At 38.0% G+C, this 515439-nt stretch overlaps 3 protein-coding genes, 2 long non-coding RNA genes, 1 other non-coding gene and 1 pseudogene across 14 annotated transcripts; 4 read left to right on the top strand and 3 right to left on the bottom strand.

Moving 5' to 3' along the window:
• The first annotated feature begins 3412 nt into the window (after positions 1-3412).
• LOC143666064 (uncharacterized) lies at positions 3413-4672 on the top strand. The gene is made up of 2 exons (XR_013167355.1): positions 3413-3499; positions 4389-4672. It is a non-coding gene; the product is annotated as an uncharacterized LOC143666064 (long non-coding RNA).
• Positions 4673-17341: 12669 nt separating this feature from the next.
• Positions 17342-18991, bottom strand: POU4F2 (POU class 4 homeobox 2). The gene is made up of 2 exons (XM_077139583.1): positions 18710-18991; positions 17342-18283 (listed from the first exon to the last, which is right to left on the bottom strand). The coding sequence occupies exons 1-2, from the start codon at positions 18989-18991 to the stop codon at positions 17342-17344; spliced, it is 1224 nt and encodes a 407-aa protein (XP_076995698.1).
• Positions 18992-120582: 101591 nt separating this feature from the next.
• Positions 120583-185687, bottom strand: LOC143666067 (uncharacterized). The gene is made up of 3 exons (XR_013167356.1): positions 185496-185687; positions 183894-184051; positions 120583-120821 (listed from the first exon to the last, which is right to left on the bottom strand). It is a non-coding gene; the product is annotated as an uncharacterized LOC143666067 (long non-coding RNA).
• Positions 185688-186236: 549 nt separating this feature from the next.
• Positions 186237-459471, top strand: SLC10A7 (solute carrier family 10 member 7). Of its 9 annotated transcripts, XM_077139878.1 has the most exons (12): positions 186237-186546; positions 192486-192568; positions 205059-205195; positions 208806-208881; positions 273053-273091; positions 377293-377328; positions 404470-404553; positions 413732-413897; positions 414874-414925; positions 423561-423634; positions 455042-455187; positions 457305-459471. In XM_077139878.1, the coding sequence occupies exons 1-12, from the start codon at positions 186447-186449 to the stop codon at positions 457332-457334; spliced, it is 1023 nt and encodes a 340-aa protein (XP_076995993.1). In that variant the 5' UTR covers positions 186237-186446; the 3' UTR covers positions 457335-459471. The 9 variants fall into 9 exon arrangements, with proteins under 9 accessions (XP_076995993.1, XP_076995994.1, XP_076995996.1 ...); XM_077139879.1 differs by lacking the exon at positions 273053-273091; XM_077139881.1 differs by lacking the exons at positions 413732-413897; positions 414874-414925; positions 423561-423634; positions 455042-455187; positions 457305-459471 and adding an exon at positions 216034-216137.
• On the top strand, positions 348811-348917 carry LOC143666400 (U6 spliceosomal RNA). Its single transcript, XR_013167601.1, has one exon. It is a non-coding gene; the product is annotated as a U6 spliceosomal RNA (small nuclear RNA).
• LOC143666068 (large ribosomal subunit protein uL18 pseudogene) lies at positions 399763-401237 on the top strand (annotated as a pseudogene).
• A 27908-nt stretch (positions 459472-487379) lies between the features above and the next one.
• Positions 487380-500908, bottom strand: REELD1 (reeler domain containing 1). The gene is given in 8 exon segments (XM_077139560.1): positions 487380-487414; positions 487417-487491; positions 487494-487971; positions 488771-488834; positions 491114-491414; positions 494428-494591; positions 496418-496640; positions 500701-500908. Coding segments are annotated over 8 exon segments (1548 nt in total).
• Positions 500909-515439: the final 14531 nt, after the last annotated feature.

Raw genomic sequence — 515439 nt, forward strand, 5'->3', positions numbered from 1 at the left:
GGCTAAAACACAGACCTTTTAAGGAGTTTAAGTCCAGTTGGAAAAGATGTGTCCATGTGGCATGCTAATAATACAGGAAAACATTAAAGAAGCTTCAAATAAGTGATAGAGAGCGAAGAGATTCCTTAATTATCCAGGGCTGGTATGACCCAGAAGAGTTCTTGGAAAAGATATGTCTCGAGATAGGCCTACAACAACGGTCTTCAAATGTTGTTGATGACGATACACAAGTAAGAAATATGAGAAATACACTTTACACCATGGACCAGTGTAAACATACAGATACAAGTAAAACTAAAGCAAGAGTTTCATGAAACAAAGCTCTCACCACACGTGATCCACATTGAGTGTTTCTATTCTATTTAATTTTTAAAATATTTTCTTTAAGCTGCTCGCAATCCACAAAACCAATTTTAAGACTTGCTAATGAGTTGCCACCCAGAGTTTGAAATTTCTGTACACAGAAAAGGTCCTCCACAAAGGAAAAGGGAAAACAGAAAGCAATTCCCACTTCCTACGAAGGAGGTCCCAGTTATCCTGCCCTCTAACTCCTTCCTTTGCCTTTCCTTCTTTTCTATTCTCCTCCTACCTTTCCTCTTTTCTATTCATGTAGCCACATTAGTTATAAGGAATCACAACCAGCATTCGGCTACACCACACATTCACGGTATGCTCAGTGGTACTGTCCCCACCACCTCACCCTTCTCTCCCACCCCCGCCCTCCAGCACCAGCTTGGTTCTTAGACGAACTCTATTGTTTCCTAACACAAGGATGTGTGAGGACCTTGATCAGAGACATGTCTGCCTCAGGATTCAAGATCACATCTACAATTTTAGATCCTGAAGCCACACACTGAGGGTTTTCATTTTTTCTTGTTTTTTTGGGGGGGTGGAGTGATTTTTTTGTTTTTAATTTTATTGTGATAATATGTGTGTGTGTGATATAAAATTTGGCAATTTAACAGTTTTATGTATACAATCCAGTGGTATTGACTGTATTTATGATGTTACACAGTTTCAATTTTTTCATCAAAGATCAAAGGTAAAAAAAAAATAAATTAAATGTAATAACACACAAACAGAGGGGACGTATCCAGTATGTTTCTTCATAAACATTAGTCGTGGGTCCAATTTAATTTTCCAAGGTCAAGGCTTTTATGACTGATCAGACTTCCCCTTTCATAGAGACAGAAATATATATATATATATCTCACAGAATTGGCTACCAATTTCTCATGAATTCTATGGTGATCCCTCACCAACATCCACCCACGTTGATAAATTTATCGACTAGGATAGAGACCTCATTCCTTAATCGTGCCTTTCAGGAAGGTAGAGACTTAGCCCCGAAAGCCTCAAAAAATCTGACCTGTGGGTAGATTTGACCTAAGAGCTCAAGAGGAGCAGCGCCATCATCACCAGCTTCCTAAATACTCCAGACAATCCCCTGGGGTTTGTTTTTTGGTGTGGTGGTTTTTGTTTTTGTTTTTTAACAAGATAATAGTTTGAAAATAAAAACGTTAACCCCAAACAAGATGATTAGTCTGAAATAATTAAATTCTGAAATTCTCAGAATAATTAAAACTGAAATTGACAAACATACATCTTAGGATACAAGATTCTATTTTGCTCCATCTGTTGGCATGTGTCCTTTAAAAATATGGGAATGGTTATCTTCTTCCAAGGATGGACAGAACTAACCAATCCAGAAAGTAACAGAATTCCTCAGCTGACACAGAGTTTTTCACATGGAGCTCAAACCTACCCCAGTACCCCCAGTACCCCCTGGCGCCTTTAGAGTTGCCTCCTGGCCTAGCTTGGCTCTCTCTGGGGATCTGTGTGCATATGTGTCTGTATTTTAATCTAAAGAGTAATGCTGCTAAAAGACAGGCATTCAGTGCTCTAAAGCTAAAATGTAAAAGTAAAACTTACAGTCATTTCTGTCTCATTGTAACCACATCTACTCCAAAGACACCTGCATATTTAAATTTGTTATTCTCTTTAAAATGTAACTTCAAACCTGACTAGGCCCTAATTTTAGGACTGAGGTGCCTCTAAGAAGAAAGAAGAGGGTCTCTCTAGAAATCAGATCCTGAAAGTTATCTGTGGCCAAAGGACCAGTTCATTATAAGATTTGCTGATTATTCTTCTTTCTCTAATGCAAAGACAATGGTTAAATAGCATTTATCATTGTTTTAACTTCCATGTGACAATCTGGCACCAGGTTGTTAATTCTATTTATATTGTTAGGAGGGAAAGCTCATTCACTTACTAATTATTGTATTTGCCTAGTCACTGAAGGCAAATTGCTCTTGTTACTTTTTTTTTTTTTTTTTTTAATCAAAAGGCAAGGCCAGTGGCTTTTCTCAGGTCTCCAGTTATCTCAGAAAAGCTGTTGCAAACGCTTAATTCGGGGAGGCAGCCTTGGAGAGGCGTGAAAGGAAGCCACTCTCGGTGTGCCCGGAGGAACAGGGCATCGGAGCCCCACACGTGCTCCGGCTTCTTCCCAGGGCCAGGCGGCTGCCGAGTGGCGGGTGGCGGCGCCGAGGGGACCGCGAAGGAGAGAAAGGGCGGCTGAGAGGGCGAAGCTGCCACCCGGCTACCAGGCTCGGGCACCGCGCCCGCCAGGCCCGGGCAGTCCGCAGGGCAGACCGCAGGCACTGGCTGCTCAACGGGGCGGAGCCTGCGGGGCGAGGCCCGGGCTGGGGTGGGCCGGGGCTGGGCTGCGGAGCGCGGGCTGCCTGGCTGCGCCTGGGCTGGGCGCGGGCTGCGGGGCGCCTGCTGCGGGGCGCGGGCTGCGGGGGTCGGCGAGTCTTGGCAGCCCCGGGTGAAGCCGGGAGGTCTCGGTACCTGCGTGGTGCCCGTCTCGCCGCCCATCAGTAGGCGAGACCGAGATTGCAAGGCTAGGGACCGCACCCCCGCGCGTCAGCCGGAGACAGCAGCCGCGCTGCACCCCCGAATGCAATTTTGACCCATGTGTCCCCAGTCGGCCGCCTAAGGCCACCGGCAAGGAGGGTGGAGAGGCCGAAAGAGAAAGGGAATGGGGTGGGGGAAGGGATCAGGAGCGAGGAAGGGGTGTCATTTCCACCAACTGGGCTCTTTCCTGACCCAGCCGCTCGTCTGTCACCGCTGTCTCATTCCTGTTATTTACATCTGTCTTTAGCATTCTAATTACTCGCTTTATTACTTTAGCCTGGAGGAATCCTGTAAAAAACAACGGAGATGAGGATCCTACCACACAATAAAACTGCCCAAAATCCCCGCTGCACATTATACAGAACACTTGAGAATATTTGTGCTGTTATATGACCTCAATATGTCCTTAAATTGATCTTATTATATCTTTCTTTCTCTCTTTTCTTTCTTCATGTGTATAAAACGAACTCTTTTAAAGTGTGGAGTGCAAAAATAAGCTAAAATAAGCTGTTCAACAAATGATGAAAATGAGAGGATTCTTTGAGCTGGAGAGAAAGGAGAAGGAAATGGAGAAGACTTTAAGGTATTAGAACCAAGTCCCACATAGGTCCAGTTTCTAAAGTCTTGGTTTTGTTTTTACTTTACTGTGATAAAGTAGAGCCATCATCCACACCCAAGCTTCTTACACCGAAAGAATACTGGAAATTTGGAAGGGAGAATAAAATGCCTAATGTCTTTCATTATCATGCATTAATCTCTGAGTTCTGCAAAATGTCTCTGGAGGGGAAGTGAATTTAGAGTAGGTAGAGAATTAGGGTTCAAAAATAATGATGGCTTGAATGTTCTCTTAATGTAAAATTGAGAAGTGAGGGGAAGGGGGAATGTTGCAAATTCTGACTAAACCCCTGGTAAGAGGATTCTTTAGAGATATGCTTAAGACTTGAATCCAAAGAAGACTGATCAAACCCACCAGGAAAACCAAGCTGGAATGCAGCTCTCTAACTGTTATTTATTCCTGCTAGTGGAATTATTGTTGCACTCAGTTGCAATTTTCTGGCTGTGCTAATGGTTTTCTTTATTGTGTTACACTAACATAATCTCCTCCAGAAAGAAAATGACAAAATATATGGATTTTTAGATAAATAACAGAAGTAATTTATTGGCCTTTATGCTCTTCTGATGGGGTGGTTGATAGATAATGTAATAATATGTACATAATTAAGCGGGTTTACTGTACTTCCATCAAAATAGGTTCAATGACCATATCTCTGTCTTTAGGCCTATGGCTTTCTCAATGGATATTTAATTCTTCCGCCCTGTGGAATAAAGGGCAGACCTCAGGAAGTAAACAACTAGGCACCAAGTAGGGGGTGGAAATGTGAAGCAAAAAAAAATAATGATAATAAGCTGGTGAGTCCTCTCATAAAAGATATTAGATTAAGCCCCATTTCCCCCCACCTTTCTCTAATAAGGTTCAGTATGCCACTGTAAATATGAACTGAGGAGAAAAGAAGAAAACACTGTGGACAAGCACAGGTCTTCCCGGAGAAATAAATGACTTACTGGGGTCAGACTGTGGATCTTCAAATATGTCCTCACAGGACCCAGAGACCATGGAAGCTCAAAGTTTTCTGGGAAATGACTGACAGTGAACCTGGTCACCAAATGCCCCCTTGCCCTGGTTCCTCCAGTTTGTCCATTCAAAGCATGGTGTACTTGCTCTTCCAAACTCATCTAAATTACATCAATAACAGAGCGCACTCTTTAATGAGCTCTCAACTTTAAAGACTTGAAGGATATTAACAAGCCGCTTGACAAATGGTGCTTAGAAGCACATTAAAGACGCTGCTAATGGAGCGCATAATGACGGCTAATTTTCGATCAGATATAAATTAGAGCCCCAACAGTTATTTGCCTTAAGGACTTTATGTAAATGATTCTGTTCTGTATAAACTGAAAAGCGAAGAGAGCCCTGCCATTTTGGCAATCCTTGTGGGTATGATTAATAGATCTGCAACAGAACTGGGCAGAGACAACTGATGGCATTTTCATCTGAAAGATCTGAAAGTATATTTAGGTATGATATCTTCTAGAATTCACGTGTGCTGCTTCTTCATCCAAAAGAGTGAAAGTGTCCTTGGCACCTCCTTCACACGGTTAAAGAAGTTGACAAAAAAGAGCAACCAATTCATCTCTTCGGTGAAATACCCATAACAGTCACAACTCTAACCTTCACTTGGACCCAAAATCCACCTCACATGCTCCCTAAAACCACAAATACTCGCATCACCCTTAAAGGCCCAGGCAACTTTACTTGGGATCTAAGCTCTATTTGGCACTTCTTAGAATTCTTTCATTGAAATCGCTTGAGATCTCCTTCCTAGCTTTCCCCACAATTCAGGTTTTGCACGAGTTTGCTGAGAAGGGAAGGCGAAGGGGAGAAGGAAAGTGAGGAGGACGAAGATGATGGTGGTGGTGGTAGTGGTAGTGGAGGTGGGAAGGAGAAGGGTGGAAGAAAATTTGAGGGCAGGTCTTCAAATAGAAAGGGTTGGAGGCACCCTAACACCCTCCCCATTCTAAGTGGAGGAGACATTTGTGACAGTTATCATTTTACATCCTGTGCCCTACCAAGTGATAAGTTTTCAGGATCAAATCACCAGGGTGTCTGAAAGGATTGGGGAATTGACTCTAAAATTTTATGTATTTTTTCTAACCTGTCCCTGCTCTGTGAGTTAATGGGAAGCTTGGAAAAGGAGGCACTATGAACTAGTATTACCTGTGTCCAGTTTCTGCCTTATCACTTCTAACTTGACATCAGCAGGAGCAAGTGCCACGTGTAATACTGGCATTGCTTAGCGCTTCATTTGGGCTGCAGTTTCAAGGACAGCATCCTTCCCTGGATAAAAAAGGGGAGAAGGGAGTTTATATAAGAGTGAGCTTGGAACACCAGCCAACTCAAGCTTGTCAATGACTTGTGTATTAGCAGTTACAAACAAACACTTAACCTTTCTGCTGTGAGAAAGCCAAGCATTATTGCATATTGCAGTTTTCTTTGCCTTCTACAGGTGAGATAGATATGGATAGGGGAGGAACGTTTTTTGTAAGCAATTCACAGACTGTTAAAGTTGATAGAGAAATCCTGCCTCAGTAAGCGAGCTGTTTCTACCAGTGACACCAGCTTCTAAGATTTCCTCATTTGAGGAAAGTCATTTGAGAGGTGAAAGTAGAGAGAGGGCAGCGGAAGGAGAAAAATGGAGTGAGGGATTAAGCATTAAAGAGATTTCACCTAGATTGATTAAATCATTTTCTCTTGCAGTAACTGATACCTAATGACCACAAGTTAAATGGTGTGGAGTAAGGATGTTTCTTACCATCATTGCTGAGTTATGAAGTAGTTTCAAACTGGGATACAATGGATAGGATTGTTCTTCGCTTCCATTAAACCTGGCTACTCTCCTCCTCCAACCCACCCCTATCCCAGTCACACATGCTCCTAGGACTGAAAGTCCATGCAGGAAGGTCTGTACATTTCTTCTACCTGCCAATGGAGGATTCTTTTAGATGGGAACAAGTAGAAAGAGTAGCCTCGGCTTTCATTTTGCCTAACATGAAAAATCCTGTTTCTTTCCACTGGCTATCTTAGTGGCCTGTGTTAATGCCAGAATTGGATGTAAAAACTTGACTTTGAAAAACAAAATTCAGAGTTACGTTGATACTTTCAGAATTGCAGAATTTAGCTCCTGTCTGGCTTGAAGAAAAAAGGTGGCTGAGCTTTTCAGAATATGAAGAAGTATTGGTTGCGTTTCAGCTCCGAGAGTTTGATTTGTTTATTCTCCCACTTCTTCTTGCCCAGAGTATACAGTTCAGGCTACCTTTAGGCACTTTCATGATTTTCTTTACAGTGAATGAATGCATATTAGTAAGACTAAATTACCATTTATCCAGATACCTCAGTTTCCCTTCACTGAAAAAACTGAGAATATCCGGCGAAATGGGGGTTGGTCTGGGTCCCAGCGCTGGTGCCCTTTCTATTTTATTGTCGCTCCTCTTTCTTTTTGCAGATTTGCAATAATGGTTTGGTGAATGGGGTCATTCCCTGCACTGCATTTGTTTTTCTCCCAGGGGGGAAAGGCACAGATCCACTTTCCTTTTAACCACCTCTTCCTCACACATTCCCCCTTTTCTCCTGTTCACTTCTCAGACTCCAAGTGAATCCCAGGGAAAATAAAGTCTTACTGAAAAAGAAAGCAGCATGAGAAAAAAAAATCAATGAAATGATTTAGGAAATGGAATAAGGGGCCCAACTGACAATACTGTAATTAAAAGCTTTCAGTGCTGCAAAGTGGAAAGTTGATGAAAGAAAGTGCAAGCTGCCATCCAATTCTTACCTAACCCGTTAGGACCATGTCCACGAGAAGTTAGAGAATTAATTTAAGGATAGGGTTCTGCCACCATCCTGAAAAATGTCCCTTCTCTCAGCAAGAATCAGACAACCTACCTTAGCAGCCTGGGGTGGGGGTGGGTGGGTTCTCTCCCCCATCCCACCCCCGAAGACCTAAGACTCTGGAGGTGAAGGAGAAAGCAGCTGACTTTATCCCGGTCTGGGGTAAAGAAGTGGGCACCTCCAGGAACTGAAATGGAAAGTTAGCCAGTTGGGGAGCCTAAACTCAGAGGTAGTTTCAAAATGGGACGTGAACAGTGGAGCCAGGCTGCCCTCTCAGGAAGCCGCCACAAAGCCCGGGAAAGTCCAGAGCCCAGAGAACCAAACCACCAAACCCTGATTCAGGAAAGAAGTCCCAGGTCTAATCCAGACTCCTCATCTCTGCTAAACCGGGCAGCAGGCCCTGTGCACAGTTGCTCCTTGCTGGGAGGCGTAGACTGCTTCCGCCTTCAGAACGAGAGCTGCTCCTGCCCGATGACACTGCGTTTGGCTCTGTGTAATGGCAAGGCAAGCGGGGAAGACACCTGTGGCAAGCAGAAGGTCTAAGCTTGTCAGGTATACCAAAAGAAGATAGACACAAAGGTGAGTCTCAAGCAGTTTCCCAGGCAAAGCCAGTGTCTTAATCTTATAAGATGTGATTTTATGTGAATTTGAAAAGTTTCACCAAGGCATGCTGGCCCTGGGGGATGGCACTAGGTGTGCTTGTGAGTTGGTTTGTAAGCATTTCTGTGTGTGTGTGTGTGTGTGTATGTGTGTGTGTGTGTGTGTGCATACTTGTGTATAAGTTACCCAGAAGAGAAGTTTCAAGGAAAATGCCAGACGTGAAGCAAGGGATCTTGGAGTCGACTCAGATGTACTCTGACCCACCGTAAGCCTCCTCCACGCTGGGAAGGGATTTGGTTCAGTCCGGTTCTCAGAGCGCCTTTTCAATCCAGACTTTGCTTTCGCTATGCCAGGGGTTGGCTGAGTCTCAGACAAACACCTCCATGAAAAAAGAGGTTCCCTCAACCCCTTCCCACCTAATGCAATTTAGAGGAGAAAAGGTTTATAGCTAGCAAGGCGAGATGCCAGGAATAGAGCAGAAAAGGTGTGTGTTTGGATGCAAGGATCTGGGGCCTTTCTGGAAAGTCTTACACTTATATTTTCCAGCTGCCGACTGCTGTTGAATTTGGAGCTTAAGGTAACTGTTCACTTTTACAGAGATATCTGGTTCCCCCACCCCCCGCCCCCACCACGCACCCAAAACCACCACCTCCATCCATTCACACACAGACCAATAATCCCTACACACCTGTTCTGACTCTGGAAGTTAGCCTACCTCCATCCAATTTAACCAAAATGCACAGAAATTTAGACTTTGACTTAGCAAAACCCTAGTAGCCTATTAAGAGAGTAGAATTTTTGGTCCTGTGCATATTAACCTTCCATCTCCCTGCAAGTCCACCAACCCTAAAGTCAGCCAGGCCTTTAGAGAAAACAAACTCTGCCCAGCAGGATTCTTGCCAAAGGTGTTGCCTTAAGCCCTTTAATCACTTATGCAGCCATTGGTGCGTCCTCGATTAGCAGGATGGCTCTGCAACAATTTCAGAAGACAGACGGTTTCTTTTAAATAATATTTGGAACACAGTCCCCTTTCCTTGCTGCCTCAAATTATTAGGGACACAAATCATTAGAGACACAAAAGCTACAAGAGCCCCCATCCACCCCCACCTCCACCCCCAAAAAAGGAAGAAAAAAAAAAAAAACACCAAAATGCACAAATGAGACTTTGAATATGCTCATAGGGCCCAGTAAATGGGAAGGTTAGGTGAAAGAGGAAGCAAGAAGTATTGCATTGGTGAAAAATTATAACAAAATTTTAAGAACCATGACCCGACCCAGATACTCTGGGCTGGCGACGGGGGCGCAGGATTCTATTAGCTGTGGTAAAGCCTGTGGGTGGGGGGAGGGACTCTTGCTTTCCGCCAAGTGACAGCTGGAGTAATGGCTGCAGACCCAGGGCGGGGGTGGGGGCGGGGGTGGTGCTGCAGTAATTACTACCCTGGCTCCACCAGCCCTGGTACTTTAGAGCACACCCGTTCTTTCTGCGCGTCCAGCTGAGCGCTCCGCTGGCAGCTCAGCCTCGGGGCATCCTGGAACCTAAATGGAGGGCGGGGTGAGCGCTAAAGGACTTTAAATGCAGGTTCCTAATAGGCTTCTGAACTAGAATCTCCCCAAGGCCCCAGCCTTGCAGAGCTGTGGAGCAAAAGAAGGCTAAAAAGAGATCGCTCCACGCCCAGCAGCTCTCAACCATTTCGCGTGCACTAGGGACCTGGCCAAAAAAGTGAGGGCGGGGTGCAGACGGAGGCAGTAAGGCGGGAAGCCACAGTCTGTCTCATCGGCCTGCACAGGGCTGGCACCTTTCTGCACCGGATGAAGGGAAAGCGAGGCCAGGTCCCCACCCACCCCATCACCTTTCCGCGTCCACAAAAGCGCGAATCGCCCAGGAGCACAAGTTCCCTTGGGCCCTGAACCCTCGAAGTTAAGCGTGCACGGAGGGATCCGCGCGGGGAGGGGCCGAGAGGAAGGGAGAGAGGTAGGCGGCAGGCTCTGCGCCTCCTCCCGCCGCCTCCCTCCCGCAAGCTGGAAGCCTCATGTAGTCTGGGATTTTTTTTTTTTTTCTTTTTCAGAATAATTGATGGTTCCAGTTCTCCAGAGCTTTCCCGGGGAGAGCACGGCGGACCGCGCTAGAATTTAAATAGATGTGATTAGTAAAATGCAGGGACCGGGCGCCCGGGTCTCTCTGTCTTGCGGGTTCCTGGCCACGCCTGCTCTCCCAGGCTTTCGGGGCCGCATCCGGCCAGCGCGAGCTGATCCAGCGCCCCAGGGGCGCCTCGGGTCCCTACCGCAACCCTCAGGACTCTCTCCTCGGCCCCTCCCAGCCCGCGTCCTACCACTGCCTACCGGGACCCGAAGAGGAGCAGAGGAGAGCTGGGACCGGCAGGGCAGCCGGGGCCGGACCACGTAGTGCTTTTAGCTTTAGGCGGGAGAATGGGGCGAGGGCCTCGGTTCCTCGGCACTGCCTGAGCCGGTCACACGGCGCGAAGCATCCACCGCCAGCAGCTAGGAGAGCCTCTCGGCGATCGCGGTCCCTGCCCCTGCCTGTCGCTCTCACGGTTCCCTTTCTCCACACCCGCCCCCTCCCACCCGCCTCCCTCCCCGAGGCCGAGCCCAAGCTGCGAGGGCGGCGGAACTCCAGTGTCCCCCTGCACTTACCCAAAGCTTTGAGAAAGTCCCCTCCTCAAAGAAGCGACCTGGGCTGGGAAAAGCCTTGGCCTTCGTTCTCTCCCACATCCCTACCTCATCGATTCGTTCCTGAAAAGGGGGCTGTGCATTCTTATAACAGCTACAGCCAATTAATATTACATTAACTCTATTAAAAAAAAAAAAAGAAAAGAACAGCACCAGAATACTGCACCCTATCAAAGCCATCTATTATTCACAGAAATGTAATTGGAGACCTAAGATATGTGTGTTTCGGGGCAAGGGAAGAAAACAGAGAAACAGCGTCGTGACAATATTTCAGAAACGAAGGGGATCCGAGGGTATCTAATATTTAATTTCAAGTCTGTGGTTTTCTAATTCGAGATTAAAAGCAGTCACGTCTTTGAAGCCAGACACTTGGTATAAATGTACAGTTAAAATATTCTCTTCCACGGTCCCTAGACAGAGCTCTCTGCTCGTCCCAGGCTTCATTAAATTTTTATTATCATCCCAGACTAGAGCAGGGAATGAGCTGAAAGACTGTCCATCTAATTGCAATTGATAAGAAAAAAAAGGGCTCTTAGATTTCCCCCCTCATTTTAATATATTAACAGCAGTTTTCTTCATATGTCCAGTCTTTCCCATCTGTGTGATACACACAATCACATTATCACACAGATACATTTTCCACTTTCTAACAGGCACCAGGCTTCATTGCCTTCTCTGCCCTTTGAGAAAGCCTGAGGGGTTGACGGGAGTTGAGGGAGAGAGAAGAGGGGAGACCGGCTTCAGAAAATGATGCTATATGGGGAAGAAAAGTGACATCAGCTCTTGAAGCATCTGGGGAAAGAGCTACAACAGACAACATTTGCACTAAGCTGGTTCTTCTGTGGCAAGATGAAAGCATATTGTTATTCAAACCAAACAAACAGATTATTAGACCAGGCTGCACTTTTCAACAGCCTTTCCACTGTGTAGGATGAAAGCAATGAACAATATTTCCATTTTATTTATTTCCTCACGGCTGCCCTCCTACCCCATACAGAGAAGAGAGAGCGAGAGAGAGAGAGAGAGAGAGAGAGAGAGAGAGAGAGAGAGAGAGAGAGAGAGAGAGAGCTCAAAATGTTCATTCTTCTTGAGCCTTTTCATGTGCTGCTAATCTGTCACACCAGAAGACTGTAGATGAGTGTGTGTGTGTATGTGTGCTTGTGAGTACGTGTGTGTGTGTGTGTGTGTGTGTGTGTGTGTGTGTGTGTGTGTGTGTGTGTGTGGTGTTTGGGGAGTGTGTCTCAACAAATGTGCTTTAATTTTTTTGGAAACTGGTGTAAAGAAAGCTTTTCATCTCCAGGCATTGAAAGTACCGACTAAAACACATAGTTTGCTTTCTGAGCAGCTTCCTATTATCACATCACCACTTAATTTTATTTCTATTCTCTCCAAGTTAAATAGAAAGACTGGCTCACAGGGGAGCTGCCATGTGCCTACAGACTGGGGATGTCAAGCAGAGAGACTCACTGTGCAAAGTTAATTTCAATTCCCGTGGAGGATTTCACATTCCGGCTGGCTCTGACCCATAGTAATTAGCTGAGATAACTAATGATTACTTACTTATTCCTTGTAATTATCCGGATTTAATAATTCGCTGTGTAATTTATTAATTTGCTCATAATAGCCTTTCAGCACTGGGAATGACTCCTTTAAAGGGCTAAAGCAGGGGAAATTTAGTGATTTCTTTCTCATTGCCGTAAATCTGTTTCCTGACAAATGTGGACTTCAGGAACATTGCTCTCATCATAACTAGTGGGGAATGTTTGCCTTCCTTTTTGTCCTATCAGAATACAGATCCAAATTCTCTCTTTTTTCTTTCTGCTGCATCCCCTCCCTCAGAGGCCAACTGGAAATCAGAGTGCAGTTTTGAATTCCAGCATGGATTGCTTACCTAGAAAACTAAATTGTTTTCACCAAATACTTGCAAGGATGAATTTCTAAATTTACTGTCATGACTTGCCTAGAAAAATAAATGGGATTCACCATCTAAATAATACGATTTTTTAAATCAAGTGAATATTCCAATTCCTTTTCCACAATTTCTTCAACAGTATCAACAATAGATACATCAAATGAATTGGTTTATTTAGAGTTTGAAATAAACATTTCTATACCTTGCCCCAAATTCCAGTTGTCTTTGCAAAATTCCAATTCTCTTGGCAAAGAGAGGCCCGAGAATCTTCCCTTGATAGTAAAAAGCATTATATATTGTCATTTATTTTAAAAATAGATTTATAGAAAACCAGAGACTATTCATTTGCTTTTTCATATTCCATTATTTTCCCCCAAGCTATGTGTCAATGAAACTTAATCTGATAAAGAATTGACCAAATGATTTAATGTCAAACATCCAAAGGAAGCTTCAGTCATTCTTAATGTTATAATGTTTTGGCATAGAGAGCACATACATATCACTAAGGATTTACGCAGTCCTTGCTGTTAATAATTTGTTCTGTTCCAGTTTGAATTTAGATGATCACATTGAATAGAAAGATCAGATCATCTTGCTTTTAGAGAGATTTTCTTTCTTTTGTAACCACATAGTTCTGAAGCACCAACTGTAGGGTGCCTGAGGTAGTTACTAAGTCAATTCATAAAATATCTCTTTCCAGTGAAATAGTAATTGTGAACCTTGAGAGAAAAATTAGGAAATGAGTCATGAATGCAAAAAGGTTTCATTGATACAAGGATTTTCAACCATATTTTATTTATCCATTTGAGTATTTTAAAAGTCAACATCAAGTGGATATTTCTTAACAATCTATGCATATTTCATTCTATCTTACCTTAATTTCTTCTCTAAGGTCAACCTTCCTCTCTCCAAATCCCTTTGGTTTAGTATGTTTCTGCATCTCTCATTAATAATAAAAAAAAAACCTTCAGGATATGTTTCCTTTTAAAATTCTGAGTTTCCCACAAAAAAAACACATTTAAGTAGATTCTAGGGATAGGAAAAAATGTCCAACCTGTAGGAAAAAAGTTTTGTTTTTTTCTTTACCCATGCAATAACACAGAACAAATGCATTAAAATGTGACACAGTTTTAAAAGTTCAGGGAACACAGGAAGCAAAGAAATCTTGATGAATTAGGGGGAAATAAAGGCTCTCATGCTCCACTGTTGAAGTAAATGTGTAGTTATTGGTCTGCCACTTTTTTCCTCATAACAATCTTGAGCATATGTGCACACATGCAAGCTATCATACTTAAAACCTACTAAAAAGAATAATCATATTTTATTTCTATTTAATATATTTCTTGACTTCTAATACTTTTACAGGATTTCTCTCTTCATTTAAAGAGGTCATATTTGTAGAAAAAGGACACTAGCACACCCATCTTCCTTTCCCCTAAATAACTCACCTTTCTCTTAAACATATTTTGGCTCTTCATTAACACCTACATGTGGGAAGGGAAGGATATTATGTATTGAAGATAATTTTCTTTCTATATAAGTGAGTCTATAAGTTACACATTCAAGTCATATCATTCATTTCCTCCACTTTGGAAAAAGTATGTAAACAGAAAGTTCTCTAGCTGGCTAGAACTGCTTGGACAAAGGTGTGTCGGAATAGGGCCGAGTCCTGTGATTGCTGTCCGTGGTGCTGAAATCAGTTCCCATATAATGAGATTGGAAGCTGGGTGTTTAAGAATACTTTCAAGAAAACGGAATCTAAGAAAGGGGAGACGGATGGAAGAAGGGATTTCCAGCCTCCAGAACACAAGAATAAAATCAAACCATCAATATTAATACACGCGCATGCACAATTCTTTCTTTTAGAATCTCTGCAACTTTCACTATTTCCTTTGGAACCCTATGCAATATATTTAATTATTTCTAAAAAAAAAAATGTGGATATTGTTTCTTCAGGTGTTTCCTTTACTTCAGTTATAGAAAAAGAAGTCCCTCCACCATTCCACCACCTAACATTCATAACCCTTTTTGTTACATCTGGAAACCATTACCAGTTTTCCAACATTTAATCCTAACTTGAGTCATTATCATAATTTTCATCAACTCGTGGGATAGTTACTAACCTCAAACAAAAAAACAAATGTCCAAAACCAGTTCCATATCACAGGGAGTCACAGCTTAGTTTAGCAGAATTACCCCCTGAAAGATGGACTTAAGATGTTCCTTCCTCTTATTTGATATATGGATTAGTATGATGTTCTCATGATTAATAATGTAAATATTTCTTTAAAAGAATGCTTTCCTGCAAAAATTTTGAAAATGTAATATGTCACTCAACTGTTGTAACGAGTCTGAAAATTATTAAAATGTGCAAGAGGTCTCTTTATACTAGGATCAGAAAAATAAAAGTCTTTGGGTCAGATGGGCAGAAGGTCTTTATCCCAAACCACCCATTAGAAAAAACTTACACCAACTCTGGTATCTGGGGGGGAGGGGGGCAGATTTTGCTTCTTGCCACCCAGTATCTTCTCCTTGGCCTTATTCTCTCTCTTGCAGTAATGCCCATTTCCTAAAAGCAGAGGAGAAGAAAAGAGAAGTATGTCCTAACTAGATGTTTCCTGTTTCCTTCTAACTTGGGATACTGACTTAATGACTGGTGAAAGAACTGAGAACTATGGTGGACCAGCCCCTAGGCCCCCAAAAGAGTGTCTTACTCTCCCAAATAAGGCCTTGATTTTTGCCCCATCCAGTGTTCCAGCACTACTGAAAAGCGAGCTGAGCTTGTTTTTTTATTTCACCCATAGGAGATTAGAAGGAACAAGTGAAGCTGTTTCCATGCAATACCTCTGTTCACAAAGATTCTCTTTGCAGAATTTCTGCAGGTCTGGAGAAATACTCCAAGGGAGGTATGTGGAGCCAGATAGTATTACCTCCTCTGGGCTGTTATAAATCCTGTTTATTTATACTTTCCCAGATGAAAAACAGCCCTTCAAGTCTAAGTCAGATGTTGATAACAATCGCTCCCTAATAAACCATCAAAATGTGCATCCACTTTTTTAAAATTTGCCATCAAAGTAATTTCCACATAAATGATTAAAACAGCATCATATTTTAAAAGCCGTTTAATTTTAATAGCATAATTTGGAAAAAAGCAGCATACTTTGTCAATAAAACATTAAAATCATCTCTTCAATGAAAGACAATCAAACCACACCAAAAATAACTTAATACATTACCATAATAAATAAACCATCTAGTAACAAAAACAAGAAACCAGATCATATACAGAATTGAAGACTTCAGAGGGCCTCAAACAGAATGCCAATACAGCAAAATTTGTAAGAATATATCTATATGTGCATCATTTTGAATGAAATATTTACAATAGATAAGGTACCAATCACCACGTACCTAAATTTTTTCTTCCAAAAGAATTCTACCAAACAATGTGAATTTACAAGCAGTGCACTGTCTTTCTTATAGTTCAATATAGTTTTTCTACAAACTTCCAAAGGAAAAGTCAAAGGATTCCTGTGAATGTTAAAATGTAGTCAGCAAAGCAATTGAAAACTGGAAGACTGACACGCCACCGTGAAAGCTTAGAATCTGGAAAAAAAAAAAACACCAAGTGGCAAATGCATCTAAAGCTAGAAAATGATGCACGTCCTCATGCTTCCAACTGCTTCTTCTTTTCCATTAGAGGTATGTGTGTGTGTAAGGGTGAGTGTCAGCGTGCGTGTGCAGTAGGGACAATGTGGGAATCCCCATTAATTATGTAAGGAAGTAAACAATACTTCGGACAGTGAATCTGGTCTACACGAATAAGACATCCATTACTGAGTGTGGACTCACTAATCAGAACACTACCAGTAAAAGCAAAGAAAAAAAATCTTCATTCTACGTGAGAATATACAAATGGACCAAAAGGAACACAGTATAAGAAGACAGCTGTAAAAATTCAGTAAACTCCCCAAACATAATTTTTTTGAAGTTCACTAGCCATACGTTTCCCTCCCTTTTTTCCCCAGACTAAAGCAGTTTAATTAATTAGAATGTGCACAAAATTAAGTTGCTAGAGAGATAAATTAATAATTTACAGAGGGTTGTTCGGCAATAATCTAATAATAGCTTTCAAGATCAGTGAACACAGCAGGCGCAACTCCTTTCTTAATCATTAACACTTTAGAGAAGGTAGAAGGGATAAGAACCACAATAAAAATATATATATATAATTTACAGTGTAAATGCAGAAAATCTGCCATCTTTTTTAAAATTCAAAATAATTTAGTGATGTCTCTAGCACATTAAGCATCAACTCTAGTTTAAAGTTTCAGTCCTGATTCATTTTCTATTTCTGAAAAATAGCTGCAAAGTGTACTTTTAACTTGAACAAGTGTGATGTCTTTAAGAATAAAAACAAACCTTACTTGATCATTCTTGAGGCCTTTTAAAAGGCTGTCTGTCTGCCCTCCCGCAAACAGCGAGCTCCAGACTCTCTCTGAATTAGCCGAGGTACCTTTTCCGGGCAGAGGACAACTTTGCTGCAACTTGACAAATTCCTTCATTTATTTTACCTTCCTTTGAGAAATCGTTTCACATTCTCGCCGGGCTCGGGCTCAGATGCTCACTCCTTGGCTCCATCTCCAACCCTCCCTTTCTCTGGATTCACATTTACCGGAATTGTTCGGGTCGCCAAAAGTGGAAAGGAAAGAGGCAAGAGAAAGAGGGAGGGAAAAGAGAGAACGAGGAGGGGGGTCGCCTCTGGGGAGGCCCAGGCTCTCCTAAATGCCCGCGGAGTATTTCATCCTTTTCTGTTTCTGCCTCTGGTTGCAGAACCAGACGCGCACCACATTTTTCTTAAGGTCCAGCTTCTCTGCGATGGCTGCGATCTTCTCCGAGGAGGGCCGTGGCTGGATGGCGAAGTAAGCTTCAAGCGAGCGCTTCTCCGGCGCCGCAATGGACGTGCGCTTGCGCTTCTTCTCTGCGCCGTTGAAGAGCTCGGGCTTGGTGAGCTTCTCGCGGTGGGACTTCTCGGCCTCCTCGAGCCACGCCTGCAGAATGGGCTTGAGTGCGATCATGTTGTTGTGCGACAGCGTGAGGGACTCAAATCTGCAGATGGTGCTCTGGCTAAGAGAGCCCACGCCGGGGATCTTGAGATTGGCCAGAGCCGAACCCACATCCGCCTGGGTCACCCCCAGCTTGATGCGCCGCTGCTTGAAGCGCTCTGCGAACGCCTCCAGGTCCCGCGGGTCGGCATCCACGTCGCTCATACAGCCCATGTGTGACGGCAGCCCGTGAGCGTGGGCCATGCTCAGCGCAGCTTGGTGCATGGGGTTCATGGTGGCCATGTGCGGTGCGTGAGCCGGCGTGGACACCACTGCAGCGTCGGGGCCCGCCATGGCGCCCAGAGCCAGCCCGGGACTCAGATGCTCCAGCAACTCGCCCTCGAGGGCCTGGTGCGGCTGGTGGTGGTGGTGGTGGTGATGGTGGTGGTGGTGGTGCGTGCCCGCCAGCGCGGACGGATGCGAGATGGGCACGGATGACGAGGAGGCGGCCGACGTGCACGGGATGGTGTTCATGGTGTGGTAGGTGGCGTCCGGCTTGAAGGGGCTGTGGTGGGGCGGGTGGTGGTGGTGGCTCTTGCTCTGGGAGACGATGTCCACGGCTGCCAGAGCCTCGGCGCGGGCCAGCAGACTCTCATCCAGCCCGCCGAATATATTGCTCTGCAATTGCAAGTAGAAGGCACACATTACGCTCAGCAGGGAATTGTGCGCCCTCTCCCCGGAAGCCCCGGCCTGACGCTCAACACCGCCGCCTTGCCTACAACATTCCCAGAACATTAAAATAATAATAATGATGATGATGATCCTGAAAATAGGAGAGAAGGGAAGCCGCGGAGAGAAGCCGAGAGTGCAGCAGGACAAGGAAAGTGAGCCCGCAGACAACACAACGCAACACGCACGTAGGTAACATCTCAGGTCATAAAAATTAATATGAAAGGCAAGACCGGCTGAATACATAAGAAAGAGAGGGGGGAAATTGGTTAGACGTGTGGGGTGATTTGCTGTGCAGACATGAAAAAAACATCAAGCAGATAAAGGGGGCTGTCAAAATGTGCCTTTAAGCAGTGATTATGCAGAAATACGCACCGGTGGGGTTGGAAGACAAGCTCTCCGCATCGCCTCGGAGCCCCCGCCGCCGCCGCTGCTGCCACTGCTGCTGGCGCTGCTACTCCGGCCTCCGCCGCCGCCGCCACTGCCGCCACCGCCGCCAGCAGTGCTCGAGCTGCTGGGGGAGCTGGCCGAGGGCGCCGCGGGCGCCGAGGAGCCGGGTGAGGCACTGTGCAGTGCCGAGTACTTGGGCTCCACGTGCAGGCTGCCGGCATGCGGCATGGTGAATGCCTGCTTGCTGTTCAGGGACATCATCATCATCTTTCCGCCCGCCCGGGCGCTCGTCCGCAGCGCAAGCCCTGGTCTCGTCTGCCTAGACCCTCCGGGGAAGCGCGCGACCAGAGAGACCCAGCCGGGAAGAGCAGTGCAAAGTTGCGCTCGCGGCCGCCGCCTCTGGGTGCAGCGCACCTATGCCCCGCCGTGCGCTGGTCGGCCGCCTCCGCGGTGAGTCTGAGCCGATGCGGGTTTCCGCTGCGCGCCGGCTGCAGACCTCGCAGCCCAAAACTGCCCCGGCGCCTCGCAGCCACCGAGTTATACTCTCCTCTCTCCGCGCCTGCCCCGGCGCCCCTCGCCCTCCCTCCCTCTAACGCGCTTCCGCCCTCCCCTGCCAGGAAGCGCTGACTTCTGCTCTGTTTCTCCCGTCGCCCCTTCTCCCTCTTGGCCCTCCCAGGCTCGGGTCTTTTCTCGTCTCCCGGCCCCCGCCTCCCGCTCACCCCCCCTCCCCCACCCCCGCGCTCTCCGCCTCCTCTTCCTACCCCTACCAGCGCTGTGAAGCTGCCGCCCCTACCCGGCGCTCCACGGCTCCCACTTACACTCGCGCCCTGCTCAACCCCACCCAGCAGGCCACGTCCTATCTTAGACCTACAGTTCCTACCCAGTGGCCTGGCTCCAGCCCCTCCTCCTTCTTCTGACCCGTCCCTGCCTCTCCGGAAAAAGTAAAGTTGCGACCCAAGCCAGCCTTGGATGTGTTTTTTTTTTTTTTTCTCTTCTTCTTCTTAGACTATTAGAAGCACCTCTTACCTTGCTGCCTCCTCCCCCGCCTCCTGCTTCCCGCTAAATCCCAGGCCTCCGCCCCCACTGGGCCAGCCCCTCCTGGCAGCTCAGGTGACCTTTATCTTAGACCCCCGGCCACCGCGGAAGGCGCCGATGATGCCGTGGACCCACGGTCCGTCGCAATGCTCCTCCCGCACGCCCAGGTGTGCGCCGCGGCCGGGCGGGTGCCTAGTGCCAAAGAGACATGGGGTTCGCGGGGCTGCAGGGCTTTCTCTGGTTTCTTGCAGCTCTCAGCGGATTGGACGGCCGTGTAGCCTGCCCGGTGGCCTATGCGCATGCGATTCCCCCTCCCGCTCCCCCCCCCCAGTCTCTCCTCCCCCGTCCCAATCTTCTCGTCCCCTATTTTCTCTTCCCCGCGATCCTCCGTCTCCTCCCAGTATGAGTTAGATCTTGGGCGGTTCCCACTGGCAAACTCTGCCGCTGGATTTATTATTCTTCATTACCTACAATCAAAGAGGGAAGGGACAACGGACAGAGGGCAGGGGAGAGCCAGAGATCACAGAGCGCATGTGCTGCTGAATACTCCCCCCCCCCCGAACACTCGCGCACACATGCACACATACACACAGATGCACACACACACCCTCGGGGGCTGGCACAAGCCCCACTTATCTTCATTTCCCCAGCCGCTCTGTGCAGAGAGCGCCTATTTTTAGCTGACAGTTTGCTCTCACTTTTGCCCCACTGCGACCACTGCTCTTAGAAGTGGACCCAAAGTGATTTACAGTTTCAAAAGAAGGGACACACACACACACACACACACACACACACACAACACACATCTCCTTCCTCTCATCCCCGCTTCCATCTTCTCTTTACTTCCCGTAGTTTGGGGAGATGCTCAGCCACCTCCCCAGAGCGCGGAGGAAGCGGGGTACAGGCGAGGAGTATAAAGTCCCTCAACTGGGACGCAGAGGCTGGCAGGACTGGGGTGGTCGGGAGCAGGTGCACGCTCTGCGCCTGGGGAAGGCGAGCAGGTGCGGAAGCAGGCGGCAGGCCTGAGAAGCGCTGGCTCGCTCTGGGACAACACGGTGAAGAAAGACCTTCGAGTGGTCAGCGCCGGGTAGCCGCGAAGTGGAGGCGGCGGGTGAGGGGCTGCGCTGTCCACCCCGACCTTAGAGACGACGAGTTCAAGTTGGGAGCCCTGTCTTTGCGAGTTCCCTGAGTTCTAGGAGCACAAGCCACCGCAAACGCGGCGCAGCGGGCTCTGTCCATGGTCCTTAACCCCATTGGCCTTCCCTGCGCTATTCTCGGGCTCGCCTCTCTCTTCCCCTGGGTGGAGGAAAATAATAAATAGTAGCTGAAGGGAATGCCTAGGACTAGTGTCCCGGGGTATGAGCTCGGAGAAGCCTGGATGCAGAGCTGGGAGGGGGAGTGTTGAAATGAATGAATGTGGCTTGTGCCGGACGGTTCAAGTAAGTGCTTAGGTGTTTAATTTCTAACTCAACAACAGCCAGGGTAATTTTCAAGGAAATAAAAAAATGACATTGTGCAGCTCTCACTGTCTACAGCTTCGAGAAATGAAATAAATCAAAGTTAAAAGCTTGAGTATCATTTAATTATAGTGCGAATAGCGCTTTGAAAGAAGTAGAACAGCATCTCTAAACAAATTATGACTGGGCCAGGAAGGAATTATTAGATTGAAATTTCATTTAGGCTCGGGAGACACCGCGCTTCACTGTGTAATCTGCTATGCCTCATCTGATTTGTATGCTTAATTCAGCTTGACGAATTTATTAGTTTTCATAATAGTGAAAAAATTGAGAGCACTATGGGCTAATGCATTGTGTGTACTATAAATTGTATGTCATCGTGAAAAGGTTGAAGTCTATAGAAATCTTTTATTAATGTCGGTATAAGAGAGGAATTTCTTGCAAGCCTTGGGAGGTTCATGCCAAAGTCTACTGCCGCTGTGTCTCACTGGTCCATTAACATATCGTCATACTAATTAGACTACTTCATCAGTGATATAATTTCAAACTTTAAATTATGTTCTAATTAACAACAATTGTCCAATTTGCTTAATCTTCAAAAGGCTTTGGATGGTCTAATTAGTATAAACTGTTGAGCATCTCTAAAGCCTAATAAAAATCTATAAAAATATTTTGGGTATGTTTTCCATCAATGCTGTGCAAGGGTCAAAAGACCAAAGTGAAAGTGGTGGAGGAAATTATCTGGAAGAGAAATGTTTTTATCTACCTAGTTACACAAGATTGTAAAAATAAGTGGATCACAGAAGAAACTTTGGGGTATTACATTTCCTAATAGTTTGTTTATGTGTTTAAATAAAGGCATAAGAATAGCAAGCAGAAAACCCACATGGGGAAAAAATTCTTCTCTTTCATTAGGTGCCTAATTAGATGTAAAGTGAAAAGCAACCCTGAGGAGTTTCCCAAGCATTATTGTGGCAACAGTCTGCTGAACTTGGATTGCAAAATCAAATATTTAGGGTGTTTTGAACCTCTCTCTTTCCCCTCCCCCTTTGTTGAGCTTAATTACTTGCAATAGTTGTTTTAATGTATGTTGTCACCTGGGAGTATTGAGAAATGCATATCGTTAATATGAATTAATCTTGATTTTAATAGCAACTGACAACTGATCTCCAAAATGCTAAACACTTGTCATCACTTCATGTGGTAAGTAAGATAGTATAATAAATTCAAGAAATAAAAAGGGCATTGTTGAAATAACTAAACAAACTTTATTGATGTTGAATTTATTGATTAAAACTATTTCAATCAAGAGAATTCCCAGGAGAATACTTTTCTGATGACTGAAATCCAGATATCATTAAATTAGTTTTAGTAAACATTTTTCCATCTCTTAGCTATCCCTAATATCTGACAGGAAAAAAGGGAAGTCCTTGTATTCTGACATCAAGTTGAAATAAAAGTAATATGCTGTTGTAGAGTAACCCGAGAGCTTATTTACTTGCCATTGCCTTCCCCCTAGAAAACAGATACATTAAAAAATAAATAAATCACAGAGTGAGAGTTTTCCTTTTCCTACCCAAAATGAAAAATGAATAGCAGTGCCTGTGTTACATTAGAAGAAAAATACGTTTCTTTCTTCTTCACCACAACTTGCAATGTCTCCTTCTAGGAGTGTCCAGAATAACAAGGTCTTTGCCGGGATATCAATAAAACCCATTCAGTTTCACCTACAGGCATTACTGTATTGTGGAAAGGAGAGTGTGGAAAGGAGAGTGTGGAAAGAGACTCCAGTTCCTCAGGTAGCAGGGGCCTTCTAAACAACTGGAAAGTTATGATAAATCCAAAGGATGGAAGCAAATGACCCAATATCCCAAATCTGCTTCATATGACATGACCTCAGCTTACACATCGATGCCCAAACACCTACCTGCACTCGCTCCTTTGCATAGCCACAGACCTACCTAATAAGCTGAAAATAAAGAAATGATTGTTTTAAAAGCAGGAAAAAAATGGAAAATGGGTCAACTGTCTGACTACATCGGGACCGCCTTTCTTCCCTCCAAACCTCTTTGTTTAACAACAGCTTCTGTCCTGTCCGCTGCCAGATGCAGACAGATGTGACCAGCTGCGGTCCGGCGAGGAGGGGTCGTTGTGGGATCCCTGCGCAGCGGGATCCCTGAAGCAGCACCAGCTCCCTCACTCCCCAAATGGGCCCGCATCCACAGCCATCCCAAAGAGAAAAAATCACTGTCTCCTGCCCAGTATCTAGGTCCTAATTTACGATTAAAATTTTAAATCCTGCATTCATATTTCACGGGACCTAATGTGTTTTATTAAATTTTAATCCATTAAAGGCAGTGTGATTTCTTTGTATTTGAGAAACAGAATTGAGTTGGGCTGCAAGAAAGATTTCTTCAAAGACAGATTTGGCGCTATCGTTTTCCATTTCGACCTCTGGTGGACAGGTGTTGGCAGAGGATAGAGGGAAAGAACTGATCCTCCCCCACCCCACCCCACCCCACCCCACCATCCCGTCTTCATGGTTACGGGGATTTCAAGGAGACCAGCCATCTGCTCCAGATTCTGAATAGAAGACGGCCTCCTGAGCTCTTTCTAGACTCTGTGGCTTGGGCCGGAAGGTTAGGGGGATGGTTAAACAGCCTCGGTTGTCCGGGGGAAGAAAAATAAGAGAAAGAAGGGAACTGTCCCTGCAAAATTGTTACTGAAAGTGAGATTTCTAGGAGTTCTCAGGGAACTGGCTGCAGAGCCAAGTGTAGAAACTGTGGGGAAGGAGGACAGTCCTGGGCTTGATAAGTCCTGAGATCCGGGGCGGGGGGTGGTAGGGTGGTGCTGGAGGGTGAAGGGTGGGAGCTGCGGGGAATGTAATATTCCAGGAGTGATAAGTGTATTATATTCAAATACCTTTCCTCTACCAAGCACTTCCACCACTACCTTTGTTGTTTGTCTCTAACTTTCCCTCCCCACACACTGGCTCTCCGTGAGCTCCAAGAACCCCTCGCCTGGCCATCAGAAGGAGCCCCTCTGTCGCCCAAAGATGCCAGGCGGTCCCTATGCTTGAGGACTTCTCTCAGTGCCTTTTCTGGCTAACCTTCTCCGACTCCCAACCTCACAGTACAAACAGTCCCAGCGAGTGCCTCCGGAAATCTCTGAATCCAGAAGTTCCCAGGTCCATCTAGATCCAAATCCCGGCTCGCACCCTCCACCCTTTGCCAACGGAGCGGGGCGGGGAGACGGAGCCAACACAAAGGCTACCTGCGCTCCGGGGAGAGCGCTCCGACGGCTGGGCGAGCGATTGCACCTCGGCCGGGGGCTGTAGTCGCCCAACGGGCCACGTGGGGCCCTCAGCAGTTCTGCACGGAAGAAAGCGGCCGTCAGGGGAAGGGGGCGGGGGCTCGGTAGAGCAACGGTTTCCTCCTTGCCCAGTGGAAAGAAGAGAGCCGAGATCGGGTTCAAGGAAAGCCGACTGGGAGGAGGGGAATGCGGGGGCGCAGGCTGGCTGGATGCCTGTGGGGTCCCTGGGTGTTTCACCGTCCGCCTGGTGCGCTTGTTGAAGCTGAGTGTGGCCAGGAACGCACACGCGAGGACCGCAAGGAATTAAAATTTGCCGCGGGAAGGATTCAAGTCTTTGATATTCAACTCCGTACTCCCGAGAGCGCGCGAGCGCAAATTCACACTCGTACACACCGACACACACACTCTCACACACACACACGCTTGCACAAGCATGCACGCAGACCCACATTCTAACACAGAGAGACAGACATACAGACACACACGCTCTTCTCCCCACCCCCTCCGGTGTTCCTCTGAGCTGGGGTTGTGTGTGTGTGTGTGTGTGTGTGTGTGTGTGTGTGTGTGTGTGTGTGTGTGGCAGGGGTGAAAGTGAGGGGGGGAGGCTGAATGGCAGACCTCCGCTATCTGTCCACAAGCAGGTATCCCTGTATTTATTTACCTGCCCCAACGACACTGTTAGTTTTCGTCGCAGTGAATTTCCTTGGCTCATTTGTTTACCTTTCCCCAAAGTTAAGTCCGGTCACGAAATCAAACTTAAAGCATAGGAACAATCAATGAAGACTTTTGCAATCCATGGCGCCTTGTGCTTCCTGGAACTAAAATAAATGCAAGAAATCGAAACGTAATTACTTGAAAGAAATCCAGAAATCCCTCTGCATAATTTATCCAGACATTTTCAATAGTGTTTGGGCTCAGTGCAGTAGATGTTAACTTTGTACTTTTGGCTAAAATCTAGCTTCCTAAGTCTGGCCCTTGGGCGTCTCTGACTCCCACCTCTGCAGGGGAATTTTGTCCTGAACTAGGCTCCCTGCCCCTACCACCTCCTTCCTCAGAGCTGATCTAGGAACATTTCTTTTCAGAAGTCACCATTGCAAAGGTACAAGAGCCCCCAAAGTTGAGTGCCTGTGTTCTTAAACAAAATTTTACCTATTCTCCTCCCCCCGCTTTTTATCTGGCTAAGACTATTATTTAAATTTGTGTGAGTCACTCATTTTTAGATTTGAAACGAGGCCTCTTGGTAAATACAAGCCAGGACTATGCATCTGAAGGAAAAGTGCACCATCAAAAAGCGTCATTCTGTTGGTGATGAAGAAATTAATTAAAAGGTGGGTTTTTTCCTTCTGTCCAAGGAAGTTCTTTTGTGTTTGTTTTCTCTTGAGTGTCATCATCTTCCGAGGCACAGTACTAGAGTATTTTTTTCTGACTAAACTACTCTTCAGGGTACTCAGTGGGACCAAAACCCTGAATACTGGTTTCTTCTTTTCATATCTGTTCCTTTCAAAGTCACTCATTTTCTCCTCCCCTTTACCTACTTGACTACTGATGTGTAATTGATTGAGAATCTTCAGAACTATATCATCTGGGGACACTAAATATGTTAGGTGTCTGTCCATTCAACTTAAAGGTGCTGGTTAAGATGACCTTTGACTTTTGTCTCTATAATCCTGACATGGGGTACTATTGGGAATACAGAAATTCAGTGAAAGCTATGGCCAGTGGATTTGTGCAATAAATTCCATCCATGAATTTATCAGCACTGAGGGTGATTGTCGAAAGGCAAGCTTTCTCATAGACACCTCATAGAATGTGAAGTAATGTTATGAAAGAATGAAAAATACATTGGGGAAAAACTTGGAAACTGAAGTACATTTTGATTTAACTTACATTAACAGAAATGTAATGTAAAAGTGAAAGGATCTAACAAAACCATTAATAATTAAAAAATAATTACAGATAGTCTATCCTTACTATTCATAACCACTCAACACTTTAGACAAAGAAAACGGAATACTCTTAATGGGAATGAGATGTGAGCTGCCTGTTAATAAGAAGTTAACCAAGCACTGTGCATTTGTCAAAGGAGAAGAGTTTACTTGTTTCTCCCATCTGTATATTTTTATTTTCTCAAAGTTAGCTCAGACGTTCATCTTTCATCATCATATACACTGAGTGCTATAGAGTTTATACAATGGACATCTCGAGCAAAATTAATACAGACCTTACTGAGTTCTAAGGATAGTGGTACCCAATGGTTTACCTATTAACTCTTCTTACTGACAAATACGTATAGGTGCCTAAGATGTAGATAACCCTGTAATAGATTTTGGTTGATAACCCATTTCACAAGAATTTCACAAACCAATGACCCTCAAAAGGCCACAGTTTGTTCCCTGTCCTTGATTGTAATCACTAAAAAAAAAAAAAGAAGAAGAAAAGAAAAAGAAACATCAATCATCTTTCAAGGTTTCCTTGTCAGTCTTGGTCTTCTATTTCTCACCAAAGAAGTTGTGCTGGTAATAAACCTGTGTGAATGCATTTTTCTAAACTATATTTATTTATTTCCAATGTTTACTTTTCAATGTCCAAAGATATTAGAACAGTTTTGTCTACATAACTATGCAGTGAACCTTCTACCACATGCTAAACGCTAAAAAGGTGTTGGAAAAAAACACAGTGAATCCATTCTGATTTTCACAGCATATTCTGGCTTGATTTTGTTTGAGCGATACATGGGACTGCCCCTAGAGTGCTCTGCTGACGTTCAGAGGCACTGGGCGCAATTCAAAGCAGCCTGGCGGAAGGCAAACTTCACTGCCTCTTTTCAGAAATGAAGGAAATCTTACAAAAGAAGAGATTTGCAGACACATAACTGGAATTCAATGAAGTCATGGCTGAAGCATCTGCTGGGAAGCCTCCAGGAAGTGCAGATCTACAGCCTATGTCAAAACTCATGCTTCTGAAAAAACTGAAGCCTCCTTCCTTCCTTCCCTATCCTCAGATGAATTCAAAACAAAACAGTGTGCCTTTTGCAGGAAACTGAAAAACCTAAGGAGAAATGCTAATAGGTTGACAGCAAAGATTATAAATACTTCTTAACTATATAAATATGAATTGAGTACAAGAAGACACATTAGATTCTTTGTAGACATCCAATCTCAGTGTTTTATGTCTTTTTCTTGTACTTAAATGCAGCAGGATATTAGAACAACACAAGCTCACCTGTGGGAAATTTATCCTTTCTTGAAATTTCACATATGGCTTTTGATTTGCCTATAAATTTCATAGATACTGAAATGTTGAACCAACATCAGCATCATACTTTTTGTACCCCAGCATATATGCTATTGTTTCCATTTCTCCCATCTTTCCTTTACATACCTATACAAATAACCAAATACAAGTTAACTAATATATGCTCTGATAGAGGCTATATTTTTGTGCCTTAACTAGTTTTTTCCAGATACTAGACATCAGCTTGCCCTGCCACCATGATGAGCATGCCATATTTGAAAACATCAAGAACTCTTCTCCTCAAAACATTAGTGTCATATACTTTGTGGTACCATGTGCCTATAGCACCCCTACGTTGGTTTCACTTACATGGGCGGGCCAAAATAAGCATTATCAAATCACATCTACCTGGCATATTTCTATTCTCACATTTCGTCCAACTTTCTTTTCCTTCATTGATTACTTCAGGTCCAGGACTGGGCTTCATCATCAGCCATTTCTGGAACGACCCTTTATCTCTTTTTGTTCCTTTATCTTCAAGAGAGATAATGGTCCACTTTATTCACTTATGCCCATAGACTGGCACGAAATATCCCAAAGCCATTCTAGTGTGCCTTCCTGTAATGCACTGTTTGTGAATCTAAAAATTACATTTCCCAGACTCTGTTACAGTTCAGATACTGGATATGATTGAAAAGCTAAAGTACATCTGAGCTTCTATGTTGATGTGAATCTAGGAGAAGCAGAACAGAACAGATTCAACAGTTATGTGGTGCTAAGATGGTATGTTACTGAAGGCACAGTGTCACTGGTGCCTTCCTCATTCCCCTCCATCCTGATTATGGCAGAGCTAGCAACTTTTCTGGCACACTAATTTTGCACTGTGATTCTGGAATTCATCCTTGGAAGTTCAGCATAGAGTCTTAGACTTTTCAGTCTTTCCAAAGATTTTAAGCATCTACCTGTATTATGTCTTTCAGCTTAAAATAAAGTGGTTTCTGCTACTTGCAGATAAGCCCTGTCTGATAACCCCCTTTACATTGTTTTCTCTATCACTCATAACTCTTGTGCACACCTTTAATTGACCTTCCATTTCATTCCCTATGGAATCTATTGCAAACATCTTCTACTTCTGCTATCATAACTTTGAGCATATAACTTCCCCCTCACGGTTTCCTGAGAAAATATTTACTGCCACATGATCTTGTAAATTTTCTACTGCCACCTAAACATTTTGTTGTTGTTGTTGTATTTTCACCCAACATCTTCTCCTCTGATTTCCTCAAGTATTAACCCCTCCTCCTAGTTTAACTCTTCCACGTATGCCTGATTTCTTACCCTCTCGCCCACTTCTGGACTTCGGTCTATTAATTCCCCTTTTTTTCTTGCATCTTCAATCTCTCCTTTCTGGTCTATGTCACCTGAACCTATGAATATATTCAAAATGCTTTGGCCATAAAATTAAAAACAAAAATAAAAACTTCCCTTAAAGCCTTATGTTTCTGTTCTTTTCACCAAAAAAAAAAAAAAAAAAAGGAAATGGTAATTGCATTATTTCTTAATTTTAATTTCTGGCAAGGTTACTTTATCCTTAACACTCTACCGGAGGTACTTTCTCTTTGGGCACGATGACCTATTAATTTACGAATTTTGTGGCTTTTTTTCGAAAAGCATAGATGTCAAATTCAGACAGACTCAGACTTGGAATTTTGTGCTGGCTCTATTATTTATTGACTGAGTAACTTTGGGCATATAACTAAACCCCTTCTATTCTATTTGTCCACTCCGAAAAAGGCAGATCATGAAAGTTTATTCTTCCCCCCAATTATTGAGAAGACTCAAAGTCATATTATATATAGAGGGCTTGGCATATGTTTTCATAGGTAATAAACACTTAATAAATGTTAGCTAATAATATAGCAATATCAGTAACAATCTCTGCCAAATATAAGGGCTGGCAATTCTCTCCTTCTTGTAATGGCTTGAAATTCAGTATATGATCTGTAAAGGCAGAATGTGATGGCCCAGAAAGAATCATCATTTAAACTAGTCTTCGTCATTCATGAGTATATATTCTTTGCCCTCTCTTCTCTATGGCCCATTTCCCCAAGATTGTTATGTGTGGGCTTGTATAGCACTCATTCATTAAATCAAAGAACCACTCAGAGAAGCAGAGAGTTAATTATTGTAGGTCAAATATTTATCTTGCCCTAATTTTTACAACCAGGCCTCATCTACCACCATTTATAAGTTATTTCCTAAAAGGAAAAAATATTCTGGCAAAAATAAAACCCTCCACCATTTAAAAGTTATTTCCTAAAAGGAAAAAATATTCTGGCAAAAATAAAACCCTCCACCATTTAAAAGTTATTTCCTAAAAGGAAAAAATATTCTGGCAAAAATAAAACCCTCTATCACAGCCTAATCATATTCAATATGGTTCATTTTCTCAAGTCAAGAGTAATTCTGCACATCTAACCTCTGTGCACTGTTTCTTTCTTTCCCCTCAGCTACTATCTCATTTCCTAAAATGTGATGATGGCCTAAGAATCTATTAACTGTTTTTGCTTCTCCTTTCCTAATTTCATCAGTTTAATAGCTTCTGCTCTCACCCAACTGTGTATTCAAACTATATATCTCTGACCTCATCTGAAAGGCATTGCCACATTTACAACCAATTATTAAATATCTCATATGGACATCTGTGTTATCTTCAAATCAAATCTGTGCATTCCCATTACCATTTTATTAATATTTCACTTCTGGAATGTAATGCTTTACATTTGTATTATGGTTTTTCTCCTTATCTAATCTCCTATTCAAGAATATAACATACTGAAAACAGAATCTGTATTTAATTCTTCCTTGTGGCCTCAGCCTACTTATCATTGTCTCCTGTATAGAGTAGGTATTTATTACATATTTGTTGATGGAAAGAATGGATGATCATTATATGGAAAATGAAGTGAATGTTGTGCATTAAAATCTTACAAAATGGTGGGGAAAGATGGCAGCTTAGGGAGATGTGGGCTTTAGTTAGTCCTCTAGAGCAGCTAGTAAATAACCAGGAACTGTCTGGAACGACAGTTTGGGGGACATCCATGACTGGACACACATTGTACACCAGTCTGGAATGGGTGGAACGTCCGAGAACCCAGTGCAGAACTGTAAGAAAAGGTCCCAACTGTGGAAGCTGGTGCCCCTCCCCTACTGGCATGGCAAGCTGTATTGGGAAAAAGAAGCAGCCTCTACTAGGATAAAAGGGAAAGTAGCTAAACCAAGCCCCAATCATAGTTTTAATGAACAAATTTGGACTGCTGAATACAAGCTCTGGGTGCAGATAAACACAGAATGAACAGGAGAGTAACCCTGAGGTCTCTCTTGGCAGAGAGGAGGCAGAGCTGATGGAAACCAAAACAGAACAAAACAAAAACTGGAAGATTTTGGAGTCAGCTGAGCTCAGAATCCTGGAAAAGTGCTGTGGCCCAAGAAAAGGGACACAGAAAGCTGGGTGCCAACTCTGGCTCTTGACTGGTGAAACTTGGGGGCTAGGAACCAGCTCTGAAAAGGGATTTCTTTCCTTCCTTCTTTCTTTCTTTCTTCTTTTTTTTTTTTTTTTTTTAACTATTCTAAGTAGCTTATTAAAGAAAGCCTCAGGCATTTTCAATTGTCAGCACTGACCCAGGCAAGGGCGGAGTTAAGACAGGGCTGAGAGAATAAGCAACTCATCAAGTGAAGGAGATTTCTTCCTTCTAAAAGGAAGGGCATTTCTTCCTCAAGAAAAGCAGGGGCAGGATCCAGCACAAGTGGTGGCTCTCCGTTAGAAAATAGAAACCAGAGGAGTTGGAAAACAGAAACAGTTTAAGCCTTCTTTCAACCTCAACCTCTTTCTCAACTGCACTAATGGCGGGGACAGGGTCTGCTGAGAATTAAAGGCACTATACTTTATGTAGGTGAAGAGCTATGGGCTGACAAGTGCCACCTACTGGGCAGGATAGGAAAAACCCAGATTCTAGAGGCTTCACAGAAAAGTCTGACAACATGCTGGCCTCATCCTCAGTGGAACTTGACACTGATTACGCTCTCCTCCTGAGATCTGGACCTGTCTGACCTGGGAAAATCTGATTGGGATTGGTAATATCTGGGGGCATGACAAGAGAAAAGAAACATGTCATGAACAAGGGAGCCTCAATAAGATTAGGTGCCAATTTCCCACTGCGAGCTATGTAGGTAAGAAGGTAATGGAATGACATATTTAAATACTGAGAGCAAAAAACTGTTAACAAAGGATCTTATATCTGACAATTTTTTTTTTAAAGAATGAAAGACAGATGAGGACATTCCCAGGTAAAAGCTGTGGTATTTTGTCACGATAAGACCAGCCCTACAAGAATTACTAAAGAGAGTTCTTCAGGTCGAAAGAAAGGGGCAATACACAACAAAACAAAGCCACATGAAGAAACAAAGTTCTCCATAAGGGTAAAAATATGGGTAAATATAAATCTCAGTACTATAATATTTTTAACCCCACCTTTTGCTACTATAGGATCTAAAAGGCAAATTTGTAAAATGTAAAGATAAATCAGTGGTTTTAGATTCATCATATATAGACATGTAATTTGTGACAAGAGCTACATATTGATGAGGAAACTGAAGGGTATAGGGTCATAGTTTGGGAATACTGTTGAAGTTCAGTTATTATCAAACAAAGAATACTATTATAGATTTAGGATATTACATTTAAGCCTCATGGTAACAACAAAGAGAATATCAGAGAATATTGAATTGAGCTCACAGAGATAGAAATTAGTGAGCAGTTTGCCAGGTGAGGAGTCCAGGAGTAATGCATAGTAATGCATAAGAGGTTCAGGGTTTCTGTTTGGGGAGACAAAAGGCTTTAGTAATGGAGGGTGGTGAGCACACACAAGATCATGAATGTGATTAATCACGCTGAACAGTATGCTGCAGAGAGGTTTGTATGGGTAAGTTTATTGTATGTATATGTTTCCACAGTTTAAAACATAGAAAGAAAGAACAACTAAAAAGACAATGACAAGTTAATGCAATACTTGATCCTAAATGAGATCTAACACAGGAGAAGAAAAGGTTCAAAGGGATAATACTGGGATATATAAATCAATTGGAATATAAACTGTAAGCTTTCTATCAATGGTAATTTTCTTGAACTTGAAAATTGCATTTAAAGTGCTTACATACGTGGATATCCTTTTTCTTAAGATATGTACATGTCAGTATTAACTGTTCAAGGAGCATGATATATATAATCTACTCTCAAGTGTAGAGAAAATGAATGGATAGATAGGTAAACAGATGCATATGTATATATAGAGAGGGACAGATGATATAAATAGATTAGATAGATAGATAGACAGACAGACAGAATAACATGAAAAATTTGGCAAAATATTAAAAATTAATGGATCTGGTCAAGGTGCCCCAAAGTACATGTGGTAAACACTGGGAAAACTGAATGGAGTAGTAGATGACACATATCAGGTCTTAATAAATTTTAAAAGATTGAAATTATACAAAGCACCTTCTCTGAATCTAATGGAATGAAGCTGGGATTCAATAACAAATGGAAAACCAGAAAATACACAAATATATGAAGGTTAAACAACGCACTTAAACAATCAATGGGTCAAAGAAGAAATTGCAAGAGAAATCAATAAATGTCTTGAGACAAATAAAAATGAAAACACAATGCATCAAAACTTATGAGATGCAGGGAAGATAGTACTGAGAGGTAAAATTATAGCCCTAACTGCCTACATTAAACAGGAAGAAAAAACTAAAACCAATGACCTAACTAAACAACTGGAGAAACTGAAGAAAGAACAGCAAACTAATCTCAAAGCAAACAGAGGTAAAGAATTAACAAAGATTAAAGCAGAAATTGATGAAATGAAGAATAAAAATAATAGAGAGAATTAATAAAATCAAAAGTTGGTTCTTTGAAATCAGTAAAATTGACAAACCCTTAACTAGACTGACAAAGACAAAAAGAGAGAAGGTGCAAATGAATAAAATCAGAACAAGCAGGGAAGACTTTACCACAGACCCCAAAGAAATAAAAAAAAGATCATAAGTGGTTACTACAAACAACTATATGCCAATAAACTAAACAACTAAAATGAAATGGACAACTTCCTATAAAACACATGAATCTACACTGACTGACTTAAGAAGAAATAGAAGACCTTAACAAACCAGTCACAAGTAAAGAGATTGAATCCGCCATGAAAAACCTACCAAAAGAAAGAAAGAAAGAAAGAAAAGCTCAGGAATGGACAGCTTCACAGGAAATTTTTACTAAGCATTCCAAGAAGAATTAGTTCCATTCCTGTTCAAAGTTTTCCAAAAAATTGGAGAGGGAACACTACCTAAAGCATCCTATGAAGCCAACATCATGCTAATACCATGATAAAGATAAAGATACTACACCAGTTTCACCACTGCTATTCAATGTTGTGCTATTCAACAATAACTAGAGTAATTTGGCAAGAAAAAGAAATAAAAGGCATCCAAATTGGAAAGGAAGACGTAAAACCGTCACTATTTGTGAATGACAGTTAACCACAAAGCTACTTGAACTAATAAACACGTTCAGCAAAGTGACAGGACACAAGATCAACATGCAAAAATCAATGGTGTTTCTATACATTAGCAATGAGCTCTTTGAGGAGGTATTCAGGAAAAATATTCCATTTATAATAGCCCCTAAATTAAGTAAATGCCTAGGAATAAACTTAACCAAGGATATAAAGGACTTGTACACAGAAGGCTATAAAACATTGCTTAAAGAAAACACAAATAAATGGGAAGACATTCTGTGTTGATGGATTGAAAGGCTAAATATCATTAAGATGCCAGTTTTACCCAAAGTGATCTACAGATTCAGTGCGATACCAATAAAAATACCAACAGACTACTTTGCAGAAATGGGCAAGCTAATTAGCAATTTTATTTGGAAGGGTAGGGGGGTTCAGAAAGCCAAAAACATCTTGAAAAGGAAAAATAAAGTGGGAAGTATCACACTTCCCGAATTGAAAGCATATTATAAAGCCATGATGGTCAAAACAGCATGCTACTGGCATAAAGACAGAATATGGATCAATGGAACCAAATTGAGAGTTCAGAAATAGAACCTCAGATCTATGATTAATTTATTTTGATAAGGTTCTCAAATCTACTCAACTATGACAGAACGATCTTGTCAATAAACGGTGTTGGGAGAACTGGATAGCCATTACCACATGAGTGAAAGAGGACACTTATCTCACACTCTATACAAAAAATTAATTCGCAATAGATCAAAGAACGAGTACCATAAAACTCCTAGAATAAACAATAGGGAAACATCTTCAAGATCTAGCCTTAGGTGGTAGTTTGTCAGACTTTATACCCAAAGCCCAAGCACTGAAAGAAAAAATAGATAAATGGGAACTCCTCAAAACTGAGTACTTGTTTGTTTTTTTCACTTTGTAGAGGTAAGGTGCTAAACTAATTTAACCTATTTTATAGGAGGTGTTTGGGAAGTATTACAGTAGTTAAAATGGATTTTCTATCCTGTTGCTGGTTAAAATTATATAAGTAAAATATCATTCATATATTTAGAGATTGCATGAAATTCCTAAAAATTTGACAATGTTCTCACTGTCCACATTATATGCTGATACTAATTATGATGTGATGCAATGGTATGGTGTTGTTAGTCATGGTTTTAATTATTCTTAAAAGGCTACAGATCATAGAAACAGCCAAACTGTCAGTTGCACTGTTGGCTCTAATACCTCTCTGAAAGTATATGTGATTACGGATATGGTCAGAGCTCCATCCGTAACAAGGAAAAACTTTAAAAGAAAGGCAGGACAAACATATATATATAATATATATATTCTTGTTAGTTAACATAACTCTGGTAAATGTGTGAAAGTGAAATAGAACAAAACCTCTTCTATGATTTCTTAATATAAAACAACTGTCTAATGTTTTTATTTCTGAAGGTAGCTTTTTTTTTAGATTTTTAACTTTTTAATTGTATAGTATAACATATATACAAAGCAAAGAAATAAAAAAGCAATAGTTTTCAAAGCACACTTCAACAAGTAGTTACAGGACAGATCCCAGAGTTTGTCATGGGCTTCTATGTGATCCTCTCAGATTTTTCCTTCTAGCTGCTACAGAATATAGGAGGCTGGAAGGCTTAAATATTTTTTTATCAGCATAATCTACTTTTTTCCTTCTTTTACTTGTGAAAAATAACATATATACAAATAAACTATACATTTCAAAGCAGAGAACCACACTTAGCTGTAGAGGATATTTCAAAGTTTGACATGGGTTACAATTTTCACAATTTTAGATTTTTATTTCTAGCTGCTCTAAAATACTGGAAACTAAAAGAGATATCGATTTAATGATTCAGCATTCATATTCATTTGTTAAATCTTATCTTCTCTATATAACTCCATCATCACCTGTTATCTTTCCATCCCCCTCTTTAGGGGTGTTTGGGCTATGTCAGTTCTAAGTTTTTCATATTGAAAGGGACTGTCACTAATATATGGGGTAGGGAGATGAAACTGTCTGATGTTCTGGAGAAGCTGGGCCCTCTAGGTTTCAGGACTTATCTGGTCCAGGGACCCATCTGTAGGGTGTAGGTTTCTGGAAAGTAACTCTAGTGCATGGAGCCCTTGTAGAATCTTATATATTGTCCTAGGTGTTCTTTAGGATTGGCTGGAATGGTTCTGTTGGGGGTTGGCATGTTATGATAGGCAGGAATTTCTAACTGAAGCTTGCATAAGAGTGACCTCCAGAGTAGCCTCTTGACTGTATTTGAAGTTCCTCTGCCACCGATATGAAAGTAGCTTCTTTTAAAAATGCTCGTAGAAATTAAAGCTCAGATTGTAAGCTTTATCTATTACCTTTAAATTCTGAAATGCTTTGCTCTTTATATAACCTAGTAGTTCCCTGGAACTTTAAGTATCTGTGTGACACCTGAGATTCAGATTTAGTTCTCCAGCTCTGAAAGTCAGCATAAGTCCATACAGCAACTGTTAAAAAAAACTGAAAATGGCCAAACTCCAATTAAAGATGTGATAAAGCTGATCTGGTTAAATTAAATAATGATTTATACAAGGTAAAAAATATATATATACAAGGTAAAGAATAATATTGTCTGTATTTCAAAGCTTCAATTCTGTGAGATAAAAAGAAAAATGTTTATGTTGTCCAAAATATATTCTATTCAATTTAATCCATCTACTCAGTTAACTTACTTCAGTTTTAATTGATGTAGAACTTGGAATAAGGAACAAAATCTTAATGTTCTGTACAAGTTAACATTATACAATGATGCATTTCAGAGTATTTTGGGCAGAAAATAAAAAAGTACTTGCAAAGTCTCTTGAGGGATTGGGAAAAATAGAACTATTAAGCTTCCCCATCTGGGGAATTGCTGACATTTTCTTAAACAAGAGAGGCTCCCAATTTAAAAACCAAGGTCTTAGTTTTGGGACTAGCCCTTATGAAACGTATTTCTGCAATAGTAAACTGAACCTACTTAGAATTAGTGCTTAAGAGCCATCTCCAGATAATCTCTACTGTTGCTCAAATGTGACCTCTCTCTGGGCCAAACTTTGAGCTTCCCCCCTACATGGGATATAATTTCCAGGGGTGAAAGCCTGGCACTGGCAGTGTGAAACATAACTGGCCCTTGTGTCACAGTACATAACTGGCCCTGGTATCACAGGATGTAATTGGCCCTGGCATGATGAGACATAAGTTTCAAGGAAGAGCCTGGCCCTGGAATCATGGATGAACTAACCAAAAGGGGGCAAAGAAGTAGAGTTTCAATGGCTAAGTGATTTCAAATAAAGTTGAGAGGTCATTCTGGAGGTTACTCTTATGCAAGTTTCAGCCAGATATTGAAACTGCCACAATATGGCAAACCCCAACCAACAGTGCTCCTAGAAACCCTGAAAGATATCCTGTGCTCTATAAAATTTTACTTAATAAGTTTGTTTTTCACAGATATAAAACCTCCAGATTGTTCCCATGCCAGAGATGCTCTGAAACCTAGAGATACTGGACTCTCCAAGAATAACAAATGCTTTAATTGTGTCATCCCTTTGACCCTTAATAACATCCCTTTTCAGCTCTGAAGCAGTTGGAGAGTTGTCACCCAGAAATCCCTCAAGATTGAGAGATAATTATTAAACAAGAGAGAGGAATTGTAACAGAGAGATTAGGATTTAAGGGATATTTTTTTTTAAAGCTGTAATTTACAGACAAAGCAAAGAAAGAAAAAAGCAATAGTTTTCAAAGCACTCTTCAACAAGTAGTTGCTGGATAGATCCCAGAGTTTGTCATAGGCTACCATACCACTATCTCAGGTTTTTCCTTCTAGTTGCTCCAGAACATTAGAAGGAATAAAGTTTTATATCATCAAAATCAACTTTAAAATTTTTTTGTGTGAAAAATAACATATATTCAAAAAAGCAATAAATTTCAAAGCACAGCACAATTATTTGTAGATCAGACTTCAGCTTGGTATGTGTTACAATTACATAATTTTAAGTTTTTACTTCTAGCTGCCCTAAGATACTGGAGACTAAAGAAATATCGATTTAATGATTCAGCAACCACGTTCATTTGTTAAACACTACATCTCTATATAACTCCACCATCACCTTTGATCTTTCTATCCCACTCTTTAGGGGTACTTGGGCTATGCCCTCTCTAACTTTTTCATGTTGGAAGGGGCTGTCAATAATATGGGGTAGGGAGATGGAACTAGCTGATGTTCTGGAGAGACTGGGCCCTCTAGGTTTCAGGACTTATCTGGTCCAGGGACCCATTCGGATGTTGTAGGTTTCTGGAAAGTTACCCTAGTGTAAGGAACCTTTGTAGAATCTTAAATATTTCCCTAGTATTCTTTAGGATTGGATCTAATTATTCAGGTTGGGGTTTGGCTAGTTATGATAGGTAGCAATGCCTAACTGAAGCTTGCATAAGAGTGATCTCCAGAGTAGCCTCTTGCTTCTATTTGAACTCTCTCAGCCACTGATACTTTACTAGTTACACTTCTTTCCCCCCTTCTGGTCAGGATGGAATTGTTGATCTCATGGTTTTAGGGTGAGACTCATACCTGGGAGTCATCTCCCATGTTACCAGGGAGACCTTCACTCCTGGATGTCATGTCCCACGTTGGGGGGAGGGCATTGGACTTCGAGAGAGTGAGACCGCATCTGGGCAAGAAAATAAATCCTCCAGAAGTAACTCTTAGGTATACCTTCAAGTAGGCTAAGCTTCTCCACTACCTAAATAAGCTTCACAAGAATAAGCCTCAAGATCAAGGACTTTGGCCTATTGATTTGGGTGTTCCCAATGTTTGACACCATATCAGGGGATTCCCTGATGGTAAAGATTAATAGTTTCATATTTTTTTCTCCATCCCTCAAGGGACTTTGCCAATACATTTAGATTGCCTGCTTAATATATTCTAGGATGTATCCAGGCATTACATTAAACTATACAGGATTAAAGGTCCTCATACTTATTCTGTGCTCCCTGTGTTTCAATTCTTCCAATGAGCTATCCAGATAGGTTGAGTTAGATTATGTACTACAGAAGATTCAGGTTCTGAACAAAAATAAACCTTTCTTCCTTTGGTCTCAAAGAGTATGTGTGGTTCTAAAATACAGACAATGTCTTCCTTACCCTGTGTTCTGTATGACCTGAACCCCGATCTGACTGGTTTTGCTCTTAACTCTAAATGCCAGGTTATAGATATATAACGCAGCCTCTCCAAATCCAGAAATAATAATTACCACTCTGGACTAAATGTGTCTGCCAGAAGAGCTTACAATCTATGCCTCTATTTTCTTATAAGCATTTTCTAAAGAAGACTGTACAATAATTATTCTTTTGTTTCTGGCTTATTTTGCTTCACCAAATGTCCCACAGGTTCATTCACATCATTGACTGCCTCATGACTTCGTTCCTTTTTATAACCACACAATACTTGATCGTTTGTACACACCATTATTCACAAATCCACTTCTCAATCAGGGCATCCTTCAGTCATCTGCATTCATTAGGCATCAGGTATAATGTCAAAGTCCACAGTCCATCCACACTCTCCATTTTTAGATAATTTCACTGTTCCCAAGAGAAAGATAACCAATAAACATACTCTCACCAAATAGGAAATCTAAACCTCCCCTAACTCTTGTCCCCCCCCCATTATTTACCCCTGATGTTGCTGTGGCACTACTGATGTTTTCCTGCTAAACACAGCCCACAGCATGTAACTGCATCCTCCCTGCCAGCACCCCAGACCTAAATACCCCAGGTATATGAATCACAACCTTGAAGCAGTTCCTGTAAGAACTCTCTTATATTTCTAGTGTTAATCAGTAGGACACATAGGTCTATACAACCCCTTCCAATCTTATTTACCTTCAATATGGTAATATTGCCTATAAACCCACTAGAAAACTGCCTTCACTTCTCTCTATTCCCTTATATTTGAGCTCAACCTCATTAGCTAAACATTCATCCATCTCTAGTTTCTATGTATAAATCCCATATATTCTGTATTACAAGCCTCTGATTTGACCTTTACCATGGCCATAAAAGTAGAATCATACAGTTTCTATCCTTCTGTATTTGGCTTATTTCACTCAGCATTATGTCCTCAAGATTCATCCATCATGTCATGCGCATCAGGGTGTCACTTCATTTTACAGCTGCATAATATTCCATCATATGTATATAACACATTTTGTTAATCCACTCATCTGTTGATGGACATTTGGATTGTTTCCATCTTTCGGAGATTGTGAATAATGGTGCTATGAACATCAGTGTGCGAATGTCTGTTTATGTCATTGCTGAATTTGTTTATTAGCTCAAGTAACTTTGTTGTAGATTTCTCAGGACTTTGCAAATATAGTATCATGTCATCTGCAAATAATGAAAGTTTTACTTCTTCCTTTCCAATTTGGATGCGTTTTACTTCTTTATCCTGCCTGACTGCTCTAGCTAGAACTTCCAGTACAATGTGGAATAATAATAGTGACAGAGGGCATCCTTGTCTCATTCCTGATCTTAGGGGAAAGCTTTCAGTCTCTCTCCATTGAGTACAATACTGGCTATCAATTCTTCATATATACCCTTTCTCATATTGAGGAAGTTACCTTTAGTTCCTATTTTTTGAAGTGTTTTTATCAGAAAAGGATGTTGAATTTTGTTGAATGCTTTTTCAGCATGAATCAGATGATCATGTAATTTTCCCATTTCAATTTGTTAATGTGCTGTATTACACCAATTGATTCTCTTGTGTTGCATCATCCTTGCATTCCTGGTATAAACCCCACTTGGTCATGGTGTATAATTCTTTTAATGTGTTGGTGGATTTGATTTGCTAGCATTAGGGTGAGAATTTTGCATCTATATTCATTAGGGAGATAGGCCTGTAGTTTTCCTCTCTTACAGCATCTTTACCCAGTTTTGGTATTAGGATGATATTAGATTCATAAAATGAGTTATGTAGTGTTCCTTTTTCCTCAGTTATGGAAAAGTTTGAGCAGGATTGGTGTTAGTTCTTTTTGGAGTGTTTGATAAACTTCCCCTGTGAAGCCATCTGACCCAGGACTTTCCTTTGTAGGAAGATTTTTGGTGACTAAAGAGAAATAAATCTCTTTATTTCTGATTGTTTTGTTGAGATCGTCTATCTCTTCCTGAGTCAGTATAGCTTGTTTGTGTGTCTCCAGGAATTTGTCCATTTCATCGAAGTTGTCTAGTTTGTTGGCGTATAGTTGTTCATAGTATCCTCTCATGATTTCTTTCATTTCTTCAGGGTCTCTGGTAACACACCCCTTCTCAATTCTGATTTTGTTTATTAGCATCCTCTCTTTTTTTTCTTTGTCAGTCTTGTACATGTCTCATCTATTTTATTGATTTTCTCAAAGAATAAACTTTGGTTTTATTGATCCTTTCTATTGTTCTTTTGTTCCCATTCATCTAACTCAGTTTTAATCTTCGTTATTTCTCTTCTTCTATTTGCTTTGGGATTAGTTTGCTGTTCTTTCTCGAGTTCCTCCAGGTGAGCAATTAAGTCCTTGATTTTTGCTCTTTCTTGTTTTTTAATATAAGCATTTAGGGCAATTTCCCTCTCAGCACAGCCGTTGTCACATCTCTCAAGTTCTATTATGTTGTATTCTCATTTTCATTCATCCCCAGATAGCTACTGATTTCTCTAGCAATTTCTTCTTTGACCCACTGGTTGTTTAAGAGTGTGTTATTTAATCTCCATATATTTATGAATGTTTTCATTCTTTGGTGGTTATTGAGATCCAGCTTCATTCCATTGTGATCAGAGAAAGCACTTTGAATAATTTCAATGTTTTTAAAATTTTAAAGACCTGTTTTGTGCCCCAACATATGATCTATCCTAGAGAATGTTCCATGAGCACTGGAGAAGAATGTATATCCTAGTGTTTTGGGGTGTAATAACCTATATATGTCTCTTAGGTCTAATTCATTTATCAAATTCTTTAACTTCTCTATTTCATTGTTGACTTTCTGTCTGGTTGTTCTATCTATAAGAATGACTGGTGTATTGAAGTCTCCTGCTAGTATTGTTGAATCATCTATCACTTCCTTCAGCTTTGCCAATGTCTGTCTCATGTACTTTGAAGCTCCTTGATTGCGAGCATAAGCATTTATGATTGTTATTTCTTCTTGGTCAATTGTTCCTCTTATTATTACATAGTATCCTTTGTCTCTTATGATATCTTCACATTTAAAGTCTATTTTGTCCAATTTTAGTATAGCTACTCCTGCTTTCTTTTGGTTACAACTTGGGAGGAACATCTTTTTCTATCTTTTCACTATCAACCTTTTTGTATCTTTATTTCTAAGATGAGTCTCTTATAAGCAGCAGATAGCTGGATTATATTTCTTAATCCATTCTGCCAATCTGTATCTTTTAATTGGTAAATTTAGTCTGTTAACATTTAAAGTTATTACTGAAAAGTTTTTTCTTGAATCCACCATCTTATCTTATCTTTTAAATTTTATTTGTCACATCTGTATATTCCTTTCCTTCTTTCTCTTTATATCCTTTAGGTTACCCTTACTGGTACTCTTCAATTCTGTGCTCTTCTTTTTTTTTTTCAACTGACAGAACTCCCTTTAGTAATTCTTGGAGGATTGTTCTCTTGTTGACAAATTCTTTCAGGATTTGTTTGTCTGTAAAAGTTTTAATCTCTCCTTCAGTTTTGAAGAACAACTTGGTGGGTACAGAATTCTTGGCTGGAAATCTTTCTCTTTCAGGATCTTAAATATATCATACCACTGTCTTCTCACCTCTATAGTGCCAGTTGAGTAGTTCAAACTCAGTCTTACATGGTTACCCTTGTATGTGTTAGGTTATTTTTTATCTTACCATTTTCAGGATTTTCTGCTTCTCTTCAACATTTGACAAACTGATTATTATGTGTCTTGGGGAAGGTCTATTTGGATTTATTCTATTTGGAGTTCATTGAGCTTCTTTGACTTGCATATTTATGTCTTTTATAAGGGTTGAGATGTTTTCCATTATATCCTCAACTAATCTTCCTAGCCCTTTACTCTTCTCTTCTTCTTCTGGGACATCAATGATTCTTATATTTGTGCCCTGAGTTTTGGCCATCATTTCCCTGATATCCAATTCAAATTTTTCCATCTTATGTGGCATTTGTTTCAAGTGTTTGAAGTCAGCTGCCCTGTCCTCAAGTTCACTTATTCTTTCTTCTGCATCTTCAAATCTGCTGTTATATCTCTCTCGTATGTTTTTTATTTGATCTACAGCATCTTTAATCTCTGTGATATCTGCTATTTTTCTATTTATTCTTTCAAATTCCTCTTTATGCTCTTCTACTGTCTTCTTGATCTCCTTTATGTCATTAGCCATCCCATTTATTTTATTTAGTAGAGTTATATGAACATCTTTGATTAGTTGTTCCAATGTCTGTGTCTCCTCTGGTGTTTTAATTTAATTTTTAATTTGGTCATTAGACTGGGTTCTATCTTATATACTTAGTAATCTTCTGTTGTCTTCATAGCATGTAAATATCTTGATTGGTTTATTTTTGAGGTCGATTTCCTTCAGCAGTCCAAAGCTTTATATTTGTAGGATGGATATGGTATAGGATGCGGTGCGTGGGGCGGGGCACAACAGTGTGGTGATACATTGCAGCGCGGGTATAGGCACAGGTTGGGGATGCTACATTTGTTCCTATGAGCATGGGCACCCGGCAGCAGGGAGGATATGGTTGTGCAGGTGCATGGGACTGGGGGGCCGGGCCCTGGTGTGCGCTGGTCTAAGGTGCAGAGCCCTTTGTACACATGCACAGAGCTCAGGGCAGCTGGGGGTGGATGTTGGCATTGTGTCTGTGTGGGCTGGGGGTGGATGTGGCCTGGCTGTGCAGGTCAGCCCTTGCCCAGAGCTGGGGGCATGACTGGGGGCCGAATGCATGTGCAGATTTGGGAGGGTCGTAACTTATGTGCACGTGCACAGAGTTGGGAGGACAAGGGGGTTGTATGATTGTATGAGCTGGAGGCAGCTGTAGCCTGGGTATGGAGGTAAGTTTTCACAGCCCTTTTGCACTGGTGAACAGGGAAGGGAGTGGGAGGTAGCCCAGGAGGGGTGGGGTGAGACTCACTTTTGCAAGAGAAGTAGTTTGGCTGGGGCAGATATGCATGCTGTTGGGGTTGGGGTGTGGAGCAGGCACATGCGTGGGGGGGGTTTGGTGGGATCCAGCTGCCTTGATCTCTAATAATGACTGTATAGCCTTTATGTTCTGCCCCTCTGATTGTCAAAACCTTGTGATTAACCATTTGTACTTAGCTATCCAGTTTTTCAACTTTAGAGTCTGGTAATCATTAAAGATAGCCCCTAATGTTTGTTAATGAAGGATCTTGGACTTACCTAAAATAAACCCACCCCAAGTTAAAAATTATCTTGATGACTGAGACCAGGTCTAACCAAAGTGGGCCTGCTTGACATGTGCAGCAGCCTAAACTTTAACCTACAAGTCATTTACACCTCATTCTGCAAACATTCTGTGACTAAGCATGTAATCAATCTGCTATTCTCAATAATCAAATCACCTCTAATTATATCATCTGGGTCCACTGTGCTCATTATCCTAAACCCTGCCTATTTTTTCTCTAATAAAAGTATCCAAATTACTGCAGTTCAGGGAGATAGATTTGGGGCTACTAGGCCGTCTGCTCTCCTACCATGCACCTAGCAATAAGCTCTTTCTTTTTTTGAAGAAGAAATTGAATACTTCAGTGCTTCAAAGAACTTTGTCAGAAGGGTGAAATGGTAACCATCTCAATAGAAGAAAATATCTTGAAATCACATATCTGATAAGGGTCTGATATCCAGAGTATAAAGAACTCTTACAACTCAACAGTAAAAAGGCAAACAATCCAAATTAAAAATGGGCAAAAGATATAAATCGACATTTACCCCAGAAAGAAATGCAGATGGCTAAAAAGCTCATGAAGACATACTCAGCTTCATTAGCCACTAGGGAAATGGAAATTAAAACCACAATGAGGCCATGGTGGCTGAGCAAGTAGAGTTCTTGCCTGCCATGCTGGAGACCCATGTTCATTCCCAGTGCCTGCCCATGCAAAAAAAAAAAAAAAAAAAACCACAACGAGATATCATCTCACACCTACTAGAATGGTCACTATTAAACAATTAGGAAACTACAAGTGTTGGAGAAGATGTGGAGAAATTGGAACGCTTATTCACGGCTTGTGGGAAGGTAAAGTGGTACAGCTGCTGTGGAAGATGGTTGGGAGGTTCCTCAGGAGGCTAAGAATAGAGCTGTCTTACAACCCAGCAATCCCACTACTCAAGATAGACCCAAAAGATCTGAGGGCAGGGTTGTGAAGAGACATTTTCACACTGACATTCACAGCAGCATTATTCACCATTGTGAAAAGATGGAAACAACCCAAGTGTCTGTTGACAGATGAATGGATAAACAAAATGCGGTATATACATACAGTGGATATTATTCAGCAGTAAGAAAGAATGAAGTCCTAAAGGACACAACATGGATGAACCTTGAGGATATTTTATGTTAAGTAAAATAAGTCAAATACAAAAGGACAAATATTGTATGATCTCACTGATATGAACTAATCACAGTATGTAAACTCAAAGACATAGAATATAGAATATAGTTTCCAGGGTATAGAATTGGGCTGAAGAATGGGGGGTGGTTGTTTAATATGTGCAGAATGCTTAACTAGGCTGAATGTAAACATTTGGAAATGGTCAGAGGTGATAGTAGCACATTATTATGAGAATAATTAACAGTGATGAATGGGGTGTGAATGTGGTGGAAAGGGGAGGTTTAGAGTTATGCATGTCACCAGAATGAAAGTTGGAGGGTAAAACATGGGGCTGTATAACATGACATGAGGAAACCTGTAGTAGACAATGTCTGTGATTAACTGTACAAATATAAAAGAAATTCTTTCATGAATTAGAGCAAATGTATGACACTATTACAAGGAGTTAATAATAAAGGGTTATATGGGGAAAATGTATCTACTGCAAACTACCGACCACAGTTAATAGTAATATTTTAATACTCTCTCATCAACAGTAACAAATATACCACACTGATACTATGGGTCAATAATAAGGGGGTGGCGGAGTTATGGGGTACAGGAGGATTTCAGTTTTCTTACTTTTTATTTCTTTTCATAATGAAAATGTTCTAAAATTGGTCATAAGGATGTATGCACAATTATGTGATGTTATGGTGAGCCAGTGATTGTGTATTTTGCATAGGTTGTATGATGTGTGAATATATTTCAATATAATTGTACTAAAGGTTGATGGATGAGTATATCTGGGGGAAGAGTAGTATGTTGGTGTTCTGTCCATGGGGTATGTATTACTTTTTAACTGTCCTATATGTTTGAAAATATTTCAAAATAATTTTTTTTAAAAAAGAAGGCAGTGCAATGGTGGCTCAGCAGGCAGAATTCTTGCCTGCTGTGTGCCTAGACCTGGGTTTGATTCCCAGAGCCTGCCCATGGAAAAAAAAACTAGCAGAAAAATCTCAAATCTGTGACCTAACCTCAAACCTGAAGGAATCAGAGGGAAAAAGAGCTAACTAAACCTAAAGTGAGCAGGTGGAAGGAAATAATAAAGATTAGAGGAGGAGATAAATAAAATGGAAGAATAATAGAGAGAACGAATGAAATAAAAAGTTGGTTCTATGAAAAGATCAATAAAATTGACAAATAGAACAAAAGAGAAAGGATGCAAATAACAAAAGTCAGAAATGAAAGAGGGCATATTATTATCTACTGTACAAAAAAACAAAGTATTATGCAGATATTATGAACACCGACAAATTAGACAATGTAGATGTGATGGAAAAATTCTTAGAAACATGTATTTTCTCTAAATTGACTTGAGAAGAAATAGAAGATGGCATCAGAAAAATAACAAGTAAAAAGATTGAATCAGAAATTTAAATAACTCCCAACAAAGAAAATTCCAGGACCGTATGGCTTCACTGGTGAATTTTACAATACATTTAAAAAGTTAACACCAATCCTTCTCAGGCTTTTCTAAAAAACTGCAGTGGAGGGAACGCTTCTAAATTCTTCATGTGAAGGCAACATGACCCTAATAACAAAGTCAGATAGAGATATCAAAAGAAAAGAAAATTATAAACCCAATACCCCTTGTGAATATAAATGCAAAAATCCTCAACACAGAACTTCAGCAAACAAAATCCAATTGCACATAAAAAAATAATACACCATGATCAAATGGGACTTATTCCAGGAATGCAGTAGTGGTTCAACATAAGAAAATCAATTAATATGTGAACCACATTAGTAGAATGAAAGAAAAAAGCCACACAGTCTTCCCAGTTGATGCAGAAAATTGGCAAAATCCAATTTCTTTGTCAAGCATTTTCTTGATTTATAAAAACATGCAGAAAACCAAGAATAGAAGGAAATTTCTTCAACATGATAAGGGGTTTACATGAAAAACTCACATCTAACATCATACTCACTGGTAAAAACTAGGAAGCTTTCTTATGTTAGAAGCATGACAAGGATGCCTGCTTTCACATTGCTACTTAACATTGTACTGAAAGTGCTAACCAGAGCAATTAGGCATGAAAAAGAAATAAAAGGCATCTAAATTAGAAAGGAAGAAGTAAAGCTATCCTTAACCACAAAAGATGTGATTTTGTATATATATATATATATTTATATATATGAAATCCTGAAGAACTTGGTAACTGTACTTAAGGTGGTTATATAAGTGAATTTCCTTGCTTTTAGGAAATACATAAAAGTATTAAGTGTTCAAGGGGCATGATGCATACAACCTACTCTCAGCTTTCTATGGGTTTTGGATTAGTTTTGTAACTGTCTTGTAAGTTTGAACGTACTTCAAATTCTAAATTTTTTTTAAAGCTTATAATTTTTCCTTTTTTAAAAAAGGTTTCATAGAAGAAAAATCCACACAATTGACATAGCTAGTTTATAAAATATCATAGGTATGTATACTAATTTTAGCATTTTTTCCAGAAAAAAAGCAGATGAAAGAATATTTACAATTTAATCATGAATGATAGAAAATTTATTTGAGCTATAGCCTAAGTTCAAATGCTAGATTTAAATATTTTATGTCCATAATTTAGACTCCAAAATAATATTGACTGAGATTTATAATTCAGGCATTAAATAATGTGTCCTAATAAAAGTTTCTCCTTACAAAAACAGGACAGGAAATATTTCCAGGGCCAATTTTACCAATAAAATTAAAATATATTCAGGAATATCCTTATGTGATTATTTATTTCTCCCTGAAAATTATTTTAGCTTTAAAACAAATACTAGGGCTATACTTTAAAATATTATTTTGAATATAGACAAATCTGTAAAAAAGTTCTGTATCAACAGAATAGTAATATAACGAAATATTTTTTCCTTAAATATTACATTTTGCGCAACAGTAAAACCTATTGCTTTTAGGTTGAGATGTTGAGAAACGGTAAAGTGACTGAAGCTTTAATATGATGAACACAAAAAAACAGTTTGATTCTAGTTGGTACAAATTCAAGTGCATGTTTACAGCTTCCTTGCCCCTACAGGTGGGGTGTCATAAAATCCCTAGGAGTAAATTCATTTTAATTTTGTTTGCTTTCATTCTTCATTCCTCTGGCAACTTCAGTTTCTTAATAAATAACTGTCCTACCACTTGGCCTCGTTTTTCTGGCCACACAAAAAGAGAAGAAATCACTGGAGATGTTCTCTCTGAGACCAAAACATGTGGGGTTGAAGTAGTTGGCAGCTTTCGATTATTCGCCATTTACAAGAGCCTCAAAGAGTTTTCAGCAGCAGCAGAAGCACATTTTGTTCACTGAAGGTTTCTCTATAGGTGTTTTCATTAGTAAGAGAGCTTGAACACATCTTAAAAGAACTGTCTTGGACTCTCTACCTTTCTTGATTCTTCCTGATAGCTCATTCCCTTTTCCAAAATCTTCCTGCTCCAACCCTCCTCAAGAGTGTTTTCAAGTGGTTCAGTAGAAGCTTGCCTAGTGTTGCAGGTGGTTTAGTGTTAGAATACTCATCTTCTGTTCTAGTTTGCTAGCTGCCAGAATGCAATATACCAAAAACAGAATGGCTTTTAAAAAGGGGAATTTAATAAATTGCTAGTTTACAGATCTAAGGCCAAGAAAATGTCCTAATTAAAGCAAGTCTATAGAAATGTCCCATCAAAGGCATCAAATAAGGAAAGGTACCTTGGTTCAAGAAGGCCAGTGAAGTTCAGGGTCTCTGTCTTTCTCAAGTAGAAGGGCACATGGTGAACACAGTCAGGGCTTCTCTCTTGGCTGAAAGGGCACATGGTGAGCAAGGCGTCATCTGCTAGCTTTCTCTCCTGGCTTCCTGCTTCATGAGGCTCTCCAGGAAGAATTTTCTTTTTTCATCTCCAAAGGTCACTGGCTAATGGGCTCTCTGTTTCTTGTAGCTATGTCATTCTTCTCTGGCTCTCTCCGAATCACTTATTCTCCAAAATGTTTCCTCTTTTATAGGCCTTCAGAAACTAATCAAGACCCACTTGAATGGGTGGAGACATGTCATCACCTAATCCAATTTAACAACCACTCTCAATTACATCACATCTCCAGGGAGATGATCTAATTACAGTTTCAAACATACAACACTGAAAAAGGATTAGAAGAAACAGCTGCCTTTACAAAATGGGATTAGGATTAGAACATGGCTTTTCTGGGGTGCATACATATTTCAAACCAGTACACTTTCTTTGGTGCTCAATTCCCAGACCATGCACTAAACAAACAAAAATACTGTTTTCAGGTAAGCCCCAACACATTCATTCATGTCAAGGTATAAGTGTCTCACTGACAACTTAAAATATCTAAAAGACATCCTATTACCTTCCTAGGGAAAGCTGCATTTTAATAGAGTTCTTCAAAATGAATCAATAATTCTAAAACATCCAGCATTAGCTAGGAAGACAATGGCAGAGAAGGAGAGGTGACTCTGAAATCATACAATGCAAATTGCTGTGTACTTTACCTCTGTTTTAGGCTGGACCTGGCAAATGGAGGCTAAACTATTTAAAGTAGCTTGGTAAAACAAATGAAGAGTTGATCTATTGCCAAATGAACTTAAAGCACACGAACGGGTAATGTGCATAAATGTGCCTATGTGCATATAAGAGTGATGAGAGATAATGCATTTGCAAAAGGAAATATATATATATATATTTAAGCTGGTTTCTTTTCATTTTAATAGAAGCCCAACGTTAAGAAGCTAAGATTATTTGAAATTTTACCCATGTTGGCCATATTACTTCATTCAATTACTCTTTGCCATTTTTCTACACTGAGCAAGGGAACTGAAGAAAAACATGGCTTTAAAATGATGATAAAATAGGAATGATATAGCTGGAATTCTCTCTTACGGAAAATCTCTTTTTGTACTTGTGCAATTTGAAAGGCTGCAATTAGATTCTTAGTGGGACTTAATCCCTTGTGCGGAGAGAAAACATATAATTTTAGATATTAAGCCTGCATTTTATTTGACCAGCAGATTCCTAATTTAAAGAGAGAAAAATAGCTTTGGGGTTTAGGTGGGCCAGGGTGGTGAACCATGCATGTAAAATCCAGCCTTTTGATTAGGAATATAAATAATTATTAGTTTATACAACATGTTGTGAATCCTTTTTTCTCTACATATCTTCAGGGTATTTTATAAAGTTTAATTGAGGGGAGAAGAGCAAGCTAGCCATAGGGCCCTTGTCTGTGCTTACCACTTATTAACAGGGAATTCTGCATTCTTTGGTTAAATTCTGTATGTCAGACAAGTAAGAAAACATATAGGTCTTGTAGTTGACCCTGGCCCATTTTTCATGACCCCCTACTGCTGAAAGAGCGCTCTCCCTAGGTTGTAAAAGTTTCTATTTTTCTTTTTCCTGCAATTTCCACTTATACACCCCATAGACAAATGCTTGTGTTTTTTTTTTTTAACACCTCCAGCCAGACAACTCTAGATTTAAACGCAAATATATGTGCAGTTAAAAGAAAGTTGATGTAGGAGAAAACTTGGCTAAATTGTAATAGTAAAAATCACACTCAGTGAAACTGGCAAATCAACACACTGGAATAGCCCTTCCCTTACTAGTTTATTGAAACTTCCATTTCCCTCTTTTAAGAATAATGAAGGACTTGTCTAACCCCAGGACAAGTTCCTGCTTTCTTCTTTCCCCACAAAACTAGCTGAAACTAATAGAACATTCGTTGAAAAGAACAGACCTGGGACATAAAATGCCTTGCAAGCAAAACTAAAGTGGACAGAAACAATAGGAAAGAAGAATAGAGGACCTGGAAGAAAGCAAGAGGTGTGACCAGCATACATTCTGGCAACATCATAAGCCTACCCCTCGAGACAGCAGAAACCACTGGCCAATAATAATAGTCAACTTACAATACTTAATTTAAATGTGGACCCAGCCAATCACGACGAACTTGTACTCATTAATTTAAATGGTTTCACAGAGTGAAAGAAATAAAGAATATCAGGCAAACTATAAATGAAAAATATGAGAATCTCAACAAAGAGAGAAAAATTTTAAGGGCGCTAAACAGACACAGTGGAGCTGAAAGACCACAATAATTGAAATGAAAACATTTCCTGTAGAGTTACCCAGCAGACTGGAGGTGGCAAAAGGAAAAAATCAATGAACTCAAAGATAAGACAATTGAAATGATTCAGGGTGAGGCGCAGAAAGAAAAAATAACTTTTTTTAGAAAGTGAACAAAGCCTAAGAGAACTGTGGGACATAAAGAAGCATAACAATAACTATACATTATGGGGGTCCCAGAAGGAGAAAAAAGAGAGAAAGGGGCAGAAAGAACATTCAAAGAAATAATGATAGAAAACTTCCCAAATTTAACTAAACAAATGAATATGCACATTCAAGAAGCCCTATAAACTTCAAGCAGGATAAACTGGGAGAGATCCATGCCCAGATACATAGTGTTCAAACTGTTGAACATCAAGGACAAGAAGGGAATTCTGAATGCTGGAAAAGAAATTCAGCAAGTTATATACAAGAGAGTTCCAATAAGATTAAGTGCTGATTTCTTATCAGAAACCGTAGAGGAAAGAAGGCAGTGGGATGAAATATTTAAAGCATTGGAAGGAAATAATTGCCAACCAAGAATTTTATATCGGTAAGACTGTCTTTCAAAACTGAGGGAGAGATTAAGACATTCCCAGGGAATTTATTACCACTAGACCTGGCTTATAATACTAAAGGAAGTCTTCTTCTCAAAGAAGCATTTTAAAACTCATTATAAACCTACAGCTATCAAAATAGCATGGTCCTGGCACAAGGGCAGACATGTAGACCAATGGAATCTAATTGAGAGTTCAGAAATAAACTCACCCATCTATGGCCAATTCATTTTTGTTAAGGGTGCCAAGTCCATCCAATGAGAATGAATAGTCTCTTCAACAAATCATGATGGGAAAACTAGATTTGCATATGCAAAAGAATGAAGGTGGACCTCTACCTCATAACATATAGAAAAATTAACTCTGTAAATGAATCAAAGACCTAAACATAAGAACCCAAACTACATAACTCCTAGAATAGAACATAGAAGCATGTTCAGAATCTTGTATTAGGTAATGGTTTCTTAGACCTTATATCAAAAGTATGGGCAACAGAAGAAAAATAGGTTACTGTGGGACTTCCTCAAAATTAAACACTTCCATTAATCAAAAGATTTCAGCATGAAATAAAAAGATAAACAATATAGAATGGTAGAAAAATATTTGGAAACCATGTGTCTGATAAGGGTTTACTATCCCAAATATATAAACAACAAACACAACTTAACAACAAAAAAGACAACCCAATTAAAAAAATGAGCAACACACTGGAATAAACATTTCTCCAAAGAAGATATTCAAATGGCTAAAAAGCACATGAAAGGATACTCCACTCCATTAGCCGTAGGGAAGTGCAAATCAAAACAACAATGAGATACCATTTCATACCCACTGGAATGGCTACTATTAAACAAAATGGATGATAGCAAGTGTTAGAGAAGATTTGGAGAATAGGGACACTTTCATTTTGGACAGGAATTTAAAATGGAGCTACTGTGGGAGACTATTAGGGGGTTCCTCAAAAAAAATTGTTGTAGAATTAATGTAAGACATAGTAATCTCAATTCTGGGTATTTATCCAAAAGAATTGAAAGCAGAGACTTGAATAAGCAACATTCATAGTGCCATTATTCACAGTTGCCAAAAGATGGAAACAACCCAAGTGTCCATCAACTGATGATGAATGGGTAAACAAAATGTGGTATATACATGCAATAGGATGTTAGTAATAAAAAGAAATAAAGATCTAATATGTTCAATGACATGAATAGCCCTTGAAGACATCATGTTGCTTGAAACAAGCCAGATATAAAAGATCTTACAATATGAAATAATGAAAATAAACCAATTTGAGTCAGATACATATATATAGGAACAGGAGCTGGGGTGGAGGTAGGGAATGGGAAATTCATGCTTAATGGGTACATAATTTCTGTTCAGAGTATGGAAAAAGTTTTGGTAATGGATGGTAGTGATAGTAGCACAACACTGCACATAATGAACAACACTGAATTATATATTTGCACGTGGTTAAAAGAAGATATTTTAAGTTGTATGTACGCTACGCAAATAAAAATTTAAAAACAAACCCGTAGAAATGTACAAAACAAACAGTGAATCCTAATGTAAATAGACAGATTATCATTAATAGTACAATTATAATAATACTTTTTCATCAATTTTAATGGAAATACCATACTAATGAAAAGTCTTAATAATAAGGAAAATTGTGGATGTGTGTATAGGGATAGAAACTCTATTTTCTGCATATTTTTTCTATAAACCTACATCTTCTCCAATAGAAAATTTGTAAGCAAACAAACAAAACTGAATATGGATATATTCACCTTCAGGTAATAGAGATTTTATGCCCAAATTACCATTAGGATTATGAAGTTTTTTTTCCAGACTTTTTATTTATGTAAAAAATTTTAATCTAGTAGTGCTTGTTCATCTCTAGTGATATAAAGCAATACTATTATCTCAGTTTCTTAGGGCAATGAAAATAGGGTATTCATTGGTCAAACATTTTTCTGAGTATTAAGACACTGAAATATGATGGAATGATGGTGGGACTTTAAAAATGCATCGTGTACTTATACCTGAAGAAATTCTGCCTGAATATATAGACATACAGCACAAAGTGGGAAATTCGGGCAATTATTCAGAAAAATTCACTAACATCCACAGCCCATTTTCTTTCATCCTGAGAGTTTTTTATATACCTTGGGTTCACAATACACTGGGTGTGTCAAATTAAGCCATTAATTATCTAAACAAAAACTGAGAGTTAGAGACCCCTGTTACATAAAGTGTGTCTTTCTCTTTATATCTAAGGGCTCAAATGTCAGACTGGATCACCCAGTTCACCTCCCTAAAAATATCTAAGGGAATTGCTCTTACTCAGTCCTTTCAGGGTCAACAAATGAATAAATTGAATGTAACCGTATGGATGAACTGTTTATTTTCAGGTAATTTAAACAAGAAATAAGCAATAATACACTGTGTTGATTTGTAGTTTACTCCCAAGTGTTCCTCTTTAGGGTCTAGTAATTCTGAATTAGTGCAGATTGGGATCTCTTTGATTTATTGTCCTAATTCTGTGTCTCTGCCCCACCGTTTACTCTTTTTGTTTGTTTGTTTCATTGGTTGGCTTGATTTGTCTTGCAGTTCTTAACTAACTGGGCATCTCACTGCACCACTGTTGATGTCATGAGGTACATGACTTTGATCTTGTTGGGTTCCAACTTGGGCAGCATGGCAAATGGAGCTGGGGGTGGATGAACCTGAATTGAGGAGGGACCAAGAAAGTTGCACCTTGGCCTCCTCCCAGCCAAAAGTCTAGCATTTTTTCTTATTCTTCATTTCACTCTGACCCACACTTGTCTGGCAACTTTCACACACTAATACTTATTCCTCAATTTCAAAGAATTTGAGTCACTTCTCTGCAATTGTACCAAGTTCTTTCCTTAGATTATAGGACTTTTTTTTTTCATGGCAGAGTTTATTAATTATTACCTTCACTGTTTCTAATCTTGCAGTATTTGTATTGGTGCATAACATGCGAGGTAAACAGGAAGAAGACTCTCCTGTATCATATACTTCCTCTCCTATACTTCCTGAAACTTTGGGACAGATTTTATAGTCTACCATGGCTTTAAACAGGAAAAAAGAAGGAAACCATTTAAATCTAGCTATGTAGAAAACTTTTTCTATCATTCAAAGTTTTAGCTTCTTCTCTATCATTCTAAATATCTCTGCTTCTGAGCAAGTGTTTTGCAGTGGAGAGCAAGTGTTTTGCAGTAGTAAGTATATGTATTGGAATGATACATAGTAACATGATCTGTGTCTTTTGACAAAAGCAAATCAAAAGAATCTCATTTGGAATATTTTATTTCAGAAGAAGGATGCATATTTAGAAAGTTCAACTTTAGCTATATGATACCGAGATGTTTTGAAGATGTGTGTAGAAATACTGAGAGCAGACTTATGTTTTAAAACATTTCCAACTTGGCATAACTGGAGGAAAAATGAAAAAAAAATGGAGGTTTAAAGTGTTAAATATTCTTTACACAACACACTGGTCATTCAGCTTTACATGTTTTGTTAGATAAAAACTTTCATTCAGGGCGGGTCACAGTGGCTCAGTGGTATGGTTCTCACCTGCCGGGGACCTGGGTTTGATTTCTGGTGCCTACCCATATTAAAAAAAACTTTCATTCATCCGCCTTGCAAAAATGTATCAGATGCTACTATGTGGTAGCATAACTACAGTTAGGTGCTATGGAATCAAGAGTAAATGAGATAAATGTCAAAATTTACATTCTATTGGGATAGCCCAATCATTAACAAATAATCAAATATGTCTATAAAATCAAATCTTTAAAAACAATGAGAAAAAAATAGAACAGGTTAAGGAGATAGAGAATATTAGGGTCTGCTAATTTAGACATAGTGGTTGGGAAGGCCTGTGAGAAAGGGTGATATTTGAACCTGAAGGAAGTTAACCATATGAATTTATGGGGGAAGAGTGTTCCAGGCAAATGGGAGAGTCAAGCAAAAGCCTGAGGATGGAGAGGGCAGGATTCTTAAAGAACTGCAAGAAGAACTGAATAATTACAGAACAATGAAGGGGTTGGGGAGGTGTAGGACTGGTAGAACATGAACTGAGAGAGGTTGCCAAGGAATAAGCCATGTAGAGCCTTATAAGCCAATGTAAAGAATGGATCTTATTATCAATGATATAGGAAGCCATTGGAGAGCTAAGAGCGGGGGAGCAAATGTGATTTGAACTAAAGTTTTGGGTTCAAAGCTCAATCAGGTTGCTGTGCTGACAATGGCCTGTAGAAGATCAAGCTGAAGTTGGAAAATTAGTTGAAAGTCTATAGCTACGGTCTAGACAAAGGAATATGACATCTTGGATTAGGGTATTAGGAATGAAGGTAGTGAGAGATGTTCAATTTCAAGACCTATGTAAGAAGTAGAGCCTGTAAGATTTTCCAGTAGATTGGATATGAAATGTGAGAGGAAGAGATGTATCAAGGATGACTCCAATAATTTGGGCCTGAGCGACAGGGTGGATGGGAGGCCCATTTACTAGTTGGAGAGCACAGGGGGATAAGACAGTGAAAGATAGATAGACAGTGAAAGGTCCTTTTTGGACAGATTAATTGAGAAAAATAATTAGAGATTGATCTGCATGTACAGCAATATATCTATCATATATTTTTTGTTTTTTAAACTTTTTTTACTCTGAAATAAAGCATTCACTCGGTAAAGAACATGAAACATGAATGTGCAGTTTAACAAATAATTATAAAACACACATCTGTATAAGCACCATCTAGGTTATTAAAAGAGTCTCACATGGTTTAATATGAAGCCAGAATTGAGAATGATCATGAGGTGATGGTGATGAATTCAACGAACAATTACAGTTTCTGAGATAACTTTGAAACAACCTTTCTTGAAACCAGAGGTTTAAATTATATGAATGCATACAACACTTTTGAATCAATGATATGTGGACAAAATCTTGATTAATTAGAACACTTGGTTATGGGATGTAGTAATTAATTGGTTTTTTTTTTCTGGCCAAATTTTGTTTTGGTTCTTCCTCTTAAAGATGTTTTTAGAAGGAATCCATCTTCTTATGTCTATAATAACGAAGGCAGAGTAACTACAAAGCCCCCTTGTTCCAGTATTGAAGATTATATCTGCACTGCATTAGCTTCACAATTATGGTTGTGCTGCCTGGTGATCGGTTCTAGGAATGCTTGAATCTCTTCTGGACTATATATGTGATAACCCCTTTTTGACCCAGTAAAATTAGGAATTTTCATAAATCACACTGTCCCTTCTAAATGTTTCTATTGATTATTTGACAGTTTGAGTGGTGGTCACAGAAGAGGATTTTTAAAGGAATCATTAATATCCATTATTTTTGTTAAAATTTGCCTTGCTCTTCTAAAAGCACAATAAATCCTATGAAAAATACAGTTTTGATTAATGGGGGTTTATAGTTGGTTGAGTTTTAGGTAATGGGTATTTGCTTACAAATATGAAAGCACTTAGGTCTATTGTCCCTTCTTCTCTTCCTCTGCTGTCTCTTTATTTTTTAAAATGATTCTTATATTTAATAATTATATTAATATTGTTAATATATAGTTCAAATGTTTGAAATAAAAAATTCAGAGATCTAACAGCAAATAAATTCTTTCCTTATAAAAGTTTATGACAACTGAAATAAAAAGACTAAACACACAAAAGCAACAAATTACTTTACAAAATCTAAGATAATTTCTTACATTCTGCTTCATAGGGGAAAATAAACTAGGTTTTCAAGGTAATTTCTTAGCATATTTCTTTTTAAATTACAATACTGCACATTTCATAGTCCAAACACCAAATTATCTTAAAATATATCTTTTTTGCCAAATGTACCATGAAACATGCCAACAGAACTGCAAGAAGGATGGGTATATTAGCTAGGGTTCTCTAGAGAAACAGAATCAGCAGGAGATATCTGTTAATAAAAAATTTATAAAACTGTCTCATGTAACTATGTGGAGTCCAAGGTCTGTAGGGCAGGCCATGAGCTGGCAGCTCCAAAGAAGGTCCTCAACGAACTCTGAAGAGAGGCTGACTGGCTGAAGCAGGAAGAGTGATTGTCTCTTCTGAATTCTCCTTAAAAGCCTACTAGTGATTACGTTGTGTCACTCATTGCAGAAGACACTCCCCTTAGTTGATGACAAATGTAATCAGCTGTGGATGCTGCCAACATGGTCATGATTTAAGTCCATGAAATGTCCTCATAGCAATAGACAAACCAGCGCTTGCCCAACCAGGCAACTGGGCACCATCTCCTGACCAGTTTGGCACATGAACCTGACCGTGACAGTAAGCTATAAAAAAATTGACTTTAAGGGCTATCCTTTAAAATGTCTAAAGAAAAGAAGAAAACTTTTCATCAATAATGTATCACACATAGTGCCAGAAGCACCTCTGAAAGGTATTGGGGAAGCCAATAAATTAGCAGGAAAATTCTCAGATGATTTAGAAAAGGCACTTCTTCCATTTCTAGCTCATCTTGCTTTCTCTCTAAGCCCCTGCTCTGCCCTGTACCTGTCTAATGTTAGCATTGCTGCATCTTTCTTGGTAATTTTTAACTTCATAAGCTGCCAGTAATGAATGGGTCTTGCTTGGGAGAAGAAGGTTAGACTTTAATTTGGGGTTTCAGAATTCCAACAGTGTTTATTAAATCAAGGTTGGTAATTGTGTTCTTCAAATCTTATTTATGTTTACTAATTTTTCATCATTTCACTTAAAAATCAGTAAGAGAAATCTCCCATTGTGATCATGCATTTGTCAATTTCTCCTGTTGTTTCTTGCATGTTTCTTTGTATATTTTGAGGCTACTTTATTAGAGGCGTATGATTTAAGAGTTATTATATCTTCCTTTGAACATTACAAAGCAAACCTCTTATCAAAATACACAACTCTTAATCTGATTTTTAGTCGAAAATTTATTTTGTCTGGAATTAATGTAGGGACACCAGCTGCCTTTTTTTTTTTTATTAAACACACCAACATACAAACACAAACATTCTTACCATATGATCATCCCATTCTACATATATAATCAGGAACTCACAACATCATCCCATAGTTGTATATTCATCATCATGATCATTTCTTAGAACATTTGCATCAATTCAGAGAAAGAAATAAAAAGAAAACAGAAAAAATTTCATACATACCATACCCCATACCCCTCCCTTTCATTGGTCTCTAGCATTTCTATGTACTGAATTTATTTTAACATTTGTTCCCCTTATTATTTATTTATTTTTAATCCATATGTTTTACTCATCTGTCAATAAGGTAGATAAAAGGAGCATCAGACATATGGTTTTCACAATCACACAGTCACATTGCAAAAGCTTTATCATTATACAATCATTTTCAAGAAACATGGCTACTGGAACACATTTTCAGGCTGTCTTTTGATTAAAATTTTTTTACATTAAAAAACATGAAATGTTAATCTTAACTTTTTTTCTTTCTTTGTTTTGTCTTCTCATTATTTATTTTATTCTTTCAGTGATAAAAATGGATATGTTCTTTATCACTGAATAAGGAATAAAGAGATAATCCTCTAAATTTCCCATAGTTACTTAAAGTTAAACAATATATTAACTCCTCTCCCAAACAATGCAAGTGCTTCGGAACAATTTTACTTCAATTGCCGCCTCTCAAAATTATACTGACTTATTTTAACCATTTTAATGTGTTAACATTGACTTCTATTTGGAGAACAGGGGTTGGGAGGGGCAAACAGTATGCAAGGAGGCCAGTCAGGAGTTATTGGCACTAGTCCAGGCAAGCGAGAATGATGGCTGAGATTGATGGATTGGGTGCAGCGAGACAAGAGGTGCAGCTGGCTCCCAGCATAGGATGGAATCAGAATTAAGCTATAATCTCATATAATGTAGCTGCTTTCAATGTGGGTTACAATAAATAATAGTTAATATCTATCGTGGGCCTCCATATGTCCAGTACTGCATTAATACTTAAAATGAATTTCTCCTGTAATCCTCACATAAGTTCTATAAAATAGGTTCTTTGCTTGGTCCAAAGAGAGACCCGAGACTGTCTAAGAGCACCGCCACCTTAAAGTACAAAGAAGGTGAGATGTCAGGTCATGACGTGGATAGCTAAGCAGAGGGCATAAACTATTTCCTTGAGAACCAGCGATCTAAACTTACCCTGCTTCTTTTGCTTGCTTATGTTACATTTCCAAAATTAAAAATCCTTATCTTTCTATGCATGAAACTACAAAGTACATTACAGAATTGGAATAATTATGAGAATAGAGATTCTCAGGCTTTTCTCTTTTCCTGTCTGAGGACAGAGAAATAAACATTAAATTTCCCTATGAATAAACTCCACTCTGTAAAATCATCTATAATATCATTTTTTGCCCTTCATGATTACCTCTAAGTTAATAGTCACTGGAAACTATTCTTTGTATTAAAAGGCTGAAAGGTTTGAAAGCTGTTAACTATCTATCCTTCATTAAACAGTTTTTTTTTTTTTTTGGTCAACAAATATTGGCTTGAAAGATACAAAAATGTTACTGAAGTAAGGATTATGAGTAGTCCACAATTTATAAACAGACAGTAGTCCCCAAATTTATTTGAAATCTCATTTGCATTTCTGTTTTTTATTTTATTTTTTAACTTTATTGTGATGTATCACATAATAAAAAAAAGCAATAAATTCCTAAGTACATTTTAACTGGTAGTTATAGAAAGATTTTAAAGTTTGGCATGGGTTACAGTTCCATGATTTTTTTGTGTTTTTTTCTAGCTGCTACAAGACACTGGAGACCAACAGAATTATCAATATATTGATTCAGCAGTCAGAGTCATTTGTAAAATCCTATCTTCTCTTCTATACTTTCTATTCTCTTTTTTCCTTTTTTGTGAAAAATGACGTATTCAAAAAGGCAATAAATTTCAAAGTACATTGCAATAATTAGTTACAGCACAGATTTCAGAATTTGGTATGGGTTACAATTCCATAATTTTAGGTTTTTATTTCTAGCTACTCTAAGGTACTGGCGACTAAAATAAATATCAATATACTGATTCAGCACTCATATTCATTTGTTAAGTCCGACCATCTCTGTGTAACTCCACCTTCACATTTGACATTTCTCTCACTGTTTAGGGTATTTGAGCAATGGCCATTCTAAGGTTTTTCATGTTGAAAGGGGCTGTTGATAACATGGGATAGGGGGATGGAACTAGTTGATGTTCTGGAGAGGCTGGCCTCTCTGCATTTCAGGGCTTATCTGGTCCAGGGACCCATTTGGAGGTTGTAGCTTTCTGGAAAATTATCCTAGTGCATGGAACCTTTATAGACTCTTATATAATGCCTTAGATACTCTTTAGGATTGGTGAAGTGTTTTTGGCTGGGGTTTGGCAAGTTATGATAGTGGCAATGTCTAACGGAAGCATGCATAAGAGTGACATCCAGAGTAGCCTCTTAACTCTATTTGAACTCTCTCGGCCACTGACAGCTTATTTGTTACACTTCCTTTCCTCCCTTTTGGTCAGGATGGCATTGTTGATCCCATGGTGCCAGGGCCAGATTCATCCTTGGGGGTCATCTCCCACACTACCAGGGAGACTTTCAATCCTGGATGTCATGTCCCATGTAGTGCATTTCTATATAAAATAATAATAATAGCTGTCATTTATAAAGTGTTTACAATTTTTTTTTAGTCTCCAAGAAAATATCAGTAAGTAAGCAAATTACTCAACATATAGGGAAACTGAAGCTAAAAGAAGTTAAGTCAGACAACTTGTAAGTAGCAGCGTCAGGATTTTAACCCAGATCATCTCCAAGGCTTGGCCTCATTACACCATTCTAGGCAAGCTCCCCCAAATCTACTACAGCCTTAATTTTACCCCTAATTAATCAGAGTATCTTTGTCTCCCTGAACTTTTCATTGACTGAGTTTTGACTTTCTTTCTCTAGAACCCAATTCCCTTTAAGGTTGGAGCAGTCCACAAACTAGAATTTCTCTAAGCTCAGAGATGATGTAGAGCAGGATTAGGCCTGGAGACCAGAAGCTGTGAGTCAGGAGATGAGCCACCAACCAGGATGCAAAAAGAGGATAGACCCAGGAGTGTATACCATGGGTGTGGGAGGTGGAGGCATGGAATTGGGTCCAGGCAGGATTTCTGGCACATACTGGTGGCTTCTGTGCATAGATATAAAGAGGATGTTGGGGAGACATCCTGGGCCAGGGGCATAGCAGTTTTTCTTAGAAAGAACATTCTAAGATTTTAGGTGGGGAAATTGCTGCATGTTTTTCCTTTACTTTCCCCTAAGTTAAAATAAAAGCATTCCAGCAAAGTGGCAGGTGAAATGAATTTTGCTAAAATCATTCAGAACTGAGACTTTTCTCCCTTATGTCTTAAGGGATTTTGAAAATTCTACTGTTGCAGCCCTAGACTATATTAAATGAGAGACAAAGTCTACTTTTGTAATTTTTACAATGATTTATATATAATAGGCATTCATAAACATATAATGAAAGGAATTGAATTGAATGAGTTTTTAAAATATTTTTATTGTAAAACCTTAACAAACATTCTTGACATACAAACATTCTATATGTGGTGTATAATCAATGACTCACAATATTATTACATAGTTGTATATTCATCACCATGATGATTTTTTTGAACATTTGCATCACTCCAGAAAAAGAAATAGAAAGGAAAAAATACATACCATACCCCTTACCCTTCCTCTCATTGACCATTAGTATTTCAATCTACACAATTTATTTTAACTTTCGTTCCCCCTATTATTTGTTTATTTTTAATCCATATTTTTTACACATCTGTCCATACCCTAGATAAAAAGAGCATCAGATACAAAGTTTTCATTATCACACAGTCACATTGTAAAAGCTATATCATTATACAGTTATCTTCAAGAAACACGGCTATTGAAACACAGCTCCACAGTTTCTGGTACTTCCCTCTAGCAACTGCAATGTACCATAAACTAAAAAAGGGATATGTATACAATGCATAAGAACAACTTCCAGGATAACCTCTTGACCCTGTTTGAAATGTTTCAGCCAGTGCCACACTTCATTTTGTCTCATTTTTCTCTTCCCCCTTTTGGTGTAAAAGTTTTCTCAATCAATGGATGCCGGGTCCTGGCTCATCCCAGGATTTCTGTTCCATGTTGCCAGGGAGACTTACACTGCTGGGAGTCATGTCCCACTTAGTGGGGGGGGCAGTGGGTTCACTTGCTGTGTCTGGCTTAGAGAGAGAGGCCACATCTGAACAACAAAAGAGGTTCTCTGGGGGTGACTCTTAGGCTTAATTATAAATAGGCTTAGCCTATCTTTTGCAGGATAAGTTTCATAGGGGTGAGGCCCAAGATCAAGGGCTTGGCTTATTGATTTGGTTGTCCCCACTGCTTATGAGAATATCAGAAATTCTCTAAATAGGGAAGTTGAGTATTTCATCCTTTCTCTCCATTCCCCCAGGGGGACCCCACAAATACTTCTTTATTCACTGCCCAAATCACTCTGCGATTTATCAAGGCATCACACTAACCTGGACAAACCAACAAAATCTCATGCCTTAATCAAGATTCCATGCACTTATAGTGTTCAATTAATCTGACCATACAAGTTAAATTAGGAAATGCACTACCCAAAATATAAATTTTGCACCAAATATACAGCTCTCCCTTTAGTCTCACACAGAAGTTGAAGTTTTAAAATATGGACGATATAATCCTTTACCCAGTCTTCTGTTATACCTGAGTCCTGTCCAGATCAGCTTCATTCATATCTCTACTTGATATCTGATCAGTTTTTCAACTGTTTAAACAGTTCCTATGTGGGGTACTGCTGATTTTCATAGCTTCAGAGCTCTAACTCTGAGTCTCATGTGTCACATAAATACCTGAAGCTTCTGGGAAAGATCATGTTATACACAAATATCTCATTATCAGGGAATTTAGAATGAACAGTTACACCTCCTGAATACATATGACTGCTGTAAGAGCTTACAATCTAGGACCGTTTACAATATGCCCCAACCTGATATCCCATGCTCTCAACTTTAGTTCACTGAATTTTTATATTATGGTTAGTCCATACCATTGAGGCATGATAATATTTATCTTTCTGTTTCTGACATTTCATTCAACATAGAGCTGTTAACGTTCATTCACCTAGTTGAATGCCTCACAGCTTCATTCCTTTTTGTGACTGCTCAGTAATCCATGATATGGATAGTTCTCCCTTTCATTCCTCATTTGTTGTACCCTTAGACTGCCTCCATTCACAGTGGATCGTGAACAATGACACCAGAGACATCAGTGTGCAAATGTCCATTCATGTTCCTACCCTCAGCTCCCCCAGGTTTATACTGAGCAGCGGGGTTGCAGGATCATATGGCAACCCCATCCCTAGCCTCCTGTGGAACCACCACCCTGCCCTCCAAGGGAATGCACCTCTCATTTTCCTACCAACAGTGAATAGGTACATCTCTTTCTCCACACTTTCTCTAGCACTTATTTCTCTCTGTTCATTTTTAAATGGTTTTATTGATGTATCATACAATCCAGCCTAAGTATACAGACGTGACTTTACCACCATACTCTATCTGAAGACATTTCCTTTTCTTCCACAAAGAATCTATACTCATTGACCAATCCCCCCATCTGCTGACATTTAATTTGGCATAATGCCTTTGTTATATTCATTGGAAGCATATTATATGTTACCATTGACTATAGACCCTAGCTTGCATTGATTGAACATTTTCCCATATATCATCTATTTTCAAAACCCTGTAATACTGACATTCCTTTGTTCTTCCTCATGCAAAAACTTTTACAATTTGTACATTTAATCATGATCATTATACACTCCAGGCATTCCTAAATTATACCATCTCAATCTTTATTGTCTCTCTTTCCTTCTGGTTTCCCTCTATGATATTCACATTCACCTTCATTCAGTGTACTTACATTATTGTGCTACAACCAGGTAGTATTGTGCTATCCATTTCTGAATTTTTACAGATCCTGATGTACAATCTGTATTCCTTCAGCACCAATTACCCAATCTCTACCCTATTTCTATCTCCTGATAGCCTGTGTTTTTTGTTTGTTTGTTTGTTTTCGGTACATAGTCCAGGAATCAAACCTGGATCTCCCACATGAAAGGCAGGCATTCTAACCACTGAACTACCTGTGCACCCTCATAATCTGTGTTCTTAACTGAAATTCTCCAAGTTCATTCATTAATGTTAGCTCATATCAGTGAGACCAAGCAGTATTTGTTCTTTTATTTCTGGCTAATTTCACTCACCATAATGTCTTCAAAGTCCATCCATGTTGTTACAAGCTTCAAGAATTTATTCTGTCTTACAACTGCATAATATCCCATAATATGTACACACCACAGCTTGTTTAGCCACTCATCCATTGATGGACATTTTGGACATTTGGGCTGTTTCCATCTCTTGGCAATTGTAAATAATTCTGCTATAAAAATTGGTGTACAAATGTCTGTTTGTGTCCTTGCCCTCATGTCCTCTGAATAGATACCTAGTAATGGGGCTTCTGGATATTATGGCAATTCTATACATAGCTTCCTGAGGAACCACCAAACTCCTTTCCACAGCAGCTGGACCATTTTTACATTCCCACTGCTATCGTCAGGTTCATCTGTCAAGTTGGCCAGGTGGTAGTGCCCATTTCTCTGGTTGGGCAAGTGCTGGCCTTTCTGTTGCTGTGAGGACATTTCATAGAATTAAATCATGATCATGTCAGCTGCATCCTCAGCTGATTGCATTTGTAATCAGCCAAGGGGAGTGGCTTCTGCAATGAATGATGCTTAATCTAATCACTGGAAGGCTTTTAAGGGGAATCCAGAAGAGAGAGTTTCTCATCCTGCTTGGCCAGTGAGCCTCTCCTGTGGAGTTTGTCCAGACCCTTCATCAGAGTCATCAGCTTCACAGCCTGCCCTATAGTTCTAGGACTTTACATTCCCATGATTACATGAGACACTTTTATAAATTTTATGTCAATGGATATTTCCTGCTGATTCTGTTTTTCTCTAGAGAACCCTAACTAATACACCCACCAACACTGGATACGTATGCCTCTTTCTCCACATCCTCTCCAGCACTTGTTGTTTTCTGTTTTTTTGATAATGGACATTCTAGTAGGTGTCAGATGATATTTTATTGTGGTTTTGATTTGAATTTCCCTAAAAGCCAGTGAAGTTGAGTATCTTTTTATGTGCCTTTTAACCATTTGTATGTCCTCTCCTGAGAAGTATCTGTTCATGTCTTTCATCCATTTTTTAATTGGATTCCTTGTCTTTTTGTTATTGAGTTGAAGAATCTTTATATTCTGGATACTAAACCCTTATCTAATATGTGGTTTCCAAATATTGTCTCCCATTGCGTAGGCTGCCTTTTCATGTTCTCGACAAAGTTCTTTGATGCACAAAAGTGTTTAATTTTGAGGGGTTCTCATTTATCTATTTCTTCAGTGCTCATGCTTTGGGTGTAAGATCTAGGAAACCACCTCCTATTACAAGTTTTATATTTCCCTACATTCATTTCTAAAAGTTTTATGGTCTTAGCTCTAATGTTTAGATTTTCGATCCATTTTGAGTTAATTTTTGTATAGGGTATGAGATATAGATCATCTTTCATTCTTTTCCATATAGATATCCAGGTCTCCAAGCACTATTTAATGAAGATGCTGCTCTGTTACAGGTGAGTTGGCTTGACTGCCTTATCAAAGATCAATTATCCGTAGATGAGAAGGTCTATATTTGAACACTCTATTCAATTCTATTGGTCAGTATATCTATCTTTATGACAGTACCATGCTGTTTTGACCTCTGCAGTTTCTTAATATGCCTGAAAGTCAGGTAGTGTGAGAACTCCCACTTCATTTTTCTTTCTCAAGATATTTTTAGCTATTCAGGGCACCCTGCCCTTCCAAATAAATTTTGTTATTGTTTATTCTATTTCTGCAAAGTAAGTTTTTGGTATTTTAATTGGTATTATATTTAATCTATGAATCAATTGAGGTAGAATTGACATCTTAACTATATTTAGTCTTCCAATCCATGAACATGGCATGCCCTTTCATTTATTTATCTTTCATGATTTCTTTTAGCAATTTCTTATAGTTTTCTGGGTATAGGTCTTTTGTATTCTTACTTAAATTTATCTCTAAATATTTTATTCTTTTGGTTGCAATTGTAAATGAAATTTTTTCTTGATTTCCTCCTCAGATTGCTCATTACTAGTGTATAGAAACATACTGATTTTTGGGTGTCGATCTTGTATCCTGCCACTTTGCTGTACTTATTTATTAGCTCTAGTAGTTTTGCTGTGGATTTTTCAGGGTTTTCAACATATAATATCATATCTGCAAACAGTGAGAGTTTTACTTCTTCCTTTCCAATTTGGATGCCTGTTATTTCTTTTTCTTATCTAATTCCTCTAGCTAGAACTTCCAATACAATGTTGAATAACAATGATGACTGTGGACATCCTTGTCTTGTTGCTGATCTTAGGGGTAAAGCTTTCAGGCTTTCCCCATTGAAGATGATATTAGTTGTGAGTTTTTCGCATATTCCTTTTATTTGTTGAGGAAGTTCCCTTCTATTCCTATCATTTGAAGGGTTTTTATCAAGAAAGTATGTTGAATTTTGTCAAATGCCTTTTCTGCATTGAGATTATCATGTGGTTTTTCTGCTTTGATTTGTTGATGTGGTACATTACATTAATTGATTTTCTTATGATGACACATCCTTGCACACCTGGAATAAACCCCACTTGTTCATAGTGCATAATTCTTCTAATGTACTGCTGGACTCACTTTGGAAGAATTTTGTTGAGGATTTCTGCATGTATATTTATTAGAGAGATTGATCTGTAATTTTCTTTTCTTGTAATATCTTTATCTGGCTTTGGTATGAGGGTGACGTTGACTTCATAGAATGAGTTAGGTAGCTTTCCCTCCTCTTCAATGTTTTTGAAGAGTTTCAGCAGGATTGGCACTAATTCTTTCTTGAATGCTTGGTAGAATTCACATGTGAAGCCATTTGGTCTTGGACTTTTCTGTTTTGGGAGCTTCCTGATGACTGATTCAATCTTTTTACTTGTGATTGACTTATTGAGGTTGTCTATTTCTCCTCAAGTCAATGTTGGTTATTCATACCTGTGCTGGTTTGAAAGGATTTATGTACCCTAGAAAAACCATGTTTTAATCCCTGTTCAATAATGTAGGTTGGAAACTTGATTAGATTATCTAACAGAGGTGTGACTCGCCCATGTAGGTATTAACTTTTGAATAGAGGGAGATGTGACTCCACCCACTCCATGTGGGTCTTTCTTAGTTTACTGGTATCCTTTAAAGGAGGAAGCATTTTGGAAAAAGCTTGAGATATGAGAGAGCCACCAGAATGATGAGAATGACAGCCATGAGAAGCAGAGAGTCCACTCACCAGCAACCTTTGGAGATGAAGAAGGAGAACGCCCCTAGGGGAGTTTCGTGAAGCAAGAGACCTGGAGAAGAAGCTAGAAGATATTACCATGTTTGTCATGTGCTTTCCCAGTTGAAAGAGAAACCCTGAACTTCAATGGCTTTTCTTGAGTGAAGGTAACCTTTTTTGGTGCCTTAATTTGGAAATTTTTATAGACTTGCTTTAATTGGGACATTTTCTCAGCCTTACAACCATTAACTAGCAATTTATTTTATTTCTTTTTTTAAAAAGCCATTCCATTTCTGGTATATTGCATTCTAGCAGCTAGCAAACTAGAACAATGCCTTTATAGGAAGTTGTCCATTTCATCTACATTGTCTAGTTTATTAACGTATGGTTGCTCACAGTATCCTCTCATTACCCAATTTATTTCTGTGGGCTTGGTGGTTATGCCTTCTCTTCCATTTCTGATTTTATTTGCATCCTCTCTATTTTTCTTTTTATTAACCTTGCTAAATATCCATCAAACTTATTGATTTTCTCATAGAACCAACTTCTGGTTTTGTTGATTTTCTCTATTGTTTTCATTTTCTCAATTTCATTTATATCTGCTCTAATCTTCATTATTTCTTTCCTTTTGCTTGCTTTGGGGTTAGTTTGCTTTTTTTTTCTTTAGTTCTTCTAAGTGAACAGTTAATTCCTCGATTTTTGCTCTTTCATCTTGTTTGATATAGGCATTTAAGGCAATAAATTTCTCTCTTAATATTGCCTTTGCTGCATCCCATAATTTTTATTGTGTGTGTGTGTGGACAGGCACCAGGAATCAAACGATGGTCTCTGGCATGACAGGCAAGAACTTCTGCCTGCTGAGCCACCGTGGCCCACCCCATCCCATAAATTTTGATATGTTGTGTTTTCACTTTCATTTGCCTCAATATATTTACTGATTACTCTTGTAATTTATTCCTTGACCCACTGGTTGTTTAAGATTGTGTGGTTTAGCCTCCATATATTTGTGAATTTTCTGGCCTTTGGCCTGTTGTTGACTTCCAACATTACTCTTTCTGATCCAAAAAAAGTGTTTTGTATTCTTTATCTTTTTAAATTTATTGAGACTTGCTTTGTGACCCAGCATATGGTCTATCCTTGAGAATGATCCATGAGCACTTGAGAAAAATGTATATTCTGCTGTTGTGGGGTGTAATGTTCTGTAAATGTCTGTTAAATGTAGCTTGTTATTGTATTATTCAAATTCTCTATGTCTTTATCAATTATCTGTCTAGATATCCTATCCACTGATGAGAGTGAGGAGTTGAAATCTCCAACTATTATGGTAGAGGTGTCAATTTCTCTTTTCAGTGTTTGCTTCATGTATTTTGGAGCACTCTGACTTGGTGCATAAATATTTATGATTGTTATATCTTCTTGTTAAATTGTCCCTTTTATTAATACATAGTATCTTTCTTTGTCTCTTTTAATTGTTTTATATTTGAAGTCTAGTTTGTCAGATATTAGTTATAACCACTCCTTCTCTTTTATGATTATTGTTTGCATGAAATATCTTTTCTCAAACTTTCACTTTCAAACTATTTTTGTCTTTGTCTACAACGAGTCTCCTGTAGACAGCATATAGATGGTCCTGTTTTTTAATCTATTCTGCTAGTCTATATCTTTTGATTAGGGAATTTAATCCATTAACATTTAGTGTTATTAATGTAAAGGCAGTACTTTTACCATTTTGCCTTTTGGATTTAATATGTCAAATATGATTTTTTTCTCCTTTTACCTTTACCGTTAGTCTTCATTTCCCCACTCTTCTACACACCTCTCTCTCCTGCCTTTTCCTATCTGCCTGTAGTGCTCCCTTTAGCATTTCTTGTACAGCCAGTCTCTTGGTCACAAAGTCTCTCAGTGATTGTTTGCCTGAAAATGCTTTAATTTCCCCTTCAGTTTTGAAGGACAATTTTGCTGGATAGAGAATTCTTGGTTGGCAGTTTTTCTCTTTTAGAATCTTATATGTATATATCACTGTCTCCTTGCCTCCATGGTTTCTGCTGAGAAATTCACACATAGCCTTATTGGACTTCTCTTGTATGTGATGGATTGCTTTTCTCTTGTTGCTTTCAAAATTCTCTCTTTCTCTTTGGCATCTAACAGTCTGATTAATAAGTGTCTTGGAGTATGTCTGTTTGGATCTATTCTGTTTGGGGTATGCTGCACTTCTTGGATCTGTAATTTTATGTCTTTCATAAAGATGTGAAATTTTCAGTGATTATTTCTTCCATTAGTCTTTCTCTTCCTTTCCCTTCTCTTCCCTTTCTGGGACACATACAACACATATATTTGCGTTCTTCATGTTTTCTTTCAATTTCCTGAGACCCTGCTCATAATTTTCCATTCTTTTCCCCAGATTTTTTTTTGTGCCAGATTTCAGATGTCTAGTCTTCCAGTTCACGAATCCTTTCTTCTTGTTCTTCAAATCTATCATTGCAGGTTTCCTTTTTTTTTTTTTTTATCTCTTTAACTGTGCCTTTCGTTCCCATAAGTCTGTGATTTGTTTTTTCAAACTTTCAATTTCTTCTTCCAGTTTGCCCAATGCCTTCTTTATATCCTCCCTCAACTTGTTGATTTGATTTTTGATGAGATTTTCCATTTGTTCGAACATCCTGCATTGGTTGTTTCAACTCCTGTATCTCATTTGAATTGTTGGGTTTTTCCTTTTGGCTGGACCATATCTTTGATTTTCCTACTCTGACCCACTATTTTTTGCTGGCATCTAGGCATCTGATTTCTTTAAATATTTTGTTCTAGACATTGTTTTCACTCTTATACCTAGGATTTTCTTATTGGATGGCTTTGTTCTCTATCTGTTCCTTGACATTCAGTCCAGTTTAGTCTAGACCCCTAGCATAGGTTCTGTTTAACTGATAAAAATTTTTCAGTTCCTATTTTTCTGTTTCTTGCCCTGCCTATATGGAGCCTTTTGTTTTTTAGGTGGGTCTATTCAGACATTATAGACCCCAGTCAAATTTTCCCAGACTGGACTGGCCTCCTCTCAGAAGGCAAGAGTCACCTGCATCAGTTTTCCCTGAGAATGAGACCCAGCAGATAAGCAGACTTTCTTATGAATCCTTTAGACTCTCTGTTTTTCTTGTCCTGCCCAATATGTGGTGCTTGTCTGCCTGTCGCTTCCCACCAGCATAAAATGGTGGCTTTAGCTTCACCAGACTTTCCCTGCTGGGGGCATGGTTGAGAAAGAGGTGAAGTTGTAGGTTGGCATTAATCACTTCTGTTTTCCAGTCCCTGGGGTCTGAATTCCTTTTGGGAGGGATTCCACCTGAGATGGACCCCACCCCTTTCCTGGGGAAGACCAGGTAATTAATTTTCAGGAAATTAACTACTTTCACCTGACCAGTCACTTGGTCTCTTAGACAAGCTTAATTCTGCCCTTGCCTGGGCCAGTTAGAGCCTGAGAAACCTTGCCGTTCTATCTAATGAGATGTTAAGTATAGAAATAAAGCAAGAAAAATTCTTTTCAGAGCAGTGGTTCCTCAGGTTTGTTAATCAATAGCTTAAGTTGGTATTTTGCTCTATGTATCTCTAGGCTCTATGAGGCCCCCGATTTTTTTAGGGTCCCATCCTTTTCAAGTATTTTCTGCTGTCCAACTCAAAAACCTCTGTTGCCCTGTCCCCTCTCTGCTAGGACAAAAACTCCTAGTACCTTTAGTTCTTACTCCAGGTTTATCTGAGCTGGGGGCCTATTTTCAGTAGTGAGAATTTGTTAATTCCACATTGGAACTTAGTTGTGCTGAGCACTTGCTGCTAGTAAAGTCTGTTTCCTTTCACCTTGGGGAACCACCCTGCTGTGACCATGGGGGAGGGGCATCAGCCTCTGTGGCTTGGAGGACTTGCAATTCTGTGTGGGGTCCAGCTTGTCCAGACTGGTGTATGCTGTGTTGGTCACTGATGTGGTCCCAGCAGTTGTTCTGTACCATTCTTGCTATTTACTAGCTGCTCTGGAGAATGAACTAGATTCCACATCTCACTAAGCCACCATCTTTCTCCTCCCTTGAATTGAATTCTTGATGACCAAAATGATATTATCATAAATATATTTTCCTAATAGACAACACTGAAAATATTTAAATAAAACAAGATTACAAAGGTGGTCAGCATTGTAGTACATCAGAGTTATATTTGTTGTGTCTTTATGTTAAGCAAAATGCTTTCAAATCTTTGTAAAATATAAATAATCTTACCACCTCAACACAATGATTTTCATTTTCACAACACCTTTATAGTTATACATATTTTACACAATTGCCATATAAGATAAAAATATTTATGCTATTTTCTTTTAAGATTAGAATGTAAACTTTAAAAATGTTTGTATATAAGCCATGCAAACCTACTTGTAATGGCTGTAAATGCAAATAATCTATTTTGTTCTTAAGACCTACAAGGAATTTTAGGACTCACTTGGCAGTGCAATTCTACTTTGCTGAAACTTTGAATACTTTCCAGACTCCTTTGTGACAAATATTTACCTTATGCTTGAGTATCTACTCTGTGTTGAGAAACATAAGGTGCATTTCCTTTGTAAAAATAAAGACAGATGTGATCAAGAATCTCTTTGTAGAGTCTGAATGTTCTCCTACCCAAGCACACTCCTTAGGTTTCATTTACCAACTTGACTTCCTTCACTTGCATCTTCTCCCTTGTTATTTGAGTTCAAATTAAGCCTGCTGGCACTCCACCTTTGACCTTTGAGACATACCCTCCCTCCTGATCCTTCTCCTACCACTCTTGACTGTTTTTCCTTCACCTTTCCCTGTCCTTTTATGTAGATGTTCCTCAAGATTCTGTCTGTTACCTTTCTGAACCTCTATGCCTTCTTGGGCAGTTTCTTGCCTTTTCTGCCTTTATCAACTCCCTACATGTTATAAACTTAAGTGTATATATTGAGCATAAATATTTTCCTAGGTTCCAAATCCATTTATCCAATTGCTGACTGAATGCCTCCACATGAATGCTTCACAAAAACCTCAGCCTTGACATCCCCAAGCTTAATTCCCTACCTTTCACTTAAACTAGCAACTCCTTCGTTAACTCTTCTCTCAATATGGTACCATGATCCACCAATGCATGCAAGCCAGAAACTTGGAAGTTGTCCTGGAGTTTCCCTGACCCTCATTTTATATACCATCAGTGACTAAGTATGGTAAAGTCTGTCTCCTTACATCCTCCAAATGGTCCCCATCTCTCTATCTTCACAACTACTGCTTTAGTTTAGGTCCTTTTATTCCTGAACATCACGATAGTTTTCTAGAAGGTCCGTGCCTTCTCTACACTCCCAGGATCACTGCTTACATTCTTGTTGGTGAGTGGTAACTTGTGGAGTTGTGTGCAACACACCTGCACAAGCATCCATAGTAGCAGTGCTTCCTGTCTAGACTGCTACCAGAGGAACCATTCTCCAAGTACAAGTTTGATTGCTTCTCTGCCAAAATATAGATTGCCATTGCCAAACTGCAATCATAGCCCACTTGGCCCACTGAGATCTTGTCTCTGGCTTTCTTATTTTTCAATCATTTTCTTCATTGTGGTTCCAGCCCCAACTTGTCAAAAGACCTCCATGCCTTTACCTCTATTGTTCTTTATACTGGGAAAAGGTTTTTAATTTGTCTTTCAAGATGACTGAAGACCATTTGCCCCAGGTTGAAATCCAAGCATTCCCACTGTACCCTATATCAACTTCAATAGCATATTTTATTGCATTCATTGTTTATAAGCCTGTCTCTCTTTACTAGATGAAGAGCTTCTTAGGGACAGAATAGTGTCTTTTTCAGGTGCCCAGCATTCACTATTCTTGGTGCCCAGCATAAACTAGGTTTTCAGCAAATGTGCATTATTGAATTGTATATCAGGAGCTTGTTGGGTAAAAGGGAAATGTCAGGTGTGGGAATTAAAAGAACCAACTTATTTATTGTTGTTGCTGCTGTTTCAGAGTCAAGATAATTATGTAAAGGTTTAATTTTAAAATTGGAAGCAATTTAAATACTTTCTTAACATGGTGCAAAATTCTATGCAAGCCAATAGCTTGTGTTATGCTTTATTCATTCATTCACCAAAAGGGATTGATAGAGAACATGTTCCAGGTGCTGGGATATTGTGACTGAAGAAATGGGGTTTCTGTTCTCATGTACTTACAGTCTAGCTGAAGAGACCGATATGTGATAAATGATTATACAGATTATTATGTCAGGTGTTATGTGGCATGCTAAAATGAAGCACAAGGTGGTCTGAGAACTTATAACAGTAGGATCTAAACTAGTCTGGGGACCAGGGTAGGCTTCTCCTAGGGATGCTTAAGTTGAGAGCTGAAAGGTGAATAAAAAGTTGGGCAAATTCTGGGCAGTGAGAAGAGTGTGCATGAAGGTGAGAAGGAGCAGAGTATAATCTGTGAACAGAGAGAGGCCAACATGATCCCTCAATCTTGTTAATAGTCAAGGAAATATAGGTCAAAAATTTTAAAAGTTGATAAGCCATATTGGATGAAGGAATGGGGAAATGGGCAAATACTGTTGACAGGCATGTAACAATTTTTCTGAGAGAAGTTTAGCAATATGTGTCAAAATTTGAAATATGTATAGCTTGGATGCCACAATGCCAAGATCAAGAATTTAACCAAAGCCAGGAATTAGTCAAATGGACAAAACCCTGCATATTCAAGACTTTTCACTGTAATATTGTTTAATTAGCAAATATTTGGAAACAACTTAAATATTCATCAATAGAGGATTGACAGATTAAATTATGAGTCTAATAAGTTTTAGAAGTGAGTATGTAGAGCTATATGTATCATTATGCAAAAGAGCTTAAGCTTGAATACTGTACTAATAATATAGTCCTACTTTGTAGAAGATGTGTTGTGGATTTTCAGTCAAGAGGGCCCTGAAACATCAGGCTTATCTGAAGTAACACAAAAGGAGATACTTCAGCAAGGAAAAATTGGTCCCAGAAGAAGAGAGGGAAATGTAATAATAACAGTAGCACACAAATTGACAAAATTAATATTTAAATCACAAAAGCCTCATTAATAAGTTGGAATTAAATTCCAGGCAACAATAACAAGTGAGCTCATAAAGGGCATTCAGCATGTGGTCAGAGCAAGCCAGAATCTTTGTCTTCATTCAGGGGAGCAGAGATGGTGGCATGGCTTGAGATAACTGGAGAATTTTAGAGCTGAATATGCATATTAAAATTCAAATATAAGCACTAAAATATATAGCTACTTAAAAGTCCAGGAAACATAATATTGAGTAAATCAACAAATAAGGGGTAGAATAATATATAGAGAAGAATACTATTAATCTAAAGCTTAAAAACTCACAAACCATATTTACATTAGAGATTCAAACTTTAATAGTAAAAACATAACAATCATGGATGAAAGCAACACTTGTTAACCTTAGATAGTGTGACTTCTGGTAGGGAAAGAGAGACAGAGGAGAGTATGATCAGGAAATGTTCAAAGGTCACTACAGCACAATTTCTTTTCTAAAATAAAAGACTTTAAGGCAAATATTATAAAATGTTAACATTTATTAAATCATGGTGAATCAAGGATTTTGCCAGTGTGAATGGTGCACTCTAAGTTGAGCAATGGGGTGGCTCTGAATTGAATGTTGTATTTTATCACAACAGTGCACGTGCTGGTTTGAAAGGATTTATGTACCCTAGAAAAGCTGTGTTTTAGTCCTAATCAATCTTGTGGGAGCAATAGCTTCTTACAATCCCTATTCAGTACAACAGGTTGGAAACTTGATTAGGTGCTCTCCATCTCCATGGATATGTGACTCAATCAATTGTGGGTATTAAACTTGATTAGATGAAGACGTGTCTCATCTAATCAAGATTCTACCCACCCATTCTATGTGGGTCTTGATTAGTTTACTGGAATCCTATAAAAGAGGAGACATTTTGGAGAGAGTTCCTTTTGAGAATGAAGAGAGAGCCTCAGGACCATGACAGAATGATGAGAGAACCACAGAGTCCAACAGCCAGTGACCTTTGGAGATGAAGGAGAATGCCACCAGGGAGTTTCATGAAGTGAGAGATCTGGAGAGGAAGCTAGCAAACATCACCATGTTCACCACTTGCCTTTCCAACCAGAGAAAAACCCTGAACTTCATCAGCCTTCTTGAACCGAGGTATCTTTCCCTGATGCCTTAGATTGGACATTTTTATAGCTTTGCTTTAATTGGGAAATTTTATGGACTTACAACTATAAACATGCAACTTATTAAATTCCTCCTTTTTAAAACCCATTCTGTTTCTGGTATATTGCATCCCAGCAGGTAGCAAACTAGAACAGTGTCTAACTTCAAAGTTTTTGTTATGTACTTGTAGTTAGAGTGAAGTGAAATAAAGTAGTGAATTAGGGCTTCACAAGGGTCTTATCTTGGTGGAGCTATGGTACTCCAGGTTCTGTGCTTGACTATGCAGGTCTAGAAATGTGGTATTTGTCAGCTTACCTTGAGGTAACAGTCAGGTACAGAGCTTCTGAGTCATACTAACAAAGCACAGAAGTGCTATTCTAGTTTGCTAGCTGCCGGAATGCAATATACCAGAAACAGAATGGCTTTTAAAAAAGGGAATTTAATAAGTTACTAGTTTACAGTTCTAAGGCCGAGAAAATATTCCAATTAAAGCAAGTCTATAGAAATGTCCAATCTAAGACATCCATCCAGGGAAAGATACCTTGGTTCAAGAATGCCGATGAAGTTCAGGATTTCTCTCTCAAGTGAGAAGGCACATGGCGAACACAGTCAAGACTTCTGTTCTAGTTTGCTAGCTGCCAGAATGCAATATACCAGAAACAGAATGGCTTTTAAATGGCGGAATTTAATAAGTTGCTTGTTTACAGTTCTAAGGCCAAGAGAATGTCCCAGTTACAGCAAGTCTATAGAAAAGTCCAATCAAAGGCATCCAGTGAAAGATACCTTGGCTCAGGAAGGCCGATGAAGTTCAGGGTTTCTCTCTCATCTGAGAAGGCACATGGCAAATACGGTGTCATCTGCCAGCTTCTTCTCCTGGCTTCTGGTTTCATTAAGCTCCCCAGGAGGCATTTTTCTTCTTCATCTCCAAAGGTCGCTGGCTGGTGGACTCTGCCTCGTGATGCTGCAGCATTCTCTGCTCTCTCTGAATCTCTTTCATTCTCCAAAATGTTTCCTCTTTTATAGGACTCCAGAAACTTATCAAGACCCACCCAAATGGGTGGAGATATGTCATCACCTAATCTAGCTTAACAACCACTCTTGATTAAATCACAACTCCAGGGAGATGATCTGATTACAGTTTCAAACATACAGTATTGAATAGGGATCATTCTGCCTTTATGAAATGGGATTTTGATCAAAACATGGCTTTTCTAGGGGACATGCTTTCAAACCAGCACAAGTGCCCATGCCAGTGATTTATTTTGGCAATGCCTAACTATCAAAGGGGCCAAAGCAGTTACTAGGACAACTTACTCTGCCTCTGCAGGGTTATTTACTTGGGAAACAAATTTATAATTAAAAGGTTATTGAAAGTGAAATCAGAGCCAGGGATATTCCTAATGGCTAGTTTTATTGAGTTGTTTATCCATTTTTACTAAAATCAATTTAATTCACAATTGTCTGTTGTGCACCACCAAAGAGCTCTGAGGCGAACCCAGTAAATATATTGGCTGGTTTGTATACCCTCTTCTTTGGACAGTCTTGGAGACATAATGGCAAATACTTAATTTCACTTTCAGAGGGTTCTGTTGCCATGCTCCTGATGTAACACACTGTCCTTGAACAGGCCAGGGTGCAACATGTTAGTTTTAAACTTTCTAGATGCTATTGCATTCCAAAAGACTGAAATTCTTATCACCCAAATTGGACTTGTGTTTCCAAATCTCTTTAAGCACACTTTACAATCAGTTTACTGCTACATCTGGCAATTTTATTCATTATGTTGATTCTTATTAGATTTACTCTTAAAATTTAATGATTTGACTTTTTGTACTGAATTTTTTTTAATGTTTAAAATTTTTTTATAATATATGTTATATACACCTAATATGGAACTCAACAATGCAAAAGGACATGCATACATATGTGGTATCAACTCCCTCTCAGTGGCTCTATCTGGGATTTATTAAAAGCTATTTCCCCAATATGATATGGTTTTATTCACTCCTAAATCTCCTAATCATGGTCCTTCTACTAATTTTTTAGACCTACAATTTTCAATTTACTTGTTAAGTTTATTTCTCAGGAACTTAAAGATTGTTTCTATGCTAGTTAAGCCCTAAAGCCCAAAGATACTAGTCCCTCTGAAAACAACCACCAGGAACTCATTAGTACCATCAGTTTCAAGTCAAACAATTCTATTCTTATGCCTTTAATCAGTATGAAGTAGCCAGAGAGTTCACTGAACTGAATTCTTCAAGACTTGAGGAATGTTCAGAAGGGAGGCAGGGCAAGTTGACATGTGTATGGAGGTGTGGGATTTAGTTCATCCTCTAGGACAGCTAGTAAGTAGCCAGGAACTGTCTGGAACAGTTGGGGGATTTCCGTGACCAAACACACATTGTACACCAGTCTGGAGTGAGAGGAAGGGCCGAGATTGATAAAATCACAGCACAGAGCTGTGAGTAAATTCTTTCACACTGGATGGGTGAATGTGATGGATGTCCCTCCCCCATTGGCAAGGCAGGCAGACTCCATTCCTGTTGGGAAATAAAAGCCCTTTCTACTAGGAGCAAAGAATGGAGAGTTTATCCAAGCTCCAGTTGTGGATCTGATTTTAAAAAATCCAAACTGCTGAATACCAGCTCTGAGCACAGATAAATTTACAACTCAAAAAGAAACCAGGGGGTGCATGGGCGGTTCAGTGGTAGAATGCTCACCTTGCATGTGATTCGATTCCCGGACCATGCACCGCCCCCCACCTCCACCCCCCCCAAAAAAAGAAACCAGGAGATCTATATTAGCCTAGCCCCTGGTGGGGAGGAAGCAGAGCTGACAACAAAGTGAAAAACAGAGGTTTCTGGAGTTAACTGACCTCAGAATACTGGAAAAGGCCTGTGAACCAACAAAAGAGGTACGTAGAGCCAATCAGCCCTTGACTGGTGAACCCAGGCAACTGGGGACCAGCTCTGGGAACAGATTTCTCTCTTTTTCTCTCTCTTTCTTTCCTTTAGCATCCCATCAAAGGAAGCAGCAGGCATTCTCAGTTTTCAGCCCTATCTCCAGGGAAGGGTAGAATTAAGGAATGATGGAGAGATAAAGTAACCAATCAGGTGGAGGAAATAGGTCCCTAAACAGCTTAATTTCCCCAGTGAAAGTGGGGGGTGGGGGTGGGCATGGCCAAGCTCAAGTCATGACTTGCATTCAGAGAATTTAGATACTAAGGTCTGGCATATCAGCAGCAGTTTCAAACTACAAAAAGCTGATCCCAGGTACTCTCAAACATGCTCCCAGCAGGAGGGATGGGAGGCTGCTAGAGAGATCTGTAACTTTTCCAACCTGGAGGGAACAGGGGGCTGGAGAGCATCTCCTCACTCCCCTCAAGGAAAGGGGAGGAGCAAGGCTCAGCACAGACAGTCCCTGTTATTTAGAGAATTCAGACTGCAGGAGCTGGAAATCAGAAATAGTCACCTTCAGCCTCAGCTTCTGTCAAAATCATGCCCCTGGGAGGAACAGGGGAAGCTGAGAATTAAAGGCATAATACCACTTTACACCTATATGGAGCAGTGTGCTGACAAATGCCATCTTCTGGAAAGGACAGGAAAAGTACAGAATTAAGAGGCTTCACAGGAAAGACTGGCACCTTGTTGGGTCTCATTAGCAAGAAACTCTGATACTGATTACATTTCCTTCATGAGTCCTGGGCTTGGCTTGTCTGGTAAAATATGACTGGGATTGATCCTATTTGGGGAGACCCTCCTCCCAGAGCCAGACCTCAAGGTAAAAGTTGCTAGAGATAGCAAAAGGAGTGTTAAAAACATGCAGAGAAAAATACAGAACAAACAGCAGATCAACATTCCTTAAGGAGGAAGAGGGAAGAGAGAGCTTTTTCCTGGGGGTGAAACAACTGCAGCACAAAAAGGGAAATCTTAGAAACTTCCATATAGGCGGGCAAGAATCAGAAAAATAAGAGCTGAAAAATTCTGATCAATTAAATAGAAGCTATGCTAGAAATCTACAATAAGTTGAACCAAATGTCAAAGAACAGTTAGCAAACAAAGCCAACCAACAAGAAAACCCTAGGCAAAAGAGAAAATGCCTTCCAAAATAAACTAATCAAGAAATCAGAGGCCTAGACACCAGCAAAAAAATAACAAGTCATACTAAGAAAAATGAAGATATAGATCAATCAAATGAACAAACTAACACTTCAAATGAGTTACAGGAATGGAAACAATAAATTAAAGATGTTCAAACAAATGTTCTGAATCAAATCAATGAGTTTAAGGAAAACATTGTGAGAGATGAAGGATATAAAGAAGACACTGGGCAACCATAAAGAAGAACTCAAAAACTTGCAAAGGGAAATGGAAGGGGTGTGATGGAAGCTCAGTGGCAGAGTTCTCACCTGCCATGCCAGTGACCCAGGTTCATTTCCCAGTGCCTGCCCAGGAGAAAAAAAGAAATGGAAGAACATATGGGAATGAAAAGCACAACAAAAGAGATGGCAGAAACAATGGCAGATTTGAGGAAGAAGAGGGAGTAGAAGAAGAAGAAGGAGAAGGAGGAGAAGAAGAAAGGATTAGTGACCCAGAGCACAGGAAACCTGAAATCTTACACACAAAAGAGCAGACAGGGAAAAGAATGGAAAAATACAAGCAGGATCTCAGGGAATTAAATGACAGAATGAAACACATGAATACATATATTATAGGAGTCCCAGAAGGAGAAGAAAAGGGAAAAGGAGCAGAAAGAATAGCTGAGGAAATAATCACTGAAAATTTCCCACCTCTTATGAAAGGTATAAAATTGAAGATCCAAGAAATGCAGCATACACCAAAAAGAAGATCTAAATAGATCTACTCCAAGACACTTACTAATCAAATTGCCAAATGCCAAAGACACAAAGAGAAAACTCTGAAAGCAGCAAGAGAAAAGCAGTTCATCACATATAAAGGGAGCTTAATAAGACTAAGTATGGATTTCTCAGCAAAGATCATAGAGGCAAGAAAGCATGGTATGATATACTTAAGAGACTGAAAGAGGAGGAACTGCCAACCAAAAATTCAATATCCAGCAAAACTGTCCTTCAAAAATTAGGGGAAATCAGTAGTCCCCTGGAACTTTAAGTGTCTATGTGACACCTGAAACTCAGATTTGGTTCTTCAGCTCTGAAAGTTAGCATGGGTCCACATAGCAATGGCTAAAAAAAAAAAAAACTGAAAGAGATCAAACTCCTATTAAATATGTGATGAAACTGATCTGGTTAAAGCCAAGGTAAATCAATATACAAGGTAAAGAATAATATTGTCTATTTTAAAGCTTTAACTTTTGTGTGTTATAAAAGAAAAATGTTTATTTTGTCCAAAAATTTAACTGTCTAGGCAGTTAAACAACTTAATTCAACTTTATTTGATATAGAACCTGGAATAAGGAGCAAAATTTTAATGTTCTGTACAAGTTAATGTTATGCAATCATGCATTTTAGAGTATTTGGAGCAGAAAATGAAAAAAGTGTTTGCAAAGTCCCTTGAGGGACTGGGAAAGATAGAACTATGAAGCGTTCCCATCTTGGGAGTTCCTGACAGTTTTCTTAAGCAAAAGGGAATCCTGATTTAACAAGCCAAGGCCTCAATTTTGAGGCTTGACCTTATGAAACTTATTTCTATAATAGCAAACTGAACCTACTTAAGATTAGTACATAAGAGCCATCTCCAGAAAATCTCTGCTGTTGCTCAAATGTGGTCTCTCTCTAAGCCAAATTCTGAGCTTCCCCCAACATGGGACATAATTTCCAGGGATGTAAGCTTGGCACTGTCATTGTGGAACATAACTGGCCCTGGCATCATGGGACATAACTTGACCCTGGCATTATGGGACATAACTGGCCCTAGCACTGTGAGACATAAGTTCCAAGGATGAGCCTGGCCCTGATATCACAGATAAACTGACCAGAAGAGGGAAAAGAAATAAAGTTTCAATGGTTAAGAGATTTCAAATAGAGTCAAGAGATCATTCTGGAGGGTACTGTTATGCAAGTTTCAGCCAGATATTGAAACAGCCACAATATGCAGTACTCCTAGAAACCCTGAAAGATATCCTGTGCTCTATAAAATTTTACTTATTAAGTTTGTTTTTCAGAGACTTGAAACCTCCAAATTGTTCCAATGCCAGAGATTATCTGAAATCCAAAGATACTGGACTCCCCAACACAGTCAACAATTGGGTCATCAGTTCATCCCCTTGCCCCTTAATAACAACACCCCTTCTCAGCCTTGAAGCAGTTGGAAGAATTGTCACCCAGGTATCTTCAAGATTGAGATAATTATCAAATGAGAGGGGGGAATTGTAATCGAGAAATCAAGATTTAAGAGATAATTTTGATTATCAAATCATTATATAGATATTCCTTTTTGCTTTCTGTGATACTGGCATAGACAAAGGGGAATATCTGAAAGCTCTAAACTATAATTAAGCTGCTCTGATATCTGAAATGATTGCAAAAGCCCTTATCTTGTGCCTTTGGGACTGTAAGAGCTGTTACAGCCCTTTGTCTGTTCATTTTCTTGTAGGGAAAGGCCTTAATGCTAATGAAGTCAGCCATTAACTAGCCTCAGCTCCTTACATTTCTAAATTGTATTGGCTAGGCTCTTCTATTGAAAGATAACTTGTCTCCCTTCCTTTTGGCTCACACCTTTAGTCTTAAAATGATAGCTCTACCTCCCCTCATTTCAACTTCTGTTCTCCTATTGTAATGATAATGATAACACTGTCTCCCTTTCTGCTTTGCAATCAGTATTCAAAATGATCTCAACTCCCCTTGCTAAAATCCTTGAACCTCTAAACTCAGGGAGACAGATTTTGGGCTGCTAGGCTCTCTGCTCTCCTACTATGCACATAATAATAAACTCTTTTTCCTTTTGAAAAAAAAAATGAGAGGAAGTTTAAAATATTTATAGATAAACTGACACTGAGGGACTTTATGAACAAGAGACTGCTTTACTAGATATCCTAAAGAGAGTATTATAGGTAGCTAGGAGAAGACAGGAGAAAGATTTGGAGAAGAGTATGGAAATGAAGAATAACAGTAAGAGTAACCAAAAGGGTAAAAAGAGAAAAAAAAGATATGACATATAAAATCCAAAGGAAAAAATGGTGAAAGTACTGTCTTTACAGTAATAATATTAAATGTTAATGGGTTAAACTCCCCAATCAAAAGATAGACTGCAGGTGGTTCAGTGGTAGAAAATTCACTTTCCATGCAGGAGACCTGGGTTTGATTCCTAGACCATGCACCTCCGCCCCCCCCAAAAAAAAAACTCAGGCTGGCAGAATGGATTGAAAAAAAAAACAGGATCAATCTTTATGCTGTCTATGAGAGATTCACTTTAGCCCTAAGGACAAAACAGGTTGCAACTGAAAGGTTGGAAAAAGATATTTCACTCAAACAACCACCAGAAAAGAACAAGGTAGTGATATATCAGATAACTTATGTTTCAAGTGTAAAACAATTAAAACAGAGAAAAAAAAAGACACCATGTATTAACAAGAGGGACAATTCATCAAGAAAAAATAGCAAACATAAATATTTATGCACTGACCCAGAGGGCCCCAAAATACACGCGGCAAGCACTGACAACACTGAAGCGAGAAGTAAACACTTCTACAATAATAGTGTAGACTTCAATACACCACTTTCATCAATGGATAAATAATCTAGACAGAGGAATAATAAGGAAACATAGATATTGAATAATATGATAAATGAACTAGACTTAGCAGATATTTACAGAATATTGCACACCATCACAGCAGGATATACATTTTCCCCCAATGCTAATGGATTGTTCTCCAGGATAGATCATATGTTAGATCACAAAGCAAATTTCAATAAATTTTAAAAGATCGAAATTATACAAAATACTTTCTTGAATTATAATGGAATGAGTGTGGAAATCAATCACAGGCACAGTGCCAGAAATTTCACAAATATATGGAGACTACACTATACACTTTCAAATAATCAGTGGGTCAAAGAAGAAATTACAAGAGAAGTCAGCAAATATCTCAAGGCAAATGAAATGAGAACACAACATATCAAAACTTATGGGATGCAGCAAAGGCAGTGCTGAGGGAGAAGTTTATTGTCCTAAATGCCTATATTAACAAAGAAGAAAGAGCAAAAATCAAGGAATTAGCTGATCACCTGGAGGAAATGGAGAAAGAACAGCAAACAAACCCCAAAGCAAACAAAAGGAAAGAAATAATTAAAATTAGAATAGAAATAAGTGACATTGAGAACATGAAAACAACAGGAAAAAATCAACAAAACCGGATTGTTAGTTCTTTGAGAAAATCAATAAAATTGATGGACTCTTAGATCTAGGCTGACAAAGAAAAAAAAAGAGACTGCAAATAAAATAAAATCAGAAATGGTAGGGGGGCGTAACTAATGATCCTTCAGAAATAAAGGAGATAGTGAGACGATACTATGAGCAACTATATGCTAACAAACTAGACAACTTAAACAAAATTTAAAACTTCCTAGAAAAGCATGAACAACCAACATTGGCTCAAGAAGAAATAGAAGACCTCGATAAACCAATCACAAATAAAAACATTGAATTAGTCATCAAAAAACTCCCAAAAAGAAAATTCCAGGACAAGATGGCCTCACATATTAATTCTAACAAGCATTTAAGAAAAAAATAGTTCCAATCCTGCACAAAATCTTCAAAGAAATGAAGAGGAGGAAAAGCTACCTAACTCTTCCTATGAAGCCAACATCACCCTAACACCAAAGCCATACAAAAATACTGCAAGAAAAATTCACACTAATCTCTTCAACAATATCCATGCACATATCCTCAACAAACTACTTGCAAATTGAATCCAGCAGCACATTAAAAGAACTATACTCCATAACCAAAGTGATTTTTCCGAGGTATGCAAGGCTGCTTCAACAAAAGAAAATCAATTAATGTAATATAAAACATCAATAAATCAAAGAGGAAAAATGCATGATCACCTCGATTGATGCAGAAAAGGGATTTGACAAAATTCAGCATCCTTTCTTGATGAAAATGCTTCAAAGAAAAATAGGAATAGAAGGAAACTTTCACAGCATGATAAAGGGATATATAAAAAAGCCCGCAGCTAATATCACACTCAATGAGGAAAGAATGAAAGATTTCCAAATTGGAAAGGAAGAAGTAAAACTTTCACTATTTGCAGATGACATGGTCCTATATATCAGAAATCCTGAAAAATCTACAGCTAAGCTACTAGAACTAATACACAAGTACAGCAAAGTGGCAGGATAAATTATCAACACAATATCTATACAGTAGTAATGAACAATCTCAGAAGAAAATCAGGGGAAAAAATCCATTTACAACAACAACCAAAAGAATCAAGTATTTGGGAATAAATTTAACCAAGGACATAAAAGATCTATACACAGAAATCTATAAAAAATTGCTAAAAGAAATCAAGGAAACCTAAATAAGTGGGAGAACATTCCCTGTTCATGAATTAGAAGACTAAATATAGTAAAGATGTCAATTCTACCCAAATTGATTTATAGATTCAATGAAATACCAATTAAAATCCCAAAAACATACTTCACAGAAATAGAAAAACCAGTAATAAAATTTATTTGGAAGGACGGTGTACCTTGAGTAGCTAAAAATATCTTGAGAAATAAAAATGAAGTGGGAGGTCTCACATAACCTGACTTTAAAGCATATTACAAATCTACAGTGGTCAAAACAGCACAGCATCCAGGGGTGAAGGTCTCCCTGGCGATGTGGGAGATGACTCCCAGGGATGAATCTAGACCTGGCACCATGGGATCAACAATTACATGGTCAAAGGGGGGAAAAGAAGTAAAATTAATAAAGTATCAGTGGCAGAGAGAGTTCAAATAGAATTGAGAGGCTACTCTGCAGGTGGCCCTTAAGCAAGCTTCAAGTAGACCTTGCTACCTATCAAAATTTGCCAATCCACAATTAGGACCATTCCAGCCAATCCTAAAGAACACCTAGGGCAATATATAAGATTCAATAAGGGTTCCAGGCACTAGAGTAACTTCCCAGAAGCCTATAACCTCCAGATGGGTCCCTGGTTCAGATAAATTCTGACACCTAGCCCAGCCTCTCCAGAACATCAGATAGTTCCATCTCCCTACCCCATATTAATGAAGACCCTTCCAATATCAAAAATTTAAAATAGCCATAGCCTAAACACCCCTAAAGAGAGGTACGGAAAGATCAAAGGTGATGATCTGTGTAGAATTGTACACAGAAGATAGGACTTAACAAATGAATATGAATGCTGAATCATTAACTTGAAATCTCTTTTAGTCTCCAGTACTTTAGAGCTGCTAGAAGTAAAAACCTAAAATTGTGAAATTGTAACCCATGTCAAAATCTGAAATATGTTCTACAACTAATTGTGGTGCTGTGCTTTGAAATTTACAGCTTTTACACATATATGCTATTTTTCACAAAAAAAGAAGGAAAAAAAGTTGATTGTGATGATAAAAAAGTATTTAAGACCTCTAGCCTCAAATATTCTGGGGCAGCTAGAAGGGAAAATGTAAGGATTGTATGATAGCCCATGATAAACTCTGAGATCTGTCCTGTAACCACTTGTTGAAGAGTGCTTTGAAAACTATTGCTTTTTTATTTCTTTGCTTTGCTTATATGTTATACTGTACAATAAAAAAAAATTTTAAAAACAGCATGGCAATGGCAATAAGATTTATTGACTAATGGAATTAAATGGAGTACTCAGAAATAGACCCTCTCATCTATGAATAATTGACTTTTGATGAGGTCATCAAATCCACTCAACTGAGACAGAGCAGCCCCAACAAATGGTGCTTGGAAAACTGAATATCTATATTCAAAAGAATGAAAGAGGACTCCTACTTCACACCTTATACAAAAATGAACTCAAAATAGATCAAAGGCCTAAACATTAGTGCTAAGACCATAAAATTTTACAAGAAAATGTACAGAAATATCTTAAGGGTCTTGTAGTAGGAAGCAGTTTCTTAGACCTTACACCTAAAGCACAAGCAATGGAAGAAGAAATAGATAAATGAGATCTCCACAAAATTGAATACTTTTGCATATCAGAGCACATTGTCTGGAAAATAAGAAGGCAGCTTACTCCTTGGGAGACAATATTTGAAAACCACATATTGGATAAAGGTTTAATATTCACAATATGTAAAGAGATCATACAACTCAAGAACAAAAAGACAAACAATCCTGTTGAAAAATGGGCAAAAGACATGGCTAGACACTCTTCCAAAGACAAAATACAAATGACTCAAAAGCATATGAAAAAGATGTTCAATTTCATTAGCTATTAGGGAAATGCAAACCAAAACCACTATGAGATATCATCTATACCTACTAGAATGGCCATTATATAAAAAAAAAAAACAGCAGAAAACTACAAGTGTTGCAGAGCATGTGGAGAAATAGTTACACTCATTTACTGTTGGTGGGAATGTAGATGGTGCAGCTATTCTGGAAGGTAGTTTGACAGTTCCTCAAGAAGCTAAGTATAGAATTACTGTATAATCAAATAATCCTATTACTAGGTATATACTTGGAAAAACTAAAAGCAGGGACATGAACAGACATCTGCCTACCAATATTTATAGCAGCATTATTCATGATTGCCAATAGATGGCCCAAATATCCATCAACTGATGAGAGGACAAACAAACTGTGGTATATACATATGATGTAATATTATGCAGCTGTAAGACAGAATAAAGACATGACAAATGAAACAACATGGATGATATTATGTTGAGCAATATAAGCCAGAAACAAAAGGAAAAATATTGTATGGTCTCATTAATATGAACTAAGTATAATGAACAAACACTGAGAGTTAAAATTGAAAACACAGGCTATCAGGAGATAGACTGAGAGTGGAGATTGGGCATTTGATGCTAAAGAAATACAGAATGTTCAGCAGGATTGATTATAAAGATCCAGAAATTGATAGCACAATACCATCTGATGGTAGCATAATATTGTAAGTATAAGGAACAAAGCTGAGTGTGATTATGGTTGAAAGAGAAAGAGGAAGGCTGGGGGCATGTATGACACCAGAAAGAAAGATAGAAGATACAAGCTGGGATTGAATAACTTAATGATACCTACAGTGGACAATGATGATGATTAAATGTACAAACAAAAGAAAGTTTTTCATGATGGGTAACAAAATGAATGTTACCATTACAAGGTGTTAAAAATGGGATAGTATATGGAAAACATGAAATTAATTCAAGCTAGGCTCTACAGTTAACAGTAACATTGTAATATTCTTTCATTAAATGTGACAAAGGCAATATACCAAAGCTAAATGTCAATAAGAGGAATATAAGGGAGGGGTATGGGAATTTTGTTATTGCTGTTGTTTCTGTATATATATGTGTATGTGTGTGTGTGTGTAGTCTTCACTTCCTTGCAGAATAAATGGAAAGGTTCACATATAGATTGTGATGGTGAATGCATACCCACATGATTACACCAGGAGTCACTGATTGTACACTTAAGATGAATTGTATGGTGTGTGAATAAAACTGTTTAAAAAATACACAGAAAGATACAAGTGGTAGAGAAGATGTGGAGAGAGAGGTATATAACTATCTGCTTTAAGTGGAATGGTGCAGCCTTTCTGGAGGGCAGTGTAGAGGTTCCACAGTAGGTTAAGTATAGGGTTGCCATATGATCCATTAACACTGAAGTTATTAGGTATATACTTGGAAGAACTGAAAGCAGGTACACAAATAGACATTTGCAAACTAGTGTTTATGGCAGAATTATTCATAATTGCCATGGATGGAGGTGGCCTAAAGATACATCAGGTGATGAATGGAAGGACGAACTGTGGTTTATACATATGATGTAATATTATGTGGCTGCAGAAAATACTGACATCATAAGGTATGTGACTAGGTGAATAAAACTTGGGGACATTATGGTGAGTGAAAAAAGCCGGAAGTAGAAGGACAATTATTGTATGTTCTCAATAATATAAACTAAAGATAATGAGCAAACTCTGATAATTGAATTTGAGAGCACAGGTTATCTGTAGATAGAAAGATGGCAGTGATTGAGAAACTGATGATTAAGGAGTACAGAATAGTCAATAAGTCTCATTGTAACAGTTCCTAGATTGTAAAGTCTTACAGAAGTCACATTTATTCTTGAGTTTAACTGCTATTTCTAAATTCTGAGATGCTGTGCTCTTTCATATAACCTTGTATGTAGTTCCCTGGAACTTTAGGTATCTGTGTGACACCTGAGACTCAATTTTGCAGCACTGAAAGTCAGCACTACTCCATACAGCAACTGTTGAAGAATCTGGAAAACAGATCAGATTTCAATTAGAGACATGAATGAAGACAATCTTGTTAGGACTAAGGTAAATCAGAATACAGGGTAAAATACTGTCTGTATTTATTTTAAGATAACAACTTCTGTGTGAGACCAAAGGAAGAGATGTTCACTTTGTCCAAATTTTTTTGTGGCTCACAGTTCTAGTTTACTAGCTGTCAGAATGCAATGTACCAGAAATGGAATGGCCTTTAAAAAGGGGAATTTAATAAGTTGCTAGTTTACAGTTCTAAGGCTGAGAAAATGTCCCAATTAAAGCAAGTCTATAGAAATGTCCAATCTAAGGCATCCATGGAAAGATACCTTGGTTCAAGAAGGCCGATGAAGTTCAGGGTCTAGCTCTCTAGTGAGAAGGCACAGAGCAAACACAGTCAGGATTTCTCTCTCAGCTGGAAGGGCACATGGTGAACATGGTGTCATCTGATAGCTTTCTCTCCTGGATTCTTGTTTCATGAAGCTCCCCAGGAGGTGTTTTCCATCTTCATTTCCAAAGGTCGCTGGCTGATGGACTCTCTGCTTCATGGTGCTGCAGCATTCTCTACTCTCTCTGAATCTCCTTCATTCTCCAAAAGGTTTCCAATTTTATAGGACTCCAGGAACTTACCAAGACCCACCCAAGTGGGTGGAAACATGTCATCACCTAATCCAATTTAACAACCACTCTTGATTAAATCACATCTCCAGGGAGGTGATCTAATTACAGATTCAAACATACAATACTGAATAGGGATTAGAAGAAATGCTGCCTTTACAAAATAGGATTAGGATTAAAACATGGCCTTTCTAGGGTACATACATTATTTCAAACCAGCACACCCACTATCTAATCTAAACTTTTTTTGTCAGTGTATTTAAATAATCTAAATTGCATGGAACTTAGAATAGAGAATGAAATCTTGTTACTCTGCACAGGTTAGTGTAATATCCTGATATATTGCTGAGTATTGGGGGCAGAAAATAAAAAAGTATTTGCAAGATCCCCTGGGAAGGGGGAATGTGGGACTATTAATTAAGCTATCACACAAGGGAAATGCCTGATATTCTCTCAAACATTGGTAACTCCTATTTTAATAAGCCAAGCCCTCAATCTTGAGGCTTATTTCTGCAATGGCAAATCTGAACCTACTTATAATTATGCCTAAGAGTCACCCCCAGAGAACTTCTTTTGTTGCTCAGATGTGGCCTATCTTTTTAAACCAATTCTGCAAATAAACTCACTGCCTTCCCTGCTACATGGGACATGACTCCCAGGGGTGTAAATCTCCCTCACAATGTGAGGGCTCATGCCTCCCAGGGATGAGCCTGGCACTGGCATTGTGGGATTGAGAATGGTTTCTTGAAAAAAAGGGGGAAGAGAAATAGAACAAAATAAAGTTCCAGTGGTTAAGAGATTTCAGGTAGAGTTGAGAGGTCTTTCTGGAGATTACTTTTATCCATGCCTCAACCAGATATTGCACATTGCCACAATATGCCAAATCCCAACCAACATTATTCCTGAAAACCCTAAAGAGTACCCTGGGCTCTATCTATGATTTTACAAATATTTTACTTAGTAAGGTTATTTTTTTCAGAAACTTAAGGCCTCCAGACTGTACCTTTGCCATATAAACCCTGATGCTCAGATGTATCAGTCTTTCCAAGAACATCAGCCAGTTTCATTTCTCTACCCCAGAAGGTTGACACATCTTTCCAGCATGAAGAAGCTAAAATAGTCATGGCCCAGCTATCACAGAAGATTGAGAGAATGATCAAATGAGAGGGAGGAAGTGTAGCAGAAATTAGGATTTAACAAATGATAATGACTACTGACTCATTATATAGATATTTGTTTTTAGTTACTAGTGCAAATTAGAATAGCCAGAGACAAACACCTGAAATTGTTGAACTGTAATCCAGTAGTCTTGATCTTTGATGATTTTATCACATGACCATGTGAGTGTAAAAACCATGTGACTGACATTCCCTTTATCCAGGGTATAGGTAGATGAATACTAAAATGAAGATATGCATAAAAAAACTAATAGGTCAGGAATATGGGGGAAAATACCCCTATGTAAACTAAGATCAATAATACAGTACTACTTTAATAATCTTTCATCAATTGTAACAAATGTAACTACTGTTAAAAAATAGAAGTACAGAAAAAGTGTTATTATTAATTGTAATAAATTTTCCACACCAATGCAATTGTTTGTTGGTGGTGGGTCGTATATGGTAATTCTGTATTTTATGCATAGTTATTCTGTAAACCCACAATTTCTCTGATTAACATTTTTTTAAATCATCATTTAAGTTACATATATTTCATTGTGTGTAAATATTAAATATAAATGAGCACACCAAAATCAGTTTTGTGGGATGATTTCTGTTCCTATAACCTTTTCTTCTGAGCTTCTTTAACTGCAGGTCATATAATCTGAGATGTACAGAAAACAGACTCTTGTCCTTTAGAAAATCCTTGAGACATCAGGAACAAAAATCACCCTCCTTAGAACAAAGGCTACCAGGATGAGGAGATATCAGACCAAATAAAATGTAAGGGATCCTTCAATAAGGAAAATCTGTCCATGGGCAAATTTCATATATGAACAGTTTTATAAACAACTAATCAGAATATGCCAATCTAAATTCCATCACTGTCTCAACTCCCTTTGCTTCTATCCTATAAATCTCTCTTAATTCTTGGATCAGTGAGATAGATTTGATATTGCCACTTGTCTTCTTGCCAGTCAATCTCGCAATAAAACTCTCTCTTCTCAAAAAAAGGATATAATATACAAACTCAGTCTTCCTTCCATCTCTGTCCTCTATTTGTTTTAAATTTCACCCAACCTTTATTTTTATGATGCTGAAAAATAAACTACTGTCACTGAGGAGGATGTTTGGAAAACATGTTCTGGGTTAGGTTCCTTTATATGTGTTCTCTTAGCACCCCATGCTTTCTCTATCATTAGCATAAATCTCTAGTTTACTTGATTATAGCTGCACAGATTGTCAGCTTCTTGGGAGAGGGTATTGTCATTGTCTTGTTGATTGTTTCATTCTGAGTACTGAGCATAATCAGTGTACCACAGTACATGGTACAATAGCTATTTATTGAATGAATCAATATTATTGATAACAGTAACAAAGTGCTTACTATAAAAAAGAATAAGGTATTGTACTAAGATCATTATTTCTTGCAGGCAATGCTGTCAGTGCCCCACCCATATGTTCCTTGCTCTTACTATTTCAGTACACACAGGACAACTTGCCAGTATATTTCTTTGCCTGAGGGCTTTCTCTGGTCACCTGAGTCCAAAATGAAAGGGAATTAATGACACTTCCCTTCCCACCATCAGTAGCCCTCAATCAATGATTGATGGGAGGTGGTGTATAAATATCCAGCTCCCTTGCCCCTAGGGTGGAATAACTTTGAGGCATGTGCCCTATATTTTCTCCCAGGACTTCAAAGCAGTATTAACTCTAGTTGTCTATAATGGTAACTTCTTTGAAAATGTGCTAACTGAAATTAATGCCCTGGAATCAACCTTGTTGTCTCTAATTGGCCCATCTTGGGTCATGTGCCCATCCCTGAACCAATCGCTCATTCTGGAAGAGGCCGTGCTGTGATTCACTTGGTCACATGTCCATCCTTGGAGTCAAGGGTGAGATAAATTCCACCAGAACCACAAAGATTGAGATTAAGAAAGAAAAGAAAACGAGGGGCCACTTCCAGAAGGCAGTGTAATTAGATGTGGAATAGCCAAAAAAACAAACTATTGTCCATAACAGGAAGAGAATTGAGAGCCAACAAAAAAGAAAAAACAAGTTTTTTTTCCCATTGAGATTCATAGCCAGTCTGAATTATTTATCAGACCTTATAAGGAAAATAATATTTCTCTATTTTATACTTTTCCAGAAATTCTAAAGTGAAAGTTACTTGTTTAAGTAAGATTGATTTTTTGAGGGGTTGTAAACTAGTATAGATCCCCAGTGAAGCCATAGGTCAAGTATTTGGCTTTTATAAACATACTGAAATATTATTCACCTTCCCAAATATACCTGAATGGACAGGATTTTTCAAAACAATAATTTAAGAAATGCTCATAAACAGAAACTATTTTGAGCAGTGTCATGATCAGGTTCATGCGTCAATTTGACCAAGTGGTGGTACCTGTTTGTCTGGTTGGGCAAGTGCTGGCCTATCAGTTGCAATGAGGACATTTCATAGAATTAAATCATGATCACCTCAGCTGCATCCACAGCTGATTTCATTTGTAATCGGCTAAGGGGTGTGTCTTCTGCAATGAGTGATGCTTAATATAATCACTGGAAGCCTTTTAAGGAGGATTCAGAAGAGACAGGCTCTTTTCCTGCTTCAGCCGGTGAGCCTCTCCTGTGGAGTTCATCCAGATCCTCCATTGGAATTGTCAGCTTCACAGTCTGCCCTTCAGATTTTGGACTCTGCATTTTCACGGCTGTGTGAGACACTTTTATAAATTTTATATTTGCGAGTGTTTCCTGTTGATTCTGTTCCTCTAGAGAACCCTAACTAATATAAACAGCTTCCCTGAGAAAGTTTGAGGTGTCAGTAATTCAACCCATGAGAAGTTACTCACACTAAAAGGCCTACAACTCTGAACTTTCCTCCCTAAATGGTTCTTTTCTCACTCTCATTAAGTACCTTCTCATTGAACATTTCCATTCTTTTACTCTCTCACTTTTCACTTCCCTAGGAACTCAAAATTTCTCATCAGTATACTATTTTTATATATAAGAATAATAACATCCCTGTCTTCAAGTTCAAGTTTAATTAGTTAAGGAATCTCTAGCTCTGTGACATCGATGGATAACTCAATCTTACCTCAAAATGAGGGTAAGTTCTCACTTAAATCAACATGACTAATGGAAGCCTATCCTCTGAACTTATACTCTAAGTATCTTTCTCTTGAGCAGGGCAAAGTGGAAGTACATCCTCATTTTGAGAGAGGGGAAAGAACACTTTTTCTTTCACTTAATTGGTTTTCATAATAATAGATCACAATGACATGTAAAATATTTGTTAGGAAATGTTGGTTAGGAAAGTGGAGAAGTAGTTGGGTGGCACTTTTTTTCTTGTTTTTGGAGTGAAGCCTCAAGGTGGGGCAAATGATATGATTGTATCTTAAAGATTTAGGTCTCCTTCCTGGATCTATGGGAGTAGAGAATGATTAGAAAAAGCAAAGAAAGGTCAACTCATTCCTCCAAATTAGATATGGCAGAAGAAATAAAGCTGCAGGAGAAAAGCAGCATTGATAGGGAACCCTTTAGTGAAATATTTCAGAGCTTAGATGATGGGGGCTAGAAAAAGAATGAAATTTTCTGCAAAAATCAGTATATGTAAAGTAGCAATATTTTGCATGCAATTTTACAGTTTTCTTATATACCTGTTTCAATTTTCTAAAGATGCCCAAATGCAATATGCCAGAAATGGACTGGCTTTTAACAATGGATTTATTGGCTTATGTGTTACAATTCTAAGGCCATGAAAAAGTCCAAATTAAAGTATCAGCAGAGAATACCTTATCTGAAGAAAAGCTGCTGAGTTCTGGGATACCTCAGTCACATGGGAAGGCACAAGGCCAGTGTCTTCTGATCCTTCTCTCCTGGGTTTTCAGCTTCTGGTTCCAGTGGCTTCCTCTCTGAGTTCCTGTGGGTCCTCTCTTAGCTTCTCCAGGGCTTTTCTCTAAGATCTCTGGGATTTTCCCTGTCTTTTATCCTCTTGCAAGGACTCCAGTAAAAGGATTAATATCCACCTGGAATGGGCTTTATCACATCTCAATTGAAATAAACTAACCAAAAAGTCGCACCAAGAATAGGTCTGCACCCACATGCATGGATGAAAAGACAGGGCCTTTTCTGGGGTACATAGCAACTTGAAACTGCAATACTCATGTACAGAAATAGAAACCTTACTTTGCTTTGTTTGCTTGGACACCTGTGTTTCCAGAGTGATTGGGGCACAGCTGAGGTCTGCTTAACCTCACTTATATGAGGAGGGTAGGGGATGCAGCTTTTTAACAGAAAGAAAAAAGACTTTAAGGGAAGAGTATCTGTTTCAGATTCACACCAGCTGTTGACATTGCAAAACACAAGACCTGTGAAAGAAGGAAATCGAGAACAGATTCTCTCCACCTCCCCTCCACCCACAATCCCAAGAGGAGTAATGTCAGGATCACACAACCATTCTCTCTGCAGCAGTATTCTTAGTTTTGGCTACACATTAAAATCATTTGGGGGTTTTATGAATCCTGAGACCAAATGTATAACCAAGACCAATTAAATTAGAATCTCTGGGAGTGACATCCGGGCATCAACACTTCTCAGAGCTCCCCTAGATAATTACAGTGTGCAACAAAGACTGAGAACCATTGCCTAAAACCTTAGGATTTTAGCTTCACTATGAGTGGAAGTTATAATGGATGAAGAGTGAGGCTTTAAAGAATTGAAGAATCTGGGAAAAGACACTAGGGGAATGGAATTTTTAAGATTTGATCACCCTATAAAGAACTCCTATTTGGGGGAAAACATTGGAGTCAAGAAATACTAGAATTTGGGGAAAATATTTTTTTAAAGTCTCACAGTTGAAAGGGACCTATTTCAGCAGTTGATAAGTATCTATTTCAACCTTCTAAATGAGCAGACCATGTAAAGTGTGACTCCAGTCTCTATTTTAATACCTACAGTGAGTGATACTCAGTCACCGCCTTCCCTGGAAAATTACTTATGTTATCAATTTATATCTATCTCCTTTTCAAATTATATCCATATTTCCACTTATCTTTAAAGCAATTCAGAAAAAAATCCAGTTCTTCTATACAATAGACTTTTGGACAAAAGAGAGCTCTTCTCCCTGTTCCACTGCCTGTGCAATCTAATTATTACTAATAATATGTCAACTCACACTATAGAAGTCTTTCATATCCATTATGCTATTTGATTCTCCCAGTAGCCCTGCAAGGTAGGCATTGTTTTACTATTTCCATTTTACAGAGGATAAATGTGAGGCTCAGAGAAGTTAATACTTGACTAAGGTCACATTAGCAAGTACAGGCGTTCATACTTGATCCCCAAATTTCTGACTCTAAATGTGTCTTTTTTCACAATATTTGTTATAGACACAGTACTTTCATTAATGCAGTAAGACGTGCTGTTAGTTTTTTCTTCATTTTTAATACCAGTTGTAAGGATATACAATTCACATGCCATAAAACTCACCCTTTTGAAGTGTACAATTCAATAATTTTTAATATATTCACAGAATTGCACAACTATCACAACCATCAGTTTTTGAACATTTCATCACTCCAAAAAGAAACATCATACTCATTAGCTTTCACTCCTCATTCCCCTCACCGTTCAGCTCCTGGAAAAATGTGGTATGTCCATACAATGGAATATTAATTTACAATAGCAAAGAGTGCAATACTGACACACATCACAGTATGTATGAATCTTGAGAAATGTTATGCTAAGGGAAAGAAGCCAATTACAAAGAACCATATATTGTTTGATTCCATTTATATGAAATGTCCAGAAAGGTATATATTAGTAAAGATTCTCTATGGAAACAGAACTGACAGATGGTATATGTAAATATTATGAGATTTTTATAAGAACTGTCTCACACCACTGTGGGAATTTGGCAAGTTCAGATTCCATAAGGCAAGCCAGAAGCTGGGAACTCCAATAAAGGTTTTTCATTGAACTCCCCAGGCAAAGCTGGCTGGCTGAATTAGAGATGGAAATTCTCGCTTCTTAAACTGCTGAAATCTTCAACATCTCCATTTAAAGCCTTCAACTGATTGGATGAGCCTTCTTCCATTGTTGAAGGTAATTTCCTCAGCTGATTGTAGATATAATCAGCCATAGATGCAATCAACTAACTGATTAATTAAGTCCACAAAATATCCTCTCAATAGTAATAAGGCCAGTGCTTGCTTGGCCAAACAACTGGACACCATAACTTAGCCACGTTGACACATGAATTGAGCCATCATAGTCAACCTCTTGTCAATTTGGTTCCCTTTAAAACATACTTAATTTCTAAATAAAAACAATAACAGTCATATTTTCACCTAACAATACTCAACTGCCCTGTGTACAAGCAGAAGTACACTAACTCTCCCCTGAATGGGAGCATTATTCACAATTAAACTTGATATCTTATACTTAAATACTGTGCATGAAGCTACCACAATTTATGTCATATGATAAGGGGATAAGATAGGGATGAAAGCAAAGTTATTTGCCTTATTTGCATATATAAACATACTCATAACAAGGAGGAAATATAACTATTACAGTTCTCATTTCTGTAACTGGTTATGTGGTCATGGCTGATATTTATAACTATCCTTTTCCACATTTCCTTTACCCTCAGCACATAAACATACTCATAACAAGGAGGAAATATTCATAACTATTACAGTTCTCATTTCTGTAACTGGTTATGTTGTCATGTAACTATCTGATATTTACAGATATTTGTAACTATCCTTTTCCATATTTCCTTTACCCTCAGCAAGTACCTCAGCTGGCTCTGGTTCTTTACCTGGTAGGGTGACCCAAACCTTCACTCCTGAAGTTTCTGGGCCATTGGTAGTCCTGCCTGTATTGGGTTGTTGCAGTTTTCTATTGACTTTAATCACAGAGCATGGTAGTCATAAGAGATGCCCTAGGCAATCTCCGTATTCCAGGAAAACTCTTCTTTACCTCAACTGTATAATTGCTGTCCTATTTCCCCTTGATAAGGATCAATCACCCAAGCCAGTAAAGTAATTCCTTTCTTTGCCTTTGATTGAGAGGCATGAGGAACCCATAGTGGCCATGTGGAAGTCTTAACTTCCACTTCAATGGAATCATTGCTATATCTCATGGTGGAAGCACTCCTCCCTTTGTAACTAAGACCTGTAGACCAGTAGAGCTTAAAGTTTCAGGGACAAGAAGGAAAATTTTTTCTAGTGTATCTCCCATTTCCACCCCTTGATTCCTGTACCCATGATTTATGGCTATAGGAAAAACAGCACCATAAAGCAGACACTGATTCAGAGCATACACAGTTTCCTGAAGAACATTGCCTCGGCCTTGCAAGGTATTGCCACTTGTTGGCATCATAATTAGGTCTTTAAAAGGCCATTCCACAGTTCTACCAATCCAGCTGCTTCAGGGTGATTGGGAACATGGTAAGACCAGTGAATTCCATGAACATGTGCCCATTCCCGCACTTCATTTGCTGTGAAGTAGGTTCCTCGATCAGAAGTTATGTTGTGTGGAATCTCATGATAGTGTCTACAGATAGTGTCTACAGTGTGGGGAAGGCAACCCACATCTGGAGTATGTGCTTATTCCAGTTAGGCCAAAAGGTTGCCCCTTCCATGATGGAAGTTGTTGAATGTAATCAACCTGCTACCAGGTAGCAGGCTGATCCCTCGGGGTAAGGTACGACATTAGGGACTGAGTGTTGCTCTTTGCTGCTGGCAGATTGGGCACTCAGCAGTTGCTATAGCCAGGTTGGCTTGGGTGAGTGGAAGTCCATGAGGCTGATCCCATGCATAACCTCCATCCCTATCACCATGTCCACTTGGTTCATGAGTCCATGGGGCAGTGACAGGTGTGGCTGGGTAAAATGCCAACTGGTATCAGTAGAATGGGTCATTGTACTCACTTAGTTCTTAAAATCTTCTTTTGCTGAAGTTGCTCTGATGAGCATTCACATGGGACACAAATATCTTTTTGACCATTCAGAAAACTTTAACCGCCTACTGCTTCCCCAGCTCTTTGTCAGCAATTTTCCAATCATGCTCCCTCGAAGTCCCTGACCATCCAGCCAAACCGTTGGTGACACCCCACCAAGTAAGTGGTTGCCCATCACCCGTGGCTGGTGTACATGTGAACTAAAATTTCTAAATTGGGGGGAAGCAAATGCTGCTCTTGCATTTGTATACCGATTTGGTATACAAATACTTATTCAGCCATTTCTCCTTGCAAGCAAAATGAACAACCAGGTGTATTGCTTGAAGTTCCATCCACTTGGAGAATTTACCATTATCACTGCCTTTTAGGGATGTCCCAGAAAGGGGCTACAGTGCTATAGTGGTCCACTTTTGGGTGGTACCTGTATATCATGCAGAACCACCTGTATACCAGGCCTGAGGTTTTCCCTCTTTAGTCAATTGATTGTAAGTAACACCCTCAAGGACCTATAGCTATGGGCTGGGAAAGAGAAGATAATGTGGCTGTCAGGAGTGTGAGCCATGGTATATGGGCAACTTCTTCATGTAGCTTACTCTGCCTTCAGGACCTGCTTGAACCCTATCTTGTATATACCACTTCCATTTAATGATGGAGTACTGCTGTGTACCCAGTTGTATGGCTTGGTGGGTCAGAAAACACCCAACTCATGATAGGCAACTCAGATCTCATGGTAACTTAGTGGACCATGGTAAGCACTTGGTCTCTACTAAAGCCCAGTGGCAGGCCAAAAGCTGTTTCTCCGAAGGAGAGTAGTTATCTGTAGAGCATGGCAAGGCTTCACTCCAAAATCCTAAAGGTCTACATTGTGATCTTCTTATAGGGCCTGCCAAAGTTTCCAGACAACATCCCAATTTGCCACTGACACTTCCAGCATTGGATCTGCTGGATCATATGGCCCAAGTGGCAGAGCAGCTTGTACAGCAGCCTGGACCTGTCGCAGGGCTTCCTTATTCCAGCCCCCCACTCAAAAAACTAGTAGCTCTTTGGGTCACTTCATAAATGAGCCAGAGTAGCATATCCAAATAAGAAATATGTTGTTTCTGAAATCCAACACCAACTAGATGTTGTACCTCTTTTTTGGTTGTAAGAGAGGTCAAATGAAACATCTTACCCTTCCCCCTTAGAAGGGATATCTTGACATGCCTCTTACCACTGGACACCTAGAAATTTCACTGAGGTGTAAGGATCCTGTATTTGTGTGGATTTATCTCCCACCCTCTGGCACACAAATGCCTTACCAATTAGTCTAGAGTAGTTGATACTTCTTTCTCACTTGGTACAGTCAACATGATATTATGAGTGTAATAAAACAGTGTGATGTCTTATGGGGGGGGAGAAACAATTAAGTTCCCTGCAGACAAGATTATGACATAGGGCTGGAGAGTTGATAAACACTGGAGATAGGACAGTGAAGGTGTATTGCTGGCCTTGTCAGCTAAAAGCAAGCAGCCTCTGGAGATCTTTACCACAGAAACTGGGTAAAAGCATTTTCCAGATCAATAACTGCATACAAGATACTAGGGAAGGTGTTGATTTACTCAAGCAATAATACCATATCTGGAAGACCAGCTGCAATTTGAGTTACCACCTGGTTAAGTTTATGATAATCCACTGTCATCTTCCACGACACATCTGTTTTCTGCACAAGCCAAATAGGAGAGTTTAATGAGGATATGATGGGAATTGCTACCCCTTCATCTTTCAAGTCCTTGATGGTGGCACTAATCTCTGTAACCCCTCCAGGAATCCAGTGTTGTTTTTTTCCAGACAAATGTTCTTTTAGTTCTAGCATACTATAAATGAATAAATTTCACTATTTAAAAATTTTTCATCAATAGATTTTTCTTTATCTTGGGTCAAAAAGAGAAAAAGAACAGAATGCACAAATAAGATTGAGAGAGGAAGTCCACACACACAAACAACCTACAGATGTGGGTAGGATCCAAGGACAGTCAGCAATGATGTGAACTTATATACAATGGTGCTTTCCAAGGGTAAGTCTCAATATGGTTAAGGCCATTTCACAAAGATTTTCAAGAAAACTCCCTTTTGTCTGTTGTTTTAGTTGTTAAAAAGTTTTTTTTGTTTTTTTTTTTTAAAGAACCATATGTTTCCTTAGGGAGGTTGGGGATGAACTTGGAATTGATTCATAGAAATGAAAAATATGGGCAAAAGTTATGAGGTAATCATTAACTCTAGGGAAAAAAAGTGTAGCATATAGGAAAGGTAATCATAGAATTTGCTGTTCTCTACCATGAATATACTTATGTATTATAATAATGTAAGTACTGAATATAGATCTAATAAAAATTGTTACATATAATTAAAGAATTCCTTTCCCTTCCAGTTGGCTAAAAAAAAAGTGAGGAAAAGTGGTAACACTAAATTTAAAATTATTTGCAAAGGTTTGTTACCTTAAAAATGGTTCAAGTAATCTATTTAAAAATTAGGGAGATTTTGATTTTATAGTGAGTCAACAGGCTTTTTTTTTTCTTAAAAAAAATCTCATATCCTTACAGAAACAGTTATTAGTTTTTAATGAACTTGTAAGCAAAAAAACCCTCCCATTTCAAAATAAAAACAAAATCATAGATCATACAGATATTTACAGTGATTACATTTATATATGCAGCATATGTAGATGTTCAATTGTAAGGTTTACCTAAATCTCTGTGATTAATATTTTTTAATACCAAGAACATTATAGAGTTAATGCAGTATCCTAAGGGTAATATAGTAGTCACTACGTTTTTCTTAAATTTTCACTTTAGATGCTGTTATTTCCAGCACAGGTAAGCAGGCAGAGTCCTTCATACACCCAAACACTGGAATCTTTTGTTGCTACCATATCAACTGACTTGCAAACAAGAAGCCAACCATTTTAAGAATTTTTATTTATTTATTTTTTGAATGGGTAGGCACCAGGAATCGAACCCTGGTCTCCAGCATGGCAGGCGAGAACTCTGCTTGCTGAGCCACCGAGGCCCACCCTGATGGTTTTTTTTTTTTTTTTGCATGGGCAGGGACCGGGAATCAAACCTGGGTCTCTGGCATGGCAGGTGAGGACTCTGCCTGCTGAGCTACCATGGCCTGCCCCATTTTAAGAATGTTTTAAGTGAACAACTTGCAAACCCTATAGAGGAAAATCCAAGAATACACAATTGGGAACATTTACAACCATCACAACCATGGTTGAAGATGGTTCATGTCATTCTTCTGAAATGAGATCTCAAAGCAGTTTAGTTCTTTGAGTTTTGTAACAAAAAATTGATGTGCACAATCTCTCCACCTTTTTGTTTGTGTCAACCATTTAGGCAACTTTTCCATTTGAAAAAAATATAATAGAAAACTGGACACCATATCTCCATATCTCAGCTAATATTCACAATTACAGTGGCTACAGTTCAGCATACAGCATCACCAATGCTGCCCAGAGCCAGTTTATTTAGTTCTTTACACCAAGGGAATGTTTGTCCATCACCCCTGACTACTGTACACGTGAACTAAAATTTCTATTTTGGGGGATAAACAAATGCTGCTCTGACCATCTGCAGAACAGAACAGAAAAGAAATTGAAGGGGTCTCTGAGGCTTGGATCCAAGACCATGGATAGCATATTGTAGACTATAGGCTATTCCCCTATGTAGGGAATGCCAACCCCACCTTGAATAATCTTATAGAGTTTGCTTTCACACAACAACTGGGGTTGCCTGGCCTTCTGAGATTCAGGCTTCATAGTCACTTCCTCACTGTTGGTGATGGTGAGTGCCAGATACATGCCTTGAAGGAGCCCACCTGATCTTCCATACCAGTTTATAGTTCCCTCCAACAAGGAATTCAGCCTTGGAGCCTCTGCTGCTCACCATCCTGAGAGATGAAAACGGAGAGCTGGAGCCAAACCCCAACACTTCTAAGAGGAGGGCAAGGACTCCAGGGCCTTTCCAGGAAGAAGGCTGCAGAGGGGTGTGATAGGAAATAGAAAAAAGAGGGCCTTTCTTGGAGTTACAGAACCCAAAATCATCAGAGGGGAACTTGATTTCTGCCTTTCAGAAACCTTCCTGAGAAGGTTTTCTCAGTTACCTGGCTGAGCCTCTTATTTCTGGGTGGCTGCTGCTGTTACCTTATTTTGGGGTGACCTTGAGGACTAAAAAAGGGGTGTCATGAATTGGGGCTGTGCTACCCATGCCACCTCTCCCAGAGGTTCCTGCCCAGAGGAATCTGTCACTCCGTCTATGCAGCATCTTGTTCCTTCCTCCAATATTACGTTTGACTTACTATTTTGCTAGGTAGGGGCAGTTCTAGTGGCTTCCATTTGGCCTTACCTGCCATAAAGTCCTAACTCCACAAGGACTGTGCTTGCTGAATATGTCTATTCTAGTAATGCAACCTGGAACTGGGGAAATAACCACAGAATGGGACCAGGGACCCACTGGATGGACTCACTGTGAGACAGACCTGAGCTAAAACTCCATCAATCACCTGACCTCCATAAATCCTCACTCTGGTGGACCATAGTGAGGTTTTGGGTTTCTTAGAACAAAGTTACTTCTGAGCTAGCATCTAATAATCCCATATCATTTCCTTTTCCCTAATGCACAGTTACCCTGCCAAAAAGCTATAGGACTCTTTGGGGATAGCAGGGAGGAAGATTTAGAGCATAAATTTTTGGCAGTGTAGCAGAGTCCTTCCCTAAGGGGGCCTGGCTTTCCTTTCATTAAAGGGGCTCTGGGCTGTAAGCGGTCTCAAGTCTGAAAATTGAGTAAGGAATTGTGACTCTGTGTTTTTTAATTTGTTTGACTTTTGTTCACTTGACCTAGAACTCTTGTGCTTAAAGAAATCAATTGAGAAACTCAGTAGGCTGTCCACCTGTTTTACTTCCAGGTGCCCTATGATCTACTAGCCCAAACCATAGGTCTCTGCAAGTGAGAGATTTTCATAACTGCTTTGAGTCTGTTGTCCATTATGGTAGCCGCATCTACCTTGTCTTTGGTGAGTAAGTGCTGCTACTTGGCTTCTGACAACCCAGGTCCAATCATTCCCACTGATTTTAAGGATCCAAGTTTAGTGACAGTAGCTCCCACAGTGATATCTGACCTACAGAGAAGTGCAACTACTGAGCTCTTCAGGGATGATGGAGCTAGTCTCACAAATTTAGTCCTCAAAGTCCTGGTAAATGTCCTCTGGACATTCCTGAAGTGAGTGAGCAGGTCTTCCGTGATAAATCCACTCTAACATTCCAATCTAAGCCTTTGAATTCCCTCATCTACTTTATACCTGGGCAGTTCTCGCATTTTGCCCTCACACAATTGTAGGTCACCTTTTGGTTCATGCTTCAGCCAACCACCAGAACAAATTGTTAGAGCCAGTTCTAACCCCTCAAGCTACAACATTGAATTCCGAATCTCTGCTTACTGGGTCCATGTCAACAAATTCAGCTTGATCCAACTTTATATTCCTTCCTTCCACCACTATTCCACACCCTTAATATCCATTCCCACATATATTACCCTGATTTCTATCTATAGAAATTAGAAATATGCAGTTCTTAGGGTATATAGCGCACTACCTCATTGATCACACTTTGTTATCTCACCTTTTGGGGCCTATTAAGATTTAAAGTCCAGTTATAGGTCTTGAAGAAAGAAGGATGGTGGGGGAGGGTCATGAGAAGAATTAGGAGTGTCTTTCAAGCCACTTACCTCAGGGCATCCCTTTGTAGTTTCATCTGGTGAAACAGGATACATTTCTCCAGACAGAGGCATGAGGGCTGTTTCCTCAGGGGAGGTGGTTACAGGTTTAGCAGGCAGTGAATGGTTAATCTCTTCAGATGGAGATTGGATAGCAGACTCCTCGGGGTAGACCATTATAGGTTTATCTGACAAAGACTCAGGAGAATTTATGGTTTCAATGCCCCACTGCCATCATTATCAACCCATATGTCCTCATTCCTGTTTTCAAGATCCATTCTTTTCCAATCAATGCCATCACTTTAATAGCAGACACCCTGCAATCTTGTGAATTTAATTCATCCACTTACACAATGAGGCTCAGGGTCTGACTTTCAGAAATCTCAAGTCTGTGGCTGCACAAAATAAGATTTTCTTTCAGGGCACCCATAGAAACTTTTGCATCCTTCATGTGGCATTTAAATTGGAAATTTGAAGGCTTGAGCTTATTCCTTTCTTTTAAAACTGTATCCAGCATATTTAGGAACAACCAGCCAACATCAGTATACTTTTTAATTCTATAAAACTCTGTTAAGGTGTGAAAAACACTTTCACCCAGAGCCTTGCTTCTTATAGGCACTGAGTAACCCTGTCTGGTGGTGACATTTTGTGTATCTCTATTGTTAACTCAGGCCATGGATTACCAGTGGCCTGATTATTGTAAATAGTGTCATTAGGGCCTTCAAATCTAAACAGATTAGAGAACCCCAGAATCAATTCAGAAATCTCATTTTTAAGATTCTGTCTCTTCTTCAGGTATTTATGTGACACCTGAGACTCAGAGTTAGCGCTCTGAAGCTATGAAAATCAGCAGTACCCCATACAGGAACTGTTTTAAAAAGTTGAAAAAAGTGTCTAACTTCAAGTAGAGATATGAATGAAGCTGATCTAGATTGGACTAAGGTAAATCAGAATACGGAATAAGGATGATATCATCCATATTTTAAAACTTCAACTTCTGTGTGAGACCAAAGGGAGAGATGTTTATCTGGTGCAAAATTTATATTTTGGGTAGTGCATTTCCTAATTTAACTTGTATGGTCAGTTTAGTAGAACACCATAAGTACATGGAATCTTTTTTTTTTATTAATTAAAAAAAATTAACTAACACAACATTTAGAAATCATTCCATTCTACATATGCAATCAGTAATTCTTAATATCATCACATAGATGTATGATCATCATTTCTTAGTATATTTGCATCGATTTAGAAAAAGAAATAGCAAGACAACAGAAAAAGAAATAAAATGATAATATAGAGAAAAAAATTAAAAATACAGAAAATATATATATAAAAAAACAAACAACAAAAAAATAAAACTATAACTCAGATGCAGCTTCATTCAGTGTTTTAACATAATTACATTACAATTAGGTAGTATTGTGCTGTCCCTTTTTGAGTTTTTGTATCTAGTCCTGTTGCATAGTCTGTATCCCTTCAGACCAATTACCAATGGGTAATTGGAGCTGAAGTACATGGAATCTTGAATAGGGTGTGATACTGTTGGTTTGTCCAGGTCAGTATGATGCCCCAATTTATCCCAGAGTAATATGGGCACTGAATGGAGAAGTATTTTCAAGGTCCCTATGGGACATTGGGGAGAAAGGAGGAAATGTTCAACTTCTTCATTTGGAGAATTTCTGATATTCTCACAAGCAGTGGAGACAACCAAATCAAAAGGCCAAGCCCTCAGTCTTGGGGTTTGCCCCATATGAAATTTATTCCTGCAAAGGATAGGCTAAGCCTACCTAAAATTAGGCCTAAGAGTCACCCCCAGAGAACCTCTTTTGTTGCTCAGATGTGGCCTCTCTTTCCAAGCCGATGTGGCAAGTGAACTGATTGCCCTACCATGTTCATGGGACATGACTCTCAGGGGTGTAAATCTGAGACAGCATGAGACAGAAATCCCAGGATGAACTGGGACCTGGCATCAAGGGATTGAGAAAACCTTCTTGAGCAAAAGGGGGAAAAGAGAAATGAGAAAAAATGAAATATCAGTGGCTGAGAGATTTCAGAGTTGAGAGGTTAACCTGGAGGTTATTCTTATGCACTATACAGATATCCCTTTTTAGTTGATGGTGTATTGGAGTGCCTAGAGGGAAGTACCTGAAACTATAGAGTTGTGTTCCAGTAGCCATGATTGAAGATGATTGTATAATGATATAACTTTTACAATATGACTGGATGATTGTGAAAACCTTATGTCAGATGCTCTTCTTATCTAGGGTATGGTCAAATGAGTAAAAAATATGGATAAAAATAAACAAATAATAGGGGGACAAAGGTTAAAATAAATTGGGTAGATAAAAATACTAGTGGTCAATGAGAGAGAGAGGGGTAAGGGGTGTGGTATGTATGATTTTTTTCTCTTTTCTTTTTTATTTCTTTTTCTGGAGTGACACAAATGTTTAAAAAAATAATCATAGTGATGAATACACAACTATGTGATGATATTTGAGGCATTGATTGTACATCATGTATGGAATGTTTGTATATTAATAATGTTTGTATGGTTGCATGTTAAGATTAATCAATAAAAACATTTTTATAAAAAGATGAAACAGACCTATATAACACAGTGACCCTTATTGTAAATGATAGACTATAGTTAATAGTACAATTATAAAAATGTTCTTTGGTCACTTGTAACAAATGTTCTGCATTTGTTAGAAGTATGGTGGTATATCTGAAAAAGATACACTCTAATTCTAAACTATGGAATATAGTTAATAGTATAATTCTAATATTCTTTCATCAATTATAACAAAGGTACCATATTAATGCAAGGTTTTAATAATGGGGTGGGAAGTATATGGAACACTATTTTTTCCATGATTTTCCTCTAACATTACAACTTCTCTAATTAAAATTAAAAAAATAAAAGATACTGTTTCTTAGAACCACTGCCATTACCAAACCCATATTAGTTAGGGTTCACACAGACAAGAGATATATATAAATATTATGAGATTTTTATAAGAATTGTCTCACACCACTGTGGGTATGGATGAGACCAAATTCCATAGGGCAAGCCACAAGCTGGGAACTCCAATGAAGGTTTTGCATGAATTTCCTAAGAGAAGCTGATTGGCTGATGTAAAGATGGAAATTCTGACTGCTGACATCATACTTCTTTTAAAACCTTCAACTGATTGGATGAGACTTCTCTCATTGGTGAAGGCAATCTCCTCAGTTGATTGTAGATGCAATCAGCTGAAGATGCAATCAATTTGCTGATGATTTAAGTTCACAAAATATCCTCACAGTAATAATCAGGCCAGTGCTTGCTTGATCAAACAACTGGCCACAATAACCTGACTAAGTTGACACATGAACTTAACCATCACAAGTTCCATAACAGGGCAAATCCATAAAGCCAGTAGCATTTTTTTTTCGCATGGGCAGGCACCAGGAATAGAACCCAGGTCTCCAGCATGGTGGGAGAGAACTCTGCCTACTGAGCCACTGTGGCCTGCCCCAAAGCCAGTAGCTTTTTAAGCATTCATAGGAGCTTACAATAAACTAATGCTTCTATCCTATCTATAATTTGCAAGCATGCAGGCAAAACCTGCCTGAGAATAGTTTTATTCTCAGGTTAATGGAACAAGCAGGTTAATGAAAGATCTCATGTTTTAAAAATCCAATGACTGGGCAAGCCATGGTGGCTCAGCAGGCAGAGTTCTTGCCTACCATGCCAGAGACCTAGGTTCGATTCCTGGTGCCTGTCCATGCAAAAACAAACAAACAAACAAAAAATTCAATGACTATAACTGGTTTCATTATCATTTTATTGCCAGTTGAAGAAAATTTTTAAAGTATTATTTCATTTTTAATAACCTCTGAGTCAAACTATTTTCCATGCTTAAACAAAGAAATTGCCCATAAATGTTCAGAGGAAAAGCCCATTTCTGAATGAGTGGTGTTTGCATGTGGTCTCAACAAACATATTGAATCTTAGTTAGAGAGAATTAGTGGCAGTCATGCCCCAAGTAATAGCATAGACAGGATTTTATATCATTTTATTCTTTCTTTCTCAGGGGGGAAAGGAAAGATTGAAGCTGTTTCTGATTTGGAAAGAGCCTCTTTAACTTCAAGTGCTTTCCTATCTTTTTCCTCTTTAATATCACTCCCCCTCCAAAAAAAAGATACTCAAAGTCTTAAATTCCTGAATTTATCACTAACATTTTCTTTGCAGAAGTAATGGGGAAAAAAATCACCAGATGATCCTAACAGTATCAGTGTCCTATGGGGAGGTTGTTCCACAAAAAAAAAAAAAAAAAAAAAAAAATAGTCTTCCTGCTTTAGGACACACTCTTCAAGGCCAACTCTTAAAATGGACTCCCTTAATAAGTCAAGTGAATGTTTCCATGAAAAGTGATTTCCCTCTCAATGAAATTCATACCAAGCCACCTCAGTATCACTCATCTCTCAAATTCCAAACCAACACAACTATAAACTTAAGTAATCTTAAAAATTCAGTGTTTATGGTGTGTATGTGCTTTGCAAAACACTATACTTCTTACTAAAGCAAAATCAATCTGATCCTCTTCTCCAGTGATGGTGCACGATGGATATGTCCTCGAGAGTGATTAGTTAGAAAACACCAGGAAGAGCATTTACTGCGTTAACCTTTTAGATGGAGAAAACTAATTTGTCTATACTGATGGAAGCTCTTAAAGAACTTCCCATTGCCTGTTACTAACTGAGGCCCCATTGTGTAAATTGACTATAGAAAGTCTTTCAAGTCCCTGGAGGCACCACCTTTGTATCACCCTCAAAGCCACCATCAGAATGACTGAACCCGGAGGCTAAAGCCCTGCCTGCTGCAGGCAAGACCCCTGTCTTCCCTCTCCAATGTACTCACAGCTCATCACCATCGTCTGCCCAAGTTCCCTATCCCTGTTTACTTCAACATCTGCAAGAAGATCAAGATTTCCAGATGTGCCCTTTACCCTAACATTCACCCCCATTATGACTGTTATTTTCATGAAAATCTGGCTCAATATTTCTCCCTTCTGCACACCACAGTCTCTCCTCACTTTTCCCTCTGGAACTCACATCTGAAATCACCAAAATCTTCTATATCCTCAATCTCATGTTGCTATACCTGAATCCCGGCCCTCCCTTGAGGACACTTACTTCCCATGAAGCCCTTCAGGTGGTGAGTGTTTTCATCTCCTGCAGTTAGACATGGGGTGGCAGCTGTCCTCTGCACCTTTTATTGCCACTTCCAGATGATGCTCTCTCCTCATCCCTAAACTTCCCAGCCCCTTTGAAGCTCATGCTATTTTTCAGCTCTACCCACTACTCCTCCATGCTGCAGTTCCCAACATTTCACTAAGTCACTCCATCCTTCCTTGAAGATCTTAGCACTTGGCTCTCTATCAACTGTTCTGATCATCTCAATACATGGATATGATCCATTAAACAATGTGAGTTCTCAGGGCCTTGGCCACCTTTCCTCCAGGATATTCTCTTTCACAATACCTCAACTACCTACTTCCAAAGTCATCTAGACATTGCCATTACCTTTTCCATGACCCATTTTCAAGCATCTTTCTCTCCAACCCCGCCTTACACATTCTAGTGTCTTGACACCAATGATTTTCCCACCAGAAACTCAAAATCCATTATCTTGGCCACTTTTTTTTCACTTTACCTTACTCCCACCCAAGACTGTATAAGACTCAATTATATTCCATTGCTCTTCTTTCCCCAAGTTGTAGATGCATGGATAAATCCACACTTTGTTAAATCCAATTTCTCCCTTGGACATGGTTGGTCTCACTGTAAATTCAGCACCGCTAATTTCAATGTGCACTTAGCATTGTTCTGTAATCCCACATTATTTCCCTAATCAAATCACTCTTTATTTCCCTTAGATTATGATATCTCACCTTATTCCTCTTTCCTCCCCTTCTCCTTCTTCAGCTCTCAGCTAATAACCTTGATTCTTATTTCATTGAACAAACAGAAACAATCAGAAACTATTTTCCCGGAGCTTCTTCAACCAAATGTAAAAAACTACCTGCCCACTTACTCTGTTTCCTCTCCTTTTGTGAGAAAAAAGTTTTGTGTAAAAACTCATTTCGTTAGTTTATTCTTGTCTATCCTATTTAAGGCCAAACCCCAATTTTATTTCCATTCCCTCTTTCATTCAAGAACCTCTCTCTTTCATTGGTCTTCTCTCTGGCATCATTGACTTTTCCTTCTTTGCTGGATAATTCCTATTGGCATATAAATATACAGTAGTGTCACCGACTTAAATTTAAATAAAACAAAAAATAGCAGCAACAAAAAAACACTCTTGATCCCCATATCACCATGTAGCTACAAGCACATTCCTTTTCTCCTCCTGACAACACAATTCTTAGGAAAAGTTGTCTTCTCTTACTATCTCCACTTCCTTACCTTTCCTGAACCCACTATAGTCAAGCTTCTGCCCCCACCATTGTGTTAAGCTGCTCTTAGCAATGTCACCCATGAGCTCTGTGTTTCTCAGCTCTCCTGTTACCATTCAGCAGCATTTGACACAGATGATAACTCCCTCCTTCCTGAAACACTTTCTTCACTTGGAGTATGCATTGAGCACCTACTGTGTGCCAACACTGTTCTAAGTACTGGGGATATAGTACCGAACATAACAGACAAATATCCTGTCCTCATGGATCTTCCATAAGCAAGACCAATAAAATATATGGCATATTAAGGTTTAAAAAAGAAAAATAGAGAAGACGGACATAAAATATCTAAGAGTCAGGAAATTGAAATTTTAAATAAGATGGCCAAGAATACCTCAAAGATAAGTTAAATTTTGAAGGAAGTGAAGGCTAGCAAAGTGGGGAAGCAAATTCAAAGGCCTTGAGAGCATAAATTGCATATTATAGGACCCGTAAGGATTTTCAAATTAATCACCCATAAAGAAGAAATAGGTTAGAATCCACTGTCTCCCTAACAGTTGGGAGATTTTTGTTCTTCTTTTATAATTGTTAAGAGACAAATAGCAGTTCTCACAGGAAATCTTCTGGGGCTAGGCTTATAAATTCTGGCCTTTGACTCTTTTACAAAATTTTAAATAATAACCTGGACCTCAGATGCCTAGCCAGGATAATATGCCCAGAGGAAACTCAGAAAAACAGTTTTTTTCCTAGGGCTAGTATTTGTAACTTTCAGCTATATTGGGTCAAATAGGAGATGTGGGCAGAAATTGTCATATAGAGCATTTCTAATGTTCAAACTAAATACCAAGCAAATCAACAAATCAACTTCATGTGATAGTTGAGAATTTTTTCCCCTAATATGGCTGATTTCATTATAAAGGAGTTTTGTTTGTTTGTTTGTCCTAAAATGACTGTTTAATTATGATGTAACTGTACTGACATTAAAGAACTCATTCAAGAGGATTGAACTCAACTGGCAAAAAATGTACTTGGTATATTTTTCTAAAAAAAATTAAAATGTTCTACTTCTTACCAGCAACCACTTAACAACTTATACTATTCAGCTCTATCAATTAAATTAATCCCATGAAATAAAATGTGAGATAGAGATGAATTTGAAATCATTTTTATTCATGTTAGAGACAGTGAAGATTCCTTTGACAAACCCTTAAAAATCTTGAGGGTGATGTTGAAAACTTCAATGTACAAGTGCTGATTCAATTGGAAAGGGGATGCAGCGAGAACCTCCTTATTTGATAGAACTGATTCTATGCAGAGAGTACAGGAATAGCAAACCCCTAAGCTACACAAAGGCTACTAGAGTTTTCCCTTGCTCATTACCTGGATTTTCTTGCTGAACAACTGAGAAATATGAATATGCAAAGCTTATAGACTCTGATGAGCATCTGCCTCTTTCAGCTTCTTCTGAAAAGGAAATCACTGTGCCTCTGGCTTTCTAGACTCTGTGTTCTGAATCCCCAAAGCAAGCAGGAGAAGTGGGGAGGGACTAGGATTCATTTGTTTGTTTTAGCAAAAACGGATTTTTTTTCCTTTAAAAAGCATGTACTTTCAGATAAATATCAGAATTTAGCTGGGTGACCTGCATTTACTTATCAGGATTAGTGCAAAATAAGAGAAATCCCAATAGCTTGGCATCCTGAATTGTCGCAAGTTGCCTACAAGTTCTTTCAAGTTTCTTCTCTTTTCTCTGTTTCTGTTTCTTACCCAAAAAATAAAAAATAAAAATGCCATCATAATGACCTCTATGCTCAAGATTCTTAAAAAGTCCTTGTCTTTTCTGATACTTAGTATTTGTTTGTCCATCCTACAAACACTAATTTGTTTAATTTAAGGAGATCCCCTAAACCGACCAGCATTCTGCACAGAGAATACCCTGTCTTTTCTTCCTTATAAATGATCTGTGACCCCCTTCTCTCACCTCAGTGCTGAAAAGCAACCAAACTACCTTGGGTTAACTTCACCACCTGCTGATCACCGGTGGTATATTATCTTAAAAAAAACTGCTTTAGCACATGCACAAGGAATGCTCTCCCATTTACTCTATACTCAAAACTCAATAAATTACCTTGGAAATTTCTCTTCAATTCCAGGTTATATACACCCATGCTATGCTATCTCAATCACCAAAAGAAGCCCCAATCACCACTCATATTGTTATACAGTTCTCTTCACCCACTAGTATGACTCAATTTCAAACTCTTACCCAAACCATGGTGTCTATCGCTGCACTCTCTAGAAATCACTGTCTATCATCAGCAAAGGTTCCTATATCCTCTACTACATCTCTTCGTTACCTTCACTCTTTATTCTAAATAAAACCTGGTCTTCCTGAGCCCTCAAGTGGTAGAATATTTTCTCTCTCAAGAGGACTGGAGGTGTTTGGCAGTCTAGGTTATCTTCCTTTACCTCTCCCTAGAACTCCTTGCCTCCTTTGAAGTGCAGCCATGGGTCACCTCATTTTCCCTCCATGTTTCCATCATGTGCAGAACTCATAGTCACTCCCCATTATTCCTTGGAGATTCTTGTGCCTGGCCTACTGTCATTCTCTCCAATAAACTCTTCTCATAATTTTGGTGATTTTATTATTTTCAAAAAGATTTTTGCAAAATCCTGGCCTCTCAGGCTCCTGACATCCTCATTTCCTATGATCTTGTCACTACAGCCACATGATTTTATGGTCATACCTTAGACCTTATCATAACCAATAACTTTTTCTTAAGAAGAAAAAGCTTATTTTAAGCATAACACACTCCCACCACCACCTCTCATCTTACACTAATAATTTTTCAGTGTCAGGAGAACCACCTGTTAACTTGAGCATTTGTCCTTCATGTCCACATTTACCTCCTTTCTCAATTAAGACCAATAATCTTTACCTTGCATGCATTTCAATTCAAAGGAATTTCAACTCCCTTACCCTACTGTCTCATTATCAAATTTACTTGGTCTTAATTAAATCCAAACTTTCACCTACACCTCTTGCCCCTCCAGGGCAGTTGAATGTAGCTGAAAGAAAACATACACATACGCTGGCTGATTTCACTTCAATTCATGGTTATTAACCTCAAGTTGGTCCTTACTGCTACCCGGAAATTCTACTGCATGTAACACTAGATAATCCACTCTATTATTCTCCAGAACAATTATTTCACATCTTTCTTCTCTCTTCAATCCTACAATACCTTATCTCTTATTCTCACTCTTGATTTCAATGGTCTTGCTCTTAATTTTACTAAGAAAATAGATACTATCAGAAAGAACTTCCACGTGCTGCTAATACCAAATCTACAAAATTTCTTCCTTCTTTGATCCCTTATCCTGCCTTCCTTTCTATTACATTGAATAAATTGCTCTGCTCCTACCTAAAGACAACCCTTTCAAATATAAACTGGCTCTCCTTTTCTATTCAAGAACATCCTTCCTGATGTTGCTTGTCTTCACTGCATCATCATCATATACCTCTCTTTACATTTTTTCATTAAAAATAAACACCTACCTAAAGCACACATGCCCTTCCAAATACTGTCCTGCTTATCTGCTCCCCTTTATAACAAAACCTTCAAAATTGTGGACTACATTTTCTGTCTGCATTAATTTTCCTAATCTTTGCAGAACCTCTTCCATCAGGCTTTTCCCTCTACTGATTAAAAATTAAGTGTTGATCTCCATGGTGACAAACATAATAGCTATTTCTCGATTTTCATCTTCCTACACTATCAGCAGCATTTGGGTCAGTTGATAACTCCCTCCTTCTTAAAAATGCTTTCTTTGCTTGGTTCTTCTGTCTTCCTATTTTTCTGGTCATACTGCAGCCCCCATGCTTGCTGGTTCCTCCTCATATTCCAGACCTCTAAACTTGAGAGTGACAAAGTATTCAATCCTTAGATTTCTTCTTTATCTGCATTTACACTTCATGTGTCAATCCTCTACTTCAAAGTTCTAAACCTTTAACTTCAACTGTCATCTATATGCAGATAACTATAAATTTCTTTCTATAGCTCAGATCTTTCCTCAGAACTCCATACTCATGAAATCAGCTTCTATTCGATATCACCATGTTGAAGTCTAACAGGGATTCAGTTTCAACATGTATAAAACCGATCTCATAGTTCCATCCTTCAAATGTACTACTTTCTCTTTTTTTGCTCATAGTTATAATTGGCAAATCCATTCTCCCAGTATCTTGAGCCCCAAATCTTAGATCATCCTTTCTCTCTCACTCTCTTGTCTTCTCTCTCTCTCTCATTTTCACTTTTTGTTATGGACATTTTCAAACATACACACAAAAAAAAAACAGAAAAACTTGACCCACTTTCTTTGCTCACGCTCTGTCTCTCATCCATCAACAAATCTTATGTGCTTTCCTTCAAAAAATACACAGACCACTTCTCAGAAACCCTTCAATTATTACCCAATTCATGCCACCACATCTCTTGTCTGAACTACTGCAAGAGACTTCTTAGCTGGCCTACCAACTTTGCCCCTGCCCCTCTATTTTCAACACTAGAACCAATTATTCTCCTAAAATTCATTTAAGAGCATAACACTGCTATGCTCAGCACCATTTTCTCATTTCTCTCAGCGAAAACTTACTGTCTGTGACCTCTGTCACCTGCCCCATTACCACATGGCCTGTCACTTTCTCTCCCCTGCCTTCCTCCCCTTGCCTGGATTCCTTTCTTCTCTTACCACCCTGCTCTGGAATCAGGGCCTTTACAGTGTATATTTCCTCTGTTTGGCATGCTCTTGCCCCCAAATTTTCAAAGGACGTTTCCTTACATTCTTCAGGTGTCTGGTCAAATATAACTTTCTCAGAGGTCCTTCCCTGACTACTCTACATATATCCGTCCACCTTTGCTCATGTCCCTTATTTTGCTTTATTTTTGTTATCTGCTTTGACAACATTTATTAGCTTGTTTTCTATCTCTCCCAGCTGGAATATAAGTTCCATGAAAGTAGGCACTTTATTTGTTTTGCTTATTTTATTCTACCCAGTGTTTTGACAGTGGTTGGTAAATAATAGGTGTGAAATAAATATTGTTTAAATGACTCTACCTTTTTCTTTCTCTATTCTTCTAACACCTTTGCATTGTTAGCTCAGAAAAAAATCTCTTTCTTCTTCTCTCTTTCCATTTCCATGCCTCTTTTCTTGTCCTCTCTCTTACATTGTTTTTCTTAACATTTCTAAGTCCCAAGGTAACCTAATGTAGGGCCAAAAATATTTGCCTTTGGGGGGCAGCAGGAGTCAATAAATGTGTGAAACAGCTGGGTAAACTACAGGGCATCGTAGAGTGTGCCTGCTCCATCCCAAACCACTCAAATTCAAATTTTTAAAAATTAAACAATAGATCTCTATGTTTGCCATCCTTGTCCTAATCATAGTGAACAAAGCCAGGGATGGTGGTGGTGCTATACAATTCATGGGTTAAGAAAGAAATCCAAAAATAGTGAAAGTAAAGTCAGTGAAATAGAAATACACACAGTAGTCACCTCAGAATTTCCTCTAGTATCATCCAACACTTCGTCCACAGTAAATTAAATTGACTCTTTCTCAAGTCCTAGCAGTCAAGTTTTTTCTTTTCAGTTTTCACTATTTTGTTTACATTTTGACTAATATTAAAAAAAGTATTTCCCGTCGTGAATGCCTAGAATTTTATAGATCATCTATGGGGCCTCAGACCTCCTGACACACCACAGAGTGGATACCTCTTATGGGAAGGACATGGGAGAAGAAACTGTGATGAGCACCTATTTTACCTAAGGAAGACAGGACAAATTCTTTGTGCTGTTTCTGGAAGACAGGCCATGAGGAAAGAAATCAAGTCATTTCTGAAAATCCTTTGTTCAATGCTCCTTTGCTGAAAGCCCTTATTACTTTTTTTTTTTAAAGTGTCTCTCGGGGTCCCCAGATAGGGTAAGAGAGCTGTATTGGATAGTCACACGGGGCCACAATTTCTGTCCTTATTAAATAACAAGATGAATCAGAAACCATCTCCTGACCTTATGTTTTCACCCACTCTCCAAATTAGCACCCAAACAACACAAACGAGTTCTGGGTTGTCCTCTGTTTTCTCTCCAAATCTTGAGTGAGCAAAAGGCCCTGGGCCATTTGGCAATGAAAAAATCCATCACCAGGCTTGGAGCAGTGTGGGCACTATTACGGCTGCTTCCTGGCACCGCATCCCATAGTGAATAAAGGCCAGAATTCTCGTTATACAGTAATTCCTGTCTCGCCAAAATTTAAAAAAATCAAGCATGTCCCACCCTGCCTACTTCACTCTTAATAGTATTTGCCTGACCCTAAATACTTGTGTTTATATTTTGGTCTCCTATATATTTTTTTAACACTGTTTTCATTGAAAAACGAGTACCAAGCAGCTGGTCAATGAATGAACTTTGAAACACAATAAAATAGAAATATTACTTTTTTTTAAGTAGGACCAAATTTGAAGGTGGAATTTTCTAGTTAAGGGGGGTAATAAGAAATAGAGCAGCTAGGAGAGTTCAGCACTTGTCTTGATGCCACTGATGTAACCTAGACTTCTGAAACACATTTTTTTTTCCCTAATAGCATGATTAAATGTTGGGGACAAATACATTTTGAAGAATTAGTCAGATAATACTCAAGACTGAGTCATAGAGAGAGTTATACAAGCACGTTACCCTACAATGTACCTTTAAAGAATATGATTCATAAGTCCTGTGCTCAGGAAATTGGCCCAATCGTGAAATATATTAACAACAAAACTTCAGTCAATATCAACTCTGACTCCTGAGCTGAGCTGTAAGACTTTCTACTTTTGAGCAGAGTTCTAATATGCAAACAAAAAAGTCAAACTATAAGGCTACAGGAAATTGTATCTTCTCAGAGGTCAAATTTGCTGCAACTTTTGAATAAAGTACAAAAGGGCAAGAGAACCAAAGACCCTGGTGAAATCAGAACCCTGTCCCCTGAAGCTAATGGCTGAGTGGGAAAATAATTTCATATCCTCATGCCTGGATTTTAAGTGCAGAAAGCAATATAGGGTGGCAAAAGTATGGTACATAAATTTAATAAAATGAGTTTTATGAAATGGGGCACTGCAGAGCTTCCCTAATTAAACTTTATCCTCATGTTGGGGCAATGTTCTTATTTTTGGAGACCAGCCTATCCTTTATTTCTTAACTTCCTGTGCCACTCTTTTTATTAGTAAAGCAATTATTTTTACTAAAACCAGCGGGCAGACCTCATAAAGTGACATTGTTTTGTCCACATTCTGCATTGTTGAAAGAGACAGAAAAATAAATATACAGTCTTGGAGAGGAAATAATTACCCAGATGTTATTCATTACAGTAGATTGTGCTCTTTTTAAACTAGTTTTTTTGGATGAAGATTGGGAAAATATCTTTTTAATATAATAAAACAATCTTTGTTTTGGGGGACATTTATCAAGCAGATTTTAGGTTAAAATATTAACTCCTAGGACCAAAGGAAGATATCTTGCAGAGGTCTGGAAATGCATATTCTTTTGTCAGAACAACTCTACCTACACTAGTTACAACTGCTAAACCCATTTCATGAAGTCATTTCAAAGTGACTTGCCAGTATCCACAACAAAAACTGTTACCCATAAGTATGTCTGATGGAAAAATAAACTTGTAATAGACATCAATACAAGCGCCTACTATAAAAATATATACCAAATTTTACCATTAAAAAATCCTTTTCAGAGACTGAAAAGTCAACCAGTTATATATGGAGTACTGCACAGGGATGAAGTACTAGTGCCAAGTTTAGTTCTTTATAATTTAAGGCAAAAACAGCATAAAAATATCTTAGTGTCAGACTTTTATTCACAAATTACTTCCTTTATTACATTGACTTGATAGATTGGTCAATCATTAGGAGAAATTTAAGTCTCCTTCTTGTCGCTTCAAAAATAGTTGTGTTGACATCTGTGAGAGGTGATGGAACAGGTGAGAACTTTAGGTACAGTTTCGCTGTTTCTTTACAGTAAAAGATCCTCATTTTCCAAATGTAGCGATATACCACACCACATTCTTTGGATGTCAATAGTTCTCGATATATTATTGAATTCTTCCTGCTGGGACTCTATAAAGAAACACCCAAAAGGATGGCAATGACCTCAGATTAGTTTTTCTGAAAAAAATATGGATGATTCTGATTTAGGGACCACCAGATACTACATTGGGTACAGTTGTTTTAAGGAGACAGCCCAACTTCAAAGCTGCTTGTTCAAGATGGATTCATGAGACAGTCTCTGTAACAGGAATTCACTTCCAGTATTTGATTGTTATTAAATACTGGGAAAAAAAAAAAAAGCTTCCAGGGATTTTGTCATTGTAAAGCAGGTAAGGGAGCTGTGCAAGGAGAGAGTAGAAATGAAACTGGGAGGCAGATAGAAAAAAAAAGATCCTGGAAAAAAAGGACTCTGCTCATTACCATTATAATTTTTCTCCCAGAAATAAAAATTTTGAATACAAATGTTAAGGAAGTTATTTGCTTTGGGCTATGTTCAATAGAACCTAAATAAAATGATGCCAAGTGTTGATTCAATCAGTGTCTTTTAACATTACAGTATAGACTATCTTAATTTTCAAAAACAGAATAAGAACATTTTAAAAAGGGATCCAGTATTCAAGAATATTTTACTCACTATTCTAATAAACCTTTGTTTATGCCTAGAGTGACATTAAATTACCAGCCAGACATTAATATACAGCTCTCTGGGGACTGGCGTATGTGCTGTGATTATTGCTGTGTTTTACTTGGGGCTCACTCACTACTCTGTTTATACACAGCCACTGGACAGTAGACTATGAAATAAAACATTTGTGCTTTGTTTATATCCCAAGATTGTTTTTTCTACCATACTTGGAGATGAACAGCTATTTATGATGTGGATCAAATAACCATAATAGCAGGCTTTTAAAAACACTGAATGCATCTTTGGAAATTCTTTCTGTGGTCACAGTAGAGAACAATTTAATCTTTTTTTTTCTAAGTGACTGCAAATAAGGTGTTTGATGCTTGATGGTATGTTTTGCCTTTTCCAAGGCTATGGCTCCAGGTTTGGTATAAGAGTCCAAGGGTAAGGAACTGGGCATACTTGGGAGGATAACCAAGGAGTCTCCAATTTCCACCTGTGCAAATATGTGCCAATTATTATGCACTTCAGAAAATCAATCAGAACACTGCTATGAAACCTCAGCCTGGATGTGTTGGTATGCTAAGTCTGATTATAATAATTAGATTATAAATAATGCATCATATATCAGTGCAATGGGTTAATGGCATTACATTTCTTTAATGGGGGATCTTGACTTTTTTTTCAGCATTTAAAAAATAAGAATGCTGCCAAGAAGCTGGGACTCAAGGCTCTAAACTGTGTGGGACTTTTAACATTTAAGTTTATAATACAAATCAGAGCATAAGAGAAATTCTATTCAATGATTTAAAATGCATTTTTATGCTGCTTTCAGGTGCTGGAAGCAAATATTATAGTAGTATGATGAAAATCAGAAAACAATTCTGGCAAAATAGAGCTGTTTTTCTCTGCTAAATGGAATGCAGACAGCATTCTAAACTTCAAGTACTGGTGGAAGTAAATGAGTAACTTCTCACTGTGGCTTTCAAGAGCTGTTGCCTATAGTTCTAATTATTTGGCCTCATGTAGCTTTCGAAACGTGGTTGTAGAAGGCCTGTTTCACTTGCTTCTAAAATACTGGTGACAAGATCAATGAGCCAAGAAAAACAAGAGTAATAATCTGAATCTATCCAGACCTTATTAGATTACCCCAACCACAAGTATGTGTATGAATAAACACTAAAAATAACTACCAAAAGAGAGCAAAGTGAGCTGTTAACGTCTTTCGCGCATGCAGTTCTGGCTGTATCTCTTAAGATGATAAATACACACACTCCTTCTCCTGGGAATCCCAAAGAGATAAAGCTACCAGCATCTGAGAGCATGTGTGCAAGGACCTTTATTGTAGCTTTGTTTACAGTGGCAAAAAGTGAAACACGGAGGGAATGTTTATCGTTAGAGGTACAAATAAGTAAACGGCATTTCTTCTATACCATGAGATGTTATGTGTCCACTAAATAGAATAAGTTAGATTGGTATTAGTGGATTTGGAGGGATTTTTATATGATGTTCTCAAGTGAGAAAAACTGTCAGAACATTTTTACAGTAGTGGTGAGACTGGGTGGATAAGAGAGTAGAGTGAGATTTAATAAAATGTTTTAAAAAGTATTCTCCATAAAATACATATAAAATATGATCCAATTTATTCCAAATTTTATTTGTAAGCCTGCATATATACTTCTGAAGAGATATATTAAAGGATGGCTACCAAAGTATTAACAGTGGTTATCTTTAGTGATTTTTTTTGGTTTCGTATTCTATATTTTTTGTTTTGTTTGAATATTTTACAGCAAGCGCATTTTATTTACACAAAAGAGATTTAAAGAATTACTAGTAAAATAACAGCTTCAACAAAGGCAGCTGCCATGATTCAGTGTGTGCTATCGCCCTTCTTAAAATGTTACAACAACATTTAGGAAAAAACACTTAAAAATCTGTAAAACAGATACAGAAATAATTTCGTAGGCAGATTTTTGAAAGATAAAAAACAATGTTGTTTTCAAAGGTAAGGTTTAGAATATACTCCAGACAACTAGTAAACATTTTTAAAAATTGCATAAAGGCTTTCTATTTTGTTGATATATCATGGCTCAAGTACAGAAAATGGAACATTTGCAAACCCTAGTCCTGTTCAAGGGTCTTCAATACCAACTGGAATAGCTTTAAAAATTAGATACACAGGGTTTGAAATGTTTGGTCCTGATTTAGAGTCAGAATACATAGCAGAACCTTTTTTCTCCTGGGACTGGATGTGACATCTCCTGGTCCCCCCGGTTTTCACACTGAAGGGTGTCTTTGAACATGGATCTTAATATTTCAAAAAAAAAAAAAAGAATAGAGCAAGGAAAATTCTTCATTTTGGCCAAATTAAAATGTGTATCTCTGATAACATAGTATATTTGTCTTGGTTTTGAATGTGATGAAAATAATACCTTGGTTGCCATCTGTAGAAATAACAATAATGTCTGCCATTTGCTGATCATTGAGGATGTGTGGGGCACTGAGATAAGTGCTCTCAGTGTATCATCTAATTTAATCCTTCAACACAGAGAAAGGGAGGCAATGTTATCTTTGCATGGCTTGTACTCTCACTTTCTCCATGTGTCAAATGGCTTGTACTTAGAGAGGTCTTCCCAAACCACTGACTAAATTAGAATACCACACCCCAGGGAAGGAGCAGGGGGTTGGTGGTTCTATTCCAGAGTCTTGGGAGTGGTCCATTTCTTTGAGGTGCAATAGGAACCATGAAGCAATCTCAATGTAGAATCCTAGATTTTTATGAAATTTCCCCAATATCTACATGATAGTAATTTTTAAGTAATATTTCCAATGCATTCAAGTTAGTCTTCATAGAAACAATACATCTCTCTTTTTTATCCACATTTCATTAGTCTAGGTAACATTTACTAAAGTAATAGAACTTGATTTGGGAACAAATACACCTGATTCTTGGTAAGAGAATTTCTGTTGTATTCTTGAGCTGCCTCAGATTAATATGACAGCCATCTCAAAGCAGTTCTTAGCTGTAGTTCAGGAATAAGAAAGGTTTAGGTTGACTGCTGACTTATTTATTCTTCCTGAGCCTTGTTTTCTTGGAAGGGAGTGTGGGAATCATAACTCCTAAAATTCAAGATTAAATGAATTACATAGATGAGGCCATCAAGAAGAGTGCCTGGTACAAAGTAGATAATAAATGCTCATGTCTTTTTACTTTTTGGTAAAAGGAAATAGTCAATTTCTGTCGTCATTACTCTTCCTCAACTGTTTTTGCTTATGTCAAGTACAGCTATCAAAAATTCCTACTGAATTATTTAAGTAATTGTGATGGTTATGTTCATGTGACAGCTTAGCCAGGCGGTGGTGCCTGGTTGTCTGGTCTGGCAAGCACTGGCCTGTCTCTCGCTATGAGGACATTTCATGGACTTAAATCATGACCATGTTGGTGGCATCCACAACTGAGCTAAGGGGAGTGTGTTGTGCAATGAATGATGCTTAATCTAATCACTAGAAGGCTTTTAAGGAGATTCAGAAAAGACAATCACTCTTCCTGCTTCAGCCAGCCAGCTTTTCCTGAGACACCTTTATTGAAGCTTTTTTGGAACTGCCAGCTCATGGCCTGCCCTACACGTCTTGGATTCTTACATCCTCACAGTGGCATGAGACACTTTATAAATTTTATATTTACTGATATCTCCTTTGATTCTGCTTTTCTAGAGAACCCTAGTTAATACAGTAGTAGAATCAAACTGATATGATCCTACAAGTTCTTATGGTATGCTTAAGGGTTTATCTTAATCACTTAGAAGTGCTATAGAATGAAAATCAGTTGGTGTCTGATCTAGAACATGAGTATTTCAAAAGTAAACAACAGGGTCAACTTTCCAAGTGTTCACACCAGTTTGTTCCAGGCCTACCCTGACTCCTTTTCTGTGATGATATTATAACTGGTCATGGCAAACTGGAGAAAGAAGGGGGCAGAAGGAAAGGGTTTTCAACAGAACAAGCTAATTTCCGAAACCCCTTTTCCCATGTCTCATTCTTCTGCTTTCAGGGAAGCATAATTTTCTTAGGGTGATGGAATTATTTCCCCTTCTCACTTCTCAACCTTTTGGAGGAGCCTGACTCTTCAAATGCAACCTGTTTTGGTTTGCTAAAACTGACAAAATGCCTTATACCAGAAATAGTTGGCTTTTACAATGGGGATTTATTAACTTACAATGTACAGTTCTTATGCCATGAGAATGTCCAAATCAAAGCATCAACACGGACAATATCTACTCTGAAAACAAGGTGTGTATATATATATATATATACACCTGCATCTGGGACATCTTTGTCACATGGAAGGCACATGGCTGGCATCTGTTGGTCCCTCTCTCCTGGATTTCACTGCTTTCAGCTTCTAGCTTCAGGAACTTCCCCTCTGTTTCCTGTGGGTCCCCTCTTGGCTTCCCTGGGTTGTCTTGAGTTGTTTGGGTTGTCTCTAGCTTCTCTGGTTCTCTGTGAGCTTGTCTTAATTTTCATCTCTCTTAAAGAACTCCAGTAAAAGGATTAATACCCACCCTGGGGCAACTCCTCTACTGAAATAGCCTAATCAAAAGGTCCCCCCTTTAATAGTTCTGCACCCACAGGAGTGAATTAAAAGAATATGGCCTTTTATGGAGTACATAATAGATCCCAGCCATCACAAAACCCTCACAGGTTTATTCCTGGGCAAAACAGTTATGTTTTGACCTTCCAGAAAGCCTCTGTGTTGGACCTTTGTGTGCTTCTTTTTGAACAAGCGTTCTGGAAATAATGGGGGAGGGCAGTATGGGTTATTCTCCCTCACAGAGATGTTATAAAGGCAAATGAAATGATATTCATGCAGCACTTTAAGATGTTTTTATAAAATGCACCTTTGTAGATATGAAGTATTTTAAGAGACCATGACCACAACTTCTATTTAAAATAGAAATTGCTGACAACAATCTCAACCCTGGAAAGTAAACATGTCAGCTTGAAACTGAAGTGCACTTTTCCAGGTAGCAGCAGGCTGAGCTCATATCTGCATCCTCACCACAAATAAGGCTAAATGTTAGCATGGATTGCTGTATACCATTCCAGTCACCCATTCTGCTCTGCTATACGGAAGCTTCTGAAGTCAATGGCTAAGTCCTGTGTTCTTTGTGATCCAGGAAAATCTGGAAGATTGGTTTGGTCTTAGGACATTCAAGACCAAATCTGGAGAAGGTTAAGATTAGAAAAATCTTGAGCATCCTAATCTGTGGCAGGATCTAAACTTGCTTCTCTGATAGAATGGGTACCTCAGAGCACACTAAAGCCATCCCATTGGAGTTAGTTTTAGACCAGACCAAGGTGACTCTCTGGGAAACATTCAGTCTGGAGACAGGGTCAAAGCTTTCATCCCTTAAGTGGCCACTCTCAGAGTTAGGCCATGCTTCTAGAACACATTTGAAACTATGTATATGCAAATACCAAATGCTTACAATATACTGGGGGACATTCTTGCATTGTCAAAAGTCACTGATGTATTTTTTCTTTATCAGGCAAAAAATGGCCTAAGACCATCAGAGACCACACACGAATTTGGTATCCTGGTTACAGAGGTGGATGACCTGGCAGCTGTTATGAGAGTTTTTCAAGGCAAGAGGTCAAGACAACAAATGCAGTAGGGAGAACTGGGAAAGAAATGAAGCTTGGAGAGCGTAGTCCTGGTAGATATCTTGGGCAACTTTGCAAGAGGGGAAATAACACTGAACAATAGAGAAAAGGAATTTCAGTAAGAGGCAGAGGGCAAGGTCAACCACTGAAACACAACTGCATCTCACACAACCACAGGCATGGCAATCACATGTGCCCATGCTTGTTTATGACCTCATTCTCTGCTCTCCACTGTGGAGTTCATTTAAAATCCTCCATTTGCCTTCCTGATTGAAAGATCCTATACATATCTGTTTAATAATTCACAGAAGATAAATACAACTTAAAAATAAATTATTAGTAATTTAATTACTGCTTGTTGCAAAAATACAAGAACACTGACTGAAGGGTTGCAACATGTCCCCAAAACAGACATGTTAAAGTTTTAAATGTCAGTCCTGTGGATGTGAGGCCATTTATAAATTGGATATTTGAAGATTTATTAGCTAAGGTGAGGCCAAACTGTATCAGGGTGAGACTTAATCCAATATGATTGGAGTCCTAATAAGCAGAAGAAATTCGGACACAGTCAGAGGAGACAGACAGGGAAAGAGACAGCCATGTCGGAGGCAGAAATTGAGTTATGGATTGCCAGCAAGCCACCAACAGAATGCTACATACTTCACAGAAAGGATGATCTTGCTTACACCTTGATTTGGGATTTGTAGGCCCCAAAACTGTGAGACAATAATTTCCTGTTGTTGAAGCCAACCAGTCTATAGTATTTGTTAGAGCAGCCCTGGCAGACTAAGACACTGAGTAATATTTCAAAAAATGTGCTTTGGTTTTAGAATTTTGAAATTCAAGTTTGGGGAGGGTTGATATTCTTTGGGGATCTCTTCTTAAGTAACGTCACAGAAGGCATTAGCATTTTGGGGCTTTTCCTTTAAAATGAGTATAGCTGCATGGTATTTTCCTTGGGCAAAGATTCTGGAAAGATGTTAGACACTATCATTTTATGTTTATCATTAAAAAGTCAGAGACTTCAATCCTATGCTGTTCTAAGTCTATTCCATAAATATTAATGTTTAGGAACACTGTCCAATTTTTTTCTGCTTTAAGAAGAGGAAGGATAGAACGCAAAGGGGAAAAAATGAACACTTACTGACCATTAACTCTATTGATAGCTGATTTGTCTATATTTGATGACAACCTTATGATGTAGGTATTATTAACCATAACATTTCACCAGAGAATAGAAAAACCACTCACCTCTCAATGAGGTAGCATGAGATTTTTATACAATTTTTGAAGGTAAAAACAATTCATGTCTTTCCTGTGATTTTTGAGAGTTCAAGTTTGCTAGATATTTAACCCTGCTCCTTGATTATTCTAGATGAAGAAACAGACTTGTAACTGTGATTTACTTAAAGGGGATGTGGAGTTTGAAGTCTCCAGGTTTTCACTTTCTGTGACATTGTTTCAGAGTAAGTCATTTCAGTTTGATTTTAGAAGTGTTATCATCTGTAATCACCACTTAGCCTTTAAAATAAATCTTTAGGTAAATGACTAAAATGAACATGAAAAGCTTATGAAGCTTGAAAATAGAATCATTTTAAAAAGCATGCTTATCTTTTCCCTCTTCATTGGAGTGCTTGATTTTGGAAATTCAACAAGTGTGGATTAATACTATGGAATGTGATAGACTCCAGCTGTTTGCAATGTATGGCGTGGTTTGCAAGTGAGATGGCATATTACTTCAAGATAAAGGAGGAGAAGTAGATCATTTACAAAGTACTTCCTTTCTAATGGTCTTCTAAAAAGTAGTTCAAAACCAGATTTATTTTGTTTGGGAGTTTGCTATTTCTTAAAGTCTCAAGGTTTATACTTTGCTTTCTTGAGTTAAGTAGTTGATGAGGGCAGGCATCCCTCCTGCAACATATACTTCAAATACAGGGATTCAAGTTGTAAAGAGGTCAAGGTATTTGTCAGATATGCATAGCTCTTCATCAGGTTATGAAGACATGCTACATAGTCAGAGGAATCAAAAATCTTACTTTTTGAGAAAATCCAGATCTTTTTACAAGTCCATCAGAGCTACAAAAAGCTTTTCAAAGTAATATTTCAGTTTAAAACACAGCAGATGACAAATCCAGTCCTATAATCCTCCGGGAAGTTGGCTACTAAACAGCAATATATAGCAGAAACTTTTTTTTTGTAAGTAATGTTAATGATATTCTCAGAGTTTTACATTTATTGTTTAACACTGCTATCATTTATTGATGACTAATGGTAAATAAACAGAGCCCCCTGCCTTAACTCTGGCATCCAGTCAGTATTTATGGATTAGGTCCATTAGTCTCCTTTTGAAAGCCATTGGGAGAATGCAGCTGGTACCCAGCTGAAGAAGAGAGGCAAAACACATTATCTGCCACTCAGATAGAGGCAAAGAAGTGAAACTAAGGAAGATGTGCTGTTGCAACCAAAAGGAAGCCCTAAAATATGAGCACCATTATGAACTAATTAATATTCCCAAATACAGAATAGAATGACTCACTTTTTTTTATTCTAGCTGCTAAAACACTAATCCCATATTCGCTAATGGAATTCTATAAGAGATTACGAGAATACAATGCTTGAAAATACCTTAAGAAAAATAAATGTGCCAGGAATTTAAGAATGTAGAAGACGTGGAAATCAAAGAATGATAAATTTTAATTACTGGAAATAGAGGATAAAAGGAAGATTGCACGCACATTAGAGAGAACCACATCAAAGGCATATACACAATAATTAAAACATAAAAAAATTTTATTAATTTTTTGCCATAAAAAGAAGAGAAAAATAAGAGTGCAGTTTTCCCCTTCTCTAATACTTGAAGGTATATTTGAGTTATTAAAGTACTGTTACATTCAATTTGCAGCTAACTCATGTAAACTTAGGAATTTATCTTTCAAAGGACTGCCTACAGGCTTATCTTCCAATTGCTTATTGTTTAAGACAACTCTAAATCCCTAAATGTTTTGCACTTTCTTTTCTAAAACTGACTTTTGTATCTAACAATCTTCACCATTAAAACATCTTTTCTGGGAGAGTATGTCCCAGAGTAATGCACATGGGAGAAAAAGCGGTGTAATCAATCTGTGATTGCTTGTCCCAACTTTGTCACTATGTTGTATATGACTTTTACAAGTGGCACAATAAGTTGTTGATAAAATGGGAATGTTGGGCTAGAATTATTTTCAAGTCCACCTCTTGTTTTTGTTTCTAAAATTAGAGGAAAAGGGTGTCAAATTCAAATAGAATTGATTCATGGACATACCTTTAGACATACCTTTCTAGTTGCAGGTGCTAAGTTTCATTGATATAATTCTTGGTTATAGTTCTTTATATTGCATTTTTAGAAAATGTTTGTTTGTTTAGGGTTGATGCAGGCAAATTTGCCCGTAACACTCACAACCCTGCAAAGCAGGCAAGCTGCATCCACGATTAGATAGATCAGGGGAGTTATCCTGGGGAAGAAACATGACTCAAAATGAAGGTTAGCAACCTTAGCTTTTTCTTATCTAAGGTAAAATGGTATAGGCAGAGGTCTCCATACTTTTTCTGTAAAGGGCCAAATAGTAAATATTCTCAGCTTTGCTGGACATAAGATCTCTGCCACAACTATACAACTCTGCTGTGTAATAGCCACAGATAATACTAAACAAATGGGCTGGACTGTGACTACATTTCAATAAAACTTTATTTACAGCAACAGTGTTTGGCCCAAAGTCATACCTTGAGGCCCCTGATAGAGGATAAATACTAGGCTAGTAATAAGGAGACATAAATTTAAAAGCTCTCTGTTGATAAGCAGTGTAGATTTGTAAAATGCCATTGGTCCTCAGTTTTCTTAGTTGTAAAATGATTGGATTATCCAAATTTCCTCAGTTATTCAAGTCCTGCAATTCAGTCAATCAAGTTGATAAATAAAATCTAGTAGGCCCAACATTGTGGCACATCCACAGAACCACAAAACTAAACCTCTAAGCTAGTTTTTATTTCTTGTAAATGCCCAGCTTGCCTAGAAAACCAAATTTAAACACAGTTGATCATTTATTACCAGGTAATTTCTTTGTTCCTAAACAACCACCTGCTCCCCACTTTGTAAGACCCTGGAAATAAAATGGAAACTTAATATCAGCCCATCAGAACATTTCTTCATTTGCTTCCACATTCGCCCTTTCCATCATCTCAATGGAGCTGCCTTCTATTTTCTGAATGGGATGTTTCCTGGTTCACGGATTGCTCAATAAAGCTATGAGATCCTAAGTTGTATGAAAAGTTTTTCTTTTATTGGTTTTAAAGATGAGGATGGGATTCAAAGGTAACTGCTGACAGCTCTGGAGACAATGAAAAAGAAAGGTGAAGGTGCCATAGAACCATCTGAGTTCTCTGTCCTCAACTGTCTCCAGGAGTCGTGTATGAACTCCACTCTCTTTGTGTTCGAGCTCTCCAATCTCACTAGCTTTTGGCCCAAAGTTGATTTGGGTGAGACAAATGATGAGATAACTCAAATTCTTAACCTGAGACCTTAACCTTTCTGCTACTGCTGGTGTCTTTTTGCTACTGCTGGTTTCTTTGTCCGGTGCACAAGTTAAAGAGTGCTTTGTCCAGGTTAGTGGGTCAGTCTGACTGCTGAGAGGGCTCAAATTTTGAGTCTGGGTCCCTAGCCTTTGGTTCAGTCTGCAGTTTCATATTTGCTCCTGCTGGTTTCTTTCTCCTGTGCACAATAAGGGTAAATATAGGATCCTTAAACTTAAAAACTTTGATTCTCCACCCTCTGGCACCCCAGCATATTACATGTTCAAAAATTATGGGGCTGGAAGCTGTGCCTATCTAACCAAATAGCAAAACTTCACAAACGGCAACTTAAAGATGTAATAGCCAAGTACAAGGAATATTCCAATTAGACAAATTTACTCATCTCAGAGGCACACTTAAGAAAAAGGGCTCCTGAATTAGGCCAAATGGATTATCTATTTTAATTGCTCTCAGAGGCTACTAAGACACTCCAAGACTCAAAAAACAGCTTATACAAACTAGTGAGTTTTGTATTTCCATGTTCTCTACATTTCTAGGTATTTATGTATTACTCAAGGTTGAAAAATTTTAGATTGCTGCTATAAGTTTTCTATATGTTTGATATTCTCTTACCTTTGGATGATATTACCAAATCGGCTCCTAGAATGTCTTTAAAGAGCTCCATTCTATTTGGCTTAAAGATAAATAAATGCTTGTATATAAATTCATACTCCTAAAGTCCTAGAAATTAAGAAAACCAAAGTTGTAATATTTCTAAAGAGGAAAGAGTATCTGTAGAACTAAAGCCAAATGTTTAAAAAAATCCTAGTTGACATAATTCAGACAAACAGGACTTTTTTAATATTGTTAGTTAAATAAAGCAGCTATGCCTTCTGAATTATCAATGTTAAGTACAATACAGCTACAATTTTATTCTACTTGGGTATTTCTTCCTAAATGTATACAGGTTAATTTATAAAATAAGTCAGCATTTGTGAGGGCCCAGGGCCTGGGCCCCGTCTCCTCCATTCACTGCATGCAACAGCCTACATGATTGGCACAGACGTTAAAGATCAACAGACGGTGGTGCAAGGGGAGCTCAGTGGTAAAATTCTTATCTGCGATGCACAAGACCCAAGCTCAATTCCTGGAACCTGCAGATGCCAAAAAAAAAAAAAAAAAAAAAAATTTCTCTCTTCGGAAAAAAAAAAGAAAGTAAAAAAGGTCAACAGACCCACTCAAGAGGGAAAGAACGTAATTAAAACTCTCCTATAATCAAATCATGTAAGACCCTGCCAAAACTCCATTGTCCCACCTTGTGGACCTAAACCTTTATAAGCCATTCTCTCTTTTGCGTGGAACACTGACTTCAATTTCCCAATCAGTCGCCATCAGGAAGAATCTTCTCCTGTTCGTAGGTCCCTAATTAAACTCATGGGTAACTCCACACCAAGCATGTCCTTTGGTCTTGGGGTTAAGTTGGGTTGGAACATTTGGGGTGAGCCAGCCAGGGAACCAAAATGCCACCACTGTAAAAAGCATGAAATCTGGAAAGGAAGACTCCCCGAGGGGAGTCCTGGAATGGCATGCAACATCTATGTGGGGAGGGGTGGCTACCCTTCTAGATGGATAGGGACAGCCAGGGGAATATGGGGACACCAAGGACTCCCCAGCCAGATGGTTAGTACTGCTGCAGGAGGTGGCAGAACAATCAGGATTTCCCAAGGAAAAAGGAGAGCCATCAGGCCACCACAGCCATGCAGGACCCTGTTAGGAGCTGCATGTTCAGCCATGGACAAGACCCTGGCCTCTAAACCTGCAGTTCACCATCTAAAAGAACTTAAGTTACAAAGAGACTTGAGTATAGTCTAAGCAGACTTGAAGGATTCATTGAATGAGAGGCTATGCTGTGTAGATGAGAGTTTAGAAATATTGGCAGGCCTGTATGCTAGAGTAAGAGGGTGTAGGCTGCCCAAGGGGCAAGTATGGCATTTTCTGACTTACCCTGACTCAGACTCAAAAATATGGGATCCTGCTGATTTCTCTTCAGATGATGATGAGCTCCAGTCTGACTGGGATATTGAAAGTGAAGAAAGAAAGCTTATTTGTCCTCTGATCTAAGAAAAAGTTAAGTCAGAACATATTCAAGACCCTCACCCACAATGGGAGAAGATGGCACTGATGGTGCTGCTGCTACTACCCCAGCACCCCCTCCTGATCAAAAGATTTTAGTTAATGTGGGACTAAACCATTGCTGAGTTATGGGAAATTGTGAATCGATACAGAAAAAACCCTAAAGAAGTCCTACCAAATTGGCTACTACATCTTTGGTACACTGGAGCAGAGGGTGGGTTGCTTTCAGGAAAAGAAATAAGCAAATTAGCCTCAATCACTACACATCCTCCCTCCACCAATGTATATATACTCTGGTGGCCAGGCCTGAATCCAATTCATCGCTAAATTTGCTTATAACTCAGTGTAAAGAAACTTGGCCAACTTGAGAGGTGTACTACATGCTGCTCCCTGCTGGAATACATTAGATGAGTTGCAGGATGCACTGAGGGGACTAGGAATGAAGCATGCCATTTATGCTGTTAATTTTGTTGGACCAGATAATGAAACCTTCACACTAGGCATAAAGATGTTATCCTGCATAGTGCCTCCAATCAGTGGTATGGGGCTCTTACACCCATTCTTAGCCCAATAGTAGGACAACCCACTTCAAAGGTTGCCCAAATTTGGCTGATTTAGGATAATCAGAATGCCCAAGGGACAGAGGAGCTGGAGTAAGAGCTACAGGTCATGCCTTAAGGGGGCATGATGGTCCAAGACATCTTTCACACAGGCAGATGTGGGTCAACCTAATAGCTACCAGCACTAAAATTGAAGGTATTGATGGGCAGCCAAATGCAGTACTTGTCAGGAGTAAATTACTCAAAGAACAAAAACATACTAAACTTGAAACTAGATCGGGTGATGGGGAAAGAAACTTCGGTCAAAAGACCTAGTTCTTACAGGCTCATCTTGTTGAAGAGACCTGGCAAGCTCCTTTTCTGCTCACATAGGGAACTGGCCAAGATCCCCAAATAAGAGTTATATACAGAGACACTGGAATCAGAAGCCCTATACAGAGTTAGCAGTCTTTTAGTCACCTACTAATGAGAATAGCATTTTGGCACTCGTGGTCACTGGTATGGAATGCACCTTAATATATGGAAAACAGCCCTGACCCTGTGGGCCTACATTAGATATTGCCGGGTATAGGGGACAAAGTATTAAGCAACTCAACAACTACTAAGGCAAATGACTGGTTACCACCTTCAGAATACATACTTGGAATTGATATTTTGCAAAATATAATTTTGCAAATTACTGTAGGTGAATTCCATCTCTGGTGCTGGGTGGTCAAAATCATCCAAAGAAGACATGCCAAGTGGTCACTGGTAAAGGTACCCTGCCCCAGACACACAGTGGCGATGCATCAATATAAGTTACCAGAGGGCCATCAAGAAATTACTGCCACTATCAAGGAATTGGAAAGAGTGAGCATTATAATCCTCATTCACAGCCCATTTAATAGTCTGGTCTGGCCTGTGAAGAAGCCTGATGGTGCCTGGTGGATGACTACGAATTGCAGAGAACAAACATAGTCACTTTGTTACAGGACATACATCAGTACTCAACTAGGCCAAATTTATTTTGTGTTGGATATTTTTGGGGGGGTGCATGGTCCAGGAATTGAACCCAGGTCTCCTGCATGAAAGGCAGGCCTTCTACCACTGAACCATCCATGCACCCTGTGTTGGATCTTGCTAATGCCTTTTTTAGTGCTCCTTTCGATCCCTCCAGTCCGACTACATTCGCCTTCATGTAGGAAGGACAACAGTGGACATCTACTGTGCTACCACAAGGATATCTTCATAGTCGCACTATCTGCCATGGGTTGGTAGGCCAAGATTCTAATATGTGGAAACCTCCAGCAAAGATCACTCTTTTTCATTTTATTGATGGTGTTATGTTAACCAATAACTCTTGCAGATTTGGAAACTGCCACTAAACCCAACTTGAGCACTGAAGATGGGTAGTAAATTGAGCAAATTACAAGGGCCTAGATGCTCTGCTAAATTCTTGGGCATTGTTTGATCAGGTAAGACTAAGTGTATTTCCTCTGCTGTTGTTGAGTATCAAGTGCAAAATAATCCACCCACATACTCATGGCTTCCCCAGTTTATTGGGTTATCAGAGACCATTTTAACCCCATTTAGCACAGATTCTACAACCTTTGTATCCCCTATTTAGAAAAAGAAAAAATATGGTAATGGGTGTTCCACAGCAGGCTGATTTTCAAAAGGCCAAATGGGCTATTACACAGGTTCAGGTTTTATGGGGGATGAACCCAGTTGTACCTTGTGAATTAGATGTGGCCAGTACTGAAATAAGCTTTGGTTGGGGCTTGTGGTAAAGACAACACGGAAAGTGAGTTCCCATTGGCTTTTGGTCTCAGCTCTGGAAAGGATATGGACTACAACACAGCCTCCTAGAAAAAGAACTGTGTGGGCTCCCAGAAAGATGGCAGAGTAGAGCGGACTGACTTCATCCAAACTCCATGGAACAACAAGAAGAGGGTTAAAATAAATAAATAAATAAATAAGCAAATGGGACTGCAGTTGAGGTGGAGAGACTGAGATGGAAAGAGTAGAGTGAGTGTCCTCAGTTGCAAGCCCACTGGGGGCAGATGGCACACAGGAGAGCATGGGTCCTGGGCAGTGGCATACTCCTGCACAACTGCAGCAGGCTTGGGAAGTTTTCCCTCAGCTCTGCAGCCAGGAGCTCCTGCAGGAAGCCCAGAGTGTGGCAAACTTGGTTCCCCTGTGCACGAGGATTGTTGGGTTGGTTCATGGCACCAGCTCTCCACATCTGAGGTGGGCTTGATATGGGTGCCTTGTTTTGGCAGAGATGGTGGGCCTTCCCCTGGGGAGGAGAGGAAGGAGCAGAACTGATATGATGGCTGGCCAGTGAGAGAAGCTTGTGAGGAGCTGGTCCCATTCTCCTTTATCCATGGAGGACCAGGGATCTTGGGCATGCATGAATGGAGAGGCGGTGCTCTGTCATGCACTACCGTTTTTCTTCCCTGTTGTTTTTTTTTGTGCCTGGGCTGGGAGTCAAACCTGGATCTCCTACATGACAGATGAGCTTTCTATGGCTGAACCCATCTGGGTACCCTTACCTGCCTAGTTTTTAATAGACCCTCAAGTTTTTTGTTGTTGTTGTTTTTGTTTTTATCTTTTTCCCCCTTTTTTGGTACATGTGCTAGGTGTCAAACTTGGGTCTATTGCATGACGGGAGGGCATTCTGCTGCTGAACCACCTGTGCATCTTCTATACCTAGCTTTTAATAGACCCCCAACTAGAATCACACTCTCTACATGAGACCTAGGGCTTGGTTTGGCAGATAACAACAGGCAAGCCAAGTGCCAAAGGGGACCTTGAACTCAAACCCAAGTAAATACAAGATTTCATATGAAAAAAGGAAACCAACTTGCAAAATAACCTTACTAAAACAATAAAATGCCTCAAACCAATGGAAAAATCACAAAGCATGTGAAGATCCAGGCAAAAATGGCCCAAATAAATTACCAAAACCCAAAACACTTGAGAGGACACAGAATATGGAGCAACTACTCAAGAATATGTATAAAGAAAATAAAGAATATCAAGAAGGCACTAGAAGAGCATAAAGAAGAATTAAAAAGATTAAATAGAAAAATAGCAGATCTCACAGAGATGAAAAATATTGTAGACCAAATTAGAAATAAACTAGAGACACACAATAGCAGACTCAAAGAAGCAGGAGGAGGAATAAGTGAGCTGGAAGACAGAAAAACTTGAACTAGAGTGCACAAAAATGGCAAAAAAAAAAAAAAAAAAGATGGGAAAAAATGGAACTGGATCTCAGGGAATTGATAGACAACAAAAGATATGCAAATGTGAAAATCATTGGTGTCCCAGAAGGAAAAGAGAAGAGTATAGGTCTGAGAAGGTTAGTTGAAGAGGTAATCACAGAAAACTTCACAACCTTTATAAAAGACATAAATATGCAAATCAAAGAGGCCCAATGAACTCCAAGTAGAATAAATCCAAAAACACCTACTCTAAGACACATAATAATCAGACTTTCAAATATTGAAGAGAAGCAGAAAATCCTGAAAGTAGCATGAGAAAAGTGATCTACATACAAGGGAAACCATGTAAGATTAATTGGGCTATACAACAGGTACCATGAAGGCAAGAAGGCAGTTGTATGATATACTTAAGATCCTGAATGAGAAGGCTTCCTGCCAAGAATTCTTTATCCAGCCAAGTTGTCCTTCAAAACTGAGGGAGAGATTAAAATATTCAAAGACAAACAAAGACTGAGAGAATGAGTTAGAAACAGAACTGCCATACAAGAAATATTAAAGCTGAAAAAAAAAAAAAAAAAAGACAGGAGAGGGAAGTCTGGAGGAGGGCACAGAATTGAATAGTACCAGTAAGGGTAATTTAAAGGATAAAAAAAGAGCGGGGGAAAGAAAATACAGATCTGACAAACAAAAACTAAAGGATTAGATGGTAGATTCAAGCACTGCTTTTACAGTAATAACTTTGAATATTAATGGACTAAACTCACCAATTAAAAGATACAGATTGGCAGAATGGATTAAAAAATATGATCCATCTATATACTCTTTAGAAAAGATGCATCTTTGACCTAAGGATACAAATAGATTGAAAATGAAAGAATGGAAAAAATGCCCTAAGTAAGCTGCAACCAAAAGAAAGCAGGAGTAGCTATACTAATATCAGATAAAATAGATTTTAAATGTAAAGGCATCATAAAAGACAAAGGACACCATATATTTAAAAAAGGGACAATTCCCCAAGAAGAAATGACAATTAAAAATGTTTATGCTCCCAATCAAGGATCTCTAAAGTACATGAAGCAAACATCAGAAAAACTTAAGGGAGCAGCAAATATTTCAACAATAATAGTGGGAGACTTCAATACACAACTCTTCTCTATAGAAAGAACAACCATACAGAGAATCACAAAGGAAATAGAGAACTTAATGTGATAAATTAGTTAGATCTAATATACATATATAGATCATTACACCCCCAAATGCCAGGACATACATTCTTCTCAAGTGCTCATGGAACATTCTCCAGGATAGATCATACACTGAGACGTTTAAAACAGATCCTTATAAATTTAATCACTTTAAAATTATCCAAAGCACTTTCTTTTACCACAACAGAATGAAGCTGGAAATTAACAACCATCAGAGAAACAGAACTTTCACAAATATATGGAGATTAAAAAACATACTCTTAATCAGTGGGTCAAAGAAGAAATTGTTAGATAAACCAGTAAGTATCTGGAGACAAATGAAAATGAGAATATAAAATATCAGAACTTATGGGATGCAGCAAAGTCAGTGCTCAGAGGGAAATTTATCGCTCTAAAAGCCTATATTAAAAAATAAGAACAAGCAAAAATTGAGGACTTAACAGTTCACCTGAAGAAATTAGAGAAAGAACAGCAACCCAAAGCAATTAGCAGAAGAGAAATAACAAAGGTAAAAGCAGAAGTAAATGAGCTGGAGAGCAACAACAACAACAACAACAAAAACAGAAAGAATCAATAAAATCAAAAGTTGGTTCTTTGAGAAAATCAATAAAATGATGGGCCACTAGCTAGGCTGACAAAGAAAAGAAGAGAGAGGATGCAAATAAAGAAAATCAGAAATGAGAGGGGGGTTGTTACCATGGATCCTGAAGAAATTAAAAAAAATCATGAGGATACTGTGAATAACTATACTCCAACAAAATAGACATCTTAGATGAAATGGACAAATTCCTAGAAACAGATGAACTATCTATACTGACTCAAGAAGAAATAAAAGAACTTAACAAATCAATATAAGTAAAGAGATTCAATAATCAAGAAAACATTCCTACAAAGAAAAGCCCAGGACAAGAGAGCTTCACAAGGGAATTTTATTAAACATTCCAAAAAGAACTAACACCAATCCTGCTCAAATTCTTCTAAAACTTTGAGGAAATAGGAAAGCTACCTAACTCATTGTATGAAGCTAACATCACTCCAACACCAAAACTGGGCAAAGACACTACAAGAAAGAAAAATTACAAACCAATCTCCCTAATGAACATAGATGCAAAAATTCTCAATGAAATACTAGCAAATTGAATCCAATGAAACATTAAAAGAATTATACATAATGACAAGTGGGATTTATACCAAGAATACAAGGATGGTTCCACAAAAGAAAATCAATCAACATAAAAGAGCACATTAACAAATTATAAGGGAAAAATCACATGATCATATTGATTGATACTGAAAAAGTATTTGAAAAAATTCAGCATCTTTTTCCAATAAAAACACTTCAAAAATAGGAATCTAAGGAAACTTCCTCAATATCATAAAAGGTACATATGAAAAACCCATAGCTAGCATTATACTTAATGGTGAGAGATTTAAAGCATTCCTTCTAAGATTGGGAATGAGATAAGGGTGCTCACTGTCACCACTATTATTCAACATTGTACTAGAAGTTGTAGCTATTGTGATTAGGCAGGAGAAAGAAATAAAAAGCATCCAAATAGGAAAGGAAGAAGTAAAACTTTCATTATTTGCAGATGACATGATCGTATACTTGGAAAGCCCTAGGAAATTTACAATAAAGATCCTTGAACTAATAAACAAATTCAGCAAAGTGGGAGGATACAAGACTAATGTACAAAAATCAATAGTATTTCTATACACAGGTAATGACCTAACTGAGGAGACAATTAAAGAAAAAATCCATTCAGTATAGCAACCAAAAGAATCAAATATCTAAGAACAAGCTTAACCAGGGATGTCAAGGACCTGTACACAGAACAGTACAAAACACTGTTAAAAGAAATGAATGAAGACCTAAATAGATGGAAAGTCATTCTGTGTTCATGAATAGGAAGGTTGAATGTCATTAAGATGTCAATTCTACCCAAGTTGATCTGCAGATTTAATATAATTCCAATTAAAAATTCAACAACCTATTTTGAAGACTTGGAGAAGCCAATCATCAAATTTATTTGGAAGAGAGAGAGACCTCAAATAGCCAAAGATATTCTAAAAAAGAAGAGTGAAGTGGGAAGACTAACACTTTCCAACTTAAAAGCTTACCATAATGCCACAGTGATCATAACAGCATGGTAGTGGCACTAAGATAGAAGTACCGACTAATGAAATTGAATTGAGAATGCAGAGACAGACCACCAAGTCTATGATCAATTGATCTTCAATAAGGCCTCTAAATTTACTGAACTGAGACAGAATAGTCTTTTCAATATATGGGCATGGCAGAATTGGATATCAATAGTCAAAAAAATGAAAGATACATCCTATACAAAATTTACCTACCATACATCCTATACAAAAATTAATTCAAAATGGATCAAAGACCTAAATATAAGTGTCAGTGTCATAAAACTCTGAAGAAAATATAGACAAACATCTTCAAGACCTAGTAATAAGAGGTAGCTTCTTAAAGTTCACACCAAAGCACAAGCAACAAAAGAAAAACATTAGCTAAATGGGAACTCCTTAAAAACAAAAGCTTCTGTGCCTCAAAGGACTTTGTCTAAAAGGTGAAGAGGCAGCCAACTCAAAGGGAGAAAAGATTTGGAAACCACCTATCAGACAAAGGCTTGATATCTTGTACAATTCAACAACAAAAGAGAAAATAACCCAATTATAAAATAGACAAAGGATATGAATAGACACTTTTCCAAAGAGCAAATACAAATCACTAAAAGGCACATGAAGATATGCTCATCTTCATTAGCTACAAGGGAAATAGAAATGAAGGTGACAATGAGATATTAGTTCATACCTATAAGAATGACTGTTATTAAACAAAAAGAAAACCACAAATGTTGGAAAGGATGTGGAGAAATTGGAACACATATTCACTCTTGGTGGGAATGTATACTGGTATAGCTGCTGTGGAAAAAACTGCTTGGCAATTCCTCAGAAAACTAAATATCAAGTTGCCCTATGACCTTGGCAATATAAACACTCAGTATATACCCAGAAGAGCTGAAAGCAGTGACATGAACAGATACTTGCACACTGATGCTCATAGCAGGATTATTCACAATTGCTAGATGATGGAAACAATCCAAGTACCCTTAAACAGAGGAGTGGATAACACAAAAGGATAAACACTGAATTATTTTGCTATTATGACTCTATTAAAGATAATCTCAGAGGTTTATACTGTACAATATAGGGGACCTAGAGGTATACAGAAGCTTGAGACTGGAGAAAAGTTACCCAGTGAGGTTGAACTCAAATGTAAGGGAATATGGCTTTCTGTCTACACCCCTTATCAACATGACAAAGTTAGAATGGGCATTGTCCAAAGATCCCGATAGATTGGGAGAAAGATCAAAAGAGAAGGAGGAGTTATAACAGAGAAAAGAGGATTTAACAAATGAGTGTGACTGCTGAATCACTATATTGATATTTCTTTTAGCCCCTAGTAATTTAGAGCAGCTAGAAGGAAAAATCTGAAATAGTGGAATGGTAACCTATAACAAACTCTGAAACCTGTTCTTGTTAAAATGTACTTTGAAAATTATTGCTTTTTTCTTTGTATATGTGTTATATTTTACAATAAAAGAGAGAGAGAAAGAAAAACAATTATGTGCTACCTACAATGCCTTTCTGTAAGTTGAAGGACTAACTCAGAAATGCCCTGTGAAATTAAGAACAACCATCCCCATACAGGGGAGGATATGGAGCACTGTCACGAAGCCTTACTCCAGCAGTGTACAATTGAGCATATTAAAAGATGGAAAGCTTATCTGGTACAGCATAGGATTTTTAACAACAGACCGTTAAACACACATATTCATGACATCTTAAGGACCAGTTTCCTATGTGGAAGAGCTATGCTTGCCCCTTCCCACAGATCCTCCCAAGGTGGCTTTTTCTGTGCCCACTGTTGACAGATGTGGCAGTCTACCTGAGTCTGCCTGGTATACTGATGGGTCAGCACATGCCTCCTAGACAGCAGTTAGTCTTCCAACCTAGTATGGACACCATATGGTGTGAAACTGAGACCATGCAAAGCAGCCAATGGACTGAATTAAGGGTTGTGTGAATGGTCATTGTCCATCAACCAGGAGATACATTAACTATTTGCATTGTTTCTTGGGCAGTGTACTGGGGCCTGGCAGTGTGAATGGCCATGTGGGAGCAAGAGCAATGGACTGCTGTCAGCCATTTCTTATGAGGAAAGAAAATGTGTGAAAACATCTGGACGGCCTGTCACAAATGAAAGGTAACCGTGTTTCATGTCTCTGCCCATAATATTGATTCTTTTTTTTTGAGAAATATTTTTATTGACACATCTTCACTCACATACAGTCCATACACGGTGTACAATCAATGGCTCACAATATCATCACATAGTTGTGTATTCACCACCATGATCATTTTTAGAACATGTGCATCACTCAAGAAAAAGAAAGTAAAAGAAAATATTCATACATCCTATGCCCCTTACCCCTTGCTCTCATTGACTACTAGCAACTCCATCTACTCAATTTTATTTTACCTCTTATCCCCCCATTATTTATTTATTATTTCAATCATATTTTTTTACTCATCTCTCTGTACCTTAAATGAATGGAGTAACAGACACAAGATTTTCACAATTACACAATCGCATATAAAAGCTATATTGCTTTCCAATTGTCTTCAAGAATCAAGGTTACTGGAACACAGCTCAACAGTTTCAGGTACTTCCTTCTAGCCACTCCAGTTATGCTGGTTTGAAAATATTATGTGCTCCATATTGTGAGAATATCAAGAATTCAACTTGGGGAAATGGAATCTCTCCCCACTCTCACCACTCCCCGAAGGGGGCTTGCAAATACTTTTCCAGTCACTGATCAAATCACTCTGGGATTCATCGGGGAATCACTCCGGACAAACCAACAAAATCCCATGTGCTACCTGAGATTCCAAGTACTTATGACATTCAATCAAACTATCTACATGAGTCATACCAGGAAATGCTCCAGTTAAAATCCAAATTTTGTAACAAATAAACATTTTTTGCTTTAGTCTTACACATAATGCGACATTTTGAAGTATTAGTTATCATCTATTTTCAGCACCCTGCAATAATGACAATCCTTTGTTCTTCCCCATGCAAAAACATCCTTAAAATCTGTACATTGTACATTTCACTGTTATTATACACTCCAGGCATTCCTAGACCACACCATCTCGATCCTCAACATCTATCTTTCTTTCTGATTTCATCTACGTCCCCAGCCCTCCCCCCTCTATCACCCCCACATGTAGCCCCATTCAGTGTTTTAACATAATTACATTACAGTTAGGTAGTATTGTGCTGTCCATCTCTGAGTCTTTGTATCCAGTCCTGTTGGACTGTTGGGATTTTGTATTGGTTTTAACTTTGTATTGTATTTGTATTTTTACTGAAATGATTTAAGGCTTTTGTGATATTGTGATGGAGTGAATGAATTTTGTAAATGGAAAAAACACGTCTTTTTTTGGGTCCAGACAGTGGAATGCTGATTCGAAAATATTATGTACCCTAGAAATGTCATATTTAATCCTGATTCAATCTTGTGGGGGCAATTGTTTCTTTTAATCCTGATTCAATACTGTAGATTGGAATCTTTTGATTAGATTATCTCCACAGAGATGTGGTGCACCCAATTGTGAGTGTTACTTTTGATTAGATGGAAATGTGACTCCACCCATTCCAGGTGGGTCCTGATTAGTTTATTCATTAACTTGGTCATATCAGCCTTGAGCAGATTCCATTAACAGGTAACAGGTAGATTATATTGGGCCCCTTCCCTTATCTGAAGATGCAAAATATGCCTTTAGATATGGCCACTGGACTGTTACTGGCCTTCCCAGTAGGGAAAGCTAATCAAAGAGCTAAAATACATAGCTTAGAAAGGCTAAGTACATTCTTCAGGGTCCCCACATATATGAACAGTGTTAGGGCCACCCCATTTACCAGACAACTAACCCAAGCCTGGATTACTGAACAAATGATGTCTTATGGACATTTCATTTTCCTTTACAACTCCACAGCAGCAGGGTAATTGCAAGGATGAATGGGCTTTTAAAGGCAGTTAAAAGATGACAAGCAATCTCTGCAGCAGTGGACATGCCAGTGTATCTGGTCCTCACCAGCCTCAATTCATGGCCCTGAGCAGCTGCTCCACCCCTGTTGAACTGGCAACCGCAGGGCCCATGCAGGCCCTGAGAATTCAGGGAAAAGTACCAGCAATACTATAGCCACAATGATGTGATGAAAATAATTTGCTCTCGCCTGTACCACAAGCATTAGAAATTGGAGAAAACAAGGTTGATTGATTGTGGTCCTGGCCAATGCAGCTGTGCTGGTTGGGAATCTCAAGCCCCTGGAGTATCCGGGATGTCCTAAATTTAGGTACTAGACCAGTCTATATACAACATGCCAACCCAGGACCCCTATACAAGGCACAGTCTGTATGACTCTGTGGATGCTTATTATGCCCTTGCTAACTGTGGATTTGACTCCAGAATTTTCCCTGCAATTGCATGAGCAAAATTTGTGGTATATAAACCCTGCTCACAGTACCCCTTCTCCAGGAACACTTCTGTCTACTGATGGAAATTTAGCTTGTATTCTATTTGATAAACAAGATTTTCCTGTCATACTTCCCACAAGCATCTTTCTTTTGCCCTTATCATTGTAGTATAAACCTTCCTGCAACAGGCTTCAGTGGTAACCTGTATGCACAATAAATCTCAATGCTGAGTGTGCACTGAAGTGTCATTGTGGGTGCTATTGGCCTGCCTAGGATTGTGACCCCTGTGAATTGTACTGCTTGGGACACCCTGCTGGCCTGGCAGAATTCAGCACATTGGAAAGTCTGGAAAATAATTTAAGACTGAAGTCACAGGTTTTCATCGCTTTATAGGGCTAATGTCTCTATGGGGGACTCCTAGTGTTCTGTTGTCTCTTATACTGTTGTTGTGGAATATGGATGCAATGTTTGTCCTAGGGTCAATGTAGTCTGCTACCTGAAGGTGGATTGTGAGAACCCACTCAGGCCCTGCCCCCTCCTCAATTCACTGCACATAGCCACCTACATGACTGTTAAAGGTCAATAGACCCCCTCAGTAGCAAAAGAATGTCATTAAAACTCCCCTCCTTTAATCAAATCTCACGAGACCCTATGAAATTCTGTTGTCCCACCCTGTGGACTTAAACCTATATAAGCTACTCCTGTGGCACTCCTCTCTCTCTCTTGCCTAACTTCCATTCCCTGACTGATCATCATCAGGAAGAATCTTCTCCTGTTCTTAAGTCTCTAATTAAACTCATGGGTGGCTCCATGTCAGGTGTGTTTTTTGGTCTAAGAGCGAAGTTGGTATTCTAGGTTGCAAGCAGCCGGAATGTAATGTACCAGAAACGGAATGGCTTTTAAAAGGAAGAATTTAATGAGTTGCAAGTTTACAGTTCTAAGGCTGAGAAAATGCCCCAATTAAAACAAATTTATAGAAATGTCCAATCTAAGGCATCCAGGGAAAGATACCTTGTTTCAAGAAGGCCAATGAAGTTCAGGGTTTCTCTCTCTCAAGTGAGAAGGCATATGGCGAGCACAGTCAGGGCTTCTCTCTCGGCTGGAATGGCACATGGCGAATACGGCGTCATCTTCTAGCTTTCTCTCTTGGCTCCCAGTTTCATGAAGACCCCTGGGAGGTGTTTTCCTTCTTCATCTCCAAAGGTCACTGGCTGGTGGACTCTCTGCTTCGTGGTGCTGCAGCATTCTCTGCTCTCTCTGAGTCTCTCATTCTCCAAAATATTTCCCCTTTTATAGAACTCCAATAAACCAATCAAGAACCACCCAAACGGGTGGAGACATGTCATCCCCTAATCCAGTTTAACAACCATTCTTGACTAAATCACATCAACCAGGGAGATGATCTCATTATAGTTTCAAATATACAGTATCGAATAAGGATTATTCTACCTTTATGAAATGGGATTTATATTAAAACATGGCTTTTCTTAGTGGGCATACTTCCTTTCAACCAGCACAGTTGGGTTGGAACCACATTATATCTACTAGATCTTTCAGATGATAAAAAATGTAAATTTGTGTTTAATCAAACTGAGTTATGATTTTGACAAACTTTATTTTAAGAATAAGTGTGTTCGGTGGGCCATGGTGGCTCAGAAAGCGGAGTTCTCGCCTGATATGTCAGAGACCTGGGTTTGATTCCCAGTGCCTGCCCATGCAATTAAAAAAAAAACAGAATAAGTGTTTTTTGTAGGATGTTTATAGACAGTTTCAAAGATCTTTTTGGTAGCTTAAAGTATATAGGTATGTGAGGTACACAGGATGTGTTTTGTTAAGGAAAAGTGGTAGTTTTGTTTTGAAGTAAGATGACTGGTTGTTGCAGAATGAGAAGCAGAAATGTGTAGGACAAAGCCTGAATAGAAATAAAAAGTTGTAAAATGTTTGTGAAAAAGGAATTTTATTTATCATGGCCATGGTTGGCTAAGATTTGATAGGCTTATGAGATTTGTAAGAGTTCTTTCATGCAGTATCAGGCAGTAGCCTCATGCAGAACTGGGATTTGATTTTCTTTCTGTTAAAATGACAGTTTTCTAAGATTATTGGTCTGCTCTCAGTAGTAGGTTGTAAAACGTTTTTTAAAACCATCTGAGTAATCCACTTAGAAAGCAAAGATTCTATGTCTTTTCAGAATAAAATCCTTAGTGATATTTTTATTGCCCTTATCATCCCTTACTGCTTCAGAAAACAAGTCTTTTCACTTTTAAAGGAACTATATATTTTTAAACAACCATATTAATTGCTATTTACTCTTTTGTTGTCACTTTGGTTAAATAGGGAACCAAATATTGATTCACAGTGACCTATTTTCCTATTTAACAAATGTTGAAGCCTGACAACTTTTTGATGTTTTGCCTTCCCAAAGTCTAACCCTGAATGGTATCTTATTGATCTCAAACTGTCTTTGGGATTTTCTAGAGGGGACTTGGAAAACTGAAAAGAATTTGTCTTTTATCTTATAAAAAGTTCTATAAATAGGTTTCTTTGATATGTTATGAGTTTCATGGGAAATGGTGTCAAATTAAATAGCATTTTCTAACCTTCAATTGTTCAAATTTGTATGGGTAAAATGGTATTAATATAAATATTTCAGAAATTGTATAAAATTCCTAGAGATTTGTCAATGTCCTAACTGTCCATGAGATAGAGTAGTAGTGATCTGCCTGATGTCAGACAACAGTAATGTTACTGGTCATAATTTCAGTTATTCTTTTAAAATGTTATATAACATGGAAACAAGTAAATTTCTTTTTCAGTCACATTATTTTTCTAATGAACTTTCATCAGAATTTTCACTTTTGTAAAACAATCATAAGGTAACCACGGCCATTTTGTCTTTCATCATCTATAGACAATTTTTATTTTTATGCTCCCCATAAAGCACTTGCAATCAACTACAGGCCAGGTATTTCATCTTCAATAAAAATGAAATGTACCACACTGATGCAAGGTGTTAATATTAGGGTGGTATATTGGAGAAAAAATATGCCCTAATGTAAACTATGGACTATAGTTAATAGTATAATTATTATATACTTTTATCAATTGTAACAAAGGTATCACACTAATGCAAAGTGTTAATAATGGGGGGGTGAATAATACAGGAATGTTCTATTTTTTACATGACTTTTCGGTAAATCTACAACTTCTCTAAAGAAAAAAAATTTTTTTGGAATAAGCTATCTCAGAAACCCATGGAAAAGATTATGCTAGGTATTCTGGGGCACAGGCTTCTACTGACACTGCTTAAATAACTATGAGACCATGACACTGAACTGAGTCAAGATTCTAGAACTCTAATGAAGAAGCCATGAGATTGCTAATACAAGATTGAGCAGAAGAGGAACTAATTACCTATGACTGAATGAACTGATAAAGAATGACTATTGTTTTGTTTGGATTATTACTAATATTTTAATGTTCTCTTCTCTATACACAAGGAATCACTTATTCTTGCCCCTTAAGCTATCTATAATTCATAAAGCATTCATCTGTTTCTCTCTTTTTGAGCCCTCATGAATTTGGAAACATTTATTGAATATTCTTATTTTTATGGCAAAATAATATTTGCATAGGTTCTCTCAGAATCTGTCCTTATTAACAGGGTATAGCTGGAGATACTGATTGTAAAACCAAAGTTTGACTGGAATGACAGGTTTGAGAAGGATGCTCATTCAATCAGATGTGACCAGACACTTTTAAGGAAATAAGGTTGACGTTTTTGGAGCCAACGCTTATAAAACTCTCTTGGAAAAACTAACTGGTATGTAGCTCCAGGATTTCCAGCATTGCAGGTCATTAAAGAAAGTTACTTTCTGGATTGCAGGTGAAACCTGGTTTCAAGGTCTTGGCTTGGCTTCCTAGTCTTGAGAGTTTTTAAAAGTCTAATCAGAGGTTCCTTACAAAACTATCAGCAAAGCAAACAAAAAAATGTCTATATGGTAAATTTCCATTCTTGCTGTACTTATGAAAAGAATCAGGCCAAATCTAACAAAACCAGCCTTATTTTACAATTAAGATTAATCTTTTTTTATCCTTGCAAGCAGTGAAGACAATCAAATCAATAGGCCGAGCCCTCAATCTTGGGGTTTGCCCCTATGAAACTTATTCCTGCAAAGGATAGGCTAAGCCTCCTTCAAATTAGGTGTAAGAGTCACCCCCAGAGAACCTCTTTTATTGCTCAGATGTGGCCTCTCTCTCTAAGCCAACAGAGCAAGTGAACTCACTGCCCTTACCTACTGTGTGGGACATTACTCCCAGGGGTGTATATCTCCCTGGCAATGTGGGACAGAAATCCTGGAATGAGATGTGATCTGGCATCAAAGGATTGAGAAAACCTTCTTTACCAAAAAAGGGGAAGAGAGAAATGAGAAAAATAAAGATTCACTGGCTGAGAGATTTCAAACAGAGTCAAGAGGTTATCCTGGAGCATATTCTTACACATTATATAGATATTCCCTTTTTAATTTGTGGTATACTGGAGTGCCTAGAGGAAAGTACCTGAAACTGTAGAGCTATGTTCCAATAGCCTTGTTTCTTGAAGATGATTGTATAATGATATAGCTTTTACAATGTGACGGTGTGATTGTGAAAACCTTGTGCCTGATGCTCCTTTTATCTAGGGTATGGACAGATGAGTAAAAAGTATGGATAAAAAATAAAAAACAGTAGAGGGGCAAAGGTTAAAATAAATTGGGTAGATGGAAATACCAGTGGTCAATGAGAGGGTGGGGTAAGGGGTATGAGATGTATGAATTTTTTCTTTCTTTTTCTGGAGTGATGCAAATGTTCTAAAAAGTGGTCATGGTGATGAATTCACAATTATATGATCATGGTGATGAATTCACAATTATATGATCATGGTGATGAATACACAATTACATGATGATATTGTAAGCCACTGATTGTACACCATGTATGGAATGTTTGTATGTTAAGATTTATCAATAAAATATTTTTTAAAAATAATCTTTTTGAGGTTTCCTTTAATCAAAAAGAGGGTGGGTATAGAGAAATTCTATTTCATAGAAAACTATAGCACACTCCTGTTATCAGATTCTATGCCTGATTATTATTGGAGCTATCCTGCAACCCCTTGGAAATTGCAGATAACTGCATGGTTTTGTTACTTTCCTGTAAATTGGACTGGATCCTGTGATCTTGCATATATTGTCTACCCTAAATGCCAGTCAGAAAGCTACCTTAGTATCTTTTGTATTCTGGGCCTCAAACTGACAAAAGAGGGCGAATACCCCAATCCCTTGACCTACTGTAATAAAGGGCTCCACTCTGACATGCATCATCATTCCTGCCTTAGGAACACGTGACTTGGAGTAAGCAGTTATAAATATAACTAAGGCTATGAAACAGAGATTTTATAGCACCCTAAGTGTACCTCAGGGCCTCCAGGCTGAAGTTGGCAGCTTAGCTTCAGTGGTCTTCCCAAACAGACAGGCTCTGGATACCCTGACTGCCAAGAACAATGTTGCAATTATGTTAATAAGCCTGGCACAGTGCTAAAAAACCTGAATATTTTAAAGGACCAAGTTAAGGTGATTCATAATACCAGTTAAGCTCAAACATTACAATGGCTTGAGGGTTGGTGGATGTCAGGACAATGTGGACCGGGATGCTTCTCTTACAAGTTCCTTTTGAAATTTATAATAAATCTGAAACGTCACATTGGACCCTTCATTTAACTTACACTTAGAAGCTAAACATGAGTTACCTGGGAGTGTTAATGATGCCGGATGTGCCTCTTCTGATGGACTCTTGTTTCCTTGGCTGGGAGTTCATATAAACGGAAATATGAACAGAAACTTATCCACAACAGAAGTAGAAATTTCTGAGTCCACGGCAAAAACTACTGCTGCACAAAAAAATCTTTAGATTCTTTTGCTCAAAGTGTTTTAGATAATAGAGTTGCACTTTACTACCTGCTGCATGAACAAAGAAGAGTTTATGCTGTTTTCAATACCACCTGCTGTACCTGGATAAACATTGCTGTGGAAGCCAAAATAAAGTTACGTGAAATAATCAAACATGCCACATGGTCAAACAAGTAAGTCCTTCCTTGAGATTGTTAATGGATCTCTGATTTTCAGTTGGTTGGGATCCTGGGGTCCTTGGCTCAGAAGCATACTCTAAATATTAGGCATTTTATTACCAATAGTAATCATAATGGTCTCCCTAGTGTGCTACAACCTCTCTAAAGTTTTAAAATGTTTGTACCTAGTCATCTCACCAAATGGTATCTGTTTGTCTAGAATGATAGAAGCACAAATATAACAAAAAAAATAAATAACCAGCCCCTCGACATCTGTAACCTGAGTTAATTGCCTATGAGAGCCATCTAAAGCTAGCAGAGAGTAACTAAGAGTAGTACTAATGCCTTACATTTTTACCTGTCTTTGGCCGAGCTGAGGGCTGGATCAAAAGGCAGAGGTGGGGGGATTGATAAATAAAATCTAGTACATTCAATTTGGAAGCAGTTGCTAAACCCAGCATTAGCAAAACCAAAACCGAAGCTAGTTTCTATTTCCTGTAAATGTCTGGTGTATTGATCAGGGTTCTCTAGGGAAACAGAACTGGCAGGAGATAAATATAAATATAAAATTATGAGATTTTTAAATAATAATTATCTTATGTGACGGTGGGGATGGGCAAGCCCAATTCTTCAGGGCAGGCCTAAGCTGGGAACTACAATGAGGGTTTTTGATTACTTCCCCAGGCGAAGCTGACTGGCTGAAATAGAGATGGAAATTCTCTCTTCTGACTGTTAAATCACCACTTCTCCTTTTAAAGCCTTCAGTTGACTGGATGAGACTTCTCTCATTGTTAAAGCAGTCTCCTCAGTTGATTGTAGATGTAATCAACCATGGTTGTGATCACCTTAGTGTTTACTTAAATGCATGAAATATCTTCTCAGTGACAATCAGGAGAGTGCTTGCTTGACCAAACAATTGGACACCATAACCTGGCCAAGTTTTTACATGAGCTTAACCATCACACCTGGCTAGCCCAGAAAACCAAATTTAAATACATCCCATCAATTATTGCCAGCTAACTTCCTTATTTGTAAGCAACCACCTGCTCCCCACTAGGACAGACATCTTACTAGGTAAAATGGGAAACTTGATGTCAGCCAATCAAAACAGTTCCTCACTTGCTTTTGAATTTGCCCTAAATGAACTCCCCTTTTCCACCCCCTTGGTGGAACTGTTACTGGACAAATGCAGTGGCTTCTTTAGCCTGATGTGCTCAATGACCACTTCCTGAGATACTGGGGTTTCAAAGAGAAAAATTTCATTACTAGGCACATAGCAGGAGATCAGATAGCCTATTGGACCAAAAATCTATTTCTTTGAACTGCAGTAATTTTATAGTTTTATAGCATCAAAAAAATGGGCTACTTTTAGAATAATGAGCATCATGGTCCCAGATAATGTGATTAGAGGTGATTTAGCTATTGAGCATGTGCAGACTGATTACATGCATAGTCACAGAACATATGTAAGAAAATGGTAGCTTTAATATGATGATGGGCATGACTCTTAGTATTATAATGAGGTAAAAGTGACTCATAGACTAAAGTCTAAGCTACTGGGCATTTCGGGTGGGCCCACTTTGGTCAGAATCAGTCTCAGTTATCAGGATAACTTTGGACTTGGGTGAGTTCTGGACTGACCCAGGACCCTTCATTAATGAACATTATGGGCTATGTTTAGTAGTCACAAGCCTCTAAGTCAAAAAACTAGATAAATGGGTACAAGTGAATGCTATTCACAAGGGTTTTACAATCACAAGGGCACAAGATAAAGGCTATCCAATCATTATCACAGATTGAGGCAGCTAAATCCTCAATGATTTGAATCCAATTCAAAATTTTTAGTCATTTCCCTCTGTCTACTCTAATACACCAAAAAAGTAAAAAGTAATATCTATACAATAATTCAGTAATCAAAATCATCCTTAAATCCCAATTTCTCAGTTACACAGCTCCCTTCTACTTTCTGAATGGGATGCTGCCCAATTCACGAGTTGCTCAATAAAGTTGTGAGGTCCTAAATTATATGAGGAGTTTTCTTTTTATCACAATCTGTTCTTTGAAATGCACAACCTTTGGGAAAACCATAAACCTAGTGTAATGTGTACAGGTCTCCAAATCACTGAGAAATACAGCTCTACGAGTTTCTTTCAGATCTTTGTACTTTCTTACATTGGATTTATAACTCCAGTTGTAACCCATCTTAGAGGACACTCAAATATATAGTTGTATATAATTTTTCAAGAAGATATATAAAAATGTCCTCTGGAGAATTTTAGTATATTTGACATTCCTCTCAGAAATATGAAGTGGGCACTCCATACATGACCTTTGACCTGCCCTGGAGGAATGCAGGGAAGAGCTATCTTTTTCCTGGAAACCAACAGTTAAAACAAATTATATGAAAACTTATTATACATTAATTTTTTTCTGATAGTGTAAGGTAAAGTTAAAGGTTTAATTTATTTCAAACAAAAAACCCCTATATTATTAGTGCTTTTTTGCCACGTACAAACACTTGTGAATTTTTTTATTCCAGTCATTCTTCATTAATTTGCCAAGTTAAGTTGGTATTTTTGGCTTAGCTAGTTTTCCAAGTGCTTCTGTGACACTGCTCTGCACAGAGAGTTGGTTTTGTTTCTTCTTTTTCTATTCTTCATCATTTATTAATGACACAAATTGCATGATGAAGAGTTGTCAACATTATCATTTTTCTATATTTACAGGTGTGATGATTACATTGCAGTGGATTTGTTGTCTAATAGCCTGAAATGATTCCTTTCTTTCAGGCTGCATTTCCCTCCATTATTTACTGTGCCTTCCAATAGCTTATCATCCACTGCTGTCTACTCTCCTCTTTGTCCTTAATTTCCTGAGACAGCTTTCCACTTAAGAGACTGAGAAACTATTAGATGGAGAGATTCCACAAACCACTAGAGCATAAGGTCTTCTGCAAAAAGACACATTTACCCACTATGGATTAAAGAAAGTTGCATTGCATCTTCCATGCTGACAAACCCAGTGACTATCAAAGTGAAGAGGGGATAATCAAATTTGAATCGAGGGAATCTACATATATAACTCTCAGTAACACATATACAATAGAGGCTAAATGCCTACATTCTTGTGCAGAGAAAGAAGTGGTTATATCCCTAGTCTAATGTAAAATATGGCCTCATATTTGAGTTGGAATTCTCTTAACTGTTTAATATTAGTCTGTGAGTTGTTCTAGGGAGAGGCAATATCAGAAAAGAAAATAGTACTTTATCTCCGTAGAGCATTTTAGCCATACTCAAAGAAGCAGACTACTAGACATTTATTTTAGAAATTATCTAACTAGCTACAATATATTTTCAAATTATGCATGCATCAGTAATGCAACCAAGAAGTTAGGATTTAAGGGATGATTATGGTTACTGAATCATTATATAGATATTAGTTTTCTTACTTCATGGTATATTAGACAGAGGGAAATATTTGAAATCTCTGAACTGTAATCGAGCTGCCTTGATCTCTGATAATGATTGTGTAGTCTCTACCCTGTGTCCTTGTGATTGTAAAAACCTCATGACTGACCCTCTACTACCCATTTTAACCAGTTTTTCCACTTTAGAGTCTTATGATCACTAAAGACAGCTCCTATTGTTTATTAATGTAGGGCCTTGGGTCAGCTCAGAATGAACCCACCCCAGTTCCAAAGTTATCTTGATAATTGGAGCTGGACCTAACCCAAATGGCCCCACCTGACATGCACAGTAGCTTAGACTTTAACTTATAAGTGACCTATACCTCAGTATAATACTAAAAATCATGTCTGTCATTTTAAGGCTGCAATTTTCTTACATATATTCTGAGACTAAGCATGTAATCAGTCTGCACATGCTCAATAATGAGATCACCGCTAATTACAATATTTAGAGCCAATGTGCTCGTTATTCTAAAACTTGCCCGTCTTTTGTTACAATAAAACTATCAGAGTTACTGCAGTTTGGGGAAACAGATTTTTGCTGATAGGCTATCTGATGTCCTGCTTCCTGCGAGGCAATAAACTCTCTTTGGTTCCCCAGTGTCTCAGGAATTGGTCATTCAAGCACATCAAGCAGAGAATTCACTGCTTTGTTATCACTCACAGTAATATTCTGTTGTAATTGGTAAGGCCACTACATATCTCTTATTTTGCTAGATTTAGGGGATAGGAAAACAAGTCAACATTTCCTTTCATGGTAACATTGTGGATCTAACAATATTCACTAGTGTAAAAAGCATTCTCTTATTAAGACAGTTGTTCTTGATATTTATGTTTGTCTGACTCAATTTGTCTGAATGTAATTATATGCCCCAAAACTCCTTATCAGCTTGTGCAAAGACTTGAGAAATTCTTGGTGGGGTATACGGGAAAGGGTCAAGTTAAAAGCATTATGAAGATATGAAAGTGTTGGTAAATTTGGATGAATTAAGAATAGGTAACCAATATGAAGGATATAGTTGTTTGACTTTGAGCCTGAGAATTAATAGAGACTAAATTTTAATTTGTTTTTCACCTATCACTCATGTCATGTTACTAGATATTTATTGGGCTTAGAGATTCATTTATCTCATATATACTTTCTTACTCAAGCCCATAGTTACCTCACATTGGAAACACTGAGGCTGTTTCTACACTAAACACTCAGGCATACACCATATGAAAAAAATGGTTTGGTTGGATCTACATGAAAACACTTAGGGTATATGATATTAAACAAATGAATTGACAAGATGATACAGAACTGAAACAAAAAAGATGATTTTTTATAATTTGGACACATGGTACAATAACAACAACAACAAGAAAAACTGTACTGATATAACCCACAATAATCCACATCACCATCACCCATTTTTAAGCACCTATTCCTTACCAGGCTAAACACATTACATAAGGTATTTTTTTGTTACAACTCTGTGAGGCATATTTTTATGAATATTGAAAGTGAGTCACAGAGAGGTTAGCTTACTTGTCAAAAATAAATGGCTATTAATTCAGCGGAGAAGATGGCGGCTTAGTAAGATGCGCGGGTCTTAGTTCCTCCTCCAGAACAGATACTAAAGAAACAGAAACAGTACAGAACAGCTCCCAGAGCCATGACAGAGAACAGAAACACAGCGTACCCCATTCTGGAACGGCTGAACCAGCTAAGAGAATCCACTGCGGTGAGGTCCCTGAGAGGTGCGCGCTTCCCCGGGCCGTGGTGGCTGGCAGCCGGAGCCCCTACCTCCCTCCTTCCCGGGCCGGCTGGGAGATTTGGATCGGAGGTCCCCTAAGCCACGGTGGCCGGTGCTGCCCCACACGCGGCTTCTCGGGCCGGCTGGGAGATTTGGATCGGAGGTCCCCCAAGCCACGGAGGCCGGCGACCAGAGCCCCTTCCACACACCTGGCTTTCCAGGCCAGCTGGGAACTTTAGATTGGCACCGCCCAAGCCGCAGCGGCCGGTGCCCCCACCAACGCATGGCTTCCCGGGCCGGCTGGGAGATTTGGATCAGCACTCCCCCAAGCCACGGCGGCCGGCGACCCCACCAACGTGCGGCTTCCCGGGCCGGCTGGGAGATTTGGATCGTCACTCCCCCAAGCCGTGTGGGCTGGCGACACTCCCCCACAGCGAGAGTCTTCCAAAGTTAAAGGAGCCACAGCATCTTTTACTGGTGGGACCCGCAGACAGATGATCACCACATACTGGGCAGGATAAGAAAAACAGAGCCCAGAGACTTCACAAGAAAGTCTTTCAACCTGCTGGGTCCCACACCCAGGGAAATCTGATTAAATGCCCAGACACCAGCAAAAAATAACGGATTACACCAGGAAAACTGAAGATATGGCTCAGTGAAAGGAACAAACCAATAGCTCAAATAAGATACAGGAGCTGAGACAACTAATTCTGAATATACGAACAGAAATGGAAAACCTCTTCAAAAACCAAATCAATAAATTGAGGGAGGACATGAAGAAGGCATGGGCTAAACAAAAAGAAGAAATGTAAAGTCTGAAAAAACAAATCACAGAACTTATGGGATTGAAGGACAAAGTAGAAAAGATGGAAAAAACAATGGAAACCTACAATGGTAGATTTAAAGAGACAGAGGCTAGAATTTGTGAACTGGAGGATGGAACATCTGAATTCCAAAAAGAAACAGAAACTATCCGGAAAAGAATGGAAAAATTCGAACAGGGTATCAGGGAACTCAAGGACAATATGAACCGCACAAATATACATGTTGAGGATGTCCCAGAAGGAGAAGAGAAGGGAAAAGGAGGAGAAAAACTAATGGAAGAAATTTTCACTGAAAATTTCCCAACTCTTATGAAAGACCTAAAATTACAGATCCAAGAAGTGCAGCGCACCCCAAAGAGATTAAACCCAAATAGGCGTTCCCCAAGACACGTACTAGTTAGAATGTCAGAGTCAAAGGGAAGGAGAGGATCTTGAAAGCAGCAAGACAAAAACAATCCATCACGTACAAGTGAAACCCAATAAGACTATGTGTAGATTTCTCAGCAGAAACCATGGAAGCTAGAAGACAGTGGGATGATATATTTAAATTACTAAAAGAGAAAAACTGCCAACAAAGACTTCTATATCCAGCAAAATTGTCCTTCAAAAATGAGGGAGAAATTAAAACATTCTCAGACAAAAAGTCACTGAGAGAATTTGTGACCAAGAGACCAGCTCTGCAAGAAATACTAAAGGGAGCACTAGAGTCAGATATGAAAAGACAGAAGAGAGAGGTATGGAGAAGAGTGTAGAAAGAAGGAAAGTCAGATATGATATATATAATACAAAAGGCAAAATGGTAGAGGAAAGTATTACCCAAACAGTAATAACACTAAATGTTAATGGACTGAATTCCCCAATCAAAAGACATAGACTGGCAGAATGGATTAAAAAACAGGATCCTTCTATATGCTGTCTACAGGAAACACATCTTAGACACAAAGATAAACATGGGTTGAAAGTGAAAGGTTGGGAAAAGATATTTCATGCAAATAACAACCAGAAAAGAGCAGGAGTAACTATACTAATATCCAACAAATTAGACTTCAAATGTAAAGCAGTTAAAAGAGACAAAGAAGGATACTATCTACTAATAAAAGGAACAATTAAACAAGAAGACATCACAATCATAAATATCTATGCACTGAATCAAAATGCCCCAAAATACATGAGGAATACACTGCAAACACTGAAAAGGGAAATAGACACATCTACCATAATAGTTGGAGTCTTCAATTCACCACTCTCATCAATGGACAGACATCTAGACAGAGGATCAATAAAGAAACAGAGAACTTGAATATTACAATAAAGGAGCTAGACTTAACAGACATTTATAGGACATTACATCCCATAACAGCAGGATACACCTTTTTCTCAAGTGCTCATGGATCATTCTCAAAGATAGACCATATGTTGGGTCACAAAGCAAATCTCAACAAATTTAAAAAGATTGAAATCATACACAACACTTTCTCGGATCATAAAGGAATGAAGTTGGAAATCAATAATAGGCAGAGTGCCAGAAAATACACAAATATGTGGAGGCTCAACAACACACTCTTAAACAACGAATGGGTCAAGGAAGAAATTACAAGAGAAATTAGTAAATATCTCGAGGTGAATGAAAATGAAAACACAACATATCAAAACCTATGGGATGCAGCAAAGGCAGTGCTAAGAGGGAAATTTATTGCCCTAAATGCCTATATCAGAAAAAAAGAAAAGGCAAAAATTCAGGAATTAACTGTCCACTTGGAAGAACTGGAGAAAGAACAGCAAACTGACCCCAAAGCAAGCAAAAGGAAAGAAATAACAAAGATTAGAGCAGAAATAAATGAAATTGAGAACATGAAAACAATAGAGAAAATCAATAAGACCAGAAGTTGGTTCTATGAGAAAATCAATAAGATTGATGGGCCCTTAGCAAGATTGACAAAAAGAAGAAGAGAAAGGATGCAAATAAATAAGATCAGAAATGGAAGAGGAGACATAACCACTGACCTCACAGAAATAAAGGAGGTATTAACAGGATACTATGAACAACTTTATGCTAATAAATACAACAATGTAGATGAAATGGACATGTTCCTAGAAAGGCATGAACAACCAACTTTGACTCAAGAAGAAATAGATGACCTCAACAAACCAATCACAAGTAAAGAAATTGAATCAGTCATTCAAAAGCTTCCCAAAAAGAAAAGTCCAGGACCAGACGGCTTCACATTTGAATTCTACCAAACATTCCAGAAAGAATTCGTACCAACTTTCCTCAAACTCTTCAAAAAAATCGAAGTGGAGGGAAAGCTACCTAATTCATTCTATGAAGCCAACATCACCCTCATACCAAAACCAGGCAAAGATATTACAAAAAAAGAAAACTACAGACCAATCTCTCTAATGAATATAGATGCAAAAATCCTCAACAAAATTCTAGTAAATCGAATCCAGCAACACATTAAAAGAATTATACATCATGACCAAGTAGGATTCATCCCAGGTATGCAAGGATGGTTCAACATAAGAAAATCAATGTAATACACCACATCAACAAATCAAAGCAGAAAAATCACATGATCATCTCAATTGATGCAGAGAAGGCATTTGACAAGATTCAACATCCTTTCCTGTTGAAAACACTTCAAAGAATAGGAATACAAGGGAACTTCCCTAAAATGATAGAGGGAATATATGAAAAACCCACAGTTAATATCATCCTCAATGGGGAAAAATTGAAAACTTTCCCCCTAAGATCAGGAACAAGACAAGGATGTCCATTATCACCACTATTATTCAACATTGTGTTAGAGGTTCTAGCCAGAGCAATTAGACAAGAAAAAGAAATACAAGGCATCAAAATTGGAAAAGAAGAAGTAAAAATATCACTGCTTGCAGACGATATGATACTATACATTGAAAACCCGGAAAAATCCACAACAAAACTACTACAGCTAATAAATGAGTACAGCAAAGTAGCAGGTTACAAGATCAACATTCAAAAATCTATAGCATTTCTATACACTAGCAATGAACAAGCTGAGGGGGAAATCAAGAAACGAATTCCATTTACAGTTGCAACCAAAAGAATAAAGTACTTAGGAATAAATTTAACTAAAGAGACAAAAAACCTATATAAAGAAAACTACAAAAAACTGTTAAAAGAAATCACAGAAGACCTAAATAGATGGAAGGGCATACTGTGTTCATGGATTGTAAGATTAAATATAGTTAAGATGTCAATCCTACCTAAATTGATTTACAGATTCAATGCAATACCAATCAAAATCCCAACAACTTATTTTTCAGAAATAGAAAAACCAATAAGTAAATTTATCTGGAAGGGCAGGGTGCCCCGAATTGCTAAAAGTATCTTAAGGAAAAAAAAAACGAAGTTGGAGGTCTCAAGCTGCCGTGGTGGTCAAAACAGCATGGTATTGGCATAAAGATAGATATATCGACCAATGGAATTGAATAGAGTGCTCAGATATAGACCCTCTCATCTATGGACATTTGATCTTTGATAAGGCAGTCAAGCCAACTCACCTGGGACAGAACAGTCTCTTCAATAAATGGTGCCTAGAGAACTGGATATCCATATGCAAAAGAATGAAAGAGGACCCGTATCTCACACCCTATACAAAAGTTAACTCAAAATGGATCAAAGATCTTAACATTAGGCCTAAGACCATAAAACAGTTAGAGGAAAATGTGGGGAGATACCTTATGAAACTTAGAATTGGAGGCGGTTTTATGGACCTAAACCTAAAGCAAGAGCACTGAAGAAAGAAATAAACAAATGGGAGCTCCTCAAAATTAAACACTTTTGTGCATCAAAGAACTTCATCAAGAAAGTAGAAAGACAGCCTACACAATGGGAGACAATATTTGGAAATGACATATCAGATAAAGGTCTAGTATCCAGAATTTATAAAGAGATTGTTCAACTCAACAACAAAAATACAGCCAACCCAATTACAAAATGGGGAAAAGACTTGAACAGACACCTCTCAGAAGAGGAAATACAAATGGCCAAAGCCACATGAAGAGATGCTCAATGTCCCTGGCCATTAGAGAAATACAAATCAAAACCACAATGAGATATCATCTCACACCCACCAGAATGGCCATTATCAACAAAACAGAAAATGACAAGTGCTGGAGAGGATGCAGTGAAAGAGGCCCACTTATCCACTGTTGGTGGGAATGTCAAATGGTGCAACCACTGTGGAAGGCAGTTTGGCGGTTCCTCAAAAAATGAATATAGAATTGCCATACGACCCAGCAATACCATTGCTAGGTATATACTCAAAGGACTTAAGGGCAAAGACACAAACAGACATTTGCACACCAATGTTTATAGCAGCGTTATTTACAATTGCAAAGAGATGGAAACAGCCAAAATGTCCATCAACAGACGAGTGGCTAAACAAACTGTGGTATATACATACGATGGAATATTATGCAGCTTTAAGACAGAATAAACTTATGAAGCATGTATGGACCTAGAGAACATTATGCTGAGTGAGAGTAGCCAAAACCTAAAGGACAAATACTGTATGGTCCCACTGATGTGAACCGACATTCGAGAATAAACTTGGAATATGTCATTGGTAACAGAGACCATCAGGAGTTAGAAACAGGGTAAAACAATGGGTAATTGGAGCTGAAGGGTTACAGACTGTGCAACAGAACTAGATACAAAAACTCAAAAATGGACAGCACAATACTATCTAATTGTAATGTAATTATGTTAAAACACTGAATGAAGCTGCATCTGAGGTATAGTTTTTTTGTTTGTTTGTTTGTGTTTTTTGTTTTTTTCCTTTTATTTTTATTATTTTTATTTTTTTCTCTGTATTATCATTCTATATCTTTTTCTGTTGTTTTGCTAGTTCTTTCCCTAAATCGATGCAAATGTACTAAGAAATGATGATCACACATCTATGTGATATTAAGAATTACTGATTGCATATGTAGAATGGAATGATTTCTAAATGTTGTGTTAGTTAATTTTTTTTAATTAATAAAAAATAAAAATAAAAAATAAAATGAAATAAGAATAAATGGCTATTAAATGACAGTCTTAAATTTGAAAGCAGTTTCATATTTGTTGAATTACATTAATAAATGGATAAACCAATAAATGAGTCTAAAGTCCATACTTTTAACCACTCACACTAACACTGTCTTTCTAGGCTTACCAATCAGATAGTGATTAGGTGGGGAGGAGAAAACTAAATAGAGACATCATATAAATATACTGTATAAATACATTAGGCTCATTTATTGAGTCCTTTTGAACTGGTAAACAAGTGAAGTGACCTATTTAAAGTAGCTTTAAGAGCAGGGTTATGGTGAGAACTTTGTTCTGACCCCTTGTCCAGTGCAGCTTCTACCCTATTACTTCAGGACAGCCATCATCACTAGGATACCTAGGAACTAATTAAATTTGATGTCACAAAATTAAATTAAAATTAAAGAGTCACAAAAATGCATCCTCTTTTTCATCCTCTGTAACATAAGTGAATTCTGGATTTTTTTCTTTACATTGACTCTACAACATCACTTCAAGTCTGATTCTACACCGTCACTTCAAGTCAATAAACATTTATCAAGTTCTCATCACATGACACTATGCAAGTTGGTATGTATGTCACTGTATTAGTTAGGGTTCTCTAGAGAAACAGAATCAACAGGGAACACTCTCAAATATAAAATTTATATGTGTCTCATGTAACTGTGGGAATGCAGAGTCTAAAATCCACAGGGCAGGCTGTGAAGCTGATGATTCTGATGGAGGGTCTGGATGAACTCTACAGGAGAGGCTTACCAACTGAAGCAAGAAAAAGCCTGTTTCTTCTTTTTCTTGGAATGGTAGTGGAAGAAGGTAGTGATAAATATGAACTATAACCACATGATCAGTTACAGAAATGAGGACTGTAATGCTGTTTTGTTCATGTTATACTGTTTAATCTGTAAGATATCAAGTTTAAGAATGAATATTACCCAAGGATTTGCACCCTATTCTGAAGAGATTTAATGTGTTTCCAGTTGAGTATTGTTAGGTAAAAGAAAAAACGTATGTTTTATTGTTTTTTATTTAGAAATTAGTTATGGTTTAAGGTGATATGTATAGCTGCCAAGTTGACAAGGGGTGGACTGTCATGGTCAGGTTCATGTGTCAACTTGGCCAAGTGATGGTACCTGTTTGTCTTTTTGGGCAAGTGCTGGTCTGTCTGTTGCCATAAGGACATTTCATAGAATTAAATCATGATCAAGTCAGCTGCATCTCTAGCTGATTCCATTTGTAATCAGTCAAGGGGAGTGTCTTCTGTAATGAGTGATGATTAATCTAATCATCGGAAGCCTTTTAAGGAGGATTCAGAGGAAAGAGTGTGGTTGCACTCCTATTTCCCCTTGATGGTCATTGTCAATCACCCTAGCGAATAATGTAATCCCCTTCTTGGCTTGTTGGTCGAGGGGCATGAGTAGCCCAAAGTGACCAGGTGGCAGTCTTAGAATCCAGTTCAATGAACTCATTGTTGTTTCTCCTGGAAGAAGCACTACCACTTTTGGAACTAAAACCTGTAGACCAGCAGAGCTCAGGGTCACAGGGACAGGAAGTAAAAATTTCCTAGTGGATCACTAGGTGTAATAGTGAGTGATACCACTCCCATTTCTACTCCTTGGTTCCTGGACCCATGGATCCTGGCTATGGAAGAAACAGCACCATTCAATGAATGCTGTTTCAGAGCATATACAGCTTCCTGGAGAACATTACCCCAGCCCTTTCAGGTATTGCCACCTTGTTGGCACCATAATTGAATTTTCAAAAGGCCATTCCACCGTTCTATCAATCCAGCTGCTTCTGGATGATGGGGAACATGGTAAGACCAGAGAATTCCATGAGCATGTGCCCATTCCTGCACTTCATTTGCTGCGAAGTGTGTTCCTTGATCAGAAGTAATGCTGTGTGGAATATCATGATGATGGATAAGGCATTCTGTAAGCCCACAGATGGTAGTTTTGGCAAAAGCATTGCATGCAGGGAAAGCAAACCCATATCCAGAGTATGTGCTATTCCAGTTAGAACAAATTGCTGTCCCTTCCATGAAGGGAGTGGTCCAATGTAATCAACCTGCCACAACATAGCTGACAGGTCACCTTAGGGAGTGGTGCCATATCAGGGGCTGAGTGTGGGTCTCTGCTGCTGGCAGATTGGGTACTCAGCAGTGGTTATAGCCAAGTCAGCCTTGGTGAGTGGAAGTCCGTGTTGCTGAGCCCATCCCTACCACCATTACCAACCTCCATCCTTACCACCATGACCACTTTGTTCATGAGCCCATTGGGAAATGACAGGAGTTGCTGGTGAAAGAGGCTGACTGGTATCCACAGAACGGGTCATCTTATCCACGTGATTATTCAAACCTTCCTCTGTTGAAGTCACCCTCTGGTGCACATTCACATGGGACACAAATATGTTCATGTTTTTAGCCCATTCAGACAGGTCTATCCACATACTTCTTCCCCAGACCTCTTTGTCACCAATTTTCCAATTATGGTCATTCCAAGCCCTTGACCATCCAACTAAACCACTAGCAACAGCCCATGAGTCAGTATACAAACACACCTCTGGCCAGTTCTTCGAAGCAAAATGAACAACCAGATGCACTGCTCGAAGTTCTGCCCACTGGGAGGATTTCCTCTCACCATTGTCCTTCAAGGACACCCCAGAAAGGGGTTGTAGTGCTGCAGCTGTCCACTTTCAGGTGGTATCTGCATATCATGCTGAACCATCTGTAAACTAGGCTCGAGTTTTCTCTTCTTCAGTCAATTAACTGTAAGGAGTTCCCCAAGAGGCCATAGCTCTGGTCTGAGAAAGAGAAGGTAATGTGGCAGGAGTGGAGATCTTGGGCAGTTGGGCAACTTCCTCAAGTAACTTACTTGTGCCTTTAGGACCTGCTCTGGCCCTATCTCTTATAAACCATTTCTATTCTACAATAGAGTGTTGCTGCACATGCCCAACTTTATGGCTTGGTGGGTCAGACAACACCCAACTCATAATAGGCAACTCAGGTCTCATGGTAACTTGGTGGCCCATGGTTAAGCATTTAGTCTCTACTAAGGCCCAGTAGCAGGCCAAAAGCTGTTTATCAAAAGGAAAGTAGTTATCTGCAGCAGATGGTAAGGCTTTGCTCCAAAATCCTAAGGGTCTACATTGTGATTCTCCTATAGGGGCCTGCCAGAGGCTCCAGAAGCATCTCTATTTGCCACTGACACGTCCAGCACCATTGGATCTGCTGGATCATATGGCCCAAGTAGCAGAGCAGTTGGACCTGTTGCAGAGCCTCCTCTTGTTCAGGACCCCACTCAAAATTAGCAGCTTTTCTGGTCACTCACCAAATGGGCCAGAGTACCACACCCAAATAAGGAATATGTTGTCATGAAAATCCAAAGAGACCAACTAAGTGTTGTGCCTCTTTTTTCGTCATAGGAGGGGCCAGATGCAGCAACTTACCCTTCCTCTTAGAAGGGATATCTCCACATGCCCCACACCACTCGACACCTAGAAATTTCACTGAGGTGGAAGGCCCGTGTATTTTTGTTGGATTTATCTCCCATCCTCTGAAATGCAAATCCATTACCAGAGTAGTTACTACTTCTTGCTCACTAGGTCCAATCAACATGATATCATCAATATAATGGACCAGTGTGATGTCTTGTGGGAGGCAGAAACGATCAAGTTCGCTGAAGACAAGATTATGACATAGGACTGGAGAGTTGATATACCCGAGGTGGGACAGTGAAAGTATACTGCTGACCTTTCCAGCTGAAAGCAAACTCTTTCTGGTGGTCCTTACTAAGAGCTATTGAGAAAAAAGCATTTGCCAGATCAATAGCTGTGTATCAGGTACCAGGGGATGTATTGATTTGCTGAAGCAAAGATACCACATCCGGAATAGCAGCTGCAATTGGAGTTACCACCTGGTTGAGCTTACAGTAATCCACTATCATCCTCCAAGACCCCTCTGTTTTCTGCACAGGCCAAATAGGAGAGTTGAATGGGGATGTGGTGGGAATCACCACCCCTGCATCCTTCAAGTCGTTAAGAGTGGCAGTAATATCTCTGCAGTCCCTCCAGGAATCCGTTATTGCTTTCGATTTACTATTTTGCTCGGTAAGGGCAGTTCTAGTGGTTTCCACTTGGCCTTTCCCACCATAGCAGCCTTCACTGAAGGAGTTAGAGAGCCAATGTGGGGATTCTGCCAGTTGCTCAGTATGTCTATACCAATTATACATTCTGGAAATGGGGAAATAAATACAGAATGGGTCAGGGGCCCACTGGACCCACTGTGAGATGGACCTGAGCTAAAACTCCATTGATCACCTGGCCTTCATAAGCCCCCACTCTGACTGGTGGACCAGAGTGACGTTTTGGGTCCCCTGGAATTACTGTCAGTTCTGAACCAGTGTCTAATAATCCTCAAAATACCTGATCATTTCCTTTCCCCCAATGCACAGTTACCCTGGTAAAAGGCCTTCGGTCTCCTTGGGGAAGGCTTGGAGGAAGATTAACAGTATAAATTTGTCGCAGTGTAACAAGGTTCTCCCCCAAAGGGACCTGGCCTCCTCTTTATTCAAGGGACTCTGGGTCTGTAAACTGTGTCAGTCTGGAAATTGGTTAAGGCGCAGTGACTCTGTGTTTTGTAATTTGGGTTAGACTTCAGTTCACTTGACTTAGAACTCTTTTGTTTATACAGCTTGAACAAGAATTTAGTACACTGCCCTTCTATTGTGTTTCTACAGAGTATCACACATGAGGAGTTACATTATACTCCAAAAGAACTGTGTGAGCTTTCAAATTTATATAGACAGATATCAGGGGACTATGTGTGGCAATGGATTTTAAGGGTGTGGTATAATGGTGGGAGGAATAGAAGGCTGGATCAGGCTGAATTTATTGATATGGGCCCACTAAGCAGAGATTCTGCATTCAATGTTATCGCTCGGGGGGTTAGAAAAGGTATTAACAGTTTGTTTGGTTGGTTGAAACACGGATCAAAAAGTGGCCAACATTACCTGAGGTTGAAATGCCAGAACTCATGATTTACTAGCCAATGCCACAGATCTCCACGATCATATAATTTTGACGCCTGCTTTGAGTTTGCTGTCTATTATAACAGCCACGTCTACCCTGTCTTTGCCGATTAAGTGCTGCCACCCGGCTTTTGCCAACTGTGGATCCTGTCATCCCCATTGTGTTCAAGGATTCCAGCTCAGTGACAGTAGTTCCTACAGTAATATCTGACCTACAGAGGAGTGCAACCACAGAGCTCTTTAGGGATGATGGAGCTAGTCTCACAAATTTTTTTCTCACTGTTCTGGCAAAAGGTTCATCCTCCAGACATTCCTGAGGTGTAAGAGCAGGCTTTGCATGATAAGTTCACTCTAACATTCCAATCTTTCAAAGCCTCTGGATCCTCTCATCTACATTATACAGGGCAGTTCTGGCATTTCAACCTCAGGTAATGCTGGCCACCTTTTGATCCATGTTTCAACCAACCACCCAAACAAGCTGTTAACACCTTTTCTAACTGCTTGAGCTATAACATTGAATGCAGAATCTCTGCTTAGTGGGCCCATATCAATAAATTCAGCCTGATCCAGCCTTCTATTCCTCCCACCATTATACCACACCCTTAAAATCCATTGCCACACATATTCCCCTGATTTCTCTCTGTATAAATTTGAAAATGCACACAGTTCTTTTGGAGTATAATGTAACTCCTCATGTGTGATTCTTTGTACCTCACCTTTAGGGGACTCTAGTTTAGTTATAGGTCTGGAAGAAAAGAGGGGTGGTGGGGGTGGGTCATGAAAAGAATTAGAAATATCTTCCAAGCCATTTGCTTCAGGGCCTTCATTTGCAGTTTCATCTGGTGAAACAGGGTTAATCATTCTAGGGCTAATCCCTTCAGGAGAAGGTTGGGTGGCCAACTTCTCAAACTAGGCTGGAGGTGGGGTGGCTATGTCCTCAGGGCAGACTATTACAGGGTGATCTAGAGAAGACTCAGCATGGCCTAGGGTTTCAACCTCACCCCCGACATCATTATCAATCCATATTTCACCATCCCATTTTTCAGGGTCCCACTCCTTTCCAAAAAATGCCCTCACTTTAACGGCAGACACCATGCAAGACTGAGATTTCAGTTTACGTTGTAAAGTTGCTACTCTAACAATAAGATTCTGAGTCTGATTTTCAGAGATCTCAAGTCTACGGCTACAGGAAATAAGATTTTCCTTCAGGATACTCATAGAAACTTCTACATCTCTCAGACAGCACTTAAGCTTCTCGTTTGAAGCCTTAAGCCCATTCCTTTCACTCCTTAATGTATCCAGTGTATCTAACAACAACCAGCCAACATCTCCATACCTCTTATTTCCATAATATTCTGTAAAGGTGCCAAACACATCATCCCCCAGAGTCTGGCTTCGTACAAGGGAAACATAAGGAGAATTGAATGGTGATATTTTGACTATCTCTTTTGCCAACTCACTCCGTGGATTGGGAGTGTCATTCTGATTATGGGAATCAGAGTCCTTAATGCCTTTGAGTCCAGTCAGAGAAGAAAATCATTCATAAAAACCCATTTTTAAGATTCCGTTTCTTAAGAACCACTCTCGGTACCAAGTTGTATTAGTTTGGGTTCTTTAGGAAACAGAATCAACAGGAAACACTTGCAAATATAAAATTTATAAAAGTGTCTGATGTAACCATGGGAACATAGAGTCCAAAATCCACAGGGCAGGCTGTGAAGCTGATGATTCCAATGAAGGGTCTAGATGAACTCCACAGGAGAGGCTCACCAGCTGAAGCAGTAAGAAGCCTTCTCTTCTGAATCCTCCTTAAAAGGCTTCCAGTGATTAGATTAAGCATCACTCATTGCAGAAGACACTCCCCTTTGGCTTATTACGAATGGAATCAGCTGTAGATGCAGCTGACATGAACATGATTTAATTATATGAAATGTCCTCATCACAACAGACAGGCCAGCACTTGCCCAACCAGACAAACAGATACCACAACTTGGCCAAGTTGACACATCAACCTGACCATGACAGCCACTGAGATAAAACAAAAACAACAAAAAAACCATAGAAAGTTTTATTTTCTAGTCCTTATCCATAGAAAGTTTTGGGTCTAGTTGTAAGAAAGTGTGTATTCGACAATTTGTGGTAACTGCAACAAATGAGCAATTTCACAAAGGGGAAGATTATTTCTGGCTGAAGAGAGCAGGGAAAGTTTTCATAAAAGAGGTTAAAATTCTTTGTGGGTCAATATACGGGGAGGCAGTGTTATAATAATAAAGAAATATTTTTCAACAACCCTCATGTTTCTAATACATTTTATCATCACCATAACAACCCAGATTAGGTAGGTACTATAATTATACCCCATTTTCAGATATGAAAACTGAAGAATGTTAAGTAACTTTCCCAGGGTGACATGAGTATTACAGTAAATAGAAGAGACGCGATTATAGCCTGGACAGTTAGATGCTTAGCGTCATACCCTTAACCACTGATGCAGGTTGCATGGGTATCTGAGGTCAGGCTTACTTAGGTTTGATACTTGGGTTTTGCAACTTATCAGACATAGGAAAAACTTTTACCTGACCTTTCTTGGTCTTTGTATCTATATAGTGAGGAAAATAATACCTGTAGCTTGAATGGCAAGTTGGGGAGTTACTGGAAGAAGACACCTGGCTGGCCACCAAGAAATCACATTTACTGTGGTAGGTTCACTATCATTCATTCTTTCTGTGAGCTTACCAGGCTCACCAGTATGACCCTGTCAGCATCCCAGAACTGATCAAACTCATTTGCAAACTCACGAGAAAAGAGAATGTCAATTTATTAATTTGTAATTAGAAATAGCAGTGTGAAGCAAATTGGATAAATGAAATTGGTTGAACTTTTATTCAACAAATGCACACTGGGGAATTATTGTGTGCCAGGCACTGTGCTGGGGAGATATTGAATACTACTTGAACAGAGAGGTAGTATTATTAGAATTACAGAGATGGAAAGATGCATTAGGTAGAGTCTATTGCAATGGTCCAAAAAAAAAAAAAAAACAAATTGAAATAGGGTAGCAGTACAACAAACATATTTTTGTTTGTTATATTGGTTTGGACACAAATGAGTACAATTTTGGATGGAAACACAAACTAATTTTGGTGACTGATAAGTTGTAGATTAGGAGAGGTAGCAATAAAGGATAATGCTGCAGTTTGGAGTGTGTGTGACTGAGAAAAGAGCTATGCTTTTAAAGGAGACAGAAGCTGGTTCATGCTTTAATCCTTTATGTTTTGAAGTCCTGTGTCATGCAGCAATAGATAACCAGATCATTGTGCAACTACTCCATGTAATAACTTCTCCTCTGGACTTACTTTATATATCCCTCCTTTATCAATTCCTCAGGAATATCATGCATTATATTATAGAAACGACCTCTCTAAAGGAAATGTGGTCATTTCCGAGGTTACATGGTCTGGGAATAGAAAAGATTTGCCTGTGCTCTAAATTTCTGTAAGATTCCACTGCTTGAAGCAAACGTTTTCCAGTATCCCTCCCATTTTCATAGAAAGGTTCAATATTTACCTACTCAAGTACTTCATTACAATGGATATTATACTATGACTGCTGTAACAAATCACCACAAACTTAGTGGCTTAAAACAATGCAAATTTATTATCTTTCATTTCTGGAGCTCAGAAGTCTTAAATATGTCTTACTGGACTAAAATCAAGGTGCCAGCAAAGCTGCCTCATTTCTAGAGACTTTAGGGAAGAATCCCATTTATTTGCCTTTTCCAGCTTCTACAGGCAGCCTATATTCCTTAGTTTATGACCCCTTTCTAACAACTGCGGTACTCCAAACTCTGCTTCTACCATCACATTTTGGTCTCTGACTTCTGCCTCTCTCTTCCAAATTTAAGGGTTTAAGGACCTTTGTGATTACATTAGATATGCTTGGATAATCCAGGAAATTTTCCCTATCTTAAAATCCCTAATAAATAATGTCTGCAAAGTCCCTTTCACCATGTAAAATAATATATTCACAGGTTCTGGGGATTAGGAAGTGAACATATTTGGAGGGCCATTATTCTGCCTTTCATAGTCTGCTCTATGTCCCACAAAGATTCACATTCATCTTGCATCCAAAATACATTCACCCCATCTTAATGTCCCCTAAAGTCTCAACCCATTACAGCATGAACTCAAAGTCCAACATCTCATCATGTAAACCACCTAAATTAGGTATGGGTGAGACTCTGGGTATGAGTAGGGAACAACACTCTTTTCATTGCCTTATGAGCTTTTACTGGGCATGCTTCTAATGGCCATGCTTTTATGAACAGTCTGTTCAAGACAGGTATTTTCTAAGATGCTATGTATTTGTCCACCATTCTTCACTGCGTTCTGAGTCTTCCCTAGCAGACTTGTCAATGTACATATTTCTACTTACAGTATGTTTAAGACATTCTAGGGGTTTCTATCATGCTTCTCAAAGTTTATCTATCCTCTGCCGAGTTCTAAAGACACTTCCACATTATAAGGTACTTGTTACAGTAGCACCCCACTTCCACATACCACAATCTGTATCAGTTTCCTACAGCTGCTGTAGCAAATTACTATAAACCTTGTGGCTTAAAACAACACAAAGTAATTATTTAACAGTTCTGTAAACAAGAAGTCTGAAACAGGTTTCCCTGGGCTAAAATTAAAATGTTGGCTAGGCTGCCTTACTTCTGGAGGCTCTAGGGTAGAATTCTTTTTCCAGCTTCTACAGGCTGCCCACATTCCTTGGCTTACACCCCCTTCTAGCAATCAAATCATTCCAAATTGTTTCCATCATCACATCTCTTTCTCAGACTGTTCTGCTTTCCTCTTTCTTCTTTTAAGGGTCCTTAAAAGAACACTTAAGGGTTTAAGGACCTTTGTGATTACATTATGTCCACTTGGATAATCCAAGATATTTTCCAATCCTGGATTGGATTGGGCCAACACAGATAATCTAAGGCCAACACAGATAATCTAGGATAATCTCCCTATTTTTAAATCTTTAACTTAAATTCATCTGCAGAGTCCCTGTCATGGTCAGGTTCATGTGTCAACTTGGCCAAGTTGTGGTAACTGTTTGTCTGGTTGGGCAAGTGCTGGCCTGTCTGTTGCCATGAGGACATTTCATACAATTAGATCATGATCACATCAGCTGTATCCCATTTGTAATCAGCCAAAGGGGAGTGTCTTCTGCAATGAATGATGCTTAATCTAATCATTGGAAGCCCTTTAAGGAGGATTCAGAAGAGACAGGCTTCTTACTGCTTCAGCTGATGAGCCGCTCCTGTGGAGTTAATCCAGACCCTCCATTGGAATCATTGGCTTCACAGCCTGCCTTGAGGATTTTGGACTCTGCATTCCTGAAGTCACGTGAGACACTTTTATAGATTTTATATTTGAGAGTGTTCCCTGTTGATTCTGCTTCTCTAGAGAACCATAACTAAACATCTTGGTACCAGGAGTGGTTCTTAGGAAACAGAATCTTAACAATGGGTTTTTATGAATGGTTTTCTACTCTGACTGGACTCAAAGGCATTAAGGACTCTGATTCCCATAATCAGAATGACACTCCCAATCCATGGAGTGAGTTGGCAAAAGAGATAGTCAAAATATCACCATCTGATCCTCCTAATGCTTCACTTGTACAAAGCCACGCTCTGGGTGATGATGTGTTTGACACCTTTACAGAGTTTTGTGGAAATAAGAGGTATAGAGATGTTGGCTGGTTGTTGTTAGATACACCAGCTACATTAAGGAGTGAAACGGATGGGATTAAGACTTCAAACAAGAAGCTTAAGAGCCATCTGAGAGATGCAGCAGTGTCTATGAGTATCCTGAAGGAAAATCTTATTTCCTGTAGCTGTAGAATTGAGATCTCTAAAAATCAGACTCAGAATCTTATTGTTAGAGTAGCAACTTTACAACGTAAACTGAAATCTCAATGTTGCATGGAGTCTGCCATTAAAGTGAGGACATTGATTGGAAAGGAGTGGGACCCTGAAAAATGGGATGGTGACATATGGATTGATAATGATGTCGGGGGTGAGGTTGAAACCCTAGGCCATGCTGAGTCTTCTCTAGATCACCCTGTAATAGTCTGCCCTGAGGACATAGCCACCCCACCTCCAGCCTACCTTGAGGAGTTGGCCACCCAGCCTTCTCCTGAAGGGATTAGCCCTAGAATGATTAACCCTGTTTCACCAGATGAAACTGCAAATGAAGGCCCTGAAGCAAATGGCTTGGAAGATATTTCTAATTCTTTCCATGATCCACCCCCCACCCCTCTTTTCTTCCATACCTATAACTAGACTAAAGTCCCAACAGGCCCTAAAGGTGAGGTACAAAGTATCACACATGAGGAGTTACATTATACTCCAAAAGAACTGTGCGAGTTTTCAAATTTATATAGAGAGAAATCAGGGGAATATGTGTGGCAATGGATTTTAAGGGTGTAGGATAATGGTGGGAGGAACAGAAGGCTGGATCAGGCTGAATTTATTGATATGGGCCCACTAAGCAGAGATTCTGCATTCAATGTTATAGCTCGAGGGGTTAGAAAAGGTAATAACAGTTTGTTTGGATGGTTGGTTGAAACATGGATCAAAAAGTGGCCAACATTACCTGAGGTTGAAATGCCTGAACTGCCCTGGTAAAATATAGATGAGGGGATCCAGAGGCTTAGAGATATTGGAATGTTAGAGTGAACTTATCATGCAAAGCCTGCTCTTACACCTCAGGAATGTCCGGAGGATGCACCTTTTGCCAGAACAGTGAGAAATAAATTCGTGAGACTAGCTCCATCATCCCTGAAGGGCTCTGTGATTGCACTTCTCTGTACATCAGATATTACTGTGGGAACTGCTGTCACTGAGCTGGAATCCTTAAACATAATGGGGATGACAGGATCCCGAGTTGGCAGAAGCCAAGTGGCAGCACTTAATCACCAAAGACAGAGTAGACGTGGCTGTTATAATAGACAATAAATTCAAAGCAGGCGTCAAAATTATATGACCGTTTAAACATACACAGCTGTATAAACATTATTCAAGGTGTATAAACAAAACAGTTCTAGGTTAAGTGAACAGAAGTCTAATGTGAATTGCAAAACACAGATTCATGGCCCCTTAATCAATTTCCAGACTTGAGACAGTTTACAGACCCAGAGTCCCTTGAATGAAGGTGAGGCCAGGTCCCTTTGGGGGGGAACCCTGTTACACTGCCACAAATTTATATTGTTATTCTTCCTCCAAGCCTTCCCCAAGGAGACTGACAACATTTTACTGGGGTAACTGTGCATTGGGGAAAAGGCAATGATCAGGTATTTTTGAAGATTATAAGACACTGGTTCAGAAGTGACATTAATTCCAGGGAACCCAAAACGTCATTCTGGTCCACCAGTCAGAGTGGAGGCTTATGGAGGCCAGGTGATCAATGGAGTTTTAGCTCAGGTCCATCTCACAGTGGGTCCAGTGGGCCTCCGGACCCATCCTGTAGTTATTTCCCCAGTTCCAGAATATATAATTGGTATAGACATACTGAGCAACTGGCAGAATCCCCACATTGGCTGTCTCATGTAGTGAGGGCTATTATGGTGAGAAAGGCCAAGTGGAAACCACTAGAACAGCCCTTGCTGAGCAAAACAGAACATCAGAAGCAATAATGGATTCCTGGACGGACTGCAGAGATATTACTGCCACTCTTAAGGACTTGAAGGATGCAGGGGTGGTGATTCCCACCACATCCCCATTCAACTCTCCTATTTGGCCTGTGCAGAAAACAGAGGGGTCTTGGAGGATGATAGTGGATTACTGTAAGCTCAACCAGGTGGTAACTCCAATTGCAGCTGCTATATCAGATGTGGTATCTTTGCTTGAGCAGATCAATACATTCCCTGGTACCTGATACGCAGCTATTGATCTGGCAAATGCTTTTTTCTCAATAGCTCTTAGTAAGGACCACCAGAAAGAGTTTGCTTTCAGCTGGAAAGGTCAGCAGTATACTTTCACTGTCCCACCTCAGGGGTATATCAACTCTCCAGTCTTATGTCATAATCTTGTCTTCAGCGAACTTGATCATTTCTCCCTCCCACAAGATATCACACTGGTCCATTATATTGATGATATCATGTTGATTGGACCTAGTGAGCAAGAAGTAGTAACTACTCTGGTAATGGATTTGCATTTCAGAGGATGGGAGATAAATCCAACAAAAATACACGGGCCTTCCACCTCAGTGAAATTTCTAGGTGTCGAGTGGTGTGGGGCATGTGGAGATATCCCTTCTAAGAGGAAGGGTAAGTTGCTGCATCTGGCCCCTCCTATGACGAAAAAAGAGGCACAACACTTAGTTGGTCTCTTTGGATTTTCATGACAACATATTCCTTATTTGGGTGTGGTACTCTGGCCCATTTGGTGAGTGACCAGAAAAGCTGCTAATTTTGAGTGGGGTCCTGAACAAGAGGAGGCTCTGCAACAGGTCCAACTGCTCTACTTGGGCCATATGATCCAGCAGATCCAATGGTGCTGGACGTGTCAGTGGCAAATAGAGATGCTTCTGGAGCCTCTGGCAGGCCCCTATAGGAGAATCACAATGCAGACCCTTAGGATTTTGGAGCAAAGCCTTACCATCTGCTGCAGATAACTACTTTCCTTTTGATAAACAGCTTTTGGCCTGCTACTGGGCCTTAGTAGAGACTAAATGCTTAACCATGGGCCACCAAGTTACCATGAGACCTGAGTTGCCTATTATGAGTTGGGTGTTGTCTGACCCACCAAGCCATAAAGTTGGGCATGTGCAGCAGCACTCTATTGTAGAATAGAAATGGTATATAAGAGATAGGGCCAGAGCAGGTCCTAAAGGCACAAGTAAGTTACTTGAGGAAGTTGCCCAACTGCCCAAGATCTCCACTCCTGCCACATTACCTTCTCTTTCTCAGACCAGAGCTATGGCCTCTTGGGGAACTCCTTACAGTTAATTGACTGAAGAAGAGAAAACTCGAGCCTAGTTTACAGATGGTTCAGTATGATATGCAGATACCACCTGAAAGTGGACAGTTGCAGCACTACAACCCCTTTCTGGGGTGTCCTTGAAGGACAATGGTGAGAGGAAATCCTCCCAGTGGGCAGAACTTCAAGCAGTGCACCTGGTTGTTCATTTTTCTTGGAAGGAGAACTGGCCAGAGGTGTGTTTGTATACTGACTTATGGGCTGTTGCTAGTGGTTTAACTGGATGGTCAGGGACTTGAAATGACCATAATTGGAAAATTGGTGACAAAGAGGTCTGGGGAAGAAGTATGTGGATAGACCTTTCTAAGTAGGCTAAAAAACATGAACATATTTGTGTCCCATGTGAATGTGCACCAGAGGGTGACTTCAACAGAGGAAGGTTTGAATAATCACATGGATAAGATGACCCGTTCTGTGGATACCAGTCAGCCTCTTTCCCCAGCAACTCCTGTCATTGCCCAATGGGCTCATGAACAAAGTGGTCATGGTGGTAGAGACGGAGGTTGTGCATGGGCTCGGCAACTTGAACTTCCACTCACCATGGCTGACTTGGCTACAGCCACTGCTGAGTGCCCAATCTGCCAGCAGCAGAGATCCACACTCAGCCCCCGATATGGCAACATTCCCCAAGGTGACCTGTCAGCTACATCGTGGCAGGTTGATTACATTGGACCACTCCCTTCATGGAAGGGGCAGCAATTTGTTCTAACTGGAATGGACACCTACTCTGGATATGGGTTTGCTTTCCCTGCACGCAATGCTTCTGCCAAAACTACCATCAATGGGCTTACAGAATGCCTTATCCATCACCATGGTATTCCACATAGCATTGCTTCTGATCAAGGAACACACTTCACATCAAATGAAGTGCAGGAATGGGCACATGCTCATCGAATTCTCTGGTTTAACCATATTCCCCATCATCCAGAAGCAGCTGGATTGATAGAACAGTGGAATGGCCTTTTGAAAACTCAATTACAGTGCCAACTAGGTGGCAATACCTGAAAGGGCTGGAGTAATGTTCTTCGGGAAGCTGTATATGCTCTGAAACAGCAATCGTTGTATGGTGCTGTTTCTCCCATAGTCAGCATCCATGGGTCCAGGAAGCAAGGGGTGGAAATGGGAGTGGTACCACTCACTATTACCCCTGGTGACCTACTAGGGAAATTTTTGCTTCCTGTCCCTGCAACCCTGAGCTCTGCTGGTCTACATGTTTAGTTCTGAAATGGGGAGTGCTTCCAGCAGGAGAAACAACAATGATTCCATTGAACTGGAATCTAAGACTGCCATGTGGTCACTTTGGGCCACTTATGCTACTGGATCAACAAGCTAAGAAGGGGATTACATTTTCATCTGGGATGATTGAGCCTGACTATCAGGGGGTTGTAGGACTGCAACTACATAATGGGGGTAAAGAAGAGTTTTCTTGGAATATAGGAGATCCCCTAGGGTGTCTTTTAGTACTACCATGCCCTGTGATTAAAATCAATGGAAAACTGCAACAACCCAATCCAGGCAGGACTACCAATGGCTCTGGAATTTCAGTAATCGAGGTTTAGGGTCACCCCACCAGGCAAAGAACCATGGCCAGCTGAAGTGCTTGCTGAGGGTAAAGGGAACATGGAATGGGTAGTGGAAGAAGGTGGTGATAAATATGAACTACAACCATGTGATCAATTATAGAAATGAGGACTGTAATGCTGTTTTATTCATGTTATACTATTACAGTTGTAAGATATCAGGTTTCAGAATGAATGTTGCCCAAGGATTTGTGCCCTTTCTGGAGAGATTTAATGTGCTTCCAGTTATATGCAGGACAGTTGAGTATTGTTAAGTAAAAGAAAAAAACGTGTGTTTTACTGTTTTTTTATTTGGAAATTCGGTATGGTTTAAGGTGATATGTATAGCTGCCAAGTTGACAAGGGGTGGACTGTCATGGTCAGGTTCATGTGTCAACTTGGTCAAGTTGTGGTACCTGTTTGTCTGGTTGGACAAGTGTCGGGCTGTCTGCTGTGATGAGGACATTCCATAGAATTAGATCATGGTCACGTCAGCTGCATCCACAGCTGGTTCCATTTGTAATCAGCCAAAGGGGAGTGTCTTCTGCACTGAGTGATGCTTAATGTAATCACGGGAAGCCTTTTAAGTAGGACTCAGAAGAGCCAGGCTCTTTTCTTGCTTCAGCTGGCAAGCCTCTCTTGTGGAGTTCATCCAGACCCTCTCACAGAATCGTCGGCTTCACAGCCTGCCCTGCAGATTTTGAACTCTGCATTCCTGTGGTCACGTGAGACACTTTTATAAATTTTATTTATAAAATTTATAAATTTTTTTGCGTGTGTTCCTTGTTGATTGTGTTTCTCTAGAGAACCCTACATAATACAGTCCCTTTTGCCACATAAGCTAACTTATTCACAGGTTCTGAGGATTAGGAATTCATTATTAAGAGTTCCCTTTCTGGATGCAGGGGTGGTTCAGTGGTAGAATGTTCGCCTTACATGCAGGAGGCCTAGGTTCAATTCCCGGACCACACACCAAAAAAAAAAAGTTCCATTTCTAATGAATCCTTTTCATCAGCATATGAAAATGCCTGAATATCATCATCTTCAAAAGGAAAAAAAACCCTGTTCGATTCTACTTCTCCCTACAGTAACCATGTAATTCTTTGCTTATCAGCACAACAGAACTTCTTGAATGAGATGTCTATGTCATTGCAGCCACTTTTCAACTTTTTCCAATTTGGCTTTGGCATTAATTATCTATACTGTGGCATAAAGAATTACCTCAAAATTTAGCAGCTTAAGACAACAAATATTTATTATCTCACAGCTTCTGTGGGTCAAAAATTCAGGTGCAGCTTAGTTGGGTGCCTGTGGCTCAGGGGCTTTCTGAAAGGTGCGAGATGTAGGTGGGGCTCCACTCTGGGAGGATCCACTTCCTAGGTTTAGGTGATGGCTGGCTGTTGGAGGAAGAAATCAGGTCCTTGCCACATGGATCTCTCCTTAAGGCATTCTCATGGCTTTAAAAACTTCTCATGCCAATGACACTTGAATTTTAATCTCTAGCCCTGACCTACTATTATGAACTGCTAAACCACTGGCTGCCTAATCTCCATCTGAATTTTTAACAGGCACCTCAAAATTTTCTCAATCATTTGATTTTCCTCACTAAATCTGCTGTTCCTCATCTTTGCAAATGATGGCAATATTTATCCAAACCAACAGATCTAGCTAAAACTTAAAAGTCATCTCTGATTTCTCATTCTGTCATTTGCCTAAATCCAATGTATCAGTCGGCCAACAAGTGCTGTAAATTGAACCCCCTCAACAGTCTTCTGATTGGTGTCCTTACTTCCTCTTTAAAATTGCTTTTCCTGCACAGCGGCCAGAGTGAATTTTTCAAAACAATGATTTTTCCTTGCTTAAATTTTTCCCATGGGTTCCTACCACACTTAAGTGAAATCTAAACTTCATAACCTGGTCTGCAAAGGTGTACATACTCTGTCTCACTCAGCCCCTGCCTTTCTCTCCACCTTTCTCCCAACCTCATTGATCTTGTTTCTATTTCTTTAACATGCTGTGGTAGGCAGACTAATGGACCCCTAAAGATGTCTGTGTCTTAAACCCTGGAAACTGTGAATACCTTACATGGCAAAAGGTCTTTGCAGATGTGATAGGGATAGGTTCTTGAGATAGGGAAGTTATTTTAGATTATTTGTTTATGTCCTGCATAACTGTAAGTGTCTTTATAAGGGAAAGAGAGGGAGGAGATTTATTCTTTTGCATATAGATATCCAATTCTCCCCTCACCATTTGTTGAAGAGACTAATTTTTCCCCCAGTTGAGTGGACTTGGCAGCCTTGTCAAGAGTCAATTGGTCATAGATGTGATGGTCTACTTCTGAACTCTCAACTGATTCCATTGGTCAATATATCTTTTTTTGTGCCAATATCATGCTTTGTAATATGCTTTAAAATCAGGAAATGTGAGTCTTTCAACTTCATTCTACTTTTTCAAACATTTTTAACTAATGGAGCCCCTTATCCTTCCATATAAACTTGATAATTGGCTTTTCCTCTTCTGCAAAGAAGGCTATTGGACTTTTGATCGGATTGCATTGAATCTGTAAATCATTTTGGAACATCCTAATGATACATCCTCATGGACTTCCAATCCATGAATATGGAATGTCCTTTCATTTATTTACATTTTCTTTGATTTCTTTTTCAATTTTTGTAGTTTTCAGTGTACATGTTTTACATCCTTGGTTAGATTTATCCTGAGATATTTGATTCTTTTAGTTGCTATTGCAAATGAAAATTTTTTTCTTGATTTCCTCCTCAGACCGCTCATTAATGTATAGAAACACTACTGATTTTTGTGTGTTGATCTTCTACTCCACCACTTTGCCCCATCACATTTATATTAGTTCTAGTAGCTTTCATGTAGTATTTTTTTTGGGGGGGGGGGGACTTTCTACATATAGGATCATGTCATCTGCAAATAATGAAAATTTTACTTCTTCCTTTCCAATTTGGATGACTTTTAATTCTTTTTCTTCCCCAACTGCTTTGGCTAGAGAGCCAGTAAAAATGTTGAATAACAGTGGTGACAGTGGGCATCTGTGCTTTCTTCCAGATCTTAGAAGGAAAGCTTTCACTCTTTCTCCATGGAGTATTATGTTAGCTGTGGGTTTTTCGTATATGCTGAAGAAGTTGTCTTCTATTCCTATTTTTCTAAGTGTTTTTATTAAGAAAGGATGATTAATTTTGTCAAATGCAATTTCTGCCAGTGGACATAATCATGTGTTTTTTCCCCCTTCATTTTGTTAATGTGGAACATTACACTGATTTTATGTTAAACTACCTTTGCATACCTGGTATAAAACACAATTGATCATGGTATATTATTCTTTTAATGGGCTATTGGATTTGGTTTACTAGCATTTTGTTGAGGATTTTTGCATCCATATTGTGCTGGTTTGAAAGTATTATGTGTCTATAAAAGCCATGTTTTAATCCTGATCTATCTTGTGGAGGCAGCAGTTTCTTTTAATCCCTATTCAGCATCATATGTTGGAAATTTGATCAGATTATCTCCCCAGAGATGTGACACACCCAATCGTGGGTATTAACATTTGATTAGAGGGAGATGTGATTCCATCCATTCTACGTGGGTTTTGATTAGTTTACTGGAATCCTTTAAAGAGGAACCATTTTGGAGAGAGCCACAAGAGAGCAACGAGAACCATTAGCCCACACAGCAAGAGACCTCTGGAGATTAAGAAGGAAAATACCCCCGCGGGAGCTTCATGAAACAAGAAGCCTGGAGAGAAAGCTAGTGGACACCACCATGTGCGCCATGTGCCTTTCCAGTTGAGAGAGAAACCCTGAACATCAGTAACCTTCTTAAACCAAGGTATCTTTCACTGATGCCTTAGATTGGACATTTTCATAGCCTTGCTTTAATTGGGACATTTTCATGGGCTTGGAACTGTAAACTTCCAAGTTATTGAATTCCTCCTTTTTAAAAGCCATTCTGTTTCTGTTATATCACATTCCAGCAGCTAGTAAACCAGAACACATATTCATAAGAGAAACTGGTCTGTAATTTTTTTTCTTTGTAGTATATTTATCTGGCTTTGGTATTAGCATGATGTTGGCTTCATAGTGACTTAGGTAATGTTCCCTCCTCTTCAATTTCTTGGAAGAGTTTGAACAGGATTCATGGTAAGTCTTCTTGGAATGTTTGGTAAAATTCCCCTGTGAAGCCATCTGGTCCTGGGCTTTTCTTTCTTGGGAGGTTTTTGAGGACTAATAAAATCTCTTTACTTATAATTTGTCTGTCTATTTGTCTATTTAGAATTGTCTAGGTTGTCTATTTCTTCTCTGGTCAGCCGACAGTAACAGGATTGAGTGAGCACACGTCTTGCCAGCTGCAATTCTAGAAGAGCCTCTCTTTTCTTCCTCCTGGGGTCCCTTTTCTATGCAGCACTCAGACACTTATGTTCTGAACTGGGTCTCTGTGGACTTGGGTCCCTATGCCTGGACATGTGTGGGGTTCTAATTCACTACTGTTAGTTAGAACTATAGTCTGTGTCCTTCCGTGGGTGGTGGGAGGGATCTGGGCTGCCACCTCTAAGCAACTCCTATTGTTCTTGGTACTGAGTGAGGGGGAGGGAAGAAGACTAATAGTTTGGGATGGAAGTTTCCTACTTGATATTTTCCTTTTTCTTCAATTCAGTATTTATGGAGTCCTTCCCTAATCTCTACCATTCTCCAAAGTCCTAAGCAAGTGTGATTTGTCCTTTTATTTGCTGAATTTCTGGGAAGGTTTTTTCAGGGGATGTCTTACATTACAATGTTGATGACATCACCGAACTGATAATTTATTTTTATCTTTTTGCATGGGCAAGCACCAGGAATTGAACCCAGGTCTCTGGCATGGCAGGTGAGAACTCTGCCTGCTGAGCCACCATGACTCACCCTGATAATTTATGTTTGATCCTTCCCACTTAACATTTCTCACACGAATTGCCTCTTTTCCACTTTCAGCTCCATTGACTAGGTCACTTCTTCCTGACCTATTTGGCCAGAGACTACTTCTAAAATAATCTTTCCAGTTCTTTCTTAAAATGTAATCTGGACATATCATTCTAGCGTAAAGTCCTTCAGTGGCTTCCCACAGTTTCTAAAATTTAAATTTTTAACCATAACATGGGAGGTCTCACAAGATCCATACCACGTCTAGCTTCCCAACTTTGTCACATTGCTTTCCCTTACTGACAAGTCTAGCCAGTACTGGTCTTTTCAACTCCATGTAGTGTCCAGCTCTCTCTTGCCTTAGCAACAGCTTTCTCCCATATGCCTACTGATTCTTCAGATCTCAGGGATACCTTCTTCAACCCCAATCTAGACAATTTCCTGCATCCTATTCTTTTTCTTCCACTAGCCACAGCATGTGATTACATATTTGTTGGCAGCGTTCTCTTCCACTACATTATAACTTTCCTGAGGGCAGGTCTCATGTCTTTTTTTGGTCACCATTGACTGCTCAGCACCGGACATAGCTATACCATGCCTGGCATACAGCAGAGGAACATTAAGTGTTTGTTCAATAAATGAATATATTTATTGAGTAATATTATCCTGTATCTTTTAGATCTATGTGATTTTGCATGTGCATTGATTCAGTTGAAGTCAGGTGAACCAAGTGAAATGGTAGGAGTAAATGAAAGAGAGAAATAATTGTGCCGGGTCAGGGGAACAAGAGAAAAATGACAAGGTCAAAATGAGTGAGAGAAGAGTGATAGAGTTACAGAACAAAAATAGTAATGGAAGAAAGAGAAGGCAGGGAAGGGCCTGTGAACGTTACCTCATTTGGAAAAAGGGATTTTGCAGACATAACGAAGAATCCTGAGATGAAGAGTTCATCCTTGATTATCTAAGTGGGACCCAAATCCCATAACAAGTGTCCTTATAAGAAACGCAGACAGAAGAGTGAAGACACAAGCAGAGACTGGAGTGATGTGGCTGTAAGACAAGGAAGTCAAGAAATACCCACAGGTCATCAGAAGCTGGAAGAGGCAAGGAAGGATCCCCCCTTCCTGCCCCTTGAGCTTCCAGAAGGAGTATGGTCTTGACATCTTGATTCCATACCTTTGACCTCCAAAATTAAAAAAGTTTTTTTTTTTTAAATCACCTGGTTTTAGGTATTTCTTATAGCACCCTAGGACACGAACACAAAGCTTAACAGTACAGAATTCACACTGCATTCTATTCTTTACCTTTAAATGCCATTAAAAACAAAACAAAAGACTTTCCATGACTTAGATTCTGTTCTAAACAGATCAAAGAGTTCTTGGTAAATAAGAATTTGTGAATATCCATAAAGTTAAATAAGCTCAGTTTCAGATGCACGTTTAATGATCTCTTAATACAAAAGCATCCCTTTAATGGCTGAGACATATGACTCTTTGACCTAGTAAATTACTTTAAGAAATTCATTGTGCTATAAACTATCTTTTATATATCTCCACTTACTTTGTGACTACCTGATGATTAACATCAGATTTTATCACATCTTACATGTTTCCTTATCTATGTTCAGGCAAAATTATTTGTCATCTGTGTCTGTTAACCTCTTTTTATCTTGAGATTTAGTTTTCTTTAAGCTGCCTGAATGTATAATTAGATGATACTCCTTAGTGTCTAACCTACTGGTAGCACAACTGCATAAAATGGTTTAGTTGTTGGACAGCAAGTCATGTCACCGAAAAAAAAAAAGCTAAATTAAATAGAGGAAATTACAGAATGAACCTCTGAAGCTTTGGATAAATTTAATATCAAAGTATGGTATCTCTAAACATCCCTGGAAATCCCTTTCAAACCTCAAATTCTATATTTAACCGTTAAAGTGGCAGATATCAGGCTACTTAAAAATGTCACACAACATGTATGTATGCATATATTTATTTTTGAGGTGCCTAATGGGGAGAGGTTGATGCTTCTGTTAGAACTGCCAGTAGGAAAGTTCATTCATCAAACTATATCAATGTCACTGGTTGCCAGAAAACACTTGTAGGGAGAATCTGGGAGGGCTGATTGAATCTAGCATGCGAGGAAGAGGAAGGCAACCCCAGACTAGACCCCTTACTGCTTTTGCCCTGAACTCCCTAATCCCCCTTCCCCAGAGTGGGAAGCCTGGGTGGGTCAGTTCTGGGTGGGGAGGGGGGCGGAGTGGGCCTGTCGGGTCAGAGCGGGTACCAGCGTGCCCTCCGGACTAGCCAGCACAGACTTCACTTCGCCCCCACGATTTGGGGCTTAAGCAAGCAGTCACTCACCGTCCCGCAAAGAACAAGTACCCTTACCATAATGAAGGAACCTAAAACCCGAGCAGTGCAATCCTCCCCAGTCTCAAGGGCCGGTGGGGTGGGGGTGGGGTTTGGGCCCGAGCGCCCAGCTGCCCGACACCCACCTGGCGTGGTCCGGCCCTCCCTTTCCCAGCTCGGCGGACCTGGGGCGGTGGGAGGTCCTGAGAACTTGGGCGTCTAGTCGGAGCCCACCTTTCCCGATCACTCCCGGGTTTAAACTCCTGGCCTTCTCGCGCCCTCAACCTGGGTTCAGGCGCCGACCTAACCGCAACTAATTCCCGCGGCTCCCTCCAGGAACCCGGAGACCCGGAGACCGACAGCTGCTACTCCCGCCCTCCGCGCACGCGTCAACGCCGGCATCTGGGAAGCGTCGTAATGCCTCCAAGAAGCGCGGCCCTATAAACTTGCACGCCACAGCCACCGCTGCCGACAGAGAAATCTCTGCATCAACTGCACGGCAGCCCTTTCCCGCAGGCTCACGGAGGAGACTCAAGAGAAACTTCTAGTGGATATGCTCCATGGATATGCTCCAAAGCCGCTGTGCCGGAAGGTTTGTTGGAATGGAACCCTATGTGAGGCTGGGAGGTTGTGGCACCTCATGCAGCTCCCCGCGGCAGTCATTCCTAAGGCTCCGCATATCTTGGCGACCGCGGGTCTGTCAGCTCCACCGTGCAGTCAGCCTCCTTGCCCCTGTTATCCGCAGCTGCCAGCTTGGTCTCTGTTACCAGTTTAGAGCATCTGCGCTTGTTCGTTCGCGGCCGGAGCTGCTGTGGAAACCGGCCCCCTACCCACCGTATGCGCTTCTATTATAAGATGCATGGTAGTGATGGCGGCGCTCAGTAAGACTTTCCTGTCACTGGATACTACTACTCCCAGCCCTCCTCAAAGCCTCCGGAGGAACCCTGTGGTCTGTAGTTTGAGTGGCAATTTGACTTGCTCTGCTGCCTGTCAGAAGGGACCGAGGAAAGTGTGGAGACGCCCCGGGGATTAAGTGATCGCAGCTTGAAAAGAAAAAAAGCCAAACAAATAAACAAAACCCACCCACCCTAACAAACATGGGGCTGTTGGAGAGAATGAGGAAAGAATGGTTCATGCTCGGAATAGTATTGGCGATCGCCGGAGCTAAACTGGAGCCGTCCGTAGGGATGAATGGGGGTAAGTACTGCTTCTTTGCATACTCCACGCGATTCCACTTGAGGACTAATTTGCGAGTTTTGGAAAAGAAAGGATACGGTAGTTGGGTAGTGCCTGCTTCTGTGAGGGCACTGACCAGACCAGGGTCTCCTTTGGCTTTTTTTTTTTTTTTTTACTTTGCCAATCATAAAGGGGATTTGTATCTAGGAATAGGGCAAAGGAATCTGAGTACCGGTTGCCTTTTCCGCGAACAATCAATGACTCTCAGTGTCAAGGAGTGAGGTTACTGAGAATGAAACTTACTCTTCTTTCTTTCAAAGTAGCATCCCAAGGGACCCTAGGTTGCCAGGAGTTCCTTGTCTCTCTTGAAATGGAGATCATTACCAAGTGTATTTCCGTCCTGCTCCCCCACTCCCACGTTAAGGAAACAACAACCACAGAAAACAAGAAAGGGTAGAAAAGAAAAGGACCCACCGACCCCCCACCCCCAACTCAGATTTTGTGGCCCCATTTTGGAGAGTGATGATTTGCTGCAGTTGTTGCCGCCCCAGAAACCCCTAAGCCGACTGACACGTTGCACGTTTTCATTATAGGACACTACTTCCGTGTGCTGCAGGGACTCAGTGGCTGCACTACCATTCTAACAGATGTAGGCTGTGTTAGGCGAGGTGTGGTGTGTACTTTGGCAAAAAGACGTAGACGGGCTAAAAACATGCTCTGATCCCTGAAGAGTGGGAGCCTTGTCATGTGGGAATGGGCATTGGTAGGAATGGACTGGAAATAACATTAGCTCTTTATACCCTACCCACCCTCTAGGCACTCATTTCCCACTTTTCAAAAACGTTAATTGATTTTTTTTTCAATTCAGTCATCTTTTTTACCTTGCTTGTCAGTTTCCAAGCTTATTGACAGGTTTAAAACATGTCATACTAAAGGGCAAATAAGGACCGAAATGAGCACACAAAATCTTGTTAGGGTAGAAATGTTGGCAAAGATATTTGAAATTATTTGTACCTTTTTGTGAAAACATAATAGAAGTGAATAAAATGATCTCTCAGGAGAACAGTAGTTCCTTCTATCTCCACTCATCAATTCCTCCATTTAGAAGTAGCGTCTCGAAATCTTTTAAAAGGAATTACTTAAAGATTGTGGAGATGAAAGTTTTTTTTCCCCTTCTATATTCAACTTAGTACAAAATATGTAGAGTCTGGGACTGTGATAATAAAACTATTATTCCTTGTTTCTTCTGAAGAGACCAGCTTCTTCTTTGATACAGAGAAGCTATTCCAATGTCCAAAGACCATTCAGAAAACCCCTGTGAATGCTGGTATTTCAGGTTCTGTAAAATGAGGATATCCTCTGCCCCTGGACCTAATTTGGTAGCAAGAATTAATGTTAGAGGGTCTTCTGGTGATCTGGAAAATGCAGTCAACTATTCATAGCTTCTATTTTTAGATCTCTTATTTGCTTACTTTTAAATTGAAATTACAGGTGACAGATGATCTTTATGTTTAAACTAGCATGGGCTAGTTTTGGTAAACTACCTTTTATTTTACCTTCCCAGAGTATTTTGGAGGAAGAAGGGTTGTGGAGTGTAGACTCTTTCCCTAGGGCTTCACCCTCAGTGGCAGGTCTGACATAGCGTTTTTTTGGGGGGTGGTGGGGGTGGTGGTGCATGGTCCGGGAATCAAACCTGGGTCTCCTGCATGTAAGGCGAGCATTCTACCACTGAACCACCCATGCACCCTGAGATGGATTTTTTTTTTTTTTTTAGGCAGGCTCCAAGAATTGAACCCTGGTCTTTAGTATGGCAGGCAAGAGAGATGGATTTTATAATCTTATGTATTCCCTCTGTTTATTGAAGTTTTTGGTACCTTATTGTATCAGAAATAGTTTCCCCATTTTCACTAGTCCTTATGTATTAATATAGGATCATTCATTTCCTTGTTTAGCCATAAAAGAGTAGAATATAAAAGCTGAAAGGGACAAAATTTTGATCCAACCTGCTTCTTTTATGGTTGAAGATAATGAGGGCTTCAGTAAGGTATTTATCCTAGGTTAACTATCTTAGGGAAGAGGAAGGGCTAGAGACCAGGGCTCCTCCTTAGTTTATACCAGTTGCAAAATCCATAGTAATTGCCCTGGCAAAAAATCGCTAACAATGGATAACCATTATAAAGAAAGACTTTATGTAATAAAGGCATTTTTCATGCCCTGACTCTTAGCCCAAAGAGCAGAGCAAATATGGCTATTAGACCACAATGTATTACATATTATTTCTTTGATATCTGTCCCTGTGTAAAAAAGTTACTTTCTCTAAAAACAAAAGTTAAACAGAAAATGAACAGTTGTTTCAGATTTCCTATATTGCCTGTCAGGCTTAGTTCTTGATATTTTTGTTGAGCTTTTCCTTACCATTCCCACCTGTAAAACTTCTTAGATAAAAACAAGCCTCCAAATAATATCAAATAGCACTTTTATTCCACTGGTTAAATAAAAAAAATCTAGGAACAAGGAGAGGAATGGCTGCTGAAAATGTTTCTGTCATATCATGCTCTTTAGATTATCTAAAGCACCTTCTTTTGTTTGTAATTTTTAGTCGAAAGGTTATTTTTATAGACTTTGCTCACCAGGACTGTGATTTTTAATGTGTTCACGTTGACTGAAAAATTTTCAGAAGAACAATTATCTATTTATTCTCTTCAATAGGAAAAGTTTCAGTAGTCTTCAATTTGTTAAGATTCTTGCTTCCCCTTTACCAGGATTGTATATCTTAACAGCCACACTGTTTATTTTCAAGTGTAAGACCTTTACACTTAAAGTGTCACATGAATAATCTGGTCTCACTTATAAAAATCTTTATAGTCAACTGGTGAGTTATATGTGCAGGAAATTTATAGATGTACAAACGCTATACATCTATAGAGTCACTTCCAAATGGGAAGACTTTCCAAATGGGAAGATGTAGAATAATTACAGATATTAGCCTAGATAATTTAAATTTTTTTGATTCAGTTACATTTCATTTCTAAATATACAGAAAAACATTGAAAATGAACAGTCACGGTAGATGAATATATATATATATATATAGATTCTGACATATAATCTGTCCCACTGAAATTCAGGGAAGCCCTGAGCTGTGCCAGGCACATCTTGGAGTACATAGCATAGAATGAGTATTCTGGGGAAAGTTTACTTTTTTGGAAATACATAGTAAGTGTCTCATTTATATTTTTATCTGTTCTTAAATTATTGCCTTTAATAAGATGCTAATCCTAAAAGAAGCTGTTTCATTTTCCTATTAAAAATCATAATCAGAAACCTTCTATAAGCTTAAATGTATAAGCTTTACCTCCTTAGATTAAGTTTAACAGTGAAATTTCCTTTGGTGGTGAATAGATTTTGTGACTTGGTGGTGGTTGCTTGCATTGTTAAGCATTCTAAACTGTTTTCCTCCCTGCACCGTCCCCACCCCCCTTTTATAGAAAGTATGGGTTTTGGAACTCAAAAATTATTATTTTTTTATGGCTAATTTTTCTTTTCATTGTGCTTTTCAGTGTGCCCATTCCATTTCCATTGATAAACATTTTTTAATTTTGTTGAAGGGGGAATCAGCCCAGAGAAAATTTATAGTTCCACTTTGAGCTTTATAGATATCTTAAGATTTGAAACTGGCTATTTTGGTGAGGATCTAATCATTTCCTTCTGGAGTGGAGGCAAATATCATTTTTATATCTTGACTTTTCAGCTCTCATCTCTCTGCAAATATTTACCAGGTCTTTATTTCTAGCTCTGGGTGACTTCTACTCCCACATTCCCAACTTGGGTGCTCTGTTTGCTTCTCAGCTGATCATGTCTCAGAGGGGCCAAGACAGAATTAATTCCTCCTGCTGCCTTACAGGTATATTATAGGTACCTTTGAAATATCCTCACCATGTCCTTTCATGGATTAGAGTTAGTGTAGATCTAATGCAAAAGAAAGTGCCCTAATACTCAAATTAAAAAATTAAAAGTCAGTACTCATTCCCCTGAATTACACTAGTTTAGTGAATAGTCATCATGTGTATTTATGTATGTGTGTGGAAAGAGTTCATTTCTTAAAAAGGACAGTTGTTAGCCAATTAAGATAGATGCTTTCGCTACCCACCAAATGAATCTGCAGTCTAAGTAGAAGCTATGTGCTTGCTGTGCTGCTACATCTTTGAACATGTCCTATCACTTCTACTTGCAACCATATTGCTAACTCTAATCCCTTCTATTTGGAAATTCTGGAGATACTACTCTGGGCACAGACATGGTTGACAAGAATAAGTTCCCATAAAAAGCAAGGATTTGGAGGAAAACAATAAAAATGATATTGAGTATTAAAAAGCAGGGTATTTTAAATTTCTGGGAGGCATCTACTTACTAAACCTATCCTTAACTCAATCACCTATCTCAGTTGTTGAGGAAATACTGTTTCTAGGTTACGAATTGCTGAGGCAGATTCATTCACAGATATAAAAATAATACACTTTTAAAAGTTTTGAACAGCCTTTACTCTCCTGAAATGTAATGCTTTTTGCCCTTACCTTCTCCATTTTGTTCCCTTTTCTCAGATATTAGCAAAATGATTTGTGAAAATGGTAGATATTATAGAAGAATTTATTGTGATGTTTGAGGGGATCTTTGTTTCTCCTTTTATTCATTGATGTTCTACAAATGCCTAAGAAATAGTATGTGCTCAGAAAACATTTGAGTGAATGAATGAATTTTTCAGAGTTTGATCTTCTATCTGTTAGACAATATCTTTAGGTATGGTGGAGGATTACAGAGTACGGAGGAGCCATCATTGTGTTCCTTTTGTTTTGTTTAAAGAGGCTGAAGGGAATGAGGACTATGAGATCATCTCAGATGTTAAAATGATGCTGTATTCATCATCATAAACAGCAGGTTTTCTCAACCTCAGTATTATTGACATTTTGGACCAGATAATTTGTGGTTGAGGGGGCTGTTCTGTGCATTCTAGGATATTGCTTAACAACTTAGATCTCTGCATACAAGATGAGAGTAACACACATCCTCACCCTGAGTTGTGACAACCCAAGTAGTTCCCAAACATTGCCAAATGCCTCATAGGGGGCCAGAACTGCTCCTGCTTGAGAACCACTGGTATAGAGGTATAACTGGCACGATCTCAAAACTGCATTTTTCAAAAAAATGTTGTTCATTGGTTAGTACCTTAGGTCTCTGAGTCAGTTGTGTGCAAGCAACAAACGATACTTTAACTATTGGCATTGCTCCTGTTGTCCTCACAGAGTTAACACATTTGCTATGATGTCAGCCTCACTCCAGAGAGGATTTTCTGTAGAGCAAGGCCGGGGCCTGTCTGATTCACCACAGTACCCCTAAGGCCTGGTGAAATGGAATAGTAATTATAGTCCTAATATATTTGTAAGTACTTTATATGCATTCTCTCATTCACATAGTAAGTGCTCAATAAATATTGGTTGAGTGAATAAATCTTGGTGGAACTTTCTGGTATTCTAAAAAGAATAAAATGATATTTGATAAAGAGAAGGAAATTTCTTCAGTTGGTTTTCTTAGTTTGGTTTGGGGAGCTTTGATTTTCTGTGGGAGTAAAAGCTCCTTTTATAATCACTGATAACAGTGGTAGATAGAATTAGGACCTATATTAAAAGAGTGTTGCTGATATGCTCTCCTGTATGCTTTTTTTCTTCTTTTGGTCTGAGAATTCTGTGCTGACCCAAAGACCCATGGTCCTTCCCCTTGTGAAAATCCTTTGTGGAGTTTGGCTGGTGTCACAGCAAATGCTTAACTATGTCAGGACAATATTATACTTGGGACAACACTAGTTAAACTGTCACATCTCCTCCAATAGATTCTTGATTCTTCTTGCATACCAAGTTATCTACTGGAAATTTTTTTTTCACAGTAACTTATTTTTCTCTTTTTAGGACCACTGAGGCCAGAAATAACTGTAACCTACATTGCTGTTGCAACAATATTCTTTAACAGTGGACTGTCATTAAAAACGGAGGTACTGAAACCTACGGGGGCATGAAAAGGAGGGAGAAAAATTTAATTCCTCTTTGCTGTTTTGTAATTTCAAGGTCCTTTTGTAAAGCTGTTGGTAGCTATAGTCTGAAGGTATAACTCTGCCACAAAAGACTTGTATTTTGTTCCTACATATTTTAGAAAATTGAGCAGCATGTACCCTGAGGAACTGGTTATAATGAGTGTTTTTAATACAGCAACAGAACTGAAGCCTCTACTCTGGGTCTTCCTTAAATGATGATGGTGACTATGGTGCCAGCTACTATGCTTGAGCACATCTAAGTTGCTGATGTTTAGTTGAGTTTCTATAATGATTGTGGATCATCTTTTACTCCCAGGACTCATGTTCCTCAAGTGTCTTGTTATGTCCTAACTTCTAACTAATTAAAGAAAACACAAAAGCTTACGGATACAGTCTCTGCTAGCATATTTGTTGATTGTATTAATAGATGTTTTAAGAGGAATTTTGCTATTTTTCCTATTAAATTACAATCCATCATGAAGACATATAGGTAATGTTATTGACTCATCTAGGTTTTACTGAGCCTAGGATTCTCTTGGGAGTAAAAGAATCAAGACATTTTTAAGTCAGGCAGAGGAATTAAAATTGATGATTCTTTTAAATTTCTAATAGGAGAAAGGGGAAAAAACCCATTTGCTTTGTACTTTTTTTTTGCATGGATGGGCACGGGGAATTGAACCCAGGTCTGCCGCAGGGCAGGCGAGAACCCTGCCACTGCACCACCATCGTCCACCCCCCATTTGCTTTTGAAGAAATTTATATAGAGGGAGTTTTTCAAGTTGTCATTCTAATATGCTTATTCTTATGTAGATGGGGAAATCTTAATGTATAAGAAAGATTTTTTTTTAATGGCTTTCAAAGTTAAAAATTCTGTTTCCAGCATCATGTCTTATGTTGGTCTATTTTAAGAAGTTCAGAATTTTCTTTTTTGTTGTTGTTGTTATTTTAAGTGTGATTTGAATGAAGACCACATTCCTTAGATTACCCTAGCAGCAACAAGGAAAAAAGATGATTTTACTAAATTTGTGTATTCTGTAGTTATCAGGTTGGTGCAAGTTTTTTGTTTTGTTTTTTTAGGTGCATGGTTTGGGAACTGAACCCTGTGCAAATCTTTTAAATGGGATATTTTTAATATATATAAGATTAGTGTCTGCAACTGTTAAATTGTATCTCAGAAATTCTGTTTGCTCTGATTACTTACATGCTGTTCTGAAAATAACTGACATAGGATAGAATTTCCTAAGTATGTCAGATTCCAGTTTTTTAAATTGCATCGATATGAGAGGACCATGAATAGTATTTATGGGCACAGGCTTTTTTATGTCAACACTTGAGTTCTAATATTGGTTCTCAAATCTGGGACATACTGATACAGAAAGATGTTTGCTTCTACCATGGTGCTGGACTGATCTTACATTGAGGTCTTCCAGCTTATCTTGGCTTATGTTCTTTGTGGAGCAGCTGCCTTACCCAAGTCCTCTACTTGGGACGTTGCTCTAACCCACCATCCCTGGTGGCTGGTTAATGGCTACAGCTGTTACTTATGCCATGGGAAATCTGGCAAGAAGACTTGATTTCTGTCACTCTTTAGCTTCTTATTTAATGCTCTTCTGTAAAGCAGCCAACTTGTGGGGCGCCAGAGTTGAAGAAGAAAGAATGCCACAGCTATCAAGCTTTCCTCTAAGGACTGACTTCTTCTGTAAACACCTAGGAAACCTTCAGAGTCATCCAGCTAATTTGGATCTAATGATGAAATGCCTTGATCCTTGGCTCTATCTAAGTATCTAAGTAACCATCAAAGCCATTTTCTCCATCAAAGGTTCTTTTCGAACCAATACAATATTGTCATTTTCAAAGGCCATTTAACTCAAGATGTCCTAGATTGCATTTCTGTTATGTTAAAGTGTTTCTAAGATTTCCTCATTTCCTGGGCAACTGAAGAGTGGTAGATTAGGAACCAGCGGTCTTGCTATTTGTTTTCTAGTTAATAATCTCAAGTTTCTTTCAGTTGGGACTATTCATTCAGTTAGGATCCCAATAGATCCTAGAGTGGTGAATTTTTGAACACAGGAGATACTCCGTAAATTCTTAACTTGAATTTATTTGAAGGCATTTGTATTAGTCCCATTCAAGTTTAATTTATTTTGAACATTTCCTGTAGTATTACTCATACATTGATTTAATGACGTGTATGCTAAAATTTATTTTACTAATTTATTAAAATTATGAAGAACCTTGTACTAATACAACACTAAATCTTCAGTTTTAGGACTTTATGATTTCTAATTTTTGAAATACCTGTTGAAATGCTTTCTGAAATTTTGTTGTATTGAAATGAAATAAAGCCATATTTGAATTTTTTTTTTTCCTTTTTGACTTTTAAGAAAAGTAATTTACCAAGCTGCAAGCCCATAGTTCTAATGCCATGAAAATGTCCAGATTAAGGTAAGGCTATGAAAATGTCCAAATAAAGGCACCAACAATAGGCCACCCCAACCCAAAAAAGACCGATGAAATTCAGGGCCTTTATCCCAGCTGGAAAGGCATATGGTGAACATGGTGACATCTGCTAGCTTTCTCTCCAGGCCTCGCACCCCTTGAATCTTCCCTGGAGGTACCCTCTGTCCCCACCTCCAAAGGTCTCTAGTTGTGTGAGCTCCCATGGCTCATCAGCTTTTTCCAAAATGGTTCCCTCTTCTGAAATATATTTTATATTTAGCTAACTTCAATCTATGATTTCAGAGGCTTTTTCTTAAAAGACTGTAGAAGAACCAATTCAATTGGTTAAAAAAATACATAAGTGCCTATGGCTACAAGATGCCATGTTTGGGGCTAGTCATAGATACAAAGATGAGGGCTTGAAAAAGGTTGTTGTTTAGGAACAATACATGGGTTTTTATGTAAAATTTTTAAGCACATTATTGTTTTGTCATCCTATTAGTTTGGAAATAAATATAGCAATTCAAACTTTAGGCTCATGCTGCTTGTTTCAAGCCCAGAGCTATGAGGCTAACTCCGAAAGTGAATCAGATGAAGGTCAAATATGGGTTAGAAGGGAAATTGGTATATAATGAAAGTGTTTCTACAGCCTAGTCAGAACCCCTGATTTTAAGCAATTCTTGATGCTATCAGTGAGACTTTGTTATAGTGAATACATTATGTGGAGTATCTCCTTGAGTTTACTTTAATGAAATTTGACCTGTAGTAATGTATGAATTAACAAAATGTCATGCAGAGCCATCTTTTAATTTATTCATGATAGCAATTATTTGGGTGTGTGGTCCTAAATCCTACATGGGTATATATGGGATGATACCATTTTGGATTTTATAGTATTTGCTTTCCTTTTCTTTTCCAATGGTAACTTACTTTATCCTTATGATTTTATAAAGAAGATATGGAAAATATATGACCCTCTGTTTTTGTGACAGTATTGAAAACTTTTCTTAGGAACATTTCATGCCTGTTATTTCCCTGTTAAAAGGCCCTTCATAGCTCACTGTCTTCTCTTGGCCCTTGTGCCAGTTTGAAAGGATTATATACCCTAGAAAAGCCATGTTTTAATCCTGATCCATCTTGTGGAGGCAGTGGTTTGTTTTAGTTCCTATTTAGTGCTGTAGGTTGGAAACTTAATTAGATTATCTCCACAGAAATGTGACGCACCCAATTGTAGGTATTAATCTTTGATTAGAGGGCGATGCGATTCTACCCATTCCAGGTGGGACTTGATTAGTTTACTGGAATCTTTTGAAAGAGGAAGTATGTTGGAAAATACTTCAGACCACAAGAATCACAAAGCCCACACAACCAGAGACCTTTGGAGATGAAGAAGGAAAACAGCTCTGGGGGAGCTTCATGAAACAAGAAGCCTGGGGAGAAAGCTAGCAGATGTTGCTGTGTTCCCCGATGTGCCTTTCTAGTTGAGAGAAACCCTGAATGTCATCGACCTCCTTGAACCAAGGTATCTTTCCCTGGATGCCTGAGATTGTACATTTCTATAGCCTTGCTTTAATTTGGACATTTTCATAACTTTAGAATTATAAACTTGCAACTTAATTAATTCCCTTTTTAAAAAGCCTTTCTATTTCTGGTATATCACATTCTGGCAGCTAGCAACCTAGAACAGCCCTTTTTTACTCATTTTGCTGGGTTCTTTACTGTACCATTCCTATGTCATTGTTTCTCAATGTCATTTTTAGGTCAGCTAGCATTTTCTAACTACATTTATTTTTTATAGCCTTTTTCTGATTATGAAAGTTTTATTTGCCTATTACAGAAAGATTAAAAAAAGAATAAATTGTTATTAACATTAGTATATTTTTCAGTCTTTTCCCTGTAAGCATACTTTTTTTTTTTTTTTTTTTCGTTTTGTGGGAATCAAACCTGGGTCTCTAGCACAGCGGGCAAGAACTCTGCCACTGAGCTAGTGTTGCCCGCCCTAAGCATATCTTTTATATAGAGAATATTTTATAAATAAAAATGGGATATGTTTATATTTATATATTACTACACACACATATACGCACACACACACTCATATAATCTTATATTTTCCAGGTAATGCTATGTAATGATTCTTTTTCATGTAATTTAATATCTTTATTTAATTTTTCTTCATTTACCTATGTTATATTAAAAATAAAGTAACTTAAATTTTCTTTATCTTTAGGTACTATTATTTACTTATGCACAATTATTTACTTTGAGAATTAAAAGACACAAAAGTATATATAGGGCGGGCCGCGGTGGCTCAGCGGGCAAGAGTGCTTGCCTGCTATGCCGGAGGACCCCGGTTCGATTCCCGGCCCCAGCCCATGTAAAAAACAAACAAACAAACAAAATATAATAAAACAAGAAAATGTTTAAAGATGTTTCCCTTTCTTCCTCCCTTCCTTCCTTCCATCCTTCCTTCCTTCTCTCTGTCTTTCCTTCCCTTCCTCCCTCTCAAAAAAAAAAAAAAAAAAAAGTATATATGATTTAAATTTTTCCATTCCCCCTCCACCATATATACAGTTCTCTACTCCATTAAAAAAAATGGACTTTTTAAAATCCTTCTGGAGATATTTTTTTTTGTAAAGCTTATATTTATGTATTCCTCGCCTCCCCCCACCCCGCCCCGCTTCAGATTATAGTTTTTAACACTGTTTGGTACTTTACCCTTTTTTGTTTAAAACCATCTAAGGATCGTTTCAGGTCATCACATAAAGAAGTTTCCTGTTCTTTCTGTATGCTAAATAGTAGTCCTTTGTATGATATATTATGATATATTTTACCAGTCCTCTATTGATGGACATATAGGTAATTTATAAGGTTTTGTTACAAACAGTGCTGCAAAGGATAACCTAAAAATTTGTCATAAAAATATGGTTTGCTTATGAGAAGGATAAATTCCTAGAAGTGGAATTGCTGAGTTAACTGATATATGCAGTTTAAATTGTGGTAGATATTCCATGTTTCTAGAATGATACCAGGTGCACAATAAGTACTGGGATTAATCACATATGTGATATTGTGGTACTCTCACAACTCTCCATTATTAAAACTTACTCATCTCCCTAAACAGAAATCCTATGCCCAATTATGCATGAACTTCCCACCCCTGCTTCTCCCCACCCCAGGTAACCTGTACTCTGATTTCTGTCTCTATGAGCTTGCATATTCTCCCATATTTTCTTTGTGGTTACCATGAGGCTTAAATTTAACATCCTAAATCTATAACAATCTCCTTTGCTTTGATACCAACTTAACTTCAATAGTATCCACAACCATGCTCATAAACTCCCCATCCCTTTCATGTAGTTCTTGTCACAAATACATGTGTATATATTACAAGTTCAAAGCCACTGATGTATCATTGCATCTTAGGCATTTGACTTTTAGATCTTGTTAAGAAGTGAAAAGTGGAGTTACAAATTGAAAATAAAATAGTACTAGCATTTATATTTACCCATGTTGTTACCCTTACTGGAGATCTTTATTTCTTCATGTGGCTTTGATCTATTATATATTGTCCTTTCCTTTTAACCTATAGAACTCTCTAGCTCTGTTGTAGGACTGGACTAGTGACAAACTCCTTCAGTTTTATTTCCCTGGGAATGTCTTGTTTTCTCCTTCATTTTTGAAAGATAGTTTTCTCAGATATAGAATTCTTGGTTGGCTCTTTTTTACTTTCAGCAGTTTAAGTATGTCATCCCACTGCTTTCTTGCCTCCATGGTTTCCAAAGAGATATCATCACTTAATCACATTGAGGTTTCCTTGTTCATTACCTGTTTCTCTCTTGCAGATTTGAATTCTTTATATCTTTGGCATTTGACAATCTGATTATAATTTGCTACAGTGTGGGTCTGTTTGGGTTTATCCTGTTTGGAGTTTGTTGAGTGTCTTGAATGTGTATATGCCTGTCTTTTGTTATATTTGGTAAGTTTTCAACTATCATTTATTTAAATATTCTCCCTGCTCCTTTCTCTTTTTTTTCTCTCTGGAACCCCTACAATGTGTATGTTGGTATGCTAGATGGTATCTCACAGGTTTCTTAGTCTGTATTCAGTTTTCTTCATTCTTTCTTTTTTCTGCTTCTCAGATTAGATGATTTCAGTTGTCTTGTCTTTTACTCCTCTGATGCTTTTACCAGCTCCAATCTGCTGTTGAATCCCTCCAGGGAACATTTAATTTGTCACAGTACACTTCAGCTCTGTTTGCTTCCTTTTCATAATTTCTTTCTGTCTATTGATATTCTGTTTGTGTTCTTCTATCATTTTCCTGATTTCCTTTACTTATTTGTTCATGTTTTCCTTTAGTTCTTTGAGCATATTTAAGACCAGTTTTAAGCGTTTTTGTCTGATATGTTCTAGCCATCCTCATTGATGGTTTTTAATGCTTTAATTTTCTCCTCTGCCTGGCCTATTTCTTCTTGTTTCTTTGCATGTTTTGTAACCTTTTGTTGAAACGTGGACATTTTGATATTTTAATGTCTTACTGGTGGACTCTGATGCATTTGTTCCTTCAGTTTGTAGCCAGCTGGTGTCATGACAGCACTTTCCTTGAATTCCTGGAGCTAGCAACAACAGCAAGGACAACAAAGCCAGAGAGAGAAGGAGAAAAGGAAAGCAGCTTCCCCATTTTTCTGCAGATTGAACTTTTGCCAGTGGTTCCTTTAGGACACCCATACAATGAGTTTAGAAAATAGCTTCAGGCCAAAGCATAGGGGTCATCCTGATCCTTTCTGCACACTCATCTGTTTGTGGGCATGTGCATGTGGCTCTAGAAATTTCCCCATTTACATAGTTATGAGGAAACAGTTTCTTTAGGGGCCAGGGCATTGACTATATGTTCAACAGCCAGCAATCTCTTGCCTCAGTTAACTCAACTTGACTGCTTTCTCACAAGTTTCTGTAGCAGACTTCTGTGAACTGCCTCCTACACTCAGGATGGTGAGTCCCTCAAGCCATCACCAAACAGATTGGGACATATATACATGCTCTCAGTACGTGATGAAGATTTTTCTGCTATTTCTGGAATCAGGATCTTGGATCCGGGGTAGGGGGTGGGCCAGGGTTCCATAAAATCCTATCACTTTTGTTTTGTTTAACATGGATAGGCAAGAAATGTCACTGAGCAACCACTGCCTGCCCCTATCACTTTTTTCTTTTTTTTTTACATGGGCAAGCACCAGGAAATGAACCCCTATCAGTTTGCTTTTTCTTTTTTTCATTGGCAGGCACCGGGAATCGAACCCAGGTCTCCAGCACGGCAGGCAAGAATTCTGCCTCCTGAGCTACTGTGGCCTGCCCACCTATCACTTTTAGTAGCTTTTTGTTTAGCACTTACCCTGTTACTGCAGTCTTTAATTGTTTTTCTGGAGTGCTGAGAAAGTTTCCTCGAGTTCTTGTTAGTTGGGGGAACAGAGTCCAGAAGTGTCTCATTCCTTCAACATAGTTTTTTTCTATACCCCTTACCATTCCATTTCATAGTTTACTAGTATTTCAATCTACTCTATTTATTTTAACATTTGTTCCCCCTATTATTTATATATTTTTAATCCATATTTTTTTACTCATCTGTCAATATCAAAGATAAAAGGAGTATCAGACACAAGGTTTTCATGCTCGTATAGTCACATTGTGAAAGCTGTATCATTATACATTCATCTTCAAGAAACATGATTACTAGACCACAGCTCTACAATTTCAGGCACTTCCTTCTAGCCTCTAATATACCTTAAATTAAAAAGGGATATTTATAAGATACATAAGAATAACCTCCAAAATAACCTCTCGACTCTGAAATCTCTCAGTCACTGACTCTTTATTTTGTCTCATTTCTCTCTTCCCTCTTTTGGTTGAGAAGGTTTTCTCAATCCCTTGATGCTGAGTCCCAGCTCATTCTAGGATTTCTGTCCCACGTTGCCAGGGAAGTTTACACCCCTGGAAGTTATGTCCCATGTAGAGAGGGGGAAGGTGGTGGGTTTGCTTGCCATGTTGACTGAGAGGGAGATAGGCCACATCTGAGCAACAAAAGAGGTTCTCTGGGGGTGACTCTTAGGCCTAATTTTAAGTAGGTTTAGCCTATCCTTTGCAGGAATAAATTTCATAGGGACAAACCCCAAGATTGAGGGCTTGGCCTATTTATTGATTTGGTTTCCCCACTCCTTGTGAGAATATCAGAAATTCTTCAAATGGGGAAGTTGACTATTTCTCCCTTTCTTCCCATTCCCCCAAAGTGACTTTGCAAATACTTCTTTATTCACTGTCTAAATCACTCTGGGATTTATCAGGACATCACACTAACTTGGACAAACCAACAAAATTTCATATCCTATTGAAGATTCCACGTACTTATAGTTTCCAACTAAACTGACTATACAAGTTAAACTAGGAAATGCACTACCCAAAATATAAATTTTGCACCAAATAAGCATCTCTTTCTTTATGCTCACACAAAAGTTAAAGTTTTAAAATATGGACTATATCATCTTTTACCCAATCTTCTGATATACCTTAGTTCTATCCAGATTAGCTTCATTCATATCTCTGCTCAAAGTCTCATCACTTTTTAAACTTTTCACACAGTTCCCACATGTGGTACTACTGCCTTTCATAGCTTCAGAGCTCTGACTCTGAGTCTCAGGTGAGACATGACCGAAGTTTCTGGGAAAGACCGTGTTATATACAAACAGCTCAATATCTCAGAATTTAAAATTAGCTGTTATACTTCCTGAATATTATGTGGCTGCTGCAAGAGCTTACAATCTAGGACCCTTTACAAGAAGCCCCAACCTGACAACCCATGTAATTGACTTTATTTATCAATTTTTTATATTGTAGTTAATCCATATGATTGAGGCATGATAATATTTGTCTTTTTGTTCCTGACATTTCATTCAACATGCAGCTCTTAAAGTACTTTCATCTAGTTGCATGCCTCGCAACTTCATTCCTTATTGCAGTGCTCAGTAGTCCATTGTATGTATATGCCATAGCTCCCCCTTCCATTCCTCAGTTGTTGTACACTTAGGCTACCTCCATTCATTGTGGATCCTGAACACTGCCACCAGAAACACCAGTGTGCAAATATCCATTCGTGTCCCCACACTCAATTCCTCCAGATATATACTGAGCAACAGGGTTTCAGGGTCGTATGGCAGTCCCACCCCTAGCTTCCTTTGGAACCAGCACACTGCCCTCTGAGGGGCTGCACCTCTCATTTCCCTATGAACAATGAATAAGTACATCTCTTTCTCTACATTTTCTCTAGCACTTGTTTTTCTCTGTTCATTTTTAAATAGTTTTATTCACACATCATACAATATAGCCTAAGTGTGTAGCCATGTGTTCACCACCATACTCTATCTGAAGACATTTCATTTTCTTCCACAAATAATCCATACCCCTTTCCCAATCCCCATCCCCCAACATTGACATTTACTTTTGTCATAATGCCTTTGTTACATTTCTGTGGAAGCATATTACAATGATACTGTTGACTGTAGACCCTAGCTTACGTTGATTTTGCTTTTTCCCATATACCATCTATATTCAACACCTTGCAATACTGACATTCCTTTGTTCTTCCTCATGCAAAAATTTTTTAAAATTTGTATATTTAATCACCATCGTTGTATACTCTAGGCATTCCTAAATTATACCATCTCAGTCTTTTTCCTTGTATCTTTCCTACTGGTTTCATATGTATCCCCAGCCCTTCTCCCTTTATCATACTCAAATTTAGCTTCATTTAATGTATTTATATTATAGTGCTACAATCAGGTAGTTTTGTGCTATCCATTTCTGAATTTTTACAATCAGTCCTGTTGCACAATCTGTATTCCTTCAGCACCAATTACCTAATCTCTACCCTATTTCTCTCCCCTGATAACCTGTGTTCTTAAATTAAATTCTCCAGGTTCACTCATTAATGTTAGTTCATAACAGTGAGACCATACAGTATTTGTCATTTTGTTTCTGACTAATTTCACTCAGCAGAATGTCCTCATGGTCCATCCAGATTGTTACATGTTTCATAACTTTATTAAGTCTTACAGCTGCATAATATCCTATCATATGTATATACCACAACATTTGAACTGTTTCCATCTCTTGGCAATTGTAAGTAATGCTGCTATAAACATTGCCATGTGAATGTCCATTTGTGTCCTTGCCCTCATGTCCTCTGAATAGATACCTAGCAATGGAATTGCTGGGTCATATGGCAATTCTATACTTAGCTTCCTGAGGAACCGCCAATCTGCCTTCCACAGCGTGAATCCATTTTTAATATCTTTAGGATAAATGATTAGACATGAAAATTTTGGGTCTAAATATGTGAGTTGTATTTAAGCCCTTGATACATCTTCCCAAATTATTTTTCAGAAAAGTTGTACCATTTTATATCCCTATCAGAAATATATGTAAATAACCTTAGTTTCTGTATTCTGGCTAAGCATTTTATAATGATTTAAAAAAAATTAAAAATTACACTTAGTTGGTTTTTATACAATTCTTCTAGGTATATTTAGATGAGATTTAGTTTCAAGATACTGAGAATTCTCTGAACTGCTGATGTTCAAGTTTTCCCTGAGGTGAAACTTTAAGGCTTCTGCTTCAGTTTAAGGATGAGTCTTTATCTTCAAAAAATTGTCTGATGCAAGAATTCTTTTGGCTTCTGGTCTGCCCGATGTTGTCCAGTGGTCCTGGATTAGATCCAGATTGTTGGAAGTTCCTTAGTTATCGTCAGAGACCTCTTGTGAGTTCATAGAAACTGCTGTGTATCTCCACACAGGGGTAAAGATAGGAGAAGCTGCTGAGACAGATCCAAGAACTTAGTTATCGGAGAATGAGTCTGTATTAATCTGCTGTTTATTAAATTGATAAACTTTGGCTAATGTCTCTGAGCTGAGGAGCTCCTGCATTTCTTACTTGAACAGCCTAAGGAGACCAATTACAGTGTGCATTTGTGGACAGTGAATCTGTGGTATCTTGTTTTAGTGACTGCCTGCATGTTTTAAAGGATAATTTTTCGACTACTTTCTGAATTTGTTTTATTTGAACTGAATAACCATATAACGAAAAACGTTTCAAGTGCAAAAAGTTAGGTTGTATGTATTTGAGGCATAAAGGTTAATCATCCTATTTTAGTTGTGAAACTCATAAGATGTGCCTAGTTTGTCATGTTTAATGTGCGTTTTTTCCCCTCCTGGGACAGTGCTGTGATAGAATGGAAGAAGCAGGCATGGGCTTGAGAGCATGTCAGAAATGGATTGGATTCTAAGCTTCATTGCATAATAACTCTCAGCCTTAATTTCCTCAACATTAAAATAGGAATAATAACTTTCTAAAGGGATTGTTGTGTGAGGGTTCAATGAATTAACAGACATAAAGTGCTAAGCTCTGAACCTGGCATATAGCTGGTATCAGTAAATGTTAGCAACATAGAAATCTAGTGAGCAAATTTTGGAGGAAAAGCCATTTTGAATTAGAGAATATCATTGGGGAAAATATTTTAGAAAATTATTTTTGTATAGACTGTTATATCTTGTCAAATTGAGGCCTTACAAGGTCTGGTTTAATGAATAGAGATTTTTAATTGTATCTTATTAAAATGCTATAGGTCCTGCTAAAAATTTTTTAAAAGATTGCTTTTAATGAAGGTGAAATGCATGTTTGTCTATAGTGTTAGCAATCCTCAAATCTATACCATCTCGATCGTGGTCTATAGTTTTACAAATATGAATTGTTGGGTATTCTGCTAGTTAAAAGAAAGACTTTCAGAAATTTTATATAAAATACTTAATCATAAGTGACTTTTTTTTTCTCTTAGTTCTGTCTTACATATATGTTTATAGGTAAAAAGTCCAGCTATGAAATTATTCCAAATTTGATGTAATTTTAGTAGCATTTGCTCTTTAGAAATAGTTTTTTTATATTTGTTATTTTGTGTCCTTCATTTTTCCAGGAGCTGACCAGTGCTTTGATGCATATAAGACTGCATCTTTTTATTCAGATCTTTACGCTTGCATTCTTCCCAGCAACAATATGGCTTTTTCTCCAGTTGTTATCACTCACACCCATCAATGAATGGCTTTTAAAAGGGTATGTTTTAATTTTTTAGGGGTCCACTTTTAATGGGGCATCTTTAGTGATATTTTTATTCCTTTGGTAACTATATCCAAAGGGACTTATGTATCATATCTTACAGTGAAATAAAAATACCTTTAACTTTATTATTCTCCTTTAAAATGGTAGTGCTTCCTTGAGGACATTGATGAGAGAATTTTATAGCAGAACTTAAAAATATACCTTCATGCTTAATCTCAAAGTTCTAAGATGGCTACTTTTCTGGGAATTTTAAAGAGTGAGGATGGGAGAAAAATGGAAGGGAATAAAGGATATACGATCTATACACGTGTGTTTAATGTAAACTGTCAATGGGGTGCTTAACTTTTGTATTCCACATCTTACCAGATGTGTAAAGGGTGAACATAGTATGTGTTTTTAACACTTGTAGCAAAGGGGAAAGAAAATGGGACAAACATTTATTTTTTCACATATTCTATTTATGTTTGATATAATAGTTGAATTTAAGAATAGATTTTTAATAGAATTTTTTCATTAAAAATATTGTTATCGTTAATGAAAGGATTTGGTGATTTTTAAAAAAAGTTTCTGAAATGATTAAAAATTAACCATATTTGGCATCATAATGTAATTAGCTAAAAGACAGGACTTAATACCTAAAAATTAACTTCTGGTCCTATCCTTAACTTGCCGTATGACTTTGGGAAAAGTCATTTAACAGTTCTCAGCCTCAATTTCCTTGAAAAAAATGAGATAGCCATATTTTTATTCTCTATTCTGTAACAATATTGGGAATATTGATTAAGAACACTTATTCAAGTCATTTATTTAGCTCCTACTATTTACCAGGGATTATTATGGGTGCTGGGGAAGCAACAGTGAACAAGATTGGTAATGTGCCACCTAGTTTTGAGTTTGGGAGATTCACTATGTGTAATTGTCATTAAGTAAATAGTTAAGCATGATAGATAAGTAAATAGTTAAGCAAGGTAGAAATAAATGCTGTGAAGAGAGTAAAATAGTTTGGTATGTTTGAGAGTGGTTAGGTGGGCAGAGTTTTGGGAGTAGAATGTTCTAGGCAAAGAAACCAGAATGTGCAAAGGTAGGGGTTAGAAAAGTAAGCAAGAGCCAGGTCATACAGAATCTTGACGATAGGTCAGCTCTTTTTCTCACTGCTATGGATGCTATTAGTGGGTTTCAACTGAAGGACTGATATGGTCAGATTTGTATTTGCAAAGGATTCCTCTGGGCTCCTGTTCGGAGAATAGATAATAATGAGGCCAGCCAGACAGCTAGGGGGCCGGCTTAGATACTATTGTGGTGAGGTAGTAGTCCAATAGAGAGATATGTTTGTAAACAGGATATAATTTGAAATAAGAGCCCTAGAACCCACTAAGGTTAGAATGTTGAGAGAGGAAGACAGGGAGTAATCAAAGATGAGTTATGGGTTTTAAGTATGAGCTGTTGGGTAATTGGGTAATTGGTGGCATCACTTACTTAGCTGGAGGAAGCAGATTAGGAGGAAAGGGGGAAATGAAATCAAGAGTATTGTTTTGGCCAGACTGAGTTTGAGTTATATACAAAGTTCCACAGAAAAGCATAAAATGCCACATGAAGATGATGACATATAATTAGAGCAGTAATGTGTGATGTATATCGATAGCCAATGTTTACTGAATATCTGCTGTATGTAGGGCACTCAAGAAATAGGAAGATATCAAGTCATTTTCCTTGTCTTCAGGGAATTTCAGGAAATCTAGTTGGATACAGAAGACACACATATAAAATAGTAACCAACCAAAAGGGAGTAGCATAATATTTTTCAGATTAACAGTGAAATGTTTATTGAGTAAGAGATTCAGAAGGGTTGTATAATCCTAAAGTAGAGAGTTCAAAATGAGGCATTAGTGGGAGACAAAGATAAACATTTTCATTAGATCCAGGGTGTAGAAGAACTGAATTTCTGGCCCAAGGAGTTTGTATTTATAGATGATGGAGAGCGCTTAAAAGTGCTAAACAGGAAAACAATATGCTGAAAAGTGATTATTAAGGAAGATTAATCTGATGACATTGTACTGCCGATATTAGAAGAGTAGAACTTGCAGTTTTCAGTATGCTAAATATGACAAGCATACACTTTTCACTTGAGATGTTAAACTTAAAGGAAGCACACTTTGCATAACCTACAGAATGCTCCTCCTGGCTCACTTTTTCTCTTTCCCTCTCCCCATTTTAGTTAAATTGAGGGAGATGCAGATTCCTACCTCAGGATTGTATTTAAGTCATTGAAATAAATGTATTTCAAGCCCATACTCCTTACATTGCTTTGTTAAAGGAAAGAGTAGAGGTAGGGAGACCATACAGCAGGTATTTGTGGTATCAAGACTTGAGTAAAAAGTGTCTGAATGAGAATGCTGGATGTAGTCATGAGAAGAATAGAATTATGAGGTACATGAGGAGTCAGATAATTCCAGACTTCCAAACTGTATCATTAGAAAAAATTGATCCCATTGGTAAAAATAGGTAAATTCAGAGCAGAAGTTGATTTGTTAGAAAATATATAAATTCAATATTAAGCATGTTTATTTTGAGGTGGCAGTCATAGACAGGTACAAATTGTGGGAGGGTAGTTATGTTTAGAAATGTAAATTTAGAAGTATCCCTATAGATTTGGAACCAAGATTGAGAGGAAGGTAGGTTTAAAAGGTAAATGATAAAGTCAGAATGATGAAGTGCATTGGTAACCAAGAGAATAGAGTAACTTGAGAAGGAAGAAGGAAAGGAGAATGAGGATGGGGAAAATAATATTGGATTTGATGATCTGAAAATCACTGGTTGCTATTAATATTAGTACTTTTACTAGTAGAAGGGCCAGCAGTCACCTTCCAGGCAAATGAACAGAGAATGAGCTGAGTGTTCTTGGAGGTAGAACCCTCTTAAAGAAGGTTAGTATAAGCAACCATGAAAATGTAGGATTGTACCTGGAGGAGGCAATAGTACTAATTTTGCTGTTAGTTATCTATATTTGTGTGTTAGTTATCTTTATTTGTGTGTATTCTTGCCTTTTTGAAGGCAAGAATAATGTCATGTGTTTTTATACCCTCATGTAATATCTACCTGTAGAAGGCACATGTTCTCAAAATAATGTTTAAGATTTTTGTTTTGTTTTCTTTTGTTTTTTAAGCTAGCGATAAATCTGCTTCTTTGTACAAAAAAGGACCAGAAGTGAAGGAAAGACTGAAAAAAACTAGACAGGTTGATTTTTACTTTACCTTAAGATAACCTAAGATTATATACACTTACCAAATGATTAACCATTTTGGTTATGTTTCAATTAGTACACTCACTATAACTTACCTGTTTTTTAAATCGTAATATAAGAGCTTATATTAAAAAAGAAAAGAAAAGAGCTATATTACTAAAAACAAAATCATCAAGCCTGCAGAAAAGAATGAGTGCTCAGAACCAATGCATTTGTAATATATTCTAGGCCTCACATAGCATTATCTAAACTCATTGGGACATGTGCCTCAATAAACACTCTTGTATTTTCCTTTGATAAGATTTGCTATGTTAGAATTAGTATAGTGAAAACTATTTATAATTGTATTTTCTTATTTTTCAGTTTGCAGACAGTAGGTTGCATGCCTCCTCCTGTGTCTTCAGCAGTGATTTTGACTAAGGCAGTTGGTGGAAATGAGGTGAGTCATGGTACTAACTTTATTTAAACATAAGTGGTTATTGTGCTTCATCGCCTGTTTTGATCACAGAAAACCCATAACCACAGCAGACTGAAAGAAGTGGGTGTATTCGTTTATTAGGAAGATGCTAAAATTGGCTATGACAAGTGGAATTAGGATTTCAAAGAAAAGAGCAAGGAGATGAATGAAGTAGAGATGGTCATTTTTTTCACCCCGGTAGCAAACTAGAAAAAGAACAGAAGAATCCAAAGAAAGGGAATTTTCATCCAAGACTCAGAGACTGAGGACACTAGCTTAGGCACTGGGTAGTTCTTAAAAAATTGTAACAAACTAAATTAATAGAAAAAGGGTCAATATGAGTTTAATGGTAAGTGATACAAAAAGGAGAAATTAGGTCACATTTCTATGTGAGTTCAAAGAAATTATTAAACTATCTGGGGACTGGTGAAAGAAGAGTGTTTATATACTGGAGTAGCAATTGTCCACCTCAGAAGCTATATATAGCTTCCTTGCTTGAAAGGCCTACAAGTTCATACTGATGAGGGGCTTTCCCTTTGTTATAGCCTTTTCCTCTTTTTTTTTTTTTTTTTTTTAACAATAATCTTTCCTTCAGAAAGAATTCTACTGGATGAAGGAAGACATGATAGATACTCACTTCAATTCATTCTTTAGGATTGTGCTTTCTTAGTATCCACTTTCATTTTCCCCACTTAATTCAGTCTAAAAATATTTATGTTCTTTTTCAAAACAGACTTAAATGATGTATACTTGATATTCAATAAACTATTCATACTTAAAGTATACGTTTTGATAGTTTTGACATATGCATACACCCATGAAACCTGTCACTGTCAAGAATGTGGATATATCCATCACCCCCAAGATAGGAAATATCACCACATGCCCCTTTGTGATCCATCCCATTTGCCCTTAGCACTCCTGCTCCCCAGGCAACCACTAATTTGCTTTCTGTCACCATAGATTAGTCTACATTTTTTAGAGTTTTATATAAATGGAATCACATAGTGTGTCCTTTTTATTTTTCTTTTCTGGCTTCTTTCACTCAGCATAATTATTTTGAGACTGTTTTGTATTCCAGTAGTGTTCATTCCTTTTTATTGCTGAGTAGAATTCTGTTTATACCACTATTTGTGTATCCATTCACCTATTGATGGATATTTGAGCAGCTTCCAATTTCTGAATATGTCAAATAAAAGTGCTGTGAATATTTCTACAAATCTTTGTGTGGATGTGTGCTTTGATTTCTTTTGGGAATACCTAGGAGTAGGATGGCAGGATCATATGATAGTTGTTTGCTTTAGGGCCTCTTAATCAAGGAAGAATAACCTATAAAGAGTTGAAAAATAACCTATAAATTTATGAAATGAACAATTGCTACTCCAATACATGCAAGTACCCTTTTACCACTGGTATATATTTAACTTTTTAAGAAATTGCCAAACTATTTTCCAAAGTGGTTGTACCATTTTGTACCTCAACCAGCAGGGTATGAGAGTTCGAGTTCCTCATATCCTTGTCAGTCCTTGATATTGTCAGTCTTAATTTTAGCTCTTCTAATGTGTATAGTGATATCTTGTGTACTTTTTAAAATTGACTCAACATTTATTGAGTGCCTGTTTTGCATCAGGTACTATGATCAATGTTTTCTTAGTAAGGGCAGATTTGTTTTTTTTTATTTATTAGAGAAGTTGTCAGTTTACAGAAAAATCATGCATAAGATACATAGTTCCCAGAATACAAGTCCTTTGTCAGATATTTGCCTTGTAAATATTTTCTCCGCTTTGCAGCTTGTATTTTCATTTTTTTAACATTGTCTTTTAAAGAGCAGAATAGTAGTAGAGACAGTAAAAAGTATTTGGATTCTAGATTGATAAAGGATATGCTGACAAATTAGATGTGGGATATGAGAAAGAAAGTGGTTCAAGAATGACTAAGGATTTTGGCTGAACAGTTGGGAGTATAGGGTTGCTGATGTGAAGATAACTACTATGTGTTAGCAGTTTTGGGGGTATTAGTCTGGTTAGGTTAGGCTATGCTGTGGTAATCAACAACTGGAAATTCTCAGTGGCTAAACATACAAGTTTATTTTTTGCTAATGGTACATGTTCCTTTGGATCAGTGGGAAAATGTATTGCTATCACTAAGGAAGCTTTATTGATGAAGGTTCCATCATCAAAATGGAAGACAAAACATTTTGAGTTGCCACACCAGGAAAAGGGAAAAACTGGGACTCACAAATGTAATTTTCCCTGCCTAGGCTGGAAGTGATATGTGACACTTATGCATACATTTAATTGGCCAGAACAAATCACATTAATTTACCATGTGCTGTCATCCTGTGTCCTGAAGGAGAGATCTGGATATTGGTGAACACTTGAATGTCTACTGTGTAGGTAAAGATCAGGAGTTGTTTTTTGATGTGAGATGCCTATTAAATTATCCAAATGTAAGTTTCAGTTAAGGGATTGAAGATATGAGTTTGGAAATCTGTTTTAGTTTGTTAATGCTGCCAGAATGCAATATATTAGAAATGAATTAGCTTTTAAAAGAGTGGAAAATTGTTAATGCTCCCACTTTGTTCTTATTTTTTAGGAAGTTTTTAACTAGTCAGGGTCTCTTTCCCTTCCAGATGAATTTGGTAGTTAGCTTTTCCAAATCTTTAAAGTAAGTTGTTGGAATTTTAATTGGTACTGTGTTGAAACTGTAAATCAATTTGGGGAGAATTGACATCTTAACTATATTTAGCCTTCCCATCCAGGAGGAAGGAATGCCTTTCCACGTATTTAGATCTCCTTTGATTTCTTTTAGCAGTGTCATGTAGTTTTCTGTGTACAAGCCCTTTACATATCTAGTTACATTCATTCCCAGGTATTTGATTCTTTTAATTGTGATTTTGAATGGAATTTTTTCCTTAACTGACTCCTCAGATAGGTCATTGCTTGTGTATAGAAATGTTACTGATTTTTGCACATTAATTTTATATCCTGCCACTTTACTGAATTTGATTATTAGCTCAAGTAACTTTCCTGTAGATTTCTCAGGCTCTTCCAAGCATAGTATCATATCATCTGCAAATAAGGAGAGTTTTACTTCTTCCTTTCCAATTTGGATGCCTTTTATTTCTTCATTCTGCATGATTGCTCTAGCTAGAACTTCTTGCACAATGTTGAATAATAGTTGTGATAGTTGGCATCCTTGCCTTGTACCTCATCTTAGGGGGAAGGCTTTCAATCTCTCTCCATTGAGTATGATGCTGGCTATTCGTTTATCATACATTTCCTTTATCATATTGAGGTAGTTACCTTTGATTCCTATGTTTTGGAGTATTTTTATCAGAAAAGGATGCTGAATTTTGTCAAATGCTTTTTCAGGATCAATAGAGATGATCATGTGATTTTTTCCCTTCCGATTTGTTAATGTGCTGTATTACATTAATTGATTTTCTTGCTTTGAACCATCCTTGCATTCCTGGTATAAACCCCATTTGTCTTGGTGCATAATTCTTTTAATGTGCTGTTGGATTCAATTTGCTAATATTTTATTGAGAATTTTTGCATCTATGTTCATCAGGGAGATTGGCCTGTAGTTTTCCTTTCTTATGGCATCTTTACTTGGTTTTGGTATTAAAATGATATTAACTTCATAAACTGAATTAGGTAGAGTTCCTTTTTCCTCAATTTTTTGGAAAAGTTTGAGCAGGGTTGGTGTTAGTTCTTTATGGAATGTTTGATGAAATTCCCGTGAAGCCATCTGGTCCTGGGCTTTTGTTTGTAGGAGGATTTTTGATGACTCATTGAATCCCTTTACTTGTGATTGGTTTGTTGAGATCTTCTATTTCTTCCTGAGTCAGTGTAGCTTGTTTGTGTGTCTCCAGGAATTTGTCCATTTCATCTAAGTTATCTAGTTTGTTGGCGTATAGTTGTTCATAATATCCTCTCATGATTTCTTTTATTTCTTTAGGGTCTGTGGTAACACACCCCTTCTTATTTCTGATTTTTTTTGTATCCTCTCTCTTTTCTTCTTTGTCAATCTTGCTAGTGGCCCATCAATTTTATTGACTTTCTCAAAAAAGCAACTTTTGGTTTTATTGATTCTTTCTATTGTTCTTTTCTTCTCCCATTCATTTATCTCTGCTTTAATCTTTGTTATTTCTCTTCTTCTATTTGCTTTGGGGTTAGTTTGCTGTTCTTTCTCAAGCTCCTCCAGGTTTGCTATAAAGTCCTCAAATTGTTGTTCTTTCTTGTTTTTTAATATAGACATTTAAGGCAATACATTTCCCTTTCAGCACAGCCTTTGCCACATTCCGTAAGTTCTGATAAGTTGTATTCTCATTTTCATTCATCTCAAGATAGCTACTGATTTCTCTAGCAATTTCTTCTTTGACACACTGGTTGTTTAAGAGTATGTTATTTAATCTCCATATATTTGTGAATGTTCTTATTCTTTGGTGGCTATTGAGATCCAGCTTCATCTCATTGTGATCAGAGAAAGTGCTTTGAATAATTTCAATATTTTTAAATTTATAAAGACCTTTTTTGTGCCCAGCATATGATCTATCCTGTAGAATGTTCCTTGAGCACTAGAGAATTTGTATAACCTTGTGCTTTGGGGTGGAATGACCTATATGTGTCTGTTAGGTCTAATTCATTTATCAAGTTATTTAACTTCTCTATTTCCTTGTTGATCTTCTGTCTGATTGTTCTATCTACAGAGAAGAGTGGTATATTGAAGTCTCCTACTATTATCCTTGAAACATCTCTTGCTTCCTTCAGTTTTGTCAATGTCTGTCTCATGTATTTTGGAGCTCCTTGATTGGGAGCATAAACATTTATGATTGTTATATGTTCTCGGTGAATTGACCCTTTAATTAATTATTATATAGTGTCCTTCTTTGGCTTTTATGATATCTTTGCATTTAAAGTCTATTTTACTCAATATTAATATAGCTACTCCTGCTTTCTTTTGGTTGCAACTTATGCGTGGAAAATCTTTTTCCATCCTTTCACTTTCAATCTATTTGTATCCTTGTGTCTAATATGTGTCTTTTAGGCAGCATATAACTGGATTGTGTTTCTTAATCCATTCTGCCAATCTGTATCTTTTAATTGGTAAGTTTAGTCTGTTAACATTCAAAGTTATTACTGAAAAGACGTTTCTTGATACCACCATCTTATCTTTTTAATTTTTATTTGTCAAATCCATATATTCTTTTCCCTCCAACTCTTTGTATTCCTTAAATTACCCTTGGTGGTACTCTTCAGTTCTGTGCCCTCCTCCAGACCTCCCTCTCCTGTCTTTTCTTTTCAGTCAAACACAACCCCTTTTGGTATTTCTGTTAGGGCCAGTCTCTTGTTGATTAATTCTTTCAGGACTTCTTTGTCTGTGAAAATTTTAATATCTCCCTCAGTTTTGAAGGACACGAGTTCTGGGTACAGAATTCTTGGCTGGAAGTCTTTCTCTTTCAGGCACTTGAATATATAATACCACTGCCTTCTCTCCTCCAGGGTGCTAGTTGAGTAGTCTGAACTGTCTTATTTAATTTCCCTTGTAGGTAGTAGATTGCTGTTTTTTATTTTTTTGCTGCTTTCAGGATTTTCTGCTTCTTTTCAACATTTGACAGACTGATTAGTATGTGTTTTCGGGAAGGCCTATTTGGATTTATTCTGTTTGGAGTTTTTTGGGCTTCTTTGACTTGTGTATTTATGTCCTTTATGAGTGTTGGGAAGTTTTCCCCTATTATATCCTCCAATGCTCTTTCTAGCCCTTTACTCCTCTCTTCTCTTTCTGGGATACCAATGATTCTTATATTTGTGTGCTTTCTTTTGTCTATCATTTCCCTGATTTCCCATTCAGCTTTTTCCATCTTTTCTGCCATTTCCTGTTTTGAGTCTTCAAAGTCAATTATCCTGTCCTCTATATCACTTATTCTTTCTTCTGTCTCTTCAAATATGGTGTTGTATGCCTCTAGTATGTTTTTTATTTGGTCAACAGAATCTTTAATCTCTGTGATTTCTGCTATTTTTCTATTTATTTTTTCACATTCCTCTTTGTGCTCTTCTACTGTCTGTTTGATCTCCTTTATGTAGTTTTCTATTCCACTTATTTTATTAAAGTAGGGTTGTGTGAACATTTTTGATTAGTTGTTCCAATGTCTGCATCTCCTCTGGTGTTTTAATTTAGTCATTAGGCAGGGCTATATCTGTCTGCATTGTGATATGCTTATTGATCTTCTGTCTTCATTGCATGTAAATATCTTGAATGATTTACTTTGGGAGTTGATTTCTTTCGGTAATCTAAGGCCTTGTGTTTGCGGGATGGCTGTACAGCAGGGAGCAGGGCACAGGGTGAAGCACTCAGTACAGTGATTTTTTTCAGGGTAGGTGTGGACGCAGGCTGGGAACGTTATGCTGATGTATGTGTATATGGGTGCCCAGCTGCCAGGGAGGATGTAGCTGTGCAGGTCCACCAGTCTGGGGGCATTAACCTGGTGTGAACTGGTCTATGGCCTGAGGCCCTTTGTGTGCATTTGTAGAGCTGTGGCAGCAGGTTGGTGTTACACCTTCATGAATTGGGGGTAGATGTGGCCTGGCTATGCAGGTTGGCACTTTCTCAGAGCTGGGAAGTGAGGCTGAGGACTGTGCACATGTGCAGTTCTAGGACTGCTGTAAAGTGCAGTTCCCAGAGAGGAGTTTTGTGATCAGGGGCCTGTGTGCATGCGTGGGTGTGGGAGTGCTGTAAATGGATGTGCTGAGCTTAGGGAGGGCTGAGTGAGGCTGTGTGACACTATGGGCGGGGGACAGGACTAGGTATGGAAGTTAGTGCCCACAACTTTCATGCACTAGCAACAGCCTGCAGGGAATAGGGAGGGTGTTAGTGCTTGGGAGGGATGCAGTGCAGGAGGGGTGGGTTGGGCTGCACTTGGGGTGGGGGTTTGGGACAGGTACATGTACTTGGGGCTGTTGGGGGTGGGGGCGCCTAGATCATGGGGAATGGGAGCAGGTAATAGGTTCAGATGTGTGGGGTGTGGGGTGAGTTGCCAGTCACAGGGCTGCGCTGGTGAGGGGAGTGTACCCAGGGAATGCGGCCTGGCTTACTTCCTCGTCCCGTGTTCCCTTCTGTGCACTCCCACAGGCTCCGTGCCGCCGCGCCTCTGTGCCAGGCTCCAGCTTTCTACCTCTGAGCTCTTCGGCCTCTGCAACCAGAGCTGCTGCATGTGGTGCAGAAGGCTCGCCCAGGTCAGCCACACTCCTGAATTGTTGCCTCAGTCACCCTCCTGTCCCTTCTCTAACATTTCTGTGGAGCAGGGCTAATCTCGAGCTACTCTATTCAGCTATCTTCTTGGAAGTGTCTGTGCAAGTTCTTTTTCTGTCCCTTTTATTCAAGACTGTCAATAGTTCTGTTTCTTGTTGGTTTTCTATGCAGTACGCAAGGATCATAACCATTAGACAATAGAACGTTCCACAAATCCTTTCTGGATAACTCCATTTACAATTCTAGTTTTTTCTGAAATGGCTGGATAGTTCCATGTTTGGTTAAATCCTCATGTGAGACACTATTCTCTGGGCTCTCCCTTTTGGTAAGCCCAGAAATTTCCAGATCATCAATTTCTGGTTTCAATTCTCAGCTTATTTCTTTCCTGTTGCATTTTACTATAAGCTGAAGGGAGAAAACAGGTTGCACTTCCCACATTTAATTCAGAAATCACTTCAGCTAAGTATCCTGGCTCGTGGCTTTTAAATTCTGCCTTCTATCCAAACCCAGGACACAATTTTGCCAAATTCTCTACCACTTTAAAACAAGGATCACCTTCCTTCCAGTTTGCTATAACACATGCATCATTTCTGTGTAATGCCTTATCAGAAGTATCTTTAGAGTCCACATTTCTATCAACAGTATCTTGAAAGTATTCTAGGCTTTGTCTATAAAGCTCTTCACAAATCCTCCAGAACTTTCCTTTTATCCCTTCAAAAAGCCATTCCAGTGAATAAAAAGTATTTGCAAAGTCCCTTTCGAGGAATGGTGAGAAAGGGGGAAAATTCAACTTCCCCAAGTTGAATTCTTGATATCCTCACAAGCAGTGCAGACAATCAAAGCTATAGGCTGAGCCCCCAATCTTGGGGTTTGTTCATATGAAACTTAACCCCACAAAGAATAGGTTAAGCCTACTTAAAATTAGGCCTAAGAGTTCACCCCCAAGAGAACCTCTTTTGTTGCTCAGATGTGGCCTCTCTCTCCAGCCAACACAACAAGCAAACTTGCCACCCTTCCCCTGTCTACGTGGGACATGACTCCCAGGGGTGTGGACCTTCCTGGCAACATGGCACAGAAATCCTGGAATGAGCTGAGACTCAGCATCAAAGGATTGCGAAAACCCCTAGAATAGGCTGAGACTCAGCATCAGGGTATTGAGAAAACCTTGACCAAAAGGGAGAAGAGTGAAATGAGACAAAATAAGTGTCAATGACTGTGAGATTCCAAACAGAGTCGAGAGGTTATCCTGGAGGTTATTTTTATGAATTAAATAGATATCACCTTGTTAGTCAAGATGTAGTAGAGAGGCTGGAGGGAACTGCCTGAAAATGTGGAGCTGTATTCCAGTAACCATGGTTATTGAAGATGATTGTATAATGATATAGCTTTCACAATGTGACTGTGTGATTGTGCAAATCTTGTGTCTGATGCTCCTTTTATCTACCTTATCAACAGATGAGTAAAACATATGGAATGAAGATGAATAATAGGGGGAAAAATGTTAAAATAAATTTAGAGTGAAATGCTGGTGATAGGTGAGGGAGAGGGGTGGAGGTATGGTATGTATGAATTTTTTTCTGTTTTCTTTTTATTTCTTTTTCTGAATAGGTGCAAATGTTCCAAGAAATGATCATGATGATGAATATGCAACTATGTGATGATATTGTGAATTACTGATTATATATGTAGAATGAAATGATCAAAAATTGCAAATGTTTGCGTTTGGTGTTTTTTGGCATTTAAAAAAAACAATAAAAAATTAATAAACAGCTGTTCCAACATGTTTGATATTTTCAAACTGCAGCACCCCACTCTTGGTACCAAAATTTGTTTTGGTTTGTTAATAAATTAGGATTAAAGAACATGGCTTTTCTGGAGTACACAACAGTTTCAAACCAGAACAGATGCCTATTGAACTATCCAAATTTAAGTGTCAGATAAGTGATTGGAAGAGATGAGTCTGAAATTTAAGGAGTGGTCTAGATTGGCAATATAAATTAGGGAGTCATAAAGACTGAGTCCTGGAGCCCTCCAATATTAAGAGGCCAGGATAATGGGTTACCAACAAAGGAGACAGAGCAGGCATAGCTAGTGAGATGGAAGGAAAAACAAGAGTGCGATACCTGAAGCCAGGTATCCTGGAAACTAAGAAAGTGTTTGAAAGAGAAGGGTGTGATCAGCTGGGTCAAATTCTGCCAATATGTATGATGAATTCTGAAACTGACTATTGAATTAAGCTAACCATAGCCAGAGTGGTTTTAGTGGAGTGTTATGGGGTGGACACTTGTTTGGAGTGGGCTGAAGAAAAAATGGGAAGAGTTGAATTGGAGATAGGAGGTATAGACAACTCTCTTGAGGTCCTTTGTGATAAAGAAGGGGATTGGGGCAATATTTAGAGGGGAATATGGGGTCAAAGGAATTTTTTTGAACTGCAGATATTAGAGCATATTTCTCTCATGATGGGAATGGTACAGTTGAGTGGGGAATTGTTGATATGAGTAAGAGTGGAAAATTGCTGGAGTGATATTTTTGATTGTGAAAGAGAATGGGATTGGGTTGTTTGAGTACAGGGAATGTCTTTCAATAGGAACTTGAGCTTTATTCCTTAATTTAATCCTTAATAACAAGAGGGAAAGCAGAGTATGGGCTATCGATGCATGTAGATGGCTAGAAGTGATAGGGAGTTCTCTTCTGATGACTTCCATTTTCTTAATGAAGTAGTTATCATCGTAAGTAGCTGAGATTGATGATGACATAGGAAGGATTGGGTGTCTGAGGAGAGGAAGAGAGTACGATGTCATTTTGACCAGGATTAAATTAACTCCTAAAGCAGCACCCTGAGATCCATAGTCCTGAGGTTAAAGTGAAGCAAGACACCATAGTTGTGTGTTTTCTCTTAGTAACATTTAGTTCTTGGATTGGAATTGACAAATGGTTGGATTTAACCAGGTTTACATTGTGCCAGGGAGTTATAGTGTCTTGCTATGTCTTTTTACTGTCTGAACGAATCTGAGGAGAGAGCCTCTTTGGGTATAACTGAGACTAATGTTAATTGGTTTAAAGGTGCCATTTACCTCTTTCTTTCTAATTTGATTCCCTTAAGAGTTGTATGGGTTACATTGATTTAAAAGACAAAAGTGCCTTATTTTTATTCCCAAATGACTTTGGCAGAAGTTCAAAGTTCGCTCATTTTCTTCACATTAGCATATAGCATTAGGTTCTTCTTAAGTGTATTTACATGTTCATTCCCCAATAGATACTTAAATTCTTTATTTTAATTCTCTATGTTAATAATATTGAATTTATGACTATCTTAGTTTTTTGCTTTTTTTTTTTAAGTTTGGTCTAGTTGTTTAAATGGGTTTTTTTTGCATCTTCATGATCATCAAGCATTTTTGTAGACTGAGGGAGTAACATAATTTTTCATAAATATTGAAAATTGAGTTTCAGAAATGAGGCTTGTGAAGTCCATTTCTGATATGAAATGAATAGACCTTTATATTTATGTCAGATTATGGGAGAAAATGACCTTCAAAAAAAGACATTACATAATTTTAAGTTTTATGTCTTTCTAAACTGATGCTATAGAATAACTGAATATAGACTTTTGCTGAAGTACATGTAAAAGATGATTAATCTTTCCTATAATAGATTGGAAATAATCTAAAATAAGGATGTAAAGTGAATTTATTTATGTATTTAAATGAAAAGGTCCAAAAGCTGAATCCAGTGCCAGGTACAGTTTGATGAAGTTTCTGGTTCCATTTCTTTGTGAGTTTCTGCTGTTCCACATATATTAGTTTTGTACTCATGTTGGTTTTAATATGGTAGTAGAGAATGTCATGGCACATTTCCATGCTGCACTATCCTTTCAAATTTACTATTCTTGGCAGTGTTAAAAACATGTAAAAATTTTTTTTTCCTTCTGAGGTTTGTATTATTAAACTTATTCACATTTAGTTTATGCTCTCATATGCAGTACACTTAAGAAAATGTGTGATTGTGTGGCATGCTTGTTTTTAATGATTTTAGGGATGTATGCAGATGTAATATTTCATTTGAAATGGTTCTCTTGATTTTGCAAAGTTTTAATGTAATTTGGGAGGAAAATTTTTTTCTGTTACTTAGATACTTTTCAATTTAAATGCATTTGGGTAAAATTACTGATAACCAAAAGATTTTGTGGTGAGTTGAAAGAGTTATTGCATTTTTTAAACTCACAACTTGTACTTTGGTGAGAAATAATCTTGCTATTTTTTTGTTAGAGTTAAAAAACAATTTCTTTTTTTATAAAAGCTTAGGTTGTTCTGTTTCAGTTAGCCAACGAGAATGTGTAAGAACTTTTAGCAACAGAAGGAACTCAAGATATGTGCATAACAATGCATATGCACTATTATGCTGATATGTTCTTTAATGAGACTGTTTTAGGACACAGAGCTGACTGACCCTCTTATTTTGTGGCTTTTAAATTTTAAACTACTTCTGTTTAAATACCAGAACTTTGGTTAGATTCTTTTTTTGTGATTATTATTTATTCATTCCAGTGTTTTAAATTCAGTTTTCAAAATTGCAAGGTTGTAGAGTATACAGTTGATGTGGTCTGCTCGGTAGGGATGCTGGGGGTACCATGTGTGTGTGTGTGTGTGTGTGTGTGTGTGTGTACCTGTGCACATGCGTGTTTGCATGTGTGTGTGCTTGTAGTTTCTTTTATAAGTAATAGAAAAAATAACTAGACTAGCCCTGATTTTTAAAATTTTGTTTAATTTTTAATTTTATTAATAAAACCAATCAACATACAATATGAACATTCTTTTTTATCATCTAGTTGTATATTCATCATCATGATCATTTCTTAGAACATTTGCATCAATTTAGAAAAAGAAATAAAAAGAAAACAGAAAAAATATTCATACATACCATAACCCTTGCCCTTCCCTCTCATTGATCAATAGCATTTCAATCTACTAAATTTATTTTGACATTTGTTCCCCTATTATTTATTTATTTTTAATCCATATGTTGTTTTATTCATCTGTCCATAAGGTAGATAAAAGAAGCATCAGACACAAGGTTTTCACAATCAAACAGTCACATTGTGAAAGCTCTATCATTATACAATCATCTTCAATAAACATGGCTACTGCAACACGGCTCTACATTTTCAGGCGGTTCCCTCCAGCCTCTCTGTTATGCCTTAACTAAAAAGGTGATATCTATTTAATGCATAAGAATAGCCTCCAGGATAACCTCTCAACTCTGGAATCTTTCAGCCACTGACACTTTGTCTCATTTCTCTCTTCCGCCTTTCTGTCGAGAAGGTTTTCTCAATCCCCTGATGCTGAGTCCCAGCTCATTCTAGGATTTCTGTCCCATGTTGCCAGGAAGATCCATACTCCTGGGAATCATGTCCCATGTAGAGAGGGGGAGGGCAGTGAGTTTGCTTGTGATGTTAGCTGAGAGAGAGAGGCCACATCTGAGCAACAAAAGAGGTTCTCTTGGGGGTGACTCTCAGACCTAATTTTAAGTAGGCTTAGCCTATCCTTTGCGGGGTTAAGTTTCATATCAACAAACCCCAAGACTGGAGGGAGAGCCCTGATTTTATTGCTAAATACAAGAAAGGAGATGCTATTGTATTTTATTCTAACGTGGGAGATGTAGCATATGAACACTTATTTTTTGTTAAAAACCATTTGTTAAGTTAAATTTCTGTTCCAAATGTAAAGTTTTGTGGTAAAAATACACTTTCTTTACAAAAGCTATGCAAAGATTTCAAACTTTGTGGAAATTGCCAAGGTAATCATTGTATTTAAATTCAAATTACATCTGTCTTAAAGTAACTACCATAGGGATTCCTCTCATGGAAAAGTTTCTTTTATATGAGGCTGAAAAATTGTTCTGTGTTTGGAAAGAGTTATGCAGTGTTCCTGCTGTTAGAAATATTTCACTTCTTCATCATTAATGCAGGTGTTGAAATAAAAAGCAAGAAAAGTACTGTTTGGAGAAAGATACATCATCTTCTTCTACCTCAGTATTATTTTACAAACTGGGAAAGGGAATGACTCAGCAGAAGACTATTGCCTAAAAAATGTAAAGTTAAATATGAGGTTTAATTACCAAGTAAAGTTGCAAAGCTATGTAACTGTAGAATTTTGTGAGTCTAGGCATTAAACTGAGTAGGAGAGACATATAATTAAGTATTCCTGCTTTCAGATCTCTGAAGGAAAAAAAAAGAAAAGAAAGCATTAAGAATCATGATAGATAAAAATCAGGGTGAGTTAGGAAAAAGTTTCTAATCAGATCTGGGAATCATATTTTATGCTTAACTCTATGTTATCAGTGTGGAAGGTTAAGCCTAGTAATCTGAACCAAGAAAATAAGGCACCTTTACTACTAATAACAGTTTGCTAATTGTAAACATGCTTATTCATGTTTGTTTCTCAAAGTGAATTTAATGAATCACCTGCTCCAGCATTAGCTGGAGTGATTAGAAAAATAAATAAGCACTCTAGACTTACTGAATAAGAATATCTGGTGGTGGGGCTCAAGAATCAGCTTCTTTTTAAGATTATGAATTCTAACATATATTCTAAAAATGTATATAAAATATTTATGTACAACTTAAAGCATAATAATAAATTATGCTGTATCTGCTATCAGCTATAGAAATAAAATGTGGTATTCAACCAGTAGTTATACTTTATGTAAGATGCATCTATACTACCTTAGGGACTAAAAAGCAGAGAATCAGTTCTGGCACCTACCTTTGAGAAGCTTATGTTTTACACTACTCAAAATCTTTATTTCAAGTTGTCCACCTCACAGAAATGAGCAATACAGTGAAATAGCTTCGAATTGGCCCATATTATCAAATAATTGTTTTCTTATTTAAGTAGACAAACCAAAATGTACAGCAGTTGAGTTCATCCCCACTCACCTTTGCTTGAGGACCCAAAACTTCATTTTAAGAGTCTGGTCCATTTGATGTTTGTGGGCATGTATTAGTTAGGGTTCTCTAGAGAAACAGAATCAACAAGGAACACTCACAAATATAAAATTTATAAAAGTGTCTCACGTGACCATGGGAACGCAGAGTCCAAAATCCACAGGGCAGGCTGTGAAGTCGAAGACTCCAATGGAGGGTCTGGACTAACTCCACAGGAGAGGCTCACCTGCTGAAGCAGGAATAGCGCCTGTCTCTTCTTAATCCTCCTTAAAAGGCTTCCGGTGATTAGATTAAGCATCACTCATTGCAGAAGACACTCCCCTTTGGCTGATTACAAGTGGAATCAGGTGTGGGTGCAGCTGAGGTGATCATAATCTAATTATATGAAATGTTCTCATTGCAACAGACAGACCAGCACTTGCCCAGCCAGAAAAACAGGTACCACAACTTGGCCAAATTGACACATGAACCTGACCATGACAGGGCACTAGGCTTATGTCTTGCCTAAACTGGAGTTAAAATGGTGAGCTTCTTTTAATGAAAGCCTATTTAGCTGATATTTTAATTATATTTTAGTTAGAAGCCTGGAGGATTGAGGATAAATTCCTAAAAAGGAATAAGAGGTAAAATGGTACAACCTTTTAAAAGGTTCTTCCCTCTAGAAATTTTGAACTAACTTATCATCTTACCACGAATGAAGAGAAGTATACATTTTCCTTCATCCTCACCACCACAGGTCATTTTTCTTTTTAAAAGTTTTGACAAAATGATGTTTTAATTGTGTTTTCATTTTTTTAGATGAATGGATCGAAGGATTTTGTAATGCTTTGATAGGCAGAATTACAAACATATTTTTTAAAAACGTTTTGATTCCAGTACAATATAATGGTAACTAGTGAAAAAGTGTGTGTGTGTGTTTATGTAGTTTCATCAATGGGGTTAGTGCCCAAACGTCTTCAAAGAAACTTTAAGAATGTCTCCTGAGCAAAAAAAATTATTACATTTGGTGAGCTCTTTAAGTCATAGGTGATCTGAGTTTATTTAAAACCGGTTTTGTCTGCTCAGAAAGCAAATGAAGGCGCTCATTACTAACTCCAAGACTATAGCCATGAGAAAATTTTTGCTAGAGGTGAAAGAGCAAGAGCCTCATAATCCAAATGGAGACTGAAAGTTCAATTTCTGGCTTATCAGGGAGACATGAACTGTTTCAGGGTTATTTTGCATTATCACCGGGGAGTTGATCCTGCTAACCCAATGCATGACGATAAGAGTCATTGAAACATTTATAAAGGCAGTTAGGATAGATCTGATCATCACAGAGAGGACTTGAAATGAGAAGGAAACCCGATCTGTCAGTCATTCTCTCAGCTCCAGGCAATTATTTGGCCTTTCTGTACCTTGCCTTACTCTTCTGTTAAATGGGGTTACTGCTTGTTCTTGTAGTGGAAAGTTAATGACTTCCAGCAGAAATATTTTATCTGAGAAAGGATATGGTTGTCAATGATAAGCATTCTTGCAAGCAGGTAGGTGCCAGCCTTCTGTGCTCTTTGGGAAGTGGTAACAGTTTTTTCTGACAGCTGAAAGGACAGAAGTAGAAGCAGCAATAAGAGATTCCGTGTCCCTACTCTTCTTTCATATCCACATTTTAACTTTATTTTCATCTGTGTTGGAGCACTAGAAACCATTGCTGTGTTTGTTTTACATTGCTAGAAAAATAGTTTGAAACATGCCTAGATTTTCCAAGATTTTTGTAATTTAGAATTCATTTAATCCCTGAATACTTCTCAAATTGGCTTCCATTTCATCCACCCTTACCAAAAAGCATTCTCTTAATGGTTAGCAGTGATATCTAATCACCAAATCCAGTGACCATTTCATAGTTCTCACGCTCATGACATCACTGCAGCTTTTGACATCATGGCTACTCACTTCCCACTTCCCTCTGCTTCTCTGATACTGATCTCTCCTAATTCTCTCCCTACATCTCTTACTACTCCATCTTTCTTCTTTTCTGGTTCCATTCCCAACCCGATGGGAGTGTCTTTTAGGAACCTGAATCAGATTCCTGTTTCTGAGTCCTTCTTTCTATAGCTGAAGACTTTTGGCCCCCACCTTTGAGTCCAGCTCTGCTTCAGACATTAAGACCAGTTCTGTTCTTGGGTCAGAAGTATTTAAACAACTCTGGCTTACATGCTGTGGCACAACATCAGCACCTTTGCTGCTAGGCCATCCCTGAACATGAGCAAAGGATATGTGTACTTAGGAATCAGAGCCACTGTTTGATTCCTGCCTTTTATCATTAGTTACCAAGTGGTCTTTTAAAGCCCTGGACCTCTTTGAGCCTTGGTTTCCTCATCTGAGCAATGATATCTGCTTACTTATTTCATAGGCTTGTCTATAAGGTGTGATGGAATTTTTTGTGGAATTACTTGTAAACTGAGGGAAACTATCAAGTAAGCATCAACATTATCAGTATTGCAGAGGTTTGTCACTGATGAAATCACCTAGCATTCTGGGTCTTATACCATTGCTCTCTTAAGAATCTTCTAAGCTCACTCATTCACCCATTGCATGCATTCATTCAAAAATATATGTTGAGGATGGGCCACGGTGGCTCAGCAGGCAGAGTTCTCGCCTGTCATGCCAGAGACCTGGATTTGATTCCTGGTGCCTGCCCATGATTAAAAAAAAAAAAATCTATATATGTATATATACATATATATATATATTATATATGTATGTATGTTGAGCACTTGCAATAGCTTGCTATATATACCTTCATGGACTTTTCCGTTTAATATGGGATATAAACAGTAATTGCAATACAAGATACTCAGTGTTTAAATTTCTAAGAGATTGATAACTCCAATTTATTCGTTTGTATTATAGATTTCATTATTTCTGTATAAAAATTTCCTGTCGTGACGTGAATACTCATCAAAATCCACTATAACCCCTTATGAGTTTAATGGGTATTGGGAAGCCAAATTAATAATTGAAAAACAAAAGGAATTCAGTAGATTTGTAGGATGTTTTGTGAAACCTAAAAAAACCATCCCAGTTCCAGTCCAACAAACGAGAAAACAAACACGACTTGCGACTACCAAGTACGATGTCTCCCTTGAATAGTTCTAAATAAACATTGACAGTTTGTTATTATCTACTTCTCTTTATTTCAGTATCAGATTGTCAGCATTTATTATGACTAAAATGAAAGAGTTTTTAATATTTTAGTTTATTTTGATTAGTTACATTTTAAATATCTGACCTTTTTAGGGGGTACCCTGGGTCCATTAGTGATTTTGAGGAAACATATTAGTCTAAACAGTGACACACTTAAAGCTTCTCAATTAGCTAATCTTATCTGATTAATACCCACATTTTTGTTTTTGTTATTTAAAGGATTTGATTTCTTCCTTTATTCCCAGTTGCTAGGCATAATTTCTTATTTATATTCTATGGCTTATCTGTGTGTATTTATGAAGTTGTTATTAATGAAGATAAGAGACTTATTCTTAGTGATTTATTAAATTGTGGAGTTACAGAAATATCAATAAGTTAAATCTCAGAAGGCTTAGAGTCTACTCTTGGCCCAATCCCTAACTAGCTCTGTGATCTTGGATATTCTCTTTTAAAGGTTTATAATTGTGTGTGGTAGGTTGTTTCAGATGAAAGTGCTTTGGGAAAAAAAACACCTAAGGACCTGTATAAATGAGATGAGGTGGTCTTTTATTTTAAGCTGTTTGCTTCTTGGTGAAATATGATCTGTTTTATTGTGTTAATTATAAATCTTTATGCTTTTTTGAGATCATATACTTCATAAAATAGTATTAAATATCTGTTCTGTGAATCTTTCCTTTGAAGATGTTGGCATTTTTCAGACTATTATGAACTTGGAAATCCTGGAGATAAACTAAAAAGGAGTCAGGTTTAACTTTCTATTGTATTGCTACAAACTTTGAAAATGACCCTTTTGAACTTTGTTTGCTTTATGAAGACATTAGACTTTGTCTTCAGAGTATGTTATGGTAATATCCTGCTTAGTGCAACAAGGCTTTCAAGCAGATTGTTCATAGCTAGGAACACTTGGATCCAAAGTAATGGTCTGAGTATATTGAATAGGACTGAGACTGCATTCTAATCAATTGCCAAAATATTAGACTTGCAGGGCCCTTTAAATGAGTGGTTATCAATTTTTTTTTAAACTCAATCCACACGTAGAAACTGGAAAGTTTCCCAAAGTCTGGTTAACCATGCTTAATTTCATTCTCCTCTCCATCCCTCTTCCCTGGTGTTAGCTTTCAGACCACTGAAGATTGTCTTCCTGATCAGTTCTGCTATCTGTGGTCTGCTAACTTGACCTTCTGGGCCTTTAATAGGGACTTCTCTACCACTGCCTCCCTGCCCTCCCAGTACTTACCAGTTGAGGCCCAGCCCATTAGTCCCTTTCCAGAAAGAAGCCTTTGCAGATCTGCAATCAGAATTAATCTTTTCTTCCTACCACAATATAGTAATTTGTACTCTGTTGTGACATCACCTCCCTTAATCAGATAGTTTTGTATATATTCAGCTCCCCAATTATTTGAATTTTCTTTGTAGGGGTCATTTCTCTTTGCATCTTGCTTATGCTTTGTGCTATGAGAAGCTCAGTTAGTGATTCAATTTATTTGAATTACTTTATAGGAAGTTCATTATTTGCACAGGATGGCTGTTAGAGATCCACACTGGTAGTAGATCCATAATACAGGAGTATCCATAATAAAAATGTGAAGATGGGCTTGGGGAAGCTAAAGGGTGATTCCAGTTGATTCTCTTTGGCAAGTCAAGTTGTATAATGGTCCCAAGAGAGTTGTACAGAACAATGATAAATATACTTACATTGAAATATTTTTGAACCTGTGTGTTCTCAATCACTCTTTCAAGTCACTTTTCATATATTTACTGTGCCCGGATAAATAGGGATAGAACTAAACAATGGGCTAGAATACAATATTTTCCACTGATGCAAGTATATTTTGGATCCTGTTCAACAGAGCTGTTGTGGGAGTTAGTCAGAGTTTATGCTCAATGATGTTTCTCATTTAGTGATCCTTCAGATATGGGCCCTGAGGACAGTGCTATTACAAAGTTCCAATTTAATTATGTTTACAATGGTATGAAAATGTTAGTTTCTCAAACAGAAAGACTTTGAAGTTTAATTCTGAAAGGCAGTCTGAAAAATTAGATGAAGTGAGTTAGACTGAAAAAGCTTTTTGCCTTTTTAGCATCCCTTATCAAGGACAAGAGAGACTGATGTTTCCTTAACTCTCATTTTATTTTACAATAAGTCCTTGTTTAAAAAAAAAAATTTCATTGTTTTTGTGGGAAATTATTGGTATAGCATTTATTCTTTTCCTCCCAGAGTTTGATATTTCTGGTTTCCTAGTAGTGGTTTTAATTACCAACATTCTACTGTGTCTTTGCATACTTGCTGTTAAGTTGGCTATACAGTCATATTTTTATAAGAAAAGTGAGAACTGGCATTGTAATTTGAAAAGGGGTTATGATGCTCAGATATTGTATAATGAGAAATAAGGATTCTGCTGGTTTGATATCCTCAGCTTTATGTAAATAATCAAAAATATAATTTTTGTTTGAAGAAGCAATAAATTTATTTCCAAATCATATTTGAGAATATTTCAAAGGTAAAAAAAAAAAAAAGAGCCTACTTTTTAAATTAAAGAAACAGTTAACCTGTGGTTGATGAAGTTTTATGACTTCAGGCCCAATTCATTATAAATTAATTTATTGATTATCAATAAAGTAAGAGGAAAGAAGTTAATTGAGGTAGAAGCTTGTTTGCTAAATACAGAAAGCTTTTACTGGTTGGGAGAAGCCAACGTCAGCTTTTACATAGCCTCTTAGAGATGTAAAGAAATAGTAACATTTTCCTGCACTTTCCTGATTTCTGGTTTGGAGGGGAGAAAAGGGTATTGCAGGGGATGGAATGACTCAGGAGTCTCATGTTGCACAGTTCTAGAGGTACTCTTAACTTTTGTGGCAATTTCTCTGCCCTATGTGAATTTAGCTTGTTCCTAACTTGCTGAGTAGGAGAAGATTGCAATCACAATAAGTTCTTACTATTAAAAAAAGAATAGTCAGTGCTTTTATAGTGCTTGATATGTGTCAGTCCTTCTTCTAAATGCTTTACATGTATTAATTCCTGTGATCATTTTAACAGCCTTTGGATATGGAAGCTATTGTTGTTCTCATTTTGTTGGTGAGAAAACTTACCCCAAAAAAGATTAAGAAACTTGTCCAGGGATACATAGGGCAAAAGAGGAAGAACTAGGATGTAAACCCAGGCTCTCTTAACCTTTCACTTTACTGCGTCTCATCTAACAGAGAGGTAGGTCTGAAGATGCTCAGAGCTTTGACTCATTAGTCCACAGGTGGCTTTGTGCTTAAATTATTCTAGGTGAGAAAAATAAAGATTGTCCTAAGAGTAGACCAAAAAAATAGTCCCTATGAAGTTGAGCAGGTATTGATACTTCTACTTGACTGGAAGTCTCTCTTCAGGAAGCTTTGCTGTCTCTCCACCAGAGCTCTGTGTTCTAATTGTACATGTACTTCCCCATCAGGGTACCTGTAGGACAGACTATTGTGATTGTCTGTGCATCTCATTGATGCTTTCATTACTTGTCAGGGAATGAGTGTTTCTTATTCACAGTCTGTCCTCTGTGTCTAGTGCAATATTTGTCATATATCAAGGGCACAGTAAACATGTTTGGGTAAATTAGTATTTTTGAAAGAATTTGTTTAAATCTGTCCCCATTTAAAAATGTTTTATAAAGTCAGTAATTCATATTCAGTTATATTTGTCCTTTTTTTTTTTTTTTTTTTTTAACATGGGCAGGCACCAGGAATTGACCCCGGGTCCTCTAGCATGGCAGGCAAGCATTCTTGCCTGCTGAGCCACCGTGGCCCGCCCTGTCCTGTTTGTTTTAAATAAATTCTTAAAGAAAAATCGTAATTGGCTGTTCTGATAGTATTTTTGGCTTCTCTCAGTTATTCACATCTATTCTGCTTTGTGTAAGTTTCAGTAGTCACAAGTCCTCTCATGGTGGCAATTCCCTGAATGGCTGCATGAAAAGCCTGGGAGGAAGTAAAAGATTTCTATAGTGTGTTTGCTTATGCCGCTGGAATGTGATATACCAGAAATGGAATGGCTTTTAAGAGAGTTTATTAAGTTGCAGGTTTACAGTTCTAAGGCCATGAAAATGTCCAAATTAAGGTACCAAAAAGAGATCATCTTCACTCAAGAAAGGCTGATGCCATCCAGAACCCCTCTGTCAGCTGGGGAGGCATGTGACTGGTGTCTGCTGGTCCTTCTTTCTGGTACATTGCTTCTACTTCTGATGCCAGTGGTTTCCTCTTTAAGTATCTGTGGGCCTTCACTTATTTCTTCAGGACACAACTCTGGGTTCTGGCTTGCTTAGCATCCATGGGAAGGCACATGGCCATGTCTGCTGGATTGTATCCATGTCTAGGCATCTGTTTTTCTTTTGGCACTCCAGGAATCTCCAAACATCCGTATCTCTGTCAGCTCTGAAGCAACTGTTCTCCAAGTGTCTACATTTGCGTTTCTAAACTTCTGTGTCTATGTCTGCATCAGAGTTTTATCCAAACTGTTTTCCCTTTTAAAGGACTCCAGTAAACTAATCAAGACTCACCTTGAATGGGTGGAGTCACATCTCCATCTAATCAAAAGGTCACACCCAGATTTCGGTGGGGTGTCAAATCTCTGTGGAGATAGTCTGATCAAAAGTTCCACCTTACAATAGTGAATCAGGATTAGAAGAAACTGCTTCCCCCACAAGATTAGATCAGGCTTAAAACATGGCTTTTCTGGAGTATATAATTGTTTCAAACCAGCACACATAGGGTTCATCTTGTATTTGGAAATCTATTAAGTGTTGAAAAACATACACAGAAATTTTAGATGCTGAATGGGACTCTAGGTCTGTTTCCTTCACTTTTTGAAATGAGATGATCATAAGCCATACAGTCAACTAAATATCCCATGTGGAAAATTTTTTACTTTATAAGACATAATTAGTTAATTGTTAAGCACTTAGTAGATACTCAATAAATATTTTTTGAAGGAGTGATGTAGTAGAACTGCTTTTCTCTATTTAAAAGAATTTCATTTCTTTATTTAATATAATTGGTTATTTATAGACATTTTAATATATAAAATTAAAATATATATGAGAATACTTATTTCATTTATCTCTTATTGTGACAAATGCATTTTAAATTATTTTGTGTAGCTTATGAAATGCTCTTGCCTGTATTTTTTCCTTAAATTCTTAACAATTGTGTGGAGAAGATGTGAATGGTATTATGTTATTCTAATTTTTGTAGGTGGGTAAGTTAGATTGAGAGGTAAAGCGACTGGTGTAAAGTAATACATCTGGGAATAATAGACTCCTTATCCAGCTTACTTCCCAATATACACTATCTCAGCCAAAGCAACAAAACTCCAAAAATCAACCATGTATGAAGAATACTCATATCTTGTATTAGCTCCTCATTGAAGGTGATGACTTGAAATTTTTCTGATGGAAAAATGTTAGTACAGTATTAAATTAAAACAAATTATTGAGCACTTGCAGTTTACAGAGCACTGAGCTAATATTCCAAAGAATGAAGAGCTAGAGTACAAAGAGAATCAAATCTAATCTACTTTCATAGAGGTTGGTAATGAAATGGAGGTAAAATGGCAACGAGAATTATATACACAAAGAGCAGACCTTAATGGTAACTATAGATTTTGGCTACTAATAATGTGTCAACACTGATTCGTCGTTTGTGACAAATGTACTACAAGTAACACAAATGTTAATAGTGGAGGACACTGTGTGTGTGGTGTGGTGGGGGGCAGTGTATATGGGAATTCTCTGTATTTTCTGTGCAGTTTTTCTGTAAACTTAAAACTGATGTAGCAATAACTTATTTTATTTTATTTTTTTTCCATTTTTTTTTATTAATTAAAAAAATTAACTAACACAACATTAGAAATCAATCCATTCTACATATGCAATCAGTAATTCTTAATATCATCACATAGGTGTATGGTCATCATTTCTCAGTACATATGCATCGATTTAGAGAAAGAAATAGCACGACAACAGAAAAAGAAATAAAGTGATAACACAGAGAGAAAACACAAATAAAAATAAAAAGTACAAAAATATATAAGAGAAAACAAAACAAAAAAAAAAAAAAACTATAGATCAGATGCAGCTTCATTCAGCGTTCCAACATAATTACATTACAATTAGGCAGTATTGTGCTGACCATTTTTTTTTTTTTTTTAGACATCATACCATTCTACATATGCAATCAGTAATTCTTAACATCATCACATAGATGCATGATCATCGTTTCTTAGTACATTTGCATCGGTTTAGAAGAACTAGCAGTATAACAGAAAAAGATATAGAATGTTAATATAGAGAAAAAAAATAAAAGTAATAATAATAAGAACAAAACAAAAAAAACAAAACAAAACAAAAACCTATAGCTCGGATGCAGCTTCGTTCAGTATTTTAACATGATTACTTTACAATTAGGTATTATTGTGCTGTCCATTTTTGAGTTTTTGTATCTAGTCCTATTGCACCGTCTGTATTCCATCAGCTCCAATTACCCATTATCTTACCCTGTTTCTAACTCCTGCTGAACTCTGTTACCAATGACATATTCCAAGTTTATTCTCGAGTGTCGATTCACATCATTGGGACCATACAGTATTTGTCTTTTAGCTTTTGGCTAGACTCACTCAGCATAATGTTCTCTAGGTCCATCCATGTTATTACATGCTTCATAAGTTTATCCTGCCTTAACGCTGCATAATATTCCATCGTATGTATATACCACAGTTTGTTTAGCCACTCGTCTGTTGATGGACATTTTGGCTGTTTCCATCTCTTTGCAATTGTAAATAACGCTGCTATAAACATTGGTGTGCAAATGTCTGTTTGAGTTTTTGCCCTTAATTCCTTTGAGTAGATTCCCAGCAATGGTATTGCTGGGTCGTATGGCAATTCTATATTCAGCTTTTTGAGGAACCGCCAAACTGCCTTCCACAGTGGTTGCACCATTTGACATTCCCACCAACAGTGGATAAGTGTGCCTCTTTCCCGCATCCTCTCCAGCACTTGTCATTTTCTGTTTTGTTGATAATGGCCATTCTGGTGGGTGTGAGATGATATCTCATTGTGGTTTTGATTTGCATTTCTCTAATGGCCAGGGACATTGAGCATCTCTTCATGTGTCTTTTGGCCATTTGTATTTCCTCCTCTGAGAGGTGTCTATTCAAGCCTTTTTCCCATTTTGTAATTGGGTTGGCTGTCTTTTTGTTGTTGAGTTGAACAATCTCATTATAAATTCTGGATACTAGACCTTTATCTGATATGTCGTTTCCAAATATTGATTCCCATTGTGTAGGCTGTCTTTCTACTTTCTTGATGAAGTTCTTTGATGCACAAAAGTGTTTAATTTTGAGGAGTTCCCATTTATTTATTTCCTTCTTCAGTGCTCTTGCTTTAGGTGTAAGGTCCATAAAACCGCCTCCAATCGTAAGATTCATAAGATATCTCCCTACATTTTCCTCTAACTGTTCTATGGTCTTAGACCTAATGTTTAGATCTTTGATCCATTTTGAGTTAACTTTTGTGTAGGGTGTGAGATATGGGTCTTCTTTCATTCTTTTGCATATGGATATCCAGTTCTCTAGGCACCATTTATTGAAGAGACTGTTCTGTCCCAGGTGAGTTGGCTTGACTGCCTTATCAAAGATCAAATGTCCATAGATGAGAGGGTCTATATCTGAGCACTCTATTCGATTCCATTGGTCGATATATCTATCTTTATGCCAATACCATGCTGTTTTGACCACTGTGGCTTCATAATATGCCTTAAAGTCTGGCAGCGCAAGACCTCCAGCTTCGTTTTTTTTCCTCAAGATGTTTTTAGCAATTCGGGGCACCCTGCCCTTCCAGATAAATTTGCTTATTGGTTTTTCTATTTCTGAAAAATAAGTTGTTGGGATTTTGATTGATATTGCATTGAATCTGTAAATCAATTTAGGTAGGATTGACATCTTAACTATATTTAGTCTTCCAATCCATGAACACGGTATGCCCTTCCATCTGTTTAGGTCTTCTGTGATTTCTTTTAGCAGTTTTTTGTAGTTTTCTTTGTATAGGTCTTTGTCTCTTTAGTTAAATTTATTCCTAGGTATTTTATTCTTTTAGTTGCAATTGTAAATGGGATTCGTTTCTTGATTTCCCCCTTCGCTTGTTCATTGCTAGTGTATAGAAATGCTACAGATTTTTGAATGTTGATCTTGTAACCTGCTACTTTGCTGTACTCATTTATTAGCTCTAGTAGTTTTGTTGTGGATTTTTCCGGGTTTTCGACGTATAGTATCATATCGTCTGCAAACAGTGATAGTTTTACTTCTTCCTTTCCAATTTTGATGCCTTGTATTTCTTTTTCTTGTCTAATTGCTCTGGCTAGAACCTCCAACACAATGTTGAATAATAGTGGTGATAGTGGACATCCTTGTCTTGTTCCTGATCTTAGGGGGAACGTTTTCAATTTTTCCCCATTAAGGATGATATTCGCTGTGGGTTTTTCATATATTCCCTCTATCATTTTAAGGAAGTTCCCTTGTATTCCTATCCTTTGAAGTGTTTTCAACAGGAAAGGATGTTGAATCTTGTCAAATGCCTTCTCTGCATCAATTGAGATGATTATGTGATTTTTCTGCTTTAATTTGTTGATATGGTGTATTACATTAATTGATTTTCTTATGTTGAACCATCCTTGCATACCTGGGATGAATCCTACTTGGTCATGATGAATAATTCTTTTAATGTGTTGTTGGATACGATTTGCTAGAATTTTATTGAGGATTTTTGCATCTATATTCATTAGAGAGATCGGCCTGTAGTTTTCTTTTCTTGTAATATCTTTGCCTGGTTTTGGTATGAGGGTAATGTTGGCTTCATAGAATGAATTAGGTAGTTTTCCCTCCACTTCGATTTTTTTGAAGAGTTTGAGGAGAGTTGGTACTAATTCTTTCTGGAATGTTTGATAGAATTCACATGTGAAGCCGTCTGGTCCTGGACTTTTCTTTTTAGGAAGCTTTTGAATGACTGCTTCAATTTCTTTACTTGTGATTGGTTTGTTGAGGTCATCTATCTCTTCTTGAGTCAAAGTTGGTTGTTCATGTCTTTCCAGGAACCCGTCCATTTCCTCTAAATTGTTGTATTTATTAGCGTAAAGTTGTTCATAGTATCCTGTTATTACCTCCTTTATTTCTGTGAGGTCAGTAGTTATGTCTCCTCTTCCATTTCTGATCTTATTTATTTGCATCCTCTCTCTTCTTCTTTTTGTCAATCTTGCTAAGGGCCCATCAATCTTATTGATTTTCTCATAGGACCAACTTCTGGCCTTATTGATTTTCTCTATTGTTTTCATGTTTTCAATTTCATTTATTTGTGCTCTAATCTTTGTTATTTCTTTCCTTTTGCTTGCTTTGGGGTTAGCTTGCTGTTCTTTCTCCAGTTCTTCCAAATGGATAGTTAATTCCTGAATTTTTGCCTTTTCTTCTTTTCTGATATAGGCATTTAGAGCAATAAATTTCCCTCTTAGCACTGCCTTTGCTGCGTCCCATAAGCTTTGATATGTTGTGTTTTCATTTTCATTCGCCTCGAGGTATTTGCTAATTTCTCTAGCAATTTCTTCTTTGACCCAGTCGTTGTTTAGGAGTGTGTTGTTGAGCCTCCACGTATTTGTGAATTTTCTGGCACTCTGCCTATTATTGATTTCCAACATCATTCCTTTATAGTCCGAGAAAGTGTTGTGTAAGATTTCAATCTTTTTAAATTTGTTAAGACTTGCTTTGTGACCCAGCATATGGTCTATTTTTGAGAATGATCCATGAGCACTTGAGAAAAAGGTGTATCCTGCTGTTGTGGGATGTAATGTCCTATAAATGTCTATTAAGTCTAGTTCATTTATAGTAATATTCAGATTCTCTATTTCTTTGTTGATCTTCTGTCTAGATGTTCTGTCCCTTGATGAGAGTGGTGAGTTGAAGTCTCCAACTATTATAGTATATGAGTCTATTTCCCTTTTCAGTGTTTGCAGTGTATTCCTCACATATTTTGGGGCATTCTGGTTCGGTGCGTAAATATTTATGATTGTTATGTCTTCTTGTTTAATTGTTCCTTTTATTAGTATATAGTGTCCTTCTTTGTCTCTTTTAACTGTTTTACATTTGAAGTCTAATTTGTTGGATATTAGTATAGCCACTCCTGCTCTTTTCTGGTTGTTATTTGCATGAAATATCTTTTCCCAACCTTTCACTTTCAACCTATGTTTATCTTTGGGTCTAAGATGTGTTTCCTGTAGACAGCATATAGAAGGATCCTGTTTTTTAATCCATTCTGCCAATCTATGTCTTTTGATTGGGGAATTCAGTCCATTGACATTTAGTGTTATTACTGTTTGGATAATATTTTCCTCTAACATTTTGCCTTTTGTATTATATATATCATATCTGATTTTCCTTCTTTCTACACTCTTTTCCATATCTCTCTCTTCTGTCTTTTTGTATCTGACTCTAGTGCTCCCTTTAGTATTTCTTGCAGAGCTGGTCTCTTGGTCACAAATTCTTTCAGTGACTTTTTGTCTGAGAATGTTTTAATTTCTCCCTCATTTTTGAAGGATAATTTTGCTGGATATAGGAGTCTTGGTTGGCAGTTTTTCTCTTTTAGTATTTTAAATATATCATCCCACTGTCTTCTAGCTTCCATGGTTTCTGCTGAGAAATCTACACATAGTCTTATTGGGTTTCCCTTGTATGTGATGGATTGTTTTTCTCTTGCTGCTTTCAAGATCCTCTCTTTCTCTTTGACCTCTGACATTCTAACTAGTAAGTGTCTTGGAGAACGCCTATTTGGGTCTAATCTCTTTGGGGTGTGCTGCACTTCTTGGATCTGTAGTTTTAGGTCTTTCATAAGAGTTGGGAAATTTTCAGTGATAATTTCTTCCATTAGTTTTTCTCCTCCTTTTCCCTTCTCTTCTCCTTCTGGGACACCCACCACACGTATATTTGTGCGGTTCATATTGTCCTTGAGTTCCCTGATACCCTGTTCAAATTTTTCCATTCTTTTCCCTATAGTTTCTGTTTCTTTTTGGAATTCAGATGTTCCATCCTCCAAATCACTAATTCTATCTTCTGTCTCTTTAAATCTATCATTGTAGCTATCCATTATTTTTTCTATGTTTGCTACTTTATCCTTCACTTCCATAAGTTCTGCGATTTGTTTTTTCAGTTTTTCTATTTCTTCTTTATGTTCAGCCCATGTCCTCTTCATGTCCTCCCTCAATTTATCGATTTCATTTTTGAAGAGGTTTTCCATTTCTTTTCGTATATTCAGGATTAGTTGTCTCAGCTCTTGTATCTCATTTGAGCTATTGGTTTGTTCCTTTGACTGGGCCATATTCTCAATCTTTTGAGCGTGGACAGTTATCTTCTGCTGCTGGCATCTGGGCATTTATTCAGATTTCTCTGGGTGTTGGACCCAGCAAGGTTGTAAGATTTTTCTGTGAAATCTCTGGGAACTGTTTTTCTTATCTTGCCCAGTACGTGGCGCACGTGGCACACGTTTGTCTCAAGTGTTTGGAATGGGTCTCCCCCAGTCACCGATCTCCGTGGCCTGGGGATTTCGGATCCAATTCTCTCCGTTGGTTCAGGGGCCGCGCGTGGTCGGGGCGTCAGCTGCCGCGGCTTGAGGGGACCCTGTGGCTGGTTGCGGGCCGCAGCGGGCCTGGGGGATTCCCCACCGGACCAGGAAGCCTCCCGTGGGGGGGGGCTTCCGCGGCTTGGATAGCCCTCCTATCTGAGACTCGTATCCGCGGACTCGAAGCAGAGACTCGAAGCCGCCCGCAAAAGAGGGGTGCCACCTGCCTCGGCTTGGGAAACTTGCTTCTCCAATACTCTCAGCCGGCCCGGAAAGGGGGGAGGGAGTAGCTCGGACCACCGCAGCTGCCGCTGATCGGGAAATCGCACGCCACTCGGGGGTCTCACTGCAGCCGAGTCTTGCAGTCAGTCTAGCCAGCCCAGACTTTGGATAGCCCTCTGATCCGGGACTCGTAGCCGCGGACTCAAAGCCGAGACTCGAAGCCGCCCGCAAAAGAAGGGCGCCACCTGCCTCGGCTTGGGAAACTTGCTTCTCCGATACTCTCAGCCGGCCCGGGAAGGAGGGAGGGATTAGCTCGGACCGCCGCAGCTGCGGCCGCTCGGGGGTCTCGCCGCAGCCAAGTCTCGCAGTCAGACTTGCCAGCCCAGACTTTGGATAGCCCTCTGATCTGAGACTCGTAGTCGCGGACTCGAAGCCGAGACTCGCAGCCGCCCGCAAAAGTGTGGCGCCGGCCGCCTTGGCTGGGAAGCTTGTCTCTCCGAGTCTCTCAGCCAGCCCGGGAAGGAGGGAGGGATTAGCTCGGACCGCCGCAGCTGCGGCCGCTCGGGGGTCTCGCCGCAGCCAAGTCTCGCAGTCAGACTTGCCAGCCCAGACTTTGGATAGCCCTCTGATCCGAGACTTGTAGTCGCGGACTTGAAGCCGAGACTCGAAGCCGCCCGCAAAAGTGTGGCGCCGGCCGCCTTGGCTGGGAAGCTTGTCTCTCCGAGTCTCTCAGCCAGCCCGGGAAGGAGGGAGGGATTAGCTCGGACCGCCGCACTTGCGGCTGCTCGGGAAATCACCCGCCGCTCGGGGATCTCACTCACCGCAGCCGAGTTTCGCAGTCAGACTAGCCAGCCCAGACTTGGTTACGCTGTGTGTCCATTCCCTGCTGTAGCCAATAACTTATTTTAAAAATATATATTTAAAAGTTAACAGGAACACAGATAGCACATAATGTGAATGAGCAAGTGGGGTGGGATTGGGGAAGAGGAGTAGGAGAGAGTTGGAGGGGTCTCTAGAGCTTGAGCCAGGCCCATAGATTCTGGCTGGAAAGTTAATTCTTGGAAGTGATAGCCTTTCAGGTACTATGTTAGTGGTGAAGACATTTTTTAAAAGGCCTCCCTTGTACGGTTAAGAAAACAAACTGCTCGGAAGACCCAAGAGAGTAGGCCTGATGGGGAGTGCTGTCCTAGTGGTTGCAATCCTGTCCTAGTGGCCTGAAAAAGTTGTAACTACATGCAAAAATGGGAGAACAGGCTGGCTGAGGAATCAATTGCATTTTGACTGCCAATATGGCTGAAAATGTTTCCTTGTGCTGAGTTGGTTGCAGAATTATAGCTTGCTATGCCTCAGAAATAAATAAAATCAGAATGGAATAACCTAGCACTTTGGTGGTATGCGTGGTCCAGGCATACAGGTAGCTTTGTGAGTCTATAGTTTTAGTCTTAAAATAAATGACTGCTGTTGCCATAGACATGGGGAGATTGACTATATCCGTCTCAGCACCTCTCATTCCCAGAAGGTGAAAGCAAAGCTGAAGTTTCTTTCTACACCTCAAATACCAGAGACCTTTTGTCCTGAATTTGTTTTGGTACCACAGATCTAAACTGTACCAGAAGGCTGGTCCTACTCAGGAACACATCAGCAAATACATCCCTTTTAGCAAATGTTATTTTGATGTTTGAAAAATGCAAGATACCATTGTCATGGTCAGGTTCATGTGTCAACTTGACCAGGTGGTGGTTCCCAGTTGTCTGGTCAGGCAAGCGCTCGCCTGCCTGTTGCTGTGAGGACATTTCATGGACTTGATATATGATCACGTTGGCTGTATCCATAACTGATTGCATTTGTAATCAGCTAAGGAGAGTGTTTTCTCTGATGAGTGCTGCTTAATCTAATCACCAGAAGGCTTTTAAGGAGTATTCAGAAGAGACTGTCATTCTTCCTGCTTCAGCTGGTGAGCCTCTCCTGTGGAATTCACCCAGACCCTTCATTGGTGTTGCCAGCTTCACAGCCTGCCCTATGAACTCTTCCATCCCCACGGTTGTCTAGCCAGCCTCTCCTGAGAGCTTGTTGAAGACCTTCATTGGAGTTGCCAGCTTGCAGCCTGCCCTACAGAGCTTGGACTCTACATTCTCATGGTTACATGAGACACTTTTATAAATTTTATGTCTACGGATATCTCCTGCTGATTCTGTTTCTCTAGAGAACCCTAGCTAATACAACCGTGTACATGCTTTTTTTTCTTTAACAATTTATTATTTTAAATAAAAGGAAAAAAATTCCCTGCAATATTAGAAACCTTATTAGTGTTTACTACTTTCTCCTCTATAACCAGTTGATTAGGTTATATAAAATAGTCCTTGACAGTAGATATATGTTGCTTAGTGTTATCCTGTTGAATGATTAAATTAATCATTAATCATTCAAAATAGGATGCTTTGTAAATTATGAAACATTATTAAATTATATTGTTGCTATTAGAGTACTTGCTTTTTAAATTTGTGTTTAGAAACTCTATTGGGCGTAGTTCATTGGTGATAAATTAGTCATTGCTCTCTCCAACGCTTATTTGAATGATCTACAATTTCTAATCGAATATTCAATTGTCTTATTGAATGTTGTCTTATTGAATGTTATTACTTTTGGGATTAGGATTTAAATGTGGTGTTTTCTACCTTCATTTAGAAAATCACAGATTTATTATAATACCTGAAAAAAGATTTGGTATTTTCTCTCTTGCAAAAAATTGTTTCACACATTATTTTTTTTAACCTCATAAGGCTGGGAAGAGAGACTACCGTAATAGTCTGCTTGACTTTTTAAAGCTTCTTCATTTTTTATCATTGTGTTGTCAAAGTCTATGCTTTATTTCCTGTCCTTCTCTGCCTCTTTTCTTTTATCATGTCTCTCCCTCTTTTTCCTGGTGAATTTTATTTCTTCCACTAAGCATGTCTTAAAGAAGTTAGAGTCTTTAGAAGGACGTTAGAGGACCACATAGTTCTCTGGCACCCTTGTTGTAGTTATCGCTGCCATCATTGTTGTCATCATGCAGTCTGGAAATAAGTTTTATTTCAGCCCATAACTTCCTCTCAGATTTCCAAATCCTGAACATAGCCTTACAATGAATAAATCATTTGCTCTCCTGGGTGCTATGTTTTCTTCAAGGAGCTGTCGGGGTTGACCAGTTTACTTTTGTAGTAATACTCTTCTAAGGGAATTATCCTCAACACCAGCTCTATGTAAAGGAGGTATTTCAAGGGTCCACTGGGACTCCCTAAGGCATTCTACCCAAAGCACTATGGTCTTAGAAAGCATCTTCTAGGCTGTGTGAAGTCTAGAAGATTTTGTTCTGACCTCAAGGTCCATCTCAAAGTATGCTCCTGCTGTCAGGTGTACCTTTGGAACATCCTTCCAGCCAGCTGTCTACTCATTGAAGTGTTGTTTCCAAAGTCCCCTGAACATGAATCACTGTAGGTTTATTTGGTTGTTGCAGAAGCCAAGGAGGTAGATGGTTGACGGAGAGGAAACTGAGCAATATATGGAACTCTCAAAGATCTCCTGAATCAAATGATATAATCTCTTTAAACTCCCTCCGGGTGATTCTGTATAAATAATTATCCATTTAATTTGGTAGATAGGTCCTATAGGGAGTTGGTTTGGTTATCCTGATTTTATTCCTTTGCTTTTCCTACATTCCCCCCCTCCCCCCAGCCCCCCAGTAAGGAAAAGGAGAAGGCAGTGGAGAATCATTGACTTCAGTCCATACCTGAAATTATGTTCTGGGTTCCTATGTTGACTCTGTCTAAGCCAACACAGAATTTTAAATCCCTGGGAAGATCTTCTTAGTTCATTTATTACATACTCAATTCATGCTTTAGGAAAGAAAGGCAATTCACTTTGCTGCAAGGAAAAATGAATTCATTACCTGTGTCTGTCTCTTTAATTGGATATTATTTTCTTGAATTGACCCAATTTTAAATTTCTTATTTTCATCATAGTGATTTATTGATAACTCTAACTGTACTTTCCTTCAAATTAAGCTAATCTGATACCAATAATAGTAATACATTTATTTTCTGTTTTTTCTTTTAACTCATTTACCTACAATAGTAGCTGCATTTAACTGAATATCCTCGTTATATAAGTGTTGGACTCATGCATTCCAATATTCATTCCCCTTCCTTTTTTTAGAATAGAACCTAACTTTCAGCTGGGTACTATGGTATCCAACTAAATACCATATTTATTAATATCCTGGGGTCCTACATTGCCATGTAATCAAATCATGGGCAGTGAGATGTTAATGGAAGTATTGTACAATATGTTCACGAAGTCTCCTTAAAAGGGAAGACACAACCTTCATTTTTCCTTCCTCTTTCTCTGCTTGCTGAAATGCTGATTTGGTGACTAGAGTTTGAGGAGCAGTCTTGGACCGTGAGGCGGCCTGCTAATGATGATGGAGCAGCCGGAATAGGAAGGAGTCTGGGTCCTTTTGTCTATAGAGCTACTGGGCCTGGATTGCCTACCTTGGGACTCCTTTTACATGAAAAAGAAATGAATGTTTCTGTCCTATAAGCTACTGTTATTTGGGATACTTTTTGTATGCAGTTAAATTTTATCACAATTAATATAAAATATGTAAGGATACAACTTTCATAGAATATAATAAAATACACTTAACAAAGGATCTATAGTGAATGTAATTTTAAATAATGTGATATGTAGAAGACACTTTACGAGCTGTATTACTGCAATTTAATAGAGTGCAGTATTGTAAAAATAATCTCAATGGTTGTCCTGAATTTTTTATTTCTTTGAATTCTTCTGGCAATGCAGAATAATATTGAGAAATCTTAACAGTGTTAAGCTATCTACAGAAATTTTCGGAAACATTCTGGAATCCATTTTGCTAATAGGTTCTGGAGCTGATTTTGTGCTAACTTTCTGTTTCTTGAATGATGGTGATATGAATGTATAAGTTTAAGGGTGATTGGTAATGCTTCTCATAGTCGTTATGCATCGTTGGTCAAGGACAGAAATTCAAAATAAAAGATCTCTGAGTTTTATTATCTTTGGGTTTTCATATTATTATGTTTCTAACATAATTCTTTTATTTTATTTGGGTAATTAATCATAAAGAAATTATTATTGCTTAAGAGTTTCCTTCTTATGGTCATGTTCTAAAACTTTCCATCTATGGTAGTGTTTATAACAGACATTAACAGAGTAGATAGTGTTATAATAAAATAGAGTATTGGAAAATTGTTACCTCATGAAATAGAGTACAAGATAAAGTCACTGTGTAGTTATATGTTTTTGTCATTATATACACAATTGAAGCATAAAACAAGGAACTTCTCTTAATTATAGATATGAGATGAACACATTAGGTATTTGAGCAATCTGTCAGTTTTCTATCACCCTGTATAACAACATAAATGTCATATTGTAGTACAACATTTGATTTCATATAACTGTAACATATATTAGAAAAGGATAAAATGTGATTTTAGGATTAAATATTAAAGCAGTTATCACTTGACTTCTTTTGGTGTGACAAATGGTAAATCATTTTTCTTTCTCACATTGTATAGATTTGGGGGATTTAACAATAATCCCTAAAAAAGGTATTAAGATGCTAATGTTTATTTGTTGCTTGGGAAAAATACTGATGATCATTGTAGCTTAAAAATAACATTTTGTTCTTGACATACGATTTTATTTTTTTAAGCTTGTATCACTTCTTACTCAATCTAGGTTTCCTCAGAGGCCCATTACAGGAGCACACTTCAATAAATCTCTTCTGGTAGATTGGTAGCTAAGGTTCTTTAAAGAAAAAAAAAAACAACTCAGTTAAAAGAAGAAACAGGATGGGGAGTTGGCAAAATGGGAGGCATGCAGCTGTATTTGCAAATCTTAGAATTATCCCATAATTTTGGTGTAACCTTTCAGCTGACAATTAAAATCTTTGTTTTATCAGTCATCACCCAACCCTAACATATGGGTGAAGAATTAATCTGATTTGTATTTTTCCTCACAACTTTCTCCTACACATTGTAATATGCTATGATTAACATTCAGTGACTTCTTAAAGATGATTGATGGGTCTTAAAGATATAATATATACACTCTATTTAAATTATGGGAGCAAAACTGCAAAACTGAAGATTAGAAGAGCTATAAGGCCCCCATAGAAATTTGAAGACGATTTTCATACTCTTGTCCACTCAAAAAAAAAAAAATCTGCTAATACTGTAATGTTTTTTCCCTTGCCAGGACCCTCCTTGCCTGGTGTCATTTTTTGAGCTCTCCTGGGAAGAGATTAGTCTAAAACAACAAAGTAGCCAGATGTCTGGTTCGGAGAGAGTCCCAGAGGCCAAGCTAGAGTAGGCAAAAGAAATCGCGTGGGGCTGAAGATCAAAGATACCTGAGAATTACTTATGGGCACATAGTATGTGTCATTCCCATTATTAACAGTCTGAGAAAATTTGTTTCCCTAATTAACCCTTTTGTTGGAACAATCTTAAATTTTAGTGAGTATTTTTCTTTTTTGATATGTTTTCTTTTGTGTAGTTTCGAGAAGTGTACATACTAAAAAAAGAGAAAGGAGTAGGAGCTCTCTAAGATATTATTCCTATCCAAAATAGATATGCTTTTCCACATGTAATTGTTTTTCAGGAAGTAATGTGGGTATTATGGCTCTAAGTTAAAATTATACATTAATTTTTGGGAACTACATGGTTTATTTGACAAAGAGCTATTCTTAAATCCCTAGTTCTTATTTTTTCAGGACTATTATTTCAACTTTTAAGTGTTTTAGAGTAGAGATTTTTATAGCACAGTTTTCTGGTTCTAAAATGAATTCAGAATAAATCCCAGGGGTGAGAAATCTGTACCTTATTAATAGTTGACCTCTTTCTCTTCACATTGGTATTACTAATGAAATGCTAATTAAAATTTCTCTTTATCTTTTACCTGTTTGCTTTATTGGTATAATTTTACACAGCATAAAAGTATACAAATTTGGAAAATATGAATATGTTTGGTATTTTAGGTTACCCTTAATTCTGGAGACTCTGAAAGCTTTTAGCTGAATTTATTCCAAGAGATTTTTAAAAATCTGATTATGACTTTTTTTATCTTAGCCTCTTGATGAAAGCATCAAAAGAGATGACAAAAGATTTTGATTGACCTATTAACTTGCTTTTGTTTTTATTCAACTTCGTCCTTTATCAACAAAATCCTATAAAAGCCCTGTTCCTGCTTTCCTTGAAATATAATCATAAACCATTGTTTTCAAGATCACAATTAACAAGCTTTAGCACTTTTTAGTACTACAACACATTCTTTAACATGTAGTAATATAAACAGCATAAAAGCTGTAAAAATGTCTGTAATTCTAATAGGAGATTTCTGTTAGCAGGTTAATGCAGAGATCCCATAATCTTTTGTGGTCAAGGTTCTTTTAACTCCTTGAGTCAAACATCTCTAGAAGCATTTTTGTTTTTTGTTTTTATAAGGATTAATTGATTTATCTGTTTCTAGACTTAAGCATTCAAGCAAGAATAAAATAGTCTTCTTGCACAAAGACCTGGAGAAACAACTGTATTTTCTTTTTCAGATCAGAAGTTGTTACTTCTGTGATAAGGCTGAGAGCTGGGTTTTCACTCTTTAACCTGTGTTTCTGTTCCTGACTACCCCGTTGTGAACAATTTACCACTTGTCACCTCTAAACCAATCTGATTAACTGTTTTCCTATTCTGAATGCAAGTTGAGGCAGTTATTGCCACTCTACCATAAATATTTCTAATTCTTAGTTAATGGTTTATTTTAATAGTCTTCAGAGTAACTCCCATCTCCCAAATATTATTGTCACTATTTTTTGGAGTTGGTTACAGCAAGATTTGATCTGAGATCACATAATCAAATGAGTATCATAGCTCTAGAAAGGGCCAACAGTAGAAGCAACATTCTGTTCTATTGCGGTTCAGGAACTGTTCTTGTTTTCCCCCTTCAGAGATTTCCACCTGCGCCTCCTCTCCTCTTCCCTCCACCCAAGACACGGGTGTGCTTACTACACACACACACACACACGCACACACACACACACTTTAAATGGAAATTTGCTAAGGAGAAGACCAATAGGTAACGCTGTTTTTCACCTTTTAAAAGTTACCAGTATTTTTGGCCACTTCCCTGTTAGTATATTTATCTTGGGTTGCTTCAGTGGCTTGCTTCAGTGGCATGCATGCATGTATTTTACCTTATGGACCATTACCGTTCGTGGTATCTATCCCACAGCATTGGGTAGAGAGACGTGTTTAATTATACTTTAAAAAAAACCAGACAGATAAAATTCCAAATTTGAGGAGGTAGAGAATGTTGTTTTTCTAATTCTTGCACTGTATTTGTTCCCTCTGCCTTCCTCGTGAGATTTCTTTTCACATTGCTTCCCCTTCTACTCTCTTACTTTATTCCTTTTTTTTTTGATTATCTTATGGCTCTGAATTCTATCTATAGCTTCTCAGGAAGAGTTCTTAAGAGCTAAATTGTAAGAGCAGGTCATTAAGATCTCTGTTTTAAACAATTGATATCTCCTTGAATAATGTAATGTTTAATGATTTAGTATTTGAATAGGTGTTGAAATAGTAATCTATAAACTTTTAGTGATAGAGTTATGTGCTAAATAAAAATGCTTGTAATATGAAAAAAAATAAACAAAAATGCTTGTAATATAAACCAAGTTAGTTTTGTCTGAATGTGATGATTCAATATGCATTTTAATTTCTCAATTTTGAAAGATTCGAGGATAAGTATAAAATCTTTTCTTTTTCATCCATGATGATCTGAAAGATCTTCTGAGCTATTTATTCAATTTTTTGCTGGTCTGTTAAATTTCTCTAGTTTTAATTTTAAGTTATATTTATCCTCATCTCCAATTATTGGAGTAATAATCCTTGAACATCTGTTACTGTTTAGAATAGTGGTCTTTAACTCTCAGTTACTCTAGAGACTGAGGTGCAAAATGATAGGATTAAATCTTGGCAGATGGAAGAGACCTTTTCCTTGGTAAAGGTGGGGTAGTTTGCTGTATGAGAGTGCAGTCCTGCAAGGAAAGTTATGTTTGGGGTATAAAAATGAGCAGTTCTTGAATCCTTGTGAATTCTACATCTGTTGCCAAAATAAAGATCAACATTTGAAAAGGAAGTAATAGAAAACTAAGTATTCTCACCAGTTTATCCAATATGAGCATCTGACAGTAAAGAAAATTTTAAGTGGATTCTTTTTTCCTTTTTCAAGGAAGAGTCACATGATTAAATATGAAATGGAACAAGAACCAATAGATAATTAGATACCCAAGAATAATGTTTGGGAAGCTGAGTTTCCTGAAGATATGAGACTCAGTTATTTTAGCCTGGGGATTTTGCCTGGGGAAAAATGTATGTGCCTCAACAGCTGAAGGGCTATTCAGAAAGAAACAAAGTAAAATGGCATTTATTTTAACGTGTAATTTTGAAATTTCATCTTAATCTTATCCTTGGCAGAAATGTCAAAACATACTGGCGGAACACCATCTCTGAAACCATACCTACACTGCCGAATTGAACTGGGCAGAAAAGCCCTTAAGAATAAAACAGGTTTTCCATGGGGAGAGGAGGGTCCTTTCCAGGTAATTCTCTGGAGGAAAAGGGAATGAAGGCTGCGGTGGTATCAAAATGAAGATGTGATTATTTCAAATGTAGGAATGTATACCCTAAAGAAACTGCTGGGGGAAGAGAAGCAGATTTTTAAATTGCTGTATTATACTTCAACAAAGTAGTTTCTTTTGCATGATTTTTAAGTTTTAGTCACTGCCACTTAAATTTTTAAATGACTTTCCTTCATGTATGTTAAAGTTTCAACTCATCCAAAGTTAAATTGTTAATATTAGAAGTGAAACTACAATTATGTCCCTTATTACCTTCATTACCATTCTTTAGGGACCAGATATTCTTTAAATTAAAATAAAGTCCTTCCAAGTGGAATTGTTAGATTTCTGTTTTCTTTAGAGCTTTTCTTTTGTTTACCCTGTGGAGTGGAAGCATACCCATTTAAGAAATTAAAGTGATAAAAATCTAGGTAACTATTTATCTTGTCACCACATAGCTCATATTTATTGTTTTTTAAATTAAAAATCGAATTTCTATATTTAAGACTAGGAATGCACATTGTATTTTCTCAAAATGTAAGAGTATTTGAAGACTAAAGAGCCTCTGTGATCCCCAAAAGTTCAAGAAGGTGATGTGTGTAATTTTTAACACGTATATAAGCATTAATTGGGTTTAGTATTTTGTATTTATACTTCTATCAACATTTACTGTAGTGTTTGTTTAGAAACTATTGAATAGCTCAGAATTAACTCACAGAAGTAGAGAAATTCTTTCTGGTTTTTTTCTTTATTTGAATTTTCCTCAAGTTGTTTGCTAAAGAACAGACTAATGTCTTCATGATGAGCATATTTACCTATGTAAAACCCTGCCTGGTATGCGTGGAAGTAATCCAAAGAACTGACAAGTTGCTGAATGGTCACCATCACCTGATAATGTAGTGCAAAAACTGTTAAAGCTAAGGTAACAACAGTAACTATAAGAGTGAGCATTAGTGCCATTTGTAGTTATAGCCATTTATGTTGTTTACTTTGTTATTAGAAGGTATATAAAATAGGATAGTTGTTTTAAGCAGTAGTGTTGGTGCCCTAACATTTAAAATTTATAGAAATATTAGATAAATACATTTTTGTTTGATTGGAGGATTCATTTTTTATTAAAATGCCCACAAAAATAAAAAGCAGCATTTCTAGAAACTCATTTTATTTTTTAGAAATACTTGATCAGTGTAAATGTTTACTTCACCAAATTGGTAGCTTCGTGCTCTTTTAAATAGCTTTATTTAGAATACTTCTAAAAGCATTTTTTCCACGTTTAATTAATGTCAAATTATGCATCTTATTGCAGCCTTTTAAAGGGGAAATCTTATCAAGGAATGAGACTACTACGCTTAATCCAGTGACGTGAATTATAATTATAAATATTTCTTATGATGTTTTAGAGATGATCTTGTGTAACATGGAGTAAATGCTGTCTTTTTAATGGACTATATCCCTTGACTTTTCCTTACTTGATATGTATTATGCCTTCAAAAGAAAATCACACATAGAGTAAACAAAAAATTCCAGGAACTGAGCAGCATTAAAATAAGACATGCATGCCAAACATATGAACAGTAAAAAGCAGACAGATGGGCAAGTTTTTTTGTTTTTCCTTTTTTTCAAAGAGAGTCTTCGATAATAATTTAAAGGTTAAAAAAAACCCAGTCATTTCTTTTGTATTTCTCTACTCCTTCAACCAATCTTAGTTCTCCATACTATTTCCTCATTAGTGTGCACAAAGGCTTATGCTACCTGAGAACCACCCCACAGAATATTCTTGCATTAGAATACATTTAAAGAAGACACTTATGTAGAATTTTTTTCTCCTTGAGGTTAATGGGGCTGTCTGCCATTCAGGTACCTCTAGTCTTCTTTATTTAAGACTCATTAGACAGAGGTGACCGGTTAGCCTTACCAAGCTGGACTTTTGTATTCTGGTTTTCAGTCTCATTCTTGCCTATTGCAGTGGTATGGCCTTTAGACAAGTAGACGTTCAAAAGTTAAAAGGCAATTAGTCAATCTCCTGGAAATGATGCAGAAACGTAGATTCAAATCATAAATAAGAAAATGCATTGAGAACATTAAACGGGCATAGAAAAATGGATTTCTGCATTTTGTAGTTAGGTAATTGGGCACCACTGCTTGGCAGGGGCTGGTGCCATTGAGCTGGCTATAGCTGCCACAGGTTGATAGGCAGGTGATAAGGCAGCTTCCACCAGGGTCTGCACAGGAGGCCTACCTAATATGCTGTCTGCCCTAAGGGCCTATGGGAACACAGTTGGATTATTATGTTAATGCATGAGCCTGCTGCCCTCTTCCTATCCCAGCTGGGTTCCCTGTTGTTAGGAACTGCTTTGCGCTGACAGTGGAGTAATATGCTTCATGATTGAAAGGGCAAAGGGGCTTGGGAGAAGAAAAAAAAAATGGCTAGGCCTGAATAGATATGTAAATGAAAGAAGAAAATCTGTAAGAAGATTTCACTCTTAAATATACAGAAAAAGTTTATTGAAAAGTTGTGGTATAAATCTTCTCCTGGTGCTCTACAAAACCATTCTTTCTGAATTAATTTCTAGGCTTGCTTTCCTTCCTAGTATGTGTATACACTGTATGGAAGTGTTTCCCAAATCAGGTACTTAGGTTGATTTGTCTTAAACTAAGGATCTTTAACCCATTGGTACCCAGATATAGTGCTGATAGCACTGTATTTCTTTTTTTTTACCGTCTTCATTTTACTCTTTTATATTTGTCCCTCAGTTATTCTGTTGTTTTATATGAAAGTTATTTTTTTAAGATGCTAAAGGATTGATATTTTGGGTTAAGAGAACCCTTTACTTCCCTTTATTTTTGATACAGGTTCAGAACATTGCATGAACCTGTCTTGTGGGACTTGGTTGGGTTGGCGGTGAGGAAATAGTTGGATGGAGTTGAGGGATATTTTCTTGGGTTTATAAGGTTAGTATGAGTAGTAGTTCAAATTGCAGTACCATATTATTTTCATTTGAGATTTTAAATGTTGATACTATAACACAGTGAAAAGAGTGTAGGCTTTGGAGTCTATAGACTGGGTCAAATTCTAACTCTACTAATTAATTACTAGCTGTCTGATTTTAGATAAATTACTTTACCTCCTTACTACCTCAGCTGTAGAGTGGGTATATATGAATTTTATGTGGGATAATGAATATAAATCACTTAGCCTGATATAGAGTGAGTACTCATTAAATGCTTGCCATAATTATAATACTTAATTTCTCTTATAATAATCTGCAGTTTGTGGGATTATTTTAATATGTAAGGCTGTATACTTTCAGTATATTAGATATTTTCTACCTTTTCCCTTAGTTATCTGCCTTTTATTACCAAGCTGTACTAAATGGGAATTATTTTAACCTCAACCAGAATTTCAGGCAAGAGTATTAAGAGAGATAATTTAATTTATAAGAACTTCTTGAAGTTCTTCAGAAAAAATGCTGAGATATGTTCCTAAACTATTAGTTTTATAATAAGCCATACTTCAAATGCTAAAAGAAAATTGAATGGAAAAGAAAATCTGCTTGGACCATAGTTCTAGAGAGCTTCTGGAGATACTTTTAATGTATGCCTGATTTTGGGAAAGCTCTAAATATCCCTATGTCTGGTTTCTAATATATTTGTCTACTTAAACTGACTTAAAATAGCAATATATGGTTAGGAACTATTTTAAACACACCTCTTATATTTTTTACTTACCTAGCACTGTTCCTGTTGCATGAGATGATACAAGAAAAGATGACACCAGTAAAGATGGTACACAATAACTGGCACACATTGAGGAATTGAGAAACGATGGTCATCATTATTAATGCCAGTACATTTCCCAAGCGAACACACAAGCTTGAATTAGTGATGCTTTACAGATTTAAAAGGAAGAATTTCAGTCTGCAAATGCAGAAGTTTGGGAATTAGTATAGGCTCCATAGGCTGGTAGGATGGTTACCATGTATCTGGTGAAAAAGAATCCACATGACTGCTTTCTTTAAAAACATGAATAGGTAAACATTTTAATACTATGGTGAAATTATTATTGAGCAGGCCCTTTTTGAGTTTTTTTTAATTATTTTATATAAATTATATTATTTGTGTTATTTCAGACAAGAACCTCCTTTTTAAAAATGTAATTGCCCATATTACTTTACATATTAAGTATAAAGGGAAGAAGGAACCAGTTCTGCTTAAGCAATCCTTTCTTCTAGTTATAACAAGATCCTTTTATCATGTCCCTGTGTATTGTATGGTGTGTGTGTGTGGCGTGTGTATACATTGACATATTTGTGTATGAATATATATGTGAGTACATGAATACACATGTGTATATATCTGTGTTTTTATATCTATGCATATAAATAATGTGTACATCTCTATCTCAGAATCAGAAGTATGCCCAGGGGTATTTCAAGAGGAGTTCTAGTCAAGCACAGTCTTTAAAAGTGGCATTTTAAATAATGCATTGTTTGTGTTAAGACTTTGATGAAAAGGCATTAGAAGGAGCAGTACCATGAGATAGTAAGAAAAAGTCAAAGAATGTCACCTTTTTACATGCTTGTTCTCCCACCAACCAACTGCCTGTAGTCAGAACCTAGTTATACATCTGCCTCAAACACAGCCATTGCATATTGAAGGAAGCCTATCACAGAGTTGTGATGTTTCATCACGTAGTTGTGTATTCTTCACCGTGATCATTTTTAGAACATTTCATCACTCCAGAAAAAGAAATAAAAAGAAAAAAAAGGACTCATACATCCTATACCCCTTACTCCTCCATCTCATTTACCCACGGTATTTCAATCTACCCAATTTTTACCCTGTATCTCCCTCAATTATTTATTTATTTTTATCCTTATTATTATTATTATTTTTACTTATCTGTCCATACCCTGGATTAAAGGAACATCAGACACAAAGTTTTCACAGTCATACAATCACATTGTAAGCTATATAGACAGTGATCTTCAAGAATCGCGGCTACTGGAATACAGTTTAACAGTTTCAGCTACTTCCTTCTAGCCACTCCAGTATACCATAAACTAAAAAGGGGTATCTATATAATGCATATAAATAACTTCGTGGATGACACCCCAACTCTGTTTGAAATCTCTCAGCCACTGAGAGTTTATTTTGTTTCATTTTCTCTTTCCCCTTTTGGTCAAGAAGATTTTCTCATTCTGATGATGCCAGGTCCCAGCTCATCCCCAAGATTCAGGCCCCACTTTGCTAGGGAGATGTATATCCCTGGGAGTCATGTCCCACATAGAGGGTAGGGCAGTGAGTTCACCTGTCAAGTTGGTATATAGAGAGAGGCCACATCTGAGCAACAAAAGAGGTCCTCTGGGGGTGACTCTTTGGCATAATTATCAGTAGGCTTAGCCTCTCCTTTGCAAGAATAAGTTTAAAAGGGGCAAGCCCCAAGATTGAAGGCACAGCCTATTGAATTGGTTGTCCCCACTGCTTGTGAGGACATCAGGAATTCCCCAATGGAGAAGTTGAATATTTCCTCCTTTCTCTCCAGTTCCCCAAGGGGTCTTTGCCAATACTTTTTTATTTTCTGCCCATATTACTCTGGGATATATCATGGAATCGCACTAACCTGTACAAACCAACAAGATCTCACACCCTTTTCAAGATTCTGTATAATTATGGTGTTCAAGTAAACTAACCATTTGAGTTAAATTAGATAATGTGCTACCAAAAATATAAATTTTGCACCAAATAAACCTCTGTTCCTTTGATCTCGCACAGAGGTTAAAGTTTGAAAATATGGGCCAATGCTTGGTTTTCTTTAAAGTAGCTTTGGATTTGATAAATCCTGTACTCCCTTGTAGGTTAAAATGTTCTTGAAGATGGATGTCACATCTTACATTTCAACAGAATATTTTTCAGTCCCCTATATACAGTATAAATTCATTAATGCTTATCAATTAAATAATTTGTTTGATTCTGTTGATAATACCCAGATTTAAGTAGAGGGATTCCATGGCTGTGGATCCCATTTGTATGGTTTGAAGCTGTTATGTACCCAGCAAAGCCATGTTCTTTTAATCCAGTATTGTGGGAGTAGAACTATTGTTGGGTTAGACCTTCTGATTAGGTTGTTCCCATGGAGATGTGACACCCACTTAAGTCAAGGTAGGTCTTAATCCACATACATTAAGAGAGGGACATTTAAGAGAGGATGCATATGCTTGGAGAACCAACATAGGGGCAGAGAGATGAAACCAAGAGACACAGAGGTTTGGAGATGCTAAGCTATGAGGTGAAACCCAGAGTTTGCCCCGGAAAAACTGAGAGAGAACCTCAGACATTTAGAGAAAAAGCCACTGGAATCAGAAGCTGAAAGCAGCAAACTGGGAACAAGGACCAATAGACACAGGCCATGTACCTCCCAGCTAACAGAGGTATTCCAGATGGCGTTGGCTTTTCTTCAAAGTATCTTTCTCTGGATGCCTTAATTTGGACATTTTCAAAAGTCAAGATATCTTTCTCTGGGTGCCTTAGAACTATAAATTTGTAATCTAATAAATCCTTTTTGTAAAAGCCAACCCATTTCTTGTATATTGCATTCCAGCAGCTTTAGCAAACCAAAACACCAGTGTTTCTGTTTTTTCTTACCTTGCCCTGAAACTCCTCCTAAGGAAGTGTTCCCCAAAGCCGTTTGCCAGCTTTGTAAAACTGCTGGGTTAAATTTCCAACCTTTTTGATACCAATGATACTTCTGCTTATTTTTGATACCTTCCTGCCTACACCAACCTTTGTGCCTCTTTATACATTCTTCATATTTTTATTTTAACAGAGGCACATGAAAGGCCAGAGTTGAAGGAATGATGATTGGGTTAGGAGATGTGCTTTATGGGGAGGATGGAAAGATCTTGTCAGAGGTGTTGGTTTCTACCCTCCTAGACTGCATTAACCTCTCCAATAAATATGTGTCCTGGTGGTTGTGCTCCCCATTTAGCCTTTGCTTTTCAGGAAACTTTAAGACCATCCTGAATTACTGAATGATTCTTTTATTCTGGACCCCAATCCTAATTAGAATAGTTAGGATCCCTCCTCTGTACAGGTTTGTATCCCCGCTGCAGATTTCTTTCATGTCTTACTTCAAAAATGGTAAAAAAAAAAAAAAAATGTTGTTGAATATTTTTCTAGGCCTCAAAAATCTCTAAATAAAATAGGTCTCTGTGTTTTCAACTTTACTGGAAATTATATATCTTTATTTCTGGGTTCCTAGTATGGCAAGTCATTAATTTATAGTTCTTACTGTTTAGTAATATGATAGTATTAATGATGATATAATTAACAATAGCAGCTATTTATTGAGCACTTACTATGCTAATGTTTTACATGAATTGTCTTATTTAATTCTCCTAAAACCCTTACAAATATATACCACTATCATACCCATTTTTGAGAGGAGGAAACAGAGACTTGAAGTGGTTGAATTAAACTTGTTCGGGGTCCTCTATCTATGGAGCTGCGTTCAGACCTAGGTAAGGGAAATCTGGTGCTCTTTAGTCCTTGGAGCCTGCATAGCTAATGGCTGTTTTAGGTGGTTGACTATGTACTGAAACAGATCCTTCTTTTCCCATCTCTCTCCCTCCAATCTTTGGATTGTGTCCATATCTATCCTTGTTCGGGTGTTGTGCCACGTTAGAGATATTCATGCTCATGGAGCAAGGAGGCTAGATAATGGATTAAATGAGAATAAAACCATGCCAAAAGACACAGAAGTTTTCTTTTATAACCCTGTTTTTCAGGATTGAGTAGGTAGGCTGCTTAATAACTTGGTACAATCTCATGTTGATGATCTCAAATGAAATAGTAAGAGCAAGGACTCCATATTCTACTAGTAAAGCTTTGCAGCAAGTGTGTGAATAATCATTAGTTAACAGGCGACTGCCGATTGAAGGGAATGAAAATCAGAACTTGAATTTTCATCAGTTTCCTTGAAGATAAACCTAGCTTTGGGGCTAACAATATAATAAGTACAGAAACAGATCCTAGAGATAGAGGAGATCTTTATGTTACCAGAAGGAAAGTGGGCATAAATTAATAAAATTTTATTTAAATTCATAGTTAAACTTGTACTAAATGTACTTGACACTCGTTGAGAAGACAGTAAATTAAACCTGGGTTTCTTGAACTTTGCGGAAAGAGCACTGAGTGCCTCAAGAATGAAATTTCTTGAAGCATTCTATCCAAATTTACCACCAACATGAAGGTATGTTGTGAGACTGTTTTAACTTGTGTGTGTGTGTGTGTGTGTGCGCGCGTGCGCGCTATGGAAGGGAGGTTGAGAGGTGGAGAATATGAATCACTGAAAATAGGTACTTTGTCATAATAACCTTTGACCTAACAAGAGCATGGGTTTAGGAGGCAAATATGGATTTCAATACTGATTCATTTTCTCAGTCACTCAACTTCTCTGAGCATTAGTGTTCACATTTATAAAATGGAGTAATACTTACCTCACAGGGTTTTTTTCTTTTTTTGAAGATTAAATGAAATAATATCTAAAGCATCTATCACACATTCACATGTTAGAAGGTGCTCATTAAATGCCAGCTTTTTTCTTCTGCTTGTGAAATGCTATTTTGAAGGAAAAATAAAGGAAACTAAATTGTTCCATTATAAATTCCTGGGTCAGGAAAACAGATTTTGTCTCCTACCTTTGTAGAATTTTATGCATCATCTCTCATTTAAGACTCTGAGCTACTGGTCTAAGGAAAAAATGAAGTTCACTTTGGTTAATAAAACCTCTTGAAAGGCAGTTTTTAAACTGTGCTGAAGCTAGGTTAAATGGGAGCCAAGCAGAACTTTTTCCCAGTTTTGGAGGTGAAGCAATTTGTTTTTGTACTTTTATCAGTGCTTTTACTCTTTTAATCTCATTCTAGTCCCTTAGGTTCCATAATAAAGTCTTCAGTACTGTACATTTTTATTAAACATCTTTTTTGGACTCCAATTTGCATTTCAGATATTATAACAAAATTGTATGTGTTTCAAATATTCACTGCATAATTGTGATTAGAACATGTAATCCCTCAAAAGATGTTAATTGCAATTTAAATTCACACTGAATTTAATTAAGTGAGGTGGGGATTAGAAAGGAGATGTAAGGAGTAGTTAAGGGAATACATTTTTTAAAAAGCATCCATATTTTTTCCTAAGAAATGTAAAATTCTTTCAACATTTTTAGATTAGAAAAATGAAGAAAACACAAAAGAGAAGAGGAAGAAGGTTAAAGAACATCTTAGCAAACTCTTGAACTGTACTCACAATCTGGATCTTGAATTTAAGCTAAATGTCATTAAAGTGGGAGGGCTGGTTTAACTAAGCTCATTTATATTCTTGAAGTGCCTTTCAGTGCATGTTAACTCACTTGGCCTGATAAAGACTTCAGTTAAACTAAGATCTTTAAGATTGGTAGGGTGGGGAGTGGCAGAGGTCTTTCAGTCTAAATGTTATTTGATGCTTCAACCTTCCTTACAATATCCTGGCCCAGAGAGTGTTTTATGAATAATTAGATGCAGTAGGCACTTTGTGCATAGACAGTTCATAATAAAGCAGCACCTTTCTATGAGTAAAGTTTTCATAGAAGGCTTTGTTCTATTAATGGAAATAACGAGTAACCTTGGAAGAAACTCAGATGCCTTAGTTAAAGCCTACTAAGTTTTGAGACTTGAGGTTTCAAAAAATGTTGAGCGATCATGTCTCTCAGTGATTGGGAAGATTTAAGGGTTTAATTATTTGATGTTGAGCCTGAAAAGAATTTTTCAAAAGGCTATTTGAATGATCTTGTTCCTGTAAGCCATAATTTAGTCATAAATTTATGAATTTGAAATTCATAAGTTTCAAATCAGGACTCAGTTTTAAGATGGTCTAAACACAATTTTCATATGTAAAAATATTATTCTTATTTTTAGGTAATTTCTTTATTTTCACGTATATCTAAAAGAGGAAACTATTAAAGTTATTAACCTGTTTTGAATGAGTCATACCATGAATGTGATGCACAAAACCGTTTCTGAAGAGTGTATATGTATATGTTATTCTGATTGCCTAATACTTTATTGACTCTATAAGGATATATATATATATATATTTAAACAAATTTTGAAGTATTTTATAATGTTGTTTCTAGTGGAAATACTTCATGTGGGAGGCTCTATTTTTGTTTTCTAAGAAATTGCAAATCCCTAAAAAAATCACAGACCTGAGCTGAGCTTTGCATCTGAAGCAGTTCTTTGTCTATATTTATGTTATCATATTCCTACATATCAGCTTTTACCTAAGAAACTGTCTGTTGCTTTAAGTATTCAAATTGTCTGTGACCTTAAATCATCCCGCATAAATTTCTTCAGTTACCTGCAATTTTTTCCCCCCAGAAATGGGTACTTTGATAATGACCGTCATGTTTTTTATTTTGTTTTTCTGGTAACGTAAATTACTGTTATTCCCACTGGAAGTATTTTTTTTTCTTTTGGATTAGATTCACAATATCACATAAATATAATTTTTGACCAATCACAACTCACAAGAAAAGCTTACTTCATTCACTGTCCTAAAGCACATAGCATTGTGATAGCTCCTAATCATATACAATATTCCAGAATGGCAGTATAATAAAATTTTATGTTCTTATACTGTTTAAAAAATGTTAATGACTTCTTTCCTTTACTACAAAAGCAGTATGTATGCATAGTGGGTAATCTGACAATATCAATGAGAAAACAAATCAACAAAAATTCCATAAACCCACTTGTGAGATAACTATATGTTCTAGTTTGCTAGCTGCCTAAATGCAATATACCAGAAACAGAACGGCTTTTAAAATGGGGAATTTAATAAGTTGCTAGTTTACAGTTCTAAGGCTGAGAAAATATCCCAATTAAAAGAAGTCTATAGAAATGTCCAATCAAAGGCATCCAGGGAAAGATACCTTGGTTCAGGAAGGCTGATGAAGTTCAGGGTTTCTCTATCATGTGAGAAGGGCACATGGCAAACACAGTCAGAGTTTCTCTCTCATCTGGAAAGGCACATGGTGAACATGGTGTCATCTGCTAGCTTCTTCATTTGCTAGCTTCTTCTCCTGGCTTCCTATTTCATGAAACTCTCCGGGAGGCATTTTCCTTCTTCATCTCCAAAGGTCGCTGGCTGGTGGACTCGGCTTCTCCTGGCTATGTTGTTCTGCTCTGCTCTCTCTGAATCTCATTTATTCTCCAAAATGTTTCCTCTTTTATAGGACTCCAGAAACATACAAAGACCCACCCAGATGGGTGGAGACATGTCGTCACCTAATTCAGTTTAACAACCACTCTTGATTAAATCACATCTCCAGGGAGATGATTTAATTACAGATTCAAACATACAGTATTGAATGGGATCATTCTGCCATTATGAAATGAAATTTAGATTAAAACATGGCTTTTCTAGGGGACATACATCCTTTCAAACCAGCACACTATATTAATAAAATTTTTTAGTTGTATAATTCTAGGACCTTTTTTCTGCATATGTTTAATAAAATGATATAAAACGATATAATACATATTGTTTTGTAATCCTATTTCCCCACTTAAAATATATTGTGACTATCTTGCCATAATGTTCTACAGCATTCTTTTAAATTCTGCTTACTGTTATTCTCATGGATGGATGCAATGACATACTTAAGCTCAAGATATTTCCACATTTTTTCCTATAAAAAAGAATATGTAATGAAGATCTTTTTAGTTTTTTTTATTCTCTCAGATCCGTATTATTTTTTAGACAAAAGTTTTAGAAGTGGAATTGCTGGATCAAGAGGGATGTATGAACATACTTAAAAATTTAATGCTTAACTCATTTTAGCAGGAACATTATAAAGTGTATGAAGGTACCTTTTCCCTAAATTCTCATTAATTGTGAGCATTATTATTATTTGTAAAACTCTTTATTTGCTAGTTTTCTCCCTACACTATCTTCATTTTCTTCTCTCAGCATAAGTTGGTTCATGTTGTCATGTAATAAAGATGAGGAGTCTATATCTTATTTTATGGAACTGTATTTGATAGATATTTTTATTTTGCCCACCCCTCCCCTCCATTTCTAGTGCTCATACTTTCATGTAAAATCTAGGGGACAACATTTATAAATTGCTCTCTTTCTTTATTTTACTTAAATCAGAAGAAATATGCATTGTCATTGCTGAATGCATTGTATTACTCTAACAATGTTATAAGTGATGTCTGGAGAAGGATCTAGGGATGAGATCTTTAAGTTTGTTCTTTTTTTAAATCACGTCCTAAGATCTTGGAGAATCTGAACTTATACAAGAATGTTTGGGCTGCTGTTATTACAGAGAAATATTCTGAGACTATCTTCTCAGGTAATTTTTTTATTTTTTTAGAGAAAGTCACTTACAGAAATAAAGTGTTTGACCAGAAGAAAGCCTCAGGTTGTCAGAGTTACTTATACACCATTGTTCAGCTGGGCCTCTTTATTAAATCATCTCTTGGCAGTCCATTAGTTGTAGTGTTACAGCTATTGCATGGCCCACTAAGCTAATATACCTTCAATCACTAACAGAAGGATAACTGTAATAAAACCTTGAAAAAAGTCGATTTAGTGCCTCACTGCTTGCTGACTAGTTTTTATTTTAGTGCATCTATACACTTTCCATTCCATCCAATTTTGATATTCATCTATATCTTATCTACATAGTATATTAGAATCAAATAAAGATTAATGACCTAGAGAAGGAAGTATGTTTGCAAGATCTTTCTTGTAATCCTGACTCTGCTGCTGTTATCTTGAGCAAGTCACTTCCCATGCTGGGTTTCTTTCCAATCTTTATATGTGAAATTAGGAAATTGGGAAGATGTTGTCTAATATTTCTTCCCGTGTTTCATTATTATTTATAGAAAATTTAAATTACATTCTGTTGAATGTAACAAATTGAGACTTTTCTTTTTTACCTCAGCTATTATAGGAAATAAAAGGAAATTGAGATATTCTGCTGCCTATAAAAATTTTTAAATTTTAGTTACTAGAAAAAAAACACAGTCAATGGTAAATGATACAGAGAAAAGTCCATTTAAAGTGAATTTCAAAAAGAATTAACATTTTATAGTTATTAGTGAACTTTATATGAACTAGTGGTCTTTATTATAAATAAATGAAATTGTAAATTATGAATGTAAGACTATTTTATCATTCATTTAACAAAAACAGGTTATATCATAACTTGAAGAATTTGGGGCATGAACAAAGACAGAATCAATTGTTTTGGGGAGGGTGGGAGGTGTAATCTATTTGTGTTTTGTTTGTGTTTTATGATCAGATATTTAAAATACTCTAAAACCAGTGGGAGAATAACCAACTAAAATTGAAATGCAGAGATTATTTATTGTGAAATAGTTGAGGTGTGGGTTCAAGTATGGAAAATATTTTCTTGAGATCATTTAATAAATGGTCAATTCATTAGCAGATTTTTTCCTACTATGATGTCTTTTGCTTCCCTGTTCAATCTAAGTTCTTTAGGAACTTACAGAATGAATACTGGTATAATGAAGGCTTTCTGGGCATTACTTTATATGGTACTTGTAGAATACCCAGTGGTTTCCTATTTGCCATCTCATTTCATCCTCGCAAAGACTTTATGAAGTTGGTAGTGTTATTCTCATTTAATAAATGTGGAAACTGAGATTTAAAGGGTTCATAGCTGACTATGTGACCAAGTTGTTTTGAAACCAAATCTTCTGATTTTCATTATCAGTTCTGTTTCTATTATTGTACAGATGCCTCTGTGATTATTTTAAATTAAAATATTTTAACATGAAATCCTTATTTTATTTAAATAAGTGAAAAAATAATGGGAAATCTTTTCTGAATATCATATTATGTTACTGTTGAAAATAATAACTGGCTTGAAAAAAACATTTTTACAAATTACAAGCAGAACTCTGAACCTGAAACCTACTTAGGTAATAAGTAGCGGTGGTAATTTTGTAGTTTTGATGCATTTCTAATGTATTTCTAATTTTAATTAAGTAAAATCTTCTTGATGTTTATTTATTGAAAATTTCTGAGTATACCTAAAAAATAAGTAAATATGGAAAAGCTAAATCTGAAATACCATTTGTTGTTATATTTTTCTATTTTTGTTGGTTTAAAAAATTTATGGATTTTAAAAGTCAGGTTTATTTACATGTAATTTAGAGACAATAAAAGCACCTTTTAAGTATATAATATGATTAGTTTTGAAAAAATGTAAATTTGAATAAACTCTATATAGAACATTGCTATAATCCCCCAAAATTCTTCCATGATCCTTTCCCCTCCCCCTTCTTTCAACCTCTGACAACCATGATCTGATTTCTGCCTGTATAGTTTTACCTTTTCCAGACTCTTAAATCAATAGAACCGTACAGTGCATGACCTTTTGTATCTGAATGCTTTTACTTAGCACGGTGCTTTTGAGATTGGTCAATATTATTTCATGTATCAGTAGTTCCTTTTTTATTGCTGAGTAGTATTCCAGTGTATGGATATATCATAATTTGTTAATCCATTCAGCAGCAGCTGGTGGACATGTGAGTAGTTTCCAGTTTGGAGCTGTTACAAATAAAGCTGCTGTGAACATTTGAGTGCAGGCCAAATCAGGCCTGCCACATATTTTTGGATGATCTGTGAGCTAAGAATAGTTTGTATATTTTGTAATGGTTGGAAAAAAATCAAAAGATGAATAAAATTTCATGTCAGTGAAAATGAAATGAAACTCAGATTTTAATTTCCATTGATAATGTGTTATTGAAACACAGCCATGCTAGTTTGTTTACATATTTTCTATGGCTGCTTTTGCACTACAATAGCAGAGTTGATAATTTGTGACCATATATCAACCACAAATGTTAAAATAGTCCTTTACAGAAAAAGTTTGCCAATTCCTATTTTAGAAGTTTATTAGTTTATTTTTTTCAAAGTACCATCTTTCTATTTCATTGATCTTCTCCATGGTTTTTCAGTTTTAAATTTCATCAATTTCTGCTTATATCTTTTTTTTTCTTTGATAGACAAAGATAATATCAGCCTATTTATTGAAGATGCCTCAAACACAATCACAAGCAGATAAAATAAAATTTTTAGAACACTGTCATTGCTTCTAATGCCTAGTCTCTAGACAAATCTATTTTTATGTGAGAAAAAATTACATATAATCTAGTAGACTTTCTTCCTTGACAATTATCTTAGAGAAGATGGGTTAAAAAAACAATATTACCCAAAAGGAAAATAGCACTTCTTGTAGCATCCCTAGAACCGAAGTCTGAATTATGAACCCAAATCTGAGTTCATGTGTTTTTCTTGGGGTTCTGTGCTGTCTTGGATGGTGGTAAAACTTAGATTCATTTCCAATAGATAAGTTAAGAAATATGCACATCATCAGTTGCCTTGCTGCTTCCTGAGAATCCTTAATCATGAAAAGATAAGGGAGCATGATGACCCCAGCGGGGCCCAGGGCAGGAACATGCCAGGGTTCAACAGGGTGTAACAGTTTAAACAGAAAGTCACATTGATGGAACAGCAATGAATTAATTTTTTCTTCCTTACTGTATTTACCTTATCTTTAATTTGATATTTTTCTAATTTCCTACACTTGTGGAATTTTACCATCTTTTCCCATCGTGGTGTCCAGTGCTATCATGTTTACAGCTTGAAAATATCCATGGTGAGATTATATACACCATGAAAATCAGCAAATCTTACAAACTGGAGTTTCTTCCTTAAGCTCAAGAGCCAGCTGTTAAACATTTACCAACACACTATTGATAATGGCAGTGATTCCAGCTCTTTTAATCTTCTCATGGATCTGACATGAAAAAGTGGTCTCAAATAAAATGTGATTTAAAATTCAGAACTCTGAAAAATATCATGCAGTCTCTCATCCTGAAGATATGAAGACTAGCATAGGTAGGCACCATTTGGTAGTGATTTCAGTTTCTTCCTATTTGGGAAAAGTGCCTTAATTAGATGATCTGCAGAAGTCCATGCAGTCCTGTGAATCTATGGTAAGTTATTTCCCCAAAAGATGTCAGGAAAGCTATTTTACTGCTAATGAAAAGCTGGTGAGAGAGTTATTGCTGTGAGGGATTGATCCATTGCCCTCTTAAGAAGCTCTGAGATTTCCAGACCTAATGGATGGAAAAAGAGCAGAAATAACAGAGTAAGGTAACTAGTGTCTAAAATTCGTAAGAAATGTTAGATGCTTTGACATACATTGTCACTTATGATTTGTGGATGCCCTTCTAAACAAAGAGGGGAATTCTTGATCAATTTCTCTGTTGGTATGCTGAGAGCATTAAATAGAGCTTTCATTAATTGACCCGAGAAATGCTTGTTACATATCACTAGGAGTTACTGAAAAAAAAACACTTTAAAGGAACTTTTAGTAGTTAATTTCTATGCTGCTGAAGTTCTTTGATACCACTGAACTTGTATTGCATCTATTATTATGTCTGTCTTCTAGCCCCAGACTGTGGGCAGGTGCTCTGTGGGATTTACTTTTGTATACTCTGTGCCTAGCTTTAATAAATTGCTGAATGAATTTTTTTTGAATGAATGAATAATTAAAGGAGCATTTGTTTTACTCCATTTTGGCAGGACATAGGAAACCCAAAATATTAAGACCAATTAAACTTCAGGATTAATGAGAAATTGGCATTTTAAAGAGATATAATGTCAAATAGTATGTAATTTTTATTTTAAGTAAGTTTTAATTTAAATTGTAAGTAGATTTGCTCAGCTTCATTTGGGTTTTTACAAGTGTTTGATAAACTGTTAAGAAATATGTAGTATGTATTTTCAATTTGAAAGTTGCTATTCTGGGTTACACCCACAGTTTTTTCTTTTGAGTCTTCAATCAGAGTCATAGTATAACAAGGAATACTGTTTAGGTGGTACTTTTTTATATTAATCATAATTCTGATACAAGACAAAGGTGGTGAGTTCTCTGCCAAATGCACTCAAATGACCAATTCCTGAGACACACTGGGGTTTCAAAGAGATAAAGAGTTTATTATTAGGTGCGAAGCAGGAGATCTGATGGCTTACTGGCCTAAACATCTGTCTCCTTGAACTGCAGTAATTCTGATAGTTTTTTATTTTCAAAAGATAGGCAGGTTTTAGGATTATGAACACTAAGGCCCTAGATGATGTATTTAGAGGTGATCTAATTATTGAGCATGCACAGATTGATTACCTGCTTAGTTACAGAATGTCTGTAAGAAAACGATTGCCTTAATATTATGATGGGTGTGATTTTTATATATTTTATATATTTATTATAATGAGGTGCAGGTCACTTATAAGTTAAAGTCTAGACTATTGTGCATGTCAGATGGACCCAGTTTGGTTAGCTCCAGCTTCGGTTATCAAGATAACTTTGGAATTGGGGTGGGTTTGTTCTGGGCTGAGCCGAGGCCCTTCATTAATAAACATTAGGGTCTTAAGTGACCATATGACTCTAAAGTCAAAAAACCAGATAAAATGGGGGCCACTGAAGGTCAATCACAAGATTTTTACAATCACAAGGGCACAAGATAAAGCCTATATGATCAGTATCAGACAACAAGGCAGCTGGATTACAGTTCAGAGATTTCGGGTATTTCCCTCTGTCTACTCTAATATACCAGAAAGTAAAAAAGGAAAATCTGTATAATGATTCAGCAATCATAAACATCCCTTAAATCTTAACTTCTTTGTTGTAATTCCACTCACGTTTTAGTTAGATGTTTATTGAGTACCTAATACATGCACAGCATTGTTCCAGTTTTGCCTAAATATTAGAGAGAAACTAATATTTTCTAGTTGTATATAATGTAGAACATTTATGACATGGTTATTTTCTAATAAATGCAAAGTCGGTACAAAAACTTGGAAAATTAAGAAAAAGCACAATGAAAAATCTCCAGCATTCCCAACAATGACCACTGTTAGTGTTTTGGCAAATGCCAAACTGTACATTGAAAATAATATATGAGATAGGAGTGTGGATGTAATAGAGAGGGTATGGGGAACGTCTGGAGATGAGTTCTTTTCTAACTAATATAACCTTGGGAAAGATCCTTTGCCTCTTTGGAGTTCTGTATCTAAGGTCCCTTAGACCTTACATAAATTCTACATTAAAAGTGAACACTTGAGGAAGGCTAAGATTTAGGAGGATGAAATCAAAAGTGTTTGATTAAATCTATTATCTCAATTATAAAGCGGATTTTAAAATCTTGAACTATTGTAAATGTTTCCTGCTAATAATGAACTAGTAACACTTAGATGTTTCCTGGAATCAGAACCACAATCTGAATAGCCGAAGTTATTTCAGCTGAGAAGTATGTTTTTAGGAAAATGTTAATGCTTGTAAGCTTTTAAATGTACTACCAGAAATAAGTACAGAATCACCACTATTTTAGGTACATGATGTTGTATAAAAAAGTTTACCAAGGAAAAAATCAAAATAGCTTTTTTACTTCATTCTTTTTGCACCTCAAGAAAATTGATTTTGCTCTCCTCTCCATATTGTGAAAATGTAGATTGTTATGCAAGAGCTATTGCATATCATGCATCAAGGGTTTAAAAGTGTTAAAAGGTATCTGGTTTGTCTTAGAAGGGTCACTGTGCACATTAAACGATTTTTGGTGAACAGTTAAGATGTCCTTTTACCACTTCATACTAGGATTTTTTGGTATGCATTTTAACGGTTATTTAAGAGTCCCCATGTGCTTAGAAAGGAATCTGAATATATGTGCCTTTTTTTTTTTAAAGCCTCAGCACAATGTAAGTTATTCCATCAATACGATCAAATGACTGGGAGCTGTAGTTCGAGCAATATGTAAAAATACAGCTTGTGAAAGATTTCCTTTATTAACTGTCATCATCCACAGAATATATGTTCAAATAAACGTTGTGTAATAACTAAATTTGAGATTAATAGGCCCCTTAAGAAACAGCTAAGTCATTCAGAATAGTCAGTGAAAAATAGGCTGTAAGACTGTAACATGCACATATTGTCCTGTTTACATGCTCTCACTGGTGTCATTCCCGTTTATCACTGTCGGCGGGCTCTGCGCTCATTAAAACACTCTTGCACAAAAGCAACTTAATTTTCTTAAGAGGAGAGGACACCTGATTCAATTTAGCACCCAGAAACAACTGGGTTATTACAAAAATAACTTGAATTTATTTTTTTCTTGCCGGAATTGAGATGAATAGTTACAAACAAGAATATCACCCCCTACCCCATTCACCTGAAGATTAAGGCTATTATATAGTTTTTCTCCTGGTATCAAGAAGTGGATTTGGAGAAATAGGCAAGAAGTGTAGCTTACTCTTGGAAGAGCAGTGGGATGTCAAAAACTCTTAAATTGCAAATGTGCTAATGTATTTAAACTTCTGATCAGCCCTGTAATGTTTTTAAAACAAAGAATTAAAGGGACTATTAAGAAGGTGAGTTTTAATGCTGTATGTTGTAAAATTATTCTCTTTAAATTGGTGAATGCCTCCTAGTGGTAATTTAGTCTTTATGTAAACTTATTTGTCTTTATTTGAGAAGTATTCTTAATGGTTTTAAAACAATATTCTTGTTTTTAGCCATTGCTATTTTTTTAAAAGCAGTGATGCAAATAATGGAATCAAATGAAAAGTACCCCTTTAATGCTGTGAATGGCATAATAATTTGCATTTTAACTGATGTCCTGTATGACCTATATTTAATTTTCTGTAGTCTGGCTCAATTCTTAAGTACAATATAGAAATGTATAACTCAAATTGTAGCTGTTATGGGTTCTATATAGTGAAAATAGTAGTAATTAAGTATCAATATTAAAATGTCCCAACAACTGAGAGGCTTATTGAGAAGCTGATTGTAACTGGCTAATGGAGCCAATTGAAGTTTAAAAATTTAAGAATAAACTTTTCTTAATTCCTTTTTAAATTACCTTTTTTATAGCACTTTGCAAAAAACCTTACAAACAAAAAGAAAATACTTTGGGTTGCTATATTTAATTGAAAAACAAGAATTGGAATTTAACTTTTGATGTTTTTGTCTTTAAGTTTTTTCAAACTGAACCTGCGCTTAAAATGGAGGCTGTACTGATATCAGTTCACATAGTTGAGAAACTTTTCCAAACTAAAGCAATTCAGCTTTGATCCCCAACAATTGTGGTCAAATTTCTTTTCCTTATATGTCAATGTGTTATATCAGATGCAATGGGAAAAAGCAGTTGTGCTAAATAAAACTTATACTCTTGCTCAAATTTATATCTTAGAAAAAAGCACGTTTTGTTTATCCAACCTGTCTGATCACTCCTTTATTATTTTCTGCCTTGTTTAGTAATAGGATTGTATCAGTTAGGCTTCAAGTAATCGAAAATTGAACTAAAAATAGCTTAAACAAAGCAGGAACTTGTTTTTCTCATAGGCCAAGATGCCTGGAGGTGAGGGCTGCAGGCATTTGTTCATGGCTCAATAATATTAGAGCAGCTGTCTCGGCAATTCTATTGGATTTCCTCTTATGGATGCAAAATAGCTTTGACTGCCCTAGGCAGGAAGAAGGGGGAAGGGGCAGTGCCGGAAACTAGCTCCTCTGGCCCCCTATCGTATGCCAAGCGTATATCAGTTTATAATTCGTTGGCCAGAATTTTCTTGCCTGGCCATCACTAGCTTTTTCTTTTTTATTTGTACTTTTTCTGTCTTGTTCAAATGATTGTTGTTTCCTTTTCCAAAGGCATAAAGATAGTATCTTATGTTTTCTTCTGAAAGTTTTGCTTTTACATTTAAGTCTTTAATCTATCTGGTATTGTCTCCCTTAGTATACTGTGAAAAAGTAAATTGTTCCTCCATCCCTCCCTGATTTGTAATAGCACTCTTCTCAGAGTGCTGACGTACCCTGTCTACTTACATCTGAGTTTTAGTTTTTGAAATTCAACTTCATTCTTTAAAAAAAAACTGCTTCCCTGCATGGGGCCATTGTTTTTCATTATAGTTTTAAAAATATCTTTAATAACTTCACATATACGTATAATGTCTTACAGATATTTGTATTTCCCCAAATACAGTGCGGTGATAGCATCTCTTGCAGTTCTCAAGGCTTTCTTGTCACTTTTGGTTATAAGAATAGTCTCACATTTTAGCAATTAGGATTAACTTTTATATATTAAAAAACCCAAGCCAATCTAGCTTGTGTCTTCAGATTCTCTTCTTTTCTAACCTCGATCTCACCTGTATTTTTAAAACATAGAAAATTATACTTTGTTCTATAGTAAAAATATACAATTATGATATGAGTATGAAAATATGGATGGGCAAGATCATTGGGAAAGGGGACATGGCCTGTTTCATTATTATTATTATTATTTTACTTTTTTAAAGCTTCTCACCCTTCTGCTTTTGGCCTCTTCAGGGTAGGGTGCAGGGAGGATGAATCTGGCCAGTGTCCTCTGTCACAGCAGGCATCCACATGCTGCTTCTTTTTGCAGGATGGCTTGGGGGCAGGGGTTCTTCAAAATGTTCCTCCAGCCCCTGTCCCTAATCATATCACTTTAGCCTCTTATTGCTGGAGACTCTTTGCCCTGGAAGGGCATACTTATATATGTGTATATGTATTTATTATTTATATGATAGGGAACATATACACTCTTGAAAATTGCTTTTTCACTTAAAATATCTTGGGATGCTTTCATAGCAGTTTATGCAGATCATCCTCTTTTTGATGGCTAAAGAGTATTCCTTGCTAATTATAGGTTTTGCTTAACTAGCTCTATGGCCGGATAGCAGTGGTAAATTTTAAAACATTATTTATGTTAAATATGTTTATGTAGCTGCATTATAATTGAAAGGGTCAGGCATTTTGAGGGAAGTAAAACAAAATGTTGTGAAAAAGATTCCTACATTAGGTTGATATTCTAGTTTGTTAGCTGCTGGAATGCAATATACCAGAAACAGAATGGCTTTTAAAAGGGAGACTTTATTAAGTTGCAAGTTTACAGTTCTAAGACCATGAAAAGCAAGTCTATAAAAATGTCCAAATTAAGGCACCAGCAAGAGGTTACCTTCACTCATAAAAGGCTAATGAAGTTCAGGGTTTCTCTCTCAACTGGAAAAGCACATGGCGAACGTGGCAATGTCTGCTAGCTTCCTCTCCAGCCCTCTTGCTTCATGCAGCTCCCCTGAGGGTGTTCTCCTCCTTCTTCTTCTCCAAAGGTCGCTGGCTAGTGGACTCTGTGTCTCACTTCAAAATACTCTACCTTTTAAAGGATTCCAGTAAACTAATCAAGTTACTGGAATGGGTAGTGTCACATCTCCCTCTCATGAAAGGTCAATACCCACAATTGGGTGAGTCACTTCTCTGTGGAGATAATCTAAACAAATTTCCAACATACAGTACTGAACAGGGTTTAAAAGAAATGGTTGCTTCCATGAGATTGCATTAGGATTAAAGCATGGCTTTTCTAGGGTGCATAAATCTTTTCAAATCGTCATAATGAGAGATTGAACTAATGAAGTCTAAATCTCTAGTTCCTGCCTTCCATGTTTGCCAGTCCTTGGGTTTTCCCGGTAATTTTACTTATTTCAGCAATTCATTTAGCATGTAGGTGTTCACGAGATTCCCTCCTTAAAAGTTTAGAATGTAGTAGGGGTAGATAGGCATGTAAATTGATAATTTCAATATAGTGTGACAGTGCCATAGCCGAGATATCTGGGAGCAAGTGTGATGGTGCTCCATCCACTTGTGTGAGTGTACGTGTGTGTGTGGCTAGGTGTGCACATTGGGGATGTGACAGAAAACTTTCTAGAAAGGCAGTGCTACTACATTCAGGCACTAAAGATTCAGGCATTCAGGGAGCTAAGGAGTTGTCTAAGTGAGGAAGGGAAGACTATCACTCCAGGCAAGGGAACAAAAGAGGTAAGAAACAAATATAATGGGTTTGGGGAATCAAACTAAACTAGTTTAGCAAGAATATAAAATTTGAGGCAGGGAAAGAAGACGGACAGAGACCTGTTCATGGATGGCTTTGTACCTCATGCTAAGGAACTAGGAATTCCTCTTTAAGTCAAAAGACATGCTCGTCTTTTATATATTGATTAAATACTGCTCAAATAATCATTGTTACTCTTTGGAACTCAGAATCCATTAATTGCCTCATATCCAGAAACTGCAGAATTGAGCCATCCATTAGCTTAGTAATCTGTTGCTTGATTCTTTTGCACTCAAGATCTCACAAATGATTACCGCAGCTCACTGCAAGGAAGAATCCTAAGACTGTAGGTAAATGAGTTCAAATCCATTACCACTGTCAGAAAAAGAATTAAGAATAAGTGCCACACTGCCACAATTGGCCTGCAGGATCTGTGGGTACCTATGATAGCCCATCACTTTCATCACTGTCTTTTTATGAGAAGTAGGGACATAGCCAATCCACATATAATACATTGCTTGTGTTTGGGTTAAAAAAGAGAACAGGCACGGGAGGGAGTATGGCTATTTGACTAGAAGATTAATGTTGATAATTATTTCATTTTCACTTCTAAGTCTTTTTACTTTAAACTGTTCCATACTTCTTTAAATACTAGGCACATCTGCTAGTTATCTAGTTTGTATAAGGTTAATGAAAATCTCTGGAATGGAATGAATTGGGTAAACCTCATTTCTTTGCTAGAAAGAGAGATAAGTCCATTTACAACACAAACTAGGGCCATGAAATCAAACTTATTTGTGGGGAAAGTACATTTTTTGGTGGGAAGGAAGGCAATGTTCCTTGTTGACCTTATCACAACTCATTAATTTATACTCTTCTCCTTATTTTTACTCCATGAAAAGTTTTTTTTCTGGAATCTTCCATAATGGGATTCCAGAAAGATGTGTTCGATATGTTGGTATGGTTTCCAATTGTCTTCTGTTTTCTTTAGAAACCTTTTGTTTTTTTTTCAATGCTCCCTGTACAACATGGAACACCATATGCCATTGTCCCTGTCAGGAAGCAAAGGTTTCCCTGGTCTCTGCCTGTGCCTATGTTTACGCCACAGAGGAGCTGGGGTCCAGTGCTATCTTTTATTGATAGGGCCAGCAAAGGAGAAATCTAATGAAATTATCAAAGCTTTGAATTAATTATGAACTTGAATAGGATTGCTAAGCTCTCTGGAGCCAGGGATCTCATTACCTATTCACTCTCATTGCATCCTCTTCTGGAACAGAAGGCATTTCAGCTACAGCTCGTAGCCTGGCTTTGGAATTTATTCAAACTTACTAAACTGACATCCTTTTCTTACTTCAATGTGGCTGATAATGTCCATGATAATTAATTTTAATTCTGCTGTGAATCTACAGGACATCTACAATAATGTAAATATGGTCTCTCTCTCCCTTTTCTTGCCTTTTATTATTTTTTTCTCTCTTCCTTTCTCTCATCAAATTGGATTTTATACAAGTTTTTACCATTTTTGGGTAATGTGAGAAGCTTTCAGGATTTAGGTGTAGCTTCATGGAATATAGTGATTGATTTAAAGTTAAAAGCCATATAACATCTACTATATATTCCCTGGATATTTGGGTAAGCTCTAAGTGAAATATTTCTTCTTTGAATTATGAACAGCAAATTGAGGTTTTGCTTGCTTGTCTCTACTTTGGAATTAATGGTATAGCAAATAAATTCCATGGTCTTAACAGCATCGTTCATATTTCTAATGTGTGGTAGGTGGGAACAACAGATCTTACCTTGTAGTTGTAGCTAATAGATATTATATTCACTGAGAGGCAGTATTTACTGTTTGCCTTGCTTTTCTGTTTTTCCTTCTCTTAGGAATATGCTTTTTGTGTGTGTGTGTGAATAAATCAACCTCTGATTGTTCTGAGTCTAGTGGCAAAATCGATAACAACAAGATTTTGATTTACTATTGGTGATGTTTTTTTGGTACTGTCATATAGGTTCAAAGCCTCTCATGGAAAGCCTTTTCTGCCTGGTTTTGAGACCCATTATTTATGAATTCTTAAGCTGCAGCTCATCTGTCTTAGAAAACCACAGGCCACTGGCAATTTTTGTAAGCAGCACCTAACTTTGCTTCATGGAGTCAATGTTTTGAGGTTTTGAATAGAGAGGGAAAGGAGAATGCTAATCTTTACTTTTCCTATTTATGCCTATTTACTTTCAGTGAGTTTTTTTTTTTTCCTATTTATTTTTTCTATAGGCAGCTGCGATATTTAATTCGGCCTTTGGAAGTTTTTTGGTAAGTAAATATGACAACCTATCTATTATAACTTTAGTTTTAATGTGGTTTCTATGAAAGATTTAATGAAAACTGGACTTCTTTTACTATTTGGTTAAATTAAAGTTCTTGAATGTTTTCATGTATCATCATCAATACCCTTAAGAAAATTAGTTAATGAATAAAGCAAATGTTCTCTTACCATGTAATTTACAGACTTGGGTTTAATATCCATTTAATGGATTCAAGGAATCAATTAAAATTCTATGTGTCTCCTTATAGAGGTTATGTCAATATATTGATCACTTAATGAGGTCTTTTAGATTATTATTATTTTGTATCATGGGACTAAGGATTTTGAAAAGGAAACATGACCCAGCTGGTCAGAAAGGGAATGCTAATTTACTTGTTGACATGTCATTTATTTTGTACATTTCACTGTCAATGAAGCTACTATCTTGGGTACTTCTGAGACATCTATGTGCAAAAAAATTTAAATGTGGAAATAACTGAGTAATTTACAAGAAAAGGTAATATTTCTGGAAGTATAAACTAAAGTATATTTAAACAGATTCAAAACCAATTCTACTTTAATAGATAGTACCAAGTATAATTATAAGAACTATAATGTTTTAGCATTTTTAATAGATAATGTAGTAAAGACTTATTTTATGAAAAATGGCAAAGAAACTAAATTTTTGGTTAATTGAAGATTATTGTTTATACACTAAAACTTCATTAAATTCATGAAAATAAATTAGAATATTGCATTTTGAGTATATAACTCATTAATAGACACAAGATTAAAACCAGTTGGATATAAACTGGTTCATGAGTCTAGGTAAAATATCAATGAACTGTATTTAAAATGCTCATTTTGTTTCTTATTGTATATATTTAAATATAGTTGAAGCTTTTAAACACATTGTTACTTATGTTAATTCTACACAGTGCTACACAGCTTTTAATGCCACGTAGAGTAATGGAGGTTTTAATGGTATAACTTCTGCAAAATACATACTTAGAGTGACATCTTAGAAGTGGAAAGGTTTATCAGAAAACCACTAGCCTCAGATTTCAATTCAGAAGTATAACCTTTATGTTTTAGTTTGTTATTCTTAGAGGGTGTTACTTGTGACAGTTATTTGGTCATTTTCTTTATAAATGTAAAATTTCCACCTATCCTTAAAATTTGGATTGTGGTAGTCAGATGGTTTCTGGAGTCACACTGTCTGGGCTTGAATCCTTAGTCAATTAACTTAACAGTATAACCTTCCTTATATTGTTTTTCGATTCTTGTTATTTGTGTAATTATGTTCTATAAAGTTGCTGTGAACATTGAATTCGTGAATACTAAACTATTTCTCCTAGGGGGAATACAGAGTTAGGTTTCAGTTAGCTTCTGGTCACAACATTTTCATCAAATACATAATCTTTTTGATGTGTTTTGTTTAAAGATGCCTTATTTAATATATACTGCTGATTTATTAGCATTGAACTCATAGCCAATGAGTTTGCTCATGTTTGAACAAAGCTTATCTAACACATGAATTTTCTCCATAAGGAACATCATAGCCTTGTGCTTAGGAATATTAGACAACCGCTTCAGCACTATACTTGGAGGCCATTTAAACAATGAAATCAGCAACAAAATGCACAAAATAGAAAAAATGTGGCAGTAAATATACTGCAAAAAGGATACTTGTTTATGGTATGAGAGCTGAAACAAGAAGACACAGTATTGCCTTGTTCCACCTCACTTGGGAATGAGTACATGGGATGACTGAAAATTTTCACCATTTTGCCCATGTTCACAAATGACTTTGAAAGGACATGGGCAGAATGTTGATTGATTTTGGGGTCACGATAAATTTTATCAAGTAGGCAAATTTGCAAATATTAAATCTGTGAATAATGAGGATTGGCTGTATGTGAAATGGGTAATGGAGGGAAGGGAAGGTAAAAAAAAAAAATGAGATAATGATAGACCCTAAACTATAGAGTTGTAATGAGGATTGAATGGGGTTATCTATGTAAATTGCTTGTTTGACATGGTGAAACAGCTTTAAGATTTAGATCTCCCTTGAATATTTTTTTCATATTTATGGACATCTGTAAAATGAAGAAGTTGGTTATCTCTGACTAGGTCCAATGATCTCTAAAATATGCTGATCCAATTATTATTCTGATTGAGTGACCATTCCCTTTATATTTACTTAATGGAGTCTGAAAAGGGTATTTTTAACTTCAGAATGCCTTGAAACTTTGAATGAAAGGCTTGATTAGAAGAGTTTTTAAAGGAAAGAACTGAGGGCATTCTTGTTGATTTTTAGGCATCTGAGTATACCAAATAAAATACTGTACATATTTATAGCTAGTTTAATAATGTCCCAAGTCTAATTAAAACACAGCATTTTTAAGAGCTAATTGCTACAGAAAACTGTTTTGTTTTGTTTTTTTAAATGTAGCTAGGCTAGTAATAACTGATGATAGATGAATTCAATTTACATAAATTTCAGAACAAGAGAATATTTAAAAATCATGCCACAGAGGATTGTTTTAAGTTAAGAAGTTAGTGTCATTATCTCTTCCTCTCATTTAAATTGTTCAGTTTACAATAATCAGGGACTATAATAAGTGATTTGAGATTTCCCTCTTGATGAGGTATTAATAAAAATTTGATTGCCAGCCACCCTGAATTTACTAAAATGCTTTTGGAATTTATGTGTGTATGTATTTCTATGTAAAACAATGTATTTCAGGTTCAGCCATCTCGAAACAAGTTTTTTTTTTTTTTATTTTTTTTTTAAAGAGAGAGGGAGGAAGGGAAGGAAAGACAGAGAGAAGGAAGGAAGGATGGAAGGAAGGAAGGGAGGAAGAAAGGGAAACATCTTTTAAACATTTTCTTGTTTTATTGTATTTTGTTTGTTTGTTTGTTTTTTACATGGGCTGGGGCCGGGAATCGAACCGAGGTCCTCCGGCATGGCAGGCAAGCACTTTGCCCGCTGAGCCACCGCGGCCCGCCCGAAACAAGTTTTTTTAAAAAACATAGATATTGGTTTCAGTTTGAAAATCTTTTCTTTAATTTCAAAAGATTTGAATGTTAAAGGAAAATTTCCAAAACTAAGTTTATAACAAATGATTTGTTAGACCTTTAGTTCTTTCGGTTTGGAGGCTAATTTCATTTCCATGTCTCCAAGCATTATGTGTTAATGTTTAAAAGGAGAAGGGTAGAATATTTTCATTTTAGACTCCACAGTCTATTTTATTATTTTTGGTAACTCCTAATCTCAAAAGGAAATCCCAGTGAATGACAAAATTGTTCATGCCAAATGAGTTTCCAATAACTATGTTGTACAACATTATAACAATTCATGGAAACAAACTTAAAAATTTTTCTGAAACATCAGTAGTTAGAAACAAAGTTAAATTATCTTTGTGAATTCATAATGCCAAGTCTTAGAAAAGATCTATAAAAATCACTCTTTATTTTCTAAATTTCTTCATTTAAAGTGTTGAGAAATGGGGGTCTTTCACATAATTCCTCCTTTAAAATTAGTCATTGCTGAAACTAGCAGAAATTATCAAAATAGATTAAATTTTGTTCTTTCCATGCCAGACCAATGGCTAAAAGGGACTCCTTTCTTTGAGCGAAAGAACTAGCCAGCAGATAGTTTTCATTCCTTACTCTTCTACTCCTCTGTTCCCATTTTTACTTTGACTGATCCTACACTACTATCTAGCTTTGTAGAAAGATTTGAATAGTTAGGTGATGTTGTTGTAGTTGCAGAAAGAAAAAAGCTGCAAATACAAATGCTATGTTTTAATTAACTTGTGATGTATGTTTATCACCTCCTTTTATTCTTCCTTTTTTGTTAAAAAATATAAATTTTTAAAAATATATAATTTATATATATATAAACTCAGCCACACTTAGAATGATCAGAGAGGAAATCATTGATTACTCTGCAACTGTGGGGAAGTTATTGCTCTTTAAAAATTAGCTCAAAAATCTCAAGTATTAACATAGAGGGTTAAGAGTGGCACCAAACAAGATGTTTTAATTTATTTTCTCTTTCACCTAAACCTAAGATGTGAATTTTTTATTCAGTTTATGTTTATGGAATGTTTGTGCAATAATGAAGACTATGCTGTTTTGTTTTGATTTGGTTTGGTTTTGCTTAATTTGCTTTTACCTTAACCAGTCCAAGTTATCATGCTTAAATGCTAGAAAGGATGACTTCTGGACAAAACAAACAACTGAATTTGTTTGCTATTTTAATTTCATCCTTTTACTGTTAAAAACTCAATAAATCCAAGATTTAAAATGTCCAAGCCTGGTCTTTACTTTGTTGAGGCAACTGGAAATGGATTTCCAGCTTTATAAAATGGAACCCATCATTACATCATGTATTTTATTTGCTCACCTCTTTGTTCATATGAACATTGTAAAAGCTAGATTGCACAGAATAGACTACTTTCTCTTAAAACATACCTTTTGTTTAATTAGCAGTATAGCACAAACTAGGAAAAAATGATATAAAATTAACATATATATATATATATTTACTCAGGGTCCATTAGGTTCAAGGCATTGTTCTAGATACTGTAACAAATATCCAAAGCATAAATATGTGAAAAAAAAAGTTACGATAAAAGTTTTAAGAAAGAGGGAAAATAAGAGTTGCCTTTAATGCAGTGTTTCCAAATTTTAGGCACCTTTATGATTTTTGCTGTGATAGCAAATTATTTTTATTATTAAAATAAACAGACCCACTTTTCAATTTATTTTTACTGAAAACTTTACATCAACACTGCAAATTTAAAAAATCTTGTCATGAATAGAAGTTAATATAAATTAAATCAAATGAGAAAAAACTGGTATTAATTTCTAAACAAACTGCTGCCTATGCAAGGCTTTGAGTCTGATTGATAAATAGAGAAGTGGTACCAGTACCAAACCGAGAACTTTCCTTTCCTTGAAAGACTTGGAAGGGAAAGGACTACAAAAGATTTGAAAAGAAAATGAGTTTAAACATGAATTTTCTGTCCACGCATCATTTAAGTCGTCTAACTTTTATGCTTCTTACCCTTTGGTGCACTGTAACCCTTTGGCACACTGGTCTCTAATAGCATTTACAATCACGTCATCAAAGACATGGATTAAAACCATTCTGGAAGATCAATTGAGGAAAACCTCACAATCAGGAGCCCTGACAACCTGATCATGTTTGTATTCCTTACGTTGGTAATTTTTTACATAGCACTTGCCTAGTAAAAACAGTATGCATGTATGCCAAAATGTCAAACATATTTGTAGAGTTTTAAGTGTGCTATAATGCTTGGTTAAGGAAACCTTGCAGTAACTTCATTTGGATTTTTTTCTAAAACAAACTCTTTGTTTTTTTGTAAATCATTGTAAATAAAATGATTTACATTTTATTGTAAAATCATCGTAAATAAAAAATAATCTTTGTTACTTAATAAAAATGCATAGATTCTTATCTACTCCATTTTAGCAGCATAATGCTCTATGCTGTCTGACAGGACTTGTGTAGCAAGTAAATGCATTAGTCACAGTGACCATTTTTCTTGCAAATTTGTGACATAGATTTAATTATAGGAATGACCAGCAACTTACAAATCTAATTTTGTGGAGGCCGAGGCAACTTTTTTTTTATTTTAATAAAGATGGATTTTTTAAAGCAATGATTTCATTACTATTTAAAGAAATTTACTGGTATAGAACTAGCCAATTGACTGAAGTTATTTTATTACCCTTTAACAAATGCCAGGTACTTTCATTTTTATTTTTATTAATTTTTAAAATGTCATCATTCCTAAACTGGAAAAATACTTGTCCTCACACCCATTTGTATAAAAATGAGTAAATATAAATTAGTGTGGACTAGAATATTTGTAAAGGGCCTCCTGAGATACATAATTATAGTAGTTGATTAAAACCAAGTTTAAATTTTATTAATTTGAATCCACCTTACCAGAGAACTGCTTAGTTTTATGGCCTCTAGTAGGAGATGCCTGCTAACTTCTAATTGATAATGGTAGCTGTCGTTCCTCTGCTCTTATTTCTCCTAACTGAAAATTTACCTTAGTAAATGTATGTGTTCACTTATTATTTGGGGGACTCCAGGGATAGTAGTATGGTGAGCAAAACCATTTAGGTCCCTGCCTTCAACTGCATGCAGATTCTTAAGGTAAGATTATGTAGTCTCAGTTAGGTGGTGATGTTGGTTGTGGGGCGGAGAGAAGGGCAGGTGGAGGGAAGAGGTCAGGAGGAGTAGTGTTTGGTATTTTCTTAGAACTTCTTGACAGTTTTTTCTATTATTAATGTACTGTGTGGACTCAGATCCTATTGCTAATCCTAATTAAACCTGAATGTAGAGAGAAGCAGGGAAGAACCTGAGGGTACATAATCTATACATATTTCTGGATTCTTCTCCCAAAGAAAGAGAACATTCTCTTTAGTTTCTGTTCTTCATTTATGATAAAGCAGTGTTAGACAACCAAACTCTATCATTGATGCAGATTTTCAAGTTGACATTTAACACTTCTAAAAGCCAAAGGTTTTTATTTCTGGAAATGTAGATTGTAGTTTGACAAAATAAAACATTTCATTTTAGCTCTGATTTACTGTATGTTGCTGTTTAATCTTATATCTTTTTTTTTTAAAGAAACATTTGTGAACTTCCTCCTTTGTGCTAGCCATTGGGCTAGGTTCTAGAATGAAAATAACAGTAATGGTAATAATGATGGTAATATATTATTCTTGCCTCCAAGGAGCTTTAAAATTCCTTGATTTAAATGGTGGTTTTCACAGTGTGATGATTCCAGACAACTTTAATCTGAGAATTGCCCCCAGATGATGATTTGGCAACTGAAGTTTGAAGACCATGCATTTTAACTCTGAAACTTCAAGCAAAGAAATAGATTATCATCTCTAATATTTTTTTAAAAGATAGCTTTTATTTTGTTGCAACTCCACAGAAGACTAGGTTTTGCTTTTAAGTTTGTGTGTCTGCCAAGTGAGATGTTTTAAAAAAGCAGTTTATCACACACCAGATTCATTTTGTAGGTATATCAAAAAGTGATTGATAGAAAGGTATGTAACTGTGTATAAATTATTCTGTGGGAAAATGCTTTAAAAATAATTTTTTTAAAAAAGCTATTAGAAATTTAATATGTTTATTATAGAAAGTTTGAAAAATATAGATATAATCACCTACACATAACTATTTTGGTCAACACTGACAGGCAGAATTCACTTTCATAAACTCCTTTTTACAACTCTCTACATTCATTCAGAGCTTATAGTCAACAATGACTATTACAAACAAATCCATTCTGTTAAACTTTGTATCACCTTCCATACCCATTCCACTTATGATTTTTATTTATCCAGACTGCACATAATTAGAAATAAATTTGATACTAAATTTGCAAAGCTTTTGAACCTGCATACTTCCTTCCAGTAACAGTATTCATGAAGGGGAGAAAAAACAGAGATATCATAAAATAACTGAGAAAGAAAGAAATTTATGCTTGGGTTAGAAATACAGCCATGCATTTATATACTTTATATTCAGAACACACAAATTATTGTATTATAATATGCCTAAAATTTCTCAGTTCAATTCAGTATTACCTTAGGCTAGTTTATTTTATCAGTAAGCTTGTATAAATTTAGGGAGCACACACCTATGCAGAATATAATTACATAGGCTTAATTTAAAATTCACCAGAAAATTTATTTTATCAGAGGTTGAAAATTTGTTTTCATAATATTTTAAAATTATAAATAATTTTAAAAGTACATTGACTATCATGTTCTGGAAAATATACTACAATTGTTTAACTTGTTCTAAGTTTAAATCCAGGAAAACTTTTCTGTATTTCTTAAAGATCTTTCATTTTATTTACTGGAATTTGATTAGATTTTAATCAGTTATTCCTATTCTAAAGCTATTTATATTTTATTAATGATCTGATTGTTACAGTTACTGTTGCAAAGGCTTTATTGGGAAAAAATATTAACAAGCATAGCTTATTCTATAGCATTTTTTATGCTTATAATTTCTAATCTCCAGGCCCAGTGGAAAAAAAGTTCTAAACCATACTTCACCATATTTTTCTGTACCTAGCCCTCCCCCTATAACTGCTTTAGGTGGTTAGGCCTTGGGACAAGGTTAGATTGGACAGAAAGAAATCAGGCTCATTGAGCTTTGATTTGAAAGTTTTAGGTGGATAATTATAGAGAATTGCTGTATTAAAGGAGAATATTTTATCATTGAAAAGGAGGGGTTATTAAATGAAAGTATTTTATCATTCAGGTTTATCCTTTGACAACTTGTGGAAATATGTAATTAAACTGACGCGTGAAAGCTGAATTTCCAGACAGTGCTGAAAAAGAAACTGTACAGTATTTTAGAGAAGAATAAAAAATCTGAGTAAGTCTGAAAAACAGAAGCAACAGTGGGATAGTGTGTCAAATTAGATCATGTCTAGGTCAGAGGCCTCATTAGAAATGACAGAGAGAGAGACAGAGAAAGAAGGAGGTGGTGGAGAACAAGAAGAGGAAGGTGAGGAGAAGGAGAGAGAGAAGGAGGGTAGGGGATATGAAAGGAGAAAAGCAGGGAAAACGGGAAGGAAGGGAAGATAAAGAAAAGAAAAAAGCCAAAGTGGTAATGAGCAACCAGAAAACCTGAACTTGCAGTATGATACGGCAGCAAATGAAAGCTAATGTGCTTCTTTCTTTAGACGCCTCATGTTACAGCCCTCTGCATTTGGGTTTGGTAGGTTCCTAATTCGGAATATTGCTTTGATAAGGTATGACTTTTGTCTCATCATATTGTCAGAAGTTAGTTTTTTCTTTTTTTTAAATGAGATACAGAAAATAAAGTGACTTCTTTAGAGGAGCTCTGGAGAATGATATGCATCTCTATATAAAGGAGAAAAAAAAGGCAGTATTCAAGATACTAGGAAAAGAATGTATAATAGTCAGGTATGATTTTTTAATCAGAAAAAATTGTTACATTTTATTATGACAATCTAAGAAATTCATTTTTGATGTTTACATCTGTGATAGCATCTCACCAAGCCATTCAGAATTCATCAACAACTGCCGAGGTATACAAATTTAGAACACTATATATTTTCACTCGTTTCAAAAACTAGAATTAGAAATAGGAAAGACTATTTCTTGTTTTCTTGTTTACATCCCCCCCCCAAAAAAAAGAATAGTGGACTTTCTCCTTTCTTCACTTCTACCTTTTTAAACTAAGGAGAAAAAAATTAATAGAGATTGTGCCAGTTTGAATTTGTTTGTACCCAGAAAAGCCAAGTTCTTTAATCCTCATTCAGTATTGTTGGGTGGAAACTTTTTGATTATACATGGAGATGTGGCCCACTTAATTGTGGGTGGTAACTTTTGATTAGATGGTTTTCATGGAGATGTTTCTCCACCCATTCAAGGTGGGGGTACTTACTGGAGCCCTTTAAGAGGAAACCACTTTGGAAAAAAGCTACAGAGCCCACACAGCCAGAGAGCTTTGGAGATGAAGAAGGAAAACGCCCCTAAGGGAGCTTCATGAAACAAGAAGCTGGGAGAGAAAGCTTGCAGACTTTGCCGTGTGCCCTTCCAGCTGAAAGAGAAAGCCTGAACTTCATCTGCCTTTCTTGAATGAAGGTACCCTTTTGTCAGTGCCTTAATTTGGACATTTTCACAGCCTTAAACCTGTAAATTTGTAAACTTCTCCCTTTTTAAAAGCTGTTCTGTTTCTGGTATATTGCATTCTGGCAGCTTGCAAACTAGAACAGAGATCATGAAAAATATTCAGAGAAATATAGAGGCTTTCCGCCTTTTTCCCTTTATTTCACAGGAATTTTCTCTCAAAGATAGTTAAATCCACCTTCTATATCATTGAAGGTCTCTATAGACTTTGGGGTCCATGTAGTTTCAAGCCAAACAATTATTAAAATTCAAAAGGTTAAATTTCTTCCTCTAAACAGAATTGAGTAAAGACTCCCATCAGTGCACACAAGTGATGAAAATAAAGTTTTAAATATATAACAGTAGAAAACATCCAAATTAGAAATATTCTCCCTCTTGTAACAGAATGTTATTTTTCTTTTTTGTTGTATGAATTTTCAAAATTATTTGAAAAATAGCATCAAGGTGGTACTAAGGAACATGCTTAACATGTATCTTTAGTCCTGAAATAAACTTTTGCTCATATGACTGACTTTCCTTTACATTCCGTTGATATGACGTCCTTAACTCCAGTAATAGAATCAAGACCCATCCTCATTGGGCTGGATCACACCTTACCTGAAGTAGCCTTATTGAAAGGTCCTATTTGAAATGGTTTCCACCCATAAGAATGGATGACATTTAAGAACATGTTTTTCTGGGGTACATACGGCTTCAGATCACCACAGGATTATACTTTACTGTTTCCACTTTGTATTATCGTTAGTTGTGCTGAGCAGTAGAGAAGCCACTAGCTAGCCACATGTGGCTATTTAAAATTAAATTAATTAAAATGAAATAAAGCTGAACATTCAATTCCACAGTTACATTAGCCACATTTAAGGTATTCGGTAATCACTTGTGGCTATGGAATTGGCCAGTGCAGAGGGTTGAACATTTTCATCATTCAAAAAGTTCTCTTGGGAAATACTGATGAGAGAGATTTAATAGACAAACTATTTTGCAATATTTTTTTCCATAACTTGGTATGTAATATATTTATTTTTTATTTTATTTTTTATTTTTATTTTTTTTATTAATTAACAGAAAAAAAAAAGAAATTAACCCAACATTTAGAAATCATACCATTCTATATATGGAATCAGTAATTCTTAACATCATCACATAGATGCATGATCATCGTTTCTTAGTACATTTGCATCGGTTTAGAAGAACTAGCGACACACCAGACAAAGATATAGAATGTTAATATAGAGAAAAGAAATAAAAGTAATAATAATAGTAAAAAAAAAAAAACAAAAAAAACAAAAAAACAAAAACAAACAAACAAACAAACAAACAAAACCTATAGCTCAGATGCAGTTTCATTCAGTGTTTTAACATGATTACTTTACAATTAGGTATTATTGTGCTGTCCATTTTTGAGTTTTTGTATCTAGTCCTGTTGCACAGTCTGTATCTCTTCAGCTCCAATTACCCATTATCTTACCCTGTTTCTACCTCCTGCTGGACTCTGTTACCAATGACATATTCCAAGTTTATTCTCGAATGTCCGTTCACATCAGTGGGACCATACAGTATTTGTCCTTTAGTTTTTGGCTAGACTCACTCAGCATAATGTTCAAAAGAGGCACACTTATCCACTGTTGGTGGGAATGTCAAATGGTGCAACCACTGTGGAAGGCAGTTTGGCGGTTCCTCAAAAAGCTGAATATAGAATTGCCATACGACCCAGCAATACCATTGCTGGGTATCTACTCAAAGGACTTAAGGGCAAAGACACAAACGGACATTTGCACACCAATGTTTATAGCAGCGTTATTTACAATTGCAAAGAGATGGAAACAGCCAAAATGTCCATCAACAAAAGAATGACTAAACAAACTGTGGTATATACATATGATGGAATATTATGCAGCTTTAAGACAGGATAAACTTATGAAGCATGTAATAACATGGATGGACCTATTTTTTATTTTTTAATAATAAATTTTGATTTAATCAGAGAATTGGTACGTTTACAGGATTCCCATAAGCATCCTGATAATAACACCTGGTATTGGTGTGGTACATTTGTTACAATTGACAAGAATACACTTTTATAACTGTACTGTTAATTATAGTCCATGATTTCACTTAAGGTTCATTGTGTGTTGTGCAGTTCCATGATTTTTTTTATTTTTAATTTTATTCTTAACATATATCCAACCTAAAATTTCCTCTTTAAACCACATTCAAATATGTAATTCAGTGCTGTTACTATATTCAAATAGCACATTTTGATAAGTGATGGTGATTTATTGAAAATTTCTAATAGTTTTCACAAGACCAACTGTCTGGTTAAAACAGACTAGCATTGATGCCCCAGTAAATCCCAGAGTGATTTGAACAGTGAATAAAAAAGTATTTGCAAAGTCTCCTTCGGGGAATGGTGAGAAAGAGGAAAATTCAACTTCCCCAAGTTGAATTGTTGATATTCTCACAAGCAGTGCAGACAACCAAAGCTATAGCCTGAGCCCCCAATCTTGGGGTTTGTTCATATGAAACTTAACCCCAGAAAGGATAGGTCAAGCCTACTTAAAATTAGGCCTAAGAGTCACCCTCAAGAGAACCTCTTTTGTTGCTCAGATGTGGCCTCTCCAGCCAGCACAACAAGCAAACTCACCACCCTCCCCCGGTCTACGTGTGACATGACTCCCAGGGGTGTGAACCTTCTTGGCAACGTGAGACAGTCATCCTGGAATGAGCTGAGACTCAGCATCAAGGGATTGAGAAAACCCTTAGAATGAACTGAGGCTCAGCATCAGGGTATTGAGAAAACCTTCTCAACCAAAAAGGGGAAGAGCGAAATGAGATAAAGTGTCAATGGCTGAGAGATTCCAGACAGAGTTGAGAGGTTATCCTGGAGGTTATTCTTACGCATTAAATAGATATCACCTTGTTAGTCAAGATGTAGTAGAGAGGCCAGAGGGAACTGCCTGAAAATGTGGAGCTGTGTTCCAGTAGCCATGTTTCTTGAAGATGACTGTATAATGATATAGCTTTCACAATGTGACTATGTGATTGTGAAAACCTTGTGTCTGATGCTCCTTTTATCTACCTTATCAACAGATGAGTAAAACATATGGAATGAAGATGAATAATAGGGGGAACAAATGTTAAAATAAATTTAGAGTGAAATGCTGGTGATTGGTGAGGGGGAGGGGTGGGGGGTATGGTGTGTATGAATTTTTTTCTGTTTTCTTTTTATTTCTTTTTATGAATAGATGCAAATGTTCCAAGAAATGATGATGATGATGAATATGCAACTATGTGATGATATTGTGAATTACTGATTATATATGTAGAATGGAATGATCAAAAGTTAGAATGTTTGCTTTTGTTTGGTGTTTTTTGGTATTTAAAAAAAACAAAAAAGACCAGTTGTTAACCTAGTTTTCAATTGTCTAACTCATAGTCTCAGTTAAATTTGTCTAAGTTATACTCAGAAGGGCTGGGGAAAAAACTGGAGGAAGATGAAAACAAAGGGATAAAGAGAAAATAACTTGTTAATTATACCTAGGAATCCAATTTCCAAGAAAAGTCTATTTGTAGTCTAGGATAATTTAGCTCACTTATCAGCAACTTATAATTTTAGGAAAAAAAAGTGGTTTGAAAAAGGCTGTTTTAAGATGACATTTAACAATATGTATATAATTTTTACTTGTTAATTTTTTTCGTGCTTTGTGACTTTTAAAAGTACTTCTTGGTGTGTAGGTACCTATACTCACATTCTTATGCACAATTGTTCTTATGAGAAAAAGTTGCTTTTAATTGAATGCAAATGGGTTCAGTATCCTGCTAAGAGGTGTACAAAGATATAAGCAGGCATAGATCTTGCTCTCAAGAGAGCTTACAATGTAGTAACAAGTGTATACTAAGTAGCTCAAGTGTGGACTATTCATAGATTCTCAGAAGAGGTAGTATGAAAAGATACCTTGCAGAAAAGTATAATTTGAGAAAATAGTGAACTTCATTCCAGACTAAGAGGATCTTACTATTACTGATTTTCTATGTGAATCTTTCTAGTAGACTTCACTTACGGTGAGTTATAATATTAGTGACTTGCATAGAGTAATATTATTTTAGACAAAATGTGGTGGGCTCCAACAAAGGACAAATAATATGTAGAAGAAAGTCTGGTCTATTATTTGTCATAGATGGATTTCTGCAACAAAGTTGTATTTGACATGAAAATTCTGAAAATTCATTTATTAGACTTTTCATCTATGCTTTTTATATGTGGCAAAACTATTGTAATGTAGATATACGGTATCTATCTATATAAAGATATATAGATACACTGAGACTGAATATTAATCTTTTCTCTGTCAAAATTTTTTTCTTTTAAAAGACAGTTAAATAAATAAAGATTTAACTTGCTTTTATCAATATTATTGACTTCACAGTGGAGCCCTATTAAATTTGCCCTATGGTGTAGCCTCTAAATTATGTTCTATAAAATGCAAGAATTAAAGAAAAGGACTGGTGTTTCATAGAATTTATAAAGTATGATACATGATTGGGAGATAATTATATCATTCGTGATAAATTCTCCTTTTTTTTTTTTTTTACCATATTTATACTTTTTCCTAGAGCTATTTTGCATCTCCATTTTCAAAGCTATTTAGAGCTGGCCTATTATTATGTTGACTTAATATTCTCAACTCTTTTCAGTACCAACAGATATTATGCCTATGCTGTATATATATCATTGAATTTGTTTACGTTATATTCAATTAGAAGATGAAGATTATAAGAACCAATGTCTGTTTAAGAGACAGTGTAATTTGGGAGACAGTTACACTGCATAACTAAAACACGTGGAAGAAAACACAAGACAAAATGCAATCAAGTGCTCAAATGTATGGTATTGTCAATTAAGGAAGGGAGGACAACTGCACCGTTTTGAAAGGATGATATATCCTAGAAAAGCCATGTTTTAATCCTGATCCGTCATGTGGAGGCAGCCTTTTCTTTTAATCCCTATTCAGTACTGCAGGTTGGAAGCTTGATTAGGTTATCTCATGAAATTTGACTTGCCCAATTGTGGATATTAACCCTTGATTAGAAGGAGCTGTGACTCCACCCATTCCACGTGGATCTTGATTAGTTTACTGGAATCCCTTAAAAGAGGAAACATTTTTTGAGAAAAGCTTGAGAGCCACGAGAACCACAAGAGCCCATGCAGCCAAAGACCTTTGGAGATGAAGAAGGAAAATGCCCCCAGGGCAGCTTCATGAACCAAGAAGCATGGAGAAAAAGCTAGCAGACACTGGCATGTTTGCCACATGCCTTTCCAGTTAAGAGAGAAACCCTGAACCTCATAGGCCTTTCTTGATTGAAGGTAACCTCTTGTTGGTGCCTTAATTTGGACATTTGTATAGCCTTGCTTTAATTTGGTCATTTTCACGGGATTAGAACTGTAAACTTGCAACTTAATAAATTGCTCTTTTTAAAAGCCATCCATTTCTGGTATATCGCATTCTGGCAGTGAGCAAACTAGAACAGATTTTGATAACAGAGAAGTACTGTCCTGCTGAGGTTTGCAAATACCAAACATGTTGAAATGGCTTTTAAAATGGATAATAGGAAGCACAAAATGTCTGGCATATAGCAAGCAGTCATTGGTGGTAGCTGCTATTATTATTATTCAGTGTATTTTAGGAATGGTGCCAGACTGGCCCTCTCCATCCTTGTGGTCAAAACCTTCTGTATTATCATAGCCTTACATTTTTTTAATCTAGTCCCTGGCTATGGTATTTTCCTAAACCTCCAACTCTTTGGAAAAAGCAACAGCTTTTTTAATTCAAAAATTTGAAACTTATGCAAAGTAGATTGAATACTATAAACTCCCATATATCCATCTCCCAGCTTCAGTAGTTGTCAACTCAGTTCAGCCTTATATCCACCATATCCCCATCTACTTCCCCCCTCTCAAATATTATTTTGAAACAAATCCCAATCATCATCTCATTTCAACGTGAATCTCTAATAAGTAAGGATTCTCTCTTGTTTCTTAAAGATAACTACAGTACTGTTACCTGCTTAGATATGTTTAATAAGCAAGTATTTCATGAAAGCGTCTTGGATGTCTATATGGTAGAAAGGCCAGGAGATGCAAGGAACATAAAGAAACTGAGGAACCAAAGAGTTTAGTTTTAATGAAAGTTATGTCATAAACAGAAACATGGAGTTTAAGTAAGAGAATAATTGTGCTGCTTTTGAATTTGATTTGGTGGTAGTAATAGTAGGTGTTAGTGCTGGAACATGGCAGATAGTCAAGGATGGACATGGTTGATACCTGTTCTTTCTTCATGCATGAAAGACGCATGGATCAAGAACTGTTAGAGATTCTTTTAGGTTAATCATTAATTACCCTCCCTCTTTATTATTATTATTTTTTAAAAATATTTTTCATCTCACCCTTTCTCTGTCCCAGCCTCCACCTCTCTACTGCTTTTCTCTTCCATTCCCATATATTTTTGGGCATACTTTTGTTTTAGTTTGCAAAAGCTGCCAGAATGCAATATACCAGAAATAGAATGGCTTTTAAAAGGGGGTATTTATTAATTTGCAAGTTTACAGTTCTGAGGCTGTGAAAATGTCCAAATTAAGACAAGGCTATAAAAATTTCCAAACTACGGCATCCAGGTAAACCTTGGCTCAAGAAGGCCAATGACCTTCAGGGTTTCTCTCTCAGCTAGAAAGGCACATGGCAATGACATCTGCTATGTTTCTCTCCAGACTTCTTCAACTGCTTCCCTGGGGGGCATTTTCTTTATACATCCTCAAAGGTCTCTGGCTGTGTGGGCTCTATTGGTTCTGAAGCATTTTCCAAAATCATTCCCTCTTAAAGGGCTCCAGTACGTACCCCCACCTTGAATGGGTGGAAACACATCTCCATGAAAACCTTCTAATCAAAAATTACCACCCATAATTGGGTGGATCACATCTCTATGGAAACAATAACAAAGATCCCACCCAGCAATATTGAATGAGGATCAAAGGCCATGGTTTTTCTGGGGTTTGTAATAGTTTCAGACCAGCACAGCTTTTTAACCTTACTTTTCTATTACTTATGTGTGAGCTCATTGTATTAAAAAAAACTTAGCTTCCTTTTAGAAATAAGTTTGACCTTTCTGAAAGTAATTATAGACAGTGATGATTAATTGATGAACAAATATTCAAATGGAATGAATGATAACTTCAGTTTTTATTTCATAGAGATTTCAGCTTAAGATATTTTTCCAAGCAAAATTGTAAAGTAGTATTTTAGGTAAGGTTTCTTTCATCAGAGGAACACATAAATAAATACTACTGATTCCTGAAGTTAAATTAGGACTAAAACTGCTCAAATGAATAGCTCTGCTTCTTCCTTTAGAGCCTTTAGCTTTCAAAATATCTCTTCTGATTTCACTTTCAAAAACACTGTGAACAATTTTGCTTTTAGGCTAAGATAGAGACCCTCTTACTCTTTTTGTTACATGGATGTTATCATACCAATGTTATTTTGGTTTATATTCATGTTAGGAGTAAAAATCTGGCTCATTTTAGTGCCTGATTTAAGCCTGCAACAGATTTTCACATCAGAATTGTAAATTCTAAAAATTGGTGATTTGTAAAGAAAATGGGAAAACATATGCCTAGGACTTTGGCTTTATAACACTCTAGTAATTACTAGCAACAGTGCCCATGCTGTTAACATTGGACACTGTTTGAATGTCTAGTGATAATTTATAGGGTTGATTACTCCAGCCTCAAGTGGAACCTTAGGAAGAAGAGCAGCAAATGGTAAATCTTTGTGACAGTCCCTGGAGCAACATTTCAGTTTCAGGCTCTGACTTATGAGGCTCCCAACCTCTTTTCCTCCCCTTGGCCTTTCCTGTGGCTCATCACCATCATCGTCATCGTCATCATCATTATCATCCTTTCAGATAATGCCTGTTCAGAAATCACAGGTCCCCAGGGTGGAGACAGGAGGGAGAGTCCCGTTATAAGCACACTGACTGCAGACCTTTCACCTCGCTGTCAAGGTGACAAATGTTTGTCCTTAAGGGAACACTGGAGGTTAAAGCACCAGTGTTTCTCTCACTTATCTTTTTCCCATACTACTCGAGCTCTTAGCCAAATGTGTAGCTGAAAGAATCTCAGAAAAATGAGAGTGCTTTTTAACCTTTATGGGCTTCATTCAGAAATATATTTTGTGCAAGCTTGAAGTACTGACTATATTATGTATTGGTGGTTTGCTGAAAGTCATTATATCAGCTCACTTTCATTTCAGGACTTATTCAGAAGAAAAAGATTTGGGAAAGAAACACTTGTTTTTTAGCACAATAAATTTTGAGAAGAGTCTTTGAGAATTTAGCAGATAACATTGTGATTAAGTTGGCAATGATTTATTTTTACATCAGCATGCATTAAGGGTATACACACACTCACATAGAGATACACCAAGACCTGTGTTAGCCACAGGGATGGAAGTTGCTCTAGATTTCTTCTTCTTCTTCTTTTTTTGGCCTTTTCCATCCCTTTCTCCAGGTAGCAATAAGAATGATTTTGAAAGATGTAAATTGATTGTCATTTTTTTCTACTTAAAATCCTTCAGTGGCTTTTCTTGGGATAAGTACCAAAATCTTGTATATGATTTATGAGGTTCTACATAATCTAGTCCTTGCCTGTCTCTTCGGCCACCTACTTCTTCAACCACAAAGCATGTGAGCCATCTGAGCATACCTGCATTAATCCATTCAACAAATGCTTCATTGAGTTCCTACTCCGTATTATGGCTTACAGACAACAATTCATGGAGTTAACATGCTAATGAGGGTATATAACTCCTAAAGTATATAGTTGTAACAACTAAAATGCATAGTATGTTATATGTAGATAAATGTCTGAGAGAAAAAGCAGGAAAATAGAGAGAAAGCTAGAGGGGTGGCAATTTTTAAAAAGGCAGTAGGTGAAAGTCTCATAAGATAACGTTTGAGCAAAGTCTTAAAGGAAGTGAGGGACCAAGCCATAGAGGTGGGAAGTATTGGGGGAAATATGACTCCATGCAGAGAAAACCCAAAGTACAAAAATCCCAAGGAGAATGGCCAAACAGAGTGGGAGATGAGCTCAGATATGTATCAAGGGGGCAGATAATATAGTAAGGGACTTCTGAAATATTAAAAAAAAAGAAAAAACTTTGGCTTTAAATCTGAATGAGATGAGATGGGAAGATGTTTAAACATCCTGATCAGAGTGATAACATGGTCCTCCTTAATGTCTTAAAATGATCACTCTGTTGAGTACTGACTGTAGGATTTGGGCAACAGCAGGAAGACCAGTTAGGAAATCATTGATACTGGGCAAAAACAGTGATTTCTGTGCCTGGTGTGCTCAGATGACAAATTTCTGAGACACTGGGGTTTCAAAGAGAGAAAGAAATTGTATTTATTTCTTTTCCCCCTTTTGGTCAACCAATCCCATGATGCCATGGCCAAACTCATCCCTGGGAGTTATGTCACATGTTGCCTGGGCCAAACTCATCATTGGGAGTCATGTTCATATTTACAGGAAGACTTGTACCCCTTGAAGTCATATCCCATATAGGGGGTTAGGTAGTGAATTTATTTGCAGAGTTTGGCTTAGAAAGAGAGACCACATCTGAGCAACAAAAGAAGTTCTCTGAAGATGACTCTTAGGCACTAATTATAAATAGGCTTATATTTTGTTATTATAGAAATAAGTTTCATAGGTCAAGCCTCAAGATCAAGGGCTTGGCTTATTAAATTGGGAGCCCTTATTGCTTAAAAGAATAGCAGGAATTCCCCAGGTGGGAAAGTTCAATAATTTCACTTTTTCTCCAGTCCTTAAAGTGAATTTGCAAATACTTTTTGATTTTCTGCCTCAAATATTCTGAAGTGCATCAGGGTCTAACATTAACTTATACAGAATATTAAGATTTTATTCCTTTTTCTAGATTCCATGCCAAATAAAGCTGAATTGGGTTATTTAAATAAACCGACCAGACAGATTAAGTTAAAGTTTTATAATACAGGTAGTATTTTTTTTTTTTTACCTTGTATTCTGAATTACTTTAATATTAACCAGATTAGCTTCATTCACACCTGTAACCTCTAATTGAAGTCTGATTGCTTTTTCAGCTTCTTTAACAGTTGCTGTATTGAGTAATGCTGAGTTTTAGAGCTGAAGAACTCTAACTCTGAGTCTCAGGTGTTACACAAATATCAAAAGTGCTAGGGAACTGCCAGGTTATACAAAGAGCAAAGCATCTCAGATTTAGAAATAATAGTTAAGACTCAAGAGTAAAGGTGACTGCTGTCAAATCTTACATTTTAAACTCTGTTTTTCTTAGAAGCATTTTTAAATAAATTACATTCAGAAATGAAACCATTTAACATTTGTTTTATATTGGGGTCAACTACAAACTGTAGCAGAGGTTGTGTCCTGTTTCATTTTTACACATTTACCAGAATTATGTTAATTAAAAGGTAAAACATAATTTATATATTTATAAATATATATATATATATTCTTCCTTCTCTTTTAAAGTCCCTTTTTATTCTAGATGAAGTTATGACTTATAGCTGAATATATATTTTTAGAGAAGCATTAGAGCAAAGGAATTTGACTGACAAGTAAATATGGTTGTTGACATAATCTATGGCCTTTCTCTGAGAATAACTAAAACCATACCAACCATAGTCTAACATCATGCATATCAGTATAAGGATAGTATATAATTTATATGTTGTATCCTGGATATAATTTATATACAAGATATAACTTTAATTATATAAATATTGGTATTTTTATATAACTTCTAAATGTGTAACATTGCATTCATATAAATTTAACTAACAGAAGGATAAAAAATCAATTTAATTATTGTAATACCTAAGATGTTAAACACTTTTACAAGGTGAAAGAACAAAGCTTTTTTAACCGTCTTCCTTTAAAAGTGAGAAGAAGTTGTCTTCTGAAATAAAGGATGATAAGGTTAATATAAACATTAATATGGTTATTATTGTGATATAGAATCTTTGTTTCTAGACAGAGCACTCAGATCATTAAGGAAACTTTATTTTTACATTTTTTTAATTTTTATTATTTTGTTTCTTTTTTAAAAATTTTTTATTAATTAAAAAAAAATTACAAGAAAGAAACACAAACATTCCCAACACATACACTCAGCAATTCAAAATATCATCACATAGTTGCATATTCATCATCATGATCATTTCCCAGAACATTTGCATCAATTCAGAAAAAGAAATAAAAAGACAACAGAAAAATAAAACAAAAACAGAAAAAAAAAATTTTACATACCATACCCCTTACCCCTCCCTTTCATTGATCACTAGCATTTCAACCTAAATTTATTTTAACATTTGTTCCCCCATTATTTATTTTTATTCCATATGTTCCTCTCATCTGTTGACAAGGTAGATAAAAGGAGCATCAGACACAAGGTTTTCACAATCACACAGTCACATTGTGAAAGCTGTATCATTATACAATCATCATCAAGAAACATGGCTACTGGAACACAGCTCCACATTTTCAGGCAGTTCCCTCTAGCCTCTCTGTTACATCTTGGTTAACAAGGTGATATCTACTTAATGGGTAAGAATAACCTCCAGGATAACCTCTTGACTCTGTTTGGAATCTCTCAGCCATTGACACTTTGTCTCATTTCACTCTTCCCCCTTTTGGTCAAGAAGGTTTTCTCAATCCCTTGATGCTGGGTCTCAGCTCATTCTAGAGTTTTTCTCAATCCCTTGATGCTGAATCTCAGCTCATTCTGGGATTTCTGTCCCACGTTACCAGGACGATCCACACCCCTGGGAGTCATGTCCCACGTAGATGGGGAGGGTGGTGAGTTTGCTTGCTCTGTTGGCTGGAGAGAGAGGCCACATCTGAGCAACAAAAGAGGTTCTCTTGGGGGTGACTCTTAGGCCTAATTTTAAGTAGACTTGACCTATCCCCTCTAGGGTTAAGTTTCATATGAACAAACCCCAAAACTGAGGGCTCAGACTATAGCTTTGGTTGCCCACACTGCTTGTGAGAATATCAAGAATTCATCTTGGGAAAATTGAGTTTTCCCCCTTTCTCACCATTCCCCGAAGGGGACTTTGCAAATACTTTTCCACTCACTGATCAAATCACTTTGGGATTCATCAGGGCATCACCTGGAAAAAACCAACAAAATCTCATGCCCTATACAAAGTTCCATGTATTTAAGGTGTTCAACCAACTGTCTACATGAGTTATATTAGGAGATGCACTAGTCAAAGTATAAATTTGTACCAAATAAACATTTTTTGCTTTAGTCTCACACATAAGTTGAAAGTTTAAAGTATTAATTATCATTTATTTTCAGCACACTGCAGTAATGACATTCTTTTGTTCTTCCTCATGCAAAACATTTTTAAAATTTGTACATTTAGTCACTATCATTATACACTCTAGGCATTCCTAGATTATACCATCTCAATCTTTATCATCTATCTTTCTTTGTGATTCCATTTATGCCCCAGCTCTCCTCCACCTATCATTCTCATATGCAGCTTCATTCAGTGTTTTAACATAACTGTATTATAGTTAGGTCATATTGTGCTGTCCGTCTCTGAATTTTTATATTCAGTCCTGTTGCACAATCTGTATCCCTTCAGCTCCAATTACCCAATATCTTACCCTATTTCTGTCTCCTGATGGTCTCTGTTACCAATGAAATATTCCAAGTTTATTCACTAATGTCAGTTCATATCAGTGAGACCATACAGTATTTGTCTTTTTGTTTCTGGCTAATCACCCTCAGCATAATGTCCTTAAGGTCCATTCATGTTGTTACATACTTCATAGCTTTATTCCGTCGTATGTAAATGCCACAGTTTGTTTAGCCAACCGTCTGTTGATGGACATTTTTGCGGCTTCCATCTCTTGGTAATTGTAAATAATGCTGCTATAAATATTGGTGTGTAAATGTCCATTTGTGTCCTTGCCCTCATGTCCTTTGAGTATATACAGCATGTAGATGGGTTCTGATTTTTAATCCATTCTGCCAGACTGTGTCTTTTGATTGGAGAGTTAATCCATTAACATTCAGTGTTATTACTGCATGGGTAGTACTTTCTTCTACTATTTTTCCTTCTGGATTTTATATGTCATATCTAATTTTCCTTCTTTTTACCTTTACTCATAGTCTTCCTTTCTACATTGTTCTCCACACCTCTCTCTTCTTTCTTCATATCTGTCTCTAGTGTTCCCTTTAGTATTTCTTGCAGAGCTGGTCTCTTGGTCACAAATTCTCAGTGATTTTTTTGTCTGAAAATGTTTTAATTTCTCCCTCATTTTTGAAGGACAATTTTGCTGGATATAGAATTCTTGGTTGGCAGTTTTTCTCTTTTAATAATTTAAATATATCATCCCACTCTCTTCTTGCCTCCATGGTTTCTACTGAGAGATCTGCACATAGTCTTATTGGGCTTTTCTTGTATGTGATGGATTGCTTTTCTCTTGCTGCTTTCAATATTCTCTCTTTCTCTTTGTCCTCTGACATTCTGATTAGTAAATGTCTTGGAGTACATCTATTTGGATCTATTCTCTTTGGTGTACACTGCACTTTTTGGATCTGTAATTTTAAACCTTTCATAAGAGTTGGAAATTTTCAGTGATAATTTCCTCCATTAGTTTTTCTCCTGCTTTTCCCTTCTCTTCTCCTGGGACACCTACAACACATATATTCATGCACTTCATATTGTCTTTCAATTCCCTGAGTCCCTGCTCATATTTTTCCATTTTTTCCCCTATATTTTCTTTTTCTTGCCAGATTTCAGATGTTCCATCCTCCAGTTCACTAATCCTATGTTCTGTCTCTTGAAATCTACCATTGTAGGTTTCCTTTTTTTTTTTCATCTCTTCTACTCTGCCTTTCATCCCCATAAGTTCTGTGATTTGTGTTTTCAGACTTTTGATTTCTTCTTTTTGTTCATTCCTTGCCTTCTTTATATCCTCCCTCAATTCATTGATTTGGTTTTTGATGAGGTTTTCCATGTCTGTTCGTATATTCTGAATTAATTGTTTCAGCTCCTGTAGCTCATTTGAATTGTTGGTTTGTTCCTTTGACTAGGCCATATCTTCAATTTTCCTAGTGTGATTTGTTATTTTTTGCTGGCGTCTAGGTATTTAATTACCTTAATTAGTTTATTCTGGATATTGCTTTCACTTCTTTTACCTAGGGTTTTCTTGCTGGATGAATTTGTTGCCTATCTGTTCTTTGACATTCCATTCAGCTTTATCTGGACCTTTAGTTTAAGTTTTGTTTAATAGAGGAGAATTTTTCAGTTCTTGTTTTCTTGTTTCTTGCCCTGCTTGTATGGTGCCTTCTCCCCCCCCACCCCCACCCTTAGGAGGGTCTACTTAGATATTATAGACCCCAGCCGGATTTTCCCAGACCAAACTGGCTTCCTATCAGGAAGAAAGAGTCACCTGCATCGGTTTTCCCTGAGGGTGAGACCCAGAAGGTTGAAAGACTTTCCTGTGAAGTCTCTGGACTCTGTTTTTCTTATCCTGCCCAGTATGTGGCGCTTGTCTGCCTGCAGGTCCCACCAGCATAAGATGATGCAGTACCATTAACTTTGGCAGATTCTCCCTGCTGTGGGTGTGGTGAAGACAGAGGAGAGGTTTTAGGTTTGTTTTAATGGCTTCAAATTACCAAGCTCTGGTTTCTGGATTCCTTGAGGGAGAGATTCCACCTGAGTTGGGCTTCACCCCTCCCCTGGGGAAGGCACAGGCTCCAGACAAGCCCCCAAAAGAGCTCACTTCTGCCTATACCTGGGGCAGTTGCAGCCTGAGAAGTCCTGCCGCTATATCCAAAGGCAGTCAAGCCTTTGTAGAAACACAGCCACAAAAACCTCTGTTTCCTTCTTTATTTTCTCCCCACTTTTTCCATCAGCCCTGCCCCCTTGGCACTGGGGCAAAAATGAGCAACCTCCACTTTGACCATGTTCACCTAAGCTGGGGGCGTATTTTTAGTAGTAAGAATTTGTTAATTAATTCCACAATTGGCATTTGATTGTGCTCAGTCCCTGCTGCTGGTAAAGCCTCTTTCCTTTCCCCTCTGGGAAGCAGCCTTTGGGGGAGGGGCACCGGCTGCCACGGCTTGGGTAATTCACAGTTCTGGGGAGGCTCGCAGCCTGTCCAGCTGGTCCAGACTGGGGTATGCTGTGTGTCTTGTCACTGACATGGCCCCAGGAGCTGTTATGTACTGTTTCTGGTTATTTAGTATTTGTTCTGGAGGGTGAACTAAAATGCGCACATTGTTAAGCCACCATCTTGACCCAGCTAAGGAAACTTTTTATAAATTTTCATTAAAAGCAAACTGTTCCAGTTTGCTAGCTGCTGGGATGCGATCATCAGAAACTGGAATGGCTTTTTAAAAGGAGAATTTAATAAGTTGCCAGCTTACAATCGTAAGCTTTTGAAAAGGTCCCAGTTAAAGCAAGTCTGTAAAAATTTCCTGATTAACGAACCAACAAGAGATTACCTTCATTCAAGAAAGGCAGATGAGGTTCAGGGTTTCTCTCTCAACTGGAAAGGCATATGGTGAACATGGCAACTTCAGCTAGCTTTCTTTTCAGGCTTTTTTTTCCATGAAACTCCCCCAGAGACATTTTCCTTCTTCATCTCCAAAGGTCTCTGGCTGCATGGGCTCTTTCCTTTCATGGATCTTGTGGCTCTAAAGCTTTTTCCAAAATGTTTCCTCCTTTAGAGGGTTCCAGTAAAGTAATCAAGACCACCTGGAATGGGTGGGATCACATCTCCCTCCAATCAAAGGTTACCCAGAATTAGGTGTGCCACTTCTCCATGGAGATAATTTAATCAAATTTCCAGTCTACAGTGCTGACTAGGGTTTAAGAGAAAAGGCCACCTCCACAAGATGGATCAGGATTAAAACTTGGCTTTTCGAACTGGCATGCAAACTAATGTTCTACGTTATTTTAACAGAAAAAGTATACTTTAGTTATACGTGAATACATGGTTTGATACAAAGTTTTTTTAAAAAATATTATTAACAGTCTTGTCAAAGTTTTGGTCAGCGTTGACTATGGCAGACAGAATTCACTTTTATAAACCTTCTACAACTTTCCATATTCATTCTGCAAACAATTCACTTACTCAAACTTTCTACAACTTTCTATATCTATTCAGGGCCTGTACTCAGATACAAACAAAAATTCATTTTAATCAGAAAATATGGTTATCTTAGTACTGAAAATAATAAAAGATACTATCCATCCTACCAATAGTTTATATTTACTAAAGTCCATAGTTTACATTAGGGTTCACTATGTGTTGTATAGTTCTGTGGGTTTTGACTAATGCATAATGTCATATTCACCATTACAGGATCATATAGAATAGTTTTATTATAAAAATGCCCTTGCTTCACCTATTCATCCCTTCTCTTCCCTGCCCTGCCCCAACCCTTGGCAACTACTCTTTTTACTGTCTCTACACAGTTTTGCCTGTTCCAGAATGTCATGTAGTTGAAATCATACATGTTGTAACTGTCTTAGACTGGCTTATTTGACTAAGCAATATGCCTTGAAAGTTCTTCCATATCTTTTCATGATTTGATAGCTCATTTCTTTTTATTGCTGAATAATATCCCATTATATAAATGAATCACAGTTTGTTTATCCATTCAGCCATTGAAGGACATTTTGGCCATTTCCAATTTTTTGTAATTATGAATGAAGCTGCTATAAAAATTTGTGTGCAGGCTGTTGTGCCAACATAAATTTTCAATATATTTGGGTAAATAACTAGTGTGCTGGTTTGAATTGGTGGACCCCAGAAAAGCTGTGTCCTTTAATCCTTATTCGGTATTGCTGGGTGGGAGTTTCTTTTATTGTTCCAATGGAGATGTGACCCCCTCATTTGTGGCTGGTAACATTTGATTAGACGGTTTCAATGGAGATGTCTCCACCCGTTCAAAGGTGGTGTCTCTTACTGGAGCCCTTTAGGAGAAAACCGTTTTAGAAAAACTTCAGAGCCACTATAACCATGAGAGTGCACGTAGCCAGAGATCCTTAGAGATGAAGAAGGAAGACGCTCCCAGGGGAGCTTTATGAAACAAAAAACTGGGAGAGAAGACATTGCTATGTTTGCCAAGTGCCTTTCCAGTTGAGAAAGAAATCCTGAACTTCATTGGCCTTTCTTGAGTGAAGGTGGCCTCTTGTTGGTGCCTTAATTTGGACATTTTCATAGCCTTGCCTTAATTTGGAAATCTTCACAGCCTTAGAACTATAACCTTGCAACTTACAAAGTCCCCCATTTACAAGCTGATCCATTTCTGTGATATCGTATTCTGGCAGCTTTCAAATGGAAACACCTAGAAATGCCATTGCTGGATGATATGGTAATCTTATGTTTAGATTTGTAAGAAACTGCCTAAATGCCTTCTAATGTAGCTGTGCCAATTTGTATTACCACTTTCAGTGAATGAATATTCTTTTTCTAGGTCCTTCTGTTGTGAGGTTAGGTCTCTAATTTTGTGATCTTTTCTTCATTTTTATTATATGCATTTAGAGATATAAATTTCCCTCTCAATACTGTCCTTTGTGCTTCCCATATGTTTTGGCATGTTATTCATCTCAAGATATTTTCTAATTTCCCTTGTAATTTCTTCTTTGCTTCATTGCTTGTTTAACAGTACATTTAAAAATTTCTCATACTTATGATTTTTCCATTTCTCTCTCTGTTTTGATTTCTAGCTTCATTCCATTGTGGGCAGAGAAACTACATTATATGATTTTGATGTTTTAAATTTATTGAGGTTTGTTTTTTGAACTAACATATATTTATCCTGGAGAATGATCCATGTGCTAGAGAAGAATGTTTTCTCTGCTGATTTGGTTGAAGTGTTCTATGTACATCTGTTAGGTCTATTTGGTTTAGTGTATCCTTCCAGTCTTCTGTTTTACTTATTGATCTTCTGTCTATATGTTTTATACCTTGTTCAAAGTGGTGTATTGAAATTTTATACTATTAATATAGAGCTCTCTATTTCTGCCTTCAAATCTGTCAATATTTGCTTCATATATTCTGATGCTTTGCCATTAGGTACATATATATTTTTGAATATTATGTCTTGTTGAATTACCATTTATCAGTAGAAAATTACTTTCTTTGTACACTAGAGCAGCTTTTGACAAAGTCTGTTTTGTTTTGTATTAGTATAGGTACTCCAGCTCTCCACTTTTCACCCATATGTCTTTGAATTTAAGGTCAGTCTCTTGTAAACAGCATATAGTTGGGCCATTTTTTTTTTGTCACCACAATTGACTTTTTTTGTGTGAAAAATAATGTATGTACAAAAAAACCAATAAATTTCAAAACACAGTGCAACATTTAGTTGTAGAACAGATTTCAGAATTTGGTATGGATTACAATCCACAATTTTAGATTTTTGCTTTTAGCTGCTCTAAGATACTGGAGACTAAAAGAAATATAAATATAATGATTCATTAGTCATACTCATTTGTTAAACCCTACCTTCTCTGTATAACTCCACCATTACCTTTGACCTTTCTCCCACTCTTCAGGGTTATTTCGGCTATGCCCGTTCTAACTTTTTCATGTTGGAAGAGGCTGTGAATAATATGGGGCAGAGAAATAGAACTAGCTGATGTTATGGAGAGGCTGGCCCTTCTGCATTTCAGGACTTATCTGGTCCATAGACCTATTTGGAGGTTAAAGGTTTCTGGAAAGTTACCCTAGTGCATGCAACCTTTGTAGAATTTTATATAGTGCCCTAGGTGTTCTTTATGATTGGCTGGAATGGTTTTGGTTTTGGTTTGGCTAGTTATGATAGGTAGCAAAGCCTAACTAAGAGTGACCTTCAGAGTAGCCTCTAGACTCTATTTAAACTCTCTCAACCACTGATACCTTATTTGTTATACTTCTTTTCCCCTTTTTGGTTAGGATGGCATTGTTAATCCCAGGATTCCAGAGCCAGACTCATCCCTGGGAGTCATCTCCCACATTGCCAGTGAGACTTTAACCCCTCAGTGTCATGTTCCAAGATGGGGGAGGGCAATGATTTTACTTGCAGAGTTGGTCTTAGAGAGAGAGAGCAACAAAAGACGTCCTCCAGAAGTAACTCTTAGCATACCTATAGGTAGGGTAAGCTTCTCGGCTACATCTTTACAAAAGCAATCTTCAAAATCAAGGGCTTGGCCTATTGATTTGGGTGTCCTTAATATTTGACACAGTGTCCGTGGTTTTCTTGGTGATAAAGTTTAATAGTTTCATGTTTTTTCTCCCATCCCTCAAGGGATTTTGCTAGTAATTTTTTTAAACTTTTTTTTTTATTGTGTAATATAACATATATACAATGCAAAGAAAGAAAAAAGCAGTAGTTTTCAAAGCACTCTTCAACAAGTAGTTACAGGACAGATCCCAAAGTTTGTCATGGAGCACAATACCATCATCTCAGATTTTTCCTTCTAGCTGCTCCAGAACATTGACAGTTAGAAGGAATAAATATGTTTTTTATTTTATTGGAAGGGGCTGTCAATAATATGGGGTATAGAGATGGAACTAGCTGATGGTCTGGAGAGGCTGGCCCCACTAAGTTTCAGGACTTATACAGATAAGGTCCAGGCACCCATCTGGAGGTTGTAGGTTTCTGGAAGGTTACCCTAGTGTATGGAACCTTCATAGAATTGCCCTAGGTGTTCTTTATGACTGGCTGGAATGGCTATGTTGGGGATTGACAAGTTACGATAAGTAGCAAAGCCTAGCTGAAGCATACGTAATAGTGACCTCCAGGGTAGCCTCTAGACTCTATTTGAACTCTCTCAGCCACTGATACTTCATTTGTTAAGGGGTGGGGTCAGAGTGTGGTTAACAGGCTGGGATTGTGCCTGGGAGTGGTTGTGGTCCAGATGTGCAGGTCAGCACTTGTACAGAGTTGGGAGACATGTTGGGGGTGCGCAGATCAGGGAAAGAGGGGTCCAGACACTGATGTATGTGTGCACAGAGCTTAAGGGGCCTGGAGTAGTTTGTGTGATTGCATAGGCCAGAGGCGGCAAGTGTGTCCAGGGCTGGCAGATGTGGCCCAGGCACGAAGGAGAGCATCCACAGCCCAGATGCGCAGGCATCCTCCTGCAAGGGGCAGAGAGGGACAGGTGGGGGTGAGAGGCTGAGTACAGGTCTAGGGGCTGGGTGCAGGTGCCCTTGTCTCGGAAGGGGCAGGGTGAGACTGTGCACTTGTGCAGGAGAGTGGGCTGGGCTGGGACTGGCAATTGCACAAGTGCAAGGCAGGGATATGGGGCCAGGATGCCAGGGGGTATGTTGGCAGAGGCACCTCAAGTGCAGGCGCCTAAAGCACAGTTGAGGGGCCAGGTGATAGGGCTCAGATGCATGCGGTGTTGGGGGAGTTTTATGGCTAGGGGCAGCGCATGAGGGCAGTGTGTTCAAGGAGCATAACTTGGCTTACTTCTTTGTCCGTCTTCCTGTCCGTGCACTCCTGAGGGCTCCAAGCTTCCATTTCCAAATGTTGTGCTAGGCTGTTTGCACTAGCTGGACAATTAAGAGTCTCTGCATCTTAATTCTTCAGCTTTTGCAGCCAGGGCCTCCTTATGTGGTGTAGAAGACCCTCCCAGGTCCCCACTTACACTCTGGAATTGCCATTGTTTTTCATCACTTCTATAGCAGTTCCTTGGTACAGGGGTAAATTTAACCTGTCCTGTTCCACCATCTTCCCAGAACACTGGGCCATGCTTTTGTAACCCATTCTGGCAATGTCTGCCTTTTGAACAGAGAGTTTAAAAGTTTACTTTTAAAATAACTACTGATAATGCAGGATTTTCTTCTCCCATTCTGCTGTTTGTCTTTGTAAGTCATACTTTTTTGACCCTTAATTCTTCTGTAAATGCCTATTTTATTTGTTTGTTTTTTGTATTGTACCATTTTGAGACCTTTCTCATTTTTCTGTATATATTTTTCTTATATATTTTGTATGGTTATGTAACATCACATTTGATTTGATACCAATTTATCATCAATAGTATATACATACAATGCTCCTATACCTCTCCTTCCCCCCACCCTTTTGTTGTACTTGTTATGAATTATATCTTAGTCATTGTATGTCCAAAACCTTAGATTTAACATTACCTTTATTCTTCTGCATTTCAGAGATTATAAAAAGTAAAGTGTGGAGATGTATACCAAAAAATACAATATTATAATAGTGGCATTTACAGTGACCCATATTTATACTTTTACTGTAGGTCTTTATTTCTTTATGTTGCTTCAATCTACTGTCTTACATCCTTTCTTTTCCATCTGAAGAACACCCTTCAGCATTGTGTGTAGAGCAGTTGTAGTGTTAATGAGCTCCATCAGCTTTTGTTCATCTGGGAATGTTTTCATCTCTCCATTCTTTGTGAAAGACTGTCTCACCACATATAAAACTCTTGGTTGGTAATTGTTTTCTTTTGTCACTTTTAATTTTTGCCACTGCCTTCTTGCCTCCATGGTTTCATATGAGAAATTGGCACTTGATCATATAGGGATTCCCTTGTACATAACTTGTTGCTTTTCTGTTCATTTTTTCAGAACTCTTTCCTTGTCCTTGGCATTTGACAGTTTGATTACTAAGTGTCTGGTTCTGGTTCTCTTGAGTTTATCTGGTCTGGGGTTTGTTTGGGCTTCACTGAATTTGCATACTAATGTCTTTTATTAAAGTGGGGAAGTTTCTGCCATTATGTCTTTGAATATTCCTCCTGCCCCTTTCTCTTTTTTTCTTCATCTTCTGGGACTCCCATAATTCATATGTTGGTGTGCTTAATGGTGTTCCACAGGTCTCTTAGGCTTTGTTCACTTTTTAAAGTTCTTTTTCCTGTGTGCTTCTCAGCCTGAATCATTTCCATTTTCTTGTCTTCATGATCACTGATTCTTTTTTCTGCCAGGTCTAATCTATTGTTGAACTGCTCCAGAAAATTTTTCATTTCAGTTCTTTTGGTCCACAACTCCAGTATTTGTTTGGTTCCTTTAGAGAATCTCAAAGAGATTATAATACTGTTCCATTCTTTTCCTTATATCTTTTAGTTCTTTCTCCATGTTTTCTTTTATCTCCTTAAGCATATTGATAGTCATTATTTTAGAGGCTCTGTCCAGTATGTACACAGTCTGCTCCTCTTCATTGTTAGTTTGTGGATTTTTATCTTGTTCTTTGGATGGCCTATCATTTTCTGTCTCTTGTTTGTCTCTTATTCTTTTGTTCCACACTGTACATTTTAATTATTGTAAAAGGTTAACTCTGAGATTTAATCCCTGAGCTGACTGTTCCTTAAGTTTATATCCACCTAGTGATATGGCAGTGATTTCCTTAAGTGCAAGGACCTAACAAAAATGAAGAAACCAAAGCAATAAGCACCTTTCACAGTCTTTTAAAATACTTGGAATTAAAATGTCTTGATATTTGTATTAGTTTGCTAATGCTGCCAGAATGCAATATACCACAAATGGAATGGCTTTGTAAAAGGAATTTATTACAAGTTTACAGTTCTAAGGCTGTGAAAATGTCCAGATTAGGGTGACAACAAGACATTACCTTCAATCAAGAAAGGCTGACATGAAACTATTGAGCCATGTTCTAGTAGCCTTGATTCTTGAAAGTGATTGTATAAAGATATAACTTTTACACTGTGACTGTATAATTGTGAAAACCTTGGGTCTGATGTTCCTTTTATCCAGAGTATGTACAGATGTGTAAAAAAATATGGATAAAAATAAGTAGTAATAAGGGGATAAGAGGTAAAATAAATTGGGCAGATTGAAATGCTAGTGGTCAGTGAGATGAAGGGGAAAGGGGTATGGGACATATGAGGTTTTTTGTTTGTTTATTTTTTTCTGAAGTGATACAAATGTTCTAAAAAATGATCATGGATAAATTCACAACTATGTGATGATATTGTGAGCCATTGATTGAACACCATGAATGAACTGTATGTATGCAAAGATGTGTCAATAAAAATATTTTAAAAATTAAAAAAAAAGAAGAAGAAAGAAAGAAAAGCTGATGCCGTCCAGAACACCTCTGTCAGCTGGGAATGTATATGACTGGCTTTTGCTGGTTCTTGTTCCCAGTTCCATTACTTCCAGCTCTGATGCCAGTGGTTTCCTCTCTAAGCATCTGGAGGCATTCACTTAGCTTCTCCAAGACACAGCTCTGGGTTCTGGCTTGCTTAGTATCTCACGGGAACACACATGGTGATGTCTGCTGGGCTCTGCCTCTGTCTAGGCATCTGCTCTCTTTGTCAGCTCTCCAGGCATCCTCAAGTGTTTTTGTTGGCTCTGAAGCAACTGTTTTCTAAGAGTTTACATCTGAGGTTTTTTCAAAATGTTTTCCTTTTTAAAGGATTTCTGTGGGCTAATGGAAGACCTACCTTGAATGGGCAGAGTTGCATCTCTATGTAATCAAAAGTCAAACCTACAACTGAGAATGTCACATCTCTGTGGAGATAATCTAATCAAAAGGGTTTCCACTCTACAATATTGAATGAGGATTAAAGGACAGTTTCAAACTACAACAATATCTTAAAGGAATCATCTTTGGCTGACTGAGGAAATCAGCTTAAAATAGTAGAAAGACTATTCTACAATGATCTTAGAGAAATAAGAGCTTTTTCTTCCATATATATTTTAAGAAAATAGCAGTTTTAAAAGTCCTTCAGGATCTCTGCAAATTCAGTCTGGTAAGAATTTTAAAATTCCTATTTTTAAGAAATATATTTTCAGTGTGTAATATGTGCCAGAAACTAAACTAGACATTAGAAATGGATTGGTGAACAAGCCACACCTAATCCTTGTCCAGATGGAGTTTACCTGCAAATAAGGATATAGAAAACAGAAAATAATTGCATTATAGATTATGGATAGAAATAATAAGAGTGATAAGCCAGAATATTGTTCAATTTCATTCAGTCTTTTCCTAACTACTCCCCATTTTTCCTCCTCTCCTAAGATAATTTCTTTAGCAGAGAACCTCAGCCTTTAAGAGATTTGCTTAAATTCACCATATAAAATTGTGCAGTACAGGTTGTATAATGTGAACTGCTGACCATAGATTGGCTGACAGTCAAAATTTGGCTGATTTTTATATTGATATATAAAAAAAATTAAGTTAGGTCATGTTGGGCAGGCTAAACTAGAAGAGCATCATTTCAGTAGCAGTGTAATAATGAGTTTGGAAGAGATTTGTATACTTTATATCAGTTGTTGTGCTTAGTTTTTTGGTTTTTTCCTTTATACCTAAAACAAATATTTCATACAGAGAAGTATAGATGCTTTTATTTCTGATGGACAAAATTCACATTAATGTTTGAAAGAGAAGTGTACTATAAAGGACGACAGCATTAATTAGTGACTTGTTTTAAACTTACCTTTTGATAAGGTGAAAGAAAATACCTTTCAGAAGATCATGTGGATTATTTCCTATCTCTTTTAGTCAGGTAATTATATTCTATAATGTATTTTTGTTGTTGTTCGATGGACAGAGTAAAGATAAAAGATGACTGTAGAGATAACAGTGTATTTTACAGCTGACTGAAGCAGGTGTTAGAAATGCAGATGAAGTGTATTGACTAAAGACTACAGAAATTTGAAGTGAAAATGCTGCGGCCTGCATGCAGTGTTCTGCACAAATGAACTTCAGGTAGTTAAATTATTCATTTTATTGTGTGAGCTAGTTTTGGAGTTAGGGAAAAGGTGCCTTTTACATTTACACTATTTCTTTCCCTTCATCCTTTTATCTGCATTTGACAAGCAAAATGAACTATATTTTGTTATTCTAGCAAGTGAATGTCTTATCTATCTTTCTGCATATATATATCTAGAAACAGATAACCCACAGGCTTAAGTGACAATGTAAAACAGTAGAGACCAGAAAAATTTTTATTCCTCATATTTGTTATAATGAAAGCCAATGAAGACAAATGTTTGCAAAAGTAGCTGTCTAATCATTAAAACCATCACCCCTATCCAAAAATATTTCTCCTGTACCTGCTTGTACCTTATACTGTGATGGGTTCGAAGATTTTTAGAAATATGTCATTCTTTCTATAATCTTAAAACACACTTTTTCTTCTTCTTTTTTTTTTTTTTGCATGTGATAAATGTTAAAGTGGAACTACATTTTGAAGGAAATATCACAATTCCTGGAATTATTTCTAGTCTCATTTTGACTCCTTTTGTGAACATCTCGAAGGCTGATTGACATTGCAATAGGACACCACACTAGTTCCTAGAGGTTGAAACTCGTGCCAGAACATTTGCTTTGGATGCACTCGGATCACTTCAGAGACCCAAAGAAATTAAACACATATCTGGGAGGAAATTTTAAATGCTTAACCGTTAATTTAAAGGTGAAGGAACTGTAAAAAAAAGATGCGCCTTTTAAAAAAAAAAATTATTTTTTTGTTCAAATTGAGATTCAAAGTTGTAGAAGTACTGAAAATTTGACTTAGTCTGTGTAAATGGGTAGATTTAAAATATCTTTCTTTTGACTCCTAAGAGAAAGAGGTTCAGAGTCCACCAGATTTAGGTTAGAATCTTGTTTTCATTCCTTACAAGCTGTGTGACTTTGGAAAACTAAACTAACATCTCTTAGTCAAGTTTCTCTAAATGTAAAAATGGGTATAATGTAAAATGGGTATACTAATAATACCCACTCCTGGGGATTGTTGTGAGATTAAATATAAGACAGAGGGCCTGGCATATTATAGAAGCTCAATGCGAGTCTGCTTTCCTTTTCATTGGAGCAGTAGCTGTCTCGGTAGAAAATCCTGCTTTTGCTGTATTCTCATTTTAATTTTATAGAACCTGTAGGGCTGCATTTAGATTTGAGGAGAAATTTTGAAATATATTTCCATTAACAGACAGACTGATATATGGGGGGAAAGTATTCAATTTGGAGTCAGAGCATCTTGGTTCAATTCCTGATACTACATGAACTAATTTTAGGGTTGTAGACAAGTCATTTAATGTATTGCACATCTGTTTTCTCAGCTATATAGTGGGGAAAATAATAACAATAATACCTCACCTATGTAACCTTCCTGGATTAATATAAGAATCAGATGAGATAATGTGTTGTAAACGATTGGATGTTCTTAAAGATTAAGTAAACCACTATCATCTTTAAATTATCATTATCAAATATGTCATATGTGCCTTCTTCGCATTAGGATGTATATTATGCCGTGAAATATTAAGATTAATTATTTACACAGCAAAAGATAATTACTTTTTGTTATCCTTCCTCATAAATTAAGCCTAATAATTTGATATGTAACAGATGAAATTGATACTATTACAAGAGACTTGAACACACGTAACAGTCTCCTATAACACAGGATTATTTTTGACATAGACTTTAGTAACTTAAAATTTTACATACCATGTGGAGCAGTTACTCTCTTTCTAGGGTTGCTGACTGGTTTCCACAGCTTGGATTAACTCAGTATGAGATAAATCTGATTTTGTATTAGTTCACAAATATGCCATTTTTCCCCATCTTTTAATTAAGGTATAATTTGCATACATTAAAATTCACACTTTTTAGTGTTCAGTTCTGTAAGTTTTGACCAATGCTGATAGTGCAATCATCACCATAATCAAAATGTAAAACATCCCATTGCCCCAAAAGTTTCCAACCATCCTCCTAGTTCCTGGCAACCTCTGATCTGTTTTCTGTCCCTATAGTTTTGCTTTTGCCACATATGTACATTATATAATCTTTTGAGTTTGACAGATGTGACATGTTTAAACATTATTTTTCTATTTTCAAACAAAAGAGTTATCACACTTTAGAGATTTCCAAACTGCATTTTTAGAGTGTGCTTTTCAATTATTGGGAAACTCTGGTTAATGTACTTGGCTAATATATCTATGGATAGCTTGAGAGTTCCTAAATTTTCCCAAACCTTTGCCTGCAAATTCCCATTTAAAAACTCTCTGTGTGTCCTATATATTTAAAAAAAAGAAAAAAGGCTAAGCAAATTATCTTTCAGAACGTTTGAAAATATATTTTTGCTTGTAGGTTTTCAGTTTAGAGTTTTGGTTTGTTTTCTCCACTAACCTAGACCCTTGTTTATAAGAATTTAGAGTTTCTCTAGGAATCTCCACAAAATTACATACATATTTTACTACGAGCAAAAATATATTTTCAGACGCTCTGAAAGATAATTTGCTTAGCCTTTTTTCTTTTTTTTTAATATATAGGACACACAGAGAGTTTTTAAATGGGAATTTGCAGGCAAAGGCTTGGGAAAATTTAGGAACTCTCAAGCTATCCATAGATATACATAGCACTGCTATGGTATGCTAAAATTCCTAAGAGACTGTAAGTTTGAGCTGTGGAGAGTACTGTAGAAATTATAGCATTAAACCTGGTATCACTCACAAGGGGTCACCCATATTAACTCAAAATGATGAATGTACTAATAAATTAATAGAATGCAGTAGATAAGTTGGGAGGAACTGGAGTGGTGAAATTCTTGCAAAGAACTATGGTATATTTCAGGAAAAAAAATTGACTTAAAATCTCCCATCTACTCATGTACATCAGTCAACTTTAGGCAATATAGGCGTTTATTATCTCTGTTAATAAGAAGATGAGAAGGAGACAATTGCTGATATCGGTTCTGATGCTCAACAATGTAATCAATTCCCAGACTTTTTCCAGCTGGCTCTCTATCTTGCCTTACTTAGCTGTTGGTCTTTTATCCTTATGCTTTGTTGCCTTTTGGCAGCTACATGGCTTCTATAGTTTCAGGCATTGTGTCCTTGTTCAAGTTGAGATGAAAGAGGAAAGCCTTTGCTAGTAAACTCTCCTTTTACCTCTATCCTTTTATAAGTAAGAACAAGCATTCCCAGGAGACCCTAGCAGACTTTCCCTAATATTTCGTTGATCAGAACTGGATCAATGCTCCTAGCTGTAAAGAAAGCAGAGAAATTGGGTATCCATCAAAGGGAACAGAATTTGGCTTAGAACTGTGCTTCTTTGATCTTTTTCCCTTTTACACACAGGAAATAATAACATTTGTGGTATATCCTGGTGTAAACAGAATGCTGCTGCTCTTCCTAGACCCTGTTCTTCTACCCTGACAGTTAAAAGGAATCAACATCTTGGCTATCTGTAGTGTACTTGAGGAACCCCTGTGTGCCACAGGACATTGGTTAGAAATGATTGGAAATGACTCATATCCTAGATTGGATGTATTGTTGCCCCAGAGAAAGCCTGGTTCTGTTAGCATAAGATGTTAGGAATGGCTTTTGGATCGGCAGTTAATAGACTCTGGACAATAACTGCTTTTAAAATTATATTTGATTTTGGAATATGTCATATTTGGTTTTGAATAAAAGTGTACCATTACTCTCAGAAATCACTTCCCCCCCTGCCCCTTTCATAGTGAAATTATGCTTTGAAAGAGATTTAGCACTAGAAAGTTGACTTCTTTTCTCAGGTATACCTTCAAGCCTCATACATGCCAGTCTGACTTCTATATACCATTGAATTACCCTGGTAGTCTGCACAGGGAAAACAAGGGCAGGGAAGGGATCCAACACTAACGTGAGTTGGTTGATATATGAGAGTCCAGAGTTGCATAGTAAAATTATGCTAAGGCAGGTTTTAGAAATATTGAGCAGATGGGTGATAGTTGGCTTCTCATATGTCACATTGCCAAGAGTGCTCTGGCAAATCCTAAGGGCTCCAGAGTAGTCAAGACAGGATGTTCCTTGAGAGTTGTCTGTAGCAGAGGGTGAAGATAGGGTCAGAACTGCATCAGGGGTTGACAGAGTTTTATCCTACAAAGCACCAATGAAGATTTTTGCATGAGGTATGGAGACTAAGTTTTCTATGTACACACAAACACAACCACACAAATAGATGGAGTGCCTTAAGGTAGAAACAGAAGAGATTGGTTCTTGTATTAGGTATTTATGATATTCTTAAGAATAAAACTTGCTCTATAGCAGCAATTTTTTTGGCCTGGAAGCTCTGGATTCCTAATAAGTTATAAAAATTTATATTCAAATATTATATACTTGTATATGGACTTTTCTGGAGTGGAGATAGCTTTCCTCTAATTCTCAAAGATTAAGAACAGAGAATCTACTGTATGCTTAAATAGCCCAGACTTGAAGCAGTTGCCCAGGTCTAATAAGAGTTATTTTAAGAGACCTGCAGCTCCTAATTGTTCTTTGACCTGACGATCTATTTAAACAGCAATTTCTTTTTTGTATTTAAGGAGCTTACAGTATTTACAGCATTTAACACAAATAGCTTTCTGGAAAAGATATGCTTCTTGCCAAAATATCAATTAGTTCTTAGTCCGTGAAATTCAATTTTTCTCCAAAGGATAAAATATATTGTATGGGATGAGCAAAATCATCTTTTTTGGCATGGGCAGGCACCAGGATTTGAACCCAGGTCTCCAGTATTACAGGCAAGAATTCTACCACTGAACCACCATTGCACTGCCCATCTATTATTTTTTTAATGGTATTGCAAAGGCACCATAAAGTTCTTCCTTCTATCTCCAAGATCTTATAAAATTAAGGGCAAATTACTTATAAGAGTCAAATGCTTAATTATTACTAGCCTTCCCAGAATTTGAATACCAAAGATATTTTGTATCTACCTAGTTAGGCTTTTAATCATAAAAGAACTAGACTAGATATGTATATATAGCAAAGAACTATTTTTCTCTGCTATAAAATAATTCTAAGTTCGTTGCCTTCAGAATTATTCCTGTCCTTTAGATGTGTGTGTAAATAATTCCCTATCCTCACTCTACTATGGATGAAACTGACAGCATTTTCCAAATTGATTTTCTATCTTTAATATTCCAGCCATATTTCAAACCTCATTAAAGCCCTTTTCATCATTTTTCGGACTCCATTTGTTATGGCAGCATCTCAAAATTTAGTTTTCTCAGTAAATTTCATTATTGTGGTTACCAATTCATTATAAAATGATCAGAGGAGTAGGAGGGAGGGAGGAATAATTGACGTTTGAGGTCAAAGTGAAAGATTAGGACTCTGGCCTGGAGTGTGGAAATCTATTAAATCGTGAATGGCATAGATAAGGTGAATGGACCAAAATGTTAGATCTGGAAATGAAAACATTTAGGACAAATAAGTAGAGCTACTTAACAGAGCCAGAAAACTAGTTTTTGGTTTTTTTTTTTTTTTTATTAACGGAAAGAAAAAAAAAGAAATTAACACAACATTTAGAAATCATACCATTCTACATATGCACTCAGTAATTCTTAACATCATCACATAGATGCATGACAGAAAACTAGTTTTAAAAAGCTTTCAGTGAATTTATTTCAGAATCAAAAAGAAACTAAGATAGAGCAAATCTTTTCGTAAACTCTAAACAAATCCTGAGTAATTGTAAGTATTATTATGCTAAACATTTTTCTGATTATTATTGTGTTCTCTGGGGCATTCTTTAGTAATAGAATTCTGCATTGGTTAAGCCAGATGAAAAGTGACCTAGAAAGATAAGACCTATGCTGTTCTCATCGGAAGTTGGCAAACTAAACTAGTAATGGCCAAAACCATCACAACACATGTCAGTAAGTTCTACATCGTCAGTTTGCTCTTGTAGTGATATAACAGTGAACTCATCCTCTGTGAACAAAGGGGTTTTTCATCAAAATTCACTGTCAGAAAGAAAAGAGTTAGATGCAGATATTTTTATCTTTGTATATCGACAGTTTTTACAGACCAGAAAGAAACAAATATATATACCAGTAGAAAAATGAGCCAAGAGCTTAAACAGATCATTCACAAAACAGCAACCACAGATGAGGAGTGAACCTATGAGAAGATGTACAACTGCACTGTTAATCATAAAAGTGCAATAAAAATAAATATTTTCCATCTACAAGAATAGGAAAGTTCTGCACACTGATGTGCATGTTGGCATTATTCACGATTGCCAAATGATGGAAACAACTCAAGTGTCCATCAAAAGATGAATGGATAAGCAAAATGTGGTATATGCATGTAATGGTTTATTCAGCAGTGAGAAGGAATGAAATCATGATACATGCAGCAATACAGATGAACCTTGAGGGCACTATGTTAAGTGAAATAAGTCAACACAAAGGACAAATATTGTATGATCTCACTGAAATGAACTAATTATAATATGTAAACTTATAGTCATAAAATCCAGAATATTGATTACCAGAATATACAATGAGGCTAGAGAATCAGGAGTGGTTGCTTAATATGTGGAGAATTTTTAATTAGGTTGAACTTAAACATTTGGGAATGAATAGAGGTGACAGTAGCTTGTTATTGTAAGTATAATTAAATGTGGGTGAATGTGGTAGAAAGGGGAAGTTTAGAGTCATGTGTGTCACGAGAAGGAAAGTTGGAGGTTAAAACATGATAGTGTATAACACAGTGAATCTTACAGTCAGTGATGACTGTGTTTAGCTGTACAAATATTAAAAAGTCCTTTCATGAACAAGAACAAATGTACAACAGTATGACAAGGAATTAATAATAGAGGAGTATATGGGGAAGAATGAACCTATTGCAAACCGTGGACTATGGCTAGCAGTAATACTTAATATTCTTTCATCAACAGTAACAAATGTACCACATCAGTACTAGGGATCAAAATAGAGGGAATAAGGGGTATGGGATGTTTTGGGGTTTTTTTTTTAATCGTTATTTCTTTTTCTGGAGTAATGAAAATGTTCTAAAACTTATCATGGTGATGAATGCACAACTATTATGAGCCATTGATGGTATATTTTGGAAAAAATGTATGGTGTGTTGAACACGTCAATAAAATTGCATTAAGAAAAGAATAGCAAAGTTTAACAAGATTATCAAAATCTGATGTTGGTGAGAATGCAAAGATGGAAATACATACTGTTGGTAAGTGTGTAAATGGGTAGAGTCTAGATGGTAGTCAAGCACTATGAGTTAAAATTGAAAATATTTAGAATAATAATAGCACTAATAATAGCATCTATTGAAGTTACTATGTGTATGGTTCTGTAGTAAACACTTTGTGTATATAATATTTTATCCTCATAATAACCATTAGTACCTTCTGTGTGTAAATATAGGAAAAAAGGAAACCAGGGCTTGTAGAATTCAGCTATTTTTCCAGGGTGATATAGCTATTAAATAGTGAAGCCAACATCAAAATTACGTCTTTCTAACTGCAGATTTCACAATGATAACCACTATGCTGTTCCTGACCTTGGCTGGTCAATTCCACTTCTAGGAATTTAGGTCAAAAAAGATCATCTTCAAATGCCCAAGTTATACGCACAAGAATATTATAGATCCTCCCAGGTAAGGCCTCAATACGCCTGCAGATATATGGAATATAGCCTTCGACATATTGAAGGTAGTTGAAACTGAAACCACTGAATGAACCTGGAAACCTCGACAGATGAACCTGGTCAGTACACTCAGTGAAAAGGATATTAGAAAAATTGCACTCATTGACAAAATAAGTGATAATGTTATCTTATCCTGACACTTTCAATGTTAAGAAAACATGTCTACTGTGAAAAAGTGAAGCACCAAACCTGGTGTATGAATTTGTACAATTTGCCTGGTACCAGGCATTTCAAGCTTTTTTGTATATATGTTATTTTTCACAAAAAAAGAAATAAAGTCTATTGTGATGATAAAAAAAAATTTATTCCTTCTAGCCTCCTATGTTCTGGTGCAGCTAAAAGGAAAAATCTGAGATGATGGTATGTAGCCCATGACGAACTCTGGGATCTATCCTATAACTACCTGTTGAGGAGTCCTTTGAAAACTATGGCTTTTTTCTTTCTTTGCTTTGTATATATGTTATATTACACAATTTTAAAAAGTGAGAAAAAGAAGTTAGTCCCAAACAGGAATTCCTGAAAAAGAGAATAAAGAGAATGGTTGAGAATTTTTTAGAACTAATAAAACATGAATCCTTAGATTGAAGAAGTTCAATTAAGTCCTAAGCAGGATGAGTATCAATAAATAAACACACACACATATATATCAAATAAAACTTAAATACAATAATGACCACTACTTTACCTTGTGCCAAGTAATCTTCTCAGCACTTTATATATGTTAACTCATGTATTTATAGATAGTAACTCATATTATTATCCCCATTTTATTCATTAGGAAGGAAAAGTTACAAGTTAGTGAATTAATGATAATGGAAACCTGGCTTTTACTATTGGAGGAGAAAGTTACAAAAATGGAGAAGGTGAAGATCAAAATAAATCCTGTGGTTTTGAATTGAAACTAGATGTATAAATATGGTCTCATTTTTAAAAAATAGATATTAGGAGGAAATACAAATGGCCAAAAGACACATGAAGAGATGCTCAATGTCCCTGGCCATTAGAGAAATGCAAATCAAAACCACAATGAGATATCATCTCACACCCACCAGAATGGCCATTATCAACAAAACAGAAAATGACAAGTGCTGGAGAGGATGCGGAGAAAGAGGCACACTTATTCACTGTTGGTGGGAATGTCAAAGGGTGCAACCACTGTGGAAAGCAGTTTGGCGGTTCCTCAAAAAGCTGAATATAGAATTGCCATACGATCCAGCAATACCATTGCTGGGAATCTACTCAAAGGAATTAAGGGCAAAAACTCAAACAGACATTTGCACACCAATGTTTATAGCAGCGTTATTTACAATTGCAAAGAGATGGAAACAGCCAAAATGTCCATCAACAGACGAGTGGCTAAACAAACTGTGGTATATACGTACGATGGAATATTATGCAGCGTTAAGACAGGATAAACTTATGAAGCATGTAATAACATGGATGGACCTAGAAAACATTATGCTGAGTGAGTCTAGCCAAAAGCTAAAAGACAAATACTGTATGGTCCCAATGATGTGAATCGACACTCGAGAATAAACTTGGAATATGTCATTGGTAACAGAGTTCAGCAGGAGTTAGAAACAGGGTAAGATAATGGGTAATTGGAGCTGATGGAATACAGACTGTGCAATAGGACTAGATACAAAAACTCAAAAATGGACAGCACAATAATACCTAATTGTAAAGTAATCATGTTAAAATACTGAACGAAGCTGCATCCGAGCTATAGGTTTTTGTTTTGTTTTGTTTTGTTTGTTTTGTTCCTATTATTATTACTTTTATTTTTTTCTCTATATTAACATTCTATATCTTTTTCTGTTATAATGCTAGTTCTTCTAAACCGATGCAAATGTACTAAGAAACGATGATCATGCATCTATGTGATGATGTTAAGAATTACTGATTGCATATGTAGAATGGTATGACGTCTAAAAAAAAAAAAATGGTCAGCACAATACTGCCTAATTGTAATGTAATTATCTTGGAACGCTGAATGAAGCTGCATCTGATCTATAGTTTTTTTTTTGTTTGTTTTGTTTTTTTTTCTCTTATATATTTTTGTACTTTTTATTTTTATTTGTGTTTTCTCTCTGTGTTATCACTTTATTTCTTTTTCTGTTGTAGTGCTATTTCTTTCTCTAAATCGATGCATATGTACTGAGAAATGATGACCATACACCTATGTGATGATATTAAGAATTACTGATTGCATATGTAGAATGGATTGATTTCTATTGTTGTGTTAGTTAATTTTTTTAATTAATAAAAAAAAAATAGATATTGACAGGTTGATATAGAGCAAATATAGGTGTGTATAGGTGTGTATTCCTAGTTGTGTCTGCTGAGGGTGCCTAAAATAAATTTCACCCCGGTAGCAATAAGCATTCCTAGCATACTAGATGTTGGTTTCTAAATGCTATTCTTCACTAAAAGGAACTAGAATTCCTAGGAGAAATGAGCAACTCAAGGTCTGGGACAGGGATAGTGCAAGATGACCCTGGAATATTTGTTGTGCCAGAAAGTAAGGAAGTGCCCAAAAAATATGACAAGGAAATGTCAGAAAGACACAGGAGCCAGCTTGAAGGGACTTGCACTGATCAAATCTGATATTACTTGAGCATAAACATAAATAATGATGGAAAAGATTGTAACTGACTGAATAAAATAGGAACCCATGAATTCATATTGATATAAATAAATAATTTAAAATGAATGGATGGAGGAAAATACTAGCCAATAAACCTAGAAGGAATGATGAAATTAGAAAATCACCAGTTGGCAACTATCACAGGAATAATTCTAATAATTGATTCAGGCATGAATCTAATTCTTGCCTTTATTTCTATAATTAAGCCATCCATCATCATCTAGAACATGAACCAAGCCAGACAGAGCTCGTAGGTCAGGTGACCATAAATTGTTTTTGGTGGGGGAAGGTAGAGCCCAGAGTGTATAGGAAGATTGCCATAGCACTGAGTGTTACCAAGGGATTAGTAGTCAGTATAAATGAGGAGATAAGAATAGAGTAGTTCTTTCAACCAGGAGACTGTTATTGTCTGCTCTCAGGATAGCTTATGTGGTCTAAAAAAACACTGATTGATCATAGCCAAGTGATTCAGTAGGATGCACCTCTCTGACTCTTTAACTCAGCAAGCAGATTTTACTGTTCTGAGTCCTGGGGACATGCAATGCTTTGCAATTTTTTTCTTTCATTGATAGCTCCATGTTTTTTCTTTGTTCTTATTTGTATATTTTCCTGATTGCTGACCTTCTTTACACTTTTCTAAAAAAAGTACACATTCCCTAGTGTCAGCATACATTTTATGCAATTTTTTATTGCATGTTAGCTCATTTTCATTTCTTTTGCATTTTTTTCTTCAATTCCCCTTTTCTTTTTTTGAATTATTATTTTTAAAATATTCTTACTGAGAATTCTTCACACACATACAGTCCATCCATAGTATAGAATCAATGGCTCACAATATCATCACATTGTGTAGTCATCACCATGATCATTTTTAGAACATTTGCATTGCTCCAGAAAAAGAAATAAAAAGGAAAAAGAAAAATCTCATACATACCATACCCCTTGCCCCCCCTCCCATTGACCACTAGTATTTCAATCTACCCAATTTTTTACCCTTTATCCCCATATTATTTATTTATTTTTATCCTTATTTTTTTATTCATCTGTCCATACCCTGGATAATAGGAGCACTGGACACAAGGTTTTCACAATCACATAGTCACACTGTAAAAGCTATATAGTTATACAGTGGTCTTCAACAGTCAAGACTTCTGTAACACAGCTCAGCAGTTTCAGGTACTTCCCTCCAGCCACTCCAATACACCACAAACTAAAAGGGATGTCTGCATAACGCATAAGAATAACCTCCAGGATAACCTCTCAGCTCTGTTTCAAATCTCTCTGCCACTAAAACTTTATTTTTCTCATTTCTCTCTCCCCTTTTGGTCATCAAGGCTTTTTCAATTCCATGATGCTGGGTCCTGGTGAATCCCAGAAGTTCTGTCCCACATTGTCAGGGAGGTTTACACTCCTGGCAGTCATGTCCCATGTAGCGGGGGAGGGCAGTGAGTTCACCTGCTGAGCTGGCTTAGAGAGAGAGGCCACATCTGAGCAACAAAAGAGGTTCATGGGGGGTGATTCTTAGGCATAATTATAAGTAGTCTTAGCTTCTCCTTTGCAGGATAAAGTTTCATGGGGGTGAACTTCAAGATCAAGGACTCAGCCAATTGAATTGACTGCTTGCAGGAATATCAGAAATTCCCCCAATGGGGAAGTTGAATATTTCCTCCTTTCTCCCCAGTCCCCCAAGGGGACTTTGAAAATGCTTCTTTATCCTTAGATTACTCTGGGATATATCCGGGCATCACACTAACCTGGGCAAACTAAGATCTCATGCCCTAGTTCTTTAATTTCCTACAGGCCTGACTAATGAGGTTTGTTTTAAATAAATGTTGTACGTGTGTGAAGGCTAGGAGTGCTTATTGATAACCTGGCCATTCATCCGTCCATTGTCAGATGTGATTTGCAAAGAGTCCATAGCACCTGAAACTTAGCTTAGTTTTTTGGTTAATTGGAACTTGGCTCCGCAAGTCCAGGTTTAAGGTTCTATTCCTTAGCAAGATCTCAAAGGCTGGAATTCTGAACCTGTATCTTTAGTACTACTCAAATTCCTACCACAGTGCCTTGCACCTAATGGGTAGTTAATAAATATTACATTGTGTTTATTGTATTACTCACTCAATAAACATTTCAAGATCCTTCTTTTCCATCCCAGATATTTGTACTCAAGCATAGAATTGAATATGATCCACTACTGGATCATATTCTTGTAAAAGCTCCCAGGTTTCCTCCAGGTACACTGCCATCTCACTGCTCTTATTCCAAGAAAAATTTGAAATAGCTTTCCCAATCTCCACTTCTAACTGTACCCTCCTCCCGTCTCCTCAATTTACTATAATCTAGTGTTCTTAGCACCTTACTTCTACTGTTTTTGTATGGTTACCAATGACCTCCACCTTGCCAAATCCAGTGGTTGTTTCTCCCCTTTTTGTACTTAAATATTCAGCAATATAGACACAATTGATCACACCCTCTTTGTAATATGTTTACCTCTTATTGACGTCATCTTCTCCTGGGATTTCCTTCTACTTCAGTGACTGCTCCTTCTCATTTTCCTATGCAACTCTCTGCTCTGCTTAACTTCTAAATGTTAAGTGTCTCTTGTTCATCAGACTGGCCTTTTCTCTGCCTACAAAATCTCCCGAGGAAAGACCATCCAATCCCATGGCTTTATGGGACACCAAAATGCTTGTGATACCAAATTTGTATTTTTAGCTCTGACTGCTCCCCCAAATGGCAGACCTATATATCAAAATGTTTATTTTATGTCTCATCTTGGGTGTCTAACAGGCATCTCAAACTTCTCATGTGCAAAGTAGAATTCTTAATTCCATCCTTAAATCACCTCTCCTTCAATTTCACTTCAGTTGCTCAGATTTAAGAGTTTTCCTTGATTTTTTCACTTTCCATCATCGCCCCCTTCCCCATAATTAATTCTGCAGCAAATTCTATTGGATCTACCATCAAAATGTAATTTTGAGTGCATCAACTGTTCTTCATCCTGGTTGTTAGCAGATCTAAGATGCATGATCTCTTGCCTGTTTTGCTACAGTTATTTCTGTGCCAGACTCCTTGCTTCTACTCTAAATTCCCTAAAGTCTCAATTCCATACATTAGCTAGAGTGATCTTTTTAGAGTCTAAAACTTAGACTGTGTAACTCTTCCACAGTCCTTCCTTCCTTCCTAGGACTTCCTTCCTTCCTAGCTTAAAAGTTACACAGGACTTTTAACTTCCAACTCTTTCCTAGCTTAAAACCTGTATATTTCTGTTTCCCTTAGAGTAAAATAGAAACTGCTCTCCCAACCAGTAAGTCCTTGCAGCCCTTTGAGACCCCATCTTACACCACACTCCACATACTCAATCCCCTACAGCCACAACGGCTTTCTTTCCTCTAATACACAAAGCCTGTTTTTTCTCAGATCTACGCTAGGTTGTTTTCTTCATAACACTCAAGTATCAACTCATGCCACCTCCATAATTCCTTCCCAGTATTTCATATCACATCAACCTGTTTTATTTTCTTCATAGCAGTTATCACTACCCAAAGTTATCTTGTTCATTTGTTTATTGTTTGGTACAACTCCCTAGAGTCTAAATTCGGAGCAAGCTTGTCTGACTAATCTACTCCAGTATCCCCAGTGCATACACAGTGCCTGGCACATACTAAATGCTCAATAAATATCTGTTGCTTAAATGAAACACTTTCTAAGACTCAGCTAGAACAAAAGGACTGGGGCTTGGAAGCCTTGCCAGTCAGTGGTCTATGATACATAACTTTCACACGCAGGGTTTTACTTTTCTCTTCTTAGCTACTTTTTCTCTCTATCTTTTCTCATTTTTCAGAATGAGCTGTCTTTTGTTTCACTGACTAAAAAACCTTTATACAGCCACATTTTATCTTCTTATCATTTGACATCACCCAGATGCTTTCTCAAGTATACTAATTACAGCAAACAGTGATTCATAAATCTTTCTTATTACATCAAATTAAAGGACTTCCTGATCACTGATCCAAGGCTTGTGCACTTTTCTTATTCTTTTAACAAGTGTCCTGCTGTTGGTAAGAAGTATATATAGTGTAGATTCTGCTTTGGAGTTTCTGGTTTTCTTGATCTTAATTTTTCTTCTCTGACTTCTTTTGTGAAAAAGAATCTTTTTGATGCTGCCTCCTCAACTGTATCTTTAACCAGAGAGAAACCAAATATTAAGATATAATGAATGTCACACATTTCTTATATGTTTATATGTGCACTTACCAATGTATTTACAAGTATATATAATTATAACTTTTTGGTATACGACTCTTCCTTTTATATATATATATTTTTTGCATGGGCATGCACGGAAATCAAACCTGGGTTCCCGGCATGGCAGGTAAGAATTCTGCCACTGAGCCACCATGGCCCATCCTCTTCCTTATATCTTAATTGATATTTCATTGCCAAAATAAATGTCAAATTGTAGGGCAGTGACTTATGTAAAGAGATTTATCTATTTTTTTCAGTACAGAATTGAATCTTTTTTTTTCTAAATGAGTGGGCCTACCCGAAAAGAAGTTATTTTCTACTTGTTTACAGGTGTTTACACATACATGCATATATTTACATAGCTCAAAAATCTCAAGATGCTCCTAAGAGTGGTTGTGTTTTGCTTTCATGATATAGCTGAACATACCAGTGCTAGATCTACAGCATGTTGAACACTGGTGAGGTTATATACATCAGGGCAGCCTGAAGAACTAACTGTGCTTTACAACTCTTCCTCTTAAACTTCTGGTCCCCAGAGTATCTGTCCAAACTGAACTTTTGTTATTACTTTATGTCGTTTTTTCTTTCTACTTTAGTTTCCACTCTTATTTTGTATTATTCAGTCATACTTTGGACAATCCTTAAAGATGTTTTGTTTTCTGCTCTCCTGTTTTGAAACCACCTCAAACTTACTCACCATATGATGACTGCCTGGGTGTCCTACCACAATCTTTTTTTTTTTAATTTATTTTATTTTTTATTTTTTAAATTTTTTTCCTACCACAATCTTAAATGTGCTCTTGAATGACCCACAGATGTACGTTTCAGCATTACTTCAGTAGAAGTGGACTGGCCATAAGAAGGACTACTGTATGCATGATCTCACTCAGTGACTTGAAGTTCAGGAGTGGTATTAATGAGAAATCCCAACAGGCAGGGTTTGAAGGCAATCTTAAGCTCTTCGACTGCTAAAAATCCTAGGCTGCTGAGCAAACTTTTCTTTGTGCAGATTGCTAAAGGTTTCTCCAAGCCAAAGGATATAATCTCACAGCAAAGACCAGAAAAGTCACCTGTGATCAATTATATATATTATTGGAGTTGTTTCTAAAGCCGATTATCTATCCTGAAATTCCTGGATGACTTTGGTGTTGCTTGTTGCTTGTGGTTGTTAAGTTAGGAAGTTTTTTCCAAATGTCCGAAAACTTTTCTGACATTATTTTAGTAGACAAATAGTGTGCAAGTGATCTTGTTTTACTATGAGTGTTATTTAATCCTCAGTAAACCATCTTTTAGTTCTTACATCAGACCTAACTTCATTAAAGTCAAAAGTAATGTTTAGGGACGGTAAAAATCATAAAAATGATTCATAAGTACTTTTAAAAAGCAACAACAGAGCTCCTAGTCGAATACAAATCCCACTTAGAATTATAGTTTATGTTTGAAAGAAAAACTTCTGGGATTGAGGGTAAACCGGTTTTAGAAAAGAAATCAAATATTAAGGAATTTGAAAATCTAATTTGTTGTATATTAGATTAGTAATAAAATCTGTAAAACCTCAAAAGTCTGAATTCAGTTTGCAGAGTGTTTGACTTAATTCTCTTATTTCTTTTTCTCCTTTTACCTTTGTTGTCTATATTTAAATCCTGGTAACTTTTCCTTGTTTGGGTTTAAACATTTAATACTGAATTTCTAAAGCAGCAAATGTTCTCTCCTTTCCTCTCCCCGTTTTTCAGAGAACTTCTGAGGAATTCATGGTCAGGAATTTTTCTGTGTATGAAATTAGTGTTTTTATGTTTATGTATAATTTTACCAAGGTATATATTTGTTGCTTGCCAGTAAGTAGGGATTTAAAAATTTGGTATGTAAAGGGAAGATTGACAAAGGACTTTTCATATATTTATATACTAATAGGACTTTCATATATTTATATCTTAATGTGTTTTTAAAATATGCTGCAGCTGATTGAACTAAATTTAATTTTGACTTGTACTATACAACTGTAATTCCTTCAAAAACATGTCAATATGTAATATATTTAAGGTGATGTCAGCAACAATTCCTTCTTTATTTAGAGTAATATAATTTAAAACTATCAACCTTTTCTACTTTCATGAGCTTTTGACTTTCATTCTATAATGTATAAAATAATGCATTTTATTTAAAGCTTTAGGTAAAATGTCCATCACTAGAGGGTACATTTATATTTAAATATGCTCCTCTCCAGAAATATGCTTTTCTATCAGTGTTTGTGTTCCTATAAATGTTCTGAGCCCTATGATTTACTTTGGTTTAATATTTATCCCTTTATTTAAAAGTTAACATAATGATTCCACATTATGGTCAAAGAATTAGACTAAGTAGAATGACTCAGCTGGGGATAAAATATAAATGATGCCACAGTATTTACCTTACCAGTTCTCTGTAGGTGGGCATAATTAAGATACCTTTTGGATAGTAGGTCTAGGCCAAAGAGAAGGAATAGTCTAAGGGTGTGGGGAAAAACAAACTTGTAGATTGTCCTATAATGAGAACAATGCATAGTGCATAACAAAGAAAAGAATGGCTTAAATTCAAGGGCCAACTGGACAGACTTTTATGAAGACATCTTATTGGTTAAATGTTTACTGTCTATAAAGTCCAAATTGAGCAAAGAAAATCCAATGTCATAAATTATTATCAACCAGGTGGAGGAGGGTGGGGATCCCCAAACCTTCAGGGATACAAAATACATAGAAACATTTATAACCCAAGTAATAACACTCTTCTGGCAACGTATTAAAGTTGCGTGATGTCTATATGCTGGTTTTGTTTTCATCATTTAAGTTATGACATTTTAACAATAAGGAGACATGTCTGATGTTAGTATATGTTAAGAGCAAATATATATCAGGCCTCTGAATCATCCTCACTTCACTCACAGGCAGCTATGTTCATTTATTTGTGAAGTAATTTGTTCTATCTATTATGTGTATCCATTATGGAAAGTGCTGGTGAGGGTAGAGGAAATGGGCAAAATTTAATCACATGCAAAATCTTCCCTGGATAAAATTCTGCTTTAAAAAGAAAGACATGCACACATAAATAAATGAAATGCATATGTGAAATATGCATGTGATGGAGGGACAGGTAGCATGATAACATGGAGTAAGTTCAGAGATTTAGGGGACGAATGGAAATATTTAGGGAAGGCTTCATAGAGAAAGCAGAAATACTGATTAGTGAAAAATATTCCCTTTAGACGTTTCTGATAGCTGCACAAAGTTATGTATGGGTAATAAGGTATGGATATATTATATAAATTATTCATTTTCTACTCATGTTAATAAGAATATAAAGGAATGTGAACTCATGGGTAAGACAAGAAACCTAGAAGGGAGATGTCTTTGAATCTTTTTTTCCACATCTTCCATATTTTGATTCATTCATATGGTTCATATTTATTGTGTGTATACATGGTAGTGCTCTGTGGGTGATACTACTGCTTCTGAGGTTGTCAAAATCAGTGTATTGCTGAAGATAAAAGTTACAGGGCAAGCCTCAGTGGCTCAGCAGGCAGAGTTCTCACCTGCCATGCCAGAGACCCGGGTTTGATTCCCAGTGCCTGACCATGCAAAAAAAATAAAAAGTTCCAGATCTTTTCTTGGAGTCCTCACATAAATAGCCTTTATGATTTGTGATTTAATGTATATTATTAGTCCTCTCTGAAAAATCCTTCACAGCAAGCTGCCTCATGCCTTTGGCCATCTCAGCACTCATGAACCATTTTGTTGGGAAATAGGTACATAGAAAGAATATGAAACAAGACCCATTTATTTTGTTCTTCAGCTACAGTACTAGTAGATAAAAGATTTTATAAGATGAGATGTTGAAATAAAGACTAAAATCTTGGTTTCACTCATTATATAACCATGGATTGTGAGAATTTGGAATCTATGACTGGCCTGATCAGTCCCTGAAGCCAGTGGAATTGTCCTTATAAATAAGGTTCAAGAAATTGGCAATCATTTAATGAGATTTCCCCCCAAAATACAGAATAATACTGATACTGTTTAGATGCTTTAAGGTTTAGCTGTATTATCTTCTATGAGCCTTTGAAACAATTTTTACCATAAATATACATAATTTTTCAATGAAATTTTAAATGTGTTTCTATTCTGAAAGTGCAGTTGAAAGCTATCAGGCCTACTCTAAAAGCTATAAAGAACAGAATTTTCAAAAGGTGTTGTGAATCAATTGTTCTCATTGGTAGGTATCAGTATAGCATTAGATATGTACACTTCATTGCTTTCCCTAGAGGCACACTGCACATGTTTCAAGTTCAGATTATATTTACCATGGACTTGATTGGATTTCTTATAGTACTTAATAATTTGAATCCATTTCAGCTTTTCAAATTTAGCATTTGAATTAGATAGGCAGGAGCATATCCTGAACTTCTTGTTAGCCTTTCTTTTCTTTGTATTATGCACTTGTTCATTCAAGAAGAAACATTTCTTCATCTCTTTGTCCCAACACTAGCACAGTGTCTGTTATATAATAAAGAAGGGAGGCATAGTCTCTGCCTTTATGGAGGTTACATTCCTGTGTGGAAAGCAAACATTATGAAACTGATTATATGGTAGGTGTTACCAAACAGTACAGGGTACTAAGAGAGAATGTAGAGGGCCACCACTTACAAACTGGGTGACCTTTCATAAATTTCTTAAGCTTTCTGGGATTCATTTTCATGTCTGTAAAATGAAGATAATAATAATGCAAACCTCATGGGGTTGTTGTGAGGATTAAATGTGGAAAAAAATGTGTGTCCAAAGCTGGACACAGTGCCTAACCCAAAATAGCATTTATTTACTATTATCCATTATTATTAGTTTGGGTGCGAGTGGGTCAGGGCAGGCCTCTTTGAGCAATTGGCCCTTTAGCTGAGATCTGAATAATGGTTGGAATTAGCTACGTGGAGAACATTTCAGAAGAGAGAATACCATGTTCAAAGGCCCCGAGGCAGAATTGTCCTTATGTTTTCCAAGATCTGAAAGAAGGCCATTGTGCCTAAGCTCAGGATGATGAAGAGGAGAAGGGCTTGAGATGAGGTTGGGGTAGGCAGGAGTAACTAAATCACTCAGAGTCTCCTGAGCCCTGTTAAGGAGGATTTCGGGCTTTATTGTAAGGGCAACAAGGATTATTGTAAGGACAGCAGAGGAATGACATGATTAGATTTGAGTTTTAGAAAGATTTTTCAGGTTTTAGTGTCATGAATGGTTCAGAATCCTTTATGAATTGAGGATGTGGCTCATTTCTAAAGGAATCTTTTTGAGGAAGTATGGTGGTTAATTTTGCGAGTGTCATCTTCTTGGGTGACAGTCCCATGGTCAACAGTCAGTGACATAACCATGAGTTATAACTGAGAGTGACAAGTTACTCAGTAAACCTGAGGATCATAGTTTTGTGAAAACATACACACACGCGCAGACACACACACACACATCCCATATAGACCATAATCAATAGGGAAAGAGCACATGTTTTTCTCTACTATTTTCTGGCTTCTGACTATTCAATCTCAATATTTTTTGATTATGGCATATTTGTGTAAGTGATCAGGAACAGAAAATCTATTTACCAGTCCCTTTAATCTATAAGGTATAATGACGTATTATGATTATTACGCTTCATGTGGGAATGGGAATGTATTGTTATGCATAACTTTATAGTATAGATTCATAAACTTCAGAAATTGTAAGATACAAGAGAATCCTGTTTTGTTCTCTGTGTCATGATAAATGCAGCAGCTATGCATATATGCAAGAATAGATCATATTGAGCATCCCCTGAGCTCCGTTTGCAGACAAGTCATATCTCCACCATGACAAAATTCCCACAAGATTTTGAATTATTAATGTCTTGGAATCTGTGGGATTCAGCAGATATGTTCTGTGTTATTGATGGCAAACTTTATCTCTTTTATTTCTGAGACACATAATGAAATAGGGAGTCCCTCAAATAACCACAGTTAGTGTTTAGGCTAATTTTGTAGGGGCCGGTGGGCTTTTGCCTTAATGGGTATAGAGACAATTTTTCTCTCTCACAGCAGATTGCATAGTAGATAGACAGAGAGTGAATTGGCACTAATTTATGGACCTTTCCAGCCTTCTCAGTGCAGTACACCCTGTGAGGGCAAGATGCTCTAATTACACCTACTTCACGTAATGAGACCTTTTAATGACAGTTACTGATTAGAGTTAGGGATGTTTGGGGACCTTGGAGAAGGTGTATTGACTTTCAGAAGAGAAGACCTCATCTGCCTTTTGCATAGCTCAGCCCCTAACGATTGACCAGCTACTCCACAGACTTTTTGCCCCATGAATGGTTTGTGAACTGAGGGGCTAAGTTACACTTGATTTCTCAAGTCAAATTAGGTCAAAGAGTTTAAGAATTTTCTTTGCTTTTAGCAGTGTTTTTACTTTACGCTTTTTTTTTTTTTAGCTTGGTGAGCATCACGCAGACAGTTTTTCTTTATGGTAACAAGAATAACCCCTAGCCCAGACTACTCTTTTTAGAGACATTGATTTGCACAGTCACAAATGGATCCCTAACATTGTTTTCCTCTTAACACACTTGTAGTGTTCAAATTGGGGGGTCAATAATCAAGAGCTCTCGTATAATTTACTAATATGTATGAAAATTACAGTAAAGATAAATTAGAGTTAATTATTAATTGTTGGACTAAAGAATGGGTTTATATGATCAACATGTCCTTTTTTTTTTGTATGCTTTATGACTGGGGTCATATTTCATTCTTTTTCCAAGAGAGTATCCCTTTTTGCAACACCATTTGTTAATTTTTGTTTGGTTGGTTTTTTGTTTTTTTTGCTTGTTTGTTTCTTTGGGAAGTGCATGTACCAGGAATCGAACCCAGGTCTCCTGCATGGCGGGTGAGAATTCTACCACCGAACTACCCTCAGACCCCAGCATGTCCTTTTTTTGAGCAAAGCATGACTTTTCTTTATAAGTCAAGGTAACATTATCTGTATATCATCTTTTCATAAACAATTAGAAATTTCAATGATGCAACACATTCAAATATAACTTGAATGATTATAGTGCCCTTTCTAGTTTATTACCTTTTTCTCTCCTTAGTAGATCGATTTGTTTGTCTGTTTGTTTTTCCTTTTCAAGTTTTTCTGAGCATTAGCTTCTGCTCCTAAAGACACTCTTGGTTTTATATTCCCCATTGTTAGGAATTGAATCCTGTCCCTACAGAAGGTATAAGTCACAATCCCTGGTCCTTTGGGTGTGAACCCATTTGTACCTAGGACCTTTGGAGTATTATTACTCAAAGTGTGTCCAAACTGAATGAAGGTAGACCTTAATCCATATGGCTTTACTACCTTTATTTCAATGTTTATCGTTTCAGTTTTCTGCCTTTGTATGTGATGAATCTGAAGTTAGAACCCAAAGCAAAAAATACTTGTAAGGTAGACAAGTTTAAACTCAGTAAATTTAAAACACCTAGATAATTTGCAAGTCATGTAACTGATTAAATAAGAAGGAGGAATAACTACTGTTTTCTTGGTTCCGCCTGCTCAGAACTTTCCTAGTTCTAGGATTCTGAGTTGAAACAACCTTTTATATGTTTTGTATTCTCCCCACACTTCCCCAATGCCTGGTATATTTTAACCCCTTAGTAACTACTAGCTTTAGCAATATTGCAATCTAATATTGAAACCATAAAACACTGTGATTGCCTTTTATCAATTATAGTGCAGTTTCTTGGCAACAGGTATGTTTACCATCAGAAACCCCTTTTTCAGTTATGTATTCATTTATTCATTCAATGAGCACATATATTATTTGTTGTGTACAAGGTATAAAATATGAATAAAAATAGTCCTTCAAATTGAAGAATGTAGGATGTCTTCAACACACTTTAGTATTAAAGGGTTAAAGCTTACACATGCATGCATACTTTGGTGATGTTACAAATTACCACATTTTATCATCACCATAACCCCTAAAAAATATGTTCTGAGTCTTCACAGGTTACACTCAACTAAGATTTTTTGAGCATTTGTTAAACTAGATAACTGTGCTAAGTGCTTTTGCATCCATTATCACAATGGTGTCTCCCCCCCCCACACCTATACACATGCACCCATCTCCCTCCCTCCCACCACATATATATCCTTGCAATAGGGGTGCTTTCTGCATTATAGAGCTGAGAACTCTAAGAATCATAGAGGCTGGGTAAGTGGTTTCCCAGGTTCCGGTATTGAGAGGTCAGTGCACCAGATTTCCTAATCTCCTCATTCCAAATCCAGAGTTCTTATCTATATAACAGCGTCATTTTTTCCCATTGTGTAAAAGCTTGATCTTGGCCTCAAAGGCACTGAATCTAGACCAAGAAGATTGAAGTCCTTTCTGGAAGAAAGTTTTAATCTGCTCCTTGTCTTGGTACTACTGACTGCTTTAAAAGAGTTAATGGATCTCATTAAGAGTGTATGTTCAAAACTAAAACACAGCGGTGGTTTGGGAAAACATCTATGTAATTAAGGGAAACTTGAAATTTAAACAGAATTCTTCTTTGAATTAACTTTTTGTATGTTTTCATTTTAAGGGCAAAGCCTGTCAGTCACTTTGTCATCAGACTTGAGGAGCATTGCTCAGATTGCCCTTGGCCTACATGCTCCCAGACTTGTGAGAGCTGGGAGCCAGATTTCCTGCTTGATTAACAAAGAGCCCTGACACTGGGCTGTTGGCCTGTGTTTTTTTTACAAAGTAATGTAAAATGTTTACTAGAGAAGCCACAAATTCCCATCTGAGGGATTTTGGTGGAATTTCTAATTATAAAGCAGAGCTGAAATTACCTAGCTCATCACCAGAACCCCCCAAAGAAAAAGCCACTTAATTTTGCATGTGTTTCAAGCAAGTATTGCTGCTGTTCATGATAAATCAAAAAGTTAAAAGCCAAATAAATCTATAATATAGTCCCATAGGTCATTATGTCACTTTTTTGTGTGTAACAGAAAGTATCAGCTTTCTAAATCATCAGTTATCAAGTGTTATTTTATCAAGAGTTATTTTTATTTTTAATTTTTATTAAATGGCATTAGCCACGGAATTCACATATGCTTGAGCAGGCACACACAACAATTTTGAACAAGTTATTTCAGCATTTATTGAACATCTACTACAAGTCAAGCAAGCAATACAAGTGATACAAAGACAAACAAGACAAAAATCAGAAGCAAACACCACGTACATGGCCTTGGAATCAGTCTCTCTACCTCAGTTTCCTCTTGTAATTGTTATACCACCTTCCTCGTAAGGCTGTTGTGAGGACTGAATGATGCAGTTTATGTTAGATGCCCAGTCTTGAAAAAGAAAGATAAGTGACATAAAAAGTACAAGTAACAGAAGTAAAATTGAGAAGGGAAGTCTTCATAGATTTGAGTTGGGCCTTTTTGGATTCTTATGAATGATAGATAAGATTTGATCATGAGGAGAATAGCAGAAGAATATTCCAAGGAAAGGAAACAGTAAATGCAGGATTCAGGAAGTGGTGAGAGTTCGTTAAGCTGGAGAAAGAATATTTGAGAGGACAGGCTGGCAGAAGCCATAAACAGGCACAGAATACATGGCAGAAATGTTAGGTATGAGGTATCACAATGTCCTGATCTTTGCAATTAACAGCAGTGGATGAGAGTGAGGGGTCTGGGGGACAGAGAGGTTGAGAGAAGTGACAAAAGTGTTAAGTTGTAACTGGTGAATATGGGTGTTCATTATGCTATTCTTGGTAGTATCTTTGTAGGTTTGTAATTTTCAAAAAAATGTTGATGGTATAAGTAAGAATATACAGAGAGCTTCAGTAAATCAAAAAGCAGAGGACAAACCACCTAGTTTAAAAATTGACAAATTATATGACTAGGAAATGCCTCAGGAAAAATATAGCAATCACCAATAAACAAATGAAAATATGTTCAACCTCATAGGAGTTACACATTTAATTGAAAGCAATGAGATATTTCTTTCCATCCATCTGCTTATACCATTTAAAAAGTGTAGCTGTATTGTAGGTATCTGGAAAATGGAAATGTTAATACCAGTCTTTGATGTTGACTGTTCTGATTAGAGAACAGAGAATGTGAAATACCTGCCATATAGAAGATGCCCCATAACAACATCTACTACTACTATTGTCTAGCAAAAGATAATGAAAACCTGGTAGCAGAGAAAATAGAAAATTATCTGGGGTTGGTCACTAGTTGGATTTAAGGGAACAAGAAGAAAGGAGTTAAAGGTGGTCCATGGTCTGGATGTGCCTATTATTATTATTTTTTTTTTTTATTAATTAAAAAAAGAATTAACAAAACAATTAGAAATCATTTCAATCTACATGTACAATCAGTAATTCTTAATAACATCACATAGTTGCATATTCATCATTTCTTAGTACATTTGCATCGATTTAGAAAAAGAAATAAAAAGACAACAGAATAAGAATTAAAACAATAATAGAAAGAAAAAAAAAACAAAAAAAAACAAAAACAAAAAACCTATACCTCACATGCAGCTTCGTTCAGTGTTTTAACATAATTGCATTACAATTGGGTAGTATTGTGCTGTCCATTTCTGAGTTTTTATATCCAGTCCCGTTGTTGGATGTGCCTATTATTAATGGAAATTTGGGAAACAGAGGAAAGAAACCCTTTCTGCAATTGGTATCTTGATACTCTGAACTCACTGATTGGCCAATAGGACAATTTGGCAGAATTGGAAATGCTAAACCAGAGAGAACCAAGAAGAAAGGTCAGGGACATGATAAAAGTTAAAATATCTCCATGGAGATAAGAAGAGAAATGAGGTTGCTGAGATAAAAGGAGAAAGAGAGATGTGACCTCAAGACAAACTGAAAATGTTTTTTTTTTTTGTTTTTGTTTTTGTTTTTGTTTAAAAGAGAAATTGCCAAGAAGAGGAAGACATTGCTATGGAAAGGAAGAAATAATAGTTTATTGAGTTGTCTGTTAACACGGATTGCCGAACACACTGAAAGAGTCTTCTCTTCAGTAAGTGTGGTTGAGTCTTAGAAATTATTGAAGATAGGCTTAGAATTTAAAGACCTTTATATAAATACTCTAAGTTCTAACAAATTATATTCTTAAATATATAAAATGGGCACATGGAAAAATAAGAGCAGTACATAAATGTAAAAAATAAAAGTATTTCTTTCCCAGCCTTTCCTCATGGGTAGCTATTGTTAAAAGTTTCTCAGGTTTTCTTCCAGAAAAATATTTATGCAGATACCAGTATAATATGTGCATGTGTGCTAACTCATACACAAGCGTCTGTGTATGCCTTTAAAATGTACACAAATGGGACTATACCATTTAAAAGTTCTGTGCTTGCTTTTTTTACACAATAATACCTTCCCTCATTCTCTTCAATATCTACATTATAGTCCATTGTCAGGGTGTGCCATGATAGATTTAATCAGCTCCCTACGAATGCACATAAGGGGTTGTTTTCAGTTTTTTGCTATTATAAAAAAATTGGTCACAAGCATTAGACAGGCTAGAGATGAGAGATTTTTCTCACATGCAAAACTACAAATGTCAAACAGGGAAGTCAGGACATAAAGTAGAAATCTTATAGGAAATTTGGAATAAATGATAGAATTTTAAATGCATCTGGCATAGGTTTTAATCTTTGGGTTTTGAAATGTTTGGGTTGTTTTTTGGTTTTGTTTTTGTTTTTCTGAAAGGAAACATTACTATATATTAAAATTTGTTCCATACTTAAGACACCCTGGTTCCATTGAGAGCATCTTCTGTTTCTCTCATGTTCTTTATAAAATTACCAAATTATTTAGTTTTCAATATGCCATATTTATTCTTAAAGTGTTAGACTCATTGTCATTTGCATGTCAGTTGAAGGACACAATTCCAAGTTAATTTTAAAAATATATAGCTCTTACTGTTAATATTATCCATTCTTTGACTACCCTTCAGTAGATTTATTCATTGAGTATCTACTATTTGTCAGTTCTCTACTCATTACTAAGTATACAAAAATGAAAACAGTCCCAATCATCCTCCCTACCCTTTCTTACCCCCCTGTAGTTTATAGTCTATTGGGTGGAACAATCCATGAAAACAAATAATTCTAGCAAAGTGTAAGTGTTGTGTTAGTAAACACAGTGATGGCACAACGGAAGAAATAACTGATAAGAAATAGACCACTTTACACTGTCCTTGAGCAGATTTAATGCTTCTAAGGAAGAATAAACAGCATTACAAAAATGCCAAAGTAACTAGAAATCTTTATCCATTTGCCAGTATTATTTTATACTATTGCTATAATTGCACACATTGTGTAATCTTCATACAATAAAATAGAACCTATACTACTAAGAATTTTTGCAAAGGTAAAAAAGAGCTTGGCATCAAAGCTCTTTGTTGAGCTAGAATGTTTTTCTTACCCTGTGAATTTAGAGAGATCGAATGTCTTCTCTAATGATAGAAGGCATTATCTTTCTAACTTTAAAAATGTAATCATTATTTTTTATGTAGTCTTCTGTAAACTATTGGTACCACAATCTTCTTAACAATCATCGAAATGTCTCCTTTTGCAGATTTTAGACTTTAGGATTAAGCAGCCTTCTTTTGACAAGAAGAGAAGCAAGCCTGGAAAAAGGTATAAATGCTGTCTGGGTGATTGATAGCATGGCCTTCTGTCTCAGGGGCTAGCTTCTGGAAAGGACCTTCCAAGGGTCGTTTTTAAGAGCAATTGCCTAAGGCTGTCTTTGGCTGAGTCTGGTAGAAACAGAACTTGCTCCTTTGGGGGAAGGGAAAAGAAGGCCTTGCATCCTTAAAGACTGATGGCTTTTCTTTGTCTGATGAAAGAGTGGCATTGACAGAGTACAGAGTAGATGATAGCAAATCTTGCTTGTCTCCAGTGAAGATTTTTCTTTGGCTGGGTGGAGGGATTCAAATTGTGAAGTCTATTTGGGATGAGTTATTTGCAATCTCTCCCTATCCCTGGAGAGAATGAGAATGACTAATTGAAGCATCCCATAACAGTAATTGAGACAGATTGAAAGGGGAAATGAGTGATTAACCTTGAGCCTTCTCCTGATGGCTGCATGGTAATGTTAGAGGATGTTTCTGGGGGGTTCCTGGGTAGTTGGATTTCACAAAAGTCCACATAGGCTCCTTTAATTAAATTTCCAAGAAATATGTTTCTTCCCCAACTTAAGTTTTAGATACTTGTTGCTCTGCTTCATATCATGTCATAAATGAAAGCCTTTATTGATGGCTGATAACCAGAGGCAGATGTACCCAGAAGCTAATGAAGCTTAAGGTTTAGGGCCCTCATTTGCATAGGTCCCTTCTGAAGCCCGGAACTAATTTTGTATTCCTTTCATAAGGAAGAGCCCTCAAACTGTATAGGCTTCTGGCTCCATGAAACTTGGATCTAACTCTGCTAATAAAATTCCAGTTATCAGTGAATGATCTGGCATAAACTGCAAAGTTCTGTAAAATGATGGCCAGCATTTCTTTAGTCCATTGGGGTTTTGGAGCCATTTAAATTTAATAAAAGCTTTAATTTCTGTTTATTCAAAACCATGTCATTTTTTAAATTCTAGGAATTAAGATAAATTTGTAGTAATTAATTACATATTTTTGTGAGTCTAGTGAGTATTTTATTCTCTGTTTAAAAGGAAAAGTAGAAGGGGAAAAAAAAACTTATTGTATAATAATGTAAAACAGGCACCGGTTCGTGTATTGCTGTGTGCTGGTAAGACAATTATAAATGGGTTCAAAGAGATTGGTTTCAAAATGACTCAACAAATTTCTTATATTCTGAATTGTGATGCAATTCATCTGTGTATCCTTTAGTAACACGTTTAGTGCTCCATACATAGTAGGTGGTCAAAAAACATATGTTGAACTGAAACTAAATGTATGTTGTAAATTGAGTTGCTTTCATAACAACAAAAAAGAAATGTTGGTAAGAATTTTCTGGTTTAGAAAAAACAACAACATATAGCCTAAGTATAGGAGTTTACAAATTGATAGCGAGTAACTTTTATAGAGCAGAACTCTTCTACTTTCCTGGAAATTATGTAATCATTCACAAGGTGCCACACTAATGCAAAATATTAATAATAGGATCGGATATTTAAGGACTCTATTTTCTGCATGATTTTTCTGTAAACCTGCAAGTTCTCTAGTAAAAATAAAAATAATTTTAAAAACTGCTACCATATTATTACTTGATTAGTGAGTGCACGTTTAACTCAAGCTCTGGGTCTGAAAGCCTTGTCTGAAAATTCACAAATATTCAGGAGATCTATTTTTTCTTCTTATTGGTTTTGTTTTTCTGCTTTTGAAAGGGTTATAGATTGACCTGGTGAAATAACTAGTCGGGTATACCTGGTTTAGGACAAAATTTCATTTGTGCAGTGGTAGTTCTTGTTCTCTACTTGTGTCTGAAACATCCTTTGGATGGTACTTTTCCCAATGAATACCAAATTTTGCACAAACTGCTTTCTTAGAGACAGGAGACGAGCTCTTTTCTTGCTTGGTCACTCATATTCTTTCACACACGTACATATACATGGAATAGATATTTGGCAAGCAGATATTTGAGTAGTATGAATCATTGTGTGAACTCTGAACTGCATAATTTGACAAGAGCTTGGCCATTCTTCAAAATATCAGGAATTTTATATCCCTTAACTCAGAGTGGTATATCTGATAGAATACTCAATAATGAGATGGCCTAGAAATTCTCAATAAGAGAGTACTGTCCCTTGTTGCCATGTTCTTTAGGGAGAATAAGAAATATAGGAAGAGATATACTGATTTAAAACAACATACTTCATTGCTAGTATCAATATTCCCCATTGGATTTTTTTTTCTTTTGAAAAAAGAAAGATTGGTTTTCCTCTTTGGAAAAGCTTATTTCTCATTTTTCGGATCTTTGGCAGTTTGATAGCAATTAAATGAGATAAAATACTTGCTTCATTTTAGACTAACTGTTATAATTTTGAATATACACTTGTTCTAGCAACACCACCAATTACAATATTAAGGTAACTGGCAACTTTTGGGGAGAACTTTTGTTTCTCAAAGATCTGTTTATACTCATGATTTTATTGAGGCTTCTGATAAATCTGCATCAATAAAAGATGCTGTGTTCATCAGTTAAGCATTGAGCTGAAGCTGCAAATATGTTTATTACATGTGTTAAAGTAAAGATTGTCACTTTTGATAGAAGTAAGGGATAAGAAATTGTTGAGAACATAGGTCCTCTGTGTAACATAGACTAAAATAAACTGGTTTGAGCTGTTGCACCAGCATATACCTGAACAAATAGGATCCTAATGGTTTTGTGAACTAGGAGGTAGAATAGAAGTAATTTAGACAGCATTCCTAAATCTGCAGTTCTGTTAGACCCGTTCAGATACTCTCCGCAGGAAGCGGACACTGAGGTCAGTGGTTGGGTCAAAGCCTTTTAATTGTACACCTCCGTGATGCCTGCGGGCTTGGGTCAATAGCCTGAGAGGCTCTTTTCGTGGTTCTGGGAAGAGTATATTACAGGGGCTCAGGTGGCCCACTGACTGTTCTAATACTCAATTGTAAGAGGCAGATTATCTGCTTTGCAGATTATCTGATCTTCTATCATCAGCCTTCCCATTGGACTTTCCATTGCCAAGGCAGGCCTGAGATATGAGGTGCAGGAAGCTAGGCACAGTAGATGTTGTGCAGCCCATTATAAAATCAAATATAAATCAATCAGGAAGCACCACTTTGTTAAAATGACTTTAGGCTTATTTGGTTTAGCATTTTCTCTATGTTAATTTGTATTCTCTAGAGTTGCCTAAACCTCATTTGTTTTACTCTTATTTCCTAGAAGTTTTTAGACTAGAAAGCAGATGTGTCATGAAATTCATGCAAAATGGAATTACTCGAATACTTTTCTTTCCTTCATGTTCTTTGTAATGTAGATAGAGCATTATGATGTAATTAATTTCTTCTCTGGAAGTTTATGGAGTCGTTCCAGTTTAGGTGGTCCTTGGTTCTGTGGTAATCTTAGTTAATTGTACTCCTTTGAGTCAGCTGTGATTTGGTCAAAAGAGAGACAGTTCTTTCTATCAGTCATGGTTTCTATGGATTAGGAAGTCAGAGTTGGATTTGAATTGTGTTGTTTTAAAACGAAAATATCATCATTCTCATGTTTTCTGGAACAAATAGAGAAAGGGAAGGGGCGGGAGTAGGGGAGGGAGAATTAATGACATTTTGGCAAGCTATAAATTCAGATAGTCTTATCTACGGCTAGGAAAATAACATCCCTGATAAGTGGTTGATAAGAAGTATATTTATGCCCTTCATTGGCATAAGAAAGCAGCCCTACATGCTTGAAAGCAGAATGGCAGACTCTTAAATCCTGATCTTTGTTCTCATCACAAAGTCCTACTTCCAAAGCCAATCTTTCTCCCCACAGACACATATTTCCTATGTTCCACAAGCCCTGGCATGCTCTAAAAATAGTGAGTTGGTTGGTACTGGGGATGAGAATTTTTGGTTTCAACATCATATTCATCTACCCACCCTGTGCTGGTTTGAAAGTATTATGTATCTCAGAAAAGCCATGTTTTCATTCACATTCAATCTTGTGGAGACAGCCCTTTTTTTTTAATCCTGATTCGGTAGTGTAGGTTGGAATCTTTTGATTAGATTATCTCCAAAGAGAGGTGGCGCACCCAATTGTGGGTGTGGCCTTTTGATTAGATGTAGATGTGACTCCACCCATTCCAGGTGAGTCTTGATTAGTTTACTGGAATCCTCCAAAGGGGGAAGAATTTTGGAAAAAGTCAGTACATGACAGAGCTGACAGAAACTTCAGAGCAGAGCGACACAGATGCCAGCACTAGGAGAACAGAGACACAGATGTTTGGAGATGCTTTGAACCCAGCAGACGTTGTCATGAGATGTTAAGCAAGTCAGGACCTGGAGAGAGCCAAGAGAAGCCAAGAGATGAAGGCCAGCCCTGGAGAAGCAAAGTGAGGAACCCCCACAGGAACAGAGGCTGAAAGCAATGGAGCCCAGAGGCAAGGGACCAGCAGATGCCAGCCACATGACTGCCTAGCTGACTGAGGTGTTCCTGACCCTTTGACCTGCCTTGAAATAAGGCATCTTTCCCTGGATGCATTAGTTTGGACATTTTTCTAGGCTTAGAACTGTAGACTTGTAACTTATTAAATTCCCCTTTTGAAAAGCCCTTCCAGTTCTGGTATATTGCATTCTATCAACTTACTAACTCACACATTTTTTTTTAATACATCAGTTTTGATAACTTCATATTTGTTTCAGTTTGCCAAAGCTACTGGAATGCAATATACCAAAAATGGGTTGTCTTTTACCAAGGGGATTTATTACTTTACAATTTATAGTTCTTAAACCAGGAAAGTGCCCCAATTAAGGAATCAACAGACGATACCTGGACTCTGAAGAAAGGACACCAGCATCTGGTATACCTTTGTCATGTGGGAAGTCATATGACCAGCATCTGCTTGTCCTTGGCTTCCACTGCTTTCAGCTTCTGATTCCAGTGGCCTCCTCTTTGAATTTCTGTGGGTTGTCTCTTAGCATCTCTGGGACATTTCTTTGTAAAGTTTTCTCTGGGTGTTTCTCTCTAGGCTCTCTCTTTTTCTGCTTTTTATCGCCTCAGAAAGGACTCCCGTAAGAAGCATGAGGACCCACCCTTAAAGAGGTGGGTGACATCTCAATTAAAACAACCTAATCAAAAGGTCCCATCCACAATATGTCTGCCCCCATAAGACATGGCCTTTACTGGGGTACGTAACAGCTTCAAACCAGTACACTCCTCTGGACCCAGAAAGATGTGTTCTTTCCACATGCAAAATACCTTAATTCCATCACAATATCACAAAAGCCTTAAATCATTTCAGCAACTATGTTAAGTATAAAGTCTCATCAAAATCAGTTACGAGCCTGGTCTATCCCAAGGCCTTATTTAGGAGAAGCAAAGACATGAGGGAATGAAGGAGTTAGTCATAAAGATTTCTGGAGAAGAGCATTTCACGCAAGGGGAACAGCCAGTGCAAAGCCTTAAGGCAGGGACATCCTTCTACATATTCAAATATTTCATGGTAGTTACACCTGGAGAAACTGTAAGATGAAAAAAAACATTAATTGAGCACCTATTATGTGGTAGGCACTGTGCTAGGTCCTTCATATATGTTATCTTATGTGATCTCTACAATATCTCTGTGAAGTATGAAGTAATTTTGTATAGGGTTTGTAACCCGATTTTGTATAGGGTTCAGAGATATTAAATGATTTGACCAAAGTCCCAAAGTAGAAAATGAAGAAGCTAGGCCAGTGAATAGAACCACAGAGTGCCCATTTTCCTAGGAGGAGCCTCATGATCATTTTGCTTCTTATCTCTCTCATTATTGATAGATAATTAATCAATACATCCATTGATCCTGAATATCTGTCCAATTTATCCACATTTCTCCATTTCCACTACCAGGACCCTATTTCAGCCCTTGTCTCTCATAGCCATTTGTCTGGTTTCCACGCTTCCAGTCTGAGTAGTGGGTCTCAACCCTGGCTGCATATTAAAATAACTTGAGTAGCTTAAAACTACTGACTTGTGGGCCCTAGTCTAGACCTATTAAATTAGGATCCAGGAATGATAGCTTGGACATTGATATTTTTTAAAAGCCCCCAGGGTGATTCTAATGTGTATTCAAGGTTGAGAACTACTGTATTAGACCCTTTTATAATGTACATTTTATCATTAAAACCCTTCAGTAGCTCTCCATTGCTTTCCAAACTCCTTAACCTGGTACTTTATGATCTAGTTCCTGTGTTTTGCTTGCCAGCCCTCCTTGCATTTTTTAAATAAATCATTTCAAATTATTTTATATTATAACTTAAGAGATACTTACTTGTTTTTCTAATCTATTGTTTGCTTGAAATGTTCTTTCTGTAGGCCCTTCTGGCAAATACTGATAAACAAACCCTTAGTTGCAGTAGGAAGCTATAAATGATTTATATGTTCATTTTGATAGAGCTGATTGATGCTCCTTATGACTGAAAAAGCAAATAGATCCTGGCAAATCAGAATTTAGATCTTCCTAGTTGTAATGTGAAACTTGCATGAATTAAGAGATTTCTTATTTCATAATTTGCATTACCAAATGTAACTCAGATTAGAGTAAATAAGAGCAAACAGCTTATTTTGTCAGTGTTGAGACATTTAATCCAAGAAAAAAGGTATTTTTCTTTCTTAATTGAAGAAAAGTTAACTTGCCTCTCATTTGTTCCTTGCTCGTTTATGCCATCTTCCTTTCAAAATATTTCAGTAACTAATTAAGAAAGAAGTTATAATTTTATTAATTATTTCTTTAAGTGCATCTGTTTTTTTTAATAAGATTAAAAATAAAAAGGAGGCTGTGCTTTTATAAATATCCTCTTACCAAATAAGCTTTACACTGTTTTATTCAGTGAGCAATGAGAGTAAAAGAAAAACATATTGACCTGGTTCAAAGTAGATTAGAACACAGGTCTCCAAATTTGGCTGTTCACTGGAGTCACTTGGGAAGCCTTTAAAAGATGTAAATTTCTCAGCTCCATCTTAAATGTATTGAATAAGAATCTCTACATTTAACCCTAGGAGACTCTGATATACAGCCAGGTTTGGGACTCACTGGACCAATATATTTACCAATGGGTAGAGATATGGAGTAGCCTAATAGAAGTCCTGCATTGTCCCATTTGAAGTAAAATAGAGCTTTCACTCACCCAGGAGTGAAAGGTAGAATAAGAAATAACATTCTGATAACCCACCTCCTGATAATTCCTCCCATTTTCCTTAGGCTTGAGCCTTACCCAACCCTCTAGACTATAATAATAGTAGGTGTCTATTAATTGTAGCACTACTGATAATAGCTGTAACATCTCTCATGTGTGAGACACTGCTATATATTGCATAGCATATACATATAATACATATACATATATACATATATCAGTATACCCTTTAACTTAGGCACTTTTATTATTTGAGCAAAACACAAGCGGAGACTGAAGCACTGAGTAGGCCAGTAATTTACCTCATGTCACCCTAACTGGTAGCAGAGTGAAGATCCAGGATGGCTGTACAATGCACATCCTTAACCACTCTGCTCTGCTGCCTCTTAACACACCATGTACTTTTTACAGCTCCATTTCTTTTCTTCTGACGCTCCTTTTGCTGAGAATGCCTTACTTCATATATTCTTCTCTACTGAAATCCTACTCATTCTGCAAGGCCCACCCTCAGCTTTATCTTTTTTATGGCCCCTTCTCCCATTATTTTCATTGCCTTTTGACTGAAAGAATTGTTACTTGTATACAATAAATGAGTATTTATTAATGATCTACCAAGAGTATCATATAAGGTAAATAATGTTATCTCTATGTTATAAATAGATAAATGAAGGTTAGAATGAAGTTTCCTAAGAGTCCCCAGTATGTGTTGGAAGGTAAATTTGTACCCCAACCTGATGAACTCCTAAATTCTTTATGCCATGGCATGTTTTTCTACCCTCTGACATGTTGTTCATATAATAAAATATATTGCATTATATAATAAAATATATTGCATTATAAGATAGTGAATTATGAATTCCTTGCATGCAAGAAGAATATCATATCCATGTTTGAAACCTTAGCTCCAGAAAAAGTACTGCACATATAATACGAGTTCTGAAAAGTGTTTGATGAATGAATTGTGAAGTTCTTCCATACACCATATCTGGTGAATTTTTACCTCACTGTCAAGCCACATTTGGAAAATTTGGTTAACTTTACTTTCTCCTTTTTCAGAGTATACAGATTACCTCACTAGCCAACAATCAAACATCATATTAACCTTCTAGAGTAATTACTAGATCTCTCTCTAGCCGTGATATGATTTAGTGACTTTATTTGCCTTATGGTTTCTCTCTTTTTGGAGTAAATATTTCATAAAAGTAAATGAGAAGCACAAAAGAAAGAGAGGAATAAGAAAGCATGTAGAGTAAAAAGAGTGATTTAATAATACATATTTTTTTAAAACAGGCTTCTTCCATGACAGATACCTCTGAGTTTTGTAGGGGAAGATAAAAACAAAAAAAAGGTTGAGCGCTGGTATTTGTTTTGCATGCTTGAGAATTTTACATTCTTCTTGTCTTTGTACCTTTCAATTTTAACATAGAAACGTGGTGAGACAGTTCTGATCTGACATTAAGTGCCTCACCAATCTGCTCAGGGGACTCCCTTTAGGAGTATAAGCTGACACCTCCTTACCGGAGCTTCTTTCCATCAGTAACATGGCAGAGTATACATGATACAGATAAGCAGACAGATAAGAATAGAAAGCACATCTGTTGAGAAAAATGGAGAGGTAAATGGCCTGGTTTGCATTCAAGGACTTTGAAGGAGAAATGAAGGTGGGAAAAGATGGCCAAATGTGAATGTATAACAAATTAATTTAATTCTTTTTGAGAATTTCTTTTTCATTGCTTGTGTACAGAAGAGAATGGTCAAGTTGATCTGTGCCTAAAAGGAATTTGTTACTCTGATTCTTGGAGTAACATTCAGGACCCTGCATTTTGCCACTGTAAATTTACAGTGGCAAAATTGTGTTAATTTGACTGACTAGAAATATTAACCATAGTATATCAAATAACTGCCAGAAATAATTCCCTATCATGCCCTGTGACTTCATTTTAATTGATTTTTTTAAACTTTCAGCTTCTTTGATTTTTGTTTATTCTGACACGTCTATTAAATGCATGAAGAAAATTGTTTCACAATTTATTTTTAGTGTTTTTATCTTGTTGAGATTGGTAGATTAACTCTTTTTCTTCAAAATTCCAACCTCTTTTATTTTCAGACTTGATACTGCTGATTTTGCATTTTGGGCCAGCTAATGGCATTATTGTCCACATCAGCAGTCTGTACAATTAATCTGTATGCTTAGCAGTATCATCTGATGTTTCACAAAGATTTGAAAGTCAAAATTGAATATGATTGATTGCTGCAAGATATGTTAATATTAGGATTCCTGAGCTATGTTATCAAATAAAGCATTCACTGTAATAACAAAGGTAATGCTTCTAATGTTATTCATTATATGCTCTGTTAGAAATCAGGCCGTAAGAGTAAGCGTCATATTGCTGCCGTAGAGCCTTCATATTATATGAATCACAAGATGAATGTTCATAGGCACATCATTTAGGATGGTAGATTTACATGTTAACATTACTAGTAAAACTGTCTTCAAAAGAATATAAGCCCATTTCCTTTACCAGCCTGCTGCCTCCTCTCTATCTGTCCTTATGACTGATGTTTAAAAATGATACTGTTTTGTTACTTTGAACTATATTTGTGTAAAAAATTAATCATAGTAAAATTCAGTAACATTTTTTGAATGCTAAATGTCCAGTGCTGTACTGGGCATTTTGCTTGTATAAACTCATTTAATCCTCACATTAGCATTAATATGTGTTGGTACTATTATTTTACCCATTATGTTGATGAGTAAACTGAGCCCAAAGTGGTTAGATAACTTGCCCCAGGTCACATAGACAGTAGGTTGTACGACAGGATTTAAACCCAGGCCATCTGGCCCCAGGGTTCATACTCTTATTTACTAGAGCATACCTGAACTGGAAGAATATATGAGAGATGTAGTTCCTGTCCTAAATAGCTTACTTTCTCATATTGGTGATGCTAGTCATGAATAAAAGGTTATAATAGAAGGCAGACTGTTAGTAGCAGCATAAGTGCCCCTGATAGGTGCTGCAGGTATTCAAGAGAAGATGAAGACGAGTATAAATAAGGTAATTCCCAAAATAACTTGCCATTTATTTACTTAAAACTGAGATGTTTAAGACTTTAAAATTCCCATACACAGACTGTTCAGACTGGAATTAATTGTATAGGCTGTAGTTTATTTATTTTTATATGCAAGTCTAGATGCTGGTTGGAGTAATTTTTTACCAACTTTAACCTACTCCCAGATTATTTCAAATATTTATATTTTGGGGGAAACTTTCCATTTGTAGTACCTTCACTTTTGGCATATATTAAATTTACATGTGATAATAATACATTGCATGATGCCAATTTAACACCTAATGGACTTATTCAGGAAGGAGGGAAGAGGCACAAGTTTTGTTCTTTCATGTTCTTAATCAACTCTTACTCTTTTAAAGAAAAATAATACTTTCTTTTCTTCAGTTAATCAAGCCAATGCATGATTATTTCCTATGTAAAAATAATAACTTGCTAATTTAATGTCAAAGACTAGAGTGAATTAAATTCACATCATTGGTTGTCAACAGCTTTGGAGATTTTTGGCAGTTCTGGCTAAGTAAAGCCTTGAGTAACAGTGCCATTGACAGAACATTTGTACTGTTAAGTCTTCAAACTCTTATTCAGCTGTCAACACATGGGCACTTTCTGGAGCCAGATTTTCTCATGCTGTGAACTGCCTGCAGCTTGCTGGAAGCTCAACTTTGACTAAAGGGCTGATTTCTCTTCTCTTTGCCTTGTTCTCAGTTAGTATTAAAACCTGCTTAAAGTCCATTTTTTATTCCAAAAAGTACACTTGTATGTGTCATCTCTTAAACCATTCTGATGTCGGGGTAAGTGACTCCAAAGAAATGCTCGAGATCTTAACGAATAATTGATTAGAAAGGAGTCTGGCAGTGTTAATTTTGAGCTGCAGTAAAATGAGTGCTGAAACAGAAGCTTTCTGAGTGTTTCCAGAAATTGTGGAAAGTTTTTTAGTACTGTGCAATAAATCAAGTGTACTGAAGTGGAATTTAAAGGTGGTGTGGTGGGGGTGATGGTAGTTGTTGGGTTTTGGGGTCTGCAAAAAGCTTTCTAATTGTTTTTGTCACTTTTACCTCAGTTCTTTGTTTAAAGGCTCATTGACTATGGTTATTTGGTTGTTGTTTGGTTGGTTTGTTTTTAATTTTTCCCTGAAGCCACTTTGGGGTTATTTATTTGACGTAAATAGCAAAGACTAGTAAGGTAACTTGGACAGAGGAGCCTAAAGAACTAGTGAATAGCTAAAGACAAACACAATGCTGGATGAAGCAATGAATTCTTTAGTTGGCCACTACCAGCATCACACGGTGAAGTAGAAACTTTCATTTATGGAGGCGCTGACAATTTGTATTTTAAGTCATGCTTATCCAGTAAGATTGTAGAAAAGAGTCCCAATATTTTATCATATAGAAAACATTACAAGTGGTTTTAAAATAAAAGTGGCAAAAAAATAAAATAAAAGTGATGTCCAGTGCCTCCACTGAAAGGGGCCACATGAACAATTGCACTTGATGAACCAGCCCTCTGTAATATATTTGTAACTAGCCACTTGTGGCTAATTAAATCTAAATTGTACCTAATTAAAAACATTACAACAATTAAAAATTTAGTTCCTTGGTTGTACTAGCCACATTTCAAATGCTGAATAGCTGTACTATGCTAGGGCTGTTGTATTGGGCAGTGTGGACAGTAGATTTCCAGCCTCACAGAAAGTTCAGTTGGGCAGCACTGTATCGGACAATGGCAGGGAAGCTAAGGAAAGTTTATATTTGTTTGTTGTTGTTGTTTTTGGCTTGGGTTTTCAAGTTGCAATTTAAAAAATACTTCCTTATGGAAGCAGAGACTATAACGTTAGGAAAATTAATGTAATAATTTTGATATCCATCTTTTTTCTTATTGTGGTGATAGCTAATAGCTCACAGATCTGTAAATAACATTATTCCAGTAACTTGGGAACTAAAGAAATACCTGGTAGATAAGCTAACCCATGTTTTTAGCATGAGTAGCAAAAGAAGCTTTGCTTACAGATTGAGCAGAAGAGAGAGAAAAATCTGAATATGAAATTAAAAGTTTCTTTATCCCAAATGAATTTATAACCCAAGAATATTTTCAAGGTATGTAACTTAGGAGAATTTTTATCTCTGTGATAAAGGAAAAGGCAAGACTAAGAAAATCTGGAAGGTAATACAGTGATTTAAGAAAGTAAATCCTTTCAAATGAACAGAGAATAAATATTATCTAAAGTTTTATAAAGGTGCTCTATTATAAAAATAGTAAATGCCCATTACAGGGAGTTTTTAAAATGTTGAAAAGTAGAAACAAGATGAAATTCACTTGTAATTCCATCAGTCCATCAATCATCCATCATTGCTTTTAACATTTTGATGTATTTTCTATCTTTTAAAGTTATAACATTGTTGATGACAGGGAAATGACGTTGGCAGCACAGTGTGACTTAGTACGTGCCGTGTGTCCCCACACATTGTATCACTGAACACTCACAGCAGCCCCATGTTGAGGAATGCCCAGGTCTTTTGCTCCTGTCCAAATTCAGAAGCTGAAAAACTCTGAAAACTAAGAGCAAAATTGAGTTTGGATTAGGGCAAAGTTTGACATGAAATGACATGAGCCTGTTTTAGTTCTATCTTTATCTCATTAAGTATGAATGCTAATATGGTTCCCTACAGAAATATTAGTGTGTTTGATTGTGGTGTGATTCCCCAGACTCCTCCTGAGCTGTTACTTAACATATGAACCATATTATCTTTCAAAGATCTGAAAAAATTTGAAACCCAACTGACCTCAAGATTTTTGGATAAAATATATTAAACTATATTTTCTGACTTTTACTGAGGAGGACATAGACACAGTAAAAAAAACTTACCCCAGTCCTCATGGCTCCTAGGAAACAGAACCAAGGCTCAAACAGGTCTGTCTGACTCCAGAATTTGAGTGCCTAATGCATTGTGTCCTTAGAGTAAAATTGCTATATACTGAGAAACAATAAATGTTGACCTACCCATGTTTTAGAGCCTGAGCAGAATATTGATAACTTGATAACTTCCTTTTCTTTACACCTGTGTAATAACTCTGAAGCATTATTTATTAATACTAAGAAAATTCTAATTTATTAATGGTCTGAGCCCAAAGTTAATTACTAAATGCCCAAACTTCTATTAACTGTGCTTTAAGTAATTAGAAGTAAACTTTTTTGTTGAGTGTAGTCATAAAGTCAGCTACCATCAATCATTATGTACTAAAATCATATTTTGATATCTTCATTGTGACTTTTAAGTCATCCATGTGACTTTTTGCTGTCTCTTTCAATGTTAGATATCCAGATAAAAATTAAAAATAAAAATGTATATATGGATACTTGACAAAAAGAAAGCAAATATCTATGTTATTACCGATTGAATTTAGTTTTTATATAAATATAAGATGGTGTTTTGCCTGGTGCTTTCTAGGACTAGAAAATATAATAATCAAAGAACAATTTTTTATAAGACTTTATATTTCCTGATTTTCTTTAAATCTTAAGCCCTAATATACAATAATCTAAGTAAGAATTACAGAGTCCCTACTTAGCTCAGTCCATGGAACTCATGAGTTAAATTGTTGCCAAGGATTGATGGTCTTTTTTGGGGGTAGGCAAGGAACCTACCTCATTGAATGATCTCTAATGAGAGTAGTATTTAAAAGGAAATGGAGTTCTTGGTTTGGCAGCACATATACTAAAATTGGAACCATACAGAGAAGATTAGCATGGCCCCTGCACAAGGATGACATGCAAATTCGTGAAGTGTTCCATATTTTTAAAAAAAGGAAATGAGAGGGGCTTCCACTGTATATTGGCTTTTTTTTTAACAGTGTACTTGTCAAAAATCTTGGAACAGCAAGCAAGAATCCGTGACCCAATCTTTGTGGTTTTGATTTGGCAGCAATGTTTTAATTGGTTCCATCAAAATAATTATGCTGAAGCCTTCCAAATCCATTTTTCCAACTTACCTACAAAGCGTGACTTTGACTTAGTTTGAAATGAATAGCGAAGCTTTGACTCAACTAAAAAAATTCTTTGTCTGACTCTATCTGAATTGGCTATTTTTTAGAAATGCAATTCATCCCTCCATCTCCCCAACTGATATTTATTACAGACCAGCAATGTGTCAGGTATTATAGCTGGCAATGTAGGGGAATATAAGAAGATAACTAACATGTAACTAATCCGATTGCTTTCAAGAAGTTCAGAAAAGAGAAGGATTCATTTCAGAAGTGGTGTTATTAGTAGTAATATAAGTAGTGGTAGCGTAGTAGGATCTAACATTTATTTAGTGCTTTCCCTATATCTGGCAGTATCCTAATACTTTAAATTAACTCATTTAATCTTTCCATCACCCCTTTGAAGCAGGTATTATTATTATCTCTATTTTCTAGTTGAGGATACCGAGCTACTTAAGGGTTAAATCATTAGCCAAGGTCATACAGCTGATAAGTGGTGGAACTAGAATTTGAACACATGTAGTCTGTCCCAAGCATCCATTCTAGGCTCTATTTTCAAGTGCATGGAGGCACGAGCTACACTTTGAGTGATGGATAGGGGACCGCTTCCAAAGGGAGGCATCGTTGTGAGAAATTCTGGCAAATAACCATTTAATAAATGCCCCATGTAGAAGGCACTACAGAAATGAGTAAGATACAAACACTGCTCTCAAGGAACTTATAGCAAGTCTTTACAACCTTCCTGATGATCTGTTTGGATGCCATTTGATAAAAGGATATAATTTCTATTTGATCTTTTATTTTGCAAATCTTTTGCCAGTTATATTTCTCATTGAACCATCAACAAAATCACAAATTTTTCGCTGAATTTTTTTCCTGTAGTGATTGTTGAGTGTCTACTAAAAGTCAGACATTATGTGGGTGCTTCTGACAGTAATTAGCAAGAGAGATAGACAATTAAGCAAGTATTAAAATAAAATGTGATAAATGCAATGGCAGGAGAAGATAGGAAACTGTGGGAGGATGTATTAGGGACATTTAATCCATCCTAAGGACCTCAGGAGTGCTGATGACTGAAAGAGTAAGAGTCAGATAGGAAAAAAGGGATGTGGGGAATAGAGTAGAACAAGAATGTTGTAGGCAGAGGGAAAAGCATACATAGGAGCCCAGCACAGAGAAATAACCTGGTTGAATCAGTGAGTTTAAGGGTGAGTAACCTATCAGATTTGTGTCATTGGTAAGTCCTGAGCTCTGAGATTCAAACTACCAGGCTTTCTATACTGCTAAATGGCCTTGAGAAAGTTCTCTTCTTATCTAGGTTTCAGTGAATCTATTTAAAAAGAAAGAAAAATATAGTACCTTATCTCGTAGGGTTGTTGTACACATCAAATAAGATGATGCTTATAGAATACAAAGCACAGAATAAATGCTGTACACAACTTAGCCATTATTAACTTAGGGGGATAAGCCTGACCACATGTGGAAAATTAATTGGAGTGGAATTAGGCTGAAGTCATGGATTCAAGAGAAAGATAACAGTGGTCTAGAGTAAGGTAGTGGCAGTAGGGATGAAGGGAAACAAATATATGGAAAAGCTATTTAAGAAGAAGAATAGAGAGACCTTGGTGAGTGATTGGACGTAACAGGTGAGAGGGAAAGGAGTTAAGGATAATTCCTTAGTTTCTAGTTTTTGACCACTGAATGGACACAGAAAGATAAATTAGAGATTCAAACCTAACCCTGTAATTAGAGTTGTGGAATATTAATCCAGGGGATAGAATGGCTTGCATAATAGTAGAGTGGGACTGAAAACAATTCTAACTTCCTGCCCAGCATTTTTTCACTGTTCCACACAAACTGCAATAGCAAACACCATTTCTAAAAAAATCAAAGTATGAGAGAAGCTCATCTTTGTATAGATTGAATATACACTATTGAATATAGTGTATATTCAGTAATGGAAAGTCTTCTGATTCTGTAAAACTATGTCATATCTATAATAAGTTAGCTAATAACTCAAGAGTGTCTCAAACACTCACTAGGAGAATTTTTGTTGTTGTTTTAAAAAAAAGACATGTACTTACCTCTCGAGTGAATCCTCGTAGTTAACCCAAGTATAGTTGATTTATTAAATGAGCTAGACTTGCCTGGTTACAAGCAGAAAGCACTTGCTCTGTGAAATCATTCTTTCCCCTTTTTGGATAAAATGTTTTTCCCCTTTCTGGATAAAAGTTTGAATAAAATTTCGTGATGAACCTATTTTTTCCCCCAGTCACTTTGAGGTATTAAAAAGTCCTGTCTAGGGTGGGCCACGGTGGCTCAGCAGGCAAGAATGCTTGCCTGCCATGCCAGAGGACCCGGGTTCGATTCCCGGTGCCTGCCCATGTAAATAAAAAAAGTCCTGTCTAGACCCTTCCAATATGAAAAATTAGAATTGCCATAGCCCAAACACCTCTAAAGAGAGGAAGCTCAAAGGTGGTGATGGAGTTATGTATGCAGAGAAGATAGGATTTAACAAATGAATATGAATGCTGAATCATTAAATTGATATCTCTTTTAGTCTCCAGTATTTTAGAGCAGCTAAAAGTAAAAACCTAAAACTGTGGAATTGCAACCCATGTCAAACTCTGAAATATGTTCTGCAACTAATTGTGGTGCTGTGCTTTGAAATTTATAGCTTTTTTTGTATATATGTTAATTTTCACAAAAAAAAGAAAAAAATTGATTGTGATGATAAAAAATATTTAAGCCTTCTAGCCTCCTATATTCTGGAGCAGCTAGAAGGAAAAATATGAGAGGATTGTATGGTAGCCCATGACAAACTCTGGAATCTGTCCTGTAACTACTTGTTGAAGAGTGCTTTGAAGACTTTTGCTTTTTTATTTCTTTGCTTTGTATATACGTTATACTATACAATTAAAAAAAGTTAAAAAAAAAGTCCTGTCGAATAGAAGAGAACATAGGAGAACATCATAAAAACATAACTCTATAAGAAAAGATTGATCAGTCATACGTCATTAAAATGAAGAACCTCTGTTCATTAAAACCACTAATAAGAGAATGAATACGAAGCCAGTAGAGTCAGAGATGATATTTATGATAGGCAATTCCTTTGTCAGATATCCAACAAAGGATTTATAGCCAGGCTAAATAAATAACTCATACAAATCAATTAAAAAAATAGATGATGCAAGAAAACTTGGACAAAGCATTTCATAAAAGCTGATATTCAAGTTTCCAATGAGCATATGAGAAAAGGGCTCAACCTCATCAGTACTCAAGAAAGTGTGAATTAAAGTCACAGTGAGATACCACTACACATGTATGAGAATAGCTAAAATTTTAAAAGGTTGCCAATACCAAGTATTGGTGAGATGTCTAGTAACAGAATTCTTATACATTACTAGTGGGATGGAAAATTATTCTAGCACTTCAGCTGTTGGGCAGAGGTCTATGTTTCAACAGCTCTACTCCCAGGTATATTCCCAACAGAAATGAGTGTATATATACCATCAAGGAGGGCCACGGTGGCTCAGCAGGCAGAGTTCACACCTGCCATGCCCAAGACCTGGGTCGTTTCCCAGTGCCTGTCCATGCAAAAAAACAAACACACAAAAAAACACATGTTCAGGAATATTTATAGAAACTTTTTCCATAATAATCAAAATGGAGAAAATTAGAATGTCTATCATGAAGAAAATGGATGGACTGTATTATATTCATACAAGAGAATACAAAATTTCAGTGAAAAAGAATGAGCTACTACTACTACTCAGAAAAAACAAGGTTGAATGGCAAGCAAACTCACTGCCCTCCCCCCTCTCTATGTGGGACATGAATCCCAGGGATGTGGACCTTCCTGGAAACGTGGGATAGAAATCCTAGAACGAGCTGGAACTCAGCATCAAGGGATTGAGAAAACCTTCTCTACCAAAAGAGGGAAGAGAGAAATGAGACAAAATAAAGTGTCAGTGGCTGAGAGATTTCAAACATAGTGGAGAGGTTATCCTGGAGGTTATTCTTACACATTATATAGACATCCTCCTTCTAGTTTAAGAGGATGGAGGGAAGTGCCTGAAACTGTAGAGCTGTGTTCCAGTAGCCATGTTTCTTGAAGATGATTATATAATGATATAGCTTTCGCAGTGTGACTGTGTGATTGTGAAAACCTTGTGTCTGATGCTCCTTCTAACTACAGTATGGGCAGATGAGTAAAAAATATTGATAAAAAATAAATTAATAATGGGGGAACAAATGTTAAAATTAATTGAGTAGATTGATATACTAGTGATCAATGAAAGGGAGTTGTAAGGGGTATAGGAAAAAAATAAGGGGAACAAAGGTTAAAAGATATTGGGTAGATGGAAATACTGGTGGTCAATAAGAGGGAGGGGTAAGGGGTGTGGTATGTATGAGTTTTTTTTTTTTTTTTCCTTTTTATTTCTTTTTCTGGAATGATGACAATGTTTTAAAAAATGATCATGGTGATGAATATACTACTATGTGATGATATTGTGAGCCATTGATTGTACACCATACACAGAATGTTTGTATGTTAAGAATGTTCATGTTTGTATGGTGTTTTGGTTTTATAATACAAAATTTTAAAAAATGAATGTTTATTTTGTCAATAAAAATATTTTTTAAAAAAAGCAAAGTTGATTCTCACATACAATATTGAGTGAAATAAGCTGACACAAAAGAGTTCACACTATATAATTTCAGGTAAATGAAATTAAAGATAAAAAATACTTAATCTATGGTGATAAAAGTCAGAATAATCGTTCCTTTGGCAGTACTAGGAAGACACATGAAAGATCCTTCTGGAATACTAGAAATGTTTTATATTTAGATCTGGGTGATAGTTCAATAGCTATGTTTGTATATATGTGACATTCATATAAATATTCATACAATGTTTGTTATCCTTCAAAAAACAAATAATAGCCTAGTCTAGTATAACGTCAGAACTTCAATTTCTTATCCAATTGAAAGCTTTATCCCACTCCACCACACACACACATATCTTTTGCTCCCTCATCAATTTTATGGTCAGTAACCTGTAGCACGGACAAGGGAAGTGTAATAGACCTCTCTCATCTTTGTTTCACATCCTCCCCCTTTCTTGAGCTACTCTTTTGGTTCCTTCAAGGTCAGACACATGAAGAAAGGAGGGATTAGAAATGAAGGGATGAAGTCTAATGTGTCTTGGGTTGTGATGAGGCTTTGATGCCCTCTGACTAGGCATCATCTCCAAAGGCTAGCTCATTCTCTTATGGCAGTGTTTCTGCAGGTTTCTCAGTGATCCTGCTTCACTGGAAACATCCAGTACAACTTTGCCTGGCATGGGCAATGATCCTCATACAACTCTATCCACAGCTCTTGGCTTCTGGTGGTCTAACACTCTGATTGGGTCACCTTGGGTAGGGGCCTGGTCAAGATGACTCAAGTCCAGCTCTCTTCTTTGCTCGCTGGACCTGTAGGGAAACTGACATACCTTTGCCTGGCCAGTGGAGAACTCACAGCTTACTTCCTTTGTAGCCTGTCTCTTCTCCCAGCCTCTCAGCTACAAGCTTCTCCAAAAAGGGAACCTAGTCCCACTCTCTGGTAGTTCCCTCCCTCTTCCCCAAACAGGAAGGGACACATTCTTCAAGTGGTTCTCTGAAGCACCTCTCGCTCTCCACCTTGGAGAGTGGAGTGGAAATGTACATGGTCCAATGACAACCCTCTTCAAAGAAGTTATGTCTACCAATATTATTTCCACCTCTCTTGCATAGCTTGGAAGTTATGATAAACTAATGGTAGGGCATAGTTATTGTTTTAAGACAGAGGACTAATGAATGGTGCTGCCCAAAAAAAGAAGTAATCATTTTATCTGCTCTGCCTTTTTTGTCAGTTACTTGGGGCTTTTCTAAATGTAAGGAAACTTTCTGGAATATTAATTACTGTGCAGTTTTTTAAAAAAAATTTTTGTTGATGAATCAGCACATATACACTCCGTACATGGTGTACAATCAGTGGCTCACAATATCATCACATAGTTGTCTATTCATCACCATGATTATTTTTAGAATATTTGCATCACTCTAGAAAGAGAAATAAAAGGAAGAAAGAAAAAACTCATGCATCCATACCCTTTGTCCCTCCCTCTCATTGACCACTAGTATCGAATTCATTTTACCCTGTGTCCCCCCTATTATTTATTTAGTTTTTATCCGTATTTTTTACTCATCTTTCCAGACCTTGGATAAAAGGAGTATCAAACACAAGGTTTTCACAATCGCACAGTCACATTGTAGATGTTACCTCATTACACCATTGTCTTCAAGAATCAAGGCTACTGGAACACAGTTCACCAGTTTCAGGTACTTCCCTCTAGCCACTCCAATACACCAGAAACTAAAAAGGGATATCTGTATAATGCATAAGAATAACCTCCAGGATAACCTCTGGACTCTGTTTGAACTCTCTCAGCCACTGAAACTTTATCTTGTCTCATTTCTCTCTTCCCCCTTATGGTCAGGAAGGCTTTCTCAATCCCAGGATGCTGGGTCCTGGCTCATCTTAGGATTTCGGTCCCACGTTGCAGGGAGATTTACCACCCTGGGAGTCATATCCCTCACTGGGGAAAGGGCAATGAGTTCATCTGTTGAGTTGACTTATAGAGAGAGGCCACATCTGAGCAACAAAAGAGGTTCTCTGGGGGTAACTCTTAGGCACAATTTTTTTTTGCATATTCATCATAATCATTTCTTGGAACATTTGCATCTATTCAGAAAAAGAAATAAAAAGAAAACAGAAAAAAAATTCATATATACCATACCCCTTGCCCCTCCCTTTCATTGATCACTAGCATTTCAGACTAAATTTATTTTAACATTTGTTCCCCCTATTATTTATTTTTATTCCATATGTTCTACTCATCTGTTGACAAGGTAGATAAAAGGAGCATCAGACACAAGGTTTTCACAATCACACAGTCACATTGTGAAAGCTATATTCTTGTACAATCATCTTCCAAAAACATGACTACTGGAACACAGCTCTACATTTTCAGGCAGTTCCCTCCAACTTCTCCATTACATCTTGACTAACAAGGTAATATCTATTTAATGCATAAGAATTACCTCCAGGATAACCTCTCGACTGTGTTTGGAATCTCTCAGCCATTGACATTTTATTTTGTCTCATTTCACTCTTCCCCCTTTTGGTCAAGAAGGTTTTCTCAATCCCTTAATGCTGAGTCTCATCTCATTCTAGGGCTTTTCTCAATCCCCTGATTCTTAGGCATAATTTTAAGTAGGCTTAGCCTATCCTTACAGGAATAAGTTTCATAGGAGTGAACCCCAAGATCGAGGGCTAAGCCTTTTGATTTGGTTGTCTCCGCTGCTTGCGAGAATATCAGAAATTCTTCAAATAGGGAAGGTGAATATTTCCTTCTTTCTCCCCAGTTCCCCAAGGGGACTTTGCAAATACTTCTATATTTACTACCCAAATTACTCTGGGTTATATTGGGGCATTAAACTGACCTGGACAAACCAACAAGGTCTCATGCCCTATTCAAGAGTCCATGTACTTATGATGTTCAATTAAACTGACCATACAAATTAAATTAGGTACTGTGCTACCCAAAATATAAATTTTGCACCAAATAAACATCACTACCTTTGGTTTCACACAGAAGTTGAAGGTTTAAATATGGACAATATCATTGTTTACCCTGTATTCAGATCTACACCAGTCCTATCCAGATCAGCTTCATTCATTTCTCTAGTTGAAGTCTGATCCCTTTTTCTACTTTTTAAACAGTTCCTGTATGGGGTACTGCTGACTTTCCTAGCTTCAGAGCTCTAACTCTGGGTCTCAGAGTATTAGGTATCACATAAATATCCGAAGTTTCTGGAAACGACGAAGTTATACACAAACAATATCACAGAATTTAGAAATAATAGTTAGAACTCCTGAATATATGTGACTACTCTAAGAGCTTACATCTAGGACCCTTTACAATAGGCCCCAACCTAATAACCTATGTTCTCAACTTCAGTTCACCCAGTGCGGTTGTTCTTTTTTTTCATTATTGTACTTCAAAAATATTTGAGATAAAAAAAGGAATATTGGGAAATATAGATCTTACCATGTAGGCATACAAACAAACATACAAACGTGCACACATTTCCATGCACAAAGATTATTGGTACTTCCTGGGGACTGCAAATAACTCACTGAGCCTCTGTTTCCATATCTAAAATAATGGATAAATATTACCTGCTTTTATGTTATTGTCATGAATATTAAATATAAGTGAAATTATACACATACAGGAATACATGCACATGCACTTACATATGTTACTCAGAACAAAGTAGGTGCACAATAAATTTTCATTGCCTTCTTTTTTCTTCCTGGACTATGTAATTTCCCAGTCCCTCTCTTTCAGAAAAGCACCTTCTTTAGAAAATTAGAGGTTCTTAGTAGAGTGGCAAGGGGCAGGAATAGGAAATACATTACTTGTTTCCTTCCAAGTTTTGTATTTGGAAACTTTCAATAGAGGGTGCCTTATATGTGAAATTAAATCAGGTGTTATGGGATAAACATAGGTCTAGAGTTAGAAAGACCTGAATTTAAATCCCAGCTCCACAATTTCTAGCCATTCATTCATTCCATTCATTTATTGAGGGCTTACTTTGAGTCAAGCATTGTTGTAGATGCTGAGGGAGATTAGATGGGTCTTGGGGGCAAGAGTGGGAGAAACAATGGATAAGTAAATAACTAAATATAAGGCCAAGCGATGTTAAGTTCTCTAAACAAAAATAATGAAGAAGAGTAGAGGTGAGAAGATAAGGATGTGTAGGTGTGTGTGTGGTTGTTAGAGAAAGGGGTAGTCAGGGAAGGCCTTAGAAAAGACCTGAAAGGGGGAGCAAGATCTAGGGGAGGAAAGAAAAAGAAAAGGGTGTAATATTCCACAAGCCAAAGAAACAAAGTGTTTCAGGAAGAAGGGACTCAAAATGCTAAGTGGAGGAGTCAGGTATGAGGGTTTCTCTGTAGTTACATGACCCTGGACAAGTCACTTATCTTCCTGGAGCAGTATCAATCATGTTTCTTAGGATTAAGTGAGGTAAATTATGTAAAGCACCTATCACAGAGTAGACACTCAACAAATGTGAATTTCCTCTTCACACTTGGCAGTTCTTTGTTTTTTTTTTTTTATACTTGCAGTTCTTTGAATGATTTAGAAAGCTGAATTGAATTTAGATGCTAGAATAACTGAAGATTTTATATACATTTTATGTATATAATAAGATTTTTAAAAATTCATGAAGTATTTTTTAAATGGTCTGAACTCAGTTCCTCATTGAATTTGCAAACTATTCAATTAACTATATGGAAGCCAAAATATAGAAGCCAATAAATTAAACTATAACAGTGGGGGAATTGTTACTTTGCCTTTTTTTTAGAAGGACTGTATTAGTTGCGAGTGGTTAATTTGATGTGTCATGGGTCTAGTGGCCATGTGCTTAAATATGCTGTAATTTTTCTCCTTCGAACTAGCAAAAACTATCTGTTAAAAAATAGAGAATTAAGAAAATAAAATATTTCAGCATTCATAGTGGTCTGTTACACTAAATTATAATTTCTGTGAACAGTTGACAAATTATCCCTGTTTCAAATCTTAGGAATAAAGAAACTGATTTGCTTCTCATCTGTTCTCATCAAGACCTTCCCTTGATTTTAAAAAATGCTTTCAGTTTTTACAGAATTTAACTGAATACGTGGCGTAAGATCTAACCTGTATAGTGATGAGAAAAGGAGACTGTTACACACTCCCTCTAAAGTAAGATAAAATTATAATATCTTTATCTGGCTACCTCACATATTTACATGTCAACTAAATTGTCTGCTTGAATAGAAATGATATGTTGTATTATGTGCTATGGATTTTTTCCAGAGAAATCTCTTTGCCTTTTGAAAACATGACTCTTAGATGTTTAAAGGCTTGTCAAACACCTTACAAGAAAGGAAATAAAGGCATTTTACTTAACTAAACCATTTTTCCAAATTTTCTCAATCCCATTTATGTAGGTACTGAAAGAGAACAGAGTTCACATTTTAAATACAAAACATACCAGCTGCTACCCCAGCTATCCACTAGAGAAAGACAGAATAACTAAATTTCTGCAGCAATGTGTAGAACTAAATTTATTGAAATCCCAGTGAAAGCTTTTCTTGTGTTTGGTGTAATAGGGAAAATTCCATAAGATATCATAGATTGCATTTTCTTCATGTTAATCTTCATAATCCTTGTGTTCCCAGGTCATTCTGAAACATGCTTCATTCATTTAGAATGAAAACTCACACTCACATGCCAGCCAGATTTGGTAATTACAAGACATTTTATTTCAAGTAACGTGACTACTCCTTGTAAACACTGAATGCACTCAATTGGCTCAGAGGAGCTGGAGCTTGGTGAACCCTATTTGTTATTTTTCATCTGACTTTGTATTCTGAAGTGTGTGCTTTTGATGGGCTAATGTCAGCCTCTCTTGTATCTATTTCCAAGGCTTTCCCCTAGTTATATTTCTGGTTTCATTTCAAGTACTTTTTAAAAATGCATTCTTCGTTTATTCCAAGTCCGTTTTTGTATTGAGGATTACTGCATTACCTTTTAAGTTTCTTCCTCTTTCACCTAGCCTGTGTTTTCTAAAAGAAGACACAGTCAAATGTTTTTGTTCCTCTTAAGAAATCCCTGACAGGCCCATGACACTGGCTACTGCTGTAGCTGTGCACTTCTATACATAATTGATGACTCGGGACTGAGCAGACAGCACCACTACACCAGCAATATAGATTACATACAGTGAGGGTGGTTAGGACTTTGAATTTTCCATTTCTGAATAGAAATAACTCCTTGCTAAATAACAAAAATTCCAGAAGGAGTAACTTTACACAGTCATAAATATTCTTCAGAGAACAAAGCATTTGCTAGCAATAGAAGATGTGGACAGTCTTAAGATCCCAACTTTATTACCTTATCCCCCCACCCTAACCGCATCTTAGCAGCACTGATAATGTTTTGTTTGCTGACATTTTGATAGTAATATTTAAAAAAAAAAAAAATTAGTCTGAGCAAAGTTAAATTCCAAGACACACTTTTTGAGTTCTTCCTTAACCTAGTTGCCCTTTCTTTTCTTTGATTTACTGCAAGATGAGAAAGCGAATAGATCTCACTGGTTATCTTTTCCTGAGGATTTTCTGACATTCGTTTCATGCGGGTAGCATTTGTTATGACCCGTTCACTACGTCCTGTCTTTCTTTTCCTTTGGAACTCCATAGCCACAGTCTCATGTCTCGAGGCCTTTGTACATGCAGTTTCTTCCTTCGAGACCACTTTTTAGCTCTCTCTCATCCCCCCTCCCCCCCCCCCCCTTTCTTCTCATGGCCATTCCTTCTTATCATTCTGGTTTTACTTTAGATGCCACCTCAGACTCAGTTAGGTGGGAGTGGTGGCTTTTCCTTAGCTCAGTATGTGGCCAGTGTCTCTTTACTTTGCCACAACTAGGCCATAAGATCTTTTAGGGGAGGAACCAGCCACCTTTATCATTATTTCTCCAACTTCTAGGATTTGGCTTTATGGAATAGATGTATGTATTATGTCTAATAGTTATTTGTTGAATGAAATTACAGAGATCCAAATGATATAAAATTGTACTTTAAACATAAAAATAATGATGTGGATTGTTTGGTTTTGGATGCTAAATTGTAAGAACTCACAGGATCCTAGATTTCCACCTTGTTTTTCTTAGAGTGATGTTTATTCACAACAGTATTGTGATAACAGAAAAAAGTACATTTGCTTTCCAATTGTGTTATGCATTTAAAGACTCATGAAACTTTTGTAAATTCAACTGAGTAAATTAATGTAAATGAATATGTTAGTTAAGAGAAAATGTAGCTGAAAAATCGTAAGTCAAATTAAACCCAATTTGAAGTATGGGGCGTATATACATATACGTCTAGTTCTGAGTTTAGGCTTGTTGTTTCAATTTACTTCTTTTTTTAAAAATGTCATTTCTCAAAAGAGCAAAATGTTTTTTCTAAATTCTAACAATTGTGCTATCTAGGGCTAGATACTTAGAAGAAAACATCATCTTTATCATTTCTTGGACTGCCTTTATACTTTCAGAAAGCAGAATGTACAAATGTTGTTTCTTCTTTTAACTAATGAAACATGAATGTCTACTAAAACTCATAGGCAAAAAAAAAAAAAAACCCTATTGTTTTTAGATATTTTTAATTTTCAAAACATGTTTCACAGTTACCCAGTTTGTAAGTTTGTAAATCAGTTGTTGATTTCCATGGGGGAATAAATTTGAATTCCAACCTTATAAGAGAAGATTAAGCAGGCCCACAAAAGCTTATTCACCCATACGAAAACTGAACTACAGTACAGTATTGTGCGCTCTAGAATCAAGCTGTTTGAATTCAAATCTTGACCTCCAAAATTGTTTGACCCTAGGCAAATTAACCTCTGTGTGACTTAGGGTTTTCATCTGTAAATGAGAATAGCAATTGTACCTATCCATTGGCTTGTTTTAAAATTATGTAGCACTTGCAAGGTGCATAGAACAGTGTCTGGTAGGTGTGCTCAATGAATATTACCTATTATTAACCTGTTATAGTACAAGAAACCATTTATTCCTTCATTCAGAAATATTGATTCAACCTCTACTATGTCCCAGGCATATTGCTAGATATGGGGAATTCAAAATAGAGTGAAAATAAACATAGTCCCTACCCTCATAAAGCTTACAGTCTAGTAGGGGAAGTACAGACATTAATGAAAGAACCACACAAATCAATGTAAATTTGCAGCTAGGGTAGGTACTACAACGAAGCTCCATGATGCCAGGAGTAAATTAATAAGACAGGAAGACTTCCTGGATTACTGAAGAAAACTGAGATATGTAGGTGGGAAGGAGCAGAACCCAGTCAAAGAATTGGACCAAGGGCCTCAGCTGGAGCATGGAGAACCCGTGGAGAAGGGAAGGAGATCGTTTTGGAGAGAGAGACAGGAAAGATCCCAGAGGATGTTGCAAGCCATGATAATATTAGTCTTGAAAGAATAATCAGAAACCAAGGAAGGGTTTCATTTCAGTGTGGAGACTGGTTTAGAGTCTCCCAAAGTTTAAGGAGGAAGAAGTGGTGGGGCAAAACGATCCCTTCTTGAATATAGTATTGGTTGTAGTCTGTATTTTGAAACTGGACGCTTGTCATTGCCCCCTCCTGATCTCTCTCTCCTCCCTTCCATATCTTGATCACTCCACTGAGATCCACTAAGGTCTGTTATCCCAACGCTACTGTGTACCCCTCTACATCAAGCTAGTCAGACCCACCTTGCCTGTAAAACTGTCTCTTGCAGCTGCTACTAACTGAAATCTCATTCTGATAGAAATTTCAGTCTCATATAAATATTTAGACGAAGGCATACTGATGAATTTAGACATAGATTCATAGACATGTCTGAGGAACAGTGTTCTCAAACTTTTTGGACCCCTTTATACTCTTAAAAATTGTTAAAGACCACAGAGAGCTTTTGTTATTTTGTTATTTTCTATATTAGAAATTCAAACTGAGAAATTATTATTAATTCATTAAAAACAAAAATAAAGCCCATTAGATGTAAACATACATATTTTTATGTAAAATGACTATATTTTTCAAAATATAAAAAAATTAGTGAGAAAGTGCTATTGTTTTATATTTTCCAAATCTCCTTAATGTCTGGTTTAGTAGAAAATATCTAGAGTCTCATATCTATTTCTGCATTCAATCTCTTGCAGTATCAACTGTCATGTAGCCTCTGGAAAACACTGTACAGTTGTGAGAGAATAAGAGTGAAAAAGGCAAATAATGTCTTAGTATTATTACGAAAGCAGTTTTTTTTATCTCATTGACCCTATGATAGTCTTGCCTGGGGGGACCCTAGGTCTCCCGACCACTAGGTGAGAACTGCTACTCTAGAAAAAGGCATGCAATTTTTAAAACAAGACGCTTAATAAGCCAAAAGAATTACACCCAAGATGACATTTTAGACAGTCTAAAAAGTAAAAGAATTCAGGCAATATGACTTTAATCTACTTCTCCTTTTCTCCAGTATCTACTTCTAAATCCGTAAACTCTCTAAAAATTCCAAATGATTTTTAGTGTTGGTAGAAGCTCTTATAGGTATTTTAGAGAACATCTGAAATTCCTTGCTAGTGTAAGGCTTATTCCCCATGCAGAATAAATTGTGATTCCCTCTTCAGTTTCTGTGAGTATCAGGTCACTTAGCTTTCTATGACACAGCCTCACCTATAGGCTAAAGTTCCACTGAGTTTATCTTTCAAAAAGAACAGATTTGTGAGGTATAACTAAAGTAATGTGAGGATTGTTAATCTCTGTGGTCTGTTCCAGTTCAGAAATGTCATGATTTTATATCATTTTCTTACATGACACATAATGTATTTCCAGAAGCATCTAAAAATGTTCAGATGATGCATCATTTAAAAATGAGTTTGACTTCTCTCAATGGCAAATTTGAGAAACAGTGCTCTTTTAGATGAGTTTTATTGCATTTGTTAAAAATTCGTTTTCATCCCTTTTAATCGCATTGTGTACATATATTAAATTTCACCACCACTATTAGAAAATTGGGCCCTTTTTTCATTTATGTTAATCATATATTTCTATCCATTCAGAATTAAGTGCTTCATTTTTTCCCTCACAATCATAAAAGTACATACAGGGAGAGGAAAACCATGCCTATGGGAAAAGGGCACAAAATTTATGCTTCTCTTTGGCCCACTAAATTTATGATTCTCATCATGGATGGTTAATGCTACTGACCACTACAGTGTATCTTCTGAATCATCAATAATTTCTGTTCTTTAAGGAGGGACATTCATAAGTGGTAGAAACATCCTAGAAAGACTACTGAAAAGTCATTCGGATTTTTAGTTTGAATGAAATTCCTGAGTTTACTTTTGAGATGTCACTCATAGATAAATGGTGAGGAACTTACTGGACGGGTCAGAGATCACAAATAAGTGGCCTATGGGCCACATACAGACCGCAGATGTGCTTTCTTTGGCCTACAGAGTGGTGCATGTGTGTTGGTTTTGTTTTTCATCAGAATTTGTATGCATTTACCCTGTGTTTTCTAAGGTTGCCTCCACTCCCTCTTATTTTATACATGGCCCAACTCATATATTTATTTACCAGCCTAGTCACTGTTAGCATTTGAACCAGCAACTCTACTGCAAGCAGTCACTTTTAGGGAGAATAGAAAAATAGTACCCGAAAAGATTACAGTATATATGATGATATAAAAAATACGGTTTAAATTTCCCCTAAGAGAAAATCACTTGACAAGAATCCATAATTACTGTTATTTTTGTTATTGTTGGGCAAATGAAAAAAAAAACAACTTTGAAGATAAGTGTAAAAGAAGGGATGAGAAGCATACCTCAAAAATGACCTTTATTATATAAAGATGTCTTTAATATAAGCTTAACAAAGGAGTTAGGATGTACAATTATGGAAGATGATCATGTTTTCCTGAAAAACGCCATCTATCAAACTTCGCTTTTGCTTTATATTAATTTTATAAATATACTTATTATAAATGGCATTAGTTTGTCCATTAAACTATTCTTTAATGTACCTATAGAATCAAATATAACTAATTTATCAAGTGCAGAACTTTGCAGCCTTGGCTTATTTGGAAGGTCCCACAGCACCACCTAGTGACTTGTATTTTATTTTGCATAATATTTTTATAAATGTAAAAGTTCTGATGTTATATTATAATAACAAATATGGGACAGAAATAAAAATATGAATTAAGCTGTATTAGATATAGAATGAGATACAGTAATTCTTACATATTTAATTGAAGATTTTAGGTGGGACGCTAAAAAACGGTGAGTACATAACAGAATTATTATAAAAATTTCCTGGTGTTTCTGATTTATATCCAAACATACTTTCAAGAAGATCATACATTGTATGTGATCAATTGGAAAGTTATTTTAGTTTTATTTATTTATTTATTTATTTTGGCATGGGCAAGCTCTGGGAATTGAACCTGGGTCTCTAGCATGGCAGGCAAGAATTCTGCCACTGAGCCGCTGTTGCCTGCCTTGTTTTTTTTTTTTTAACCCAAATCATATGCTTATGTTTTTATTTTTTATTTCCTGCTCTATAATAGTGATAGTTTTGCCAGGGTTCTTTTTGAAGTCTATGAATTTACGATTTTCATCTTGATGACTTTAGTTTAGCAGCTTTTGTCAATTTCAGGAAAAATTGTATAACCTCTTTTAAACTAGAGTTGTAAGGCATCTAGAGATTATAACATATTTTTACATTAAAAATAAAATGAGTCAAAAAGAATGAGGGGTACCTATATATTCTTTTATGGAAAGAAATTCAATAAATATAGTGACATGAGAAAAAATAAAGCTGTTTGCAGAACATTGTGGTATTATTATTATCTTAGAGAAACTGTATAATTTGAATAATTTAAAGCTAGATAGATGACGGATGGGTTGAGGGATGGATGAATGGATGGATAGATGCTAATATATTATTTTCTTTTCTGGAAGAAGTCAAAAGAAATCATTAATGATAGGTGTCTGAGGGGAGGGTGGAGTGCTGAAAGATTTCACTTTTAATTTTGTACTTTCTTTGCTACTAAAATTTTCTAATAAAAAAATTGCATGTTACTTTACTTAAGGTCATCAGGGATTCTTTGAGTATTAAGATTAAGAACCATTTCATTTTTGCTTGCAATATTTCTCTGTACTAAACCCAAAACCTAATTTTAAAAATGAAAACAAAGTAGCACAGAGACAAAGCAAGCATTCATTTTATACACTTGTCTTTAAAGGATTTATGATACATTATATTTTATTATGGGGTGTGAAAGCTCCAAGAGGGCAAAGAATTTTGTCGGCATTGTCATACTGTATCCTTAACTTCTACAGTAATATCTGACACAGAGTAAGTGCTCAGTAAATAAATGTTAAATGTATGTATGTGAATAGAACCCATCGTGTCAAAATATGTATAGTCATGAGATGTAGTATAGTAGAATTTTATTCTATTTGCATATATATAAATATATATGCACAGTTATATTCATATATCAGATGTCATTTAAATGAACACTGATAATTTCAAAGTTTATAATAACAAACATAATTATACTTTCAAATGTGTGTTTTGTAGCTATTCTTTCCTTTTTTTGCCTATCTTTAATAGAAGACTATAAGTAAACATTATACTTGCCACTCGGACATAATGAAATTCAATCAAAATGATTACTAAAGAACAATACTCCGATCACTTGCCTTTTTAATTCAATTACTAATTCCATCATAGTGACCTAAATGGTTGCTACTTTTAAAGTTCCTGCAATTATGCTCATATTAATCATAAAATGCTAATTATTCCTTATTAAATATACTCAGTTCCTAATTACTTATTTAAAATTTCATGACATTATATAGCTACCTGTTAGTGAAAATCTATACTTAGGAATAAACTGTATTGTTTTATTTTAAGCACACAGTGGTTCTTAGTGATATGGTGGTGTGCATAGGTTTTGTTTGTTTGTTTGTTTTAACTGTCAAAGTGTGTAGAAGTTGCCCTCTACTGGGGAACTAGAAAAATTATGTTGACATAGATTTTCAATTTCCTTAAAGACTTTAAGTTAAATTCATTGATGTGATTGCCAGACAACCACTTCTTCTCTCTGATGCTTTTAAATTCCAAACATATTGAAGTGCGTATAGCAGAATACATTAAGAAATAAATATCTGATGTGAATATATCTACATCCATTTCTGAGTGAAGATGCTGACTGTTCCTTTTCTAAAATTCCTTAGTGACAACACCCAATAGTTTAGGTCTAGAAGTAATTGTGTAATGATGAGTGTCCTGAAACATTAGGAGGATTTAGAAGTATATAATTATACAACCAAAAATGAGCCAAGAGTGTTGTTAGCAGTTCATTATAGGAATTTTGGGGTAAATGTCTAAGCACTCTAAAATATTGTTAGCTAGCTCCTCTGCATTTTCCTGGGCAAGGTGAAATTTAATTATGGAGAAGTAATTTACTTGTTATTGAACTTTTTGTACCAAAAAAGAAATCACACGGTCATAAAATGGCGAAGTCCATTACCAGGTCCTATATACTGTTAAGACCATGTTCTTCCTTGCTTCATCGTTGTACATCCATCTGCCTTTGGGAGTTCTGTGAGGCATTTGGTAGAACTTCCCTAGAGAGGTTCAGAGCCCAGAACCATCTTTAGGCTGTTCAGACCTTAAGACATATCATATTTTATGTTTCTCTTTTCTGCCCAATGATATTTAATAGAAATACTCATGTTATTTAAGGAGAAACCTATTTAAAATTGATATTGATTGTGGAAGGTGGAGAGGTGAAGAGCAAGAAAAGACCCCCAAAAGTCAACCTGAATATGCAAATCCTACTGTCTCTTTGACTTGGTTTTGGTGGGAAGATTTGTGGGCTGATGATGCTCCTATGAGGTGCATGGCTTTTTTAAGACCAGTTTTTGGTTAATCCACCCCCTTCTCCCCAACTGAAGCCGCTCTGAGTCACAAAGTTTTCTACAGCCAGTTTTCCAAACTGTAGAAGTAACTTTGATGAGGGAATATTATAAAAACCAGGGTAAATCAGACCATAGATATATGGGACAAGGCCAGTAGAGCACAGTTGTTTTCATTCATTTTTGTCTATCTTTACGCTCAGTGTTGATGTCTCACAGCCAGATCTAACAGCAGTGTGTGCTGTCATTTAGATGAGTCCAAAAGGGATGATCTGTCCCAGACCCATTCATTTCACATGTGTAGACATGGTCTGGTTTTTGGTTGGTTTGTTTGTGTAAAGATCTATTATGGCTGAACACTAGTTTTGATTAAATCAATACTCTGATGTCTTATTTAAAAGAAAATAGAGTCACAATTATTCTAGTTTATTTTAATATCCATAAGCCTGCATTAAAAGCCCTTTCCCAAATCTCCTCTAAATCATTTCTCATAATTTCCTGTCTCTATCCTCTTTAACTCTCATACAATCCCTCTCTTCCATCTTCCACATCTCTACTTTGCTTTTGCAAATTTTGCAGAAATGTTCTCCCATACCTTTGTCATCAATTCATGGGCCTTTCTGGGCAGGGAAAACCCTGTTTCAAGACTTGATTTCCTTAAAAGAAAACTTTCTCTAGTCTGTACTAATTTTATTTATTTATTTTTTTTACATGGGCAGGCCCTGGGAACCGAACCCGGGTCCTCTGGCATGGCAGGCAAGCATTCTTCCCTGCTGAGCCACCGTGGCCCACCCTAGTCTGTACTAATTTTATTTTCTATGCCTTTTTTGCCTTATGTGTATGATAAATAATTTAGGGTTGGAAAATAGTTTTCAGGCTTCCAATATGTAAATTTTATTCTCCTGGTTTGTAGGAGATAGTGTGGCATTATTAATCAAGAACTAGGCAGAGAATTGGAGACACTTTGGTACTCATCCTAGTATTTTCCCGTGTATGAGAGACCCCACCTCCGTGGGCCTCAGCCTTGCAATCTGTAAATTGAGGTAGCAAGTTATCTTTAATTTCAGCTAGAATTTTCTGATTTCTCTAATTTCTTATAAAAACCATTAACTACTATATATATATAAATGCATAATGGTAGAGACCATGGATTCTGGAGCCAACCTGTGTGGCTTACTTCTCATTCTGCTACTTACTGTTTGGTCATTTTGTAGAATTCTTCTGATATCTGTATGCCTCGGTTTTGTCCTTTGTAAAATAGGAAAGATGATTACATCTTCCTCATAGATTTATTGTAAGACTTGAATGAATTAGTACATGTGAAGAGCTTAGAACAGTTCCTGATGCCTAGGATAGTCATTCCATAAATGTCAGCTGTCTCATTATTATTACAAACATAAAAGATTTAAAGCGTTTAGAAAGTGTAGATTTCTCATCAAATGGACATGCTTCTCCGAGAGAAACTTGTGGATATATATTCATTCAGTCATCAGTCAGCAAAACGATGCTGAGTGCTTATGTGGTAGGCGCAGTTCTTCTGTAGGCACCAGTGATCAAAATGACAGGATCATATGAACTTTTCTAAGCCAGTGGGTAATAAATATACAGTGTCACTCCAAGGATCTAGAAGTTACTTGGGTGCATTATTTACATTTATTCTTGCACTATTAGCAGTTAGATATGTAATCTTTGACTCTCTTTTAAATTGATATTATATATTTTTATATCTGTTTCCCATAATCTGTTTAGTGAGTATCCTTTCCTTTTAGATTTCTTACTTTCACCTTTGCTCTTTTTTTCTTTTTAACAACTTTTCTTTCCTCTGGACCATCTCCTGACCTCTGAACTTTTGTATTTATTTCTTTTGCTGACACTTCCCATGGCCTAGCTATGGCCTCTCTAAGTCTCTAAGTCTGTAACATTGGGATAAATTAGATGGTTGAGGGCAGGCCACGGTGGCTCAGCAGGCAGCATTGCCTGGGTTCTATTCCCGGTGCCTGCCCATGCAAAAGGGAAAAAAAAAGAATTTAGAGGATTGTAAAGTACTTACCACAGTTCATAACATACCCTCAATAAATGTTCATTATTAATATGATAGTGATATTTGGTTTCAATCGAAGCAGTAATTCTAAAGCAAGAGTTACTATAAACTTCTACGTATAGGATTCAGGCCTTAAGAACTTTGGCTGACCGTTGGGTAACATGGAACCATCCTCATGAAAATTTAAGGTGTCTATGCTTTTTATGAAGAACTGATCGCTATTAGGCTGCTACATGCATTCCTAGGGAAAGTGAAACTGCAACACATCGGATTGTGACTGTGCCCATAGCGGAAGCCTGCAGGCAAAAATGAACCTTAGTAGATCATGCCTCAGCTATAAAAAGCTACCCTAGTCCTCAAAATGACATTTTGACTCAATTTCCTTTTGCTGCTTCATTGGTCTATTATATACTCTTAGATAAGCATTTTTAAGAGGCTGCTTTCGAAAATTATTTATTGCATGTTAAATTTATAAACTTAAAAGATATTTATATTAAAATTTCTTAGATAAATGAAATTCCCACATCTATCTCACTTTGGGTTTTAATCAAATTTCAAATTATTTTAATCAAATTTCAAATTATTTTAATCATCCTTAACCCGATAGAGAAAAAGGCAAGCTTAACCAACATTTTCATTGAAGTTAACACCTAATAGTTTTATAAGGAAGGCCTATGAGTTTATTTAGCCTGAAGATAGAATCCACTTTTTGAAGTTAAAAGTTAAAAAGGTAAACAAAGAATTTGCCCATTTTTCTCCTTTAGCATAAATATAATGCCATTAGTTCTAATTAGCAATGCCCATGTTATTCTTCTTTTGCGTTCTTGTTTATTCTTTCTCACTTGTACAACTCGGGATACTAGTACCCTAAACTCCACACAATCTGTCTGCTATTCAGCAACCTTAATTTCCTCCTCCCTACTGGCCCCTTCCGTTTGCTTCCGTTATCTTTGACAAGGAGAATCATCTTCAGATTAGGAATGATAAAATAAATATTGGCAAAAGGAAAGTAGGCCCAAGATAAGCAGACTATCTGCTGGCTTAGACAAATTACTTCTTAGGGCCCTGAGAAAGCTAACATTTGTGATTGCTGAACTGCTCTTTGACAAATTATAAAGAAACGGGCGTAGAATCAGCAGCTGAAGATATGCGAATGTCATTCCAAATATCAAAAGGGAGAAGAAACTGGATTTTACACATTATTAACTGGTATAATAATTAATACCATAATTACTAATTTCGGCTTTGCTCTAGAGAAATATTAAAGAATCATAATTAAATGGAGAGTTATGAGTATTTACAAAGGAACATACTACAATATATCAAAGTTTGGTTCCCAAAAACAAGTCATTAAAATTAAAAATTTGTCACACTAACTTATTTCTTTTTGAAATATAATTGTTAACGCAAAGGAATATTCTGAGCAAAGATTGGAAGATTATGGCTCTTGGGCCAAATCTTACATCGCCCGTTTGTTTACCTGTTGTTGTCTGGCTGCTTTCCACCTACAACTGCAGAGCTGAGGAATTGTGACAGAGACCGTATGGCCTGCAAAGCCTAAAATATTTACTATCTGGCCCTTCAGAAAATGTTTGCCAGCTCCTACGCTAGAGTCTAGATCCTTCTGAATTTTAATATGCATATAAATTACCTTGGGGAGCTTGTTAAAAAAAAAAAAAGGCTATGCTATGGTAGGCCTGGAGTAGGGTTTAAGTTTCAGCAATTTCTAACAAGCTCCTAGGTCAAGCCAGTGCTGCTTTTCTTCAGATTACATTTGAAGTTGTGAGGATCTGGATTTCAGAAAAACATTTAACATATTTTCCCATTTAAAAAAAATAAATAAAGAAGCCGGGCGGGCCACGGTGGCTCAGCAGCAGAGTTCTCGACTGCCAACAATTCCCGGTGACTGCCCATACAAAAAAAAAAAAAAAATTAAAGAACAAACAAACAAATAAAGAGGGTGTTCAGTGGTAGAATGCTCACCTTACATGTGGGAGACCTGGGTTTGATTCCTGGACCGTGCACCCCCCAGAAAAATAATAATGAAGAATTACGGGTCAGATGACGCTTCAGTTGGTTCAACTCTTACCTATTTGAATGATAGTGCCGAAGGAGTTGTCTCGCTTTGCCAGGGCTGCTATGACAAATACCACACGATGTGTTGACTTAACAGGAATTTATTGGCTCATGGTTTGGGAGTCTAGAAGTTTAAAGTCAAGACACCAGGAAGGCCATGCTTTCTCCCTAATACCTGCAGTCTTCAGTTGCTCGTTTGCTGCAGTCGTTACATTTCTTTGGCTTGCACCTCTGCCTCCCATTAGATGTCTCCGGGTATCTCTCTCTCTGTTTGGTTTCCACTAATGTTTGGCTTCTCCCTGTGGCCTTCTCTGACTTTGGCTTTTCTCTATAAGGTTCCCCAATAATGCGGATTAAGGCCCATTATGATTCAGTCTGACCATACCTAGAAGGTCCTATAAACAAATGAGTCCACACCTTAACTGATATTACATCTTCAAAGAGTCCTATTTGCAAATGGGTACATGCTTAAAAGAAGAAGGATGAAGATTGACCGTGTCTTTTGTTGGGGTACATAATTCAGTCTCCACAGGATGTGTGAGAATCATTGTCATCTTGGAGGGACTCAGTTTTTCTGGTCATTTTGAAATGCTGATCTGAATATCATTTTCTTTTATTAGGATATTAGCTCAGTGATATTTGAAGGCAACAGTAATGAGCTTGATAACCTTATGTTTAGATGGCCAGTATCATCTGGGTTTCTCTTCTGTGTATTTCCTCTGTTGGAAGAGTATTTCCCATGTGTCTCTCATGTTTCTACATATTTGGGGAGAAGAGGTGCTGACTGCCCTCTGTTCCCAAGTATCATTTAAGGCTGTTTGTTTTACAAAAGAGAAATTGTATCTCCCTCTGGAGCAAAGCACAGGTTTACTTACAGTTTTGGAAGAGATAGGGAGCTCTAGTGTCTCCCTCTAGAGCGAAAGGCAGGCATGCTTTCTGCCAGTTAAAAAAGATTCAGATCCCCTAAACTCAGGATTCCTCTCTTGTAATAAAACCTACTACATATGTAGCTATCCATCTGAGCTAATCTGTGGCATTCTGTGAGATTTAAGGAAAGAGAAGCTGACACCAACATAATTCTTAGGCTGCTTTCTGTGCTGTGAGTGATAAAGTTCTTTGACTCTGACTCAGGAGTCTTGTGTCTTCTGCTAGCATCCATGGAATTCTGGAAAGCTAACTAGTTACTACAAAAGTATGATAAAATCTCAGACGCTTCACAGTGTTTTGTTTGTTTGTTTGTTTGGCATGGGCAGGCTCTGGGAATCGAAACCGGGTTTCTGGCATGGCAGGTGAGATTTCTGCCACTGAGCCACCTTTGCACCACCCCCTTCACAGTTTTTGACATCTTCTCCCATTGGTCCCAACACAGGTTTTTAGTTACTGACTTTCCCCTTTCTTTGCCCACCTCTAAAGTGTCTCTAGCTGTGCTCTGGAACTCCTTTCCTCCTGCCTCCTTAGGTGCCATAGATATAATCCCTTCTCTCCACTAAATCTCCATTCTCCTGCTCCTTTTGACTCTTTTCTGTAAATTTTGAAAATCCTCAAGTCATTCCCATCCAAATCAAAGCAAACAACAAAAATTTCCTTTACCTACATTCATTTCCCTCAAATTACTGCTCTACTTCTCTCCTCCTCTCTGCCACCAAAGTTTTCATTAAATATAATGTCGAAACTCTGTCTCTTTCATCTCACTCTTCTCAACCTTCAATCCGTTCCAATTTAACTTCCCCACTAGCTACTCCATTGAGATCATTTTCTTCGAAGCCTTCTCTGAGCTTCAGTCTGCACCTTGTGTTCCCTAACTTCTTATGTTCTCAGAAGCATTGAACCAGTCCCTCCTTTCAAAAATATTCTTTGGTTTCTATGACACTGTATTTTTCTGCTTTTCTGCTCAACTCTCTGCTCCTTTTCAGTTTCCTTTGTAGGTTTCTCTTCTTCACATGGATTCTGCTCTAGGATGTCGTCCCTTCTCACTGGGCACACTCTCTCTTGGTCATCTCACTTACTCCATTGACTTCAGCCACCCAATATATGCTGAAGATTTCCTCACTTATATTTCCTGTGTGGATTCTCTACTGGGTTTCATACCCTTATATCCAGCTACTTAACTCTAATTAGAGGTCTTGGAGATATCTCAAATCATCATCTTCCTTAAAAAAAAAAGTGTATTTATTCCTCCCCATTCTACCTAACTCAGTACTTGACTCTGTGATCCATCTATTTGATCAAGAATCGCTTAATTCAGAAAACTAAAAATATATACTTCCTTCTTTTTCATCCTCTCCCTCCACACCATAGTTAATTGAAAATTTACCTCCCAAATACCACTTGAATCTGTTATAGATTTGATTCCTGGCATTGCCTCTTATTAGTTCTCTTCGAGGCTCAGTTTTCTTACCAAGTGAATGGATTAACAATAGTATCTACCTCATAGGGCTATTGTGAGGGTTACAAAAGATAACATACATAAAATCCTTAGCATAGTATCCCATACAAGCTAAGTACACCGGAAATGTTAGCTACTATTATTTTGATAATAATTGCAATGCCCTCACAGAAACTTAATTATGGTGCTCTTGCCGGAGTTAATGGTTTCATGGCTGACTCATTTCCTAACATAACTGACAAGTAGGTTTCAGCATAATATAATAATTCATTCTTAGTTAATGAACTTGAGCAGCCATTCTTGAGAAAATAACGAAGGATCTTAAAACCAGAATTTAGAAAATACCTTCTATTCACTAAAAACTTTTAATGTTTTAGAAGCAAGTATCTTAAGTCCTTGGAAGAGCTGCAAGAGTGTAATGGTAACTTTATACTTGAACTGTTCAGGTAGGACACATGCATATAATGCTGACCAAGATTATACAACAACTAGCTCCCACACTATTGTCAGAAGTAGAACTCTAGAAAACTGTACTAAAATCTGCGATGTGACAGAATAACTTCTGGATTTAAAGTTGGACAAAGCAGGTTCAATTCCAGGCTTTGCCATGTCTTTGCTGTGTGATTTTGGGCTGGCTGCTTAGGTTTTCTGAACCCATTTCCTCATCTATAAAATGGGGCTAATATGTAACTTAATTCACTCTACAGAGAAGGATCAAATTTTAAAATGTACATGAGAGTGCTGAGGCAAAATTCCACGAATATTACTGGTGGTATTACTAATATTTTTACCATTCCACTATTGCACACAGAAATGAAATGGGCATCAGGAAGAGCATGCAGTGTACAACCTCAGTGTGGCTTCAACTCCTCCAATTTAACTGGGTGAAAATTCTTGTTCTATCACAGATATTATGTCTTGTTTCTCAGAAGTGCTGTTGGTATTCCACAATTAACACTAATGCTATTTTCTGTTACCTTTTACCTGAATTTAGGTGAATCTATAGGTAACAAAGATAAAAGTGTTAAGCACTAAACTAAGCCAAATCCATTCTCTATACTCATTACACCCTCCCTTTAAGTTTTTCAGTTATTTCCCATTGTTGATAGGATCAGCTCCTAACTGCAAGCTCCCTGGCCTCTCCACTTCACACTTTCCTTCCCTACTTGCTAAACTCTTTATATATCCCTAGTGCTGCTACACCTTTGTACACACCTTTTCCTCTCACTGAAATGTCCTGTCCTCTTTCTGCTGGGTTAGTTTCCTTTAATTATTCAGTCCTTGTTCAGTGTCTCCTCTTTGTCATGACCTTCCAAAGAGAAATAATCACCTTCTCTGTCGTACCATTTTTCCTCTTGCCCCCACATATTTAATCTTACATATCACTGTGTGTTGAACTTTGTTCATAAATCAGTGTGCCATACTGGATTATTAAACTGTTTAAACTCAGGGAATACATTGTATTCACACTTGAATCTCCAGTGAAGAGCATAATACTTGGCATATAAATGGATGATAAGTAAATGTTTAATTGACTTGAAATCAGATGGCTCCCATATAGACTGCAGCTAGCTGGATATTCTCATTTCCACATGGCCTTGTGAATTTAGAGTTCTTCCCAGAGTCTGAATATATCCCGTGACACTGAAGGAAAGAAAGTAGCCCTTCTCAATTAAGTATTATTTTGGCAGTTAGCATGTTGAGCTCTCCTAAATGTACTCATGAGAAACTGTTTCATAGACACCAGTGGAGTTGATAAGCCATAATGCATGTTTGAATGACCAGAATTTAAAATATAACACTTAAAATGTTCTACTCCCTTTTACCAGTTACAAAAGTTTATACAATAAAGGAGCATTTATTCTGTTATTTAATACTAAAGCAAGTCTGTATATGGATAACATGTGTGTATGCCCAAGAAAGTCATTTATGAACCAGTGTTCACATAAGGTAAGCCAGTCCCTCTTGGGCCAGATCCAGAAGAATTTAGTTATTGAATGACAGAAAGATTTCCTTTATAAACACCAAGCGGTCTTTTTGCAAAAGGAGAGGAGTGATCCTAAGTTTGAAACTAGGCACTAGATGATCTTGGACTCACTCCCTGCCTCTCTCAATCTTTCTTTTTTTCTCTCTCTGTCTTGCTCTGCATCTCTCTGTCTCTCTGTCTCACACACACACATATACACACACACACACAACTTCACCCTGAGACTCTCTGGAATTTTAGAGCTCCAAGTAAAATTCATTAATAAAAATAAGAAATGTTTTTTTCTTGTATAAATCATAAAGTGCTAAAAGATGAAGAGAACTAAGAGAGGCAAATACTCATCTGCTGCTCTAAAACTGAAACCTGTCAAGTTAACGCCCAACTCAAACACCTAATTTTAGAGATTTGTCTTCAAGAAACCTGAAAGCTTGTATCCTGCCTCATCGACAACAGCCTTAAATTGTTCCCTGTCATTGAAGAAAACAAATCTTTTGCTCATTTCTGCCTAGGGGAGACAGAGGAACTGAGGTGGTCCTGTGTGACTAAATTAGATGAAAGGCTTGCCTTCTACTGTGGAAACATGGAGTCTAATCAAGTGAAATGAGTTTTGAGATCCTAGCTCATTTCCTAGGGGAGATCAGTTCACATTACAAAATCATGACAACTCATTCATCACAACTGACGTGGTCTTTGCTCAGGAGAGGACCCCAACTGGGACTCAACCACCTGTCTTCTCTAGAAAAGGGGCACTGTATCCAAGTTCGAGTTGAAAGCCTTGGAATGAGAGAGCTTGCCAGCCACCACCTTCCATCCGCAATACATATGCAATGTGGAAGCAACTTGAGTTTAAAAAAGGAAAGATGAGTTTAAGGAAGATTGGTAGTTACACTTTTAATGATGCCAAATACAAATAATTGTAACACAGATGCTAAGATACTGTTCTAAGGAGACCCAAGATTGGACTCCCCTCTTCTTCATCTCCTAGACTTTATTAAGTGATAAGGATGAGCATTTTCATGCATCAAAAAATGGCAAAAAAATGTCCTCCTTTCCAGGTTGATAAATGATCATCATCTCTTTTATTTCTTTCAGGGCATCGTTATAACACCCCTGCTGCTGCTGCTTTTTGTGAGTACCACGATGTTGTCTTTAATACCTTTTATTAACAGCTATTTACAACTCTTTAAGAAAGGTCATTAAGTAAAATTGAAATTTGAATCCTTTTGCACTAGTTTGCATCACACTTTGAATGATTCTTCCAATTGAGCTGTACCAAGTAACAAAATCCAGACACAAAGAAGCTACATAGTCTCAGGATCCAAAACATCAGGACAGTTATTTAGGCCTCTGACTCTTGGTTAAGTCATTAATTATTACAAATTAATGACCTATGACACAGGTCACAAATATGCTGCTCTTTATTTTCTCATTAGTAAAATTGAAGTGATTGATAGTGGCCCAATGTATATTGGCATGTGTCTGACAAAAAGAGCCTTGAACCAAAGGAATCAGAAGAAGCTTGGGTTCTGAGGCTGATACTGAGAGTAACTTGCTTCCTTTCCTCACAGAACACTGCCTTAATTTTCTAATCTGCAGAATAGGAAACCATAACATCTATCCCAGGAATAATGAAATGTGCTTTAGAAATAAAAATTACAAGCAGAAACAAGCCACTGATTAACTAAACAAAATTTGTTCTGAAAACAAGAAATGCTAATTAGCAGTGTCATTTCTTTTGGCACTAAGCATATGAGAAATTAGATGGAAGATTATAATAGAAATTAATGTTTTCTCATGCTGAGCAAAGCATATGTAATCATGAATGATACCTAAAATATTTTATGAACTGCACATTTTTTCATGCACACATCTCCCAAGTATAAATCATTTCACTTATCACTGAAATGTAGTGGGGATGCATTTCTGGGAGTGAAATGTAACTGTCTGATGAGCACTATTTGTCAGTGAATTAAAACTATGGGAAAAATTTATTTAATTATAGTATAATTAGCCAAATTGAAATTCAATTAGAGTGAGGGACCTCATTTCTTACAAGCTGTGTAAGAAATAGAGAGGGATGTAAAGACTAAACAGTTGGATTCTGCATCTTTCATGAAAGACATTACCTTCAGGTACCTAAACCTCAGCCCCACTGAAGTTCTAGCTCCATACTGATAAGGTAAGAAGATGCAATTCAGTCTTTTTTTGTAAGACCTGGGGTGGCAGGGGCAATTTCCCAGGAGCAGCCCCATCTAGTGCAAGATGCAGGTCAGTGTGAAGTCCCCACTTGCAATGTGTCAAGGGTATAGTATATAGACCCTGGCATCTAGTCAATGCACAGCCGATGGCAGTTGCCACTGCACAAACTAGGTTTTTCTGTTGCAGAAGAGTGATATCTCTTACTCATGTGACTCTTTTAAGAAGCAACAGGGGAAAAATTATTACCAAAACTAGGTGGCTGAGACACAGAGTGGCATTTTTAAGTATCTCAGGGTTTGGAATCTCTGGGACTCATGATTAAAGAGGCAAATAAGTGCTTTTCTCCCTCTTCTTCCCTCTCCATACCATAACAAGAAATTTTCTCAGCCAATTCATATTATGGCATCACGTTAATACAAGCTTTCCCCCACTCACAATCCCGTAGACTCCATAAACTTTAGTTGGTTCAACATTTTAAAAATACAGAGCTACAAGAATCGTGAAAGAGACCCCAGGACCTTCAACTTAGAAATTTAATGCTGCTTTTCTGAGCCAACTGTGATGTCTCAGTACATTGAGTGGCATCATCATACTTCAGTAGATACTTCCAAGTTATATGACTTTAAATCACTTTCCCAGTGTTTTAGTTCCTAGCTGCTAAAACAAATGCCATACTATGGATTGGCTAACAGCAGGAATGGCTAGGAGGTTTGCTTCCTCCCTTGGTTGGTATCTTCTGGCTGGCTGACAATATTTAGGTTCCTTGGCTTTTTCAGGATATGGCAATGCACACAGTGGCACCATCTCCTTTATCTTCCGGGTTTCATTGATTTCTACTTTCTAGCAGTTCTGCCTTGCTTCTCTGTGACCCTCTCTATAAGACCCCCAGGAATAGGATTAAAACCCATCTGATTGGGCCACACCTTAAATGAAGTAACCTCATCAAAAAATCATATTTATAATGGGCTCACATGCACAGGAATGGATTAAGATTATGATATGTTTTTCTGGGGTGCGTAACTCCAAGTCACTACATGAAGTGTATAACACTTTTTGTCTGTTTAGATTGCCATGCATTTTGCAAACAATGGGAATTGCTTAAATACTTATGTTACCAAGTCCCATTTACTGAACAGGACAAGAACCTGAATGACTTACATGAACACATTCTATTAAAAATGCAGTATTTTCTCAAAACCCTGAAAATTGGATTGTTTTATTTTATCTTATTTTGAAAATGGAAATTTTGAATATGCAGATGCAGTAACTAATGAAGGTCTTTTTGTTGATAGATTCTCAGTCCATTATATCCTTAACCTCTTCTCAGAAGTTCCCTTAACCTTTTTGCTCCAACTGAGACCTACCCTTGATTCCTGCTTCTGCAGCAGGCCTCTCTAATAACACTGAGCCTTGAAATGGGACAAGGTGTTTCCTTTACCTCTTTGCCTGTTCCACGTCAGTTCCCCTCCCTTCTCCTTAACGTCCTCTACTTTCTTTGAAGATTATACCAATACAGCTCTACCATTTGCAACTCCTTTTTTATTTGTAATTATTAGGAAAACTCCAGATCACTCTCCATCAGTCCAAAAATATTTTAACACCTTCCCATTGTCTTCTTTTTGACACTATACTTGGATTAATTCTTGGTGATTTCAGTACTCACAGTTGGTCCTGCCAATATCCTGGTCTTATTTTTTTTATTTTTTATTTTTTGCATGGGCAGGCACTGGGAATCAAACACAGGTCTTGGGCATGGCAGGTGAAAATTCTGCCACTGAGCCACCGTTGCACTGCCCCAAAATATCCTCGTCTTTTAAGTTCTTGACCTCTTCTCCAACAAGCTTGCACTTCACTCTACCTCAACCGTCCACCTATATGATTAGACTCTTGATTGTGTTACTGCCAGTAGTTGCATCCCTCCATAATCCAATTTTCAAGCATCCTCCTCCCTGACCAACGTCTCCTATATTTTTTACTTTTTCCCCTCTTTTACTTATTCTCTCTAGTACCCCCAAATAAAAAATTCTTCAAACTTACTGGAATGGCCAAATTATCACCTTCTCACCTTTATAGTATCTTTAGCTATACCCTCCTTGCCCTCACCTTCCATTTTACTTGGCTTAGCTCTCATGGTCCATCATTATAATCAATCTCTTACATGGTGTCAGTTTGCTAAAGCTGCCAAAATGCAGCTATACTAGAAATAGGTTGGCTTTTACAACGGAGAATTTTTAGCTTACAAATTTATCATTCTCAGGCCATGAAAACATCCAAATTAAGGCATCAAGAGGAAGATACCTTCTCTGAAGAAAGGTTGATGGCATCCGGGATTCCTCTGTTAGATAGCAAAGCACATGGTGGAATCTCCTGGTCCTTTGCTCCTGGGTTTCATTGCTTTCAACTTCTAGTTCCAGTGTCCTCCTCTTTGAGGTTATATGGATCCATGCTTGCTTCTCTAGGAAGAAGCATTGCTTTCTCTCTAAGCTCTCTTGGCTTTTTCTATCCTTTATCCTCTCATAAAGGACTCTAGTAAAAGGCTTAAGACCTACCTTGAATGAGATGAGTCACATCTCACTTGAAATAACCTAACCAAAAGGTCCCATCCACAAGTCTGCATCCACAGGAATGGATTAAAAGAACATGGCCCTTTCTAGGGAACATAACAGCTTCAAACCAATACATGCATACACTGTCAAAAACATTGCGCATCTCTTACTTCTAAATATTTGTCTAGCAAAGCAACAGGCTTACTTAAATCCAGCTCTATGCCTTCTGTATGGTATGGTGGAAAGGCATAAAATTTTGGTTCACCTTGCAGCTAGTACCATCGTGTAATTCTTTAGTCATTCACAGCCTCAGTTTTCACCTCTGTAAAATGAGGATTATAATGAGGACAAAAGGAATTCTTTTATGTTGAAGCACACGGTAAACTGTAAAAAGCATCCCCATCCAGCCACAGGTAACCTGTGTTCTAGTTTCTGACTCTATGAAACTGAATATTCTACGCATTTCATAGAAGTGAGATCATACAATATTTGGTCTTTGGGGTTTGACTTATTTCACTCAACATGAAGTCTTCAAGGTTCATCCATGTTGTGGCATCATTAGAACTTTGTTTCTTTCTACAACTGAATAATACTCCATTGTGTGTATATACCACATTTTGTTTATCCATCCAACTATTGATGGACATTGGAGTTGACAACAGTAAATAATGTCGCTGTGAACTTCAGTGTAGAGATATCTGTTCAAGTCCCTGCTTTCAATTCTTTTGGGTATGTACCTAGAAGTGGAATTACTGGTCATATAGTAATTCTGTTCTTAACTTTCTAAGGAATTGCCAAACTATTTTCCACAGTTGTTGCACCATTTTACCATCAACTCATGAATGTTCCTATTTCTCTATATCCTCTCCAGCACTTATTTTTTATTTTTTAAATCCTAGCCCTGTTAGTGACTGACTGTGAAATGGTTATCTCTTGTGGTGTTAATTTGCGTTTTCTCAATGGCTAATGACATTGAGCACCTTTTCATGCATTTATTGGTCATTCATTAAATCTTCTTTGAAGAAATATCTATTCAGGTCTTTTGTCCTTTTTTTAAATTGGACTCTTTGTCTTTTTGTTGTTGAATTGTAGGAATTCTTTATCTATTCTGAATATTAAACCCTCATCAGATACATAGTTTCCAACTATTTTCTCTCATTCCATAAGTTGTCTTTTTATTTTCATGATAAAGTCCTTTGAGGCACAAAAATCTTTAATTTTGATGAAGTCCCATTTATTTTTTCATTTGGTATTTGTGCTTCAGGCATAAAGTTTATAAAACCATTGCCTAATACAAGGCCCTAAAGACGTTTCTTTGTTTTTGTTTGTTTGTTTGTTTGTTTGTTTTTTTCTAGGAGGTATATCATTTTTTATTCTTATACTTGGGTCATTGATCCATTTTGAATTAATTTTTATATATGGGTGTGAGGTAGGAATCCACCTTCATTCTTTTGCATATGGCTATCCAATTCTCCCAGCACCATTCATTGAAGAGAACATTCTTTCCCAATTGAGTAGACTGGCACCCTTGTCCAAGATCAATTGGCCATAGATGTGAGGACTTACTTCTGAACTCTCAATTTGATTCCATTTGTCTATATGTCTGTCCTTATGCCAGCACCATACTGTTTTGGTTACTGTACCTTTGTAATGAGTTTTAAGGTGAGAAAATATGAGTCCTCCAGCTTTCTTCTTCTTCAAAATGGTTTGGTTATTTGAGGCCCCATATCCTTCCATATAAATTTGATGATTGACTTCAACATTTCTGAGAAAATGGCGTTTGGAATTTGGATTGAAATTTTATTGAATCTATATGTGGCTTTGGGTAGAAATGACATCTTAACAATATTTTATGTTCCAATCCATGAACACAGAGTACACTTCCATTTATTCAGGTCTTCTTTACTTTCAATTAAATTAAAATGTTTTATAGTTACTATTCGTGTACAATAAGTCCATATTATTCTTGGTTAAATTTATTCCTATAGATATTTGTTTCTTTTCATTGATATTGTAAATAGAATTGTTTTTCTCTATTTCCTCTTTGGATTGTTCCTTACTAGTGTATAGAAGCACCACTGATCTTTGCATGTTGACCTTATATCCCATCACTTTGTACAATTTGTTTATTAGCTCTAGTAGCTATGTTGTAGATTTTTTAAAAATATTTTTATTGGCAAAACAATATGCAAACACAAACATTCTTAACATACAAACATTCCATACATGGTGTACAATCAATGGCTCACAATATCATCACAGTTGTATATTTATCACCATGATCATTTTTTAGAACATTTGTATCACTCCAGAAAAAGAAATAAAAAGAAAAAACTCATACATACCATACCCCTTACCTCTCCCTCTCATTGAACACTAGTATTTCCATCTAACCAATGTATTTTACTCTTTGTTCTCTCTATTATTTGTTTTTTTAATCCATGTTTTTTACTCATCTGTCCATACCCTAGATAAAGGGAACATCAGACACAAAATTTTGACTCACACAGTCACATAGTAAACATTATATCTTCATATAGTCATCTTCAAGAAACAAGGCTACTGGAGCACAGCTGTATAGGTTCAAGTGCTTCCCTTTAGCCACTCAAATATGCCAGAAACTGGAAAGGGATATCTATATAATACATAAGAATAACCTCCAGGATAACCTCTTGACTCTGTTTGAAATCTCTCAGCCACTGACACTTTATTTTTTCTCATTTCTCTCTTCCCCCTTTTGGTTAAGAAGATTTTCTTAATCCCTTGATGCTGAGTCCCAGCTCATCCTGTGATTTCTGTCCCATGTTGCCAGGGAGATTTACACCACTAGGAGTCAAGTCCCACATAGAGGGCATAAACATGGCAGTGGGTTCACTTGCCATGTCGGCTTAAGAGAGAAAGGCCACAGCTGAGCAACAAAAGAGGTTCTCTGGGGGTGAGTCTTAGGCCTAATTTAAAGAAGGCTTAGCCTATCCTTTGCAGGAATAAGTTTCATAGGGGTGAACCCCAAGTTCAGGGGCTGAGCCTATTGATTTGGTTGTCTCCACTGCTTGTGAAAATACCAGAAATTCTCCAAATGGGGAAATTGAATCTTTCCCCTTTTTTCCCCATTCCCCCAAGGTAACCCTGCAAATACTTCTTTATTCACTGTCCAAACCACTCTGGAATTTATTGGGTCATCACACTAGCCTGAACAAACCAACAAAATACCATACCCTATTCAAAATTCCCTGTACTTATGGTGTTCAGCTATACTGACCATACAATTAAATTAGGAAATACACTACCCAAAATATAAATTTTGCACCAAATAAACATCTCTCCCTTTAGTCTCACACAGAAGTTGAAATTTTAAGATATTGATGATAGCATCCTTTACCTAGTCTTCTGATATACCTTAGTCCTATCCAGATCAGCTTCATTCATATCTCTACTCAATGTCTGATCACTTTTTCAACTTTTTAAACAGTTCCTGTATGGGGTACTGCTGACTTTCATAGCTTCAGAGCTCTGACCCTGAGTTTCAGAAGTTGCATAAATGCCCAAAGTTTCTGGGAAAGACCAAGTTATATACAAACAGCTCAGTATCTCAGAATTTAGTATTAACAATTACACCTCCTGAATATATGTAACTGCTTACAATTACAATTGTACAATTTTACAATTGTAAAAGCTTACAATTTAGGACCCTTTACAATAAGCCCCAACCTGATAACCCATAGTCTTGACTTTAATTCACCAAATTTTTATATTATAATTGGTCTATATAATTGAGGCATGATAATTGTCTTTTTATTCCTCACATTCATTCAACATACAGCTCATTAGGTTCATTCATCTAGTTGCATGCCTCATAACTTCATTTCTTCTTGTGGCCGCTCAGTAGTCCATTATATGTATATTCCATAGTTCCCCCTTCATTCCACAGCTGTTGTACCCCTACGCCACCTCCATTTATTGTGGATCATGATCACTGCTGCCAGAAACACCAGTGTGAAAATACCCATTTGTGTCCCCACGTTCAGTTCCTCCAATGGAGTTTCAGGATCATATGAGAATGGGATTGCAGGATCATATGGCAAATCCACCCTTAACCTCTTGTGGAACCACCACACTGCTCTCCAAGGAACTGTACCTCTCATTTCCCTACTAACAGTGAATAGGTACATCTCTTTTGCAACATTTTCTCTGTCACTTGTTTCTCTCTGACCATTTGAAATAGTTTTATCCACACCTGTTTTTTATTCACACGATCCAGCCTGAGTATATAGACATGCCTTTGCCACCATACTCTATCTGAAGACATTTCCTTTTCTTCCACAAAGAATCCATACTTCTTTCTCAATGCCTCCACCTGTTGACATTTAGTTATAGCATAATGCCTTTACTACATTCAGTGGAAGTATATTACAACGTTACTGTTGACTATAGACCCTATAGACCCTATAGACCCTAGTTTACATTGATTGTAGTTTTTCCCATATACCATCTATTTTCAACACTCTGCAATACTGAATTTCCTTTGTTCTTCCACCTGCAAAAATGTTTTTTTAAATTTGTGCATTTGTACATTTAATCACCGTTATTGTACACTCTAGGCGTTTCTAAATTATGCCATCTCAGACTTTATCCTCTATCCTACCTTCTGATTTCATATGTGCCCCCAGCCCTTCTTCCTCAACCATACTCACATTCAGCTTTATTCAGTCTACTTACATTATTGGCCTACAATCAGGTAGTATTGTGCTATCCATATCTGAATTTTTATAGTCAGTCTTGTTGCACAATCTGTATTCCTTCAGCACCAATTGTCCAATCTCTGCCCTATTTCTATCTCCTGATAACCTGTGTTATTAACTTAAATTCTCCATGTTCATTCATTAATGTTTGTTCATATCAGTGAGACCATACAGTATTTGTCCTTTTGTTTCTGGCTAATTTCACTCAGTATATTGTCCTCTAGTTCCATCCGTGTTATTACATGCTTCATGACTTTATTCTGAATTATGTTCCATCCTATGTATATACCACAGCTTGTTTAGTCGTTCATCCATTGATGGACATTTGGGCTGTTTTCGTCTCATTGTAATTGTAAATAATGCTTCTATAAACATTCATGTGCAAATGTCCATTTGTGTCCTTACTTTCATGTCCTCTGAATAGATACCTAGCAATGGGATTGCTGGGTCATGTGGCAGTTCTATACTTAGCTTCCTGAGGAACCACCAAACTGCCTTTCACAGTGGTACTACCATTTTACATTCCCATCAACAATGGATAAGTGTGCCTCTTTTTCCACATCCTCTCCAGCACTTGTCATTTTCTGTTTTTTTGATAATGGCCATTTTACTGGGTGTCAGATGATATCTCATTGTGGTTTTAATTTGCATTTCCCTAATAGCCACTGAAGTTGAGTATCTTTTCATGTGGCTTTTAACCATTTGTATTTCTTCTTAGATTTTTTTAAATTTATTTTATTTATTAAACATACCAACATACAAACGCAGACATTCTTACCATATGACCATTCCATTCTACATACATAATCAGTAATTCATAGTATCATCACATAGTTGCATATTCATCATCATGATCATTTCTTAGAACATTTACATCAATTCAGAAAAAGAAATAAAAAGAAAACTGAAAAAATTCATACATACCATACCCCTTACCCCTCCCTTTCATTGATCACTAGCATTTCAATCTACTACATTTAAAGATTTGTTCCCCCTATTAGTTATTGATTTTTAATCCATATGTTTTACTCATCTGTCAATAAGGTAGATAAAAGAAGCATCAGACACAAGGTTTTCACAATCACACAGTCACATTGCAAAAGCTATATCATTATGCAATCATCTTCAAGAAACATGGCTACTAGAACACAGCTGTATATTTTCAGGCAGTTTCCTCCATCCTCTCCATTACACCTTAACTGAAAAGGTGATATCTATTTAATGTATAAGAATAATCTCCAGGATAACCTCTCGACTCTGTTTTGAATCTCTCCTCAGCCATTGACACTTTATTTTGTCTCATTTTGCTCTTCCCCCTTTTGGTTGAGATTGTTTTCTCAATCCCTTGATGCTGAGTGTCAGTTCATTGTAGGATTTCTGTCCCATATTGCCAGGAAGGTCCATATCCCTGGGAGTATGTCCCACGTAGAGACGGGGAGGGCAGTGAGTTTGCTTGTCGTATTGGCTGAGAGAGAGAGGCCACATCTGAGCAACAAAGAGGTTCACTTGGGGGTGACTCTTAGGCCTAATTTTAAGTAAGCTTGACCTATCCTTTGTGGGGTTAAGTTTCTCCTAGTGAGAGTATCAAGAATTCTCCACTTGGGGAAGTTGAATTATTCCCCTTTCTCACCATTCCCCCAAGGGGACTTTGCAAATACCTTTTTATTCACTGTTCAAATCACTCTGAGATTTATCAGTGCATCACTCTGGGCAAACCTACAAAAATCTCATTTTTGCCCATTTTTTAATTGGGTTGTTTTTCTTTTTGTTGTTAAGTTGAAGAATCTCTGTATATTCTGGATTGTTGTGGAGTATTAAAGATTTTCTATATATAGGATAATGTCATCTGTATATGGTTAAAGTTTTACTTCTTCCTTTCTAATTTAGATGTTTTTATTAGTTTCTTGTGTAATTGCTCTGGCTACACCTTCCACTACAATGTTGACTAACGGTGGTGACAGTGGACATCTTTATTTTGTACCTGATCGTAGGAGGAAAGCTTTCCATCTTTCACTATTGAGTATGATACTAACTATGGGTTTTACATATATGTCCTTTTTTCCTGTCAAGAATGTTTCCTTCTATTCCTAGTTCTCTGAGTGTGGTGTTAAGATTTTGTCAAATGCCTTTTTTGCACCAATTGAGGTGATCATGTGTGCTTTTTTCTTTCAATCTATGAATGTAGTGTTACATTAATTGATTTTCTTATGTTAAACCACCCTTGCATTCCTAAGATAAATCCCACTTGATCATGCTGTATAATTTCTTTGATGTTATTAGATTCATCTTGTTAATATTTTGTTAAGGATTTTTACATCTATATTCATAAGGGATATAGATCTATAATTTTCTTTTCTTGTGATATCTCTATCTGGCTTTGGTATTAGGGAGACACTGGCCTCATAGTTGGAAAGTGTTTCCTTCTCCTCAGTTTTTAGGAAGAGTTCAAGCAGCAATTTTGTTAATTTTTCTTGGAATGGTAAATTCACCAATGAAGCCATCTGGCCCTGAGTGTTTGATTACTGAGTCAATCTCTTTACTCACTGTTGATCTATTGAGATCTTCTATTTCTTCTCCAATCACTGTAGGTAGTTTGTGAGCTTCTAGGAATTTGTCTAGTTTATTTAGGTTGTCTTATTCGTTGACATACAATTTTTTAGAGTCTTCTTATAATCGCTTTTTATTTCTGGAAGGTCAATAGTCATGTCTTCCATTTCATTTCTCATGTTAGTTATTTTCATTTTATTTTTTCTTTGTCAGTCTGGACAAAAGTTGGTTACTTTTACTGATTTTGCAAAGAGCCAACTTTTGGTTTTATTGATTCTATTTTTTAAAAATTCTCTTTCATTTATTTTGCTCTAATCTTTGTGATTTCCTTCCTTCTGCTTACTTTAGGTTTAGTTTGTCCATCTTTTTTTCTATTTCTTTCAGGTTTGATATAGGTCTCTGATTTGAGGTCTTTTTTAAAGTAAGCATTTAGAGCTACAAATTTTCCTCTGAGGAAATATATATATATATTGTATTTTTCAGTTCTCCCTCTGTTACTGATTTCTAGCTTCTTTTTTGGTCAGAGAAAATGCTTTGTATAATTTCCATTTTTAAAAATTTATTGGAGGAAATGCAAGGGTGATTCAGTGGTAGAATTCTCATCTGCCATGCAGGAGACCCGGTTTCAATTCCCAGACCATGCACTTTCCAAAGAATAACAAACAAACAATTCAATAAAAACAGACAATTCAACAAATGATGCTGTAATAATGGGATACTTACATGGAAAAAGAATGAAATGTGACCCCACCATAAGCATACCAAAAAAAATTATTGGAACTTGTTTTGTGACCCAACATCTATCCTGGAGAATGACCCATGAACTCTTTTCTGCTGTTTGAGGGTGCAGCGTTCTGTTTAAGCATGTTAGGTCTGATTCATTCAAACTACTGATCAAATTCTCATTTCCTTATTGATCTTCTGCCTAGATGCTCCATCCATTGCTAAAAGTGATGTAGCAAAGTATCCAACTATTATAGAGTTGTCTGTTTCTCCCTTCAGTTTTGTCAATGTTTGCCTCATATATTTTATTTAGTACATGGTAATTAGGTGTTTATGTTTATGATTGTTAGAGCCTCTTGGTGAATATATTAATAGATAGCATCCTTCTATGTCTCTCATCACAGTTTTTTATTTAACATTTATTTTTATCTGATGTTAGGACAGCTACCCCCCCCCCACCCCCAGCTTTCTTCATTACTATTTGCTTGAAATGTTCTCTTTAATCCTTTCACTTTTAACCTGTTTATGTCTTTGTGTCTAAGGTGAGTCTCCTGTAAAAAACATAAAGGTGGATCATGCTTTTGAAACCATTCTGCTTATCTGTGCTTTTAATTGGGGAGTTTAATCCATTTACATTCAATGTCATTACTAAGGCAGGACTTCAGCCACTTTGCCCTTTGTTTCTTATATGTCGTATCTTTTTTGTCTCTCTTCCTTAATTGCAACCTTCTTTTGTGTATAGGTGATCTTTTTTAATGAACTGATCGACCCCTTTCTCATGTCCATTTCTGTATGTATTTTAAGCACTATCTTTGTTGTTACCCTGGAATTTGTATTAAACAACCTAAGGCTATAATCTACAATTTTGAAATGATACCACCTTAACTTCAGTAGCATATGTAGTCTCTGCTCCATTACCCCTCCATTTACCCTTTTTATGTTATCTTTGTCATACTTTACCTTTATATTTTTTGTTTCCGTAACATAGAATATTTCCTATTCAGTGGTCTTCTAAATCCTACAGGAAATAAAGGATAACATACTACTGGGTTTTGCATTTACCCATGTAGTTACCTTTAATGGAGGATCTTCATTTCTTCAAACTGCTCTAAGCTCCTATCTCCTGTTCTTTCCTTTGAACCAGAATTCAAGAAGAACTCTCTTGTGGAGCAGGTCTCTTGGTGACAGACTTTCTCAGGTTTTATTTGTGAACATTTTAAACTCTCCCTCATTTTGAAAGGACAGTTTTGTTGGAAGTAGAATTCTGGCTGGCAGTTTGTCTCTTTCGGTACCCTGAAGTATATCTTACCACTCCCTTCTTACCTGCATGATTTCTGATGAGACGTTGACACTTAGTCTTATTGAGGACTTCTTGCTTGTAGGCAAATCGCTTTTCTTTTGCTGCTTTCAGAATTCTGTCTTTATTTTTGGCAATGGGCATTTTGACTAGTATATGATTTGGGGTGGGTTTGTTAGGCTTTATCCTATTTGGAGTTGCTTATGCTTCTTGGATGTATATATTTACAACTTTCATAAGATTTAGGAATTTTTCAGCCATTTTTCCCTCAAATATTCTTTCCACCCCTTTTTCCTTCTCCTGTTCTGGCTCTTCCATAATAGGTGTATGGTATGCTTCATGTTTCCCACAGGTCCCTGAGACTCCACTTACCTTTTTTTTCTTTCTTTTTCCTATCTGTTCTTCAGACTGCATGATTTTGATTCTCCGGTCTTCTAATTCACTCATTTTTTCTACTGCCTATTCAAATCTGCTGTTGAATACCTCTAGTGTATTTGTAATCTCCATTATTGTAGTTTTCATCCTCTTAGTTTTTATGTTTGTTTTTAAGCTTCCTAGTTCTCCTTTCTCACATATAATCTTCTGGTACCATTTATTTTTTATTTTTATTTTTATTTACCATTTAGTTTTATAGCCATATTTTACTTTAGCTCAGTGAACTGATTTAGGAGATTTGGCTGAATGTCTTTATTTAGTTGTTCCAATGTCTGTGCTTCCTCTATTTGTTTAATATATTTTCTTGAATGCACTCTCTTCTTGTTTCTTGGTATGTCTTGTGATCTTTTGTTGATGTCTGGGCATTTGGTTATTTTGATGGCTTACCATGAAAGTCATTTTCTCTCTCTTACCTAAGATTTTAATGTAGAATGGCTGTGTGTTAAGGCTATTCTTCAGTGCTTGGTCCAATTTATACTGAACTTTTAGAACAGCCCCTGGTTAACAGGTCAGTTTTTCCCCAGTCTCTCTGTGCCTGTGTCTTGCCCTGGGCACGTGCAGTAACTTTCAGGGTTACCCTAGTATCTGCAACTGTTTCCCTCAAGGGAAGGATTTCCTTTCCTCTTTTCCTCCTTTGGGGATTCTGGGCTTTTCTTTTTGTTTTTGTATGAATTTTCCTCCCTAGCAGCTGTGATTTGTTCAACTCCTTTTCTGCACTCTGGCTTACCCTTTCACTCCAGCTTTTAACCGTGGGTCCACAGTGGCTCAGCTTCCTCTTTTTGTGTGGCTTTTCTGCTCTGGTAAGTTCCAGATTAGGTGATATAGACCAAGCGAACAAATAGGGTCACTATTCAAAGACATCTGATTTTTTTGTTTAGGTACACCAGCAATTAGTGTCTGAGCTGAGAGTGTGTACATCTTAACTAAAATCCTGCTGTTTGTCACTCTGGTTTCAGTGTGTCACTTTGTGTGCACATAGATTGCCGGAGCACCACCATGAGTCTATGTGGCTTTGGGTCCTCATGCCTGAATCCATGTAGTACTCTAGACCACTGCTATAGGCGTCTGTGTGGTCAGTGTCCAAGGCAGGAGGTTCTTGGGCTGGAACCTTACAGATCAGAACCATATGGATATGAAACCATACAGATCTTAACCATATGATCTGAGTATGTGGGAGGGGTCTGGACTGGCAAAACTGCTGTGCTGCTCTCCTACCTTTTCTCTTGGGTTTTTTTTTTATCCCCTCAGTTCAGCATTGTAGAGTCATATTCCAGTTTCAATTGTTCTCCAGAGTTCCAACAAATTTGAGCCTACCCTTTTATTTACCTGTCTCTAGAGGGAATCATTTCAGAGATGTCTTATGCTGCTGTATTAATGATGTCACTCCCCATAATAGCTCCATTGATTTTCTGTTTAGATTCCACTTCAACAATTCTTAAATCAGTATGTTTGAATTTTCAGCACACTGTATAAAAAACCTTGGTTTTTTCAATGGGGTGAGAGGTAGAATAATTTTTAGTGAGTGGCTATTATGGATATTTTTTCATGATCTCATGTGAAGAACGTGACTACCTTTGGCAACGGGTATTATTTTCACTTTTTATGAGAAAACTTAGATACACGGAGTTTTCATACCTCAATTGAGACTACATATCTTGTAAAGAACAATGTCAGCCCAGGACTGTCTCAAAGGTAAAGTTCCTTTCAGGTCATGCTTACAGAATGTCTTGTTTGCCAGGTCTACTATGACATATATCACACAGTGGGTTGGCTTAAACAATGAGAATTTATTGTCTTACTGTTCTGAAGACTAGACCAAAATCAAGGTCTAAACAGGTAGGCCAAGCTTCCTACCAGAGATTGTGGCATTCCGATACCTCAGGGTTCCTTGCCTTACAAGGTTCCTCTGCCTCTGTATATGAGTTCTCTTCTTGGCTTCTACTTCTCCTGCTCAGCTGCTGTGTTTCTGTCTAAACTTTATGTGGACTTCAGGCATACAGGTTAAGGCCCACCCTGATTCAGTCTGGCCTCATCTAAATAGCATTGTTGAAGATCCTGTTTACAAATGATTCTACATCTTAATTAATAACATCTTCAAAGGTCTCGTTTACAAATGGGTTTACACATATAATAATGTGGATTAAGACTTGAACATGTCTTTTGTGGGGTACAGGATCCAATCTCCAACACAAAGTAACCTCTTAGGGCACACAGTTTAAGATTTATTATCAGCACTCAATTGCTATTTCCTAAACGTATATATATTAGGCAATATAGGAAAGATTAAAAAGAAAAAAAAAAAGCCATACTTAGTGTCTTGAAGAAACTTAGAGCTTATTTGGATAAACAGGAATAAAGATATGGAAGAAATACAGAGAAAAATTAACTGCTAAACTATATGATCCATACTGAGTTTAATAGGAGGTTCAGGAAGAGAAATCTAGGCGGGAGAGAGGAATGAGTGGCAGTTTTTGCTGTAGTCACTATTAGTTTTGCCAGGATTCTGGCTGTCTTGATAGAAAATTCTTCAAGAAATTTCAATCCTGTCGATATAAACAAAAACAGTATATACAGCTGTTAATGTCATGAACAGTGCTCTGATTATTTTTCATGATATATTTCCAAGGATGGTTGCACAATTAACAATCACACATATGTGAGATATGTAAAATGATAATAAAACATAAAGAGTTAAACATAAATTATCTATTTGATTACCCCAATTGTTTAATATTAAACCAGTTTCTCCACCTGGTGCCCAGCAATAATTATTCCTAAAGCAAGTGAATGTGAATCTTCTTCTCTTGAAGTTGAAAGTAATTTATCTTCCTAAATGCATGTGTATATCAGTTTTCAAACAGAGGATTTTGTGAATCAAAATAATCTGTGGAATTTTGTATAAATGCTCATGCCAGATCTCACCTCCCCCCCTCCTCAGGGCCTTATTGAATCATTATAGGGGAAGACAGCTAAAGGGGAAGCTCCTAGTAAGCAGTTTTCAAATGTTCTAGAGTTAGCATTGATATACTCCTTACCCCATTAAGAACCAGTGACCCAGAGAAGCTAATTCAACTGTTGGTCTGGGGCTTATCAGAGTTTAACTATCGTGAGGTGGTGACACAAAATAGTTACAATTCAGCATTATGTTAGCCAGGAACCTCTCTTGCCCTTTGCTTCCCTCTCCAGCAGTCAGCTACTGGTAGTACACACCCGGCAGAGAGTCTTACCATAGTTCAGGAAGACACTTCCTGGTACAGTCTTGCCTGTTGGTTCATGACCTTAGAGCACTCTTTTGGAGGAACTTAAATGTTGCTTCTGTTTAAGGGAAAGACTCTGATTCCTGAACCAAACTCAGCAGCAACATAGCTACTTCCTTTGGGCAGAGAATGAGAAGCAAAGTTTGTTCCTAGTTGTCTTTGAATATTTGCTTCTATCCCCCCTGTGTCCTGGAGTTTTTCTCCCCACAGCTTACTTCTTTGGTTAAGATAAGTCAATTTGCGGTTCATTTCGGCATATCTCACTGAATGGTTTGTGTGGTTTGAGTAATCAGAACCTATGCTTTACATACGCTGTTTTCATCGATGTCATTGGAAAGTGGTCTTTTTATCTTATGTTTTAAATTAGCATATAAGCAAAAAGAAAAGTGAAATCATGCTTTACACAATTTTTTTAATCTTTAAAAATCCTTTTAGAAGGCTATTTTGTTTTTTATTTCTCAGAGTAGGAAAAAATCATGCATTTAGATATAAAAAGGAATCATTTCCTCTATTAAATATATATTTTCCATGCAATAACTCAATTTTAGGTTGATTCATGCAGGTTAATCAATATGACTACTTAACAACCATATTCTTAAATTTGATGAAATTATAATCATTTTTACATTGCATCTGACTTTTGATATACATTTAGATTGTCAATTTTGTGTAAGTAATCAATTCAGTTTCCATGTACTCCTGTGAGAAAAGGGGCAGCAGGTCGTTGACGGGTAAAGAAAGAAAACTGAAGTATTTTAAATATTGAGGCCTGAGGAAATTCTTCCTTCTTCCTGAGTGCTTGACTATGTGAAGGGAAGGAAAAATGTATCTAGGAAGTGTGTTAGTGTGTGGAAACAAGTAAGTCTAATGCATAAGCAAATCTCTTTCCGTTTCATTTTCCCTAGGGCAGGGTTCCATGGGCACTGAGGGATGATGGAAATTAGAAAAGAAGGGAACCAATCCTGCTCTGTCTGAAGTAGCTTCTTCTTGATTTTCTAGCAAAAAAGATTTAACACTTATCACTCTAAGTGCAAACTGTAAAGACCTATTCTTATTTTTTCCTGAACGTGGTACTAATGAAAGCTTAGACCAATCATCAAGGGTGAATTATTTAATATAATAATGTTTTAATAGCTGAGAAGAGACACAAATAATGGAGATGCCTGTGGCTAATGGATTTCCCTGGTAGGAGATAAAAGGCTGATTACAAAGCAGAACAAGTCAAGACCGGTACATTAATGACAATTTACAGGTCAGCTCACTTACAGGAGTGATTTAAAATGCACCATCTGTTTTCTAACTGTATGTTGATACCTATGATTTTACGGACAATCAACTTCTCTTCATCAAGAAGAATTGTTGCTATTTATCTTTTTGAGTCAGGTTAGTTTGGCCCCATAATATTTTATTGACTAGACCCTGGATTTTTTGCAAATGAAATAGATTCTAAATTGGGTGGAATCATAGCAGCCAATCCTGCTTCCACTCAGCCATTCTCTGCCAGATTAGAAAATTAAGTCCTAATATCCTAGTGCGCCCATTGTATATATGAATTAACTTCTCTTCAGTGCATCTATCACGATACCAATTAGTAATCAATTTAGTTTCCATGTATTCTTGTGAGAGAATGGGCAGCAGGATGAACTGTAGTTGATGGGGAGAGATGGAAAACTGGGAGTGTTATCTTAAGAGAATTAAGAAAATAGTCACTCAAATAAGTTTCTGTGCTGGGGTTCGAATGAGGAATCCCAGTTGAGAAAGGCTGCACCATCAACCGCTGGACAAGTTGTTTGTTCTGTGCCGCTATTGCCTTATTTGAAAATTGAGGTAATAATAACATCTACCTCAAGGGGCTGATGCATGGATTAAATTATTCAACACAGATGAAGCATTTAAAACAGTAGTGTGTGGGGCGGGCACTGTGGCTCAGCAGGCAGAGTTCTCACCTGCCATGCCAGAGACCCAGGTTCAATTCCCGGTGCCTGCCCATGCAAAAACCAAAAACAAAATAAAGAAGCAGTAGTGTCTGGCACATAGAAAGTATGCAATAAATGTTGCTACTTTTGTAATTATATGAGACAGTTAGGTTGGAGGCCATGCTGCTTGATCCTTTCTTTGGTCTGTGAATTAAGAAAGCCTTGAAAGTTACTTGAAATTACAAGGATAGAAAGAAAAGAAAAAGCAAAAACATTGTTAAACCTCTTTTTCTATACATTTGTTGAGCAAATACTATAAGCAAGATCTCTCACTGATTCTCAAAATGTGAACCTAGCTCAGCAGCAGCAGCATCAGTTGGGGCCTTGGCTTACTAATCTGGAGTAGGGGCAAAACAATCTGTATTTTCACAAGCCTCTGGGTGTGTAGGATGCACTGTGCCTAAATGAACCACTTATTCATTCTGCTGGGTGCTGGGATTATAAACATAAATAAAATAGAATCTCACAGGTTATGGAAGAGGCAAACTTGGAGGCAAGAGCAACCAAGCATTTTGAGAGTTAAAACAAGCCCATATGGAGAATAGGGGTCCACAAAAGATGAAGTAGTCAATTCTTCATTTGGGAGGAGAGTTTGGACAGAATTCCTAAGAAGTGATGCTTGAACTGAGTCTTGGAAAAGACTAGGAATTTCCCAGTTACATGTGAGAGGGAGGGCAGTCCATAGAGAGGTGCACGTGGGTGCTTGGAGATGGCATATGTGTACATTGACCTCAGCTTTTAAAAAATAGCTCCCAGGAGCAGGGATTTTTGTATTTTGTTCACTGTTGTATCCACATGCCTAAAGGCTTAGTAACTTGAATGATTGAACATGAAGTTCCTAAATTCCCATATATTTAATTTTCATTGAATCCTTTCCTCTCAGCATAAGATATTAAAACAAACAAATAAACCTAATTGTGAGTTTTCTGCTTTAAGCACAATGTCCCTGCAAGAAATAAGCTGATGACTGTTTTATTTTGTTTCATAATATACTGTCTTAGAGCATGAGCTGGCAGTATGAGACACATTACCTCTAAATCTGCTGGGAGAGCTCAATGAAGACCATAGCACTTGCTTGATACTAACTTATCCTGAATCTGCAACTTTATCCAAATGTGAAAATTATTGATGCTTTTTACAAACACTTTGGTCTTTACAATAAAAGCCATGACAGGTTCCTCATCAAAGTGTGAAGAACCAAATATTCAGGCAGCATATTTCCTTCTGGTTTAAATTCAGCCCTGCATGCAAAATGATTGGGCCTTGTACTTTTCAAGTCATATTCCTATATGCAGCCCTGTGCCAGATGCTCACTCTTCTTTCTTCTGGATGCCAGAGCATACTTCATAGCCTCAGAAGCATCCCCCAGGGTAGCTCTGCATCTTCACACTGACCACAGCAGCAGAGCTGGTAGACAATTCAAAAGAAAGGATTTATGCCAAATTAGAGTCCAATACTGAGGTTTCCTTCCTTTGAGAGGCCACTTCTAAGGGAACCATCTTGTGGGATTTCCTCCCTAGCATACCCTCGTCTAACTTCTTGTACCCAGTTAATTACATCCCTGGTTTCCTTTTTCTGGTCTCTGATCTGACAAAACCTTGGAGGAGGACTGCTTTAACCTGTGTTCCTAATCAAATGAATTAGAGATCACAGGCACTGTAGAAGACAAAGGGATATTGGAGATGGTGGCCAACCTTCCCCTCACCATGTGACCCCATTCCCCTGCTCTTCTAGGAACATGAGGCTTCCGAACTTTGAACATGAAAATGGTCTATATTGTGATGGATTTTTTTCACAAAAGAAATTAAAATACATATTAGACTTAAAAACCAAAGTTGAAATGTTTTTTTCTTTATTCTCATCACCGAATAGGCTCATATGGTCTTTCACATTGAATTTGGAATTAAAAATAAGCCCCATAGTTAATTTATTAAATGAAATTAGGTCTTAACTTTTTCTCTCCATTTGATTGCTGTGATTACTGTGCTATCAGTGCTTTATGGTTAAGCAAACAAACCTTCCCAGACATAGGAAGACTAATACTACAAAGCAGATTTGGCTAAAGAGTTATTTGAATATATTTGAGAAGCATAGCAATTTCACATGATAATGCAAGTATTAGAGTTGTTAATTACATCCCACTTCTTCAGGACATAAGTTTTCACATCTTTAAAAAGAGGAAATGGAAAGGGAATTCTCTAGATTGAAAGGAAAAGACAAGAGAGAGTGACTCGGAGTGCTATAAAGATGTGAAGACATTCAATAAAGGTAATTAAATGGGTGAATGCAAAATCTAGTAGTACTGTATCCTCATTATATAACTCTATTTCCTATAAGTATTAGAATACAGTTGAACAAGAATAAACATATTTCCTTAAACTGGACGCAAAATATAAACAGGCAATGTGTGACAAAAAAACATAATCAGAGGGGAAACGGAGAGATATGGGAGCAGAGAATGTGTATGTTATTGAAATTAAGTTGGTTTCTTTTCAAACTAGCAGATTATAGATTTAGGTTGTTTATTACAAACCCCAATGTAACACACAAAGAAAGTATTTTTAAAATATACAGAAACTGGGGTGGGCCACAGTGGCTCAGCAGGCAGAGTTCTCACCTGCCATGCCAGGGACCTGGGTTCAATTCCCGGTGCCATATATATATATATACATACACACACAGAAACGGAAATGTAAAGGGATAGATCAGTTATATCACAAAAGATCAACTATACACAAAAGGAGACTGCAATAAAAGAAGAGAGACAAACAAGATATGACATAAAAAATGTGGCACAATATGACTTCTCATTTAAAATATTTTAAAAACACTTGAGTAAAGTTAAGACAGAAAGAGGACCAGGGATATATGAGATTACAAATGAGAATCCTGCTGCCTGTCTCTTAATAGTGTAAATCTTATGGACAGATCATTGAGCTGGATGGTTTTGAACTTGAGAACTTTGTTCTTTAAAGTATATTTTTCTATTGATCTAGTGCCTCAGTTTCTCTGTAATTTATCTTTTCTTTATTTAAATTCTTGCCCAAGGAACATCCATAGCATATATATTTGTGAAGAGGACATATTTCAAAAGCACCTTGAGCTTCAAGAACATAATTGCTGTATAAAAATGGTATAATTATTAGCTTTTTTATCATAGCTCTTTGTTTAAATATTTTTATTTAAGAAAACAATCAATATACTTACAACCACCGATAGTGTATATCTCAGTTAGCGTATCCATAGGCATACATAAATAAAGTATCTAAATAATCATTGTAAAGCCCATTTTTGTACAGTAAGCTTCATAAAACAATTTAAAATTATGGAAACAAGGAAAAAGTCCCAAATACAGATATTAAAGTTTCTTAAATTCTAAATATTAAACACTAACTTAAATATCATTTGATTAGCTGTCAAAACTGAATGTTCTCAAAATATCAAGTTTAAAGTTATTACAAATATAAACGTTGCTATAGTAATGACCTGTATTACTGAACATTTTCAAGTTTCTGATTTCAGGAAAATATAAAGATACAAATATTTTCACAATTAATATATGAAAATCGCACCCACCAAAAATGAGTATCTTAGCTTATCCATAGGTGCATTTAAATAAAATATCTAAATAATCATTGTAAAGCCTGTGTTGTACAATGTATTTCATAAACCAACTTAAAATTAAAGCAAGCAACGAAAAAATCTACAAATACAGATGTCAGAGCTTCTTAAATTCTAAATATTAAACGCTATCTTAAATACCATTTGATTGGCTATCAAAACTATGTAGGACTAGGCCTGCAGGCCTGTGGCGAGCCGTGGATGCTGGTCTCCTTCCTCAGGATGGGGTTTGTTAAAGTTTTCAAGAATAAGGCCTATTTCAAGAGATACGAAATGAAATTTAGGAGGAAAGGGTAAAGCCAATTACTATGCTTGGAAAAGCTTGGCAATCCGGGATAAAAATAAGGACAACACACCCAATACAGAATGATAGTTCATGTGACTGACAGGGATATCATTTGTCAGATTGCTTATGCCTGTATAGAAGGGGATATGATAGTCTGCACAGCTCATGCTCACAAACTTCCAAAGTATAGTGTGATGGTTGGCCTGACAAATTGTGCTGCCACACGTTGTACTGGCCTGCTGCTGGCCCACAGGCTTCTCGGTAGGTTTGGCATGGATAAGATCTATGAAGACCAAGTGGAGGTGACAGGAAATGAATACAATGTCAACCTGGTGCCTTCACCTACTATTTGGATGCAGGGCCTGCCAGAACTACCACTGGAAATACAGTTTTGGGGGCTCTGAAGGGAGCTGTGGATAGAGCCTTGTCTATTCCTCATAGTACCAAACAATTCCCTGGTTATGATTCAGAAAGCCAGGAATTCAATGCCGGAGTACATGGGAAGCACATCATTGTTCAGAATGTTGCAGATTATATGTGTCACCTAATGGAGGAAGAGGAAGATGCTTACAAGAAACAATTTTCTCAATACATAAAGAACTAAGTACTCCAGGCATGATGGATGAGATGTAGAAGAAACCCCATACTGCTATTCAAGAGAATCCAATCTATGAGAAAAACTCTAAGAAAGAAGTTAAAAAGAAGAGGTGGCGTTGTCCCCAAATGTTTCTTGCCCAAAAGAAAGATCGCATAGCTCAGAAGAAGGCAAGTTTCCTCAGAGCTCAGGAACCGGTTGCTGAGAGCTAAGCCAAACTGCAATTTTCTAAGAAGATTTTTCAGTAAAGACAATAAATTTACCAACCTTCTATTTCTGTGTTAAGCTCTTGCAGTTATGAAGTTGTAGGAAATACCTTGAAACATAAGAGCTTGGCAGTTATTTAAAAAAAAAAAAACAACTATGTTTGATCTCAAAATGTCTGGTGGAAAGTTATTGCAAATATCAACTTTGCTATAGTAATGACCTATGTCGCTAAACAATTTCAAGTTTTTTTATTTCAGGAATCTATTTTATCTACTATTACTACAGCTACATATAGTTTTTATGTGTCAGATCTATATATTCTTTTCCCACTTTACTTTTTATCCTTTAAGTTACCCTTGCTAATACTCTTCAATTCTGTACCCTCCTCAGGCAGACCTCCTTCTCTGTCTTTTTTCGGTCTCCAGAACTCCCTTTAATATTTCTTGTAGGGCAGGTCTCTTGTTGGCAAATTCTTGCAACCATTGTTTATCTGTGAAGATTTTTCTTTCTCCCTCGATTTTGCGGGACAACTTGGCAGGATAAAGAATTCTTGGCTGGAAGTCTTTCTCATTCAAAATCTTAAATATATCATACCACTGCCTTCTCACCTCCATGATACCTGTTGAGTATTCTGAGCTCAGTCTTATATGTTTTCCCTTAAATGTAATTAATCTCTTTTCTCTTGTTGCTTTCATGACTTTTTGATTCTCTTCAAGATTTCACATTTTGATAAGTATGTGTCTTAGAGTAAGCCTGTTTGGATTTATTCTATTTGGGATTCATTGGATTTGTTTGGTTTGGATGTTTATGTCTTTTATAAGGGTTGGGAAGTTTTCCCCCATTATATTTCCCCTAGCCTCTTCTGGGACACCAATAGTTGTTATATTTGTATGCTTCATGGTGTCTGTCATTTCCTGAAATCAAGTTTCAGTTTTTCCATTTTCTTGCCGTTTGTTCTTTTAAACATTCAAATTCAATTGTCCTGTCCTCTAATTCGTATATTGTTTCTCCTGCCTCTTGAAGTCTACTGTTATGAGTCTCTTTTATATTTTTTATTTTATTTTATTTTATTTTATTTATGTATTTATTTTGCATGGGCAGGCACCGGGAACCGAACCCACATCTTCTGCATGGCAGGCAAGAACTCTGCCACTGAGCCACCATTGCTCCTAATATATTTTTAATTTGGTCTACAGTATCTTTCATTTCCGTGATATTGGATATTTTTCTATTTATTCTTTCAAGCTCCTCTTTATGCTCCTACAGTGTCTTCTAAATATCCTTTATGTTGTTATGAACAACCTTAATTAGTTGTTCCAAATTCTGTGTCCACTCAAGTAATTTAATTTTGCTGTTTGGCTGAGCCATATCTGCCCAGATCCTTACATGCTTTATGATAACCTTTTGTAGACAGAGCATTTTAATGTCTTAATAAGGTTATTTTGGAGATTTATTTCCTTCCTTCATCTAAGATTTTGAATCTTCTAGTATTAGCTTTGATGATCCCTTTTTGGATTTGGTTTGTAATCCTTCCCTTAAAATCAAGTCCCTAATCTTATGGGGGGATTGTAATTCTACTTAGGGCTTTATTTGAGAACTAGCAGGTAGGCAATTTCTCAGGGTGCACTTTCAGCTTCTCCCCAGCAAATGGCGCTCTTGAGTCCGCTTATCCCTTTAGGCTCACCTGTCCCCCACCACGGGTACAACGTCTAGCAGCCAGTCATGGTGCTCAGCTTGGCCAGCTTCCTTGGCCTCACCTCTCCATCCGTACACACCTGTGGCCTGTGTGGGAGAATGGGAACAATATCAGGACCCAAACAAGTCTCTTTCACTGGCTGGATGTTGGACCAGCACCACTGTACGATGCCCCCTCCTCCCTGGGGAATGGCGCCCCAGTCTTTGCTAACAAAACAGGCACCCACAGCAGTGTGTCACAGGGGTGGAGACTAGGCCTTATACTGTGACCAGGTGGAGTCTGTGTGCAGGAAAAGCGTGTCTGTTATCTTCCAAGTTCACCATGGGAACTCCTGGCTACGGAGTCGAAGGGAAAATCTTCCCAAGCCAGCTGTGGGGGTAGCAGAGTCATGGCCAGGTACATTCAAGACCAGGTTCTCTTGACCCCAATTTCTCTGGTTTTTCTTCAAGGGCCTCTCTATATAGAAGACCCCCTAAAATCACTTGCACCCTGGAACCACTGTCCCAGTCATTTTTCTATTGCATCTCTCATTGTTTATAACCAGTGTGGACTCAGTCTCTCCTATTCTGCCATCTTGCCAGAAATCCTCCAATTTATTAGCTTTAATACTTTGGTTTACATAAAAGGAAACATCTAACAGCCATGTACCCTTGAACACACCAGGAATCCTTTCTGTTCTTCACCAGTTTTACTTTTTCTGCCTGACTCTTTCTTTTGTTTTTATCGATTGTGGAGGAAGAGGCTAGAGGCTACCATTCTTATGGGCTAAATTGACAGCCAGTGGTCAGTGTTGAAGCTAGTATTAAATGCATGCAGAGCCACTGTTAAGTAGGAATTTTGTTGGCAATTTAAGGGTGTATAGGTTAGGACTTAGGCTGGGACAGAATTTTATGAAATAAACAAGGTTATAAAAAAAACGTTTTGGTAAGAGCGGGCAATGGTGGTGCAGTGACAGAGTCCTTGCCTGCCATGCCAGAGACCTGGGTTTGATTCCCGGTGTCTGCCCATGCAAAAAAGAAAAATAGTTTGGTAAACCAAATCACGGAGAAATCAGTGAAAACACTGATATCGTATTTCACTCTGCGCTCTTGACTTCATTTATCTAAATATTTACTTTTTTATTTAATACCTTTAGTCATGACCACCTCACTATATGTCACAAAAATTATTTTCCCAAAAAGTGTTTTCAACTTCAACTAAATTTCTGTAAAATATGAAAATTGAGGTTTAGTCTGCAGAGGAGAGGTGGAAAACTAAGTTCCAGGTGCCAGGAAGATGATTACTGGTGGTTTGGAAGAATCTGATTGTGAAAGGGACTAATGAAAGAGATACAAATCTATGAAATGAACTATTCTTTGTCCAGAGAGATTTGAAAACCAGTAGGTTTTGAAAAGCATTAGAAAGTTAGTAGGAAGACTTGGTAATTCTTGGTAGTTGAGACTGATATAAGTATGTGACTATGTACGTAGATAAAAGCAAATCTTGTGATGCTCTTTTTGAAGCTAAGATGCATTAACAATCCTAAAATGAGGAAGAAGAAAAAATAGAAATTACAAATAGTGTTAAGACATGAATTTAGGAGAGATATATTGAAATTTTAAGTTGAAAAATAAGTTATGTTTCAGGATTTCACATTTGGTAGTCCTTGTATAAAAGTAAATTTTTAAAGAATATAAGATTTGTGGCCTTTGTCTGAAGGATTAGAAACTTTGGAGATTATTCATTTGCATAAATAAATATATTACTTTGATAAGGGAATAATGAGACATTATTGCTTGTTTTAGGTACTTGTAGATAAGTGAAATAAAATCACAAACTATGATTATAGATGAAATCTCATGTCCTATGATTACAGACAGTGTGAACAGTATTTACTACTGAAATGTATTTAATGAGTAATTTAAGTTAATTGCAAAAACTTTTTACTCTAACTTAGTTTCCTAATCAAAATTATATATTAAAATCCTTAACAGTCTATTTTGTGTTAAATTTAGAAATTTGAAAGTAATTTCACTTGCTCTTTGTATGTAGCCTCCATATTTTTGGTCGATGTGAGAGAATTAATTTATTGCATTATTTAATCAACTGCAAGTTTGATAACTAATTCAAAATAGTTCTGACTCCTTTTATTTGCTTATTTTGCAGCTTGGTTCATCCTCTTCTGTGCCTTTTGCATCTATTTTCTCTCAGCTTTTTATGACTGTTGTGGTTCCTCTAATAATTGGACAGGTAAGATCTCCAATACTACCTGCTCTTTACTGCATAGATAAAAGTTGTGAATTCTTATGTTATGACAGGGCCATTGAGAGAATGGATATTCAGAAGAAAGAGACAATTAAATGAAAAGATAAGACTCTGAAAATATTAGATTTCAGCAATCACAATATTCTCATCTTTTTAGTTTTTCAATTAGTAGCAATTTTCTTTGCAGGTAGTTACTATATAGGAATCTACAATACCTTCAGACACCAACTGGGAAAGCAATTTTGACGTTAACTACTTGGAGTTAGGTTGGATTTCTCAAGTTAGGGTACCAACTTCATGAGCTTGCCCTCGTGACAGACCCTAGTACCAAGTTTGGGGGTTCGCGGTCCATCCTCACTTCTGCCAACTGACTACAAATAAAAGGGTTCCCACTACCCCTGGGTTAGATAATTAACTAGAATGACTCAACAGAACTAAGAAAAGCATTATACTTACCATTTTAGTTTTATTATAGCAAAAAAGGATAAAAATAAGAGATGCATAGGGTGTGCTCAGGATGCATGACCCTCCCAACACATGATTATGTATTACCAATCAGTGAAGCTCTCCCAAACTTTGGGTGTCCAGAGTTTTTATGGGTTTCATTACATAGGCATGATTGGTTGAATCAATGACCTCATGCTTGAGCTCAATCTCCATCTCTCAACTCTTCCCCTCCCCAGGTCCTCTAATCACTGGTTGGTCTTTCTGGTGTAGAAAGCTTCCACCCTAAGACTACTGGTATGGCTGGCCCCATCCTGAGTCATCTCATTAGCATAAACTTTCAGGTGGCTCTTCAGGGCTCACCTTGAGTAACAAATACTCCTATCAAGGGAAATTCCAGAGATTTAGAGGTTATCTCTCATGGAGAGAGGAGAAAGCAGAGATCTCTCTTTCTCTTTTTTTTTTTTTTTTTGCATGGGCAGGCACTGGGAATCAAACCTGAGTCTCCAGCATGGAAGAGAGATCTCTTTTTGAAGACCAAATTCCTTACTATACAAGACCCCAGCACAGGATGTTGATTTTTTTTATGTATTATTCTTTCTTTATACGTATGTAACTAACTTGAAACATGTAGCAAATCATTATCTCACTCTGTGACTTCAGAAAAATCTCAACATTTGTGCCCATTTTTGGGAACAAGTGTCTGCCTTTGGCTGCCGTCTTCATAGATGCCTCTACAGGCAGCTACCATGTTTGAGATCATGTAATAGATAAAACAAGCATTTAATCCTATTATCTCTTAAAATTAGATTTTTGAAAATTGTTTTTCTCTCCCAAATCTTACGCAATTATACTAATAGAAGAAATTTTTCTATTTTAAAATCTTAAGAGTTAATAATAAATCTATAATTTAATTTCAAATATTTTTAAAAAACATAGTTACAAGGTTTTTTAAAATCATAGCTCTGTACTGTATACTAGCAGTACAAAACATTGTAATACTAAAATGACTGAGTCTTAGAGAAACAGTGTATTAGGATGGTTAAGTATACAGGTTTTGGTTTAAGAGCAACTGGATTCTTTCTCCAGAATGTTTCCTCTTTTGAAGGACTCTGATAAACTAATCAAGATCTACCTTGAATGGGTGGAGTCAAACCTGATCTTCTAATCAAATGTTCATACCCACAATTAGGGGGTGTCACATCTCCATGGAAACAAGCCATTCAAAGTTTCTATCCCACAATGTTGAGTCTTCTTGGTGAATTTTCCTTTTATTATACATAGTGTCCTTATTTGTCTCTTTTAATTGTTTTACATTTGAAATCTAAATTGTTGGATATTAGTATCACTACCCCTCCTCTCTTCTGGTTGTTATTTGTGTGAAATATCTTTTTCCATCCTTTCACTTTCAATCTATTTCTGCCCTTAGGTCTAAAGTTAGTCTCTTGTAGACAACATATAGATGGGTCCTGTTTTTTAATCCATTCAGCCAGTCTGTGTCTTTTGATTGGGAAGTTTAACCCATTAATATTTAATGTAAATGTGGTACCTTCTTCTACCATTTTGTCTTTGGATTGTATATGTCATATCTTATTTTTTTCTCTTTTTACCTTTACTGATAGATAGTCTTCATTTCTACCCTCTTCTCCAGATCTCTCTCTCTCCTGTCATTTCCTATCTGCCTGTAGTGCTCCTTTTAGTATTTTTTGTAGAGCTGGCCTCTTATTCAAAAACTCTCACAGTGACTGTCTGAAAATATTTTAAACTCTTCCTCTTTTTTTTTTTTGCATGGACAGGCACCAAGAATTGAACCCGGATCTCTGGCACAGCAGGCAAGAACACTGCCACTGAGCCACCATTGCCCGCTCTCTCTCATTTCTAAAGGACAGTTTTGCCAGATATAGAATTCTTTCTTAGCAGTTTTTCTCTTTCAGTATCTTAAATATATATACCACTGCCTTCTTGCCTCCAAGGTTTCTTCTGAGAAATCCACACATAGTCTTGAGGCATTACTATTCTCTTGCTGCACTCTGTCCTTGACAATTCTCTCTTTGTCCTTGACATTTGACGATTTGATTAAATTAGGTCTGTTTGGATCTATTGTGTTTGGGGTACACTGCGCTTCTTGGATCTGTAATTTTATGTCTTTCATAAGAGATGGAAAATTTTCAGTGATTGCTTCTTCCATTATTCTTTCTGCCCCTTTCCCCTTTTCTTCTCCTTTTGGAACTTGCATAACATATATATTTATGTGCTTTATGTTGTCATTAATTCCCAGAGCACTGCTTATATTTTTTCATTCATTCCTCTATCTGTTCTTTTTTGTGTAGGACTTCAGATGTCCTGTACTCTAGTTCACTAATCCTTTCTTCTGCCTCTTCAAATCTGCTATTGTATGTCTACATTGTGCTTTTCATCTCTTTTATTGTGACTTTCATTCTTCTAAGTTCTGCATTTGTTTCTTCAAGCTTGTGAGTTCTTCTTTATGGTCACCCAGTGTATTTTTTATATCCTTCATTTCTTTTGCCATATCTTCCCTCACCTCAATAATTTGACTTTTTACTTGTTTTAGCATGTTTGATTGAACATTAATTAGTTGTATCAACTCCTGTATTTCATTTGAAGTATTAGTTTGTTCCTTTCAGTGGGCCATATCTTTGTTTTTCCTAGTATTGCTTGCAATTTTTTGTTGATGCCTTGGTATCTGATTTCCTTGATTAGTTTATTCTGGAGGTCATTTTCACTCTTTTACCTAGGGTTTTCTGGTTGGTTGGCTTTATTCTCTGTTTTTTGGCATTCAGTTCAACTTATTCAGACCTGTAGCTTAGCTTCTATTTAACAGTTCAGAATTTTTCAGCTCTTGTTTTTCTGGCTCTTATCCTGCCTATAAGGAACATTTTTTGAGGAGGGTCTCCCCAGATATGTTTGACCCCAATAAGATTTTCCCAGACAAGGCAGGCCCAGGTCTCAGGAGGAGGATGTATCAGTATCAAGTTTCCCTAAGGATTGAGACCCAGCAGTTTGTTTAACTTTCCTGTGGACCTCTAGATGATGTGTTTTTCCTATCCTGCCCAGCAGTTAGTGTTTGTTAACACACAGCTCCCCACTGGTATAAAGTGGTGTGGAGCCCTTTAAGAAAAGTTTAAGCTGTTTCTGAAGGAGGGCCCCCACTTGAGCTGAGCTTTGCTCCCCTTTTCTTGGAGAAAATATGCCCTTTAGGGAGTTATCGCTTTCACTTGACTTGTTACTTTGTCTCTCAGATGTATCTTAACTCTGTTCTTGTCTGGGTGAGCACTGACAATGGAAAATGCTTGTGGCTTACTTTAATGAGCTACTTAGAATATTTTTTTTAAAGAGAAAAAAATAAGATAAAATCCCTTTTCAGAGCCAGTCCTTGAGCCAGAGTTGGTACTTGGCTCTATAATAGGCACAGCCCTTTTCTGAGCTCTGCCTACTACAAAAGCCTCCATTTTTTTTTTGTTTGTTTTCTTCATCAGCCCCATCTCCTCTCCACTGGGAGAGACCTCAGGCAGAGAGGTCTTTTCTGCTTTTTTCTGGGTTTACCTGTACTCAGAGCTTGTATTCAGCAGTCCAAATATGTTAATTAAAACTGCATTTGGACCTTGGTTGAACTACCTCCCCTTGCTCCTAGTAGAGTCTGCTTCTTTTTCCCACCTGGAAGGGTCCTCCAGCAGCCTGCCATGTCACTGGGGGAGGGGCACCCCAGCTTCCAGAGTTTTGGCATTTTTCTTATAGTTCTATGCTGTGATCTCAGCTATTTGTACCACTTCTGGGCCTCACTTTTCTCATTTGAAGAATGAAGTATTTTATATCTTCCATCTCTGAGATGCTATGAGTCCATGAGTTAAGATGAACCTTTCCATAAATAGCTAAGAGATTGTTTCTTTTGTCAGTTCTAGAAAGAAATAAAATGTGTGCCCTTGATGTATTTCCTCTCTTTTTTTTGACACCTCTTTCTTTCAATACATCTAAATGCTTGTGACAAATTTTAATTTTTGCCTTATCTTCAAGAGTGTCATATAAATCAGTATTAATGAAACAGGATTTCTACCACCTCTCAGTTTCTATCACTTTGACTATTTTTCAGAGCATCACACTAAAACCCACTTTTTTCTATAAATTAATTTTAAAAATATCTCTATATATTATATATATTCAGGCATTCTGTAGTCTTTCCATTAGTGGATTTGTTTCACAGTTTAAAATTAGCCTTTCACTGTCGCAGTGTGATTGTGTGATTGTTGAGAGCCTTGTATCCGATGCTCCCTTTGTCCACCTTATCCATGGACAAGTAAAACGTATGGATTAAAAATAAATAAATAATAGGGAGAACAAATGTTAAAATAAATTTAGTAGGTTGAAATGCTGGTCATCGGTGAAGGGGAGGGGTAAGGGGTATGGTATGTATGAATTTTTTTCTGTTTTCTTTTTATTGCTTTTTCTGAATTGATGCAGATGTTCTAAGAGATGATCATGATGACGAGTATACAAATATGTGATGATAGTGTGTGCTATTGATTATATAACAAGAACAGAATGATCATATGATAAGAATGTTTGCATTTGAATGTGGTTATGTATCATAAATAAAAAATAAATTAATTTTTAAAAAAAGGATTAGCCTTTCATATGATATAGTCTTCACCCAAACCTGAAATTAATGTTATTAATGCTAATGTACTTTTGCAACCTATAAAATTATATTAGATATGAGTTATCTGAATTCCTTCTAAGTAAAAGTACCCATTACATTATGCAATGGGACACACTGATTAAACAATGTTGTGATAGAAACATCAGAAAACTGGGACCTAGAGTTAAGAAAAGTGATCATTTACCATGTACAGGCACTGATTTCAAAGTATTTTATATTTATTTACTTACTTAATCCTCATTACAGCTACTATTATGTCCATTTTACAGATAAGGCACAGGAAAGTGCCCAAGATTATATAATAAACACTGGAGCCAGGATTCAAACTCAGGCAAACTCTGGCTCCCAAGTCTGTACCCTTAACCCCTGTGCTGTGGTTCCCTCTGGAGATAGAGGTCATATTCCTGCTCATCCACTGATTAGTTTCTTAACATTTTATGCAAGTTGTGCAACCTCTCTGCGTCAGCTGTAAAATGAGGTTCATAGCTGCGTGACCTTATCCATGGGTATGAGATAAGGTAATAGTGAGAGAAAATTTTTGAAAAGTTAAGTAGATAGTAGGTGTTTATTGACGCCATGTATTATTACTATCTTTGTACTTTTTGCAAAGTGTATTAATATCATTTGGAATTTCTCAATATTTAATAAATTTAAATATTAAAATACTTTAATTTTAAAAATTAAACTTTAAAATTCTTTAATGTACTTTAAAATACTTTTAAAGTATTATACTAATTGGATTTGATTTCATATCCCTGGATCTACATTTCAGCAGGTTATTAATTAAGAAACAAACTTTATGAAAGTATATGAATAGAGAATAAAAATGGAAGAAACTATCTGTAGCCACATTGGAGAAGTTAGGGTTAACTTGAAAAATTATCCATCATATAGCCCCATTCAAAAATCAATTACATTCTGTGTTTTGAAAATAAAACTTCAAGTTTATTTCCAAAAAAAAAAAAAAATCAATCATAAATGTAAACACAGAGTAGAAAGAAAAGAGCCTGACCAAAGAAGTAAAATTAAAGTAGAAAACAAAAAAGGATTTATCTTACACTTCACAGTTATCTCAGTGTGTTGACATTCTATACCTAAGATGTGTCATTTTTCCAGGTTTCCAACTTTGAAATCATACAATGATTTGTGACCCAGCTCATTCAAAGTGCAAGGAACCAAATTTAAATTTCCCTGTAACTTTTCCTGATACTTAATTTAAATAAAGAAAATTAAAATGTTGAAGTTGAGAGAATAAGATAAAAGCTTCCTGTGGGTTTTTTTCCCCCTTCTTTCTCCATAAGGAAAAGCAAATGAGTTCTAAGGATTTCTCTCTCAATCAAGAATGACTTCTTTCTCTAAGCTGTGAAGACAAATAAATTAATATAGATTCTGAAAAAAAACTAGCCACCTCCCCAGAATGCCTTTTCCCACCTTCATCTAGATTTCTTTATCATTTTCCCGAGAAAGCTGAGGCAGCTGTTATCAGGTTGTGTGGATCTATCTCTAGCAAAGTCTTGTTTCCTATAAGATTATTAAACATTTCCATAAGGCACATAAGTTCAGAGAATTTAAAAAATGATATGGGTTCTTAAAAAATGAAGAATGATAGTACCAAAATTTTAAGTGACTAAATTAAGAGAAAATAAACTTTCCTGGAGTTTATATCTAAAGCCTATCTTTGAGGCCATGTCAATACTACTTCCAGTTTTGTTTTTGAAACATTTGAGCTTTTCTAGCGACAGTGCAAAAGGAGCTGCTTCCTGAATTTAATTTTAGAGGAAGATAAATCTCTGTGGAGCCTGGCATGGTATAAAATGTTTTATTTAGAAAATAGAGACAGATATCACTGTAAGATTTAGAAGGATGAAAAACTGTTTATTTTCTCCTTTAGTTGTTTCGCTGGTGGGTCTTTGTTCAATTCCCAACTTTCTGATTGTTTTCTGTGACCATTAAGTATCCAACATTAACCACTGGTGTATTTAGGAGCAAGGCATTTTGGCTAGAAGATTAAGGACTCAGGAGCCCACTTCTTGACATATTGAAAGAGTTCAACTCTATTTTGAGACTCTGGTTACTTTGTAATAAAGAAGAGATTATTGAGTTACCTAAATCAAGCTACTACTTATAAAGTTGATTTATGATTAGAGACTTGTCTTGTTTTTTAAAATGCTTTTATTTTCAAGGTATGCCTCATTCATATTTATTTAGACGGTTTGTTTTGGGGGAAGCAGGATGAGGAAGACACACTTTGGGAATTGGGATCAGATATTTTCTTGCAAAGAGAGGACTTTTGTGTTTTAACTATAGAATATTAAAGCAATTTGGAGGTCAGTAACAATTTTAATAATTCTTGTGTAATTTCCATTTATTTTATTTCCTAAAGGAGTTGAATTGTATTAAATTTAGTCAGCTACCAGTTTTATGCTACAAACACAGTAGATAATGAAATGACCTTTTTAATGAAGTCCCTTGGTAGCTTGCTAATAAACAGCCACCCTTACAGTGGCATGTTTGAACGTAGGATCCTGTGGGCTCTACTCTAACTCTACTGTTTAAACTATGTGTTCTGATACACTAATCAATAATACGTGTGGCAGAACTACTCCTATTTCTCTATTCTTGACTACATTTTAAGTTTATAGAAAGAAATGAACACTAGGTAGATTACTATGGTTTGGGATCACTTCTATAAAAAAAGTGAACCTTTTTTCTTTTATAAATCCAGCTGTAACTTTAATCACAAGACCTACCTTTTAAAAAAATTTAACCACTATTTATCTAGTTAACATGCTAGTATATTACACTCTCCCTTCATTCCTACCCCAGCCAATCTTTCAGCTTTTCCCCTATACTTCGTACCAGCAGGTCAACTATGTGAAGTCTCCATTCATTAATACTGTTATTTCACTTAGTTTTGGAGAATGGTTGCAGTTAACCCAATAGCCATTTGTTCAGAGGCTCTATTGAGAGTAGTTTATTTTGTTACTGGGTGTCTGTTCCTGGGTATGCTGCATCGTGAATTAAGCCTATTTAATTGCAGAGTATTTAGGCGATAACAGAACCCCATCAGCCTTGTCAGAAGTTCCCTGACCTCATTATTGCTAATGGATCATAGTAAATCAGCCTGTTGTGAAATCTCATGTTCAATTATGCAGGATAATGAATGACTCAAAAATTAATGCCTCAACTATAATCCTTATGAAAGGGCTTGTTCAGCTTCTTTCCAAAGCAAAATGTTTAAAACAAAGTGGGTCACTTTTGTACCCAAACCAAAGTTATCACCAATATTCAGACTGTCCTGATTTTAAATATTTGATCTGATTTTAAAATAAAAGATTGCAATATAACTTTGGATTTCACCGATCCTTTTCTAGTAAAGTTAGGGCAGGTTTATTCATTTTTAAATGTTAATTCTGAGATTCTAAAAGCATGCAAATGGCATTTGTCTTTGGGTTCACAAAAACTCTAGATATTCAGAGTTTGAATTATTTAAACTCCCACAACACATGCACTTTTGCTTTTCAAGCATGAGTTATAATTTAATTAAAAACTTCTGGTGCATTGCTAGCATTTTAAATATTAATATGTTCCATGGATCACTTTCGATTATCTACTGTCTTGAAATTCTTGAAGATGTTGGATTTTTAAGATTCCCAAAGTTGCTGTTGGAATTGTCTGTTGAGGCAAAGGGGACTGTGATAATTACTCACATCCATTAGGCTCGGCAGAGGAGATAAACTTTGGGGAGGCTTAATGGGCATGTCTCAGCGACAGCTAGCAAAGAGCATTTGGCATGATTAAGAATGGATTTGAATGCAGTTGAAAATACACTCTCATTATGGACACCCAGTGGAAGTTGCACTACAAATGTTAAATTCCCCAGAAGAAAAGTAGTGTGACAGGGAAGCTTTGAAATCCACTGAGGCCATCATCCAAATTATTCTCTTTTCCTCATGTCTTTCTGCTGTCAGACTCACTTTGTGAAGCCCAATTCTACTCCCTCCATCTCTGAAAAGAGGCAACCTGTTGATCTGTGTATTTCAGATTGTCCGAAGATACATCAAGGATTGGCTTGAAAGAAAGAAACCTCCTTTTGGTGCTGTCAGCAGCTGTGTGCTCCTTATGATCATCTACACAACGTTCTGTGACACATTCTCTAATCCAAATATTGACTTGGATAAATTCAGTCTTATTGTCATAGTATTAATAAGTAAGTTGGAAGGTGGGATATCCTTGCTGTCACTCAGTCTCCTCAAGAGTACCGTATAGCAATTCGTGTACTCTAAGTTCATTTTGAACATGAATTTGATTAGAAAAGAACATTTCATTTCATATAATATTAATTTAGTGCCTTTAGCATGTGTGTCTGTTATTTAAAAAGATGTCAGTTATACATTCACGGTCTTCAGCTCCTTTGTTTTTTATGTCTGATGCACTATTGTCTGATATACCACAGTTGATACCTGATGAGAGAAGTCTTAATATCCATCAAATTTAAAGGTTAAATTGAATACTTTATCACCAACTTATTTTATAAGAACCTTAAACTGACCTAACCGCTTTTCTTGAATAAAAAACAGGATTTACAATACACAATTCTATTATTTTATAAGAATTGGTTGTATTGGTTAAATGTGAATATTTGCATCATTATATTTTATATTAAAATATAGCCAAAGTAATATTTCATTTTAAGAAATAGCTGACTCTAAAATGCAGGTAAGTGCTAAGTCTCAAAAATAAAACTTTTATTCTATTTACCCTGTAATATTAAAGACAACTTTTATTAAAATTGTAATACCTAATAATCTTTTGCTTTTAAAATAAGCCTGAGTTATTCCAAAATATTTCTTATATACTACTGCATTTATACAATTTGCTATAAATACTTTTAGTCTAAACCAGCTCTTTCTAAATTGATCACATTAATAACCAAATCTTAAATCAAGGAAGGTTTTAGATTTTCCATAAGTAGAAGATATTGTAGATTATATCTGGGGATGTTTTCAACAGGCTGAGTATCTCTAACTTATGATTCTATCAATCTAGCAATGAGGGTTTGTTTAGTATGTTCATTTTTCTATTTGGATTCCCATAAGTTTCAGGTTAAACTATTCATAGCAGTGAACATATGCTAAAGATTCTGATTTTATAGTGCTAATGTAGATTCAATCTTTTCTCCCCAGTATTTTCTATACAGCTGAGTTTTATGATTTTAACCTTCATCTTTTCAACAAGGTAAGTGATTTGGTATCTCTTCTGTTGTTCCCTAAATAAGGAATCATATTCTTTAGTTGGCTTTTTATGCCACTGTACTATTTGAGTATTTTGCTTGTCTCCCTAACCATTCTGTCTTCCTCCTATCACCTTTGAATTGTAGATTTTACCAAAGGATCCGTCCTTGGCCCTTGTCTCACCTGCTCATATATATGCTTAGGCAGTCTCCTCCATTCTGCTCGCTCAGGCTGATGATTTTTCAAGTGTAAACTTTTCTATTTCAGTGTTTTTCCTGAGTTCTGACACTTACCATCTAGAGATCTTCACCTGAATGTCTTAAAAAACCCCAGACTCAAAATGGAATTAGTATTTTATCCTAATGCTGCTTCCTCCTCTCATAGTTCTTTACTTATTTTTAATGTAACCACCACCCTCAGAGTTACACAAACAAGAATCCTTTTCATTGTTTTTCTTTAAATCTCTCGATCTGGCTCTTGATATTTTTTATGCTCCCCAAAACGATGTCCCTAATCAGGCTCTTGCTGTCTCTTTTCTTCTTAGACTATTGTAGTGACTACCTTGGTGTTTCCATCTCTAGGCCAACTTGTCTTAGGCATTTCATACTGCCTCCAATAACCGAAGATTTGTTGTTTCAGGGCTAAGTCCAAGCCCCTTCAATCTATTTTCCAAGCACATGAACCACTACTAGCATCATGCTGTCTAAGCTTTAGTTAAGCTGCACTCCTTGTTGTTCCCTAGAGAAATCCCATGCTTTCTCATTTCCGTTCCTTGCTTAGGCTCTTCCCCATGTCCAAATCATTTTCCATTTCCAGGTTCATTTTCCTATTCTTAAAGACTCACCTCAAATGCAACTTCTCCCACCAATATCATACATTCAACACATATTACTTAAGCCTTTAGTATGAGAAAGTTACCATGGTGAATGCCAAAATATATGAGATACTTCAACCCTAGCATGAGCTTCTAGACTAGATACGTACACTGATATCTAAGTGTCCTATGAATGGTACAACAAGCCAACCTGCAGTTATTTCAAATATGCTCAATGGGTAGTTCACAAAAAATAAAATTCAAATAGCCAATAAATGTATGAAAAGATGCTTAATTTTATATATATTAAATAAATGCAATTCAAAACAAAAAAAAAAAGGCAAAAGTACTTCCAAAGAGAGTGGTTGAACAAGGCTTCATAGAAAAGATACGCTTTGACATGAGTCATAAAAAATAGGTAATTGTTCAGCCAACAAAAATGTGAAAAGGGTGTTCTTTATGTAAGACACAAAAATGCAAATGTGGACAGAAAGAAACAGAAGACATGGCCAGACTAGAGCAAGATTTAAAATAATAGTAGCTGGAAAGTTACGCTTTGGCCACATTGCAAGGCCTTTGAATTCCAGGTTAAGGGAAGGAGCCTGGTCTGTTTATAAGCTACAAAGGGTGTCAGAGCAGTGGATGGGTTCCAGCCCCACCTTAGGTACATGGCTGTTATGGCACTTGATATAGCACTATGCTGAATGTAAGCAATCAATAAAAACTTATTGACTGACATAATTTGAAGCATTTTCCCAAGTTTGTGGTTGTGATTTATGAAATAAAAGTGAAGCCTGGAGTCATTAAATTCACAGAGAAAATGTGACTTAATTGGATAAGACTGAGCATAGGAGCTATTTTAAAGTTCTTTTTGTAAGTGGCTTGTCATGTCACCTTAGAAAAAGACGCTGACCTTTTAGAGACTGTTTGTTTACTGGTCCTTGTGGTGGACTCACTCATCTGATCATAGCAGGATAGAGATACCCTATCAGTGACTGAAAAGTTCTTTGAAAATATAGATCACAGTATAGCCACTACTGGGATTGCTAAAGGAGGATGGGGAAGTGTCACAACTACTTGAATTAAAATAGAAAATTTTCAGCTTGTAGTAGACTAGACTTTCATTACGCCCTGTGGTTTTAAGACCCTTTTATTCTGCCTCACTGAAGTTCTGTCACTTTTTGAACTTCCCCAGCTCACTGTCAGGCATGCATATTCTTTGATAAACAGGTTATAAGGTAGCTGTGATCATGCTCCAGAGTAGTGGCTGTGTAGTCTAAAAATATTCCATGGAAATTTGGAGATTTTTCAAATGAACAAAATTTAGAAGATGGTTTCCACATTCTCTTTTCATACTGAGACCCCTGTAGCTCCACAGAGGATTTTATTAGAGGAATGAAAGACACCAACATTTCATTGAATGAAAGACATCTGCTGCCTTCCCGGCACTGTGCTCAGGGGTTGTACATGGGAGTCCGACAGCAAAGACAATACACTACACATTTTTGGTGCTGTTTTGCAGAGGAGGATCTTCTCTCAGAGTAGTTTAGCTTAGTAACTTACCCAAAATCATACAGCAAATAGTACATCCACAATTGAAATTTACTTCCATTGGACTACAAAGCCCGTGCTTCGTTCACTGCACTAACCTATTTCAATTATTTTAAAAATTTATAAATTTTTAAATTATAAAATTCATTTTTTAAATTTAATTTTGGTTGGGTATTTGCAGAGTGTTTAATGAATTCTTGAAGTTCATACCCACAAACAAATTAATCCAAGATACCAAAACTTTGAACTAGGGCCCCACTTGTTTATACTCTGTTGAGTTTCATTCTCTTTCTACTTTTTTGTTCCTTCCTACTTGAAGTTAGTGAAGTTGGCCTGTGATTTTGTTGTTGTTGTTGTTTTCCACTCTGTTTTACCAATTTAGTAAATTTAAAACCACTCTGGATATCAAGAGGTAAAAACCTCAACATGGAAGTCATTTTGTGTCTTTTATGCAACAAGATGCAGTGCTCTGGTGATAGAAGCATGGCCTACACAAAACCAGATGAGAATGATCAATTTAACTGCAGCATTCTGCTTATCTGGATAACATTTCTTAGAGTTGCTGACCTGGACACCACATTACCATCCCAGTGTCTGGAATGTGAAACTGCTCTATTCAGAGTATTAAAAATAGAAATGAACGTTAATATTCTGCCTTCTTGTTCATCTGTTTGCAAAATCATGCCAGGGTTAAAAATTACCAGTCTAGAGTCAGACTTGCGCTTGCATCTTATTTAGTAACTTTGTAACTTTTGATGTTTTCCCCATTTAGAAAATAGAGACAGTAGTAGTATTTACCTCATAGGGTTGTTGGGAAGTTAAATAATACATGCATAAAGACCTTAGCATAATGCCTTGCATAAAGTAAGTGCTCAGTAAATGTTACACACTAACAGACTATTCATGATATCAAAGTAATTTATCTCTAATATCAAAAACCAATCATAGAAGAGAGAGAATTTTTCTACCTTTATCATTTAATTTTTTATTTTTCTCTGTCCCAGTTGCTAGGAAACCAGAGTCAACCATCCATAGCTACCTGAGCTAACTTTGGCAAACTGTCAAAGTAAAAAAAAAAAAAAAAAAAATGTTGAAAAAGTATAATAAAAGACACCAGTAGGGCGGTGCACAGAAAGCTCCATGGTAGGATTCTCGCATGCCATGTGGGAGACCCGGTTCGATTCCCGGAGCCTGCCCATGCCAAAAAAAAGACAGTAACTGGGAGCCTTTAAAAATATGTACAAGAACAGTTTTGGTAGGCTAATAACTAGAGTAATAGAAGCCTAAAATGTCATTAGAGTGACAAAAGAAACCTCTAGGAAAAGAATGGGAAGCAAGTATTTAAATATTTGTTAAGCTGTTTTAATCCTTATCAGTGTATTTCAATCAGGTCTCTCAATCTGATTCTCACCATAACCTGTGGGGAATAGAGAAGTCTTAAAGATCAGAGGAGTGGAGGGGAGAAAGGAAGATAGGCATAATTATCATAGTTTTAGAAATAAAGCAACTAAGCTGGGGAGCCCTGGGTAACTTGTTTAGTGCCACACAGCTAATGACAGACAAGGTCTTTTCCTAAAAGGAGTAAAGACAAAGTGTAAAGTTAACAAAAGAAAGTATTTCACATAGAAGTTTTCTCCTCTAAAAACAATGAGCTTAGATGGAACTATCTCAAAGGACCTTTTCTTCCCCTACATTCTGTGATTCTGTTAGTAAAAGTTTGTGACATGTTTTCCTTTGTGGGTACTGCAAAGGAAAGCAAAATAAATATGATGTGGAAAGCACTGATTGAAAGCTTTGTAAGAGAGAATAAAAAAGACAGTTGGGAAGAAAAGCAAATAAACATCTCAAGGGAGGCCAAAATGATCAAAAGAATTATAAAAGCAGGATAAAAGGAAAATCAATATTAAAAAGAGATAAGGTAGGGTTGGAAAATAAATAGTAATGTGATTCCTTTCAAGAATGTGAGCAGGAACAATAGAGATGTTAATTACTGAAAATCATTATATCCATTACTACTTAAATATAATGATTTTAGCAGAATGTTTAGTTTTTCTGTGTATTGTCATGACCTTCTGCCATTGCACCGCCCTTGACAATATGGCTGAGGGTGGATTGCTTACCAAGATAACTGTTCTCACCCATTATATTTTATTCTGCTGTTTTGATTGTTGCTATTTTAATAATTTCCTTCTTAGAAGGGAAACTTTATCTCCAAAATTGGAGGAAGCCTACTTACAATTTGTGACTTTAAGGAAGTCATTTAATCTCTCTATGCTTCAAATTCCCATTTTGGAAAAAGGAGAGCAGTAATACTATCCACCTTATAAGGCCATTCTGTAGAGGAAGAAATACTGGATACAAAGTGTTTAGAAAAGAAAAGTGCTCAGTAAATGTGTGCTGCCTGGTTATCTGTCAGCAGCAGCAGCATTAATGGAAGGTTAAGTGAGCATCTGCTCCATTGCCCTTCTCTTATATTTGTGACATAGAGCACTCTCTACTATATACCTGGAGTATAAGTCAGCCCTATTTGGGGGGGGGGGGGATTATTCTTATCCTTAAAAATTCCATTTTCATGTCTTAATCCTAATCCTCCCTCCCCACTGATGGACTCTGTGTCAGTAGAACTGTAGGACAACGTTCCAACTAAGCAGGCCAGAAATCTCCCAATGTGGGCCTAGCATCAGCCTCTGGACCTGAAAATGAAGACAAGTACTGTTTTTTGCAAATGTCCTCTTTTTTTTTTTTAACATGGGCAGGCACCTGGAATCGAACCCGGGTCCTCGGGCATGGCAGGCAAGCACTCTTACCTGCTGAGCCACCGTGGCCCGCCCATTGCAAATGTCCTCTTGAGCTACACATGAGGGCTGTTCAAATTAATAGCAACCAGTGCCAGATTAAGTCAGAGCCTCCTCTGCCAGAGACACTCTGCCATGTTGGAAACATCCTGCAATCTGGAAAAGAGCAAGATACCAAGCAAAACAGAGTTCACTAAAGGGAAAATGTATCACCAGACTCTCATGGAAGAAAACTGAATTGCATTGCAACAATTGGTTCTATACAAAGGCAGCAAAAGATTAAAATGGTCTTTGTGGTATTATTAAAAACCCAAGCATTGCTGGTGGACATCCCAAACTAGGTCAGTTAGTTTTGCTGCATGTTCTACAACCGTAGCTGGGTATTCACTCCTGCGTGGAATTTTCTAATGCATTGTGAGTTGACCAAGTATCAAATTCCCAGTTTGCCTATTTCAAGCTTTTTTACTGTCGTCAATTCCCAGGTTTCAATATTGCCTCAAACTCTCTATGGATGAGTAAAGAGCTTGCACTTTACAAAGAAAATAGAATCTCTCACATGAATTACCTCTGCTTTCTCATTCTCTACCTGAGACGTTTCCAAATTTTTTATCCACCTTGTCTTTCTTTGCTTCCAAATCAGAGGCCATAGGAAACTCCCCTCTGGGACTTACCTCCTCAGTCTTGTCCTTTCACCCCTCTTTGGGGGCCTTGCTTCATTAGTTATGTCTGTCTGCTGCATCTTCAGGTCTCCCTACAATAATGTTCAGATCTCCCCTGATTCTTTTCTTCTCTTTGTCACATGTCTTGAAAACACAGTCCCTTCTCACTACTTTGAATTAAGTACACTTAAACATCAACTCCTTGGCCGCCTCCCCAAATCCCTATTGGGCATCCTCTTCCATTCCCCATTTCCATAAATTCCTTAATTCTCTTCCCAGTCCCTTATGCTCAAAATTTCTAATTCTTTAATTTCTCCTCCTCTCTCAAAGCAATAATAATAATAATATCAAACTAGCATGATGGAACACTTACAATGTGCAACCCAAATTCTTAACATTTGTATATATCCTAACAATGACCCTAAGAAGCAGGTAATGGTATCCCTATTTTATATGTAAGTAAAATAATAGACCAATTTTAATTCCAGGTATGTTTGCCTCAAAACCTGTGCTCTTAAAAAGTTTGGTGGGAGAGAAAATAACAGTGACAAGTTCTTTGATTTCTGTCTCCATGTCTCTTACCTCCATCTCCTGCTCTCATTTTGATTCTTTAGGACTTTAACACTTCCTGGTTAATCCTACATCTTCAATCTCACACTGTGTTGTGTGAGTGCTCCTCTTTAAGCACAGGTCTGATCTGATCATTTCATTCTACTGTCCCAACACCTTCAGCAGTCCCTCTTAGTCCATTTTATCAAGTCCACACTCCTGGTCACAAGCCTGTGTCCATGCAAGTAAGTCAGCCTAAACAAATCTGCTCTTTGCCAACTGTCCCCTACACTCCCATACTTCAGTTTCATTATTCCTTATTTCAAATACACCCTTACACACATCTAGACCTGTTCCTTAAGGCACAACTCAATTGTTATTTCCTCCATGAAGGTTCCTATATTCCTTATTTTCTCACTTACACATGTGTGCACACACCCAAGCTAAAGGCAATCCTCTTCTCTTAAGGGTGATAACTCGCCCTAAAAGAATTAACCCTCCCACACTCTCTCTCAATCTCTTGATGTCTCTCCCTTATAGTACATATCCCTTTCTTTTACAACAATAGCTATTTCTGTACTCCTTTCATCTTTCAGTTCATGTGTTTACAGAACCTTAGAGTTCCTTCCACATTAGGTCTAACTGAGAAATAAAGGGATGAAGGAGTCATCATAAGCCATATAGTATAAGGGTTAAGAAGCAAGCGTGGTATCACAATGTAAATATGAGAATAAAATGTGAAAATATCAAAGAAATCTTATACTCAAATGATATACTTCCTTTAGATAATTCTCAATGAAACAAGACCAAAAATTCCATTTAGAAAGTTGGAATAAAAAAAATGTTGATGTAAGACTGATTAGGAATCAAGAACATAAATGAGTTTTTGGAGGATTGACAACCAACGGAAAATTTAAATATTCTCTTCACACATGCACAGGATATGAGGAGGAGGAGAAGGAGAAGGCTCCTTCCTCCATCCACTGAGTATATAGCAGGGGAAAAAGGATACGGGTTTTACCTAGGGAAGGTTTTTCTGCCAGTGAACAACATTAGGTGTGGTCATGAGGTTACGAATCTCTTTCTTCGGAGATTTAAAATTGCATAGATTATTATATCAAAATATAATACATGCCATCAGGTTCTAGAGCATTTTTCTGTTGGCTGATTCTCTTATCTGAATTTAGAGCAGGGAATGAATACTCACTGTACCTTCAAACCCTAGTTCTACAGGAAGGAAGAAATTCTAAAATATTAATGAGGACAAAATAATAATTATTGTATTTCTAATCTTTTTTATTTGTAGTTCTCTAAATCTTTACAATCTAAAATAGGAAATCTTATTATGACACTCCACCCCCAGCACTGACCCCAATAACATTTAATGGTTTGACGCAACCAGATTTTTTTTTTTTAATGCTTAACATGCTATTTAACAGTAACGAAGTGCGGTGGCTGAGAGGATAGGTGCAGGGTGGACCCCGGTGGCTCAGCAGGCAAGAACGCTCGCCTGCCATGCCAGAGGACCCGGGTTCGATTCCCGGTGCCTACCCATGTAAAAAATTTTAAAAAGTAAATAAATAAAAAGAGGACAGGCGCAGAAGTCAGATTCAATTTGAATTCTGGCTCAGTCACTTTCTAGCTTTGGGACTCTGGGTTGGTTATATAACTTCTGTGTGCCTCCGTTTTCTCATTTCTAATTATGGATATCATATCACCTGCCTTATGCAGTTGTTGTCTTCACATGGAAAGACCTTAGACTGAATCCTGGCACATGGTAACTGCTCAAAAAATGATACTATTATTATTATCATTACCAAAACATATGGTGTTTAATCTTTGTTTCTACCATGCATTTCTCATTTCTGCCAAAAGGATATGTTGCTCCTTGAGAGAAGCATTTCTGGAAATACATTAACTCTCTCAGGCCACTGGCTAATAACAGGTGATAACCTAGCAACTTAGTTAAGAAAGTGACTTATTGCATTTGTTTCACAAATTCCTGGACCACAGACTGATTACCTTTGTCATCTTAGGAGACCTCTACACACACTGTTAAAACTTTCTACTTTTCATGGGTAAATAACTCAGAAATGACTTTCTAAAAAAAATTTCCGATACCTCTGTACTTTGGGGCATAGACTTACTTCTGTCACCAGGAATGATCAAAGGGGTATTAAAGGAAGGTAGGTACTACATTTGATTTATGATGTGTGAAATATGATTTTTATAGAAGTATTTGTAAAAAAAAAAAACTCTCTTTGCTCCTAGGAATATTTCGGGTTTCACTCCAGCAGACACAGTGGCTATCATTTTCTGTTCTACGCACAAATCCCTCACATTGGGTAAGCGATTTGTAAAGTTGAAAACCAACATTTAATAATACTCTCGTATAATTACATCTTATTATTCTGAAATAATTTATTTAATTGAACCAGTTTCTGAGGCTTAAATTTAATAGTGTAGGATTTAGCTTAATTTGTAGTCATGTTTTCTATTCTCATAAAAGATTTTTAATGTAGAACATTAACATTAAGAGTGCAGGGGAAAAAATAAACTGCTGTGAAAGAGGAATGAGCAAAAACTGCTTTGGAAGGCCCTAAAGTTGCCCCTGGAAAACATAACTTATTTTCTGGGATCTCAGAGCAAGGTGGAATTAATGTTATTGCTTTAATTTGATACTGACATTAGTTTGAGGTTTTTATTTTGGAATGCTATATTATTCCTATAAGGAAGCACAGTATATAGTCATCAACTCAATCTGATTACCACTGAATACGAAATAAGTACTTATTTAATGGACAAAATTAGATCAAGAAGGAAAGTGCTATTTTCTACCTATCCTTTATCCAGTTAGTGGCATTCTCCGAATAACCTGTCCAGACATTCAGAATCTATGTTTTAACTTGATAAAAGTCATTAAGTAATCAGAAATTTTATTTTACAAGTTCCTTAGGGCTTATAGGCATGTGGTGGTCAAAACCTCGTATTAAAAATCCCTCTACCTTTTGGCCTTTGACTAACTTAAGAGAATGAGGAATTATGGCTTTTCTCTAAGTCTTTTCATGTTAAAAAAAAAAACTCAGTTTGTAAACTAAAAAATGAAAATGTTTCATAATGTTTTTCACCTAAACATATTTGTATAATAGAGCCTACTGTCAATCTTAACAAGTTTAGAAATGATTTAGAAATCAGACAAACTCTTTTAGAAACAGTTGTTGTCTAGGGCGTCAGCTATTTGAATAAATTATAAATGCCATTATGCATTGCAATGTATTTGTTTCATTTTCTTCTTCACTGTCATCACCAATCGAAGTTTGAAGAGCTTTGGGATCCACGTTCCAATCCTGATATTGTGACCTTGGACAAAGCACTTAACCTCTCTGAACTTTATCTTTCTCTTCTATAAAATAGGACAGAATAATACTCAATTTGTAAGGTGACTGTAAAAATTAAACACAATTTTTGTCATATCTTACACAGTACTTGGTCCATAATAAGTAGTCAATACATGAAAAACTGGGTATAATAATTTTACTGCATGTAGATGCTGTGGACTAAATGAGAAATTTTGCTGCATATAAATTACTGTGGACTAAATGGATTAAAGGGCTTGGAGTGACCCCTCGCAGGTAGTGGCACTCTTTAAGCAGTAACTGTTATTATTAGTTATTACTAACTATAGTACTTATAACTGTGTTACCACTTCCAGTATATATTCCCCTGATCCTTGTCTCGTAGATTTTCGTGTAGCAAGTATGCTTTTTGCACTTGTTTCTCATGTGTGTTATCGTGATAAGACATCTAGTATTCCAGGTCTCCTAAAATGTAAAATACTCCTATAAAGGCTGGTAAGTGGACCACAGGCAGGTGCTTCCACAACCCTCAGATGTCCAGGGTGCAGGGTTCAAGAAGTTTGGATCCTCAGAGCACATGCTACACCATGGCTACACCAAATACATTTCTGCCTTTCTGCAATAGATTTTTTTTAGCCCAGGCTACCCCTGGGGATTTACTTTTGCCAGGAATACCAAACTGGATTTTTGTTGTTGTCGTTTCTCCATGATGTTCTGTGCTAGAGCTGGCTGTGCTGAACAAAGAACCCTGCTTAAGATGCACACTGTAGTACAATCAGCATTATTTTTTTTCCCTATAAGCACAACGCCTACCACTTTAATACTTTTGTCTTTTCATTTTTCTTACTCCCCAAAGCTATGGTTTCTGTTCTTCATGCTTTCTGAAAGCTAATTTATAGGCAAGCATGTAAGTGCTCTGAACACTAGTCAGATGTAGTTATTTTGCTGGAAAGGGTTGGATCTTTGTTTGCTTTTGTAAGAGTTCTCCATGAAATAGGTGGTTAAGTCCTCCAGTAAGTAATCATGTAATGTAAATCCTTAGTAACTTCTGTAAGACAACAGACTAAAATTATCTTAGAATTGTGAGACCTCAGTATTCATCCTGGCCTTTCCACTAATACCTCCCCTAGGCCTCAGTTTCCTTATCTCCAAAATTAGGGGATTTTACTAAATAATAATCTATCATTCCCTGATCATTTCTGGGTTTCCTTCTGCAGTCTTCTAGCTGTCATTTATGAAAGTGGGCTCTTTGCTGCCTCCCTTATCTCGGAGGGGTCCTTATCCAGGAGTATCCTCCTTTGCACATGTATCAGGGAGTGTTCCCATCCTGTTGCTAGAATGGCCTTGTTAAGCCCTATGATTCACTGTATCAGCTGTCACAGGACAGTTCCCCTCTACTGGTGACCTGATGTTACTGGTACAGAAGATATATCCCGAGAGTACCTAAGCTACAGGCCGTTAATTACCCCAATGGAAATTCTTATCTGCATGGAAATTAAAGAACATCATGCTGAGTGTGAAAAATTCATATTCCAGAAGCAGATCAGAGAAATCTCAGGGTTTTCTCACCTCTCACACAAAGATGAACTATCACAGATCAAATATTTCTATTCAATACTACACAAATATATCTTCCCCTTTTGAAATTATTGTCATGTAATGTTTTTTGTAGTAAAGATATATATATATCTTTAGCATCTTAACTGGGCCTTATAAAATATGCATTTTATATCCCGTATTTATATCTAAGAATAAACCATTGTATGCCAAGTGGTTCCCATGTAATTAATGAACCAATGATGAGAACTGTTGCTTGAGAAGCTTCCTGAATTTTCTCTTGTACATGCACCTTCAATTTATTTTATTGTTCTTACTTTTGCCCTATCTCACTTTCTTACATATACTTCCATCTACACACATGCTGAATTTGATTCATTGCTTTTATTAGTGCATTTGCCATTGATTGATTGGTTCCTTGCATTAGTACTTTTTCTATTGATTGATTGCAGATGAAGTGACTATTTGACCTTTAATTATGAGGCTTCCTATTGAAAATGACATTGAGCTATGGCTACACATAATCCATCTGGAAAGCCTGACATGATGCCATTCCCTGGAGTTCGTTCAGGAAGAAAGAGGAGGCCTGAAGGAAGTGCAGAGATATCACTGTGCTTCATTTAAAACAATACTGCAGGGCTTGTTTGCTGATCTCCTATAGTTTCAACTCAGGGTTGGAAGTAATTTTATATTTTGTCAAGACACCACCACTTGCTATGGGTCGCCATAGAGCCATGAGCTCTCCCAAATTATTCCCTGACTTGATACTGATATTTGTGTGATAATGAGAAGATATTTTATTTACAGAGATTGAAGAGCCGCTTGTTCCTTACTTAACAATGGCTCAGGGCAGGCACAGTCAGTTAACTAAAACTCATCAAGAAAAAAATTTGATCCAAGATATCCTTATGGAATTGGTGTTTTACCTTTATTTTGTGTATTATTTTCTCTTGAGTATTCAAATCACTTTGCTTATCTGGAGTGCCAGTATATCTGTAAAACTATCTCACTGCACTTAGAAAATGTGTAAAGATGTTTGAGAACCTTAAATTAAGCATCTATTTATATTTGTTTTTAATGTTTTTAGATAGAAAAATGAAAGCTCATAATCTCAGAGCATGTCAATTGACTATCAGCAGTCAATTGTAAGATTCCCAGTGGTTCCTTATTTCCAAAGACATCTCTGAATTGAACTAATTATCTTTTAATTTTATGTAGTGTTATGATCAACACTTAAGAATCTAGGATATCTTACCATTTATAGACATTTGTATATACAGATGAATCAAGGCAACTGTTTCATATAGTGTTTATACGTCATTATAGGTCTGTGGTCACAGTTACACAGCTGAGCTGTGACAAGAAACTGTACATTAAGCAAAAAGAAAGTGTAGCTTTTTGGTAGACATAGGATTTTGGAACGAGAGTACATACCTGATTCTAATCTGAATTCAAGTTCCAGTTCTATCACCAAAAACTGGCAAATCACTTAACTGACATAGGCCTCAATTTCTTCATCTGTAAAATGGGTATGATGATACTTGAGATTCTTTCCAGTTTTACATTTCTGTAAGTCTATACTCAGTGATATTTCTCATTCTATAAGATAACAATAGTTTCCCAGTTATGTGTGCAATCTTGAAAAGAATGGTTATGTAAATAATGTCACAGTATTACAGGAAAGGAAATACAGCTGTTGCTTCTCCTTAATGAGATAAAAAAATTATCTATCCATCTGTCAATATGTATATAATCATACTTTCCAAAGAATGTCATAGGAGAAACAAGATCTTGAAAGGATCTTGGATTCAATTTTAATTGAAAACTTTCCAAGAATGTTAAAGGATTACTTGCAACTTGGGTTGAAAAGATCATTTAATAACATTTGGGTCATTTTCTCAAGAAGAAATGAAATTGAAATAAGAAAGTTTGCATTTCTGTTATTTTTTCCCCAAAGCTTATCTGTGATTCTATTTGACACATAAAGAATAATATTATCTTAATAAAACTATCCTACGCTTGGGCAGTCCTTTTTTTTTTTTTCAGGTGAGAGGTTTGACTTTTTATTAAAATGAAGAGAGAGAGAGTGAAAACAGGCTTCTAACATATTGAAGGAAGATATTCCTGTATAGATCACATATACAAAAAAATTGATATAATTATTTCTGAAGAAAAAAATATCTTCTACTTATGGAAAATCCTTGTAGATCACTAGGAAGAACAAATTTACAAATGTTCTAAAAATGATCATGGTTATGAATACGCAACTGTGTGATGACACTGTGAACCATTGATTGTACACCATGAATAGACTGTATGTGTGTGAAGGTTTCTCAATAAAAATATTTTTCTTTAAAAAAAAGAACACATTTGCAACCCATTATTGTTGTAGAAGCATGAAAAATTATGTAATATTCTATGGAGAAGATAGAATGGAAATTGATAAATGTAGGACTTTCATTTCAAGAAGTACTGAAAAACCTCTTACCATATAATAGCTAGAAATTTTGCACCGAATATAATTTTTTAAAATATTTTTATTGGCAAAACAACAAACAAACACAGACATTCTTAACATACAAACATTCCATACATGGTGTGCAATCAGTGGCTCACATTATCATCACACAGCTGTATATTCATCACCATGATCATTTTTTAAAACATTTATATCACTCCAGAGAAAGAAATAAAAAGAAAATAAAAGAGTCATACCCCTTACCCCTCCCTGTCATTGATCACTAGTTTTCTATCTACCTAATATATTTTAACCTTTGTTCCCCTTATTATTTGTTTATTTATTTTTTAATCCATATTTTTTACTCATCTGTCCATACTCTAGATAATGTGAACATCAGAGTTTTCGCAATCCCACAGTCACATTGTAAACGTTATATCTTCATACAATCATCTTCAAAAAACAAAGCTGGCTCTAAAACTTTTTTTCAAAATGGTTCCTTCTTAAAGGGCTCTGGTAAGCATCCCCACCTAGAATGGGTGGAGACACATCTCCATGGAAACAATAAAGAAGATCCCACCCAGCAATACTGAATAAGGATTAAAGGACATGGCTTTTCTGGGGTACATAATAGATTCAAATTGGCACAAATGTTACACGGGAAAAACTACAATCAATGCAAGCTAGGGTCTGTGGTCAACATTGTGATATGCTTCCACTGAATGTGACAAAAGCATTATGGCAAAGCTAAATGTCAACAAGTGGGGGACATGGGAGAGGAGTATGGATTCTTTGCAGAAGAAAAGGAAATGTCTTCATATATTTTAGGGTGGTGAAGTCATGGCTATTTACTTAAGTTGGATTGTATAATGTGCGAATAAAATTTTAAAATTAACAGAGAGAAAAAAATGCCAGAGAAAATGTGGAGAAAGACATGTACCTATTCACTGTTGGTAGGGAAACTGAGAGTTGCGGCCTTTCCACAGGAGACTAGGGGTGGGGTTGCCATATGATCCTGCAACCCTGTTGCTAAGTATATAACTGGAAGAACTGAGGGTGGGGATACAAATGGACCTTTGCACACTTGTGTTTGTGACAGCAGTATTCCAGATTGGATGGAGGTGACTCAAGGGTACAATGAGGAATGGAAGGGGGAACTGAGATATTTACATACAGTGGACTACTGAGCAGTTGCAAGAGGAATAAAGTTGTGAGGCATGCAATTAGGAGAATGAACCTTGAAAAACAGTATGTTGAAGGAAATGTCAGAAACAAAAAGAAATATTATCATGCTTCACTTGAATGGACTAACTATAATATACAATCTCGGAGAATGAGGTCAAGAATATGGGTTATCAGGTTGGGTCTATTGTAAAGGGTCCTAGATTGTCAGCTCTTACAGCTCTACTCTGGAGTTGTAAAATTATTTCTAAATTCTGAGATACTGAGCTGTTTATACAAACATAAAAAAAAAAAAACAAAGCTACTGTATGTGAGACATGACTCCCAGGGGTATAAACCTTCCTGGGAAAGTGGAACAGAAATCCTAGAATGAGCTGGAATTCATCATCAAAGGATTGAGAAAACCTATTAGACCAAAAGGGGGAAGAGAGAAATGAGACAAAATAAAGTGTCAGTGGCTGAGAGATTCCAAACAGAGTCAAGAGGTTATCCTGGAGGTTATTCTTACGCATTATATAGATATCACCTTTTTAGTTAAGGTATATTGGAGAGGCCGGAGGAAGGTGCCTGAAAATCTAGAGCTGTGTTCCAATAGCCATGTTTCTTGAAGATGATTATATAATGATATAGCTTTGGCAGTGTGACTGTGTGATTGTGAAAACCTTGTGTCTGATGCTCCTTTTATCTATGGTATGGGCAGATGAGTAAAACATATGTATTAAAAATAATAGCAGGAACAAATGTTAAAATAAATTTAGTAGATTGAAATGCTGGTGATCAATGAAAGGGAGTGATAAGGGGTATAGAAAAAAATAGTGGAAACAAAGGCTAAAATATATTGGGTAGATGGAAATACTAGCAGTGAGAGGGAGGGATAAGGGATATGGCATGTATGTGGTTTTTTTCTTTTTTCTTTTTATTTCTTTTTCTGAATTGATGCAAATGTTCTAAGAAATGATCATGGTGACAAATATACAACTATGTGATGATATTGTGAGTTATTGATTATATACCAAGAATGGAATGATCATATGGTAAGAATGTTCGTGTTTGTATGTTGTTATGTTTAAAAAAAAAAAAAAAGAAACAGGGCTACTGGAGCATAGCCCTATAGTTTCAAGTACTTCTCTTTAACCACTCAAATACACCATAAACTGAAAAGGACATCTATATAATGCATAAGAATACACTCCAAGATAATCTTTTTACTCTGAAACCTCTCAGCCACAGACTTTTTTTTCTCATTTCTTTCCTCCTCTTTTTTTTGGTCAAGAAGGTTTTCTCAATCCCTTGATGTGGGTCCCAGACTATCCTGGAATTGCTGCCCCATGTGGACAGTCCTTTTTTTTTTTAAAGAGAGAGAGAGGAAAGGAAGGAAAGACAGAATGGAAGGAAGAAAGGGAAACATTTTTAAACATTTTCTTGTTTTATTATATTTTGTTTGTTTGTTTGTTTTTTTTTTTTTACATGGGCTGGGGCCGGGAATCGAACCGGGGTCCTCCGGCACAGCAGGCAAGCACTCTTGCCCGCTGAGCCACCGCGGCCCCCCCCCCCGACAGTCCTTTTTTTAAAACACTTAACCTTATTAAGTCATGTCACCTGAACATCCTTGAGTAGCAAGTCGGTGATTATCATCTTAACTTTGCATAAGAAGAAACAAAAGTATATAAAAAAAATTTAAGAGCTTATCCTGGCCTCAGATAACTAACTGAAACTAGATTTCAAGTCCTCTAACCTCCAGACCTGCATTGGCTAATCGGATCTGAAAGCACTTTGGAACACCAAAAATTTCAATACTGATTCCAAGTACAGTAAATGTGTGAGCTCAGCATAGGCTGAATTGTCTTAGTTGTTTAAAAAAAAATTACTTCTTAATACATTGCTAGTTATAAGACTCTCAGTTTTAAAATACTTAATATCTGTAATTGCTCCCATAACCATTTATTTCCATGTGGCCCAGTAATGAACTGGCCCTCATTCCTTGTATTTTCTTTATTGGTAAAAAACATGTTTTGTTTAAAGTGGGTCTCGCCAAGCTAGCCTTACCTGACATGAGACAACTCTGTCCGCACTCCATTCTTGAGAACTAAGAGCCATGGTACTGTTGACAATAACTATTAAAGTGGAAATAGAAATCCAGAGTTAAGACAAAAAACAGAAGTCTGTTTTAGGGCACAGCCATAAATGTATTTCTGTCCGACATGTTGCCTGTGGAGTTACAGTTCTGTCAGAAAAGGCAGTTTGGGGACCTCTGCCACTTGACAGAATCTTAAAGATGCCACTGAAAGTATAGCCCCTGTAGAGCTTGCCAGCATGCTTAAAAAGGGTGAGGATATGTCTGTCATTTTGTGCTATTTCCTATCCACATAAAGAAAGGGAAAAATGTAGTTCTCATGTCAAGTAAAACACTTACATTCCTCTGAGGTTTGAGGACTATTTTGTTTTGAATTTTTGGTAACTGAGTATTATCTTAAAACTGTAGCTATAAATAATAATTTATGTCTAAATTTTTGTAATAAAAATTCCAGAAAGTCCCCAAGCTTTTAGGCATCAAGGATGAAATTAAAGATAAAAAAAATTTCAGGGGTGAGATCCCCAGCCTGGCCATCAACAGCCATTTCAGATCAGATCATGCATTGTAATGATACACCAGATGTCCTCACTCTTCACCTCCTCTTCTGTGTTTCTATACCAGAGACTGTCAAATGTTCTTAACCATAACCAACAGTTAGAAATATATTTTGCCATGTGATCCAGTACACAGTTAACGTGTCCATAAAAGTTTCACCAGACACTCATCTTTTCTTTATACGATGCATCCCATATTCTATTGGAGTGGTACCTAAAAGCCACGAAATTGATTTTGCAACTCATTAATGGGTCACATTTCCAGAGTCTGAAAAATGTTGCTTTACACCTTCCTTACATCACACAGTTGCCAGGTAGGCTTTAGCTTCTGCTGTTCCCTTTTCACTGAACTTTAACCCAAATTTCTGATACCATGTAGAAAGCGGAACTAATTGAAACTTAGAATAATTCTTGATTTACAGTAATGTAAGATTACCTGCATTTAGATTATTATTATTTTATCATCTTATATAAGAGTCTCTGTATCTTTTTTTTTTTTTTTTTTTGGTGCATGGATGGGGAATCAAACTCCCACAAGACAGGCGAGCATCAATATCTTTTGGTGGTTTATTTTTAAAATTGTTTTCTCTGTTCTACATGTTTTCCATAATCATCATTTATTGAGTAATAGGTAAATACCATGCTAATGCTTGTTACATGAAGTAATTTACTTTAAAATTCGTTTGTATTAATAATGTGTAATAGGTGTATATTAGTTTAGATTTCAGCTCCAGGAATAGCTAGTTACTCTAATGGAAATTCTCACTGGAGTGTTTGGCTACCATGTTATCAGAAAGGGAATACTCTAGAGGCAATGTTGTGTACAAGTGCTTCTGTTATCTATATCTCTACCAACCTGAGATTTTGCTATAATTAGCATAGTGAATTCAGAAATAGGTCTTTATTTGTGACATTAATGTCTTGTGAGTGTAAGAAATGGGTTCTTACTGATATGTTGACTGCCTAACATACTTTAGAGACACTCCTCACTTGCTAAAAATATCTAGCAAGTCCCGTAGCCTGAATATTAAATCCTCATGGATGTGTTGGAGGCTTAGTCCCTACTCGGTTTTGATTTTTGTGTCCAGCCACTCAGGATTTGTGGTTGCCTAAGATTGACTGAAAAGGTAATTGAATCCTGCTCTGCAATGTAGCATGTGTGCTTTGAGAGACCCTTTCCTGAGGTGCTGGTCAGAGCATCTAAAAGGTCAGAGCTGGGCTTCTGAGTTTTACAAAATAGATTGCACAAACTATTTTTGTGAATGACGACTAATACATATTTAGTTTTAAATATCTGTATATGTGACAGTTTACATTCATTAAAACCTGCTGGCGAAGTTGTGGGGCTGTAGCTAACCCTCACCAACCTCAAATGTTTTTAGACACTATCCATTATTCGACAAAAAGAATCTGGTACTTATACATGACCAGCCTGGTGTAGATCAGTTCCCAGCAGTCCTTTACATGTACTTCACATTATTTGCATAATCACCCCAAATGAGGAAAGTGTGGTTCTGAAATGTCTTAGTTTGCTAAGGCTGCTGTAACAAAGTACCTCTGACTAATTGACTTAAACAACAGAAATGTATTGTCTCACAGTTCTGGAAGCTAGAAGTCCAAAATCAAAGCAGTGTGACAGGGCAATGCTTCCTTGTAAAAGAGAAAATCTGGTTTCTGGTGAGTGGCCAAAAATCCGTGGCATCCCTTGGCTTGTGGAACATAGTTCATTCTCTGCCTCCATCGCATGACTGTCCCGCTCTCTGTATCTAAATTTCCTCTCTTATAATGACACCAGGCAGATTGCATTAGGGCCCACCCTAATCCAGTCTGGACTCACCTTAACTAATAACCTCTTCGAAGATCCTTTTTTCAGATAGGGTCATATTCATAAGACCAGGGATCAGGACCTGAACATATGTTTTTATGATCCACAATTCAATCCGTAACATGAAGTGACAAATAACTTGCCCAAGTCATACAACCTGCAGGTAGCACAGTTAGAACTCAAGCCCAGGTCTAACTGAAGTCTAGCCCTTTGCTACTATGCTTAGCTGTAGTAGAGTACTGCAGAAAGAGCCCCATGTTGAGGATAAGGAGACCTAGGCTCTAATATCAGTCCTGTCGTCCACTAGCTGTGAAATATCTAGATGAAATGATCTATGGGCCCTTCTAGTTCTAACATTAAATGATTCTCTGATTTTGAAGTCTTAAATGTTTGGTTTTAGAATACTGAACTGAATGGAGGGTGTTCTAGTTTGCTAGCTGCCAGAATGCAGAAACGGAATGGCTTTTAAAAAGGGGAATTTAATGAGTTGCAAGTTTACAGTTCTAAGGCCGAGAAAATGTCCCAATTACAACAAGTCTATAGACCAATCAAAGGCATCCGGGGAAAGATACCTTGGTTCAAGAAGGCTGATGAAGTTCAGGGTCTCTCTGTCAAGTGAGAAGGCACATGGTGAACACAGTCAGGGCTTCTCTCTCGGCTGGAAGGGCACATGTAAACACGGCATCATCTGCTAACTTTGTCTCCTGGCTTCCTGTTTCATGAAGCTCCCCGGGAGGCATTTTCTTTCTTCATCTCCAAAGGTCACTGGCTGGTGGACTCTGCTTCTTCTTGTGGCTATGTTGTTCTGCTCTCTCTCAATCTCTCATTCTCCAAAGTATTTCCTGTTTTATAGGACTCCAGTAAACCAATCATGGTTTCCAAGATGCCTGCCTCATGCACCCAGGGTCTGGGGAAGCTGTCAACCTAGCAGACCATTCAATCAGATTTTGTAAAGTGCTTTTTGATAATGGTGGGAGCCAGTTTGGGTCCACTCTGGGTTTGTTTTTTCCTTTACTTTGGACTGGCCATGGTGTGTCCCACTTTTAGATACTTTTTATCTCATCATTAGCCAAAAAGAGATACTTAGAGTATGAATGCTCATGACACACTACTAAATATTGTATAAAGATAAATAAATAATAAAAACTCAAAAAGCAAGTCAATAGGCTTGGACCCTAATCTCCAGGAATCAACCACATCTTCATTCCGTGGTTTCAGATTATCATATTATCATCCTTCTAGAAAGAGCAAATACCTTTTTTCTAGTCCTTTTTACCTAACTTCAAATGACTTTTGAGTTCCCTTTCTGCCAATCTGGTTAAGCCACAGGGTTTGGATGTGGAAGTATGCCAGTATTTTTAGGTAAAATCTGAATAAAAGAAGACCATCCATTTAGTGTTCATTGTATCTAGAACTCACTTCAGAAGTGTGGCTTTCTTTCTTTAAGATCATGTTTTCTTGGCAATTTGATGGTAAAATTCATTCCTATTTAAAATAATTTCAGGATGCCTACTATTTGAAAGTTACCCTATCGAAATCCTTTTTTATTAGTGAGGGTTTTCCAGAGAAACAGAACTGAAAGGGTGCATGGGTATGTATTTATATATATGTGTATAAATTAAGAGATTTGTTATAGGAATTGGCTCACACAACCGTGGGGATCAGCAGGTCTGAATTCTATAGGGCAGGCCACAAATTGGGAACTTTATGGTGTCATCAAATTCTCCAGGAAAAGCTGCCAGTTGGGAATTCTTGATGAAAGAGACAGTGAATTCCCCTAGAGAATCTGGCTGGCTGAAGTAGAGGCAGGAATTCTTTCTGACTGCTGAAGTCATCAGTTCTCCCTCTTACTGAAGGCAATCTCCTTTGCTGATTGTAGATGTAATCAGCCATAGAAAGAATTAACTAGCTAAGGATTTAAGTTCATGAAATACCCAAACAGTAGCAGTCAGGCCAGTGCTTGCTTAAGGAAACAACTGGACAACCATAGCCTAGCCAAGCTGACATGTGAAATTAACCATCACACCTTTATAAAAGGAAATATGTATATATATTTTAAAATCACACAACTGCAATAGATACTGTGGGAAGATTTTAAAAGAAACAAGATAGAACCATTGCTTTCCAGAAGTCAGTGCTCTGAAAGGGACAGCAGACAAAATATGCGCACACTTGCCAGGAATACTTGTGACCAGATGCAGGCTGGTGTGGGTTTTGGCAGCATCCGTGGTAGGATATTCAGTTCCTGTGGCAGTCCTCATCTACCACCCTTCCCCAAAATTCTGGAAGTGCATTAGACTTCATCTGAATGATTTCAGTGACAAACCCCTTTCTTGTTCAGTCTTGTGAACAAGTCCCATAATATTGTTTTTCTAACACCATTTCTTATCATAACAGTCCTAGAGTGCTTACGCTCTGTCAGGCTCTGTCCTAGGTATTTCACAGGCAGTATCTCATTTGAAAGCTCCAGCAACCCTTTGTGATAGTTATTTTAACCTCATTTTGAGCAGATGTGGAATCTGAGCGGTAGCGGACAGGTGGCATGGTCAGGATGTAAACCCACGTGTCTGTGACAGCGAAGTCCGGGTCTTTCTATCCTGCCACACTGCCTTCGGGAACACCTACAATCGGAGTATTAGCTGTCTGCACTTGCTCGGTCACAGTGATGGGGCAGGAGCAAGAAGGCCAAGTGTGTACATGCTTCACTTTTGCTGCAACTCATATTCATCTGTAGTTGTCAACCCAATAGCTCAATAGTGAGGAGACATTAAAAACATCCCACATATTGTATGGTGGCATCTCAGATGGTGTACAGAACAATAATTCCCCAGTTTCATATTTATTTTAAAGCCTCATTTCTTATACCCTGCCATAGTTAGAAGTAGCTCGCGAGCTTTACTGTACATATTAATAGTCGCCATATTTGCCTGAAGTTATATACATTCCTTGCCTCTGAAAGGGAAATTCCACAAGAAGTGAAGGGAATGCCATCATGTTGTCCCATTGCTTGTCCTTTCTGATGAAGGCTTTACCATGTCTAAATAAGCCTACAAAGGCCCATTTCCCAGTGCTTCCTGCTCATCTGTGCACTCCCTGTCAGTTGCAAAGGTTTTTATTTTTATTATTATTAATATTTAGAAAGTTTGCCTCTAGCAGTAGCAAAATGTATATCACAGAACAACAGTTGTTTACTGTGTTTGAAGTGAAGAATCTCACCCAGGAGATCTCATTCACTTGAAATTTATATCTCTCAATCTCAACTTGCAAACAGAGATCAATGAATAACAATTGTCGTTTCAGAGTTGCATCTCTCCAATTATTTATTTGGTCATGTCTCTTCCCAGAAGTTCGCTTAATTGAACCAGACACTATAAACTAGATTGTGCATATTTAATGGCAGGCAGCTCCGTGCTTCTTTACAGTAAAAGAATCAATGAACCTACAGCTGCAAAATGAGGGTGATACTCAGCCCTTCCCTGTCCCAGTCTACCTAGGCCCATCCAAACAACACCAGCCAGAAAATAAAGTTAGCTGCCTGCTTTTTAAAGCCATGGGGTGTGCAGTAGGTTTTTGACAAGTTACCCTGGGGGGGGGCAGATGGAGATGTAAGATTGGACACTGCTCAAAAGATTCCTGGGAGCCAGGAAACCTGCTGGTTTGGAATGTCATCTGTATGGAAGCTGAGCATATTCATATCGTAGCAGTGACACTTCCCAGAGCTGCCTTTGCTGCAGGTTTGCTCTATAAGGCGCCAACGAAAAGATGCTTCTAAAGCACAGTCTACTTGTTTCGTTAATTAAATGTGTTCATTTGGTACCTATTATGTACCAGGCCCTTACCTAGATCCTGGGATGTGAAGTGAATAAAACAGGAAAAAATTGTTGTCCTCCTCTAGCTTCCCTTCTAGTGGAATTAAACAAACACACAAATAGAGAACATATCAGATAACTATCAGTGTTCTCGAGAAAAATAAAACCAGGAAGGAGGATGAGTTGTTTTAAAGTAGAGGTGGGAAGGTTTCAGGTTTAAAGGGGACATTTGATCAAAGACCTGAAGGTAAGTGGGAGTAACCTATGAGGATCTTTAGGGGAAGGAGATTCCTAGCCAGAGGGAACAGCGAGGGCAAAGGATCTGAGGCAGTAGCATGCATGGCATGTTGGGGGAGCGAGGAGGCCAGTGGGCCTGGAATGAGTAAAGAAGCGAGTACTAGGAGGCTAGGTAAAAGGTAATGGCCTAATGTAAACTAATGTAAATTAATAGTAAAATAATATTGTTTCATCAACCATTACCACACTACTGCAAAAGTATTAGTAATAGGGGAAACTGTGTACGCAGGGTAGCGATATGGGAACTCTGTACTTTCTGCGTGATTTCTCTGTAAACCTACAACTTCTCTACTGAAAAAAAAAAAAGAGGGGGTAGTGAGAATATGGGCCAGTGGTTATTATGTAAGGCCATAGTGGCCATTGTAAGGACTTAACTTTTACTCAGAGTCAGGGGCAGCCATTCAGGGGTTTTGAGTGAAAAATGACACAGTTGAACATCCCTGAGCTGCTGAGTTAAAAATAGACTGGAGTTGGGCTGGGGTGCGGGAGTGAGGACCAGGAAGTCCAGTTAAAAGGCTATTGCTTTAATCTAAGCAAGAATTGAAGGTGGTTTGAACCAAAGTGATAGCAGTGGAAATGGTGAGAAATCTTGGATTCTGGTTAAGCTTTGGAAGCAGAGCTAACAGGATTTGCTCATCACTGAATGTATATGTAAGAGAGGAATAAGCGATTATTTGGAGATTTTTGGCCTGAGGTACTAGAACGATGGAGTTGACATTTACTGGATTAGGAGCAGATTTTAGTGGGGAATGTGGGGATATGTGTGGGGTACAGATCAGGAATTCAGTTTTGAACAAGTTTAAGATGTCTCTTTGACATGCATTTTGAGTCTGGAATCTGATGCAGGCTGGAGTTTTCAGCATATAGTTATTTAAAGCTACCAGACTGGATGAAATCACTAAGGGAGTGAGTAGATAGAGGAGGAAAGAACTCGGAGCACTGAGCCCTAATACACCCTAAAGGTTTCAGAGAATATCAAATTATCTTGATGATTAAATCACATGAAAATCTAAATCAGCCAGACACATAGGCATCTACATTTTCAAACCTGTATTCTTCTCTTATCTCCCAAGGTTGGGTGAACATGTAATCAGAAAGTAGATAGATGAGAGGACACTTTGAAACATTAAAAGGAAAAGGGACTGGCATTTATTTGGTGCCTAATACCTGCTAGGTGCTATATTAGGCACTTAACTTGCATTGTTATCTCATTTAATCGTCACAACAACATGGCACAATAGCTATAATTGATCCCATTGTCCAAACTAGAAAACCAAGGCCCAGAAGTAGTCAAATAACTGTCCCCGGTCACATAGTGAGTAGGCAGCCAGGCTGGAATACAGCCACCCATCTGTCTGCCTCTGGAGTCCATTCTCCTCTTGCTCTACCTTCCTGCCAGACCTGTTCTGCTTCTCAAATCAGCTCACGTTAGAACCATCTGGGAGCTGTAAGGTAAGAGTGAGGCAGGGATGCTTCCCACCAACTAACTCAGAACCTCTCAGGATAGACCCAGCCAACATATTTTTTAATCAGCTTTCCAGGTGATTCTACTGTGCAGCTGGGGTTGAGAACTGCCTGAGACCACTTTGCTGTATTTATGTGCATTTATGCTCTACTGTGTTCCAAAAAGAAAGCACAGTTGGACAGTACCTACTCATTTTATTGATAAAATTGACCGATTGTTTGTACAGGTTGGTGAAAACCAAAATTATCTGTGTTGTGATTCGAAACATTAGCTATAGACAGAGGTAGAGGATATTGAGGTGATTAAAAAAAAAAAAAAAAACATGAGTATTTCCAGAAATGCTTCCAGGGTTTTCCTCAATTCCTCCTCTGCCTGGAAGTCTCCTAAATAAGGTCCTAATGCCCCAAGTTTTGAGGTCATAGAGAATAAATAAAGAGCAGGAATAGGTCACTTAGCCAAGTAAACCATCACGAGCTTCTCTTTACCTTAAACTTCAAAGGGTCAAGTGTTTTTCTTCATTTATATAAAAATACATTTATAAAATTAGATGTTTTCCCAGAGCCAGTCAGACAGAGCCGGGTCCTGTCCACCCTGTAAGCATTTGAGATGGTGACCCATCTCAAAAGACACGAGCTAGCATTTGAATGATGTCTCCGTGGGTCAGTTCTTAATTCATTCTTGAATTCCCTGTTTGCTAATTACTCCTACATCGCTGTCAGACAGATGAGGGTGTACCTGGTCTTCTAAGGTAGAAACCTTCAATTGTCAGAGTTAAATGTTTCACTGTCAGCATCTGGTGAGTCGCTCAGGCCATTCATTAAACGTCTTTTCCAATCAGAACATACCTGTTTCAAAACAGATACCAGCTGCTCATTTTGGTCTTTTTGTGCCTCTTTATTTTCATAAAACTTTCAGCTAATGATGGGACTACAGCCCTGTAACTGAAAGCTAAAACACAATCTTTAAATTTCCTAATGGGCAGCAATTGATCATCAGCCAACCATATTTGAAGCAAATAAAGCCCGACCAGACCATAAGCACTTTTGTTAAAAGGGATACCTCTCTTCTTTTCAAACCTTTCTTGTGTGAATATTCTTTTCCTTAGGTTTCCCACTCTCCTTTATTCTAAGTTAATATTATCACGCATCCCTTGTCTAGAGTTTCTGAGTACTTTCACGTGTTACCATTTCAGGCATATAGGTAGCCTAGTGAGGAGCACAGACTCTGGAGCCTTTCTTGTCTGTCTTCACATCCTAGCTACAATCCTGTTGCTCTCTGTTTTCATTACCCACTGCCTCAGTTTCCTCATCTGCAATGGAGATAATAATGGTAGCATTACCGGACAAAGGCAGTGGATTCTTTCACCCAGTGGGCTCAAATGACCACTTCCCGAGGCACCAGGGTTTCAAAGAGAGAAAAAGTTCATTACTAGATGCATAGCAAGAGAGCAGATGGCCTACTGGGCCAAAATCTGTCTCATTGAGTTTAAGGGGTTCAAAGTTTTAAGGATTTGAGCTAGGGGAGATGAGTTCATTACAGTTTCAAGTAGCGAGTTCTAAGCAGAAGAGGAGACAATTGTTATCATTTCAATAGGAAATCATAAGTGGGAAGGAGGGAAGGCAGTTATCTTTTCAATAGCAGAGTCTAACTGATATGATTTACGAATGTAAGGGGCTGGAACTAGTTAAGGCTGACTTCAAATTCTTCATTACCTTTAAAACTTTTGCCCGAAAAATTGCTTTGAGAAAATGACCAGACAAAGGGAGTAACAGCTCTTAAAATCATAAAGGTACAAGATAAGGGCTTTTACAATCATTTCAGATATCAGGGCAGCTGAATTATAGTTTAAGGATTTCAGGTATGCCCCTTTATCTCCTGTAATATACCAGAAAGCAAAAAGGAATATCTATATAGTGATTCAGTAATCAAAATCATCCCTTAAATCCTAATTTCTCTGTTACAGTAGTTTTGCTTACATCATGGATGTGGAGAGTGAATCGGTGGTGTTTGCTCTCGGAACAGTGCTTGGCACATAATAAGCACCGTGTAGGCAATTGCTGCAGTCGGTGTTCTACCTTGCCAACATACAAATGAAGACCAGAAAGATCCTTGAACTCCAGATATGTCTTCTGAGCTGAAATCCTGGGAAAGTTGTGTAATATGTGATTGGTGAAAGGCTGAAACATGAATGCTGCTTGTGTTTTTCCTGAAGATCTTGATTCCTGGAAAGAGTTCTCCTTTCCCTTAATAACAGCCTGAGACATTTAGTTTGTAACCTTCTGTTTGTTCATTTTTCTGCTCTTTCAAGCCTGTCTTCTTTTTGGATAAAGAAATAGGTTTTGAATTCTGGTTTTGAAATGTGAAGCAAAGATAAACCTCTCAAGACAGTTTCACATAAATGTCTGCTTAGCAGAGCCAGATAGTTCCAGAAACACAGAGAAAAGAAAACCAAGTTTTAAAATCTTTTAACTATATAGAGGGGAGAGACAGGAAAGCAGGACTAAGGCTAGAGGGGAAATCATTCCCTTGGCAGACAGCGGAGAGCTGAGTCCAGTGATACTATTAGACATTTTGGGCCATTATCTCCTGTGTGGATTTCAGCATCCCTTTCCCTCTCCTGTGCTTCTTACAGAGATCACCATAACATATTTCAGGCTTCAGAGATATGAAATTATAGTTCCATTTGTATGTATCTATTAAGCTGGTACAAAGTCATTCTGTTTTTATGCCACAGTTCTGGCAAGTTGGATTTGTCAGACATCCCAGAGCAGCTACAGTTGGCTGTGTATTCAGCAAAATGAAAATTCCCTAAATCCTTTCGGATCTCCATGCACCCAACACTTGTACTGAGAAAACCGCTGGGTAGCTCATATGCATTCATATTATTTATTTGCACCTCATTGGGGGTACTATGGAGGGCCCCGTAGGAAATAGCAAAAAATGGGATTTTGCAATTCCTTGGAAGGTTTGGAAAGAATTAATTATAATTCTAAAGTAAAACCAAGCAAAGAAAAAAATGAAGTAGTTAATTCCAGGAATAAAAATTTGTACTAGAAAGGAAATGTCTTCATAGTATAAATTCATAGCTTGGTCCTCTTTACATAGTCATTATAAATATTTATTCGTGTATAAATCAATGTATAAGAGGAGCAAAATGGTTTTTTCTAGCTTCTGGTTCTCATAAAGCAACAACAGATGCTCAGATGCTGTGGTGGGGTCATACCAAAGATAATAGTAGACTTCATCCATTAAAGCTGGATTGACATATAAAGACCCAGGGAAGCCCATAAAATGTAAATGATTAGCAAAGGTAAGGCAGTGCTACCTGCATATTAAAATGCCTCAGAGAATTTGAGTTTAAAACTAGTCATTTAGATGAGGGTCAGTGGGAGCATGTTACAGAATCTGAGAAATCCTATCCCCCTTCCTGGAGGAAGCTGTGGATAGTTGACTGACCAGCTTTTGGTAGGTTCCAGAATAGATCCTACCAAACGAGTATGGAGCAAGTTCTAGAATAGCTGGGATTACGACCAGAATGGAAATCAGAGGGTTGGGCAGACTAAGCCTGGCCTGATTAAAAAAAAAAAAAAAAACTTCCTCAGGGTAGCTCTAGACTGATCTAGCAGGCCTCTGGCCAACAGCAAGCCAAACCATACCCATTAACCTGGAGGTATCTGGCCTTTCTTTTCACACCCTCTAAAAGAGAGACAAAAATTAGAATGGCCAAAATGCTCACTAAATCCGCTTGGCCTAACAACTTTTTCTGCATTTTCTCATTGCCCTGTACCGTGATTTTGTTACAGGGTAAAATTTTGGTCCTTGCCTAAGTTTTGCATGTATGCTGTATCTTCTCTCCTATGAAATTAGTAAGAATGTAAGCTCCACGGGTAGAAGCCTTTGTCCATTTATTCACAGCTCCTTTAATGGTACCTGGCACAAAATGGATGAAAATTTACTACATACCAGGCACTGTGTATTACTTCACTTATCCTTTATTAAAAAAAAAAAATTTGAAGTAAACATTTTTACAGATATGAAAACTGAGGATAACTAGCATGCCTAATCAAGGTTGCACAGCTGGTGAGTAGTCAGCATGGGATTCAAATGCGAGACTGTCTAACTCCTACACCAGGGTTCACATTTCTACACACTACTGCCTCACCTGGGTTACCAGAGATAATAAATTATAAACCACCGCTTGAGACAACAGCTATGATTACTGAAAATTAGCTTTGCTTTTAGGATATTCCTAACTGAACCCCTTTTCTAATCAAATTCCAAAATTGTTCTGCTTTATGGCATCAGTTCATGCTCTAGAAACTGTATATACTTGCCCCTTTGTTTAGTAATTGAGATAAATCAAGACCAGTGAGTTTGACTTTCTGTGACTGTTTGTCTGAAGATAAAAGACTGTATGTGGGTGTGAATGTGGGTGTGCAAGTGAATGTGTGTGTTTTGGAGAAGGGGAGGCAGGGATTGGCATTCAGTGATGCTAGAAAGAGTGGCTGGATTCCTCAAAAAGCAACTGCATTCCTGGCCTATGATTGGGGGAACCATCTATTCCGATGAATTTTAAAAGCAAACATGGACTTCTCTCAGGGATTCACTATGGAGGAAGAGATAGAATTCAAAGGACAATGCATTGGGCATTTGGATAGTAAACTTATGGATGTTTCTGTCTAAGAACAAACTAAACAAATGTGGGAAATTGCCATGACAACTGAGGAGCAAAGCAACTGAATTCCAGATTTGCCAGCAGCACTCTCCCGAGCTTAGTCAAAGGTCTGAGGAAGCATTTAAATGGAAAACAAGTCATGTGAATTCAGGCGAATGAATCTTTGAAAGACAGGAAATGATCCAGGTGATTAGAGTATACTATCTCTTGGTTAAGCTGGAAAGTTATGTGTAATATTAGACGTCAAAAGACACAAAGGGTATTTTTCAATATATTTCCTTTATTACTCCACATTTCAATACACATTTCAAATTTTGCATTCCACAGTCAGACCAGTTTCTTTCCCTCCTGCTGTATCAAATATATGTTTGTCCAAGGAAATATAATCTTTTCCCAAAGGGATGTGTGAATGCATTCTCTTCAAAGTCTAGTATTCTAAATCTTGTCTTTTTCAACATAGGAAACATTACTTTACCACCTATTCTCAAATAATCAATCATTGGTGTATTGAATGCCAGCCCTATCCTTAAATATTGCAGGAGACTAAAAGAAAAACATGATACTTTGTCTGTATTCAGGAGGAAACAAAAGAAAAGAATGAACAAATAACATAATGGCAGCTAGGAAAGATGCCTTTGTTTTTCAGTAGAGGAAAAAATCAATAAGGAGACCACCTTCACGGTAGAGGAAAATATAAAGCTGAGCCTGGAAGAACCCGTAAGATTCAGGCATATGGAGAGAAAAAAGGACAAAATCCAGGCAATGGTTCAACTTTTACAAAGAGAAGAAAGTGCTAGGCCCAAGCCAGTGACACCAACTGACAATTGAAAGTTTGGATTAATGGAGTCAATACAGGTTAGTGATTAAAATTAAATAGACTGGGACCCATTCCTGCCTATGCCACCTACAGATGTATGATAGGCAAGTTACTTAACTTCTCTAAACCTCAGCTTCCTCATCTTTAAATGGGAAAATCACCACCTATTTCCTAAGCTGTTGTAAGGATTGAATGAGCTAATGTATGCAGAGAACTAAGCACATAAAAAATGGTAGTAGTGTTTTTTACTGAAGTTGAGGAGGTAAAGGATTTAATGGATTGGCACTAGAAAGTCATCGTAGTTCTTGGCTTTAATTAATATGTTTTAGGAAGATTAACCTGGCGGTGGTTTATGGGATTGATGAGGGGAAGAGATTGAAGAAGAGGAAGGTGTGTCAGGAGATTAGAAGAGTCATCACCTTGGCATGATTTTATGAAGAACTGAATTAGGAATGTGGCAATAAAAACTAAGCATAAGGGAAAATAAAGGTAGCTGGAGAAAAGAAACTACCGAATTTGGTGACTTGAGCTAGAGGTAGAAAGACAGATTAGTCAAAGATGATCCCCAAGCTTTGAGTTAAAGAAACAAAGAAAGGGTTTGTATGGCTCTGTGCCAGCTCTCATCCCCCTGAGGGCAGAAATCTCGTGTGGTCAGGGCATGAGCTGCTGGAATGCAGGCCCCGGAAGGCAGGGGCCTTGTCTCTGTGACCCTCATATCCCAAGCACCTAGAACAGTAACTCACACATAGCAGAGGTCCAAAAAGTATTTTTGAATGAGTGAATGAATGGTGGTAACACTGGGCACCTACAAATAAGTAAACTCTGCACAATGATGTCAACTAGAGAAAGTGTTTATATTATAAACAACAGAGCAGCCTTCAGTGGGAGTTAGATAAAATCCACATTGAATCTGTAAGGAAAAATGTCTGTTAATGTAAAATTAAAAGCTGTCCATCCCATGGAAATAGCAACTATTGAAATTTGAACACTGATACAAACGGAATTTTCTAATTCAGAGAGCATAAAATAAACCTATTTAAAACAGGAAAAAAGAAGGAAAAAAAAAACTTGTTCTTATTTGTATTATTTTATCCTTTCTATCCTGGGTATAGGATAAAAGAAAATTCTTACTTGCTTTTTAGAAGAAGAAAGCCTTGACTTGAAGTTCCTGCTTGGCAGATGTCAGTTGAAAGCTCTGCTTATGGAATGTGCTGCAGTGTCAAACTCTGTTGGATAATTTCAGACAAATGTGTCGTGTGTGACATGGAAATATGGCATGCTGTACATTAGTGATTTCCCAAGTGTTTGGATCAGGTATTAATGTGCTGAGAAAGTGCTCTTTATCTATCCATACAGTGCACTTGTAGAGCAATGAGGAAATGCTCTTGGTGGAAATTACTTTAGTCAGAAAAAGAATCCATTTACAATATGCGCCTTCTAACATCTTTCAGACAATGCATTGTATTAAAGTGGCATTTTTTGATTAATGTTTTATAAACATTTTTCAGCATGACAGCTTAAAGTCCCTGTAAAATTGTAAATGCGTGCATCGTGTTCACTTCCATAAAGTCAAATGCCATCTCATAAAGCCTAGTTGGATCCTGTCAACCGTGGTGACACAGAATCAGTACCTGGGAGCATTAAAATTAATTTGCTTAATTTATGTTACTGCAGTGATAGCAAGATGAAAAAAGTCCTATATGTAAATTTTACTTTGAAAAGGAAACTTTCTAGGAAGTTTGTTTAGTTTGTAAAATTATTACTGATTTTTCCCCAGTTAATAAATGTGGTGAAAACATAGTGATACTCTGCACAGAAACTTTAAGATGGAATCTGGAAAAATACAAATCCGTTCATGCAACACCTCCTTTTGAGCACTGACTGTATGCTCAGAGATGAAGAAGAAACAGTCCCTGATCCTTGGAAGCTTACAGCTTAAGGAAGAAAACACCCAAGAAGCAGCGATGAAATGAAGTGGTGGTGGATGCTAGGCAGGAATGTGCCCAGAGCCTAGCGTAGAGAGGATCTACAGGTCAGCCTTGGGCCTTCAGGGATGACTTGCCAGAGGGGATGGTGTCCGAACTGATAGCTAAAGGGTATGGAGGAGTTGGGTAAAGCAAGAAGTAGGAGATGAGTGTTCTAGGCCAAAGTTGCTCATGGGCAAAGTCCCTGAAGAGCATAGTTCATGGGCAGGGGTTGTGGGAGGAGAGAGCCACCACGTGCTCCTCATGGCTGGGGCCCTCAAGTAAAAGAGAAGAGGAATGGGGAGACACGGAGGGAGGAAGAGAAAGAGTCAGAGCCAGGTCATGCAGGTCCCGGTACACCACACTTAGGGATCTACCCTGTGTGACAAAAACCTAAGGGACCTGGCTAAATCAGGTTTATATTTTACCATGTTCACTCTGGTGGCAGAGTGCAGATGGCTTGACAGGACAGAACGGATGGCAGAGAGCCCAGTTTGGAGACATAAGAAGTGCAGTGGCAAGCCAGTGGTGCCCTGAAGGAAGGTTATGGTGAGGGAGAAATAAGTGGGAGGAGATGGGCCCAGTAAGTTACTTAAATGCAAGACAGTATCACACCTTACTTCCTGGAATGTCTAGCCCATTCACTCAGTAGTTAATCAATTATCTGAGTGCTAATTGAACGCATAAGTGATCAAGTGCATTATTAAATGTATGAATGAACATGATGAAAAAGCTGTGCATCACACATGGAATAAGGTACAGCTGATTTTCACTGATTTGACCTGAAGATCAAAGTTTGCCAAAATCATGACGAGGCGACAGAAATCAGAGTATAGTGAGTATGGTGGCTTTTGACAGCTTCCTGATCTCTCTCTATTGAGTTTCAGGTTGCTGTCTTGATAGTGGTGGAAGCATTGCAAAGATGCCCTGGCGCCGAGATATGACACCCGCTGCTTCTACATAATTGCCCCCATGGCATGGAACACTCTAGCATGGAAAAGTTAATACTCATTGTTTACCCCAACTTCTCTTTCTACAGTGATCCTCAAGAAAATAAAAATGCGCTGATTAGAAGCTCTGCTGGTATTGGTAGCAGAGGGGGCAGGGAAGAGGCTGAGAGAAAGTAGGGAGGAACAAAACAGTTTGGAATAAATAAGAGATTAAGAAGAACTGCTAATAATTGAAAAGGAAAAAAATGAAGTGGATTTTAAGACTGCAAATAAAGGTTCTTAAACAAATAATACAAGACTTGAATCTCCAGACACCCCACCCTACCCCTACATGATTAATTTATTATGAATCCAGCATGTGAGGGGCAATTGCCAAGGACACATGCATAAAAGGAATTTGGACCCTGAGCTCTGAAGCTAATTTCTAAAATAATATGCCAAGGGATTTGTTTTTCTGGCATATTGTTTTCAATCACATTTTTAATGTGGGTCACATGGCAGAAAGATGGTGATAGGAAATTTGGTTAATATTAGCAAGAAAGTATTCCAGGCTCATAATGTGATGAGGAGATGTCCCTATTTAATTTGACACATGCCTCCTGCAGATGCAAGTCATCGTGGATCCCTCCTCTTTCTCAAGTAAGGCAAATAACTATCATAAAAGACAACATAAGAAAAGAGCCTCCATAATCAGAGTCAGTCAGGGAAAACAAATCACTTTTTCAATGTAGGGAATTGTTTAAATGGTGTTGGAAAACTGCAAAGGTAAAAGGGGACAGTGCGATACTAAAGGAGTATTAATGCAGGAAGTAGCTACCACTCTAGAGCTGGGGGGAACAAAAGGAAGAGGTTGGGGTTCTCAGATCCCAGAAGCTTGGAGGAGGAATGGGCAGAGAAGGGTCTCAGACCTCTGAGGAGGGGCACTGTCCACTGGCGCCGGTAGCTCCGAGGGGGCCCAGTGAGCCAGGCTGGAGGCAGCTACTGCTGCCGCAGCAAGTGTGCACTTGCCCGAAGGAACCTCAGCAACTGGAAAGAAATACCTTCTCCTTCCTCCAATCTTCCTCTAGCGCCACCTATTGGCAGAATTTAACCGGAGCTTGCTTAAAGGGAGGAGTGAAGATTGCAAAACCCCATATTTAGAAGGCTGTGTTTGAGGATAAGAGACAAGAGCTGAAGAACCGCACAGTGCTAGTGAGAGAACTGATCCAAACTGATATTAGGGTCCAAAGAAGGTAGAGGTCACTTGTACACTAGAGGGCTCTTGAGAGTAGAGACTGGACCATGTCTTTGAATCCGGGGCTCCCTTGCTGGTGTTGAGGTAGCCTCAGCAGGTGCTTGGATTTTCCCCCATATGGATTCACAGGGACATCCTGAATGTGGGTATTCATCCTGAATGAAGCCTGGTGTGGGTAGCAGGGGAGTCTGATGAGACCTGCTGTCCCTGGAAGTCCTGAGATGAGTTCAAGGGGAAATGAGTTCCAAAAAGACTGCAGGATTAGAAAGCTTCTTATATACCCGGACCTCATCTGTTTTGACCTGCAGCTGTAATCCCTATACCACACCTTGAACTGACCTTACCTGATACAGAGAACTGGAAATTCAATACCCTAGGTTTCAGTTAGGACTCCATCACTTGGGAAAGTTACCTGAACACTATGTGCTTCAGTTTCCTCATCAGTAACATGGTGAAAACAGTAGTTTCAGCAACCTCACAAGGTCATTGTGACACTTAGTGGAATTAAGTGGAAAGCACTTGAAAAGAACAGTAAGCACTCCGTACCTATCAGCTATGTTAACCACTGCCGTTGTCATCGTTAGTGCTGTCTTCATGGGCCTAATTTGTCACATGAAAGTGAATTTCTGATGTTGCTGACGTTAAGATTCCATGTATATTTTGCAGTCAATTTTTAAAATTGCTGTAGCAGCACCTGTGATTGTCTCTATGGCTTCCCTTCTGAACCCACCTAAAAAGGTGTTCTAGCTTGTTAGCTGCCAGAATGCAATATACCTGAAACAGAATAGGCTTTTTAAAAGGGGAATTTAATAAGTTGCTAGTTTACAGTTCTAAGGCCAAGAAAATGTCCCAATTAAAACAAGTCTATAAAAATGTCCAATTAAAGGCATCCATCCAGGGAAAGATACCTTTGTTCAAGAAGGTCGATGAAGCTCACGGTTTCTCTCTCAAGTGAAAGGGCACATGGCGAACACAGAGTTTCATCTGGAAAGGCACATGGTGAACACAGTCAGGGTTCCTCTCTCAGCTGGAAGGGCACATGGCGAACACAGCGTCATCTGCTAGCTTCTTCTCCTGGCTTCCTGTTTCATGAAGCTCCCCAGGAGGCATTTTCCTTCTTCAGCTCCAAAGGTTGCTGTCTGGTGGACTCTGCTTCTCCTGGCTATGTCGTTCTGCTCTGCTCTCTCTGAATCTCTTTTATTCTCCAAAATGTTTTCTCTTTTATAGGACTCTAAAAACTTATCAAGACCCACCCAAATGGGTGGAGACATGTTGTCACCTAATCCAGTTTAACAACCACTCTTGATTAAATCACATCTTCAGGGAGATGATCTGGTTATAGTTTCAAACACACAGTATTGAATAGGAATTATTGTGCCTTTATGAAATGGGATTTTGATTAAAACATGGCTTTTCTAGGGTCTACACATCCTTTCAAACCAGCACATTCCACCCTCTGGACCCTAAAAAAAGACATGCTTTCCCCATATACAAAATACATTAATTTTATAACAATATCAGAAATCCTTAAACCATTTCAGTAGAATACAAAGTTAGAAACAGTACAACCCCCTATCAAAGTTAGTTATAGGCATGGTCTGTTTTAAGACAAAGTTCTCCTCTGGCTTTTGACCTATAAGAACTCAAAACAGATTATTTGCTGCCAACATACAAAGGAGGAACAGTTGTGGGATACATGTACGCATTTCCATAGGGAGGAAAGAACACGGGGCACCGGACCCATACAGTTTCGAAAACCCGCAGGGCAAAGTCCATTCAATTTCAAAGTCTGAGTATCATTTACCCTCAGGGTTTCTGAAAGCGGCAGTCCCACCCTTTCCAAGGGTGTACGCAAAGGCCTGCCTCTCTCTGAATGCAACCTTGGGGGACACTGAGGAGACCACCTTTCTCTCGGCTCCACCCTTCCAAGCATTGGGGCCGCACCTGGGCTCTCTGCCATCTCCAGGGCACACGCTCAACCCCTCCATGTGGTGGCAGCCAGGCTCTCCCCAAACCCTAAGGAATGTGCTTCACCCTCTCCAAGGCCTGAGGCAGCATAACTCTTCCACTGTAACGAGGTGGAAGGCCCATCCTCTGCCTTTGGGGCAAACTCACCCTCTCCACGGGCTTGGGTGGGTCCGCTCTCCTGGCCCGAGGCTTCTTGACTTCAGACCTCAGCCTCCATGGTTTTGCCTCAAGGTATTTTTCCTCCAATGTGTCCCTTCTCTGAACCCCCCAGTCCAGACTGGCAGCACCTCTGCTTATACAGGTCCCACAGCACTCTCTTTGGCTTTCTATGCAGTAGCCTTGTATCATGCCCATCAGACATAAGGAGTTTCCACAAATCCTTCCTGGATAATGCCATGTCCGAGCCTGGCTTTCTCTGAAATAGCCAGCTGGTTCCACATTTGGTTAAATCCTCACATGGGGCACTTTTTTCTGGGGTCTCCCTTTCTGGAGGCCCAGAATTTTCCAGAACTTCAATTTCTGGTTTCTTTGTGTCCAAGAGTTCAGATCTCAGCTTATCTCTTCCCTGTCGCATTTCACTATAAGCTATAAGGAGAAACCAGACTACATTTTCCACATTTAATTTGGAAATCTCTTCTGCTAAATATCCAAGTTCATGGCATTTAAAATCTGCCCTCCAGCCAAAGCCACTAGTCAATTTTGCCAGATTAGCTGCCATTTTAAAACAAGGCTCACTTTCTTTCTAGTCTACGATAACACGTGCCTCATCTCTGTCTAAAGCCTGGTCCGAGGTATCTTTAGAGTCCACATTTCTACCAATAGTCTCTTCAAAGCATTCTAGGCCTTCTCTATCAAACTTCTCACAACTCCTCCAGATTCTTCCCCTTATCCATTTAAAAAGCCGTTCCAACATATTTGGTATTTGCAAACCACAGCAGTACCCCACTGCTGGTACCAAGATGTATTAGTTAGGGTTCTCTAGAGAAAGAGAATCAACAGGGAACACTCACAAATATAAAATTTATAAAAGTGTCTCACGTGACTGCAGGAACATGGAGTCCAAAATCCACAGGGCAGGCTATGAAGCTGACAATTCCAATGGAGGGTCTGGATAAACTCCACAGAAGAGGATCGCCAGCCAAAGCAGAAAGAGAGTCTGTCTCTTCTGAATCCTCCTTAAAAGGCTTCCGGTGATTAGACTGAGCATCACTCATTGCAGAAGACACTCCCCTTGGCTAATTACAAATAAAATCATCTGTGGATGCAGCTGATGTGATCATGATTTAATTCTGTGAAATGTCCTCATCGCAACAGACAGGCCAGCACTTGCCCAACCAGACAAACAGGTGCTACCACTTGGCCAAGCTGACACCTAAACCTGAACATGACAGAAGGTAATAATCCATGAAAGCTGGCTGAAGAATGACACATAGCCCAGATTCTTATTGAAAAAAAAAACTAAGAACTAAGGCTATTTAGACCAGCAGGTGTGGTACTTGGATTTAGAGTCAGAAACCCCTGCTCTGACTCTGTGTGTGTGTGTTTGTGTGTGAGTCTGGGAACCCCTGGGGGTCGTCAAGGTCAAAATAATAATGCTTTGATGTTATTTGCCATTTTACAGTGTTGATGTTTGCAATGATGATATAAAAAGCAATATGGAGGGCGGGCCGCGGTGGCTCAGCGGGCAAAGTGCTTGCCTGCTATGCCGGAGGACCTCGGTTCGATTCCCGGCCCCAGCCCATGTAACGAAAACGGAGAAACAAAATACAATAAAACAAGAAAATGTTTAAAAGATGTTTCCCTTTCTTCCTCTCTTCCTTCCTTCTCTCTGTCTTTCCTTTAAAAAAAAAAAAAAAAAAAAAAAAAAAAAAAAAAAAGCAATATGGAGCGGGTAACAGTGGCTCAGTGGCAGAGTTCTCACCTGCCATGCTGGAGACCCATCTTCATTTCCTGGTGCCTGCCCATGCAAAAAAAATAAGCAATAATGGATAAAATTGCAAGTGCCTTTGTACAAACCAAGGCAGTGGGCACTATACTCTACTAGTACTCACTGTATTCTTCATCGCCTCATACTCAAAAGTAAAAAAAAAAAAAAAATCTATTTCACTTAATATCCCCATGCTCTTACAATTTTTAAGGACAAAATATCTATATTTCTGTCACCTGCTTCCTTTAGCTTCACTTTTTCTCTATCCCCGGTCAATACTTTGGGTCATGAAATGAGTTATCTGTCATGGAAACAGAAGGAGTTGAGTTCACGTCTTAATGTTTTCCGACTGTAATAACTTTCCAAGGCTGTAGTATAAGAAGTTTCTTTTTAACTATAAATAGATTTTTAAGCATATTTTTAAAAAGAAAACTTTTATTTTGATTTTATACCAGTGGGAAAGCAGAAGCTGTGCAGAAATCTAAATGTGCAGTTTTGATGCTCTGAGAGAGACTTTGTCTTTGGGAAGGGTTAAATGTTCTCAGTTTACGATGATGATATATGAGGCTGTGAAAAAGGAAGCAGCCATGAAATACATTTTTGCATAAAGGCTTGAAATTTATTAGAAGGTAAAAATAATTGAAAAAGCAGGGCTTCATTGTTGGGTTATAATAAAAAGTTATTTATGTGCCACTATCGTGCATGTTATTGTTTGGGAGCTTAGGTCCTTTTCAGCGGCTGTTCTCAGAGAAACAAGAAGAATGCTAAGCTGTTAAAGCTTTTCAGTTGAAAGAGCTGACATATGTACCCAGCAATTCTGATGAGTGTGACTGTATTAAAACAATGGGTGATAATAGTTAAACTGCCAGTGTCTGAATTCTGTTAGATATGAAAGTTCAATAGGTATGTACTCTAGGCAGCTGCTGACAAAACATGTATCCCCTGCCCTAGGTGTAATATAATGGTAGATTCATGAAGTAGTGTTTATTTACCTGACTCCATTAAGACCTTCAATGTGAGGTTTAAAGATTCAGCACTACTCTTACAATTCACCTGCCAGACACAAAATTGCATGAGCCTTAATTGTCAAATGCTTCGAGATCCTGGACCACACAAGAACATGCAAATCCTTTCTTAATGTTCATTTGGCTAAAGTGCATTCCTACTTAGAACAGGATATACCATACATTATCTTCCCATATCCTTTCAACTCTCAAAAGTGAGAGTTTGGGGTTTTGAAATGGTGCCAGACAGACCTTCCTAAAAACCAACAGATGTCTCATTAGTAAACCTAAAGAGATCCCTTTTTAACCTCTGCCTTGCCAGGATTTTGCAACCTTCTTTAAGCAGCCCTTATTCCACGCTATCTTTTCTCCTCTCCTGGTCAGACACACTGCTAATTTGCAAAGAGAGTTTTCAGCTTCAATCTATTCTAGTTACAGCTTAAACCATTATATGGTGAAGGGAAAATGCAAAGAGTTGGTGACTCGTTTGACACCTTCCCTGTTCAGTTCTCTGAGCGCAAATAGGGGGAAGCATGCTAATGACCTTTTCCAAAGTTCAAGTTGTAATGGAGTGTGTCTTTAACTTGGCAACAGACTGAATTTGCATCTGTGTTTTCTGTCTTCTTTGTTCACCAGGAATTCCAATGCTGAAGATAGTGTTTGCAGGCCACGAGTACCTGTCTTTAATATCTGTGCCCTTGCTTATCTACCACCCTGCTCAGATCCTTCTGGGGAGTGTGCTGGTGCCAACAATAAAGTCTTGGATGATGTCAAGGCAAAAGGTGAGACTCTAGAAAGATCTTATTTGGGTCCAAACTGGAGTATAATGTTGTTCTTGAACCTTACGTGTCCAGATACTTTACCTTGTTCTTATTTACATATATACTTAGCTAAATACCATAATATGAACAAAGTGATCCATTTCAGTTTGAACAGGATGGGTTGAAGGTAAAGAGGTTTAAACTGTTATGAAAGTATAGTTATACTAAAAGTGTGACTTTAAAAAGCTCTTCTTAATTCCCTCCTACTGAAGGGCATTTTGCAGAGTTAAAGATCAGTAAACATACTTGAAATATATACCCTTCCACTCTGGGGCACACCATCTTTGCCCCACACAATGTTTCACATCCCCTTCTAAATCTGGCACAACCTGGCTTCACCTAGAGTTCCCACTTTATTTCTAATTTTCTAAACACATAGTTCCTACCTTATTTTTAAATATCTAAACACATACTATCTTCTTTGTAAGGCAAAACCAAGTGTTTGGGCATTGAAAATAAAATTTACGTAGCAAAGGAGCCCACACAGTGTTAATTGCATCATGCTTGGCTCAGGACCTCCTTCCACCCTAGATATTGTGATAATTTCCTAAATTATCAGCCAAAGTAAGATAAGCTGGGTGATTCAAGAGCAGTTCAGACAATGCAGATAACATGGTGGCATCAATAAAGCTGTGTCCTTCACAGCAGATTAGACTTTAAAGGTCTTATTTTTGTCTGCACATGAGGCAATGACCGTTATCCAGGGATGTGAAGGAAGAAGAGACACCCAATGACAAAAGGCCCTACTGAGCGCTCGTGTGCTAAACCATCCCATGTCGTACCTGCCAGAGTATGGACTCTTGAGCCAGCCTGCCAGGCTCGTGTGCTGGCTTTGTACACATCCGCATTGTGTGGCCTCGGACATGTTACTTTGCTTCTCTAAACCTCGGTTTCTGCCACTAAAAGAAAAATGATAATAGGTCCATTCTCGAGTCTATAATTATTTGCCAGTGGTTGTTCATCACTGTCTACAATATTGTTCACAGCAAGCTTTGCTGTCTGCAGATTTCCAACAGATTAGGAAATTGGCTCAGAATTGAGCATCTTGCCCAAGGCATTGTGGTAATTGAGTTAGTGGTAGAGTTAGAACTTGAACCCTGATCTATTGACCTCCCCAAATCTTTCACCTACACCATGTTGACACTCCAAATAGAAATATAGCATCACTTTTTGAATGAATGCTCTAGGGCCCTAGAAGCAGACTGGAAAGTTTAGCCTGTCCAGCACATTCATTCATTTAGTGATTTAAAATAACGTTAATGATGACTGTTCCTTACTGGGTACTATTTCAGGTTTTGGTCCTCCTACAAACAGTTGGTAGAGAAGCAATTAATTTATTACCTTTTTCTTCCTTTTATCATGCATCCCTTTGGGAAGCTAGAAACAGTGCTTTCATTCCTATTTACACTTAAATTTCTCAACATACATATGCATTGTAAGTCAGAATTTATACATAGAAATGTTGACAAAGAATAAAGAGAAGTACTTTAAGTGACAGTACTCTATCGATAATATGGAGTCATAGTGAACAGCAATTCTTCACAGTGATTTTTTTTTCATTTAAATGCTTAAAATTCTGGAATTTGTTTTCTCCGGAGAAAGAGAAACCTTTCCAAAAGGGAAGACTAAATTGGGCAATGCCCTTCATTCTCTTGCACAGAAACCACTCCAAACCAGGGACCACGGCTGAATTAGAATAACCAGAAGTCCTGGAGTACTTAAGTATCCCCCTTGACCCCTAAAATAAATACAGCAAGTCAGCCCTCAGGATATCAATGCATGTCTTTTGTGCTTTGCATACAGTATTCGTGAAGATCCAAGGCCACCCTCTAGTGCCCAGCTGGACAGTAGGAGTGGCCCAACTGGAGGCTGGGGGCACAGGAGGAGGGTGGTGACAAAATCTGCTGGCCAATGAGACAGGAAGGTGAATCTGTTTGTATGAAGAGGTTTGGATTATTGGTGATTTAATGCTCTCTAGGCTTCTTCCTCCTTCTAGTAGTATAGATTATCTGGTGTTAATTGATGCCTTGACTTTGCTTGTGGATCCTGTCTGAACAACTTGTATACCTTCCTTGTAGGGAGTGAAGTTGACGAGGCCAACGGTATAACAAAGGACACGCTCTTTACACAGTGATGTATATATGTACAGGATTGTACATACGAAACAATTCTGAAAACTTGTATTTGTGAATGTTGCTTTGATGCATATTTTATTTTTGTACACAAAAGTATGATATACCTATCTAAGTGCCTTAAAATGTAATTGAAAAGAGCGCTATTTCAAAAACCTACTTTGTTGGTTACCACCAGGGGTGGTACAATATTTTGGAGTTGTTTATTTTTCCCCTAACATAATGAAGAGTCATAGTAAGTGACTAAAGGCAAACATGCTTTCTCTGCACTACCTTTTGTGCAATACAGCTCTTTAATTGTTACTGTACTGTTTGAAATGAGGTCAGACCATCAGGAAAATGCCTTCTGATGACAGTGAAAATTTCCAAAGTCTTATTCAAAGTCCATTCTTTGAGTTATTGTGTGATTCTTTTTTCCCCATAACTGTGACCACCTTCTTTCTTATCAATTCAACAGGGGTCATAGATTGAATAGATACTGAAAAGCATAAGTTATCTGCATTTTTTGACATCATTTTTTGGACATTCCTTCAAATAGTTTTCACATGCGGATTCCCCAGTTCCATTATAAGAGATTATGGTGTTATATTCTTAAATTTATTATAAGTCTTCAAAGAAAGGGCCTGACATTTGAGTTATGAGTGAAATAAGTGAAGTTTTGAGGTTAACCTACAGGATTTATTTTTTGGGAGCAGGGTGGGGGGGGCTAGGTTTTAAATTATATTTCAACATATTTTTCCTCTTTTTTCCATAGTTTCTTTCTTTCCTGTTTTCCAACTCACAACTTGCAAACTTCTAACAGTCAAATGTGAGATACAGAACTGTTACAATCAAGTTTGAGGGCAACAACAAACAAGAATAAATTATCTTCACATTCCTCAACCGAGACCAAATAATTTTTTCCTGTTACAAGGTGTGCTGAGCACTTGCCCAATTGCCTCTTTTAGCCATAAGCAGCCTGTTACAACCTTGAATTTTAAGCACATTTAAGGCATTTGAGACCATTTATTAAGGAGAATTTCCCCGGTGTATTTGACAACTGTTTGCAGTACTTATAAAAGAATTAAATCTTATTGCTTTTATGAATAAATAAAAACATAAAGGTCATGGATGCAAACAAATGTTACATACACATATTCTGTCTAGCCAGATGGAAAGAAACATGAGCACAGAAAATATAAAACCATTCATTAATCAAAATTAGTGTGATTCCCATTTGGGCATCAGCCTTCAGAAGAATATCCACCATTTAATTCTGTTATGGCGGGAAGAGCTGTAACTGGACTCAAGCAGAGAATGTACAGCAATGCATAGAAGTAAGGGAATCTTTCGTGGCGGTTGCCTTTGCACCATCCTGTCCTCCTGTCTACATATCCTTTCTGGGTTTGATAATATAATGGAATCTCCGGTCTCGGTGAGGCTGTACTGTATCCCTAGCAACTGTTTGTTGTTGTTGTGTCAACAACAAAAAATCATTCCATAGAAATTTACCAAGTTTACCAAGAGTGTAAATTTATATTATTGTTTCTGCCAGTCTTGCCTTTTTTTCTGACTATTTCCTTTGTCGTCGAACCTCATAAATTTCACAGGACCTATCCTTAGTGTGAATTTTAAGACTAGTGCCAGACTATTAAAAGTCTCTGCTAACTAGGCTGAGGTATACACTGTTGTCAAGAATTTTACTTGTTGTCTAAGCTACAGTAATTTTGTTTAATAATTTTGATGCTTGCATATGGAGCATAGAAAGGCTTCGTGCTTTCTTCTTACAAGTGTCTGTGAATTTCACAGTAAATGGAAATGTCTGTCTGCCTGTCTGAGCTATTATAAAAGCCTTTCTAGCTAGCTTTAGAATTCTGATTTTTTTTCCCCCAACTGATCTACCTCTACTATCTAACACCTATAGTAGGTGCGATTATGGGATAAAATTCAACTGAAAAAGCTATGATGCATTTTATCTTTTGCTTTAAAAAATGTGTTTTGTTTTTAAATAATCTTTACATAGTGAATTTCGGTGACATTACTGATATGTTTATGCCTGGTTTTTCTTTTTTTTACACAAATCTGTGGCATATTTTTCCATAAAAAAACAAAAATAAAATTTATTTTTAATTCATGTTTATTGGGACTGAATTATTCATATCTAAAATATTTTATTATACTTATACACTGTCAAGCTGTTTTATGCATTTTTTTGTCTAAGTGTATTTATGAAAGAAATACATTAGACTATGTTAATGTGACTATTTTCGCATCTGGATTTGGAATTATTTGTTATGATAATGTTGATCTTTTCATATGTTCTTTCTAAGTTTTAAAATTTTGTGTACTTAAAAAAAATTTCCCTATTCTGTGTAAAATTAACACACCTCTTGGTAATGTTTAGTGTTTGTCTATGCTAAATACCAAATTTTCTCAAAAGGATTGGTGCAGTAATGAAGTGAATTATTTATGATGGATTAAAGATGAAAATAATTCTGTGATTAAATGAAGAGATGTTTTGGAAGTCATCAGAGAACCTGTGGCTTATTTTTTAACCTGATTTTGGATGTACTCATAATGCCTTCCGAGTATCTATAGAGTGCTCTTCATTCATTCCAGTACAATTATACCATTTTGTTAAGTAGATATAAACTTCATAATCTCCACAGGTCTCCATATCAAATTCTACTTTTACCACCATAGTGTTAAAATCCAGAAACAGCCCTTGTTTTCTTATTAGACATGTTTTCCCGGCCTCAGGATTGAGACCCAAAAAACAAACATATCCAGCAAAAGGGGCAGAATTTGGGTGATCCAAATTTTGGCCACCCTTGTCATATTCTTAAGGGACAGGAGATGAAACCTTAGAACCCCTTTTTCAAGCCCAGTATTTCTTTGAGAGCAAGTCACCTGGCCTAGAATGTCATACGTTTGTATCTTATCTCTGTTCTTTTCTCTGCTTGGAGATCTTCTCCCTGGAGGGCCAACCTAAATGTCACCTCCTCATGCAGCTTTCTTGACTTCCCTGCCAGAAGACTAGGCTTTCTCCCTTTGCCATCTCCCTCAAGTCCTCTGAAACCCGTGCATAGTCTAGTCATTAGTCTACATTTCTGTGTCCCCCAGTGTGGTCCTCATTTCTGATTTTTAAGATATCATGCCCAGCACATTGTCTAGCTTAGAGTAGAAGCTACCAAAAGTGTATTCACTTTCCAAATTGTGAACTCAATAGATAGGATGTGAATCTTCAAAATTATGAGAGCTCTTCTCTATATAAAATTATTGCTAATTTACAAGAAACTGACTTTTGTTACTACTCTGTCCTGAATAAAACTGTGAAACACTGTTCTGTCCTACTAATAGAAATGCACTTTCCGCAGCTGTGTAAATATTAATTCTCCAAGGTGAGACTGCAGATGTGTCCAAACAACTTTCATCTTATATGGATTTGACAGAACAATAAACTCTCAATAATTCAAGCTAACTCAGATTGGATAGATCTGAATTAGTAAATGCTATATATACATTAAAAATCAAGGATTTCCTTATAGAAATTCTGACATGCTTACTGTAAAAACTAGATAACACTTATTGTCATCATCTTTGTGCATGTAAACAATATCCAAGTGGTCTTAAAAGTTTACTGTCCTTAGTAAACCAACTCATCTTATTTACACAATAAAACAGTTTTCTAAGTGAGGGTAAAATATTAACCTCATTTAAAGGAGAAAGTCTCTCATAGATCCTAGAGAATTGACCACACACTCGATTAGGAGAAACAGCATTAAAAATTAAAAGCTCTCACTCTGATGATCAGCTGGTGCCAATCTGATTGTAAACACAAGTTCAGGCGAGGGCACTGAAATCAGGACTGTGCTGAGTCACGAGAAGGCTATCCAGATGACCCTGAATGGGCTTTGCCAGATCTCTAGGGATGTTTTTTGAACCTATGTAACTCAAGCATCCCAAGCTGATGTGCAGGGCTCCTTAGAAACCTGAGAGGACCTCAGGTGAGAAGAACTGCTGTAGATTGGATCTTGGGGCTTTTCTGACCTGGAACTCCTGCTGCTCCTCTTCAGACCATCAAAATAGTTGTATCTGGACTTTTAAAATTAATTTTTAAAGTAACACATGATCATGGAGAGGAAAGAAAAGAAAAAAGAAAAATCAAAGAATACAGAAATGTAGCTACTCAGCTCCACTCCCAGAAATAGCCTCCAGAAAACACAGCATATATATATATATACATATTCAGGATTTTTTCTATGACTGTTCAGATATATTTTTAATAAATTTATTTTTAATATTTTAAACTTTTAAACTTTTTTTTCTCAGTGTATCTTGAACATCTTTTCATATCTAAACATGTGATTTATTTACTGGTTGGCTAATATTTCACAGAATAAATATTCTGTATTGTATTTAACCAGTTTACGTTGATTCTTTCTAAAGTGTTGATTCTTTCTAAAGTTTTGCTTCTACAGATACCATTTCATCCTATAGTAGATGAGCTCTAAGATAAATTCCTAGAAGTAGAATTCCTGAGCCAAAGGATATCATTCTTAGTGCATTTTACATATTGTAAGGCTCATAACACCTCTGCAAGGTAAATATCTTAAAGTTATTTTAATAAGTATATTAAATCTATATATTAAAACTATAGTATTAGAGTAAATGATTTCTTTAAATTTTAAGCTAGTATAGTTACTGAGTACATACCATGTGCCAAGCATTGTCCTATCCATTATATAAATATTAATGCCTGTAACGATTATGACAACCCAATAAGGTAGGTTTTTATCATTATCCCATTTTACCATGAAGAAATTGAGGTGCAAACATCTGAGGTACCTTACTCCAGAGCCCATATTCCTAATTTCACACAAGTTTTTCATGGTGAAGTGAAAACCAGAACCTCCAAACCCTCTCTCTAAACCCATGTGCTATGCACTGTGCCTAATCCACATGCAATAGAAGTCCCAGCTGAACTCTGCTGGTTGCCTGTGGTCTTGCCACTTCAAGTGTGGTCTGCAGACCAGCAATACGGGCAGCCCTGGGAGCTTATGGGCAGTGCAGAATCTCAAGCCCACCCCAGGCCTAATGAATTAGAAGCCTCACAGTGACAAGATTCCCCCTGTAATTGTTCAGCACATTAAAGTTTGGGAGCACTGGCCTATAGAACTGAACATTTCTTCTTAAGGGACTATGTTTTGGTTTGGTAAAGCTGATGAAATTCAATATTCCAGATATGAGTTGGCTATTCCAGTGGGGATTTATTAGCTTACAAATTGACAGTTCTAAGGCCATGAAAAATGTTCAAATTAAGGTATCATCGGGATGATTCCTTTTTCTGAAGAAAGGCTGCTGGCATCTGGGACACCTCTGTCACATGGGAAGGCACATGGCTGGCGTCTACTGGTCCTTCTCTCCCGGGTTTCATTGCTTTCAGCTTCTGGTTTCAGTGGCTTCTTCTCTCCACTTCTCTGAGGTCTTTTTCTCTAAAGAGATGGAGTTTCTCTTAATTCCATCTCTTCTAAAAGACTCCAGTTAAAAAAAAAAAAAGAAGACTCCAGTCAGAGGATTCAGATGTACCCTGAATGGGGTGGTTCACATGTCAACTGAAATAACCAAAAGGTCCTGCCCTCAATAGATCTGTATCCACAAGAATGGATTAAAAGAACATGGCCTTTTCTGGGGTACATAACAATTTCAAACTAGAACAGACTATACACACATTATCCGTGCAGTAGGGATATTGTGCATGTGGCTTATCAGGTAAATTCTGTTCAACTCAAACAAAGAAATATTATTCCCTACTCCATTGTCTTTTTTTTTTTTTGCATGGGCAAAAAAGACCGGGAATTGAACCCAGGTCTTCAGCATGGCAGGCGAGAACTCTGCAGCTGAGCCACCATGGCCCGCCCCCAAACTCCATTGTAATCAAGAAATTGCCACAGTTTTTCAGATGTGAATCCCTATAACCAAAAGTATCACTGTCTGTGACACTTCCTGATTGAAAATTTTGGAACAATGCAGAGAAGTTTTGACTCTTTCATATGTTTTTATAATAAGTATGGAAGTAAACATTTAAAGTAGCACATTGTTTAAGTCAATAGGAATTTCCTGATTATCCATTATATGTCAAGCCCTGAGTAAGTATCATGGTAAATTATGGGAGTACATATCTGGTCTTATAATTTCAATCCATTTGGGAAAATAAGAAACAAGTGTGTATCTAGATAGAAATACTGTGTGTATATAACATGTTCTACAGATAAATGTTTATATGTAATATAGAAAGTACATTTCATCTGTAATGTATATACATACACATACATAAATATAGATATGCCTACAGATACAGAATAAAAAGGAAATAACTCTTATAAACCAGATGTCAGCTAAGCCACACTTCAAAATTTAGGTGAATAACCTCACACTCACTGCCCCACTTCTTAGGAGACATCCAAAGTCCTTACAACGTTTGGACTCTGTTCTAGTTTGCAACCTGCTGGAATGCAATATGCCAGAAACAGAACAGCCTTGAAAAAAGGGAATTATTAAGTTGCAAGTTTATAGTTCTAAGGTCATGAAAATGTCCAAATTAAGGAACCAACAAGAGCTTACCTTCACTGAAGGAAGGCCGATGGGGTTCAGGATTTCTCTCAACTGGAAAGGCACATGGTGAACATGGTGACATCTGCTAGCTTTCTCTCCTGGTTTCTTGTTTCACGAAGCTCCCCTAGGGCCATTTTCCTTCTTCATTGCCAAAGATTGCTGGCTGTGTGGGCTCCAAAATTTTTCCCAAAATGGTTTACTCTTAAAGGGGTCCAGTAAGCAACCCCACCTTGAATAAGTGGAGACACATCTCCATGGAAACCATCAAATCAAAAGTTATAACCCACAAATGGGTAGGTCATATCTCCATGGGAACAATCAAAAAGGTCCCACACAGCAATATTGAATAAGGATTAAAGGACATGGCTTTTCTGGGGTCCACAAGAGATTCAAACTGGCACAGACTCCATAGTGGTTACATTCCAGAAGCCACCTTTGATCCCAAGTTCCTGCTCCCACTGAACTCTCCAGCATCTCACACTTCTTGACTATTCTCTGCTCTGCACTCCACTAACCCAAATGTGGAATCTGGCTCCATTCTTTGATTTCTACCAAAACCTGGACACACAGGCTTTCCTGAATGTTTGGGGATGTACACGAGGGTTCACATCTCAGTGCACAGTTGAATACTAGACAGCCTGTTCCTGTTCCATTTCACAACCACCTTCCACTTGAAATTTCCCACTGACTCTCTTTCCCCAGAACCCCAGCCACTTACCCTGTTACAGCTCCTCCTGTCGCCCTCTTTTCTCTCCTCTCTCATACCTCCACATCCAGAAAAATCTGCCTATTTTTTTGTTCATTCTCTGACTTCCTGAACATGCCCCAGGCCTGCCTACAATAGCCACGGGATGCTTAAAGATCCCTTTTCCCTTTGATGGCTAAAAAAATAAACAGGACTTCCGGAGAAGATGGCGGCTTAGTAAGACGCGTGGGTCTTAGTTCCTCCTCCAGAAAAGCAACTAAAGAAACAGAAACAATACGAAACAGCTCCCGGAGTCACGACAGAGACCAAAAAAGACAGCTACCCCATTCTGGAACGGCTGAACAGGTAGGGAGAATCCACTGCGGTGAGATACCCGAGGGGTGCACGTTTTCCCGGCTGGGGTGGCTGGCGACTGGGGTCCCCTCCACGCACGTGGCTCCCCAGTCGGACTGGGAACATTGGATAGCGGGGCCCTCCCGTCACGCTTGGCGTCTCAGGCCAGCTGGGCAATTTGGACCGGCACTCCCCCAAGCCACGGCCAGCAACCCCCGCCTCCACACGCGGTTTCCCGGGCCGACTGCCCCGCAGACAAACGACTGCCACGAGCGCCACCTACTGGGCAGGAAAAGAAAAACAGAGCCCAGAGATTCCACAGAAAAACCTTTCAACCAGCTGGGTCCCACACCCAGGGAGATCTGATCAAATGCCCAGACACCAGCAGAAAATAATGGATGACACTCGGAAAATTGAAGATATGGCCCAATCAAAGGAACAAACCAATAGTTCAAATGAGATACAGGAGCTGAGACAACTAATGCTGAATATACGAACAGAAATGGAAAAACTCTTCAAAAACCAAATCAATAAATTGAGGGAGGACATGAAGAAGATATGGGCTGAACAAAAAGAAGAAATAGAAAATCTGAAAAAACAAATCACAGAACTTGTCCTTCACAGGAGTGAAGGACAAAGAAGAAAAAATGGAAAAAACAATGGATACCTACAATGGTAGATCTAAAGAGACAGAAGCTACAATTAGTGAACTGGAGGATGGAACAACTGAATTCCAAAAAGAAACAGAAACTATAGGGAAAAGAATGGAAAAACTTGAGCAGGGAATCAGGGAACTGAATGACAATATGAAGCGCACAAATATACGTGTTGTGGGTGTCCCAGAAGGAGAAGAGAAGGGAAAAGGAGGAGAAAAACTAATGGAAGAAATTATCACTGAAAATTTCCCAACTCTTATGAAAGACCTAAATATACAGATCCAAGAAGTGCAGCGCACCCCAAAGAGAATAGACCCAAATAGGCGTTCTCCAAGACATTTACTAGTTAGAATGTCAGAGGTCAAAGAGAAAGAGAGGATCTTGAAAGCAGCAAGAGAAAAACAATCTGTCACATACAAGGGAAACCCAATAAGACTATGTGTAGATTTCTCAGCAGAAACCATGGAAGCTAGAAGACAGTGGGATGATATATTTAAATCACTAAAAGAGAAAAACTGCCAACCAAGACTCCTATATCCAGCAAAATTGTCCTTCAAAAATGAAGGAGAAATTAAAACATTTATAGACAAAAAGTCACTGAGAGAATTTGTGACCAAGAGACCAGCTCTGCAAGAAATACTAAAGGGAGCACTAGAGTCAGATACGAAAAGACAGAAGAAAGAGGTATGGAGTAAAGTGTAGAAAGAAGGAAAATCAGATATGATATATATAATACAAAAGGCAAAATTTTAGAGGAAAATATTATCCAAACAGTAATAACACTAAAAGTTAATGGACTGAATTTCCCAATCAAAAGACATAGAATGGCAGAATGGATTACGACCCAGCAATACCACTGCTAGGTATCTACTCAAAGGACTTACGGGCAAAGACACAGACGGACATTTGCACACCAGTGTTTATAGCAGCATTATCTACAATTTCAAAGAGATGGAAACAGCCAAAATGCCCATCAACAGACGAGTGGCTAAACAAACTGTGGCGTATACCTACGATGGAATATTATGCAGCTTTAAGACAGACTAAACTTATGAAGCATGTAATAACATGGATGGACCTAGAGAACATTATGCTGAGTGAGTCTAGCCCAAAACTAAAGGACAAATACTGTATGGTCCCACTGATGTGAACCGACATTCGAGAATCAGCTTGGAATATATCATTGGTAACAGAGACCAGCAGGAGTTAGAAACAGGGTAAGATAATGGGTAATTGGAGCTGAAGGGATACAGACTGTGCAACAGGACTAGATACAAAAACTCAAAAATGGACGGCACAATAATACCTAAGTGTAATGTAACTAGGTTGGAACACTGAATGAAGCTGCACCTGAAATATGGTTTTTTGTTTGTTTGTTTGTGTGTTTGTATCTTTTGTTTTTGTTTTTTCTTTTTCCTTTATATATATATATATTATTAGTATTATTATTTTAATTCTCTTCTCTATATTAACATTCTATATCTTTTTCTGCTGTTTTGCTAGTTCTTTTCCTAAATCGATGCAAATGTACTAAGAAATGATGATCATACATCTATGTGATGATACTAAGAATTACTGAGTGCATGTGTAGAATGGAATGATTTCTAAATGTTGTGTTAATTTCTTTTCTTTTTTTTGATTAATAAAAAAATTTAAAAAAAAAACATTAGGGTTTTAGCTACTATATCAACAGAAGAGTAGAACATATGGAATAAAAATAAGTAATAGGGGGAATAAATATTAAAATAAATTTAGTTTGAAATGCTAGTGGTAAATGAAAGCAAGGGGTAAGGGGTATGGTATGTATAATCTTTTTTTCTCTATTATCATTTTATTTCTTTTTCTGTTGTCTTTTTATTTCTTTTTCTAAATTGATGCAAATGTTCTAAGAAATGATGAATATGCAACTATGTGATGATATTAAGAATTACTGATTGTATATGTAGAATGGAATGATATCTTAATGTTTTGTTTGTTAATTTTTTTTAATTAATAAAAAAAGTTAAAAAATAAAAAAATAAACAGAAGCTTCATAATCTCCATTTTCTTCTCTTTTAGGCAACTTCATATTTCTTAACTGGGTATTGGAATGAGGTGATAAGGAGGATTCATGTATGTCCCAGACAAGCTGTACCCCAAATGTCAGAGAGGAGAGGGGAAGGGAGACTCTTCAAGCTACACTAGAAAACAGGCAAAAGATATGAACAGGTAATTCATAAAAGAGGAAACAAAAACAGATAATAGACATTTAAAAATACCAATCGTGCTAGGGGTCAGGGAAATGGGCATTTAAATGAAATACTATTTCACCTGAGATAGGTAAAAAGCTTAAAGATTGATAATTATGCTTGTTACTGCTGGTGGGAGCAGCAATGGGAATGAAATTGTGGAAGGCTATTTTTTTTTCAGTTTATAGCATGTTTTTTTAGATATTTTTATTGAGTACTCTTCACACACATACATTCCATATATGGTGTACAATCAGTGGCTCACAATATCATCACATACTTGTGTATTCATCATCATGATCATTTTTTAGAACATTTGCATCATTCCAGAAAAAGAAATAAAAAAAAGAAAAAACTCATCCATACCATACCCTTTATCCCTCCCTCTCACTGACCACTAGTATTTACATCTACCCAATTTTTTTACCCTTTCTCCTGCCTATTATTTTTTTATTATCTGTATTTTTTTTTTACTCATCTGTCCATACCCTGGATAAAAGGAGCATCAGACACAAGATTTTCACAATCACATAATCACATTGTAAACATTGTATCTTAATACAATCATCTTCAAGAATCAAGGCTACTGGAACACAGCTCAATGGTTTCAGTACTTCCCTCCACCCACTCCAATGTACCATAAACTAAAAAGAGATATAATGCATAAGATTAACCTCCAGGATAACCTCTCAACTCTGTTTGAAATCCCTCAGCCACTGAAACTTTATTTTGTCTCATTTCTCCCTTTCCCCTTTCAGTCAAGAAGGCTTTCTCAATCCCTTGATGCCGGGTCCTGGCTCATCCTGGGATTTCTGTCCCACATTACCAGGGAGATTTACACCCTTGTGAGTTGTGTCCCACAAAGGAAGGAGGGCAGTGAGTTCCCCTGAAGAGTTGGCTTAGAGAGAGAGGCCACCTTGAGCTACAAATGAGGTTGTCTGGGGGTGCCTCTTAGGCCTAATTTTAGGTAGGCTTCACCTATCCTTTGCAGAAGTAAGTTTCATAGGAGCAAACCCCAGAATTGAGGGCTTGGCCTATTGATTTAGTTGTCTCCACTGCTTGCAAGAATATCAGAAATTCTCCAGATGGGGAAGTTGAATATTTCCTCCTTTCTTCCCAGTCTCCCAAGGGGACTTTGCAAATATGTCTTTATTTACTGCCCAAATTACTCTAGGATTTATCAGGGCATCACACTAACCTGGACAAACCAAAAAAATCTCATGCCCTGTTCAAGATTCCACATACTTATGGTGTTCAATTAAACTGACAATACAAGTTAAATTAAGAAATGCACTACCCAAGATTTAAATTTAGCACCCAACAAACATCTCACCCTTTAGTCTCATACAGAAGTTGAAGTTTTAAAATATGAACGATATCATCCTTTACCCTGTGTTCTGATATACCTTAGTCCTATCCAGATCAGCTTCATTCATATCTCTACTCAAACTGTTTTAAACAGTTTCTGTATGGAGTACTGCTGACTTTCATACCTTAAGAACTCTACTCTGTCTCAGGTGTCACATAAATACTTGAAGTTTCTGGGAATGACCATGTTATATACAAACAGCTAAGTATCTCAGAATTTAGAATTAACAGTCACACCTCCTGAATATATGTGACTGCTATAAGAGCTTACAATCCAGAATACTTTAAAATAGGCCCATATAATGGGCTGGCTCAAACACCGGGAATTTAATGGGTCACTGTTTTGAGGTTAGGAAAAAGTCCAAATCAAGGCATCAAGGTGATGCTTTCTCTCCAAAGACTGTGGCATTCTGGGACTGGCTGCTGGTGATCCTTGGTCCTTGGCTTATCACATGGCAATGCATGTGGTGGTGTTTCCTGGCCTCTCCCTTCTCTTTTGAGTTCTGTTGATGTTCAGCTTCTCACTACTCCCGCCGTGTCTCTCTCTCTTTCGTCTGAATTTCATTCAGCTTATATCCTATTACTCTAGTAATAGAGTAATCCTATTACTCTAGTAATAGGATTAAGACCCATCCTGACTGAAGTGAGATACACCTTAACTGAGGTAACTCAACAAAAGGTCCTACTTACCATGGGTTCACACTCACAGGAACAGATTGGGTAAGAACATATTTTCTTCTGGGGTACATACAGCTCCAAACCACCACAACTGGTATGTAAAAACAATAACTGAGGCAGTAGATTCTGGCCTCATCTCAGTGCCAACTTCTCCAAACTTGAAATTCCAGCAACCATGTTAACCTGTGCTTACTGCTGAGAGTTCTGATTCCGTTCATGGAAAGCATTGTCAGTGGGGCCTCCTGAGCTGGTTTTGCCAACATGGCTAGAACTTGTCCTGTATATTTTCCATCAGTAAATTCTTACCATGACTTTCAACGCTGGGACCCACTGCTATTAACCATCTCCTGTGGGTGATAGCATACTAGGTAGTGCTAACAATGCCTTCTCCACTTGGAGGCTCCCCTATGTCCCACCTTGGAAGTCCTAGGCATGTCGAAAATGGAACAAAATATCATTTGTATAGGTCACTTCTCTGCTCATGAAGCGAAAGAGATAATTGCATAACATCATAAGGTTGTTATTAGAATCAAATTAGATAATCCGTGCAAACAGCTTGTCACTGTGCCTGGCATTTGGTAAGAACTCAGTAAATGGCAGCTATTATATTATGCAACCGTGGATGGGGCCTGGGTAAATCATACTGGACATGTGTAGTCAGATGTGTGTGGCCTGATGTCAGGCTCTGTACCATATGATTTCTAATCTATGCAAAAGATCTATTACAAAGTCCATTAAATGTCATTAATCAAGTCAGGAAGTGATCAGGGCATGTGTCTCGACTTCATCTGTTAATCAAGATACCGGACTCTGAATTTTAAGATAGTTGCAGCAATTCTAGGCTGCCAGCAGACCTCTGCAAGGCACAGATGGGCAAATCTAGAAAAAGACCCTGCCAGACACACCATTGCTGCCTTATTTTGCATCTTTCTACCTACTCCAAAGAGCTCCAAGCAGAAATTTTGCCCACTACCTCCAAAGTGCCTACACTAGTTGAGAACCCTCTGATTACGCAGGGGCAGACAGGGCCTGTCCCATATTGATTTCTATGTACTAACACCTATTGGAGATAAAATCCCACTTTGGACCTACAGTTGCTCTGTGGTCACAATCCTCTCAGAAAGCTGGTCCTTGAGCTATAACTGTGCAGGCTGAAATGTCCCTTTCCATTCCTTCAGGTGTCATCATGGCCCTGGAATGGCTGCCTGTCTCCTTCACGGGTACCCTTTGCCACTTAGCCCTCTAAAGTTGACATCTCCTGAAATTCTCTTCTCAGATTTTCTTCCCACTCCACTTGCTTTCCAGGGGAACTTTGGGGCCACTCCCAAAGGTATCAGCCACCTCTAGTACTAGAGCTGCCAAATCTGGGTATAGCACTGAGCTCATATTTCCAGTTGCATTCTGGACATTCCCACCTGGATTTTCTCAAGGCACCTCTAACCTGAATGAGATTTAATAACTTCTTCCTTTCCCTGAACTCCATCCTTCCCAAACCTGCTTCCTATGTTGGCATAGCAACCACACCTAGTTTTTCTCCCTGTCCACCTTCACGTTTCAATTTTCACATCCAGCTAGTCATCAAATTCTCTCGTCATTCCATCTGCAAACTCTCTCCTTAATCTGGAGTAACACCTCTCTCCAAACCATGAAACCTTCTGCTGATTTTTGTCAATCATGGACCACATGCTGTGTACTCTACTAAATGCTTTACATATACCATCTCAGTTAATCATTATGGCAATTTTTGACATTGGCGAAATGATTCCCATTTTATGGATTAGAAAGCAGAGGCCCCCAAAAACTAAGTTCTGGGTCCCACAGCTTGTAAGTGGCAAAGCCTGGATTTCTGCTTAGGTCTCTGCCATGGCCAGCACAGGCGTGTCCGCCACCTGGGCTCCAGCAACTCCCCATTTTTATTCTCCAGGCTCACTGTCCTCAGTTTTCAACTTCCACTGAATTTCTCCACTTGCTGTTAGGTCACTTAGCAGGTTTTACCAAATCATCTTAGTACACGTCTCTTCTCCTCTAAATGATGATTTCTTCATTGTGGACCATGGTTTGTTTTTATTTGTGTTCCTGGAAACTAACAGAACACTAACATGCCCCTTGATAGGACCCCAGTAGACATTTACTGAATAATAGGTTAACCCCTAAGGCTTGCCAGGTTGGGTTTCTGATTCTGGGGGACAGCCATCTTCAGGTAATAAAAAGCTATTTTTAAAGAGAGACATGCAATTCGGTTGTCATGCACTGAATGAAAGGCATTTATATTCACCTATCCTCGGATGCTCCCCCAACGATTTTTTTCCCCATGAAAACATCAATACAAACAGTGATGTCAGTTTCATCCCCACCCAGACCCAGAGCATCGACATTGCTGTGCAATTCCATGTTGCATCCTTCGTTATGGGAGCTGCCCCACTGGCCTAAATGTATGCAGCAGAGACTTAGGCCAGGGTTGGGTGCCCTGCTTGAGGGGAATACCTTGCTGTTGGTTTCAGACTAATCAAACAGGCCCTGCCTCTCTGCCTTTCCTCCACCTTCCGCTCGCCATTCTCTCATGATGCCAATGGATCCCATCTCCACCCTCCAGAGACCTTAACCACTCAGACCCTGAATGCTGAGTGAGACTCCCACCAAAAATCAACTGGACTCGGAGAAAGTATTGGCAGCTGCAGAGCGAGCACTGAACCAGGCATAACGAGGCACAGCGATTGTAAAGAGAACCCTTTATCAGGGCCTTTTTACCTCTGGGTCACTGGTTCAAATCCAGCCAGGCCCTGCTTGACAGAAAATCATTACTGACTCTGTTAGGCTATTTGACAGATGGGAAATGAGTTTCTGTCTCCGTCCAGCAGGCAAGTGTCCACATCACATTTGGCACTAAGCTGCTCCCGACGCTGTGGAGACAGAGCAGGAGTCGGGCAAAAGCCAGGGCGCCCCAGGCAGGGCCTCCGAGGTCAGGCCCAGGCCTGCTTTTTGGCGTTTTCTGTGTGGAGGCCCGAGAGCTCCCTCTCTCCCTTTCATGAGTGTTTTATTCATCTGTTTTCTTTTTTTCCTCTGAAGAAATGGTTTAACAACTGGTTTGAAGTCATGGAACAGCTGAGAAAATCTGATTCTGCACCATTGAAATCGCAGCAGAAAAATATCCAAGGAAAACTTTTTATCTTTGGCCCTAAATTGAGTTCAGTCACTTAAGTGCCTCACAACATGTCAATATTTTAAAAATGAACGAATATTATTTCTCAGATGGATCTTTGGGGCGGGGTCTTTCTTGCTGGCCTCCCCCCGAGTTCTTCTCCTTAGCATCCCAGGCTTCGTTCCAATCCTTCCTGGCAGCACCCGGAGACCTCGAGTCAGACTTGCTGTCTGCAAGGATTTGGAGCACTTCACATATGGATCTGATTCAACAAATACAATCTCCTCTCCCAGAAGGGCCGTTTTGTAGAGCGGGGTTAAGGATGACATGGCTTTAGACAGCCCATCTGAGCGCTCCGCCCACAGAGCATCGGGCGGGGAAGGCCGGCCGTTTCCACCAGCTGCTGCCCCGCCCAGGACGGTTCTCTCCTGAGCCCCCACCTCTGACCTCCACATTAACACCCTGCACGAGCACACTCCTTCCCAGTCCTCACAAACCAGCCCTGGGCTGCTAAATTTGTCCAGATGGAAAGCTCGGGGCTACTGGGCAGGGCGGGCAGGGCGGGCAGGGCCGGGCAGGGCCGGGCAAAGCAGCCTTCCCCGGGAGAAGTTCTCTAGGTGAGGGCGATGGCAAACACCCCCCCTGGGGTGTTTTGTTTTCATTTTTCATCTTCCCTCTGAGAACTGTTAGGTCGGGGGAATGGGGAATGGGGAATGGCGCTGCAACTGGAGCTGCAGAGTCTGTGTCGCCACTCCCAACATGGCTTCTGGAACCGCCCCTTCCGGACACCTGACTTCTGGAGAACCGCCCCTTCCGGACACCTGACTTCTGGAGAACCGCCCCTTCTGGACACCTGACTTCTGGAGAACCGCCCCTTCCGGACACCTGACTTCTGGAGAACCGCCCCTTCGGACGTCACCTGCCCACCCCCCCTTGCTTAAAAACTGCGCACGCCATCACCCAGGCGCTGACTCACTTCCCTCCTTTTTGGGTTCGCTGAGCTCAGCCTGGGAGCGCAGAAATAACCCCCACCCCCACCCCCCGCACTTTAAATTTCTTTGTCTATGTTCCTTCTTTCTCACCCTTTCACCTCCTAAACCTTTCAGGAACCATCTGAAGTCACCAGTCTAAAGGCATTTTAAGCCTAGAAAGTCCCTTCTTCCTTTTTCTCATAGACAGGTCCCGCCCAACCTCCAAAAGAATGTCTACCAAACACACACACTGGGCTTTCATCATCACACCCAAACGGGAAGAACTCATGCCGCAAACCTGGATTGTTTTAGCAAAGGTGGAGCACCGTCTGACTTGGCTACAACCCCTCACTGGGGCCCTGAAACCTGACAGCACTGGGTAATTCTAGTCTGGACCCCCGAATAACTTTATCATTAAGAGGTCCTTCTTTTTAACTCCTTCTGGGAGCTGCTACAGAGTAGCCCCTTTTCTGGGTCTTCTAAGAGCCACTCAGTCCTCCCAAGACTCTTTGGCCTTGGAGAGAATGAGCGTACTGGTCACTTTAGGTTCATCCAGGGGATTCCCAGGGCCAGCACGCAAGCCACCGCATCTTCCTTTCTGTGCACTGGAGCCAGCCAGATCCCACCGCAGCCACAGCGGGATGGCTCCCCAGCCCGAGGTCACCTGGCTGGGAAGACCTGTCTAGGGGTGTGGAGGGGCCTTTTGAGGAATCTCTTAGAGCAAAGAACTGCCACATCTCTGCCTTGGAAACCCACTTTCTCCTCTGCTCTCTGACAAACAAGCCCTTTTTGCTCTCTGGCTCTGCTTGTGAGGCGGGGAGTGAGTGGCCCCCAGACCTGAGCTCCAAACCCAGGCCTTGTGTGATTGGATGAGAGAGAAGGGACCAGAGCACAGGGCCAGGCACAGGACTCCCAGGAGTAGTCGCAGTCGTCCATGCTTTTTGCTCCTGCCTTTCTGACTTCCTTAATCTTCTTACTACTTCCTCAGAAAACTCTGGTAAAAGAGGGCCCAAATTTCCTACTTCGCATTTTTTTTATTCTGTTCCCACCCCCTGGCAGACACACTGATTTTATTAAGTAGAGACAACCTGTATTGTTTGTCGCTATTTGTAAGTACTCGTGGTTTTCAGCATTGCTTCCCTCCTGAATCTGAATATCTGTGGGCAGGGCTTGGTGGCCACATGTGCAAGGACTGTTAGGGGCAGATAACGCCATATTCTTTGCCAAACTGGACCAGAGCAGGGGTTTTTTTGCTTGTTTTTTCCCTTTGCTTAGACAGGCACCGGGAATTGAACCCACGTCTCCGGCATGGCAGGCGAGAACTCTGCCTGCTGAGCCACCGTGGCCCGCCCCAGAGAGCAGGTTTTTAACGCAGTATGTGTATGTATGCACGCGCTTGTTTAATTACAAATCCTATGTGCTGATGGAAAAAAAATCAGAATGGCGTACAGTGCGAAGACAATCTGCAGAACACACGTTCTCTTTCAAAGGCAGCCTCACACCCCACAGGACAGAGAAAACAGCAAGCTCAGTGTAAACCTCCCTAACAGAGAGAAGCCTTTTGAGAACAGCTCCTCTGCTCACATGCGGGTGCCCACAGAGGGGTCCAGGGGTAGTGTTACAGATAGAACTGTGCCCCCCTCAAAGGACCTGCTTAAGTCCTACCCCCCAAGCACATTAATGTGACCCTATTTGGAAACAGCATCTTTGAAGATGTCATTTGTTAAGATGAGGCCAAAGTGGATTAGAGCGGGTCCTGATCCCACATGACTGGTGTCCTTATAAGAGGAGATTGGACACAGAGAAAAAACGCCACGTGACGACTGAGGCGGGGCACCAGGGACTGCGGGCAAGCTGCCGCCGGAAGCCGGGGCGAGGCAGGAAACAGGCTGTCCCCTACACAGGGAGCACAGCCCTGCCGATGTCTCGATCTCGTTTGTGTAGCCTCCAGGACTGTGAGACAATATGTGTCTGTTGTTTTAAGCCCCCCAGAATGTGGCACTTTCTCGTGACAGCCCCAGGTAACTGAGACAGGTAGCAGAGGGGACTGGGCTCCAGGAGCCCGAATGGCCCGGTGCACCCAGGACAGTGGCCCGGCACCGAAGGAGGGGTGCTGCCTGCTGGCCCAGCCCAGGTGCACGGAAGCTCTTACTCCCCTGGAAGAAGAGCCCCACTGGGGGAGGACAAGGGGCGGCATCCTCTTCATCCCTCCTGGCTCCTCACACCTGGCCCCGAGCCTGGCATGCAACAGATGCTCAGTAAAATCTTACACTCAAGACAGTGAATAATTCCAGCCCCAGCCCTACTGTCACTGCTGCGTGACCTTGTTCAGATCAGTTTTCCTCCCTGGGCTTTGGTTCCCTGCTCAGTAAGATGGGGCTGATGATAACACCACCCTGTGGGGCTGTTTCGATGATAATACCTCCCCATGGGGCTATTGAATGCTTCTATCAAATAGGCTCCAGAATGAATGTTCTAGTGAAAAAGCAGTTCTAACTTATTCATTGACATTCTCCTATTCATCAAGTAAAAAATCCCAAATTGTCGGAATAATCTCCCCTGCCTGCCCCATGGAATTCAGTGGAGCTATTTTCCTTTTGATTGGAAACTGTCTTTTTTCCCCCTAAACTGGACCGTGCAAAAAAATGTAGCTCTCCACTGCCCTAGACGGCCCTGGCTACACAAAGAGTCCAAAGAGGGCTTCCAGCCTGGAGACTTGGCCCGTCTTATTTACACTTATTTACATATCGCGCGAGATCTCCATGGCTGCCTGCCTGGAAGCCCTATTTTTACTTGTTTGACTCTTCAGCCGCCCCTCTGACCCTTGCTGGCATTTTGCTGAGGATTTCCGGCCACCGCCAGTTTGTAAGGGAAGGACAGAGACACAGGCGAAACAAAGGCTGAACTTAAACCACAGGCCCCCAAGTCCAGGCTCTCACGGCCTTTCCGAGGCGCTCCTCCTTGCCGGCTGGGTTGGCACCGCGCGGAGGGGAGGAAATTTGGGCTCCGGCCCGGCCAGCTTTGCAGCTTGGGCGGCCAGCTGCATCCCATGTGGACAAAAGGACAGGGGAAGAGGGAAGCACTGCCTTTCTCTAGCGGTACTTCTGGAAGGATGAGGGATGCGCTGAGTGAAGGCAAAGGACTTGCTCCGAAATTTAGAAAGGCTCTTTCTTTCTTTTAAAAACAGCAACGTTTCCTAGACAGAGCAATAAAATGTTTATAAATATTTTCCAAGGCTGCCCTCTAGTGGAAATCTGGAGGCAGTGGTAGGCCTTACACACGAGTGCCTGGGATGCCAAACTCCTGAATAAAAAGAAGCACATTCAAGCGAGACCTCCTTAAGCACGTGATCTGAAAGTATATCCGATTTCTCCTACAGATACGCAAAATATCACAGACGCTTGATTGGAAAGGAACGCTGCCTAAAGTCTTTGAAAAGAAGTCACGCTTTGCTTTCAGAGCGTGATATCATTAGGGTATACGTACAATCTTTTAAAACGCGAAATCCAGGGAATTGTGTGGAATAGAACAATAGGGAAGAGCATTGGTTTTATTCTCAGGCTGTGTATGTGTTGCTGGCTGAATGCTTTTATTTTGGCTGACGAGGGAGCCAAGACTGCAACGCGTCCAGCCTCAAAGGCCACACAGGCTGCTGGCTTTTACCTTGGAGGATGTGGGACAATTAGTCATTTGTGCCTCTTCCTGGTTCTTCTGGCCAAGGTCAGCTTTCCCACTGGAACCAAGCGGCTTGGCCCAGGGCCCAAGCGTCTGGAGCCTTTAAATGGTGCAAAGCCCAGGGAGAGGGTGTGGCAGCCACCCCCCCTGCCCCAGATGGCCCCCATTCAGGTGGGGGAGGGGCAGCCCTTGCCCATGTCGGAAAACCTTATTCACTCTGCTCAGTTTAGCATAAAGGGTCTCCTGGTGGAGGCCTGAGGAAATCTACCAGTCCTAAGTAAGTTTCCCAGGCAGAAGTCTCTGTGAAAGAAGCTTGAAATCTCTGGACCAGTCCTTTCTGGTGAGCTTTCCAAAGATGATGAATTCTTATCTGTGTTGGTTGGTTCCAGTTCAAGGTTGTAAACCACTGCCCCTCCTACTAGTTGTCATAAAACGGCTAGCATAGATTAATTGTCCATTCAACAAATATATTTTGAGCACCCACTCTGTGCCAGTCACTGCCCTGGGCTCTGACCTCCAGGACAGACAAGGTCCCTCATCTCATGGAAATTACACTCTAGTGAGAAGGAAGACAATAGACAAGTAAACTTATCATTTCAAGGGCTAAGCAGGAAGCTAACAGGGTAAATGAATAAGGTCACATCTATCTTGAGAAAGTGCTTGGGTCAACCTCTCTACAAAGGGTACAGTGAAGTATGCCAGGTATTTCTGTGTTAGGGGCTGGAGATACAAAGAGAGCAAAACACAATCTGTGCCCTCAAAGAGTTCAGAGTCCAATGGTGGAGGAATTGTTTCATAGGATTTCAAACAGCTAAGCTCTAAGATCTGTTGCTCACAAGAGTCTGCCCAGAAAATCACGATAGACCCATTTTATAGATGTGAAAACTGGGCTTAGGAGTTAAGAAATGACTTTCTGAAAGTTGTCAAGTTCATCAGTTCCACTGTCAAGATAGAAGTGAGGGCCTGTTTTATTCCCCAAAAGTCTTAATTTCTTCTCTTCCTATGCTACGTTACCTGAGGCAGACAGGGAGAAAAGCTCAATGAAGTCCCAACATCCCTTTCAACTGAAAGATTTTTAAAGGCCAACGCCACCGTCTTAAGCGGGTTGACATCATACTGCTACACCTAACTCTCTGCGCATGGCTGAATGGCTCTTGCTAGAGATTTAGGACTGAGATGATTCACTGGCTGCACCTCCACCCAAAAGTGCTCTTTTACTAGCTCTTGACAGAGTTCGCAAGTCTGGTGGCTGAGTTCAGACTTCCTCTGGCTATGTCCTCATGCAATGCTGAGTTCCCCTCCACCAAACCAACTCAGGGATCTAAGCGCACTCCCGAGGGTTCCCCATTACCTTCCCTTCCTGAGGAGCCTCTCGTCCAGCAGCTCAAGGACAGGTCTCTGACCCTGGGAAATGGAGCTTGTGTACTTCAGTTATGGAAAACTCATCACTGGCCAGAGCCTGAATAGGAAAGGAAGGAAGGAAAGGCCACCAGAAGTGACCTTTGACTAGTCCGTGGCCGCTGGTGGCGACAGATAACAACCCACAGTGGGCTGTGTGCAGATAGTACTATGAAGGTTTTAGCTTTCTGTCTTCTGAAATCTGTGTTGTCTCATCATCTCTCCCAGGAAAGCAGTAAGTCAATTCCTTGGGTGATAAGGTTGTTGATTTGGTGACAACTGAACAACTGGTTCTGGAGGGAATAGGTTACTCAGAGCAGTGGTTTTCAAACTGGATTCTCAGCCCCCGTGGACTGAGAACCTTAAAGGAAGCATTTTTGAGGCCAATGAGAGCTGAAGGAGAGGTGACAAAGGGACAGCAGGACAGACAAAGAAGAGGTGAGAGAGCAGGACTTCCTTCTAACCCATAGAAGCTCAAATTTGATCTGTTTTATATATTGAGCTTCCATTAAGAGCAGCTTCCTTTTGGAAAAAAAAGTACTTCCAATGCTTGAGAGAAATGGGTTGCAGTAGGGGTGCTGGGAACAGAGAGGAGGTGAATGTATAATAACCTTTTTTTGGGGGGGAGGTGCATTGTCCAGGAATCGAACCCAGGTCTCCCACATGTAAGGCGAGCATTCTCCCACTGATATAAAACCTGTTAGCTTAGTGTTAGCTCTAGGATCTCACTTTGAAGTCAGATGGTATTACCGCTCTGTGCCTCATTTTCTTTTATATGCTTGTCCTCTACCACCAATCTGGTCACAAAGTGGGGGCTCAGTCAATGTTTATCTACATGCTTTGCACTAATTTGGTTTCAGTCAAGTATACTCCTTGGGATTTAGTTTGTTTGGTCCTTTTGCTCCAAGCTTTCCCTCTTTTCATTCCTTTAATTCTTGATGTTCAACTTCTCATCATCCAACTCAGTGCTGACCAACCCCAGAGCGGGATGGAAGCAAGGCAGAGGAGTTGCTTTCAGGACACAAAGGAAGGCTTCAGGAAGGAATCATGGAGGGGATATATGGTACCTCACTAGAGGCTCTTCCAGAGATTCAGGCACTGGTTTCACAGGTATGACTTCTGCTGTCCACTCAGGAAGATCTGGGCACATGCTGCAGTTTACTTGTACTACACAATGAGGGGACAGTCACGTGCCTGAGAGCAAACTGGTGACGGCTGTTGACAGACTAGCAGTCTACCATCCTTCACAGCTGCCACCAACAGTCTAATGATGTGCAAACTGATTCCTGTTAGAGAAATGCAATGTTTCATTTCTTATCTTTTCCTTTAGTGACTATATATTCAATTCCTATGTGTCAGGCACTGTGCTAAATACTGGGGGTATAGTAGAAAACTATACAAGGATTTCTGCTTTCTGGAGCTTATATCCATCAGTATCAAAAGCAGCAGTTCTCAGCCCTGGATCTTCAGAATCACCTGGAAAACTCTAAAAACTATCACCTGGGCCTCAGTACCAGAAAGTCTGATTCAGTTGGACTAGATGAGATCCTGATATCAGGGTTTATATCTGAAAGATTGGGGCTAAAAGCAAGGTTCTCTGAAGATTCATGGAGAAGCTTCCAGTCTTTCCAGTTGTACAACTAGCCAATCTCTCCTTGGTTACTTACTAAAGCCAGACCTTTCCTCTGGTGCCAGGCTGTGGGAGACAAAGAAAATTATACTATTTGCTTTTTGTTTCCTCTAGAACTTCACTACAGCTTTATGTTTTATTTTTATTTCTTTATTTCCCACATCAAGAGCTTTTTCTCCTGCAAATGGGACCATGCTAACTCAGGTCATACAATCGGTATGCCCAAACTTTGCTTTCAGTCACTTTGGCCACTAATAACTGTCTGTGACTTCTCCCCTTCTCATTTGCTTCCTTCTCTTTGTTGCCTGATTTCCAGAGCTTTTTTGTCTCCATGTTTTAGATCCAGTAGGCTTCTCTGTTTTCTTTGTGACTGGTAGATAGCAGTGACCCATGTGTAGAGGAAAGGATCTTTCCTCTTTGTAATCCTGCTTTTCTCAAATCCTGCGCAGCTCTTTTCAGCCCTCCTTAGCATTGTCAACCCTCACATCTATCCCCTCTCTAGCCCCAACTCCATTCTTTCAGCTTCTTGTAAACACCTCTGCCATCGGGGCATGGAGCGCTGCAGGAGAGAGAAAGCAACCTGGACCCTAAGCCTTTGAGGTGGAAACATTTGACTTCATGATGTTCTCACCATCATCATCCTGGAAGACAACCAGATCTGGAAAGTGCCCTATCAAGTGAGCAGAGAAAATTAGGAAGAGAGAACAAAACCTATCTATCTATCTATCTTTGTCTATACATCTCATATCAAGAGGAATAGATTTTCAACTCCAGAAGGACTGGGCAAGTAGGGACTCCAGCTTAATCAGAGGGCTTGGGCTTACATATGCCCTACAAATAATAATAATAACATAATAGTACTAATGCTTGTGCTACATTTGGAGCTTGAAATGATCAGTGACATTTCCCATGATGAGGTTAAACAGCCTGGCATTCAGGGATGCTCATTTGCATAATAAAGATCAGAAGTCACTGCCTTCTACATCTCTCTCAGCACCAGCAGCGGGTGTCCTTGATTCAGGGACATCATATCCTAATGTGCTTCCATACGCGGCCCTGTGCAGTGATACTAATCTTTGGCTTGCATGTGAAATGTCAGCTTTTTTTTCTTTTTTTTTTGGTGGGGAGGGTGGTCAGGGAGAACAATAAATTATGTTTCTAAATGAGAAGGTACAGTCTGTAATGGATAATGCAATCTGAAAATGCAGAGGCAACATCTGTGACCCATGGTGCTGACCTACCAAGTGCTTCTCTATTTTTCCAGCCTATCAGTTGATAGGAAAACATCACTTTAGATATAATAATTAATCATTAGTCAAAATGGATATCCCCATTGGTTCCTTGCCTTTCAGACAACCCTGCCTAGCCTGACTATAAATCAGGGAAATGCATTTTTTAATATCCAATGAAATGTATTTCCAGGCAGCCTCCTTCCTCTACAAAGTAGCAAAACACTTTGCAGAAGCCGTCTATCATCAGCTGAAGGGGGAAGATGCTCCCAAGGTGCCATTTGAAAGAAGGAAGATGCAGGGCTCAAAGGAAGGGAGGCAGCATGTTCAAGATGGCGGCCATACAGAAGAGAAACCACCTTCTTGGCACAAAGTGCTCTTAGCTGGGGACGGGATGATGAGACACAGCACCTTTTCTGTCCAGGCCAACTAGCGCCTCCCCACCCGCCACCCTTCTCCCCTCCTTTCAGCCCTGCATGAAAACCACTCCCCAAAGTCTCTTCAGCCTCCTGGTTAGAATGGCTGTTGCAAATTAATCATTCCCAGCCATTTTCTGCCCTCATTCTTGGCTCTCTTGAGATCCATTCAGATAGTCACAGCACCCATAATGCTCCAAGAAAATAGACGGCTGGCAGAGCATGGCAGAAAGACAAGTGAGTTGAAGTGAGGAAGGGACCAAGGGATCAAGCATAACCCTGGACTCTAACTTATTGTTGACCATGGCAGTGGCCTTGTCCTCAGCTGTAAAAAGTGTTATTAAAGGTTTTAAATCGATGCTTGCAAGGGAGACCTAAATTTCTGTGCAATGCCTGAAGGCAAGGTGAGACGGAGGGTGGGGGAGGAAAGGAGGAGGGGCAGATGCTCCCAAACCTCAACTAAGCATTTAGTTTTTATTGTTTTTCCTCTTAGGCTTTTAAAATCTAAAAAAAAAAACAAAAAAAAACCCTGGGTCAGATGGTCTTTAAAGTCACTTCCAATTTCACAATCCTGTAATTCTATATCTCAATACTGCCTACTCTGTTGCTGCATATAGGAATGATTTAGGAAATGCTGCTTCATTTTAGGGCCTGTAATTGCATCTCTTAGTGATTTGACCAGTGGTTCTGGGAGTGGTTTTTCCCTCTAGGGGCCATTTGACAGTGTCTGGAGACTTGTTTGGTTGACACAACTGGGGAGGAAGGAGCTACAGACATCTAGCCTATAGAGACCAGGAATGCTGCTACCCATCCTACAATGCACAGGACAGCCCCATAACTGAGTTATCAGCCCCAAAATGCCAGTCGCACCAAAGTTGAGGAAACACTGTTCTAGACTATTTTTGCTGAACAAAGTAGGCTCACAAGTAAGATTCTGAGTTGGGAAGACTCCATTTGCTGCAGTTCAAAGAGGTTACGTCTATTCTCAGACCTCCCTGAGGTCTCCCCAGACCTCCCCTAGCCTTGCAACTGAGACACAGGAGCATTCCCTGTCCTGAGGCCAGTGGTCCACAGAACTCTAAGAAACAAATGTGCATGGTCAGGGGAGTCTCTCTAACACACCTACAGTCACCTGCTACCCGAGCACCCTGGAGCTTCCCAAGATGCTAACCTGTTCAACTTCCGTTTAGATGAAGAACCAGTGATGGTAATACAGATGCCGAACTTATCACTCATTCATTTAACATGTCTTTACTGATTCCTTACTATATACCAGGAGCTATTCTAGGTGAACAGAAACAGTGAACAAAGAAAGTCCCTGGCTTTATGAAGCTTGTGTCCTAGTAGTGGGGAAGTCAGAAAAGAAACAAAAGCGCAAATAAATATATAATAGTCAGGTGGTAATAAGCTTTACAAATATTACAAAGCAGGGTAGGGGGTAGAAGATGGTGAGAAAGTACACAGCTACGATAAAGCCTCCCTAATGAGGCAACGTTTGTACAAAGTCCTAAAAGCATATAGATATCCAGGAGAGTGAGGATCCAGACAAAGGAGAAAAGCAAGAATAAATGAGCTGGCAACTTGGTGAAGGTGTGAGGAAGGGGGGCAGGGAAGAAGTTGTCAGAGGGCCATGTCTTGGAATACCCAGGCAGCCCAAAATGATTTTCAAAAGATTCTGTTATGGGAGAGATGGGGAGTTATTAGGGAATTCAGAGACAGTGTTACATAAAGCGATTTATGTTTTAAAAGAAAGGGAGAAAACCCACTTGATGGGTTTCAGTTGACCATGCCCTTCTCCCCATCACTGTCCAGGAAGCTGCACATTTCCTCCTTGCATTTAAAGAGCAGAATAAACACACAAAATCAGCCTTCCTTATACCGTTAGATCCCTCCTGATATCCTAAACCAGAACAAATATGGAGTTCTCAAGTTTAATAATAAACAAATGAATGCAAACTCTTTTCACTTAAATAGAAGAAATCCCTTATCATCTACTGCTTTTGGAAAAGGAATAGATTGGGGTATAATGAAATCAGACTATGGAGTCTGCATCCCAGAAAGGCTTGGAATCACTAATTATAGAAGTTGGAGAGTGGAAGAAGGTATGGCTATTCCTAAATTGCCAGCCCTTCTCAGGGAATTTTTCAAATAAATCAAGATATTTGTTGAAATATTTACTGTCTGTTGACCTAATTTTTTGGTTAATTAGAAGTTTAAAAGAACATCCACACACATTATAACAGCAAATTAATTCATGCAGCCTCAGCCATGAGCTAGCTTAGCCTAGACCACGGTTAGTATTAAGTTGTAGCATCCAGAGAAGGAAATTAAATGGAAATACCAGAAGAGTCTCTAAATGTAAAAAGTTAAGCTCTACCCCCACCCCAGGTTCTGTGGTTTTACTACATTAATAGTTGTTGAAACACTAGAGTACGTTATAAAGATTTTTCAGCAATTGTTTTTCCATCGTTTCCCCTTACATTTGTGTTTAGCCCCAAATCTCTTTTTCCTCCCAGAAGAGGTTGGCGGGAAAATTCTGTGGCAGTTCCTACAAAACAAACAAGCAAAAAAATGCTATTTTAACATGGTGCATTTGAGTCGTTTGCCTTTTTAAATTTCTAATAGCTTTGTGCTTTAGTAAGTGCTTTCGGGCTCACGCTTCCTACTCACTCCCCTCTGGGGCTTTGCTGAAGCCAGGTTTGGAGGACCCATGAGCAAGGGCACAGTAACAGAGGATTCTTATGTCTCTTGACTACAGGCCTATGGACTCCAGCTCCCCTTGCCAAAAAGGAATTGAAAAGAAAACATCCAGTACAGGGCAGGAATTGGAGCCAGTGGCTCACCATAACAACCGTGGCGTGAGAGCTCAAGTTACGGAGCTGCAGCAGGGGCTACAGACAGGACGTGGTCAGGGAAAGGGAATGATGTTTTTGGTGATCAAATAAGTTCTCTGAATTGGCTCTATTTGAAGACAGGTGCAGCTGCAGAATGATATTACTAGAAGAGTAGTTCAGTTATTCAGTTAGTGTCTTAGTTTGCTAAGCTGCTATTACAAATATTCATAAGCAGGTTTTGACTTAACAGGAATTTATTGGTTTACAGTTTCAGAGAGTAGAAGGCTTGCTTCCCCCTCACCCCGGCCCCCTGGTGTGGGTCGTTCTAGCTGGCCAACAGTCCTTGGGTTCCTTGACTCTCCCATCAGAGGGCAATGTCCTCTCCTTTCTCTTCCAGGTCCTCTGTGACTTCTGGCCTCCAGTCCTTGTGACTTTCTCTGACTCTGGCTTCTGGTTTCTTTCTCTTTATAAGGCCTCCAGGAATCCAGAATAAGACCCACCCTCATTCAACTGGGCTACCCCTAACTAAGAATAACGTCTTCTAGAGATTCTACTCACAGGAGCATGGATTAAGAACACGTCTAAAATGGGGTACATTCAATCTAAGTTAGTTAGCTAGTTATTGAGTTACAGATAGCTAGTGTGGTCCATGCACTTGATCTTCACAACAACCAGAAGGGGTGAATAATTTTATGACCTGCTTTTCTCTGATGAGGAAGGTGATGCTCAGAAGTACCCACATCTGCACATGCCTTTGGAGGCACCTGATTGAAGCCGGGGAACAGATCTGCTTAGCCCAGCATCCAGGAGAAGACGCTTGGAATCGAGGTCCAAGGCACTAAGGCGGGGCTAGAGAAAATAGCAGCAGCTGTCTCTTCTCCACTCACCTTATTTTAAAAAAAAGTTTTTGTTGATGAATTGAAGTCACTGGATGCCTGTCTCTCTTTGGGCAAGTTACTGAACTTCCCTGAGCTTTATAGTCCTCATTAGGTTGTTGTGAAGGTTAAATGCGAAAGTATAGGTAAATTTTTAGCACGTGACCTGTTCATATTAAGCTCTCAGTAAATCTCCTCTCTAAAATGTTAGTGGGTTTTGTATCCATATCAGAACAGATCATGAATCTGCATTAGGTGTATCTCTGAAAAGGCAGCTAGTTCCAAAAGTGAGAGTATTCCAGAATTATATTCAAACCTATTATACTACCCCACGCTAGTATCCATAGAATTGTTAAATCAAAAGGATCTTCATAAAATTCCAAGAGTAGACAGATGATTTTTGTCCATGGTGCTCCCTTCCTTATACCCCCCAAAAAGACAAGTAGAGGCAGTTCTTCAAACTATGTTGTTATCATCTATTTTTTTCAGCCTGACCTGTGGCAGAAAAGTAATGTGTCTGCTAGCTATGGGGATACACAACCTGTCAAGGGTGAATGGAGGGGGAGACCTCGGACCCATTTACACCTGAAGCAGAGGCTTGTGTGTGTACTGTGCCCTGGGGCTCTGGCCTTGTGTTCCATGTGTCCTGTGTTCCAGGGGTGTGTGATCAGGCCCTCTGAAATCCTCCTTGCTTAGATCACTTTCCATGGTGGATTTGCCAGGCTTCTGAGTTTCTAGGAAGACCAAATACCCTTGCCTTCACCTATTCCACTGAACAAGAACTCTAGATAGTTTTGAACTCTAATTTCACCAAGAAAACTTGTGTTGGAGAGGCAAAGTGAGGACTACACTACTTTTTCTTGCAAGAGACACAACCCTGACATTACTTCTTTTCAAAGAGTTAGAGGAGACAGGGCTGACACACCGAGGAGGGACAGAATTCCTATTTCTGCTGGCTCCTTAAGGCAACAGAGGAAGCTTGGTGGCCACGGGAGCTTAGCTAATGAGCGGGTTATACAATATTCATTGTGTGGAGTTTAACTCTTCAAACAGAACGTCTAATTGTGAAAAGAGGAAAAAAGAAGCTAAATGACAGATGTTAAGACAACAAAGCTCAGGAAGAACTCCCTCTGTTGATAAACTGTCCTTTGCACTCCCACCCACACCACTGCTCATTGACAGGGCACAGCGTCTCCCTGTCCTCACCAGCTATTCTCATTAACTCTGTTCAGGCTGAGACACTCTCTGGGGCCCAAGGAGGGCCCCCAAGAGGCCTCAGCTGATGTCCTTCTCAGAGCACTGTTTTCTTGCTGCCCATGGAAGGAGAATCCAGTTGTATTCCGCTTGAACCAGAACAAAACTTTTCTCCCCTATCTTCCTGTCAGGCACATCTTCTCTCTCCCGGCAACAGGGTCACCAGCAGTCTCGCTGAAGGACACTTCCATCTGCCTGTGGCAATACTGGGTGTGCAGGTAGCAAAGGCTGGCAGCCAGGACCATTCCCAGGATGGCCGAAAGGCAAAGCAGGATTCCCAGCTGGGGTGTCCTGAGCTGGAACCCCGAGGGGGCACTGGCTCCCTCTTGCCCAACCTCTGGCCTTGGGTAGCTCTTCTTCGGGTGTCCCACCCTGCCTGCTTCATTTCCCTCCCTGGCTCTGGGGTCCTTGTGCTTTGACTGAGGCAAGAAGCTGGCAGAAGATTTTGCTGCCTCTGCCTGGCCAGGTAACCTGGAAGCGGCTGAGGTGTGGGAGGCGGGAGTTGAGGTGTGTGCCCCAGCCCCATTCTCAGTGAGTGCTTCAGAAGACCAGAGGGGCTGAGGACCAGAAAGATGGATGGTGAACGGAGGAGGCCTCACCATGGTCCTATTAGAAGCCTCTGTCTTGTCCTAGGAAAGTAGAGGAAAAGAAAGAAGTTAAAGGTTGGTCTCCTGGTCTGTCACTGAACTTTTTAACTAGCAGGTGTTCCTTAAAGCATCCCAGGCAGCTGCTGAAAACTCAGCCCCTAACCTGCTCCTAAGAGAGCCCAAATATGGAGATTATTATGCACTTATTATTAATGAGATGGGTGGCTAATGGAAGCCCCACCCAGAGCTTGAAGGCTAATTAGAAGAATAAATTTAGAGTCTTATAAGAGGCTTCCACACAAATATGGACAGTTGTGTCCTCTCAGCTGGCTGAAAGCTTTTAGTATGTCTTTTCTGCTAGGACCTGTGCAAGAGGAAACACTTACGCTTACTGTAGGTTTGATAAATTGGTGAGTAAGTGTATCATACCGTGTTTTATTTTGGGTTCCTTCAAAGACTTCAAAGGAATACTGAGTCAGTGGGCATGTATATTTTATATTGTGCATTGATCTAATTTCCAGGACCTGTGCTTTGTTTTTCTGTGGCCAGGGTTATGAAGGTGGGAGGGGAGGGGAGGAGAAGAATTATTAACTGAGGCTATGTAGGAAAATAAAGCAGTAAAACCATCAATTTCTACAATTGCTGATAACTTCAGAGACACTGTATATAATGGAGAGGCTGGAACTGTTGGTACTGATTGGTAGAAGGACACTATGTGTTTATCATACCCTTGCCTCTTTCTCTCTATCTTTGGCCACTAGTCTAATGGCTCTGATTTTCCAGCTTGCAACTTCTCACTCTGGGTCACAACACCAACCTCACCCTCTACCCACAATGTTACCTGTTCATCCCTGTCAGAAGGCGAGCAAGTTTCCAATGAGCCAAAGCTTGGCTGATCCTGAGTCCTAAAAGGGAGACCAGAAGGGCTGAGAAGGGAATCACTAAATTCTTGAACCCAACACTTCCCTATCGCTGCTGTGGATCTGATAAAACTCAGATGTTTCCAGATAATGATGGTGGATTATTTCACCCGATGCGCTCAAATGTTCAATTCCTGAGGTACCAGGGTTTCAAAGAGAGAAAAAGTTCATTACTGGGCACATAGCAGGAGATCAGATGGCTTGTTGACCCCAAAATCTGTCTCCCCAAACTGCAATAAATCTGATAGTTATATAGCATCAAAAGATGGGGGGCAGGGTTTAGAATAATGAGCACAGTGGCTCCAGATGATGTCATTAGAGGTGATCTAATTATTGAGCATGCACAGATTGATTACATGCATTGTCATAGAATGTATGTAAGAAAATGGCAGCCTTAATGTGATGATGGGCATGACTCTTAGTATTATAATAATGGATAGGTGACTTTTTGGGTTAAAGTCTAAGCTACTGTGCACATCAGGTGGGCCCAATTGGTTAGATCCAGTATTGGTTATCAAGATAGTTTTGGACTTGGGGTGGGTTAGTTTGGGCTGACCCAAGACCCTTCATTAATAAACATTAGGGGCTGTCTTTAGAGATTACAAGAATATAAAGTTGAAAAATTGGATAAATGGGTTTCAGTGAAGGTAAGTAACAAGGGTTTTTACAATCATAAGGGCACAAGATGAAGGCTATACAATCATTATCAGAGATCAAGGCAGCTGGATTACAGTTCAAAGAGTTCAGGTATTTCCCTCTGTCTACTCTAAGATACCAGAAAGTAAAAGCGAACATCTATACAATAATGCAGTAATCAAAATCATCCCTTAAATCCTGATTTCTCCATTTCACAGGTTTGCTTGGAAAGACTCCTGAGATATTCATGCAGTTGGAAGTAGAGGTGGGATAGGAGGTGAGCAGACTGAACCCTCACCGAATGCTTGTCCTTACAGCAGCATCTCAGCAACCTCTCCTTGCCCAAGAATGTATAGTTTCCCTGGGTGATTACCATCTCCTGTCCATTTGACCAATAATGGTTCTACAATCAGTGCTTCTCACACACTTAAAGAATATGGCTGATGATAAATGGATAAACAAAATGGTGTGGATGTATACAATAGAATATTATTCAGTCCTATGAAGGAAGTCCTGAAGCACACAACAACATGAATGGACCTTGAGGACATTATGCTGAGCGAAATAAGCCAGACACAAAAGGACAAATATTGTATGTTCTCACTGATATGAACTAATTAGAATAAGCAAGCTCATAGAATTGGAATCTAGAATATAAGTTACCAGGGGGTAGAAGGTGGGTAGAGAATAGGGAACTGGTGCCTAATTTGTGCAGAATTTCAATTTAGGTTGATTGTAAAGGTTTGGAAATGGAGAGTGGTGATGGTAGCACATTATTGTGAGTGTAATTAACAAAGCTGGATTATGTTGGTGAATGTGATTGAAAAGGGAAGTTTTGTGTCATGGACATTACCAAAAGGAAAGTTAGAAGATAAAACATGGGACTATATAACACAGTGAACCCCATTGTGGGCAGTGGGCTGGGATTCATAGGACAAGTGCAAGAATGTTCCTTCATGAATTATAACAAATAAATGACATTAAATAAGGTGTTAATAATAGGGTGGTATATGGGAAAATTTTACCTAATGTAAACTATGGACTATAGTTAATAGGACTATTTTTATATTCTCTCACTAATTGTAACAAATGTACCACATTAAAACAAAGTGTCAACAATGGTGTATTATATGACTTTTTTGTAAACTTATGACTTCTCTAAAAATAATAATAATAATTTTAAAACACATTATGCTAAGTGAAAGAAACCAGACACAAACTACCACACATTGAATGATTTTATATAAAATATAAATGTAAATAAATCTATAGAGACAGAATAGATTAGTGGTTCTTTCTGTAGGGCTGGGGAAGGACAGAAGAATTGAGAGGTGACTGCTCAGGGTTTGGGGTTTTCCTTTTTGGCGTAATGAAAATGTTCCAAAGTTAACTGTGGTGATGAATGCACAACGCTGTGAATATAACAAAAGCCACTGATCGATCACTCTGAATGGATGGTATGGTATGTGAATATATCTCAATAAAACAGCTTTTTAAGACAAAATGTAAAGAATGAATATGGCTGAGATGTTTATCTGTCTGACTCCAAGAAGGTTTCCTTTCCTCAGTGCCCAGGGCCCAGCCTGGCCCCACGGCGGGCAGTGGACGGTCCACCCCCTGCACATTACCTGGAGTGGGTGCTAGCGCGGGAGGCCAGGCGCTCTGCAGAGAGTCTCCTGGGGGCCACCAGGATCTCCAGCCCTTGGGCATCCAGGGACGGTTCGAGGGCAAGGTGGCCACCCCCGCTGGGTTGCTGGCCATTGCCACCTGCAGGGGCCACGTGTGGAGATAGTTGGGGCAGCGTTTCTGTACCCCTGGGAAACTGCATCGCCCAGATCCCGGCAGGAACAGTGTCCAAGTTGTCTTCTCCTGCAGCTGTGGGTAGGCTGTCCATACGCTGCTGTGGAAAAGTGACCGGCATACCAGGAGCTGAGCAGAGGCCCAAAGACACAACAACGAGAGCACATTTGCCTTGTGCGCTGGGCACAAACGGCCATAATAACTTAGTAAATGCTAGACTCTGACGTGCCTGGAGGACAGACTGTCAAGTCTAAGCCACTCAAAACTATCAACATCAAAATCAAAGATGATCTGCCCAGGAATATAAGCCCCTGATCAAGCAGCGAAGCATCAATTTCTCGTCTTCTGAACGAGTAAGGACAAGGGATGCATGGGAGCTATGACGGCAGAATGCCCGCCTGCCATGCAGGAGACCCGGGTTCTTTACCTGGGTTCGATTCCCGTGTTCTTCCCGCCCCACCCCACCCCCCAAAATTCAACGAATGGTGCTGCAGTAACGGGATAGTCACATAGAAAAAGAATGAAATGTGACCCCTACCCTACAGCACACACACACACAGACAAAAAAAGAGTACGTGTGCAGCCCTTCTCAGCTTCCACAGTTCTAAAAGCCGCCAACCAGGGACTGCAGAAAGCACTGTGACCACTGTATTTTCCCTTAACTGTAAAGAATTGTTTCAAGGCAGAAAGAGAATTCCACAAATCAACGGTTTCTAGAAATCCTGAACCTCTCTTGCCACGTGATTAACACTAAAAGTGTTCACAGTGGTGATGACTGGTCCTGCCTGGTCTCTAAGGGTGTCTGCTATGGGCACAGCCGGGATGACGGTCCTTTGCTGCCCTTGGCCATCTGCTTTCCCCTTGGGAACTGGCCACCATGACTGCCCAGGGCATTGGGAAGAGCCTCAAATAGGGTTGCCAGCAGCTGCAGGCTCCGGGGTCAGATTATTGTGTGGGTTCGGGTCCCCTCTCTGATGGCCTTGGGTAAGCAAACTCTCCCAGAGCCTCGGTTTCTTCATTTGCAAAATGGGGCAATGCCAATGACATAGGGTTATTGAGTGGGTAAAATGAAATCATTGGTGTAGAAGCATGAAGCACAGGCTGGCATGTGTGCAGTGTGCACTGAGAGTTTGCCAGGACAATGATTTAGGGGACAACAATGATGCTGCACAAAGCAGTGCTGGCTGAAGTTTCTCTGGCCAGGCATCCAACCAGATTGGACTGAACCTCTTTTTTAATTTTTTTTAATGGTGCCACTTCGTTCCAATGTCTTCTTCGAGATTGAAAGCAGCACAACACAGACATGTACAGCATGATTGTGTCAAACTCCTGCCTGGTCTCTAAAGGAATTCAGACACTTTCTGTGGACCTACTGTGTGCTGGGCATTGCAATGGGTGCTGGAGGATGTTGAGTTCTTCCTGAATCAACATCTAAGAGGAAAGACACAGCCCAACCATGTAAGTTACAGTATGATAAGTGCATTAATACCAGAGATAAGTAAGCAATTAGATTTGCCTACCAAGAAATGGGGGAGGCTCACAAAGGAGCTATTTGAACTGAGCCTTCAAGGGTTAAAAGATCATCATGAGCAACAGTCCAGCTTGAGGAAAAGTCAGAAGGCAAAGCGTGGAAATATAAAAAAAGATCATGTCTAATGCAGTAAGGTAGGACCCTAAAGTGTCCTAGGGAGTTCCTTTGCAAGATAAGTTTGGGAAATGCAATATACTATTTTCCCTGTTTTGAAAATTCATAATTCAGAATGGTTTATTGAAGTCTTCTTACAGTTAAGAAATCCATTTCATTTTTTAAAACAATACCCCCCAATACACGCACAAAAACTTGTTACACACACAAACACACTCCTTTCTCCTGTGGAAACACTAGGGTTTGTGTAGAGGATTGGGGGGGAGGGTGTGGGGAAGACAGGCTGGGGCCAAAGGGGCCGGTGGGCAGCATAATGAGGAGCTCGCCAGCTCCTCAGATGGAGTCTGCAAACCAGCCCCTTCCAGCGCTGGGAGGTCAGGCACTAGAGAAGCTTCTGGCTATACATGATGCAGCATCCCGAAGCCTCACTTTTGTTCAAATTCACATGCTTCTGCTTGGGATTAGAATGCAACATTGCATGATTTATAAAGTAAAATATGAGACATCAAACAGATGTTGGGTTTGCAGAGGCTTTTTCATGCCACGCTTTCAGATCCTGAGATCTTTACCCTGCTTTTAGGAGTATCTTGGTGGAAAGATTAGAGAACTGCCAGGAAATAAAGGTTTTGGGGTAAAGGTAGCGTCTGGAGGGGGGCCAGGTTGTCTCTGTGCCTGGATATGCTAGACTGAGCAGAGGCAGGGATTCAAACTGGATCCTGTCCTTACACACATTAGAAAAGAATTAAGGAAAGAACAAAGGAAAATGAGATCGAATGGATTAAGGATTTGAGTCTTCTGTGCAAGTGACTGTATGTCTTAATAAATGCATGTGTTCAGAGCACTCGATTAAAAATAAATAATGAAAATGAGTTCCATATCACCAGGAATTTTTAGGCAGGTCAAATATTCTCTAACTGGTTAGTTTATTTTCATAAATTCATGAGCCGATGGAGCCAAAAATTATGTAGTGAGCCAGGAAAAGCCCATTCCCAACAAAACAATCTCTCATTCCCTATTCAGTTCTTGCCACCCAGCAGCAAAGAGCCATCTACCTACCTCAGAAATGTACAAAAAAAAAAAAACGGGAGGAGGTTTTATTAAAGAAAAAAAAAACCTCATTTCTTTCTTGTGCTCCTTGTGTAGCTTCAGGGAACTGGGGAAAGCAGGTAAAATATTGTGATTACTGGTAAATATTGGGGGGTGGGGAGGCGCGTGCTGATTTTTGGTTTTGTAACACAGCTTTCCCCATCCACCCCAGGGCCCAACTTAATCTGTAAGATTGAGCCAGACAAAGTGCATTTACTGCAACAAAGTATGAGTTTTCCTCCTCTCCCTGCTGCGTTATCACGTCTCTGAGACGGCTGCAGCCGGCCAGGCAGGTGTTGATTGCTTGCTTTGCAGGGAAAGGAAACTGGCAGGAGTAACTTTTAAGTGAAAATAGGTAACTGTAAAAACAATGATGACAGCCAGGCTAGCAAATGCAGCGGCGAGCTGTACCTGGGGCAGCCCCTTCACGGTGTCCCGGCTCCTGTCGAGAGGGGTGCAGCTGGGAGCCCGGCCCCCCACCGCCGTCTGGAGGGGCCCCTGGGCCCGGCCGCTGCGACACGAGGGAGGATTCAATCCCGGCCCAGTAGACGAAATACGACTGGACTACTGATAAACTGGGGGAAAACAGAGAGCACAGGGATTGAGGACTTGCTTTCCCTTACAGAAAACTCTGGGCCACCCTAATCAAAAGGGAGAAACACCCTGAAGGATAGAGAGAAAAGAACTAAAGTCTAAAGGAATAGAACGGCTAGAGAGAGATTATTTTATTATCCCTTTGAGCAACTTCGTTCTTTTTCAAAACAAAAACTCAGTAGCAGCAAATAATTAGAAAAGCAGAGGCTATTAACAAACAATTACTCTCCCGAATATATAGTGGATAAAAATCTCATTTGGACTAGAAGGTATCTTCTTAAACTGTAAGTGCTTGGACTGAACAAAAGGTTTCGTCTTCAATTTTATTATTAGCCATTGCTGGTATATTGTTAACTGATCATACTGCTAATTGAAGATAACGTAATTAATTAATTTCTGTTGTAATTGTGGAGTCTATTGAAAATTAGAGATAAATCATAACGTAAATATTTTGAGTACACGATGACTTTCTTCAGTAAAAGTCACTTTCACAAACGTCTGACTTTTTCTCCCCCCCGTTTTGCTGTGGTAGGTATACTCAGTAAGTTGGGTTTTTTCCCTCCACTTTAAATATTCAGAAGGCAGTCATAAAAATGCAGTTGATTTGGCTGAGGTCTTGTAGAGGGTCCCGGGACATGTGAGGAGTCACTTTTCAGGCCCCAGGCACTTGGTTTCCAGGCTCCGTGGCTGTTACTGTGGGGAGGGATTGCGGGGGGCGGGGGATGAGAGAGCAGAGGCATCTCACAGAGTGGCTTAGCTCCTTTTTCTGTCAAATGAAGGTGATAGCTCCTAACCTACTTCATTGGTAGGCCACAGCAGCTAAAGATGCCCAATTTGAACTCAGAAACGGAGATGCTTTGAGAAATAAGAGGAACTTACAAATCTGAGGCCTTCCCACCCCGTGCATTCTCTGCATTTGCAGAGATCGAGAGAGCCACGAGCAGAGCACTGCTGCCCCGTATCTCAGCAGGCACAGGCCCCTCCAAGTGGGCGAGATACTAAGGTGCCCGGTGTTTTCCTTCTGCATTAGGCCACCAGGAGGGGATGGAGAGGGGACACAGCAGGGTGGGGACATACACCTCACTCCCCTCCCCTGTTGCTCTTCAGTGCAGAGGGGAGGACCTACAGGGGGTCAAAGCCACTGATAGATCCATGAGGGTGCAGGAGGGAGAACCTGAGGGAAACACACACGCTTTCCTGGAGATGAAAACATTCTTTCTGGGTAAATGCAAATGGCTGAAAATAATGACCAAACAAGCAGCTCATCTCGAGGAATGGCGATGCTTCTAGAATGCTTACTGTTGCCAGGAATTGTCCTGAGCCCTTTGCATATGTCAGCCCTCGCTTCCTCCCGCAGTCCTCTGAGGGCACATCTACCACTTTTAGGCCCGTTTGATTGACAACCACCCAGTGCACAGGGACTGAAGTGGCTCTCCCTTGTCACCTCCCCCTCCTCCAGTAATATCTCTGCGGCTGTGCCTCCTTCCCACCCACTTGTCCATCTGCCTTCTGTCTCTCTCCTCCGCTCCCTCCCTACTCTGCCACCATCAGCTATTTTGGCCTGTGGTCGGAATTTCCTTGGGAGTTTGGCCAAGATCCATCTATACGCGGAGAAGCAGAGAAATAACCACGTTCTAAGACCATGGGGGAGAAGTTGGGCAAAATGTTGTTTTTTTTTTTGAGTTGGGGCAGCCCTGTGTGCGGCTGGACAGGGCAGAGGGAACCTGAAGGAAGGCAGGGGACGAGCTCTACTCTCTTCCAAGGGAGAAGCTCGGCTGCTACAGAGCAGCACTTCTCTGTGCCTTACAGGAATCTGATGTCCCCCACGGGCCGGGCAGGGGCCTTCCACACGAAAGACAGGTTTCTCTTCAGGGACTTGTCAGTGTGGGTGACGGAGTCGGCCTCCTCAAAGCAAGTCATCCTCTTGGTCCCAGGAGGAAGGGAGACAAAAGTGCCAGCTGTCTGATGGTTAGCCACGCTGCGAGCCTGAAGTAGAAATCCCATGAAATCACGACTGCTTCTCACGGTCACTGCAACAGAGAACGAGGAACCATCCATTCAGGGCACCGTGTTGCCTTCGTTCCATCTGGCGATTATATGGGTATTTTCCAAATAAAAGCTTAGGACCCCCCCACACACACCCACCCCACCACTCAGAAACTGAACAATGAGTTAGGAGGGAAAAAAAGTTGAAATACTATTTCAGACCCAAATTACTTCCATTTGGATCAGAGATACGTAAAAACGAAATATAAGAGAACAAGAAAAATATGGTGTTACTTTTTTTCTAATATTGAAGTTTGGAGTGCCTCTCTAAACAAAACCCAGAGGCCATTAAGAAACTCTGGCTGCATTAAAAAAAAAAAATACCTGAACATAGATGATGTAGAGGAACAAATGATAAACAGAGGAGAGTATTTGTAAATACAAGACAGACAAATACACAAAGAATTATGGTGAACTGATAAAAGAGGTCGGCCCCAAATGATCCAAGAACATAAGCAGGTAAAATAAAACAAGTAAGCTCAATCATAATTTTAAAAGCCAGTAAAATGAGACACTATTTTATATGTGTCATATTAACAAATATTAAAATGTGTGATGATAACCAGTATTGATAAAATTATGGAAAAACTAAGACACCTAATTTGCTGGCGCTGGAACTATCAAACATGAAACTCTTTGGGAGGTAATCGGACAAGATCTTCCAACTTTACAATGAAGTTCCCCTTTAATTTAGCAATTTTACTTCTAGTAATTTTTCCTATTGACACACTGCATAAATTAGTATGACAAATGCTGAAGTTCACTATTCAGTAGTCCTTCTCCACTTACCCCACTAACAGAGCCCAGATTTTACGTTGATGTGGCCAGCAGAAGTCTTCTCACCAGCAATTAGGCCTCTCCCTATCCCCCGGGGATGGACTGTGACCTGACTAAAGCAGTGTTGGTAATTCCAGGTCTCTCCAGCCACCATTCAAGTCTGGCCGAAGAAGGCAAGCCTGCTGGGAGGGCTGGTAACTCCCAAGGATAAATCTTTTTGCCCAGAGCCTTTATTCCAGCTTTTTTTCTTTTTCTTTTTTGGCTTATTATTATTATTTTTAAATCAGAGATGTAGTCAGTTTACCAAGCAATCATGCTTTAGATACAGGATTCCTAAATATCACCCTATTATTAATCCCTTGCATAGGCATGGAGCATTTGTTACAATTAATAGTTGTACTATTTTTTTCTTTTTTTGTTCCTTTTATTTTTTATTTTTATTTTTTGTTAATAGTTGTACTATTAACTATAGACCATGACTTAACTTAGGGTTCACTGTTTGTGTAGTTATGTGAATATTGTAAAAAATTTATTCTGTTACCGTATAGTCAACTTTATATTATCCCTTTTAACCACAGTCAGATGTATATTTCAGTGCTGTTAATTACATTCACACTGTTGTGTTTAGCTATCACCACCACCCATTACCAGATCAATACCATCGTTTCAAATAGGAGCCCTGTCAATTTTAGGCCTTAACTTCCCATTCCCTATCCCTATCCCGACCCCTGTAACCTCTATTCTAGATTCTGTCACTGCATGTTTGCTTCTACTAATCGTTTCAAGTCAGTGAGACACACAGTATTTGTCCTTTTGTGTTTGGCTTATTTCACCCAACGTGATGTCTTCAAGCCTCCTCGACGTTGTTGCATGTCCCAGGACTTCGTTCCTGTTCATGGCTGCATAATATTCCACTGTGTGGCTATACCACACTGTGATAGCATGGTGAAGCCAAAAACAAGAGCAGTCATCCTGAGACTGTGCAAGGACAAATAAAGGCATGACAACACAACCTGCGATGATGAAAATGCAAACATTTCAGGATCCTGATGACATCGTTGAATGGCTTCACCAAACAGTAACTAAATTTTCCAGATTTATGGGAAAAACCTAATGTCTTTATTGGTTTGGTTTCTGTGAATAGGCTTTTCTGATATTTACACCTAAAGTAATCTTGACTCATACAATGGGCAAGTAATCTTGACTCATAAATGGGCAAATATATATAAGGATGTCCAAAAGAATTGTTTATAATGCCCAAAATTAGAAAAAGTAAATACCAATCAATAAAAAAACTAGTTAAATGAATTATGTGACATCCAGACAATGGACTGGTATGCAGTCACTGGAAATAAATTATGTATACGATAAAAGAGATCAACATTATTGCGAGGTGAAAGATATAGATCTTGAACAGAATGATTTAATTTGTGTCTCTGTAAAGTTATATTTCTCTGTCACACTCATATATGCTTATAGGCTAGGAAGATTTCTGGAAAGATGCGTGAAAAGGTTTTATAACAATTAAGTTTGCAGGCTATTTTTTTTAATCAGAAGAATGGCTAAAATACCTTCCGTGGGCTTGTGGAATGCAGCATAATCTCTGTGACCATTTTGTTTTCCGCGCATTTGAACTTTTGGCAATAAACATTTGAATAATAACTTTAGTTATTATTTAGTACCAGGCACTGCGCTAAGCACTGAATATACATCTATGAACAAAATGACACAGCCTTACCCTTCAAGGAGCTCACACGTTCGTGTGGGATTCCAACAGGGACACAATTTAATTCCAATGTAATAAAGTAATAACTGACCCTGGCTGAGTCCATGAGGCACCCTCTGGTTGAGTCCTACATATGTGTCCTTTGTTGCAAACACAATCCAATTATGTTTCTTTCAGGACACCTTCAGATAATTTTTTATTAGAATGTGGGTGTCACAATATTTTGAGTCATTTGCACAGATTTTCCTCTCTAATATCATTCTCTCAGAACACAGGGCTACCAGGAATGGGTCAGTGGGGTGCCAACATATTGATCCCCTCGTACTTGTGGTGGCTGGGTGAATGCTGGAGAGGTCAGGGTCCCCCGAGAACTTTCCCCCATCCTTGGGCAGCCGCTTGCACTCACCCACATGCCATGCACATCTTATCATTTTCTGTCTGTGTCATGATGTGATGATGTTGGGGAAGCTTTATTATAATGGCCTTAAGTTTGGCTCTGGGAACATGTGCTGTCGGTCACATATACTACCCACAGATATTTTCCCCCCATACTTACCATCAATAGAATAAAATGATTGGACAAAGTTGTATGTATAGATTAAATTTCATTTTTGTTTATCACCTCCAATGCCTATCAAAAGAATTAGCAAAACTCAAAAGAGGGTAGAGTGAAGGCTGCTGAAGCCTCTCGCATACCCTCTTGGCCCATTTGAGTTCACCTGTGGCTTCTCAGACAGTTTTTCTGTCTACATTTAGCTTCCACCATAAATGTCTGCTGCAGCTTTCTTCTCTGTCTGAGACTTTATCTAACTGGCACTGAGAAGCTTGCTTGAGGATAAGCAGGTAGAACTCTCAAGTGAGGGATATAAGTGAAAAAATAAAAGAAAAAAACCTGGAGGAGGCAACCTTCAACCAACAAATTCTCCCATCTCTTTATCCTCCTGAGGGAAGATTCGGAGGGATGCCTCACATGGTTTCTCAGACAGGCCCTTCTGGAATTCAATCCAAGTGGCCCACAGCTGCCACCTGCTCAATTTCCCACCCCGTAGAGGTATCACTCTCTTCCCTCTCTCACTTCCTCTTCCTCCCTGCTTGTGCTTCCTGAAATCACTTCCCGGCTAAACTACCTACACTCAAGTTCTTTCTCTGCTTTTGCAGGAACCCAAACTGAAACAGCAGGAAACATTCTTTCCAGAGAAAATAATTTTAGTCTTAAACAATGAGAACAAAGTATGTCTTGCATATGCATGTGATACCTGAAAGCTGTTCGGGATCATTTCATCTTATGATAAGGACAAAATGATTTTTTTTTACAATAACGCCATTTGGATCGTCTTCTTTTATAAAAATTAATATCGATACAGATATGAGTTTTCACGCGGTTTGCCTATGTACAAATATCTCATGCTTATTTTTTGGCTAAATTATTGCTCCTGAGGATTCAGCCAAAGTTTAGTCCAGAAAACACCTGCGTGGGAAAAATGCAACTGGAACTCTGCCATCAGGCTCCTCGGATCCCTCCCATCCTCTCCCGTGCGTACCTGGCACCTCGTCGCCAGGTGAGTAGGAAGACCGGCTGATGCGGATGGTGATGTGGTGGGTCTTGGGGCTCCGAGGCTGGGCTGGGATGTGTCTGGGGCTCAGGTGGGTGCAGGCGGCCGAGCCGGCGCCCTGGGAGAAGGCGGCCGCGCAGGAGGCCAGGCAGAGGGCGGCAGAGGCGCAGACGGCCAGCGCCACAAACACCCGCATCCCGCACTTTCCTGTCTTGGGAGAAACGGCAGCTTCAGTCCCCAGGCTATTTCAGAGAACCATAGGAGGGCTTTGGGGATGTGGCTAATCTGAATCTCATACTGCCTTTGCACCTGAGATGCTGCAAGACCTCAAATGCCAACATCAAAAGGACATGCCAGGCTACAAAAGGGTTGGATTTTTTTTTTAACCTCCCTTCTCATAATATGAGACCAGATGGCTTCTTTTTAAAGAGAGGATTTCATTATGAAGTTAAAGAAATAAGACTAGGAAGATGTTTGTATTCATGTGAACTCCTTAAAAGCAGTCTGATATCCAAGCTTTAATAGGTTATTGCTGAATTAGACACCCATTATGCCACGGCCGAGGATAGTTTGGCTTAGAGACTCATCTCTACTATTGTAAATTATATAGCTGACTGATGCAGAAGTGCTTCTAATGATCATTGCTTGGAGGTGATTGCTAAGTTTGCAAAACTTTGCTCTCTCCTTGTCTTTTCTCCTGTTTTTAGTTATTTCACTACTGTTTAGCAGAGAAAGTTATAGCCATGCCAATTCTTTTTTTTACCTTGTTAAGTACACAGGTAATAATGTGGTTCAGCAATGAAATAGAGTGATGAGAGAAAATAAAATCTGTAGACTCAATGTCAGTTTTTTGGGTTTCCCACCTCTAATGTCTGTCAACAGAAAGGATTAGAAGTTGACTATGTAAAAACTCTACAGATAAAAATAAAATAAGGGAGGGCAAATAAGGCAGATGAAAAGCTTTCTGAATGAATAAAAAAGACAGTGGGCAATGGTGGCTCACTGACAGAGTTCTCGCCTGCCATGCCAGAGATCCAGGTTCGATTCCTGGTGCCTGTCCATGCCAAAAAAAAAGTTTTATGTTTGGGGGTGCAAGGGAAGTTGAGTAGTTCAATTCTTGCCTGCCATGTGGGAGACCCGGATTCGATTCCTGGCCCATGCACTTCCCAAACAAAGAAACCAACGAAAACAAATAAACAAACAAAAATTCAACTAATGGTGCTACAATAACGGGATACTCACATGGAAAAAGAATGAAATGTGACCCCACCATACAGCATACAAAAAAAAAAAATAGATCTATTCTTGTTTTATGGTCTTACGCACAGGCATTTTTAAAGTTTGACTAACATTTTGGTCTAAGTAATGCAAGGCAACTACCCTCCTCTTAATGAGTTAGCTTTAAAAGGTAAAAAAAATAAAATACTAAAAGTCTAGTGCAAACTAGCTTTAAAAACAGTAGCTTCAGGAGATAATACATAGGGGCAACCAGCCACCTTACACCCCACACTATCGTCACTTCCCACCCTGACCACCCTTTCTGTAGAAAAGACACCAAGAGATAGAAAGATGATCTATAGCTGAAATGCCGCAGACTTGTCTTGTGATTCCTTCAGACAACACCTTTCTCCTCTAGGTCAGGTTTCCAGGAGGCACTCAAAGTCAGGCCGCTTTATACCCCAGGGAACATTCCTTGCAGCTCCCCAGACACATTAAGAGATCATGAACAATGAGCTCTAAAGAGCATATTCTCAGCTGAAGGGGCATAGGGGTCCTTCCCATTTTCCTTGAGGGACCACATAGAAAATGCCCCTCCAGGCCTTGCTGATGGCAGAGGGTGGTTTTCCTCTCCGGGCGCAGATCAGACACAGATGCCCACGGAGGGCGGGGAGTGAGTGCCAGAGGCCACAATCGCAGAGCCCACCCTCCCCTCCGTGCACCTTGCTGCTTCTTCTCTCCCACCATCTCTACCTGAACCTGGAAAAAACATCCACTTACCTAGGAACGCGCTTTCCTCCAGACTTGATGGAATAACTCCCCCTCTCCGAGTTGCAAAGACACATCCTTTGAAGAGTCTTTTCTTCTCCCTTCAGCATCTCCTCTAATGCGAAGCATAACAGCTGCTACTGCTAATCCTCAGCATCTACAGGATCTGCCCCTCAGTGTCTAAATCCCACCTTAATCCTATTAATTTTCCCTAAAACCGCATGCACGTTCCCACACACAGTTTGCAGCCACATCAACGTGAGTCCAGTCTGTGCCACAAAAGCCAGAGAGAGGCACTGGAAAGTATTGGAACTTGTTTTGTGCACAATTGACTTTGACATTTTGGCAGCAGATGGCTCTGGTCTCTCTGCCAGAGGGGGGATGTTGGAATCAAACACTTCTCAGAGTTCTCTGCTTCTTGAGTCATGTTTGAGACATGCCTGGAAAGAAGGATCCCGGGAGGAGGAAGAGGAGGTTGGAATTTTTTTGCAATTTAACTATGAAGGGATTTGCAGATCATGATAGGGAGGTTGAGCCCTGCTCCAGGGGAAATAGGGAGTCACTGTGGGTGTTTAAAGCAGCAGAGTAATACAGGCAGTGGGAGTCCCAGGAAGACAACTTTGGTAAGAGTGGAGAACCAGAAGCCGAGCGAGAGCAGGAGCTGAGGAGGAGGCTGCCACAGCCCTGTAGGGGATAAAGAGGAATAAATATCAGGAGATAATCCTTAGGAGGACATGGCGATTGAATGCAGAGTGCCTAAGAGAGAAGGCTGAGGTGGCTGGTGCAGGGTGATATGGAGAGAGGGGCTCCAGAGAGGGCAACGGCCTGGTCGTCACCCCAGAAAATCCTAACGAAATGATTGACTCCATATGCAAAGCACTGATTTAAAGATCACAGTTCTATGCCTGCGATGCCTGTTTTGGGGGCCAGGTGGCTTAACCTCTCACGGCATGTGTAAATGAAACTATCTTCCCTATAAACATCAAGGGGTGATCCTTGGCCTACGGCTCCAGCCACCCCAGCACGCGGTGATGCATGCGGAATTAAATCTGACTGCTCTAAGCCTCTGTCTTTCCAAGGTAGCGGAAACTGCAGTCTCCCATTGAGTCATGAAAGAATCTAGGAGGCCTGGTAAGGACCTTACGTTGCTGCTACTATGGTAGTTGTCCAGGATCTCATGGTCACTTGAAGGCTGTTAGCACAGATGCTTCAGTGCAAAAAACGGGCTCGAGTCTTCGTCGAGGCTGGTGGCCTGGCACTGTGGCCTGACACCCCGAGGTGTGCTGGGCAGCCTTTCCTTCTGAGCATCTCCTGCCCCCTCCACTGGGTGCTGCCATGGAGAGAGGCATAGATCCTGCTGTAGGGGGAACATGGCTAACTTCTTCTCCACTCCACTCTGCTCCCTTCCTAGTCTAAAGGGCCAAAGTCTCTGTGGTCCCCTCCCTTCTCACTGGGTCACCTGGCACAATCTCCCTACCTACAGGTAGAAGGGTAGGTCATCTACCAACACTGTGGTTTGGCCTTGTAATGCAACCTCCTCCGGACTCAAAAGGGTCAACCCCTTGGTTAGAAAGGGGTGGTGGAGAGTTAGAGGGAACACACTCAAACGGCTCAATACATGATGTCACTCACTCATCTAGTATTTCTTGTTGGAGACGGGAGGATGCCCATCACCTGCCCACCTGTGGCCTCTGCTGAGTGGCAGCAAAGCTGGCTGCACCAGGGCGGCCATCTGATCACAGGGGAGCATCCTTCAAAGCATGGCTGAACCAGATTCTCTACCAGGGAACCCAACCAAGAAATGACGGAAGGCTTCGTTGTACCCATGCTGGCCAATGGAAATTCAGTGTGAGCCACAAATGCAAGCCATGCACATAATTTTAAATGTTTTGGTAGTGCCATTAAAAAAGTGAAGGGGAGCAGGTAAGATTTATTTTATTAATGTATTTATTTAACCCAATATATCTAAAATATTATCATTGCAACATGGAATCAAGTATATGAGATATTTTATGTTCTTTTCTTCTCTAATAAGTCTTTGATACCTGGTGTGCATTTTATCTCACAGCCCTTCCCAGTTCAGACTAGCCACATCTCAAGTGCTGCATAACCGCTGTGGTGAGTTGCAGCATATTGAGAGTGCAGGTCTATACCAAGGAAAGTGACTGAGAAAAGAGATCACGATGTGGGATAAGGTCAGAGAGCCATGCCATGCCATGCACAAGATGTGTAAGACAAGGCAGTGGGGCTCGGGGATTAGGGTAGTTTTAATAAGCACAGACTCATCTTCAGATAGTGCTTATATAGTTTCCAGCACTGTTTTAGTCAGACAGCTAGTGGATCAACTCATTTAATGTTCACAACAACACTTGAAGGTCTTGGGCTCTCAGTCTCCCGTTTCATAGATAGAGGTCTGGGCACAGGCACTGATGTAACTTGCAAAACCACACAGCTTCCAGGCTGTGACGAACCTGTCTCTTCATCACAGCTTTGCCAGTGACTCGCTTTGGAGCCTCATCTGCAAAATGAGAATAAACTACAGTTCTCGTGCCTGCATCCCCAAGTTCCTGTGAAGTTTCAGTGAAGTAATAAGACAAGTGGTTAGCACTTCACATGTGGCTTGGCGCAAAGAAGTGCTCAAAGCATGTTCTGTCTGGGGAAGGAGAAAGCTTGTTGAGCTACAGAAATGATGGAGCTTGTGCACAGACAGGAGAAGCCATGTGGTCCCAGAGAGGGGGTGACAGGGAGTGGGAAAGTGGGAAAGAGCAAGAGGAAGCCAGAACCAGGGTGAGAGCAAGAGTGAGACAGCAAAGGAGCAAGCCCAGGCCCCTGGTGGCAGTGCCAGCGTGAAGGAGGCGCCGCTAGGTGCACCTGGGAAAGCCAGGTGTGGCAGCCCAGGGGTGGGTGCTGCCGTCCTTGAGGGAAAAGGGTAGAGCTTTGAGCACTCAGCAATCTGGGTGATCAGAACACAGGCTTTAAGGTCACCGAGCCTAATCACTGTTGGTAATCAACTTTCACAGGACTCAGCTGAGACTTCTTTGAGGCCAGGTCTCGTGAGGCTCCACTGTGTAAAGCACGCCCCTTCCCCTGGTGCTTTTGCAGATCACTGATTGCCATTTCCTGACAGGTCGCCATTGGGAAAAGAGTCATCTCCTTGTTACCAAGTCCCAAATTAAATGTATGGGGAACTTTTTGCCTGGTGTGTTCTTTAGTCTCAGGGGCTTGAGTTGGGCTGGAACGCTAGAGAACATTTTTTTTGTTTTTTCTGGGTTTTTTTCCTTGGATCTGGTTGAGGGGATTTCACACGAGCAATTTGGCTGGACTTGATATATTACCGTGACCAAATCCGTTACATTAACATCCCATGGCCCTGATTGCAGAAGTTACATGAATGTCCTACACAGGGAAAGTCTTGTGGGGTTTGTGGTTAGGAATCAGAAGCTTTGTGCCCTTCAGCAAATCACTTAACTTCTCTTGGTTGCCTCGGGTATAAAATAAAAAGTTTGAATGGGAGGATCTCATAGATGTCTTCTAGCAGGGAATTATACACATTTTTAGTTTTACTTTAGTCATAGAGGTGTAAGAATGAGCTATTCTTAAATTGAAATGAGGTGGATTAAACCTGGCAGATAATATAACCTGCAGAGACACCACCCTGCATCATTCCTGGTTTAGGAACCAACCTTGGAAAAGTTTTTTAAAATGTCCACTGAGTCCTCAGAATCGAGGGTCTGCTGAGCTCCCTGCTCCATTCCTGTTTCTGGTTCCTTAACTCTACCATGGGTAGAGCAGGAGGGAGAGCTTGAACAGAAGTGTGAAGGTGGGAAGGGATAGGCCGTGCTTTTTTGCTGCTGTAACTATCCAGACATAGGGTGACGGGGATGATGATGTTGATGGGATAAAAGTATTTGGGATAACTGCAAAGGAAGAATCAGTAAAAAACTGTTTGTATGGAGGCAAAGGAAAATATTTTTTTTTTTTAAAAAAAAGACGAGTTTAAAGAACCTGGAAGAATAATACAACCTGTATCTGAAAAGGAAAGTTTGTGGCACTCAATTTTCGGCTTGCTTAAAATGAATTCTTAGTATACATTCGCTTCACCCAACCTTTACTAAATGCCTATTATGTGCAGGCCAAGTGCTCAGCGCTGGTGATATAAAGGTGAATAGCATGAGTTACCTACCTCTCCAGGGCTGGTAAAGGAGACAAATGCATGAGCAGATGATTAAGAAAACGATGGGACAAATGATTGGGAGAGCCTGCCTTAGGAGCCAGTCTCGGAAAAGGTTTTTCAAGTGTCCACTGTGTCCTCAAAATGGAGGACCCTTTGAGCTCCCTGCTCCATTCCTGTTTCTGGTTCCTTCACTCCATCAGACATGTGAATATTTTCTCCATTTTCAAATGGAGAAATATTATTATAGGAGCACAGAAAAAGAATTATCCTGGTATTTAATTTAAAATTTCCTTTTTATACATGCTATAGCATGGATGAACTTTGAAAACATGATGTGAAGTGAAATAAGCCAAACATTAAAAGACAAATATTGTAAGAGCTCACTAGATGAAATATTTGGAATAAGTGAATTCATAGAGACAGAAAGTTGATTAGAGGTTACCAGAGGCTGGAGAGAGGGAGAATGGAGTGTTATTGGTTAATCAATGTTTAGTTTCTGTTATGGGTGATGACAGAGTCTTGGTACTTGATGGTGCTGATGGTAGCACAACATTGCAAATGCAATTAATGCCACTTAAAAATGGTTAAAATAGCAAATCTATAAAAATACATTAGAAATTTTTCCTTATTCTTTTCAGAAATCCAAATGTTCACATCTTGGAACTGTTTGCTTTAAAAGTTCTCTGGAGAAACAAAACCAACAGGAGAGATCTGTAAATATGAGATTTATAAAGGTGTCTCACACAACCATGGGGATGGAAGAGTCCAAAATCCACTGGGCAGGCTGTGAAGCTGACAGCTCAGATGAGAGGTCTGGATGAACTCCACAGGGGAGGCTCACCAGCTGAAGAAGCAGTGAAAGAATCTCTCTTCTCCCTTGAAAACCTTAAACTGATTGGATTATCTCATTGTGAGAGACACAGTGAGATAGTTGATTGCAGATGTAATCAGCCACTGATGCAATCAACTGACTGATGATTTAATACACCAGCCTTCCTGTTTACCAATCAGCCATGAAATATCCTTGCAGCAGTGGTCAGGCCACTGCTTGCTTGGCCAGACAACTGGGCCTCATCATTTGGCCAAGTTGACACCAGAACCTACCCATCACAGATGTCAAGAAATTAGTCTCACAACAAAGACTGAGACGGTATAATCTCGGAATGCCGAGAGTGTATAATGATAGTTTAGTCACTATACTATTGGAAAAGTATAGCCTAAGAGATTCCAAACAGAGTCAAGAGGTTATCCTGGAGGTTATTCTTACGCATTAAATAGATATCATCTTGTTATTCACGATGTAATGGAAAGGCTGGAGGGAACTGCCTGAAAGTGTAGAGCTGTGTTCCAATAGCCATGTACACATTTTAGCTGTGTTCCAATAGCCATGTACACATTTTAAAAATGTTTCTGCATGAGGAAGAACAAAAGAATGTCATTACTGCAGGGTGCTGAAAATAGATGGTAATAAATATTTTAAAATTTCAACTTATGTGTGAGACTAAAGCAAAAAATGTTTATTTGGTACAAAATTTATATTTTGACTAGTGCATTTCTTAATAATAACTTATGTAGATAGCTTGATTGAACACCATAAGTACTTGGAACCTTGGGTAAGACATGAGATTTTGTTGGTCTGTCCAGAGTGATGCCCCGATGAATCCCAGAGTGATTCGATCAGTGAGTGGAAAAGTATTTGCAAAGTCCCCTTCGGGGAATGGTGAGAACGGGGAGAAATTCAACTTCCCCAAGTTGAATTCTTGATATTCTCACAAGCAGTGTGGACAACCAAAGCTATAGGCTGAGACCCCAGTCTTGGGGGTTGTTCATACGAAACTTAACCCCACAAAGGATAGGTCAAGTCTACTTAAAATTAGGCCTAAGAGTCACCCCCAAGAGAGCCTCTTTTGTTGCTCAGATGTGGCCTCTCTCTCCAGCCAACACAGCAAGCAAACTCACCACCCTCCCCCTGTCTATGTGGGACATGACTCCCAGGGGTGCGAACCTTCCCAGCAACATGGGACAGAAATCCTAGAATGAGCTGAGACTCAGCATCAAAGGATTGAGAAAACCTTCTTGACCAAAAGGGGGAAGAGTGAAATGAGACAAAATAAAGTGTTAATGGCTGAGAGATTCCAAACAGAGTAGAGAGGTTATCCTGGAGGTTATTCTTATGCATTAAATAGATATCACCTTGTTATTCATGATGTAATGGAGAGGCTGGAGGGAACTGCCTGAAAGTGTAGAGCTGTGTTCCAATAGCCATGTTTCTTGATAATTGAATAATGATATAGCTTTCACAATGTGACTATGTGATTGTGAAAACCTTGTGTCTGATGCGCCTTTTATCTACCTTGTCAACAGACGAGTAGAACATATGGAATAAAAATGAATAATAGGGGGAACAAATGTTCAAATAAATTTAGTATGAAATGCTAGTGATCAATGAAAGGGAGGGGTAAGGGGTATGGTATGTATAAATTTTTTTTCTGTTTTTGTTTTATTTCTTTTTCTGAGTAGATGCAAATGTTCCAAGAAATGATGATGATGATGAATATGCAACTATGTGATGATATTGTGAATTACTGATTATACATGTAGAATGGAATGATCAAACTGGGAATGTTTGCATTTGCTTTGTGCTTTTTGGTATTTAAAAAAATAAAAAAAAGAAAAAAGAAAAAGAAAAAAATTAATTAATTATTTTTTTAAAAAAGTACAAAAAAAAAAAATTAGTCTCAGAAATCAGTCCTGAAGTGATCCTGGGGACTTTTCCATATATGACTGATTGTAGTATCTTTCTAGGATCCTACACTGTCTGGACTCTTCATCTTCACGTAGACATTTGGTTCCATACACATCCCTGAGCTGCAACTGATCAGTGTTGCATGTGTCATTTTCCCTGCTAGCATGGCTCCAAACCCCTGGAGAGGAGGACTCATTTTAAAATTGCTTAGCTCCAACTAACATGGTGGCATGTACGTTGCAAGTTCTCTGTTCATCTACATGGACATAAGTGAAGGACGACCAAATTACATGCATTTCTCTGTCCAGAACTCTGTGTGTTTCATTTATTTTAATGCATCCTCCTTATAACCTTTCCAAGGAAATAAAAATAATACTGCCAGGCATGCATTAACCCTTTACTTGGACTGACTCATTTAGACCTCACAATGACCCTGTGAAAAATGTATTAATATCCTCCCCATTTTAAAGATGAAGAAATTGAAGCATAAAAAGATTAAAGTAACTTGTCTGAAGTCCCACTGCTAATGAGTGGAAAATGTGAGTTCCAAAGTCCTACAGTGTAGCTCTGAAGCCTGTGCACCTGACCCTTCGTTGTAGTCACATATTCAGGCATATATCACTGTAGAAAGTAGATTGTGATGGTTCTAAGAGCAAATTAAAGAGAGAGGACAAGATTTCAGTTTCCTGCTTCTCCAGCTAGGGTCTAGAGAGCCTCTTTGGGTGAGCAAGAAACTTAGTTTTAACTTCTTCTCATGGAAGATTCACGCACCAATCCTGCAAGCCTACCATGAATGGGAAAACCCAATTTGGAACCCATCATTTCAAAGTATGTAGGTAAAAGCCACTGTGATGTAGGTAAATGAATTTCAGGAGTCCTCACTACTGACCACGGTCAAATGTCCTTCCTTCCTCCCTCCCTCCCTCTTTTCCTTCCTTCCTTCCTTCCTTCCTTCCTTCCTTCCTTCCTTCCTTCCTTTCATTTACTGCAGATTTTCTCAAAGTAATGGACATTTTAAAATTCTACTCCTATCTCAACCCATATACAAAAATTAACTCAAAATAGATCCAAGATCTAAATTTAAGAGCCCAAACTATAAAACTCTTAGGCAAAAATATAGGGGTAAATCTTCATGACCTTGGTTTTGGCAATGGGATCTTAAATATGATACCAAAAGCATAAGCAACCAGAGTGAGAGAAAATATTTGCAAATCATATCTGAAAAGAAGGGCCTAGTATCCAGAATATGTAAAGAACTCTTACAATTCAACAACAAAATGACACACAGCCAAGTTAAAAATGGCGAAGGGATTTAAATAGACATGTCTCCAAAGAAGATACACAAATAATCAACAAGCACATTAAAAGATACTCAACATCATTAGTCATTAAGTAAATACAAATCAAAACCACAGTGAGATACCACTTCACACTCACTAGGAAGTCTTTAATGAAAAAAAAAGGAAAATAACAGGTGTTGGAAAGGATGTGAAGAATGTAGCCCTCTAACGTTGCTGGTGAGAATATTAAATGGTGCAGCTGCTGTTGAAAAAAATTTGGCAGTTTCTCAAAAAATTAAACATAGAATTACCCTATGACGCAGCAATTCCACTCCTACATAAACCCAAAAGAATTGAAAGAAGAAATCAGAACAGATGGAACCAATGTTCATAGCAGCACTATTCACAATAGCCAAAAAAGGTGGAAACAAACCAAGTATCCACCAACAGATGAATAGAAAAACCAAATGTGATGTAGCCATACAATGGACTTTTATTCAGCTGTAAAAGGAATGAAATAGGGCAGGCAATGGTGGCTCAGTGGCAGAATTCTCACCTGCCGTGCCGGAGACCTGGGCTGGATTCCTGGTGCCCGCCCATGAAAAAAAGAAAAGAAAAGAAAAAAATGAGTGAAATACTGATAGATGCTACAACAAGGATGAATCTGGAAACATTATGTTAAGTGAAAGAGGCCAATCACAGCAGTCATGCATTATATGATTTCATTTATAGGAAATATCCAGAATAGGTCATTCCATAGAGACAGAAAGTAGATGAGGGATTGCAGGAAGCATGGGGGTTGGCTGGAGTGGAGTGGAGGTGGAATCGGGTGGGAAGAGGGAACGGGAAGGAGCTGCTTGATGGAAACAGGGCATCCTTTGAAGTGAGGAAAATGGTTGGAACTAGGTAGAGGTGATGGTTGCACAGCATTGTGAATTATTAAATGTCGCTATATTGTACATGTTGATTGGTTAATTTTATGTTATGTGAAATATACCTCAATAAAAGAATAAATTAAAATGAAATTTTAAAATTCTAAGAGTATATTTTCCTTTTCACCATCTCTCTTTTATTTAAACATAAAGAATGTGGCATTGTAATTGAGTTTCTCAATATCATCCTTTATTTTCTTCCTCTCCACTCAGCCCTTTTATCTTCCATCACAGAAGCAGTCACAACACACAGTAAATTACTCCTTTAAAGAAGTAATTCAAATCTCTTATTCACAATCCAGGAAGAAGTAAATTGTTTGGTTAGTTGCTTCCCCCTTGACGGTGGCGGAGAAAAATACCCAAATCTTTCAATGTAAAGGTCCTTTATCAAAATTTAAGTTTCCCGACTTTTAAAATATTTTCCAAGGCACCTACAAAAATTTATTCTGTTCACTTTTGTAGACAATTTCTGCAGGGCAAATTCCCTGTTTGGCTTTCAGACCCTCAGCTCCACAGCAGGTTCCACATTTCCCCCAAACCACGTGTAGTTCTGTAAACATTCTGTTATCAGGGCCTTTGCTTCTACCAACAGGCACTGAAAACCGATGGGCCTTGTCCACCAGCCTCCTTTGAAACAGCAGCACAAGTCAGCCTCTTGGTCTAGACCTGCAGTACTGCACCTGGCACTTCCCACCAAGAGTCGGAGCAGCGACACTATTGAATTCTGCAAATCCCCTGCACATCCCTCAGATACGTGGGGTGCCCACATCAGCAAGAGTTAGAGGTGCCTCAGAGAACTTTAATCATTTGCTTTGAACCATACAACAGTCTAGGAAAGCAGGAAGGAGAAACACCAGACTTTCTCAGTCCCAGGCCAGCGCTTAAACTCTTCCTTCAGATAAAAATGTTCCAGTGAAGCAAGAAAAACCCACGTGGCAACAGCACCCTTAACAGTTTAACACAAGGGGTTCTATAGGCCAAGCCAATTACAAGGCCTTCATTACATTTTTTCAGTAAACCCTCTGCTGATTTATTAGCTTATCTCACCAGATGGATTAGGAGCAATATTTTTATCATCCGTAATATAATTTTTCTACCAAAGCACTTGTTTTTTTTCCTCCTACAGCCAAATTTACCCATGTATTACTGAAGCATCTGTAATTTAGTAGAAAATTTTCAGTTTTTGAACATAGTTCAGGTTTAAACAAAATTCAGACATGACAGTCTCTTAATGTGTTTTACTTTACTATGTCACGTGCATAGATAAAATAATACAATTTGAAAAAAATAAGAGTACGGAGCAGTCCTAAGTCTGATTTAGTCTATATAACCAAATTCTTTAAAATCATATATTGTATATAAGTACATCATTAAAGGAAACACTTTTACATGTATAATAACGTGTGTTATTATTCATTTGATTTTTACTGGATTTTTGAGTACTTCTGATCCATCAAGTGTGCGTAATTGGCCCAGGCTCTGAGCTTCCTGGCAGCTAAATCAAGAAGGTAAACATAATCAGTTGTCTACTCGTTATCATTGTGGACCACATGGCGAAAAACGGGCTGAAATAATGCAAGGACAGCTAGATGGCTTCTAGCCTGGCTGAAGGACCTCCACTAAAGGCAGCTCCATCATGTCACCCGGGCAGGGCTTCGAGTGGCTCTTTCCCTTCTGTGTCATGGGAGAAAAGTACAGCGGGCCTGTGGGTGACCAGCTCTGGAAGGAGCAGGCAGGTGACCGACTGCTTGACAGAATAATGATGAAAAATGGTCTTGACAGGCCAGAGCAATGAGCCGAATCTAACAAGATGAAATTCAACAAGGACAAATGTTAAGTGCTCTTCTTAGGTTGGGAAGAAAAACCAATGGCATAAACCCAGGCTGGAGGAGATAGAGCTTACCTGCAGGCATTAAAACATGCACACACAAGAAACCTTTAGGGCTTTAAACTGAAAGCATGCCATCAAAACCAAACCAAAACAAAAACCGTTTTTGAGTGCAATTTTCGTCTCCTGAACAAGGGATATAATTGTTCCATTATACTCTGAGATTACTTCCTACATTTGGAATTCGATTCTGGTCACCCTGCTTTATTTCTATGGAAAATAGGATATATACCAAAGTTAAAAATAATTTTTGAAAAAGCAAGATAATCATGAATAGGCTTCTCCTCCTAACACAGATATTGCAACTGCTTGTGTGTTATTTTTCATGTTGCAAACTACTTTAAACGGTTGTACAGAACAAAATAAATAAAGCAGAATGAACATATGCAAACTGGAATGCATTTAGAAGAGAATGACCAGGCGGTTGATGGACTGAGAACCATATATTTATAAAGAATAGTTGAACAGACAAGGGAGTTTCAACCTGAAGAGATGCTAGGGGAGACGGTTCATAATGGGTATCTCCAAATATCTGAAGAGTTGACTAGAAAAATTGTTTGTCCCAGGTAAACCTAAGGGTTATAAAGAAAAATAGCATTTGAAAATCTTCAGAGTTTTTAAAAATGTCTTCTCTTAAAAAAAAAGTTCATTTACCTTCGCACAAGGTATGGAAAGTGTTATTATTGCTTTCGTTATAATATTATTTCCATTTTCCCTTATGAGGATATTTTGGATTGAAGAGGTAAAATGATTTGAGCAAGATCACATTATCTCACCTACCAGAGCTAAGACACAACAGCGAGCCCACAGCTAGAGGATTAATGTGCTCAAGCCGCAGGGGGACAAATTTAAATCCAATATTAAAAGACAAAAATATCCCTAAGAGTCAGATCTTTACAAAGATGAAGTGGTTGTCTCCAGATTTCCCTGTAGACAATGTTTATTAATGAAGCAATGAAAGGAAGGTATTTGAGAATTGGCCACAGTAGTGGCTTTCAAATATTTTTGCCACAACCTATAGTAGAAAATAGATTTCATTTCACAGCCAGGTACACACATAACCAAGAATAAAATGGAAATATAATTTTAACATAATACATACAATTACTATAAATTACACATACTGATACTTTTTCTATTTATTTGTTTTTATTGTTTGTCATATGGTGGGGTCACATTTCATTATTTTTCCATGTGAGTATCCCGTTACTGCAGCAACACTTTATTGAATTGTTTGTTTGTTTTGTTTTTTTGGAGGGAAGTGTGTTATTTTTCAGGAATTGAATCCGGGTCTCCCACATGGCAGGCGAGAATTCTACTACTGAACTACTCTCACACCCCTTCTATTTAATTTTTTTTAATGCTGATCTTTACCCACTACAATGATTTCATTATCCTCTACTCATGCCAACTGGACTAGAGAACTGTTCAGTGCAACTGCTTAGGTGAGAGAGAAGACCAACCATTTCTTCTAACTCTCAGATTCAATGATTCTGGGTCTCCCCAAACTATGTTCTAAAATAATAATAATAAAAAGAAACTTCATTGAAGCCTTGTTTACTAGCTCAGTCATCATTGGCCAGGATGATGTTGATGGTGACAGTCATGCTGACAATGATGATGATGATGTTAAAATTATGATATTCCCCTAGTTTACAATTCTAGGAACTATATCTACTAAAATATTATGTTGTCTAGGCATGCCTTCTTCCAGTGATCCT

Source organism: Tamandua tetradactyla, chromosome 22 (genome assembly GCF_023851605.1).
Source record: "Tamandua tetradactyla isolate mTamTet1 chromosome 22, mTamTet1.pri, whole genome shotgun sequence".
In the NCBI taxonomy this organism is placed as follows: domain Eukaryota; kingdom Metazoa; phylum Chordata; class Mammalia; order Pilosa; family Myrmecophagidae; genus Tamandua; species Tamandua tetradactyla.

Coding starts and splice junctions, on each gene's coding strand:
- POU4F2 (XM_077139583.1), bottom strand. CDS start 18,991: ATGATGATGATGTCCCTGAACAGCAAGCAGGCATTCACCATGCCGCAT. Junction 18,284..18,709: donor CTTGTCTTCCAACCCCACCG/GTGCGTATTTCT, acceptor TTGCAATTGCAG/AGCAATATATTCGGCGGGCT.
- SLC10A7 (XM_077139878.1), top strand. CDS start 186,447: ATGGGGCTGTTGGAGAGAATGAGGAAAGAATGGTTCATGCTCGGAATA. Junction 192,569..205,058: donor GACTGTCATTAAAAACGGAG/GTACTGAAACCT, acceptor TCATTTTTCCAG/GAGCTGACCAGTGCTTTGAT. Junction 377,329..404,469: donor CCCTGCTGCTGCTGCTTTTT/GTGAGTACCACG, acceptor CTTATTTTGCAG/CTTGGTTCATCCTCTTCTGT.